Source organism: Pagrus pagrus (genome assembly GCF_965226575.1).
Source record: "Pagrus pagrus genome assembly, chromosome: 17".
In the NCBI taxonomy this organism is placed as follows: Eukaryota; Metazoa; Chordata; class Actinopteri; order Spariformes; family Sparidae; genus Pagrus; species Pagrus pagrus.
Genome location: NC_140201.1, coordinates 24,603,221 through 25,082,713, shown reverse-complemented (window position 1 = coordinate 25,082,713; position 479,493 = coordinate 24,603,221). Strand labels below are relative to the sequence as shown.

The 479,493-nt window shown below is 40.3% G+C and overlaps 12 protein-coding genes across 19 annotated transcripts; 7 read left to right on the top strand and 5 right to left on the bottom strand.

The window, feature by feature from the left end:
• The first annotated feature begins 50,865 nt into the window (after nucleotides 1–50,865).
• Nucleotides 50,866–176,401, top strand: thrb (thyroid hormone receptor beta). 5 transcript variants are annotated; one of them, XM_084380210.1, is made up of 11 exons: nucleotides 50,866–51,107; nucleotides 125,484–125,550; nucleotides 143,024–143,096; nucleotides 145,627–145,677; nucleotides 163,623–163,723; nucleotides 163,811–163,958; nucleotides 165,055–165,260; nucleotides 166,335–166,421; nucleotides 166,761–166,907; nucleotides 167,552–167,810; nucleotides 168,918–176,401. In XM_084380210.1, the coding sequence occupies exons 3-11, from the start codon at nucleotides 143,090–143,092 to the stop codon at nucleotides 169,157–169,159; spliced, it is 1,248 nt and encodes a 415-aa protein (XP_084236336.1). In that variant the 5' UTR covers nucleotides 50,866–51,107; nucleotides 125,484–125,550; nucleotides 143,024–143,089; the 3' UTR covers nucleotides 169,160–176,401. The 5 variants fall into 5 exon arrangements, with proteins under 5 accessions (XP_084236336.1, XP_084236337.1, XP_084236339.1 ...); XM_084380211.1 differs by having other exon boundaries at nucleotides 50,866–51,424; nucleotides 143,028–143,096; XM_084380213.1 differs by having other exon boundaries at nucleotides 50,866–51,424; nucleotides 166,395–166,421.
• Nucleotides 176,402–183,728: 7,327 nt separating this feature from the next.
• nr1d2b (nuclear receptor subfamily 1, group D, member 2b) lies at nucleotides 183,729–193,031 on the bottom strand. Its single transcript, XM_084380208.1, has 8 exons — nucleotides 191,833–193,031; nucleotides 189,242–189,472; nucleotides 188,780–188,868; nucleotides 188,176–188,320; nucleotides 186,934–187,616; nucleotides 186,092–186,277; nucleotides 185,771–185,981; nucleotides 183,729–185,363 (listed from the first exon to the last, which is right to left on the bottom strand). Exons 1-8 carry the CDS (start codon nucleotides 191,849–191,851, stop codon nucleotides 185,167–185,169), a joined length of 1,761 nt encoding a protein of 586 aa, XP_084236334.1. The 5' UTR covers nucleotides 191,852–193,031; the 3' UTR covers nucleotides 183,729–185,166.
• Nucleotides 193,032–201,565: 8,534 nt separating this feature from the next.
• On the bottom strand, nucleotides 201,566–205,892 carry rpl15 (ribosomal protein L15). The gene is made up of 4 exons (XM_084379690.1): nucleotides 205,809–205,892; nucleotides 204,666–204,847; nucleotides 204,450–204,586; nucleotides 201,566–201,922 (listed from the first exon to the last, which is right to left on the bottom strand). Exons 2-4 carry the CDS (start codon nucleotides 204,835–204,837, stop codon nucleotides 201,617–201,619), a joined length of 615 nt encoding a protein of 204 aa, XP_084235816.1. The 5' UTR covers nucleotides 204,838–204,847; nucleotides 205,809–205,892; the 3' UTR covers nucleotides 201,566–201,616.
• A 126-nt stretch (nucleotides 205,893–206,018) lies between these two features.
• On the top strand, nucleotides 206,019–213,737 carry nkiras1 (NFKB inhibitor interacting Ras-like 1). The gene is made up of 4 exons (XM_084379694.1): nucleotides 206,019–206,491; nucleotides 206,781–206,881; nucleotides 206,994–207,235; nucleotides 211,350–213,737. Exons 2-4 carry the CDS (start codon nucleotides 206,788–206,790, stop codon nucleotides 211,590–211,592), a joined length of 579 nt encoding a protein of 192 aa, XP_084235820.1. The 5' UTR covers nucleotides 206,019–206,491; nucleotides 206,781–206,787; the 3' UTR covers nucleotides 211,593–213,737.
• An 82-nt stretch (nucleotides 213,738–213,819) lies between these two features.
• On the bottom strand, nucleotides 213,820–233,323 carry LOC311272929 (ubiquitin-conjugating enzyme E2 E1). Of its 3 annotated transcripts, none has more exons than XM_084379691.1 (6): nucleotides 233,234–233,323; nucleotides 231,841–232,002; nucleotides 231,270–231,320; nucleotides 217,290–217,422; nucleotides 216,503–216,650; nucleotides 213,820–214,422 (listed from the first exon to the last, which is right to left on the bottom strand). In XM_084379691.1, the coding sequence occupies exons 2-6, from the start codon at nucleotides 231,993–231,995 to the stop codon at nucleotides 214,325–214,327; spliced, it is 585 nt and encodes a 194-aa protein (XP_084235817.1). In that variant the 5' UTR covers nucleotides 231,996–232,002; nucleotides 233,234–233,323; the 3' UTR covers nucleotides 213,820–214,324. The 3 variants fall into 3 exon arrangements, with proteins under 3 accessions (XP_084235817.1, XP_084235818.1, XP_084235819.1); XM_084379692.1 differs by lacking the exon at nucleotides 233,234–233,323 and adding an exon at nucleotides 232,436–233,127; XM_084379693.1 differs by lacking the exon at nucleotides 233,234–233,323 and adding an exon at nucleotides 232,288–232,309.
• A 7,634-nt stretch (nucleotides 233,324–240,957) lies between these two features.
• Nucleotides 240,958–317,119, bottom strand: LOC311272927 (ubiquitin-conjugating enzyme E2 E2-like). Its single transcript, XM_084379689.1, has 6 exons — nucleotides 316,967–317,119; nucleotides 312,781–312,978; nucleotides 303,964–304,014; nucleotides 258,179–258,311; nucleotides 249,757–249,904; nucleotides 240,958–241,713 (listed from the first exon to the last, which is right to left on the bottom strand). The coding sequence occupies exons 2-6, from the start codon at nucleotides 312,969–312,971 to the stop codon at nucleotides 241,616–241,618; spliced, it is 621 nt and encodes a 206-aa protein (XP_084235815.1). The 5' UTR covers nucleotides 312,972–312,978; nucleotides 316,967–317,119; the 3' UTR covers nucleotides 240,958–241,615.
• Nucleotides 317,120–318,561: 1,442 nt separating this feature from the next.
• On the top strand, nucleotides 318,562–327,920 carry sf3a3 (splicing factor 3a, subunit 3). The gene is made up of 17 exons (XM_084379618.1): nucleotides 318,562–318,794; nucleotides 318,896–318,943; nucleotides 319,598–319,650; nucleotides 320,173–320,278; nucleotides 320,385–320,457; nucleotides 321,621–321,712; nucleotides 321,806–321,888; nucleotides 322,000–322,138; nucleotides 322,230–322,298; nucleotides 322,404–322,471; nucleotides 324,539–324,646; nucleotides 324,743–324,812; nucleotides 324,960–325,124; nucleotides 326,997–327,107; nucleotides 327,293–327,383; nucleotides 327,477–327,532; nucleotides 327,627–327,920. The coding sequence occupies exons 1-17, from the start codon at nucleotides 318,699–318,701 to the stop codon at nucleotides 327,702–327,704; spliced, it is 1,506 nt and encodes a 501-aa protein (XP_084235744.1). The 5' UTR covers nucleotides 318,562–318,698; the 3' UTR covers nucleotides 327,705–327,920.
• A 7,280-nt stretch (nucleotides 327,921–335,200) lies between these two features.
• maneal (mannosidase endo-alpha like) lies at nucleotides 335,201–348,948 on the bottom strand. Its single transcript, XM_084380158.1, has 4 exons — nucleotides 347,813–348,948; nucleotides 346,523–346,632; nucleotides 338,135–338,211; nucleotides 335,201–336,221 (listed from the first exon to the last, which is right to left on the bottom strand). Exons 1-4 carry the CDS (start codon nucleotides 348,315–348,317, stop codon nucleotides 335,585–335,587), a joined length of 1,329 nt encoding a protein of 442 aa, XP_084236284.1. The 5' UTR covers nucleotides 348,318–348,948; the 3' UTR covers nucleotides 335,201–335,584.
• Nucleotides 348,949–356,871: 7,923 nt separating this feature from the next.
• LOC311273290 (protein lin-28 homolog A-like) lies at nucleotides 356,872–372,698 on the top strand. The gene is made up of 4 exons (XM_084380270.1): nucleotides 356,872–356,972; nucleotides 358,332–358,492; nucleotides 363,061–363,239; nucleotides 372,265–372,698. The coding sequence occupies exons 1-4, from the start codon at nucleotides 356,963–356,965 to the stop codon at nucleotides 372,491–372,493; spliced, it is 579 nt and encodes a 192-aa protein (XP_084236396.1). The 5' UTR covers nucleotides 356,872–356,962; the 3' UTR covers nucleotides 372,494–372,698.
• Nucleotides 372,699–379,546: 6,848 nt separating this feature from the next.
• On the top strand, nucleotides 379,547–396,370 carry pdik1l (PDLIM1 interacting kinase 1 like). The gene is made up of 3 exons (XM_084378969.1): nucleotides 379,547–379,717; nucleotides 383,378–383,673; nucleotides 390,254–396,370. The coding sequence occupies exons 2-3, from the start codon at nucleotides 383,389–383,391 to the stop codon at nucleotides 390,992–390,994; spliced, it is 1,026 nt and encodes a 341-aa protein (XP_084235095.1). The 5' UTR covers nucleotides 379,547–379,717; nucleotides 383,378–383,388; the 3' UTR covers nucleotides 390,995–396,370.
• Nucleotides 396,371–396,453: 83 nt separating this feature from the next.
• On the top strand, nucleotides 396,454–403,526 carry LOC311272515 (replication protein A 32 kDa subunit-like). 2 transcript variants are annotated; one of them, XM_084378970.1, is made up of 9 exons: nucleotides 396,454–396,613; nucleotides 396,701–396,753; nucleotides 396,852–396,953; nucleotides 399,173–399,283; nucleotides 399,376–399,447; nucleotides 399,549–399,656; nucleotides 399,815–399,934; nucleotides 402,832–402,929; nucleotides 403,087–403,526. In XM_084378970.1, the coding sequence occupies exons 1-9, from the start codon at nucleotides 396,574–396,576 to the stop codon at nucleotides 403,166–403,168; spliced, it is 786 nt and encodes a 261-aa protein (XP_084235096.1). In that variant the 5' UTR covers nucleotides 396,454–396,573; the 3' UTR covers nucleotides 403,169–403,526. The 2 variants fall into 2 exon arrangements, with proteins under 2 accessions (XP_084235096.1, XP_084235097.1); XM_084378971.1 differs by lacking the exon at nucleotides 402,832–402,929.
• A 27,488-nt stretch (nucleotides 403,527–431,014) lies between these two features.
• foxo6b (forkhead box O6 b) lies at nucleotides 431,015–474,814 on the top strand. The gene is made up of 2 exons (XM_084380400.1): nucleotides 431,015–432,451; nucleotides 470,574–474,814. Exons 1-2 carry the CDS (start codon nucleotides 431,954–431,956, stop codon nucleotides 472,299–472,301), a joined length of 2,226 nt encoding a protein of 741 aa, XP_084236526.1. The 5' UTR covers nucleotides 431,015–431,953; the 3' UTR covers nucleotides 472,302–474,814.
• The last annotated feature ends 4,679 nt before the right edge of the window (nucleotides 474,815–479,493 follow it).

Genomic DNA, 479,493 nt, shown 5'->3' with positions numbered 1-479,493 from the left:
AAGGGAATCAGACTGTCATTTATGTGTGTAGCTATCACTCTGAGCAAACATCCAGCCCACTGACTGTCCTTGAGTCCATTAACACCGAATCCCTCCAGCTCAGATGGTCAGCTGAGGCTGTGTCACCTCTGACCTGCATGTTCATCATGAGCCAGAAGAGATCTGGATGGTGAATTTCCCTGAATTCAATTTAGGCACCATTTCATTTAAGGAGAGGTGTTGCCATATGGAAATGATCACATTATTCATGTTTGAAGATCAAGTGAAGACCAGAAATACATTTTAAAAGCACAACACGGCTAACCTGATAGTTTGCTCTCCTTACTGTACATCAAAAAATGTTAGTAAACCGCTATTACCACTTTCCCTGCTTCAGAAATTTTAGCTGTGCCCATTTTGTAAATGTAACAAATGGAGATGCCCCATATGCAAAGAATCACTTACTCATGGTATCAAACACTGTTTCAAGCTGTTTGTTGCTGCCATTTTTACGCCTAAAGGGGTTTTATTTAGTGGTGCAATGAGCTTCTCAGCTGAAAATGTGACTCCATCTCTACAAAATCAGTGACCTTTCCCCTGTCCCTTCAGTGTATGCCTGTGTGGGAGCAATGTCACTAATCAGAGAACTGAACACACACTTTGAGTATTTTTAATAAGCTTTTTAACCAAAATGTGGAATGGTTGTTACAGCAGTGGGCCTGAGGAGGAATCTAAATTTAATTTTCATACACATGGTTTGTGTGCATACTGTCCATCACATACAGTAACGTGGGCACTTACATACTACCTCCAGTGACTTTATCATCTATTTAAAGTACTGATATGCTATTCTCGTGGAAAACCGCTAAAAGTCTGTCTGGTGAACAAATTATAACTGACATGGCTTCTTTGTTTGAGAAGTCACACAAGTGTTCAAAATAAACTTTGAATTGCATATATACTGTATAATAGATAGATATAAAGATTCTGTTAATCAGAATGGTTGAAAGCTGTAAACTTACCTGACAACTTGACACATGTATACACATGCCTCTTCAGTGCATTTGTTTAAGGACTATTTTCAGCTGCGGATGAATCCACATTTGGTACTCTGTATATAGGAAGGTTCAGACATGAGTGAGTCAAAATAAACCACAGTGTATTTCCACGGTAATTATGTTTTTTATATTTTTGGGACAAAAAAGGAGCTCTTTGGCACAGAGGAGGAAGATATATTGGACCTTGACACAAACACAACACTTTCACAGACTCCATCAATGCTGGGACGCTGTGTAAAACATGAATACAACAGAATGTTATGAATTGCTTATCCTTTCTGACATACTGTAAACTCAGCTGAAAACAGTACAGACAATATGTATGTATTTAATGTTTTACATGCTGTTTACATGTTTTTTGTAAAAAAAATCTGCTTATTCTGAATTTGATGGCAGCAACACATTTGAAACATGTTGGGACAGGTGCTAAAGAGGCAACGTGGAATGCTCCAAAAACACCTGTTTGGAAAATTCCACAGGTGAACAGGTTCATTGGTGACAGCATCATTATATGCATTTAAGGAATATCCTAGAAATGCTCAGTCATTCACAAGCAGGGATGGGGCGAGGTTCAACACTTCTTGAAAGGCATGACTGTATAAAAGGCTATTAGTACTTGGGTTCAGGAACACTGTAAAGCCATTGTCTGTACACACAGTTTGTCTGCAAATCATTGCATTCTGATTTTAATTACATTTTACACAGTGTCCCAACTTTTTTGGAATGTGGGTTGGAATATGTATTCCTTGTTGGTTTGCGTCTTTTCATGACATCTGTTGTCCGTAAGAAGAACACAGAATATTGTCAGCTTTATAATTCAGCAAGACAGAATGGGGTGGGTGGTGTTACGTCAACATCATATTTGGTGTACACTGACCTAGTTATTGCCACATCACAAAGATTGCACACAGAATACACAATTGCTCTTTTTTCTATTGATGCCTGGCGGAAATAAATATAAAATAAATACATTTTCATATGACAGTGTGAAAACATACACAAAAATAGTAATTGTGCCTTCTCCTGTCTATCTAACAGCCATTCAGATAAAAGACCTCATTTTGGCACATTCAGCACCACTCTGGTCTAGTTAAACGATAAGCTGTATTTTGTTGTCTGACAGTATAAAAACTTGCCATCTGTCTGTACCTACAGTGTGTAAGACAAATAAAGAACTAACAGACTGTGTCAACTAAAATGGAGTCGCATCAACAGTGCAGGTGAGATGCTATCTGTCCCATCCATAAAGACTGCAGTGTTAAGACTTGGTACCTGCCTGTTACCTGCCTTCCTGTCTCTGCCGTTTGGATTTGACCCCCCTGTTGCTGAATGTACAGCTTTTTTCTGACCCTACTCTCTGCTTGACTCTCTTTAATTACCTGTGCCTGCATTATGTCGCTCTTCCTTTGTTGTCTTTTATATCTGCAGTGTAAAAATCTTCACATCTTCTTGACAAACATTTTGCCATTAGTGGGCCTGTTCTAATGGTGGTAAAAACAGGTATTAGTGTGTACTGCCAGCTTTTAACATGTAGTCTCTAAGCTGAGGATTCTGTCAGAGCTCTGTTCTCGTCTGAGCTGTTTCTTCAAGCTGTTAAAATTATTCTCTTCATAGAAAGCCTTCTAACAGTTTATCGGATATTGCCGTTGTTGGGAATTGATGGTAGGGCAGGTGTGGTTATTAGAAATGAATAATTATTGATAATAATTATTACAATTAAATAAATACAATTAATAACATTAATTTTCAAATCGTTAAAACGGGGCACCACCCTGGAATCAGGGACCAATAACCAGACCAAAATTAGTCTCAAAAGAAGGGTTCACGTTAAATGTAAATATTTGTAAAATATTTACAATTAAAGGAACAGTGAAGGAAATGAATCCAAACACTGACCATCACAACCAATGAATACCACAAGGCATATGCACAAAATAATCACAGAAAACTGCTATGTACAATAAAATAGACTATTATTGTTAGCAAATTGATTAAATCATTAATACTTTCAATAAACAAAAATCAATCACTCAACCAATGCAGCTAAACTATGAAACTAAAGACAAAGACAAACTCGAGCACAAATATCAAACAAGCATGAATGTGGTAACCCGTGCCAACCTCACCTCTACCGGCAATCTGCAATAATACTCTTTTAATACATCTAATAATAATAATAATCTAATCCTTGATATGCATCCAATAAGAAGCCACACAATAATAAATGCGAACCGCAGGCGAACTTGTTCTGTAACTCACAGGCATCTTCATCGCTAGATAATCATCAAATTTCTGGAAAAGGTAATAATGCAATAATATAATATAACATTGATATAATGCAGTCCAGTACAACAACATCACTAACTATGACCTCAATGCTAAAACATATTATTTAACACCTCTGACAATTAACAAACAATTAATGTTAAGGCATCATAAAAGTAGACTTTACAGCAGAGCAGCTGTATTAGTTTGCATTAGATTGTTCAGGTGTACCTCATAAAGTGGCCACTATATATATATATTTACATACACAAAAAAAACTTTGTATTGAACATCTCGTATATGTAACTGACATGACATTACACCAGCAGAGCTGTATTGGTCGCTGTCCGCCATTGTCTGTTGCGTTGTTGTCGTCACCGCTGCATTGCATTGTGGGATATTTATCCCGGCGTAGTGTCCAGTGCTTGCATACTGTAATGTTTACCGGAAATAGTATGCACCTCCAGACGCGCAGCTTGTGAACAGGCAAGGCAGGCAACTGCTTGGGGCCCCGAGTTGCCAGGGGGCCCCCGAGACTCGGGCCCGAGGGCTGTTTTATGAATGTTTCAAATACATATATATATTCGACGCATGCCCCCCCGCCCCCACCCCCCGCAAAAGACCACAATGGAAGAGAGAATTGAAAAGACGGCTTGCTCTCAACCGACCTCCCTTTTAAAAATAAAGGTTAAATAAACAACAATGGGCGATTTGCATTGACATCTCGAAACCTCCCGAATGGGGCCCCATGTCAATCAACCCCACCTCACGTTCACCTGTGTGATGCAGTGTTGCCAACTTTGCGCCTTTTCTCGCTATATTTAGCGAGTTTTCAGACCCCTCTAGCGACTCTTTTTCATAAAAGCGACTAGCGACAAATCTAGCAACTTTTTCTGGTGTATGTGGAGACTTGTGGAGACTCTGACGTGAAAGCACGTATCGTTCAACGAGCAGCGGGTGCTGCCAAAGCACCCACAGACGGCCCAGTCCTCTGTCTGTGGGTGTCCTCTGAGGACTGGGCCGTCTGTGGGTGCTTTGGCACGGTCAAGATTAGGAAGTGCAGCCGGGAGGGACTGTTGTGTGAGGAGTCCTCATACAACAGTCCCTCCCGGCTGCAGTCAGAGCAGGAGAAGTTCACCCCTCGCGTCCAGACTGCGAGTCACGCATGCGCGAAGCCGCCGCTGGCTGATCCCTTTGAAATGTTGAAACGGTAACATTGTTATGTGAATTAATTCACATTCGGTTAGTTTGCAAGCTGAGCTGGATCGCACTTCATTGGGTACAGCTGGGTTCGAGTGCGGCTCTGCCTGGCCACTGCAACAAGTTACAAATAAAAAATAAAAAAAAAGTGTCACCTAACGTTAGTTGCTGTCCTGTCCTCCTTGACAGGAAGAAGCAGCACTCTATTAAAATATTAGAGGTAGCAAATTAATAGTATTAATTAATACAAATTATTAATTTGCTAGCTATTAGGGTAGAAGAAAGTAAATAAGCAAACTTATTATGTTATGGAAATTTTTGCTTGGGGCCCCAACAGACTCTAGAATCGCCTCTGTGCACCTCACGTACTATTGGGTTCATACTAAGGTTTCGGACATACTAAAAAGTCTCACATACTGTTTAGCATACTCAATAGCATGTTAGTATGGAATTTCGGACGCAGCCTGGAGTGTTCTGTTGAAAGGACTACAAAAATGGCCAAACTGGAATTGGGGAACTTACGTTCATTCGACTACAAAAATGGCCGAAATGTGACTTGGAGAAGTCACGCATGGATATGAATTCAAAAATGACAATGATTTTGCTGAATCATGTGTCCAGAATTCCAAAAATGGTGGACGTGAATACGTCACCTAAAGCTAGTCAAATGAACGAACGTGCAAGATTTGAACGACGGCAATGGTTGCACCACCATTGGATTCATGTGCGGTTTGATTGCACATGAGATGAATTTGGAGGGACAGTGACCTACTGTTCCACAAAAGGTGGTCGTGCTACCACAAGGCATCCGTCTCTGAAATCATAAAAGGGAGATATCACAAGACACACTATAGCGAAGTCATCTACCATAAGCCCCCAACAGGTCTCCATTAAGATTACGTGTGTGTGCGCGTAACCCCTAATATGTGTGTACATGTACATCATGTACATGTGGGTTAGTTAGAGTGAAAGAAAGAGAGAGGAAGACCAAGACAAAGGGCTAACACCCTTAGCGCCGGCTAAGCTAACACTTCCGTTCCACTGAGTGGAGAGGCTGAAATCAGCTCGTGATGAGCGAAAAGGAGAAACAAACAGCATGTTTTAAAACTCACAAACAAACAATGTAGCTCACGAGAATACAATACACGCTAAGTCATAGTATCTGCCCAGACACTAATTAGGCCTCACATGTAGTTGTGTCTTCCTTAATCCAGCTCACTCCCTCGGCGTGGTTTAAAGGCGGTTGCAGCGTCCTGCGTTGGCTGTAGTCAGCCTTTATACTGAATAAATCTTCATCTAATGATCTTCAAGTCTGCCTTCTACTGCATTTGGGTCCACCTTCTCTGCTCTCATCATGACAGTATGACTCGACCAGCCATGGACCCAGCAGAGACTTACTTACCTGTGTTCCAACCTCTCATCCACCCCAATGATTCTAATGGTGAGTCCATCATTAAGGTATTCTGGTCCGTCCATGAGGATCCAGCTCTGGCCACAAGGCTGATAGCAGGATTCTGTGGAGCAGGAGGTTTTACAGTTACCAGTCCAAGCTTCAGCCCCAGGTTTCCAGTCTTAGCCCCAGGTTTCAAGCTACCAACCCAATCCCCCAGAGTTCCAGCTACCAGCTTTTTTTTGTGGATTTGCTCATCATTATCATTATAGCTTGCTTTTTGTTGTTTTGGCCTCTTTCTCTGCATTTGGGTCCTCATCATTTTGAAAATCTGACAGGTTACATTTAGGCAACAAAAATTCTTGGTTGGGTTTGGGTAACAAGAAAGTTTTGTTAGGGTTAACTAACAAAAATACTTGGTAAGGTTTAGGTAACAAAGTTTCGTTAGGTTTAAGCCACAGCAATATTTGGTAAGGTTTAGGTAACAAAGTTACTTGGTAAGGTTAAGGAAAAGATAGTTTACAACACACCCTTTCAAATGTTAAACACGTTTGAAAAGATAATGTCTTGCATGTGTGTATTTTTCCGATGTTTTTCCCCAGAGTCAGACAGACATTTTAAAAATGTCATTGGTCAGTTTAAAAGATGGTCCCGGAGCAACATTAATTATGATGTTGCAGAAACAACACCAACATGGGGATATCAAATCATGAGCCTCCCAAAACCCATAATATGCCAGGTTTAACCATTTATTAAAACAATATGCAGTGTTGGTGGGGATGACTGTTCATATGAAGCTGTGCAACTAATCTGAGCGAGCTTGACACAGTCCTCCTCCGGGCAGAGCCTGAGATACAGGTAAACACAAGTACAAAGGGAGGCTGTGGAAGAGGAGGCAGCTACGGTATAGCATTGAGGATTCTGAGCTCTGAATTGTGTGCAGGCTGAATTAGTGCCAAATGTTTACACTTACCACCTATTGTGAGAGACAGGCCATGGAAATATTTACGGAGGGTACATGGAACATGCGACTACCCGTCACCTCCGTTCCTGCCTGAACTATTTCAAGGCTCCATCAAATTTCCGCTATCAACTATTCAGCCATCAGAGAGCAACATTTCGGTTTTTTGGGGGATGTGTTTGTGGCCATCTAACGAATCTGTGTGGAATATTCAGTGTTGCCAGATTGATTAGCATTTTTCCAGTCTAATAGTTGCTCAAAATCTGCCTGAATATTGTCTATAATAAACAAATCATTAACGATAGCAACAGTATTGTGGTTCATCACTTTATCAGTGTGACAATAATAAAACAACAATTTAAATGTTCACATGCATGCATGCTTGAATGCAGATAGAAAGCTAAATCATACTATGCAACTATTGAACCTTTTTTCAAATTCTGTCCAAAATGAAGAACAAATAAAGGGGACTTAAATTATAAAAAAATTAGGTGGCTGGCACTGTATCTATGGGTGAGTACGAAAGGGGACTGTTGGGCCCTGGTGGAGGTATGTGCTCAACTGAGTGCGATTCAAGTTTTTAATTAATTTAGAAACCATCTCCACTAATGGTGAACCACTTCCAAAATCCACAAAACAAACCAAAACCACCCAGTTAGACAGAAAATGGCCAAATCTGGCAACACTGGAATCTTCACTCTCTGTTTTGGTCTCCCCCACTTCCTAAAAAAATGATCTTGCTCTATAGCTGCTTAATGCTCTTCATCGACTAGCAGCAAACTTTTGTCCGTTTTACATTAAACATCCACACCTACATCAGTGTGTTGGGTGTCAGGAGCTGACAGCAAAGTTGTGTGACAAATCTCTGTGTTCATCACAATCACTGACACCTTTCACGTTACACATAATAATTTGATTCATTGCTAGTATAAAAATACTGATAGGCTTTTATGTAGATGCGAAGTCCCCTGTAGCCCCCTTATTGCATATTGCTGACATGGTTTGAGGCCTTTTGAGCTTTAATCTGCCTCTTTTCCCAGCTCACTTAGTCACTAATCATTCTGTCAATAATGTGTGTAGACTGTAGGAATTAACTGGGATGCTTAGAGGCAGCTTACAAATAGATAACCATGTTTAAGAGTTGAACATTAACCATCAGCTTATTTTGCATTACAGAATGGTTTCAATATACAGTAGATATATAGATACAGAGTATATAGCTGCAATCCTTGGACTTCGCATGGCCTTTCCAGCTGTGCAGAGTAGCTCAGATATTGTAGTGTTTGCCACTGAGTTCTTAATGTACTCCATGCTCCCCCCACCCACCACCCCAACCCCCTGCAGCCCATTCAGTAGCAAAAGATGATGTTGTTATCAGCACTAAGGGCTGAGTGTGCATTCCTCTTCCTGAAGATATTATCTGTGCCCTCCTCTGCAGACAACCAGAGAAAGGAGAGTGATGGCAGCAGAGGGGTGGGAAACTCCTCTTTTTGACACCATATCAACTCAGTGCTCCTTATCACTCCCATTTGCTGCTGAGCCAGACGATTACCAGAGTGGCTTTATTCACACAGCCCTGACACTCAATTAGTCTCCCACACCCATTCGCTCTGTTAGCTCTCAGCGCTGGGGACCCACAGCAGCAGACGCATGAACTGGAAAATGCTGATGAGTTGACCCACATCAACAGATCGAAGCTCGCTGTGTTTTAAGTAAAACCCACTCCTGACCTCATGTCTTAGATAACGATTTTTTGTGTAGTGGGGAAAGAAATGTGTTTCTAAGTGCTCCAGTGTTTTGTGCATTTGTTTTATCTTAAAGAGAATCATATGAATTAATACAAATGTCAGTAACCTCTATGGTTAAATAAAGCAGTTGGAAGTAATGTGTGTACTTGCAGATTTTGTACAATAAAAATGTATTTATATTAAGTACACATTTTGGATAATAAGAGTAATATACACATAGATGAATAAACCTAACATTTGGCAATGTGTCACACAAGACAAGCAAGAAGTTACACACTTCTAGATACTATCTTTAAAGCTAGGGTTGGTAAGTTTTCAGGAAGTACTTTTGTTATTTTTGCAGAAAATCCTAATGGTCAATCAAAAAATCAACTGCTCTGATAAATGCTGTTTAAATTAATATTCTCAAATAAAAGGAAAAAAATCCAGTTTCCTTGGCTGTCTCAGACCTCTAATAAGCCCATCAAATCATTTAATTCAGCACTTAGGAAAAACTTGGACAGGCTAGCTGTCTGTCTACCAACATACCTGCCTGTGTGCATGCATTCTGCCTGTGCACTTGCCCCTGCACGTCTTCCACAAGGCCATGTGGATATGTTGCTAAAGCTTTCACACATGAGTGGGAAAGAAAGTCCACCCAAAATTTCCCAATACTAACATACTAGCTTGACGGCAAGGCAAGTTGGCAAGTTTATTTGTATAGCACAATTCAGACACAAGGCAACTCAAAGTGCTTCACAGGCGCATACAATTACAGTAAAAACATTTAAAATACATTAAAGGTATAGTTGGTAATGTTGGAGAGCTAGCAAGATTTGAAAGTGGCACCTCGTCTAAGCTCCACCTCCTTCTCCCCCTCCCGTCAGTGCTCCGTCCAAAGCCCCGCCCCCACAAACTTGAACGCGCATCAGACAGTCCGTCAGCAGGGCAGAGGAGAGCCGTTAGCATCGGGCTAATACAAGCTACGACAGTAGCTAAGTTGGCTAACGTTACATATTTCATGAAAATAACAAATCCCCCCGAAGCAAAACAACTAATTACCTGTCCAACAGAAAGACAGCAACCTCTGCATCACTTCTGGAAGTGCTACTTTTGGCTGCATTTCCTCTGCCATTGTTCTCTCCTGCTAACTGTGCTAACTCTTTTTCTGCTGCTGTTTTATGGCTGTTGGCAAACAACTGTTAGGTGTGCATTACCGCCACCTTCTGACCTGGAGTGTGTATCTCTTGCTAACTCCATATGCAGTGTGCTGAATATATCCGGCAACACGTGACACGTGATGAGTGCGCGCAGGCAGGAGGGGGGGACAGAGGGGGGTGCAGGCAGGACAAGACATGAAGGCATCTGATTGGTTCTTTCAACTCGGACCGAGAGGGAGGGATTGGTCAGAGTGTTTACAGGCCTGCAGCTGCCACAGAGGTCTGATTTATTTAGTTCCTTTTTCTGAACACATTATGTATGGAATACTCTCAGGATGGGAGGACCATTTCACCCAGTATAACAAAAAGTGTTTCTGAACAGGATTACCAACTATACCTTTAAGAAATAGGAAAGTAGGCTAAAATAGAATAGATTTCCTACGCACAATAATAGAAAACAAAAGTCACAGAGAAAATAAAAGTTACAGTGCAGTTCAAAGCCTTAAAATTGCTTCGGTGAAAGGCAGTGGCAAACAGAAAGGTCTTACACTATACGAAAGCTGCAGTAAACAGTAATGTTTTCAGCCCTGATTTAAATGAGCTGACAGTTTGTGCACACCTCAGGCGTTCAGGGAGTTTGTTCCACAGGTGAGGACCATGGAAGCTAAATGCAGCTTCACCCTGCTTGGTTCTGACCCTGGGGCCACTGAGTAGACCTGTCCCTGATGACCTGAGGGCTCTGGATGCTTCATATCCCACCAGCAGCTCTGACATGTATTTAGGTCCGAGACCATTTAGTGATTTGTAGACCAGTAACAGGATTTTAAATTCTATCCTTTGGCTCACAGGGAGCCAGTGCAGGGATTTAAGGACAGGTGTGATATGGTCCATTTTCCTGCTGTTGGTCAGGACTCTGGCAGCAGCATTCTGGATGAGCTGCAGCTCCTTGATTGATTTTTTACTGAGACCCGTAAAGACACCATTACAATAATCTAACCTACTAAGAATAAATGCATGAACTAGTTTTCCCATGTCTTGTTTAGACAGAAGTCCTTTAATTCGTGCAATGTTTTTGAGATGATAATAGGCTGATTTAGTGATAGTCTTTATGTGGCTGTTAAAATTCAGGTCTGAGTCCATAACTACACCCAGATTTCTGGCTTGGTCAGTGGTTTTTAGTGTAATTGAGTGAAGTTGGCCACTGACCTCAAGCCTTGCGTTTTTTTGGACCAAAAACAATGACTTCTGTCTTTTCAGCATTGAGCTGAAGAAAGTTCTGGCCCATCCACTGAGTGACTTGTTGGATACATTCACTCAGCGACTGTAATGGACTGTAGTCATATGGTGACACTGTGATGTAGAGCTGTGTGTCATCAGCATATGAGTGGTAAGAGATGTTATGATACTCCATGATCTGGGCCAGTGGGAGCATGTAGATATTAAACAAAAGTGGCCCGAGAATAGAGCCTTGGGGGACTCCACATGTCATCTTTGTTCACTCAGATTCCCAATTACCTAGCGACACAAAGAAGTCTCGAGTACTAACAATAGCCATGCTTGTCGTTTATGTATATTATGATACTGTTAGGAGTGTTTTTACATGTGAGTGAGACACGAGGTAGTTGATGCAGGTACATCTGAGACCTAATGGGTTGACTCTATCCTTCAATGCAGAATGTTTGTCCTACTGTCACAGCAGAGGACCAGTTGATTGGTCCCCGGCGCAAATCTGTTTGCCTGAGTGTCCTACTCAGTTCAGACCAAGGACTGTATGAAACATAGGGATCGTCTCCGTGGTATCACCCATAAGGTTCTGAAGAGCGGTATGTGAGGCTCAGCTTGGTGGCCCCAGATTTTGCCGTCCTAAAATGGGGAAAGAGGTGGAATGTGGGTGAATATTAAACATGCACACATCTCAGAGCTTCCAAGCTGGCTAGGCTAACAAGCCAGGCTAATGCTGTGTTCACACAGAGAGTGAAGGCTTGCGTATTTCATGTGATTTTGATCATTTGTGTTAATTCACCGTTGGTTTATTCATTCTAAACAGCAATAATAGCTTGCTGTACATTAGCTTATATATTAAAATACTCCTCTTGCTGTTAAATGGCTTCCCTGATAGCAGAGTTGTACCAGACTCCACCGCATGGGATGATGGCTTGAGTTTGATCAAATCTAAGGGTAATATGTCCAAAGAGGATTGTCCTGACACCTACCTGGTAATCACTCTTGTGGCATAAGTATATAGGAGCAAGACTGAAACGTGTAATGGCTGGGCAGTACTGAAGCTTGAAAATTGATTCTTTCAATTGTAATTCCTGCCTGATAGACATATTCCAGCCTTTCTTAAGACTAAATTACATCTTAATCAAGTATGGATCTTCCAAAGAAAGCCTCAACTGACCTCTTCAGATAAAGAATCAAGATCTCAGTCCTTCCCACCGGGACAGATCATCATGATCTCAGGCTCGATTCGGCTTGTACTGTAAGAAATGTCTTCATGTAGTTCTTTCTCTCTGCTTACAGAGACTAGGCTGCTGTTAATGTGGGGCGTTTGACAGGAAATGTTGTCATTTGTTCATTTATTGACTGGAGCTCAAAGTGGAGAGGACAACTTTGGTGTGTTTCTCAGGAGCTGAGAGGATAAATGTTCCTTACCTCAGTGCTGCGCTGCTCCAATCACCAACATAATTACACAAAGTCTATTTGCTGGAGAGGATTCACTACAGCTCTGCTTTTGATCAATGTCCATGCATGAAGAACCCCAGCCCCCTCCCCTTTACACTTACTGCACACTTCCCTGTCACTCTCAGCTCATCTGTTTCTCATTGTTTAATTCCTCTGTCCTGTTTTTCTTCACACAGCACATATTTACAGGATTACATTTTTTTTAAAGAATCTAAAGTCAGCAAGCAAGGCCTAATGTCTGTCATATTTCAGTGTGATGGGCAGCGATGCCACAGTATCCTCATCTCTGAGAGTTTTGGATTATTGGTGTCAGCTCAGCTCCTGGTAGACACAGCGATGCTGAAAGTTCATTCATGCTTCTTTCACAAATTTCAGTCAGTGGCTGTCTATGAGTTTATATTTGAGCTACACTTCCTTAAACCTATAAGCAACCAGTGTAATATTTGGAGATACATTTTAAACCTTGGGAACACTTAAGTGTAAAGGCAAAAAAAGAAAAATTCTAAACTCAAGGGTCTTGCCAGCCTTTGCTGGAGCTTTCAATTATAATCCATAGCTTTTTCAAAGAATGAAACTTGCTGAGTTGTCATCAAGTGAGTGAATGTTGATAACTTCATGGATAGCTGGCCACAAGATCTACTGGCAAGGTGTAACATTTAGTGGACAGTCGGACAAAATCAGCAGACCATTTACACCCCAAGTGTTTCGTTGAAACAGGATTTTTTTCTTCCTGCTTCCTGTCTGTACTTTGTGTACTGGAGACATAAAATTTATATTGATCTTCTCATCTGACTGTATGTTTGATGGGAACCAATCTTACTTAAAATGTGTCCCATACAAGTGTCAATCTCCGGGGCTGAAAATTGAAGCTGAGCGAAAGTACCACAAAGCGCATTTCCTCAAATGGCCACCAGAGGCTGGCTCCAAAATGCCCAACTTAACAGCAGAAATAAACATGTTTACAGCCTGCTGCAAAAAACTTTTTTTTTTTCTTTCTAGTTAATTTGCCAGCTCGAATAGAAAGAATAAAAACCCAGAGCAGAAGAGAGCACAGAGTTTGTTTTTTAAACTTTTGTGATTAAAAAGTGGATTTATCCTCACCCTTGCTTCTCAATCTCTGCAGCAACAAGCCACGGAGGGGCCAAAATCCACTGAAAGGAAATGTACTTTACGGCATGAATGTTCAGAGAAGAGATCGGGAAAAGAAAAGATATTGGAGGATAACAGAGAGAGCCAGAGTCTGGTGAGTGCTGAGTTAAGTCACAGGCTGAAGTGACATGCACACCCTTGTTGACTGCTGTTGCTAGCTAGTTTATGCCAAATGTACATAAAGGTAATCTGGCTGGTTGGGCTGAATAAGCCTGCGGTCAACCTCGCATGAGTATCTCGAATAACACGAATGATCCCATGATCAAACTTGCACATATAACACAAGGTGATCAGCTTCTTTTTCTGTGTGAGCCAGCTTGTTAGCCCTAGCTTGCTTGGTAGCTTCCAGCTAGGCTGGCGTGTTTCAGTGACCAGGCTTCAGTTCCTCTGTCCACTGTTTTTACAGTCAATGGTCCCATAGACGATGATGTTCCATCATACCTAAATTCACATTTTTATATTAAAGATACAGTAGATGACACAGATTATACTATATCCAAATTGCAATGGCAGGCACTGTTCAACCCATATACAGTATTTATTTTCTGTAGCCTGTTACTATTGAGGTGTTATAAGCTCAAAATGGTTCTGTCCACATGAAGATCAATAAGAAGTAGCTGGAGTCCGTCTTCTTCTTTTAGTCCCTGTTCTGAGTGATGCCCCAGGACCTGCTACTTCTCCACTGTTGGTACAGTACAGAGCTACGTGTGTGTTATGAAGATGTTTACTTCACACACGCCACACAGATCGATGCCCACTTTGTCCTGATGCTCCAGGGTCTCTTACTTGCCATTGATTGACAGAAGGAGAAGAGCTGCCAGGCCTGTGTTGGAGAAAGAAATAATTATTGAGCTGATGTGAGAGGATAAACTGTGGCTCATCCTGGCTTAGTGGACATCTATACAGTAGAGACGAGATGCTGCTGATAAACTGAATGTCCTGCTTATACTGAACCATGCAGCTGACAGGAACTGTGGTCCTGAGGGCAAATAGCTCTTTTTTCTATTAACTTTCATTTCAAATTCTGTTTTCAAACGACTTACAGAGTACAGTCGCTTGTGCCAACAACATAATCAGATGAAACCTTGAAAAAACATATTACATTTGGTTCAAAGATTCATAGTCACTGATCACATTCTTCAAATGGTCACAATGATGATTCAGTATAGTTAGTTCAGTACATATATAAGCAATGGACACAAGGTGGTATCATCTTTGTAGAACTGTGTCTAATTGTTCTGCCACATTTTTGCCGAATGAGATCAGAGGTCAAAGAATCCTTCAAAAGTGATTCAGATATTTATAGATGCTTATAATAAACATTACAATGAGGTAACATTTAAATAATGTAAGGGTATCACCTCAATAAACAACACAAAAAAAGAGGTGAGGGTAGAAATACCTGAGACACTTTTGGCCGCACCAATTTGCTTTCCCATCACCAGTTTTACCGTGGCGATTTGAGCCGAGCCCCGCCTGCAATGGACCCTCACCGCAGTAGGGCTAAGCTAATGCAAATGCAAATGTCCCCGTTGTGGGACTAATAAAGGATTATCTTATTATCTTATCTTAATATGTTACCCAAAATAAAAGTCAAAATTAAAGAGCTGGTCTAATCAGGTCCTTTGTCTCTGATATGATAGATCAGATGCAGGTTGATTATTTACAGTGCCTATAAAAAGTATTCACCCTCTTGGATATTTTTCCCTTTTATTGCTTTTATAAACTGAATCATGAATATGGATATTATATACATAATATATTTGGGCTTTTTTTGACAAAAAAAACAAAACAATTTAATGTCAAAGTGAAGACAGATTGCTACAAAGTAAAGTCAGCCAGTTGGTATTGGTAGTCTCACAGTTAGTGAAATGGAGATCACCTGAGTGCAGTGAATGTGTCTTAATCAGTACTCCCGGCTACAATTACACCATGAAGACAAAAGAACACTCCAAGCAACTCTGTGAAAAGGTGATTGAAAAGTATAAGTCAGGGGATGGATACAAAAACATTTTCAAGTCACTGAGTCAGTTCAGTTAAATCCATCAGTAAGAAATGGAAGGAATGTGGCACATGTGTAAATCTGCATAGAGCAGGCCTTCCTCACAAACTAAGTGACCATTCAAGAAGGAGACTAGTGATGGAGGCCACCAAGACACCTATGACTACTCTGAAGGAGTTAAAAGCTTTAGCAGCTGAGCTGAGAGAGACTCTGCACACAACAACTGTTGCCTGGGTTCTTCACCAGTCAAAGCTTTATGGCAAAGAGAAAGCCACTGTTGAAGAAAGCTAATTAAATCTCAACAAGAGTTCACCCAAAGGTACGTGGGAGACTCCAAGGTCAACTGGAAGAAGGTTTTTTGGTCTGATGAGACCAAAACAGAGTTTTTTGGCCATCAGAGTAGAAGCTGTGTTTGGCGGACACCAAACACTGCACATGACCACAAACACACCATCCCCACCGTGAAGCATGGTGGTGGCAGCATCATGCTGTGAGGATGCTTCTCAGCAGCAGGAAGACTTGTAAAGCTAGAGGGTAAAATGAATGCAGCAAAATATAGGGAAATCCTGGAGGACAACCTGATTCAATCTGCAAGAGAAATTTTCTGACTTGAAGAGGGTGAATACTTGTGCAATCACTTATTTTACATTATATATTTTTAATAAATTGACATTACTTTGTAGGAATTTGTACAAAAGCCAAATTATATTGACCATAATTCCATTTATAAAAGCAATAAAAGGGGAAAACATTGGGTCAACCCGCTAAAGATCCCCTATTGACCCCATTCCCACTTCCCGTAGGCAAGGCAGCATGTTTGTGATTTTTATCTGAAGCGTTACGTTGTACGTTACTGACGTCACATTTGGTGGGTAATCCAGCTATTTTCATAGCCAGGAAGTCAAGCGTTTTTGGCTTCAAAACACCACTGAGCAGCTTTCATAGGAATGAACAGGGCTCCACCTCCAACACTGTGTCCAGTAATAAAACGTCATTAATAGACCACATCCCAAATTCCGGATGTTGATAATGTGTCATCACTTAGTGTGATGGAATTTTGCATGATCACCCGGTCTTATGTTTCGATCAAAGCTGAGCAGAGGTGATAAAAACCCGGGTCTACTGCAGAGTCAACTGACTTGAGTGTAAATGAAGAGTTTACACGTTCCCATTGCACAAAAAAGCTGATCTTAGCGAGTTTAAGTGGGATTTTTAACCAGTGGAAAAATGGTATTACATTAATGTCCTGAAGACAGCAATAAGATTTCACCTGCTGAATGAACTTTTTTTTAATCTGTGTTTGTGTGTTTCAATGTGTTCTCATGTGTTTGTATGTGTTTTGCTCTTTTGTTTGTTTCATTTTACCTTTTTTTTGTTTGTTTTGTGTTTTAATTTGGGCTTTATTTTTTGTGTGTTTTGTTTTCGGATTGTGTTGCTTGTGTGCATTGTTTATATTTATATCTGTCTATAAAAGTATTTGTGTATTTGTTTTGTGTGGGATATTGATCGCTACCTGTGGTTATGTTTTCACCCATGTTAATTTGTTGGTTGGTTGGTTGGTTTATCAGCAGACTACACAGAACCTACCAGATGAAACTCCACAAAACTTGAATTCGGGGTAAGGTTTAACTTTGAACATTTGTTGAGGATCCAGATAAAGGAAAAGACCCAGAACTTTTTCACTTTCTTTAATACTGTGAGATAGGGGCCCTATTTAAACAGTCTATGTCACTTAGTCTAAAGTGCAAGGCGCTAGTGCTTTTCTGGCATGTCCAAGTACATTTTGCTAGTTAACTGCACAAAGTGAGGTGCATGGCGCAAAGGGGTTGTAGTTAGACTTTGAATTAGTCATGGGTGTGTTTTGGCCGGAACATAACTTAAACCAATCAGAGTGTCGTCTCCTATTCCCTGTGAGAGCCAGGTGCTCCAGAATCCAGAGTATTTAAGTCTTCAGTGAGGGACAGGTATGTGGTCCTCAGCTGCTGGACCCTCTGCCCCGCCTTTCCACAATCATCTGTCACATCAACAACTCTGTTTGACGACATATAAAAAAAATACACTGATATTTCTTCTACTTCGACTCTATTAGCTTCTTCTCAGTCAATGGGTTTTCTGAATATTAACATTAGCTTTTAACTTCTAGCGATTTAATTTACGCTTCGAAAGCCACAAAGCGGTGTTCATCTGTGGAGATTATCTTGCTGAAGCTTGTGTTTGCCACATCTTTTTTCGGCAGTAGTCCAAAATCCAATCAAAAAATCCCATAGGCTTTTTGTCGAGGGAACCAGGGTGGGCTAACTTCCAGGTTAGCCTGCAAAAATGCATCATCCCTACGCCACTCTATAGTTCATGGGTCCTGATGAAAAAAAATCTGACTTATTAAGGTGGTTGGTATCTACAGTTTGAGGGTGAGTACAATTTCATGTGGATCCTAAATCTGATGGGCTTAAATTCTGGTGAAGCAGTTGTGTGGGTTTTAAATTTAGAGTGATACAGGGCCTCAGAGTTTGATTTTGGATTAGGCTTGATTGAATTAAACTGTTGGGTCTTGGTGTAGGTATGCACTCTAATGAGTGCCTTTGTAGTTTACTTATTTTACTTTCCTCTTTTTGTTTCATCTTTTTGTGCTTTGTGTTGCTTGGGTGTGTTCTTTATACTTATGTGTCTATTCAAGTGTTTGAGTACCGTATTTGTTTTGTGTGGGCTATTGATTGTTTTGTTCGTGTATTACCTTTTAATGTTGAATGATTGATTGTTGATTTGTGTGTGTTTGTTTTTCTTTTTGAATGTGTTGTTGTTTATCTATCTTAGTGTTTGGTTGTTTGTGTTTAGCATGGAAATGATCAGATTTAAAGACACTCAATATGTTAGCAGAGCTATCATCTGTCAAAAACTCAAGCTCTTAAATGTGTCATTCTGGCACCTGCTGTTAACTCCCTGCAGCTCCAGTTCTTTCCTGATCACATAGTCATAATCACATCAGATTTGAGGGAGGACAATCATGTGAAAGTTTGATGGATGACGTCTTGCTATGGTTTCATCAAGCTCTGGCCGATGTAATTTGATCCTCTGGAGTCTCTGGGGGGAATAGTATGGGAGCAATCAGGAGAGAAGGCTCGATCCAGCTGTCCACAGCACAGAGAATGGCCCTTGAATGGATCATCATAGAAATAGAAGAATTTATCAGTAAAACATGAAAGCACTGACATTGGAGGTTCATCAAAACATCCAGCATTCATAATTCAGCCTCAGCTTCAAACACCCTACAAGTCATTCCATCTTGTTCGTTCCTGAACACCTTTTGGCTTTTCCTAAGCTCCTCACAGACCTTCCAGTCGAGCCCTGATACTGTAGTTAAATGATATTGTTCGAAGTGTTTTTGCTGAGAACAACACCTCTCATTTCAAATGGATGGAGGTCCATGTTGGCCCTGTGGTGTATGATTTCTTATCTCTGTCAGCAGACAGTGGTGTAAGCTCACCGGGCTTCAGAAGACAATCTATCTGAGTTTGCAGCACAGCTCAGGGGAGCTATTGAAGGGGTCAAAGTGAGGGCAGAGCAGGAAACAATGACACGGAGCAGATAATAACACAATACAATAGAGTCGCCTGAAAATGACTGCCTTATCATCAAGGATATCATATGTCGAGGAGTATTGTGACAGTGATATGAAAAACAAGTACTCCCCCTAGTGAGGGAACACGTTTTTAAAAAGACTTATGTTCCACCTGAATATGACATGACATGGTTGAGATAATTGACAGCTGCACAAGTACTCACATCCTTAATTCTTACAGAAGTCAATACCACAATGTAAAAGCTCTTTATTACAAGTTAAAGTACTGCTTTTTGGGGCTCAAGTTTGACCTACAAAGTATTGATAACACTTATTTTCACATGTTTGCAAATTTCATGGTAAGTAGGCGGTAATTACCAAGTAACCTTTTCAAAACTTCTTTTAAGTTAGCCCCAAATTACCACAATAATTACCTCTAAAAAACATAATTTAATACTAATATTCTGCTGCTAGTAGCTGGTAAAATCTTTAATATATTTCCATGAGATTTAAATCTGGTTTCTGCTTAACTTATGTTGATCCTGCCATTTTAATTTCCAACTAGTTTCTGTCCAACTTCACCTCAGCAGGCTGCTAAACTGAAGTGAGCTGTTTTTTAATCATTTACATTTTTCAGTCCAACTTCAGAACAGTTTTCCTTAATGTAATTTTTTTAAGTTATTCCCCAAAAATGGCTAATTACTGACAAATACAACATCATAATCACGAATCAGGTGACTAAATTTCCAATTTTTATTCCTTATTTTTTTATTGACGCCAAATAATAATGTTTTCACACAACTCAAGTCAGATGTCACTCTTTTGCATTTTGAGTTTACATTACATTAGCAAATAAAATAATAACAGGAACAATTAATGTTGGCAATAATTTAAGTAAACCTGTTAATTATAACTGTGTTAGTTTAAAAGTGTGACAGTGAGTGAGAGAGCCTGATTTTTGATTGTTGAATTGCTGAGCACGTAAATGGTTAAAAAAATAATGCACTAAGGTATCTGCAGAAGTTGGACAGAAACTAGTTGGAAATTCTGTACTTTTACTGAAGGGACAGGTTCACATTTTTTCAAGTCTGTCTTTCGAGTCCACACTGGGGCTGTATTCATGAAGCTTCCTGGCACCACGAGTTGCTCCCAGTGATGAAATTCTGAGAAAGTTCTTAGAATTTTGATGTTTTCCTAGAATTTTTCCTCATAACTAAGACCAGATCCTTGTAAAGAAAGAAGTTATTCATAAAGCATCTTAGCCCCTTAGGAGAGCTCTTAAGCTAACACTACAGTTTAGATCCTGCAGGGATAATGTTTGTTGGTCTTGTAAGTGGTGATGCACTCACATCACCAACCCAACACAATAATGCTTGAACAGAAGAAATTAAAGTGATCACAACACTGAGATATTTGGCAATTGTAAAAATATATATATTTAAAAAAAAACTATGAAACTGCAACAGTGAAGTAATAATCAGTAATCAATAAAGTAATCACACAGACAATGTAAGCTCATCCTGTTGTTGTAGAACACTCCTCACTCACCAAATAAGCCCTCCAAAATTACCTGCATGGTAAATACATGTAAGCAGACAACAACCAGCATGTCAGTAGGCTACTACACCAGCAGGCCTGTGTTTTGAATTATTTTTTAGGCTTCTCTAGAGTATGTCTTATGTCTCCAAGTTATTTAACAGGGATATTCATTACATAAAATAATATGAATTATTTCACCATGTCTTAATAGAGATTTTAGGTTGGGTTTGATGTCGATTTCAATGTCACTGCTTTCTATGCCCATTATCACCAAGAGTGCTTTAAAAGTCCTTTAAAACAATGAGTCATCCTGAGCGACGGGGTCAACCACGCCTCCACACTAGGATGAAAGTCTCTGTCTCTTCCTACTTAGAGTTGCTCTCAGGAGTTTCCTAAATGGAGTTATTGTAACTGGACCACACCACTCCTCCTCGCTGATCTGCCACCCAGGCCCAGCCAATCAACCCACCTGCGTCTCATCAACTTAACCACCTGTGCCTCATTAACTCAACCACCTATGTCACCCTGATTCAATCACCTGTTCTTAGAACCCTCCCCCCAGACCCTCTCCTTCTCCACTATCCTCTCTCACAGGATCACCGGCAGCCCAGCCTTCGACATCGCCATCCCATGGCAAGAAGATCCTCTCGAACAGGGACCCAGGTCATTCCAGTACAGGAACCATGGGGGGGATGATGAAGCCACGCCGACCAAGACATGTGCCCATCGAGACGTACCCCCACTCTGAGTCTCAACCTCCCTGGTTCCTAGACAGTCCAGCCAATGCACAACCCTACTCAAACCCCCCTCTTCATCCACCAACCTCGACCCCCCCCCCCTTTTTCCTTGATCTACCAACCTCAACCCCTCTCCGTCATCCAACAACCCGACCCCCCTTTCCTATCCTTTCCAAAGTCTTCTACCAATTTAAATAAACTACCTTAACGTTAAACTGTGGCATGGTCTTATTAGTGAAAGACATTTTTAGGCAAGTTAGGAGCTCTCTGACAGAATTATCAGATTGTTTGTGAATATGTTCCCTGGTCTTTGAGGGATTCCAATGTAAGTCATTGGGGACAAACTACATTATAAACTTTATCTGAAGTAAATTTGAGTCTTCAGCTATCTGAACCAATCAAATGAAGTGAGTATCTTCCTAAATTACTTCCAAAATGGTCTTTTTGTGTTACCTACCCTCTGCCACAGCTCAGCAAGGAAAAACCATCCATGGAAAAGGATGGTTAGAAAAGGTAGAGGTAATAGTACAAATAACAACTTGATTTGACTAACTCAAACTCCCCAAGCCTCATACAAACATGGATAACTTACATTTGATTCAGTTAAGGAAAAAAATCTCTTTGTGGCCGGTCAGTTGTTGAGTGCATTCCTCTTCTACTGCTCAAATCTCATGGTCTGTCTTCTTTCTCCCATTTTCCAATTTTTCTTAATCAACCAGGACCCATATTCAATCTGTAAATCAAGAGTCTGTGCATTCTAACTTTGAAATCATTGTTGTCCCTGTCTTGTATTAGTTATTGCATATTTGCCTGTGTGTATATTGTGAACATTTTGAGCTTCATACTGTTGATTTGCCATGAATAAACCTCTCTACGTATCTGCCTTAATTTATCATTTGAATTTGGATGAATTTAACTCTCATTCTCTCTTGCAGTGTCTCAACTCTATACTACACACAAATACTAAGCAGGTTTTGAGTGTGTTCACATGCAGAAAGTGACACAATGATTAATGTTCATGTTTCATGTATATGGACTGCAAAGCAGCATACTATTAAGTAGCCTAGTACCATGTACACATTTTACCTTTGGGTGGCGCTCTACACAGGTAAAGGTAGGATGGATGATGGTGTGTCGGCTGTTGCTAGTCACTGGCTGGTCTCCTTGTCTGTGATTCTTTTGTTTTATTTACCCCTCAACTATTCGTTACTGTTGTTCATTGCAGGATTGCACAATAGATTATTTCATATTAATTATTTCTTATCAACTGCCTTCTTAGTCCTATCCCATGCTGTGTGTATTCAGTTCATTCAGAGGACTGAGATAGGCTATTTCTTATCACTTAAGGAATTTTACAAACTTACAACTGTACAACCTAAAGTGCAATATGATCAAAATACAATTCTATTACAAAGTTTGACATTGACTGACATTAGATAATCTGTTCTGAGACCAGATATGAGCTGTGAATTATAAGGTTAAGTTTAACTGAAGGCAAGTTTATGAGATACTGAGCATGAAATCTTTTTGTTCAAAGCTAGTTTCCAAAGTTACGTATGAAAATATACCTCAACACTACTGTAATGTAACATTTTACTCGAGCACTGTACCTAAGTACAATTTTAAGTAGTTGCACCTTACTTTGATGGTATAGGTACCAAAAATAACATCTCTATTTTATGGTATTGTATACTTAGACTCTATTACATTTTAGGGGCAAATATTTTAGTTTTAACTCCATTACATTTATTTAACAGCTTTTGTTACTTTGTAGGTTTAGAGTATTAGTCCAAAATATAATCAACATACTGATGATGTATTGTTATGGATTTATAATGGTACTCAGCAGCAGCAGTTGTTTTCAGACATTTTAATGCAGAAATGTCACATTTTATTTTTACGTAAGATTTTGAATGGACTTCTACTAGTAGTACTTTTTCAACATACTATTTTTTCACTGTAGTATTCCTACTTTTACTACAATAAATTGACTGCTCAACAAATAAAAAAGGAACAAACTTTCCAAAATCCTGAACCCAGTAAAACTTTGACAGAAGTTGCAGTTCCTACATTTACTCACTTGATGGCAGCAGCAGACTGTGGTTTTCCTGTTACCCACCAAAATGTCCACCAATCAGACAGAATCCTACAACTACAACACATATTAAGCAAATGTGTTACTAAGTCATGTTTTGTAAATGTTTTTGCACCTTGTGAGGAAAGACACTGCAATAAAGGACTCATGTCAAAGCCACATTTATCAGTGAGGTGGGAAATGTTTGACTTTGGCAGCTGGGAAAGGTGCTCACACTGTCTGAGCAGCTGTTGGGATTCCACACTGGGAGAGCAGAGCGGTTGGAGTGCAGCGAAATCTCCAGCAGTACACACACTCCAGTCTTCTTCCCTGAACCTGTGGCCTGAGGCAAACCTGGCAACACTCAATGGGTGTTAGTCAGCTGCTGTAAAATGACGCTGGATAATGGTCGACTGTCTTTTGTTTCAGGGAGTGTTCAAGGCTGCTGCTTTTAACTTATCAGAGGTCTGGAACATAGTTTGGAGACGGGCCAAGTTTCTGAATTTCCCAACTCAACATGAGAACTGAACACTTACATAACAAGACATTATGTCTCTTTATGTATGCATGATCATCAGACAAGACAGTAACCGACTTCTGTCAGTTGGTGTTCATATTTATAACTGTAATGAAAATAGAGACACTTTCGCAAGATTATTTTGGTACTTTCTGAAGTACGAATACTCTAATACACACTTCCACCTCACTGCATTTCAAAGGCTAAAACTGTACCTTGTACTTCCCTAAATTTATTTACATGAGTTTATGAACCACACTTAGTAAATACTTTCTCTCTAGATTAAGACTTTAGATTAAAAGTCATAAAATAAGATGATAGACTCCAATATGATGGTAAAGATTAAACCAGTAGTTTGACCTTTGTCCCCTCACAAGTGTCAGTGTGCACTTGGTTACATTCTACATTTCTATAAGTTGTTAGCAGTTCCACTAAGAAAAAACATTTGTCCTCTAAACTTCACGGATGGTTTCAAGGAAGTAAACAGAAAAACAATAATTAAGTCAAATAAATAAAAACAGGCAGAGTTTTTTCTTTCTTTCCTTTCCTAACACCACAGTTGGCCCACATAAAGTATTTAATGAATGACTTTGTCATGAAATGTTTTCTTAAAGACATTTAATTGATGCAATAATCAATTTTAAAGCAACATTATGCATAGCGATGAAGTTATGTATCTATTTGAGGCTATGTGATCAATGATCAATAACTGTAATATGACAACAGTGAAACAAAGTAATTTTTGTTTTAGAGTAGAGCTAACAGAGTCACTTGCTGTGTAATAGTAATTTTATTGAGTTAAAGCTAAAGCTATCAGCATTATTGGTTTTTATTATTAGTAGGAATGTCTTCATAGTAATAAGCCAGTAGCAGGGCAGAAGCAAAAAGCAGTATGGACAAGATGGGGGAAAGTTAGTTGGTTATTGTTGCTATGTATTGTTGTTCAGTTACAGAGGTACAAACTCCAGCGAAGGACAGAAAAACTATAACATTAATGTTGCAAGGTAAGGAAATACTTAACTACATCGTTGCCACAAATTTACAGAGTGACCTTTGACAAAGTGGTCAGTGCACAAACGAGCATTATCCAACTCTACTGACAACAGACTAAGGTGTGGACAACCATGACACAAACCCACAAGCATTTTGAGAGTTTAAGATAGTGCTTCCCATATATCAACAAGAACCCTTATATATCACTACATGTATCACTATGTGTCATAAATCATGTCCTGCCCTCCATCTGCAGTCTGCTCCAAGGCAATGAAATGACGTAACATATGCAAACAAGCTATCCTGTGTTGGATCTCCAAAGTTGACTTGTGTTTTTCGTTTCCCTCGCTCACTCTGAGTACCGAGCTGGTTAGCTTAACTCTTAATCTGGTTCTTTTGCCTGTCTCTTGTGCCAATCACATTGCTTGTGGTGGCGATTGATCCAGCTGTTCTGGCTCGGTGGTCGTAAGATACCGTTAGCAGTGATTATCCCAAGATCCATTACACTAACTGCAATCCCTGCACTTCTTTTGAGACATTTATGAGTTGCTATTGTGGGCTGCCAGGGCTGTCCGGCCTCCCCAGGCCAATTAAACCCCTGTAACTGCCCCTGTGTCGGCTATAGCCTCAAAATATAATGTCAAAAATAAAATCTTCTCACTGATGGTCTCATTTGCTTATATAGGTCATATAGAGGCATCAATATCATATTGAAATGGTTTCATGACCAGTTACAAACTTCTTGTAGCATGGTTAACAACCAAACTATCAGAGGCCGTGCCTGGAGCCAGTTTGCTTCTCTGGTTAACGTCAGTTCACCTGCATGGTGACCTGTGAAACAACTGGTTATGAGATGTGCGTGCGTGTGTGTGTGTGTGTGTGTGTGTGTGTGTGTGTGTGTGTGTGTGTGTGTGTGTGTGTGTGTGTGTGTGTGTGTGTGTGTGTGTGTGTGTGTGTGTGTGCGCGCGCGCGTGTGTGAGAGAACTGGTCTGGAGGCCTCCGTGTTGATGTTGATTGTAACACTACTTGACAGCTCCCAGAACAAAATGCCCCAGTTGCCAGAGGGAGCAGGCACTCAACTGCACACAGATACTTTATTTATAGGTAGAGGAGATCAGACTGAGGACGGGTTCAGGAGGTCATGCTGTTTGTTTTTTATATTGCTGGATGGCACTTCAGACAGGCCACAAAAATGAAAAGAATGCACAGGCAAAGGCATGTTCACCGTATGAACGATCCAGAAGACAAATTGGAGGCAAAACATTTCACAGTCAACTTTTGAGACAAAAGACAAGACAATCATATTTAATAAATGAGGAACTAGTATCAGGCAGTGATGTCAAAGCAGACAACAATCATAGACCAATCATATGCACACAGCAGCCATTTTCCTCTGACATCGGGCTCAGGGTGCTGTATCAAAAGGATAATGTACAGCTGTGTTCTAGCTTGCAATTCATGTAAATGTAAGGAAATGGAGTTCAAATCGTTGTCATTTCACTGCAACTGCAATGGCAATGCACAGTGAAGGTTTAAAGGGACAAACAATCAGAATCAGAATCATAATTCCTTTATTTGTTCCGCAAATGGGAAAATTTCTTTGTCACAGCAGCCAAAGGACAGTAATTACAATAAACAATAATAAAACGTAAAAAATAATCAATATAATAAGAAGATAAGAAATAGAATTGACTCGTATAAACATAGTATTTACAATATGAACAGTGTAATTATAAACAGTGTGGTATCTTTATTTACAAAAAATAAATAATAAATATGGGTATTAAAAATTGTCCAGTTAGTGCAAACCAAGTTTTTTATGGCATAGTGCACATGTGAGGTCTACTGGGAGCAGTGCTGGTTGTACAGTCTAACAGCAGCAGGAAGGAAGGACCTGCGATACCTCTCCTTCACACACTTGGGGTGTATCAGTCTGTCGCTGAAGGAGCTGACCAGTGCGGTGATAATGTCCTGCAGGGGGTGGGACTCCTTCACCAGCAGCGATGATAGCTTGTCCATCATCCTGCTCTCTCCCACCACCTGCACTGGGTCAAGAGGGCATCCCAGGACGGAGCTGGCCTTCTTGATAAGTTTGTCAAGTCTCCTCCTACCTGCTGCCGAGATGCTGCTGCTCCAGCAGACTACACCATAGAAAATGGCTGATGCCACCACAGAGTCTGCACCCCAAAGGATCTGAGCTTCGGAATCTTACTCTGTTGCTAACTTTTCCTTTCCAGCTATCTTGTTTTCTAAGCTAGAACAGCCCAGCAAAAGTTTGGGTTTGTTCTGAGAAAACTCTGTCAGACTTCTAAACTAGGTTGGGAGCGTTTTGAAACTCTTCCAGGGAAGCACAATATTTTCTAATCTCTTAAAGAACTCGGTAAAGTTTGTTTGAGGGTTGAACTATAGCCTCTGCTGTCAATATCAGGGATGCGTGGGCATGGGATAGGTGTCTGTCTACAACACAGCCCTGCTCTGTTAACACCAGCTAGTCCAGTTCAAAGTTGTCCACCATCTTCAACATTCTAAATCACTGCACTGTCAAATAATCACCGCTAACAAAGAGGCTCTGCTAATTCAGTTGCAAACATTTTTATTTCCTATAAATGCTTCACAGTAAAAGCCCCCAATTAATTAGTTATTCAAAAGCTTTTATTATGAAGCAGCATTACAGGAAATTCACTAGCAGTAACTTTACATAACTCCCGAAACAGCTGAAAATGAATTTGTTGAAACATTAAAGCACAACAGACGTCTGACAGTACAAACACTGTTGCAGGAGAGAAACTAAAGAGATTCAGTCAGACGTTACAAAAGTACTGAGAGTTGGACTCACAGACTTTTAAAAACATCTTTCTCTTAGGTTGCCCGCACAGACATGAGTTGAGTATTGAGTTAGAACACTTGTTTGAGGGAGTGATGGGGGCTTGTTACAGGTTGGCCACCACTGCGAGATATCACCGCAGTACGCTTGGAGGTGGGGTGGGCACAACTTGGCAGTTCTCCACTACTGTTGCGGTACAGCCTAACTTGCCACAGCAAAACTGGTGATGGAAAAGCAAATTGGTATATGGTTTGACTTGGTGCGGCCAAAAGTGCCAGAGGAAAAGCCTCAATTGTCTAACATTTTCTTGCTCTTCCCTTCACTGGCCCAAAATAAATATTCAACTAGTACTCAAAGGCCTATAAAGAACTGTCCAAATGAAAGCTGGACTTACCATCTTCAGCTGCTCACAGTCCAATCTGTGCTTTCCTACAACTGTCTCGATGCAGAGACGATTGTTGGTTAAAGACTAGTTTGGTCTCCCTCTTCTTTCCAGAGATGGCTGACATGATGAGAACCAATTCAATAAAAAAAAATCTTGGCTACCTAATCGAGGCCAGAGGAGGTTGAGCACTCTATAAAACTGTTAGCCTTTTACTGTTACATTTGATAATCGTTAGCTGCTGTTGGACAGCTAATGTTAGCAATAAACCGCCTTCTTTTTTTATTTGGCATATGTGAGCGTATTGTAACGTAACATGAGAAATGAGAACTTCCCCATCTTGCCTACACATGCCTGTGGACAATTTGTTGGAGTTGTCTTGTGCTGCTGGACTGTGTATTTCTTTCTGAGGGACTCGGGTCGGATTTTCTGAGCTGGGTAAAAGAAAGGAGTGGTAAAAATGCAGCTGCTGATGACATAATTAGGTCTTTGGCTATTTGCTTTCTAGAACAGCGTTGTTGTGATACATAAAATTACTTGTTGAAAGCCAGCTAACAGCATAGTCTTGGAATATTCCCTTCTGCGGTCTAATTGTATTTTTGCTCTCAGTTTTTACTGTAGATCTGATGAGGATATTGAAATTTCCAGCGGAAGGATGATTTCTCAGAAGGCACAGTGAATTACATACTTTAAGTTCCACACTGTTGTTAATGGAAAACTCAACCAGACCATTCTGCAAAATCAATTTTCTCATCAAACTCAAGAGAAAGACTGTCTTAGCAGAACACATCCTGATCTGAAAAAGTCACAGCCCAGAAAGAAAGAAAGAAAGAAAGGAAGAAAGAAAGATAAAGCCTGCTCATTTTAATACTTGGTTCCATCATTAAGATAAGACACTAGCCACTCTAAAAGTACTACTAAGATTAAATCTCTCATAGCTCGTAGCCCTTTGAGATCCATGTAGACCATACAACCATCAAAACCAAAGTCAGAGTGATAACAGATCAGATTATAATACATTGGATCAGATGAAACTTTAATGATCTGTGAAACTGGGTCACTGCATCAGGCAAAAAAGATAAAAGATGAAAGAATATAATATGTAGAGTACTGAGGAGTAATTACCAAGCAACTAACTACGAGATAAATATATGACGTCTCTCTCACAAGACCAGATCATCCAAGTTTGTGTGGTTGTCTGAATGGTCTTTTAAAGTCAAATTTTATTTTATTCTTTTGTATGAGTCAGCATCAATTATCCTGGCTATTGTTCAAGAGAACATCAGTAAAGACAAAGTTCAGAGAGCCAGTAAGTGTTATAGACTGTTTGGCAGAAAGACTCAAATAAAATGAACTATTGTTGTACAACTTGCAGCCTAATTTACATTATATAAGCATTTGATAAGTTGTGTAAATAACCAAGACTGGGTTATTAGAGTAGATCATCTAAAAAGTGTTTCCTAAATACCAAGATTATTTTGTAGACAAATGTCCCCAATACCAGGCTAATTGATGGCCCTGTAAATTCTCACGGATTCTGATTGGCTGTCAGTGTTTGTATTGTTAATCAGCTCACTCTAATAGTGATCCTAATGATACTGTTTGCCACTATAGTTCTTGGTTTGGACCACTCTTTAGTCCAGTGCAGGGGTCTCCAAGTCTCACCCAGCAACTGCTTCCTGGCCGACATTAGTGTTTTGTATTTTGAATGAGTGGCAGCAAGGCGCACCTTCCTTGTTGCAACTACCAACTCCCTCTGATCCTACTAAGGACTCTACTTTGCTGTGGGTTCATGCTATCCACTCTCTCTATTCTAATCACATAGCCAAATTGAGCAGGTTGAAGCTTGACATGGAGGAAATGGCTTGGTTTGGTTTGAAATATCATAAAAGTGTACTGGCTCAAGTCTGATAACAAAACATTAATGCTAATGTTGACTTCAAAGCCTTGGTCTGGTGCAGGGGTCTCAAGCCTTGTACCATCGAAGGGAATAAGTTTTAGTCAGATGCTGGGATTTCAAAGCGAGACTTTGACTTTGACTGACCTTTCACAGAACCTCCAGTCACATTGTATCATTAAGATGTGTTGAATCTGATGTTTCCCCATATCCAAGTCTTGGTTTAGTTTACTACAGTGGTCTCAAAATGTTGGTCTGTTACAGGGGTCTCAGAGACTTAGGGCCCTATTTGAATGATCCATGTCGCATGGTTTAAAGTCCATGGCACAAGTGCGTTTAGGGCGTGTCCATGTCCCTTTTGCTAGTTAAACGGCAGATAATCTGGGCACAAGGTATGGTGCATGGTACAAAGGGACTGTATTTGACTCTTTATTAGTCATGGGTGTGTTTTGAGTGTAACATACTGTAGATTAGACCAATCAGGGTGTCATTCCCATTCTCCTTAAGAGCCAGGTGTGCCAGGAGCTGGCACCTTGATATTCAAACAGCAGCGCTTGTCTTCACTAAGGGATGGGTATGTGGTCGTTAGCTGCTGGACCCTCTGTCTCACAATCTTCTGTCCCATCACCAATTAAATTTGATTGCATATGAGCAAATACACTGATATTTAACTGAGGAGAAAGAGGAACCCTGCTGCACGTCTATGTGTGTGTGACAGAGATGTGTTAGAGATTAATCATTCTGATTGATAGTGAATGGGATGCAGGTGGGTGAAATATGTCTTTAATGAGGAAAATATTTAATGACATTACCTGCAGCAATCGTCCAGCAGCAGAAACGATATGCGTATCTCCCCATTAAGAGAGCCATGTGTGCCTTTTGGGGGTCTCAAAGACCTGGTCCAGTGCAGGATTCTCAAAGACCTGGTCCAGTGCAGGGTTCTCAAAGACCTGGTACAGTGCTTGATAAACGTACTAAATGGAACCTTATTAGGACTGTTGACTTTATCAGTCTTCACTGAACCTTTGTCACATCCAGAGTGTTTTTGGAAACCTTTAAGACTGAGCCACCTGCCACCTAAAAATGAGTTCCCATTCCCCGAATTTCACTCATATGAAGCTTGCTCCTCTAGGCCCACTTGACGAGACTTCCCTCAAGCCCTTTTAATCTTCCTCGTTATTCTCCCTTACAAATCTTGCAATCAGGGGCATCTGGAGGAGTTTCCCATGATGATGCTCTGAAACTGAAAGCTGATGTTGGGAGTTTCAAATCAAAACAGTGGGATATATTAACATCTGGTGCTTTCTCTGTTTAGGGCTTCAGAGACGTGAAAAGCAAAACACACAGAATGTAGAAAAGCAATATCAGTTTAAAGCTATCTGAGTTATGAAAGCTAATTATATCTAACTTACTGACCTTCCGAGATGAGGGATGTATATGTAACTATACTTCCGATGTGCCTCTGATTCATCATGTGCATGTGTCCTCAAGATGCACTGCTCAGAGCCTCTCCTCGCGCACAAATGATTGGTGTAAACATACTTAAAGGGTCATCTCAATGGTTCTCACCATGCTTCAAGCACTCTCTAGTGGGAATACGTTGTCCTGAGTAGGTAAACTATATGAATGCTTATGTTGGCCAGAATGTAAACATGGAGAGAGTCCTTCAACACAAGTCTCCAAACTTATTCTCAAAGGGCTTTGTATCAGACTGTGAAATTCAGTTAGACAGTAACCATTTAGGAGATAATTACAAATATGAATTATTAGTAATATCATTTTATAATATTTTTGTAAATGCTGCTCAGCACAGTTTTGATTCAACTTGCAGCACAGTAATTAAAGCTTTTGCATTGTTCTGGTGGTGCTTTCCCAGATGTTTATGGGGTGCGTGCACCAGATAGATCATCATTCATTACTGAGAGAAATGGCAAAGAGTACAGTAGACAAACCTTATCTTGGCAATGTTCTTGTGGAAAAACTAAAAATATCATAAATGATTAAGATGTTACAAGAGGATTTGGCTGATAATGCTCCCACATAACCATCACATTTACTGCATAAATTGTAGTTGCACAACAATACGTCTTTTTCAGGACATCGACAGGTAAATTAGACAGTGTGCTGTCCTTTATTTGTGCAAGCACAGCAATAAACAATCTTCAAGTGCATCTATTTTGGTTTATGTGCAGCAGTACAAAGTGCAAAAAGCCTTGGTGAGGTTGAATATAGATCAGACATAATGGTGACTAATAAACACAATTTCAGCCAGTCACATCACTGGTCTCATCACTCTGAAACAGCTGAGCTAATCAGTGATTCATGAAAACAACATGTGAAGGAGCAGTTCAAAGATGATGGAAATAGATAATTTTTAGTTTGGTAAAGCAGTTTATATAATCACATCAATCGAACACTATTTCAGTCATTACCTATATTCTACATTGGAAATGGTTACATAATGCTTTTCAAGTATGAAACATAAACTAATTTATTGAAGTTTAAAAGGAGGCGGTGATGAGCAGCATTAATGTGGTCTGGTAATCTGATGCCTCCTGCATTGATAGGTACTGTACAATACAAAGTTGTAGCTGACCAGTCTGATGTGTGCACATATGTGTGTGATTAATATACTACAACCTCATAGAAGGATGCCCATAATGACACTGTACTCTCCAGTCAGATGCTACAGATTCATCAACATACTCTGTATGTCCTGCTGCCTTCAAGTGGCTGCAGGGATTAAATTATCTGAAGGTGAAGCATCTCATACAGTATACATCAGCTGTAGATAACACAGACTGTAAGGTGTACTGTAGTCTCCTGTAATCAATGGATACATTAACCAGTTTTTCTGCTTTAACCACAGTTATTATTTGATGCCATTTGAGGTGGATACACTGGATACACTTTTAAGGTCCAATCCAATGTTTGATAAATGGTTTAACCGGTGTAATTGCAACTTTGGTCTAATGGCGGTGCTTGAAAAAGACCATGATATCTGATGCGATATTACTGAGAGACTAAGCCAAAAATCTTGACCTGTCAGTGGTGTTTACTGGAAAATGACAGAAGATCACCAAAGTCAGTAGGATTCATTCTCTAGGACCACGAACATATGTAACGTACAAAATTTCATTGCAATCAAATCAATAGTTGTTTACTTCATGCTAAATAACTTGCCCCGCTACTGACCGGTTCTACTCTGCTTATGATTTCTGGTCATGCCTCTGGCAGAGCAGGTTAAGCATGCCAGTCCGACAGAGATCATTGGCATCCACAGATTTAAAAAAAAATACAAATGTTTTAAACTGGTGCACAATGCCAAACTGAGTGAATACACATGCCACATGACCTTAGAATCGACTGTGGTTTCAGTCATTCATGCTGCAAGTCTGATAACCAGCTGAACCATGATGTTGATTCTGTTTGGACTTTTTCGCCACAGCTGGTTCCTTTTTTTTTCCGGAACCCCCTGCGGCCACCACTGCTGCAGCCAAAATGGACCATCCACATTATAATGAATTGGAAGTCCTGTGTTTTCGCCACACCACCTGATTTGGTCTGAGAGAGAGAGAGGAGCTTAGTGCATCATGTGGAGTCCCCCAGAAGTCAAAGCTTATGGCAGCATAGCTAAGGGTCTGTGCAGGCCCTAACTATAAACTTTATCAAAAAGGACAATTTTAAGCCTACCCTTAAACCTAGAGAGGGTGCCTGCCTTCCGAACCGACACTGCAAGATGGTTCAACAGGAGAGGAGCTTGATAGCTAAAGGCTTTGCCTCCCATTCTACTTTTGATTACTCTAGGAACCGCAAGTAGCCCTGCATCCTGGTGGGGTAGTGGGGTCATAGAGTACTATGAGCTCTTTAAGATATGCTGGTGCCTGGCCATTAAGGGCTTTGTATCTGAGGAGAAGGATTTTAAATTCTATTTTGGATTTTACAGGAAGCCATAGAGAGGCTAATATGAGAAAGATAGGATCTTAATATGACTTCTTGTCAGTACACACGCAGCAGCATTCTTTTCTAAAGCTTTCTTGCCAGACTAGAAGAGGTTCTTCCAGTCTGATGGAATGTAATTTCCTTTCAAAATGTCTGCTTTAACATGCAAGTTGGGGGGTTGTGGCATGGAGCTTCTTCCCTGGTATTGCTCTTGTTTCATGATGTAATTTAATTGATCATGTTATTTTCCTAATAATATAAATGCTGTCACAAGGTCAAACTCCAGTGCCACAGAGTCAATGTTTCGCAGTGCAAGGGCAGAGCATCTGAAACAGGCTCCTGGGAGGCGCAGTGGGGCTAGATTTATGGTCTTGATGGGTAATGGTAATTGTTGCACCATTTGTTTTTTTTTATTTTGTTATTCATTTTTCTTCAAACAACTGTATTTTTGTATTTCATTGTAAATAATTACACTGTTGTCATTACGTTTTTATTACTTTTATTATTTTCATTCTTAAGGACATATTTTCATCTGTGTGAATTGGTTTGTAAACAGGAGTACACGAAAACTACTTAACATAGCTCCACAAAACTTGGATGGAGGATAGGTCTCAGCCCAGAAAAGACCCCATTCACTTTTGTGCAGATACCAATAAAGGGACAGATCCAGGAAATGTTTTCTCACTTTCTCTTTACATGTTGTAAGATAAGTAGGTTTTTTAACATTTCTGTTCATTTCTAGGGTAATAACGAACGGCTCTCCTATCGAGAAATCGGACCGAGTTTGTTAGTCGTCCAAAACCATGACAACACAGAGTTGAGACCAGGAGGCAGAGCTGCAGTCCTACATGCTCCTCTGCACTTCTTTTAGAGCAGTTACCCACCCACAACCCCACTGACACTGTGTCTGTCCCCCGACCACTTAAATCAATTAGAAAAAGAGGTGTTTCACATAAAAACGCTAAAACTGTTAAAAATTAGGAACATTAAATGTGGACTGTCTGTCTGCCATCCAAAGCTCTTTTAGTAAATGGTTTAATATCAGATCATAATATTGACTTATTCTGTCTCACTGAAACCTCGCTGTGTAATGAGGAATATGTCAGCCTTAATGAATCCACTCCTCCCAGTCATATTAATACTCACATTCCTCAGGACATCAGCCGAGGAGGTGGAGTTGCAGCCATATTTGACTCAAGCCTATTAATCGATCCTAAACCTAAAATTGATTATAACTCGTTCGAAAGCCTAAATCTTAGTCTCTCTCACCCGACCTCAAGAGTTTTTATCAAGTTCAGTCTTTAAAACAGATAAAGTACAGGTGATTTTAATATTCACGTGGACATTGATAATGAAGCCTTGGTACTACATTTTTTAACTGATTATTATATTTGATTGAGTTCAGTCAGTGTGTACATAAACCCACTCACTGTTTTGACCACACCCTTGCCAGAGCAGCTTATTATTCATTGTATAAAGTAAATGATCCTTGTATTCCCATAACACTCAGCAGTAATGACTTTATGGGCTTCTTCAGTGGTAAAATTCTACTAATTAGAGAAAAAAATTCATCACCTTCTGACCTCAGATGGTACCAATTTAGTTTCCAACACAAAAAACTTAGAAACAGCTATACAACCAAATATATATCTAGAATTCTTTTCTGCCATTGACCTTCACTAGCTAACTTCAATGATTTCTTCATCTAAACCATCAACGTGTCTGTTAGACCCAATCCCAACTAAATTTCTTAAAGAATTTTTACCTTTACCTAGAATTTCACGACTCTACATGATCAATCTGTCCCTATTAACAGGATATGAACCACAGTCCTTTAAAGTAGCTGTAATTAAAGGTATAGTTGGTAATCCTGTTCAGAAACACTTTTTGTTATACTGGGTGAAATGGTCTTCCCACCCTGAGAGTAGTCCATACATAATGTGTTCAGAAAAAGGAACTAAATAAATCAGACCTCTGTGGCAGCTGCAGGCCTTCAAAAACTCTGACCAATCCCTCCCTCTCGGTCTGAGTTGAAGGAACCAATCAGATGCCTTCATGTCTCGTCCTGCCTGCACCCCCCTCTGTCCCCCCCTCCTCCCTGAGCGCACTCAGGGCTGAGCTTAGACGAGGTGCCACTTTCAAATCTTGCTAGCTCTCCAACATTACCAACTATACCTTTAAACCGCTTCTGAAAAAGCCGACACTTGATCCAGAGGTTTTAGCCAACCATAGATCCATATCTAACCTTCCCCTTTTCCCTAAGATTCTTGAGAAAATAGTTGCCAATCAGCTGTCTGACTTTCTACATAACGATAGCTTATATGAGAATTTCCAATCAGGTTTTAGAGTGCATCATAGCACTAAAACAGCATTAGTTAAAGTTCTTATCTTATCTTCGTATCTTAGTGCAGCTTTTGACACTATTGACCATCACACCCTATTACAGAGACTGGAACATTTAATTGGTATTAAAGGCACTGCGTTGATTTGGTTCAAGTCCTATTCATCTGACCGTTCTCAGTTTCTACAAGGTAACAATGAATCTTCACTGCATACCAAAGTTAGTTCTCGGACCAATACCATTTACTTTATATATGCATCATTTAGGGAATATCATTAGAAAACACTCCATTAATTTACATTGTTATGCAGATGATACACAATTATACTTATCCATTAAGCCATATCACACTAATCAGTTAGGTAAACTTCAGGCATGTATTAAGGACATAAAAACCTGGATGACCTGCAATTTTCTGCTTCTTAACTCAGAAAAAAGTTATTGTGCTGGGCCCTAAACATCTTAGAGACATATCTAATGATAAAGCTACTGTGGATGGCATTACTCTGGCCTCCAGCACCACAGTTAGGAATCTGGGAGTTATCTTTGATCAGGATTTGTTCTTTAACTCTCACATAAAGCAAATTTCAAGGACTGCCTTCTTCCACCTACGGAATATTGCAAAAATCAGGAACATCCTGTCACAAAAAGATGCAGAGGAATTAGTCCATGCTTTTGTTACCTCAAGGCTGGATTATTGTAATTCCCTTTCATCAGGCTGCCCCAATAAGTCTGTAAAGACTCTCCAGCTGATCCAGAATGCTGCTGCACGTGTACTGACAAGAACTCATATTAGAGAACATATTTCTCCCATATTAGCTTCTCTGCACTGGTTTCCTGTAAAATCCAGAATTGGATTTAAAATCTTCCTCTTCTCATACAAAAGCCTTAATGGCTCAGGCACCGGCATATCATAAAGAGCCAATAGTAGGCAGAAGACAGAGCCTTTAGCCATCAAGCTCCTCTCCTGTGGAAACATCTTCCAATGTTGGTTTGGGAGGCAGACACCCTCTCTATGTTATTTTTGATAGAGCCTATAGTTAGGGACTGCACAGGCTCTTAGCTATGCTGCCATAGGTTTAGACTGTCGAGGGATTTCCTATGATGCACTGAGCTCCTCTCTCTCTCTCTATCTATCTGTACACATTCATGTCTCATTAATGCATGTTACTGACTTGGCTCTCCGGAGTCTCTGTGCTCTCTCGTCTCGCAGGTTCCCATGGTGGTTGGCCCTGCTGCTGCGGTCCTGCTTGAGTCCTACTATCAGTATTATTATTATTATTATTATTATTATTATTATTGCGTAGGAGGTTCAGGAGACAATTATTATCATCATGGGGCATCGACAAGAATATTATTATTATTAACATAATAATAATAATAATATTAATTATTATTATTATTATTATTATTATCATACTTTTAGTATTATTAATATTCATATCTCAATTAGTAAAGCTGTTATTACCCCCTCCCTCCCTCCCTCCTTCTCCTTCTCTCTCTCTCAATCCAACCGGTCTAGGCAGATGGCCGCTCACCATTGAGTCCAGTTCTGCTCGAGGTTCTGCCTGTTAAAAGGCAGTTTTTCTCGCCAGTGTCACCAAGTGCTTGCTCATGGGGGTCATGTGGGTCTCTATGAATAAATTAATCAAGAACTTTGATCAAGAGCGGTGGTCTAGAGCTAATCAATTTGGTCATGAGATGACTTTTGTTGTGAATTGTCGCTATACAAATAAAGATTGATTGATGATTGATTGATTGATTCATTCATTCATTCATTCATTCATTCATTCTTTCATTCATTCATTCATTCATTCATGAAAGACAAAGGTACTTGCTCTACTGGGTGCCATTCTCATTTAACTAATTATAATCCTTGGAACAGTTTTTGTGGGGGGTTTTTTCATTTTGTTGTAAATGTCTGTAGCCTACTATTTTATTTCAATTTTTATTTTATTTTGTTAACATTTCTTGTATTTTCCTATGTCTTTGAAAATTATTGATTGCTGTTTTATTAATATTCATTGATTATTTAAAACTCCTGACTCGTTTCCTTTGGACAGTTTATAACTACAGCTTTTAGTTTTGTTGATTAAATGTGCCACAGTATTTGTTACAGTGACATGTTTTAAATAACTGAAAGCAGCCTCTCCAATCATAAAATCAGAGTGTATGAATGTGTGTGTGTGAACCCGCCTGTGTAGGAGCATCTAATTCGTCCTTTGAATAGCAGGAAACAGACTGTGCTTTAGACTTCAGACTAGCTTTTTGTTGGTCTATGGTGCTGTCACTCTTCGTTGCTTCAAGATAGCATTTTAAGAGCAACATGCCCAGGGACGCACAGGTGGGCGCAAGTACATTTGCTATTTACACAATGTGGGCACTGGGCAACTGCGTCGGTCTGAAACTAGCTATGACACTTGCGTTGTGCACCACCTTGCGCCACATGTTAAATAGAGCCCTAGGTGTTTATTCCTCCCTAAGGTCTGGCTCTGCACCTGACTCTCTCCTCAAGAGCTGCTATGAGAAACATTTTGACAGGTGGTTAAACAGCCCTTGAAACATAATTTGATCTCAATATGAACAATACTTAAATGCAAATTTACTGTATTGTTGTTTGGTGTCTTGTTGTTATTCCTGCTGTCTGTCATAGACAATGTGCCATATGTTGAGATATTTTCCAGTTTAGCTGTGATACAGACAGACAGCAGAAAATGTGTCAGGTACTTCAAAACATCAACAGTAAACTCAGGTTTTGGTGTCTCCCTCAGAACCACAGAGTGAGGGCTTCCTCTGAAACACTCAGTTTTGCACTGACAGGTAGGAAAACATAGAAAAGGCAAGGTACAGAGAACAGTTATCTCCCACTAACAGCCACCTCGGCAGCTCATAATGTAATTTAAACAAGAATACATGGTGCACCATGCCATTATTCTGCACACCTACTTTTTTCCAACTAATGCTTTTGCTGTTTATCATCCCATTCACACACTATCATTGAGTGCAAAATGTCCTTGCCAATTCACTACAAGCTGGTGAAACACTGACTGAAGTGCAGGTACAGACACTGTATGACTTTATCACAAAATCACTTCTGGAATGCTCTGAATTCTTTCCAAATGAATGGTGTAACACATAAGCGTACCTTGAGATTGTAGCCTTCTGCCTTTGTTTGCATTTAACCAAAATACCAGTTTTTACATCTATTGGTTCTGAAATTTCTGAGAGTGGTACAGTAGATAATCTATGAAGTAAGTTTCATTGACATGCCAGTAGCAGACATAATTTGCTGTTTGAGGCACAAACACCCACTCCTGCATAAAGGCAGCCAAACTACTGCCCTTTTACACACTTGGAGGATGTCCAAGTTAAACATACAGTATGCAAAAGCAAAGGTGATATCAGGTGAAAGAGTAGGCCTACAACAAGTAATCAGTGCCATCCAAGGTACTGTATGACATGGACACTCGCAAATGACTGCCAAAAGACTTTAAACCTTTCACTAATAATTTACCTGGAAGCTGTGATTCTGGCCTGACTTTAGGACCAATTCAACAGTAAGAGTGACAGTAATCCAGTGAGAAGCAAATAAGAAACAGGCTGATCAGGTTTCTGAGATAGATAGATAGATAGATAGATAGATAGATAGATAGATAGATAGATAGATAGATACCTTTGATGCTTGTGTCAGGTAGACTCAGAAGGAAACTCCACCAGATAAATTCATGTAAAATAAAATGTTATGTTGCATTTTTTAAAAACATGCTACATAACATTAGCTTGTCATTGCATGAAATGTTAAAACATTTAAGTAATTATGTAGCACTTATTTAAAAGGACAACATTGTGGAAATTCAATGTTCCCTTTTAGCCAGTATGTCCATGTGGCCCCATATGGGCTAACTGCAGGTGTCATTGTGTGAGTGTCACATGGCTCAATATCATGGATCTGTTTGACGAGCTCATACAGGCTGACATTACGGGCCTCATTCAGGTTACATGTGGGCTAAATGGGCATGAACTGGAGCTGGTTAGACTATTTGGGATCTTTATGGTTTCAATTAAGTGAGTCACACATTTCCAGTCCATTTGGGCTGACTGCCCTGTTCCGGCTCCTTGTGACCAAGCAAAATTTGGCCAACTGGCAAAATGACTGTTTTTCAATATTATTATAGTGGCGACATGCTTTTTGCATGTTCATTTTGATTCTGTTCAGTGTCCTTCGTGTTCCTTCCAGCAGTCCTAGAGCTTCTTTGGTTTGTACTTTATAATGTTGTTTTTCTGTTTATGTAGTTTTTTGTTCTTGTGTTGCCACATTCCTTTAGGTTCCTGCATTTTGACCTCTGGAGTTTTTTTGGGACTATCAACTTATTAATAAAACTCACTTTTGTTTCAACCCACCTGCCTTTTGTATTTTGTATTTGGGTCCTTTTTTGTTTAAACCGTAACACATTTAAGGTAATCTGACAAATCATTGCACCACCTCATCTTCACCTGACCTAAACCTAAGTGTTTCAATGAATATCTTTCAAACTGCTCCCTGCTCTGGTATCAGCTTCTGGGTCCAAAAACATCTACCATCGTAGACACTTGACTGTCACAGACGGAAATTCTGTTCTCCAGAGTGCAAGTCCAGTGTGTGACCACTTAAAAACAATGGACAAATTCAAGACAACTCTGCGAAATTAGTAGCCTACTCACTAGAGACTACTCACAATTTCCCCTCCAGCTCCAGTCAGCAGTTAACATTACACTACATAAACACCCCGAAAACACAAGTCAGCTCTGCAACTCACAACTAGCTGTTGCAGCAGCTTGATAAAGTTACGTTCTGGCTTAGGTAACAAAATCAAGCAAGTGAAATGGCAGAAAGTGATAGAAGTGTTGAACACCATGAGTTCAGAGCCACAGACTTTGGAGGAGTTAAAAAAAAGTGATCTGATTTCAAGCAAGAGGCCAAGAGATGCATCTCTGTGTACAATGAGAGTGTGCGAGCGACTGTAGGAGGAGAGGGTATCCCCGCTCTCCCTCTGCCTCAATAGCAATCACCATCATGGGCCAGAACATCATTGCTGTCCCTGAAAACTCACTCTAGCCTTAATTGTGCACCGACAATGTCCTCTAGCAACGCCAAAGCAGCTATTGTATCATGCGGCACAGCCATTACACAGTACCAGTTACACCTGAAGGTATTCTTACTCCCCAATTATACAGGAAAATAATCTTTATTTACATATATAAAGATCATGTATTTATTTGTTTATTTACATAAAGATCATTATCAGTATAATTATCATAATGCATACTGACAAACATATTTACAGAAGACAGTAAAAACAAGGTTAACAACTGGCAAATCACTGTGTAATCATAGTAAAGGTTTTCTAAACTATACTGTAGATGTGATTGATCAGATTGAAAAGACTGCATGGTGTTAAAGATGTGAACCAGTACGCACAATCTCACCCCCCGTAGATTTTTATATTTTTGGAAACCTGCGTGGAATGTGGCATTAGTACATTTTTAACCATGTGCGTGCATGCCATATTTATACATATATATATGTGTGTGTGTGTGTGTGTGTGTGTGTATTCATATTTATATGTATACTGTATACAGTACAGACCAAAAGTTTGGACACACCTTCTCATTCAATGAGTTTCCTTTCTTTTCATGACTATTGACATTGTAGATTCACACTGAAGGCATCAAAACTATGAATTAACACATGTGGAAATATGTACTTAACAAAAAAGTGTAAAACAACTGAAAATACGCCTTATATTCTAGTTTCTTCAAAGTAGCCACCTTTTGCTCTGATTACTGCTTTGCACACACTCTGCATTCTCTTGATGAGCTTCAAGAGGTAGTCACCTGAAATGGTTTTCACTTCACAGGTGTGCCCTGTCAGGTTTAATAAGTGGGATTTCTTGCCTTATAAATGGGGTTGGGACCATCAGTTGTGTTGTGCAGAAGTCAGGTGGATACACAGCTGATAGTCCTACTGAATAGACTGTTAGAATTTATATTATGGCAAGAAAAAAGCAGCTAAGTAAAGAAAAACGAGTGGCCATCATTACTTTAAGAAATGAAGGTCAGTCAGTCCGAAAAATTGGGAAAACTTTGAAAGTGTCCCCAAGTGCAGTCGCAAAAACCATCAAGCGCTACAAAGAAACTGGCTCACATGAGGACCGCCCCAGGAAAGGAAGACCAAGAGTCACCTCAGCTGCGGAGGATAAGTTCATCCGAGTCACCAGCCTCAGAAATCGCAGGTTAACAGCAGCTCAGATTAGAGACCAGGTCAATGCCACACAGAGTTCTAGCAGCAGACACATCTCTAGAACAACTGTTAAGAGGAGACTGTGTCAATCAGGCCTTCATGGTAGAATAGCTGCTAGGAAACCACTGCTAAGGACAGGCAACAAGCAGAAGAGACTTGTTTGGGCTAAAGAACACAAGGAATGGACATTAGACCAGTGGAAATCTGTGCTTTGGTCTGATGAGTCCAAATTTGAGATCTTTGGTTCCAACCACCGTGTCTTTGTGCGACGCAGAAAAGGTGAACGGATGGACTCTACATGCCTGGTTCCCACCGTGAAGCATGGAGGAGGAGGTGTGATGGTGTGGGGGTGCTTTGCTGGTGACACTGTTGGGGATTTATTCAAAATTGAAGGCATACTGAACCAGCATGGCTACCACAGCATCTTGCAGCGGCATGCTATTCCATCCGGTTTGCGTTTAGTTGGACCATCATTTATTTTTCAACAGGACAATGACCCCAAACACACCTTCAGGCTGTGTAAGGGCTATTTGACCAAGAAGGAGAGTGATGGGGTGCTGCGCCAGATGACCTGGCCTCCACAGTCACCAGACCTGAACCCAATCGAGATGGTTTGGGGTGAGCTGGACCGCAGAGTGAAGGCAAAAGGGCCAACAAGTGCTAAGCATCTCTGGGAACTCCTTCAAGACTGTTGGAAGACCATTTCAGGTGACTACCTCTTGAAGCTCATCAAGAGAATGCCAAGAGTGTGCGAAGCAGTAATCAAAGCAAAAGGTGGCTACTTTGAAGAACCTAGAATATAAGACATATTTTCAGTTGTTTCACACTTTTTTGTTAAGTATATAATTCCACATGTGTTAATTCATAGTTTTGATGCCTTCAGTGTGAATCTACAATTTTCATAGTCATGAAAATAAAGAAAACTCTTTGAATGAGAAGGTGTGTCCAAACTTTTGGTCTGTACTGTATATATATATATATATATATATGTGTGTGTGTGTTTTTGTGTGTGTGTTTGTGTACTGTATATATACATACACACACATACAGACATTGAGCAGTAAATTGTTCTCTGTGCATCACTCTGCAAGTTGTTGATTTCCCCCCGATATGAGCCCTCACTGTTGTTTATAATGCAACCGATCATGGTGGTGTCGCCACATTCTTCACAATAGAGTTCTCCTGATGTCTGGGAGTGCAGTCATGGGTGTACAGTGTGAACAGGAGGGGGCTGAGCACACAGGCCTGGGGGGCTCCAATGTTGCGCATTAATGTAGAGAAGGTATAACTGCCAATCTGAACTCTCTGGAGTCTGCCTGTGAGGATGGCCAATATCCAGTTGCAGAGCGTCGTACTTAAGCCCAAAGTGTTTAGTTTTTCAATCAGGTTCATGGGTGAGATTGTGTTGAATGCTGAGTTGAAGTCAACAAACAGCATTCTGATGTAGCAATTATTCTCCAGGTGTGTGAAGACTGAAGAGCAGTAGATATGGCATCCTCTGTGGATCTGATGGCTCTGAAAGCATACCTGTGTGGGTGCAGGCTGGTAGGGATGTTGTCCTGGAGAACCAGTTTCTCAAAGTACTTCATCAGGATGGGGGTGAGAGCTACAGTGCAGTAGTCATTAAAACTAGACACAGCAGACTTTTTAGGTGCCGGAACAGGATGCCTGTCTTGAGGCAACCACAGTCTCCTGTGAGAGTGATTCATTAAAATGTCAATGATAACATCAGCTAGCTGATCGGCACATGTTTTGAGTACACAGCCAGGTATGAAGCTCCAGCAAAAGTTCAAACAGGAAGCCTACAGTACTCTTTCGCATGCTCAGTCCTTCATTTAATTCTCACACCATCCCTATATTCACCCTCTCACTCATTTTCACTTATAATTGTCATTATTTGGGGCCATTAACTGATATCAGCTGCTCACATCAGCCAGTTCAACTTGTGAAAGATTCAGTCCCCTTTAAAAGCAGCTGGAAGTTCAATGAACATCCATTGACCTCTGCTGTTGCACTGGAGAAGGCTGCAGCTCATGCTGCGTTTCACTTTCACTTTCAGACATGTTAGGGAAATGTCCTGTTCAAAACTCACAAAAGTATGAAAAATGGAAAAAAACTACTGCAGAAATCCTGAATGTCTCCAAACTAGTACCGCTTCATTCATCTACTGCTCACAACGAATAAAAAAAGTCCAGGAAGCACAAAAAGTGACGATGTCCACATTTGAAGGGAGTAAGTGAATCAAAACCACCAAAATAACACCACAGTGCCACCATATGTAAGGTGAGGGTCTGGTGGTGCTGACTGGACTACTTTATATGAAAGAGACAGCAGGATGGAGACGGATCATTTCTTGAGCAGTGTAATTATTATTCCTCCATAAGCAGCTTCCCGACAACAACAACAACAACAACAACAACGACACACTTCCTCTTTCATACACACTTGACCCAGAGCCAACCAATCAGGAGCCAGCAGGACACATTGCAAATACATCTCTAGCAAATCAACTCAAACCTATGAATTGACATCACTTCTGAACTGACTTCTTACACTAGCTTTCGAGTTGCTGGTAAGTGTAGGCCTACTCGTAAGGGAGCTAAGCAAGTTGGCTCCTCTGACCTCCAGGTCCACATGCTCACAGGTCTGTGCTGACAGCAGAGACATAAAGTAGAATTTTCATCTCAAGCTGTTATAAGGTAAGACTGCTCACTCCGTTGCACATCATGGCTCACCTAATGAGAAGAGCAACTGGCTCTCTGATCGTTGCTCTTCTAAATACTGTAATTGTTTGGAGCGTTGTTTAGAGTCTCAGTGTTGTGGCTCAGTGACAGGTGACAGCTGAAATTCCGGTTTGATAGAGAAGACAGGTGGAACATTCATCACTCTGTTATGATTTCTTCTGCTAATAGAAACAGATAAAGTGAGTCTCCATCTTATCCTCCTGCTGATAAATGATTTTAGGTCTATTTATTAAATGTACGGACTGAAGCAAACTATTTACAATGTCTTGGTGTGGTTGAGGTGAGCATGGAAATCATGTCATGTTGACTCACTGATGAGAACAGGATGAAGTGTTATTGAGTTTTTTGCCTGAGTATTAATATACTTCATTTTTCAAGGTACACAAAATTTGGTGTAGAGGGCCCAAGGGCTAATTTAAATTTTGATTGCTTTCACTTTTCTTTTTCTTGGCCTTTTGTTATTTTTGTACACACGTAGGCTTTCTGGATGCTCAACGAAAGCTTTCAAGTGCAGAGCCTACATTTGATCAACAGACAGATACAGAATTACTAAAAAGCTGCCAAGAACAGAAATTCAGGCACTGTTAATCATATTATCATACTTACTTCAAAGGTCCAGTTTGTAAGAATGATGATTTTTGACTGTTATTCCCAACTGTATGCATGGCATCTATTTTATATTTTATATGAAACAATGTACAATGTATTTGTCCCTGCTCAATAAACTTCTAAATGAAAAAAATAAATAAAAAACTCCTCAGATAGGTGGGAATGAGACTCAATAACCCTTTCTCACAAATAGGACCTTTATCCACCATTAAACCATTATCACCTATCATACCTACCACACTACAGCTGGAAACTCTCTGGGTCCCAACATGTACTCACGTTAAAGATTTGATTTCAAAATCCTGCTGTTGGTTTATAAAGCACTGAATGGTTTTGGGCCAAAATGCATTTCTGATCTGCTGCCACATTTTGAACCATCCAGACCTCTGAGGTCGTCAGGTACAGTTCTGCTTTCAGTCCCTAGAGTCAAAACTAAACATGGAGAAGCAGCGTTCAGTTATTACGAACCACATATCTGGAACAAACTCCCAGAAAATTGCAGGTCTGCTCCAACTCTCACCTCTTTCAAATCAAGGCTGAAGACCTTTCTGTTTGCCACTGCCTTTCACTGAAGCAATTTTAAGGCTTTGAACTGCACTGTGGCTGTTATTCTTTAGTCTTGTCGCTTTTAAACCCATTCTATTTTAGCTTACGTTCCTATTTCCTAACTTGTTTTAATATTTTGTTTCTTGATGTCTTCCTACTTGTTTTAAGAGTATTTTAAATGCAAATTTTAATGTATTTTAATGCCACTGTTATGCCCCTGTAAACACTTGCCTTGCCTTGCCTTGCCTTACATGCATGGTTGCCAGTACCAGGAGGAGGGGTAGGTGGCTATACATCCTTATCAGAAGAGTTGAGTTCCTCTTCCTCTTACACTTGAAGATAAACAAATCATGCCCGTTTGATGGTCTGCATTCATATAGAAGTATGATGCATTTTAGCCAACAATAAAATGTAGTTGACAAAGAATAATGGTAAAATGACATGTGGCATGTGAATTATTCCATGACTTTTTTAATCCAGCAAATAATGACCAGTGTTAGCTAGAGTAATTGTATCACTTGTAGTCATAGGTTAAGTTTAATGTTAAAGTTGCCTTGCAATAAATCCTACTGTACCTAAATTATTTTGTTCATTACGTGCAAGAGCCATATGTTTAGCCCTACAAAATAGTTATATGTTTTGCATTGCTACACATAGGGGAATCTGCAGTCTACTGTGCATGGGCCGTTCATTGTATTTGATGTGTTTGTCACTATACCATAGCTAATTTTACTGAGCATACTATGTACAGAGACCGCATGGTTGTTGGTGCACCAGCCATTTTGATGCATTTTCTCTAGTGGTATTTCACCTACTGTCATATTCAAAATAAAACAATTATTACATTTGTTTTATTTTAACAATACATTTTAAGCTAAGTTTAAATAAAAAAAACAATTTAAGTAGTAAGTGTATAAGTAGTGTGTAGTTTTCCACTAATGTAAAATAAAAATAAAAAACTGCAAACATTGATTAATGATTGTGAAATCAAAAGCTCAAATGAGAAAATACCATTGTTCTCAGTCTTGTTAACTTCCTTTTTCAGAGTGGCAGCATGAGCAGCCCTGCTGTGGTCCCAGGAGGAAACAGATCCAGACCAAGTGAGACCCTTCATTTGAGTACAGGACATCTGCAGCTCCTCTAATATTGTAAAAATGTCTTGATTTCAGTTTTATTAAACCTCTACATTACAGATAAAAAATGCATGACATTTCTGACTGGACCTTCGTCACACATTTTTAATTGTGTATTTACTTTATCCAAAATTTTTCCAACATGTTAAAAAAAGAGAAATCTGACAATTTGATTCTCTGAAATCTGCAGATAAGTCGGAACGGCCGCAGCCCAAGCCCTAGCATGACTGCAAAAGACATGGAGAATCCATGATCCTTGAGGAGTTGGGGGAAAGAAAGAGGCTACGCCTTTGCTGAACCCACCTGAAGGAGCAGTCCTCCTACTGACAAACATTCAAGAGTTTATGAAGAGTTCATTAGTTACAAGTTGTCTTACTTGTTGCTGGTGTCCTAAGATCATTTTCAGATTAAAGTTTCAATTCATTTGTATTTATTTGTACCTAAGCACTGGACAAATCAACTACACTTCCACTGGCACTCGTCATGCTACTTTTGTGGGAGACATGGCAAGAAGTTCAGAGATCTGCACCTTGTTGACCTTGTGGAACATCTTGCATTAATTTCACTTGTTTAAATGTCATCACAAATAGGAACATTTAACAAAGGATAGCTCTGGAGGACTAGAGGAAAGAACAAATCTGACTAAAAGTGCAGTTCAAAGGTTAATATCTTTGGATAATGCATTTGAAGTGGACAGTAGTAAATGCCTGTAGTGAACACAGTTGCACTTTGGACATGAGGCAAGAAGTTGGCTTTTAATATCTTTTTCCCTCCCTGCTGTATTTACCTTGGTTCTTTCATTGTAGGAGCACAAGGAAGAACTATAGTAACACTAGTTTATTTCCATCTAATGTCTTAGGTGAGTTGAAGAAGAATGCTGTCCCGCAAGGACTTCAATAGAAAGATGGAGAAATGACAGAGCACAGTACACAGGTCAGTCACTGTCTGTTGCTGTCCTCTCTTCTAACAAACTATTTAGACTGTTGTGTTTTGTCTGTATTTTCTCTTACTGGGTTAGGATATCCATCGTTCAGTTACCATTTCATCACGGAGGCTGACGCTGTTATGTTTCGGAAAAATGTTAGCTTGATGTCCTGACCTGCAGCTGGAATTGTGACTTGAAATCAGCTTGATGCTTGGAATAACAACAAACCTGTTTTGTGATAATAAAGAACAGATAATATTATAGTTGGCATTACCTCTTTAACTACTGCTTATCACACAGTACAGGTGATGCTACATCTGTGTTTATGTTGTCAAGTGGCTTTTGCAGCATACCCCTGCTGAGACTCAGCAGTGTAACCAGACTGTGTCTGATCTACTGTTTTCCAAACTGATAGTTGTCACTTTTGTGAGGAGGAGAAAGACAATCAGCAATATTCCAGGGTATCAGAGCAGATGGGAAACCTTTTTCCAAAAACATGACAACACGACTGTGTATACAAGTGTTTTTTCCAACATGTTCACAGCCTTTTCATATTTTAATGGCTATAAACACACCGTTCCTTTTAGAAGCCTTTGACAATGAGACAAATTGTGATGTTCTTTTGACATGCACACCCCTTTATCAGAATGAAAGCCATCTAGTAGATTTATGAAAATCATAAATGTATAATAGAACTTGATACCAAACATCATATGGGGCCTGTTCAGTCCATTGAGAAGTGCTCAGCTGGCGCTTATGCCAAAAAAAGTTTCTAGCTTCCAGGTTTACTTCCTGGCTATGCAGACTACTGAATATTGACTGTAGTGTTTGTCCAGTTGGCCACGCCCAGGAGACCTGCCTCGGCTTAAAGAAAGTTTTATAAATAAAAAACCTCCATGGATCATAAATTAATTATATAGAGTCATTATTGACATTTTTGAGTTTTACAGATGTCTCTTTTATGAGGGTGCTCTATGGGGAACATGCTTTTTGGGCCAAGGAAGAAGAATGTGTGGAATAAAAATGATGATATCTGTCAATACAAGGTTCTGTTGTATTGATTTGACTTTGATCATTTGTTTTTATATTGTCCATAATGAGACAACAGTGTTATTGAAGTGCAATGCTAGACCTGTAGACTGCTTTTCAAACCCTGGTGCCTACATTGCCCACAATGCAACATAGCCGCTGAGTGATCTCACTGAAGGCAATTTATTAGATGACATGCAGCTTCCTCGGGAGCCACTACTTTTTTCACACAGGCTGTAGGAGACCTGCAGACCTGTTAACACACTTTAATACGTAAAATTAGCCTTTAACTCATGTGCGGCCCACATACAAATTCTGGCTGTGCTCTAGACCTGTGATCCACATCCAAGGGTACTTGCACCGCAGGGGGTACTTCACTTGTTGTTGGAGAGACTGTAAATTAGCTCAGTGATTTTTGAAAAATTGCATTCTTGATTTGATCAAAAAATACATCCACATATTGAATCAGCCATAAAAGTTGATTAAAGATGTTTTAAGGTGTTTTAATTGCAATTAAGAGATGGGAAAATCTATTAGAAAATGAGCAAAGGAGAAGAAATAGTTAACTTAAAGTGATAAATAACTGAAATAAGGAGCTATAGACCACTTAACGCTTTTGTCACTTCATGTGACGCAAACCTGACCAAACCGAATGAGACATTTCAGTTCATTACAGTGAACATTACAGTTCAATGGTGTAGAACAAATCTGTAACATCCACTGTCATATCCACTTTAATATGATTAATAGTTTAATAACACAGTTTGAAATTAAATCCAATGAACACACTTTTATTTAATGGGGGCACGCCTGCTGCTTTAGACAAGTCTGGTGACGTATATGAAATATATTTCTTGATATGTTGAGCACACGAGAACATACAGGCACAACCTAAATCTGTACAAATATATGAACCATAAAAACATATAATGAAAATAAAATATGAATGTGAATGCATGTAATTAAATACATTGAAAATACAATAAAATAAATGATATTCATTTAAAATAAATGTATATATCCTTTTACTGAAATATAATAATGATAATAATAATAACAATGATGATGATGATAATAATAACAATAATAATAAAATAATAATGATAAGAATAATAAGAATAATAAAAATAATGATGATGACGGTGATGATGATGATGACAATAATAATAATAATAATAATAATAATAATAATAATAATAATAATAATACCATCCAAATCCTTCCTGCTTGTGTTGAACACAGACACACACTGAGAGCAGTAACACACAGCTGGAGCAGTATGTTTCCTGTCCTGTCGACATGTACCAGGCCCACTGTAAAGGCAGCCAACCGCCATCGCAAAAGAAAAAAAAAAACTTGGGAGTTTGTAGTAAGGGCGAGGCTTATTTTGTTCCGTTCCTGCCTGAGAGTCGGCTCTCTGATTCCCCGTAGCGATCAGTCGGAGCGCTACAATTGTCAGTTCCGTAAGTCTGCCGCTTTTTAAGCTTTGTTTTCGGATCCATGGTGAAGTTTTTCGCGTTCAGAGCACAGAGTGTCGTGGCCGCGTACCGCACACTGTTAGCCCATACTACACTCTCTCCACGCAGATACAGTACACACGCAGACACACGCATAGCTCTCGCCTGATTTGCACCAGCGCGGGTCATTTCAGGTTAAACCCTGGCGCTGTGTCCCGTTCAGTTTAGCCGACGGAGATCGACACTGGTTCCAGTTGAGGAGGAATGCACAGGCACTGGGACACCAAATAACATTTGGATACGAGCTTCGTCTTGCATATGCGGTATGTTTCAATTTTGGAATATTTCTGACCACAGTCTAGCCAATGACAGCCTCTCCAAAAAACTGGGTGTTTGACAGTACAGCAGCTAGGTGGCCATACACTGCGCTGCCTGAGCTAAATGTTCACAATAATTTCCACGCTTTATAACATGACCACTAATGTGTTATGTCCTATGGAGGGAATAGTGTTTGCCAAACTTCATTAACAATTTCATCAATTCTGTGCTGCCTCGCCAATCGGCAAACGGTTCACACCAGGTGAACATGACTTGGACCTTTCCAGAATCATATGAGTCTTAATGACAATTCGGATTACAATTTATTCCGAAAGCAGTGCGTTATTACTGTCATATTTAAACTTTACAATAGGTTAACACTGTGCTCCCTTACGCCCACGATGGTGTATTTTGTCGTAATGAGAATGCACAATGAAAGGAGAATTGATCTAAAAAGTTAAAATTGCATTCATTTTTTGGTGTGTTTCAGTCACGCCGAATTGAACACCGCCTCGCAACAATTCAGAATCGAACTTAGAAATTGCTTTAATGGGGTGTTAATGTCTACTAAAAGCGAGAGCGCCTTAAAATGATGGATATTTGGCTCGAGGTTCTGTCAGTGCGAGAGGAAAAACAGCACGAACCCGGACTAGCTTTATGAAGACTTGAGGGAGTTGGTTTATGGGCCCAAGTGATCGTTTCTCAGGGAGCCTGGGGTGTCCGAGCAGTTTAGGATAATGATCGTCTGGCAGGGTCTTGCTCACTTTTACTTCCGTGGCCTGTGTTACATGTCAGAAATGTATTCGGGCTCACCATTCTGATGTAACCTTTGCTTTCGCTTTGGCAACGTCAACTTCGCTGAAGCGCTCGATCAACATCTGGCATGTAACAATAAGCGGTCCTTTCACAGCGCTTTAGTTACCTTAAGGTTGGACTTCTGATCGTTACAGCTCAGTTTACCGGTGACATCGCGCAAACACAAGTCTGAGTTGTTTACTTGTGCTGCGTTTGACTGAATCTGCGGCATTAGCCTCAGGGGATGATTTGTTTATGAGTGTAAAGTTAGCCCGGCCTATTTACACGTTAATCTAAACAGTCCTGTTTGTTGCAGTGTGATAGGAGACATGTTACCAGATGAGCATGGAATGATGCCTTCGAAGGCTGTCAGAAAATACAAGTGTGCTCGTGCATGAACGATCCAGCAAGGTGACTGTGGGAGGTTTTTTGTCTGGGTGTTGAGATGCGAGGTTCAGGGGGCGGATAGCTGTGGAACTGAGACAGCAGCTGCCGTTGGAAGTAATGTATATGATAGTCATGAAAGCACATTGTCCCCCCTCAGTGCAAAAAGCACACAGATAAGTAGAAATATCTTTCACATAAACGCAGCATCAGAGAAAGCGTCTCAACTACTGGCCATCACCAGCTTCCGAATATAAACTTTCAATCAATCACGTTTGTGTCATTTAAACATGATTTTTTTCGTGCACATTGGTTATATCTGTTCATATTAAGAAACGCATAAATGCATAAAAAATATTTGAATACGTTGCTGATACTGCCATTTTTATTTTCAAACCAGAAGCACTGAAATGCACGACAGTCCATATTTACATCATGCAGTAAGGGAGTTTCCAAGGAGCTACTGAAGGCAGCATCAGTCCTCAGCTGAGGGTATTTAAGGTCGTGCCGTCAGCCTATTTTCCGCTGTTTTGTGGGAGCCTGTGTGAACATCTTCAACTCACAGAGCAGGCTCGTGTTCGCAACAGTGCTGCCTAGAGTTTATATGTATTTCTGCAAGTTGCATACAGCAGATTTTTTTTTTTCAACATGCCATTTGTAGACATGCAGGAACAGTCCTTGGCACAGCAGCTGGAAAGCGTTAGTATTGAGGGTTCGATACAGACACCCCCTTTGATGTGTCTGTTGGAACTTGCTAGGCTGCTTTGAAAATGAGCGCTGGAGGATAAGCAAAACAAAATTATATTGCAATTATTTTGACAGATATTGCAACTGAGATGTGAGTCATGATTTCAGTGGGAATGGTGATTTTTGCGTTTCTCTTTACCTTTAATATGAAATAGTGATGATGTAATGTTTGCTGGGGTCTGTACCAGACAAGCATGTTGCCTCATGTCTGGAGATTATGATTTGTAGGCCAGGGCATCTCTGTAGCCACGCAGTGCTTCATTTATTATAGTATGTTGTGAATTGTTTGAGGCGAGCTTAAAAAAAACAAACTTGCAGCTCCTGAATTTGGATATTGCACTTATTATAACATATTGTGATAATACTACATTGTTCAGCCCTTATTCAAATCTAGATGGAGGCTATGCCCCTGTGATGACAAAGCGTGGCATGAGTTTAACATGTTGATAGATGTTTTGCTCTGAGGGTATGGTGCAGATAAAAGTGGCCTGTGACACACTGTCACACTGTTTCAATGTAAATTATCCTGTTTTATTGATTCATTTCAGTTTTTCAAGTTTCAGATTGGTCAAAGAGCATTTATTTAACATTTTTCCATTTATTTAAAAAAAGAAAGATTTGACATAGTAACAAAAGGCAAATACTAATTTGAAACTTTGTATTCTTCTTAAAGGTAGGAAGGTACTTGTTAGGTTTGAATCTTTAGTTTTCATCTGGCATAACGAAAAAATGATTTGCTACACACCTATTGTGAGTTGTACTGTACATATTTCAACATGTAGTGTGAAGGTGGTAAATGTTAATTAAGGCCCTACGCACTTCGGATTTTGCATTTGTCAGGCTGCGTTTCCCGTCAACAACGGCGGTCTAAATTTCCTGGTTGAAATTTCCAACTTCCTACCTTCAAGTGTTGCAGGTGCACAACGCCAAAAGTTAAACAAACAACTTGGCTGACTGCAACAGAATGATGTCTCTTTGGCAAGTGTACACATGAGTGAACCCCTTAGCGGTTTGCTTGTGAATATGAATAAAATAAAGGAGGAAAAAGGACACGTGAGGCAATGGGCGCCATTATGCATTTTATTTTTATTTAAGGCACTTTCTAATTGGGAAACATATCTAAATATTCCCTTCACTAGCCTAATACAAATGCAAATGCTGCCATTGTTGTATGACGTCAGACAACTGCTCCCTGCTGAAGTCAGGATGGATGGATGTGCCCCAAGTAGATTTTAAGTGGCCTTTTTCTCGTAGATGGTTGGAAACTTTGGAGCTCTGAATTGTCTGGAATGCAGCGTTAATGCAGAACAACTTAATTTATTTAATTATTAATTTACTTATAAATTAATTCATGAATTTGGGACAGGACAACTTTAGCAACTGTTCAAATCAATGTGGTGACCTCAGTGATCCATTCAGAATAAGTGAAAACACTTTTAGGGTGTATAGGGCCTTTAATGTTCATCCATGGTGGGATAACTTAAGTGTAACGAGCTGTGGCAGGTTGTCCACCAGCCATATATTGTACTTAATGTAGAGAAAGTAAACTATAGCTAAGCTTAACTCTGCATTATTTATAGAGATGTCTCCAGCCTCCTCACCCCTTGTCATTTTTTTAAATGCGTCTATAGTTTTTCAGTTGCAGTCATCCCTACAATACTGCTACTGGTTGGCATTTTAAGTTGAGTGTTTTGTTCATGCTGGAGGCTTATACAAATATAAAAAACACTGGCTGTGATGCAGGTTATGTTTCCTAACAGAGCTTTTCATTTGTCAAATATAATGTATCTACACTGCTTTACTTTTTATTGTGGGCCTACCACAGGCTTAATGTGCACCATCCAACTTTATTCAGAGCTGTAAGGATTAGTTCATTAATCATAAAGTTAATCAAAAAAAAGGTAATGGAATTTTTATCATCAATTAACCGTTAAGTCCTTTGTCAAACAAAGATGCCAAACAGCCTAAAAAAATCAATCAATTTATATTTAAAAAAAATACATTCTTACAAAGAAATGACAGATTGAACTTGCTTTTGGGACTGTTTTGATCTGTCAAGTGCTTGTTTTTCATTGGTTGCAGTAGGAGCTGTAGTTGGCAAGAGGCCTACGGTTAGTCCCCTTAAGGGATGTCGACAATTAACCTTCCAACTGCCAAAAAATATGTTTGACTGGTTCAGCATATCAGTCTATAGGTTAATTTGCATCCAGACACACTGTCTGTCAATGGCTTTGCTCGAGTAATCTGAAGTAAAAACTGAAGCTTGAAGTAGCTCGGTGTGTGATCATGTTCTCCAGAAAGACAACAAAGTCAAACGTAAGTTAAACTGTGTAATGTCGCTCTTTAGTTTAGTAGTACTTCTAGAACTATGCTGAACCACATTAAGAACAATCATGTCATTGCCAGCCAGGGGGAGAAAGTGTGATGTACTGGTCCGAAGAGATGAGCAGACAATCAGTGTGGTAGATGGTAAGGGATTCAAAGAGTTAGCTGGGTAGTGTTACCTCGAGCCCCCGTACATTATGCCATTAAGAGCTACTGTGACTAAACTCTTTAAAAAGCACTTTGAAAAGAAGAACGATGAGCTAAGAGTCAAGCTAGCCAGTGCAGACAATCTGACGTCAGCTCTGACAAGCAAAAGTTAACTTCACCACTTCCCGTGACTTCATTAGGGCTGATTGGGAGACGCAGTCCAGTGTGCGTCTTTCTCCAGCGCTGACACAGTGACAAAACAAATTATGGAAATAGGCCCAACTATGAGAGACTAGTTTGCTCCTCACTCAGAGCCTCTCCGTCTGGTACAGACTAAGGACGTTACATAAAAAACCTGGATACAGCCTGGAGGCGGGGCCCCATTGATTCCTATGAAAGCTGCTCAGTGGCGCATGAAGCCAAAAAAGCTAGACTTCCCAGGTATAAAAATACCCAGATCCTCCGCAGTGTGTGGTCCATAGAGCGTGCACAGTGCCGACCGAGCCGGCTAACTTCCAGATTAGCCCCGGCTAACTTGAATAGAGATCAAATGATTTCATCTTGCAGCTCTTCTAGACTGTCCAAATTTTATAGGACTGAATGTATCAAATTATGAAAGTGAAATGAGTCATTTCCACCATTTTAGAGCTGCTTCTTACATAAAGTAAAGAAAATAAAATGTAGAATGAATTTGAACTATTTTCAACCTATTTCAAAAAGTGACAAAAACCCCCAGAGCTGTCTCTCAGCGTTCCCCTGCCATGCTGTAAGACAAGTCACATCTATCCACTGAAACACAGAAGTTCAAAAGAGTAGAATGAGCCTGAGCGTGATGGTACTCTGTGAGCATACTGTAGACTTCTGGGAAAACCTCCACAGTGATGTCTGAAGATTTGAATGACTTCTTGGTCCAAGTCTTGTCAATCATTTGTATGAGCTTTATAACAGACTAACTGACGCATGGCCTGTTTGATGTGCACTAAAAGAAGCCAAAACCACTAGGGACACCATTTTGTGGCCCATAATGCATCATGTTGCGCTTTTTTATACTGATCAATCTTAACACCAGACACTGCAATGAAATGACAGCATGAGGTGTGTCCAATTTGTTTTAAATAATCCATGTGCAGTTGTGTTGCAGATGTATAACCACTCTGCTGAAAAATGTACATCTCGTCTTACATTACAGTACATCACTGAGGTGGGTAAGATACACAGGAGGAAAAGACGGTATGGAACAAGGCATAAAAAATGGAACAAGACTGTTGCACGAGCAGATGAGTCATGACTTACAAAACCCTAGGGGGGGTTGTCACTTGACTGTCATTACTTATTCAGAAAATAAAGTAACGCGTATGCTCATGTGGAGGTTTGCGACTTCATATTGTAGGATACAGTAATTAATCAGTATATTGAGAAGTATTCAACCAGTTAACCAGGGTGTGATTTTAAAGGAACTATCTCTCTGGCATGATACAAGCACAGCCAAAGCTGGTGCTCCACTTGGTGCTGTAGCTCATGAGGCCTTTGGCTATGTAAGTTGGCAGGTTTGTGTTGGCATGCAAATACAGGCGGACGTGCTCGTAGTTGAACAGGGCTCACTCATTGTTCTTGCTGGAGAATCTTGTTGCATTCCGAACTACACGTTATGGAACAAAATTATCTGATCTTGTCACAACAGAAAGAGGTTCTGTAGTTGTCGATGAATCCAAAGGCTATAATATGACGGATGTGCCACACACATGTATTTTGATCCATATGGTGAAATGGCTGAATAAAATCTTGAAGGCTGTTGTCTTTAAAGAGTTATTCAGTTATTTCACCATATGGATTAGAATATGTTGTGGTAAATCTCGTCGTATTATAGCCTTTGGATTCATCAATCCAAACTGATCCATGGTTAATAATGTCGTTAGGCAGGTGTTGGATGACATAATCATGAGTAGCATGGCTTCATCTCAGCTCAACTCAATACCTGAGTGTGTCAATTGCAAAGATTTTAAGAGCCTAGATAGGATGGCGCCACTCAGCTTTGCTTCCAGTTTTGCCCAGTGGCCACTCACACTAGAGTATATATTATTCAAAAATGCCCCTGCAGCCTGACCTCATGTATGTTACGTCATTTTGTTTCTTTTTTTCTGAATAATTAACCAGTTAGTGAACAGTTAATGGGTGTAAAGCTATCAGAAGCAATGACAATGAATTAACTGAAACTGACACACCCTTATCTCCTTGAAATTTAACTATTTTCAACCTATTTAAAAATAATAATAATAATCTTTATTTTACTTTATCTTTAATATTGTTTTAATGACTTCTTGGCACATAACAATTATGTGGCCCTCAATCCAAATGTGAGCTGCCTCTTGCCCCAAAGATTGTCAGTCATCTTCAAGAGCTTTCTACCAAACCAACTAAAGCAATAAAGCATTTTCCCTGTAGAGCAACATTATAAAACAGACATGTGGAGGGTTTTTTTTGTAAGGCTTTCCTCAAGCCAAAGAAAAGTGATGTTAAAATCTGTGACATCATCACAATGTTAAGTAGGCAGAGTGGGAACTTGCAGGTGGGGCTATCAGGAGAAACACTAACGCACATATTCAGTTGGCTGCATAAACAGGAAGTTAACCTGGAAGCCATACAGTTTGTTTACTGTATGCCCCAGATGAGCAGTTATCTGTGCATTGAATAGGCGCCATTCAGTATCCAACTCAAATGATACATTATAAATGTATCATTTGAAGTCACTGTCTATTGGCCCATCCCCACTCCATAGTAAGGTGGCTTGCCCAACTGCATCAACTCACTGTTGTTCATCTGCGAATCATAACCACTACCCTGTCACATGTGGAAGTATTTAGTTGTGACTGTAACAGTATTGCATAATTGCAATCATCTATCCCCCAACCCAAACAACAGCAATTATCTTAGTTATTATTGTGGTTGGAATATTCATTAATGGTCACAAGTTATTTTTTCTCTTATAAGGAGAGAGATGTTTGTTGGGAAATACTGAATGGCTGTAATCAACTTCTCATGCATTTTGCACGTGTTAAGTTGACCAAATCAGATCGACGGTGGGGGTTCCAATAACAGGACAAAGGTAACAGGATCCAAAAGCTTGCGGCGGGATACAGAAGGTTAGTGTTAAGGCAGTTCACTCGGTCATTGAGGCAGGATTACATTTGGCATGGTGCAAAAAGCTCTGAGATAAACAGGCAGGCAGGGGGTAGGTAAACAGCAAGCCATAGTAAGGCAACTTAAAGGGAAACACCACAGGTTTGACATCTCATGATGCTTTATGGAACAGTGCTGGGTTCCAAACATGAAAATTCAGTCATCTATAACCATTATACTAATGGGAAGCTAGAAAGCTAGAAAGCTAGAAAGCTAGAAAGCTAAAAGCGTTGGTGCGCACTCTGTCTGAAATGGAAGCACGAGCGCCAATGCTCGTACATTTGCTCCATGCATTTTTGACAGTAATCCTCTTGTGAAAGTGTTCACTACACACCTGGACTGCAAGGAGGGATTCAATGGAGGAGTTTAGATCCAGACTAAGACAGATTAGCCACAGCTGTAGTCCTTCTGGGTCATGTAGCAGTAGTCTGTGGAAAGGCACCATAAAGCCCAACAATGATGAACGCACAAGACATTTCACGCTTCTCTGTGTTTAAGCATCCAGGTGTGTAGAGGATGACTGAATTTTTGGTTTTGAGCGAACTGTTCCTTTAAGACCTTGTTAATTACCACTCAACCTTAACAGACAGTTGTCTAATGTTCTCTCCAGCTCTGGAGGAGCATTGTCTAGTTGGCTGGTTTAGAGCTGTGGTTGGGGCTCTAGATTCTGAGCTGTTAAAGGATTTATGAGCATTGTCAAGTCTGAAAAATGATGTCATCGTGGTCATCTTAGTTTGGGCTTAGAGGAAATGTTTTAATGGCAAACTTAATGGAATTGAAAGGGAGATATGGGAGGATGAGGACAGGGTATCTTGGCATTGGCGGCATTGATTTTGATGATTTTAATTTGTTTTGTTGAATGTGTCTTGTGAGTTTTTTAGCTTTATGGAAGTACAATACTAAATCGCCTTAAGCTGTCTGGCAATTCTCTGAAGAATCTGTCACGTACAGTGTGCTGAGCTTAAATGACTATGAAGTTTTCTACCTCTCTAAGTGCATTTCCATATTTCCAACTGGTACAGTTTGTAATTCACTTTAGATTAGCCAAAACAAATATTTCATAACTTATTTTAATCCATAAATAGTTTAAGACAACTGTGACTGAATATTTAATCCATATCACCCCTAGTATAGCTAATAAATAAGTAACTAGTCTGTATTATGTGACTGTACAACCAAGAACTATATGTAAAACAAAATGTCAACATGTAACATTTTGGAAGGTAAATGAGATGAGACCAATATTTAGTTTTTGGGACCCTTACTGATATTAGTAACTTAAAAAAATCATCAAGTGTCACACATTTTTTGCAGTGATCCCTTAAACATGGTCATCAAACAACTGTGGCAAAGATATGTAATGGAGGCCGGATATATTACAGTTTAACAATAAACTATATTGTCTAAAATGATGTCAGTGTAGTGAAACAGTAATCTTACATTAAATGATTATACATTCTCCTAAGCAAACCTTTTTTTTTGCATTAAAATGTCTAAAAATAATATAATCACATCTCGAGCAAAATATATTGATACCAATATATCTGTGAAAGATCAATATTGGCTGTGAATATTGTCCGACCAATGTATCTGCTCTAGTTTAATAGTAGGCTATGTTTAGATACGCTTACATTTTGACTTCCTACTACTGATTTTACAACTTTACATATATTTGTATTTTTCAACAAATCTGTATATTGTTTGTTATACTGTGTGTAACTGGGATCAGTTTTCTATGTGTAATGTAACGTGAGCCTGTAACTACAATACATAGTATGTGACTAAAATTGGAGATAATCATAGCATTCGGCAAATTTGAATGATGTTGAATGTTGAATGTTGTAAAGCTTCAGTGAGCTGGCGGAGCTACATTAGGAGGGCAAAGCAGCAGGTATTTCTGAAGTTTAAAATATCAGAATGTTCTACACTGAAGTTCCGAAAACACCACAATCCTATGGTCTGTTTCTGTTGTGAGAAGCATGCCCAGTTTCCCAGTGACACCCCTGTAAATGCCAGAATAATGCACTTTGTTGTAACGTTAGCCTGGCGACAGCTCGCCAGTATGAGTTGGTGTCTTTACATGTTACATGTAACGTTAGCCAGACAATAGTGCATGGATTATTCCATGCCGACTTTCCCAGTTCACATCATGGATTTTCTGGAAAAAATTAATGTAGAAACTTCGATTTAATTCAAGAGACCTTGCAAAATGCAAAATGACTTCCTAATATTAATTTGATTACTGTTACCATTCAGCAACAACTATTTGAATGAATGAATGTTGTCAAGCTTCCTTAGGGTCTATTGGATGTTCAGGACAAGTTTCAACCCAAATCAGTGAAAAATGAGCAACTAGTGACGTTATACATACGTATACATACTTGATTATACAATATTATGTACACACATGGAACGTAACTGAGGCATCTAAGGTCTCTGTTATTCCCAGTGGAGAATGAATTACTTTAATCAAGTAGGCTACAAGTAAGTACAATGTTGAGGTACTTGACTGGTACTTTGTTGTTGAGTGCATTTTCTGACACTTTATACTTCTACTCTGCTACATTATGGAGGTAAATACTGCACTTTTTACTCAACTAAATGTATTTGATGACTTTAGTTGGTAGTTACTTTGCTGATTCAGATTATAAATATAAAACAAAAATAACTGATCATTTTTTGTGGTGTTTCAGATTTAACTATCCAGTAGTATAAAAGCTCTTCCTTAATCAGTTATAGTGATGAACATAATAATGAATTACTAATTATATTCCAGTAGTATATTATTCTGACATGCACTATTATGTTTTGGGGAAAATAAATTATAAACTATAATTTCTATTTCAATTAAACATATAAGCTCAGATTGTTGGAGTTTGTGGTATCAAATTCTACATTTTGACACCAAGATTTTTATTTTTAGTGTAAATGCATATCTGTTCCTAGTTTTTTGAAACATTGTGTCATTCTTGTACCTGATACTACATATATGCCAAATGCGCACGTGCGCGCACACACACACACACACACACACACACACACACACACACACACACACATACACACACACACGCCATATCTAGATCTGGGGATTCATGTATTTGATTTTATTTGAAATGTAGGCGGCCTCATGATATAGACTTTGTATCTGAAGTACAAACTGTGTTGCTTTTGGGTATATTGAAGGCCTAACTTTGAGCTCCACCTTACACCCTTGGGACATACCGCAGTATGATGAACACATTTTATCTTAAAAACAAATGAAACGTCCTCCCTGTGAACTTACATTCAGATGTTAACTTGTTATGGATCTGATTATTTCAGGCAGTACAGTTGTGTTGGGATATTGCTATGATTATGTTTAGTTTGTTGTGTTAGCCTCAGTTCAATGCTAATTGACTAACCTTCTTCCCCTTCCTCAACATCCTCTGCAGTTACTAGAAGCTTAACCAATGCAACAATTTGTGTCCAAAAAGCTATGATTATGTGTTCTTTTACTGTGGTAGCTTTCAGTGTTGCCACTATTCTTTTCAAGAATGCCTGCACACAGCTGTAGCCTATTAAACCAGCTATTTTTACGTTCAAACTTGGCCTGATTATAACTAAACTTAACTTGCGCCAACTCTATGTGTGCTTTTGGGATTAATGCTCAACGTTCATTTCAACCGTATTTGTGCATGCTCTCTGAAAGCTTAAGGCTCATTTATACCCCATTTACATACAAAAATAGACCTGTCCCTCTCAAAATATTTAACCAGAACTGTCCACATACTTCCATGTGACATTCATAGGTGTTAAGCAATCCATCCACTTGAGGGCAGCTCAGAATTCAGAGTTTCTGACAAAAACATGGCGACGGTGGAAGTTAATGTACCTGTTAATAAAGAGGCGAAAGCGGAGGCAGTGTTTTTGGAGGCCTTGGTCTGTGAGGCCATTAAAAACATCACCACACCTCACCCTCTAGATTACTACTCATTCAAAAGTGCTGGAAATTACATTCTTGATTGGTAATATTAGTGTAGAGAATTCTCCGTCCACGTATTGTGGTGTATTTAATGTCTTCACAGACCAACACCATCTACAACGCTGCCTCTGTGGCCATGTTTGTTGTTGTCAGAAACTTTGGACTGGGCGCCCAGTTGGCAGAGCACGCGACCCATGTGCAGAGGCATGGTCCTCGCTACAGCAGCCTAGGGTTCGAGCCCAACCTATGGCCCTTTGCGGCGTGTCAACCCCCCTCTCTCTCCTATTTCCTCTCATTTCTCAAGCTTTCCCGTCAATAAAGCCATGAAAAGGCCAAAAAAATACTTCACAAGAAGAAAAAACTCTGGACTCTGAACTGCCTTCTACTGCATGTATTGCTTAACATCCATCAAACGTAAAGGATGCGTGGAACTATGTGGGCAGTTAGGGTAACATCTTTTGAGATGAACAAATACATTCTCATATGTAAATGGGCATTAAATGAGCCATAAATGGAGAGTAAAAGAGATGATACAGAATAAGGCCAACATATCTGATATGACACATTTAACAATCCAATTCCAATTTACCAAAGAAGATGAAGCTGATAATTGCCCCATTGGGACTGGATTCTTCAACCCCATCCAGTAATAATCAAAGCTGTTTTCCAGTGTACTGGCTGATCCTCCTGTAATTTAAATCCTGTCCAGAGCAATGTCCTTACATTCTAAAATGGATCACTTGGTTTTCTGTCCACACGACGAGCTTCTTGCCCTTCTACTTTAATTTTGAATCAGCTCAGTGAGAAACCTGAATTTAGAGTTAAAAATGTAGAAGGTCAAAACGTGCTAACACCAACATAATAGGCCTGTTTGTGAACCCATATGATGAAATCATCAGGAAGAGCCCATAAAGGTCTTCAAATAGGCTGTAATTTCAGCTACAGGTATGGCTGTTACCTTTTCAGATATTTGTTTACATTTTGGCAAATTAGCACCATTCAAGTTTGCCAAATTAGATATGAGCAGCACCTGTTAGCCATGTACCCATGGATGTACAGTTATCATGTATGAGAGTTGTCAGGCAGCTTGTGAAGCATCATTTTTCTGTGATTTCTACGTTTATTTATGAACATTAATTCATCATCATAGATGATAAAATTCCTGGCATGTATAAGTCACACTCTATGAACTCAGCATGTGCTTTTCTCGGCATTGTTTCCCTATGTTGCTGAATCAAACTACACCCACAGGGGCTTTAAGAAGCAGTTTAGCAGATTTTTTTACTCTAAAAACTATGGATGTGTTCGTCTTTGCTTTGATTTAAGTTGCTGCTTATTTAGTAATGGATGGCGGTGCGGCCCAATCCTTTTCTTCAGTTTTACTGGCTCTGTGGGATTATTGCAAAATCCTTTGCTAAGTAAAAAAAAACAAAGACACCGGGTAATACGGGTAAGTAATAATTTTAGCCATAAATCATATCAGTATACCTTTTACTACATACTAGACTTGGAATTTACTCCCCAAAGAACCACCCAAAAATATTCCTGTGTTCCTCAGAACAATGCGGTACTGGAATGTTTATCAACTTGCTGTTTATTGGAGACATGTGGGTGTTGTTTTAACGACACCCACAAAGGTGTTTTAACTGATGGGCCAAAATGAACTGCAAAAATGCTGAAATGGGAACGTTAGATATGACAGCATGATATGTCAGAGTTAGCCCAGAGAATGTTCTCTTTTAAAATCAGGTTCTGAACATCGGGAATCAAAAAGTGATGTCTGCAGCCTTATGAGGATTGCAGTCGTTTGTCTTGTGTCAGTTGAACTGTTGCCTTCAGTCAGACACCAGAAAACCTTGGCATCTTAAACATCAGGACCATCCCAACCACTAGAGCGCACAGTGTGATAAGTGCAACATGGAAGACCAGAAATGATTCTGTTACCTGTCACTATAAATTGTCAGATACTTTGCGTAACTTTCTGACCTACATATATGTCAACAAGAAAGTATATCAGTAGCATATCCTATTGCCTCACTGTAATAAACTGTGATCGTGACAATAAGGCTGAACTCTTGAGAAACTGGCAGGTGGTGTGATGTTTTGCTGGCTGCACATACTGTACTCTGCAGCTGTCAGAAACAACTGCTAATGCTGGATACACACTAGAGTTGGGTGATACTGTAGGAGATTTAAAATCAGTAAAACAAGTGCCCTTGTACTGTATGCATGCCTTAACAGCAATCATGTGTGAAATGCAACACAAATAATTCAATATTAAAAGCACAATATGTCCTCTGTCAGCAGCTGGAGTGAACCTTGCCATATACTGAAAATTACATGGGCATGTTAGGTGTGTGTTACCTTTGAAGACACAGTTTTAAAGACATGACATGGAGCTAACGTCACATCACTTGTTGAAGGCGTGATGATGATCACCAGTGCTAGAAAGGTAGCCCACAGGCCACCTGACATTACATCCCATGTCACGTCTTTCTTTTGCCCTCCACTGTAAAACTCTTTCAGTCGGTATCAGTTTTGCCAACATGTGCTCAGAAATAATGGGTCTTTGGCTGCATAAGCTCATTAAGCAAATACAAAACAGCATCATAAAAACTAAGACGACATGTACCTGTGGGTTTGTGGTCAAAAAGGCAAGCAACCTTGACATTGCATGACTTGATCTGGAAAAAATGTGGGTGTTAAAATTGGCTGTGGCTTTAATATTTTCATACATACACCTTTCAGCACCTTTTTTTTTCACACAGTCTTACACAGTCCACCCGTCGAGTCCAACAGCTGGATCCGGGATGTTGTGGTGGATAATCAACTAAAATGGCACTCAGTAGAGCGCATACCTCCACCAAGGCCTAACAGTCCGCTTTAATTCAATCAGGCTCCATGAGTATGAATGTTTTTTCATGTTGGTCGAGAACAGTAGGTAATTTTCTGTTACTATGTGATGGACAAAAAAGTTTATTGAATCATGAATCTTGAATCTTGAAATTAGATCCATCCCGTTATCCTGACCTCACCAAAAGTTAATTGGGTCTATTCCGGGCTGAGACACATACTCTCAAGTTTTGTAGAAATCTGGTGGGCAGTTTCTGTCTCATCCTGCTGACAAACCAACCAACAGATGAACAAATGGACATGGGTCAATCTCCTTGGTGGAGGTAATGAATAGTTTTAAGACATGAATCAATGAAAACCATCATACAGAGCTACTGTAGGTGATGCTTGTTTCATCTGGGCACTCACTCAAACCTATCATCTATGTTTGGTATAACTGTAAACTGAATATCTATTGGTTTGTGGGGCTGTCAGATAAAACATTTGAAGACATCATCTTGGGCTGGGTGAAACTGTGATTACGATCATGATTAACAGACCTTTCACATCCATTCATTCAGAAAATAACTCTCAGATTAATTGACAATAGAAAATAATTAATAACTGCAGCCGGACATGACTTTAAAATTATCCAGGTTTCTTGATATACTTCTGCGCACCTAGATCAGTCCTGTGCAAGAGCTCCGAAGCTGCTCTGAAGCTATACTGTGGCTGGCATGTGCCTCTTAAAAAATGTAGATCCGTAACACTGGACTACAGAAATGCAAGAACTGTGATTGGTCAGCTTCAGCTGCTTGTGTCTTTCTGATACCAGTAGAGATTGATCAGAATGAAGACAACATCAAGCAAGTTACAAACCTTCCGACTGGCTTTAATTTCCGCATGTAGATCCTCATTACTGTATTGTCATTTTTTGTTTTGTTTTATTGGTTCTTTGGTTTACAGACAAATTACTAATATGACCTAACGTAGTGGCTGGATGTGACCAAAATCCTACAAAAACCTGTGATACTTGTCAGTGTTAGTCTGTATCAATGGTCATTCTGTGCTATGGGACTTTGAAAAGCTTGATGAATGCATCTTTCATTTGGTTAGAATCTGTCAGCAGTAGAGTCGTTTTTGAATAATTTCCCCTGACCTTCATGTCAGAGAGACTTTGTCAAAGTCAGCTGGAGTGCACATGAAAGAATGACGAGAATGATCGGTGCACAGCAATTAACATTCCAGCTATAATGACTAGAGGTGTTGTCATTCATAAGAGTCAATGAATGGCACACACTCTGTAAAGGTGTTATTTTTTATAGAGACCACAGCGCTTTTGAAGTGGTATTGAAGAGACATCAGTGAACCAGAAGGAATTTTGTCTATGGTGGAATCGTGCCCTATCCTCTCGTTTAACAAAAAGCTTTCAGGCTGTACCTCTGCAAACAGTCCGTGACTCCTGCTGCCTTGTCCTTGAGTCAATTACTGAAACTCCCTCTAATGATAAAGGCTTCAGTTAAAGCCAAGAACTAAGCTATACAACCCTTTATTTCTTCCCCTTAGTCGTTCGGTGAAGTTAAAATTGATTAGGCAATAAATGCAGTCTGCCCTAAAATGAAAAGGCAGGTTCAGAAAGTTTGGCTGGAATAAAGTAGAGTGTGTTTTCTCAACCTTCAAGCTAAAACTCTCCTTTACTTTGCAAGTTATACTACACGTCAATTTAAGCAAATTTCTCAATGCAGATCCTCTGAACTTTTGTTTAGACTTGACTTGGAGGGGATTATTGGTCAACGGTGATTGCCAGCTCACTCTATAGTTTGTTTTGGAGTTCAAGTTTAAACTTTGGCTGGGTCATTTAGGGACACTCAAACTTGAAGCCTCTCCAGCTTTACCTTGGCCCGCTGCCTCATTCACTCATGCTCTTCCTGTCTGAGGCTGTGTGCGCTGTGCAGCACGGTTTCTTCTGAGATCTCTCTTTCTCTCTTCAGTCATATCTCCAGCCCAGCTCAGATCCCAGATCCCCCCAAGCATGATGTTGCCGCCTTGCTCCACAGCAAGGAAGGTGTTATCCATATGTGGATTGTTTCTTGGTGTTTCCTAGGTGTAGCTCTTGGTATTATGTAATCTGATCAATAATCTTTTTTGCACATGCTGAGTCATTTAAAACGAACAAACCAACAGTTTGACAATGTAGTCTTAACTCAAGGTCTGCTTGCTCGAGATATATGCAGTTAAAACGTGGTTCATACTTCTTCTTTCCAAGAATTACCTTCAGCAATCCACAATAATAGTTTCCCCATAAGTCTAAAAATGACGTCAAGAGAAAGAGTGGCCAAGTTAGGTGAAAAAACTGAACTGAAACTAGCTGCTAAAGCAGAGAATCACTACACACACACAAACACACACACACACACTACATTTATCTTTGTGATACATATTTACCGACTTACTTTTAACTGTGATCTGGGTACATGTTTTAGTCAACCGAAAGTTTTACTCAGTTTCACTTGAGTAAGATTTCTGTTTCTGTTTTTACTTTAGTATAACATTCTACTACTCTTTTCCCCTCTGGCTCCAATGAAGTTGTTTTCGTGAAGCATAGCCACAGATCACACAACTTCTTTTGACTCATAAAAAAAGTCCAAATGAAACGTCATACACCCGTTGCTGGAATCAGCCAGACTCACACTTTCCTGTGAAAGTGTTACCTCGAATGTCCATAAATGTCTGTAAACCTACTTAGAAATGACAGAAAACGAGAGGCTGCTTGTACTCAACAGAAGACCTGGAATTCATCATGTATAAATGTTTCCATCGGTTTCAAAGTAATTCAGCCATTTTTGTCCGTACATCCATGCTGACAGAGCAAACAGTGACGTCTATCAGCTGTTGTAACAAGACTCTCCATGGTGTGGGTACACACCAACATCCGAGGTCCCAGTCCAGACAATCTCTAGGTCGCCTGGCTAACTGGGCTAAATACATAAGGAAGCTACAGCCAAAGATAGCTAGCAAAGACCTGGAGTTGTCAGTTTCTCTGGTGATACAGTGCCAACCATGTTTTTGGGGATACCTTCGAATTCTGGACATATTTTACAAATTACACCTTTAATTTTAAAACTGTTTTTACTATTCATATTGGTGACTCTTTACACCCTGCTATATGGGGTTAATCTAACTGTGCTCACCGTCTCTATACCATCTGTTATGTAAATGATAAATATATCCCATAAGAAAAAGAACATCAACAGAGTTCATACATCCCGGGAACTCTGGACCAACTTACACGAAACCTCCTTTTAGTCATTTACAAATATGTTTGGAGTGTTCAAAACCAGTTGACATAGTAATTTAGCTATTTGTTTGCCCTCATTTAGTTGTGTTTTGTGATTCATGTCTGACATTCCTGCTGTAATTTCAACCTTTCTTTTGGGTTGGTAAAGCACTTATCTGTCTATGTATCCAAAAAGTCCAGAGGTCCATTTCTGTCATGTAAACTGTCCCAAACCATGTATCGCATCATTGACATGACAATTGATGACATCTAGCTTAAACACTTGTGTGACTATGCTGTAACCCTGTAGATAAAGTGAATGAAAACCAAGGAAAAGCAGCCAAGGGTGGAGACAGCAGTCAGACTTTTTCTAAAATGTATAATTCAAAATTCCTCATGAGGCATTTCTACAAAATTTCTGCAGAAATGCTTTTGTATTCCATTATGAGTCACTGTGCGGGAAAAATGATTAGAAAATAGATTCAAGCAACGGACAGACACACACACACACACAAAATAAACACAAATGAAGCCACTGTCTGTAGCCATGTTGTTTTCAGTCACACTTCTTCCCCCTCCTCTTTTCTTCTCTCAGCATATCACTGGGGCAGACACTTAGACAGAAGGAAGTAAAACAGATAGCTAGGCAGAAAGGAAGCAGTCAGACTGTGCCATGGCTGCTACATGCTGTCTTGTTTCTTTTTCATCTGGCATGACGTACACTTTGTGCACTCCTCATGTATGATTTTGCAGAAGAACACAGAATCTCTCAGTATTCTCAATTTTTTGACATCCTTGACTCACCCTTGACTTTCTGCTTTCTCTTCCTCTGTCACTTCTTTTTTCTTTTCCTGTTCCCTATACCATATGTCAGTCTCGAGTACATGAGCGTGCGTGGTTCTGTGGTTGTCTGTTCATGTTAAAATCATTTGAAGAGCAGAGAAAGAAGAATCCTGCAAAACACTGAATTCTGAGTGAGTGGCGGCCAAATTTTTTTTTTTTTTATGGTTTAAAAAGATGTACTTTGGAGATTATCTTAATGAAAGAAATTATGAAAGAGACAGTAACAACCCATATGTTTCAGCATGACTGCAGAGGAAGTATGCAGTCACAGTTGTACTTGTATCCTTAAAACCTTGAAAATGGACTTGTGAGACAATTAGACATCGGCACTGCTCAAACTGCTGAAATGCTTTCAGAAAAAAAATGTCCAGTTTTGTGTCTTCGCAGTGGGATTTTCAGAGAAGACGCATTAGGCTAATCAGATTTACAGACATCTAAGTAATCAGATGATGCACCCTGATTTGGAGGAAATGGCTGAGAAGTAAACACAGGCTTTGGTGCTTCTGCTGCAGCCGTCCAACTGCTCTTAATGTTGGATTGAGACTAAAGCAGATTTTAACCTTTTTACTACAACTAGTCCTAAGTGTATTGTAGATTAATGTCACCTAAACCCTACATTGAAATCTGCTTTGGTGTTGCAAATGAGAATCAGAGCCTAAATCACAATCTGTTTTGGTTTAAAATTCAAACATTTGGACCGTCAGCAAAGAAGGCTTATTGGTTTGCTGGGAATGTGTTAGAAAAGCTTTTAACTAGGTTTGTTTGCTGGCAGTGTGTTGGCTCTACGCTTAGTGGTATTAAAAAGGACTTGACAAATCATGACATGTTCTGAATGTATCAAGAAGCCGATAAATGTTTTTAGTGTTCTGGGAATACTATACTGCTGATGCTTCAACGTACTAAAAGCATGGATCAGATAGATGTGGTGTATTTGTTTGCAGCTTTGATTCAGATAAAATAACACAGTAATGCATGCACTGTTAATGGCTAATAGAAAAGCACAAGATGCCTTCAACACAACACACATACTGCAATGCTGAACCCCGAGGTGTTAACAACAATAAATCAATAAATTACACATTAGGAAATAATTGGAAATTACTAACACTGATCCACTTAACATTATATGTTATTTCATTATTTGTGCATTCATAATAACAGAGTTCATTTAAATATTCTGTTGATTGAAATTGCTCAATCCACTAATTGTCACAGCTGTAGAGTTGTCACCAGTTCCCGTCCCCTCACCTTGCAGCTAATCACATCAGCACGGCAGCTTTTCCAAACACCAAGCGTAGAGAAGAGCCATAGCCACCTAACAGTAGCTAAGCTGAGTGACTAGCTAATGTTGCTAAGCGTTATCTGAGACACTGAGGTGTAATCAAAAACACTATATGCAATGGTAAATACTATTAACATTATGTACAAAGCTAACAATGAAAACTGAAGTAACTATGGATGAAACAGCTCTGTTAGATGATCATAAGTTGAGAGGCGAAACTAACGTTTCTGTAAAGTCATATCTTAATTTTTAACAGTTAACCTCGGGTTGTACATCTTATAAAGTGTTTGTTATTTGTATAGTATTTCTGATAATTTTGGTAATAACCACAGTATCTTGGGTAGCCTTTGGCAACATTAGCTTGTCAGCTTAGCTATCGTAGGTAACAACCCTGAAAACGCTATATACAAAAATAAATGGTAAAACTGTCACCAACAAAGTACAAAGGTAATTGTGACAGGAGGATGACAGAGCCCTGTGATCACTAAGGTTGGAGGAGCTGACACGCAGGCATGCATTAGAACTGGTCGATATGGCTTTTAAATAACGTCATTTTATTTTTAGGGCATATCACGATCCACGATATATACCTCAATATTTTGAAATCTTCTCAAAAGCACTTCATCAATGTTAGGACTGGGTGGCTGAATCAAATATCATGATATTTTTGACAGAATAGGCACTACTTCGATATTGATATTGCAACAATATTGTAAGGATGACTATTGGTACTTTCACAAAATATTAACACAATGAGATTTCGATTAATTGGGTAAAGGCAAGTATTAGAACAAGCCGAACAGTCTGGTAACTTCACAAAATGACATCACTATACTGTAATGCAGCCTTTGAAACCAGAAAAGGACTTAAAACTATATCCAAAATCTGAGATGGTACATAGTCTCATATAGCCCAGCCCTACATGCAGTTTTTGAAATGGATATGCATCATACTACATTGTGCCAGTGAAGAGTCTTTTTCGGAAAAAACATCTTTGAAGGCACACTGAGAACACTGCAAAGCTAACTCTGAATTAATAAGTTACTGCATCTGTTGTCTGTGTTTACTACATGACAGTACAACAGTAGCCTCTAGTTAATAGAGCTAAATACTATACATCATTTCATAATGTTGATTTTTGAAAACAATTTCTTAAATTATTTCACAGACTATTGGTTGATTTATGTTGTGCACAATGTATTCATTGTAATGATTTGAATTAACCGCAAACAAAAATTCCAAGAAATAAGTGTGACTGTGGCCTCAGTCTTGAAAGTTGAGCAGTCAACTCCAAACTTACTTTGCCTCAGAGGTTGACTGTTTTTAATTGCCATTTCAGCAAAACAGCCTGGAACTAATGTGTGTTGTATTTTGGTTTCTGGTTGAAAAGAAAAAGTTCTTTGACATTTCTCTAAGAAGAACCCCTGTGGACTGGAAAACACTGCTGTTGATCACAGAGGTTACTGTGCAGCATACAAATTTAAAGTTCAATGAGGAGAGCAAACTGTGCAGCAGTTCCCAGTAAGCATGCACACACACACACACACACATAAAAGTATGGCACCCAGATATAGTGTTCTTCCAATATAAAAGAAGGGCAGGGTTCTGGCGCTTTCCAAATAAAGGCTGTAGTCTTGTTTTACACCAAGCTGAACTTTTATTTTTTCAATCTTTTATTTGTTTGCCTTCTCTTGTAAATGACTGTGCACTCTCTGATTGGCTGAGCTGAAAAATTCCAACGAAAGCAATATCTATGGCTGCCTTGTGGTGCACAAATACAGGCCCCAATTTTAAAAGTTAAAATCAAGGAAATTTCTTTAAAAAAAAAAAAATCACCAATTCATAGAAACTAGGATTAGTTTGGTAAAGTATTTTCCACTCATATATACAGCATACCATAACTGCAATGTTGAAGAACATAATGCCAGCCAAATTAGTAGAGCATCTGAGGCTGAGGCAACAATGCAACAACATGGTGTTCTATCAGTGGAAAGAATGCCCAGTGCACTCTGATGACTGGGCAGTGATAAGCTTATTTTGTTACGCATTAAGTAGCCTCCACTATCTCTAATAACTAATCTTCCTTTGTTGGCCTAATCCTCTGCAAGCCTTGGTAGCAGGCACTGTTACTTTTCTGGGTTGTCCTTTTTACAGTGTTATTCATTGCACTCAGTTGTTAAATAAGAGAACACTTTTGAGAAGTACATTTGATGCTAGATTTACAACATGTGCAGTCTTTGATTTATGAGAACACCATAATGTAGCCTCATTCCGGTGGTTGGTTCTAAACTGGTTCTTAACATTTTTAGTCACACTATCTGCGTGGCTCGGGGGGTGTCAGTGTTGTGAGCCTGTCAGACTTCATAGCTCTTTGGTCCAGACTAAATATTTAGCTTTAATCTGTGTACAAACATTCATGACTGCCAGAGGATGAATCCTACTGACACTACTGCTCTTTCTAAACCCTGCATGTCCACTTAATAAAGTTTCAAATTAAAATCCAGAGGACAGCATTGCATTTACTTCAAGGGAACTTGGCGTGCAGCGGTGTCTAGATGGGTGTTATGTGTCAAAGAACATTCATATGAATGCCAGGACCCAAAGTTTCCCAGCAGAACATTGCATTGTAAAGAGATGATCAATGATATTCAGTTTACCTGTTGTTCACAAGATGAAATGTCAGCCCTTGTTCAGTAAGCTGCTCTCATTTGTCGTGCTTTGTCAGAGATGTAATCAAATCTATTTTGCCCCTGCAATTTGTCAAAATCTTATCATTTTGATGGCATATGGAAACATGGCTTGTCAACTCTTCTGAAAGATAGTTTCACAAGAACTACCACTATGTTCACATTAAAAGCATTTATTGTGAAGGAAATGCTGAGTTACTGTCAACAGTAGCGGCACATCCTCAGTCATAACTTTGTCAATGAATGGAGCAGAACAAACCAAATGTAGCTCCTGCTGTGATAGTGTTGTCTGAGTGACTGAATGACTGCTGGTAGATAGTGATAAATGAGGCAGTGTTAGAGGGGGATTGCCATGGTGTTGTAAAATATGACACTGTAGGTCACCAACAAGAACATGAATGCAACAGATAGACTGCTTTATAGTCCTCTGTATGATGGCATTATTTTGTTACACATGTAGGATCTTGTAAAAGAACTTCCAACAAAAAAAAATGGATGTGAAATTACTATGAGTCATGTTACCGATAACTTACCACTGCTCTCTTAACCAAAGTATGGAAAGATGTTCAAGGATTTTGCTTTTTCAAATAACAGACTTTATTCCCACTGGACGGGAATTACCAGGGAACTTCCTATTTTGTACTTTGAGCCATACATCGGTGTTCTCAAAGCTACAGCATAGCAGTAGCCCTGTGAGTTTTGTTTTGGACCCTGTTGCAATATTAATCATTGCTTAAGGGAACGGTTCAATGTTTTTGGAAATGCACTCATTTGCTTTCCTGATGAGAGCGCATGAGAAGATCCAAATCAATCTTATGTCTGTTTGTTAAGTACAGAGCTGGAGTCAACGAATATGTTAATATTTAGATCTTCTTTGTAATGTGTTTCATGGTGACGCCGATGAAGACCAAAAACCAATGATAAGCTATATATCTATGCAGCTATAAAGCTTATGTTAAAGTTGTCCATTATGTAAGGGATAATGCCTAACGGCGAACTGGATGCTTGACCATGGTCGCTTTTCTCAGAAAAAATCCATTAAAACCATTAATATGTATTTTCATTTATCTTGCAATCAAAATCTAAACTTTTTCACAAGCCATACGTCTGTTTCCCTAGCAACACAGGAAGGTATGACTAATAGCTGTCATTAGCATCCCATAAAGTTCTTATACAAAGGAAAGTTAGCTTAGCATTCAAACTCGATAACATTGCGTATGGTTGACAAACAGTAAATCAAATTTGACAGTATGTTTAACAACAAGACTAGCTAGCTAGCCAGCTTTGTAACCCAAATCAATATCAAGATTTTCACAAATTAATGCTATTCCATGTGTTCTATCGGCCACAACCTGAAGTACTTGAGTAGTTCCATAGGTGTCCTTATATCAGGAGTTAATTGACACTCTGCAGTATTCACCCACACAATGGTAAAAACTCTACTCCTACTGGATTTGTGACCTTTTTAGGCCATTTCCTATTTCAGAGGTCCGGTTTGTAGGATTTCGAGGGATTTATTGGCTAATGGCAAATTATTTCTATATGTAAGATATGATATCATATTCATATTTATGTTTTTGTTACTGTATAATCATTTGAAACTAAGAACAACAGTGTTTCCGTTACGTTGAGCCATTTATGTCTGCAGAAGGAGTGGGTCTTCTTCTACAAAGTCTGCCATGTTGCACCTTAATTTTTCTACATCTAAGAACGGATAAACCAAACACTGGCTCTAGAAAGGGATTTTTACTTTTTTTAAAATTGTATTTATTTATTTTCTTTGCATTTTAGTGGCCACTGTAAGGTAGGGTGAGGGGTATTCAGTTGGTTGCAATCTGCAACCTCAGTGCTTGATGCCATTAAATCCTACACACTGGACCTTTAATGCACCTTTGAATGAGGTGCTACTACTATGGCTACAAACACCTCTACCCATCACTAATGATAGCGTGTTGTGTCTCATTGTAACCCATACTGAAATGTGCTGCACAGAGTGTCTCAGGATGTGGCTAACCACTGATTCAGGCTCTGTACTTTCACCTATATACCATCTGTCTAGTTTTCATTTGAACATTCTTTTGTCTGAAGGATGCAGAATGAGCAATAACACAAAGCTTCTCGCACGCAAACTTCTTTGAAAGTTTGGTATAGTACTATCCACTACAGCCACAACAATGGTCAATATGGAAAAGTGGGAAAAAAAGCCTTTTACAAAAAAAAAGACATTTTTACACAAAAGAGAAAAAAAGATCCAAATCACTTGCAGCTGACTGATATATTTGATCAGATGACCTCTGTGTTTGGCAAAACAATGCAGGTACCACAATTTGAAATGGATTCTATCCTGTTTAGTAAGATCAGCAGATTACCACACAATCAACAATGAGCTTTGCCATCACTACAAATTACACCGGAACCCATCTAAAAATAGTTGTGCACAAGATTTTCTTGGCAATTAAAATCATCAACAATGTCTTAATCACTGGACATCACATTACAAACAGATCAGAAGTGACTCTTACAACATTGTTGTTGCTCTTGGCAGCTGCTGCCATTACCTTCCACCCTTTATCTAAGATAACTGTCAAACAAATGTTCCATTTCAGTACAATCACATGTACATCTATTTGCATCATCCACAGCGCCTGCTTTGAATATGTGCCTGTTGAAACTAATTTGACCTCTGAGAGACTCACTTTCTGATAGTGTAATGGTTTCCAACGGACTGATTTGGAGCCTGTCATTGTATTTGTATTATTCTCTATGTCCATATCTATGTCCTTATCGAATGTTACTGGATGCAGAGATAAGCACTGACAACGTGTTAACTCTTTGATACCTTGTTCAGTGCAGAAAAGCCCCACATGGAATAGCAGTAGTAAAGTTTTGAGTCATATATAACAAGCTACAGAGAAGTTACATCAGAGCGCTGACTTTGACCTGTGTTTAGATTTTCACAGCAGATTATCATGTGTCCAATCTTTATGCTGGCACACACTTCCTTCACCATCCTTCACTGAGCAGGTTATCGACAGCAGCATTTCAACACAGATATATCATCTATTCAGTGTGTGGTTGTCCTTTAACAAACATAGCTGCACAAAGATTGCATCAAAGGGAGGCCGCAAGTCAAACCTAACGCATATTGAAATGTACTTTAACATTCAGAACACTTCAACCGGATCAGACTGGATCAGGGCAAGTCTCCAAAGTTTTATTGCAACTTGTAGTTAATGGAGTTAATACATCTCAAAAGAAGTGACTGACTGAATTGACTGTGCTAGGATCTATCATGCAATAAACTGATGTTGTCCCCTTTCTTTCCCTTCTTTGTGACTGGATTGTGATAATCTACCACTGACACCACTGCAGGTAAGTTCTGATCTCCTTTCATTCCATACTGAATATGAACTGTATGCACATGTGGGGATCTTCTGAAGATGATCTAAATGGAGGTTTTCAGGTGTGACTCAAATTCTGCTAATATTAGTGTTAAGTCATTATTTAGGTGGTTTCGAACCTTAGTATATTTTTTGGTAAAGACCAAAAAGTGCCTGAAGTTGCCCAGTGACAATCCCACAAGGAATGAACACCCACCTCTGCAGTTCCCCTTAGCTCGACAGGGCTTTAGAGCTTCTTTCAGCTCATTGTTTTGGTTTTACAGCTTACAGCGTCATTGTTTTGGTTCAGGAATAGGTAGAGAGCAGAAAAACAACTAGTCGATTGTTAAACGTGTTAACAATATCGACTTTATACCATAATTTGTCAATGTTGTGATTACAAGTTGTTCCATTACCCCAAGGGGGTTGGGGCTATGCAGGGTCGAGGTGAAGTCTGAACAAGTGAGGAGTCTTGAGTCTTTTGCGAAAGATGGTGAGCGATTCTGCTGTCCTGACATTGGTCGGAAGTTCATTCCACCACTGGGGTGCCAGAACAGAGAAGAGTCGGGATTTCGCTAGTCTTTGCATTGAACATTTGGTTGCCTAAAGAAATTCAAACAATCTGCAAAGTTTTAGATAGCTAACTTTCAACAATAGGTTGTATCAGCAGTCAAAATAGCCTCATGCTGTTTCTTTGCCCTCATTGATTTGTTTAGAACTTAAATTAAAGTTTAGGACTCTGACTTGACTTTGGCCTTAGTTGTTTGTCTTTGGTCGGGACCATGGAATTTAAAACCAAGACTTAAGACTTGCAAAGCAGTGACTTTGTCTCACCATGGGAAAAAGAACCTGAAACGAAGGGCCAGACACACAAAACTGACATCAAAGAACTAGCTGCGATGAAGGTCGACACGTTGCTTGTGTCTTGGCCAAAAAGCTGCACTTGAACTTACCTTAAAGACTATAGCCAATGGCCAGTTAGCTTGTACATTCTGAGCTCCTGTGACAGAATAGAACTCTCCATACCACCAGGTGACGAGAGCCTGTTTTCATTCAAAAAAGGGAAACAAGAAGACTAGGGACTGGGGATGAACAAACCATTGTTATGATAAAGCGGCCTTTGCCAACCTTTTTCACAGCAAACTAATTAATATTGCCACTTCCAATCGAGAATATGTCTGAAAAAAGGTTGCAAATGGTACTGCAGAAAAGGCAGAGGAGACAGTTAAGGAGAAACCGGGCTAAATTGGTGAAATCACGGATACTACAGCGACAGGCACAAGGGGCTTTCCTTTACTTTTTCCGTTTATCTTCTTGTGCACTGAATCACTTAGCCGAACAGCCAATCAGACTGTTCCCTCACAGACGGGCTCTGCAGCTGATTAAATGAAACTTTAAAGGAGAAATTCTGCATGTTTTACTTGATGGTACATGTACAGCAGTTAATTGAGACAATAAATCCCCAGTGTGTGGAGTCTTTACAGAGAAAGTGGGATAGTTAGAGTTTTCCTGCTTGCACAGCCTGCCTACATGTACCAGGATGTATTGGGAGCAACCTCCTGACGCTCCACCCCCTAATACTGCCAAGCCTCCACAGCACGTGGAAGTCGGAATGTCAAACAGGGCTGTGTTCAAAAAGGCATCTGAAATGAGTTAACTATGTCATTGCCAGTAAAGGGGAAGAAGAAGAATAGGCAGGTAGAATATTCAGAGACTCGTAGCCTATTTAGTAAATGAAAAGTATGAGAGAAAATATGTTGTTAAACTTTCAATGAGTACAGCAGAAATGATGATACGTACGATGAACAATGATATGAAAGATGGCTGAGTGGACTGATGAACTAATTAATTTGGTGTTTTTAGAGTCACTCTATGAAGCTGAGATGGATTATTCTGTTAGTGCTCAGAGCTGCTGATGTGAGGCTGTGACTCTGTCTGTAATTCTATGGGTACGGAGTTGGTTCGGTTGTAAGGGAAATGGCCTACTGCAGGTTTACCACCAGGATGGACTCACTGTCACCTGTTGGAGCTGCAGCCCCATGTGTCCACATTAAATGAATGCTTAACAGGTTCTGTTTTATTGGTTGGAACTTGAAATCCAAGCTGAAATGGCCTATAGTTCTTCTGAGTACCATTGACGTAGATGGTTACCAGAAGAATGGCAGGTTTTAAAGCAGCTCCCTAGAGACACAGAGAACATTAAGAAACCTTGAGGGTGTGTCGCTCAGCATTCCCCAAATTCAAATAGATAGAGAGTAAGGTTGAAAATTAGCTATCCTTTAATGAAACAAAAAAATAGTGTTACAGATGCTCACTGAGGGGCCGACACTGACCGACAGCCAACCGTTGCCCTGGTGTGTCAGAGCCCTAAGGTATAAGCACTCCTATCAAAGAACCTGTTATGATACACATAATTTTATCATGCACCTTTAAAAGAGTAGGCACCATCTTTTTGTAATTCTTTTACAATTTTGAGTCTAAAACATATCCAACAATATGCCATTCTTTACAGAGAGGCAAGTTTTATTGAAACAGGCAGTGATTAGTAGTGACACACACACAAGTACAAAGATAGATTCTGCACTGCTTAGAAGTGGTTACAAATATGTGTATTAGAGCAATTTTGAATACTTTGTAAAACACATGGTGACTGTTTCCAGATTTGAGATGATTCATACTATCTTCCACCATAAATCACAAGTGCAGCTCTGCTCCCATTGTGTGTTATGGTTGTTATATAAGGTTTTTTATTTTTTTTCTATAACATTGAAAGTTTTTTGTCGCAAAGTGACCAAAACCTCTCTCTGGTTTTCAAACTGTGTCTCTTAATCCAGATTCCCTGATACAGTGCATGATTTATACAAAATGGAGAACACAGGGCCCTGTGTGGGTTTACATGTTACCTGTGACTGTGCCTTCAGCAAAACCTCTAGTTGTGTGGCCTAATGTGATCCTGTTATAATCGGGAGTGGATTTATGTTAGGTATGAGGAGCTTATGAACCCCCTGGCAGTCAGTGTGCGGAGCTGCGCTGTGTTTTCATGCTTCAGGGAAAGTTGAAAAACGCTCTCAGGCTTGGATGGGGTTGAATTATTCATGGAGATAGAGGGAGAGGAGCTGTAAAAGCCTTCATCTTCACTTTTTGCCCCTGGCCGTGCTGTTCTGTGGCACACTCCAAGTGATGGGGTGAGTTGGGGTAAGAAGGCACATGATTATCTTTGAAGAATATCGATAGCAAATGAACTGAGGGGGCACACCAGTAGCCTTTTCCTTGTAGATTCCTATCCAGGCTGCACATTTTTGGGATGTCATTGATACATGTCTAAACATCTGTTTTCTATTTTGGTTCACCATCATGCGGTAATCATATTCACAACTCATAAAGTAAATACTGAAGCTGAAATAATAAGAACCATGTAATGCTAGTAGGCATGGAGACAAACTGTAGCAGTGCTGGCAGTGTGTAGGTACTGTATATGGATGAACAAGTAAACAGCCACTGGAAATACTGTAACTTTCATCTTCTGACTGGAGCTTCTAACAATGTTTGTAAGCCAATAGCGTAAAGGCGTTCGATTCACTCAGTATCTGTTTTTCAGCAGCGTCAATAGTCTTGGTAGTTGCCACTTTGTGGAGGAATTAAAAGTAAAATTGGCTAATTTCTACAGTGTGTGCCCAGCATACTGTGCTGCCATAACATTAGCTAGCTAGCATTAGCGATGACAATCTTAGCTAAATGGTAATTTTGAGGGTTCAGTATCTTGCCAAAGGATGCTTCGAAATGAAGACTGCAGGGGCCTGGAATCGAACCACCAACCTACGATTGGTGGGCGACTGCTCTTCCTCCTCAGCCACAGCTAGCGTTAGCAACATTAGCGCTAGCTAGTGTTAGCAATGTAAGCGTTAGCTATTGTTATCAATGTAAGCGTTAGCTATTGTTAGCAATGTTAGCTAAAACAAACTGGCACCCACTTGAGCGGGTTGTGGTATGAATATTTTGGACTATTTTTTTCTCCGTAACATGTCTTCTTGAAAATAAAATGTTTATAATACACATTTAGGAGACTTATAGAAATTAGTGATTATTTAATTAGAGAGCCTTATTTGCACATTTAACACAAAATATCCAAACACTGTAATAAGCTACCAAAGATAGCAAGGTGTCATGGTGATATATAGTTGTTAATTTTTTCCCCCCAATTCACCAGTTCTTTGTAAAAATGTAGTAATGTAAAAAGTTTTGTACCCTGAAATCTCCACTTCAGTTGCACTGACATACATAATAACCTTCCAGTTTTATTCCTTTGTATATTCTGAAGTTTTTACACAGGTTTCTTTTTCCATTTATCATTCGTAGAGTGATTTTTATAACATTGTTTTACTAAAAACCTGGCAACAGTAGATTTTGTTAAGGCTTTCGACAGTAACTTCTGTTTTAAGCAGTGAAACAAAGAGATATTTAATATTTCCTCTGTAAAAAACTTTAACTCTAATAGGTCAACAGAGGGAAACAGGAATTTTGATTAAAAAAAACAATGTTCAGATCACTGATCTAGAAATTCATGCAAATGAGCGCATTTTTAATTAGATTATGCCTCAGCTGCATATTTAAACATACAATTTCAGAAAAGTTGTGATACTAAAAATAATTGTTATAATATCTGTAATCAACTCGGCAAGATTCATGGCAATATATATAAGTTAAAACTTTTACCCTATTCGCCTGTAGTGTCTAATTCTATTCTATATTTTTCTTATTCAATAAAAAACAAATACCAAATGAATGCATCTTTTTAACAGGTATTGTGTGCGTATCAAAGTCTGATATATCTTTTTGTTCCAACACATCAATGAGCCACACTGTTGCACTGGGGACATACTTCCTCATTAAAACGAAAACACACATTGTATTATATTATGACTTTTGACCCACATACACTGTCATGCTTCCCCAAATACTCACTAAAGCACCAAATGTATTTATCAACCACTGAAAATAGTCCTCTGCAGATGCACTATGCACTTTTCATGGACTCATAAAAAAACATTTAATAACACCAGCCTTCTCTTTTTATATGATTGTTGTGAAGCATGCATTATATCATGCATGATTACAAGAGAGTCTGTTTCACATTTGGGTGTTTACAGGTCCAAATAGTTCAGAGTAGATACTTTAAACGTTGGCTAGGCTTCCTTGTTGTTGAGGTCATGGGTTTTCCTTTGTTGGGCTTGTTTAGTCATCAGATGTGAAAACAACAACAGCACTGTAACATTGGTCAAGATAAATCAACAAATATGATGAGTGGATAAAGATATCTAAATGTTCTCGCCACAGAAATGACAGCACTGGTTGTTTGATCAAATGCTTAGAAGCACTGACAAAGTCATAAAGAAGATTGAAGATTTGGGAGTTTGTATGGAGAGAAGCAAACAAGGTCAGTTAATTGTTTCATCCTAGTGACCTGACTGAGCACTACAAACACTGTGTCACTATTTATACTTGAGAAAATGTATGGTCTACAAACATAAAGATAGAAACAAAAATAATTGACAATAAAAAATGAGGTTAATTTTGAGAACTACAGAAGCATTTGTGGTTTAACAATGTTTGGGTCGTGGTGTTATTTCTGTATATAACAGGCAAAATGACTATAGATTAGGTTAAAAAAATTGAATGTGAGTCCTCAGTGACATATCGAGAGCTTCTTTACAGAACCATCATTTGGTATCAGTGTTGTGAGAGGAGAGATGAAACGAAGAGCAGCTTTCACAAGAGAGAAATGCAGCTGTAGATCTTGTTCCACAATCACAGACACCGGTTGGTTCGCAGGTTTTGAAGTCCACACACACACACTGGTCCCTTGTCGCCCTCTGTGACGTTTAAAAAGGCATTCTTGGACAGCAAATTTTCACCTATACTATTATGCCGTATAAAAAGGTTGATACACTAACACAGTAAAATAGCTGTTTGAACTAACTCATAGAAAATGATGAATATTACAAGTTATAGTAGTCATACTAATAATGATGAGTCTCCAGCAGTGCTCCGGAAGCAGAGCAGAGGTTCAGCATTGTGATTGTGGTCAGGTGATTGGTCTTTTTGTCCAACGCTTTTGTCCTTAAAGTCAAAAGAGGTTAATATCTCAAGGTTTTGTCAATGTCTGTCTGAAGAATCGATGTTTGGTTAGGCTAAGTTTTAGTTTTGACTATTAAGGGCCCTATTTAGACGATCTATGGTGTATGGTCTAAAGCACAAGGACAGGTGTGTTTGGGGCGTGTCCAAGTCCATTCTGCTAGTTAGACGGTGGATAATCTTGGCGCAAAGTGATACCTGGTGATACTGAGTCTGATCAGATACTTGCTTTTTTTATAAAAATAATTAAATCAACTTGTTTGTAGAGTGGTGTTATAGAGTGAAGCTTCTTTTACATCATTAACAATCTTTGAGCACGCTGAGCTGCACAGAACAGTTCAACCCACCAACAGCCAAGTTTAATTTTGGCTTGAAAAAAGAGACGAGAAGATGACTGTTTGCTCTTTTCAACACAATGGTGGCAAAAAGTTGTGTCAGGTGCTCTTGGAAAACGGGAGTAAAGGTGATTTCAAAAGCAATCCAGGCACTCCAAAAAGGGAAAATATTAGGAGATGAGAAAGGATATATTAAAAAAAGCCTTACTGACGTGGCCAACGTGTTTGGACCATCCGGTCTTCATCAGGACTCCTTCAGAAGGGCTCATCATGGTTGAAACATGTCGTCTTTTTAATGATTAACCTTTTAATGATTTAGCCATGACAGGAAAGGCTTCTAATATTTCCCTCCTTGTCTCCAGATATGTTTCTTTTTGGAGTGCCTGTATTGCTTTTAAAATTATTTAATTTTGGCTTTTCGTCAAGTTATTCATGGAATCAAGAATAATTAGCAACTGCTGATACGACCTGCCGCCAGCAATGTTTGTCATTTTAACAGCGTTGGCTAAAAATGAGAAGCTGCTACCTGAATGATTTCTACATGATATTTGTTAATGAGAACAGAGTCAATCACCAGTGCAGCGCTACACACACACACACACACACACAAACACACACACATTTCACTCTCACATGAAGTGAAATGCCATGCAGGGCCTGGCAGTCATTAAGGAGAGCAACGCTGCAGCAGATTAAGGCATTTCTACTTTTAACATGTAAAGCAGACGGGATCATTTTTTAGCTATAGTGTTATTGTTCACCTGTTGTACAGAAATCCAATATCTGGGGGTTTTTTGCAGCCAGATGTTCAACAAGTTCGTAAATATGCCACTTAGTGATGGGTTAGGGTTAGATGAGACAGATGATAGACAGCTAAGATGTATTTTTCCTCTCCCCTTGTTTCCTGTCCAACCAGCAACGCACCAAAGCCAGTGTTTTCACACTTTGTAAAATCATTCATTTACATGGGGGTGTATGTAAACTTTTGAAACATGCAGCTTTTCGTATGGAGTTCTCTATCAGTCCTGGTATTTGTGTGCCTGCATAGTGTTCCTCAGCTTAAAGAATATTATACTTTTCGGGTATTTCCCTTTCCCTCAGTGTGTTATACAGCTTTTTTGTGCATGTTAAATTTCTGCAAAGTTACAAAGCCAACGGTCCCCACCAAAGGGAGTAAACCTCTGCACCTAAACTGCACCTCGTTTGTAGTCCAGCCTTTTCTTCTGTTACTTGTCTGCATCACCAAGTAACACATTTGCATAATACCCACCAAAGCTAGGTACAACAGAGGCCTGAAAGGGTTTCTCACTGACTCTGCACACGAGGATGTGGACAGTATGAGCTATGCATGCCGATTTCTCTGGTGCTGTCTGCAAGAACCAACTGAAATTCTTCAATCTTCAAAATAGTCTCAAGTCTTCAAAATAGATACAGGTGAGAAAGAAATGCCCAAACTGCAGGAATTCATTTGCTGTGCAACATTGTGTCACCTTGATTAGTACTTTGCAGTTAGCTTGCACAGACCATAAAGCTATAGCATTAGTGTCCTGCTGTGCAGTGAGGCCGAGGCTGATAGGAATCAGATTCCTTCTCTAGCATGTGTTGTTTTTGGTTAAGAAGCTGTTCATGTGGTGATGTTCACAGTAAAAGTGAAGGTAAACTTGCAAAGCAGACTGGGCTCGGCTGGATCTAAAGCAGAGCATTTCAGACAGAGGATAAATAGAGGTTTTGCAGCAATGTGCATTTGTTTTTTCATATTAAAGCATGTAAACCTGCTCTAGTATACCCACCAAATACAAGTATGAATCTGAAATTAAGCATTATATGGCCTCTTTAAAGGGGTGCTGAAATGGGAGCGTTGAGCACTGTGGCCTGTTATGTAAGGCTTTGGCTGTGGTGCTCAGCGCTGCAAGGCCCCTGTGCTGTCCCACTGCCAACAAGCACAGGAGGTTTCATCACCCCGCTGTTTCAAAGGGCCCTCTGAACTCTGGATATTGTGTAGCGCTGCTCCGTAGTGTTCCTAATTCATTTTCTCCTTTCTCTCTCCTTTACACCAACCATCTGTCATCCTCCCCGATAGCCTCCGTTTTAAACCATTCGTCTTTCTCCTCATCCGCACTCTCCACTTTTGCTGACTCACTCTGCTCTCTCAAATTACAATGCATTGAAATAGCTAACTCTCTCTCTCACATGGTTTTATTGCACCATTTTGGTTTTTTTTATCTGCCTCGCTGTAATTCCCTCTCCACTGAGATTGTGTCTAACAAGAAGCTGTGAATAAGCATGAGGCTCTCACCATGCTTTTTTTATTTTAGTTTGTGCTAAAATACATAATCTGATTTTTTCACTAAGGGAAAGTAGAGCCAATTCTTCTTTGTCACATATAGATATTATTATCTGTCATTGCCATAACAACCTATAGATCGTTCTTGAGCTAACACACAAAACATTCTTGTTGGAATTACTTTGCGATGCTCTGAGGCATTATAAAGGCACGGGGGGAGTGAGGCTTTTGAGGTGCATGCAGGTGTTAAAATCAACAGGAAGTCAGTTATTGTTGTTAGGCTGATGATCTTGTGGTTTACCAATATGGTCAGCAGTTGGAGTTGTGGCACAGTGCTTATAGAGGGATTGAAGGAACCAATTTGCTGCAGTTTGCATCAAAAATTTCACTCCTTCTGAGAGTAGTAAACCAATCATATCTGGAAATATAAACATGATACACATATTTTTAAAATACATTCCCTGAGGATTAGGTTTGGGTGGTAATGGGGTGACCCAGGGTGTTTAAAAATAGCAACGATATCCCTTTGATTACCATCTTGAAAACATTCTGCTGTGCATTGTGCATGTATCACTATTTAATAAATGCCCAAAGAGTGTGTGTCCACCAGCACCACCACTGTCTGTGTTGGACGATACTATAATAGTGATGGCAGAAACTTTAGTAAATATTGTAATTTATCAAATAAACCTGTCAAAAAAATGGACTATTTAGAAGCACTCATACTCATCATACTCATACTATTTTGGCATACTTAAATGAAAAAAAGTATTATTAGTTATTTATAATATTTAGTTTTTAATTAATTATTAATAGTAGTTTGATACCGTATACCACGTGAAAATTTGGGGAAGGTATAACGGTATTAAAAAAATTTGATTGAGAATTTCACTATCTTACATGTCCATTGGAAATTAACGTCTATTAATCTGTTCAGAGTTAATAGAAAAAAGCTACTTCAGATGTTCTTAATTTTGTTATGTCAGTGGATGAAACTGATTTCCCTGGTGTATATTTGTGCTTTGTGTTTCTAAATCAGAATTAAATCTTCAGCCTTAAGTGAACAAAATAGTAATGAACACAGCTTCCTCACCACAGTGAATGGCTGACTGCCCAAAATTCAACCAAATGAGCGTAAAAAATAAAAGAAAAAAGAAAGCACTGAGAAATGTAAAAGGTGGTAGTTAGAAGAAAATGTCCTCACCACAGAAATGACAGCACTGGTTGTTTGATCACATGCTTACAAGCACTGACAAAGTCATGAAGGGGATTGAAGATTTGATAGTTTGTATGTAGAGAAGCAAACAAGGTCAGTTAATTGTTTCATCCTAGTGACCTGACTGAGCACTAAAAACACTGTGTCACTATTTATACTTGAGAAAATGTATGGTCTACAAATATAAATGAGATACTTTGTGACAACAACATTTAGCCTTTTTAACTGGTTTTCTTAACTTGTCTGTACAGTAACATATAATGTAACAAACAACATTGTGTTACTATGAATTATACATGCTCAGTGTATTCACCGATGTATACACTCCACTTGAAGTCTGAATCCCATCTGCTTTACTGAACACAATTGAATCCAAAACAGTGTGTGTGTGTGTGTGTGTGTGTGTGTGTGTGTGTGTGTGTGTGTGTGTGTGTGTGTGCGTGCGTGCGTGTGTGTGCGTGGGCGTGGGTGTGGGTGGGTGGGTGTGTGTTTTATTTAGTTAGTTTATTATCAGGTCGGGTTGTCTGTAGTTAATGGAGAGATGACTGATAGTTTTTTGGTTCCAGTTCCTTCCACACATTACTCTGGGAAAAACTTTAGAAAATATGGGCTGACGTTAAATCTTTGTGGTCCCGGGGTAACGTTGGAACAGCTGATTTTACTGGCGGCATTCAAGTCATATCTAGCTTCGCATCTGACCCGTTTTCATTTTATCGAGTTTCGAATATATAATGCAACACCATTACCTTGTCCACGACGTTGGGACTTGCTACAGTGGATTTGCTTTGTAGGCCTTTTAAACCTGAGGTACACTACACTTTTTGTTTTAGAAGTCTGGACACAGGAGCTCCAGAGACATCCTGGTCATGATAGGCAAAGAGGACTTCAGCTGCTGTCAGTCACTTAGATAGTCCTGTAAATGACATTAAATAATGATGTTTAGCAGCTGAAAAACGTCTGTCTTATTAATTTAAGACTAATGCCTTTAATGATCTCACTTTAAATAAATCAAGGGTTAAAGAAACAACCGCAACCTTAATGAACTTAACAGAGAGAAGGCTAAAGAAGGCTTTCTCTCGGCAATGCTGCAGTGATGTACTGTAATCCACTTAGCACTGAATACTGAATATTTCTCTCTGTGCTCAAAGCGTTTCTCAAAAATGTGAGGCACACTGGGAGCAGAGGCAGTGTTAAAAACATTTAAAAACATACTGAAAGTACTTGAAAACAGTAGCTTTCACTGCCAAATGTGCATCCTGTGTGATCAGGCCCGAAGTCATTTTGTCTTTCAAAACCTGTTGAGTAATACTAAGTAGGTGGATGAACACAAAACATCAGACGGTATGTGAAAGCTGGTTTGTGTTTGTGTGTCTGTGTGTGTGTGGGGGGGGGGGGGTGAGAAAGCCTTTAGGCCACTCTACAGTGATTTCACATGGTGATTTCAAGCTTTGGATTCAGGTCAGCATTTCACTGGTCAAGGTTCCTCGCTAATTTCGTCAGCTTATAGTCAGCACAGTGGCGAGGAAATTTGCTCAATGCGTGCGTGTGTGTGTATGTGTTTTCATAATGACTCATCCTGCTTTTGAGCATTGAGTCAACTAAAAGGCTGAACAATCACTCAGAACCATCTTACAATTCTCACTGATTATGGGTGCTGTTAAAGGCTCTGATTGCATCTATACTGGGGTTTCATGCAGCTCCTGAGCACTTGAGTGGTCAAGCCGTTGTGCTGCTTTGTCATCATTTGGATGAGTCAGCTTCTTGCTAGCATTAATGCAAAATAAACAAAGGAACCTCCAAACTACTTCACTACTTTAGACAAATTTACTGCTCTCCAAACAGTGTTTCTTGCTTCTCTGGTCTTCTACATAAAAAATTCAGATGGCAAACGTTGACTGGCTGTAATGACCCTCCTAATAAAATCACGTGGGATATGTTTCCATTCAAATGTTCAACCAAAGACTCAACTTTTATATGAATGATCTCCAGAGGATGCAACAATATAATAGACTCAAGTTATTTAATAGCCCAATATCATAAAGCATGCCTCAAGGGGCTATAACAAGCACAGGACTTTAATTCAGGAACCGGCTGTTCATGCCCAGTGTGAGTCAACAGTGAGTTCTTTTAACTTACTAACCTAGTGAAGTAACGTCACATAACATAATGTAAGTTACTTAGGTAAAATAGGTATGTTTGTAATGGAAGTTACAGAAGTAACATAGCAATTTAACCCAAAGCACAATGTTTTCTTAAACCTAACCAAGTAGTTTTCTGGCCTTGAACGAACCAAACTGCGACTATACGATTAAGGTCCGGTACTTGTATCAATGTTATGGTCATGTTGTTTTGGGAACAGTGATATATGTTGTATGGGAGACTTATTCAGTCATTTTGGTATGAGGATGTGTTGACAAAAATGCGTACAGTGGAGTCCTAAAGTCTGACACCACATTGAAAATCTAATTGTCACATAAACCTGGAAGTAATCAGGAAGTTTCAGAATCAGAAAGTAAGTGAAAGTGTCAGAAGACAAGTGGATGATCCAAGCAGTTGATTCTCAGCATCAAATCATGGCTAGAGTCAGGGTTTCAAAGGGGTCAGTGCACGGAACTCAAAAATGCTGTTTTTGGCACAAAGCCTGATTGTGCTTTCAGTTGTATCTTAAAGCACAATCAGGCAGACCCAAAGTGACCACACCATGAGAACGTCAATACAAACAATCAAGCTTCATTTCCTGAGGGATACAGATACAGATACAGAATTTGCTGTGTGCATGCTGTCATTAAAGCAAAAGGGGAAAAAAACAAATACTAAGATATTCTAAAATTATTGTATATTTTACAGAGATGCAACTTTTGTCTTAAATTGTTAAGCTGATATTAGAATTTGTAATGACTAGTGGTCTTAGACTTGTTGACCCCAAACGAACATACACAATATATACGTTACCATAACCATAAAAGTTGGATGACCGATGTGTAGTATTTGGGGCGGACTAAGTGAGGTTTAAGGCTGATGCAAACTGATGAGTTTACTTCAGAAAGAGTGGACATTGAATTTGGGTAAGAAGACGATAACAAAGAAGAGGGGCTTGATAAAAGAAGGCCCTTCCACCTGCGGAGGTTTTATTTCTTTTTTGGAATATGAATATCAGTAACTCTGATTGGTGGTATTGAATCAATCAATCAATCAATCAATCAATCAATCAAATGTTATTGGTAAGCACCTTTTGTACAGGTTAGTACATTTAAAGGAAGGTGAAAAAAGATTACAAGTTGTAGAAAAGGTGCTACTGTTGTCATGACTTTTTATCGCATCTTCATTTTATCAATAGTTTTTCCGCCTCAGCTGCAAATCCTTTCTTCGAACAGATGAGTGTCTGGTGTTTTAATTCAGTCTTCTTAAATGCAGATTACTATTTGCATAAAAGCAGATGGAAACACAGGTCACTCAGAAGGAATGCAAATGTAAGTTGCTTTTGACAGCCAATTAGAACAAAAAAAACACGGTCAGCCTTCCTCCACGAGCAAAATGCATCCACACACCAGTTGACTTTCCTGGGTCGCCTAGCTGCACTTTATCTGAAATTAATGGACTCCAATGAGCTGATGTTGATGGTGTGAGTGTGAGCAATTCCCTTGGCTGGGAGTCAGGGGGAAACGGTGAATTACTGGATGCAGAAATGCGACCCGGCACTAATGGATGTAGAATGAGATAATCAAGAGGCTAACGACGACAGGAATATTTGTCAGAGAGAGCAGCAGTGAAGAGCTTTGTACTTAGCTTTAGACATCCAAAATGCATCCATTACTTCTAACTATACCAGGGCCTTTCTTACGCACTGACTGACAATTTTATGTTCCTGCAGGGCGCATGAATGTATCCCAACACAAAGGGTCTCTTCTAGACTCACAGCTGTGCATGAGGCTTCAGCTGGACTCCCTGCCCTAGTTTGACTGCATATTGACACACACACATACACACACACACACACACACACACACACACACACACACACACAACCACACCAAGAGACAGACAGACACACAAATACAGTCAGCAAAGGGAGCTCAAAGAGTGAGACAGTGCATTACATGAGACATTAAAGGCAAAACAGTATGTGGTATTAGACTGCATGTCAGTGTCCACACTGACCAACTGAAAGAGACTCCTGTCTGTCCAGTTTGTCTCTTTGTATTGTTCCTTGTTGTGATGTGGCCCAGTTTCCCCAAACTGGGTGGCGGAGCTAAAAGGAACACTTTGTACAGAGACGCTACTCAGTTAAAGTATGAGTGGCTCTGTCAATACTATAAGATTTTCAGCATTGGTTGCGTCTTGCCTGAGTGATTGTGCTGGTTTCAGACATCTGCAGATACTTAAAGGGGGATGTGGCAAGATTTAAAAAAATGAGGCTTGTCTTAAATTATATCACTTATTTTTTTTGGCTCGTCCTAACTTGTTCAGGAGCTAGAATGAAATTCATGCAGAACTTCTGTCATAAACTTTGAGAATATTCTTAGAAGGAAGCTATTGGTATTGGTGTTGACATGAAAGTATTTACACTGTTCTGTAATTTCATCATCATAATTTCAGTATGTGCTTGGAAAAAAATCAGAGGTAGTTTGACACCAAACATGTCACAAGTCAAGGTGATAACACTATATTTTTCTAAACTGTGATCCAATTGTGTTTAAACTTCATTGGTCTAACCCTGATATCAAGGTGGGCCAATTGGACATGGGACAACATTAGTATTGAGGCTCGACCTATGTCCACTGCAACCTAGTACCCACAAGAAGTCCATTCATATTGGACGTTCACTGCCAGTGCAGGAAGTAGCGTTTTCTTGAGGTGGAACTTAAGGGTGTCACCATGCTAAAAATTAAGTGTTATAAGATGATCAAACAGTGTCCACCAATTTTTCTTAACCTTGTGAAACCTGTGATCCAACACGTCTACCCATGTCATGCAGCAGTTTGTCAGCATGGTTTGAACTCCCTTTTTCATTCTTAATACAAGTACTTCATTTATCACTTTTCATATGTTCAAACAAGTTCAACACAATGAGTACATTCAAGGAAAGATTGTCCGAAAATGTGCACCTTTTTGCCATTTATCGCTATGATTGCAAGGTTTCTTCCCTGCCTTTGAGTGTTGCCGTTTGGAGCAGCTTAACACTTTTACCTTCAGACATGTTCAGACAACACGTTGGATGAAGTAGTTTGTCTGACTTGCATGCTGAAGTCTGGAGTTCACAATCATTTATAGACCATGCCAGAGTATGCTTGGCATACAATCTTTCCATAACCTTATACATACTGTAGTTGCCATGCACGGATATTGTAGAAAGACTATATCTTATAAATGTTGGCATTGAACCTGATTCAGGGTTTGGAGAATCCTCCATTGTCTGTCTTTTGGTCTGACGAATGTCCCAAGCTGGTTTGTAAGGGTTATTGGTAACTAAGAGTAACTACCAACCTTTGAACTGACAACATTGTTTAAAATGTTAATGTGTAAATTCTCTCTTCATGAAGATAGAAGTTTTAATCTTAGAAATGTGAAAGCTTAACCAGATGTGAGAGCAGAGTAGCACAGTGGTGGTTCTTGTTAAAGTGGATAAAGGTTTGCTGGAGATGGAGAACTACCCAAGTCAGCAATATGCTGCTTGTTCTGGAAGGCTCTACTGTCCAGCTGTTTCACAAAGTCTGTTTGTATTTCCATCTTGCTTGTGTCTTACCTTTTTTGGAGAGGTTTTGCATCTGATTCTTGCACCCTATGGCTATTCCTTACCACAGGCCCTCATTCTTAACCTTGCACACATTTCACCACACTAACTCTAGTCTGGCCAGGCTCAGATGGTAATTTGCTGTGGTTCGGGTCCTCATCAATAGGCATTGACTGAAATGACCTGACAGGCAACTGGATCAGCTTTTAACCATTTAGAAACAGAAACCAAGTACGACATCAATTTAAATTCAAATTGCAGCACTGTTTGTTTTTGCAACCAAATAAACTGCTTCAAAATTGCTATGTGGTCTAGCTTGTTTCTAACCTGATATGCCAGATGGTTTGTTACACTGAATCATCTATGATGTTGTTCTCGGAAACTGTTTGGAAAGGGGCAGGCACTTTTCAAAAAATATTTGGCAGGTGATTGAACAAATCATTGACGTTTATCACCATCGATCATGACTTCAACCAATGAGATCAACAGTAGGAGAGTGCTACCACCAATGGAGCCAGTTGGAAAAATCAAACTCTTGCTGAAACCAATCAGGAGAAGAGCGAGAACATCTTTTCCACCAAGAAAAGCTGTCAGTCCAGCCATCAGTCTGCTATAGCAGCCTTAACACTAACCCTTTGAGGAGACACCATTGTTGTTTTCAGATGGACAGTCACTTCTCCTGCTAGTTGTTACACCTGAACCATGTCCAAAGCTGCCAGTAGTTCCTCGTAGGACGCTGATTGGTGCCAATTCTAGATTCATATCCTAATCTAATAACTGAGCTGATTGCTTTATTTTCAGAAGTTTGCACAACAAAACTGCTGGCAGAGCTTTTTTGCTTTTGTTGGACAACTGCAAAGTCAGCTGTTGCTAATTTAGCCTAACTGATGACATTAACTAATGTTGTTAACTAACTGAAGAAGCAAAATCTCACCATCCATAATGGAGCCAATTCAAGCCTGATGTTTGTTACCAAACATGTCAGAAGTCAAGGTGATTACACTATATTTTTCTAAACTGTGATCCAATTGTGTGTAAACTTCAGTGGTCTAACCCTGATATCAAGGTGGGCCATCTGGACATTGGACAACATTAGCATTGAGGCTCCATAATGGAGCCAATTCAAGCCTGATGTTTGGTATAATCTGATTGGTAGAAAGGATGCACAAGAACAACCATTATCAGCTTTCCCTCCAGTTTCCTTGTTTGATATCAGAACAAATTAAAGAGCGGTCCCGTGCTCTTTTCGGTTTGACTTTGATTGTATTTTCAGATTTCAGATTTCAAATTTGTCTTGCGTCCTAGGACTTACACTGTTTCAGATAAACAACAAAACACAACATTTAATCAAACAACAAAACAAATACAACAACCAATCTCCTACAGTGAGATGTTACATCAGACATCACAAACAGGAGGCTGCAGTGCGATCAATTAACCATTTGACTGACTGAGGAAGAAAAGCGTTCTGAAGTCTGTTCAGCTGAGCCTGTGGGACTCTAGATGGTCTATTTGATACCATATATGCTGATATTCTTCAAATAAAATATGAGAGGGGTCTGATGTATTATTACCAGCCATAACTTGCAACAAGCATTTGACTTATAATCTTTGAGCAAACGCGTAGCAGTATAGCCACTCAAGCAGTGTGCAAAGCACTTACAACACATTCCAGACGATTAGACACAAGCATCTCACATAAGTGTGAACATGGTCACTACTTAACTCCTGTTCACTTTTTGAGTGCATTAAAGGGACAGTTCACCCAAAAAAGAACATTCAGTCACTATCTGCTCAGCCCCATGCTGATGGAAGTCAAGTGAGGTTTTGTAGTCCACAAAAATATTCTGGAGCTTCACAGTAGAACAGTGTTGCAGAATTCTCCTAAACAACTGACCTAGATTGTTACAAAAAAACCCAAAACATAACATACGCTGAGATCCCAAATTGATTTGAAAAGACGCTATAGCTAAGCTAAAAGCATTAGCACTCACCCCGTCTGAAGTGGGGGCACGAGCTTGACTGTGCGTTGAGGGTATAAACACCGTCTTTAGTATCACGGGGCTTCTGAAGACTTTTTTTCGATTTTTTTTCATTATTTTAAAACAAGTCCCTATCTACTACAGTTGTTAAGGAGAATGCTGCAATGCCGTTTTGCTGTGAAGCTCCAGAATGTTTTGTGGACAATAAAACTTCACCCGACTTTCCATCGGCATGTGGATGAGTTGGTAATGACTGAATTTTCATTTTTGGGTGAATTGTACCTTTAAGGCTGTTCCATGATTGGCAGCACCCATAACGTTTTAATTTGGCTTTCATACCTTTGTTTTGTGAATGGTAGCCCAGCCAAACTGCCCTAGTATCTGTAAATTATGTATGATTTATTTATTTATCTATATTTATTACCATGGTAATCCTCCTACAGTGAGAGGAAATAAAAGTCACTTGTAGTCTGCATCTGTCTTGATCCTGTTGTGTTGCACATATCTCCAGCATGTGATCCAGATGGATCTTGGATGGATTTTGCTTTTCTGCTGCACTCAAATTAGAAAACAGAAATCTGTGTCACATGTGAGAGGAAAAGTCAGATTGGGGACCTGTCCTTTCTCATCTCAGTTAGACTCAGTCTCAGTGTCAGTCCAGCTCTGCACTGTTTGCCTGCTTTAATCTGCTTTGAGACAAAGTCAACTGGAAAAGTTACAGATTTACATTTTAGCGAAATAACTGCAAAAAATGCCTCAGTCACACCCCGCCACCCCCCTCAGTCTGTCTGCTGATGCCAAGGGTTGTGTCAAAAAACAAAAGCAGTGCAAAAAAAAAAAAAAAACGCAGAATGTGGATACAGTACTTGGGGGGAAGAAAGCACGGCGCCTGCCAAAATATGTGTGCTGCTTGAAAGCTGGATTGCTTTCAAGCACTGAAAGAAGGAGGGAAAGGAGGAGATAGAGAGGCCGAGGGAATGAAGGAAGTAACGGATGAATAAGGCAGAGAGACATATTGTGAAACTATTTTCCGAATGCTGCGATCCCAGAAGCTACGGCATCACAATCAAACCAAGTATGCACATGTTGTGTAGGCCTGTAGGCAGGCGAGAGGGGGAAAGAAGTGTTTGTTGTTGTTCCCTTTAAAGTAAGCCGTGGGCAGAGAGGGAGAGGAAGCTTTCTAATAGCACATTAGAACTCATTGATTTCAACATGTGTCTATTTCTGTTTTGGTTTCATGGTTTTAATTTGGGGCTGCGTATGATCTGGCACCATCTTCACCCTCTCTGTCTCGTCTCCAGTTTTGAATGTGGTTGCTCAGTAAACTGGTTATAAATGTTTGGGGGATGATTTTTGCTAATGCTCAGCATTGCAAACTGTGCATTGTGCCACAGAACCAGCAATTCTGAATCAAGTTGTTGCATCTCTGATTAAAAGAAACTGTAGAGTTGCTAAGAGGGATGTGGAATTGTTACAGGCAGGAGCTGTGACTGCAAGAGAAAGGGTTCATTTATAAGGACCTCTGACAGGCTTGTACTTCTTTTGTGGACAAATACAAAAAAGGCATTTTATTTAATACTGAAACTCAATAAAAACTGCATCAGACTGCGAGCCAGAATTACTAGAAGGTTATTTGGAATTTTTAGCCCACTGCGTTTTCTCTATTTAAACCCAAGTAAATGTTAGTTCATTATTAATTTACAATTTGAAACTTTATTCTTTATTATATGTGTAGTTAACTAGTAAAAAATAAATAAATAAGAAGTGTAGACTTGTCTATAGACAAAGTTCACATATTTAGTTAGTTGCATTTACTTACTTATTACTTGACTGCAAGGTTGGCAGTTACAGACTGTCGGTCCAGACTCAAATATTCCACAATTATTGGATGGGTTGCCATGAAAATGTTGTACCGATCCTTGTCATGGTCCTCGTGGATGAATCCTAATGACTCTGTGATTCCCAAATTGTTTACTTAGCCCCAACAGTTTTCACTCATCAGAAGAAATATTTCACCATCTACAAGATGGTTTGGCACAAAATATGGTGCAGACATTCGCGGATGTCCTGACATCCAGTGCCATGTTCAGCTCAAATTTCTAACCTAGCCAATACTTTGGTTTATGGCCAAGTGCTAATTGGAAAATTGTACCATACTAATGTACTAAAATAGAATTTGAGCAGATGAATTTAGCATTTAGCAGGCTACAGCCTTACAGAGCCACTAGCATGCCAGTAGACTCTAATTGTGTTGCGTTCAGCTGGCATGTTGCGCACTGACTAAAACATTTTTTTAAAACAGTTAATATGAATTAATTAAATGGATGTAAGAGCACATTTAGACCAAATCCGGTGGTGCACCGTTTCGCCTTAGGCTTGTGCGGCAGTGTTGGAGTGTCACTCCATGGTCCATGTTTGTGACGTGTTGGGAACCCCAGCTGATCAGTTTCAGAACCCTCTGCGGCCAGCATGCCACAGCCAAAACAGACTGCCCTCATTAAAATAAATGTGAAAACTTGTTTGTCATACCCCTGATCCAATGTGAATCCTGCCTTACATACCCTCCACCTCAAAGACCACCAAAGACACTGTAGAGGGTGAGGCTAACACGCCTAACATTAGCCATGTTACAACTGCTTCAACCTGTTTATACATGGCATTATGGGCTGCCCTGTATGTTATTGTAAGCCCAGTTTAATATCCAACATAATTTTGTACAATATGGGCCGGATCTACTAAAGGTTTGCGTGTATTAAAACGTGTGCAACTCCTTGCACAAGCAAAAAAAATTACAAACTGATTTACTAACAGTGCGCAAGGGTTGCGTCTGTAAAAGTTGCAAAATAGCGCGTCTGTATTCAGTTAGTACGTTTGCAGCAACAAATATGCAACGTGGGGCATTTACACGCAATTGTGCGTGTTGTGGGTGGAGAAATTGTAACGATATTAATTTAGCACACGCAAAGTGATTTATCAAACCGGAGAGCAATTTTGCTCATAGAAACTGCTTCTATATTTACCACGTCTCAAAGGGAGGTGCAAACGGTTTGTATGCGTAATTGCGCACACATGTCTGCCGTTATTGTTGCAAGAAGGAGTCGCCGAAACAATCGAAGGAGACGCCGAGAACGCATTTTTCACCCTTCAGTGAACATTTTTGGGATGGATGAGAAAACTATCATTAGAACATATCGCCTATCCAGCCTTGCCATTTTGGAGCTGTTGGAGGAACTCAGAGCGGATTTGGAGCCAGCTACGAGAAGGAGTCACGCAATACCTGCAATAACAAAACTCCTTGCAAGTTTACTATTATTATTATATTTATATTATTATACGCCAATTTTTCTTTTGTTCTTCTTCTGATGTCTTGGTATCTCCTTTTCACTTCATCCACTGTTCGCCTGTTTTTTCCAACAGCATTAACTTTTTCACCGATTTTCTCCCACACAGCGTTCCTTTGCGCGACCGTCAGATTCCTTTGCTGCAGCTCATTGAAATGTTTATTTGCTTCCTCTACCAACACTTCTTATTCCAAAGGGTCGAATTTCACTTTGCGCTTTCACTCTCTAAAAGTCGCCATGCTGAAAACCATGAAACACGCTTAACCCTCATTTAAATAGGCGTGTCTCCAACACGTTTGCACCTGTTGTCATTAACGCAATCACTCTTAGTAAGTCGCCTGCAAACCGCGGTTCAACCCCACATGCAAATTTCTAGATTGCCCACGCAGATTAGTACAAGCAATTTGGGATTTTAGTAGATCCAGCCCTATATGTAGTAGGTGGTCCCTGCACAAAACTTCATTTTCATGCCTTTACCATACTGAAACTTTCTTAGAAACACACATGTTGATTTTTGGAACAATTTTTTGAGTTTTTGACCAGTTTACAAAGATCACTTTTTGAATAATTAGTTCTAAATTATAAGGGGCGGCTGTAGCTCAGTGGGTAGAGCAGGTGACACCAGAAGGTCGCTGGTTCGAACCCCGGCTCCCCTGGGCGGAACTGAGCTACATGCCAAAGCATCCTTGAGCAAGATGCTGAACCCTAAACTGCTCCTGATGCGCAGTTGGCACCTTGCAAGGCAGCCTCTGCCATCAGAGGGCCCTGGACGTCTAGGGGTGTACCCTGGCCTTCGCCCTGTGAGAGCTGGATTTGGCCCCAGTAGCCCCGCAACCCCCCGAAAGGGGGGGATAAAAGCGGCAACACCCCGCGACCCGAATAGGGACATAGCGGACAAGAAAATGAGATGAGTTCTAAATTATAGTGACTTTTGATCACAAAACTCAAAATTAAATTACTAGAACTTTTAATCACTTAAAATAGTCACTAATTTTTTTTATTCATTCTTGTTTTGAGAGTCTTATAAAAATTACATTAGTAAAAAGTACTAAATTACCCAAAAGGAGTCATCAAATGCCTAGTCAATCATAATTTTTGTTAACTTATTCTTTGATAAGGTGGTTCCTGTCTCTACTCTAATAAAAAGAAAATACATTAAAAAAAGAATTGTTTTTCCCCAAACCTGTAATATATCAAAACATGTTGACACATTACATATTGATAAAAGAAAACGTTTTGCTTTTTGCTTGGTTTACTTTCTTTTTTCTGTAAATATGTCAAAGACTGGTTTCACTTTCTAGGAGATGGGAAAGTACATAGCACATGTCCCCACATAAGTCATCCAGTTACTATAATGTCGCTGTTTGCTGCAGCGCGGCAAAGCCTGTTGCTGCCCTGACTGGATTATGGGATTTTACAAAGTAACCTTTTCTTTACCCTTTCATCACATCTGGGACTGGGGCCTTTCATTCCACATGTATGCAGCCGTATGGTGCACGTTCCAGCTTAACCCTGCTTACAGTGCCAATAGGACGTGTATCTGTCTGTCTGTCTCCAAGTTTTTTTGTTATCTGTTATCACATCAGGTTTTTTTTCCATTTATGTTTTATGTCGGAGTTTTCTTTTGACCTCGATGAATTCTGGCTAAAGGCTCTAAAGTGGTAAGAATGAATGAATAAGTTGGTAACACTACCACAGATCGAGGGAACACTGTGTATCTTTCCTATTTCTGTACTTTGCCAGAGGTTGAAAGCTTAGGAGTTGCGCAGATGTTGTTGCCAGATGTGGATCAAACTGTGACCTCAGCTTTGTGCTTCACTTTTTGTTGCACATGTTAGAACACACACACACACACACACACACACACACACACACACACACACACACAAACACACACACATTTGTTGTCAGGTGAACAGGTGTGTATAGCTCAGTAAATAGCTCTGCTGTGTTTCTAATATGTTCCCACAGTCATGCAGCAAAGGTGTCAAATCACAGTGTGTGTCCTCTCCGCTTTTAACTCTTGATAGAACCACTGTAGAGGAACTCCGTGGGTTTTTTTTTTACCAGTAGTTGTGCTGTAGAGTAATGTTTGAAGAGCTTGGCAGTGTATTTGAATTACATCCAGTCCCACATTGCACATATGCAGCTACAACCAAAAAAAGTTACAGATTTACCATTGAAATTCATACACATTTTGGAAACAATGGGTCCTTGATTTCAGATAGAGGTATACAAAAGCAGCTTCTCATTACTGGCAACCATCAGTGTTGCCAGCCAAAATGAAATCTATTTCTGGAAGATTTTATCAGATGTCATTTCAACAAATGACAGCTCCATGAGTTGGTTGAAAATGCTGTCTCTGGCTGACTATCTAATGTTTAACCTTATTTCAATGCCCACTCTGTAAATGTGGTCTTGAGTATGCACTGTATGGCTGCATAAATAATATGCTAAAAGACATGTAAGTCATGGCAATAAAGAAAAAGTGCTCTTCTTGTATTGTAGTGTAAAGCTAATTAGTCCTAGTATTTGAAGTCAAAGTTCTAAATATCAATATAAGGAAAAATGTCAGATCAGACCCGTTATTTTATTTTATATCTCCTTTGCCAGCTTAACTACTTGTGACTTCTGACTGCAGCTTACATACAGGCTTTATATTTTGAAAAAACTAATATGCACGTGCAGAGGGCCACACAACATCCAAGCAAACCAGGAAGCAGAAAACATTTTGGCTCATGCAATTAATGGGCAATTTTTCATTAAGTGAATGGATGACATTTTGGAGTCTGGTATCCAGTCCTATACTAAATCCCGGGGTAATACGCTCTTAAAGTTAGCCATAAAAAAGAGGTAAAAAATAAGGGTCAAACATTCATACAGGATTTTTTTTTGTGAGAGGAAATGAATGCAACATGTTCATGAGGCCTTAAGGATACACACAATGCGTCTGTATCCTGCGAAATGTTAAATATAAAAAAATGTGTTTGTGTTCAAAGAAAGCTCCACAGGGCACCTTTAATACTGCACCTGTTTTTACTGGGATGAAAAGAATCAAATAAATCCCTTCTCTCTGGTATGTAGCTTTGGTTTAAGGCTGTTCATATCCATCTCCAGAAACAAATACTGCAGCTAACTATGGCCACTGCCTACTGTGAACAAAGAGAATTTTGGATTATTTTCTTCTCTCCTAGTTTCGGTGTATTGTCTTCTTCTGGCGATTCGCATCATGCACTTGTGCAAAGTCTTCTAAAGAAGAACTGTGTGTACTTTCCACCCTTTTTCAGGGTGAAGCAGTGGGCAATCTGCATGAGGTCCAAATCACTCAGCATCGGATGGCTCTCCCTCAGTTTTCATACTGTATGTTGACAGAGGTGATGTTTTTCTCCCCGACTATTTTGTCTTTGCTTTTATTTCTGGCATTTGCTCATAGAAATGAAAAAAAGAAGATATGTTGTGTGATTGCCATGAAAATATCTGCTTTCAATCAGCAGAGCTGCTCAGTGATGCTGGAGGGCTTCTCTAGCCGGTGTTGTCCTCAGCTGACACTATGAGCTGAACCTGCTTTTAGTTTTAAATTATTAACTATTAAATGCCTTTTCCCTATTTCTGTTCAACCAAATCAATCAATCTTTTTGTATACAGTGCCCTCCAAAACTATTGGAACAGCGAGGCAAATTCCGCTATTTTTGCTGTACACTGAAAACATTTGGGTTTGACACCAAGAGATGAATATGAGACAAGAGATCAGTATGTCAGCTTCCATTTCCAGGTATTTACATCTAGATCTGTTACACAACTTATAGATAGCATCATTTGAAATGGAACACCAAAAGACTTAGTTGCAGATCCTTTGCTTGCAATAACTGCACCAAGCCTGTGACCCACTGACATCACCAAACCTTTGCATTCTTCTTTTGTGATGCTTTTCCAGGCTTTCACAGCAGCCTCTTTCAGTTGTTGTTTGTTTCGGGGGGTTTCTCCTTTTATTCTCCTCTTTAGCAGGTAAAATGCTCAATAAGGTTTAAGTCTGGAGATTGACTTGGCCAGTCTGAAACCATCCACTTCTTTCCCCTGATGAACTCCTTGGTTGTCTTGACAGTGTGTTTTGGGTTGTTGTCTTGCTGCATGATGAAGGATCTCCCATGAGTTTGGTTGCATCACATCTTTAAATTGGCAGACAAAATGTTTCTGTAGACTTCTGAGTTTATTTTGCTGCTGCCATCATGTGTTACAAGCCATGCAAGCCCAAGCCATGATATTACCTCCACCTTGTTTCACAGATGAGCAGATCCTTTCTTTCTCCACACATTAGCCTTTCCATCACTTTCGGTTCGGTTCATATTTGTCTCATCAGTCCATAAAACGTTGTCCCAGAACTTATGAGCCTTGTCTCTGTACTTTTTGGCAAATTCCAATCTGGCCTCTGTACTTTTGTTCCCGAAGTCTTCTGCGAACGGTGGATTGTGACACCTTCACTCCTGCCCTCTGGAGGTTGTTGGTGATGTCACTGACAGTTGTTTTAGGGTTTTTCTTTACAGCTCTCACAGTGTTTTGTCAACCACTGATGTTTTCCTTTGTCTACCAGTTCGACATCTGTTGCTGAGTACACCAGTGGTTTCTTTCTTCTTCAGGACATTCCAAATGGTTGTACTGGCTATGGCCAATGTTTGTGCAATAGCTCTGATTGATTTTCCATCTTCTCTCAGCTTCAAAATTGCTTGCTTTTCTCCAATAGACAGCTCTCTGGTCTTCATGATAGTTACACTTTTTTAACTATAAATTCAGTCTGCAAAGGCAAAACCCAAAGCTGAAACTGAGATCAGACATTCAGTGCTATTTATTGTTTGAATAATCAATGTGATAGGACACACTTGGGCAGCAAAAAACACCTGTCAGTCACATGTTCCAATAATTTGCTGACTTGAAAAATGGGTGTGTTCAAACAAAAGGTGCTATCTTCTAAGTTTTTTAACAGATCTAGATGTAAATACCTGGAAATGGATGCGGACATACTGATCTCTGTGTTAACTCTGGTGTTTTGAGTGTACAGCAAAAATAAAGGAATTGGCCTCGCTGTTCCAGTAGTTTTGGAGGGGACTGTATGGCTTTCCTGAGCAATAAAAACATGCTCTTATGATTCTCCCTATTCCTTCCAGAAGAGCGTAAACTTAACTTTGCAAACTTTATATTTGGAGTCGATAATCAGAAGCAATTTGTATGATGTGCACTTTGTTTCCATAGTGACAGGCTGCTGTAGCTCACTGCAAATAGAACTCAGAAGGGAAAAAAACAAAACCTTTTGCAATCAAAATGACATGAAATTAAATGATTTTCTGATAGTAATTTAAACAATTATGTAGAACCACTTCATAGACATAAAGTACAGTAGGTCTTGTGGTCCCAGCATGGTCAAAATTAGACAGATGTAGCATTTAAAAAAGAATCTTTCTTAAAAGAGCTGGTCACTTTAGTTCTCGTTAAATGTTACTCAGACAGGAGGAAATAGTGCATTTGTTAGGGACACAGCAGAGCAACCTTATGGGTGTTTTAACATTGCACAGTAAAATAAATCAGTCAAATCAATGTGTTTCCATGATCCTGTAGTTAAAATATCTAGTTAATTATTCCAGTACCTGATAATGTAGCCTATGCTTCCGAACCGTGCACAACAAATCGCAATTTGCACATAGTGAAGCCACACCCTACTCTGTAGCAGTTAAGAAATGCACTGCACTCTGCCTTGGTGATGCATTGCGCACATGTATTTTTGTGTGTTGATAGATGCAGTGTCCACTGTCCATGTAACTGCAGTCTCTGCAAGTCTCCAGTCTCAGAATCCATTGGCTTTTGTATGAGGCAGTCTAGTCTCCACAGGCAGTGGCCAGTGTTTCAGGGCTTCTGGTGTAGCCAGCGGAAATCTAGATAACAGATATCCAGGCCAAGAGTTGCTCTTCTATGCACCGGTATGTTTACATTCCGATTGGCAACATGAAACTCGAGAATGGAGTTGGACTTGAGAGACAGCTATTTTCTATAAACATACATCTGCATATGAATGCAGATACATTTTAATAAAGCAAAAAAAGCCAAATTGTTCTGAGATGATAGCCGATGGGTTCTGAGATTGTATTTTTCCCAATGCGTTTGCCCATGCCCACTACAAGCAGACTACAAACGGAAACCAGAATGCTTCTGATACCAAAGTCTTGTCCTTTGCCTACAGATTCTGCATTAATGTGCAGATATCTGTTTATAGAGATTACAACATTTCTGACTTGAGTCTCTCTCTTTACTCATTTCCAGTCACCTTTTTTGTATCTTATCCAATAAAGGCCAGAGACAACCTAATAAATTACGATTAACTTAAAAAAAAAAATCACCATTGCTTGATAGTTTCTGTTATATGCAAATGAAATTTTGCAAGTCAAATACATCATTACAAAAAAACAAAATTCTTCATTGCTCAGGCTGCTACAAGTTACTACTACACGTTAACTAGAGCCAGATTGAGACCAGGTCCACATTTAGCCCATTCGAATTTGTCACAGATGAAGTGTGTTGGCCTGCATTTGATGCAATACATTTCACTAACAAATGTTTTGTGGTCTGTTTCTAGTTCTTTAGTGACAACTGAAAGCATCTGTCACAAGAAGTGGTTTAAGTTCCAACTTACACTGTTTTTTTTTTTTTTCAAGGCCTTTAGTAAGGTCTTCTAATAGTGGTTTATTTAACAGATGAGTAACTCTAATATTATTTTGATATTGAAAGAAAAATAAAGAGTCTCATTTCCCCTGCAAGATTTTAAGGCAGATTTCCAACAGAAAACATGATTGAGTAATGCTCAGTAGATCCTACTATAGGCCTGCATTGCCTCACTCACTCTGAAATGAAGCGTGAAGTAAGTCCTCTGCAGAGGAACCTCATGTTTTTGCAAATCCATTCTTTGGTCAGCATCCAAAGCTCATTTGCATAGTTAAGTGTTGGAATGAAGACTGAAGAAACAAGCATTCAACATTCCAATATGACGCCATATTTACCACAGCACATGCACCTGACTGGCAGTTGCCAGATTAAGCTTGTATTTGCCTTGCTTGACTTGACTCCAGAGTGAAGTAAGTAAGATATATCTGCCTCATTGGGACTTTTTTCTTTTCAAGAAAACACTGTTCCAGTGACAGACAGGCCAAAAGACATGCAGATGTCTGGGTTCCTCGGGTACCTCCAGCTATAATTTAATGTAGTTAGAATCTGCTTCACATTGAAATCAGCCCATTTAAAAACTACTGAAACAGATGCCACTTTTCAACACAATTTAGGCTTGTTTTAACCCAGCCATCTTTTGACATGCAAAGCACCAAATCAGTGCTTCAGTCAAACATGCTCGTATATGCACAGAGATTTATAGATAGTACAGACAGGAGATGTTTCTGTCACCAGTTTGAACCAGAATGTCAGACTGGAGACAAATCCTATATCTAATTACTGAAGTTACCCAGCTTATTTTACTTGTTTTGTTGCTCTCATTTCTTGTCTCTCTACACTCCATATGAACACCTTGAGGTAATTTAAAGAGGACAACAGCCAAGACAGAAATAGACTGACAGATGAATAATATCAGGAAAGCAATCCTCTGCATAATTTGCTGGAAGGTGATACTGTCACACCTTCCTGCATGAGAATAGATACACACAATTTCACAGTTTGTTCATATTTAAACTACCTAAGCTTTATTCAGTGGCAGAGGAAGTTTTCAAATCCTTTACTTAAGTAATTGAAATGTTACTTCAGAAAAAGTTATAGTATATAGTATAGTCTGGAAAATGTACTAACAGCCAGTTGGTGAACTACTGTGGTGGTACTGTGAGCTAACCTCTAACATGCTTGCTCGCCCTATCTGTTGCAATAGCTCTCTCACTTATCTGTCTTGCTATCTGTCATCTGGCAAGCTAGCAAATTGCACAGCAAGGTAGCTTGGTTGCTAATTGGACAGTAAATACATGACGCTGTACACTGTATTCATTAAATATATTGTGTCCAATTGGTCCTTTAAACAAGCCATTGGGACTTCTTTAAAGTTGTGATGTCAGTTGGCCCTCAGCCCTGAAGTACTGTTGTAGTTGCAAAAGCATGTATGTGGAAACACAGAGGCCGGTGCATGTTCAGTGCTTTTCGAAAGAGACAGGCACTAAAAAGTGTGCTCGGACAGAGGATGAATAGAGGTGCTGCAGCGATGGACAGCTTGGGAAATGTGTTTGAACATTAAAGCATACAAACAATTTCTAGTAGACACCCAAAATAGAAATATAAACCTGAAAATGAGCATTACATGAGACCTTTATTAATTCAATTTTCACAAGAGAACAGCAGTGTGTTGTAGCTGTAGATGGGCAGCCTTAGAGCCGTGCCTGTTCCCTATCCAGCTGTTGGGAAGAGCAGTGTTTGCTGTACAGTGTAAGAGAAATCAATCTTCCAGAGCCTTGTGGCCCCAGCTGTTGGGTGGAGATGAGCCTGGTGTTTTGCTTGTATGTATGCTGTGTATGTTATGATGCTGGAGGTCTTACTGTCTGAACTTATGTGGGCCATTTTGACCATCCACTGCGTTCCACATGTTGGGTAATGTTAGGATTTTCACTGTGTGTGTGTGTGTGTGTGTGTGTGTGTGTGTGTGTGTGTCTCGTAAAACCTGGCAGGGTTCCTAGCTAGCGAGAGTTGCGCCAGTGTGGTAACCAGGTTTCTGCCCCAGAGACATGGAAACCGACCAATCAGAGGAGTTTTGGAGAAAATCCTTGGGTGCCCATTACTGACCTATTTGCAGTTAGGCAGGCTTTGACACTCTTTGCAAACCCTGTAACTATCAGAGCAGTCTTATTAGGAAGACACACAGAGTTGGATCAAGTCACAACAACACATTACTTTCGTTTAGTGAGTCACATTCAAGAAGCTCTTGTTCTGTTTTTCAGCAAAATCCTCTCCACATGAGTTTCTCATTTTAATTTAACTTGTTTTTTTTCCCGTCTTTTCTTTGTTTTCCTGTATGTCTTTCTGATTTTACTGCCTGGAATGCTGCAGCGAACTACTTCCTGCACGTCTGCCAAGAAACATCTTGTTCATCCAATGCCTTGCCATGGTAATGGCAGCCTGGCACCAACCGTGCCTCCATCCTTTCCTTCCCTCCACAGCCCTGCCTGCCTGTCTGGGAAAACCTAGTGTTTACTGTAGAGAGCTGGGCAGTGCTGCAAAACCAGTCGGAGGAAAACCCAGACCCAGATTTAACTGGTTTATGGCTTTCTGAATTTAGATCTTGAGTGTTTTGCTCACTTCCTTTACTATATATTATCTTTATGGTGAGACCTTGAAACTTGAACTACAAAGACTAATGAGCAAAACATCTGCTCTCAAACTATATGGAAGACTTTCTAACAAAGAGGAGCTTTTACTGTGTGGTTCCTTCTATGAATAAGCTCAGCTTTGAGGAACATGGTGAGGCATTCACTGTGGAGAGTTCAAAGCAGTTTTAATGTGTCTATGCAGTTTTATTGCCCTTATTAGTGACTTCTAAATTAATAACAAAAGCTTGGATGAATGGATGAAATTAGTTCTTACGGCTCAAGTTCAGTATTTACGATCAATGTAGGCCTGCAGGGACTGGAGGAGGGGAGGCAGGGTGTAAGGAAAGGTGAGCAGTTTGGGTCCAAAGGTCATTTCTTGAACTCCTTGTTGTTGTTGAGTCCAGACTGCAAATCCCTCCCTGTGCAATGCTACCCATTGAGCAGTTTGTTCATTCAAAGTCAAAGACTGCACACAAGTGGCCACGTAACGGTGCTAAATTACAGGATTGCTTTCCAGTGTCATTTTCAGGCCAGTGCCATGTTGTTGCCAGAATTCATTGTGCTATTGCTCAGATAGTGCATAATGCACATTGTGCTTTCAGGGATTGTGTTTACATACTGTTCTGAATAATAGATAATGCCTCCCTCAAGGTCTTGTCTGGGATAAGCTGTTGAAATGCATCTTCATATGCGACTCAGGAAAACAGTAATCCTGTATACCAGCATTGTAGGAGTGCAGTCAGTCTATCTGTGCCACCAGAGTTATCTGTGCATAAAATCAGGACTAAATTAGCTTCAGTTATGATAAAATGTTGTAATGCCTTTCGTACTGGTCTCTAGAGGTTATTCTATAATGACTGAGTAATCTTGTGGTCGGCTTAATACTGGTCTGTGTGCGCAGTGTTCAACTGAGAATAGACAGTTTAGCTGCTGGTGCTGCTGGTTTGCTACTGCACTTTCTTGTGTTTTTGTTCATCCTTTTGTATTTTGTTGGTGGACGACCAGTTTTCCGATGATTCATGGCAGCTAGAGGTCATAACCAAGACCTGAGCTGGGTCCAAGTACATTCAGTATATATTCAGAAACTACTTTCCTGCAGCTCTCTCTCTATTCGAGTCGACCACATCTTGAGTCATGTCCAGGTTTATTTTTTACCAGGTCTGACTGCTGCTAGGACAATTTCACATTCACATATTTATCCATCTGATGGTTTTGGTGTGAACTGAGCCTTCTCTCAGTAATATAATAACTAGATTAAATTCAAATTAAAAGACTAAAATGAATCCTGGTGTGTTTGCCTAGTTGGTGCAGTTCTTTTGGGCTGCTGTGAAACTTGTCAGCCAGTCTCTGTTGTTGGACTGAGACCACTTATAAATCAGGGTCTTGTCTGCTGCCAGGGTGTCGTGGTTTGTTTGTTCTGTGAAAGCTGACTAATCTAGTGGATATGTTATTTTAAGCTAATCTACTAATAAATCCATCAGCTGATACGCATGTACATTTTTTGGTAACTATGGAAACACACATGGGCATCATCAAGACTGTGCAGGGATTTTCTCTGATACATCAAATAGTCAAGAGCAGTTTTAATTGCATGGTTTCTGCGAAGTGCTATGTTGTAGCAGACAACACAAATAAACACATGGCCAATAAAGTGCAGCAGGTTGTCAGCCTTCGCAATTTGATTCCCCCCACGAGGGTCCTGATGCGCTTATGATGAAGGATGACATCACCAAAAATTTCTAGTTGATGAGTTATCTGGCAGTTAGTATGATTTCATCTCTACAGCTTTTAGTTCATTTGGAAAATGGAGTGAGAGCACGAAACAAACCAGCACTCACAGGAAACAAGGAAATGATTTACAGAACTACTTAAAAGCATCCGAGTGCTTCAAACAAAGTGCTTATCAGATCATTGGGCAGCACTACATATTTAGTTTTAAGCAATAAAACTATTTGGTTAAGCTGAGGCACTAAAACTACATTGTCAGGTTAGGAAACAAATAAGCATTTTATTTGTGTAACTTATGTAACGTGCGTTACACTGGAAACTGAAGTTACATTATGTAATATTTAAACGTACATTAGTAAGTTAAAATACTCATCCTTGACTTTTGGTTTCACACAGACTGCAGTCTCCTGTGTAAAAGTCCTTTGTATGTTTGACCCATTCATCCACCCCGTTCGTCACCTGACTTCCTCCTTTGCTGCCGTAATAATTACTATTGCCACTAGAGGTCACCCCCAATCAAGAAAACCTAAATATGTGTCATAATAAGCTGCTTACACAGTTGACCTATATAGTATTTTTTTTGATAAGCACAGGCTGCTCTTTTTTCATTCTTCACACAACTGTGCCATGAACGTCCTCAAAGAGAGACTGACCAACAGCGTGCACTCTTATTCCCCTTTGTACTAATTATCGCGTCCTGCCTCTCTCTATGACAACAGGCTCTTCAATCCACCCTCCAGTGTGACCATTTGGAGCAGGCATAAACACTTCAGATGTGTTTGGGAGACACTTTGTACAACCTACTTAATTACTGAGACCCTTAAAAACTGTTTGCCTGGTATAAATGCAGTCACACCAAATCTGACCTGTCAGTCTGTTACAAATAGGTGCTGCACTAGTAACAAACCAAACCACTGGCTTCATTTTCAGTTAAGTTAAATCGGTCAGTTAGAAGCTGACCTTGTGAGACAAACAGTAGCACATTAACATTTTGTGCGTCCTCGCTCCAAAAAACTTGTTGTAAATTCCATCAGTGGACTCAAAGTGAACTTACAGGCTTTCTGAGAGTCGAGCTGTGAGAATTTGATTTCCAAATGCACCAACAAATTTTCACACAGAGTGAGAGAGAGAGTCTTTATCACACCTGGAACAGTTAGGACTGCACTGTTTGTGGGCGGTTGAGGTGCACAAATATTTGCTTTGGCGGCAAAAATCACCACATGATTATTTGTTGCACAGATGGATCTCCTTCGCTATTTAGTTGGCACAGTTTTTAAAGCTTTGTGTTCATGTATTGTTGTATTGCAATCATGAAACATACACAGTGTGCAAACTTCGATTGGGCTGAAATCTGTTCCTCTAATGGTGAAAACTTGTTGTCTTCCTCTGAAATTGTAAAATAAAACATCCACACCAGTGATGACATGTGGCTCTACACAGCAGCAGTTTGATGTTATGAGAACATGACAGCGTGCTGCGCTTCTTCTTCTTCTTCTTCTTCTTCTTTCCCATCAGCCTGATATATGTCAAGCATCCCTAATATGAAGTGTTTTTAGCAACAAAACATGGGCAACCTTAAGAAAGCAGCATTTTTGCACCTGAACATATTTGAATTTTAACAGATGCATTAGCCCATTCAATTTTTTTGTAATCACAATGTAACGCTACTTTTGCCTTTGCTTCTCAGCAACAACAGTTCAAAATTCTACGAGAGGAGCTCAGATCATTTTAGGCAAATAACTAATGCAGTGGTTTTTGCTGGTGAGGGCAGACTCCAGCTGTTTCTGTTGGTGTATTGCGAGATAATTCATGGAAAACCTGTATGTGTGTAGTCTAGCTTTGCCAGGGATATGCTATCATTTGGTGTGATTATGAAAATATCAATGAAGACATTAGCGCTAAAACAAGCTGTTGATTTATCACTTGATAGACTGACAGAAAATTAGATATATTAGATCTGATATTTCATGAGTTGTTCATTTATCAGGTAAACGTGTCAAATATCTCTGGTTCCAGCTTCTCACAAGTGAGGATCTGCTGCTTTTCTGTTTTATATGACTGTAAACTGAATACCTTTGGCCTTTTGGACTGTAAGGTGGACAAAAAAAAGCATGTAATACAGACAAACTATTTTATTGATTAATCAAGAAAATAGTCCATAATAAATCTGTGATGTTTCAGTCCAAGCAGACAAATAGTAATATTATTATTTTGTCTACCACCACATCCAGTGGTATTAGATAGAAGCCACCTGTCTGCTGAAGTGTAGCCTCAGTGGCTAACAGAAATGGTATTAAGGTCTCCTAGTTGATGTAACACTGCAACAATGACTGTGACTGTGCAGAGCAGGTATGAGCCCTCCTGCAGGGGGACTCCCCCCTCCCCCCCTGGCCTGGCCTCCATCTGGCCGCTGGCAGCCTCGCTGTCACATCTGGCAGGAAGCAGCGGCGGCTGATCACTGCTGACACAGACTACGTGAACATGTATTCCCTGTAGCGTTCCCCCTCTGCTGTGAGTGTACACTCTAAGCACTTGTGGTGAAACTAATTCACACGCTGACACCCATCAAATAGCGATGTACACACACAGAGGTCACGCTGGGGTCAGGATTTTTATACAGTGTCATCCAGCAGACGCTTGTATGTCAGTGCTGTGCTGTCGCAGCAGTGCTGAACAGTTAAATGCCAGCGTGGAGGCTCGGGGAGGGATAGTTGGCAGTACAGGCAAGGTCAGTGTTAACGATGCTGCAAGGGTAACTGTGTGACCCAGGTTAGATGGCAGACAGAGAGTATGTAGCAACATGTTATAAATCCACGTATTTCTTTCTATTTTGCATGCTTTACTATTTACTGCTTTTCGTTATGCCATTTTTACTGCTGAAACAACTCTATCACTGAGCTCTATGCATACTTCCCTGCTGTCCCAATGCCTGTTTCTAAATAAATCCTCAAGGCTCTGAGGAGCAGAGTTGAGTCAACCCTGTCTCTCACTATTTACTTTTGTACTAAATACTAAATTCTACTAAAATGATCTGGCAAAATATCTTTTGGAGAAAATCTAATTGTTGCATGAATTATGCTCAATTAAAATGCTTTTTTCCAGTCCAGTGTTTGGTGAGTGTTGCACCTTAAACAGGTGAACTGAGTTCTCTAAACATTAGAATACAAATGTTGATCATTCTTTTCTTACTATAAGTGGATATTAAAGGGAACATTGTCAGTGAATGTTCTGCAGATATGTTGGTAACACTTTATAATAACCATCATTAGTAAATCTATAGTTAAACTTAAACAAGCAATTGTTTATTGTAAGGTTCTCACTGATGTTTATAATACTTTGTAAATGGTTAATTAATACTGTGTGGCTCATCTATAAACAGTATATGTAACTTATATCTTAAAACTGGGGCGGTCAAAATAACCTGTTCATTTTTAATTAATCAATTACAGGAAAAATACTCCCACACACTGTCCACCTCACTTACAGTTAAGTTTAATGACAACAACGTTTCAGTACTTAGACCTTCATCATTTCCTTGAGATAATCTTGCGATAACATGATGATGCATCTGACCCACGTTTAAACACGTGTATCAATGGTTTTACAAATTCATGCCGTCTTCCTAGTGTGACAGTCATGCTCACCAATCAGGCGACTGTGTATACACCTACAAACAACAACACATGAAACCCAAGTAAAACTTTTGATTTGTGGTTCAGAAAAATGGCGTCCTCTGATCCAGCAGCAACCTCAAAGAGATTCATATCTTTAAGTTCTCATCTTTTCATTAGAATATAGATCAGTTCATATTTTGATGGTATACAGTATCAATGTGGTAATGCTCCATCACGTTTTAAATCTATTACACTGACACTTGCATCTATTGAACTGAAGATGGCAAAATTGGTCAGATTTTTTTCCCAAATCGTTTAGCAGTAGCTCCACAGTAGCTTTGTAAACATGATGGAGGCAGATGACTAAACGCCCCTGAGCACAGGCCACTCCAGCCAGTGTTTTTCCTGTCTAACAGTTAACATTCCTTCTCAAACTGAGTGTGTGGTAAATAGTCGGACGTTATACCATGGCTACCAGGTTGTCGTTTCAGCTTGATTAACATCATTAGCAAACCATGGGCATTAGCACGGATATAAATAGCATGGATATTAGCAGTGATAGTGATAGCTGTCACTCAAACATGAGGTCTTCTTGTTAATAAACGAGCTTGTTAATTAAGTTTATTCATTTATTCATGGGCAAATTGTCACCTGTACTGTACATTTACTGCCACTAGACAACTTCACCACTAAACTTTCCATCTGCTCCAGCGGCCAACAGCTGTCTGCTCTGAGCTCAGCCACCGACCGACTGTCGCTCTCCACTTACTACAAACTGCCCTGTTCTTAAAGAGCTTTTTAAAGTTTAAGAACACAATGAAGTAATTTGTCAAAAAGGTATGAAACATTGTCAGGAAAGATGAGAAAATTTAAAAATAAAAATATATTTGGTATATATCTGGTATAAAAATACCAGATGGAACTGTTGAAAGGACCATTTTGTGCAGTAACATGTAACCATTTTGTGTTATGTAACAAAGGAATTTTCTGTCAGAGCACTTCAAGCTTGAAAAATCACCTCCTTCTAAAGTTTAGAATCATTTATTCATTGATTTAAAAAAATCTGTTTCCATTGAAGTATTTTTAAAAGCTCATTTCAAATATTGGTATGTGCGATTAATTTAGAATAATTAATCACAAGGCTTGTAATCACTAAGATTTCTTTTAATAATCAATTGACAGCCGTACTTACAGCCTTTGTAACTGCTTACCTTTACCTTTAGAATAACATAACGTTTATAAAGTTACTATGTATTGGGTCAAGTTCATGAATGCATAATTAACCACTGACATGTCTACATTGGCATTTTATCATTAAATGTATATTCCAGTTTTGTGCAGCTTCCCTAAATATCCCTCCTGTCAGCTTTGCAGGTTATGTATGGCAATGTATATAGTCTATTTCATAACAGAATAAAATCAATTTTAAAATGCAAATCTTTCTATGCATTTCTAAGCAGGAAAATAATACATACAAGGCAGATGACTAAACACTGCTGAGCACAGGCCTACTGAATGGAAAAGGCCTCCTCTAGCCAGTGTTTCTTCCTGTCCAACAGTTAACATTCTTTCTCAAACCGAGCATGCTGCTGTGGTTAATAGTCAGACGTTATACCAGGTCGAAAAGATAATCAGCAGTATTAGGCAACACGACATATCATATACATCATCATTAATAAATGGTAAGTTTATAGTTAATTAAACTCCAGTTAATAGTTATTCCACTGTTAACAAATAAATGAAATGTTTTGTAAACCGTTTATTCAGCAATTGTTTTATTGTATAGGTGAAACTGACCATTTCAAGTTCTTAATGAATGGCTTTAAAAAGCATTTCAGTGTTTGTTAACAGTGAAAGATCATGTGTTGATGATGGTTATTATAAAGTGTTACCGACATGTTCCACATTTTGCTCCTTTACAGATATATAAACAATCTTTACAATGATTTTACAAAACAATGTAATCCAGATGGTTTCTTCAAAAAATTAAGTACATCAGTACAATTTAGTTACACAGGGTGAGTAGAGAATATCACCAAATTACTTAATACAAAATTATATTGAAGTAAAAAATTATAATACATGAAATATAAAAAATTAAAACATGTTTTGTGTGTTTTAATGTATAATGTATGCACATAATAGGGAAGCTGTGCTATAGAATGTTGTGCTGCATGCTTTAGTGCCTGATTATTTCATAAAATACATAAAATGTATGATAGGAAGTTAAAGTTAATATGTCCTTTTTATCATAGCTCTGCTTGCTTATGTCATATTTCAGTGTCTGCTCTCTCTGTATATTATATTTTAGTCTGACTATGTGTGGTATGTCCAGGAACATTACCACATTACCACATTTAAAGCGATGTTTATAAGGGCACAGTGTTCAGGTACGTATTAGGTACAATGAGTACAAATAAAATCAACCGACCACAATTGAGATAATCGTTTTATCATTTAAGTTATTGCAAAAATTCCAGACGTGCCTGTTGTGTGAGGATTTGTTTGGGTTCAGACTAAATTATTATTTATTCTTTACTTGATCATCGTCAGAAACAACAAACCGACAGAAAGGCTTCATCTCTGAATGAACCAGACGACTTGTGCCTTTATAAAGAATTAAAAACACCGATATGAAAAAACCAAATTACATCATTCGTCTTAAATCCTTCAGACTCAGCCGTACGCTGGTGCAGAGCAGCGTTTTCCTATCAGTGCACTGATGCAGACCTAATGACATAAACAGCGAAAACAGAGAACTGCTGCGTCAAACATTTTCGTTTGTCAGAATGAAATGTTAGTTGAATTCCTCCATCCTCTGCTGATCCTGCCAGTATTTTGGTCTTCTTTCCCTCCCCTCACTTGCCCTCCCTCCCTCCGTCTCTCTGCATCTTTTCCCTCTTTTTTTATTGTGAACAGCTTACTGCAGTATCCTTAAAGTCCCTCTGCATGTGTCCTGAGTTGTCCTCTCTTACCCAGCATGCACCGCAGCGATCTGGAGCTCTGTCGGCTCAGGATGAGCGCACACTTTTGATGTCGGGAGAGGAGGGGGGAGGACAGGCAGACGCTATGATGCTGCTTTATATACTCCTTTCAATGGTTTCCCTCTGTGCCCACTGCTGTCATCAATTTGAAAAGGGCTTTTTTTTCACCCTGAAATAGTGTCCATGAGGCCGAAAAAAAAAGGGGGAAAAAAACTTGGTATCGCTACAAACGGAGTCTGCGAGCCGGCACGTTGTCCTGATGTGACCCACACTCAGTCGTACAGGCGAAAGCAGCAACTGTCAGGCTAAAAGGGAGGTGTGTGTCTGTGTGCCTGTCTGCCTCTGTGCATGTGTATTGTGTAAGATGGTGACGTTAGCGGGACGAGAGATGCATGAATTTAGATATTTTACTTTATCTGCAGCATCACAATGCTTGACATTATTTTCCACACACTCACAAAATTTAACTGCCTCTCCTATTGCATCCTACAGTAAAAAAAACACACACAACGCACAACTAATCTGCTCTGAGGTTGTAATCTTTCCACACATTTACCCTTATCGTATCATACATTTTGGCAATAATCTATTTAGTACTAAAACAATTAGTCGGGTAATCAAAAACTAAATCAAGAGAGGATTAATTATCAAAAACTGTGCATTTTTTGGGCAAAATTACAAAACATTCCCAGTTTAACCTTCCCAAATGTGAGGATACACTGCTTCTCTCATTGTAAATGGAATTAGAGTTGCAACTAATAATTATATTCTCTGTTGATTTAGACAGAATTGACTCTTTTTTTTTTTTTTTTTTTTTGCTAAATCTATTAATCATTTTAAATACAGACAAATGCAGATGCTGGAAATTATGCAAAAGCTTATTGTTTTGGTATCCATAAAAATAATATGTTGGTAACACTTCAAATGTATAGTTATATCAATATTCAGCTTTAGTTAATAGTCATTTCAGCATTAATAAACAATAAAATGCTTTATTAACCATTTATTAAGCAATGGTTTATTGTTGCGACTGATGTTTATGGTTTGGCTTATGAAGCATTTTATTGTTTGATAACATGGAAAACTATTATAACTGACTATAAATGTCCTATTTATTAATGTTATTATCAAGTGTTACCATATTATGTATTGTGCCATTGTAGAACTGCTGTTCAGTTTTTTATGATGTACCTGGATTGCAGTTTTTCAACACAATATATAATCCATTACTATACAGGTGTATTAGATAAAATGTGTTTCAAACATATCATTCAGTCGTCATTAGTACATAGATGTATGTAAGTCTTGTATTTGAAAGGGAGGTTTCCACGATTGAGTTTCCAGCAAACTCCATCTTCCATAGAACTTTGTTTTATGGTCTGGAATTTTTTGGGGGGGGGGAAAGAAAATATCAAGGTCAAGGGTGAACTGATTAGAATTTGACCAGACAACTAAGGTAATCCATTTTTTGACTTTTTTTGAGTGAGTGTGATCATGAAGGTAACAGTTCCTTAAAGAGTTGACTTCACAGTCCTCTGTCTTGTGTCTTGTGTCTTTTTTAAAATGCTCTAGAAAGATTCTTTTCCACTTTCTTCTTTTTGTCAAACTGACTCCTGCCTCACATCCTGTACAGAGTTTTATCTTCTCCACTTCCTATAACATCATATCATCATAACAATGCCTCTGTCAGCTCTTAGCACCCACTTTCTTGACAAATAGTCCTTCAGTCCCAAAAAGAAGTCATGTCGGTTGTTATTTTGGAGGTCTAAAAGAGCTTAACATTCAGTTGTTTTAAGTCTAGTTTTTGGACTAGTTCAATTGTTAAATGGAATACTCTTCTCAGTAGGTGCTGCTTGGGTGACTGTGATCTGCATTTTAATCTTGAATATTGTTTTTTGTTTTTTTGTTTTTTTGGTCTTTTACAGAGATTTCAAACATCATTTTTTGCCGGTGCTATTTAGGCAGTACCCCTATTTTTCCTTTTATTGGCTCAAATTCTGAGTACCAGAAGTCCAGTCAATATTGCAGTTGTGAGCAAAAGAAAACTTTACTAAACTGTGAGCAGTTAAATAAATAGCATGCTGTGCAAACAGATTTATCATCCGGTTTCACATCCAGGTTCAGTGCATTTAAGGTTACCACAGTCCTCGTTGCACACTTTTCTCCACTGTTACACCCAAACTTGGCAAGTTTGAGAACAGCAAGTTTTATATTGATCATAATCTTTTCTGCTTTGCTCATGTTGTACACAAGAATTTGTTGACACTGGATTTGGAGGGTTGCCTTGTGACTCAACTCTAATCTGCTTGTTGTTCAGTCTGATGTCCACTTTTTTTGTCACTCAGTATAACATCCTTTCTAAAACAATCTGGGTTACATGTTTCTCATCTTCAGCAATGATCAATAACGATTATCTTTTCTGTAACTTAACTCTTTGTTATTTTGACATATCTTATCAGGCTTTAGTTTCCACCTGTTAATATTGTAGAAATATTAAATGTAATGTAAATTTATTTAATTGTATGAAGGTATTTAATATGAACTTCTTCTTTTTTTTCACATACATTGATCAACAAGGCTGTAGCCACATTCTGTGAGGTTATACACTGGCACAGAGGGGCACTGTTATGAAGGTCACTGCTTTTCTTGCTTTCTGCGTCTGGCTGGTTGCCTTTGTTGTTTGAGTTGGTTAGGTTTATGCATGAGGTGAGATTGGTTAGGGTTAGGGGAAGTATATTTTCAGTGATGTTGATAAGTTTTTGATATAGTGACTCCCCGGGACCCACAGGTGGTTATTTGAGTGGGTTTCAGGGAAATTCAGTGGGTCCCCAAGAAAATTTGTAGCGTTAAACTTGTGTTTGATGTTATATGGTTATAGTATTTCATATAAGCTGCCACATTAGTTGAAAAACAAAAATCAAACTGACACCATGTGATTATAGTTAGCTGATGAGAGATGTTGCAATTTAGGGGCACCAAATCCTAATCTGGCCTAGGGCACCAAAATGTGTAGGGCTGGCCCTGTTCCTGAGTCGGGTACAGCTCTATCACATCATCCTGATACACTTGTCTACAAAATTTTAAATAAACAAAATACAGTTTCAAAAGCAAAGCATCATCCATCATCGTCACAACAGAAAACAGAATCCTTCACAGCTGATTATTCTTGACATTGGCCCAGTTAGTTTATTCACCATAAGTTAGTAGCTTTGATTGTTGACATCTGTGTGTCAGGGATTGGTCTTGTTGCAGCAGAAACTATCATGTCAAGATGTTTGAGTGTCTACACAGTGCACAGGTGGTTGGAGACAGTGACCAGCGAATTGTTTCTGTCTTGATCGTGAGTTTCCTTTTATAATTACTTCGTTATGGATTTGTTCTTCACAATGTAGTTTTATCAGGGATAAAATATGGTGCGTCCCCTGCACATAGGGATAGTGAGTTCACTGCATCCTTCCGGATTTTAATGCATCCAATCAACATAACTGTGTTTTAGGGAAAGGTAATCAGAAGGAGAGTAGGGCAGGTCGTAGCAATAAAAGTTGTTCGATCCATAATGATGACTGTAGCATACTAACAGGTTCACAACATCAGTTCTAACATGTTGATGTTTACCACTTTCCCTTAGTTCAACATTTAGCATTAAACACAGAGTACATCTGAAACATTGACCACTTTGACCAGCTGATGGCAATACAGTTAAAGTCAGTAGGATTCATCCTCTGGGGACCATGAATGTCACCATGTTTTATGGTAATCCATGTGATAGTTGTTGAAATGAATCAGTCTGGACCCAAGTGGCAAAAAAAGAAAATGAAACTATCTAAACTAGTTGAATATGAACATAGTTTCAAGAGGAGGCATTAATTTCAGTGAGGATCATATTCAGGTTGGGTTCACTTAAGGTCTTTCAGCCTCCTTCAGCTTTGTTGTGCACTAAAGTGAATTTTCGTCTAAGGCAAAAATTCAAAGGTCAGTGCCACCCTTGGAGTGTAGTTTGACTCCTGCATTTATGTTCTTACTTTCACCTTTTTTCTTCCAATCTCCTTTGTGCAATTGAAGCTGTAATGAAATTCTCTGCTTTAAGGTTAATGTTGACGCAAACTAAACACTTCCTGCTGCTTCACATTGAAAGCAGCCACAATACGTGTAGCCTTGGCCCTTGAAGATGTCGACTGACTGCTAACAAAACATAAGATATAGAGATGGAGGTTTTGCACTTTTTCCCAGCAGATCAGTTTTAATCATTGGAAGGGTGGAATGGAAGTTACAGCAAGAGTACAATGACAAGATTGGGAACTGCAGGGGACATTAACTTCACAGTTTGGGTCAAACTGAAACACATCATCAAGCAAAAAACACCTTTTACCACACAGCTCCTACCACACGTAAAACTGGACGAAGACAAATCAATACCACCAAGTATCTGTACTGCGGACACATAGTCTTGTTTTGAGTGATGATACTAACACTATGTCATAGGAATAATTTTAAAAAATAGATATGTGACAAATGAGATCGTGTTCTGTGCAGCACTGTTCTTCTCTGTTGCACAGTAGTGACATTATTCATTCACACAATTAACACATTTGTTCCTTACCTTCTGAGTCTGTGCTGTGTTGTTGCACATAATTCACATCGTGTAATTACCACAATAGTGAATCATTTAAATGCGTAATGTTTTTCAAATCTTTCAATGAGTAAGATTTAGGTAGGTAGGTAGTCCAATAATGCATTTAGCGTATAAATCATGACACATGGCTCTCCACAACATGAGTACAGTAGCCATTTTTAATCATTGGGGTTTCCCACTTGGAAAATCACTGGTGCTGTGCCTACATCACGCTGTAAACTTTACCAATGGATGCTTGTTTTTAATGAAGCAACATTTGACGAGGTACTGTAGACGTGACATTTCGACACATTCTTACTCCTAACTTGTCAAATATAGCTGGTCAGTGGCCTTAAGCTTCAATTTCTGACGCTCTACCTAACATCTACAGTAGATAATAAATATGCAATGTCAGACAAGACTTTCATAAAACAAACAGTTCAAACAGTAGTTTAGGCACAAAAGCTACTTGGTTTGGTGAAGGACAGGATCAAACTTTGGATGTGAATGTTGAAGATTGAACATGGTTATTTTTAACTACGTTCAATCTCATAACTTACGTGAATGACGTACTTTTGTCACTGACATTATTTTACGCAAGATATATTATTAACGTACATTAACTTAATTATGTAACATAACTTCAAATCACTCTTGACTCTGTGGGGGCTCAGTGGGGCTAGACATTTCAGTGAAAATTGTGTAATTTAATGTAATTTGAAAACGTGTACATTAATAAAATAATAATACATTTAAACCAACTAGTACTGCTGTTGTTGATTTGCAAGGGTTGCAACGTTTAATCGACTAATTGACTCACTGTGCACATCCCCAGTGTTTAGTTTTATGAATAATTTAGAGCAGTGTTATCTTCTAGTTTCAGAGCTCTTCTTTACTATATACAAAGTTGCACTGCTTTTTTCAAGCAAGATTGATAGAGTTACTGTGGAGTAATCATTATAATCATTATAAGTGTTTTGCACTGTTTCCTCACAGCTGAAAGGTTATCTGGTTTAAAACTTACTGAATGCTGCTTCTCTCCATGTTCACATGGTTTCCTTTAGTGCTCCTTTCTCCTCCCACACCACAACACAAGGACACTGTCCTTCACCAGGGCACTGGCCTCGAAAAGGAAAGGGATGATGAATTTTTTTCTCATTACAATCAAGGATCTTTTGGGTGTTTTCCCCATTGAGAATCACCGAACAAAAGAACATTACATTGGTAAAAATAAATAAATGAATAAATGAAGCCAAAAACAAACCTTGAAATGAAGAAATCCAGCACCATGAATTGATGAATTGTCTTCAGATTGTGGTAGAAGGCAGAGTTACATGATATTTAGCAATCAATGACAGGCATACTGTCTAGTTTTTCTTTTCAGATCCATTTTTACATGTTTATAATATACAACAGCAGCATGTCTTGTGTATGTTATCACCTGATTGAACAGAAGAGAATACGCTCCACTGACGTCAGGCATTTGAACATTTTGTAACCTGCGGCATCTGGAGGCCATTTCTCCAAAAATCCACAAAGGCACGTCAGGTGCCTGGAGCAAAACAACAACAGCAGTGTGCAGAAATATTGTTGTAAACAAGTGGATGGAGGCGTCTCTCTCTGCAGAAAAGGTGATGGGGGCGATCATCCCTTAAGCTACTGTAGCTCATATTAGCCGATTCAATACAAACACCACAACATGAAAAACAGTTGAGTAACAGGGCTACTGTGTTGCTTGCAGGAATGTTTATGAACTTTATATCAGCACTGGTATGACTGTCCAGATGTTTTTTTTTTCACATTTAGTTTATATATGCACTGCATGTTGAAAGTCACTGAAGCAGCCTCCAGACAGAGTACTAATTCCTTTAGTTAATTGTGAAGTAATTGTAGGCTAAATACACAGTACTAATCACACTGGGAAGTAGGGAGTCTTGAGTTGGGATCAGAGACACAAGAAAGCCTTGCATTCATTAAGTTTCCCACAGACCACTCAACACACCCCTGGAGAAAAATGCAGGAGGAGCTCTTGCCCTCTATGTTCTTTACTTAAATGCTTGCAAACATTACAGGGCCAGGCTCTCGGCACCGGATGTCTTCTATCGACTCTTCAGGCCCAAACGTCATTTTATCTCACTTTTACTTCATTTGAACCATTCATACTTTCAGCTCACTGTGCTGGAAAGGATGAAGAAGACTAACAGCGAAAGTGGTTGCTGAAATGTGCGTCACATTGTCAAATATAACTCAAATCACCATGGAAACTGAGTAACAGTGTGTATTAGTGGGTGTTTTTTCACAACTCCGTCTCCTCTCTCAGACACACACATTTTTTCTTTTCATCTCTCTCCTTGTGTCTCTCCTCACCATAATATGTACACACACAGTTTTGACTGGATAGCACTTGTTGGTTGAAAATATTTTGAAACAGCTGCACTTTGGAGGGAAGGAATGGTGAATCCATGACTAATGAAGTTTGAATGGAAGGTACACATGGATGTTATTGAATAAATTGCAACTCCATTGTTATTGTCATATACTCTGTGTGCTTACTAGATAAATTGATTTACCAAAGAGAGTAATAAGAAGTTATGTTTCACTGTTATTTGACTTAATAATAATAATACACTTAATTGGTGACTTGAGTAAGTTGGCTCTAGTCAGCTAAAGTTGGAATTGCATCCTTTCCTCCATGTTGACTTTTTTTTTTTCTATCATAAAACGGTGCGTTCCAAAACCACAGTCCCCAGTGTGTATATGTGAAAAATCCTGCCTTGGCTTATTAAAGGGCCCCTGAAGAGTTTTCTTGTAAATGAAAAGAAGTTGTGTTTCCATTTAGCGATGTTTAAAAAACATTTACAAAGCTGATTTTTTGTCTTTTTAAATTTTTTTTAGGTTTTTTTAAATCCACCATTGTTTACATCCATGCTGACTAGCTTCAGGACTTCTTCTCCCCCATCTTTGCCGACACATTTCAGAATATCTTGGCATGTTACCAGCAGAGAACTTAAGCATCTGCTTCCACATGAACTTTCTGGAAAGTGGAAATGGAGAAGTATTACTGTTGGTGGCGATGTTGCAAAGACAGCATTAGCAACATGGCTATGGCTAACAGACTAGCTACCGTCCAAAGCTAAAAAAACAATTTGACCTAGAGTAAAACACCTGGTTGTATTGATAAGTGGGCAGGTTTTGTTACTTATTTTAATGTTATATCCCAATATTAAGGGGAAACACATATCAGTGGGGAACAGACTTTGACACAACACTGGAGCACTCTCCAATGAGTGAATGCCGTCCGTTCACTCTTGTTTTAACATCGGTTTCTATCACTCTCCCTCTTCATCTTCAGTGCCTCCTCAATCAGCGGAGTCCTTTTTATTTTGCACTGTAGAGTTTCCACAGTTATCCCAGTTGTTCTGCCTTTAGCTGGTGATTGTGACCGGGGATAACAATGCCTCTACGCACTTCCTTTGTGCTGTAATTCGACCATTTTTCTGGGAAAGACCCAGCCCAGCTGCAAACTGAATAGTGCAGTGAAAGCTTATAGACTTAAGGAACCAATCTGTGTACATCGTTTTTGCACAACCATTAGATTGTTCAATCAGTATTTACTTCAGAATAATAAGTTAAATCAAAAAAAGTTGAGGGACCACTTCTTTGTTGTATCATCTTACCATTGTTCAGGTTGGTAGAATGTTATCATAACTGATGAAGATTAATGAGCAATGTGAACTGTATATTTGTAACATTGCAGAAGTGTTGATGGAGAGCAGGAGGCAACAGAACAGAGGCTCAGCGGAGTTACCATCCTCTGCAAATAAATGAATGCATGCAAATGAGGCCTGAAGAGAAGATGAACCAAGCAAATATGAAAATTAGCATTACACCCGAATAGGAACTGATCATTTTGTACTGTTATGGATAGAAAGTGTTATTGAATAAATACTTCCCTTTCAGATGGAAGTGAGACATTACATTTCCCCATTTATGGCATGTAAACATGCACGCAGACATGCATGTGCAGACTTGTTTGTGTGTTGACAAGTGTGTTAAAGAGTGCTACAGAGGGAGCACGGAGGGAGGAAAAGCAGTCCCATTAGAGCGCCCATTAAGTCTGATTACAAGTGATTACCGTCTGTCGGAGAGAGATGACCAGCCCTGTCCTGCCACTGAATTAATGACACAAACAAATGCTTTCTCTTCTCACTCTCGTCATAATCAATCTGTCATTTTGTTGTTCTTCGTCCCTCGAGATCTCACCACGAACTTAACATGACGTCCAATGATTTGCCAAACACCCGACTTCAGACAGAGTCAAAGCTGTTTCTGCCTCCCTGCACATGTTGTTTTGTCACTGTTGTTTTATTTATGCCGTTTTCCTCCCAAAACGTTGTTCTTCGCTTCGGGCTCTGATACACACATAAAAAGATGTATTGACTCATTTGAGGGCCGCCGGGCCGAAAGGGGAAATGAAATGTATGGTATTTTATCTGGCCTTACAGCAGCGTGAGGGGAAGTATTTGTAGTGGTAACCACATGTGGAAACCACCAGAGGTTAGCAGCTGTGGGAGTTGCTTTGTTGGGTGTTGCATGTAGGTCATCTCAGCCGGATGTAGTGTTCTGACTACATCCTGTCACACAGAACAAAAGGTGTTCAAAGTGATGATGGCGCTTCACTGTGACATATTTATTTTGACTTTAAAGTAAAGATAAGATACCTGGATCACCTGTGTTTTTAATGTCTTTGATCCCACGACTTTTAAGCCTCACATCCCCTCACAGTGCCTCTGTGAGGGGATGCCATGGCAACATGTTTGACATCGTTTCTTCACCTACTGGTGTTCGTAGTTAGACTGCGATTTTCATCTTGACTGCTCATTACATTTACCAGGCTGTGTGTGTGTGTGTGTGTGTGTGTGTGTTTTTGTAGGTGTTTCTCTTGGGGAGCTCAGCGGCTCCTCAGTGCTGCCTGGAGTCAGACTTCAACACTTCCTCTGGTAAGACCTTCATGTTGCGCAATTCGACACAGCCAGAGTCCTGCAGCCTGCAGAATGCCAATACACTGTGTTTTTCTCCAGCAGACCTCCCTGCTGTGGCCAAGGCACATAGACGCACACACGCGCACACACACACACACACACACACACACACACACACACACGCACACACACAGAAAAATAAATGTCTCTAGCTGTGATGGCTGTGCCTGCTGCCACACAGCTGATTTTAATGTCTGCAGTCACCTTAGTTTTCTGTACAGTTTACGCTTAATAGTTAATAATTGAGTGTGTTGGCATTATTCACATTACACTAACATTACACATGTATCAGTAAATAAATAAATGATGAGGTATAGCTTTTGTCATAATTTATTTAGCATCAGGAGCAGCAGGAGTGAGGTGTTCCTGAAGGTTCCCTAAGCATATAGGATTTCTCTGTTGGATTTTGGATTATTGCAGGAAATAAATTATGTGGCAAACACAATTTTATGATACCTGGTGACATTTTGTTTATCAACATGAACAACAATTTTATGATTGTTCATGATAGTAAATGCAATCGCCAGAAGTTAAAAGCTAATGGTAGGCTATAAACAAACTTGTGACTTCAACGTCACCACCTACACTACACACACTTTACTATAAATTGATCAATGTACAAGTTGTAAAGTTAGACAGTCGCCTGTTAAGACGGATTAGTGAGTAAATGAGTCTCTGTGTTGAGCGTGATGACGTTTAATGTCCCTGACGACCTCTGCAGTTTCAGTTAGCCGCTTGTTAGCAACTGCCTTTTCAAATCACTTTTTAATTCAAACATGTGGTATTAACTGACGTATTTTATGTGGTAGAACGAAACAGGAGAATCTCTTAAGCTTGTGTTAACCACAGACCTTTTTCAGGCATTTAACAGAAAGCCATTCAGAAAACCCCAGACTATGAGACGAGGGAACCAGAAGTGCAAAAAGACGAACTGATCTCCGTGTTTTAGGGCTAATTCCTGTGGCATTCTATTATAGGCAGTAAATTAGTTTCCATTTGTAGCATGCACATTAAGTTAGTTTCTTTACAGTCACACTTAAGTTTGTCTTCAGTTAAGTTTGTTTGTAAGTGGTTCTAACCAGTGTTGAAGGGTGCTGGTGTGCAAAAGATGAGCAGCTGAAACAGAGCAGTTAACTGAAGGAAGTGGCCAATCGGAATGTTGGTAATTCACAAAGCTAGTTATTTTTAACACTCAAAAATTAAACATTTGCAATCAAAATTAGGGCTGGACAATATGGTTTATAAATAATATTGCAGAACTTGATATGTATCTGGATATTTTGAAATCTCAATTTAACCGACATAATAGATTTTTTTTTTTTTTTTTTCTGCAGCTCTCATTCAGATTTTAAATCTACTTTAACCAAATAGTTTTCTGGCAACACATGGTGTATATGTTTTTTAAAAAACAGTTCAAACTGGCATGGTTTCATGCACAGGCAAGGACAGGAAAGCTCAACAGTGACTGATTAAACCGCCCAGAACATCACTGGTTCCATCTACAGAGCATCAGTGTTATCATTAGCTCACACACACGGGGCCCTATTGAAACAACATGCAGCGCTCGGTCTAAACGTGTTGATTAAAAAAAGTCAGTTGTAGACAACCCTGCACCAAGTGAGGATATATGACCTGGAGTAAATTACATTTTGGATCCATAGTGGGACGCAGTGTTGCTGTATTGACTGTCGCAGCTCAGTTTAATTTTTTCTCCTTTTGTGTCATGTTGTCTTTTCTTTGTCTCATTTATTTGGGCATGTAGTCATCAGAAATTCTTGACAATCAGAAGTGGGCCCAAACAAACAACCCATGCTTTAGTTTGTTGGTGTTTTGGGTTTTGTTCATTGCTATAATATCTATACTGAAAATCTAACTGTCCTGTTTGATTGTATTTGTAGTTTAGTTGGTGGGGTTTGTCTTTGTGTTACCCCTTTGATTCAGAAATGGTCTGATCAGCCATTATCTATGTTCCCCTGTGCGCTCAGTCTGGTCTTTGTGTCAGTTTTGTCTGTTGTTTGTTCTTTTCAGTTTATGTTAAGTTAGCATGGCCTGAGTTAAGTTCTGTTTAGCTGACCTCTTTCATGGGCCCAGATCTTTATTGTGTCTTTGTGAATAGTTTGTTTCAGTTTTTGGTGAATGCACAAGCTTTTTGAAAATCCACCTGTGACTCTATATGCCTGCCAGCTCGGGCTCGGTCCCTCAGGTGGCAGTTGAGAGTTGTGATGTAAATGTAATGACGCTCTAATCGTGGTACTGATCCAGGCTAAATCATTACGTGCCAGACCGGTGATCTGTCTCTTTATTCTGCTTCTTGTCTTTGAGTTTGACAGCTGCAGAAGACTGCATGTGTGTGTAGGGGGTGTCATATGGCTGTGTGATATGATTAAATCAGCATAATGTTAATCATCTGAGTATGTGTGTGTGTGTGTATATATATATATATATATATATATATACACTGGATCAAGTGTTGCATGGATTAACCTGTTTCAGTCTTACATTAGACAAAATGCATAAAACAAACCTTTGATGTAGTTAAATTCATCATATTGTGTTGCAATAACTCTATATCACAGACAGTTCACTTAGAAATTATATGAACTGAGCTGTGTTCAAACCAATAGCAACATTTTTAGCAAGGTTTCTGGCTGCCAGCACTCAAAGGATTTCTCTTCCATATTGGTTTAAAGGTCCAGTTTGTCAGATAGTTGACTGTTAAGTCTCATTCCCAACTCATCAATTACTAATGCTTTGGGTTGATGGCTGGCCCGACCTACCAATAGCAATACGGTATTATTGTTATATCAGTAATCATTTATGGTATTTTGGGTAACTATTTCTTTCAACCCATAGGCCATCACACCACACCGGTTTGAACCACAGATATGTTCCAAGATGTTATTGGACAATGGCCATTCTCTTCTCTTCCTCGCTAACAGTTTGACTGTCACATGGGTGCAAAAGAGCAGAACATCAGCTATAAAAAGCACAAAGTGCTTCCACTTCCCCTATAGGCTTATTCTGCTGTGAATAAACTCTTCTGCACCTCACACTAGCTGTCAGCCTCTTTAACCAACAGCTAATAAATCAAACCACACTAATGCTAGCTAATTAAAGAGAAACCAAAAAATATGAGTGTAAATGTTTTGAGCATTAAATAAAGGCAGCTGCTACATTCACCCAAGTGTAAAGGCAACTCCACAAACCCAGCATTGTGTACAATATATTGCAAGCAGAGAAATATATGTGACAGCTTATTAAAAATAAAGACATAAACAGACTGGCTGTGTAGCTCAGAGGAGATGTCAGAATGAAAACAGAAAGGCTTCCATCTGCACACATAAAATGGGGAAATGTGTTGGTGCTAAATTGTAATGATGATAACTTACACCGCAAACATGGTGTATGGGTCTTTCAGGCGATTGTTAGCTGCAGCTGTCAGCAGTTTGTCATGACTGTGTGCTCTCTGCTGGTCGTTATAGCTGTGCATGGATTATTGGCTGTCATACTCCCAATGCATTATTTGGACCTGCTCAGCTCTCAGTCTCCAATGAGGGATCATGCTCACGACTGTGTACAGTGCAACAGGAATGCTATAGCATTTCTAGCTCCTGTGTATCAGCCATCCTTTATGACATTGGCCTGTGTGCTTTTTCCCGGCAGCTAGAGAACTTAATGTAATATGATAAGTGCACCGGAGACTCCAACACAAAGTCATGCGGTTGATTCTTCTATTAGCTTGAATTCTTTAATGAAAACAGCATCTGCTGTCCTTTTTCTGATACCAGTTGCCATGATGATGAGCCTGTATCACGTTGCACAGTGTGATGCAGCTTCGTAAATTAAGTATGAGAGGGCTCCAAGCATAATGGTCGGTGGATCAAGATGGACTCTTATCTGAATGCCACCTCGAATAAGATGCATATTGGTCAAGGCTATGACTATTGTTTACTGCCGCTCATCAGTGTTGATTCATGATACAGGCTGACGTTGCCCACAATGAGATTACCATTGAAGACTGTTAAGAGGGCTGACATTTAGACTCAGATGAGGCCCTGATGCCCTTTGTGGAGTTTTCAAAACAACTAGCTATAAATTTTATTACAGGTGAACGCAGAGTTTACTGGGTTTTTTTGCCTAGATCGTACAGATGTTTGTTCAGATGTGCCTTGTGTTGGGTCCACGTGCAGCAGAGTCTCGAAGATACAGTTGGGGAATATGTATGGCTAAGTAAAAGTAATACAACAATGTAAAAACACTTAATTACTAATAAATTAAAAAAATTACAAAAAATTGTGCTGCATTCTGTAAAAGTACAGACATATTCAGTGTTTTATTGTACTTAAAGTGTCATAAGTAAAAGTACTCATTCTGCTGAAAGTGGATCTGACTGATAAAGTAATATATGAGACATTGTTGGATTGTTAATACTGATGCTGATGTGTAACAGGCATTTTATGTTGTAGCTGCTATACTTTAAGTTTTGTCCACTGACTTCCGACCTATGGGCCAGGCCCCTCCAAAGGGTCACCAGATAAATTTAAGTGGTCATGAAATGATTAATGGGAGAGGACAGAAGAAACAACAAACTTCTGATAAACACATCTTGTACTTTTTTGGACTTTTTTGGACTTCTCTCACATCTTTTTTTTCTGAAAGAGTGGGTGATTTGACCTCTTTGTGCCTCAAATAGCTACAACAATACAAACACTTGTGTCCAACGGAGCCTTTGCCCGTGAATTGAATTGTTTATTTCACTCCCATAAGACATCTCCATTGTGGGGTCGTCAGTGTCTGAGGTGACCACCATTGCCTCGTGCAGTGCAACACATGTCAGGGCTCAACAAAAAGGATTGAGCAGGCAAATAAAATGCCATGTTGGGCTAGTACATCTAGAAAGTCACTCGAGGTATTGGCAAGTGGTAGGGTCTTTTTACCCGAAGCTGATGATAGAAGTGGCTAAGAGTGAGTGAACATACTGACTGTACTGTACTTTACTCACTCAAGCACAGTTAACAAGTCTATCTCTGAGGAGAGAGAGGGGGTCTTTTAAAGACTTGTAGTTTGTTTGTTGTCATTTGATAGTTGCTAATAAATATTACAATCTGTATAAGGGCAAGAAAAAATTGACGCGCATTAATGTCGCACTTGCTTGACCGGGAAAGTGAAACAAAACATTATCGTTGAAACTAGAGAATTAATCAGGGTATTTATCGTGGCCTCTGGGATGGAGGTGGAAGTTGAGATGAATTGTAATATCATGACATGCTAAGGGTGGCCCTGCTAGTATTGCAGTGTCTACATACTTCTGACCATATAGTGTGTGGGTCTAAGTTTTAATATACAATAATAGAAGTTTTCACTTTCAAAGCATCTAAAAGTTTAGTATGAAGTTATGAAAATGCTCTGCGATTGAACTCTTGACGCGTGGGAATCCCTGTATATGCATTGCATCATTTTGTGTTCCCCTCTTAACTGAACTCCTCGCTGCCTAAGTAGAGCATTTAGAAGAAATGGGTTCAGTGAGAAGAGCTGTTAGAAGTCGTGTGATGAAACTTTTTCATCCAGTCATTCATTTTCTCTGTCTCTTTCAATCTGACAGTCGCTGGTGTGCAGGATGCTCTCTGGTGATGTCTGAACAATGCATTACAGTCACAAACATGCTCCTCAGCCTGGTTTAAAGGTGGAGGATGTTGATACAAATCTGTGTTTCATTAACTTTATGTCAGACTGAAAGAATGTTGACTTCTTTCATGCCACAAACCTCTCCCCAGTTTTGGCTTGTTTTGTTGTTGTTCTCCTCTCAAAGATCTTTTGCTCTCATTCATGTTGGCAGAAGTTTTACAGGGTAGCACTGACATTTGAAGAAAGCAGTTAAACTAATAACAGGCACAATAGAAATGCTCAGCCAAGAGTCAGCTGAAGGACTTTATCCGTATGTTTATACACTGTGGTGGACGAACATCTGCATAGACAAACAGTGATTTAGAGCATCCTCGTCTTTCACCTCAGATGAACTGGTACTTTATGCAGAAGACTACAGTATAAAGACGCATACAGCCAGGCTCATTGTCCTGTAGGTATCAAGAACTTGTAAGTAATAATCAGTTAATCTGTTCTTTGGATGCTAGCAATGAGGAAAAGAACAGCATGTACCCCATTAGGGGCCTATTTCCTGTTTCCTGCCTTACCCCATGCTTCTGAGAGTGGACTCACAATGCTATTGCAATGTTATTTCACAATGCTATTTTTGTATTCCCTACTGTCTGTGTTGTGGCATCAAGTGTGTGTCCATATTAAGCCTGGAATACTTGTGGTTCCGCTTTCATTTAAAGATGTGATGATAAAGTGTGTTTGTTAAGAACCCGCCTTCCTTAATATAGCGGATAATTAAATGTCATGTGAAGACTAAAGTTTAATGGCTGAAAATGGTTTCAGCCATTTTATCATCAACAGCAAAGGATTAGGTTGCTTTCATGTTGTTAACATCTCTGTCATCATGACGCATGTTGCAGCCACACTCTAATCCACACACTCAATTCTAATTTCGTCACAGTCTTGTTGAAAGAAAGTGGGTATTTTAACATGCATAACCTGCAACATGCACATGTATATGAGGATGGATTCTCCCTCAAAGTCGACTCATAAGTAAAATATTACTCGTAAAAAAAAAATTCCCTGGAAGTTCTCTTGAGATTTCTTTTGACAAACATAGCTGCTCAATTAGACTTGAGTCATGTCGTGGGAATTTTCTTGTATAAGCAAGGTTTGAGTAATGTTCAGACTATAAGGAAATAGAGTGTGTTACCAGTGCACATACAGCCTTATTACAGTAATCAAAGGGGGAACTCTAATATTTTATTATTGCACTTCCACTAATTTGATGTTCTGATTGGAGATCGATTGAAAAAAGGTTGCCCAGATAGCCTGACATTCTGGTATTGGTCAAGTTTTAAAAACAGTGAATACTACACTTCACCATAAATCAACTAATAGCATATCATTGACCCTGATAAACATTTCAATACCACACACAGTAATTCATTTTTTGGGCCCTCTAGGGCAGCATTAAATGCTATAAAAGATAAAATTGAGATCATCACCACTTTATAGATGTTATGGCTAACATGTTAGCAAAAGTTTGCTTTTTTACACATGGAATACAACGTAAACGATACGTTGCACGTTGATGAAAGGTAGTTAAGATGCACCCCATTGCACAATATTGACCCGTCCTAAGTCTCGCCCATTTTTCGCTCTGTGGTCCAACAACACTTCACTTCAGCTCAGGACCCAGATGAACCTCGGTCAAATCACTCCTTTACTTATACATTTATATGTGCTAGGTGCATCTATGTTGAAAGGAAAAAAAAGTTAACTAAATGGTTAAAAGTTGTTGCTGAGTGACCTCTTAAAGGGACACTCGACACTCTGACCATGTGGAAGGCGTTGTGTTTATTCCGATCCCAAAAATCAAGTTACATTTTTTATCATGTATAGAGTGGTTTAGGCTGTGCGGTAGACCTTCAGCTGAACATCATCACCAAGGGCCCCAAAGTTTGTTCAAAGGTAATATTGCGATGTACATACAAATTATATTGATGCCAAGATCTTCACTGACACATCATTGTGTACAGTCACATCTTTTTTCACAAAAAAAAAAATTATTCATGTAATTGAGTAGTTTTTTATGTAGTTTATTTATAGTTTTTACAGTTTAGGTAGAATGAACATAAAATGTGTTATATGCTACTGACTTTTTAACCAAATAAAAGAAAGAAAACCATGATGGAGTTGGCACTAAAAACACCCACTTAATATTGAGCAGGTTCCTCTTGTGCAGCCAAAACAGCTGAGAGCAGTCAAGGCATGGTTATAAGACCTCCGTGGTGTCTGGCATCGGGACATTTGAAGTGGATCATTTAGGTCATGTATGTTGGGTGATGGGGCCTCCAGGGATCAGATTTGTGTTGGCACATCCCACAGATGCTCGACTGGACTGGGATCTGGGGGATTTGGAGGCCAGGTCAACGCTTTGGGCTCTGTCTTCTGTTCCTGAAGCCGTTCCTGAGCAGTTTTTGTGATGTGTCAGGGCGCTGTCAGGGCCACTGCCATCAGGGAGTACCCTTGCCATGAGGGGGTGCACTTGGTCCACAATGGTGTTTGGATGGGCTTGTCAAGTGGCATCCACATGAATGCTAGGACCCAAGGTTTCCCAGCAGAACATCGTACTGTGACAAGATGATCAATGTTATTCACATCACCTGTCAGTGGTCTGAATGTTGTGGCTGTATAGCGATTGCTTCCATTTTCAATTTTAATGTTGAGACATATGCATATTTATGTGGTGTCTTTTTAAATCTCTTAAGATCCTGTTCTCCATCCAACAAATTACTAGCAACATATTTCATATCACATGTAGTCATTTGACCAGTTTTTTATATAAAAAGTCATGATAAGTGCAGCTTTAAAAATTAGACCCCCTCATCTTCTCAGATTTCACAAAGGTCCTGCAGGGACACTGGAAACATTATACAACTGTTTTTGCAGTGAAAATAGCAAAATATTTCATTGTAAGCTGTGTCTAGGGATGTGACACCTCTCCAAAAATCATATTAGTGGAATTAGTGCATAAAATTGTAATATAACACGTAGAAATGAATGCCAGTATGGTAATACGTATGCCACTGGAATGTTTTTACATACTTGTAAGCAATACACAATCTCATAAACTTTTTAATAGGCATTGCCGTATAAGATTAGTGTCTTGTACATATGTGTGCTTCTATCTGTGATATTCAACACATAGCATTGAGATACATAATGCTTTTGACATGGTGTCAGGAGAGGGCGAGTTAATACATAAGATCAGGGTGTTCTGACGACTTTACGTTTCTCCTCTTTGTTATGGAATGTACAGTACATAGTGTTCTTGTAGCTCTTGTCTTGCAGGATGTGGTAGCTGTTGTTGTGGTGGAGAAATTAGTCCCACTGTAGAGGAGGAAGTACTCACCCACAGATTACAGAGAGCTGCTACGTCTCCAACGAGAGGCATAAAACACACCCACAAGTGAACAAACCCATGAGTGAACCGGGCTTCCAAGCAGTCTCTCAAGTGTTTGCAGTTCTAAGATGTGAAAGCAGTGAGGGTGAATATGGTTATAGGGTTTAACTTTGTGACCGCAAATCGAAAAGGTTTTGATTTGATTCCAGTTGTGGCTGAAATCTGAGTGTGACAGCCATGTGTAGCTCGAAAGCTGTCAGTACAGTCTGAAACCTGATAGCTTTGGTGACCCCTTGAGTCTCCCAAGTGGAAGTGTTTTACATCATCAGTGTCAAGGACAGTTCATGCCAAGCTGAGCCACCGATTTCCTGAGACAGTACCATTCATATGACTCACTTAATATTTTAGCTCTTGGCTTCCTGCTGGCTTCCAGACATTTAGTCTGATCATCAGCCAGGTCAAATGAAAGCAACACATATTAGCTGTCAACTGTGCTTTAAATCCACCACAAAACAAAAAACATCTGAACCAATCATTAAGTCTGTTGTTTCAGTAATAAAGTTCCCTGTTATTTAAAACCTGCCTGTGATTTAGATCAATCCATCTGTTTCCAATATACTATATACAGTAATGCACAGTGATGCTGCCTTGTTTTGTTTTGTTCTGTTGTGTTTTATGATGCTGGCATTCAACACTTTTCACCAGTTTTCAAGGTTAAATGTGCGACTAAATGACATCTGGTGTTACTAAAGGGTTGGCCACAGTCACGCTGGTATCTTTGGTAAATTAATTCCTTTAGACAGTCATTTAAAGAAAGTGTCCCTTAAATACACTTCAAAGTACACAAGCAAATCCTATCTGATCAAAGTAACAGCCAATCACAATCAGTCAGCGTGTGTTTGCATCCTTTGTGCGAGTTCCAAGGATGAATAAAGAGCTGGACACAAGGCAGCCGCTCAGCCTTGATACCAGTTTTACTCCAGCGGCCAACTGCAGTATACCGTCCAATGACCACGAGTGCTGAATTATTATTATTACTGTATTATGATTTTTATTGAGAGTTTACTATTTTTCCAGAGTGTATAATTGTATTTATAGACATATATTTTCCGCCGCAAGAACGTCAAGCTTAAAGTCCCAGAAACCACTTTTTAAGGCACTGAAAGGGTCCTTGAACCTTTTGTTTTGCGTTTCCACATGGAAATTACTCCGCTCCACTGTAAGAAGAAGGTTTTAGATGTCATTTTGTGCATGACAGTGATTACAGCGTGATTGGTCTACCTCTCGTATGCTTTCTTCTGTAACTACACGAAAGATGAACCGGACTGCGGCTGCCGATAACATGTCTCTCATAGTGCACATCTATGATTTGTTTAATTCTTCATTAAGGGCCCTCTGCAAAGACAGTGAATCCTTGGACTTCATGCACCAACATTTTTGCTTTCTTATTCTAAATCTCTCTTTCTGTGAGGCTTGTCGCTCGAGTGTTCCTGGTTGGATTCATCCAGCTCTCTTCACTGAACAAACGTCGTCGTGAATCACTCATCTCAGCCTGTTGAATACCACCTGTTTATGAGGAGGCGCACACTTTTGATCATTAGCCAGATTGGTGTCCCTAAAGTTGCTTTATATGGCTGCCTGTCCTGCTTCGTGTCATGCTCAAAAGTGTTACCAGAGAGTATTAAAAAGAATATTACTCCACAGAGCTGCTGCTGCTGTTGGAAATCAGCAGATGAAAACATAACAGTAGTCGTATTAGAGGAGCATTAGAAAACATTAGTACAGCTGCCAATGCCAATTTCTAATGCAGAATGGTTCATGACTAATGGGAGAGGCGTCATCAATGGGACGTGGCAGTTATTATAGCCTACAGTAAGTGATGCTTCACTGTTGGTGCAACAGGGGATGATAGAGATGTGCGTAGAGACCCAGAGGCAGCTGTCAGTGAGACAATTTGCTTAAAAATAAATGAACTATGGGTTTCTGCGCAGACATATTGCTAGTAAACTCATAAAATCTAATAAAATCAAGCATTGATGCCAGTTAGAGATAGTCATTTCATATTGTATACTGATTATCTGTAAACATCTCTGAGCATACAATATTTATTAAATCTTTTGTTTGTGTGCATGCTGTGGTGTATCGTAACTCACACAGCTGACAATGCTAGCACCAGTGTTAATGTGAGCTGGGTAGCTGTACATCAAAAGGCAGCTGTATCTGGTTGAAGCAGAGCAAAGCCTGAAGGCTGCGGCATGTTAGCTCATGTACATACATGCGCACACACCGCAATCCATACATATCATGACACATATCGTTCACAGTCCCAGAGTAAACAGCAGGCTGTAGTTTTAAATGCTCAGCACTTTCCCATCAAGAAAATATGTGGATTCTTTTAGGGCTCCATTTGGGCTGCTGGCTGTTCCAGGAAAGTCAAGAGCAGAAATCAATATGTGCACATACAGTACAAGCAGAGAAAATGTGAGACACGCTGCAACTCCATGCCTGGAGCAGTGCTCCTGTGTTTCAAAGACAGGGAGGAAGCCCTGGGGGGTTTTGATAAATTTGACTGATTCTGTTTGTGTGTACTTGAAAGGAGGAGAAATGAGAGTTTGTCTGTGCGATTCACCTCGCTGTAGCTTCCTCTGTTCTCAGTATAAGCACACAAAGTGATGGGATGTTGTTGCCACCATGCCTCCGATACATATAGGGATTATAAGGGAGCGGTATCAACTTTTCATTAGGTTGTCTTAGCCTTTCAGATCAGCTGTACAGCCTCAGTAATAATGTCAGTAATGACAGTGTTTGTCAGTGTCATTTTTGTTCTTTCACTTTCATTATATTATATTATTTTGCATCTTTGTTATGTTTGCAGTGTCTTGTAGGCTCATGCAGGCTGGGCACCTTTTGGGGGTATGACACTTGGAAAAACATAAGAAATAAACTAACACTAAACTAAACTGAAAACGAAAACTACAGAAGCTGGCACATATATTCCCTGCAAAGACACAGTCAGGATTCAAACAGTGAAGTTATTCAGCCGTCCAGCCAACCCTACACAGACTCCAACCTAGTTTGTCTGTTTTTAAGCTATAAAAAATTCAGATGGAGCGAGCAGGAAAGTAGCAAAGGCCAAAGCTCGATGAAAAGGGATGGGGTGGACTGGAGCAGCTCTGCTCCCTGCCACTGTAGCTAATTTACGCCTGCGGTGGAAGTCCATTATTGTCACTTTTGTTTATTTGGGACACTAATGTGCAGAAATGGCAATTAGAGAGCCACAAAAAGCACTCAGCTGGATGACTTTCCCTCTTCCAAAATAAATTGCCATCTGTGGACCTCCTATCTGATGGAATCGGGCTGTCCTGAAATGCCTCCTGGTGAGCACCTATAAGAGGTGTGAATGTTGTTGGGTAAAATTTGGTTTACAAGCTCTGTTTCCCCAGATGTTTTTTTCTTTTCAGATACATGTACAGTACATTGGGACATATACATATTACATATTTTAGGCCTGGGAATATCCTTGTACATAGGCCAAAAAAAACGACTTTACCTGAACAAAATGCTGATAAATCTTTGACGTGTGAGAAGGCATTTAAGGTTCAGGAAGTAAAAAGCGGCGTACATTTCCATCTGTGCCAGGTGAGGGGCAGGTTGAAATCCCCTTTAAAGTTAAATCATGGCTGTTATATCTTCACAGTATTCAGTTCTGTCATGAGAGAAGTCAACTTTAAACTCCCAAGCAGCATTTTCATAAGAAGTATTCACCAAACTTACTGTAACAGTTTTGTACGGCACTAATAGCAGCTAAAGATTACACCCTACAGAAACCTGACAGCACATTCTACAGTTTACATCAGGTCATTTTTCATTTGGCAACAGTGACGGTTTTGTTCCAACAGAAAACACATTGTTAGTTTGACACAGCTTCCCTGTAGCGATGGCAGCTGAGGCTGAAGGCGGTTGAAATATTGCTAGCAATTAAGTTTGTACTGGAAGGTTCCTCACCTCACCTCACCTTAAGTTTGTTTTTCCATAACCACGATCAAGTAGGTGGACTTTGAGTTGAGATTACTTTATCACCTGTTGTTTCCAAGGTCATGAATTCGAACATGAATATGAACTTTCTCCAAACTATACTGTAATTTCCATGAGCAGACTTATTCTGGTGACTGGGGGGAAGATTTCCCCAGAATAACTGTTGGCAACATACATTTACATTTATTTATATATTACAAGTGTCATTAAACCAGGATATCTCCTATGTTCTTGTCTGTTGAAAGGGTTGCCCCAGACCCAACTGAAGGGGGAAAAAATCATGACTTCATAGAAGTATATATATGAAGTTGATTAAAACTTATGACTATAAACCTGTAACATATTTAACTTATGAACATTGAGGATACCAATAAAGAAATCCTTCAAATTGGAATTCAGACTTAGCCAGCAAGCAGGGGATATTCATATTCCCTCAACATCCGGAGTAACTTTGAGCCAAGTGTTTTCTCCACCATGCTCGCTCAGTCAATAGACTCTCTGTACAGCCACTGTATATGTAGCTAGGAGGTTATTGATGAAATGTCCCACTGAGGAGTTCACCTTTCTCACTGTCCGTTGTGTCTCCTTGAGTTCAGCGTCCTACTGTGACCTGCAACCCTTTATCTATGCATGTACATTACAGCCCGTACTCTGAATGTTTTCCATCTTCATGTCTGTTCCTGCCAGACACTCTTCGGACATCTATCTGTCTGTGTCCTCACTGGAGCTTTCCAAACCTGTTGTATGGACTATGGATGAACCAGCTTTCTGCCTTCCCCAGCTGTTGTCTCGATATTAAATGCTCTCTGGGGTAAAGAGCAGCAAACCGAGGCAGAGTTTCCTGTAATGCTTTTTAAGCCAGCTGTTCTTCCAGTGCAAAACAAATTATGAAAGCTGCAATACTTTTTTGCATTTCCTGTTAGTTTTTGAAACAGCTCATAAGCTGAGTTACAAAATGGAAGTCCTAGTGGGTGATTGTTTTAATGATTGATTTATCAGAGACTTTATTTAGAGGTCTCATCACAACATATTTGCTGGTTCAGGCAGGTAAAGACTCAATCAGTCAGCCATGATTTGCATATCTTGTCTGAAAAGGTTTGATTGAATAATTGTGTTTGTGCAATGCCCTCAGGTGTTCAAATGCTGCTAAATTGACATTAAAATCAATCAAATGCTGCAGTGAGACATAACCTTGACAGACTTGTCTATTCAGACCTGAATAGATGACTTCTCCAGTTTTGGTTATCTGATGGTTCTTGTTCCTATCCTAACTAGATTCAGCATGATGAAACATGCAGACAGTCTGGATTATAATGACAGCTGCAGTGTTGAAGGAAAAGCCTTGGAGCCAGCCCAAAAAGACTCTCATTTATATTATCTAAACTGAAAGACTTGTGTAAATGGACTTGGATATTTTAGAATAGGCATGGTATTATAAGGAGCAGTACAACACTGTGGGATCTATCTTTGTTTAATGTGCACTCATATACTCTTATTACGTATATGCAACTCCAACAATCATTCTGTACGTGACTGCATCAGTCAAGGGACAACTTCTTCTTCTATCTTGAAAGGTCTTTAGGGATCTCACAGAGGTCTGCTCTCTGCCTGGAATGACAAAGTGTTTGTTTGTGGTCCACTCCGCCCTGCTTTCCTCTTTGCTTTAATCTAATAATCTACTGTATGTTAAATTAACCATTTTATCATTCTGAGACAGTTTATCTGTCCAATTGGACTTAATGGATGGTATTTAATGGCTCACTTGGACCTAAAACAACACCAGTGCTGAAGTGACTTAAGCCTGCATTTCTTTTTAAATAAATCAGACTGCATGTAAGATTATGAGAAAATGAATAAAGAAAGTGCAGCCTGATGTTTAGGTACACTGAATGAACCAATATTTGAGTGTTCGTCAGTCAGCCTACACACAAAAAAGGGCTTGAAATGTGCGTATGCCACTTTGCTCAGCATAAACTGAGACTTATGAAAATGTGCACGTACATTTTGGAGCCGAGGGGATTTGGGAATGCTTATGTGAAGTGGTGAAGATGAAGATTGTAGAAATGAAATGTGAAATCCATTGTTCTACACATAATGACACATCTCACATTATATTTCACTTAATATCAAACGTTCATTATAAATCCATGTTATCATAAACATTCAAACCAGCAGTGTTGTTTGTACGTGTGCTTGAAGTAAAGTATAACTGTTCAATAGAAAACGTTCAGTTATAAAAATTATAAGCCATTTATCTAGCCATAGATATGTGTATAACTCATGTCTTCAATCAGTATTTAATCCGCACTGTCTCACCATCACATGGTTCGGACTGTTTGGTGGCTAATTGATGAAATTATGGTCGTCTTAGAAATCCAAGATCACATCAAATAGCATTAAAGAGTCAATACAGCGCATATATCACCAAGTGTGATTTTAGTTTTCATATAGTGGTTGTGTGTAAAATCGCTGCAGTGAGCACGACTGTGCTGTCAGGTTCACTGCTGTCCGGAACGTGACCTGGTACATCTTAACCTCCTGCACTGTTCAAATGATCAAAGCATGGAAATAAAAGCTGTCACACAATCTTAAACTCCATATCCATCTGTGAGTCCTAATCATAATGCAGGCTTCAGGCTTCACCGTCACACAACTCAGCAGAATATTCAATATCAATATTTTTTGGCATAAGTACACAGATACATAAGTACCTCGTGTGTACCTATGCAAACCTTTATTGTGAATCGAAGTTTCATAAATTAGGCCCCAGGGCATATTAGGATGAACGCGAGTGCATGCATGTTTTTCTTGTAGATGTTTAAAGCTGCAGTGTCTCTGTGAGCTCGTTAGGTAGAGCTGACACACTTGGTCGTGGAGAAGCAGCAGGGTAGCCCAGCCTGTCCGCTCTACTTCACGAGCTCAAAGACACCAGTGTCTCCAGAGGATGAGTGACCCCGAGAGGGGCAGCAGAAGACCGGGAGAGAAGCCGCATAGGGTCGGTGTTTACCAGCAAAACTACAGTGAAAAAACATTCAAACTAATGAGAATTTTTTGCCTGGCGCTGTTTCTTGGTTATGTTCGGTACATTAGCTTGCTCACTAAACTGACAAACTCTCCTTTCACATAACTGCAGTTGTCATTATACCACATTCATTGTGATGTTTTTTCTTTTTTAGCCCTTTCTCTGTTGGCAGCCATGTGTTGGTGAGGTGTGTTCACTGAGACGATGTTGTTCACCGAGCAGTTTAACACAAAACTAGATGATGTTTTATTTCTGATCTTTTAAATTGATGAACATCATATGTGTGATTCATGGCAGAACTCAAATAACCCTCCCCCCATTGACTACTGCAGAATTTTTTTCTGATGCAAAGGTCCCATGAGGTCCAACAGAAGGGCCGTGACTTCAGCTCTCAGCTCTCTGTAGACTTTATGTGATGACATCTCAGATTTAAATCGTTTTTCTCAGCTTGAGGGAAGTTTTACAAGTATAACACTTCATAAAATCATAATAGAGTCATAATCGACCTTGTTTGTAATTCTTGGTGTCCTGTCAACAGCTTTACAGACATTTCTTTTATTATGGTGCTCTAAGGGGAAAATGCTTTTTGGGCCACAGGGGAGTTTTAAAGTTCATCCGGCCCACTACCACGTGGTATGATGGCACTTATGCGGTCCCGGAGATCTGAGCCACAAGCAGTGCTGGTTTATGTATACTCAATGTGTGTGTGCAGATGCATAGTTTCCTATGTTTGTGAATGCATACGTGTGTGTAAAGCATTTGTCTGTGTACATTTTTGATGCGGCAGACCATAAAATTCACTTTCACTCTGCTCTGTCTCAACCTGACTGTCTGACTGAAGATGATCATACACTGCAATGAGAACATTTTATGTATTTATGTATTATGTTTGTTCCTTTGATATCACACTGAGTATGTGATAGAGAAAAGAATAACAATCAAATCTCGTAAATATAAATTCTGCAGTTGTGTACAAACATGGTTTTCCATGTGTGACCACTAGATGTCATCCTACACAGAGGGAAAATGTCAGGAGGGCCATAACATCTGAACAGTCTGTGTGCGGAGACTCCCTTTGATAAACTGACAACACAGCGATAGCTGCATGCTTGAATGACCGCTGACATGCAGACAGACACATCAGACACTTCTTTGTTTTATCAAGCTGAAGAGGCTCTAAACTTCTAATTAGTGGCTCATTTTCCTTTTCACTCACAGTTTTAATTACTTGTTTGAATGGCTCAGCAGGGACGGGAAAACTGTGATCACAAAATACCTAATTTTAAGATTTTAGATTTAAATGTCGTGGTTGTCAGCTTTTATATAAATAATACAGTGAGTGACTGATGGTTTCTTGGCTCTGTGTTCAGCTAGGTAGGTACCCAGATGTCTGAGGAGGCTCTGAGGATGACGTCTTGGCCCTGAACCCCACCAGTATGTCAGGTAAGATGTCTTGCCTGAGTACCCCACACACACTCACAGCCTCAGACGCCCAGGTTTATTCCAAATATAGTGCAACTGTACTTAAAGTTGCTGAACTTAAAGTATTTAATCCAATATTCACCAAATCTAAACTTCACATTTAATGCCTAAAACAGTTGTTTCCTGTGAATTATATTAAGATAGAATGAGACAAGTAGACTATCGCTGAACTTTTTTTTAGATTTCAAACTTCTGGGAACTTAAATGCATTAAATCTGACAATAAAATTGAGTTGAAAATGTAGCCTCTACATGTGATCAGTGGTATTATTACTTTGCGTCGGTTAGAAGTGTTGTCTTCTATGGAGGAAGCAGGAGGCTGAACATTGCGGCTGTGCAACCTAAGGCTTAGATTGTACTCCACAAAAGGGCTTTTCACACTGCATATTCTCAGCTCAATAACTTCCCACACAGATTGTTAACCCAGGGTTAACCTAAGCCCAGGGCTACATGACTCACACTACACCCCTATTAGCCCTGGGTAAAGCACACAAGTGTTTTGAAGCTAAGCTGAACATTCTAGGATGTTGTGTTACTACTGTCTTTACTTTAGCCCAGCGTCACACAGGCACCTATTAGCCCCGGGCTTAGTTGATTTTCTTGGGACAACCCCACAAAGTTGGGGCTTAGCACCTTTGGCCGCGCCAAGTCAAACCGAGCTGCACAGATTTGCTTTTCTGTCATCAGTTTGACTAGGCCGAGTTGAGCCAAGCCACGCCCGCGGTGGACCTGCTCCAGAGTAGGACCAAGCTAGGCCCACCCCGCCTCCAAGCGGGCTGCAGTGACGTCTCGCGACTGCAGCCAACCCGTAGCAAGCACCCGTCTCCCCCTCAAATCAATACTCAACTCATGTCTGTGCAGGAAACCTGAGAGAAAGATGTTTTTAAAAGTCTTTCTTTCATGTTTAGTTACTGCTGGTGAAAACACAACGTTTCCTGTAGTGCTGCCTCATAATAAAAGCTTTTAAATGACTAAATAATGGGGAGCTTTTATTGTGAAGAAGTTATTGGAAATGAAACGTGTTTGTAACTGAATTAATGGAGCGACTTTGTTACCACTGATTCTTCGATAGTACTGCGGAGATCGAGACAAGCGCGCCATTGGCACACCTTCAAGCAGGTAGCCCGGTTGTGGTGGAAATGCAAATCCCTACTGCTCTTGGCTGCCAGGCCAAGCCAAACCAGGTTAAGCCAGGCCGTCAGGTTTAATGGTGAAACGGCATATGGTTGAGGTCAAGTAAAATTTTGCCTTTGTGCATAGACAGGCCACTGGCTGGATGGTAGCCATCCATGACATAGCATTAAAAGCCAGCGGCAAAAAACTCATTTTGTGTATTTTAGATTTCTTTCAAATATACAATAGAGCAAAGGTTGACAAAAACTACAGCTTGCCAACATGTCAGCAGTTGCATGGCACTATCAGATTTGTAAATCCAGATAGTACTGTCAACAAAGGTGCTTTTTTTGCCACATTATCTGCACTTGAATCTTCACACCTTCTTAAATATGCGTAAACAGGATGTGTGCGCATCGGCTCATGTTAAGTGTGAACCTCTCCTACCTGCGGTTACCCACATCATAACTCCTCAGCGGTGCTGGTTTGCAGAACTTGCCTCCAGCTCGACATGGTGTATAGTTGATACCACTGATCATGTGTAGAGGGTCATCATCATGTTGAGTTAGTGTCACCACCAGAGGACCCCGTTAACTGTAAAAAGCAAAAACAAAACAGTGAACACGTGATGTTAGGGAACGGAAATCGAGATGACACTCAGTGTAAATAAACAGTGTCCTCTTCAAAGGTAGTAGCCAATATTAGTGACAATCAAACTATATCTAACTACTTTCTGCAATCCACAAGTCTACTCTCAGAGATTTAGTTGAGAACAGCCAATGAAAGGCTTATTTTTTATTTTAAAGTTACGGCATCTCAGTTTGAACTTGGTCAAAGCCACCATGTACCAACTGACCTCTATTTCCACACCCTCAACCATTTATTACCATTAATTCAATGCACACTGATAGACTTGCACACATAAAAAGCACTTAAAGGCCGTGTTAAACCACCAGACTCCTGTACAAGATGTACATGTTGCTGTCTAGACAGCAGGTTGTTCCATACATTGTACAGACATTCCATGCCCCTCTGTGTGTCTGTGGTTACTCAACATAGATACTGTAGTATGCAGAGTGAATTGGCCTATCCCAGTGACCTGGCCGACCTGGCACACATGCTATTGACCTCAGCATAATGAACAGACACAAGCTTACATGTATCACCTGAGGAAATGAACCTGATCCCCACCACTCACTGTAACACCAGACTGACAACAACATACTGTGACAAAGTGATGTTTCTGATGCTGATGTTTAGGATTCACATTAACCTGCTGTTTTATTAGCATCTGAGCTGAAGAGTGTCCGTCTGCCTCTCTCACCTGTTTCACTGAGCAAGTAGCTCTTTTTTTAAAGTGCCTCTCCCATCTATTTTAGAGCCAGCAGAAAAATGCTCCCCCCGCTGGAAAGATGAGGCCATGCAAAATGGTAATATTTATCCTCCCTCTCAGCAATGCTTTTTCCTCCTCTCTGTCAGTGTGGGTGAGCTTTGGAGCGCTCATGAGAAATGTAGAGCTTTTCACCAAAACTTGAGAAGCTGCTTCAGATTCTAACCTCCTTGCTTTAAATGTTGTGAAAGGCCTTGAATGACATGAGTGATTCTGTTTAGATATGATAACTCCCGTAAGTATTGTTTTGGACAATTTAGGAACAAAATGTTTTCTCTTCTTCTTTCCTTTTTTTGGGACTTTCTCTTTCCATAAATCATCACCCAAACCTTTAACCAACTTCCTGGGAAGCATTTGACTTTGTTCGTACAGGTAAATGGCGTAAAAGCCGTCTTAACTTTGATATTTTTGTTGATTCTGGCAGCCCAAACACAAAGTAAACAACCAGACTACGGAGCAGCTTCTTTCCTCTGTGAGACTATCATAACTTATCCAACCCTCATAAGTTGGAATCTGACCTGGTGACAGGAAATGAGAATAACTGCAATTACTATATAGAACGAGACAATCTTCTTTCTGATGATCATGTTTGCTTATGTAAGTCATATAGAGGCATTGAGGCTGTTTAATAATCATTTAGAAGATCCCTGGAGCACATTTCAGCTATAAAATGGCTGTCTAGACTGGTATAATAATATAAAAACATGCAAATAAATGCCAAATATTAAATGACATTTAATGCTATTAATGTCCAAAATACATTTCCAGTCGTTTATGTATAGTGTCATTAGGCCAAATTATATATGAATACTAATACTTAATAAATTCAAGGACTTTGCTGTGTTATTATCATCAATAAAACATATGCAATGACTTCAAAGTTGGTAAAATCATTAAAAAACATCTGAGGAACACTTTATTTTACACATCTGTAAGTTCCTAATGCATTTGTTTCCATATGCTTTGCAACTAATTTGGCACTATTAATAGTTAAATACTGAATTAAGTTGGTTTTATTCTGATGAATTCATTTCAGTTAAACACAAAGCTGGAGTAAGAGTATTGCACATAATCTGCCAAAAACGTTGACCTTGAGTATTTTAATTCTATGTACATTTTCCATCCAATTGTGTTGCATAAGTTCAATGTTAAGGTTCAAATTTTATGCTAAGTTTTTCTATCATGTTGAGTCAGTGGGAATAAATTGAATAGTCTGAAGTTCATGCCGCAGGTGCATTTAGGAAGTCAAATTTGCCTACAGGCACGCATACCATTCAACAAATATGAAGAATAAAGTCCAATATATAAAAGAATAATGATTTAAAATGTGCTTCTTTAAAGGGAAATTCTCTGGAAATACAAACAACTAAAGTAATGGTAACTGGCTTTGCTGTAATTAGTGTCAAACTAAGTAGTTATTTCCAGGATAGGACATTATTCATTATTAATAATATTATTGATATTATAGTATTATAGTTAATGTCATAGTTGTTAACAACATGTAACAAATGTTTCATGTAACAAATCACTATAGTTTAGTGTTCAGGAACAAGAACACATGTTCTCTTACATTTCCTACAATAACAATAATAATAACAATAATAATGATAATAATAATAATAATAATAATAACAATAATAATAATAATAATAATCACTGATGAGCCAGAGTTTCAAATATCAGCAACAGATGCATTTTAATGAGAAGAATGTAACAGTCTGGCTGCAAGATGTTGCAAGCAGAGACTGTTTATTATCAACTTACAAGATGATGTTTGAAGGGGAAATTAAAAACAGACATGTTTGAGGAGAGCATCCCAGAATAGTCTGACTTCACTTCACTTTAATTGTATACTATCACTGACTAACTCATTTGCTGTGCTGCATGTTTGCCTCAAATAATCAACTACTTAATCACTGATGCGTCTGTAAACAAGCAGTGGAGACATTCCTCTTCCTCACTAAAACCTCTTTAGAGCTCTTCATATAACTGTAGCCCAGTAAGGCCAATGTCAGACTCTGTTCCTAACAGAGACATTTGAAATGAACTGCAGCGCACACAGTCTCTCAGTCAAAGTCTCCATCATGCCTGGCAGCTGTTTTATACTCTGCACTGATCACTGGTGCATTCAAGGACACTTTAGTCAGTGTTGTTCCCGCTTCATGTGACCTTCTAACAGAGGCCCGGGCTGCTGAAAATAGACTACACTCATTTCTGCTCCTCTGTGATGCCTGTTGGCATGAATGGAAGGCTTTTGAATTGTCTCAATACAGTTTAAATTGCATTGCAGTTCACATTTACAGCTCCCATTTGGTGAGTTCAGTGGGTTGTGAGAGGTTTTTGTTTGTGTAAAGGCATGTGCGGTGCACAATCACAGAAAATGGTTTGAGTGACATTGTCTTTGACAGCGTTTTCTACATCTCTGTCCATTACATCTGCTCCTCCAGGCCCTGAAGTAGATTAGTAAACCAAACACACTGACTTTAATGTGACTTTGATCGTAATTGCACTGTACTCCAGTGGTAATAGCACTGTTAGTCAATGCCAATCAGTGTCTTCTACAGTGAGTTCAACAGTATTGGCTGTATGCAATGTCTGTTTCTGAAGGTGTTGTTTATCTTCTCGTCTAGTCATCCAAACAGCTCATAGAGAGCAGAAGTTACACCCCTTCTGATTCCCTCATGGACCCTAATTTCTGAAAAACTTTGCATGGTAGTGAATGGAAAGAGACAAATAATTCTGTTTTGTTTGAATTGTGCCGTGAATCACACATATAATTTGTATGTCTATTTAAAAGATAATTTTTCAAGTTTGTCATAAAAACTAATGAAATGTAAGACTGTGCAAATACTTAGTTATAAAGACTACACACCCAACAGTCAACAACACCTGTAACTTAAACATTGTAGCTCCGCTCCTGTATATTAGCAGCTCACAGAACTCACAAACTACCCTTGGACATAACTGCAGGTGTCAATATGGCCAAATTTATTGTGATTTTCACCTTTGTCAATAGTCAGTACTACCTTTGTCCACTGAGCAGTTTAACACACAGCAGTAAACTAGATGGCATTTTACTTCTTGACTTGGAAAATTACCTTTTTTAATTCACAAACATCATATTTGTAAGTCATGGCACAACTCAGATGGGATTCAAAATGTATTTGCCTCTACACATTGACTGCTGTGTAGTCGAAGAGTGTGACTTCGACTCTCTATTGCTGTTCCTGCTAAATACTCAGTGTTCTTCTCTTTATCTGAAATATATTTATCTTTCATTAGGACAGAGCTACTCGACAAATCCAGATTGATTAAGCATTAGCAGTAAAGATGGTGTCAGGAAGGCTAATAGAGAGGCACAGCTGCTCCCCTTCTGGTGGACCACCACGGGAATTTCAGAAAAATATGTATGGTAGTGAACGGGAGAGATAAATACACTATTGATTCTGTTTCAATTGTGTCATGGATTACACATTTTTTGTCTGTCAGTTAAAAGACCATTTTTCAATTCTAGAAGCTGTTGACGCATAAGACTGTAAAAATACAGGGCTCTGTGGAAGCCGGTCGGTAGTTTATGTTAGCAAACTCCATTTCTAAACTTAGGTTAGCTACTGTTGCTCTCTGTCAGTGGAGCAGAGAGAGGCACTGAGACGAGGCACCTGTGAACGTGCATGAAGTCACATCCTTTGGACTGTCGTGGTAAATCCAACACCAGTCCTTCACAAAGAAATCCACAGTCCAACAGCATTAAACAACTCAATCAAATCGTCCTCTGGCTTGTATAGGCAACAGAGAGAGATGAGGAAGATCTCATTTTACATGTTGTGGTGCAATCCGCTCATATGGCCAATAAAAAAGTCCAAATTTTATTTGTCTCTCACCAGTAACCACTTCACATGTTTTTTTCTGAAATAAGGTCCCGTGAGGGAAACCAGAAGGGGAGTGACTTCACCTCTCTGTATCTCTCTGTATATCTTCTGAGGTTAATGCAGCCAAATGCTCACTGTCAATATACAGCCAAAACAAAGGAGAGTGCACTTCTATCATGTGGTGATTTAACACTTCAGGTTTGATAAAAACAAACCACAAACCACAACTCACAACGCCATTTGTTCTTTTTGTTGTTATAAAACATGAAATTGATCATTATTTTCTGCTTTTCAAGCATTGCTTTGTCATCACATAGGGGCTTATATTTGCATGTATCCTACCTTGCTTGCATCTGCCATGACATCAGTTTTTCAAAAGTGGATGTTACTTTTCAATACCGATTGTGTGACCCTAGCAAAGCAAATGACATGATGAATCTTTGTTAACATGTCTCCACCTTTTAAACTCTCTCACAAACTGTTGTCTCTTTCTGATAAATACACCAGATGTGTTTGTGTCAGATGACGTCACGTCTGCGCCTGAAAAACAGGAGAAAAATCTTTTGTGTAGCACAGCAAAGGATTTTAGTGAATGTCTTTGGTTTGGATCAATGTAAACCAGTAATGCTGGGAAAGTGAAACTAATTTACATAAAAATGTTTATGAAGTTGTTGGTTTAATTCTTATTCAGCTTCAGTCTTAGTGTCACAGATGTCTTCATGAGCTCACAGTGATAATCAGACAGAATTGTGGCTGACTCATTATGTCTCATCACTGCTGAGGGTCTTTACAGACTTTAAAATGATTTGCTCAGAGAAGTCTCTTTTTCTTTAGTGCTGAAATTAGTATACAAATATATACAAAATACTTTTTTTTCTTCTTCCCATTTAATGTAATGACATATCTTTGTATTCTCAGTTTTACCCTGCAGGTCTGTTAAAAATCTTTCCCCCTCTGCAGTCCAGGTTCAATTTGTTACCTTTTCACACTAATGTTCTTCTTTAGCACCTTTTAAACTGTCCTCACCCCACTAGAATCTGTTTTTCAGCTCTAATTCTGATTTCTCATCTTGTCAATTTAACAGTGTAACAACAACACATATTAAAATGCAAGGAACCCAAAGTACAAGAACAATGTGGGTGCCTGTAAAAATGTTCACACATTTATTAATCGGTAAAAATATAATTATAGTAGTATTGTATTGTTTACAGCCTAGAACGATTCTATTTCTTTACTGTTTTTAACAGTATTTCTACATACAAGTACAGTATAAAAGTTATTAATGATTCATAGTCTTGAAATTAGAAACATATGGTTTACAAACATGAATGAGACATTTTGTGGGAGCCACATTTAGCATATAACTGTTTTTTTCAGTGTGTGTGTGTGTGTGTGTGTGTGTGTGTGTGTGTGTGTGTGTGTGTGTGTGTGTCTCCTGCAAATCAAACCCACCTTTAAGAACTGAATGGAATATGACATGCACTTCAGTGTTTCTGAGAGTAAGCTGGTATGTTAGCATGGCTCCTGTCAGCTTTCAGATATGTTAGTACTAAATGATGATGTCATCAGGTGAACGGTCTACTGCCACTGAGTTAAATTCAATGTTATAGGGCATGTCTCTTTAATGGAAATGGACTGTTTGGGGGCTTGTTCAGTGTCTGTGGAGCAGCTGGCATTTGTCTCTAGATGACATCATCGCCGGTCTGTCTCTCAGCTGTTCAGCTAAACACCACACTTGTTCAGTTACACAGATTCAGACTGAGTATTGTGTGTAATGTCAGACTGTGGAGGTGTCTATTCTTTTGTATTATTGCTCTGTTTAAACAGAATCAGCTTTGTGTTGCTGTTTATACTGGAACTGAATTCTGTGCGTCTCGGGAGAAATCTCATTCAATAATGTTTGCCTCTAGAAATCTCTGCCATGATAGTTATTCATTGCTCATTACATCTCCGTCTCAGCAGTGGCTTGTCTGCAGACGTCTTAATGAGGTCAGTGAGGAGAACAGAAGCAGCTCTGATCAAGTGTCTGTGACAATCACCAGAGTACTGCAGGGAATGATCTACAATGACTAAAACGTTTTTATTTCACAAACTGCAGACACATTTTACAGGATATATTCTGGATGTTTACTTTTTTACTGCAATCTTAATATTTTGAAAGATCTTTGAATAATTAAACATCAAGAAAATATGCAGAAGGAGCTCGCAGCTAACTGAACAGTCAGCTCTGGACTTATTTACGACTTCTCAGTAGTTTGAATAATTTAAACATGTGAGACGTGAAGAGAAAATAACTACAATTACATTTCACATATAAAATGACTTATTATACTTAATACTAAGTATAGTTAGTTAAACGTACTACTTAATATTCAACATTAATACACACAAATACTGTATACACCCGAAACATCAAAACACATTCTTACAAAATTACAAAGAATTAAAATTTTATCCCCAAATAAATATGTAACATGAGGTAGAATGTGTGATAAGGTAAGAAACAATATTAATTTCAAAACTATTCAAATAAAGAAAAATAAACTACGATGTAAATGATATTACAGTGTAAAAATAATACAGTGTAAAATAATGATTTTGAAATATCCACAAAATACCCAAATTAAGACATACTTAGTGTAACCTATCATATGTCAAACATAAAAAGTAGGAGACGATCATAAAAGGACCATTTAAATAGAAACAAATGTTGATATTGTATTAACAAACGATAAGAAGGTAGGTGGCTATCATGTACCTCATCATTCACTTCATTCACAAGTCCAGAGCTACCACTGGACAAATTATTATAGGTGACCTGATGCTGTGAATACCTGACACATGTATGACATACAAGGCTAACAGACCACATGTACAGTATCAAATGTTTCATTTAGATCTTGTGCTTCCAGAACAGAAGGCATTCATTATTCACATTCAAATTTACAAAACCTATTAAATACAGCCTTTTACATTTATATTATAAACTGCATTACTCGACATATAGTTGCTGCATTGACAGAAAAAAACAAGGGGAAAAAACTGAAAAAACAAGAAAGCTTGGTTGACAGAAACACTTAGTTAAGTTCGGTAACAACCTTGATAATCATTCTTAAAATTTGCTCATTAATCATCAGAAGATGTGAGAAATGTATGATTTTATTTTTGTCACTCCTGTATTTGTTGTAACAGCCATGGTATCAGGGAAGCAAAGGGAATTATCACAGTATTTTATTCTTCTACAGTGAGCGGCCTTGAGCTGCACTTGAACTTAAGCTATTGACCTTGAACAGCCAAATCCCCCTAATGGGTCTGGACAAGTTTTGAAAGCATTAGGTATGTCCTCCTCACTTGTACTTGGACATGACATGCCCAGTTTGAATTGCCCAGCATTAATAATAATGTAATAGCAGCTATTACATTATTATGTAATAATAATTCTGTTATTAGTCTGATTCAGAATCAGACTAATTTACAGTAAACAGGCCACGTGCTGCTGTCTGCATGTGTCTCCTGCAGTCTTCTGTCTGTTCTGCCTGTTTGTCTTTTTAGTTGATGTCTGTGGGCTTGTAAAGCCTGCTAGTTCTCATTACAGAAAATCTCAGTGTCGTAACAGTAATTAATATTGATCAGTTGCTCAAACTATGCCTCTGGGTTTTGAGGGAATTTGAGCGAATACGGTCTGTTAAAGTCCTCGAAAAGCCTTTGCATTTGATGTTTAAGACTGTGGGAACCCTGGCAGTTCTACCAACATGAGGGCAAAGTGTCCTGTTGTAGGAGAAGCAGTCATGGCATTTATAATGAATGAAGTTAAAAAGAAGAGCAGTATCTAAATCGATGTCTGCGCTTCATCCCAAAGTGCTTGATAATCCTCTCAAACTTTAACCTTTACTGATGGGAGCCTTCTGTTGTTCCCCTGAGCTTACCCTGAACTATAAGGGGAAAGGTTCACCAACTAATATGCCCTCCTCAGGTAACACAGAGTAGCCAGGGACATCTGGCTCAAGGCATCATGTCAATTGAGGGCCCGGGGTGAAAGAGTTTCCTCACATCCAAAAATTGTTCATGACCGGCTTTGAACCCCCGAGCCCTAAAGTAATCAATCAGGGAGGGAATATATCTGTGCAAAAGCCTACTGCAGGTCCACTGTGGTGAGGTGCCAACAGCAGAGATACAGAGGCAAGGAAAGAGTTCTGTAAATGAGGGACGAGGTCCATTATTATCTAAATTAGAAAGACCTTGTTGTTTATCTCAGCCGTTTAAGTCAGTTGCTAGAGACGAGACATTAGTGTTCCATGGAATCTGTATCGTTACTCGGCTTATCTTTACACAGGTAGTGTGACATATTCTTCTGGACATGCTGTTTCAACACATTTTTATTAGAGCAAGGTTAAAGAGAAAAAGATGCAACTGAAAAAAAGACAAATGGGGTAAGTAGAGAAATATTTCCGTTGTCTAGAAAGTATTGTGGATTACACTGAAAACTTGTTTTTATGTGCTAAAGTGCTTCTAAGAATACTAAATGTGATAGTTTTTATATTAAACTTGAATGTTTTGTCAAAACTATCATTCAAACAAACGTTAAGTAATCATAAATCAGCTCCACTAACAGCTGAATGTGCAGGTTTATATGATCTTAGCTGCAAAAAAGCTAATTTTTTCAATGTTGTTCAACACCTGAACTTATATTTAAAACACAATCAGGAACACTTTGTAATAACTTTTGTTAATACATGTTTTGGTTATAAACTTTAGTTAATTGTTATTTCACTGTTAACAATCAAATGAAATGCTTATTGATTTTACAAAAGTATGATAAACATCGGTTACAACTTTACAACTATTGTTTAATACATGTTTTTTTTCTCTAAAGCTAAATGAAATTAAATCTAGATATATCAATATATATAGTATACTTATATATAAGTGTTACCTTTTTATTCTATTATAAGTAATGAATACATGCATATGTAGATGTAATTAGCCTTTTTAATTTATACATTTATTTTAAATAACCTTCAGTTCCTGAATGTATAAAAAATATGCATTTTTCTATTGTAAATGATGAATACATGTATATGTAATTCTAATTTTAATAAAAAGTAGTAATATAATAAGTCTACACTTGAATTGATAAGGACAAAAATGTAACATGAGCAATGCATACATGTGTAAGAGCAATAATTCATTTCATTCATCACAGAGCTGTTTGCATCTTGCACATTTTTAAGAAATAAATAACGATAAATTAAAGATACTGCATATGCTTCTCTAACCATATATTTATAGCTGCTAGGAAAAAGATTTAGAAAGAAATTCTACACTTATTTTAGTTAAGAATGTATGATGAAAATAAAAAATAAATCTTTTAGAAGCTCATGTAGATAAAAAAAAAAAAAAAAGAAACTGATAGAAACATAAAATCTTACATGGAAAAACCATCGGCGTTAATGCGTCCGCTCAGACAACAGATTGTTTCGGTATTGACAGGCGTTAAACTCTGTCTGATGAACGCTTAACAGTTTGTCGCAAGTCTTTTAAGAAACTCCAAACAAGATTAGTCCATGACCAGGACATCACCTCATCAAAAAGTTAAACTGGTATCAAGTCCTCTTTGCGAGCAGATTTGCCCTATAGGGCCTGCCTCTTACCAGCTGTTGCATGTTGATTACATCTACTTGTCACACACTCACACTTATCACATTAATGGAGCCAGTAATCTCATGGTAAGCCTGTTGAACCAGATTATATCAATTCAACATTGATCATTCCAGTTTGTACAATTGTGTCTAAAGATAAAATCCATTTTGACTGTGTTCCTTTGTGAGATTTGAAATTCAATTATGGTAGAAACAGATTCCACAACTTCAAAATGTACTAAACATGTTCGGTGGTAATGTCTATTATAAAGTCATCATTGCAGCAAGTTTAAAAGAAAAAAATTAGCAAGTGAAGCAGTTCAGTGTTTGATCTGATGAAGCATTACTTTTAAATAAATAGCCAGTTTGATGTTTGAACACTTTATATTTTAACATTTTTGATTAAGTCTTTAAGCAGAGTTTAAAAAAACAGAAGTCAGTTTATTATTTAACTGAAAATTAACTTTTAATTTTACATATATTGAAAAATTGCACAGCCAATACAACCATGTGATTTGTGTTTGTCATGTTTATTTGATAAATGCTGATTTATTATTTATCTTAGAGTTTTTTTCCCTTTATATTTCTGTTTCTCAAACTTACTTTTACCCTTACTAGAATTAGTATCTCCCATTGCACATTTCACTTGTTCGGACGGCCTCAAGAGCACGCCACCCAGCATTTCACTGCAAATACTATATGGACATTTGATGGATAAACATCTTGAACCTAATCACTATAATGAGCCACATACAGCAGAACATGTCTGTCTTCCATTTAATAGCAGCACTGTCTGTCTGTGGTTAACATGCAAAAGTTTAACTGGTTGACCTTCCCATAGCACCTGTCTTTAATGAAGCGCTGATTAAGTTTGAGAACTTGCCAAAGAATAGGTCTAGATAAACAATAATATCGGACTTAAGATCGTTCATGGAACATTGTGAGGCAACTGTGGGCTCAACACTGACAAGCAGTTACTCTGATAAGACTAATACTCTGAGGAGTTACGGATTGTCTTACAGAGAAACTGTCAGAAAAGAAAAGCTCAACTATGTGATCCCTGTATAATGAATCATGTATGTTGTCTGTTGTAGGTCGCTAATTACAGCTATTACAAAAAGGTTGATACTACACTCTAAACATGTAATCCTCTAATAGTGGAAGAACCTTAGATTTCTTTTCAACTGCGCTCCCCACTATCATGAAATCTAAAATTGAGCTGTTGTAGAATTGTAGATATCTTTTTTTTTATATTGAATATAACCATATTGTTTTCTAGAGTAGAGTATATAGAGAAAACAAGGATCAAATTTATCTGTAAATCTAATGTTAATTGTGGATATTTGAATCTTTATTGTAAAAACCCAGAAATCCATTCAAGACACCAACATTTCATTAAATGACATTTACAATGTTAGATATCTGAATGCATTTAAAAACTGCCCAAATTAAAGTATTAAGTATTATTAAGTTTAAATTGCAGACAGACAAACACACATTAAAGATTGGATATTAAATCATTAATAGGAGCCAATACTCAACAAGCCTTTACAACAAATTAATTGTAAGATTGAATTCAATCTTTCTTGAAAGTCATTCCCACTGTATGCACAAATCCAAAATGAAACATTCATTAATATAAGCTTTGATGAATCCAGATTTAAGAGGTATTTTACATGAGCTCAGACTGTATACTTTGAACTGGAATGCCTGAATGCCTTTGTGAAAATTAAATAAGTATTTTTACGTGGCACAACAGAATTAGTCATGTTAGCTACTGAGCCAAAGATGTTTGTTAATTAGGTTTCCCCATTAAAACCAGTAGTGTACATACAGACAGTGCAGGCAGTGTGGTTGCACTGGCGCCCACCAACAATGTGTTGGGCAGAGAATGGACCCTTGTGAGAGATTCAGGTTGCCACATCGGAAAAACACATGACTTCAAAGAAAAACTCACAACATTGAATTAGAAACAGTGTTGTTTGTAATGTATGCCACTGAAAAGGCAAACCCATCTCCGTAATAGTTTTCAATTAAATTATATGCTTTCTCAGTACAATAACCATAGTAACTCATTCGACCGTTAAATCCAACACATTGTTGGTAAAGTGTGTGTGTGTGTGTGTGTGTGTGTGTGTGTGTGTGTGTGTGTGTGTGTGTGTGTGTGTGTGTGTGTGTGTGTGTGATAGAGAGAGAGAGAGATAGAGAGAGAGAGAGTTTGTGCGTGGATTTCTATAACTTAAGTTGTGGAGACATAAATCTGTTAACATAGTCACATTTTGGGGACCTGCCTTCCATAACAGGACAAGAAGCAAATCCCCATAGCTTAAATTAATAAATTTTAGGGTGAAGACTTGGTTTAGGTTAGGTTAAGGATAGCTTTGTGGTAGGTAGGAGTTAGGGTCAGGCAAGTAGTGGTTATGGTTATGTTTATGGTAAGTCTCCAGGAAATGAATGCAGGTCTATGTAATGTCCCCAAAAATGATGTGAACACAACTGTGTGTGGGTATGTATATGTTTGCTTCATAACTAGTAAGCAGCGTGCACCAGGGTCCATCATTAGATTAGATTAGATAGGCTTTATTTATCCCACAATGGGGAAAATCACTTGTTACAACAGCTCAAGATGCAACAAGTACAGGAAAAAGAGTCAGACAAATATGCACAGGTAGGTTAAATGGAAAATAAATAGAAAAAAATGTTAATAGCGTGCACTGAGGCACTGGGGTTGTGTGGGCTGTATGTTGTATGGGTTATTTATGCATACACATACACTACTCCTTGTTTTTGTTTAAAGTAAAAGTAAATTCTCATTTGCTTCAGTTATTAATTGTCAACAGAGCTTGCCATAGAGATTAAATATAGTTCAGTCATGCACATTAGGAGCTAGACTGTGCTCTCAACAGGGATTGTTGATTTTGTTTAAACTTTTGTCATAGCCTGTTTTAAAGATCATTCCTTATTTCTACACAAGTAGAAGATTTTGGTCACCAAGCTAATGAGCACAATTGTCCCTGAATTCCAAGACAATTTCAAATAAGTTTGCAATAGCATATTTTTGTTTGAGACTGAGAACGTTTGTAAATCTAAGTGATTTTCATATAAGCTGTTACTGTAAAAAGTATTGACATTAGCACATTACAGAAAGCACATGTGAACAAGCCTCAATGGCAGTAACTCTGACAATACCACCTTTGTAAAAACATTTAAAAAATGACTGCTATGTTAACATTACTTTGTAAATCAGGCATGTAACTGCTTGGAAAACAAGATGCTCCACAACTAATGAGATTACAAAACCAATGCTCCGCCATCAGTCTCGTCACTTAGACAAGACAGTATGTTTAAGTCGCTTTAAGTGTCATATTATATCTGGACACATAATCACTGTAGGATTACAAGATTATCAGCACCCAGAGTGAAAATGAACTAAATAGGCAGTAAAAAAGATACAAAGCCCACAGTGCAGCCCAAGTGCTGTTTTATTTAATTATTCATCTGTCCTAGTATTGCCAGAGACAACGCAGATGATAATATAGCAAAGTTAAGATGAAACAAATATAAATCATTTGCTTATCTCTATCTAATTTTCAAAACTATATAACTTAACATATACTTGCTTAAATGTTTGAGCCCCTACAAGGGTTTTCAGTCATAACTTATTTGATGCTGATTTGTCACAATCCAGCAGAGTACAATATATAATAAAGGGACAGTCATTTTATTTAGAGTTGGGATATGATAAGATAAAAACTTGATTCATCTTAAGCTTAAACTGTATGAATTTATTGAAAAAGTAAACTAGAATTAAATTAAAACAGAAAAGGCAGTATTTAGAATTATATTGAGAAATAACTGAAGATAATAGTGCATATGATATTGGATATATTGCACCTGATATTGTAAATTATGCTGAAAAGTAAAAGGAGATTTGCACAATATATTGATATTATCAGATGTATCCATGTAATCACATTTCTCTGATTAACCAGAGGTTTTAACTTGTTGGCTACAAAGTATTTGTTAAATGAAAAGGAAACCACTGTCGATCACTGAGGTAAACAATGTTTACAAAATCAATTTTAGCTCTCAGAATTTTATATATTGGAATTAATTCATATGGAAATGTTGCTTAGCACCTGAAATGTACAGTGACATTCAGTCACCTGCTGTGGACTGTAGCACAAAACTCTGGGCTTGTTTTACAATGTAATGGGGGACAGTGAGTAAAACAGTGCAACAGTGAAAAAAACAGTTTTCATTTGAGTGAAATGCAAATCTGAACACTGTATATGGAGTAATGTAGTACAGCTGAGTTGGGTAAAAACACCATGTATATATGTTTGTTTATATATGTCTGTTTTGTTTTTTTATTGAACCTTTATTTATACAGGCGATCTCTTTGAGACTCATGGTCTCATTCTAAAGATAGGCCATAGTCCACGAAAACAGCCACAATACCACACAAAGTTATAGACAGACGAGACATTCAGTACAGAGACATAGTAGGGAACATAAAATAAAAGTGATACATGCAACAGTGGTAAAGTGTTCTCTCAATGCCATATAAAAGTCATTTAGAATGTCCTAATTTAATATCTCAAAAATAAATCACATTAAACAGAAAACAAAAATTGTGACATTCAATCGTTCAATATATATCAACTTCATGGTCAAGAGTCCATATGACCCTGATTATCCGTTTTTCTTGATAATCCTGTACACCAGCAGTATTGATCATGCCTTTTTTCAAAGAGGTGATGGTGAGCGTGCAGACTGGCTGCGATCCAGAGAGTTCAGATAAGTACAAGCAGCAGGGATTTTAAAGCCAAAACTGCACGCATCTTTCCTCAGACTTCACCATGTGTTCACGCATTCACATGTCTACGTGTTTCTGGCCCACCTCTCTCATCTGTTCGCCAACGACATGTCTGGTCTACTGGTATTTGGTCATCTTAAGAAGATCACAGGCTTCTGTGTGATCAAATCTTATATTAAATATCTCTAAAAGGAGCTTTACAGAGAACAAAAACAGTTCTGTTCAGTTCTAATGGATTTATCTTGCCTAAGATGCAAAACAATCTAAGTTATTTTAATAAACTTCACGATCGGCCACAAATTCTTTGATCAATATTAACAGATTTAAAAGAAAAAAGACTATTGATTTGAGACAAATGAATAGATGTTTGCAATAGTATTAATTTTGTTCCTTTTGCTCTCCCCATGCTGCTGGAAATAGAGAATTTAATAAGCCTCTAATTTGTGCACTCATTAAATTCTGTCTTCTTTCTGTTTTCTTTTCTGACTTATTCTCTAATTTTCAAAATTTTGACAGAGACTGTTTAGTTCCAGTTGGATCAGTTGATAATTCAAAGGGAACTATGATGGACTACCTATGAACCTGTAGCCTTTTTGATAAATGTGTTGAGCAAATCATCTTTAAGAGCACCAGAGCTAAACAGAGCTTCATATAATATCATTTAAGTGTATATTTTTAAAGTAATAAAAATAGTGTACTATTGTACATTATGGTTTGTCTCTAAACTGAAGAACTTATAATAATTCATAGAAAAATAGATGTTAAGTAAAAAGTGAAAGTAACCACGTAAATAAATAAACTAACATGAAGTTAACACAAAGCCCTAACAAGCAGTAGCTTCTCCCTTTTGGATTCTGTACGGTTTCTGTGTGTGTGTGTGTGTGTGTGTGTGTGTGTGTGTGTGTGTGTGTGTGTCTGTGTGTGTGTGTGTGTGTGTGTGTGTGTGTGTGTGTCAGCTCTTAGTAATAGCATTTCTAGCACAACAACAGGTTGTTCCATTTGAAGGAAATGAAAAAAAACATGCTATGTTCGTGAGGAGGGCATAATGAATCCAAACAGATACACATCTAGCCATAAGGTTTATCCCATCTTTATTGAACAGGAAGCCTAATCAATATGGCTGAGTATAGCCGCCGGTGTCCAGGATAATAGGTGTATTATCTGAAACAGATCACGCAATGTGTCGCTCAGCGTGTCGCTCGCGTGTCTTCTACTGGAGGGAAACAATATTGATTTTGAAAAAAAACAGCCGTTATTATTGCAGGCAGAAAAGGTTTCAGTACCAAGTATTTTAGTATTCTGAAGGAAAGAAAACTGTCATTAAACTGGAAAGTCAATAATGTAAAAAAAACACACAAAAACAAAACACCAAAACAAACAGTCCATTGTAATTACATTGCAATATTTAATAACAAATAAGACTTAATTTTCTTTTTTGTGATTTTTGTCGGTATTGTTCTTTTTTTTTTAAACAAAAAATAAATGTCTTTGAATTAATTACAGTGTTAGCAATTTAGATTTATATACATGTTATTATGTTCATTAATAATAATTAGATAAATAATCATTAATTAAAAATATAGTTTACTCTCTGGATTTATTTGCACAGTATTATAAATAAAGCTACTAATTCTTTTAAAGAAGTGTTATCCATCATTAGTAATTCCCACACTGAAGTACTGCTCAGCTGATCTTCAATAAATACATTAAATACATGTTACCGTCTTGGTGAATGGTGAAAAGTCAGGGTCACAAAACCCGCCCTGAAATCTTCTTAGCATCATACCATCACTAAATAGTTGGCAGGAATAATTATATGGCACTGACCTGAGTGAGTTTGTTTGCAGATTCTATTTAAAATACCCGCAGGATAAGCAAGGGGGTTAACACACAAAAGGTTAAAGGTTAGAGGGTTAGGAAAGGAATCAGGGTTTACAGAATTACTCAGTCTTACACACGATGTGAGAACCTTTGTCAAAAGGCTTTTAACGTTTTCTTGGAACTTTGTTTTCTTTAGAATTGTTTTCCACTTGGTAGAGGTCTTAAAGATGGTGTTTACTATAGGTGCTACACACAAGGACTTAATCTGTGACATGGCCACTGTCTGTGGCACATCAAGGATTTGTGGAGTGTAAGATTAGAGCTCTACGTCGTCATAAATCTCTGCTTCCCAATTCGGCCGGGTGGTGGCGGGTGGGGCAGTTGCTAGGTGTAGTCTGTGGTCCGTGGACTGGAGACCAGGAAACTTCTAAGTCTCACCTTCGCATGGCTTGATGCTCTTTCTTAGGCCTGATTTTTTTTTTTTTTTTTTTTTTTTAGAACCTGCTTGTCTTTTTTAAGAACGGACGGTTCAGAGCTCACATAGTTGACCCGGAACTTTTTTATGGTACTCTTCTGTGGCTCTCCATGATGAACTACTGCATACCAGACATGTATGAGATGCCTCATACTGGGGTAGGAGGCTACACAGTGCAGGGCGGTGGGGAACACTGCATGTACCCAGGTGAGGGAAACGGGTACGGACACTATGAGCCGCAGCCGCTGCACCATCCGCCCTGCATGGAGCAGGCTTGGCCACCCAGCCAGCACTACTCTTGTTCATATGCTGGCGGCCCTCCTGTTTATAAGAGCGAGTTTTGCAGCATGGAGATCCCTCTTAGTCATTTTCATCATCAGCCTGAATATTTCCCAGAGATCAAACCTGACTTTTCACACCTGCAGTGGATGCAGGAGACGCATAAGAGAGGTATGGAGTCTGCATTGTGATTGTTTAGATCTTAGGGAAAGGGTTTTTTGGCAGGTCAGAACTGCTGCAGTGCACCTTCACGTTTCTGGTTTTGAACTGATTGATGACATTGTGTAGTATTTCTAATGTTTGGGGTTTTTTTGGTTATTAGTGATGACTCGTCCTTGATCAATGAATCATTGATGCCTGAGATTTCCGTATTAAGTCTGATAAGCGTAAATCCAAGACTTAAGGCGTCATGCAGTGACATGCAGGACTTGTTGCATCTGACGCTCAGTGTTTTACTGAGGCGGGGGTTCCTTATTGATTGGTTGTGAAGCAACAGAAGGCTGATGCAAGATAAATCATTGCTTTGTTAACAAATCCCAAAAAGTTATTGATCAGTTTGTTGACCTCCGGTCCTGGAGTCTGCCAGAGGTCAAGGCCCTGAACTCATTAAGCTGAATCCCAAAATCAGGCCAGGTGTTAAGTCAGTGAGTTAACTAGAAGCAACTGTATGATGTGTTGAAGTCGGTGCTAATCAAATATTAGGTGTCAGTCCAGAATTTGATTAGCCTACTTTATAAATCTCCCTGCGTGACTTCTCAAAGCCACAGCGTTTAGTCCCCAGTCTGCACGCACATGTTACAACCTGACACAACGGCACAGTAGATCTACTGCATATACAGTGTACATGGAGCTTCTTAGCAATTTCACTTTTCTCTACATGGAAAGAATTTTTTTTTAAAAGTTTATACATTTGAATTAAAATGTAAATCAACATGAACTAAAATCATGTTGTAAACATGTGAATGATTGAATTAATATTTAAGAGCCCCAGTGGATTAAATCACTGTGATGGTGAAAAATAGTTCAGGCTACAAATCCAGTTATCATTTGTCCCAATAGCACCATTTTCTCTCTTCTCTCCAGGGTACATTCCAAGTTACCTGGACAAGGATGAGCTATGTGTAGTGTGCGGGGACAAAGCCACAGGCTATCACTATCGCTGCATTACCTGCGAAGGTTGCAAGGTAACACAAGCGAATCACTCGTTCATTGCAGCTGTTCAGTGAAGTGTTTTTCAGGCTTTTCTGAGCATGTGCCCGTCTCCTCTCTAGGGTTTCTTCAGGCGGACGATCCAGAAGAATCTCAACCCAACCTACGCTTGTAAGTACGAGGGGAAATGCGTCATCGATAAAGTTACCAGAAACCAGTGCCAGGAATGTCGCTTCAAGAAGTGCATTGCGGTGGGGATGGCAACCGACCGTAAGTCCTACAGGCCAAGATGACCCTTTGTTGTGTGTGCTTCATTTATGTTGTGTGTGCTTCATTTATGTTGTGCGTGCTTCATTTATGTTGTGTGTGCTTCATTTATGTTGTGTGTGCGTCATTTATGTTGTGTGTGCTTCATTTATGTTGTGTGTGCGTCATTTATGTTGTCTGCTTCATTTATATCGTGTTGCTTCATTTATGTTGTGTCTCCTTCTCCAGTATTGTTGTTTCTGCTTCCTTGACGTGTTTTGTGTCTGATTCATGTCTTGCTTGTGTATTTCTTGAATGTGTTTATTTGGGTAATCTGCCCAGTGACCACAGATCAAAATGCTGCCTTTTGACATTCGCATCGCAAAGTGGAATGCTGGGAAAGTGCAACAGACATCTGTCACCACTTTATAGACAAAATTATGATCAACTGAGAAAATAATTGTCAGATGAATACATAATGGAAACAGTCACTGGTTGCATCCTTAGTGCAAGTGGACAGTGTAGATATGATTGTGCTATAGAATTGATTTAAGCTGTTTTTATGGACATTTTGATGCTTCATCATAAAACATTTAGAAATGCCATTTGAATCCTTTTATTAAATTAATTCAACCAGTTGCTTTAAATTAATAAGGCTATTTTCAGTTGATTACAGCAACCTTTCAAGCCTGCAGTGGGTGTCTGATACCCCAAATGTAGACTTCTGGTGTAATGCACTGTAAGTGTGCAACATGTGAGTGTTTTTAATTAAACTGAACCTCAAGCCTGTATTTTGTCAATACACTGGACATGAGGGTTACGAGGCAAAAATGCAACAATTTAAACCCCAACTAGTGTCCACTGTATCATTCACTGATTGTACCTCTCATGCACTTACAAGGTACTTACAGTTTTACACTTCAAGAGCACCACATATCACTGAAATTGACGACATTCTTTTGTGTTTGAACACTTCCTCAACTGTATTACCATTCGTCATTTCATGCTTTTCCCTCCTTCCTCCTCCTTCCTCCTCCTCCTCCTCCTCCTTCCTCCTGTCCACTCTCATTGTCTTGCTTTTTCTTCTTCCTCTGCCCCTGCCCCCTCCTTCTCCCCCCAGTGGTGTTGGACAACAGCAAGAGGCTGGCCAAGCGGAAGCTAATCGAGGAGAACCGGGAGCGTCGTCGGAAGGAGGAACTGCAGAAGACGGTGTGGGACCGACTGGAGCCCACACAGGAGGAGTGGGAACTCATCCGTATGGTGACCGAGGCCCATATGGCCACGAACGCCCAGGGCAACCACTGGAAGCAGAAGCGGAAGTTCCTGGTGAGATATCCTCCTCCTCCCTCCCTCCTCACCACAGCCTTCATTGTATTGATTACCCTGCCTTATCCACTACACCCCCCCCCCTCCTCCCCGCCCCACCCCTCACAGACCCCCTCCATATCATTCCCTCTGTGTCCTCCACCTCTGCCTCCACCACAACCACTGTTCCACTGTTCCCTGTGTTAATATGTCCATGTGTTTTTTTGTATCTCCTTGTAGAGTGGAGAGAATTAGCTGGACGATGGAGAAAAGTGTGTTCCTCAAGGCAGCAGCACTAATTTATATTGGAACATGTTCTTGTCTTTTTTATGTCCTACCAAGCAATGATCCTAAATGACTAATACTAATAACTTGCTTTTTTCGTGCTGTTTCATTCTTCTCTCTTTCTGTTTGTAGCTTTTGATTTCCCACCTCACCTTTTGACTAATTTTGTTTTTCTTTTCTGTAAAGTCTAATCGCTCTGTCCAGATTGAAAGTCTTGTCTCAACTGTTGCCTTTATCTTGGGTTTCTATGGCACGATCAGAAAGAACACTCGGGTGAAATTGAACTGATATGTTTTTTAACGGTCGTGATAGAAGAGTAGATTTGTTTTTGGTTAAGGTTCTCATTTGTTGTGGAATTTTGCGGCATACTTTTGAGAGGACCGAGAAAGGACATTCGTTTAATTCGAGAAAGTCACTTTGAAGGAACACAGCGGAATCTATTTCATCACTTTTTGATTTCATCAGGTTATCTGGTGGTATTTAGCCGAACAGCACTGTAAAGTAGCGTTCACGCCATTAGAAAATGTAATTGAAGTTTTTTTCCATACCGACCGTACAGTTGTGTTTGAATCGTCGTCCGTTGTTTCCATTAAAATGATACATTTCGGTGTCGTTGCCGGCCGTCCGAGTGTTTCTGAGGACCTGTGAGCTCGTGGTCCTGAGCCTGACTCTTGCCATAGAAACCCATCTTGGATTTCTGTTTTCTATCTGCACTCTTTCATCTGTCCTCAGTTTAACTTGTTTTCTTTTTAGTTGGCTTGACATGGGTTCTTCATTGAAACTTCACGATTCCTGTTGATTATCCAACAGGTCGAGGAAGCTATGCTTCTTAATGAAATAACATGTAATTTATTCTATACTTCTGACCAGAGTGCAGCGGGGGTGAAGGAAACTAAGGTAAGACACTGCAGACAAAAGCATTTCTCATAGTTTCATCCCCGATATCAATGTTGACAATACAGAATATATTAATTTTTAGTAATTCACATGCACAACACATTTGTTACATGAATGCTACATGTCGATAGTAATTCATCTCCATTTGCAAAGTAAACACTTCACACACCTTTAGATTCCTCCATTCTTGTATTTGACCATTTATGCTTTACACTCCTCATCTTACCCGCTAAATTCAACATTGTTTTTAATAATAGAGAAGTTTCAGTGTGCTGTTTTATTTTTGTATTTAAGCATTAGGACTGTTCAGACACCGACCGTCTCCCCTTGTCATTTCAGCCTGAGGAAATTGGTCAAGCATCCATGGTCAATCCCCCCGAAGGAAACAAAGTGGATATAGAAGCCTTCAGTCAGTTTACAAAAATTATCACCCCTGCCATAACCCGAGTGGTGGACTTTGCCAAAAAACTGCCTATGTTTTGTGAGGTAAGTGGAGCTGCTTGTTTGATGCTCCCTCCACGGGCCGCATGGAGGTCCAACACATGTTTGTTTATTAGACGCTGCAATGACATTACAGTACAGTTACAGCAAAGCCAACAATATACTTGGCAGATATTAGCATTAATTAGCAATAATTCATTGGAAATTGATAGTTGAACACTGTCTCAAATTGACAGATAATTAGTGCCAAACTGCACAGTTCAAGAAAATCCTAAGGAATTCACAGACCTGTAAAAACTCTACTCACAAAAATAGTAATGTCTTCTGGAAGTCATTCATGAGCTGGATTTTATATTCAGATACAAATATTATTTTACTAGATACAGCTGCTCCAAATTATAAATATAAGAAGCTGTAGAAAAGAGACAATCCACTAATACTCACTCATTAACCATGTTATTAGGACAGCTAACTTAATATTTAATATTAGTTAGCTAGAAAACAACTAGCTGCTTCTTTATGCTCGTTTTCAGAGTAGAAATAAAAATGTATGGAGATTTTAATCATTGAAATGTTATCATCCCCCGGGTTGAGCCGTATTTAAATCAGCTGTTTGAAATAGAAAAGAGTTGTGTGTGCTGTGGCTATTCTTCAGCTCACGAAACATATCTCTTCCTCCTTCTAATCAGCTGCCTTGTGAAGACCAGATCATCCTGTTGAAAGGTTGCTGCATGGAGATCATGTCACTGCGAGCTGCTGTTCGCTATGATCCCGAGAGCGAGACCCTCACGCTCAACGGTGAGATGGCAGTCACGCGGGGTCAGCTTAAGAACGGAGGCTTGGGCGTAGTCTCAGATGCCATCTTCGACCTTGGCGTGTCGCTGTCGTCCTTTAACTTGGATGACTCTGAGGTGGCTCTTCTACAGGCTGTCATCCTACTTTCATCCGGTAAGCACCTGCCATCCGGCTTTCTGTCTTAATTTAGCACATTAATGTAGTCGTTACATGACTGCATGTCATTTGATGCAATCTGTTTTTTCTTGTAGGAGGCCATGTGTTTACTAGCATTGTCTTAAAAACAACGTGCTAACAGATAAGAATATTTTTTTTGGGAAATTGCACATTTTTGGAGACAAACAACAGAAATAACCAAATAATAACCAAAATATCAGACTCAGTCTTAAATCACAAAGGTCACTGGTCCCGCTGTCTCAGAAGCGCTGTTAGCTTTGTTCTCTCCTGCACAGACTGTATGAACAGTACTCTTCTGACATGAAATCCATAAAAAACTACAGTTCAGTCAATTAATCACCATGATTGTTCTGAGGAGCTTTGTCCAGCTAGCTTGGTTTTGGCTCCACTGTCATTTCTCTGTGTGACGCTCTGCATCTCATTGAAGATCAATAATGTTCTGCTGTGTGTTGCATATGTAGTCATGATATGGGGATTGCCTGCCCATCTGTCTTGTCCTGTGTGTCATGTGGGATTAATCAATATCATTTTTCAAGATTAGAAGGTCGAAAGCAATATTTAGAAATTTAAAAGTTGATGCTATTGATTTTTAAAGTTAACCATTTTTTTGAGCAAACCTTAGTTTCACATGAATTCAATTAAGTTGGAAATTCTGATTTTGAAGGTAATTGTGGTTTGTTACAACTTTTTATCGCTGTTGTAACATTGTACTCACCACAGTAATTGTTGATGTCGGGCTCACAGTGAGATCACTAACGCAAAATACGACGATAAGCCACTTTAGTTGAAGGACGAGTGAAATTCAGCCCACCTGAAATGTTGATAATCCCACATGCACAACTACGTTAAGTAGGGTACATGAAGCAGGAAGTCAGTGATTAAACAATGACGGATGTTCAAAATGAACTGCTTGGTAGATCAATCAATTGATTTGCTAATTATTCATCTAAGCTATGAAAAGACAACACAATTTGAAATAAATGGTAGTTTTTCCTTAACTCAGTATAAATAGTGTAGATATTTCTACTTGGAGTTCCTGCAGTACACTAACTATTATCATTGTCGCTGTCTTCTTGTCATCAGATCGGTCGGGCCTGAGTAGTGTTGAGCGAATCGAACGCTGCCAAGAGGAGTTTCTGCTGGCCTTTGAACATTACATCAATTACCGCAAACACAAAGTGGCGCATTTCTGGCCCAAGCTGCTAATGAAGGTGACGGACCTGCGGATGATCGGCGCCTGCCACGCCAGCCGATTCCTCCACATGAAAGTGGAGTGTCCCACCGAGTTATTCCCTCCTCTCTTCCTGGAGGTCTTCGAGGACTGACCAATGGATTTTAATGTATGTGTGTATGTTTGCGTGCATGTATGTGTGCGCATACGTCAGCGCCTGGGAACCCCGGTGGTCTCAGGGGTGCAACCAGCAGAAGGCCCGTCACAATGAACTTTCTATTAGCACTACTGAGTGTCACTTCATTCCATAGTTTAGGAGTAGCTCTCTGGTCTAGTTTGGATGGAACCATTCCTTACAGTGCGGGTACATGTGAATAGTATTTTGTTCTCTCTTTTTTTTTTTTTTTTTTTTTTTTTTTTTATGTTTTGTTTTGTTTTGTTGTTGTTATTGTTGTGGATATAACCTCTCACCTCGGATTTTAATATAGACGTTTTTCTTTTTGGTGTGTTGATGATTGTACAGTTGTCATAATGGTGATTTTATCAACACTTGTTCATTCATTAGAAACCATGCAAATGTTGTATTTTCCTTCCTTTATGTTGAGAAACTCAAAATGGCTGCTCACCTGATACACAAAACAAGACATTGTTAGTGATCCGTTAGCCTTTCTCCCACCTGCTCGACTTTACTGGACCCATTAGTTTGTTAATATTAACTGTCATATAGTCAGTCATCCATCTGGTCAGTGTCTGAACTGTTCAGTTTCTCACCATCATACTGTGACCTGACCCACTAACAGCAACTCTCATTCTAATGGACAAAAGCTCACAAGACTTTGTAAGTGTCGTGGTAGCCACACATCACAATGTAGTTAGTGCTGCGTTCCAGAGATGACGGAAAAATCTGAATTTTATAACAGAATCTCGAGGCGTAAGAAACTGAGATGCAACATTACCTTTTCTGAGAAGCTTTACTACATCATATCTGCATAATGATATACAGTCTTAACACTGCACAAAAGTACTGTTGAGTGCAAGTTTATTTTTCAGTAAATGATGAGCATAATTCTGCCCAATACTCACCTTTGTGTTGAGTAGCTAAACACGGAGAAAGGAACAATTTTGAAATATGAAGGAACACTGACAGCTTCTTATGTGCAGAGCTATCTACCGAGCAAACATTGCTTAATATCATGGAAAACATTAGCAGGTTCACTACAACAGCATATAAGGGCCATAGCAGAAATACAAATATATTTTATCCATAGAATGAAAGGAGTTTTAAACCACTTTCGACATAAGCATCAATGTGAATGTAAAGAATGTTTATCTGATACTTAAGTCTGAAATATGCAAGAAACTCTGCATTTTTTGGAGAAAAAAGCACACTGCAGAACATTAAACCAAACTCCATTCAAATATCTGTTAATTTAATCACAAGATATCCTCCAGTTCTGAAATGATGGAGTCCACATTACAGTTTAGTTGCAGTCCACCGAGCCACTCTGAATTCCAAATCTAGACTGTCCGAGAAGTGTCACACTCTTAGTGGACCTACAGGAAGCGTGTGAAATAGAGTTGAGGAGTGGGTGCAATTGGAATGAGACAAAGGGCTTTCATCATAGTCTAGTAAGTGTTTGTCATAGTCTAGTAAGTGTTTGCCACAGACGAAGAAGAAAAGAGACAAAGGCCACAGAATATGTGTAATGACCCACAGATTTAACATGTGTTTATTACTTTTCACCAAAACTTCATGGTTTGTAGAGCTTCTCACCAACCTCTAATACCTCGAATAAAACCGATCGTTTAGAGCTTTTTATATCAAAAATACCGAGTCAATGCAATGATTGGAAGAGGAATAATCGTCCCTTTTGTCTTATTTTTTTAGTTTATTGAATAATTGGTCAGACAAAATAAGGAAAAAATGCAGTTTAATAAAACAAGCAATCAACCGATTGACCAAGAAAATAAACAGCAGATTAATCGATAATAAAAAAAACTGTTGCAGCCCTAAATGAATACATTATTTATAAGCCAGCTCCTGGAGTGGCAGAAGCATTGAGCGGGCCAAGTATAGCTTCTCTGATGGCCCTAAAACATCGACGTGTTTTAGCTGCATAAAAACAAAAACAAACTCTCTTTGCAGAGAAAATCTTCCTTGTGTTCATGTTTCTTTTTACAAACTGGACCACAGAAAGGTGGTAATTCCAACCTGCCTGCTACTAATTCAGATTTCCCACATTGAAAGGAACGCAGCAGTAGCATTACAACGAGCTTGTTCATCATTGCCAGAGACCGGTCAGGACTAACTAAAGCACATAATGACACTGATGTCAGGAAAAGACAATCATATAGTACTTGTTTTTGTGTATTAATGCCACATGCTGTGCCAAAACCAAGTGAATGATGCCCTCCTTATTGAATCCCTGCTGGGCTTTCATAGCGATACCAAGACTTGACTGGTTATGCAAGTTAGTGCATGCCGCTCACACTGAGTCCCTGACTCTCGTGTTAGTCCACGTTAGCAGCTTCTACAATACAACCATTATGAGTTTGAAATGTTCATCTCGGATTCGTTGCCGCACTAGTCCCACAAGCGTTGTGTTTGGGGTTTTTTTTTTTTTTTACAACTCCCTGCAAACGGGAGACTGTATGTTAAAACAGTGACATCATGGTGCTATGGTGGGTTGGGGAAATGGGTGATTGAACTGTATTGTTATTAACATGCAGATAGGAACATTGTTTGTATAACAGCCCACCACCCTCTTATGATGGCATGCATATACACTAACACACAAACATGCACATATACAGTACATACAGTATACCTGTACACAAACTGTACACATGCACATATATGCATATATGCATGTGCCTAGATAAGAATGGGTCAGACCCCACCACTGTGACCAACGGGTGGGATGTGGAGACCCAGACACAGTATGATTCATCATCCATCAGCGAGGTACACTGAGAAAGCTGGTGAGATTGTGAAAACGTAGCGCTCTTTCCTTTCTTTTATTTTAGACGCTATGTTCTCTTTCTGTTGTTGTTCTAAAAGCCTCTCTATGGTATTGTCGTTTGCAATGTGACAAACATTTGCTTTGTATATCTCGCTTTTACAAGCTTCACACTACTCCTCAAAGCAGCTTGTGTTTTTTTTCTCTTTTCTGTGAAGTGATGCCTTTTATCAAAGCAATAGACTTGCTGCAGTGTTTGAATGACCCGGACCTCACACACACACCTCACAAAACTGTACAGACTCAAAAATAAATGCACAGACAATCAGAGGGAGAGAATGGATGGGGGTATGGGCACCCGGGCTCAGGCGGCCGGGTTGACAGGCCGGGCCGTGCTGAGCCAGAGCCATTTGGAAAAGTAACATTGGCCACGTTTACATGCACCCCTGTTGTCCATAGTCCTGTTGAGGTCGTCGCCATGTTAAACTGTTGATACCTTGTGACTGAGGCTGCCTGGTGCCATTAGTAAACCAGTTAATGAGTAGTCCTGCTAGAAAACATACAGTAAAAATCAAAATGATCTCCCACTAATTAGTACCCACTTCAGCTTGATAGATGAAGTGACCTAAAATGACGTGTAAACATCAGTTGTCAGAGGCAATGACAGGAACAATAAAAAATGGGAAAGGAATTTGGTCAACTATCAACAACCATGGCTGGCTGCACAAATAAGAATGAACTGACAAAGAGTTAGGTCTCTCTTCCTTCTGCTCTCAGACTTGTCCTTGGCCCTTTTCAACCAAATAGTCCAGGAACTTAACTCAGGAACTAAACAAGGACCTAAAAGTCCCTTTGGTGCGTTTGTGTTTTCCTTGCGTATGAAGAACTATGAAGATTAGACCAGCTAATTGAATTAGCAAATTAGACCTGAAGAGCATTAAAAGTACAATGAGATGATAACGCCATCATCTGGTTGTCTTTTGTGATTTACTGCTACATGACTGTTTGATGTTCTACCTTAGTACAGGACCACATTAAAGGCTTACTCTCTTACCTCTTTTTTGAATTTTTATAGACTTTTAGACTAGTCTCAGGAATTCGGCTGCATTACTTTGTTTAAACATCAACAACACTGAAAGAAGTTCCCAGGCTAAGCCCCAGTGACCATGCTTGCTTGCAGACAGCTGTATACGTGCTGTAGCAGTTTGGAGGCTTGTGTTTGACCAGACAGTGACATCAGTACTTTAACTCCATCCTGATAGGCTGGATTATTAATACGTACTACCTCAGGACCAGGGAACCTTTTAGATGGCGTAAACACAAACTGGAACTATGTTCCTAGGATCGAAATGCAAGTAAATTTCCTGGAATCCCAGAGTTCCTGGAACTATTCCTGGGTTCCTGCACAGGTAAAGGGCCACAGTGAGAGTTGAGAAACCTGCACAATATAAAATTGAATCATTTCAAAGCTGCTTTAAATCATTTTTGCCACTAAAGGGCACGCCTCCACAACAGGCAGACGGACACACAACCTTGACTTCGTCTGCTAGATGTTCAGCTTTCTTCACCAGCTAGTTACTAATTTGTCTGTTGGGTGCTTGACAGGTAGCAAACAGTGGGTACTAGTAAGAGTGGTGACACTTAACTATACATTAAACTACTACTGTATAGTTAGAACTAAAACAATGAACTAAAAAAAGAATTGGGTAAGAATTGTATGCAGTGACTGCTTTTACATTAAACATTTATTGCCATTGCCAATGATATCACAGGCGACCCCATTAACTCCTCCACTGTTTATCCCCCAACCCACCACAGGGTGTGTTCAGCACAATTTCTATAAAACATCTTTCCATTGCTTTCAACAGCTTTCCTTTAGCTTTTGCGAATAAAGGTTTGCAGAATATTTCATCTGTCTCCTTTAGTGAACTTGCAGAGAGGAACTAAGGCTGAAGGCCAGTGTAGACTAAAGGATTAGCGGGACCAAGAGCTCCGACTTCCTGCTTAGCTGCATAAGATTAAGATAGACAACAAAGTCTTACTCTATGTTTATAGATCGTCAAGAGTAGATTTGTGAAGGTTTGTGAAAGTATTTTGACATGAGTCCAAAGTGTGACTTTTAGTTAGATCTAAGTCCAAGTTCGTCTCAGTTGGTTACATCAAGTCTATTTTTGCAGCCAGCCCTGGGTTTCTGAAAGTCATAGTATGAATTTTTCAGTGCTAATGGTCTTTCAGGAGAGTCACAAATCCTACTTGACAGAGATAATTAAGCGTTAAGTTCAAAAGGTTTTCTAGAAGTTTCCCCTACAACATTATGTGCAAAAGAAAAACAAAAATGACCGTTTGGAAGATATAAACTTATAAAAATCCGACCTCCGATTATAATGAGGTGATAAACCACATTACAGGGGGGTCCTTTAATTATGACAATTCAGTTTAATATTAATTATTTATAAATTGGTGTGTATAAATATTATGTTTTTAATTTGAAAGGATTAATTTGATGTTGGCACAACCAGAGTGAGTTTTTTACAGCACAGTCAGAACCATTACCTGACCCCACCATTAACAAAATGATTCACACTAACCTCAAAGCTGCATTAATCTGTTTTAGTTGGCCATTTGATGGCAGAGCTTCATACCAAGCAGAAAATCACACTCATTCAGCGATTTATGGCCTTAAACAGTTGATATGGCTAGCATGTTAGCAAACTAGGCTACTGCCCATTTACACAACTGCAGATGTGGACCTAGCATTATTTTTGAGTTGTGTTTGTGGTGACCTGATGAATGTAAGTCTAATATCCACTCTCCTTTAGTCTCTGTCTTGGTCATCAACAACTTCTGAGAAAAATATCTTGCTTTTTAGCTGTTGCTGTTTGTGCTAGATGATGTTCACCAGCTAGCTGCTCACTTTGTGTACTGTTTGAGGAAGAGGAGTAACTTAAGCTTTATGGATGTTGAAAACAGCTGCCTGGTTAAGTAATTGATGGGAACGTTGAGATAGAACATAAACAGTAAACTTGTAGGCTATAAAACCAAAAAAGTTAGCTAAAAAGAGGCTTAAATGCTTCATCGCTGCAAGTGATCCTTCATATTACAAAAAGTCATTTGACTCATTGTTAGAGGAATAAGAATTGGCCGACTACAAAATTCATATTCCAAAATAGGGGGCATATCATCCGAGTAACCGATAACTGCTGCCAAGTGTAGCTACCGTTAGCTAGTAGCTAAGCTCAGTTATCCATGCAGCTAGCTCTGCCAAGACTGAGATGTGGATGTTGTTTACTATCGACTATCACCTCTTAAGGCACAAAGTGGCTAGGGGCTAGCTGGTTAGCATGCTAACTTCTATAGATATCTCTGCAACACAATACATATATTATACAAAGAACTAAAGTAAAAATAAAAAATAAACCTTTTGACCAGATTACATCAAGATGCAAATTTGCATAACCATTGCAAAACTTTTTGTAGTCTATGAAACTAATGTTTGTTTTTTGTAGGATATGTACAAAGTGGTGTTAATGGCCGTAAGAATATGTTGGATTTTTACACCTCACACACCACGACCATAATTACTTGAAATATTATATGCACAGAGCTGTTGGTGCATGTAAACATAGTCAATGCTGACTGGTGGTTAAGTAAATGTTTACTGTTCCTGAAGAGGTGCCAGTACGCTGTTATCTCTCCCACGAGTTGTTACTCTTAAGGTTACTCAGTTACAAACCAATAACAAGAGTTGCACCATAGAAAAGCTATTTTACAGTACAAAGGAAAAAAGGATGTATATTTTCAGACTGCAGATTTTTTTTACGGATGTTGTTAGCATAATATGAACATGATATTGTTTTGCATAGTTAAAAAAATACAGTATCTTGCTCTCAAATCCATTTCCACGTCTTCAAAAAAAAACAATGAGCAAGATATTATGAATCATAAAAAGACACTTCAATTAGTGCATTAGTTCTACAATTATAAAAAAAAACAATTATTACTCTAGCTGGACCTCACTGTCAGTACAAAGCAGCATAGTTACACATGAACACATGTAAGGACAACTTCTTGGTCAAAGTATAACCAGCATCAGAGAAAAAGTCATCCACCGTCAACACAGATTTCTCTCCTTGTGTGTTTGAGTGTCTTCTTGTTCAGATCATCTGTTCAACACATACTGGAAAACCGTCACAGACAGAAAGGGAGATTAAGTGTCTAAGTGTAGGAGTGAATCTGTGGCAGCAAAACAGAATGAGACGCTGTCTTGCACTCTGCTTTTTACTGGAAACACGATCCAGTGATCCATTGTCCAGCTCTGGACAGTGCTTTGACATGAGCGTGGAGGAGCCCGAGAGGAAATGATTTTAAGCTCATGATTGATGATGATTGCAGCTACTGTGAATTGGCTCTTGAGAATAAAGATGGTTTTGAGAGAAGTTTGTTTTGTGCTTTTATTTTTGTTACAATTTAATATTAAGTCAATTGTTCTTGAATAGCTTGTGAATGACATTAATTTAAAAGTGCTAAATTACCTTTTTTTCCCTTTTTTTCTGCTTTCATTCTGCAGTAGACTATTGGGGCATTCAAAAGAAATAATTGAACATAATTTCTTTTGAAATTCTGTTCTTTATTGTTTTAATTGTTTTTCAAACGTGTCTTAATTTCTTTATTTAGGCCGTGATAATCTTGTGTATCTCCAGAGTTGTTTTGGCTCAGGGTGGGGAATGTATTTTTATTTTAAAAAGTTACATTATTTCTTAAGAATCCTTCACAACACTGCGTACTGATTCGCTGTTACAGAGGCTCTATTAATTCAAATGAGGTCAACCAAGAGGCCTCAATAAGCTTCAGACAAAGTGCTTGTTGCCTCATCTGACAACATCTGAAACCAACTTTCTAAAGGCAGAGTTGGGGCTGTGTCACGCAACTCTCTTTAACTTTCTGAGACAGACAGTCTAACAATGTCCCCCATTCTCCACAGTGATTGGTCAAGGGAGTGGAGGTGTGAAAGCTTCTATTTTTCCTCTAACACAGCAATTAACTTTTTGTATTGAATAAATGTTTTTGAGGACAAACTCCCCAAAAATTCTTTAGAGAGAGATCATGCTGCCTTTGTGTGTGTCCATTCAGACCAGGTATAAACACTTCCCCTCAGGATTGTAGTCGGACAACACTTAGCACAAAGCAGTTTAAATTTCTCATAGCAGACAAAGACTGTCGCGTTTTCGTGAAAACAGAAGAGAAAGTAACCCTGAAGTGTTACTGACCAAATGTATTGTGTGTATCCTTGAAGCCCAACAAACGTGTGCAATGCTAGTGCTAGTTTTGAAAGAATATTTAAATCTTGCGGTCCTGTTCATATCCAGGTTTGCTTACATGGACTCCATCTTTTGCATTGTTTCTGGCTAAACAGTGGAATACTGTGAAACCTTAAGCAGCGATGTGTATCACGTGCATAATATGCTGCATTTGTGTCCTTGTGTGCAAAAGGATAAAAGTCATAAAAAAATGTTCTACTGTGACTGTGTATAGTTTACAGTTTGGGGAAAGAAATAAAAATAATAAGAAGTAATAATATCTTCCACATCCTGGTCTTCTACCAAACTAGCATAAATTAGATTATTGACATTAGATCCTGACAATATGGGGTATATAAGAAGACAATGATGAACTGAACCTGTAGTATCCATGCAGATATGTATTTTTGCACAGGTGTACTTTTTTGGTATTTGTATCCTGTCTTCAACAGGGGCCAATGCAGATAGATGTTCAATATTAATCTTGAGTTTCAGTCTATGATTATAAGCTAAAATATTTGTGTGAAGTCTTCATGGACAAAGAAGTGAAATCACTTGTTATCTGGTTTCCAGAGGGAACATGAGCTGGCTGCAGATGGTGTTTGAGTCCCAGGCTGCAGGGAGTGGCAGTGTGTGGACAGAGATAGAGGAAGCTGCTTGTTGCCATCTGCTGATGGATAGTGACACTACCACAGTCACACTGCTGTCACATGGTTAGATCAATCTAATTCACTGCACAGATATAAATCTCCTGTTATCGCACCTGAAGTTTCCATCACAGCTTTTTGAATCTCAAAGAGAGATTCAGTCTATTTAGGTGAAATTCATGTAAATTCCCCAGATATTCATTTTCAGTATTCAACAGTTCTAAACAGTTTTTCCTTTTAATATTCTTCTAATAATGGTGTCTTGTTAGCCCATTTGGGCGGGGCACATTAATTGTGAATGACATAATATTAAATATCAACCATTAATCATCATTATCAATATATTATTCATCATCCAAACCATGTCAGCTTCAGCCAAGGCTGCACAATTCTGTCACTGTGTGCTAAGTCACATGACCACCAGAGATCAGAGAAAATGTGTGCTGACGGAAATTAAATTGTGAATAAAAAACATCGACCTTACTTCGCCAAGTCTTTAGTGATAAAAATAGTACAGGTCATTAAAATCTATTAATAATTATCTTTATCGATTGATAGGAAGCTTCCCTATAATCGGCCGTATCACCCAGGCCTACTGTCATTTCATATTCTTGTAACAACACCAACTGTACAAGACATTATCACATAACTTTACACATGTGTTGTTGAGATTGTTCAAAGATGGTTTTGGTCCAAGCAAGGTGGCAAGAAGTAAGGAGGTAGTGAGTAGAAAAGGGGCCACTGGCCCCCCACTTTACGCCCCTGGCTCACATTTTTTTCTTTTTTTGTTAAAGTTGCAGATCATTGTAATCTAGTTCCAATCATTCCTATCCATTCTAGTGCAGCTGTCTGTCTGTCTGTCTGTCTGTCTGTCTGTCGACAGATTTTGTCAGTGTGCTGGCATCACAACCATGCAAGATGCAGTCATGAAACTTTACAGGTGTTTAGTTGAGATAAAAAATGAAGGCAGCGTTCAAAGATGTGTGTGATCTCATGTACTAATGTAGAGATGACTACTCCGTGGGCTCACTCTTATGTCAGAACGTGAACATGTTGACAGCATGGTGGCTGGTGTGATCCCGTCAGAAGATGGTCTTTAGTTCAAACCTGTTTCTAAGTGACCGGCTGTAAATAAATGATATCAAAGGTAAAGACATTCACATCAGCCTCAGCTGTAATATTTAGCTAATGTTACCATTCAAACACACTAAATTAAGCCAGCAAACATGATAAACTTAACTTTGCATCAACATATCAGCCTTCTCCTGAGCGTGTTTGACATGATCACAGAGCTAGCATAGCTCTTACAGGTTTTTTTTGCCAATTAGTTTTAATCATCAAATTAATTTTATGTCCTGAATGGTCCGGATATTTCACAGGCCATGTTGACAATGTGCAGTAAATAAAATACCACTTGAGGGGTCGACAGCTTGTCTACCTGATTATCTCCCCATACCATGCCAATGTCTGCAAGATGTATGTGTGCTGCTGGGGGAGGTGACAGTGAGACTGCCCCACCATGCCCGCCCTCACATGACATCAATATTTGAATACATTTTTTACATCAATCGTGTCATTAAATAGAACCTTCATCACAGCAGACATTTATTTTGGCTTGTCATGGTATGACAAGCCAAAATGTCTGCTGTGAAAGAGGTCCAAAGAATTTTCATCTATATTGTGATGATGTATGACGGCATGTGTGACAATAACCTTGAGTTTTTCTGATTTGAAGCCGGCCTACTTCTTCCACTTCTTTGGTTTCCAGTGCAGTAGGAACGGATTCCTGCTGCTTGTGCAGCTTCTCCTCTGGGACTTCAGCTTCTTTCAGGGGAGTGATGGAGGGTGCATTAGGGAGCGACTCGTCCTCACATTTCTCCCTATCTGAGTCTTCTCTCTCAGCCTTCAGCTTTGTGGAGAGCTCAGGGTTGAGAGAGATCTGAACAGTAAGCTGAGTTTTCAGCTCCTGATGTTTTGCTGCAGATTATTGATTTCCTCAGTCATCCTGTGACGGAGGGCGTCCTGCTCAGCCCTCAAGTTGTTCATTAATGTCATCAGTTTCATACCTGAGGAGTATATGTGCCACTTGCAGCTCCTCATAATCTGTTTGAAGGTCCTTCTTCTTCTTCCTCCTCTTCGTATTATTTCTCACCTGAGTTGCAATCTTTGAGAGTTGCTTTATCGCTGTACTTTCTCAGCCTCTCTTGATCTCTTTTTTTCTTTTCTTTCGTTTTTCTTCCTCCCCGTTGATATACAGTACCAGTTAAAAGTTTGGACACATGATCTCATTCAATGGTTTCTCTTTATTTTTATTATTTTCTACATTGTAGATCAATACTGAAGACATCCAAACTATGAAAGAACACATATGGAAATATGTAGCAAACAAAAAAAGTGTCAAACAAACCAGAATATGATTTATATTTTATATTCTTCGAAGTAGCCGCCTTTTGCTTTGATGACAGCTTTGCTCACTTCTGGCATTCTCTCAGTCAGCTTCATGAAGTAGTCACCTGGAATGGTTTTCAATTAACAGCTGCGCCTTGTCAAGAGTTAATTTGTGGAATATCTTGCCTTCTTAATGTGTTTGAGACCATCAGTTGTGTTGTGCAGAGCTAGGGTTGGTACACAGTTCAATACAGTGAATGGCCCTATTCGACCGCTGTTCTAATACATATTATGGCAAGAACCACTCAGCTAAGTAAAGAGAAACGACAGTCCATCATTACTTTAAGGCATGAAGGTCAGTCAATCTGGAAAATATCAAGAACTTTGAATATATCCTCAAGTGCAGTCGTGAAAACCATCAAACACTTGATGAAAGTGGCTCTGATGAGGACCGCCCCAGGAAAGCAAGACCAAGAGTTACCTCTGCAGAGGATAAGTTCATTAGAGTTACCAGCCTCAGAAACCACAAATTAACAGCACCTCAGATTCAATTAGCAGTCACATCTTAACATCAACTGTTCAGAGGAGACTGCGTGAATCAGGCCTTCATGGTTGAATTGCTGCAAAGAAGCCACTACTGAGGAAGAACAAGAAGAAGAAGAGAAGTGCTTGGGCCAAGAAACACAAGGAATGGACATTAAAACAGTGGAAATCTGTACTTTGGTCTGATGAGTCCAAATTTGAGATTTTTGGTTCCACCATGTCTTTGTGCGACGCAGAAAAGGTGAGCGGATGGTTTCTACATGTGTGGTTCCCACCGTGAAGCATGGAGGAGGAGGTGTGATGGTGTGGGGCTGCTTTGCTGATGACACTCTTGGTGATTTGTTCAAAATTCAAGGCACACTTAACCAGCATGGCTACCACAGCATTCTGCAGCGACATGCCATCTGATCTGGTTTGTGCTTAGTGGGACCATCATTTGTTTTTCAACAGGACAATGACCTCAAACACGGCTCCACACCTGGCTTTCTGACCAAGAAGGAGAGTGATGGAGTGCTGCATCAGATGACCTGGCCTCCACAATCACCCAACCTAAACCCACTTCAGATGGTTTGGGATGATGATTATTGCTGTAATACCTCTTTATGTACTTTCATTCCTGTCAACCATCCATTATAATTGTATACATTGTGATCTCGTTGATCTGCTCTGTACATGCGACATCTATTGCACGTCTGTCCGTCCTGGGAGAGGGATCCCTCCTCTGTGGCTCTTCCTGAGGTTTCTTCCGCATTTTTTTTTCCCTGTTAAAAGGGCTTTTTTTGGGGGCAAGTTTTTCCTCACTCGAATCGAGGGTCGAAGGACAGAGGGTGTCGTCTCTGTACAGATTGTAAAGCCCTCTGAGGCAAACTGTGATTTGTGAATTTGGGCTATACAAATAAAATTTGATTTGATTTGATTTGATGAGTTGGACCGCAGAGTGAAGGCAAAGCAGCCAACAAGTGCTCAGCACCTCTGGGAACTCCTTCAAGACTGTTGGAAAACCATTTCAGGTGACTACCTCATGAATCTGACTGAGAGAATGCCGAGAGTGAGCAAAGCTGTCATCAAAGCAAAAGATGGCTACTGTGAAGAATATAAAATATAAAACATATTCTGGTTTGTTTAACATCTTTTTGTTTACTACATAATTCTATGTGTTCCTTCGTAGTTTGGATGTCTTCAGTATTGATCTACAATGTAGAAAATAATACAAATGAAGAAAAACCATTGAATGAGAAGGTGTGTCCAAACTTTTGACTGGTACTTTATATTTTCTGTTTTTGCAGCTGTTCTTTTGTCTCATCCACACAAACACACACACACACACACACACACACACACACACACACACACACAGAGAGAGAGAGAGAGAGAGAGAGAGAAATAATTAACTTGCATCATTGAAGTTTGAATGAATCATGCAGTTATTTCTACTGCTAACAAGGGTTCAACTTTAGTTGAGACTTTTTCTACACTCTTTCCACAGCAACACTCCTACATCACATATTAATTTTCTGTTCAAAACCAAATTTTGTGTCATTACGGTAAAGGCCAACTACATACAACGCTATCCAAACATGACTAAACTAAATATCTAGAATGATTTCTATCCAAGAGGATCATAGTCAACCATAGTGCAACAACTTTCAAATACTGTAACAGTTGGCATTACATAAACTGCATTACAGTAATTTACATGTTTCTGTTCTACCTACATACAACAGACAATATGAAATCCAATGTTTTTTCAGTCCAGTCATTTTTGACCAAATATACAAATGTGAGTCACCTTTAATTCATAGAATGTACAGTAGAAACAAATGTTACTTCAGTGACAGATGTGCTGCTGTATTAGTATTGTGCAGTAGACCTGTGAAAAATTCAATGTTGAAACAAAACAAACAAAAAATCCTAAAATTCCATGGTTACAATAATCATTCATCATTATCAACATGTGCAAAGACTTTTTGGCATTTCAGAAAAGGCGAAATTTGCCTTCACACTGTTATAATTGTGTTTTGAAAACAGTATTGTGTTTTGCAGATGTTGGAGAATGAATGAGAAAGGAGTGCATGGATTTTGGAAGATGTGGTCACTGGATGCATTTAGTTTGAAAGCACTGAAAAATGATTCAAGGTTTGGTCCACGTAGACTTCTGTTTCACTGACTGTGAAGAGTTTTGTATACAGACATTTTAGTGCAGGTTGCTTCTGTATTGTGATTACAGCTTTGGGTTTTACAGCTCTCGGCTGTCTGGAGCCAAACTCAATAGACAGAAAGCTTGTTTATAAAGAAGACAGTCAACACAGGCTGCTTTGAAATTAAACTTTAAAGTGTATTAGACCACCCAGATTTCTACTTAAATGTACTACAAGGAGTTTTTTTTAACTGGTTATGAAACTGTCTTAAATTAATACTGATGCCTCTATACGACCTACATAAGCAAACAAAACCATCAGTGAGAAAACTGTCACTGGGGTGGATTCCCACTTATCCAGGTCTATCCATGTCATCAAGTTTAAGCAATTGTTTTAATGTATTTTTTTATGGCGTGGTGTTGCGGATGAATTGCGGAGTCTCACAGCCTGAAGGAGCGAGCTGCTCTGTAGTCTGTCGCTACAGCACAGTGTTACACCATCGTTTGGTCAAAGGGGGGCGCAGGTCAACAAAATGTGAAGTCTACTTGTAGAAGCTTTAATTACATATGTTTTAATGCAGATGAATGTCAAATAATTATAATTGAACAAATGATAAAAATGTGAAAATGTTAAGATGAAGTTCTGTGGTTGAGAACAGTTTGTCTTCAGACCAAAATCAATATAAAAATGATTCATTCTGCTTCACAAAGTAACAACCAGACAAATTCAATAACCACTTCACACCATGAATTGCATTTATAAAATTTATTTATATAGATATATTCATCTATACAGTCATGTATGTATGATAGTATGTATGTCTTTATATAGAAATCTATGCATACTGCATCCTTTCACAGAGGAGAACAGAACCACATGTCAGCACTGTGAACACAATGACAGAAGCTCTGGATATTCAAAGGCCAGACATTCTGAATTCACCGACGGGGAACGAAAAGATGGCATCGCAAAAATATCTCAACACCAGCAAATCAGCCGTCACCTCGACTCAGCTAATTTCTTTAAATTACAATCACTTCAGTGATATTACAATCATATTTTACATGGAATAGTCCTGCTTATTCAGTTTTAACTACACTCTAAAGCCTGTATACTGTGTAGAACAAAAATGAAGTATTTTCAAGCAAAGTGGGAGTTGCTGGTGACTGCGAGACGCTTTCTCTGCTGTAAGGTGGCTGACAGCAATGAGTGTCTGAATCGACTGCTGAGCAGGAAGAAAACTCAGACACAGGACAGCAGACACAGGAATCTCAGAAACACATTTTTTTCTTTCTTTCAGGAGAAAAAATATAAGAAATGGGGAAACGTATCTGCACGATGTTTGAACAGGTCTTGAATTTGATTTCAGTGCTTCTCCATTGATCCATGTCCAAAAAGCAAACCACAGAATGACACCGATACATTTGATTTGTCACAATGCCCAAATAATTTAGAAAGAATAACCCGCTACTGACAGAAACACAGCATAGCACGTAAACGACTGCATTAAAACCCTAAATAAGATGTGGTCTTCTTTTACTTCCCTGGTGTGTTCAAATTAAACATTCTGTGGTGACCAAACTGGAAAGCAGCTTCAAGTACACATTCTTCTCATTGTCATCTGCTTTTTAAAGAGATTTCTACCTCATCAGTCATTCAGTATCCAGGGGTTTTTACGTTTACAACTCCGCCCTTTTCACGTGAGAACAGCACCTATTCAGATTAACGTGTGCCATTGAAAAATATACACAAGTTTGTCGACTCCTCACTATATAGCTCAAATCAAAAAGCAGTCACATATTGCACTATGAATGCAAAAATACCAGTCTACACTATACAGAAAAGTGCTTCTAACATTTGTACAGTTGCAAACATACAGTATGCTACACACAAACACAAAAAACATATACATTAATCAAGTGTGTCTGTATGTATGCATTACCATCACACAGGCAGTCACGCCCTACAGTACAGTACAAGAACATTTTATGGTCTTCTTCCCCCTTTAAATGTCACGTTTGGGCTTTAGTTCTATAGAAAGACTGAAGGAACAAAACCCAAAGCCTCTCGGGAGAAGCATAGAGGTGCAGGTGTGGTTGGTGAGGCAGAGTTGATGGTCCATGCCGCCTCCGGGCCCCGTCACAGGCCAGCATAGTTTGTGTCGGGGTGTCAAGTACAAGAGGAAACTTCAGGAATGGACCTTGAAGGCCAGCAGCTGCTCGGAGTGCATGTTGTTGAGCGAGCGCAGGTCGGGCAGTTTGAGCAGCAGCTTGGTGAAGATGGCCGACTCGTTGGGGTGGTTCTTGGTGATGAGGCTTCGCAGGGCACGTATAAGCGTCTCCTGAAGGGCCTCAACGGAGTTCACGTTCTCGATGCCTGAACGATCTGGAAGAATGGATGGAAGAATGATTATTCAGAGTAACATAGAAAGATCAGTATCATTCTATCTGTTAAATGTGAATCCACAGCAACAGCCAATTAGCTTAGCTTAGCATCAAGACTGGAAGAAGGAAGTAATAAGTAAAAAGTACTTTTTCCTCCAAAAGTGGAGTTGTAGTTTAAAGTAGCAGAAAATGAAGTACATTAAAAATTGTACTTAAGTACAAGAACAACGCCAAATGACACCAAAGTTATCTGGGTGAGTAAAGTATCGTATTTTATGCTAGAAATAAGGTCCAGGTTGTAAAAAACGGTAGTTATCCTTTAAATCAATGATTGCATTGTACTTGTATTGCTTTGACCAAATCAGAAAAGAATGAGCCAGAGAAACCACACAGTAAACACAAACCCACCTGCAGAGACCAGAACCACAGCAGTGAAGAGACTCATCTCCTCCTCACTGAGGCCCAGGTTGGTGAGCTTCTCGCTGAAGTCAAACATGGAGTTGAGGAGGTCCCCAGCCCCCATGGCTCTCAGAGTGTCCACGCTGTATTTCTTCCCACCCAGAAAGGTGATGGTGCGGTCTCTTACATCAAACAGAGAGGCGAAGCGAACCACCAACACCTGCAGGACACAAACACCACTCTGTCAGTCTGACGCCAGCTATTATATCACCAGCTTTATATGAAACTGACAAAGATCCATGGCAAGTTGTTTAGGAAAACAAAATGTACCTCAAAGGTTCCAGCCTTCAGCAGGCTGACCTGGTCGGGCTGGGACAGGTCTCTGAAGCCTGGGATCTTCTTGGCAAACTCCACCACCTCCCTGACAGCAGGGGTGAAGCTTTGAGAGAACTCCTCCCACACCTCATGGCCAGACTTATGAGGGTCCACATGAGCAGACGTGTTCATCGGACAAACCTGAGGGCGACACAGAGGGGCCACAGATATTGATCAGCTACTAGCTGAATTCCACACAGCTTTGGAGAGCCTTTTATTCTGTTTCATATCATTGTTTTTGTTTTCTGTCCCCGCAACTCCCCTGTGACTGTGGGTAGCTTTTGTCCAGTGAAAAGGCTCTGATAAACCCACTGATACTGCCTGCCCAGCACCATACAGCAGACAGATACAGTTGGTGATAGTAGCTGGTGAACAGCATTAAGCAGCTAAAAAACTAGATTTCTTTCTCTAGAGTTTTGAATAACCAATACTAATACTCTGTATCTTCGGGATGTGTATACAAGAAACTGTTTGCTAAAGCTTTTGCCACGTCAGTTATATAAAGGAAGAGACTGTGTCGCCTGTGTTTGTTTTACTGCCCCAAGTGGTCAAAAGTGTCATTTAATGCTGAAATTCTGTGTTCATGTCTTGGCTTATTCAGCTCTGACATTGCATTACAACTTCTATTTATATTTTCCCTTATCTTCTATTCTTTTTTGTTATTGTTATTTTATCTAATTATTTATTTTAATTAAGTTTTTCTCTTCTCATTGACATCTAAAATGGTATTTTAATCCGCCTGAGTTCCTTAATTAAATATGTTATTGACTTTGTGTTGTGACTTTTGACTATCTTACCAGATGCATTCTGTTGCCTCCTCTCCACAGGGGCCCGCTGTAGGCTCCGTTGTGGCCCTCTGTGGGTGGAGCTCTGACAGCTCCATGGTTATAGGCTGGACAGTGGCTGGTGGCAGCACTCCTGGACAGTCTGAAGGGGCAGTGGTTGGCTGTGTTGTCCTCCTGACCCTGGGGGCCCAGGCTGGTGGGGGGGTCCTGTCCTGCCATGGTAACCAGGTTGTTGTGGTGGTTCCAGGCATCCTGCCCCTCCTCCATCCTGTGGGTTTTGGCGTTTTGGGCAGAGCCACTGCTCAGGGATCCTGTGGTGGGCGGGGCCTCAGCTGTCAGGCTGCTCTGCTCCTGGTTGTACATGAACGTCTCCTGATGGGCCCTGGTCACTGAGCCGATCACCTCCTCTTCCCCGCTGTCTGACGCACTGGGCGAGGCCGAGCTGGAGCTGGTGTCCATGGCAACGGTGGGTTCAGGGTCAGAGCTGGAGTCCGATTGGCTGGATGGTGAGCAGGAGGGGGCGGGGCCAGTGTCCTCAGAGGTAGGTTCTGTGGCAATGGCCGGCAGCGGTTTGCCGATAGGTAGCGTCTGGCTGCTGTGCAGCTGGTTGTTGTTCATCATGTTGTTCATGGCACTCTGCATCTCCAGCAGCATGCGCTGTTTCTCCCGCTTGGGAATGCGGCCAAAACGCACAGCTGAACAGGGAGGAGACAATCATTTCAGAATGATTCACCTTTTTTTTTTTTAAGTGCTGACTTATAATTTAGACAGTAATGTCAGTTGTGTGTTCAGTTTTTACTCCTAAGATACAAATTTCTTATTTGCTTATTTAATTTCATTAAACACATTTGAATTAACACTTTGATTCTCCATATCCTCCATCTTTATGAACTACTGAAGCATCCGTTAAATACAATGTTGGTGTGAGTGTTTGGTAATAATAAACAATTTGCAAAACATCTGTAGTGGTTTACTTAAAATATATTTCTATGTGCTGATTACATTGTTAAGTAAGTTACCCATACTTCTAAATGTCTGCAGCACATGTAATGCTATCTGTTAGCAGAAATATACATTTTCCCTGAATGAAAGTGGCCTTTTACTGATGAAGACATCAACAGTGACAACGGTACAATGTGTCTCTGTTAATTGACATAACACACACACACACATCTGAGTAATCCCTGCTCTTGATAGACTTAATCGATGAGTGCTGCTCTACTGAGGCTGACAGTGAATACTACGTTTACTCACAGTCTCGTGACATGCCCACCATCAGGCATTTCTTGAAGCGGCACTGCTGGCAGCGGTTCCTGTTGATCCTCATGATGGGGCAACTCTCGTTCTTAAGGCACTTCTTATACTGGATGTTCTGCTGGATGCTCCGCCTGAAGAAGCCCTGTTAGACAGACATAGGGTTTATTTTAATTCTAATAATCACCATTTCATTTTAGCCTTTTTATGTTCAATAAATAAAATATATTATTTACAATTGTTGCCACCTTTAGTTGCAGTAAAACTGTATAATATGAGCTCATCAGCATATCAGTCTAAAACGTGTGTGTGTGTGTGTGTGTGTGTGTGTGTGTGTGTGTGTGCGCACGTGTTTCCACTCTAAGGCATGCTGTGGTGTGTTGGCTCCCCACAGTTAACTAGGCCACACAGCAATGATCAGGGGGAGCTGATTTAAATATGGGGAGACTGAACTAGTTTCCCTCGGTCTCTGGATGGAGCTGTACAGATGGCTGCGCTGGCAGTGACCCACTTCAACTGCAGCCCAAAGTCATTGCTACACCCACCACTGTGATTCTCATTTGGTGCTGATGTGCGCATGTGTGTGTTTGTGTGCCTTCCTCACCTTGCAGCCCTCGCAGGCATGGACGCCATAGTGGAACCCAGAGGCAACGTCACCGCACACCTTGCAAAGTAGCACCAGGCCGTTGATTTCTGATGGATACAAAAACATATTCTTAAAATGTGTCTGAACACAACAGTGATTTTGCATATTTTAATGCCTCACCTACACAATGTTGTTTTTCATTACTACCAAGCATTTCCCTAAATCTAACTTAAGTATTTAGAGAGATTTCCTGTCATATCAGTGTTTTTTCTTTGAATTTGGTGGTTTTAGCAATTCACTTCAGTAAAGGTTTACATCAACTTGCAGTGGCTTGACAGGGACGATGATGATGATGACTTGAAATAGTCTCTATTCAACCCTGCTTTAACTGATGATGACTGTTTGCTTCCGGTTTCTACATTCATTGAAATGAGCGGAAAGCAGCTACCTTTCTAACACATAACTGATTGTCCGACTTACTAGTGATGCCACATTTTGCAGTGGAGGAGGAACGTCCACTTTTCTGAGTCCCTGGAAGGTTTTGGCTGGCGGTGGGGAGGGCGGGGTCAGCCGGCTGACCCTGCTGGTGGCAGCTGGGCGAGGATCCGCGAGGCGGGGATGACGACTGATAGCTGCCATTGGAGGAGTCGCTGTGGCACGACTCAGGGCTAGAGCTGGAACTTGAGGAGCTGATGTAGGCTATTACACCTCCTGGTGGACAAAGGCAGAGAGAAATGGGTCATGATGACACGGACTGCAGCAACAACGCTGTGCAGAGATTTGTTCTATAAAAGATTCATGTCAAGTGTATTTAGATTTAGTTTTTTAAAAACAGCTTTCATTTTTATCTTTAATAGATAAGGCGTTTTGTTTTTTATATTTTACTTCCCGTCAACAAATCCCATTAAAAGACCCAAACCAACAATGAACAGTTATTGTGCGAGTACCTAAGCCTGATATATCTTATTATGCAGCTGTACCACTGTGTGACATGTTCCTTTATTACTATTAACACACATGCTGTAATTTATTTTCATTTAATTCCACATACAGGATCCTGCTGCCACAAAATACTCGATAAACAAATGTGTATGAATCCAGAAAGAAATTATTTCCTCCTGTTAACATTACATAAATAAGAAAAACATACAAAAAGACCAGCTTCATCCTTTAATTTTACTTTTTATCAGCAACTTCTATCAAATACTGTGTCCAATCTTAATACTTTAATTCAATCCTTTAATATTCAAGTTTCTGTAGGTGGCGCTTCATCCTTTGTCTGTTCTGTCATGGAGGCTATGACCGACTCCCTGCTGCTTCCCCTGCTGCACTCAAATGAAATTCAACTCTCTCTCAGCAGCTCCAGATGCTTTTGCTGTGGGACGTACGAGCGCAACATAAAGAGGACAGATCATAACACGACAACAGCTTTCTCAGCCAGTCGGAGCCGAGCAGACAGGTCGCTGCTGCTGAGCCAGTTTTTCCCCTCAACATAGGCTGACCTGATTTCTTCCCCCTGCTATTCTCAGTGATTAGGTAACAGCCATTACATAATGTCAGCTTCACATGGGTGTGTGTAGTAGGTAGTCTGGCCCCTCCCTGCAGCCATTCACATATACAGGCTGCTTATCCAATGGATCGAGTGGCAAATCACATTCTGAATGGGTCGATTTTATTTCACCCAAAACATACAGATATAGCTAATATATTTCATCTTAAATCAATGGACACAACATCCTACATTTTAGTCTGATGATTTTCAGACAAATATTGCCCAGTAATACATGACACTACTGACATGAATGTGGACTGGCAAACAGCGTTTTACTGTACGACATCATTTCCAGAGGAAAAAAACGGACAGACAACTTTAAAAAGCTGTCTTTGGTCATCAGCTCTGACCTAATTGAAAGCCCACGTCCTCAGGAAAAAAAAATAATAAATCCATATATCATTTCAAGAAATGAGTGTCATTGCATCATAAAAGTCCCAATCAACATACCCATCATATCTGTGTTAGATAACATGGACACTTGAAAAAGCCAGACAAAACTGTCGAAACAGAATTTCCAAACATATTTTGTAGAATAAAGTCTTACCTCAAAATATCATGAATCATTTCAAAGTGTAATGATATTAACAAGACAGTCTGCTACAAATTCAACAATTATCAATCCTGCTTAGTTGATAATTACGTTGAACTGTATTGCCAAGTTAAATATTGAGTCAAGTCGTCAAATTTGTTGTCTTTGTTTGATTTATTCTATTTAACTTGAAAAAACTGGAAAACTGTAATACATAAAAATGTGCTGCATTCAATGAGAAGTGTCACAATTGATCGGAAACCTATTGGGGCTGTAGCAAGGGAAATGTGACACTCTACACTAACCGTTTCTATTAGTCCTGAGTTCATTGAATCAGTCATTTCAACATTATAACCACGGTTCAGATGGGTGTCATTTCTAGACATATTTTTCATCCCTCAACGCTCTGAGTGACGCTGTGTAACATACAAAGACTATTGTGTGTCGTGTCCCACGGGCCCTGAATGCACCATAGCTTCAGGCGTTCTTCAACACGCCCCCACGTGGAGCAAAGCGAGTTCCTTCCCGGGAAAACTGGGTCACCGCGCTCTGCTGTGAGATGCCTCACGTGTATCCGCGGCGAGACGCCACACCAGCTCGATGGGAGGGATTATGCAATGTCTACGTCACGGCGCCATTCGGCCAATGAGCGGCGACGCACGGGGAGCGTAAACACAGGTGCACATGGCTAGGCTGATGGGTCCATGTGAGAGGAGACGACTGCAGTGCTGCTGAGGCCAGCTACTTGGGTAACAACAACAGCCCACTGGTACTCCTAACCCAGTTAAACTGAACACACCAGTGGACATTTTAACCTGCAACATTTAAACTGTTTTCGACGGTTTGAAATAAAAGACGAGAGCGTGCCTTCATCATGCTAGTCGTGCTACTTTTACGACACATTTCACTGGATCAATAGCTCAATGTTAAAACACACAAGTAACGATGCAGCCACTGTCATTGAAATGAGAGTTGAAGCTCACTTACCAGCTTTGGTCGACTCCATTTTCTGAGAGTTTGGGGGTTTTCCTCCTCCTCTGCTACCTCAGTGCTGAATCCGTTTTTCTATTTTAGTGTTCAGCAACTGAAAAGTCGCTGATTAATCTCGGCTGAGAAACTGGCTGGTAAGCTACAACATTTACAGCAGAACCCGATAAAGACCGGAAAACTACGGTGTGTTGTCAGTGACAGACGGACTAGCGAAGATTTAATTACACAGGGAGGAAAAATGTAAGTTTTCACAGACCCGGATTCAACGACGCCAAAAAAGGCAGGTTTTTCGTCCTCGAAGCCGGCGGTGAATTTCTTCCGTCAGTTGAAAGAAACGACACGACTCGTCTGTTGTTGTTTTTTTCAGTGTAATTGAGCTACACCTAGAAATAAACCGGCCTCCATTCAGAGCTAGCACAAGAAAAAAGCTGCGTCGAAGGCGCAACACCAGTGGTTTGAGGACTGGTTTCGCAGTGGCTGTTTCGAGTAGCGAGTGCAACCATGTGACCCAGTTCACCGGCTCCTCCCTCCCTGCAGCCCTGCACTGGTGTCAATTTAACCCACTGACATACTTTCACCAATCAAAGTGAACAAAACAGTTGGCGTGTACATCCTGTGTTAAAAAAACAAGAGTATGTTGCAACGTACTATAGCTGGCCTATAGTTATTTTATTTTACATGGATTGGTCTGATGCAAAGCGGTTCTTGATCTTTATGTGAAATGAGGGCAAAGGTAAACTTGTAAACTCCTGACTAACTAATTGGCAGGTATGTCTGCACACAGGTAAAAGTTTCCACTCATTTGCTTTATGTATTTTAATGCCATTATACATTTCATATATTGCAAAAGCTACTTCCTTTCCTGTATAAAATTCATCCTCTAGTGATTGCTCCTGCTGGAGCTGATCCTAGCTAACACTGGGCGAGCGACAGGGTAAACCCTGGATAAGTCCTAAGTTCAACACAGGACTGACATATAGGGACAAACAACCATTCACGCTCACACTCACACCTACGGGCAATTTAGAGTGACCAATTAACCTAACTTTGCATTGTAGGAGGAGTAACCAGAGAGAACCCATGCAGATACAGGGAGAACATACAAACTCAGCACAGAGAGGCCCTGCCCCAGCTCAAATTTAATACCCTCTGGACACCTTTGTGGCAAAAATGTACACGCACAGAAAAACTGCTATTTAATCATCATACATCAATATTTCTTTCTGCCTTTTTTTTCATAAATCACTTAAACAACTTCACACTTATTCAAAACTACCAAACATTCAATCATTTTCAGGATGTTAACCCTTTAAATGCCAGTTTAATTATTTGAATTATTTCATTATTTATTATAAAATAACACAAAAAATGAATTATTTTCCATTTAATAAATAGTAGGGAGATGGGGCTTCGGTGGTGATTAGAGTCTTGGATATGTCAAAGATTAGCAGCCAAATTGTTTTGATTGCATTAGTATTTCTTACGTAGTGTCAGATACTCCCTCTGGACACCTTTTTTTTCTGTTTTTTTTTTGGCTTGAATCCCTTAATCAACTTCAGCCCTGATCAAAATGATCAAATATTCAATAATTTTCAGGATTTTAACTCGATTTAAATTTTTATTATTTGAATTATTAATTATTTATAAAAAACAAATGTATGTATGTCAGATGTCACTACTTTTCTTCAAAATGAAATGCTGATATTAGATAATGCAGGGTTTTATACTGTAATGGCAGTGAGATTAAAAAATGTGGTTTGAATGGAGGTCAATGAGGCATTTTTGCCACGAAGGTGTCCAGAGTGAGTATCTGTCACTACATAAAAAATCCGAATGCAATCAAATCAATTTTGCTGCTAATCTTTGACATATCCAAGACTCTAATCACCACCAAAGCCCCATCTCCCTACTATTTATAAAATGGAAAATAATTCATTTTTTATGTTTTTTTGTATTTAATAATTAATAATTCAAATAATTAAACTGGCATATAAAGGGTTAAAATCCTGAAAATTATTGAATGTTTGGTAGTTTTGAGCAAATCTGAAGTTGTTTAAGAGATTTATGGAAAAAAAGCAGAAAAAAATATTCATGTATGATGATTTAATAGCAGTTTTTCTGTGTGCGTACATTTTTGCCACGAAGGTGTCCAGAGGGTGCAAAAATGCATCAATAGAGTATAAAAGACATGTGAGAGTAAAAGACATTGGGATTAAAAAATGTTACTAAAAATAAAAGTTCTTGCAAAAATCCATGCCATAACCTGTAACACAGCCAAAATGATCACCAAATAAAAAAAAGTTGCGAAAATGTACAAAAATGCCCGAGGCGGGCACAAGGGTTAAGCACTGCGACCCCTTGCATAGCAAGCCAGCGAAATACTGATGTCATGAGTCTGACTACGACTACATTTAAAAAAAATTGGAAATGTTAATATTTAATTGACTCAGTTAATTAGAAAACTTAAAGGGGCTCTGTGGAACCTCTGTCTTGTGCTGAAAGCTGGTCTTTAGTTTACGTTAGCAGACAGTATTTCTAAACTAATACCGCTTCTCCACTAAAATTAGCGGGTCTACACAGGTTTTTTAAACGCAGGTCAACCCGCTAAAAATCACCTATTGACTCCATTCCCACTTCCCACAGGCATGACAGACCGTCTGTGATTTTTATCTGAAGCGTCACGTTGTACATCACTGATGTCACGTTTCACGTCACGAATGCGTCAGAAACAATTGTAACAGAGGAGAAAACAACAACAGACCCATTGTGAAAGAAGCGTCTGTAAAACAGTGGATAAATTCTAGCGACATAATCCCTGCGAAGTGACTCGTTTCACTATAATGAAATTGAGCCATTCGGTCCAACAACATTTGGACAGTCTAGAAGTACCGCACGATTAAATTATTTTATCCTCATTCAAGTTAGCTGGGCACTAAACCGGAAGTTAGCCAGCTCGGTCAGCGATCCAGGTATTTTCACAGCCAGGAAGTCGAGCTTTTTTGGCTTCAAAACACCACCGAGCAGCTTTCATAGGAATGAACAGTGCTCCACCCCCAACACTGTGTTCAGTAATAAAACGTCCTTGAATAGACCACATCCCAGATTCCTTCCTTATATACGCGCCACCACCGGATGTTGATAACGCGTCATCACTTTGCGCGGTGGAATTCAGCGTGTTCACCTAGGTCTTATGTTTAGCTCAAAGTGAAAAAAACCAGGTCTCCAATAGAGTCAATTGACTACGGTGTAAATGCAGAATTTACACATTCCCATTGCACACAAAAGCCCAATCTTAGTGGGTTTAAGTGGGATTTTTGACCAGTACCAAAGGGGTATAACGTTAGCTACTTCTGCTCTCTTTCTGTGGAGCAGACAAAGGGCACTGAGACAAGACACTCAACACATCCTTTGGACTGTCAAAGGAGTCAGGGATGGTCTTATTTTTCACGTCATATTACAGTCCACGCACATATGGTCAATAAAAAAAATTATGAATAATGTAAATTGTTAGAGATTGTTGCGTAGAGTTTTGAAGAAGTCACAATTTAAATATTTTTACAATATTAATGAGGTAATAATACAAACTTAGAATGTTTTTTTTTCCCCATAACTGAATAAACAAGTTGTTCTCAGCCCCACAGCCAGTGGGCGGTCCTAGCTTGCATGACACCCTGGACGAACCTCACCTTCAGCACTAACTGGGCAATTTTCATACTCATATTTATTATTTATTAATAACAATACACTGCCCACACTGTCTATAATTACACTGTTTATATTTGTACATATTATGTATATACAATTCTATTTCTATTTCTTACCTTTTTATTATATTGTTTATTTTTTACTATTATTATTGCTTATTGTTATATTGAACTGTCCTTTGGCTGCTGTGACACACAAATTTCTCCGTTTGTGCGGCTAATAAAGGAATTCTGATTCAGATTCTTAATCACCTGCTTCACCGCTCCCCCACACCAGTAGGGAGAGCTGAGGTCCAGTAGGTGAACCTAACTTTCTCTCCTCCAAACATATTGCTGCTCATTGTGGCCAAACAACTCAGTTTTTGTTTCATGTGACCACAGAGTTTTCCTCCAGAAGGTTTTTTCTTTGTCCATGTGATCAGCAGCAAACTTCAGTCCAGCTTTAAGGTGCTGCGTCTGGAGGAATGGCTTCTGTCTTGCACAGCAGCCTCTCAGCTCATGGCAATGCAAAACATGCTTGACTGTGGACACATCCTGACCAGTTTTCTCTCAGCAGCAGGTGATAGTTTGTGTTTTCTTTCTGATCGTGGCAGTGACTCAACTGTGCCATGCACTTTATACTTATGTCCAAGTGACTGTCCTGACTTGTTCAAATCAATAATGTGCTCTTTCAGATCAATGCTGAGCTCTGTAGACTTTCCCATTGTAGTGTTTGTGGCTGAGTCTAATGGCTGCATCAAACAAGTCTTACTAAAATGGGCCCAGATGTCCCAATGTCCTTCCCTCAACACTATCTGATTGATTACATGTCACAAGTTATAACTGACTGAATAATCTGAATGTGCATAGTAATTGGGGAGTTATCCAGTCACATTTTTATTTTTACTGAAAATGTGTATTGGTTCCAAATACTGGTTATTGGTGTCCTTGATTACTAATAGTTGGTATTGGTATCGGCCCTGAAAAGACCGTATCGGTCAGTTCTTATTTGAAACATCATATGGAGCACCATAAGCCAACATTTAAACCCTCCAGTATAGTCTGACTGAGCAAAATAATACATATCTTAAAACTTTAATGGATACAAATGATTTGCTTTAAAGCTCTCTGTCTGAGTATTGCACAGTAATACATATTTCAATGGTTTGTGTTATTTGTGAGATAACTTTACACAGACCAGTATAGTTGGCGGTGGATACTGAGTGAATATGAGACACACATCAGACTAGTAGATCCAGTTCTCAGGCACAAGGTCACGAGACTCTCAGGCCGTTTACCCCCACACTGCATTCTTACTGGGTTAACATGACATGGAGAAGCTTCCGTCCTCTCCATCTCCAGACAGCAGGCAGGAGACGGCCCAGGCTCCACACAGAGATGGAGCGCCAGGCATTTCCCAAGGCACTCTGAATCCCAGCTAATGTTTCCTCACTTTCTACAATGAATCCTTTTAGGAGTAAACAATCCCACACTGTAGCATCTTGTTCTCCACTTTCTTTTTTTGTCTTACAGAGCAGGTCAGAGGTTACTGCTACCCCACAGACTAATGTGAGGAGAGACAATGGAGAGGGAGTAATGCGAGAGATGACCGTAGTTCTCACTCCGCCCTTCCATGTTCTCATTTGACCCTTTTTCACTCTGTAGGTCAGGGAGGGACTATTTTAACGAAAGGACTATAATATGTTGTCACCATGACCCAGTGAGTTAATTCAGTAGCATAACAAAGTAAGATACTATAACACTCCATTGACCCAGAGGCCCATATTCCTGTGGGACGGTCACCAAAATGAATAAAGGCACTACAATTACAAATAGTAGTAACAACACACCTTTCTGTCTGTGGTACCACAAAGTCAGATGGGAAAATCCTTCTGCGTTCTCTTTGGGACAGGTGTTCGAAGTTCTTCAACTCTGATTTAAAAAAAGTTACAACAACCATTTGCAAATCCTTTTTGACATTTAGGCATGCTCATTTGAAAACAGTACAAAGACAATATACTTCACGTTTTACCTCATCGACTTCATAGATTTTTGTGAAAATATTGTGAATGTGATGGCAGCAACATGTTTCAAACAAGTTGCGACAGGGGGAACAAAAGACTGGGAAAGTTGTTGAATGCTCCAAAAAAACCCTGTTCTGGCTCAGTGGTTCACAAGCGAGGATGTGGCAGGTTCACCACTTTGTCAAATGCAGGCAGGCTGTACCAACAAGGCTTGATTTAATCTAAGATTGGCTCTAATCAGTGTTTAGTAAAGCTGTGTTTAATATGAGTGAATCCAGATTTGAAATCAAGCAGAGCTTAACAGGACCGTTTACTTTAGGCTGCTCCGTATTTCTTAATAAAATGTCACGTTGTTTGCTGGTTAGGTAGTTTCAGGAGTCATGTTAAATTACTGCTGGTGAAAACCCAACATTTCCTGATTGTTCTGCTAATAAAAGCTTTTAAATTACATTGGACTTTAATTGTGAAGAAGTTATAGGAAATAAAATTTGCATTTACCAAACTAGTGGAGCTTGTTAGCGTGCAGACAGCAGGGAGGAAGAATGTTTGCAGCCATGGACCAGCCCGCTGCCTTTAAATGTCTTCTGCTCAAGAAAAGTGATGTTTAGTTAAAGACACACCTTGAAGCAGGTAGCCATGTTGTAATAGAGATATAAATCCTAGCGGCGCTGGACTGATGTGCCAAGTCAAACAGGGCCAAGCTAGCACATGTGGATATGCCCAATTAGTTATCCAGCTGCATCTCTTGCACTGCCCTGTCTGACAGATGGTCCAGTGTTTCTGTTCAGCTCCATTACTGACTGAACTGGTATCTTCAGTTCAGCAGCAGCATAAAACTCATTTGGTTTGAGTCTGTCTTTACTTAATGTATTCCAGTAACTTCATTATTTCGCTCAGTTCATTTAAAAAAAAAAGACAGCCATGCTAAAAGTTAGGCTAAACCTCCCCAAGTGTAAGTTTAAAGTTAATACCAGATCACAGTTTAAATTGGAGTTAAGGTTTTGGTGCAACAGAATAAAATGTAATCTACATTCAGAGAAACAATTACACTGAGGTTCACCGAGAGGTTTGAATTGAATCTTTCTTAATTTTAAGCTAGTTTTAAAGTTTGGTGCAACAGAATTTAAACTTAAACCATGATTTAATCAGGTTTAAGAGTTCATCCTTGTTGGTGCAATCCAGCCTGTGAAAATTTCGTGTCACGATTAAAGTAATTGCGACACAAGATTATCAAAATATGCTTAAAACTCTTAACATGGCACTAAAACATAGTGGAAACACTTAACCTTACATTTTAAGAAACTATTTCCATTGCATCACAGATCTGACACCTATCTTTTTTTATTGAAAATTGTTTTTTGAAAAACAGAATGTTTAGCAAACAGCTGTGTGGTGGTCAAAGTTTCAAATTTGAAGTCTTCTGTCATACTCGTATTTCTCTGAGTTTCAGGCTGATACACTTTAATCTACCTGACCTCAGAAGACGCTGCCAATCTCCAATATTCTCTCAATCATTTGTAATAATTCTACCAAAGTCACAGAAAATGTTCTCAAAAGAGAGCTCTGATTGTCTGTTCCATCTAGTACATCAGTGATCTTACTCTCTTTCCTCTCAAGCATGCACAGACCACACATGCATGCTGAGAGCCAGTTTGTGGTTTATTCAAGTGCAGCTTTTAGCAGAGGAGTTGAAGCAACACATTTGTGCTAGTTCTTTGAATCCACTCTGGTGTATCAGGGCCCTCACATCTAGCTGAGTGGAATACTTTAGAGGCGCTGTTGCTTCAAAACCATAACCATAAAGTGTCACCTCGTTTTACCCTCTCACCCATAAAACGTGCACATGTGAAAGTGTGCAATGTGCCATGCAGGGCACTGGTGGTTAGAGAAGCAGGCTCATGACCTGATAGTGTTAATGTTAACTGTGTGAATGTGAACAGAGCATTTCTGCGGCCAGTGATGCGTCACTGATTGAATAACAGATAACAATGAGGACAAATGCTTCCCTTGTTTGACTTCAGGCTAATAAAAGGGTAAAATGCTCACTAACATCCAGGACCAGTCAGCTAACCACTTCATATTTGCTGCACCCCCCTTCCTTCACTCCTAAAGATATAATATGTACTAATTCTGCATTATACCTTTTAAAAATGACTAGACCGTTGTTAATTATTTTGTGGAGTTGTGTACTTACAGTATCTATATGTTTCAATTATGTTCAAATGCAGAGAACTTCACAAGTTTACAGTCTAACCCTGTGTTTCATTTGGTTGCCTGTCTTCCAGGATAAGAACGTCAGCAAGCAACAATAACAACTAAAACATTACCTCATCTGTGAACATTTGTGCCATAGTCATGACAGATAGATATTTTATAGCTATGGTATGGTACTGGTATGTTCACCACTTAAATTGAGTCACTGTTTATCCCAAATGTTAAAAAGTAATCTCTTCTGTCAGTAAATGGCTCCAGATCAGAGCAAACTCCGATGTGACTCTTGGTGTTTATGCCTCCAGAAGTTCTGGCTCTGCCCCCGACTCTCTCCTCCAGGCCCGCTGGCTCTGAGCAGCTGAACAGTGGCTCTGCTCTGCCTGGACCTGACCCCCGCAACACTTTGATTGAGAGACCCCTGGAGGCAGTAATTATGTATTGTGTGTTTAAATGCTTGAGTTCGCCAGATTCTTAGTCCAGTAAAGAAATGACTGAATTAAAAGGAAGAACTACATTTAAAACCTAATTTCTTATTCATTTTTGAAAGGTTTGTTTTGTTGCTTTGCCATTTGAACCTCAGCTTGATTGGCTCTGAGGACTGCAGGCTGCAGTATTTCCTCGTCTTTAACTGAAAAGAAAAACTACTATTTGCAAACCTTCTGAAGTGTGTAGGCCACCTATTCTGGTTGATTTATATTCATATAACCTGTTAGAATACTGTATGTGTATAATTAAATATTGATGAAAGCAAAGTAGTTGGCAAGATTATTAAGAGTACACCTTACAATGGAAATATTCATATCCATATATACAGAAATTGCTGTTACTCTTTCAGAACAACCTACCACACGCCCTCCTGGATACAATATGCATCAATACATACACATTACTATACTTCCTGTCCATATGTAGGTGTAGCTTCAAAACAATAAAACTGTTCCACCAATATGGAATACATAAGTGAGCACTTGTGAATGTGAAAATAAAATTACAGCTTACATTATAATGTGAAAGAATCTTTTAACCGTCAAGACCCCCAATTGGACATTAGATAGACTCCAGACAAAGATGGATGACTGCAACACATTTAAAAACTGTTCATTATTACCATTATGTGTCACAATGCATCATTTGATCTGCCCACTACTTCAGAAGAAAGCACATGTAAATAGTAAAATGACTGATGTGAAATCCATTAAGCCGTTTCAGTTTCACGGTCCTGGTACTGTTCATGCTGGCTCACTGGGGTGCTTGAAAAGATCAGAGCTGTTAATGTTATTAGTAACACCTGTGCTTTTTCAGCTACAAGTCAAACTAGAGTCTTTGAGATTAATTTAGCCTCAAATGGAAAATGAACAAGCTCAGGAAGCAGCAGAGGGAGTGACATGAGGCTGCAGTCCAGTCAGTTTCCAGCAGCCTTTCCCAGGAGAGACCGGCTGTGACAGGAACATTCATTCACTCTGAATGGGTAACCTTTTATGTATTAATAAGGGAATCGGGTCCAACTTTGACTTGGCTGTCATGGTGTTTATAACTGATGCTCTGAGACAGGTCATAGGATACTAAATATCCTGTATACTGTACATATTACAACAGTTGACAGAATTAATTCCTTGACTGTTGAGGTAAGAAAGTGATGGAGGGTACGCAAACAAGTTATAAGTGACATCACTTGTATGCACATGTAGCCTTAAAATTATCCAGTATTCCAACCAGCCTATGAATGATCTCCTCACTAAACTTTATTCACACTAATGTATGAGCTGTGCAGCCCCTCAGAGAGCCTGAATGAACCAGACGGCAGACAGACTATCACCATAAAAAGGATGTTTATTTTTTTAATGTACAGACACGTGGTATGCTCTAACGATAGCGGCGCAGCTGCAGGGTGTTGCGCCTCTTCCAGGCGGCACGGCGGGAGCCTCCGATGGTCAGGTGGAACTTGTGGCCCTTGCCCAGGCCTCGGCTCTTCTTTCCTGCAGATGTCAGGCCACGCATCTCTCTGTGCTTGTGCACAGCCTTTGTGATCCATTGGGTGTCTGGGTTGCGTCTGACGGCCTTGTGGAAGGGGTCGATCAGAATCACCTCAAAGAACTTGTAGGTGGAGTCCTCGCCCACCCAGTAGGAGCTCAGCACTCTCAGGCCTCCGCAGTGACGGCCAGCACGCTCCTACAAAGTAAACAGAGTGAGTGAATGATTCTCACTGACCCAATCAGTCCTGTGTAATTCCTAGGCATATCGACACAGACACAAGGTAATATGGCACCATCCTAAAACTGCAAATTAAACCATTTTGGCTGCAACTTATTTGATCTTTAAACACCAAGAAATCCTACAAAAAAGCATCATGAGCTGAAGAAAACATACATCAGACCAGCAATACCTCAACCAGAGTGGGCCCTCATTGCCACACCCCGGTTTTGAGGGAAACAATCCCCATCCCTGCATAGACAGTAACAGTGTAAACAAGCTGGTTTAAATTGCTGTGGAGTTTGTGCTGAAGAATTTCTGTGTACTAGTATGTTCTATGGTGGGGAGAGTGGACATATATAAACTTGACAGTGTCTTTGGATTATTTACACAAGTATTTAACTCTGATGGTTTTCTGTTTGTTTTGTTACATAATGCTATTTTATATTTAAATCAATGAAGAGTGGTTTGTTTTCCTCCAAAAAAGGGGGCAGGAACTCAAACCCTGTTGAATGCTGAAGTTCACAGATGTGTTGGTCTGATGTATTCTCATAATTAGCAGCTTACGTCAAAGTCATCTGGATTCTGTGTATTTGTAAAGACTTATCTGCTATTGAGTAAGATATTAACTAGCAAGAGCCAGTAAATCATTACCAAAGACTGTTGGTCTAAATGGCATCCACGACAGTTAGATGAGTTCAAGAATCCAAGTCCTTATTCAAACCTCATGAAAACAACTGAAAAACCATAATTGTCTAATAAAGTGATCAAAGTCTCTCAAGTCTCATCTTGTACAGAATTTTCTAAAAATGTGGCCTGAACAATGAAGTGGGAGACATTTTTACAGGACTACTGCAGCCACATGAATGTGACAACACCACTATCATGCACTTCGTAGACTAACAATGTCCACCAACTGCAGCTTTCATAAAAAATTAGGATGTAAGTGACAATAGATCATATTTTGACGCCTCTTTATAGGAAATTGAATTGTACAACTAAATGCAACGCAGCCATTAAACAATAAGTCACGCCTGTGTGAAGAAGCCAAGTGTCTGTTTTAAGAAAGTTATTCATAGACTTTAACTTAAATTCCTTGTTTTATTCAACCATCAGTCCTAAAACCAAGGATCTGAAATTTAACATGAAAGAAATAACTGACATTTCACTTCTTAACGGACTTAAGTTTTGTATCAAAATAGATGCGCATTTTCTGTCAGTCGACTGATTAATCAACCAGTCTGTTCAGATCTACGTGTTACTGACACCATCAACGATGGCTCTGTTCTCTTCAAAAACCAAGCAAGTCATGACAGGATTAACTTATACTGAAGCAGCTAAATACAATTTATTTAATCAATTACACCTGTGTTTTTCCTACTGCAACAAGTCAAAATGTTTGGGAAACATTTAGCAACACAAATACAATAAGTTGTAAGGGGGTGTTCATAAATCTAATATGAAGCGCTACTAAATGAAGTGTTTGACTAAAATGGATCAGATCTCAGAAAATGGATATTCATGTCCTGTAATAGAAAAAGCAGCGTTTCTTGTGTAAAAGTATTAGAAACTCAGGCTGCTAGCTAGTAGTTAGCCAATGTTACACTCACATACAGCTCACTCTCATGTGTACTAAATTATTTGGGTTACTACATTTAGCTAAGCCCATCACTTCCAACAATTCATGAAACACTGACAGCTCTTGGCACTCTGGAGGGGTGTTTTAAATCAAATTCATAAACTGTCCAGCTTGTGCCAAGTGCGCTTTGATGCCCCAAGTGACCATTTACGAATGCACCCTATGTTAAGCCTTCAACCTTCAGTAATATATAAAGCAGCAACACATTAATAAGTTAGGGTAATACATTATTAAACTCTTGGTCTACTCTACATTCCACACGTATGCTGCATTTACATTTGTAGTTGCCATACTAACCTAAACATGGGGTTTGGTGCTCTGGCAAATGCAAACAATACATTACAACAAACATGTAAGTGAACTTGACGAGGTGCTTGAAAAATCTGTTAAGTAAAAATATGTTTGAAACTAGGTGTGTCACAATATCATGATAGCTGCGATATCAAAAAATGTAATATTTATATCATGTTAGCACACATGATAACATTGAATAATCAAATGACTTCATCTGGTTCCCTTTTCACTAACTGAGTGTGATTGTTCTTTTTGTGAACCCTCTTCAGTTATAGTTGGACTCTCTCCACCTCAATTAACTTGAATTTTGGTAAGTAATTTGCCAAAAAAGAAAAAAACTGTAAACCAGGTTAGCGTGATAGCATTTTTCCCTTTCAATTTCTACAGATACCACAATAATAGTTATTGTGACAGACTGGGTATACAGGAAAGAGCTGGACCATACTGTTGGGTGGTGGTTCTCTTTACTCTGTTACACTGTAAATGAGGGCTGGTCCTCAATGCATTGCCAAAGCATAGAACCATCTATTTCTTCTGGCCTTACAGCCACAGTCAATGTCCTCATGAACGTACCTCAGCGGTGGACTGCAGACTGCGGGCAAACTTGATCTGGTTGACGCCATGGTGCACTGGCTTGCCATAGGTAGCACCCTTGGGCACAGGGCGTTTACGGCCACCGCGGCGCACACGGACGCGATAGATAACGTAACCTGTTGAATCAAACGAACAGTTAGCAAGGATGATGACAGACAATACACGAGCAAGTGTAACTCTGGGCTCAGCACTCACCCTGCTTGGCCTTGTAGCCCAGCCTACGGGCCTTGTCAGGTCTGGTGGGTCTAGGAGCACGGTGGAGGTTGGACAGCTGACGGTACTGCCAGCAGCGGACACGGAGCAAGAAGCGCATCACATCGGACTGCTTCTTGCGCCATAGCTCCTGCATATACCTATATGCTCCCATGTTGACTTATCTGCAGAAGAGAAACATCCATCATTAAAACATGAACGTCTTTATATTAATTCAAAGATTGCTTTTGTATGGTCAAGAAATCCTCTATACAGGGTTAATATTAGACAACATGCAGATAGCATAGCAGTTAAATTTCTAATTAAACTGATCAGAGTAACATTAGATCATATTGGAGAGTGTTCATCATGTGCCATGAGGGAGCCTACAAGTTTTTTTTACAACCAAAACAGTGTCAATACTTCTGATTAGCTGCTGCCTAGCTCAGGTTAGAAAGTGAATTTACCATGTTTTAGATCGAAATCGATTTGAAGGCTGTAACTTGGGTCATAATGACACATTATTCAAGACCACCGGGACACCATACATACAGTGCTGAGGGCAGTCTGTGCAACGAGTCGCACAAAGTCACGTTTTTACACCTTCTACTCTATTCCATACAGTAGATACACATGAAGCGCATGGTATGGGGACCCAGGTGTCTTAACGTATGTGAGAATACTGTGAAAATATCCACGGTGTAATGGCACACACATCCATGCTTCCTCTATAGCAGTTAGAAGTAAAGCTAGCATGCTAAAACCGTCCTCATAGCTTATCACTCCCGCTTCACCGGGATGCTTCCAACATTACTGCAGACACAATAAATTCATGTGCCAGTTTCAATTAGATAAAAATCACTAAAATGATGGTAACTTTACATTAACAACAAGACAACATGGTAAGAAACTAGCGTGCTAATGCGGCTAGCAGTGCCGTGGCTACCGGATTGAATGCATCTCAGCCCCGTCACAACAAGGCTATAATCTGAGTTCTCAACGATGTTAGTACAAAAAATAATCATGTCGTATAGATGGTTATTAAGTCGTTTAACAATTCCCTGAGTCAAACAGACAGATGAATGTATACACATAATGATTTTAATGGATTGCGTTTGGTAGAAAGGTATAGAAATACTCGCTTACATGATGGCGTACCAGCCGGAAAGAGAGAGCGTACGTACCCAGCGTGCCTTATGAAAACGACGGTGACGTATTTCCTTTGTTATGCTCATGGGAAATGTAGTCTTCGTGTGTTTTTTATTTTTATTATTTAATTTTTGCTCACACTTTTGATGATACTTTACTGTTGATTTCGAGAATCAAATACGCGCTGTCTCTCAAAATTACATTTATTTTCAAATCAGAATTTATTTCATCATATATTCACATAGAGTCTAGAGATAGAGTAAGGTCAGACTTGTAAAGGAGGCATTTGGTGTGTATATTGATCATGGCCATTTTGACTAAAGAAGTAACTGCATAGATTTGTGTGTTGACTCATCCATATTGACTGATCCACGGCTACAATAATAGTCAAAATCAACATAATTAACGCAGTGCGTGTAAATATTATGTCACAACTGTTATGTCTGTTACACAGTATATTAGATAGCATTAGATTATTATAAAGTCGAACAAAAGATCGTCTCCGTGTATTATTATTTTTATTGCTGTCTTTATTGATGTTTATTGGTGTAAACTCATTCGGTCACGCATGCGCAGTGACAGAAAAAAGCCTTGTCAAAGCTAGTGGAGCAGGATGGATGCTCTGGTTGGGATGCTGCATTTAAAGACTTGATAGACGGCTAAATATCCACCCGATTCAAGTAAGGAACTTTAACCGAACCTACCAGTACATAAACAGTTTCCAGTCGCCAGTGAACGATCATTTGTGTGACGTGACACAGAATTAGTTGCTAAAGCTAGCCTGATAGCTAGCTAGGCTAAACAACAAAACGCTGTCACGGCGAGTCAATGCTAAGGAGAGAGTTGTTTTGATTTGTTTGAGAGGAGCTCTCGGCCATATTAATGTTATTATAGCATGTTTTATAGCATGTGTGACATGTTTCAGACGAGACTATAATTAATGTGACGCTCTGTGTTCATACACTGTAGGCTCGACATGGGAAAAGGCTGTAAAGTTGTCGTATGTGGCCAGGCAGCAGTGGGTAAAACTGCCATACTGGAGCAGCTGCTGTACGGAAATCACTCTGTCGGTGAGTAACAGTGAACAGTCAGAATGGGCTCCCTTCATCTGGTTGAAGTGAACCCTCCTTGTTCGGTGGAGAGTGTCTTCTCTGAAGTGGTTGTGTTGTCCGTGTGTGTCAGGCTCAGAGTCCAGTGAGACCCAGGAGGACGTGTACGTGGCCTCAGTGGAGACGGACCGCGGTGTGAAGGAGCAGCTCAGGCTGTATGACACCAAGGGGCTCCACGATGGACAAGACCTCCCCAAACACTACTACTCTGTGGCAGACGGCTTCGTCCTCGTCTACAGTGTCGACAGCCTGGAGTCTTTCAAGAAGGTGGACATTCTGAAGAAGGAAATAGACAAGTCCAGAGATAAGAAAGAGGTGTGGTGTTCAAAGTTTGTGTTAACTACTGTCCCATTCTGCAGACAAGGCTTTACTCGACTCCGTCCCAGAACATTTTACTGTGTTTCATATTTGCAAACATCCACACCACACAGAAGAGCAACAAAGACATTTGCATATCCCCTTTAACTGACAGCTCTTAGTGTGGTTTCAGTTCATGTTCAGGTGGTTTCCATGTTCTGTTTGTACAGCTGTACATTGGTATACCAGCTGAATGCCTCAAGAAGCCTGGTAGGTGAAGGTGTGAACAAATAGAATTAGGACGTACAGTGGGTACGGAAAGTATTCAGACCCCTTTACATTTTTCACTCTTTGTTTCATTGCAGCCATTTGCTAAAATCGAAAAAGTTCTTTTTTTTCTCATTAATGTACACTCAGCAACCCATCTTGACAGAAAAAAACAGAAATGTAGAACTTTTTGCAAATTTATTAAAAAAGAAAAACTGAAATATCACATGGTCATGAGTATTCAGACCCTTTGCTGTGACACTCATATTTAACTCACATGCTGTCCATTTCTTCTGATCCTCCTTGAGATGGTTCTACTCCTTCATTGGAGTCCAGCTGTGTTTATTTAAACTGATTGGACTTGATTAGGAAAGGCACACACCTGTCTATATAAGACCTTACAGCTCACAGTGCATGTCAGAGCAAATGAGAATCATGAGGTCGAAGGAACTGCCCAAGGAGCTCAGAGACAGAATTGTGGCAAGGCACAGATCTGGCCAAGGTTACAAAAGAATTTCTGCAGCACTCAAGGTTCCTAAGAGCACAGTGGCCTCCATAATCCTTAAATGGAAGAAGTTTGGGACGACCAGAACTCTTCCTAGACCGGGCCGTCCAGCCAAACTGAGCAATCGTGGGAGAAGAGCCTTGATGAGAGAGGTAAAGAAGAACCCAACGATCACTGTGGCTGAGGTCCAGAGATGCAGTAAGGAGATGGGAAAAAGTTCCACAAAGTCAACTATCACTGCAGCCCTCCACCAGTCGGGGCTTTATGGCAGAGTGGCCCGACGGAAGCCTCTCCTCAGTGCAAGACATATGAAAGGCTGCATAGAGTTTGCCAAAAAACACATGAAGGACTCCCAGACTATGAGAAATAAGATTCTCTGGTCTGATGAGACCAAGATTGAACTTTTTGGTGTTAATTCTAAACGGTATGTGTGGAGAAAACAGGCACTGCTCATCACCTGCCCAATACAATCCCAACAGTGAAACATGGTGGTGGCAGCATCATGCTATGGGGGTGTTTTTCATCTGCAGGGACAGGACGACTGGTTGCAATTGAAGGAAAGATGAATGCAGCCAAGTACAGAGATATCCTGGAAGAAAACCTCTTCCAGAGTGCTCAGGACCTCAGACTGGGCCGAAGGTTCACCTTCCAACAAGACAATGACCCTAAGCACACAGCTAAAATAACAAAGGAGTGGCTTCGGAACAACTCTGTGACCATTCTTGACTGGCCCAGCCAGAGCCCTGACCTAAACCCAATTGAGCATCTCTGGAGAGACCTGAAAATGGTTCACCATCCAACCTGACAGAACTGGAGAGGATCTGCAAGGAAGAATGGCAGAAGATCCCCAAATCCAGGTGTGAAAAACTTGTTGCATCATTCCCAAGAAGACTGATGGCTGTACTAGCTCAAAAGGGTGCTTCTACTCAATACTGAGCAAAGGGTCGGAATACCTATGACCATGTGATATTTCAGTTTTTCTTTTTTAATAAATTTGCAAAAATTTCTACATTTGGTTTTTTTTCTGTCAAGATGGGGTGCTGAGTGCACATTAATGAGAAATAAAATGAACTTTTTTGATTTTAGCAAATGGCTGCAATGAAACAAAGAGTGAAAAATGTAAAGGGGTCTGAATACTTTCCGTACCCACTGTACATTGGTATTGAAACACTAAATGCAGACATGAGAATTCCAAGGTTGCCAGTTTGAGAAAGTATCATTTGCTTTAATTCATACAGTTTAACAGCTTTCGCATGTCGGCCCTCATAATTGAGGATGTGTGTGCAGCAGAGGTGCAGAAAACTTACCACAACTGCTTAATAGCTTACACTTCACATTAATGTTTTCTATCCAGTATCTAGAAAAAGCAACTTGATGGAAACCAGTGAAATGATTTTTTAAAAGGAAACGTGCATGCAAGAAGCCCCTAACACTTGACTCGTTATCATGCACGAATCCTGCTTTTTCCCATCAAAATATTTAATTTGTGAAAAACTGTTAGACACTGCAGTTTATACAGGCACACATCCACTCATAAGAAGCTATGTCAGTACAAGATTAAATACGTTTTTATCAGCCACACAGGATCATGAAAAGAGACTCTGCATAAGTGTAATAACGTAACCCGTCAAATTCGACCGAATATAAGACAGAATTACCTAGAAAGTAGATAAAGGGGACTTTTTCTTACCTTGACGTGGCGGTTTCTTCCTGTGTGACTGATCAGATCAAGATGTATGAATGCTATTTGGGGTTGTTTTGTTCTCGACCAAAAAGTATGAAACGAACTCCACTGAACAGATGTTTTCTTTCACATCTTGTGGTTTCTGCTGAATTCAGTTCTTTGGAATTCTGACAATTACCCAAAACAATTACATCTGTGTCTGCCTCCAGTATTTGTTGATGAGTTAGATAACTCTTAGCTTGACAACAAAGCATTTTCACTTCTGCATGTGGCTGGTAGAATGGTGTATGGGGCCAAGGAATCTCTGTTTCTAGAGGAGCATGCGATACCCCAATTTATGTGAAAACAATTTCACTACAAGGTAACAAGGCAACTTTATTGTCCCTTTTTAAAACACAAGGGTTTAAAAAAACAAAACTATGCTCTAGTCCATTGTGCTACATCTATTATGGAAAACGGAGTGTTGATGATGAACTGAGGAGTCTCACAACCTGATGAATGAAGCTGCTCTGTAGTCTGGTGGTCTGGCAGCAGATACTTCTGTATCTGTTGTCAGATGGCAGCAGGGTGAACAGACTGTAACTGGCTGGGTGTTGTCTTTTAGTATCTTTGGGCTCTGTGCAGACATCTCACTTCACTGATGTCACTGATGCTCTGTAGATGGTACCAGTGATGTTCTGGTGGTTTTAATCACCTGCTGCAGAGCCTTCCTGTCCTGGACCAAGCCCAGAGGTCGTATAAGCATTTCTATAAATGTGTGTGCTTTAATGGCCCTCTGTTGCGTTACCTGTGTGAGTGTGTGATTGGCTGCAGGTGTGTTTGGTTAATTGAGTGACTGTGTGAGTGTAGATTGTCTGAGGGAGCTGATTCCAGCCTGGAGGTTCCAGCCTCCAAGCCAGCAGTTTAAAGGCCTCCCACTTCCTGTGGGCTCTCCTCTCTCTCCACTTTCAGCCATACTGCCAGGATCCTATTTCTTTGTCAGATTTATTTAAAATAAAACCTTTAAAATGGCCATAAATACTTTGTTGCTGGCGGTGCTCGGGAGCTGGGAAGAGGGAGTCTCATTTTCATGTTACGCCAGGGTTTCCCCCAAATCCTGGTCGTAACAGCTGCTCCTGCCGGTTTTAATCACCCGCTGCAGAGCCCTGGGCCGTGATGAACCATGCCAGTTTGTGATGTTTCCAGTCAGGATGCTTTCTGTTGCTCCTCTGTAAAAGCTGACCAGAATCTGGCTCCAGAATTTAGCCTTCCTAAGTTTCTGTAGGAAGTAGAGCCTTTTCTGTGCTTTTTCTTAACCAGGGTGGTGATGTGTGATGACCAAGATAGGTTCTCAGTGATGTTAATTCGAAGGAACCTATAACTGTTCTGCTCCACTGATGTAGACAGGGGTGTGTGCCTTTGCCTCCTTCTTTCTAAAATCAACAATCAGCTCCTTGGTTTTGCTGACGTTGAGCAGCAGATTGTTATCTGTGCATCACTCTGCACGACTGTTGATTTCCTCCTGATATGAACTCTTATCGTTTGTAATGTGGTCGATGGTAGTGTCGTCCACGTACTTCACAACAGAGTTCTCTAAATATTGAGATACAGGTTTTTCAGCCATAAGTAATGATATACTGGGTGTAAAGCAGGACAATGTTGAATATACATTAATGCATCATTGTGTACATTCTCAGGTGACAGTCATAGTTTTGGGGAACAAGACGGACCTGCGGGAGCGTCGCCAGGTGGACCAGGAGGTGGCACAGCAGTGGGCGCGAGGCGAGAAGGTGAAGCTGTGGGAGGTGAGCGTCAGCGAACGCAACTCCCTCATCGAACCCTTCACCCAGCTCACCAGCCGCCTCACACAGCCTCAGAGCAAGTCGGCCTTCCCTCTACCAGGGCGCAAAAGCAAAGGCACCCCATCCAACGACATCTGAAACTCCTCTGCTCCTGTTAGTGAGCTGCATTCACCTCATATGGGAACAACATGGTCAGGGCTTTAGTTTAGCAACATGGTTGATTCTGTGTAAATATACAGTTCTACAAAGTGGTAGTTTTAGGGGACTAGTTCAACATCTTGGGAAATGTGCATATTTGCTGTCTTTCTGAGAGGAGAAGGTCCAAACATCTGTGTGGCAGGCACAGAGCTGGGGTTGGCTCAGGGAAGCAGCTAGCAGTGTACAATCAAAAGTGGAAAAACTCGACCCACCAACACATTTAAAGCTCATAGATGAACATCTAACATCTCATTTGTTTAATCTGTACACAAACAGAAGTGTTTGAAATAACATTTTTGGATTTTAGGGGTACAACATATACACCAATACTAATAAATCTGTGATAGGCCAATATGGTTCAATAATATCAGGCAAAAAAACACATCCAGGCTCTAGATTTTGGTGTTTTCTTTACAGGCATGATGGGACCAAACCTGGCAACCTCACTGTGATGATGAGACATTGGGCGGCTGCTCTCAGCTGTTTTTTGCTTAGAAATGAAAGAAAAATATGTGCTTTAGAGGGCATAATGTAGTGGAACTGTTTGTGTTTTTGTGGAAAACAACACCCAGGTGTAGTGGCTGTTTGCAGCTTCCTGAAGTCTTTGTCATCACAGTGAGGTTGTCAGGTTTGGTAATCATCATGCCTTTACAGAGACCAAAACATGAACCTGTGCAGCTGGGTGAACTGTTGTTTGTCAAGTAAATGGTCTAACATTTAACTCCCCTTAAAATCACAGTCATTGATGTTTTTTCATATTTATGTTAAGGTTAAACAAACAAGACAGGTGTTATTCAGATTTCTGTATAGAGCCAGGTTAACTGTTTCTCTGCCTCCAGTCTTTATGCTAACCACTTCCTGACTCCAGCTCTGTACTTCACTCACAGACATGATTCTGATCTTCTCATCTTGTTCACAGAAAGAAAGCCAATAGGCATATTTTCCAGCGTGTTAACTAATCCAATGAGGATGCATGTTGTAGTTCATCTTCTGCAGCAATCATAAACGTGAGCCACAAACCAAATCCATATCTTTTAAACCTCTTTTCTGTACACAGTTGAACACTTCAGTGTGTAGTCAGTCCTTCCTTCAGTGCACCGTTGCGTGGACGAGCACTTTAGTACCAAAGATTTGAGATGACCCAAACACATTTGAACTGCTATTGTGAAATGTTAACTGTCCTTTTCAATTGAAATCTGTTTATCATTAAGTGAAAGGATACATTCAGATTTTGTACAAGTCTATGTTGCGTTAAAACAGCACTTACATTCCCATATTTATATGTAAAGAGTCATTAGATGCTGTAATCATTCTTCCTCTCTGTCCCAGGAGATCCCAGTCCAGAGCCACCACATTAGATGATTTGTCTCGTCTAACTGAAGCTGTAAAAATGTGGATTTGTGCGAGGAAGGGATCTCTCCAAAGTTGATTTAAATGTAAAGCAACCTGTAACTCTCTAAGCCAGGGTGTGAGATTGTTAAAACAACTCTGACACGGTCCTATAAGCTCACTGGAACAGTGCTTTCCAACTGGAATTGTGTACCTATAATGTTATTTCCCATCTGAAGTGAATGCAGCATGACTCCTTGTCCTGTGGCAGGACTCAGCTAGCCTTCGTCCAGTCCATCTCATATTAAATATGGCCTGGCAGCAATAATATCCATGGTACGCCTTTACATGTGATGTATGATTCCATAATGTCTGTGTGGCATTAGTTGCACTCCTGTGTCGTCCAGCCTGTATAATCCAATAGGGCTACTAGTTCAAGCTGTGTGTGTAAAAGCCTTTCTAACAGTAGAAATGTCAGTGTTGAGAGGAAATATTTATTTTTTAACTAATTTATTTTTGTCACTTTAATGAGCCACATTCCTTCACTTTTGAAAATGGTGAAACAATGTTGAAGGATGATCTGCGCTGTTTTATGTCCTTTATGTTTCAAAGTAATAACATTTAATGTGCTGCTAGTAGAACAGAGTTAGTCAGATCCAGACCTGCACTCTGTAATCGTGCTGACCATAAATTATTCTCTGCTCTGTAACTCCGTCTTAAGATGCACTGAATAAACTGTAGTCTCTTCATATTTAATCCTCTGTTCATTGTGTTATTTTGGGGATGTTTCCTGAGGATTATCACATGTTTGAGGAGACAAATGATCAAAGTCAGATGCTTCAATTGGTCATGTTTAATTCTTAAGGGAGAAACAGAACAGTTTTTTATCAGTACAGAACACAAATCACAACCAATATCCATCCATATCTAAACATGTCTACATGTGTAAAACACCTTTTCAAAGACCAGGGGTTTGGAGGGGGAAGCAAACACCAACTGGAAATTAAATACATGTGAGAATTTACACTCATATAATTGACTGGGATTCATGCTGTGACACATTTCATCTAGCGGTTTAGTATTAATGTCCATCTTCAAGCACAAGCTAAAAAATTCAAAGAGAAAACACTAAATGCATTATTGCCAGATTTGATTATAGTTGGGCCGCAGATAACTTAAAAAATACATTAAACAACAAAATGTCAGGAGTTAAGACTTCAATTCCGAGATAAAAATCCACCCGCCCCTCTACCTGCCCTGCCTCCCTCCTCCGCTGGGAGCCACACCCCCCGAGTGGACGCCCCCGTATCCCTAAGTCGTCCAACCAGCAGCTCCTCTGGTGATTATGTGGCATAGCGTTTGGTCCACTGTTTGGCTATCCTGTCGTGTTCGGGTCTGTTTGTTGTGTACTGTGTGGCGATGCTTCCAACCAGAGGGTCAGCTGTGGACAAATAAACACAACATGACATCAGTGTTTCTTGAGGCTTGTTCTTTCCACTTTCACATTTGTTCCTGGATTATTTGAGACTTGAATACATTTCAGTTTTTCCATCGTTCATACAATTTCAGGAAAATTAATACCGAAATGCATTTTAATTCAAATTTAAAGCAACAAATGTGACTTCCTGCAGAAAGATAGTTGATTGTTGAGTGTCATCTCTCAAAGCACCACCTTTCTTCAGGAAATTAGATTTTGTTGCTTTAAGTTACTTAATACAACAGTCTTCAATCAGTTCTTTGTTCTGGATTACAATGATTATTGAGGTTTGCAGACATTGTTTCTTTGCTAATATGGGTGAATTGTAACATTCATATACAAGGCTGAATACTAGCAGTCAGGGCAAGCAGGCAGCTGCCCGAGTGGCCCCAGTCCCCCACAAGCCCCTGATTGGCTCAGCATTGGTTATTTTTTGGTAATTTGATTAATTGCAAACATGTTAATAAAAATACTACAATATCAACTAATAGAGTTTTGAAATCTATGTTAGTTTATTCTGTAGGTCCATATTACTAAATAAAGTTGTTTTTAATTAATCAATGAAAACCAGCAACCAGCCAGGGAGAATTCCAGCATAAGAGCAAGGTTTTGTGGTTTATGGGCATGTAATGAAGATATAGTATATATGACATATAGTTTGAAGTATGTGCAGTACTTTAACTTGGAGGAGATGGTGGGTGGCTGGGTGGTCATTATGGGCCTTAAATACCTTAGCTGTAAAATAAGATGGGATGTGTGTGTTTATTGGCTAACCTAGTAACTCAAATACATGAAAAATAAAACGCAATTCATCAAATTGTTTTGAGATGCATAATATCTATATTGGCCAAATAATTTATCGGCCGATCTTTGTGTCTGAGTGCCCTTGCAGGGGCTGGGTGTGGCTTCCATCATTGGCTGGAGCTCCTGCTGCTCACACACCTGAATGCCATCTACTCATCAGCACCAGCTCAAAAGCTCTGGTCTTCTCTTCACTGGCTGCCAGATTGTTTTCACTCCACGTCGTGGTATTGATGGCTTCTCTCTCAGCGTTATTGCTAGCAACCTCTCCTGTGATTAACTCTGTTTCTTCTGAGACTAATGTGTACCTCTCTTCACCATCCCTAGAGCCTGCCCAACCCTGGGTTCCAGTGCCTCCTCCACCCTGCCGCCCAGCCTCACTCTACTCAGCCACCAGCCAAACCATCTCACGGATCCCCCCTCGCCTCACGCTCACCCGAGCCTCCCCCTGAGCCTCATCCTCCCAGCACTAGGATTCATTAGGTCAGTTCTGCTCATTTATTCATTTTCATGAATATTATCAATGTACAACTACGAGATACTAAAGGGATAGCTACCACTGCATTACCATTACGGCAAAATCCCTGATGACTGACACATTTATATAATCATTGTCCAACCCTTTCCAACAGGGGTCATTATGGTTTCATCTGTCAAATACCTTCAATAGCAACAGTGTAATTACAGAGCATTTGTGTTGAAGTCACCACGCCATGTACTGTTAAATTAAAGGAACCTTCAACTAACTTAAAGAGCCATGGTGCTGCAGTAAATCTCAAGAATATATATTAACTAAAGGCTTTCCTCAGGCAGTCTGAACATTAAACAGTCAGGGGAGCTTCATCTGGAGATAAAGGACTGTAATATGAGCTGTAGTCAGGAGGAGATCTAATGAACTGAACATAAAATCCTATAAGTACTGTCCTGCCGTTCATGTGCAGCTGCCTATTTAAGAGTCTTATGGTGAAATAGTAGTTGTTGCTAAGACTTTTAAGGATGAGTATTGAGTAGTTAATGAGATGAGCTGCAACCAAATTGTGCATTCATTGTATTATTATTTTTAGTAATGGTGCCCTGCATTAACATAGGTGCTTTTCCAGACAATTTTCAACTTTCTTAGAAGTCAAATCTGTTGTACTTAAATGCTTTTAAAAACACCTGAAACAATAAACATATTTAATATTGACACAGCCTAATTAGCTGTTGACAGATTTAGTAGGTGTGCGTGTGCTGCAGCTCTCACCAGGGTTGCAGTCAGTGAGCAGGGAGCAGATGGACAGAAGGACCTTGGAGATGGTGAGGGCAGGACTCCAGTTGTCCTTCAGGATGTCCAGACAGATCACTCCCTGACTGTTGATGTTACAGTGGTAGATCCTCGTACGGAACGTCACCTGGAAAAAACGCACACATACACAGGAGAAGACATGGGTCTGTATTCCACATAGTTTCTTCTCTTGTATGCCTCTTGTCTTATTAAGTACCACTCCACATCTTATCTGAATAGTCAACATCAAGTCAAATATCCAATCCACTATGCAGAATTTGTTTATTACTTTCACTGCTATATTCCATCACATATACACTGTAGAATGTGCACATATTATTAGTATTGGCAATCACTGTTGAAAATGCTGCTCAGTAGATTGCATTAATGCTGAAATGAAGAGTGGTGGCTAATGATTTAGAAAAGCTATCAGGTTCTATTTTATGAGGCGTCCATGTTTGGAAACATGGAGCTCAGAGAAGATTTCTACTTTTTTTTTTTTTTTTTTAAATGCAGTCTGGTTGTGACAGCTGCTCCTTTAAAAATGAGAGAACTCCAAGTATCAGGACTGAGTGAACACATATTAGAGAGTCCCAAGGAATTTAGATGGGAAGTATGAGCTGCTAGTTTCATCAAGCTGCATTTCAAAGTGCAAGGGTGCCCTCTAGTGGAAAATACGAAAACGACAGCCAACTGAAATAGAGCCATCTGTGCCATGAGTTAAAGAAAAGGCTTTGCTGAAAGCAGACCACCATGCAGAACTCACCTTGGGTGGTTTGAAGGGGTAGTCTGGTGTGAAGGCGATGTCCAGGAAAAACACTCCTCCCTCGTAGACGGAGCCTGGAGGGCCCAGGATGGTCGACCTCCACTCATAGATGTTGTCTCCTTTAGGACCAGCGCTGTCAGGACACGAGAAACATTACTCTTGATTAATATTTAAGTGCTACAAAAAAAGACAGTGTCTTTCACAGAAGAAAGACGGAAGAAACCTCAGGAAGAGCCACAGAGGAGGGATCCCTCTTCCAGGACGGACAGACATGCAATAGATGTTGCATGTACAGAACAGAACAACACAATCGGTAATTATTGTAGCTTTAGCTGAATGATTTGGTTTTAATATTCTGATTGATCGGTTTGATGCATGCAGGTGATTTGATTCATTTCCAACTCCAGTGAGCTCAATGAATCAAATCATGTGCATGCATCAAACAGATCAATCAGAACATTGAAACCAAATCATTCAGCTTAAGCTACAATATTTACCAATTCAAAATATTTTGTCCCTTCAAGGCAAGCAAACGTGAAACAGAAACTATATAGACAATTAATTTGTACACGTTAAAAGCAATACCAATATGATACACACGCACAAAGAAAAGCACAAGTCAGAATCAGACTTGAAACTGATTTTCAGATCCTCATACCTCTTGATAAAGGAGTGTGCTACTAGTGACACGCGAACAGCCAATCAATTAACAAACCGATCCCAAGTGTGCTCCCCCCCTGCTCATTTAAACAGCCAATCATATCCCTAGGTGCTACGAGCCATAGATTTCTATAAAAAGGGCTAGATACCAGATGCAAAGATGGCGCCTATTTAAACCAATGAGAATTGCTCGCCTGGTGCCTATGGCTAAAAAGTTTTCTGGCTTCCGTATTTACTTCCTGGTTCTGCGGCCCATTGAGTGTGCAGTAGATTTTCCCCCGCTGGCCCCGCCTGCAAGTTCCTGCTCGGTCCATAGACTTTACATTGTGATGACTTTAAAAAAAAAATCAATTTTCTCATCTTAAGGGAAATTGTACAAATATAAAACCTCCATGGATCAACAATTAATAATTGAAAGAGTCATGATCGACCTTGTTTGCAGTTCTTGATGTCTTGATGTCCTGACAACAGTTTTACAGACATCTCTTTTATAATGACAGTTTATGGGAGAAATGCTTTTTGGGCCCCAGGGGAATTTTATCATTCAACAAATGTGTAGTTCAGTTGCACCATTGCCATGTGGCTGTCAATAACAGAGCAGCGTGGTAAGGTGTTATTGTGGATTCCACTGCAGTTCTCACAAGACCAGCCGTGCTCTGTCTGCAAAACCGCTAACTCACACAGAAGCTCTGTTGACATCTGCTCATCTTGCAGTCTGATACGGCAGCTTATGAGCTGTAATTTTGCTGGTAAGCCCACAACAACTTTGGCCTCTGTCCCTGTCTTCTTCTGCTACTCCAGAGCCACTCTTCACAGTGTCTCTTTTGTGTATATCTGCCTTTAAAGTTTTCATTTTATCGTGGTGCCAGCAGCTGCAGCTTAAATTGTGCATTAGGTTATGGAAACCTTGCCCTCATCCTGGTTATGTTATTAATTATTCATGAGAGCTTGGCACAGCTTCAACAGGAAAAATACACACAATACAGCATTTGTTAATATTTACAATAAGTTTCCTCAGCTTTTTGCGTTGGAGTCTCAGGTGAGTCGAGCCTCACAGCAGATGAACCCAACTCGACTCACGCTTAATCCATCTTCCATCTGGATTAATGCAGTTCCTCCCAGCCCGACAAGTCCAGCCTTCATCCTAACAGAGCTTTAATCGTCCTACGTCTTCCTGCATGCCTCCCAAAATGTTCAGACATCCATGTTTCACTTTCTCCTTCTGCCTCCTCAGAACACTGAATTCTTTCAGTTCAACCTCAACTGACTGAAAAAGATTTGAAATCCTAGCTTCTTACACCTGACCTGTTCCCTCAGGTTTAACCTCTGTATTCTGACTTTCTGTTATGGCTTATCTTACACTATGTACTGGGGCTTATTGTACTGTTGCACCAGCTAAGTCACTCAACATCTGCTAAATGACCTAAATGACTACAAAGTCTTTATAATTACCATCTTTCAATTGCTTTGCAGGCAGAAATCTATTCCATGTCATCTTACTGGTAATTCATTAAAACAATAGAGTGTAATTGCCTGTGTGAGTCATTAAGCCAACAGAGTGGGAGGTGATGAAAAGAAAAAGATCAACAGGACATTATTTGCCTGTGGAGATGAAGCTGAAGAGTGGCAGAGCCGATGACTACAGCCGCCTGATTCAACAGTCAGTCAACAGCAGCTTCTGTCAGCGCTTTAATGGTGGACACGTTTTTACATAATTGACTGCTTGATGAAGCGCTCCAAACTTTCACTTTTCAGTTTGATACTTCATTTTTACACAAGCGGAGCTCTTAAAGCATGTTTGTCGATTGAGATAAAAGACTTGTCTGAGCAAAAAACTGCATGTGTGTACAGCAATATATTTAGACATAGCAATAATTTGAATACTTTAACTAAACAAACACAAAATAATCCATTATTCAGCCACAGCAGTTCCAAGAATAATCTAGTGCACACATCAGATTTGGGGCACATAAGCAGTTACTCTGCACAGTGCTTGTGATATAATAAGTAGCTCCTGTATGCTGTCTGTTCTGCGTGATGACAGCAGAAGTTAATGTCAGACAATAATCTCACTTTGTGAAGCAGACGCTCCACCCTACCCTCTACTACTCTTTTGTCACGACTGAGAGGGACAGAACCTCAAAAAGACAAAGTACCACAATCTGAACTTCTATATTAGGCCAGGCTTCAAGCTGCTGACTGCCAGGAATAATGTTTTTCACAATCTTGTCGTAGCTGACGATTCAAATCACTGCTATGTCTGACAGCTAAATCATTTCCATCTCCTGCTAAATGTAAAACATTTACTGTTACTGCCACCTGAAGTTCAGCCTTAAACAAGTGGCCCAGCGATCGCAACAGTCCAGATTTATAGAGCGTGTACTATAGCTCAAGTCCACATTACTCACTGTACTGTTTCCAACTGACTACAAAAAAAAAATGTGAAGCTATAAAATAATAAGACTTTGACAGAGTCATGAGCTGTATTAAGGGTTAAGGCCCACACACACCAGACTGACGTCAAATAAACTAGTGGCGAGGCCTCACATTGCTGGTGTCTTGGCCAAAAAGCTGTACAAACGCAAAGGCTGCAGATATACAAACTGTTGTTATGTATAGCAGTGGGGTTTTTTTGTACACCACTTTCACTAATACAGAAACTTCTAATCATAAACATGTCTGATAAAAGCTTGCAAATGGCACTGGTGAAGAGGCAAAGGCGATAAATAAGGCGAAAACATGCAAAATGGGTGAAATCATGGATACTACAGCAACAGGCCTGAAGGGCTTTCCCTTATTATTTCCCTTACAATATTACCAAACCCATTTGCAATTATACAAATTACCACTAACTATTTGCCACACAGTGAACACTCTCCTGAGTAATATGTAGCTCCTAGCAAAAATATACAAAGTAAGAAAATCAAATACAAAACGGTAAAAAGGCAATCTTCTCAGTTACCATCACTACTACATTAGACATATTGTGAGCCAGTGTTGGCATGACGCCAATGATCTAGCAGGTACATGAATGTTGACTGCTGGGACAGTCTCAGTGTAGACATAAATATTCAGATTTAATAGAAAAGCCACAGTGTGCTCTCCAGATGTGACAGTAAGTGAGGAGAAACATCCCCTGGTATAAAAATACCACATGTACCTTAAAGGAATGCAGTTCATTACACTGTGTAAGCAGCATTCCTACAGGGGAGCCCCGACCTGCTAATATACTGGTCACACCACAAAAACCTCAGTCAGGACCCGCTGCTGTGCCGAGAATAGACATTGTATCATTTCTCAGTGAATGAACCAGACTGAGGTTTGTTTCGCCTGACAACAACAGAGGTGTCTCTCATTCACAGAAGGAGCCACAGAGAGAGCCCAGGCTTCCTCCCCATCTGCCTCCGACACACACAAAGGCAGCCCAGTGCTTTGTGTGAGGCACTAATATGCTATGCTATCACTGTTGTCATTCACTTCAATATCAGGGGGGGCTTCTTCTGCAGCCTCTGTGTACACATGCACTGCAAGAAGAGTGCTGACATTTCAGCCGTTTCATTTTTTCTAAGCTTTTAACCTTTCAAGCAGACACACGACGGTTTACTCAAAACGGACTCCTGCGGCACAGCAGAGGAGAACAATGGGTGAATATGTTCTGTTAGCCCACAGAATCAGTCTGCAGCAGCCAACATGTAGACCTTAAAGCTTCAATATACAACTTTTCACACAGTACAAATACAGCACGAGTATAACATAAAAGTTTGAATTCATACTGAAAGGAAACTAATTTAATAAATGAGTTGGACAGAAGTAGGTCATTTAAAGTCAAATTGAATGGTGAATTTTGCTTAAGGAGACTGCAGCTATTGTGCATGTTATAAAGATTTCTCAAAAAGTGATAAACCAGTTTTGTTTTTGTTTTCTTACAAACTGTTTATGTGGAAACACTCCCGGTGGGAGACAGGCATCCTGCCTCCAACACTGTTTACCAGCCATTTAAACACACAGTATGTCATTTCTGCTACTTCGGGTCTCTTGATCAAAAAAGAAAAGATGTAAGTAGTGTGGGATCATAGGGGTTGTTGTCTTCAGTGTTGAGCAACCACTATTGTCAATAAAATCTATCTACGTGACCTAAGGCAGGAATGATTAATAATTCATTTACATTACATTTATTCTCATTCACTGAATTCCTTCCTCACTCTCTGACTCTCTCCCGGAAGTCATAGCAACAGGCAACCAAACGTACCATGACCTATATAAAATTGGGATTTTCTTGGGTTTGAACTCTGTTGGAAACATTTGGGATAATCAAAGCACACAATTCAACAAAATATATAACAAAACGTCAGTTCCTTTTTAGACATTTCAGTGCAGAAATGTTACATATTGTATTTTTAAGCTGTCTGTCCCTTTAGAAGAGTTATTTGTTGTTGCCATCATGTTGTTAGATTTTGCTAACGTAACCGCTGATTCCCATTAGTTGTTATTAGTTATGTTATTTTAACATTCATTAGTAATATCTGCCCTTAAGAGATAATGCACCAATCAAATTCAAGTAATCACATCGTAAGAGAAGAAAAATGGATACATTTGAATTTTTTCTTTCAGTTTTAAAGAGGTCATATTATGCTTTTTGGGTTTTTGCCTTGACTTTGTGTTATAAAGCATTTTTGTGCATGTAAAAAGGTCTGCAGAGTGAAAAAGCCTGTCCACACCAAAGAGAATTACTCTCCCACAGGAAACTCTGCTCCTGCACTGCCTGAAACGCCTGGTTTGGCGTCGAGCCTTTGCTTCTGTAACTTATGTGTGTTACTATGTAAAATCATTTATATTTTTATCAGTCAGTCAGCAGACGAACAGTTGCTACTGCTGTAGTGGTGTTATTTTAGATCACACTACATTGCTCGGCATGACCCGCCCTACTCTGCTTCTGATTGGCTACATCCTGCCCATTAAGTAATGCGCATGTGTAACTCTCACCAAAGATTGAACAGAGGCGAGATATCTCACTCTGTAGCCAAAATGCTAACAAAGCCTTCAAGACACAGTGTGAAAAGGGATGCTGATAATAAATAAATAATGTTTTTAGAAAATTAAAGTATGTACACCTGCTCTACTAGGACCCCCACATATAAGTATGAACCTGAAAATTAGCATAACATGACCTCTTAACCAGATAAGAACATAACTCAAACCAAACAGGAAAGAGATATATTGAATTCTCAGCAAAACACATTTAAAATTTTATGCTTTCAACTTTCAACATGAAAGCCTCACAAATGATCATGAAAGATCAACAGGCATCAGTTCTGTCTCTCAGTATTCTTCCCTCTGTACTGAACATGGTCTAGTTATCGCTTATGTTTCAATGCATCTATTTTCCACCATCTCAACACTTTGTGTCTTTACTCTCAAACCACTGCAGTGTGCGTCTCATCTCTTCATTGTAGACCTTAACATACACTCTTCCATCAGCACATACTGAGCTTCATTTTCAATCATCACTATCTGCTTGCAATGGTATTGTGATGACAAGGAAAAACACTGTAATAAGCTGCCTGACTGAGACAATATAATGACTCCACTTCACTTGAGTACTGAAGAGACTCCATGCATCGGCACCACACACACACCCCACCCCCTCCCACCCCGCCAATTTAATACAATGGCAATCAGCCTGCAAATGTTCTCTCGGTGCTTTATGAGGACGGTGTAGGGTGACTATCATGTGGTAGCATTTGTATCACTACACTGATACACTATGTCCTTAAATAGATTGTACTTATTATTAGGCTGAGTGAAACAGATGAAATCAATATCAGTAAGAAACTTATTCTTATATTAATACATACAAAGTCAAATGCAGGAAAATGTATAAAATAATCAAATTGATGTTCATAACATTTAGTTGTTATGACATACATTGGACAGATTTTCATACATGTGAAATAAAAAATTGATTTAACATGGAAACAGACAGCTTCCCTGCCCTCTAGCGTTTCAAAGTTGTATTATTGTGGTGCAGCTGTCGCAAAGACAAGATTGCTTTCGGTTTATTCTGACTGAAGCAACTACCAACAACACAGAACAAAACACGAGTTTATTGTTTATTGATGTAAAAGCTGATAGAAATGGTGCCAGCCTGACTGGATCGCCAGTCAGCCTTCATTTTCCTTGGAGATTTTGTGCCCAGTGGCATACAAAATGGCATCGTGTAGGCAGGGTTTATGCATAAATGCATATGGCATCATTACTTTATAACTGTTACACTGTGCAATCAGCATTTACTTCACAATGATACGTTAGCAAAAACTTGTCTATTGCCAGTTTAATGTTTAAAGCCCCATCAGCACCATTTACTGGCTACAGTGTTTATTATTGCACACTGTGAGAAAGCTGAAATAAACACCACCTTGATGATATTTTATATTTCTTAAAGCTTTACCCATTGATGTATACTGAGAACTGAATACAGCCTTTGCTCAACAGTGCATGAAGCCATAAAAGTTGGACCGGGTATAAAATTAACTGGTATTTCCGCAATGCTTCCATATTGTTGGGCCCATAGGGCATGTGCACAAGAGACTTTTCAAGCGGCTAACTTCTAGTTTAGCCCTCCGCTAACATTAATGTGGACAAAATAAGTTAATCGTGCAGTTGTTACACTTTCCAAATGTTATTGGACTAATTGGATCAAATTCTGAGAGTGAATGGAGTCATTTCCTGGTGGTTGTGACGCTCAAAAAAGTTTATTCACCATTTTACAGTGTAAGTTTATAAGAAAAAGTGTTTTTGGGCTCCGATGCATCACGTGCCACCATAATTACACAGTTTAGCCACTATGTCAAATTGGCTTAAAAGCCTGGCGCTAACAATGTGAAGTCTGGCCTGAGGGTGGCGCTGTTTCTTGTGTACAACTGGATATTTTGACCTGGTGGAGGCGCTACAGGAAATGCCTGGATATACTGTATCAAAATTGTTGCTTACTAGTTCTAATATCATATCTGAGTTTCCATATTACAACAAAATGTAGACTTTTTTCGATACCACAAGATACTACAAGGAACTTTGTATTTTTTAATTCTGGCGGCCCCTGTGAACAAAAGATATCGAGGGTGAAACAAAGAAAAATGTGCTGACTCTTCAAGTCATCGTCAGCACTCAACCATAAAAAAATGCTTTATTTGTATGTGTTAGGACCCTATAGGTCGTATTAACTTTTCTATTGTATTTTCTTTAATTTCCTCTGATTTCATCCGTTGGCTGTAGGTGTGTTTGGTTGGGTGAATGATGACTAAGTGTGAGTGTAGGCTGTCTGAGGGAGCCGACTGGTTCCAGCCTCCGAGCCAGAAGTTTAAGGGCCCGGCTCCTCCCAGTTCCTGTGGGCTCTCCTCTCTCCTCTCTCCTCTCTCCACTCTCAGCCAGACTGCCAGCATGTCTGTTTGTGTGTTAGATGTGTTTTTAAATAAAACCTTTAAAAATACTTTGGTGGTGCTTGGGAGATGGGAAGAGGGGAAGAGGGGAGTCTCATTTTCATGTTGCGCCAGGGTTTCCCCTAGGCCCTGGTCGTAACATTATGACTTATCCGATCCGGTGACAGGTACTTAGAATGACTATAATGATAAAAGAAATAGACAATCTTGTCGCTGATGGTCTTGTCTGCTTGTGTAGGTCAATCAAGACATCAGTATTAAAATTAGACTGTTTCTTAACCACGTATAAGTTCCTTGTAGTACATTCAAATTTGAGAAACATAAATCTGTTATGTTCTACACACCCATTTCAGACTATACCGTGAAAATGAGTATTGAGGTTTGATACTCAGCCCTACATGTAGCTTCCCCTTGCTGCCCAACTAAAGCATGGCAAGCAGAAGGGGAAACTTCCACCTTTGCAGCAGCAGCAGCAGCAGCAGCAGCAGCAGCAGCAGCTCACAGTTCGGCGCTGCTTTCAGGGCTTTCCGAAGTAACAACGGTGTGCAGGCCAGCCACTTCCTCTCCAGGGACGAGGCTTTTTATAGATATGAAGAAGCTGTTGAGAAAAGCTCAGTAGCCTCTAACATGCAAGCTGATAACACGCTGCAAAGGTGTGTGGGGAGAGACTGCTGCTAACAGCAGCGACTGAACAGAGGGATCACATGCAGCTCACGCACACACACACGCACACACGCACGGCAGTTCTTGAGCTTCATGATCAGGAAAGCCTAAAAAGGCACAAAAGAAATCAAAATTTCCCAACGGTTTAAGCTAAATGTAATAATAGTCTTTAAGCCACTGTGTCTGTCCAACCCTATTTAGCACTAATTACCCTACTGTACACAATGTCTAACTTTACTTAGCTGTCATGAGCGCTGACCCTGGAATGTTAGGAATCTGTCTGACACCCAAGGGCAACATCTCAAGAGGAGATACAGTGAACAACAGCCAAAGAGAACACAAGGCAGAGTTAAAGACAGAGAGAATGAAGTGCGAGTCAGGAAGCAAGCAATAAATAAAATAGCCGGTCAAGAGGAAAAAGGAATATAACATGGGGAATAAAGGCAACACAGGGAGGGAGGGGGCGAGCTAGGCCTGTGATGTCTGCAGTTCACACTTGAGTGGCAACGAGGCAGTAGAAAAATAAAAGAGGGCCTGCTCGGCATTCCCTGTGTGCAGCATAATTAGATTTTGATAAATGACAGATGAAAGACTGCCTTATAGTGCTCATAAAACAAAGTTTGCTGCGACAGAGGCGCTGATGATAATGGAAAGTAGTCAGGACAAGACTTTTCTTCATCAGTCAGTGTCCACTTTAAGAGCGAGGGGGCCCGAAACAACCTCGAGAGAAATGAGACGACAACCAACTGACTCATCGATGTGTAATCCATTAAAGAGCATCTGCAAGGCGTAGCTGGCCAGCTCCATTCATACCCTAATGAGCAGATTATGTGCTAAATGAAGCAGAGAGAACCAAAATCCAGTAAAGATCCCCTTCCTGCACGTCGGGCCGAACGGAGGGTTTTTCAACCAAGTGAAACAGGACAAGATGAGGACATGAGGCACGTCTCCACGCTGGTGGTGAAATAGAGAGATAAATAACTCAGGGTGTGGTCACATCACGCATGTTTGGAGACATTTATCTCAACTCTGAAGCATTTCCTTCTTTAGTTTATTGGGCAAGGTGAGAAGATTGTCTCTTTAACAGTCACTGTACAAAGACACAGAGATGCCTGAAGACGCAGATCTCTGTCAGCCCACTCACAACGAGGACAACACTGACATTTACCAAAATGTAACAAACAAAAGACAATATGTTAATACTTTGACTTCCCTCCCTGTCTGTGGTAGTCAGCCACAGCCCATCCTACAAATGTTTCATTTAAAAAAAGAGCTCAGTCATTTCTTGATAACAGAAAAACATTCAGTCATTTGCAGTGTATGTTACTTAAAAAGGAGGAAAAAGTACATTTGTTCCAGCCTAATTCTCAAGTTTGGACTTACAGGACATTACCAAATATGTAAGCAGGTGACAGACAGGTCCTGCATAGACACACACCTTGTCTATTTAATTGTTAAGGTGTGTGCCTATGCACTGACAGGCTTTGATCTCAGGTATGCAAAACATGAACGGCTTTAGATGCTTTACATGTTCAAACGCAGTGTCATTTCACAGGTCATCATTATAGAAACAAACATAAGAAAGACCTGCTGATTGTTTATGAAGACTTGTGCCACGATTTGTACGTCACCACTGACTGAAATCAACTTGGAAACTGGGGCCCAGACACGTCAAACTGGCCAAGAACTAGCATAGACAAAAGCCGACTGTTAAAGCTGCACTTGAACACACCGCGAGGACTACAGCAGAGGGGGAAAATGACTCGGCTTAAATAACTCTCCATACCAACAGATGCAGGTAGGCTGAATAAGTCTTTCAAAAGGGGTGTTGTTATGATAAAATAGTGTTTCATTTTCTCACTACTCTCGCCACTATAGCCACTTCTAATCAAGAACATATCCAAAGAACAGTTGCAAATGGTACCGATGAAGAGGCAAAAAATAAGGAGAAACCATACTAAATGGGTGAAATAATGGATACTACAGCCTCAGGCTCAAGGTGCTTTCCCTTTCTTTTTTGTTTTTCTTGTCGCGACTGCTTGCTTCAATCAATCAGAGTGACTTCCGTCACTGATGGGCTCTGCTGCCAATTCTACAAGCTCAGTTGGCCGAAAAAGCCACTGACAAAGGCTGACTACTGCCAACAGTGCAGGACACACAGCAAAAAATAGGGCCACGGACACTCACCAACGGCCCAACATTAACCGACGGCCAACTGTCAGCCTGGTGCGTCAGAGCCCTGTAACACAGCTCAGACCATCACCACTGTCTTGTATACCTCTCATTTACATCCATAAATAAAAATGAGGGATCACAGGTCAAATGTCATTCTGTTCTATCAAGACACAGTTAAAGGTTTTTAAGCCAAATCTGGGTGGTAACCAACTATTCTTTATCTAATGTAAGAGAAACCTGCCTCTTGGTACATCTGTGGTTCAGCAATTTCAGTCTGATTAATATCATAATCACAATATCACATCCACCCCAGCCACAGTCTGTTCACTCCACCGTCGTCTGGCAGAAAATACAGAAGTATCCGCTGCCATACCACCAGACTACGAGCTTCATTCCCCAGGCTGTGAGACTCCTGAACTCATCCTCAACAACACTCAACACTCCATAAAATAGATGTAGCAGGACTCAAGAAAATAAAAAATGACAGATACATTTACATTGTACCTTGTACCTCGTACCATCACATAAACGGTTTCCCCTTGTAAAAAACAGAACTTTAAGTCAACAATCCTGCATTCATCAAATCAGGCCGCAGTGTAAAAAGATCATTGATGCCATCAGCGGTTTTGGGGCAAAGCTACAGTGCAGATGCTGCTAACATTAAGGTTTATGAGAGCGTTGAATGAAGCAGCTCCTGAGCGGCCAGGGTTCAGCTCTAAATGCTTGTTTTGGGTCTCTGCTGCGTAACTCGTGGTTTTGAAATCGCTGCCATGCAATCAGCTCGCCTTTATGGTCTCGCATCATGACCTGCAGTGCAGACACGCACCTCACCGGCTTCACTGCATACAGTCAGCAACAGACCTGTCATCACCTTAAGGTACCTCAACTGTGTCAAACTGTATTAAACCTGTTTTTCTTTGCTTCCTCTTACACCTTACACTTCTCTCCTACTCCTGGCTCTGTACTGGATCTTGATGTGTCAACACAACATTGCAACAGCTTCATTTCAGTGACATAACACTATTCATCCCACCCATATATACATAACAAACACAGAGATATAGCTGTTTCAGATGTATTATGCAAGTAGCTCCAACAAGTGTAACACATGGTGATAATTCATTTTCAGGACACGCGTCTAAACCTGCCGGGCCTGTTCCAAAGAAAGGCCAAGCAGACAAAATTTGGCAAACAAAAAAGCATTTTCATAGATTGAAGATATGTTTTCCAGGCATTCAACCTGGGCCTGAATATGTCAATAATAGGGGTGAAACAATACACGTATTTATACTGCACTGTCGGTTCAGAGGTGGACTGCGGTCCGTAAATATTAAGAATCCTGGTACAATGCCTTGTAATAGGGTGAGCACAGAGAAAACTATGAGCAATTAATATGAAAACAGCCTTCTAGTGTCAAACTCTGCACATCATTCTACAAAGTGAAGCTCAAACTTTCAACTGGGGGAACAAGAAGATAACAAGACAGGGTCAAAACCTAGAATGTGGCTGGAATGTGTCGGCTCAAGGTGCAAAAATGTGGCCAACTTGTTACTGGGTCAGTCTGTGGTAGAGTTTATGATATGAACTCCTGGATGTTAAATGCTCATGGGCAAAAAACAGCTAACTAAGGAATGACATGCATGAGTTAATCAAATCAAGGGGAATTAATCTGTACCTAGAATGTAATAACAATTTACCGTTTTCCAACTATTCCCCTTTCTGAGTCACACATTTCAATGTCTATTTGAACATTAAATATTAATTACGAGTGAAAATATCCGCCATGCTCCGAACGCTCTGAAACTGGAACTGTGAATTTCTGAACAACCATTTCTGACTGAATGTAGGAGCGCACCATAAACACCAGCATTGATGCATTGATTTTGCTTTACAACAGCTGTGAGACAATCACAAAATAATGTTTTATTTCTCTAATTAACTGCTTTTTCGAGATGCCACCACTCGCTGTCTCCGTTCACTCTGTAGCTCTACTGACCACTGCTGCTCTGTCTCTCTCTGTTTCCCACACCGAGGTGGGGTGCCAACTTCTAACAGTGTTTTAATAAACAGCTCCCGACAACTCTTGTACAGTATGCTTCTCCATGAAGGTTTAATAAAGCATCATCTTCCACCTCCTTCTCCTTTCTTCCAAGCAACACTTGTGTGTGTGGGGAGGGGAGGGGAGGGCATCGGCACTGTGAGCTACGTGCATTTACAGCTGGGTGGGAAACGGCCCCCACTGATGTAATAAACATCTGCACTGGTCTATTCTGAAATGCCACTGGCCAATGAGCAAATGCTACTCCACTGCCTCGACCAATCCCGTAACCTCATCGCTCACTCAGTCACGGACGAACGCGTTTGTAGGGCTGGCCCCGCTGTTGTGGTCCAGCCAAAAATGTTTTGACTACAGAGGGAACTTTAAATGATTTCAACAACTCTTCTAAAGTTGAATCCAATGAAAATCAGGAACTCTCTCTCAAAAGAAGTGAAACAGAATGCAACTGCGACCAGACATATCGATGTCAGCCTTCAGTATTTGACACCAACAACATATCCGGAGTACCAATAAATCATTCATTCAGGTTCCTAACAATGATATTCCATTTAAAAGTGAAAATAGCGCTATAAAGGATTATTATCTGAGATTTTTCTTAATAGATACTGAAGGACAAACCTTCTACTCTGAGTCTATCATTTGTTGAGAACACTAAAGACCTGCAAACAGAAAGCACTTTTAGATTTATGAGGCCCAATATTCAGACCACCATTACCTTGAAAGTTTTTGTATTTCAACTGACATGCAAGGCAGCGAAGCAGCAATATCTTTTATATTCTGGCATAGAGATGAAGAAGAGGGGCTTTTCAACCTTCACATTCAAGACACCCACATGAAGCACTCCTTGCATTAATTTCCTCAACACAGACTTAATGTCCCCGTTTAAAAAAAAAAAACGCCACTGACACACACACGTCAACGAGCCAAGTGTTTCTAATGACACATCACAGTGCTCCATGAAATGACGCCACACATTCAGTCACCTACCTGCAGTTTGGCGGCGGATCCAGTGTAATGTCAGCCAATTCTTTCTGAATTCTGCAAAAGCAAATAAAAGGCATGCATCAAAAGCTAAGCTCAAGTCAAATACTGTAAATCCAAGTAAAATAACCTCACTCTGTATCAGACCCAAACCTTCAAGACTCATGAAAGGCTTTTTCTGACAGAAAATAAAAAGAAAAGAAACACACCTCTCAATTACTGAAATGTCACAACTCTTAAGTTAGAAACTAGAAAAACATGAATAGCTCAGTTTGGGAGTGGTGATCTTGAGGTCTTTTAATGTCCATCTTCTCTAATGAATTCTCTTTGTACCTGGACTTCACACATAAGTAGGACAAACTCCCGACTTGTTTTCAGCTGTGGGGAAAGTGTTTAATACTCCCTAAAGGCATTGAATATCAGCCCAGGGAGTAAGTGGCAGTACATCTAGGATAAAATGATGCTATAAAACTTTAAACTGCTCACTGCCAGTGTAAAATAAAACGTACAGAACAAGCCATCAGGACGTGGGCCCCTCCTGCACAACCTTCCTGACTCCGGGCATAAGTAAGCTCACCTTTTTGCACTAGTAGAGAGGAGTTTGGAGGTTTTGCTCATGCTGGCTTTAGTTTCTCGTTTCTTTGAGGGGTTTGCGTCCTGCTGTTGCTGTTGATGAGTTGAGGAGGAAGAGGAGGAAGAGCTGGTGCTGGCACGGGAATCTTCATCCGACATACCGAGCCTGGGAAACAAACAGAAACACACCATTCAGGAAGATGCAACAGCTAAACCACAGACATGTTTACTCTGCATCTAACCCCATTAAAATAATCTAACATTTAACTGTAGAGCCTTGCTTAAGTGCAATTGATAACACCTGTGCAAAACTTGAGATCTTTAAAAAAAATCTTCAGGTTGCACTCCAAAATTCGGCATGCATCCAGTATATTTATACTTTACTACAAGTACAGTTACTCCCACTGTAGTTTTCCACTAAAAAATGCCCATGGGTTTAATTGAAACGTACAGCTGTCTGCTGTTCACCTGTACACCGAATTTAGCAGAGGATCCTTTCAATTCCAATACAATCCCAGTCACGTGTTCTCAATTAGAAACTGATGCTGATGAACGATACAACTTTAAATTGTAAAATTTCTTAAAGGAGTCTTGCATACCGTTTGCCTCATACGTAAACGGTGCATATCGAGGCTATAGATTGTAACTATGGATCCCACGGTGCAGTCACTGACTCCATAAGCGCTTCCGTCCTTTTAACCACCAGGCCTTGACTAGACGTTGACCCGAGTTAACTGGGTCCATCAGTTTAAATCGCCACTGCTGGCTGCTACAGAGGAACTTATCGTGCTGATCGGCGGAGCGTTTTCCTCTTTCATAACGCTCATTTCTGACCTCGGCTAGTGTTTGCAGTCGGGCGTTATTTTTAGCCTTGTCGGGCTGCGACAAAGGAAATCATTTGGTGAAATAGTTCGGCTAAAGGCCTAGTTCTGGCCGACACCACGGAGCGACACACACCACAGCAGACCTCTGCTCTTGACTGGGTCGAGTGGGTCGGCATGAAAAGCAGAAATACATCGACGGGGCGATGTCGCAGTCGGCAGGGAGCCCCCGACACTACACCTCAACAATTTCCAGGCGAATGAAACTTTCACCTAAAGAAGTCGGCGTGGTGCTACAGCGCTGTCAAACTACCTCCGACGGGTTCGACCCGAACTACGACATCCAAAACAAATACAACACGCCGTTCACGTAAAGGTTCTCCTCGCATTTTTAAAGCTATATCCGTCGACATGCAGCTGATCTCAGTGCAGCCAGTCACAGGATGGACCGACTCCTACATTATCCTCTGACGGTATCACGGATACAACTGTCGGCCCAACATCCTCTAACAGAACCATGTTACACAAACTGCTACAACACAACGCGCTGGAAGACAAATATTTAGTATTTGATACCTTTCTTTGTGTGTGTGCACAGCCTATGTGTGTGTGCCTCCGCCGCCTGGACGCACCAGTGTCAAAACACATACAATGAAGACGGATTACACTTCCGGTCATTATCTTAAAAATAAAAGCATAGGAAAGCGGAGATGGCAATAGTATATGAAAAAGATAAGACCAGAGGAGATAAGATTAACTTGGCTGATGCATGCAGGACCGCTGAAGTGTCAGACCAGTCCAAAAGTACAAAAGCGGTGTAGAGTGAAACCTTAAACAACTGAGCAACAAGGATATAAAAGGTAAACACTATAGAATGAACTAGGCCTACACACGGTTTTTAAACACAAAATATCACAACAAAGTACGGACGAGACAGGCACAAAAGCTGAGAAAATGACAAGAAATGATGGGTAAAGTGCAGAAAACCTTAAGGATCCGCCCTGACCTTCAACTTAAAATTGATCAGATCCAATCATTGTCATCCACTTATCATGAGGTCATACTTTCATCTTTCCTTCAACAATTACTACTACTACTGCCAATAATAATAATAATGATAATTATTATCATTATTATAATAGTGATGATTGATAATAATAATAATAATAATAATAATAATAATAATAATAATAATAACTATTATTATCATTGTTGTTATAAATTATTGTTGTTATAAATTATTATATTTACAGAACATCATGCCATTTGGCATCATGACTCAAGCTGCTGTTTCAAAGCTGCTCGAGTCATGAGTTCGGGTTTGGCGCTTTTATTTTGCAGGGTCCAACAGTCTACTTTCCGGGATTATCGTGAACGGTTAACAAGAAGTTGAAGCGACCGCTGGACGCGTGCCTCTTCTCGCCGGAAGTGTTGGTCCAGCAGCAGACTGACGTTGTCACTGAGATACATCATTTATAGAGTGATTTGAAGAGAGAGGTCAAAGAGAGATGGAGGTGTCAGGGTAGAGTTTCTTCAATAAAACAATAGAGTTGTGTTGTGTTGAATGGAAACATGAGCCAGGAGCAGTTGTGTAGACCAGTAACCTGTTAGAGACAAAGGTCATCACATTACTCAGATCTTTAAGGCACCTACAGAGAATACTTCCTTCCCTTCCCTTTAAATAGGCTGCATTGTACTTCACACTGTACCTTCACCTCTGCAGCATGTGTGACATTCTGTTCTTGTTCATGTTAACTGTTGGAAATTGATGGTTAGCTTCTAAATTCTCATATTTTGGCCAGGTTTAAACGCCTCTTATAATTTTGCTCAAAGTAGAACATTTACAACACCATTAATCAGTTTTTAACCAGTTAAGCCTATCTCAGGAAAATGATGTAGCCGTGGCCTATAAAATACATTGAGACGCTGAATCATCTCTGTAAGATATTTAGAGGGTTTGATGTGACAACTGAAACAATGTATAACCTCGTGCAGCTTAAGCCTACTCATTGCTGGATGTAATAAAATCAGTTACAACCCACCACTAAAACAGAGCGAACCAAGAGCTGAGCGACAGTTTTAAAGGCCATTATACCGGCTGATAAAGTGGCCTGACATGTGAAATGTGTTGCAGGTTAAATAAACATTAAACAAAGTGGTTGCCATGAAAGGTGTTCAGAGTTATAAAGTGGCACTTTTATTAAATTTTCACAGCACGTAGCTTTCTCTCCTGGGATTGGCTCCAGCTTCTCCAGAGACAAGTTTCTGGATTTTTGGCAGGGGGTCTAGAACCAGCTACTGTAACTGTTTCTTCATGTGACATAAGGAATGATGAAAAATTTGTTTCCAGTTGCCATGAAAAGTGTTCAGAGTTATAAGGTGAAACTTTCATTGAATTTTCATAGCATGCAGCTACGTCTCCTGGGGTTGAGCTTCTCCAGAGACAAGTGTCTGGATATTTGGCAGGGGGATTATAACAAGCTGTATTTCATTTTCATTGACGATGACAGAAAAATATGAAAATGAATTTGTAATCTTTCTAATGACTTTAACCTCCCATATCATCTCCCCACAGCTGGTAACATGTCTCAATCCTAAATCATATGGGACCTGCCATATGGGACCTTGAGGCAGGGGCATGGCTGCCTTTGAGGGCACTGAGGTCACCTCCTCAATATTTTTTCTCTGGAGATTTTAGCAGAGAGAGTTTATATACGTTTCTCTACATTCTACTATTACAAACTTTTCATGTAGGGTACTTTAAGAGATCAGATAAATCTGATGAGATTAGACTTTATTGATCCTGCGCTGGGGAAATTCAACTGTTAGCTGTTCAGGAGTCAGAAGCAGAGGGACAAAAGTGATTGAGTGATAGAGAAAGATGATAAAGCAAGACAATAAAATAGAAAAATAACCATAAAAATAAAAATATAATGTATATAAGAGTATGTATACAGACTGGTATACATCGACTGGTTCATGTAATTTATAGGCTGATTAAACTTTTACGACTTTTAAACCTACAACGTGCGTAAATTAATGAAGGATTTACTATTTCCTAGGACTAAATCATCTAAGTGTACTTGGGGCCCTCTAGAAGACGTGGCCCCACGATTATGTAATAAAACAGGTGTTACCTTAAGGCTACATTCAGACCAAATCTGGCGCTGCGGCAAAAACACAGGTCATCCCATTCATCTTAAAGTGGGTAGTCCGTTTTGGCTGCGGTGGTGGTGGCTGCAGGGGGTTCCAAAAAATTACACAGCTGGCTGTGGTGATAAAGTTGAAACAGACAAGAGGTTAATGTTCACAACACGTCTCACACACGGGCCATGGACTGACACTCACACACTGCTGCACCACCCTGCAGTGTCTTGCCTCACTGCCGAATTTGGTCTATAGGTTTGTCGCAGCCATTCGATGAATTAATGTCGTTGGAGCATGTCTGGGGGACTTGGGTTCATGGCCTCAGTGTCTCTAAGAGCCTGGATACAGTCCTGCCTGAGCCAAATGTGTGTGTGTGTGTGTGTGTGTGTGTGTGTGTGTGTGTGTGTGTGTGTTATTACTGTATATTCAAGGTCTGGACATTGAAAATCTACCTGCAAAATGAAATATAAAAAAAATCTGAAAATGAAAAAGTAGATATAAAAATGAGTCTTCTGCATGCTGTTTGAGACAAACCATCTGTACTGGTTTATATAATAACCTGTTTGGCATTTTGTCTGCAGGAATGACAGTACGTCTATCTGTACTGCAAACAGAGACGGTCTTCACCCACACATTATAGTTACCTGCACAACATACATTATTATGCAGATTGGGCATGTTTTTATTCACCGGCCAACTTCAGCCTTTTAACGCCTATCGATCACTTACCTCTCATAGCAAATGTTACATTACTGTCCATGCATCAGCGACTTCTCCTTTTCTGTCAGACTCTTCCTCTCACAGAGTGTGAGGGAGGGAGGAAGGGAGGGAAGGAGGGAGGAAGGAGTGGGGATAATGACTCCCCCTCCCCCTCCCGATGTGTCAACCATAATTAACTCTGCCACTGTTGCTCCACTTTGCTGGTTTTGCAACGCAGCCAGAGACTAAAACCACAGCAAAGCATTGTCTCCTGCTCAGAACAAGGCGGGCCCAGCCGCTGTGAAAAGGCCCATCAACAAGTGTTAGTTTGTTCAGTGGTGTGCTCTGTTTTCAATCAGTGATAAGGCTGCATTCACACACACCCCACTGTTCACCTAACAGTTAGCCAGCTAGTTCTCGCAACACGGTCATTCTCCTTCTCTTTGGGCCGTCAAAAGGCTTCCTGGGAAATGTAGGAATTACTTATAAAAGTAGAAATTGAGACATGACAAGGCCTGGAAAAATAAAGTTTAATACACGCAAAGCTGGCTGTGATCCATGTCCTGTTCTCGCAGCTTATCTGTTTTTGATGTAAAAAAATATTTTGCACAAACTTGCACTCACAAGATATTTAATATCCTGCGTGTACAAGTTAATATGCGTAAGATAATCACTGGTGTGAACTTGATATTATTTAATGTTTTGTTCACGCAAGATAATGGCTTGTGCAAAGACGTGTGCACCAGATATTATCTGGCATCGTGTTTGCACAAGATCTATATCTTGTGCTCACAAGATATTAGATAACACGGTGTTCTTGTCTGCGCTAGTTATCTTTTGCAAACAAGATAAAAACAATATCATCCTTTGGGACTTCTGGGACTCTGTAATAAAGTTAAGTACATCAGAGAAGTATCGACTAGCAAATAACTCCACTGAACATCCCAGACTGGTGATATCTGACAGTACGAGAGAGGCTGAGGGAGGATTTCTTTTTTCTTTTCATTTTGAAGATGCCCCACACTGTCCATTTCCAGTGATAGCAGAGTGATGGGAGGCGTTTACATTCACATGCATGTCCTCAGCTCAGTCTAGGTGCTGCTTTAATTTCCATTGTGCTTTTGTGAAGACATGCAACAATTAAAACTGGACTGTTTTGTTCACATTAAGTTGACATAATGTCCCCAAGGTCGGGGGAGGGTGGTGCTGGTGATTGAATTGTAGTATTGTAGCTCATGGCTGCAGACTGGGGAAATGTTCCTTTTGAACTGAAGTTATGAGCTACCAGTCAGGATAGTTGTTCTCTTAGGGTACTCTCAACTCATTATAACACGTTTCAAATGCAGGAGGACTGTGCATGCAATCACAGGAGACTATAATAGGGTGTTCAATACAGTTTGAGATTAGATTTAATACAGTGTTCTGGTTATTATCTAATTAATTAAAGCCTTCTGATCCGATGGGCCTATAGGATGCTTCACATACACTTCATGTGAAGTCTTACCTCAGTTCTTATTACTGTTTCGGTTGAGACAAGTGACTTGAACAGCAGAGGCTAAAGAGGAAACATTACAGTTAGTCACAGGTTTCCATTAGTTTAATTTTAAATGCAAATTGTATTCTGTTTTTCAGGCTGGTTACATTTTTTAATTCATTTGGTACATGTTCTGTTGTTTTGCCTTTTCTAACACTGACACATTGTTGTTCAGATGATTATTAGTGCTGATAAACAGCAGCATGTGACCAATTATGGACATTTACAACCAGTAAATATGTGTAGTCTAAGTATTCCTAAAACCACTATAGTATTAACCAATATTCTATGAAGAAACACAACATATTTTTTCAGGTAGTGTGTCTTGTCTTTTCCAATCTGTGTTTGAATGTATGGTAAATCTACGCTAATCACTAACTCATCAGTTCAAGAAGTCAAATGGCACATGGCTGCAGCAGTACCAGTGGTTCTAGCATCAGTTTGTGTTCAGTTGAGTGTCAAACATGGAATGTGTCATTATGCATTGACACAAAACGCGGTTCAAAACATGTGGATTAGACAGAGAAAGAAACTTGGGATAGTTGTGCAAACAAACCAAAGTGGCTGTCGGTCTGAACTAGAGCTGCAACGATTATCACAATAATTTCAAACTATTTTGATTATCCATGAATCGTTTTAGTCATTTATCAAGTAAAAATGTTAATCATTTGCTGTTCCAGCTTCAGCTCCTTAAATGTGAGGATTTCCTGTTTAAGAGTCCTTGTGTTTCGGACTGTTGGTTGGACAAAAGAAACAATATGAATAAGACCTCTGTTTGGGATCTGGTAAACTCTGATGAGCAATTTTCACATTTCTTTGGGACATTTTATAGACTTAATGATTAACTCAATGAAAATAATGGTTAGTTACAGCCCAAGTCTCCAGTGAGCAGAGGAGCAATAATGAGAAGAAACCGTCAAGATGCTTCATGCTCAGAGGAATTCTAGAGTTCGGCTCGAGCAACATGAGTAGAAGGAGCCATCTTGTTCTGTGTCCACAGGCCGGGGCTGGCAGTGTGATGGTGGGACTTCTTTACACACTTAGGGCCTAATACCCGTTTAAGAACATCAGGGCAGGATGCCTGTTGTCTCGTAGAACGCCTGCCCAGATAAACTCATGCTGTTCTAAAAGCCAAAGGCCATATTCAGAGACATGAGAGCACAGCTGGACAAAACACAGCCTCCTCATTCATGTCAATGAGACCACTGCTGTGTTGGGACAGCGGGGCTGCCAACACTGCAGGCTCCAGCAGAGAAACACCAAAAAGTTTAACCTGACTTCACTTTTTACAAAGCACTTTGCAGTGTCATCTGGAAATGTGTTGAAAAATGATTAATTCAGGCAATAATTAAAACATCTACTGGCATCTACTGTTACCTGGCTGGTAATGGAGGATTAGGTGGCACATTTCCAGAGTTGTACAATCATTCTGCGTAGTATTGTAAGGCTTCCCACACCTGAGTTTAGAGCTTTAGACATGGATCAAAGTTAATTACTGTAACAACACTGATCATTTTTATAATGAGAACTAGCAGGCTTTACAGAAAAGAGAGGCTTTTTAATTATGCTGCAGTGTTACACTGATGGTAGAAATCTGCAGCAGACACACATGCAGACGTAACCTATTTACTAACAGCAAGCAGAAAAAACTACTTAAGATTTCTATTCCTGCACAAAATATATACATTCAAACACATTCAATGACCCATGTCTAATTAGCACAATCTAATATCGCCTCGTTGGTCTTGTTCCAGGACCATCATTGTAAAGGACTAATCAAGTTTTTGTAATGTCGTAGGTTTGTGACTCTGGGAAATGACTGGAACAATATTCACATGGAAGAAGTTATCCTTTCAAACACATTCAACGTCATGAAATGGTCTTTTTTAATACAATCATCTTTTCCTTAATCTAACCAAGTATTTCAGTTCCCTAAACATAACCAAGTATTTTAGTTTCCTTTTTGATCAGTTTCAATGATGGACCTGGACTGAACATTAATCATGATGTTCTGGTAACAACACCAGCACAGCGATTTCTTATAGACTATTTATGTCCATATTTAAAAACTTTCAAGGCCTTGATTTCTTCCCCCAAATTCACAACCTTTCAAGGATTTGAAGGAGCTGTGAGAACCCTGTTTTGTTGATTTCTGTGCAGTGATTTGATAGCTGATAGGGTAACACTTTATAATAACCATCATTAATAATACAAATGTATAATTAATTAAACTTCAGTTAATAGTTATTTGACTGTTAACAATGAAATAATTCATAAACCACTTATTATACAATTGTAAATGTTTCTAAACACCAGTTGTAACTTTACAATAAACAACTGCTTAATAAAGAATTTCATTTCATTGTTTGTTAATGGTGGAATAACAAATAAACTTAGTTTAATTAACTCCAAATTTACCATCTATTAGTGATGGTTATTATAAAGTGTCTGATGAAAGTCTTTCAAACTCATGGATCAGCTGCTGGACTTCCTGGGCTGTAATTACATTGGCTCAATACACTCCAGCCAATGCTTAACCCACTGCTGCTTTTGGTCTATATGCATGAAGAGGAGGCACAGCACATGACCGGATAAATGTAGTAACTGTAAAATCAGTTATCACCGACTTACAAAAGGCGTACAAGATATTTGCACTGTATGTCTCACTAGCACTAATTCAAGTGACCAGAAAATTAACACGAAAAAATCAAATAAAATGTCCCAGAGACATAAATCTTTTTGAGTGAGTAAGCGTTCATCATCTTATCATTCAACTTTCTGTGGTGAGCCTTTGAACACGTCTCTAACAGGAAGTGGTCAGAGAGATGAGCCTGCATGAACACACATACATACATACATACACACACACACACACACACACACACAGGCACATTAAAGCACGAGACTGAGACAGGGTCTGTCACATTACAGCCAGTGTTTAATTGAATATTCAATGAGTATGTATTCTCACAAGGCATTAAATGTACAGCAAACTACCACTATCGTCAGACATGGTGATGGGCTCACTCCATGCAAGACTCTGCTGGGACAGAAATAATACCATGACTACATGTCCACTGCATGAACACATATCCTGATGCCATGCACTAATGTTGACCGTGAGCTTTAAAACCACTGAAAGAAAACAAACTAAAAGCACTCATTCAGTTTTGATCATTTTTACATGAAACCATCACATGAAACGGGAATAATACACGCACGCTTTTAGATCAAGAAGATGGCGAGGGTGGCAACAATGTTATAAACAATGCAATAACAATAAGAACAACAACGACAAGAACAATAACAGTATTAAAGCTTTTCATGACCATATCAACATTCAGTGTATTGGAAAATACAATCCCAATAGACTCTTTGTATAAAAAAGAAGCTTTTCAAGTCAGCATGGAACAAATAACAGTTCGTTTCTCTGGGGTGGGGGCAGGGTGGATGACAGGAGCGGGTGTGCTTCCATAGATTTCGGAGGAGGGGAAGTGTGTGTGTGTGTGTGTGTGTGTGTGTGTGTGTGTGTGTGTGTGTGTGTGGAGGGTGAGGGGTCCTGGAGGAGTCATGCTGGTCTATGTGGCGTAGCGTTTGGTCCACTGTTTGGCTATCCTGTCGTGCTCGGCTCTGTTGGTCAGGTACTGTGTGGCGATGCTTCCAACCAGAGGGTCGGCTGGAACACAAGAGGAAGGAACTCAGTGATACTCAATACAACAAAGTGTTTCTCTCAACATTTACTGGAGTGCTAAACCTTTTAAAATGAGGCCAATTAGTGTTTCTGACCGTACCTCCAATAAGGTGAGTGTACAGTTTCTGCAATCTGTCTAATGATTTCTTCCTTTTCATCAAATTTGCATCAGTATTGGGTTAAATCAACTTTTATTTCAATCAAATCCCTTTTCTCTAAAGTACTAGTAAGACAGTGCAACAGAATGTAATGGTGAATAACAATTGCTTGGTTACACATCTAGCTGGTATGGAGCAACAACCTGATGAATACAAGTTCAATATTCACTCTCCTTTAAGCTCTGTTTTGGTCTCCACCAACTCCTGAGAAAAGAATATGGCTCTTTAGTTGCTAAACGATTCACTATGTTCACCAGACAGTGGCTAACTTTGAATCTTTGTCATTTGGGGTTGAGCAGGAAGTGTACAGTGGGTTTACCAGAGTTAAATTACTGAAAATAACTGAGAGGTCTTCAGATTGCCTATTTTGTGTGACAAGCAGTGGTACCCCCCAAAAAGGTATTCCATCTACACAGATATGACATGTTGAATATGTGTCAAAATGTATAATGTTGTCAATTCACTGTCTTTTAATTAACAGATTCAACACTAATCTTAACTTGAATTGATTCATTTTGACTGGATCTAGCAAATTATATGCACCTTTAAAAAAATAAAAAACCTTCTAACATGACTTGTTAAGTGTTGAGTTTACAATATTTAGTGTTCCAATGGCGAGTGTTGCCAGGTTGGTTTGAAGCTTTCCAGCCCATTTATTGCTCAAAATCCACCCAAATTGACAAAAAAAAAAAAGATCAATAATAAATAACACAGATGAATTCATTAACAGTAGCACCAGTATTGTGGTTCATCACAATTTTCAACAAGACACAACATGATAATTAAACAACAATTCAAGTGTTCACAAGTGCACTACAACACAGGGAAAACATCATACCAAAACAACTAGGAAACTATTTTTAATTTCTGCCCTCTGTCTTAAAAATAAACAACAATTAAAGAGAAACAACAAATAACAAACATGGTTTCATCCAACCCTTGAAACTGCAACAGGCTTCGGAAATGAAACTTTTTATGTGAGAAATGGTAGCATGTTGTTAAAAATATGTTTGCTGTGACTGTAGGGATGCAACAATTGATTATTTTCATTATTGATTGATCTGCTAATAATTTTGTGAATTAATTTAGTCCACAAAATGTCATCCGACCAACAATTTCAAACTTTAACATATTCAGTTTTACTATTGCATAAGATGTATAAACAATGCTTTTTTACAGCCACTGGTCACCTTTTTAACTCAACTCCAGCTTTTCTGTCAGTCTGCTTATTGATAAAGGTCTAATCGATACGATTTAAACACTTTAAATTATGGACAATATCCACATGTACTGGCAACACTTGAGCTCATTATAGTTTAAGTTATGAAATAACACAACTTTACGTATGACACTCATCTCCTTCAGAGCCTGAATGTGCTCAGGAAAGTCACGGCACTCCTTCTGTTGGATTTTATTTCTTGCAGACCTAAAGACATTTTGGTCTTATGGCAAAAAACACCCACACAAAATTTACTGGAGATTCAGCCGAAAATTTTAGAGACACTGAATCTTGTCAAGGGCGCACCGTAATGTAAACATCTCACACCTTCACTCACAGATTTCCTGAGGGGAAAATGTGATATCAGCAACAGCCTTCAGAAAGCCACATCTGTGAGAGTGATATTTTATTTATTAGGACATGTTTACACAAACAGCCACACGGACATCCAATTACCTGATGCAGTGTATCAAAGTCTAAAATGGTGCAGAAACCTGCGGCCGACCACACCGGCTCATCAGCATGCATGGGAATTTTATTACAACCAGTGAAAACCACAGAAAAGCCATAAGTCAAACAAATGGAGCTCTATCATCCCTGTGGTCTGAAGTGGAGCTTGTATCGTGTGACGAACAGCACGGCCGACACCTTTATCGACAGCACAGTAAAATGTGCATGCAGCTGTAAATCAGAGGTGATCATAGTGGGCTCCAGCAGCAGCTGTGCTGTCCGGTCTGTTGATACACCACACACGTCCGGTCAGTCAACAGCCACCATTATGAATTCCCACTGGCTCCTCTATTGATTGTGCTGATGCTCAACTTGTGGTGCCGCCGGTCAATTTCTCAGTGAGGTGACAGAGAGAGAAACAAATTCCCACAGCCTCACACACACACACACACACACACACACTCTGCTCGACTTCAGAACCGTCTCCTGCGGGCTCGGCCTGCTGACGGAGCAGTGTGATGAGCTTGGCTGAGCAAGCAGCACAAACACCCCTCCACACTAATCCCTGCTAGGGTTTCAATGATGGGGGTTTTTACAGGCTTATGCCCATATTTCTGGATGAATGGATCCTTACATATCACAGCATTGTGGCTTACAGCTGGAAGCATCTGACTTCTTAAGTGACAGCTTGAGCCAGAGACACAAGTCCTGTTGGAATTGTTTGTTTGTGAATGATTAAATGTCCTGAATCATCATGCCATTGACTGCAGTATGTTATTTTTTCCTTGTTGGGCCATTCTGTGCTTTTAAGGTCAAAAATAAGATTGTCCTTTCTAGATTAGGGCTCCTGAAGGTTGTCATTGTGGGTCATTAGTGGACTGTTAAAAATCATCCAAAACCCATCCAACAATTCTCTTCTTGACTTCCAAAACTGACAGTCCCATGATCACACCTCACACAGGAATTGGTGAGGAAATCTTTCAAACTCTCTTTTTTAGTCTTCACACAAGTACTTCAATAATTCATCCCCCGAGTGAGTTCAAGACCATGAATCTCTCTGAGGAGTATCTCTTCGCTGTTATCTGCATTTGAACAATCATTGTGTCCCTCCTCTCTATGACATCTCCTCTCAGTGTTGACATTCAGAACGACTATAAAAACATTTGATCTTAGTTGCCTATTTATCACCAGAGACACAACAGGATGCCATGCTTTGCGATTAGCTTAAAAAACATGCTTTCCACACTATGTCTTAAAAATGTACTTGTGGTACAATGTGGGGAAATTGAAAAAGGTTCAACTTTATACTAATATCCTTTGACATGCAGGAGTAACAACCTTGAGAAAATGTTGTCTTTTACTTCTATACAAGAATGTAAAATAACTTCAATCAAAGACAGAAAAGCTGGGCGTGTTGATAAATGGCTTTTCCGATTCTCTATAAATTATAGTAACTTTAATTAGCATGGAAGCACTTCACACAGGGAATGAATTGCTTTGTCATGGGCCAGATTAGTGGCAACCTGACAACATAAAGGACCAATTGAAGCAGAGTGAGTAAATACATGCTCAAGAAAAATACCTCAAGAGGATCAGACTTTGGAGAGGCAAGCAAACCTGCCGCTTTGAATCCATTTGAACGAGATGTTAGACCATTATTATGCTAAAACTTACTTGAAACATGGACTCACAAAATTGTTTTCTGCAGTTTGGCACCTTCCCAAAGACATAGCTCCTCGAAAATTAAAAAAATGTCTGTATCCACTTTTCACTTTTCAGTCAAACTGTTGAATAGAAAACTACTCATGGTGTGTTATCTGGTGCAGCTCCAGTCAGTGCTACTCTGAACTTGTTCTCTACAGATTCAAAGAGGGCCAAAAACAACCTTAAATTATGCCCAGTTTCTTACAGCATGTTCTGAAGCCCAATAACTGCAGTGTAAGTGTAAATCTTTCACTCTGAACTTCATAATCTCCTAAATGTACTCACACTTCAAGATCATTTTGAATTAAAATTCTTCTAGTTATATATTTTGATTAATTATGAACTTATATTGTCCCAAATGTTTTTCAATAATGTTCAAACCAAGAGAAATCCACAATTTTGTTTAAGGTAACGTTTTATTCATTTGGTCACTCGCTTTAACTTCGGGGAGCGAGTCGTGCGAGCGAGGGTGACGAAATGTGTGAACATTTCTGAGTCACGTGGATAGTTTTGGCAATAGTGGTTGTTTAACAATGAAGAAACAACTCCCATAACTAACATGCCGTCAGTTAAAGTTAAAGTGACGCAAATATTCTGTTTCATTCTGCTGTTGCAACAAAACTACCTTTGTTGAACTGAAACATTGATCGACACTCTGACAATCTGAACATGCAGCAAGTTGTACAAATGACTTCCAAACTTGGAAGTTGGAGCTTGAGGCCTTCATACCAAGAGCTTGTCGAATCATCTCAAAGTATCTTAAAGGTGGGTCTTTGTAACTTTCTGAAGCAGTCAATATCTCAAACTTTCTTTTTTTCATTTTTCACAACCACATGCAGGAGAAAATTCTTGAAGAGAGTTTGTGGAGGCTGTAGCCAGGAGAAGGCTATGATGGGAGGCTTTCTGCACTGTGATCACGTGCCCCTTGAACAGCTATAAACACACTTGCCTTTAGACATAGTTGGACAACACGCTGTAGGAACTACTTAGTTTGAAGCACACTGAGACCTTTACAAACACTGTACAAAAGCAGCAAGGCACCTCCTCTAGATAGTTTCAGGATGACCTGTTGTGACCAAGTTTTGTAGACTGGGATAATCCAGAGGCAAATATTGAAAGAGATTACGAAGTGCAAGTTGTTCAGACTAGTTGTACGGTAATTTCAGCCATTCTTGTTTTCTCACAGGGCCACACAGGAGCTGCAATAGCTGAGCACATTACTTGTTTTTATCTCACATATTCTGATATCAATCCAGATAGTAAAGCCTTCCTTTAAGGCAGGGCGAGCCAAGTGTTATTACAGGTTTGACAAACTGTCACCCCTGTAGCTACAGAAGGAAAAAAAAAGCAGACACCTTTATTATAGAAGACTGGCCGAATATATCAGCTCATATCAGCCAGATATATGATCTACCCCAGACAGCAGCAGCAGAAACCACTGAGGAGGAATCCCTGTGGCTTTGTTAAAAATTTCAGATTACTTGCTGGACGTTCCACAGAGGCTGAGACAGGCAAAGACGGGGAGAAAAAAGGGATGACATTCGACGGAGGCCCTGGGCTGGATTTGAGCCCTAGACACGCTCTGACATGGCATGTGGCTTAGGCCCAATGAGCCACCAGGACGCCCCAGGTAGAAAATCAGCTTGTGGGGCGTGATACAGGGTTCAATGTGGCGTGACGGTAAGGGACGGCAGCCCTGGGAGGGTTGATTAACTGTCATTCTATCCTCTTCCCCTGCTTTAATGAGCCACATGCCAATGATCTCAGCCTGCATGGGAAAGCAAGTCTTCAGATGGAAGGCGGTGGAGAGGGAAGGAGAGATATTTTTAGGGTATTTCAGATCCAGGGCCCACATTCAGCACTTGAGGCTGCGTTTAAAAAAACTTAAGCGAGTGGTGAGAAGTGTAGCGAGGGGACTGATTTTGATGAGGCAAGAGGCAGAAAGAGAGATAGATAGTGCGTGGGTAACGGGGAGGAGGGGTGTTTTTTTTTTTTTTGGCAGGGACGGGTTGTCGATCAAGTGTCTTTTCTATCATACTTTAAAAGGAATCGTCTCATTTCATCTAGCCAACATCTGAAAATGTAGAGGAGGAGGAAGAGGAGGAGGAGGAGAGGAAAAGCTATTCTCATTTTTGCCCACGGAGGGAGAATCTCCGCTGCCAGGTTTATCAAAGAGCAATCCCCGCAGAGAGGACACAAGCTATCATCAGAGGTCTTCACAATCATCACCATCACTTCCCATCCCCCCCTCGGTCTTTCTTTTCTGTTGCCATCTCATTTCCAACCGTTCATGTCTGAAATCCCCTGTCATTCTTCTGTCCTTTTAAGTCTCCCTTTCCCCTACCTTTCTCACACTTCTCCTAGTTATTTCACTCTGAACCTCATTGGGCAGATTTTTACAACAGCAGCATTTACCACCTCTGCTTGCTCAATTCAATACTTAATACCAATAGACATTAACCGCATTGGTGGCTGAAGACCGGTTGAACGGCAAAATGACAGGTTTAACTGATCCGTAAAAGACAGATTGTAATTCCCCTGCTCCTTTGCTCCGCTGGTAAACTGGGCCATAATGAATCCAATTAGCTTTAAAAATGTTGACGTCTTCTCTTTGAATAGTGTCAGTCGTTTACAGGGTTGTGTTTGGCCTGCCAGTCCTGGTTAAATATTGATTAAACTGCAATGAAGGGACCAGGAGCACCAGCTCACTGTTTACAACACAGTATTGCAAGAGGACGAATGCAAATGGAATAACAATGCAATAATCATTTATTTCTGCTTTTCATGCTTTCATGCTCACAGTTGCCATAGATTCACACTGAGACAGAGGTGATTATTGGTGGGTATTAGTGTCATCTATTGCTTTATAAAAGCCTCAGTATGCTTCAGAGCTAACAGTGTATGAACCCTCATTCCAACATCGTTTGCAGTGCCACAAATATACAAGAAGAGGCCGTCTGAAAGTATGAGCTTTGGACAGATCTCTGCATCAACCCCACAAAGACTCCATGAATTTCAGACATGCATTTCATCACCTAAATAAGTTGACAACTTGACATGTAGGTCTCATGACTGAATAAGCCCCAGTGTCACTTATATGTTAAACTCACGACTAGCTGCAGTGATTAATTGATTAGTTGTCAACAATTCAATTAATTGTCAACTATTTTGATAACTCATTAAAAAGGTTTGAGTAATCTATAAAGAAAGGAATGCTCCTCTATGACAGTAAACATTTGGCTAAGATATATTTTGCCACATATTTGACTATGTCATCTTGGGCTTTAGCAAACACTGATCGATTTTCACCATTTTATGGACTAAACTAATCAAGAAAATAATTAGCAGATTATCAACAATGAAAATAGGGCTGAGCGCCTTAAAATAATGTTGCAATATTCTTAACAAAATCAAATAAGACAATATTTTTGACCATATACCTTGATATACAAAATAACTGTAGGGATTTGTGCATAATTAGATTTTATTGATGTATTTATTGATGAATATCAAAAGAGTTCAAAAATCAGTAAATGCATAATGTTTTTTGAAAAATCAACATTTACCTAAAAAATATTCTATACTACTACTTACTACTATACTATACTGTGAAGTATCTTCTATCATTTTATGACATGTCTGCTGTAAGCTAATATGCAACAATGTTTCGACCCTGCTGATTTTGTCCTCACATTAAAGCTTCCATTAGCTCAAGGTTAAAAGCACTGCTTATCAGCCTGGTGGTTAGTTACTCATTAGCTATTTCAAAGAACAAACACATTTCAGTTGAAAAGGAGATCGTTTAATGTGAGATTAGTCTATAAAAATGTGTCATTTATTTTTCCTTCACAGTGCAAAAGGGGGAAAAAAAACACCAGTGTCCCTAAATGTTTATCTTTCCTTCAGCTGACCGCTTACAGTTTGAAAATCTTGCACACATTTTATAATCTGAATGCAGGCTCACGAATTAAATGAGTCACAACCCAACATCTTGTAAATTAAACTATGCTTGAGCTCTGGTAGACTGTATGAAATAGTGAGCATTTAATCAAATAAATGATAAAAAAGAAAATGTATTCAGTGATGGATCCAAAAATCTTGTGAGCATTTCTGTAACAATCCTTTTATTCATGTTTGATTGAATCCATTACTGAACATATTTATATAACAGAGTCCCTTTTCTGAAATCCGTGAAGCTGTCACCTAACAGATAGATGACGCAAGCATTGTTACAGAATTGGTTTTAAAAGTAGCAGTGCTTCCATCACAGCAACCTGCCTGTCTGTCCTCTCAGACGACTGCTGCTGTTGTGCTACAAAGAGCACGACTCAAACCTCAAAGTGACACACTTCTGTGTGTATTGCCCACACAGAATGGACATGTCAGTCAACCTGTCAAGGCTACAATTGGAGGCAGATATGACAAGGAGAAGTATGTGCGTTCGAGTGTGTGTGTGCGAGTGTTTGTGTGTGAGTGTGCGTGTGCTGCAGCTCTCACCAGGGTTGCAGTCAGTGAGCAGGGAGCAGATGGACAGTAGGACCTTGGAGATGGTGAGGGCAGGACTCCAGTTGTCCTTCAGGATGTCCAGACAGATCACTCCCTGACTGTTGATGTTACAGTGGTAGATCCTCGTACGGAACGTCACCTGCAGATGGAGAGTCGGAGGGTTACATCAATATGGGTTTCTAAAAGACAACCATGATCATTCAAGCTGCATGACGTGAGATATGGTGCTGACTATTGGTAGTTATAATCTAGGATTAATATAACAACAGCACTCATTACTGTGAGTGACACCTTTCACTTTTCACAAAGTCATCCGTTCCATAGTTAATACAAAAATATTGATTGCATATTGCAGCTTTAAATATGTAGGAAAATTAGCCCACCTAATATTATGAGTTATCAGATTAATGTGACAGATGTACATGTATCCCATGATTGTCTATGAGAGTCTTTTCCATATCTTGAAAGATCAGAATATGAACATTTTATTCCATTAACATCCACAGTGGAACTCCTTTTCAGCACTTCGAGTGCAAGCTGAGAGCAACATTTTTTGTTAACATTCAAATGAATGTTCAACTTATTTATGTGATTATAAAAGACAATCTACCAATTAAAGCATGATAAATAGTTGAAATCAACAAGCTTGATTCTGACGTGTAGCCACATGTCTTGGAGTGTCTTGACGTCTTACTTCCACAGCAAACTTTGTTTCAACATCTGACTGTAAGAATTCTGCAGGGCTTTTTCTTAACATACTAAATATAGTCCTTAGTCAATAATGGGCTAAATTACACATTCAGACATGCAGCCTTGGCAGTTGTCTGCACTCTAAGTACATTCTAATTTGAGCCAAGCCAGCCGGCAACATTAATTTGAAGTGCTTTTCTTTTCTTTTTACTGTTTACATTTGTATGCTTTGTACTTACAGCGGCATTTGAATGGTAATGCAGTTAATTATTATTTTTCCTTAATCAATAATATTTTCGACCATTAAATCCATTAAATATTTCACAGTTTGAACCATCAGAAAACAGTATTAATGTGGAGTTTCCAGAGCCCAGGGTAACATCTTTACATATCTTGTTTGTCTGATCACCACTTCAAAAAGATATTTAACGTACAGTTAGTAATAATGAAACAGGAAATCAACCTATTTGAAAGGCTGAAAACAGAACATAGTTTTCCATCATAAATGACTCAAACACTTGATTCATTATCACAAATTTGATTTTCTGTTGACTGAATAATCAATTCATTGTTTCAGAAAAGGATATAATCAACCATGCAAACATGCTAAGCAGTCCTTTCAAGCTGCCTGCACAAAACAATCAGCTTTAAGAAATAAAATCTTACACATTCCGATTGATTTCCAAAGTCCAAACAGAACCACAACGGATGCCTGCTAATATACTAATGCATTAATAAACATCTGCCTTATCTCAACTCCATCTGAGTACCTGAGGGCTATTTTACAGTAAATGCACAGGTCAATACAGTGGAAGACGATCACTGAAAAGGTTGCAGACTGAGGAACAGCTGCTGCTATATGTTTGAGTGTGAATGGGGCTTCAGTCTATACAGTGTGAAGGTGACACTCCCTGATAGTCGACAGTGAAGCGGACAGTCCTGTGTAACTCAGCAGAGTCTCATATCAGCACAAGGAGCACCTCTGACCTCTGTGCTTCTTTAAAACAAAGGCTGCTGAGCAGGACAGGCAGGCCAGGCATGCTCGTGCTACATCTCCCTTTTCTGCTTGCTTTGTGACGGCAGCTCGCCCTTTATCTCCTCCCCTCCCCCCCTCCTTTAACCTCTCATTAAGTCTCCATTCCTCCCTTCACATCTCCTTCTTATGAGAGATAAACAACCCTCATGTGCAAGCTCAGCCCTCCCTGTCTCTCATTCCACACTGGTATCACTAACATAGAGCAATAAACAGAACACTTTCCTTCACATGAAAGGATTTCAGGAGACGTGACAAGGAAAGGAAGCGATGAGGTGATTGATGGTGACTGGTTGAGGGCAGGTCTCATGTTTGAGTCGCTTCTCTTCTGTTCTTACACCTCCGCTGCTGAGACGGGTTGGTGGTGGCATGCTAATGCTGGCAGCCCAGCAGCTATGGAAAAGATCCTTGGCCAGCCTGTGTGGTCTCATTAACAGCCTGTAATCCCATCATGGCTGATGCTAATAGATTATGATGCTGCCTCCGCATAACAAAAGCTACGGGTCTAATCCTACATCCCCTCTGTATTATGGATTCATCCCACAACCTGAACATCCTCATTCCATCCCAACAGCTCCCATTCGGACCAACACATGTATGCATGTGTTTCTAGGGATGGGCAAAACATCTATATCATATCATTATAGTGATATCATATCGATGACATTTTGGGTATTGATATATTTTGATATGATTTTCAACACTGCACTGCAAGGCTGCATTATGGTAAAGTGATTCATTTTCATTTTCTGAACATACCAGACAGTTCTACTTGTTCTAATACTTGCCTTTATACACTTACTCATTATATCCACATTACTGATGATTATTGTGTTCATACTTTGTCAAAGTACCAATAGTCATCCATACAATATTGTTGCAACATCAAAATATTGGGATATTTGATTGTGTCGTCCAGTCCTAGCATTTATGAAGCGCTTTAGAGGAGATTTCAAAATATCAAGATATACATTGTTTGATAAAAGATACAAGAAATTCCTACAGAAAATGCAGCTTTCACAGAAACGTTTCAATACCTCTATAAAGATATAAAAGCAAATGTCATGACAGTCGTGTTTAGAAGTTTACACACACTTGTAAAGAACATGTATATCATGGCAGTCTTGAGTTCCAATGATCTCCACAGCTCTCATGTTTCTGTGATGAATGAGAGGCACACATACTACTTTGTCACAAAAACATTCATGAAGTTTGGTTCAATAATGAATTACAAAATTAGAAAGTAGTTTGTGTTCCACTCATTCATCACAGAAACATGAGAGCTGTAGAAATGACTGGAACTCAAGACTGCCATGATATACATGTTTTTTGCAAGTGTGTGTACATTTTTGACCACGACTGTATTTCAATTTATATTGTTAAAAGTTAACAATTTGGATTAAGGGAAGCTCTAGACACACACTAGCACAATTAAGTTAATACATTGATCATCTCATTACAAGGCAACGTTTTACTGGGACAGACTCGTACCACCCGCTCAATCACTGCTGCAGACCAAGCACACCTCCTCATGGCAATGGCACTACACAATGGCACTATGCAATGGCTGTGGTGGCCCCAGTAGGACAACAGTGGATTGGATTTGGCTCTGATCCGTTTAACTTGGACACAGGATCTTTAGGAGTGTTCTCTGGTGTCTTGCACCAAGATGTTGGCAGCAGATCCAAATCCAGTTGGTTGTGAGGTGGGCCTCAATTAGGGATACAGGTAGTCCTGCTTCCACACAGCGATACTGCTGGGTGGTGGCGGTGCAGATAGGTGCTCTTGTGCTGTTGCCATGAAAGAGTATTCTTGGTCTAAAACAGTGTTTGGGTGGGTGGTGCATGTCAAGAGTCATCCATATGAATGCCATGACCCAAAGTTTCCCGGCAGAACACTGCATTGTGAAAAGATGATCAATGTTATTCACTTCAGCGGTTAGTCCTTTTAATGTTATAGCTGATCACTGTATGTTAGCAAACTATCATCTATCTACACATTCAGCAGAAACAAATTAACATCATCATTCATTTGGTCATCATATCGCCAAACTATGCATCATTCAAGTAATTATTAGCCTTTGTATGTCCTTTTTTATGGACATTATTTGCAGGCAGCAAAAGATACCTGGCTTGGCTGTGATAGAGCTTGTTCCTCTATCATTACCTCAGTTCTGTTCATTTACAATGTCCGCATTTAATAGTCATTTTGGGCAAACGGAATGAAAAGCAATTGGACTGATTCATAGTTTTATGAGAGCAGTCATGATGACATATCTTGAATGAGACAGAATAGAAGGGTTTGGTTTAAAGGAGGCAACGTTATGAATGGCTGATCATCCGTAAGTCTAAGCTTGACTTTATGGCGCTTCATGGCACGTTAAACAGCCCATTTCACAAGTTTGAAAACGGGGATGATATCATGCTGAAGAAGATAGTGTGAAGCGGAATTTAGTTCAAAGCCGTGAGGAAATTAGAGATGATAGGGAGGGATAATGTTATTCAGAGGACTCTAATCTCTCAGCCTGTCATCGGGGTATCTGCTGAACAGGTCCTGGAAAAGACTAATGTTGGACCAAAGTACAAACACTGGAGCAATGTCCTTGCCACCCTTAACCTCTTTCTAAGAGTATCAGTTTCAGCCTTAACTGGCATTATCATCCTAACATTAGTCAGTGAGCCAGTGTAGTGAGCAGCTGCAGCTGTCGGATTGGTGGCTGTGAGCTGGTGAGCTGCTGGATGGCGCAGCTCTCAGCCAGGCTGCAAAAACAAGGCAGCAGGAGGCCAAGACTTGAGATGAGCTCTGTTTCCCCCTCAGTGCTGACTGCCAGGAAGGAGGCAGTTTGTGCTGGTCAGGAGGGAATGAGGAGAACACTGTTTCTCTTCGGGAGTCATGTTTCACATCTGACTGCAGATCAAATGCCCATGTAAGAAAATTCACAATCTAATTTGTTGTAAAAGTATTATTTTTTTCAGCATAAAATAGCCAAATAGCCACCAAACCACATGTCCAATTCACAGCAGTTGAGGTTTTATTCAGTCTACAGGTAAACACAGTGAGGTGCCTTTGTGCTTTCAATTTGTACTGAATCTCTGGTTTGCGCTCTGTTAATCAGGGTTTTTGGAATCATTTGAAAGTTTTAAATGCTACTTCTTAAATGTGTCAATGTTATTATGAGTAATTTTTTCCTCCCTTTAGTGTCTGAATGTGTGAGATGATGAGGGAGAAATGACTCACATCCAACCTTATCATTTGCTTAAATTATCACTGTGGATGCAGCATAATAGGCTGTATGGGAGACATATGCCAACTAGTTATTGAGAAAGCTTCAGGACGTCATTCACAAGAGTCTACTGCCTGATGTCAAGGACTTTTGATGTTTTATAAACAGTCCATGTTTAGGTTTTCTGATTGATGCAGGGCTGGGTCATATTTTATTTACTATTTTAATACCAACCAAAATGTGTCTCGTAACACCAAGAATGAAAAAACCAGGAGTACTGAAAGTTGTCTGGTCAGATCAGTGTTCTTGTTTACTTATTCTCTGATCAGACTGTCACAGATATAAATGAAAACCTTGCTTGTTTTAGACTGTATCTTATGTATGACTGCTTTAGTTTAGACAACACTGATTTACTATTTGAAGAGTTGGAGAAGTTTCATTTGCTGAATTAAATAAAAAAGGCTCCACAAAGGAAGGCATGGAAAAAATATTTATTTGACAAAGAATAATCTTGGTTCAAGGTCAGGTTACCAGCTTTTTCCAGAGAGTCCAACAGTATCTCACATGACACGTCTCACATCTCTGAGCAGTGAGCTCTGGAAAAATCTGGTAAGTAGACCTTAGATTAAGATTGTTACCTCTGGTACTATATTTGCAATTGCAGTGAACATTTTTTAATAAAACCCGGACCTAGTGTTTTTAGAAAAAGTTTTTAAAAAACAATGACAATATAAAACCTGAAATGTCAGTGCAGAGAGCAAAATGATATAGTGTTCAGTACCTCACATTTAGGAATAATAAGGAGTTTTGCATAAAAACCTTTTTTTGCCATGTAGATTAGGGGTAGGAATCACAGAGTAACTCACAACAAGATGTGATTCACGATATACTGCCCAAGATAACGATAGTATCATGATACAGCGATTCTGCAGTAATCGACACATTGCCAGACAATCATCAAACATTACACCTTGATATGTGTCTGACTGAAGAATACAAAATACAAAGTGCAGAAATTATGTATCAATTCACTGCATTGTGGTGTTAGTTTCACAGAATTTGACATGCACTGAGATAAAAAAAAACAATGTAAAAAGAAGTGTAGAGCCTTTGTCTAGCTCCTCTTTATCACACACACTGACTGCAACTTGTCCATGTGCCATAAACTGAAAAAAGGCTGAACTGCCAGAAAGCAGAACAGTTCTGGAAGTGAAAAGATAAAACTATGACTCACTGGCTTCTTTCAACCTGTGTAAATGAGGACATTTACCGAAGTTAATACTGCATGGAGTTAGAAAGAAGTGACTCTGCTTAGTCAAACTGTCATCAGATCGCCTGCAAGTTTTAATAAAAATATTGATATCTGGCCCCAGAGTATTGATAATCGGACCACAGGATATGATACATTGCATTATCGGTATTTTGTCCCATCCCCATGTAGAAAACGAACCCCTATTTTTCACAAAATAAACCACACTTCTACATGCATGAGTGTTCGAGAAGAACTTAATCGATACAAGGAAAAGGAAATATGAATAAGTTGACAAAACTAAGGATTGATGGATACCCACAGAGTTAGAGATCAGATACCCGGCCCTACCAGCACAGTTCACTTACAGTTAAGCAGTGCTCATTATTTTAAGAGCTGTTAAAGAATAGAGTATGACTGTTCCTTAAAAGAAGACGGCTCCTTTAAGTTTACTTTGGTTTCAAGTTTCAGTTGCAGTTTAAGTCTCTTCCTGGAACGTGTTTAATGTGCTGTGAATATTCATGGCCACCTATTTTTCTTCGAGCATCATCCTCAGGACAAGCTTTGCATATGACATATCTCATAATCTAGTAGGCAAATTTTGTACTATTGCTGCTGTCAACGGTCTCCCCAACAACTCTCACCTCTCAGCCATAATCCAAAACAAACCTCTCCAGAATGAATGGTCCATATTGAAGCAGGATAAATATAGCAGATATCCTAAAGTATTTTCCTGTTTACTTTTTCCTATTTATTTTTACAACCTGTGTCTCTAAATAGCTGATAGAGGTAAGCCAGTGAGTATTTCTAGACTAGAAACCAAAACCCAGGGCAAAATCAGAAGCACGGCTCAAACCGAGGGAGGGGGCAACCACAGTCAGCCAGTCTAATGTGTAAATACTGACACACACTTGCATCAGCAGAACACACGCATATCCCCACAAACCCACAGCCTCGCTGGAGGGAAGCCAAATGCTAGCAGTATGGATATTACAAAGGGACACAATAACAAGAAACAGTTAAAGGATAAGGCTGGTGATACTGCCAAAACACAGACAAGGTGGGTAATTTTTAACTCACTCATGAATCTGAGGGTTGAAAGTCGAAGTAAAGCATTCCAAGGTGTATGCAAACATGAAGTAGTATTAACAGCAACACTGGCTCAGAGTCTGTGATATTTTTCTTATTGTTAACCAAACTTATGAACAGCGCAGAACCAACACTGAATGTATCCTACTAACAATTATTGTTTGTGTGTTACAGTTTGATAATATCTTCTTCCTCTGTCCACAGAGCTCGCAGAAACAGTTAAAAACACATCAGTGAACCACACTGTTGCACAAGGTGACATGTTCCTTCAACACCATGAGCACACACTGTAGTTTATTTTGACTCAATCCCACATACATCATACTGCTGCCACGAATACTCACTAAACAACTGTGTATTAATCTGCCACTAAAAGAAAATCTTAAACAAATGCACCATCTTCTCCTGTTTGAGTAACATTTGATAAAAACTAACTCTCACCAAAATGCAACCTAGGCTTTTTTTGTGAATGTACCCAAGTCAAACCTTCGTGTAAAAACATAATTACGACGAAAAAGCCACTTTTGAGATTTACCGTATTTTAGTTCTTGGGTCAAAATCATTTTCAATTGCGTGCTAGGGGCAGCTGTATGGTAGCATCAAAATACTATTTTTAAAACACTAAGAAAACACTAAAAATTTAAATTTCATTCTATTCTTTGAGTTTTTAATTTCTTTTGTGAAAAAGGACAACTACCATTTTTCATTATAGTTTTTGTTTAATTTAATTTAGTTTTAATCGTGGGAAGCAATGCGCTTTGGACTGAGTGTTTCAGACAGGGGGAGGGACGAAGTATTGAACACATTGTTGGTTTAGGTCTTTTAATATGAGTGTTGTTGACAACAAGACAAACAAAGAATAACAGCTGCACTCCAGAAACATTTTATATCCAAAAAATAGTACAGGCTCATCATTTGTCATTCAGTTCTCTGTGCTGCTGTCACCTGTCACCTGTCATTTTGTCAGTGTGCTATAGGTGAACAAGCCTTAAACAAGTCATTGTTGTTGGACAACAGCGTGAAAAGCCAACAGCCTACTGGGACAATGGTGACATTGTTCAAAGCTCTGGGTGAAGGAGGGGGGGGGGGGGGGGGGGGCTGTGCTGCACGGCTGCAGGGCAACACTCACCTTGGGTGGTTTGAAGGGGTAGTCTGGTGTGAAGGCTATGTCCAGGAAAAACACTCCTCCCTCGTACACGGAGCCTGGAGGGCCCAGGATGGTCGACCTCCACTCATAGATGTTGTCTCCTTTGGGACCAGCGCTGCATTTATGAAAATAAAGGGCAGATAGAAGAAAAGGGGAGAATTTAAATCAACCAGCAGGCATTTACAGAGGAAAAGATGCTCTAATCGTGTGACTCAATCTCTGTGCAGCAGCAAGGGAGTGAATAAATAAAATGAGTGATTATCAGCTGTTAAATCAGCTGCACAAAGCTGCCATTTGAAGTTCTTATCCATCACAAGATACAGAGTGTATAACAAAGACTGTGTGTAAGCCAGGAAAAATGATGAGTATGATCAATGTCATGTCTATGAGTGATCTGTCTGGGATGTGCAGGAACAATGAAACACACACCAACCGACCTATAAACACAAACACACATACACAGACACACACAAACAGGAAGGTGTTGAGCAGCAGCAGCAGCAGCTCTGTTTCCTCACTGTTCATCAGTGCTTCACCGTAGGGCAGCTGGCTGCTGCCAAGCTCCATTCATTGCCTTGATTCATGCCACACACACACACACACACACAGACACACAGACACACACACACACTTATGTACACTTTCACACATGCACACAAAAACACACACACAGCTGTGAGAAGAGAGGCACTAATCCAATTCTATTTTCTATTGGAATTAGGCCAGATGCCCCTGTCGGTTTCTTGTATTACTTTTACTTTCATCATTTACACACAGAGAGAAAGCCAGAAAGAGAGTGAGAGAGAGAGAGAGTGAGAGCGAGAGCATGTGAGCTAGGCACATAAATGTAAGATGAGAGTGTGAGTGGAGTTGTTCATGTGAAACAGCAGCCTGTTGTAAAGCACCGGGGCCTCTGCAGACCTATTTCTTGTCAGCGTGTGTTTGGACACAGAGAGGAATTATGGGAGCAGGCCCTGGAAAGGATGCCGACATGTTCCCCTGGATGGATAAAAATAGTTCCGAAGAGCGATAGAGCGCCAGGACCGATGGGGGACAAGAGGGCCAATAAATCGCTCGGCATGAGGAGATGGCCTGATGTGACTCACTGCAGAAATCTATGTCTGTGTGTCACATAGTTTTTTTAAATACCAATGGTTGTCGAGCAGCACTGTCAGATTTGGTCGACGCATTATTGATCTTTTATTATTGTAACAGCTCTGATCACTGTGGCACTAATACAGTGATCATGCAGGTGTTCATTAAAATACACTGATGTTGAAGTGTTCAGACCACAGGATCCTTTACAATGTCTGTGGTCATTCCACTTATCTGATAAACTCAACACTGGGAACTGAACACAACCTCTGAGACAGATACCGGTTTGAAGAGAGGGGATACAGTACAGAGGAGATTTATTACGACGTTGCCCAGGGTGTAGAGCTGGGATGTTTTCCCATCTTACTCTGTGAATTGAGGATTTATTTCAACCAAACCAGAGGAGATTCTGATTGTGGTTAGTGTCACTTTGTTTATGCTGAGTTTGAATGAAGTTTACGAGGCAGTTAAGCTCCTCTTAGTTTGGTAAAAGAGAGACACCTGAATTCAGAAGGTGTACGGTTGTATTTTTCTACTTAGTAAGGAAAACAGATATTTTATCAATTTATTCTCTTTACTTATTAGAAATAGTGAACTCGCCACTTTGACATCTCCCAGTTGAAACTACTGGGGCTCAGATTATCACCTCTTGAGGTACAAAGTGGTATTATGGGACAGGACGTGTCGGTGCTAGCTGGTTAGCATGCTAACCTCAGAAGAAATCTCTGCAACACAGTACATAGACGTTATTTGACATCTACACTGTTGTTTCTTCACACTTTTGATAATGGACAAAACAAGACATTTGAGGACATCATCTTGGGTTTTGGGAAACACTGATAGACATTTTATGGACCAAATAAGTAATTGATTAATTGAGAAAATAATCAACAGATAAATCGACAATTAAAATAATCATTAGTTGCTGCCCTAATAAAACATGTTTCATGTGTTGTACCTTTTTTTTTTAGTAGTTTGATTATGGTTTTATCTTTACTGTGTCTACTTATCAACATTCTTTTTTATTTGTTTGAGCACTTTGGAAGCCTGTTTTTTAACTGTTATATATATGAACTGTGTGATAAAACTGCTTTTATTAAAATGATTAAAATGAAATCACTCTACTTAACGTACACTACGCAACAACAAGAGTCTGGTTTATTTGAATGAATATCAGCACATAAGTGCAACTGTTGGCAAACTCAATCCACAAACTACCACTGTTGGCCTTGAAAACTCAGTTATTAGTCAAATCCTATTTCAAGGTAGACATTTAAATCGCTCTAGGCCTCTTAAGGTTGGCCAACCGCTAATTTTTCTCTCACTGAGTTCCCACAGTTCAGTCTGCAGCATCTGTAAATGTTTAGAAGACTGCCAGCAGCGCCTCTTTTTTCTGCTCCTGCAGCCTGGTACAAGCCGCTCTGACAGATCTGTGATTCAGTAGAGAAGGATCTTTATTTTTACCACCTGCCCGTTCCTCAGAGAATCACCGATGTGCTCTCTTATTTATCCGAAGACTGTCATACTATTCAACACCTGGGGAATTCTCATTTAGAATCTGGGATCTGCTTCAAATATAACTAAATTTCGACCAGAGGAAAAAAAGCAGTTTGTAATGAAGGCTGAACGATGATGATGGACCCGGCTATTTCCCACGGTGTCAATTTCCACACTGTAAGCCATTAATAATGAGCCTGGAGCACTAAGAGCAGCCCGCTAGAGGGGAACTATAATTAAGACAAGGTTGTTTCTGTAGCCTTTAGCTCCGTTGCAACTGTGAAATCTTTATACAGTCTGGAACTGACCACTGAAAAATAAAATGTCCACATAACAGCAAAAATTCTGCACTGATTTATTTATTTCACAACTCCACTTAGGAAGGTTGATTTGCACACAAATTTAAAATCTGTGAACATTTCCTAAATAGCCACAAGCATTGCTGTGCTCCACCCGGTCACGCACTAACAAGGAAACATTTATACCCTGCTGTAGTAGATAGGCAGTTTGCTATTTCATGCACATAAAATGCTGATAATTTCCCTGAGAATTCAACTGCCAAGTTTATTTTCCATCTGTAAATTGTCTGGCGTCATACATATACTCTATAAGTCACAATTAATTAATACAATACTAACAATTTAACAATTCAAAAATGGTAGTGTCATGTTATGCTCAAATCCCTGATATAAAATATTGTTATCTGATACATTAATCAGATTTAGAAAATTGATAAATGATCAGCCTTAAGCATTAAACATCGTTCAAGCTCTTACAGAGATTAAACATGAATGACATCTGTCTGAAGGCCCATCACATAAGCTATCATAACTTATTAGCTGTGTTGTATCACACACTTTTATTTAACCTCCTCTGCCTCACGTTAGAAATGAGCCTTCAATAGAAATCAAATACAATATCAATGAAAATTGAATTAACAGTTGAATCGAATCTAAAGTCAAATTGAATTGTGACACCCCTGGTAATGGCTGTAGAAAAATGACACCATCTGTGTATAGATTGGTTGACTGTCAACCTGCCTACTTATTAATACAACCAGATGTTTTACTCTGCCTTTTTATGGTGCTGACATCAGGGTTTCTAGGTCAAACTGGGATTCTTTCAGTTGTTTTTGAGACATTTCAGTTTAATATATCTCACAGAAAAATTTGTGTGAAACATTTAATGCTAGCGTTAACCACAGATCTCATCTTCTATGTTACCTGAAAACCTGAAAAAGGAACCCATAATGGAAAATAATGGGTTAAATGCTTTTGGTTCAGAGGACTATACATTTTTCTGACCTTACTTTGTCCTGGTATTTCTGTGGTTTCCTCTTTTTCCTCCTCTCACTTGTGTATTCAACACAATGTTAGTCTGATTAAAGATGTATTAACATAATCAGAATTGGATGTATATTAATTAAATAATCAGGTTTTGCTCAAGGTATTAATACCTTAGTTCAAATTAAGATGTTATTGTTGGTCAGAAACAACTGGTGAATTCAGACTAATGGACTACATAGTTTTATGTATTCAGACCAATCAATCAATATCAATGTAGGAACATGAACATGTACAGTTACTGCTAATGGCTGCAAATTTCTTCCAGGAAATTCAATATTATCTTACTCTCACTATTGACTGTTGTGCTACACAACACCTTTGTAACACTGCTCTGATCACAACCCCACCATCTCAGACCATCTTTCACCCGTTCCTCCCTCCCACATCTTTGGTAGCTCTTCCTGAAAACTATTTTTACCCAGGCAGTACACACACTCAAAACACATACAGACACACACACGCAACATATAAAATACAGGAACCTTCACTGGTGGCTGCAGAGGTTTACAGAGTAGAGCTCAGCTAACAGAAAAACTGCAGCCTCGTTTCAGCACAGAAATGCTGAATGTGACTAATGTTTAAACTGAGTGGGTGTTTGTCAGTTGTGGCTGAGATAGTAGACATAATCTTCTGTGACAGCTTGTTAGGACATCACAGAGAAACAGCAGAATACTAGTCACCTCGGCTTCTGAACATGTCCCATTGCCTTTTGAAACCTTTATTTAGCGAGGGAAAGTCTAGTGAGCTCTGTGCTCTCTGCTGCACATTCACACACATTCAGACACACACAATCACAGCTTTGTACTGCTGCACCAGCAGCAGCTGGGGGCTCAATGTCCCACTCAAGGGCACCTCCACAGTGGCTGTTTAGGGAGCAGAAAGCGTAACTCATTCACTTTTCTGCACACACACTTTGCCAACCAGTTTGGGGATTTGATGAAATGTTTGGGGATTTGAAATGTTAACCTTCTCTCACCTCAAGGCGACTGCTGACTCCACATTATTGAGTGTTAGCGATGATAGCACAAAAAACTCAATGTGTGTTTAAAGGATGATGTATACTTTCTTTAAAACTGCAAATTATGACAGAATTGGACACAGCAACTTTTGGCATTTTTTGATAAAAGGCACATTAGCATGCAGACGCTGGCTTTTGTTTGAATCGTTAATATGTGCCTGGGAAGCTTCCCAACTTCAAAGTGAGAAGATGAAACGTAAAAAGTTCTTCACTTTCAGATAAACTCAGCAAAACTATTTTTCTGCTTGTTTTACAACCTACAAATTCACTTGCAAGTGCTTCTAATCAGGGATATCAGATGATTATAGTACACCCATTTTACCACTCTTCAATCAACTACTGTTAGGAGACTCACATCTCAAGATAATTACAACTAAAATTAAGATGTACATCATAAATTCTACACTATTGAAAATAACAATTATATTACAATGACATGAATAAGCAAAAGAGCATATTTGGCAGCTCTAACCAAGAGTAATTAGTTCCTCATGCTAACTGGCTGAAATCATCAAAACAGACTAGGCCCTCAGCTGTAGTTTAACTGTTTGAACCAAAACAAGCTTTTGATTTTCTATATCATTGATCCACAGAAGGCATGTTAAATGACAGGAAATGTCAGTCCTCCTGGCTTTGGTTCATTCCAGAGGTTAAGTTTTCCCAACAAGCACTGAATACATCATCTGGTGTAAAGCAACACAATGTATGACTCCTTCTATCAGGAACTCTCACATGCATGAACCCCACGCTTTCTTAGCTTCATACAAAATAGATCCTTTTCACAACGGATATTTTGACTTGTCAAAGCTGGAAAAGCACAGGTGGAATTTATTATATTAATGATGACAACTCCACTTAGATAAGATAGTTCCAGTGCTCAGGTATTGTGTGTATGCTCACTCAGTAGCATGCCTTACTTGGACACTTAACAGAGTGAAGCCATCGTTAACATTATTGAACACACCTGAGCTTTTCCTGCTTTGACAAGTAAAAATGTTGTGAAACATGCTGTGAAAAGTGTCTATAGCCTACGAGAGGGACAGTGACTAGGTCTGCATGGGTGTCAAACCTCAATACTATACAAAAATGCCCAGTCTGTAGCACTGAGACTGGTATGTATTGATTTTTGTTCACACTAATCTACTGATCTATAGGTGGCGGTGGTAACACACCAACATATGCAGCGATGGCAGGAAGAAGAAGACTGCAAGCAGGTCAGTATGGGAGTGAACAAGGCTGAATTTTAAATACTTCAAAGCTTTGTAGATGAAGGAAATTAAGGAAATGTATTCGAAACTCAAGTTGACAGGATTCATTTTCTAAGGACCTCGAATGTATGTACCAAACTTAATACCATTCCATATTTGAGTGTGGACCAAAGACCAAATATTTAGCTCAAGGGCATCAAAAATGTTTGTACCAAAATGGAGGACTGGTCGACAGAAAGAAATTGGAATCCCTAAAAATATGATGTTTTGATGTTGTGAATGATACTGTTTATCTGACATAATCTCAAAGTAAAATCCTGCAGCGGTGTAAGACTGCGATGACTGCTGCAGCATGAATCATCACTTTCAATTCAGTAAAAATTTTCAATGCAGCATGAGTCAACGGTCAACATCAGCTGGCTGTCAAACACAATAAAAGCCTGCACATTGATGTGACAGTCATGAAAGAAGGATTTGAGGGATTCTGTGTTTTCCTCTGAATTTTAAAGACTTATTTTAATCAGTACTGAAATGCACTGAAATGCACTTAAATGGCACTTTAGTTTTTTGTTTTGTTTTTAAAAATTTCAAGAATTACACTGACAGTTGAATACAAACAAAAAGCAGAGAAAAGAGAAAATGAGGGAGAAAAAATGAAAGCAGTCTTGGCAGCTCTGTCCTGCTTTGGGACAGCCCTCTGGGACACACTCCAGCTCTGTGAAGCCAATAATAAACACTCTTTTAAAATCTCTGTGCCATGTCGAGACCAGCGGAGCCGCATTCCACTACCACACACACACATATAAACTGATGCTCGCTTGCAGTGAGGAGGGGGGCAGCACAAACAAGACAGTTTGCAGTTTAAACAGAGAGCTCAAACACACAGGAGCTAAAGGACAAACGGATGAGCAAGTGTACTCAGCTTCATCATTTCCCATTCCTTTCATCAGCCTTATTCTCCTTGGGCTGACAAACACACAACAGGCCTCTGGAGCAGGACTGAAGAGTATATTTAAGAAACAGGCTGATTAAGGGCATTGATTGGTTAACATCTTCAAAGGACACACTGTGCTATCTCCGACTCCTCATCCCTAGTGATTGAACATGGCTAATAATGGGTTGTTATTGAGAACATGAAAGTGATCCGTCGGTTTAATGGTAGTAGTTGATAAAACCAAAGATAAGAAGTTCATGTAAACTCAAACTCAAAACTTCACATTAAAGTAATCAATTCTACACTGGTTGGCTTTGGGTAGACCTGAAAATGACCTGATTTGGAGGAAACAGCGTGAACACATCATTATTTTACCTCCATTTATCATTTCATCCTTACACATAACGCATTTTGTGGAAACATGGAATCCTCTCAATGCTTTGTAGCCAGACTACCAACAACGATCTAAGGATGGCAATGATGGCCATTTTCAGTGTGCACCTTTGGTCCACACTGAAAATGAATTACAATATCTTTGTTGTTGTTGTTGTTGTTGTTTTCATCAAGCACCACCAACAGGTCAACATTTTGAAACGGCAAATATCTGCACAACTTATCACTACTAATTCCCATCAAGCTGCTCTGTTTTACTTTGTGTTTAGTACTAATTGTCAAATGCTAACATGTAAACTAAGGAGGTAAAACAGGGTAAATATTATTCAAAAAACAACTGTCTGTATTGATGATTAAACATGAGCCATTGAAAAAGTCGAGGTCTTTGTTAAAAAAATCCCGATGCCGTGAGGATTTTTTTTTTTCTTCTCCTCTTTGAGGATTATGGAAACATAAAAATCAAAAGTCTTCACAAGAAAAACTGTGGCTGGAAATTTGGCAACTTGAAAGACTAACTGTTGGCACAAAACACTGTTCACCGCTTTGCTCCAAAAATCAGTTGCACCCTTCAATCATGTTTAATTATTACAGGGCCTGTATATCAGTAAAGTGTGCGCACAATTTATAATCTTATGTGCACGTAAGATAATAAGTTGTGTGCACCATAAATATTATTTTCAGGACATTGGAGGCTCTGTACACAGCAGTAAAACCCATATTGCATTAAGGGATTTCCGAAAGTCATGAAGGCATCTTAAGTACAAAACCAATGATTCCTAATAGTGATTACTTGTAATTCTTTGGAATGAAACAGCTAAAACATCAGCTGTAAGCTGCAGCTTCACAAAGCCTACAAACCCCATCAGTGAAACCCTTCACAAAATGCTGTGGTTTCTACAGTTCCACTTGATTTCAGCTTAGAGCAGCAGTCTGCAACCTCTGCGCTTAAAGTGGCATCATTTATCATTTCCCTTGTGGGTCTATCAATGATTGCATTAGCCAATCAATTCAGCTAATGAAGCTGAGTGACACAGAGGAGGCCTGACTGTCCATCTCTGTCAAGTCACATACACTAACAGTTTTAAAGCTGGGGGGTTGAGAAGGATTTGGAGAAGAGGCGTGAAGATCAAGATGATTCGACTAGAAATAAAATGAGTGGGAAAGAGAAAAAGGCTTTCAGCATGACAGGAATTTGATAGCCACTATGCCTACCAACTAGACTAGCTTGATGCTGGAAATACCAGGGTTGGAGTAACCTGCTGCACTATCTGCGTATAGACTGGTTCACTGTTAACGTTGTTTTCACTATTTACTTTGCTATTTGTTCTGCCACTCCCCACCTTTATATGTGTTTCCTCTTTCTACCATGACATGAGACAGTAGCAAGAGAAGCAGTAAGTAACAAAAGCTGCCAACTAATTACTACATGTTTCATTCTGCCTTGTCATAGCATTGAGATTGGACTTTCTGGGTCAAACTGGGAATCTTACTGTCATTTTGTGCTTTGAACAAGTCAGGCTGCTAGCTGTAGCCATGTAGCCATGTAGCTAATGCCAACAGTAATACCACAGGTAAACACTGTGGCGGAGGGAGAGTTGACAAGTTGTGTATTTCTGATTTAAATAGCATTAGTTTTGGTAAGCTCATTTTTTTCTCCTGTAGAACAGTCTAACATCTATATTCTTTATTTTTTATTTGATTGTCCTAACTCTAACCTGAGGTTTACACTGAGTGATTTTTCAAACCCACGACTCCATTGTTTATGGATGCATCATCCCAGAAAATGGAAACATCCCCCCAAAATTCAAGATTATATTTGTTATCTTTGGGAACAAAGTTCCATGGGTTTGAACATGGTTTGGCTAGACAGAATGAGCATGTAATGATTGACCCCAGAGCAGGTGCGTACAGTGTTTTAACTCTCAGTATGTTTGCTTACAGCGTCTTTGAGGCCTTTGAGACCTCACATCTAACCCACCAACAGACTGTCATTATTGTAGAAGCACCTCAGCAATATTTCTACGCTCAAGGGCACTGCGCAAATGTCAGTGACTCACCGGGGAGTGTGCAGAGAGGCCATACCACACAATGTTTTACAAACAGGTAAATAAAGAAATATGGCTAACAGACAGAAAGCCAGACAAGAGAAAGTCTAAATCACCGGCAGGAAGCAGTAAATGTAGGCTTTTAGACATTGTTCATTGTTTTGCTGGGAGTCGTTTGTTTGAACTATAGTGTATATTGCCTTATTTTAATCCCTTAGTGTGTTTGACCATGTGTGAAGTGGTCTATGTGAACTCTAAATAGTTTAACTTTAATTGGGAAGTGTTAAAAATCTAAACCAAATAAAAAAATTGTTTCAACTGTACTGTGTGTGTGGGTATGTGTTATTCTCTTAAAAAAGCTGCTCAGACAACCCCTCAGTAATTTTACAGTTTTCCAAAGGACTGATTAGATTGTGATGGCATAGCATTCCTTGACAAGCAGGGCAGATGTGATTCGTAAAGACGGACAAACATCCATGTACGTTGAAATTCAAGAGGACAAGCCAGCAGGACGTTGTCAGCCTCGCTTCAGTTTGCTGCAGTAAAAGACAGGCCCAAAGAGGAGAGGACTGCAGAGGATGAAACCCGACTGGCAGTATTACCATCTACTTACATTGCAGCCTGGATGGTTAATCCTCACTCCCATTTCAGATTACAAACTAACTGGATTAAAACCTGACGACAGATGATACAGCACTGCATTGACTCAAGTATATTTCCACTGAACACTTCGATGGCCTTCAATGGCTTTAAAATCACGTTTGATTTGAAGCAATCTTTCCAAATTGTCCGTTAACAGCTGTCCTGGAGCTTTCAGTCGCATCACACAATCTTTTTCAGCATTTCTCTCACTGATGGGCTCCGCTGCAAATTCAATGTGCTCAGCTGGCCAAAAAGCAGCTAACTGGTGCCAACTTTAGGGGACAGCCCGCAAAAACTAGGGCCACAAACACTAACCTATGGCCCCAACATTGGTGGGCGGCTGACTGTGGGCCTGGTATGTCATGGGCTCTTAAAACTTTGTTTGCTTAGTGACATTGGTTAGGGTTAGGAATAGATCATAGTTTGGATTAAAACAAGTACTATTTAGTTCAAGAAAACAAGTCACAGCTCATATTGTTGGTTTTTGCTTTAATTTTGGATGTGGTTTGACCACACTTCATATAACCTAGTTACGTTCTCAGGTGCTTATCCTTTTAGAGTATTTGTGACCGAAACCAAACCTATATTGGGCAACCGAGATGCATTTATTTCATAACAACTACAAAGCACTTATTCAATCACTCAAGAAAACTCAGCAGGTTGCAGGTATTGACTGAAAACCATCATGTAGTTATAGCAGGTATTATTAAGCCATAAATCTCTGGAGTGGAGGCTGTTCCTTAAGGGTTTGCAGGATTTCAAAGCCTCATTAGCGAACACTAACCAGCATCATCATGTCAGTTCCTTTAAAGAAGGGTAAGCTCAAGGTCTCTGGGAATGATCCGATGTAAAAAGGCTCTAGAAAGAGGAGAAATGCTTAAATCCCCTTGAGATAAAAGCTCTTTTGATTCCTTTGTTGCTTTAGCTAAAAGGACTAAGTGTTGGCTTGTGCAGGCCTTTGTCCCTCCTCACTTGGTTCAGCTATACATTCACAATACACAAGTTCGCTGGTAGCAGAGGTGAAAAGAACAGGCGACAGAAAGGCTGATTGGAGGAAGGTCGACCCCGGTGGAGCTCCAATACCCTCTAACCTTTGAATCAGCACTAAACCAATTGCACTTCTCTTTTGTCTTGAACATGTTACCTAGCAACATTACATCCGTGCAGTGACTCTGTGCGTGCGTGTGTGTGTGTGTGTGTGCATTGTGCGCTGCAAGAGGAATTTCCATGGAAACAACAACAGCAGTACAGACAGACAAAACTGCGCTCCACTCACCTGAAAATGGTTTAGTTAACTGATAAAACATAAAGGCCAATAAAGGAATAAATTGTCTCACACATTCATCTTTGCTTATGCCTCATAATCTCCAAATAGGTCCTTCAGGGACAAATCAACAAACATTAAGCTATTAAATTAGCCAACAAGATCATATGAAAGGAATCAGGGTGCAGATTACCTCCTAAATGTTAGTGACAGCTCATGGGCAGGCATCAAATCTAATACTTTCCCTGCATGCTTATTTTAATGATGCTTCAAATAAGAAGTGAGATTTGCATCAATATAGAGTAGCTGGAAATGAATTAGGCCATTCAGGCTTTGCACATGATTTGCTTTGATGGTGAGCACTGACGGTGCAGTCATGGGAAAAGCTCATCATCCCTAACTGAGTTTCCTCATGTTGAATCTTTATGGAACACACAGACATCCTGATGGGTCTCACAGGGGATGTAGTTTGGTTGGTGCTTACTTGGTATAGTGCAACACTTGACTATATGCTTATGGAGGTTAAAGTTAAGGATTGGATGAGAGATCAAGTATTAATAAATGCCATTATTTTGTTGTTCTTTTTATACCACTGACACAGTAACTGCCTATTTTTTGAGTGGTGACATGTATCCTTTCAAAATCCTATATCAGACGTTCTCAAAAATAGTTCTGGTCAATAACAAATCACGTAGCCATTCCTCAAAGAATTGAAAAAAGCATTGTGTGTACAGGTGCCAAAACCCAGGCACTGAACTGGCAGTATAATTGTTTTGTCAATGACAGAAACATTAGCACCATTGACTCTGCCTTTCAAGGGGGGAAATATTGCGACGTCATTCTGCAAAAGTCGAGAGCCACACAGCTCCCGCTGTTGACTGGTGATGATTATGTGACGCGATTTCAAGCAAGCTTGGTGCCATGGACACATTTCAGTTAGTACTAAAATAGTAAAGGAAACTTGTTACAGAAAACATATTCTTCTGTTTTGCTTTCAAAAGAGCCATCACTTCATGAATGACTTCCTTTCTCAGTAAGTAGTTAGCATATGTCTCCTGTGCAGCCCATTATGCTGCATCCACAGAGATAATTCAAGCAAATGATAAGGTTGGATGTGAGTCATTTCTCTCTCATATTCTCACACATTCAGACACTAAAGGGAGGCAAATGTGTTTACGATAACCTTTACCATTGCTGTAGCCATTAATGGTTTCCATTACACTGTGGAAATGGTAATTCATTAACCCTCCTCCACTAGCTGCGCAGAGCTACAGCCAATAACACAGCAGAGAGAGAGAGAGAGAGAAATGAGAAAATAGATATGGTGAAAAGGTGATGTTATGCTTGGTGAAGACAAAAGCTCAAGGAAAAAAAATCATACAAAAGACATTTGTCAATGAATCAGGTTGGGAGAGTGCAAACCACTTAAAAGTACTTAATTAACTGCTGTGCTAAATCACAAATCTTCATCATCACATATTGTAGCATTTTCCTTTATAAAATGATGCAAGATAAAATGACATCCTCATGATTCATGAACTTAAAAAACCTGTGTGTCACCCTGAAACCTTTTCTTCTCAAAGAGCAAATGTCAACACTTAATTGGATAAAAATCTATTTTCATCCTGACTAATAAACTTCAGTTCAGAGTGAATTCTGTTTTATATACGAGCTGTCTGTCAGTTCACTCTGAAACAGAGATAAGACTGAATCTTTTTTTTCAGTGTCTAGTCGTCTCTGTGACATTGTACACAAATCTTATTCAAGTCACTTTGTTGAGAGATGAAAAGACTATAGAAATCTCAATAGTTATTCGAGGATTTGTGTCCTTGGCCTTGGACTATAAAAGCAGCTGATCAGTGGTGCAGATGCATAAATGACTTTCACATGGCTTTCGAAAGAAGGAAATTCTTACGATGCAGACAATAGGATGTCTCAGAGAAGCAAATCAGTCCTATGTAGCACAAAAATTCTCATGATCCATATTTGGTCCTTCCTTGAGGCTTAGGGGTAAAAACATTTAATCAGTTTTCCTGACTTAATAAGTTCTACGCTAATATAAACTCCAGGTATATCCTGATCTATTAGGAAACTGTCAGGAGATGGAGGACAGGCAGCCACAAACTTGCACTTTCTGTGAAAGCAGATGTTTGGGAACACTTCATTACAATAAGCTTATCAAAAGATACGGCTTATACAAAACATGAATATTTTTTAATCTGTGTGGGATGCTGCCACTCTGTCAACAAAGAGAGGGCATTGTTTATTTGCAGAAACCAACATCTTGGCAGAATTGCTTTTTTTGGCAACAAATGCGGCCTTAGAACATAGTATGTGGGAACAGTAAATCCAACTTTCATAGCTCTGAGAGCACCTCAGATAATGTGCTGATTCATTTTATTTCCCTAGTCAGTGTGCAGTTGAAAAATAAAAATTACGCATGGTGGGGTTGTAATGTTTTAGAGATGTGTTCACTTTGTTATGAGGCTTTATAAAACTTCCCATGCTCGAGTGCTTAAGTACAATTTTGAGGTACTTCTGCTACTCTATACTTCCATTCCTCTACATTTACTTGATAATTTGTACTAGTTATTTTGCAGACTGAGATTATTCAGTGTTGATAGGCTATTACTTTTGACGTGTGACTAATCAGATAGTGTTTTGGGTGAGACACTGAGATGACACATGATAATGACATTAAATATATATATATATATATATGTATATATATATATATATATATATATATATATGTGTGTGTGTATATATATATATATATATGTATATATATATATATATATATATATATATATATATATATATATATATATATATATATATATGCACCTTGTATATATTTAATTTAATTTAATTGTACTATTGTAATCCCACAAGGGAAAATCTTTTTTATTAGCCTATACACATAAAGCCTACACATGAAAAGGATTTCTAATGAAATCGGCACCACTATCAAGTTATGAAAGTCAGTCCTGAGAGAATTCAGTTCACTCCTCATGGCCTCAGTTGTGGTCCTCAGAAAATCTGATCAGTGCCAGTGTGATGTTCCTCTCCCAGAAACTCTCTTTAATCTAAAAGGCCTCTTTCATCTTTTGTAAAAGGTCTTAAGTCAAAGTTCTTTCATCCTTTTCATAAAAAACTTGGCTGAGGATAGAGATTTGCTGGTGGTGTGTGTGTGCTTGTGTGTTTGCAGTCGGCAGTGTCTCATCTTGTTGAAAGGTAACAAAATCCAGCAGTGGCATCACAACAGCCAGTTCTGCAGAGAGGTGAAGCTTCTGTTTTGAATAAATTCAGCACTCCCTCCAGTGCCACCTCCACCTTTCAAGCTCCATGCTACCAGCAATAAATACTTTCACTGAAAGTGTTGAGACGGCGCTCGAGGTGAGAGCGCTAACACTTTAAATAATTCTGGAGACTTTGAGGAGTGGAAGGAAACCAACTGAACAGAGATGTAGCCTGTTCTTGGTCTAAGAGAAAACGATATCTGACAGTCAAGTGCAGCTTTGTGCTGAAGGATGACCTGATGGATTAAGTAACTGCCAAGACCACTTCTATCTGGAGTACAGCCCAATCCAGGCCATGGCTGTGAGCCTGATCACTGGGATGCGGTGAATAAAAAGACTCTTCTCTTAACACATACTAATAAAAAAAAAAGTTTTTTAATGTCATTGCAAGTGTTTGCCCCATAAAGTACAACCTCTAAAAGGCATCTGTCGAGTTAAATGGGTAGTCCAGTGGTTTAGATTAAGCTTCCATAATATTCGAGGACTTACAAAAGTAGGATTTTGCTCAAAATTGATGCAACAGCGGCTGAGACATCTTGACTTTTAATCAAGCACTCTATCTTCCCATAATGCTACCTGATCACATCTGTCCTTAGACCCTAACTGCCATGGTACATTTCTTTCTAACTCCATGCCACAAGTTGGTAACACAGGCTCTCTGTTAAAGCTTTCTGCGTAGTTTCAAACCCAGTCTGGGATAAAACTGATGGCATCACCCTGACATCATCTGGATTATTTTCTCAGACTTTACAATAGCCAGGACTGTTTTCATATGCTGACAATTACTTGTGACAAACACACTTATTTTCAAGTGAATAAATGAAGGAGTGCCCTTTCAAAATGTGTTCCAGATACTGTAAGGAGGGTAAAAAAAGCAAACAATGTGACCAATTAAAACCAAGAACAAGCTAGGCTTTGTAAACTCTGGACGGGCTCAACATGAGACTGATGCTAAATTAAACTCTTGAACCTGGAACTTCCCCTGACAAGTTATGCTAAAGTTAGAAGATGTGCATTGAATAACACTGTTATAAGCATAAGTGTTCACACTTGACCAGCAGTTCACAAAACAATTTTCACAACTTCTATTTGCTGGCCTGGTCTGGAGCAGTCAGCCATCGTCATCAGGTCTTTATCACGGACGAGAATTGCTCAGAACACTGAAAAGTTTTAACATAGTTCCATGACAACTGAGCGAACTTCATCTGTGATGAAGACAATATGAGAGAGTTGAATGCACCAGAGCAAGTGAGTAAGAGGACCTGGGGTAGAGTCTATTGTGTCAAATTGAACAAGATTTTTATAGTAACAATAATCTTGTGCATTTTTATGATAAATATTGGATACTTTGTCATCTTGACTAGAATTTCAAACAAAGGTCTGGGAGTTAAGCTGCATAACATGTAATAATGGATCATCAAGGAAGTCCACCATGGTTCACAATATGAACTTGGCAGTTAATGTTGGCCTTGCAAAAACATCAGGCCAAAACAGGCGGTGACATAATCTACCTGTGACAATATATCAAAGTAATAGAAAACTAGTGCATGCAGAATAGACAGCCAGCCAGTCAAAATGTTGACACTGTGAGTGCTTTCACATCCAACCTGTTTGGTATGGTTCAGATGAACTGTAGTGCATCTGCCAGTTTGATTTGATTCACTGTGAGATGATGTGAAAGCTGTTAATCAAACTGGTGCAGACCGTGTGTTAGGATATATACTATATTTTCTGGATCTACAATATGTGCTAAATATAGTAGGACATGCTCCAGTGGGTTTTGTCATTCAGAGTACATTACAAATACAGGACAAAACATATAAGCTTACAAAAATGCACAGGGATAAGATTTAGAATTATATATAAAGGCAACCATAAATATTCTTTTATATAACCTGCCACACTAGTTGAAAAAAATCCAACTGACATTCACTGGTGTTTAACAGATGAGAGAAGATGCAATTTGGGGGCACTATCCACCAAAATGTACAGCGCCGGCTCTGCTCTGACAGCACTGGGATTTTATAACTGAACTATGAGCAGGGTGCACACTTTCTTTGACTGTGTGGAAATCTGATGTTTTCACAGATGACGAAGAAAGGCATTAAAACGCAATTCTGAGGTTGCAGGTGAAACATACTAATGTAGGCTAAAGACAAATGGTGGAATCTTTTAATTGAACAGCCAAATCCAACTCAAATTCTGAGTCAGGTACAGTCCTATCACATCATCCTGATGCACAAACTAGTGGTTTATTTTGCAAAGCATCGTCCGCCATCATTTTCACAAGAGTACAGAATCGATCAGAGCTTATTATTACTGACAGTGACCCAATTAGTTTATTAACCAATACCAAGTTTGTTGTTTGTTGTTTCAATTGTTGAAATCTGTGTCAAGGATAAGTCATTTTAGCAGAGAGCATCAAGCCACATTGATTGATATATGATAGTCACAGTAGACATAAAAGGCTCATACTAAGGTAATGAAAACATGTTGTATCTTAATTTCTTGTGATTATATACCAATTAAACCATAATTATGAATATTATATTCAATTTCTGCCACTAAATCCCCCTATATCGTACACACTGAACCTGAGAGTCTGAGAGAAGACAACTTATTTAATGTTTTGCTACATAAATTGTCTTTGAAGCATGGAAATAAGAGTAAGAAAGGTTTGAAGAGGTTTTTGAAAAAATGTGAAGAGCTGAAACTAATGGAGGTGACCTTCAAGAAATACTGCCACCCCAACTCCACGTCTGTCAGATTCTGTGCTTTATACTGTCCACTGATTTCATTCATCATCATGCACTACTTACAAGCTTTACACACTGTAATATACTTCTGATGCCTTGAAAGCACCACTTCAAGTAAAGTGTAGCTATTATTATCTATACAGGATGAAGTCTAGGGATGAAGTCAAATAGCGTTTCAATTATATATCAGTGTCTTCCTCTGGCCTCTCTGCAAGACCTGGCTGTGCCATTACACAGTCCTCAAGAGGCACGCACACACACACACACACACACACACACACACACACACACACACACACGTACACACACACACACACACACACACACACACACACACACACACACACACACACACACACACACACACACACACACACACACACCAAGGTCACAGAGACCTGCCGAGTCAGCTCGCTATTGTGAGTGAATGTCTTGTTAGCTATTCTCAATATCGTATGCAGAGCTGATGGCAGGCTGATCTCACAGAAATGAACACATTCTCTGTGGGGACAAAATTAAATGAGTGAGGAAAATTTCCAAGATACTGTGAAAAAGAAACATGTTGAGCAGCCTGGGCAAGCAAGCACATCGCTGTCAAAACTGCAGCAATATTACATTAGTATTATAAAACACAGCATTCAAGCTTACTGTGAGAAGAGAATGTGTATCAAAGGAAGCACAGGGTGACCTCCCAAGCTAACCAAATAAAACAATCTCTCAGTGCCCTCCCCGCAGTCATCATGGCAACATTGATTAGGTTGCACTCTCAACATTGATTTTATGTCAGTCTTCTATTGAGATGGGCTCGCATAGACTGCTATCACTCACAGCCAGAAACATTCAGTCTATCTATAATTCAGTCTGTCCTTCGTCCTCCTGATCTCTCTCAGCACCCTGCACAGATACATCTACACTGTGCTGCGCATAAAAAGAACGTATTCTTCCATGGACCATCTTCCCTACATAGATACAAAGATTCACTTGATGGAGAGCACTCCTGTGTTGTGTCAAAGTCTGTTCCTCTGGTTGATATGCGTTTCCCCTTACCATTGGGACTTGAGATGGTTCAAAACTGGCATTCTTTCTACTAGATCAGTAAGAAACAAAATCTGCCTACCAGGGGTTCACCAGTAAATGTATTCGTCCCAAACCATCACGGTACTGACGTCACGGTTCAGTGCATGCAGTCAGACGAAGAATATGCCTGAGTCTGTCACAGGCGATCCACACTACAATCCAGCAACGCTGTTTGCCAACCGCCACAACAGAAAAAGAGCAGAAGAAGACACCATCTATGCAATAGGGCTGGGCCGATTAAGAATGCCATTATTATTATAAATACTGTAAGAAATAAGAATGTTTGCACCTGTATTTGCTGGTTTTCCAATAATTATTTTTTCTTCACTAATATGAAGACTTAAAAATTCTAAATTGCTGCAATCACAATAGTTTGTGGTTTATTAAAGTGATTTCATTTTTTCTTTTGGAGAAGAAATGATAATTAAGTATTACAGTGACTTGACAATGACATTTACTATGTATATCTGAATTTAATGGAATGTAACTTTAGCTAATGTGACAGCATTCAGTGCAGGCAATGTTCCAAGTGTTATATAATTACATTTATAAATTTGGTTGAAAATTGACTCAACTTAGGCCTGAAAGATAAATTGATAGCAATATCTATTGCAATAGACACACATCATCAATAGCATTAAAGAAATAGGTTAGAATGCTTGATAGTTTCATGTGAATGCATTAAATGCAAACCAATTGAAACTGTGACACAAGAACAACCAATAATTTAGAAGACGAATCCCACGTGAGCTCCCTCCCTCATTTAAATCCTCCTATCCATCCTATTCTAAGGTGCTACAAGTGACATGCAAACAACTAATCACAGGTGCACCATCACCATGTGACTAGCAGGAACAGTAGAGCTGAGCGTGGAGTGAGGCGATATTACAGATCCCACTGCAGTTCTCACACGACCAGCCCTATTCCATCTGGTTAACAAAATGGTTAACTCACACAGTAGCTCTGGTAATGTCTGCTTTTCTTGCAGTCTGATAAGGCGGTTAATGAGCTGTAGTTTTGCTGGTAAATACACCCACCTCTTCAGCCTCTGTCCCGGTCTTCTGCTCTTCGCCACTCGGCCTGTTTGCTTTACCAATGAGCCCAGAGGCACTGCAATTGCGACGGCCAAAATTGTCGGTGTTTACTGGGGCAACTATAACTAACAAACAGCTCCATCACTGGCTGATTTTTTTACAAACCAACTGCGAGAACAACACAAGCACAACTCAGTAACACCACAGTGAGAAAGTGAGTACTGCCAGTAAGGAAATTGTGAATAAAAAAAAAAGAATAGGTCAGCTCGACAATATGGCAGTATTTCTTATTTGTGTAATTTTATTTGTGTTTTTTGTTGTTGTGTTAACATAAAGATTGTTACCTGTGCGCCTTGATAAAGTGGTTAAATTCAAACTAAAGAGATTATATTCAACCGTTTTTCACCTGGTCATAAAAAATGATAAAAAATAGCACAGGTCATTAAAAGTGATCAATAATAATTGATTGCGGTATAATCAGGATAGACTTTTCAGCCATACTGCCCAGGCCTAACTCAACTGATTTTTGTCCACATGTTTACAAATTAAGAGCATACAGGTGTTTAAATGTTTTTGTAAAGCTAACTTGATAGTGCAGGATTCCTTCAACTCAAACACATATGATGAATACATTCCAGTTGCATAAATGTGTGCAAATGAAATTGATATTAAGCAGCCACATGTTGTAGCAGCTCTTACCCTTTAATTAGTCTGCAACATCATGGGGTCTCATTAAAAAGCATGTATGCTCAGTCAACCTACCCTGTATGAATAAATGTCAAATATTAAAGATGGAAGTCCATTAGCACTCAACAGCCTTGTTAATGCTTTCTTATTGATACCATACATTATAGTGTTGTCAGTTTGAAATGCCTGGATCACTCATGCCTTGAGTTTTAACTTTGATTACAGTGAATCAAAAATCTTTCGCAATCACACTCAGATATCAAGAAAAGGCTTTTAACATGCATGAACATTTCATTACACATGCAGAGCTGCACCAGTTAGTTGATTAATCCATTCATAGATGGGAAGACAATTAATGACCAACTACTTTGATAATTGGTTAATCGTTTTAGTAATTTCTCAAGCAATATTGTCAGACGTGCTGGAGAATTTGCTTTTGTTATGACGGTAAATGAAGAGTCTTCGGGTTTTGAACTGTTGATTGGACAAAGGAAGCGATTTGAAGACTTTGGGCTCTGGGAAATAGGTTTGACCATTGACATTATCTAGACCAAATGATCCATCAATCATGAAAAAAATCAGCAGATTAATCAATAATAATTCTTAGTTGCCGCCCTTTAGCAGTGTTAATTAGGCTGCTTATACTGGATTTGAAATTATGCCAAGAAAAAGATGGAAATTATGGTAATCAATCAAAGAAAATAGTATATTTACTATAAATTGAGCCCACTATCAAAGTGTTAGCAAAATGAGATATGACATATTCTATTCTTGGCATCAACTTCTCATGATGTCTTTTATTGAAACGCTGTCTTTAATCTAAATGTCTTGAACACAGGACCTCTAGTGCATTGCCCCCCCTCTGTGCTTGCTACTGGGGACTTGTCACCTGAATGAAATCAAAGCCCTGGCAGGAAGCTCAGTGTGTGTGGTGGCTGCCCAGGCCAGGGGCTCGGCCTGGCTGTCTGTGCATAGCTCGATGCCAAAACAGTAATGGAATCTCACCGTAGCCTTGCTCTGCATTGGAACTATTTGTCCCGGTGCCAAGATTTCACTGTTTATCCACACATAAGCCCTCAGGCAGGAGGAAGAGGTTTACACGTCCACACAGCGACAGAGACTCAGGAAGGGAATGAAAGATCCACCCACTGATGATTTACGCCGATCCATTAGCTCACCTTAAAACAGCATTAATGCAGTTTTTCCCCACTGAACTGCCTTGAAAATAAAAGGGGAGACACGGCTTGAAGGTGATAGCTGTTGAAAGCAGACCACAAAAGGGCACATTAAGAATTCAACAGCTAGTGCAGCCACATCAGCTGGTGAACCAACTGAAGCATGCATGGAGACAATTAACCAGTGATTTACAGTGTGGAGGATGATCAGGAGAGGTATGGGAGGTATGGGTTCCTTCCCCCTGTGGTCTCCTATGAAGCACACTCTTTGATTAATGGTAGCTCAGGGCGTTGCCAGTGCATTGACTGGTATCAAAATGGGAAGGCCAGTAGCGTGAATGGCTCCCACAGGCTCCATAGTGTTGCATCTGGCGTGCAGGTGACCGACACACGGCGTGCCCCAGCACAACTACCTTCAAACTCCAACTATCTTTACACTGAGCACTTAATTAATCTTGTCAAGGGCAGATGTGTGCGCAGCGAGGACAGCTGACAGCAGTGAATAAAAACACTCTTTGGTGGTTGATGATAAGAGCTACAGATAGCTTTCAGATAGGCAGTGGAGAGGGATCAGGGCTGCCTGAGAGGCAAGGAGAAGGGATGATTTGGAGCACAATCCCTGAGTGATAAAAAAAATACATCATTCCCACGCCTGACATGGCGTTGTCTGCCGACTGAAACACATTATGGGCTGATTTGAAGGCGGCTGTGAAGTGTATGCTACTGTAGCCTGTGGGTGTAGCCTGGCTCCCACTACACTATTGATTCAGCAGCACTGCAGTTTAGAGAAGCATTGGCTGGCTATGAGAAATGGAAAATAAAGAGAGGAGCAAGTGGGAGCTCCATGGGAGTAGACCAACAGACACTGAACCAGTTTAAGAATACAGATTCAGTCCAAAAAGTACCCACTGCTTCAAATTTTAGAGAATCATTTTGTCGGACTTCAAAAGACAATCTACGTTCTCACTGAAGTTTTCAGTCCTTTTAATCTTAACCCCTTTCACTTCACACTGCAGTTAACCTCTCAGACTGATTCATTATTATAAAACTAGAAAACAGAAAACCATTTCGGAAAGGTTGTACACATTTATCTGTCATAAAAATGGACAAGGTCAGAAATATTCTTTTAGACTGTTGTGGTTAATAAGAAGTGAATGGAAATGATTCAACATGTCAAAGGTAATTGACTACTCACGTAGAGTGCTACTGTTAATGTAGTTAATGTTAATTGGAAATGTTGGGTTCATTTTCCTTTTTCTTCAGGAGGATGGTTTACTGGACAGAACTGAGAAACCAAACTTTGTAACAAACTGAATTTCTCTCTTTTGTTGTTTATTGTTGAACCAGAATTAATTTAAGCCGTTGTTGTAAAATACCCCAAAATCTTTAAAGAAGTTCAGTGCTGAAAATAGTGTTAAATCAAAAAACAATCAGTCCCTTAAAAGCGTCAACTTAAATTGTGGATTTGGAGAATTGTGACGGCTCTAACGAATACTATATAGTCCAGTTGTATAATGTCTTCTATGGCTCTGCAGGAGCTTTTTTAAGTCAAAGAAATGAATGAGAGAAGCCACTTTGCCATTGAGACTACAGATTTTCAACAATAATCCTGTTTTAAAAACTGGGGACATAAAGTGGGCTTAGATTAATTCAAATATGAATTTATTGTAGGTCTTCTGAAAATGTGACCAAAACGGCATCTTTGATAGCCACCCATAGACTTCTGGCAGGCCCTCTAGTTGAATTTTTAACCATTCCTCACTTCCTGGCACAGACGTGTTTCTTCAGCACAGTCCACATGTTCTTGGTGGGGTTCAAGTCAGGACTTTGTGAAGCTATTCCAAAACCTCAAATCTAGCCTGATTGATCCGTTCCTTTACCACTTCTGATGTGTGTTTGGGATCATTGTCCTGTTGGAACACCCAACTGCACACAAGAGCCAATCTTCTGCTGATGATTTTAGATTTTCCTGAAGAATTTGGAGATAATCCTCCCTCATTATTCCATTTACTTTCTTTAAAGCAGCAGATCCACTGGCAGCAAAACAGCCCCACAGCATAATACTGCCAGCACCATGCTTGACAGTAGGTCTGGTGTTCTTGGGGTTAAAGGCCTCACCTTCTCTCCTCCAAACATATTGCTGCTCCTTGTGGCCAAACAACTCAGTTTTTGTTTCATGTGACCACAGAGTTTTCCTCCAGAAGTTTTTTCTTTGCCCATGTGATCAGCAGCAAACTTCAGTCAAGCTTTAAGGTGCTGCGTCTGGAAGAAGGACACACTTCTTTCTTGCACGGCAGTCTCTCAGCCCAAGGTAATGCAAATCATGCTTGACTGTGGTCACTGACACCTGTCTTCCAGCAGCTTCTAATTCACTGCAGACTTGCTTTTTGGTGATTTTTGGTTGACTCTTGACCATCCTGACCAGTTTTCTCTCAGCAGCAGGTGATGGTTTGTGTTTTCTTCCTGATCGTGGCAGTGACACAACTATGCCATGCACTTTATACTTATAACAGTTGTTTGTACAGTTGATCTTGGGACCTGTAACTGCAGTGCAGTGTTTGTGGCTGAGTCTGATGGCTGTATCATTTAAATGGGCCCAGAGAAATCACCAGCTGTTATCACTCTGAATCACTCAGAAGAAGTTAAGAGGCCATGCTACAAAGAACACTTGATTCACACAACTTTCTATAATCACCTAAATTGATTGCTCAAATTACTGTATGTATATATTTGATCCAGCAGATCAAAAATATACATACATTTCTCAATTAAAACACAGTTAAATACCATAATAAATAGTGATGGTACTAAACATAAGGGAAAAAAGTACAGTACAAAAAAGTGCATATTAACAGAGTGCTTAAAGTGCCGGTGCCACAAACATCAGTCACCAGTGGAAAGTGGAGATGGTAATATTCCCCAGAGTGAATGTTGGCACAGCCACGACTCAGCTGTCACAGATACAGCTGTGCCCACATCCGCATAAGTACATCAAACATCGCTAGATGCAGTGAAAGCAATGGACACTGACCAGAGTAGGGCCTGCAGATGCAAGGTTAATCTTGGCTGGATTAAACTGATTAAAAAAATAAAAATCCATCATGAACTTCTTAAATTGTGAGAAACAGTAAGTGTTACTTGTGTACACAACACTCTTAGATTGGCTTGGTCTATTGGTAAAGTTCACATTACAAACAACTGTCAGCTTTAGTGTATCTACATGTTTAATATCTCATAATCAGAATTGGGTTTATTTCCATGTTAACTGTGCCTTTGTCAGGCCTTTTCAACTAACATAAGGTGTAGCCGTCAAGCAGAAGCAGTGCTACAAGTGGGCCAGTACCCACCAGTACATTTGACTCTTTGGTGTACCGTGACTTTTTCTGGCAAAGTGGCACTTCTCACAAGCAGCTGGTATTCTCCATATCAGGTTTTCTGTGTGACTCATGATGGCCCGAAATAAACTGCATTACCCTGTGTAACGTGATTTTCCAGCTATAACAATTCAACTTTTTGTCCATTCAAACAGAAATTACATTAAAATAGACAGCCAAAATGAATGTTTGTTGTTCATATGAAATGAAAAATAATGAACTGACAAAGATATTAGAGAAAAAGTGATCTGGAAATTAAGACACTTTATTCTAGTCATGAAAGACAATCTATCACTATCTAAAGCTGTTAACATGATAAGAGCTAGGAAATGGTGCATAGAGAAACTGACAAATGAGTTCAGAAATGAATCACCTATGAAAGAAGAAATCTGACTTCTTGTAACACAAAAAGAATTTTAAGGCAGACAACGTTTGGCTGTCTGTATAGCAAACAAGTGTGCATAAATTAGATGCTGAAACAAAGTCCTGGACAACAAAATGAATCCTGAAAAGAGAGAGTAAAGAGTCAACAACACTGTGTATCTGCCAGGCTTTCCTGAGGCCACACGTTTCTGTGGCAGGATCAGCCTCAGGGATGTATGATGACTGGTGTCAGTGGAGCAAAGCTTGCCTTATCTTCCCCTCGCTCAAAACTGGTTGGTAAAGTTAAGCTGTAACAACACAGGCCGATAAAGAGACGCCCACGACTGTGTCAGCTGCGCGCTTTATCTCTGTGATGACAGGGGACTCTTGGCTACTAACCAACCACACACACACAACTCAGCCGCTCCTCTACAGATTAGAGGATCTGATGTTCAATTACTCAGATTAACTTGCTTTTCTCAATTATGTTTGCAGCACGGTAGCTCAGGTGGGGACGGGACAAGTGCAGAGGCTGTAGAGGCTGAGAGAAACCTCAGTGTTTCTGATGCGTTTACTCTGTTTCTGCAACAGTATCCTGCCTCACGTTTATACAGTAGCACACATTCCACTGTCTTGGTGATATAATGACTACACTCACAGGTCTAGTTGGTGTAGTTGGCACCTAACATAGCTGCTGGCTAGTCTGTCACAACAGCTTCTAGATAAAAGCTGCAACTAAAAATGATTTTCATTGTCAATTAACCTGTCAGTTATTTTCTCGATTGATCGATTCATGTTATAAAATGTCAGGTATGGTAAGAAATGTGATCAGTTTTTCCCAGGGCCCAAGATGACATCCTCAGATGTCTGTATGAAGCTGGAATCAGAGAATTTTGACTTTGTTTTTTTCTTAAAAAATGATCAAAGCTGATTTATAGATTATCAAAATAGTTAGAGATGAATTTAATAGTAGACAACTAGTCACTAGTTAATAAGGTTCTCTCAACTGCTCTGTTTATTGTACACCATTTCATTCAAATTCCATTATCTGACAGGGAAAACAGGCTCTCCAGGCTGATAAGCTTGCTGGTGAGTTAGTGTGCTGGTTTAGCTCTGTTGCGAGAGGGTTCACTGAGTTAATTCAACAAACATATATTTGTACCATATATATACAATAACTGTCTGCAAACCAGTGCCGTTTTGTTGGAAAAGTGCTCAGACAAAGAAGGCTGAATAAAAGAAAACACTTTTGATGAGAAGGAGACTTCTAAACACGATAGAGACCTGAAGTTATAATGAGCTTTATATACGTATGAAACTTTAAATGTGGTGGAATTATTTTGAATATGAGGATGCATCTCTACATGTAAGAATGCTTCAATTCATCCTGCTGCACACCCCTGTCTGGATTGTTTGTGTCCTTCCTCAATCCCACATATGCCGTCCTGCTGCCCCAAATACTCACTAGAGCACCAAATGTGGATTAATTTGCCTCTGCAAATATTCCCAAACAATTGCAGTGTTCTCGAAAACTACAGTGGAAAGCTGGAATTTTTTATAAATGAATGTATTTGTAACCCTCTTTGTAAAGGTTTATATCATCAATAGGAACCAATGAGCTTGGGATTGAATGCCACAGACAGGATAGAGAGGTCAGAAACAGCAGCCCAGTCGCCAGAATAAAAAAAAAAGGTAGTTTATGTTTCTGCAAATCAATGATACATTGACGTTTGTACGTGTTATATGTACCATATTGACATTTCTACGAAACATGTCATGTCACATTCACATTACATGTTTATTAATTGGGAGGGGAGGGGATGGAGCTGCAGCTCAGCGAGAAGGCTGCTTAGCCAAAGAGCACAGTTACAGACTGCATTTCAACATTTGTAAGCTTAAAACCACTGCATATTTTTGACCTGAAACCACAGCATTGCAATTTTTGTTAGTGTGACACTACTAGATATGGAGAAAGAAAGTTGATAATTGCCTAATCCCCAAATCGTCAAATACTGTTGCTTTGGGTTGGTAGCTCAGGTCCGACACCAACCCAAATCAACATTTGACAATTTGGGCAATCACCTGTCTTTGTCCAGGAAGTTACATTTGTTGCTTTAAAGACACCTAGGGACAATTCTCAGCTTTGATGGTGTGAACTACAAACTGATAAATTTCAGGAGACCTCTGGACACAACAAGGTAATATCAGCAATAACATAACCTTTTCTCAAGCCTAACCAATGGGTTTTTGTGCCTCAACTTATCGAGATCATAAGCACAGCATATCACAATATAAAATTGAAAATGTAACCTAAAGAAACATTAAGTTGCGAGATAAAGAAATGTAAGGTTTCAACATATTCGTGGTTTTCAGAAAGGTACATTGCCGACATTTATTCTGGCAGTTGTGTTAGACAGACGGGCAGACTTACACATTGTTGGTTTTGGTCTGTTCAAGGGATCCATGGACAAAAAGAAAATATATAATATGATTTCAACTTTCTTTACAAAAATGTATATGTAACAAAAAAAGTATGATTTATCGAGCTACAGAGAACCACCATGCAACTTTGCCCAAAATGGAAGAGACATATACATTCACCATATTCACACAAACACAAATAGCATGACAGTAATTTGTAGAGTGTAGCTGCCCACAATGGTGCCCCATCTCAACCAGTGTGGTTTTCTTTAGGCTCATACTGACACTTTACATCTGGAGCATTTCACTGAACACTTCCAACGAAGGACAGCTGTCCACCCAAACCTACAGTGACAAGACTAGAAAAGCCTTTTTACACTTAATTATCAAAGAAACGTGACTTATCAATGAAATGTATTCTTTCAGACTGCGGGTATGCAGCTGCATTCAGGGAGAAGCCATCATATCAGAAGTGGACAACACGTCTGCAAGATACCCTCTAATAAGGGCCAGTTTTGATTGGATGTATCAGTCTAGTCCTAATGGGTGATGCTCAGGAAGCGAAAGTGTGTTTCTGTGTATCCGACATGAATGAAGTTTCCTCTTTAAGCGCAGGAGAGGAAGTGGTATATTTATGAGTGCAATTGTGTTTGTGTTGAATAGTGTGTGTGTGCCTGTGTGTGTTTGTGTAAGAGATGGTGTGGCGCTGTAGGAGGATGCTGCAGTCCTTCCTCCACAGAACAGGACAGCATATCTAATGAGTGGCTAATCATTCATCCAACACAGAGACACGATGTGCATAGCTGATACACGCACACTGATGATGACCTCATTCACACATACTCGCACACACATACACACATAGACACCACTGCAGAGACAGGCTTAGTCAGCTGTAACAAACTGCAGACAAGAGAAGGGAGGAAATGAACGAGGATGGAGGAGCAGAGACGGGCGAGGAGAGAGTGCTGGAGAATCAGTTACAGCGCTGTGTCACTATCTGGGCCTCTCTGAACACACACAATAAATACACTTTGATATTAAAGTGTCAGATCAAAAGGATTATTCAGGCAGGTCACAGATTGAGTTTTAAATACAGGCTACAAAAAGAGTGACAGCACACTCTGACAACCTTACACAGAGCAATTCTCCCCGTCTTACTGCACACACACAGTACAAGGGCATCCTCCGTTGTGTTTAATCACAGACTACAAAAAACACTGCAGTAATACTCTACACCAGCTGCTTAGGTCACATATGGGTCCTTTACACAAGACGCACCTTCCCCCGCTGTGTGTGATATCAGTGCGGTGACTGTATGGGGCGTGTTTGCAGCCAAAGCTGCAGAACAAAACACTTCTTCGAAAAAAACATGTGATTTCTTATGTGAATTTTCCATGGGTTAAATAGTTTGACATCAGCATTTTAGTGGAGGACTAGGGGTGAAGACAAGAGCTCCAATGAGTCTGTCGAAAGAAAATTAATTCCCAACTATTTTGATAATAGATTAATGGTTTCAATCAATTTTAAAAGAATAGTGTCAAACATTTGCTGGTTCCAGTAGGAAGTTCACTTCAAACCGTAGTTTCCCATGTCAGCATATCAGAATGAAATATTCTTTGGTTCTTATGGTTGTATGAATGATGATATGAATGATTGAATGATTGTATTGGGCAGAATCTGACTGATCTAAACATGTATAGTATGTCCATATTGAAATAAATGAAAACAACTATATTGAAATGAGTCGCTGTGCCTGGAGGTTCTGACCACGCTGAAAGACATTTCTAAACACTTATTTCAGGTGGTAAAGTGTTACTGGACAAAGTAACTAATACTATAACACAAATCCTATTAGAATTGTGTTATATTACTCTGTTACCTCTTAAAGTAATATAATATTGTAATGCATTACACTGGTGACGACACATACAGTACTGTATAACTGCAACGTCCCCAGTTCGAGTCCAGCCAGGGACATTTGTTGCATGTTATACCGCTCTCTCCCCAAGTCTCCTGTATCTAAATTATCTCTATCTAATAAAAAAAAAATAGTTTAATATTAAAGTGTTTCTTTGTAATCTAAAAGATCACTTAAAGTTTACACAGAGATTACACTTATACTGATTTGCAGATAAAGTAAAGGAGTCCTGCCACGCCTGAAATAAAGAGCGCCTCCACTAACAGAAGCAGTGACATTTTAATGAAATGTAATATTAGACTTATCAAGCTTCAGGGAAAGGGGGGTGTGGTGCTACATCACACTGCAAAGAACACATATTAAATGAGAGAGGCCACGTCACAGAGTAACTACACTGATAACAAGATGAGATGCATCAGGACTTCAGCTCAGCAGGTGATTCATCAAACACATTTGTGTTCACCTGGCAGTCATTATTTAGAGTCAGTAGGAAAAAAGAAAACCTTTGAAACATTCTAAACTAACCAGGCGCTGATGTATGAGAGGTAGGGATGCGCGATAATAATGGGAAATTATTGATTATTATTTATTATTCAGATAATGAAATCATAACTGGTAATTTCCCTGATACAGTAGGCGGCGATATGCTGCTTGGTTTTCTATCCGCCACTAACACAAAGAAGACAAAATAGAGAAGGGGGAGGGGGTGTACAATAGTTGATGCATAGATTTAATAATAGAACCTAGACAGGACAGGATAGGACAGGACAGGCGTACGCATGGCAGACTGCCCCTCCACACACACCTTGGACTCAGGAAACATTACTTGGTTTTGGCAAGACCCTTTCCCCCCTTTGCCACCCAGCCTGTCTGCTCTCTCTAGCCCAGTGACACTCCAGCTGCAAAGAGGGGTGCTGAAGGAGGGGTGTAACCCAAGAAGAGCAGCAGTAGCCAAAAAAGACGGCATGTTTAAGGGGGAAACTACAGATCATAATCCCCAGTAATACCGCAGCTGCTGGTGTGCGTTATACAAACCAACCGCAAGCAAAGCTACACCTAAGTTACACCTAATACAGTCTCTATGCCTGAATCAAACTGTTAACTCAGAAGCTGACCTAACAACTAATCCATTCTAGCATCAACCGAGTAGAATGACAACAAACTCAACACACTAGCGGTTCAAGTGGCCCACACAGACATTTTCTATAGTTTCAGAGGAAGACAACATGATTCTGAGAAGAGGAAGAAAGTCTGTGAGTTTTAACACACATTTTAAGTCACTTGAAAAGTCTGCATCGCCACTATATTGTATAAAGTGTATTAAAGGAATACAAAGCAGCAACAGGCAGGTTTGCCACACTGTGCTCTACCGCCTACACTAGTGCCTATTCAACAGGCATTTGAAAACTGCAGGATGTTTTCTAAAGATAGGGTTACCTACTGTATGTTCCTTAGCCCTTTTCTATTTATTATCATTTTATCTGCAGACTTAACAGCCATAAGCTTTCTGTTCTATAAAAGTATATTTTTGTATTGAGTATTTAATACAATTGCCCAGCTTCAGTTGATTCTAAAAGAGCAAAATGCTCTATAAAAGCGTTTTTCAATGTGTTTTACCAGAAAAAATAAATGAACATTTGAAGAGGCAGAAAGGAATATTAAACCATTCATCTTTACTAACCACATCTTAGCCATTTTTACCCTCAGGCGCACATAAACTTCACGTTTGGAAATTCTTTAAATACAAAAATGGATACAAAGAATTGTTGTTTTGTACCAGTTATCTGTTGCAAGAGGCAGAAGGCACAAGGACACACTTAACTTGGGGAGGCGCATTAGGACCGTTGAGACAAATGTGATTATGTGATGACTGATGAGACCAAATTAGACCAGGTGTGTTCCAGAAGGGGTCAGTTGGTGTTGACAGATATATGTTGTTGACAGATCATATCTACCTTATTTCTTATTTCTTCATGATACTTTGCACAAATTATGGGTGTGACTTCTGGCGCAACATGTCACTTAACCTGAACCAGCGTGTCCTATGGTAACAGGATGCAAATCTGCTTTCTTAGACCAGCTGGTCCAGCGTATCATTAACTTATGAAGAACCAGGTTAGCAACTTGAAGTAGAGGTGTGAATCTTCGCTGGCCCCACGATTCAATTACGATTCAGCTGCCAACGATTCAAATACAAAGCGATTCTCGATGCATCGTGATGCATCTCCGTATATGGCATCCTCAATGATCTATATTCCTCTACATTGCTACTTTTTAATCATTTAAATTCCCCTTTTATTCAGAAAGTCTTTCCAATAATCAGACTATAGCAGTCTACAAAATAAAAGCTTCAGCTTTAATCATTACAAAAACAAACCATTTATCTATCTGCCTCACACGTTTTTTTGTAGTATATAGTACTTAAATTGTACAAAAATACAGTTTTCACATAGCAGCTTTAAGATAAGGCATTTATTGAATCTGGAGCAGAAATTTATGGCTGGTGACTGCAGGTGAAAATGGCTAACATGATTAGTAATTGTTGTGAGGCAGATGTCACACTCAGAGTGGGTCTCGTCCAGTTCATAGTTCCCAGCAAGTTAATAAAATCCAACATGTGTCCCCAGATGTCCTATTGAAAAAATACTCAAAAAAGGTTTTTTTAATCGCTCGCAGATGATCTCTGCCTCCCTCTGACATGCCTCCTACATAAGTAATGTTAGCCTAATGTCCACCCACAGTTCAAAGCACGGGAGCAACATCGCAACGTACCTTTATTGTCAAGCTGAGGCCGGACAATCAACAATCAGCATAAGCTGCAGACTCTCGATTATGCTTCGTCTTTGCTTCGATGCAGAATGTTCCATGTGTATCGCGATGCATCTTTGAATCGAGAAATTTTCACACTTCTAACTTTAATGAGTGAATACTACTTACACTTTTATAAATGCCTTAGCTAACACTTCCAAAGCCTGGAAGTGACGCGGGTATATCAGGAATTATGATACTTTCTTAAGCTAGTTCCGAAATATAATTTCCCCAGTGACCTCCCGGGGAAACTCGTGGATTGTGCTTAATAAAATAAAAGGAGGAAATCAATTTGGCCAAATACATTCACTCAGTCATTCATTCGGGGAAAATACAATATACAGACAAAAGAAGAAAGCCAGACAGGCATAATCACCTTGTTCCTGGTGTAAAGCTAGTCAGAGCTGCACACAGTGTGAAAATCAAGAAGGGATTCACAGTCAGCTGGTGAGAGAGCGGGGCTGGCTGACAATGAATAATTAGTATTTCCATAGTGGCGTCTCTCTGTAGGTGGGCTGCAGAAATCTTTAAGGTCCCTCCTCTGTTTCCTCTCTGAAGCAGATGGGTACGTCTGTCTCTTGCAGTCACTCTCAGCTCAGCTTACCATTCTATTCATTTTTCTTCCTCAAACAAACTGAGCTTAAAACACAATGACTTCTTAGAAACCCCCAAATCCCCAAGGGATTCTCCCCATGTAGCAGGCATCACTGCACAAATATGGAGTGATTTGACAGATCACAATATCTACAGCTTGTTCAAATCTTTTACAGAAGAACAAAGTGGCTCTAAGCAGCTGTGCACTGTAGTAAATGTTCCATTAGCTGTACACCCACATAATCCCTGATCGAGTCATTGAAATGAATGGTCCATTTGTGTGCAGACCTGATGTTTTTATCGGTCCAGATAATCTTACTATAAGTGTTCTACAGCATTCTCAAAGCTTATGTACTGTACAAAACCACCAAGCGCCCAACAGACTGTTTACACAGACCTGAATTTCAGAAACTTTGGGATGCTTTACCAAATGTTAATTTAGATTCACATGGCAGGAACAAATTACTCTAAGTTGGTAACGTCTTGCTTTTTATTTCAGAGATCATGCAAACGGTGTAGAGCAGAAACAATGTGAGTAGCACAGCTCACACGCACGTCAAACGAGGCTGCAGCAGAGAGCGGTTCTCTGTAAAAAAAATAATAATGAAAACGACCTGTCGACAGCCATATTGACAGTATACCAGCGTGTCAATACAGTTTTAATGTCTGCATCTGTAGAAAATGTCAGACATGAAGAGAATACACACAACATGTAAAGGACACTTTGTTTCCTGTGCACTCTTTTTCCTTCCCTCCCTCCCTCCCTCCCTCCATCTCTTTCTCCCTCCACTTTCTCGTTCCTTCAACAGGACTGAAGGAAAATCATGTCATCATTTTTATTGATAATTATCAAAGGCGAACTTGTGTAAAAGCATAGGGCAGGCAGCGCCGCAGCAGCAAAGTGGCCTGTGTGCACACTAGTGAACCGCAGCACTTTAGCAACGCAGCAGCCACGCACTACACAAGCAGGAAGTGTGTTCCACGGGTTAGTGGGTTAACAACAGAACTGGAACTCACAAGTGTTAATTTCTTAACCCAGACATCACTGCATGGTATCCTGTTTGCTCTCTATTCAGATAATAACACAACACATAATATTGAGTCCCAATTTTCAAATTCAGTACTACCTGTAACACAAATATTACGAATATCTCTTCATAAAATGTTCAAGGCAGAATGAAAATGGACTCTCAAAACATTCTATCTTCACTGTGTTTGAGCGCTGCTACCCAACACAATAAGATGGTGATGACTCACCAGTGGTCTCACTTCTGGTATGTAGACACTCCTGTCTTCATACTTTTGGCCATATAGTTTAAACAGCAAGTGGAGTGCTAATTGCTTAGGCCTAGTTACATGTTTTCTGTAAGAACAGACAACTAAGAGGGGACTTACAGCAGCCCATAGCAATCCACCGACTTTGCCTGGCCCTGGACTGGCAGCTCCTCGTGAACACAGCGGGCCGTTTTGAAGACAGGGAATAGAGTGCCACGGTGATTTTCTTGCCAGGTTTGTCTCCTGGCATCCCGGGGCTGAGTCAGCAAAAACAATCACTAGCTGCATGGCTACAAGCTAATTACCTAACAGCAGCTACACTTGCAGCCATTACCGGTTACTCTAGCTACAAAGCTTCCATTATCAGCCATCAGGAAACTCCATAAATTATGTGAGTACTGTGGCTCGGCTCTATCATTCTCTGAGGGTGCTTATGGCTTGGGGCCCAGAGGCATTTAGGGGAGGCTGCTAGCTAGCAGTGGTTAGCAGCTACTTTAGCAACAAGGTGTTATCTGTCCAGAGTTGAGGCAAAGCAGCCAGAGGATATCAGAAAATATTTTCTCCATAAAATATCCACTTTCACCCAAATCAGTGAGTGAAGTTATGGTGACATTGTACAGTAATTTCTAAGGTCTGGGACCCAGAAACGACCCACTTTGATGGCATCCTTCTTTTTAAACATCCCAGGCAATGTCATAAATACAAAGTGTTTATTGGATGAAATAATTTGGTGCAGAACATTTTTTTTGTCATTTTCCAGGAAGTTACAAACTCTAAAATGCCATCAAAATATACACAAAACAACATTCCAGCCATTGTTGGGCCTGATAGCATTGTATATTGAGATATGGAGCAAGACACGTAATTTAAATCACTTAAACATTGATTTTGACTTCATGGGAACCTTGAGCTGTGGAGGCTCAGCTGTAGAGGATAAAAAAGGTAATGACCAAATTATCACAGCATTGTTCAGGTGTCCAATATTTTTTCTTTGACAGGCTGACAGCAGCTATCATCAGTGTAGCATACAGCAAGTCAACTGTGTAGTTTCAAAGTACACAGCACTAACACCATGACAGCTCTCTAATATCACACATGCAACAGAGGATGACAAGCTGGTTGTGTCCTTGACAATAACAGTGAAGACATCTCCAGAGCTGTAACCTTGAGCTGAAACGAAAAAGACACCTCTGGTAAGGCAGCCATGCTGTGGAAACATTTTCACCTATTTTAAGTCTGACATGTGCATCATAAACAAAGATGAGTGGCAACAAAGATGAGTAACACAGTGACCTTGTTACATCATTTCAGACCGCGTTGTTTACACAAAACAGTCAATTGTGATTATAATCTACCCCCACAAGCCTTGAACTTCCATGGTAGATACATGGTGTTTCTCAGCAGTAAACCACAGCCTCGTCAGCACTATGAACCAAAAACACGGCATGTTGCAAAGTACCTAACACATACTGGTTTCTTATATAGCCTTTAGTAAATTGAAGTAATCATTTAATACAGATTTAAGTCTTAGAGGTGGTAATCACACCATTCCTCCTCTCAATGTGAGTGTGTGTATGAAACTAATGCAACTTTTAGAGCGAGCAGCGAGTTGCTGGCTGAACAGCTGGTGTACCCACTAGCCGGCTGTTTCACTGCGGGATGCTTCCTGATAACAAACTGGACCTCCTCCCATTTATCTGACAAGACCACAGCCACAGTAGCTGGCTGGGATGCTGCAGGGCTGGACTGTAGACCTGAACTACCAGCCAGACGACTTCCCAAGCCATGCTTTGTCACCCAAACATTCCAGAGGAAAGGGACCGGACCATAGGGAAGACACTGTAGTTCTGCCAAATCTCTGCCAAATCACTGAGAGGCTAAATATGGACTGATCTTCATACTCTGTAATTTCATATTCTACAGAACTTGGCACGACTGCTTTCTAATATTATGCACTTTACAAAGAGTAGGCAGCTCTTTTCCATAGACATGCTGGCTTGGCTTGACTTGGTTTGATTGGCACATCATCCCAGTGCAGCAGGGAATTGCATCTCCATTAACTGATGAACTTGCCTTGAGCCAATGACTTTTAACTGGTGAGTGCTCTTTACCATTGCACCCTACAACGGTTGTTGGTAGCCAGCTACTTATCAGCATGGATTTTCAGGCTATTGTTACAATTTTCTCAGTATCTCCTACATATTCCTTGGAAATGGAGACAGGATGATGAAATGGATCTAGAAGAGAAAGAGGAAACTTCTGTTTGTCCCTGAATGACACCACCACAACCTGCTGGGAAGAGGTCAGGTGCGCTTTGACCCGACTCCAGTAATGGTCCGTCTTGGGTGTGGTTTGGTGCGACACAAATTGCTCCATTTTACTGGTAATTGAAACACAAATCAACACAGCATGGTTTGACGCAAATGGAAATGCCATAGGGTTTTACTCATTTTCCACATTAAATGGAGTAATAAAGCTAAAAAGGTCTGTGAGACATAGGAATGGGACAATATTAGATGTTTCACGGATCGAGATAAAAAGAAGTATATTGAGGTGAATTTCCGTCACCGTGATGATTATGAATATCCTCTCGTGTGACTTGAAAACGCTGTCTAACATGAAACCTACAGTCTTTTATTGATTCCCTGATTTATTTTTAATTACCACAAGGGGGAACACACATCTTTACATTGCACCCCTGCAAAATAAGTTAAAATCAGATGTCTGGAGATACTACGGACTCCAGACGAATAAACAGGGTGATAAAATGCATCCATCTCCTTGAACACCATTCAGCTCTGTTGGCTGAACAGTCTGTTTTTCATTAAAAAGGATGTTCACTTAAAGAAAAGATGGCTGACCTATCTACGAAACAGTAGGAGTATTTGTTTCTTAACAAGACCCATTTAAGGAGTTTGAAAGGTCCACTGTAAGAAAGTAATTTTTTGAGTCTCATTCCTAATTCATCAAATAATGACACTTTGGGATGGCGGCCAACCTGACCTATAATCTCCAAGCTTCAGTATTTGAAGAGCTGGGAATGAGACTTACAAATCAACTTTCTTATAAAGTGGACCTTTAAGTATATTTTGATGATTATCAGGATGATTATTGTGAATTGCAATTATTTTGGCCAGGATAATCCCTAAATTATATGGCATGATACACTAGGGATTCCAAACAAACACAGGATGTTTTGAAAGACATACAGACAAACATACAGACAAACATACAGACAGATAGACAGACTGAAAGCACTGAGTTGCAAACTTTTACCAAATGGAGATGAAAAACACTCCAAAGGCAGATCGTGTTTGGTTTTGAGTGAAAACGAATTGAGATGCAGAGCTGCAGAAACATGTAATGGAACTGAACACTGCCGTTCGCCTCAGCTGTGCTGTGGACGCACGGAGGAGGGTGAGTGCAGAATCGACTCTGATCACAGCTGCTCAGAGAAGCTCGGCCCCATTTATAAGGCCTTTATCTGTACAGAACACCAGTAATCATGCTGCTGCGTGTGTGTGTTAGACAAGTCAAACATGATGGCGTGTCTGCCATTATGAAGTAGATGCGTCGTAATTATGCCATTTCATAAATCTTCTAAACAGTATATTTTTTCAACTGTTCAAGTATACTGACGTATGAATGTCCCCACTTACAGTTAATCATTGATGTAAAGTTATTGTCTTCACAAAGAAAGAACACTTTTCATCTGTTCCACACAAAGAGGTTCACCGATTTTAAAAGTGGAAAAGAAAGAACTGGTAATGGATTGGTACCTGGTCGAGACAGATGCCCTGATTTGGGGTATTGGTATTGCATCTGGTTGGAAAGGATAGTTGTGATTTGGAAATGTTTTTATGTAGGGATATATGTATGTTATTTATGGGGGAAAATAATGTTCACCATTATCAACCCATTTAAATACCTTCAGTTAGAAGTGATTCCAAATTGCTGATTTAAGGGGTTTTCTCAGTAGTGGCTAACAATGGCCTTAAACAAAATCTTGGAAGCTGTTTGGTAAAGACGCCTTACAGTCTTTGGATAAAACGTGTTTCCACTAGTTCATGTACACTTTGTTGGCTTCTGGATTTATCATGTCTGTAGTAAAAGCTCTGAATCTATTAGTTTATTATGGCTGGAAAGTGCTGACAGGCAGCAGAGCTCAGGAATCAATAACATCCTTCACTAATTTTGCTTCTGTCCATCACTGAGAACTACTGAGGGCAAAGAGAGGGGACTGTCAATCATCTTATTTATTTTAATATCTTTAAATTTTGTTGTGGCAGATTAAAACACTTGAGCAGGCTAGAAATATGTGATGATACTGATATAGTAGTCCTATTCATGACTGATGTATTACAGTTCTCAGTACTGTAACAGCTGCTGAGAGACTGATGATTCTCACAAAACATAAGAGAGTTATGGGAGAGATGTAAGAGACACACTGCTGGGAACACCGTAACTCAGCAACACCAATAAAACATCTTCTCTGCCTTTTACTAAAACTAAAGTTGACTGTCAAGGTCTTAATCCTGAGGAAAAAAGCAGGAACCTTGACTCAGAGTCAAACCACTTTCCGTTGGCCGGCTGGCCAGGACATCTCCAGGACTTTCCCATGTGCTGCAATGACCAGATGTGACTTTTGGACAATGAAAGGGATTTTTTTTTCATACAAAAAGGGATTCAACTTCAATATACTGCCCTTCACCACTGAACAGTTTGCACATTAAATGCTTTCAATTATCATCCTCGACATAAAAGCATCCAACACAATAGGACAGAGCTTGTTTTTGGTATCCATAGAAAATAATGATTAAGTAAACTATGAACATTTGTTTCCTCATCTTCACTGGAGTGTTATTATTTACTTTTAAAGTCATGCAATGGATCTCGTCCTTTCCTGCATCACTTTACATTCATGCTGACTGACGGTGGACTTGCATGTTTGTATAACATCACTGACGTCACTGGTCGGTGCTATGTTTCTTGCACATAAGGCCAGATTCACCTGTGACGGGGTCCTCGGGCAAAGCCTTGTTGGCATACCCCAACAGCCCCTCCTCCTCCACATGTGCATTACCCTGTAACATCCAGGTTCACATTCGTACACTACATGCTGCAGTTTACACAGGGCACTTTCATTTAAATGCTCAGAGATCAAGAATACACCAAGTGCTTTCTCAGCAGCCTGGCTGAACTGGCTTGCACCATGCATGCACAGCAGGGCTTCCCCCAAGGAAAAGGTTTACCAGAGGTGGTAGGCCACCCAGATTCTGACTCATCTCGCTCTTCAACGCATAGTAGTAGATGACTGTCTACACAACAGTTACACCTGGAGAGTTTGTAAATGTAATGCTAAGACTAAAAGATAGAGCTGATGCTAATACAGCAAAGCTAGTGTTACTTGCCATTAAATGTTGTTGTAATTTTGATGCTGTTCCAGTTTCAAACTGCTTTAAAAAAATAATCAAGTGCAATTGCAACAATTTGTGAACTAATCAATAAGTCAGATTTTGATAGTAAATCGACTGGCACTCTGTAAAGCGCATACCTCTGCCAAGGCCCAACAGTATACCGATAGCCCTGTATCACTCAATTTGAAACCACCTTCTGCTTAACCATACTTTGAGCTCACCAGATCTAGGTGCATCAAATTGTCCTCACTCATAGATAGCAGCCACATGTGCCTGTTTTTTTTCCCATCAAAATCCATGCATTATTCCCTAGTCATTTCACAATGTAAAAAGAAAAAGAAAATCCTGGATCGGTCCATTTATCTAGAGCAGCACCAAAAGTTAATGGGATCTAATTCTGTGCTGAGACCCATCCTCCTTCCATGTTTCATGGAAATCTGTTCTGTACTTTTGTCTAATCCTGCTGACCAACCAACCAACCAACCAACCAACCAACCAACCAACAAACCAATTAACAGACATGGGTGAAAACCTAACCTTGTTGGCAGGTGTAATAATCATCACGATGTTTCTCCAGGTTTGTGGAGGACTTGGGTGCAAATATTTGGAAGTGGGTTTGAGCGTTCTCCTGCACGACAATGTTAACTTTTTCAGTAAAGAATGATAATAAATAAATAACACAAACAGCTTAATGTAGCTTTAAGGTTGCTTAAGAAGTCCACTGGGGACTAACTACAACCATTAGATGTGGGAAAAGTCATTCAGTTAATTTTGATGCGCTTCACATTGATTTTACATTCATTCAGCTGTCATGGTGCCCAAAACTGCTTGGGTGCTGCACCTAAGCCTTATAATGGTGGGATTAGTTGCAGTCCTATTTCAATACATTTTATTGTGCAACCCTAGTGATAACACAGGATGTTATGTTTGTCTCTGAAACAGCATTACGAGCATTTTAAAACACTTGCAGCCTACACTGACTCTTTAAGGAACTATGTTAAACCGACAAAGTGGTGGGAACACTTGGATACATACAGTAACAGCCTTTGAAAGACCAACTTATTTCCATAGTCATTAGAGTTTGAATCATTAGCAGATAAATTTAGTTTAAAAAGTAAACATCAGGGTTTCGTGAAACTGTCAGGGCAGAACCTGCTCCAAACTGAAGATGAATGGCTTTGCTGCACTGAGTTCAGTTATTTAGTGAAAGCTGAACACATCAGTCAAGCCCCATGGTGCAATATTGCAAAGTGTATTTCTTTGGATAATGGTATGAAATATGGCACGCATTAGTTTAAGGGCAAAAATACTCTTACTCAGTTCGAATCACTTGTTGAGTGACAAGTTCTGTCATTAATGTAATTATATGGAAATGTATAAAGAACACTCATTTGCATCAACCTAACCTAACCAGACACGTTGTATTTTTTTGACAGCTGGATGGAGATCACCGAGCTGAGCTCAGCGTCTGTCATCCTCCTTTGAGTAAGTGAACCAGTGCCTCATGGCAGACAATGAAAGCCGACTTTTGTTTGATTCAATCATATCTACAACCTGATAGTCATGGGTGAATTTGCATTTCTCTCATTCAACCCTCTCTGCAGCGACACTTTCTTCTGCCTTATTGCTTTCATTTCACTGATAGATCTTCAGTGATATTCACTGGGAAGTTATTCCTCTGGAACACACAAAGTCCTGCCGGGATTAAGAAGGAAAGAGAGAGAAAGGGAGAGCGAGAGTGAGAGATTGTGGCCAATCCCCCTTGGTATCCACACATTGTTTCCCCTCCGCCGATGGGGATTCTTATCAAAACGCTGCCAGGACTATCATGAAAGGATATGGTAATTATGGAAAACACACACACACACACACACACACACACACACGCACTCACACATGCACAGAGCCAGGAAGGCCGACCAAGCACCAGGCTAATATAATGTGTCTGGTGTGGGGGCTATTTACATACCCTTCCAGAGCGCTTGTCACATTCAATTAATTACTCTCTGGCAAGGTGACAAAGATGATTAAAATGAATGATGAAAAATATTTCCTTGCATGGCTCAAAAAAAATCTGCAAAGTCCTTTTAAAATCCAGCCAAATGATCTCTAAAACCAGGCGCGTCTTAGGAAAAGTTAAAGGTGTTTTTTTTCACTCCCAAGAGGGATTACAGTACCATTTCTTCTATTCGGGAAGGGAATGCAGAAAATGAGCCAGAGAGGATGTTTGTAGGAGTGGCTGTGATCATGAGCTGTGCTTTATTCTGGCGGCGGAAAAAAAGAGCTGAAGCCTGTGGGGTAATGAGCTGCATCACAGCGTCCGTTCATAACCCCTCACATCTGATGTCTTTCAGCAAACACAGCCTATTTAACACTGTCAGATCAATTAGTAGGTGAAGAAAGGGCTGGGGAAACGTGGAGCCTTTTGTTCAAACAGACACTGTGAGCGAGGAGGTACAGTACGGTTTAAGGGAATTTATCTCGGCAGAAGGTTTTAATGTTCACAATGCGATTGTGCTTCCCTTATCACACAAAAGAACAGGCTGAATCAGGATTGTTGCAGTAAAATGTGTAGGCTGAATCAAACACCAGGGATGTGACAGCCTTGTGGGGGAATCAGGAGCTGTTAGAGTGAGGCAAATACCCCAAGGGGCATATGAATACAGAAATCTACATTTCAAGTAGCGCCGCGCCTCCACTGGCTCATATCTCTGTCTGATGCTGAAATAAGCTCGAGCAGCCTGAGCCTAATTTTTCACTTATGGCTGAGGACTACTGACTGCAGCCGAGCTCAATCCGTTCGTCACGAGGGCTCTTTTCAGCGTGGACATTCTTCAAGGAAGCCTCCCTTTACACAAAAATGTCATTTTCTACACAAACGTCTACCCATGAAATTTCTTTTCCCCCTCTGCTGTTTGGCCCTTTGTCAGGAAACATAATGGCTTGCTTCAGCCAGATTAGCCTTGTCTTTGAGATCGGAGGGCCGACAAACGGACTGCGGTGCGCCGAGGAGATCTCTCCAACTGTGGCAGATAGTTCCTTCAAATGAACGGGTCATTTTCTGTCATTCCTTACCGGCTAAAAGACCTTAGCTTAGCATTTATGCTGCACGCAGCGTGGTTGAGGAATTGTTCTACTGTGAGAGGTGAGAGGCTCAACCTCCTTTTGTGTGGCTGTCCACAGATACAAACTTTTCAAAGGAGAAATGTCTTTTTTCAAAATGTTACATCATAAGTTAACATAGTGAGCCATGTAACATTTGCCAAAAATTACAATAGAAGAGAAAAAAAAATCACCTAATCAGAGTTAATAAACCATGCAAACAATGGATGAAGCGGAGATACTTATTCTCATAGTTTTAAATTGTTGCAATCACCCCGCATCCATTTCACACTGTCAAGGAGAATTCTATTGTTCATAAAATTAGATCACAATGGGAAAGAGGCAAGGCTGAACGGAAATCTGACTGGCTATTGATGGCTAATGACTGTTCTACCGGGTCCAATCAAAAACTCAAAATCAGGTCCAACATGAGGCCAGCAGCCTGACAGACTGTTTTTACCAGACTGAATAATAACAGAAAGAGAACTGAAACATTGTTTTCAAGGAGGCTCCATAAAATTGTATTTCACAGTTAAACCGGTGGCCTTGATTCATCACCGCAGAGTGAGTTAAAAACAAATACTAACAGTGTGGATTGTCATTTAGGGTTGGTTCAGACCCGCTTGCTATGGTGTCAGTTTGGCCTTGGGTCTCTGCATTTGGCCGAGTCATCTCAGGTTTGGGTAAGAAAGTCAGCGTCAGCAGGGATTCATTGTTCCAATCTCCCAGATTGGTACTGACATGATTCAGTAGATCAGGTATTGGTCAAACATGAGGGTTTATGTCCTACGTTTGAGCGAATTTCAATGCATTACACCACCTCTAAAACTCATCAATTCCTGTTTAACAAAAAATGCATTTTAATTTGAAGGTACTGGGGGGCTTTTACTGTGAAATAAAAAGTGTCATTCCAGGTTAACTGGCATTACCAAAATCAACATGATGATATACGAAATAGTTTTTTTGTTCTTTGTTCAGAAGTTCTTTTGTGACATTGCATGGACAAAGTAATGTTTGTTAAAGAGAGCAACTCAGACAAGGTCTGTAGTTACATCTTTTAATGATGACTTTTTAGAAAAATGAATAAGTACATCTAGAGAAGCACTCATTGGATTGGCTTTTGCCTCCGATCATGACCTAATTGGGTGGACTGGGTAATGGCCAGATGTGACTGACTCATTAAGTATGGTTTGTTCGTAGACATCATTACATTCTTTCAGGGCTGACTCAATTTTTAGTGCCACGCAAACCCTGGTACATAATATTACTTAATTCTTCAATGAACCAATATATACAGTATAATATGAAATATCATTATCAGATCTGTTCTAAGTATGAGTTTAGATTAGGGATGCAAAGATTATAGATTTTGTTGGTACAACAACACTATGGATGCATAAAATCATACAAAGATTTTTGTTTAGAGGTTTGCTTCCCCACGGTATGTCTTTGTTAGCTTTTGTTTTACCAGTCACTGCCTTACGAAACAGAAACAATAAGTAACTAAATAATGCAATACAATGTAGTAAATAAAAATACACAAAACGTGCGTGAATTTATTAACAGTGCAGTGCTCCTTTTCCCGCTTTGTTGTCATAAGTTTACACTGCACTGAAAGTCCAACTCAACCACTACACCGAAAAATAATGAACCATGTCCCTTTTTTGAGAGTGAGAACACTCAAGCACTTGGTGTAGCTGAGCCTTTACGGCATCCCTAGTTTTGATATCATATCATTGGGAGAGAAACTATGTTGTGTTAGTTAAGCCAGCTGGTTAGGGTTCATAAGGGAAACAAAGAAGAAAGACAGATCCATGCGCAGGTGATGTGATTAAATGAAGAGCTGCAGAAGTGTGTAATGAATCTAAATGAGGTCTTCTGCCTCAGCTGTTCTGTAGACACACAGAGGACAATGAGTACAGCACAGACTCTGATAATTGTTTATCACAGCAGCTCAGAGCAGTTTGTAAGGACTGTGCCCAACACCAGTAATCCTACAGCACAAGATGCGCATGTTACATTCTGTATATTAGACAAGTTGAACATGATGGTGTGCAGGATATGGTAAAATATAACTGAAGTCTGTTTATCATTACATCACAATCTTATATTCAGAACAATATAAGTAAAAATAATACAAACCTAAGTGTATTATGGTTTCCACTTATGTTAGTAAAGTTAAATATGTAAACGAACAAGAGTGATTCTAATATGCTTCACACTGTGAGGATTATAGATTTTGAATTAGAGAAGAAGAACACTGGGTTGATGTATCAGGACTGGTATTAGAAAGGAAAACATTGGATCGGGGCATCTGTACTTTTGGGTTGGAAAAAAATATCTGGAATCACCAAAGCCAGCTGTGTCAGTTGCACACATCAGTAACTTCTCAGCCCTACAGGAAATGCCTGGACGTCAGTGACTTGCTGCCTGCACTGTTCACATTTAGAGGCTGCAAGGTCACACCTCCACCTTCCCCTCGCCAGCTAACACTGCTCCAAAAAGTCACCAGTTTGAGAAGAACACTGAACGCTGACTCATTGAAAATCTCACACACAATGAAAGCTCTTACTCAGATCTTGATTGGCAGGAGCGTAGGGCACCTCCGTCCCTCACCACGCTCTGGCTCGGGAGGAAAAATAAACCATGCAAACCCGTCGAGTGCCTTTCCCACCCGCAGGGAGTGTGAGCAAGCACAATACTGTTGCTACAGTGATCCTAATGGTAAACACTGCCAATCAGTTCAATCACACAGATATTTTCTCTTTTATTCTTCACCCCGGCTCTGATTCATGCCTCTGACTGCTTACAAGGTCCATTCACTGAGCTTCAGCCTGAGCAAACAGTGGTGCAAATATGCCACGATAATCTACCTATGCTATTCATGTGACTCACTGAGCTGGCACAACCATTCACACAGGCTCATACACACACACACACACACACACACACACACAAAAGTGCCTCAGGTGTCAGAGCAAATAGCCCTTTTAAAAACACACAATCAACAGGCTCCTACCTGCAATTTGGCGGCGGGTCCAAGGTTATCTCTGCAAGCTCTTTCTGGATTCTGAAACGAGAGGAAGATCTGTGTTATAATCACGCTCTCAAACACACACACACACAAACACACACACACACACACACACACACACACACACACACACACACACACACACACACACACACACACACACACAAAACACAGACAGTTATATAAATCCTGCCTGTAAAATCAATCAGTAAGTGTACACAGTGAATACCTCATTGATTTTCTAATGAGTTCCTGAGCGCTGTGACTGGATACAGGAATAAGTGCTGTCACACAAGATAAACACAGAGAGTCATGGCTGAATATTTGACATTTTTTTAAACCACATTAATTGATATTGATGGCAAAAAGGGCATGTCGGATAAAGGAATCATATCTGACCCATCTGTGTTAATTAATTTAGCTGCTGATCATGGCCTGATCGTCCTGTCTCAACCCTCACCCTTTCAGAAAGCTGCTGGGAGCATTTCCACAACGGGAACATCAAAAAGGGTTTAATGAATAGACTGTAGAGAGGTCAAATTTCTCCCTGGTTAAGTATTCGTTACATAACTATGCCAGTCATTTGCCTGCAAGGACCGGGTAGCCTGGTGTTACTTTACAATCACTCAGTCAGCTATAAATGCAGCTGTTATTCTCTCCATGCAGACAGTGCCATCTCTGCCTCACTCACAGACTTTTGATGCTCATGATGGAGAGACTTAAAAATGTTTCAGCCCAGTTGTTGTTTTTTTTAAACCAGTTCTCACGGTCCAGACTAATTTTTTCCACAAGTCACCCTTTTTGCTCCAGCACCAGCACACAAAGTAGGAACACTGCTACTAAATGTACATGTAACACAACACATTGATATTTTTTCCATATAAACTGTATTACTGAAAAATGTTTTGGTAAAAAGATTCAAAATAGACAATTCACATAACTAACATGTTGTGTTATTTTAAAAGAAAAGGTCACAAGGAGAAATTCATTTTTATGAGTGGCTGCAGCACCTCCTAAAACCAAATATTATTAAAAAATAACGATTACATGATAGTTTAAATTGTCCTGTTTGTTTGTTTATTGGTTTGTCAGCAGCATTACAAAATAAACGACTGAACAGATTTCCACAAATCCTGGATGGAGGATGGGTCTAGGCCCAGAATAGACTCCATTAACTTTTGGTGCGGTTCCAGACAGAAGGGACGGATCCAGGAATTTATTCTCATTTTCACTGACATGGCATTATTTTTTACATTTTCAGTAATTTCTCAAGGAATAATGCATGGATCTGGAAAAATATCAGGTGTATTAGGGTGGCTTGTATCTAGTGAGTACAAAAAGGGACTATTGGGCCCCGATGGAGGTATGTGTACTACTGAGTGCCATTCTAGTTATCATATGTATTAGTCCATTATTAGATTTTCAAGTGTTCCACTGCCCAAATTTTTATATGGTAATCTGGTCGTGGGTCACCTCTGGCCTGCATCCAGGCACCGTCTCACTCACTCTTCTTCTCCTTCGAGGGACAGATCGGGTCTTAAGGGTAGATAACCATATATGAATTGGTGAAGTGGATCAGATGATTGATCGTCAAATGTTTTGTTTACTTTTGTAATTTTTTTTGGTTTTACCAGTTCTCTTACCAGTGGAATGATTTAAAAAACAAAAACCCATGGGTCGTATTTGCAATTTGCACCGGTGGTCCTAGTTAAAAAATGTAGTCACACTGTCTTCAAATATAGTCGCACAATGTGGCTAAATGGTTGCAGTCTGGAGCCCTGGTGCTGATGTATCCATCATTCTTCCAGCTTGTCTGTAGACAGTCAGTAAAAGTGGCTCCATAACATAAAATATTTATTTTCTTCTTGGTTTGTTAATGTGCTTTTCCTGATGGGTTTGGATTTTCTGTTTCAGTTGCAGTTTGGCGGAAAACTACAACAAAAAGCATTGTACATGTGAGAACTCCCTCTGTGGAGATTCAGATTCCATTATAGTGAGTATAGATGAATCTGGTAGTTGATTTATGTGTTGCTCTCTTAAGTGCCGCCACCATTACTGCCGTGGCAGAGATGTTTGCCTTAATCACAGGCAGCAGTCGCCCCCCGACTGATGAAAGTAGTCTGTGTGAATGTGGAAGTTATTCAGTCTCAACGCACTAGTCTGAAATTAGTTATGACACGGGCTTTAGAAAACATAACATTAACATACTGCCTCTGTCCGACCTCTGAAAGTGCTGTGTGGAGGAGCTAATCAAACCCAGCAGGATTTACTTGCTAGCTTAGATTTAACTCAAACTCTGTGCTTTCTTGCATTATAATCAGAAGAATTACATCCTTTAATAAAAATCTGAAACACCTTACAGTGTATAAGTGGAATGTCAGCCAGCTAATGTAGTATCAAGCTAGCAGAAGATCAGAGGGGAGTCAGCTCAACATCAGCCCCATGTGGGCCAAAATAATCCCCATGTAGGCATAAATCACTCTGTATTTAGCAACCCCTCCATTGTTGGCATGCTGCTCAGAATGCAATAAAACATTAGAGTTAAGTAAAGTGTATTTCATGGAGTAGAGGCTTGTGGCACGTCATGACTATGTGAATGAATGGATGAATGCATCTTTTTGGGCTGATATCATTCAGACAGATTATCTAATAACAAACCAAACATTCCGGCACATCAACCCACCATTATCTAGTAGCACAATACGTCAACATCTCAACAGAGTCTTCAGTCTAAAAAAGAGGAATTTATCTATCATATGTTTCCGTATTCCTCCGGTCCCATGCTTTGAAGACATATTCAGAATGCAAACGCATTACCAAAGAGTTATTCAATTACAGCTCTAACCTCAATATCTAACAGATCTAAATCAGGAACACTAACTCGTTTAAACAATATTTGTAGAAAATCATGATATAAAGGACAGTATTAATTTCATTCTCCACCTCATTTAGCTCACAGTATTCTCAGACTCTTTCATCTTCAGGCACACCTATGTCTCCTGTTTCAACATGCATTGGTAATCTGCCACATCTTAACTGTGCACATGGAGGTCTCTGACTATTAGGCTAATTATATTTAACATATTTTTCACATCTGTACTCCTTCTTACATAAACAATAAGTTCTCAGTTTTGGCCTGCTCCAGACTTCCTCTGACCATTATTGTGAGCATTTAGCCCAAACTTGGTTTTTAACTCTTCCAACTCCACATTTACTTTTTGGAGGTACTTTTCTTCCAATCTACACTCTGATAAATCGAATACTTCACTTGCCCATACACCTTAAACAGACAAATCACAATACAATATTTTCCTGGCTACCCTATTGGTTGGTAAACTCAGCAGCCTGTTCCACAGGCTCACCATGCTGAGCTTCCAGCTGACTTCATGAGTCTCATCCTGTATCTCTGTTAAATGCCAGATCAGGCGCATATTTATGAAGTCCAAAAAGCAATCCAATTGCTTGATTGAAAACACATTTGTTTTTCTGAAATCTTTTAAAACCCCATATTCCTGACACATAATCTAAAATAGGGTAAGAACATGTTTGGTACAGATTGGAATATGTAGAATAACCCATATCTCTTAATATTTTAGTTTTGCCTGTTATACCTCCCAGTGCTTTTCTTGCAGAGTCTGCTAAAACTGATGCACCATGTACACAAGACATGCCCTGGATGAGTGTGCGGTATGAGTTGAGTAGTCCAACAGCCTGAGGAATGCAGCTGCTCTGTAGTCTGGTGGTACGGCAGTGGATAATTCTTTATCTTTTTCCACGTGGTAGCAGGGTGAACATACTGTGGCTGGGGCGGGTGTTGTCGTTTAGGCTCTGGACCCTCACTTTGGGCTCTGTGCATGCATCTCACCTCACCAATATCACCGATGCTCTGAAGATGGATATCAATGATGCTCTGGGCGGTTTTAATCACCCCAACATAGCCTTCCTGTCCTGGGCCGTGCATGAACCACCCCAGTTTGCTGTGTTTCCAGTTAGGTTGCTTTCTATTTCTCCTCTGTAAAAGTTCACGAGAACTTGACACGTACATTTTGTCTCCTTAAGCTTCCTTAATAAATACAGTAATTTCTGAGTTGCATCTTGTTTTTTTTACATGCTTCCCTGTCATAGCTCTTAAAATGTTCAGGGGTGTCGTAAAAACAAAAAAACAACATAATTGACTGCCTCTATTGATCATGATGTCTGTTCACTCAGCTGTTTGCTAGCTGGGACATCAAAATAATTTGCTTTTGCAAGAGAGAGAGAGAGTAGAAAGACAAGCAGTTGGTGCTGACATGAAACATTGTTTCAGCATCAACATGGCAATGAACATGTGCAACAGTCACACTGCAAAGCAGTGTGAGGCTATCTTACATTACAGCTCTTTTGATGCTCGAGAGAAGCATCCTCTGACAAACGTGAGCAGAATATATACATATAGAACAGAACAGAATATAACAGAATGGAAGAGTGATGTTGGAATTATGGATAACGACACGTTTACTTATCTTTAAAGAAAACAGTCAAGTTTCTGTCAAGTTTAATTATCCAAGCTCAAGTTTCGAATGTAAAAACAGTTAGGGAGAAGTAAAAACGTTTTTCTAAATGAGTCATTACATTTTTGAACGGTGCTCGAGACGCAGGGACGTGGTAAAATCAGTTTGTGAAAAACTGATGAAATGTAACCTTTAGGATTTGTGCACACGGGCACAAGTTTTCCAATTTAAACTTGTCTCACTGTCACAAAGAAAGGGTCAAGTCGTGCCCATGCACATAACCCTGTAGATTAAATTTTGTCTCTATTTCACAAACAGCCTTGATACTGCTTTTGAATGTCACTACATGTGTCCATTACAACTCTTCATCATAAAAGAACTCCTGGAATGTGTACATCACAGGCTGATGATACATAACAGGGAAAGAGTATCCAAGAGGGGATTTTTCTTTAAAGTTTCCTCAGCGGGGAAATGACTGTACACGACTCACTTGGGGAAAGAGGGAGAAAAAAAGACATATATTTGCAAAGGAGCCTGTAATACAATCTCCACGGTTATGGAGTCATTCTCAGCTTGAGTGCATGCTGTGTAATTTTATCTGCAGTATTTCCTGAGGTGGCACATTTTGACGGCTGAAGCAGGGGACCTGTTAGGGAGAGTGGTGCAAAGAACAAGGCCAGGGAAAAGCACTGGTTCGAATGTGAACTCCTTTAACAAAATACTTGCTTTCTCTAATGTTCCACAGCTCATTGCATGTGATAAACCCCTTGCGACAGAACGAGCACTAAGCCATTACATTCCGCATGCCTCGACAAATGCAAATAAGTCAATATCATCTGAGCATAGTTTTTATGATGGAAAACAACAGCGCTGGCTTGTGTGTGGAGGAGTTGATGATTTATAGCAAGAAGTAGCACTGAGAAGCGACTAAATAACTATGTGCCTGTCAACCTCCCTATAAAGTGGTAACCCTCTAGGTCCTTATTTTTTATGTTGTAGCCTTATCAGGTGATAAGAAGTCATTGCTGCATTTATTTCTAACTGTCTGCTGTAGCTGACATCTGAAACATATAGACTATCGCTTCCTTTGTGAATCTCCCAGGATGTACCTGGGGCAGAATATTTACAAGAGCAGATGCAGTGGCTTTCATTAAAGTAGTCATAAAGAATAAGTCATGACACTGATAGACAGTAGTTAGACGAATGTGGTTTAGATTCAGTGAAGACAGTGAGGTACTGTCATTTTAAAATCCAACAATCTGTCTTTCACATCCACTTCATCTTGTGATTGGCCAGCTATGTGTAGGTTGAGACAGGAGCCGAGGTGAGGTTAGTCTCTCTAGCTCACCTCTTCCATTCTTTACACAACTATCTCTGTTACTTTTCATGTTAACAGCTGATTGCAACACAATGTCTTCCAGTCTTAAAATGAGCACCATTATCTCCACATTTAAACAATATCGCGAACTAATGGTGTAGTCAAAACACTTCAGACCTCTGATTGGTCAGTCAGAACAACCAGAGTCGTCTCGTCGTCTGCACTCTGATGTAATATTTCACAAACACTAATGTGTTTCATTAACACACACTCGCTACGCAAACAGCTTGTGTGCGTAAGCGAGTGTGTGGTTTGGAAAGATTAAGAGAGTGGCAGAAAAAAGACTGAACTGCAGTTAAATTGCAGTGGAGCAGAGGAAAAAAAGGTTAGCAGTTTGTATATGTTGTCAATCTGACAGCAATGTACACAATGGTCACAGAGTGTCAGTTAATAAATTCAGCAGCTTCTCAAGAGTTAAAAAGTTTCCCAACAGCTGAAAAAGAGAAAGGGGTTACCCCCGAAGCCCCTGCAACAGCCCCCGCCTACACAGGACTACCATGTGCTGTGAAACAGATCTGTGGTTTAGGTACATTACTTACAGGTTATGTACAGGTTCAAAGCCACTATACCAAAAGCACTTTGGTTGAAACCAGGCTTGACAGTACTGGTGGTCATGCTGCTTTGGTGGCAAGTAGAATTAAGGTTTTATTTTGGCGGCATTGCTTCTAACAGGCTTGTTCATCATTGGCACTGGAGCTGCCAGAAAGTGGCACAGTGTAGAGGACAACAGCGTCTCTCTCAACTGATCTGGTATCAGCATCAACACCATCTGAACTGGCTTTGCCGCTTGGCAAGCTTATTCCCCAATCAGATAACAACTGCTGTTTCTCTGTGCCATCACCCTATGATATCCAACGCCAACGTGCCATGAACTGGTTATAAACTAAATCAGTACAGAGTTACATTAGGGAACTGGGCTAAACCGCCAGGGGTGCATTTAAAACGAAAACATCTGGCACTGGCTTGCAACCACTTTCTGGCAAAATTCTGCGTTTAATCCCAGCAGTGCACATCAGCAGCAGCAGTAGCCTTTAACATCTGATCAGTGATTCTGTATGTTGGTGGTAAAAACCACAAAGAGCAGAGGTGTAAACACAACTGGCTTCCAAACTGCTATCAACACATAATAGAGCACAATTAAGTATAATTATAACTTTTAAACTAGGGTCGGGACTTTAACGCGTTAATTAAGATTAACTAGTTACACAAAAATTAACGCTTTAAAAAAATTAACGCATTTTAATCGCACTTATTTTTGCACCGCGGAACGTTTCTCACTGGATGAGTTTCAGGCGTACCGATTATACTGGAGCACAATTATTTAACGAGTTAAAAAGCCGCCGACACTGATCACTGCCCATGGATCTTTAAAGTTTTAATGTAGCCTGAATGCAGCTCAAACCGACCCGGTGCCTCAGCACTGCGACCAAGCTTTGATAAACAGACCGGATCCGCGCCGGTTTACAGTATCCTCTCGTAGTTTAGCCGGTCGCTACTGTTTAAAAAGCGCTCGTCGCAGTGGAGCTGAGAACAGCGGAGTTTCCTCTGCTGCAGCTGAACAGCTGACATGTGGTCAAGACGTAGGTACTGTAGCATACAGACCTGTCACTGTCTCACGGTGCATAAGACTTCAACCTCAGAGCTCTCTGTCTTCAGACTGTCCTGACCTGTCCCTGAACATCACACAGGGAAAACTTAGAGCTGCCTGTGTTTTATTAATGTTTACATCAGGCTGAGTTCAACAAATCAGTTTATGCTACTGTGATTTAAGTAGTTAAATACAGTAATCATCACAGTGTAGTGGCAGGAAAGACCATTTACCAAATAACGTGTTACTTAAACATTTTTCATTGTGCTGTGCTCTAAAAATAAACTAACAAACTAGTGTAGAGTCCTGTATAAGGAATGTTCAGCTTAAATTTTCCCCTTAAATTTAGGTTCTCAGGAAAATCGCATCTTATCAGGTAATCGTTATTCGATCGATTCGAATATCGAATATCGATATTCAACTAACGATTAATGAATGAATCGATAATTTGCATCCCTAGTCTGTTGGTCTTGGTTAAGTACCACCCTGAAAAAAAATAAACACTGTTTTGTTGCTTAAGCTTATGTATTCAGTCATTATTCAATGGTATACTAAAACCCATATGAAAAAAATTGCTTCTCACTGTTCTCAGGTCAAATATTTATATGCGATTAAAAATGCGATTAATTTCGATTAATTAATTACAAAGCCTCTAATTAATTAGATTAATTTTTTTAATCGAGTCCCGGCCCTATTTTAAACCTTTAAAAGATTACACAAAACTGTGTTTATGTGCTTACGTGTAGTAACTTGTATTAACACTCGACAACAAGAAACAAAGAATGAACAATTTGTTGTTTTGATTAAATAGCATAGGTGTCTGGAGGGGCCTCGGATGCACAGGAAGTGAGGAAGTGGTGCTTCAATGTCCCGTAGTTTGTTTGGGAATATTAAAAACATGTCAGCAGCGGAGTGGACAAAGAAATTAATGTCACGCACAAAAGAAATCAAAGCTCATTAGCACACTAACTAATGACTATTTCATTATTGATGTGTCTTGCTCTGTCCAACCAACAGTCAAAAACACAAAAGTAATCAAGGCAGCATATCCTCACAGAGAATCATGGTGGCTTGAGTAATGTCTTACACAGCTTATCAAAACTGAATTGTTAATTTTCTGTTGATCAACTAACAATTAATCAACTAATAGTTTTAGCAAAAAAATGACAGCTTAGCACTGTTTTGATTGACAGTGACAGTGATCACTGGAAAAACTCGGAACAAAACATAGCAGTCAACACCAAAGATGGAGTGAAGTGATGAATAACAACTTGAACAGCTCAACAGTGTGGGAACACACCCAGCAGAGGAAACAAAGTTAAGCAGAGTTAGTGCAGCAGATCTACCTCTTGGCGCTGGTGGAGAGCTTGGCAGCGGTCTTGCTGGAGATTTTGGCCTCCTTCTTCTTAGGCTGGGTCTGGTCCCGCTGCTCAGGGCCCGGCTGCTCCGGTGGAGCTGCCTCCCTCTGCTCGGCATCAGAGCTTCCCCCACTGGTGTTGGGGCTATCGTCCGGCCTCGGCTGCACCTCACTGGACATGCTGACACTGCGCACACACCCGAAAACACACACACAGTTAGGGCCAAGGGATTAATTGAAATGTATTTTCAATTAGCATACGATTTTGGCGTCTTATTAAATATGAAAACAAGATATTTGAGATAAAAAAGTTCCAAATATGTAGGATATTTATCCTCTTAAATAATAATGATCTCAAGATTGACCAAAATAATAATGATTATGATTTTTACAATAATCGAGCAGTCTTTTGCAAAAGACAAAGACACTCATCTCAAGGTTTTTCTGCATCTTTACTGCTGGGTGCTTCATCTGTGGACTGATGTCTAGAATTCCATTATAGATTCATCGATTAATAGTGTTTTTCCTGATTAATTGATGAATAACTTCGAAGCCAACATAGACAAGAAGCACTAAATATTCTATGGATAAAGTCATAAAATAACATCACCTTGGAAACTGAGCAAACTGATTTAGCTGATAAGGATGATGGTTGAAAGACCCAGAAAAAGCTCATAGGCAGACCTTGAGCTGGATTGTTTGTTGGTCAAGAATTAACTTTCATCCTCAATTTATGAACAATTTTGTGTTTATGTCAGAAAATAGTGAAATGTCTGTGTGCTACAACAACAATTAATCCCCCCCCCACCCATATCCAAATATCATGATGGACTATATTATCCTCCTACTGCAAAGACGACTCATCCAAATCCCTTGGCTCGCCATTTTCTCCCACTTCAAACCTGAAATATTGCAAAATTGGTGGGCTGTAATTCTTTATAGAAACTAAGTCCATGTCTACCAGAAAATGCTATAACAGCTGTTTGATAAACAATACTGTGAAAAATATTGCAAATGATAGCAAATACTGCAATATTCTATGATATCCAATATCGGCCCAAGCCTAGCTGAAGTGTCCTTGGGCAAGAGACTGAACCCCAAATTGGCTGTTGTTGGGGTTTTGCCATATAGCTCCTGATGAACAGATTAACACCTTGCATGGCATGATATGAATGTGGAAGGGTGAATGGGCCAGGTGTTACAAAGCACACTGAGTAGTCAATATACCAGAAGGGCACTACATAAATCCAAGTCCTTTGGCCATTTGTGTCTTTGTCATTTAGATAGTGTTGAGGATTTCCATGAATGAAGAAAAAGCTTTCGTTAAATGAAATCATTGTTTGATCTTTTAAACATCAGAACATAATGAAAAGCAGCAAATTCTCCCATTCGAGAAAATGGAACCATTAAGTTGAAGATAAATTAATACTATGTTTATGAGACTGCCCAAGGCTACAGTGATTCTGAGGCAGGCTATTGAATGTACAAGCCCTGTAATGGGTAAAGAAGCTGACTCTGCAGGGATAACTGGGGAGGATAACTGCACTGTTCTGGAAGAACACAGACATACATTGTGCAGGGATGTGAACAAAGGAACTGACTGCTTTACAGAGACTGACTTACATTGTTAAAGGAAAGACAAGAAATTCACCAGTCTATGGAGCCATGATACTAAAGTATTGGAAAGAATCATTTTCAAATGAACTTTAAGTTATACACACTATACCGTTTTTTTTTTTAACACGTTTTCCATTTTGGGAGTGGGACTGTGTTAGGGTACACATATAAATGAAAGTACTATATATTTTTTCTTCTTTCAGAAAAGATGCCCAAAAGGTGTCCTTTAAACCAATTAATTGAATGGGCAAGTATGTGTGTTTTCTCAGGGTGTTTCAATCACTAAATGACTCATTTTGGTGGTTCTTTGATTGGATGATTCACTCAGCATCTACTGTACATATATAAATATATATATAGATAAAGATATATATGTCTGTGGTAATACTTGTTTCACTTTTACTTTTCCTGTTTCACACAACAGGAAAGGCTGTTTAACAGCAACCTAAGCACCAAAAATGTTGAAAACATAGCATACACTTATACGCTATATATATATATATTTTTTTTTTTTTTAAATTTATTTATTAGGTAGGACTTATTTTAGGTGGCTAAAAATACGTCTAGCTGCTGGTGTGGTTTCAACAGTACAAGGCCCTGCTGCCTGCCGCCGCTGCGAGATGATGGGTGAGCCATTGTTTGACAAGTGTTGGTATTTGATGATCTGGGAATGAGACTAGGTCCTGTGATCAACTGGCAACCTATGTGTACCCCACCACTCACCCAATTTTTTGCTGGGATTGGCTCCAGCTCCCCACAACCCTGCAATGGATAATGGATGGATAGGAGGTGACTCTACAATTAACTGTCTTTCTCCAGAAAGCTACATAGTGTTGCTTTAAGAAGCTGGAAACAGAGATTTCTTTAATGATTTAAAACTGATAAATTGCTTACCAAAATAGCTGGCAATTAGTAGTCAACAAATAATCGTTTAATGATTGCAGCTCTATTGGGTATCTCCCTGCAGAGATATATTCAGAGCCACAGAGGCAGAAAGTTAAATAAAGACCTCAGATCAGATCTTTTACTGCTCATCCTCAGAATCTGCCACATTGAACGTCTGCTGGTAACAAGCATCCAGTCTCAATACTAAAACACACCTACAAGGTCATGTTCACTAAATCCAATTCCTCTGTCACTGTGCGTGTGTGTGAGTGCGTGTGTGTCGAACTCAAGGTGAATGCCTCTATTTACATTCCCTGCTTCGGTATGAAAAATGTATGATACAGATGAATGAGTGTGAGGGCATTTTTTGCTGCACACAGCTGAGCTGAAATGAATATCAAATTGGACAGAAGTAAGGACAGATTGTTCAATAAACATGACAGCAGCTTTGGCAAGCTTACTCGGCTTTTGACATTTGACAAACAGCCACTGCACGCAGGCTATCTGATGCAATTAACTGCATTTGTTGGTGAGCTGATATGGGAGATAATTGGGGGATTATATGGGTTAGGGTGATAGGGGGGCATCATTTCAAAAGGTTATAACACGTACATGCTCTGGTGAATGGAATCCTCTGAGGGTAAGCTGTTATTATTATGATGTGAATATGAAAAGGATGTGCGACCAGTTGTCAGGGGAGGGTGAACACACTGAAAGTAAAACTTGCAGGCAGAGCAGTAAATACGCTGCTCTTGCCACAAGAGTCAGGGCAGATGTTTATTTCCCTTCAGGTGTATAACTGTCACAACATCCTCAACCATTACTATGAGCATAGGTGAAGCTTTCCAAACTGAGCAGGCCTACAGAGAATCACACCTCAGAGAGAACCCACAGTCCCAATACATGCCCTCCCCTGATGTGTGTGTCCGTGTGTGTAATATATCCATTTCACTTTTGACAGGCAGACATTTGGCAGCTAGGTAAATACTCGTCGAAAATGACCTTTTCTGACCTCAAGTATAATGTATTAAACAAACCAGCTCCTAAAGAGCACTATTTTAACTTTAACAGTTAGTTTTTTTCACCTTCATGCACAATACTTCCAGTGCTAAAGGTTGTGGGACTACCTTACCAGCTATTAAGTTACAGAAGTTTCCATTTTACTGGACTTAAGTGCTGTTTGGTGCAGTGGGTGTACGCCGAATGAAACAGTGGCTGTTGAGGGTTTTAAAAGGTGCTTAACAGCATCCAGGTGAAGTGCGTGTACACGGCTAAAGAGGAGGAGGTTTAAAATGGCTAATATTCTGGACGGGTTTTCGGGGAGACGCTCTCGATATTCAGCACCGTACAGAAGAGGCACGTATGTTCAGGAGCCCCCCGAGCACTCACCGCCCCGGTCCCCCCCGTGCTCAACATGAAGACAGCCTCGGTACGACACATCTTGATGTAGATAGGACGACATGAAGCTCAACGGCACACTTGTCCGACCCAGTATCGTAGCTCGCGCTGACCACTGCCTAATCTGCTCCAGCACAAAAGACAGAATGGATGCCCCCCTCGCTCTTCCCCCAGCCACCTCCACCGCCCCCTCCCTCCCTCCCTCCAGAAGATAACGTAATAAACCTTTGTTCAATTCGTAGAGTTGATTTTTCAGAGGAGCACCGGCGACTCACCTTGATAAGCAGGCTGGACGCACGGCGGCAGGAGAGATATGTTACAATGTCCACTGTATATTCCGTATTCTGTGGCGCTGCTTGTCCGCTGCTTCCCGTTCGTTGCTTTGACTGACTGACTGCTGGAGAATGTGCCAAACCGAGGCCGTCAAGAGGCGGCTGGAGGTACACGCGTCGTTTCCGGTGTTAGCTGACAAAATAAAAGCCTAAACGAGCGCGTTCCCGCTTCGCGAGTGAGGTGACACATTACAAATAAAGACAGACTACACAAGAGGAAACTATAGGAATTTAATCTACAACAGGCTGCAGTGTTTTAATCTCACCTACCTCACTAGACTCTTATTTGCTATTTGCTCAATGGAAAACTCAGGTATATGGCGAAAGTACATTAATGTCTGCCCATCCAATAACCTATCTATGCCATTTAATTCATAATGTAGATTACATAGCATTTGAATGACATTTTCACATTGGAATTTGTTATCTCATTATAAGTTATTAGTTTTCCTCACTCGAATCGAGGGTATAAGGACAGAGGATGTCGTTCACTGTACAGATTGTAAAGCCCATTGAGGCAATGTGATTGTGATTTTGGGCTATATAGCCTAAATAAAATGTATTTGATTTATAAATAAAATTGATTAAATACCGACATATAAGACCGACAATCAACTACTTTGGCGTTTTGAATAGAAAAGGCTCATTTTGTAATGCGCCTCCATGTCCCGTTGGTAGTGTTTCTCTTGACAATACTATAATTAACTGTAATGTGACGGACCTCGCCTTGCCTATTTGATAATCACGAAATTAAAAATAACTCCCATAAATATGAATGAACAAACGGTTACATTTTATTATTTTTTAAATTTAATTTAATATTTTTTATTTTTTTGGTGCCACAAATAGCATACTATCACACACTCTAGTATCCTATACTTTCATCAAACGCATGTCTTTTATGTTTAGGCAGTGAATCCTCAGTTCCGATATTTTCTTTTGTTTGCCGTAACTTGACGGATCAGACCGCCTCCGTGCGCGCCCCCACGCGTATCCGCGCAGCCTGTGCTCTCTGAAGCGTTATGGCAGGCCTTGATGATTGTGTAGAGACCACAAAGGAAGTGCAAAAGAGAGGAATACAGTGAGGGCTTCCAATCCATCTCGTCTGAAAAGTCTGCATTATAATAGAACCAATTTCCTACATGTTTAGGATTTAAAAACTCACATGGACGGAGTCCTATTCAGTAACGGAGTTGTTAATGATGTCTGTGCTTGGTGACCTACTGTAAGGAGACCAGCTGCTCCATTATTCAATTCATGTAAACAGTTGGAATGAACAGTAGCTTTAAAACACCTCAAGAAGACCTAAAGATTTCAATTGACCTTATATAAATAACTGCATGAAGCCACTATTTCCTCCACAGTGTATCATCCTAGTTCTATCTCTGTCACAGGTCTCGTGTAAACTAATTTATAAACATTCTTCACACACCATGGTTCCATGGTACCATGGTTCGTGGCGGATAAGTGACAAGCGAACAAGTTACCACTGCGGAACTCTTAATCTGCTCAATGTTTCTCTACGTCGAGTACAGTGACGGACGTTCGCCGCTCGGACATGCGTCGTTGAAAACAAACGTATCCTGCACGGCGGGGGCGGCTTGATTTTTATGCTAAGCAGTCAGAATTCTTGTCTTTTCTTGTCTTTACTAAACGTCCGACACATTATTTAACTATGGAGACTATTTTAGAGCAGCAGCGTCGCTATCACGAAGAGAAAGAGAGGCTAATGGATGCTAAAACAAAAGAAATGTTGCACAAGAAGTCCACGGTAAGCTGTTCGCTTCATGTTAGCATTAGCATCATTGCTAATCAACGCCAGAAATATCTGCAAGTTAACTTTAAAATGTATATTGTTTCTTTTGCTGACAGCTACGGGAACAGATCAACTCTGACCACCGAACAAGAGCGATGTTGGACGTAAGCATGACTTTTGATTTGTTTTAAACAAGTGGCACCGGCAGGCTAAAGTTAGCTCTTCATTAAGGTGCATAGGTAACCATTCCTCAAGCCACAATGAACATGTTAGCTCAATGATATCATTTCTGAGGCAACAACTGCATTTAACTATATGTATGCAACTCAAGACTTGTGAATTTATATACATCGTTATATTATCTTATACAATAAAATATTAAACCTTAGATTTTAGAGGGAAATTTCTTAGTGGCACCATCTCCTCCAGAGTGTTAGTTGCAGAGACATGTAGCTACATTATTCATCTTTAGTCTGTAAGGAGTTAACTACTTAACACCACCTGAATATGACCAATATACAACAGTGCCAATTGGAAACCAGATATAAAAGTTTAAATTGTAAACATGTAGATCTGTTGTGTAGTGCATTCAGCAGAACACTGACACTACATAAGTGCTCTTCAATCAAACTTTGCAGCTAAAAAAACAGCAATGTACTGTTAGATGCTTGGGGGAGAAGGGCAGTAGTCTGTTTGGTGAAACATTTTCTCCATGTCAAAGAGAGGCATGCAGGTCTGAGTTCAGTAAGGTATACGACTGTGTTTAATGTTCAATGTGAAAACAAGCTAAGGCTGACAGTCTGTCTATCTTTTGACAGAGGTATATGGAAGTGAGCGCAAATCTCCGAGATTCCTATGAAGACAAAGATGGGTAAGTCTATGTGACTAACCTGTGCCTCTAACTGATCATGGTGCTTTGACTTGTTAAACACAATACCTGTCGAATGTTAAATTATTAATGTTAAAAACATTTATCATAATAACCTAAAGCAACGTTATGTAGAAATAGGCATTTTGTGCGATTTGGTGCCCCCCATAGTTTCTGAGTACAACACCACTGTCGTAAATACAAGTCCCACACCAGTAACAATTTGTCAGATGTAATGTAGGTGCTAACTACAAACTACAAAAATCACTACGTCATAACAGTGTTATGTGTTGAAAACTGGTATTTAACCTTGTAGTGCAGCTACATAGTGATATAGGGGGAGTGGCTGTAACAGAGACACCGTTCACCCAGTAACAAGACACTGTACCATCAAAATGATTTTGAAACTGTTATTTTAAGTAGAAAGGTTACATAATGTTGCTTTACTTTTTTTTATGTTTATTGTGGATTATGCATCCAGAATCGTGACCTAATGTGTTAACGTAACCTTTTTCCTTCTGACAGAATGAGAAGGGATGAACTTGCTGCCATCTCAGGACCAAATGAGTTTGCAGAGTTCTACAACAGACTGAAACAGATAAAGGAGTTTCACAGAAAGCATCCAAATGAGGTAGTTCACCTATCACTTATTGACAGAAAGTGGTCAAATTAGAATATGTAAGAGAATGAAACAGAATAATAACAATCATGCTGTCACCTTTTATTATTTTTTTTAGATTTCCATTCCCATGTCTGCAGAGTTTGAGGAGCTGATGAAGGCCAGAGACAACCCCAGCGAGGAGGCTCAGAGTAGGTTCAAATGCACTTGAAACACTAGATAGGCTGTCTACAATGCAAGATTAACCTAGCCAGTCTATCTTTGCCATGGCTGTCTTCAGCAAACCTCACACTGAAACCTGATGGATAGTCTTAACTAAGGGGTTTATCAGCTGCCCCTTTTTAAGACCAAGTTTTTCCAGACCAGCAGTAAAAGTGTTTGGAATACAACTGTCTATAATAAAGTCATTTAACCCTCGATATCTTGAAGGAATTAAGATCAATTCATTAGCTGCGATATGTTGTCAGTATCACTGAAAACTGTGGTCAAATACCTAAATTACCTGCTATTAATGATCATACATTTAACCTGTATGACAGTCTAGCAGGACAATATATAATCAAATAGAACATTGTCATTTGAGTGCAGATCATGTGCGGTATAATAAAATTGAATTTTCATGTTGTATAGACAACAACGTGCCTCTTTTTCAAACTTTGGGGAAGTCAACCATTATGAATGTGAAGATGCAAAAGTCATTAACACATACAGCAGTTATTGAGCAACAGTATCATTCACTTTGAGTCAGGTTTGAGTCCACCTGTATGTCCAATTTTCACACTATTATGTCTTTTCTTCACCAACTCCTGAAGCTCTTTAGCTGATAACTGCTTGACCATATTCACTGCATATCGTCAATAAATGTGTAAAAGTTGACAGGAGTTGGAGAATCAGGTGATCATATCTGTATGTTGATCACTACAAGAGACCCCTTCCACTTTTGTCACATTTTTATTTGATACACTGTTATTACAAAATATTGATTATAGCTGCTTTGATATAAGATTTTATATGGAAAAATAACATGCTGCTTTTTGCACTACACCTCCAAAAACCTGTTCATTCAATAGCTGACTACTCGTCTCTGTAGTATTTGTGGTTGTCACTTGTGAGCAGAATGTTCATGTCAGGATCTTGTAGGAATAGTGACTTTTCGATTTCAATAGACTTTACTGCTGAGGAGGCTTTCAAATACCAGTTTGCTCTGTAGCAGGTTAACTGACCTCCGTTGGGATCTGCCCCAGTTAAAAAGTAGACTAGTTAAGACTGGTGCTCTCTGACTAATTTAGTAATCTGGGAGACAGGCCCCAGATCTGTAATGGACAATTGAATGAAATCTGTATGTCTTCCACAGACTTAGTGGAGTTCACTGATGAGGAAGGATACGGCCGCTACCTCGACCTCCATGACTGCTACCTGAAGTACATCAACCTGAAGGGAGCTGAGGTAATGATCCTTTTTAAAGGCTGCATAATTCAAACTGAACCTTCAAACTGAATGAGTATTTTATTAACCACGATCTATACTCTTCCTCTGCAGAAACTGGAGTACATTACCTACCTGTCTTCATTCGACCAGCTGTTTGACATCCCCAAGGACAGGAAGAATGCTGAATACAAAAAGTAGGACCATTAGGATTATTCCCATCAGGACTCTCTTCTAACATATGTATAGAATTGAAACACTTAAAGTAGGATACACACCAATCAGTGATGTGATGGTGGTTTTTGCAGGTATTTGGAGATGCTGCTGGAGTACCTGCAGGACTACACAGACCGAGTCAAACCTCTGTTGGACCAGAATGATCTCTATGGCAAAGTGCTGTTAGACTTTGAGAAAAAATGGGATATGGGGACATTTCCAGGCTGGCCTGTAAGTTCTCTTGCTACGTTATTTATACAATATTATAGTCGGTATTTTAAGTGTACATTACATGTAACCTGTTTACCTGTTTCTGTTGCAGAAAGAGACGAGCAGTGCTTTGACACATGCTGGAGCTCATCTGGACCTCTCTGCTTTCTCCTCCTGGGAGGTAACGCACTCAGTGCTCATGCTTAAATGATCTGTAGTTTAATATTGATGCTAAAGCTGCTCGTTCATACTTCTACTGATGTGTTTTTCTTATTCCTTTCCACAGGAGTTGGCTTCTTTGGGTCTGGACAGATTGAAGTCTGCCCTCATGGCACTGGGACTGAAATGTGGAGGGTGAGTATGTCTGCATGCAGAAACAATAACAAAGACATCTATTGGAAATGTGTAATAAAGTTGAAAAGGGATACTCAACTGTATGAGCTATGGGTAACGACTCTCCAAATCCACAGTTCAGATCTTGATATCTTGTTTTGTCTTTAATCTATGAAGGTAGATTAACTTTATAAAGTAGCTTCACATAAATTAACTAAGTAAATAACAACAAATAAATAAATTAACTTTATTTAATTTACTGCAGAGGACCAGTCTACATATTAACTAAGTGCAGCAAATTGGATTTGAATGGAATGAGATGCAACATTTGTAATTTATGAGCAGCCCCTGAATGCACCATGTAGAGCACAGTCGGTCAGCTGTTTACTACAGAGTAAGAGCATGGTGCAACAGTCCAACAAAACTTGGGTTAGAAACGAGAAAGGGGCCAGTTTGAGGGGGTAAATGTACTTTTTCGCAGTATCAGGAAAAACTTCAGGAATATGGTCAGAAGTATGAAGCATATCCTCGGACTGGGGAGGTAGTTGCAGTCCCAGAAGACGGGACAACAACAACATGAGACTGTGGATGTGAAATCATGACTTCATGCTAGGTTTCAGAATTTTTTCAGGAATCTGGGAACCTTTTGAGGTACTTAATTACTTAACCTTGTTTTCTATCACAGTAAGTCCCAGTGTAGTACCCAAGCAGTAGCCCCTGTCCACTCAGGAGTCTTTGCTCTTGACACAGTCTGTTCTGATGCCCCCCAGTTCACAGCTCTTTTAAAACACTGGAGGGTTTTTTTTGTTCATTATACTTATTGATAAAATGCATTCTTGTTCTGGTCAAAAGTGTAATGAGCTTACATTTTAGGTGTTTACAAACAAAAACACACTGACACTATGTAGCCCGTAGTTGCTGAAGTATTCAATATATTTGCTGGCTTAAGAGCAGGTTGTTTTTCCTAAAGATGTTACTTGAAATAGGGCGTCACAATTCTCCAAATCCACAATTCAATTTGACTTTCGCACTGACGGCTACGCTTTTTATGCTTGCCCTTACAACTGTATACACATTTTTATGAGGTGCACTGGAACTCACCATGAAGTCCCTGACATATCCTGTGCCATAGGAAGTGATGTAGATTTAGAGAGTTTGACACGTGCACCTGAATGCACCATGAAGTCCCTTTTGAGTGTGTTAAATTCTGGCAAAGACAGACAACAGAGGATGGAAGCATAGATAATTGTACGGAGATAAAAGACACCAAAGCACAACAGAGACGCTCAGCAGAGTTTTTTGTTGTCAGTAACTGTCAGTGTGGCGGAGAATCGTTTGAGATTTACCCACCCAGCAGAAAATTATGCCATCATTTGGTGCCTGGCGGATTTTGTTCTTACCAAACATTTACAGTAGTTGTAGAAGCTGTGTACCAGAGAAAATGAGACGCATTATGTATCTGCGTCTTAGGAGCTGACAGCATATTCTTGGGTGTAACATGCATCTCTGATCTCTTAATTACCTTCGTGCCAGTTGCTCATTTGTTGTCCGTCATACAGGCGCACAGGATAATTGTCTGGAAGCTCAGCTGCAGGCTACCAGTAAGCTAGCTGTGTCCTCCATGTGTTTGAATCGTTGATGCTGCATTTGATTTCGATAGTGGAAATTGAAGGCTCATTTTTGATCCATTTTCAATTTAAAATAGAAATTTGTGACACCCCTACACCTGAACTTACCTGGCACTATTGCTTCCCCCAAGCTGTCTTCTCCAATCCATAAACAGCCATAAGCCAAGTAGTGATCACTGTTCAGTCTGGTGTTGGTTCTTTTGGACAGCTCAGGTTTTGTTCTTGGACTGTGTTGAGGGCCGAGACGAATCAGCATTTCTCTTTTTAAATTCAAATCTTTTTATCACTTGTCATTTATTTGTCTGACTTGTGTGAACAAAAACAGCATTAATTTAGATTGCAGGCAAGGATGTGGGATGGTAATAAATATTGTTAATGTGTATGAACTGCACCGTCAGAATGTGCACAACAGTTTCACACTAAGGTAGGACACCTGACTGACTTAATGTTTACTGGACAGGACTCTGGAGGAGAGAGCTCAGAGACTCTTCAGCACAAAAGGCAAATCCCTGGAATCACTGGACCCTTCACTGTTTGCCAAGAATCCCAAAGCCAAAGGCCCTAAAAAGTAAGTGGGTGTTAAAAATTCAGTGTAATGCTGACAGTGTCTTATGATAGGGCTCATTACATAATTCATAACAATTTCCATCCATCACTTCTGCAGAGACACGGAGCGTAACAAGGAAATTGCCTTCCTAGAGGCTCAAGTCTATGAATATGTGGAGATCCTCGGGGTGAGTCAGTATATCATCAGGCTAACTCTGCTGTTGGAGTCAGACATGAAGGCTTACAGCCAACATTTTGAGAAAAGTGTTACCTAGCGAACTGTGGTGAGAGATGTATGGTTTTAATGACAGCTGCTGATGATGTTGCGGTAACAGGAGCAGAGGCAGCTGACTCACGAGAACGTCCAGAGGAAGCAGGCCCGGACCGGAGAGGAGCGTGAGGAGGAGGAGGAGGAGCAGCTCAGTGAGAGTGAGAGCGAAGATGAAGATAATGAGATCATCTACAACCCCAAGAACCTGCCGCTGGGCTGGGACGGCAAGGTGAGGACATGTACAATGTCAACTGACTGTTTGTGGAGTGTAGGGACTGCACAACACCAAGTCTTCAAACTAACAGGGTGATCTGGCATGTTGGGTTTAGTGTAACAGTGTTTTTGTGCAACTTCATAAAACATGTTGCTGACAGAGAAAGTCAACAAAGCAGTCACATACAGGGAGAAGAAACAGAAAGGGGAGACGAGCCAGTCTGTCTTTGGTTTAAAGTGGACAATAACAGTAACATTTTTTTAAACCAACATAATAATAAACTTTTTGGTGATGAGGAGTCTCATTCTCAGGTTGTGAAGTACCAAGGCTTTGGTTTAGTGGCTGCCCCCGCCCCAAAAATCAGATTTGTTTCCCACATCAGATCTGAAATACGGTGTGTCGGCACTGTTCATTCATACATACATGATCCAATTGCAATTTTTGTGTCCGGACAAGATAAAACCAACGTATCTACGTGGCTAGCTGTGGTAACGACGTAGGCATCAGTCACTACATACTGTGATGACGAGGCTTTCCAACACAGAAGCCTGAGGAATGGAGATCCATCATGTCATTCTCTAAACAACCACACTGTGAAGTCACGGTGCAGACAGTTTATCTCAGTGTGACTGCTGTTCTCTGTGTTGTCTTCCATACCACTCTGCTTGTGGCACCCTGATGCACACTCTGGGTTTGACGTTGATGTCATGTGTTGCCCTGCAGGTGACACAAAAGACAAAAATCTGATTTGAATTGCACTTCAAAACACCTCCAAATGTGGTTTGGGTTGGATTTTTTCATTTTTCATATGGTTATGGTTGTAAAATCAGTTTAGAGGGTAAAAACATTAATTTTTGCATTAAAAGGTCATAAATGTTGTCAGGTATAGTTTATTTTTTTTATTTCGAGAGTGGTTTAACACCTGCTTAAATCTTCCTTTTGCTGCCTTCCATTAGCTGACCCTAATGAGAGTGATGTCATCAGGGTTATCTCAGGTTAGGCTCAGAGACAAATGCATAACAAAAAAGCTGCATTGTGTTGTGAGGAGCATGCAAGACATCATGCAGAAAGGTTCTAAAAATATTACAAAATGAATTGCATCATGGGAAGTGTAGGATCCAGTGTAAATTGGCGCCTGATTCCTATCAGAGACTAAGGGTACGTGTCCACAGGATCCGTCATTTCCACTCTTTCCATTCATTGTCTATGTATCCAGCTGTGCAATGCATTCTGGTAGCGTTGCGTTTCGAGAGACGAGCGTCGCCTTTGCCCACTGCTTATTTGCATAAATGTGAGGTCTAGGCAACATGATGCAAATCAGGGTCGGCCAGCGCAGCTCTTGCAAACTACAAAAACTAACTGTTGTCGAGTTAAAATGACAGGTTTGGCAACAACATGTTTTTTTTTTCTGACCTAAGATATTTTCGTTAAACTATTTTTGTAATGTAAGAGAGTTTGTAGACGAGACGCCATGGTGGTCTGTTTGAAGTCCAGGAGCAGACAGGCCAAGAGTGACGTCTATCCAAGCAGGTGCAGCCAGAAAGAGAGTCAGGAAGTGTCCCAGAGTGCCGCTGGGAAGCAGCGTGGCCCCTTACTTCAAACGGCCCCCCAGTGGACACGGACCATGAAAGTCATGACAGCTCTGTATCTGCTGGTGTCATTCTGACATTTGAATGTCTCTGCAGCTTTAAATCACTGGGCCTCTTTGACCCGCTATCTACCAGATATATTTAAAACACTATTCGATCCTCCTGTGTGGACGTATCGATTTGCATTCAATCTGATCCGTTGGCTCTTTAAAATTCACACTTTATCCTCCCGTTTGTATTCTCTGCTCATGTCTGAACTTTATTGTTTTTTTGTTGACTGCTGTTTTCTTCCCTCCAGCCGATTCCATACTGGCTCTATAAACTCCACGGGCTGAACATCAACTACAACTGTGAGATCTGTGGAAACTACACCTACAGGGGACCCAAAGCCTTCCAGAGGCACTTTGCAGTATGTTTTGATTTTCTTTAAGGAGTTTCTATTCTAATTCTATTGTTATTGCATTGAATCTTCTGACAGATTTTCCACTGTCAACTTATCAGACTAAACAAAATACATCAACATAGTACATTAGTTATAACATGAAGTGTGTACTTGTGCAGCTGAAGTATACTTTGTGCTTTTTATGTCTGTAGGAATGGAGGCATGCTCATGGTATGCGCTGTCTTGGAATCCCCAACACTGCTCACTTCGCCAACGTCACACAGATTGAGGACGCTGTCTCTTGTAAGAGTCTTGGACTTGTTATGAACATCTGGATTTTGAGGAAGTTTTAGAAGTCTGTCTCACTAAGTGGTTTTTGTTTATTTGTTACTCCAGTGTGGGCGAAGCTGAAGTCCCAGAAGGCGTCGGAGCGGTGGCAGCCAGACACAGAGGTGAGTCCAAATGGATACTATCAGGATAACAGATTGGTGAATAATGTCTGTTAGTTAAAATTTACACAAAACTTGTTAACTTGTGTGTTTTCAGGAAGAGTACGAGGACTCGAGTGGAAATGTGGTCAACAAGAAGACCTATGAGGATCTGAAGAGACAGGGCTTGCTGTAGATTGAGGAGAATGTGACTGAGTCACACAGAAGACATGGAAATCCATCTGACGAGCGTCCTTTAAGATTAGCTATATTTTTTATCACCCACCTTTCTTTTTATTTGTATGTAGTAATGTTTTACAGGCTGTGCCCCGCCCTCCATTCCTCCCTTTGATAACTTTGTAACGTGGCGAAGATTGATCATTATAATAAACTGAGTACTTTTGTCACCGTGCTGCTTGTGTTCGTCTCCTGTTTGCTTTCTGTCACTGTTGGGACTTTACAGCACAGACAGACGTGTGTGTGTGTGTGTGTGTGTGTGTGTGTGTGTGTGTGTGTGTGTGTGTGTGTGTGTGTGTGTGTGTGTGTGTGTGTGTGTGTGTGTGTGTGTGTGTGTGTGTGTGTGTGTGTGTGTGTGTGTGTGTGTGTGTGTGTGTGTGCACGCTTTGATTTACTGTTGCAGTTGACTCATAAGCATATTTTAACTCTCTTTGTGTTGGCCAGTTTACTACTGGGCTTTTATGGCAGCATTAACACAAGTAATAAATTAAAATGTGCATTTCTCTTAACAAGAAAAACCTGCTGTTGCCATAGAGCCTTTTTATTCAAATTATGGCCACATATAGTGCAACATAGAACATTTGAAGGTGCTGAATAATTGATTTAGATAAAAACAGCTTAATTGCTCCTGCAGGGCTTGTCACAGACATCACAGGTCTGGTGCCAAGAATGTAAAGCTGGCCTTGCAAAAGAGAGAGATTTAATACCTGTAAGCATTTTCTCCTGTTTCTAGGATACATGATTCAGTATCACTTGATAGTAACTGATTTATTGCAGCATATGCAGAGTTGATACCAAACACGAGGGTCTAATAACCCTTCTCACAGCTGGATGTGTCCTGAATATTTATTGGGTTGCCTGAAAAACAGCTTATGAATAATGAATGTTTCATTTTAAACTCACACCTTATAAGTTTAGTTTGAGATTGATAAGTAGGGAGACCAGGGGCAGCGATTACTCTGAAACTTCACCAAATAAAATAAACTTAGATGCCTGCGAAGACTGTGTTAATGCTGTCTAAATAAATATAGCTTTTCGTTTGACCAACAGTCCAAATTACAAAGATCAAATATAAAGATAATCACTCTAGATTATAGGAACAGTTCACCCAAAAATGACTATTCAGTCGTTATCTGCTCACCCCCATGCTGATTGAAAGTTGCTTGCAGTGACCGGCAAATGTTAAAAGAGCTGTCAGACAGAAGATCTGGATATTGAATATTTCAGATATTGAACATTAGCACAATATATGGCAAACACATTTATATTTCATGGAATACAAAACTCATCATCACTGTAAATCACAATCCAGGGAGCTCGCAGATGAAGTGACAGGCTCATTACCTGCTCCCACAGCACCCGGCTGCTCGAGTTTATTTTTGAGTTATTTGCAAAGGAATTGAAAAAAATCGAAAGAAGCTCCTTGATTGTGTGATTCAGCCAGTTTCAGATCAGTCTGGAGTTGAATGACTGATTGGTTTCATTTTCTAATTCTGAATCAGGAAGTAATCGGCATCTTATTCTTATAGAGGGCTCATTTTTCTGTTGGCTGTATTCAACAATAATAACTATTACTTGCAAGCAGTCGCTGCATAAACTAAATTAGATGACATGATTTCCATGCTACAGAAGCTCCGACGTGTTTGTCATGTATGATTCTAACTAAGCTCTGTCACATGATTAATATCAACAGAGGGGCTGACATGAAGGTGAAGAGCTCTGCACAGATTCACCCAGGGGACAATCTCTAGCCTGAACATGACAACAGAACTTGCAAGGTCGAGTCTATTTGTTGAGTCTACAAGATCCAAGGTTCATATATTTGTCATTCTACAACACAGGGCTGTACAATGAAATGTAAGTTGTAGTCCCTTTATGCTACATACGACAAACTATCTTTCATGGTGGTGTTGAGGATGAGTTCAGGAGTCTCAGCCTGAGGAGAGAAGCTGCTCTGTAGTCTGGCGGCATGGAGGCAAATACTTGTGTATCTTTTGGCAGATGGCAGCAGGGTGACAACGCTACAGAGCAGTCACACAATTTCAATACGAGTATCACATATACATTTTACGATAGATGGGTGAACACAGAATACAGTTCTGGTCTTTATAAAGCTGTGTCATTTCAAACATGTGGTTTCATACAGTCAGTTTAAAATCCCTTCAGTAATTTCAACATTAAGTGCAATCCTCAGGGTTTTTTTTACAGCTCATCAAAGCCTGCAGATGGTGCTGCGTTACCATGATTTTCTTTTTACAATACATGATAGATTGTGTGTGTGTGTGTATGTGTATGTGTATGTGTGTGTGTTTGGTTTCTTCAAGTTGGAGTAATGTTTTTTGTTGCAAGTGTGTAAAACATTTAAAACAGTTTGGGACATCCACAATACACTGTCTAACTAAATAAAACAAAAGGGATTTGGATTTGTTTGCTCATTGTGTGTACGTACATAGAGTGAGTGCATTTTTTGTGAAGGTGTGTTAATCTATGCAACAACATGGAAGAAATGCATTAAGCAAACAACAATCCCCAGTAGGCCTACAGATCAGCACAATAATGTATCAGTGTAATACAGACAAAAGAAAAAAAACATTTGAGCAGTGTCACTTTGGTTTATTTCAGGAATAATACATTAGGCTAATACGTGTTGATGAAGGTTCACTCTGTGTGGGAGTGTCCTTACAGAGTTGTTAAGGACCTGTGTGAGCTCTGAGTTTCAGAGTCCTTAGGGCCACTTGTGGGTCGCTGACCCAACCGGCCTTCATGTGGGCTGCTAAGATGAGGCTAGATGAGTCCAGGTGTGAATGGTTGTTAAGCTGTCTGGGGAGAAACTCAGTACTACATTGTAGGTGGGTGATAAACTCACACGTGTCCTTAAGGACTCTGTAAGGACACTACCACACAGAGTTTAAAAGCCTGCAAACTCCCCTCCAGTTAGTTAGAACTGAAGAAGCCTCTTGGATGAGAGGTGAAACGTCTTCAAGAAACTGAAACAAGTCCAGTATGGGTTAAAGTATTACTTTGAGTCAAAGTAATATAAATATGTGAACCTTTGAGGAAATCACATTTTATAATAGTTACATCTGATTTTAGGTTTTTTAAATTCCGTCTCAGATGAAGGCATCATAATCAGCAGTCCTGTCCTCCACACCTGCCTGCAGCTGCTTGGCCCTGGCCCCAAAGCCTGACAACATGTTCACCCTCTGATATCCACTGGTGACGTAGTCTTCCTGGAGACTCCTTCAGGTCTGCTAACACTGACATAAATATACTTACTCAACTTTAATGTAGCAACATTTACTCCTTGAAAGCCGTATTAAATACTATAGAGCAGTTGTTCTGTGTGGCCCTGCTACCCTCCAGATGTGTTCAGCTGTCTGTGGTAACGACGGGGTCTGCTCACTTTTAGCTAAAAAACGGGGAAATAGCGCCACCAAAATCCTCCTTGTGGCCAAAATTATATTACATCCGTAGGGGTAAGAACTACTATAGAGAATGAATGAAAACAAAAACAAACACAACAAAAAAACCCAGTTGCTACAGCTTCACTATCACAACACTTTTTTCAAAAACTGTTTTCAGCAACACCGATGCTTCTCCTACAAGTCACAGTATCTGCTGTGAATAGTAAAGTTTGTTTTTTTCACCACGCTGCATATTAATGTAACGTTGATCCAGGAAAGCGTCTTTTTAAAGGTCTGGCTGAATTAAAACAGCTGAGAATTAAACAGTAACTTAGTTTCAGATAAAATCTCAAATTTAAAATGTTTTTTTTCCATTTTTAAATTTGACATTATGGCTCAAATCGCGGTTGGAAACAGTGAAATCACAAACTGAAAACATAACCTTTCTAACTCTACACTTTGCAATTTGTGCAAGAGATGTTAATGTGAATTATAATGCATTATATTGAAACGTATATTGCACTGTACGCTGTGCGATTTGACGAGTGACGGCCGGCTAATGCTTTATCCGTTTCCGTAGTGTAGTGGTTATCACGTTCGCCTCACACGCGAAAGGTCCCCGGTTCGAAACCGGGCGGAAACATTGTTTTTCATTTAACACACTATAAGTTGTGATAATGAAAATGAGAGAATAGCGACTTTTGCCAAATTCACAAGGATAGATGACTCCTCTGACAAAATACCTGAGTTGTAGCAAGTGTACTTGCCTAAAGTCTTCCTGCCTCAAATATATGGTACCATATAAATAACCTTGTGTCACTCTTTTCCTCATATGTGCACGCAGTTGGCGAATTTCATTGGTATCCTATATTCTCTGCACATATAGCATTTTTAATATGGTCATAATATTAAGAACCTTATATGTATTATTTCAGTAGCGATCAGAGAAACAGATCATACAAATTCTGACTTATTTAAGAGGCTAAATGAGAATTTAAGGGCTTCTGGATCTGTGCCTGAGTCTGTCTATTGTGTCTTTCACAGTAAGATGGTTTGAGAAGTTTGAGCTGAACTAAAAATGGTACCAGGTTCTAACCAAAAGTAAAATACAATCCATCCTCATTTAGTGTACATTAACGTCCTCAGTACGTGTCAGCTGGGTGATGCACCACCATCTTGTGTGAAGTTATCATTATAGCTTGTGGTGGCAGCACTGGAAAGGGTTGAACGTGATCAACAACAATGTGCCTTAGATTTAATATTCTTTTATGTGCAGTCGTGACATTTTGGCCAGGGGGTGGCGCAAGAGACACAGGCAGATAGGGATCACAAATATTAGACTCTGAGTATTGGTTGAGATATTTTGCTAGTCTGGACTGAAGTGTAATTACTGACAGAGATAATCATTGCATGCTTAACTGAATCCTGAGGCCTTCCTGCTACCAAAGTGAAACAGAATCAGCACCAGCTGCAGTTTTAGGGAAGTTGCTGAAAAAATAATGCATTATTCAGCTCTCAGCATTCTCTGACATTACCTCATTAATTATGCAGTGAAAAGAGCAATCCTTATTATGTTCTGAGAGTAAAACCACTCCTTACCTGTCACTGATAAGTTTGTCTGACAAATAGTGATTCTGCTGTAGACATGATCAGCATCTCTCCACCGCTTAGCACAGCAGTCTGTTCAGCTCTGTCTGGTTGTTCCTGCTGCAGCTGGACAAAAACTGATCTCAGCTTGAACAGGAAAGTTCATTTTTGACCTTGGAATTGATAGTTTTGATGAAATAATCTTAATTCAGGCTCCATGAGCGCTTTCAATCACATTTCACAGTCTGTGTAGGCAAATTGTTCAGTTGTGATAAGATAAGCTTTGGGTGATCTTCTGTTTAATGTCAGCATACAAGTGCTTAGATGGGTTGTACGTTTACTTCCATGGACTGGTCAAAACAAATAGGCTCCTCAGGGAATTCTTACTTAAATACCTTCTTCTATCCCACTCAAATGTCCTTTGCATTATTCTGTAGACCTTTTATGTGTAACTTGTTCACCAGATCAGTAACTGTAATATCACTCTCAATAATCAAAAAGTACTGCGTGATCCAACTGTATAAACAAGAGTCTGCAGCTATACTGGTGGCTTTGTCAGGCTGTACTTAGGCACAGTGGTACTTTTAGCTAAATGCTAACATCCACATGCTGTTGATAGCCACCACACTGCTGAAATGGATGTTTACCATGTTCACCATCTTTGGTAAATTTGTTAGCATATGCTAACATTTGCTCATAAACACCTAACACAAAGTCCAGCTGATGATGATGGGAATGTCATTAGTTTTGCCGGTATGGCAGTATTGGACAAATTAAAATATTAAACTAACGATGGCACTGGATGTACAAAGTGGCAACAGTGGGAGCAACAGCTAATGTTGCTGTTCAGGCACATATCTTTGGCATGTTCAGTACTTACAGCCATGGTCATAGTATTTTATTATGCTGAGTTTCAGCAGGCGCTTTAGTCTCTTGCAAGGGTCCAAATTCGGAAGTTTTTTCACAGGGAGAATGCCAAGAGACACGCTTTGTACCTGTCACAAACTGTATTCAAGCTATGATTAGCTGCTCCAACACCTGACAATTGTAAATGGGCTGCCAGCAGCCAGGTACTAACTGTCATTTTGATAGGCACAAGCTTTATGTGGACAGAGCCATTAAAGCGTAGCTTTAGGGTGTTTTCACAGTAGGTACGATTGTTTTGTACCGTGCCAGGCCCCCCTCCCCTGTCTGTCAGCTTTCACATTAGTAAGTGCCTTCCGTATGAGTACACTTGCGTGTGTCCACCTAGTTGGTAGCAATCCTGCATCCTGTATCCTTCATCTGTATATCGGTTGTGTTATGGATCCCATTCTACTTCTCACGCAACCCACCTTGGAAATGTCTGTTTTCTGCGTTTTTTGAACTGTAGTTATGCAGGTAAAATACTCCCCTATCCGGCCTCTCTCCCAGTCTTCTGCTGCTCCTCTTGTGGTCACTCATCCTCTGGAATCACTCTTCACTGGCAGAGTGTCTCCGGGCTCGTGACGGTAGAGACAGGCTGCAACCAGGCTGCCCTGCCGCTGCTCAACCGCCTGGTCTTTCCGCTCTACCTCACAAGCCCAGAGACACTGCAGCTGGTGTGTTTTATGATAATTTAATGGGGCAATTAAGCTTGTTTTAGTTTGGTAAAAGAGAGAAACCTAAAACCTGATTTTTTCAGTACAAAAATTGTTCTCTTGACATTATATGAGCTTATTTTGTTTACTTATTAGACTTAGTAGTGAACGTGCTTTTATATCCTCCAGCTGAAACTATGGGGGCTATCAGACCAGGCCTGTTATGGTACAAAGTGGTATTACGAGACATCTTTGACATAATGTCAACACATTGTTTCTTCACACTGAAAGTTTTGAATGTTTTAACCTAAAATTCTGGCCATTTCTTACAAATTGCTCCTTTAAACAAAAAAATCCAAAAAATAGTTTAGTTCATCTGGCTAAACTTTGATTGTTTACAAGCTGTCTGAATGTTGCCCTGTTGGACTTTGTGGTAGTGATGTCATCACTGTATGTCGCTCAATCCGTGCCACGGTGAGTGCAATGTTACCATAGCATTAACTAACAGCAATGATGGCCAAAACTATGGAAACAAGACCCAAGTTGTAATGAACCAGGAATATACTTTACGTTACTGTAGAGGTTTGTACAGGTTTCCTCTTCACTGACCTACTGAAACTCATACTTCATACAAAGGAACCCAACATAACCCTAACCCACTGTGATTCAGCGCACCCATAATTTAGACCAGCTGGAGCAGCTTTCAGCAGCTTCTACCTCTGACTCATCTTCTTGTATTCTGCTCACACTGATGATTTCACCAGCCACAAACAAATGCAACTTCGAAACAAGACTGAAGGCCGTGACAGAAGTACCACATTACTACGACCTCCAGGCTGTGCTGATTTCTGACCTTTCTTGGAAGTCAGTTTTCATCTGCAGTGCCACCGCTGATTCACCAACAGTAAACGGACACAGATTTTAATTTGTCTTCAAACAAATACAGGAAAAAACAGTCTGTCATCATAAGAAAATAAGAAAAAAACCCTACAGAGCAGAGTCACTGTACATAGCCGCACTTCCTTGATGTGGCAAACAGATACTGAACAGAGTTGTTATCAGGAAACCATGATTAGCTATCCATCATTATGACCTTGTAGATTCAAAACATCAGGGACATATCAACCTGTACAAAAATGTTAGTGGTTAAAAACTGCAAGGGTAGAGTGAACATCTAGGGAACATCTGATCATAAGGGCTCAAAGTTGGAGAAAAACAGGTAGGTGTATGAACATAAAGATATTGACTCTTAACAGTGCAGACTTAATGTCATTTCTAGGCAAGGGAAGTCACATCAGCCACTTGTCCTTCTCCTTGTTGAAGTTCTCAGCCCATTGGCGTGTAAGCTCCAAGTAGTGGTCTGGGTGGTTGGGTTGGTAGTCCAGGTACAAACGGGTCACTGTTTTCTTGGGTACAGCCTTCTCTATCTGCGTGCCTTCGTGCCATTGGTTAAAGGAAGTAATGGTGACGATTTCTGGCCTGACAGTCAACGCTGCCTGCAAGGATGTCTCGTAGTAACGTCCGTTAACCCTGTTCCTGGTGTTGTGGTTGTTCCATGGCCGAACGGCTGTGTCCACGTACCCTGGACCAACACTGGGAATAAATAGCAGATTGTTTGCATCGCAGAAGGTCTTGATGGCTTTCCAGTTCTGGTGGGATGAGCCAAAGGAGAAACCGTTGGAGGCAAAGTAGGTGTAGATGCCATCAAACCCGCTAGCTTGGATGTCGTGCTTGTGGCGCTCTTCAACAATAAGGGCGACGAAAACGCCGTCGTAAGGCGTGCCTCTGATGCTGTGGGAGCCTTTAGTCGTCAGAAGCTCTGCCCAGGACTCTGGTGGCGTAAGGTAGGAGTCATAGACATAAAACAGAGGCAGGACTCGCCCTGTGCTGGACCTGAATCTGTAGAAGGCGCCATGCTTTCCGTATCTGAGAAACACAAGATGAGATGAGGCTGAGTATTTCAAGCAATATGCGCAAAAAAGCATTTTAAAGATACTATATGTAGATTTGCTGTGATTATAATGTACTTCTGCTGCTCATGTTAGCTTCTACTGGCCTAATAACTCTTTGTGCCCCTTCTTGTTCAAAGGATTATTGGCGGCATGCTCCGCTTCGTGGTGTGCTGCCAATGGGCCTTTTTCACTTCTTACTAGCACTAAGATCCACCAAATGCAGAAGATTGGAAATGTTCTCAATCCTAGACAGGGGTTTGTTTCCTGTATCGAAACAGTGTTATCAATTACACATGATCAGGAATAAATGAACAATATGTGACGCTGTGAGGTTGTGTTGAATATATATATTATGATTGGTAAGATATATGATCACCACAAATATGGGACTATCCAACCAGCATATTATTTTACCTTAAAGCTGCAATAATCAGTTTTTTTTTGTTTTTTTTTGCTTCTTGGGGGCCACAACAAGCTGATATTATGGTATTTTAAAGCTGAACTGGCTAAAATGTCAGAAGAGAGTTGCCTATATAGACATCTATACATTAGCATGCATCTGAAGTTGTGTTTCTGGTGACATGATTCATGTATTCACTCTCAATCTGCCTCCTTATGGTCTTTAGAAACTCCTGATCAAAATACCTAGCTTTTTAATTGGTAAATATTCTGGCTAACTTTGTCTGTATATAGTTTGGTGCTATGCAGATAATGTGCATGGGGTTTGGGGGAGCTTGTTTTCTAAAAACAGCTGCCTGTTGTAAGTGGAAATGGGGTTAATAAGTGCGGTGGGACACAACCAAAACAATAAATCTGAGGGCCGTAAAACCAAAACATTAACCTGAAGTTGCTGAAATGCTCAACACCTTTCAAACGTTTTGATTACTGTTAATCTAAAAAACATCAATTTGTGCAGCTTTAAGGTCTGTGGCTACAAAGATACTAACTGCAGTAAATGGCTCTGGCTTCATTACCATTTTAAATGGGGACAGCAGTGACTACAAGTTAAGCTAAGAAGCCACATATCAGTGATGGAAAGACCCTGAAGTTGAATTGCCATTTTCATTCGTGTGACCCAAAGTCAGTGCATTAGCCAGGCTAGAGGCCCAGGCTACCAATCTTATTGTAATCTGTATTTTTCTTTGATTGTTAAGTCATCGTCTTGCGATTGATGCTAAAATGCCACACATGGCACCTTTAATACAGCTAATATTTCACAGGTTGAGTTTGAGTCAAACATTCAGAAAATATTTATGCTTTTCTGAAACCATCATCCCTTTTTCTCTCTACATATTTGTTTCATCTCATACAGATGGTCAGCACAGTGGGTTTCCAAAAATACTGGCAGCAATATAAAGTCAACTCCAACTTCTAACGTGGGCATTGATTTTACTCCAGTCTCGTATCTTTATAAATACGGCTTCAGTGAGCCTCTATTCTTGATCCTAGCCACAGCATGACATCATGGGCTTATTTTATTATCATACCACTACTGAATATCTGATTAGATGAAACACTATCTGATTAGCCCCACAGCCTTGCTCTTAAAGCTAACATAGTTTATATGCAGCTTTAGTTATGGAAAAAACTCAATTATTTAATGTTTTGAGGTGGACCAAGAGTCAGCTCCCCTCTGACAAACAGTCAGACTGCTTGAAGTCAGAGAAAAAGGTAGCTGCTGATCCATTACAGCCGGATCACAGGGGAAACATCTATATTTAACAACCACCTTCCTCATCTTCCCTGATCAGACTTCATGTTTCACCAGACTGCCAGACTTCTAACGTCAGCAGCCACTGATATGGATAGCAGAGCTCGACCCTGTGGTCAGTGAAAGGAAACAAGTCTGGCACGGAGGAAAGTGGAGGCAGAGGAAAAACAACTTACTTGTCAATAATGTATTTGATGTTGTCATGCATGCTCTGGTCCGTCCGTCCTTTGTATGGCTGTATGTGAAAGGCCACCTGTGCAAAACACATTTGAACACCGATGTTAACAGAGAGATTATAAAAGCACAACACAAACACAAGCCTGAAACACAGAGGGTGACACAGTGACACTGAGCTCTCTGTTGTTCATTATACCAGTGTATTATTTGTTTTGATGGACAGCCAGTATGAAGGCAACGTTTAATTAGTATTCTGTGGACCTCGCTAATTAGTTGGTCTGTGAAGCACAGTGTTGATTGAAGTGTCATTTTGTGCCGACTGTGGAAGTGCTTCTTTACGGTATTTGCATATTTTTGTGTGAATACTCAAATATCAAATTGCTCAACATTAATACAGCATCATGTTCATTTAAGGAGCAATCCAAGCAAATCTAATGTCAATTTGAGGAAAAACTAAGGTTTTAATGAGGAGCTGTGCTTGCACTATTTTATATGTGGCTGTTCTATTTACAATTAGGCATAAATGATGTGTTTTTACATCATGTCGGGCTCTGGGCTTAACTCCTGTATCATGAAGCCAGCCTGCCATCGCAGATTAATACGACCCATATTTATGTTTCCAGTTAAGCAGTGACCTCTAGTGGCCATAACAATTATAACGACAGCAAAGGAGGAAGTCAGGCGAAGTAGTACACAGAGTGTCAAAGTCTATAAAGGGAGGAGGGCGACAGTACATGTGGCCAGTTATTTGTTCTTGATATTGTTTCCAGACAATGACATGGCTGGCTAGCTTGCTAGTCTTGATCTTAAACATACCACAAAATAAATTTCTTGTTCGTCAACTGTAAGCAATGTTATGGACTGTGAATCTTGCCTGCATAACGTTAGCTTTCTGGCTAATCACTGAGCCAAAGGGTTGTGAGCTGAGCGGACTACTTTATCCCCCCTCCCATAATGGACAACTCGGGCACTTCCCAACCGCACTTACGCTGTTATTCCATCACTGCAGTCCAGAATATCATGAACTGTTTGTTTTTATGACAGAAATGATCTGTTTATTAGCTCTCACAATTGTGAATTTCACTTCTGATTCTACACTGGAACAGACAGAAGAAAATATATATTTCAAAGTGTTATGATAGAAAAAAATGATGTCAACATCAAGTATCAATGGAAGCAGACACAAGACCAAGTTAAAAACGTGGCATGAAGACTGAATCCTGGTTCTACAATTTTGAAACACAGTGTCACCCTCTGGAAGTCCATAAACTTTAGTGTCTCTATTTTAGAACAACTAATGTTCCCAATGGACACCTTCAAGTATGCATAAAACACCATGATTCACTTAATGCCTTGGAAAAGTCAAAGTGCACACTTTTAGTCTTTTGTTCTACAACACTTTAACCATGAATGGTCTTAAAGAAGACACACGACTGACAACTTTTGGACTTTTGTGGCTGAAATGTCGTCAATCATGTCCTTGTACAATAAATGAAGCACTGGGAACAAGACAGACTGCAGTGTGCTAGTGCTACTCTTTGGTGCTGATAGTTGTGGATGTGTGTGTGCCTCTTGATGACCGACAGAGGAGACGTCTGACACATTTCTGCAGAGAACTAACACAATTCTACAAAGCATTACATTACATTACTACAGCTCACATTGATCTAGAGCCTCAGATGCCTTCAAATCTATCAACACACACTGCTGTAGAGCTTCTGTCTCCCTGTGTTCAGTGTTCAGTTAAACCTTGTTGTATGTAAAAGTATGTCCAAAAAGTACTTTTAAAGCAAATGTCCTCCCTTCTCTTGTCCTGTAAACGTTTTAATGTTTTAATGTCAGCTGGAAATAACTTTAACCAAAGAGCCAGATTGTTTTTTATCAATTTCTCCTGCTGATCTAACAATGCATGTGAGGGAGGTGTGGGTGGCCAACAGTTATCTGTTGATAACTTGACAACTCACTGGAGCTCTGTACTGTGCTGTATCCCCTGTGCTACGCCTACTGTTGTTTGATCCAGTCATACTTTAAGGATTTTATTGAAATCTCTCTTGTAACTGAAGCCCATCCACATATTTACTCTGGAACATGTCACAGTACTAGAGCTAAGACACTCTTATTTAAATTTCACTGTGACTACACTAATGTCAAATCTCCTTGCTAATTTTAATAATGTCCATACTCCATTGAATTGTAGTAGTTGCAATGGACAGTTTAACAACAGGATCAAAATTGACCAGCACTCTAACTAGCCTACATTACCCACAATGCAACTCTAATGCCACATGACCGCAGATTCAGGTGAGTTATGCTAGTAGCAGCTAATGTAGCCTGGAGCCTCTGGCCTGCAGCAGGAGCGAGGAGCAGCTACAGAGGTCTGCTGTGCTCACTTCTTTCTAACTCCACACCAGCAGATTCTCTTTCATGTTCAGGCTTCTTCTGTCTTCAGCCTCACCTGATGCTGACTCAAGTGACATCACTTGAGGATTTTTATCAGTCAGTGAGAGACTTTATACAACTATGCCATAGTCTATCTCCTGCATCGTTTACAACAGATCGCACCTTTATTCTCCTTTTGTTTTATTTTCTTCTGTTATCTTTGTAATCAGAAATGTTGCATTGCCACCAACAACTGTTGACACGTATTACTACATATTACTCGGCAGAAAAGGGATCATGTCAACGTCGTGCTCACATCTGTGTCCTCATGCTAGAGCTGATAGAATATGAAATATAAACAATAAAGGGATTAGGTCATTAAGCAATCTACAGCACCACGAGTGCTCACACCACAGGGCTTGTAATGTGGAGTATTATTTTAAAATATATAAATTCAGTGCAGTTATTTTTACCTCTGTGTCTTTTCCTACTTACCGGCACAGAATGACTGAATGTGCTCAGATTCTTGCATGTACAGCGCAAGATTCTTGTGTATGCCTGACATATTTGGTATAAAAATAATCTTCCATTGGAGAAACCATGGTCCATGAGCCATCAGTCATCAAAAGATAAAACAGGCAGGACAATCCAAAGTGTCCTATTGCTATGGTATAAAGATAGAAAGAGACAGAATGGGAGACCGAACCTAAATTTAGCCCGCAGGATGCTGAGGAATTCTTGAAAATGGAGCTGAGAGGGAGGAGGAGGAGGAGGAGGAGGAGGAGAGAACAAGTGGAGCAGATGCTCTCCATCCCCAAAGGCTTGTCCTGTACTGTCACGTCATCTGTCAACACATCTGACACAAGGTGACGTCTATTCCACTGACCCGAGTGTCTCAGAAATCCTTTATAGCCACCTCGAAGTAATACTTAAAACTTCAAAGAGTATCTAAAAAACTCTCTTTTGAGAGGAACTAAATTATTAAATGAAAACCACCAAGAGTGGGGGAGTATGATTTCACATAAAACACTGTTTTGTTCTTTGTCAGGAGCCGAAAGCTGAATGATGGATGCCCAGCTGTCATCGAGGATAAACTATGGTGTGCTTGTTTGCTTCAGTCACTAAAATAAAAAAGGTCTACTGCAGCAAAACGGAAAACACTAAAGCATTGACAGAGCTGTCGAGCCACAAATACCGAGCGCTCGACGCCCACTCCATCATTCAAAAGAGGCTGCAAGGTCTTCCTAAACAGTTTCCATGGTAACGCAGCCATGTTTGGTGCCCGGGCTCGGGCTTGTCAGCCGTCTCGACTGGTTGGAAATCATGAAAGGCCAGCGAGGTAAGACGCTGCTCAATCTGTTCCTGTTTGGCTGAATGGAGCGTGGATGGATGCGAATGAGAATTGCTTTGTGTGCTCAGATTCCCTCACGCTGTGATGCTGACAGACTCTCATATTTACACTCCCAGCCTCAGGTGTATAGGCCGCCGCAGTTTCTACCAATGTTTGGCTTTTCTTCAGTTGATGACAAACACTAACCTGAAGCAATGTTATACCATAATGTTGGTATGCGCTACATTAAATAGATGAATTCAAGAGTGCAGATGCAAAATACCAAAGAATGGCCTCAAAGTCTGTGCAACTTTGCTTCTTGAGATCTCAAAATGAAAAAGGTATACCCAGAATCACCTGAAACACTTAGAAATCCTGCAATGTTGTCTGAGTTTACTGCACATAACACATCTAGGAAGATTTTCTGGTTATACCTTTAAAGTGTATGTCATCATAATGTGAATTTTATTATGACAGTTTGCGCTCACACAAAAAAATCAGCTATTAACAGCCACAGTGGGGGTGTCTTTGTTGTTGTGTGAGATTTTGTGGGATCTGTGGCAGCAGAGACTGGTAATAATGGAAGTTTGGATAAAAAAGTCTTTGGCATGGATTCATATTTACAAACTGGGAGAGGCTGTTTAACTCCCGTTTAAACTACTAAACAACCACAGTTAGGTTTTATCTGCACTGTCGATCATGTTTTACACATCTTGCAGACACAGAGCAACATCAGCATTCATTAGAGTCATGGTTCTGTCCACTTGATGAATGACCAAAATGTTTCTATTTTGGCTCCGTTTTAATCTTCACTCCTGAGAGAAATGAGTCTTTAATTGCTGAATGCTCCACTACGTTTACTAGCTAGCTGCTGACTTAATCTTTCTGCCAATTAGAGCTGGGCATATAATGTACAGTGCTTTTTTACTGAAAGTAGCTGCCTGCTGTTCCTTGGTACAAGGTTTGTGAGAGCAGTGACACAGAACCAAAGTAGTACAGGTGCAGCCAAACCAAAACAATGTGCTAAAAGAAGGTAAACCTCTGTGGGGCTGAAGATAACTGCAGAGTTGGGTGATAATTATCTGTGTGCTTGTCACTGCAAACAAAACCTCCCACATTACACAGTGATTTGACTGACAGCCCATAAAAACACTGATTAGTGCAGCTTCATTGCTTCATTGCGAGACTTGATTACAGCCGCTGCTCATGGAGATGCAGCGGCCGGTAGCTCCTTCAAACTTAGCCACAATTTTGTTTGTGATGTGTTTTTCCTTTCGGCTTTATCGCTGAAAAACGTATGACAGAAATACATTCAACAGCATTGTAGAAGATTGTGCAGATTTCAGATTAAGAGCAGTGGACTTGGAGATGATCACTGCCCACGGCATCTTTTGAACCAACCTGACCAGCTGGACCGAATAGAGTCGGGGTAAGAGTTATGCTAAACCAGCTTGGACTGAAAGCTGCTCCTGGCTAATGTCCTGTTCCAGCAGAATGAAAACGACTAATGGGACTCAACAACACAATGCAACAATGTGAAATCACAGACTGTTGAGCCCACATTTCTTGTACTCGAGGGGCGGACCATGTTCCGATCCAACAGAGCGCAGGACAACATCAGGACGTGGAGAGGTGGACTCATTGATGCTTGGCGCTCAAAAGCAGTCAAAGTCGATGGACAGTGTTTACCTGATATCAAACTTTTAAATACGAAGAGGCCGACCATGTCATCATCGCCATCTTGTTGCTGCTGTTTACATTCAACCTGACCCAAATGTAAAAAATGCATCACAGAATGATTTCCTGGATGTATACATGTTCATATGTATATAAAGAACTGCTTATATGTTGTTTGTGAAGCATGTTACAGAAACATTTTGTCATGTTACCCTGTGTTGTATAATGTGAAATAAATCACCATTACCTTGTTTTTGTTACCTTGCTGTTACCTTAAATCCAATATACTTCTAAGCATATGTGAGTGTTTACTATTAAAGGAAGAAAGGCTCGATCAGTCTATTCTTATCTTCAGATCTATCTACACAATTGTTATTGCTTTATCATTTAAACAAGAAAGCTTCCTTTTAATAGTAAGAGGGCGCAGAGTTTTAATCCCTCTGTTCTTGTTTGCTGCTAGCATCCTGACATTAACATTTCACTGAGCAATCAGGGTCAATCTATGTTTAATTAGTGAGGACAGAGCACTGGAGGGGATTATAGATCAGCCTCTGTGTGTCCTCCTGTATGTCAAATGTGATGGTCCCCTTTTACATCAGTGACACCAGTAGTCTGGGCCGGATTGCGTTTGGAACAACAATCCCTCCTCACACGTCATTTTGCTGTTGAATATTGACAAAGGAACTCATCCTGTGTTAAAAGCACTATATCATGACATGCAGGGCACACATATATGACATTAGCTGAGGAAACACACACACACACACACACACACACACACACACACACACACACACACACACACACACACACACACACGACTGGTCACAAACACAGACTTCAGCCTGTGTTTTTGTCAGCAGCAGCTCTGGTGCACTAAAACACTGGAGCATTAGCCCTCAGGTCAGCTGTGAGATACACACTGTTGTGTAAGTCTGACTGAGACACACAGAGAGACCCAGTTCTCAGTCTAAGACTTCCATATAAGGAGCAGCAAAGTAGACTGAGGGAAAGCTCTTCTGTCCTCTGAGTGCTGAATCTACAGCCTGTCCGTGCTCAGCTTGTTTTGCCACTGCTGTCTCAAGCACCTTCACCCTCTCTTGGCTTTATGATATCTGACCCCCCTCAGCGCTAAAGTAGATATGAGTTTGTTAGATGGAGTGGTGCAGTGAAAAAGAAAATCTCCCCTTAAGCACCTTGAGTCTTTAAAGCAGCTATTGGCTCAGGAGTCTGACAGCAGAACATTTTCATCTCTCCGGAACGTCCATGTTACTGTAAATGTCAGGTTTGAGGTCAGAGCATCAGAATTATAGATGCCACTTGAACCCACTGGGGAGGGAACCAAATTCCTCGCTGTCAGGAGCTTCAGTGGACCAGAATGCAATGCAGCTGCAGGACATGCTGCATTTTAAATAAAGGGCACGACACACTTTTCTCAACTGGAGAAAATGCAGGAACCCGTCACACTCGCATTTAAATGCAAAATAAAGCTGTGTGAATGTTTTACTGTGAGTTCACAGCCCAGCCACAATAATACATGTTGACAATGTATGTATGTTTCTGCAAACCACAGATATGTACAAACTTCATATTTCTTTAGGTCCAATTTAAACTCTATGTTGTGATGAGCCTGTTCTTATGGTCTTGTTAGGTTGGGACACAAAAACCACTTGTGTATAATGTTTTCACTTAAAACAGCAGATTTTTGTTGCCACAAACGGGGCTGGACGTGTCCTGATGTTTTGTTAGGAACACCTGGTTTTGTTGAAACAAACACAGCTGGAAAATGTCCCAATGTCTCATCAAAAACATCCAATTTTGCCACCACAAAAAACTGATCTCCTGATGTTAAAGATATCTGGTTTGCTGCCACAAACATAACTGAGGATGTTCCAACATCACATCTGGTTTTGTTGCCACAAATACAGCTAGAAAACGTCTCGACAACTCAGGAATAATATCCAGTGGTTTCACCCGTACGAACGTTGAAACGCACTCTGGAACAGTGGTCTCTGGCTTGGCAGCCTTCTCGCCTTTGACTCCAGATCTGCGCCTCCCGACATGACAGTCAGCTCATATACATGTAATGTAAACGTGGTATTGTACAAATGTCACTATGATTCATATGTCACACACAAATTTGAATGTATCCATGGATTGCAGAAACGTTAAGTGTCAGAATTTTCCTCAGGTGACTGGGCTGGAGTTGAACCTTGGTGAACACTTTGCACTGTTGACTGGAAGCTTCAGTAACTTTACTGTGCTGACTACTGAGGGAACAGCTGGTAACTCCACAACAGAGTCAGTGTGTTATAATGAAAAATGAATAAGTTGGCAAAATATGAAAGTTTGGCAATACGTGCATTTTTGTATATATATTTTTTTTTATTTGAGCTCCTCTCATTATGTTCACATTAGAGGCTTTCATGCCACAAACTGGTTCCCTCATGAAAGATCCACTGTATCCACTTCAGGGTGTAACACATATCTGATACCAATATAAACTGACACTCATGCCAAAAAGACACAATTGACAAAAATAGGCACATCGTGTAATTATCTGAATATAATTAGGTTTGACTAAGATGTCATTTCCACATAAAACTACTACTGCTCTGCTCTGGATGATTTCCTGTGGGCCAAAAGTATGACAATGGAGATGTGGCTTGTTTTTCATCAAGTCAACTTTAACATATGATTATTTCAGCATTCACTGGAGGCCATAGTGCTCAATGAAGCATACATCCTACAACTGACATGTTGGTAGCATCTCTCAGGATATGATTTATGTCCAGGTCAGAACTGACATGAATCGACTGCGTGCAGCTGTCTGCTTTTCACACTACAATCAAACATTTCCAGATGTAGGGTGAATACATAGCTGGTGATACAATGCTCAGATACATGATGTTCTCAGGTTAAACATTTAACTGGCACTGGCAAGTCATTCATTCTGTAAATCATCAGAAAGGAAAAACATACCGGTTGTCTCACCAGTTACCTTGATGCTGTGCCTGTGGGCTGCGTCCATGACAGCAGGAACCAGGTCCTCGGTGGGCTCCCCGTGGTCGTCCGCCACCCCGGGAGGGTACCAGGACAACACCAGCACCCCTACAACACCACAGCATGGGGAGGAGGTTTGAATGTAATGAACAATGTTGGAAGTTGAGGCACTGTTTTGTTGGAGGATTGAGGTACAGTATATGCAGGAAATGTAAACTTGGATGTAAAGTGTAAAAGTAAATTGTCACCTTCAGTCAATGTTCCAGTGGAATTTTTAAAAATGTATAAATGAAAATGTAAATGATTCACATAGATGGAGCTTTTCCCTCCTTTTCATTTCTGCCTTTGTTTCAATAATCAGTCTTCCACTTAATCTCTTACTCATTCCTGTATCCTAGCAACTACGTCCATATTGGATGACTCCACATATGACAGTTTGCGTCCAAAGCCAACATTCAGTGCCAATGCAGCAAGTCATGTGCCCTTTACACAGCTAGGTGGTCAGTAAGCGTGAGCAGGTTGGGGTTGTGGGTGGGCTGTGGGAAGTAGGAAAAATATTACATTTAATATTATATTGTGCTTAAGTATAACTCAGCCAGCATGAACACAATGTTCTGGCTTTATTTGAAGAAAACAACTGTAACTGTTTTCCACAGCACAAAGTGTAATCATGCTTTATACTGCTACTGTTAGGATTTCATTTGTTTCTACCCATGCCACAAAAACACACTGGCATTAAAGGTTACCCAGGCTTTTGCATTTCAAAGTGGTCTGGTGTTTGTGTTGCTTTTACTTTAATCACAAAAAGTACAATCATCTAACTTAGACCAGGTGTGGACGGTGCGTTGAGGCCACTCTGGTCCAGCCGTCTGTATTTTTATTATGGGAATTTGGGGCTTTGGCAACCTGCTGGGTTTTACATTCGACAGTTTAAAACATGAACAAATGCTGATTACTTTACAGGCTGTTTAACCAAGCTCACTACCTGCTTCAGTCAGTAGTTACTCAGGTGATTTACCACCCTGTTTGTATTGAGTGCATTCAACAGCTCACAAATACTTACATATTGCACCTTTAAAACAGGTTTATTAATCTCATAGTACAGACTGTATTGTATCTTAAAAGTTAACTGAATAAATTAAAAATCCAAACAATTAAAAAATGCAAAGATTCATTCATTATTTATGTGTGGGGTGAGGGCCTTTGGGGCCCTGGCTCCGGCCCTGCAGGAGCGTCAACATGAAACAATAACAATGGCAGACTGTAAATCCAGTGTTACAACCAGTACCTGCTGCAGCTGCTTCTATCTGGGACATATGCGACTCCAGCACCTTTGGGTCCCTGGAACTGTAGGGTCCCAGCTCGGGGTAAAAGCTCGAGGCTATATCCTCTGGAGGTGCGTGCTTTCCTTGGGCATGGCTGGCTGCGATCTTGGGGTCCCAGTGTGGCACCAGCACATGATCCCAGTGAATGTACTTGTTGTCCATGCTGGGAGAGCCGTACCACAAGTAGTAGAAGATGTGAACGTCATAGAAGATGCTGTAATCTCGGTCTGATTTGGTGAAAACCACCTTAGTGTCGCTGCTGCCCATGTGGAACTGGCCCGGCGACACCACCACGTCTTTCACGTCCAGCCGCCTCCTGTCGGATCTCTCCCCGATGAAGTCCATGCCGGGGGCCAGGTCCGAGAAGCCGTCGCTGGGTTTCAGCGTCCTCAGCCCCATCATGGCCCCGAAGATGAAGAGGGTGAAGAGGAAGAGCGCCACGAGAGCTTTCCTGCGGAGCCGAGTCATCGTCGCTGTCCGTGGTGCCGCAGAGCAGCCGGTCCGGCAGGCAGCAGCAGCAGCAGGAGCAGGAGCACGGCTTCCTCTCACAGCGGACCCGAGGGTGCAGTCATCGTCTGTCAGCGTCGGTCAGGCAGGTGGAGGAACGCGTTCAGTCACTGCAGCGGCTGGCGCATAATGGAGTCTGACAAACACACAATCATCTCATTTCACTTCCATCACCAGACCTGAGGATCTCCGTTCAGCAGGCTGCATCGCCTCCTGCTCGCCTCCGCACAGCCATGATGATCGCGTCGCGTTTTAGTCTCTCTCCACCGTTTCCTCCGAGAAGTGACAGTCACTCAACAGTTCCCTCATGTCCCGTCAGAGACCAGCAGCCGGTGTGGTCACAGTCGAGGCTTTTGTCCAGCTCGAAGAAAAGCCGCTCTGGTCACCGTGTGATTGCTGACTGTCGGTCTGCTCCTCATGTTCCCATCGAGCTGCAGCCGCTGCCCGCCTCAGCCCTGCCTGTCGGCCCGCTGTCTCTGCGCTCTCATCGGGAACAGTCGTACCCGAGATAAACACTGTTTTTCTTGAGTGTTGCTGCTCGACGTCGGAACGGAACATTTGTGTCTGTGGTGCTGGCGGGAGGGAGGTGGGATTATCCCCGACCGGAAGCACATGTATGAGGCGTGATTAATGCCACACAGAGGGTGGAGGTGGAGGTGGGGTCTCAGTGTAGCAGTTGGGGTCAGTCTTACATAAAGAACATTAGGTTTAGCTTACAGAAACAGCGGGCTGTGAAAAGTGAAATGGCAAAATCCTACCGTATCGTTCTCCTTGCTGATGTTTTATTTTAAACAAAAGAAAAAATAATTCAACCTTTAATTAAATCTAAAAAAATCACTGAGGGCAAAATAAAAGCACAAATTAAAAACAGAATAGGTGCAAAAACGTGATAACAAACAGAAGCAACGAACAATCACAGAGCGAATAAACAGAATGGGTACATACATACAGAAATATGACAGTATACCAATCAAAAAAGGAGAAAAGTGCTTGAAAAATGATAAGAAACTGCGAGCAAATGAACATGACAGAGCACAAATAAAACTGAGGTGCAAATAAAGCACAGCTCTCCCATCAAACTGTTTATTGTTGCCACACGGACGTTTCGGGCTGGACGCCCTTCTCCAGCGCGCATTCTGGCAAAATCACAGTGAAACTACACAGGTGTGCTAATTATAGGTTATCCAAACAACAGACACACCCCAATAGAGGGAGCCGTGTCCTCTTGAAGGACCACACGGTCTCATACAAACAAAACAACATCTCACAACAAAATGGCACCTGACCGTATCACAGAAACAACACGGCACATGTTTATTTCACAGAACAAGTCAATGAAATCGCCTCATTCAATCTCTTTGGAATCAGAGTGAGTCTGCCCTCTACACGTTCACGAGCAGACAGGACGGCAACAAGAATGAAGGACGGCAGAAACATGCTGAGCCTTCAAATATGAGACCACTTAGTATTACCTGCTCACAGCCTATCTTTACAAAGTGATAAGGATGCAAATGCTAAATACTCAGTAACGACCAAAGTATTGTGTTTTACTTCCCATGTAATTACCAAACCTCTGTATTTTTGCAAAGTTGTGAAAGTTTGTCTCTGGGGAAGCATAAAAAATAGTATATATTATAACTTAGAGCTTCTTTATAACTAGTAGCCTTAACTGCAGGCTTCCCCTTTAAGACAGTATACACAATTATCATTGTGTTTGATATGCGGAGGTGTAATCCAGGGTTAGCATTATGTTTCCCTAAAATGCATTTTGATCGAGCAAAGTTGCTGAATGATTGTAATTCTTTGAGACACAGTTGTTTGCAATGATACACAACCAACTGGCTACACTTGTCTCTGCTGCAGGTTGGTTATATACCAGCCAAAGAAAATGCAGTCCTCTCGACAGTATCTCTCCACGATGTGCGATGCACTTCTTCAAGAGCTGGATGAGACAGAAGAACAGCTGCAAAAACAGAAAACCCTGAAAGAAATTATATCAACAGGAAAAAAACAAAGAGAGAGCAAGAGAGGCTGAGAAAGTACAGCGATGAAGCAACTCTCAAAGATTGCAACTCAGGTGAGAAATAATACGAAGAGGAGGAAGAAGAAGAAGGACCTTCAAACAGATTATGAGGAGCTGCAAGTGGCACATATACTCAGAGAGGTGAAGTTCACAAAAGCTCCAGAGGGAGAAGGACGAAAACAAGACGAACGGGATAGGATCAATGTGTCACACAATGAGATCAGCCTCAGGTATGAAACTGATGTTATTAATATCAGACAGCAGGCTAACACCCTTCAGCATGAGCTGGAGAAGGAAATGCAGCAGAAGAAACTGGTTGAGAAAACTGTATGAGGAGCTGCAAGTGGCACATGTACACAGCCATGACAAGTTCACTGCTGACCTGCAGGTGGAGGAGCACAAGACAAACTGGAGAGGATCAGTGTGTTGAGTAGGAAGTCAAGTCTCATGCAGACACAGTGTCTGAAGGCTGGTGTGTAACGAACATCTTGAGGGCTGAGCAGGAAGCTCTCCGTCACAGGATGACCGAAGAAATCAATAATCTGCCGCAAAACATCTTGGAGAAGGAGAGATGTTATGAGAGACAGCTGGAGGAGCTGAAAACTCAGCTCAATGTTCAGATCTCACTCAGCCTTCAGCTCTCCACAGAGCTGAAGGCTGAGATGTAAAATGTAGCACATTGTCTTTCTTGAGATGGGAACAAATTTTGCCCCTCGAGTGGTATTTCATTGTTTGCAGTGTCAACATGGTCTGTCAAATAGCCTGATCAAGGGGGACATACAATTCATTCAATAATGAAAACTAACTGGCAAAAAGAAAAACTCTAAGAGCTATGCTAGCTGTTTGAAGCTGTACTTGAACAAACTTATCAATGTCAGCATGCAAACACGCTCAGAAGGAGAAGGCTGATATGTTGATGCAAAGTTAAGTTTATCATGTTTGCTGGCTTAATTTAGTGTGTTTGAATGGTAACATTAGCTAAATATTACAGCTGAGGCTGATGTGAATGTCTTTACCTTTGATATCATTTATTTACAGTCGGTCACTTAGAAACAGGTTTGAACTAAAGACCATCTTCTGACGGGATCACACCAGCCACCATGCTGTCAACATGTTCACGTTCTGACATAAGAGTGAGCCCACGGAGTAATCATCTCTACATTAGTACATGACATCACACACATCTTTGAACGCTGCCTTCATTTTTTATCTCAACTAAACACCTGTAAAGGTTCATGACTGCATCTTGCATGGTTGTGACGCCAGCACACTGACAACAGCATGTCCTTCTCATGTAGTGTTTTGGCTACCCTGTAGATGGGCCATGACAAGGGAGTACTGGGCTGTGTCAAATATAAAGTACATTATATTTCACACATTAATGTCAATGGTTGTGAAACAGTCAGGCAAGGTCTGCAGGCTGCACTTGTTGGTACATGTTCTGTCTTTATCAGAGCAGTGATTTGATTCACAGTCATGATCTCACTATGGACAACATTTCAAAATGCTACTTTAGCAGGACATTCACTACAATGCCTCAGTAAATAAAACCTTACATTTTGTTATAATACACATTTTCTTTTAATGTTATCATTTGCCATCACTGTGGCACTAATCACCCATCATATGGCTAGTTGTTTCTTTTCTTGAAAAGGCTGTGTTTAGTCTCACAGATACTCTCTGACTCGCACCTGCAACAGCTGGCTGTATCCTGTAGAACTCCACAGCTATCTCTTTCTGTCAGGCCCAGAATTGGATTGCCTGCAAGACAAGACCACACATCACAGTCTTCTGTCCTATAACAAAGAGATTCAAAACAATGATACACCATTGTGTTAACAGTCACTGTTAATAGTGCAGTTCAATCTCTGTTGATGTGGTTAATCTTACCTTTTATTCTGAATTCGACAGTGAGAGCCGAACACCTGATGTGAGTTTCTGCTCTATTGTATAACACACACATCTTCCTTTGGATCATGTATGACTCAGTGTGATTTTCTGTTATTGCTTTTATTATGATCATGGGTGATCTCAGAGAAAACATGCTTGAGGTGACATCTAGTGGGAAAGATGATAAATCTATTATTATTAGTATTACCTGCAGGCTTGGGGGTGTAGGGCGAATAGATAATGACTGAATTTTCATTTTTGGGTGAATTTATCCTCCACGCTTTCATCAGTGTGCACTTGATGATGTGCATGGCTTATTATGGTTGGATATGCATAACAAATTAACCTCATGCACTCTCTTTCAATGGCCTTGGGCATTAATCAACAAAAGTATCTTCCTCATATATAAATTATTTGTATTTTAAATACTTAATCAATAGACATGAGATGCTGACAGCATTGGCTGTCTAAAATATGGACAGAGCTGCTGTGTCTGAAAAGTGAAGCCAATGCAGAAGTGCCTTAAACCTGCATTCTTTCAGCCAGTGGAGTCAGATTGCACGTAAGCTTATGAAAAAATGACCCTAATTCTAACTTGATTTATTACCACAATAAACGTTTTGTTATTAGTGAGTTTATGCTCTCGTCGCTACATTCAAGTTTTTTTCATTACAGCATGATGTTCATTTGGTATATTGTGTTCCTACTTGGAGTAAAATGGAGGATAAAGCAGGGTATGCTTTAGGGCGTCCCTACCTTGCGATTGTCAAGTTGCTGCCCATAATATCCTCAGGTTCTCAGTCAGGTCATCAGGATATCCTGCCCAGCTCCACCCTCTCGCCCAAATATGGTGACTTCTGCCTCCAAAAAAAACATGATCGTGATGGCCATAATGCCACACCCGAAGCTTCAAAATAGCATTCCACACAGCGATACATGATGTCACGGTGGGTTTAGACTTGGATGTGAGAAATGTGACGAAAGGAGGCTCTGAGTGGAACTGTCCCTGGTGCTGAATCAGTCCTCTGTTGCATACAGTAAACCAGGCTTAGTGTGACAGAGGCTACTGATGAGCTAATGCATGAATAGAGCAGTGTCTGTCGTTTGCCTCTTCCTTTAGACAATTTATTTACATCTGTAGTTAATTGCATCTGTTTCTAATTAGGCAGCAAAACTCAACAGCAGTCTGAACTCATACTTTCAACATCAGACTGTCATTTGTGTCATTTTTTGCAAAGACCTTTAATCAGATGCTTCTTTTAACCATATCAACAGACACCAAAGAAAGGATTATTTAGATGTGATCTATTTTGAGTCAATGTAAAACAATTAAACATGAAAGCCTACAGGCAGACACTGTATGTAACAGATTAGGTCAATGATGAGGCTAGAGATATTATGTATTTTCCTTATTGTCAATTAAAATCCACATGAAGACTGAAAGCAGACTGTATTGTGTGTGTATCAAAGCCTGACATATCTTATTTTTCCATTGTTGTCCAAAAACTAAAACACATCACTGAGCCTCACTATTGCACTGGGTGACTGTTCCTTCATAACCATGGACACACATGCTGAAGTTCTTTGAGTCAATCCCACACACTGTCCTGCTGCTCCACATATTCACTAGATCACCAAATGTGGATTAATCCACTGCTAAAGTAGTCTCCAACAAACACACTGTATCCTCCTGTCTAATGTTTGATGCAAACAAAATGGTGGATTTTGGTCTTTTAACAGGATTTGTTGACAATGAGAAAAAAAATACAGAACACCAGCCTTATCTTTTAAAGTGGCTTTGTGTGGGATTTGGAACTGGTTTTCACATTGGCGCCACCTGGTGGTATTGTCAAGAGTGACCCTGTGATAGACAACAATGCAGGCGAGCACAGAGCTGACCAGGGGAGAGTGAGGTTAATGGGCTGAAAGCAGAACACAGACTGCACCACATGAAAAACACACGCAATGCAGCTTTAAAAATCTACAACAACCACCAAGCTGGAAATAAAAATAAGTCAATTTTCTGTTTCGCTTGATGGTAAAGTCCCCACCCAGAATCTCGTCCTGTTCACTTGACAGACAGGTCCCTTGAATAAACAAGGCTTCAGCATGTCATTGTGTTCTTGGCCCCAGGGTGGCCCTAAGCAGTCTCTCTACCTCCCCTGTTGTGGGACGGATATCTGTCACAACATGGCAGCGCATTATAGATTTGTTATTGATCAGGCTTATTGATTGATTTCGCTTTGAAGGAGAGGTGAAAGGTGAGCTGACAGGCTTCCCATGGGGCCGCTGCTTATTTCCCCCCCTCTGCTTTTCACAAACGCCCAGGCTGTCATTCCTAAAGTGTGTTTTAAAGTACACATCACTACATACACAACATAAATACTGCGGCCTTCACAGTACTTCAATATGTGCGATACGTCCAACATTTTAGTGTTGAAGACTAACTGTCTCAGTGACATAACAGCCTGTGTGGGTGTGCGTGTGTGTGATGACGGCTGAGCGAGCACGTGCCGAGGCTTTGTTCCCACAAGCCCCTCTGGGTGACTCGGGTCACCTTAGGGTGGCCTGTTCTGTCGTGCAGCAGCCGGTGGGCTTTTCCATTTCCATGATGACTTTCAGAGGGCCTCTGGCTACACTATTAAACGCATGAATGGAGGTAGTCATTTGGTTTTCATCAGGGAACACCTCTCTCGCTCTCTCTCTCTCTCTCTAACACACACACACACACACACACACACACACACACACACACACACACACACACATAGGCAAAATGTGAGGATATTAAGCTGCACTTATGTACAGGAAGTCAGAAAACTGCTGGCTTTAGCTCATTATCTCTGCACACATGCATTGTAAGGACGTGTGTGTGTGTGTGTGTGTGTGTGTGTGTGTGTGTGTGTGTGTGTGTGTGTGTGCGTGTGTGTGTGTGTTCGCTGGTCATTACAAGAAGCTCCATGACTCAGCAGTGACAGGAGCAAGTTTGCGGTCCTTGAAAGCAACTAATTACCGATTAATGAGTGCGAGTGAATGACTCCAACAGGCCACCGTATGTCTGTTCACAAACTGTAACAGGTGGATGTGAATCACCTCAGCAGAGACAATGCAAGAAGCTTAACTTCATCTGCAACAAATGTGATTCATCCTGAAAGAATAAGGAGCAGGGAGGTACCATCTGGTGTCTAAGTTACACCTCTCAGTGTCACTCATCACTATCGAACACATACTGTTCATCTAGAGAACATTGGGGAGCAGTGTGTCCTGGTGACAGGTGACAGCTTGGTGACTGACATTATGTTTAATACGTTATTACACTGTACTGTTTTAGTTTATTAGATATGTCAGACAGACAATTGTGATAGACTGAAGAACATCACAAACAGTAATACAACAATGCTTTTAATATACTTAGTAAATCACTAATTTAGCAGTGAAAACACATCAGATACCTTCATCACAAGCTCATTATCTATCAATTTAAGGTGTATCAGGGTGTATATGGTGTTTTCAAAAGGCCAGAACTAAAACCCTAAAACCAAATTTAGCAGACTTAAAGCTTTCATCCAAGTTTAAGATGCTGATTGATAATGTAATGGACTGTAATACTGTAAGGGGTATTCAATGGACTTCCTACAAAAATAACATAGAAATACATGTAAATTGACCCATTAAATTTCAATTAATGTCCAGATTCAGGGGTTCAACCCAAATGTGGAGTTAATTAAAGGATACATTAATAATTATATTAAAAGGGTGTTTTAGGGATTATTTGGATGATTTAAGTGTTTTCAGCAGCTAAAAACAATCCTTCAATTTCACCTGAATTTTCACCTTGAAGGTGTAAATTAGAGACGGCTTTCATGTTAGATTGACATTACTCTGAGTACCACAGTATTGTCTTTGTTTTTTTAAACTGACACTTGATTCCTTTGACTTATATAATCTTTAAAAGCAATGCCATCATGGTCACAGTCATACTGACATACTGTACTTTATACTATACTCACCTTTTTAGAGCTGCCTTTAATGTATAACTCCTCTTTTAATGTTTTTAGTGTGTTGTTTTTATCATTCTGCTTTTTAACCTGTAAAGTGTATTTGTGTACCCTGAAAAGCACTATATAAAATAAATGTTCTGTAATCAGTAAAATTCCAGTGTGCTTTTGAGCAAGTGAATACATTTAATTTTAAGTACATTTATGGATTAAGCCTATATATATTAGATAATCTTGCTTATGTTGACACATAACACAGTCCCTGTGTGTGGTGGAGGGTGGCAGTGGGCGGAGTGATATCCTTCTGGACCTTTGGGTGCAAAGCTGATGCTGTAATGTCCAAAGCTCTAATTGGTCATTTTGGCTCCCTATCTTATTGACCAAGTGTGATTTATCTGTAATTGGAAATCACGTGGACTTGACCGAAAAGGTGTTGGTGTGTATGTGTGTGTGTGTGTGTGTGTGTGGGTGTGTGGTGTGTGGTGGGGGTTACCAGAGGTAGGAGGGTCAGTGAGGTTCTGCATATTGTGCAAGAAGAGAGCAGGAGGCAGGGGAGAGGCAGTCTTTCAGTCTTTCTCCTGGAGGGCTGCAAATAGAGAGAACGTGCACGGATACCCAGCATGCAGTTAACTCAGTTCATCTGATATTTAGTGGGCCGGAGCAGTTTCTGCAGGAGGCTGTGGAAACCTCCCACCATGGCAGAAGGTATGAGGAACTTCTTTGCAGATAAAGGAGGCTGAATAGAAAGAGGGCCTCTTTCTTTGTCTTTCCCTCTCCTTTCTGAGAGGCTGCTTGGTTTGTCCTTTCACAAAAGTGTCTGGGGGGAAGGCATGTCTTTGTTGACGTGGAGGTAGGACGGAGGTGTGAGGGGCTCGGGCAGCAGCTCAGTCCACTCTAAGGCCGGGAAGCAGCAGCAGAGAGGCGGGATGGGCTCTGCTTCCAATCAGAGCTTCACAGGTAGACCAGGGGAGATCATTTACTGAGCATTTACTGACAATCCGCTTCTATGAGGAGCAGATAAAGACCGTTTAAACATTGGCTTACAGAAAGATTTAGCTGTTTGTCGATTCTAACGTTGGCACAGGGAAGATGCATTTTATTTTGAAGGCCTGCTGGTCATGGGAGTAGCATGTTAGGACATGTGTTGATGAAAAATGTGAATATATACATAATAATGATATGTAATTTAATATAACAATAACGACAATTAATGTACAAATTACAGTCATGTATCTTAAATAATGAGCAAACATTTTTTTACAGTCGTGATGGTCAGATTTGCTTTTTAAACACTTTATTGTCATTAATTGACTTAATTAATGCAGCACCAACATTTCATCACGTCATCGTGTTTTAGCAGTTGTAGGTGTAATTATGTGACCTCGTATCAGTGAGAGAAAGTAATAGTAATAGAGTAGAAGGAGAAGAGCAAAGGGAAGGAAGGCGAAAATAATCGTTTGAAAATCAGAATCAGAATCGCTTTTATTGCCAAGTAAGTTTACAGATACGAGGAATGTGATGTGGTCTGTATATGCAAATCAAGAAATAATACTAAAAATACTTAACAGACATATTAAAACTATAAAAATTTAGTGTGAATATAAATAAATAAATAAATAAATAAAATAATCGATCAAGTCATTTTTAAGCAAAGTGCTGAAGGTTGGTTTGTTTCAGCCTCTCAACAATGTGAATATTTGTTGTTTTGAGTCTTTTATTATAGTAAATTAAATATCTTTAGATTTTGCATTGTTAGTTGGACAAAACAAGACTTTTAAGTTTGGCATCATGATCTTGTGGAGATTGTAATGGGCATTTTTCACTATTTTTATGGCGTTTTGTAGTTGATAAATGAAAATAATCTGTCTATTAATTGATAATAAAACACGACCAGTTGTACCTCTGTTGTAAAGTATTTCCCACACGCGTAATCTGAGAAACTATATATTTTTATAGTAACAGTATATGCTGCCGTCGTGTATTTTGCTGGCAGTCATGACACAGCGCGTCCTCCTGTCATCAGGCCCTCTAACATCACTGTCTGTGTGTGTGCGTCCTGTGCAGGAGGCTGTGCGCACGGACAGGAGGAGGGCTCCGCCGCGGCTCTGTCTCGGGGCAGCGGGGTCTGCAAGTGGTTCAACATGCGGATGGGCTTCGGCTTCCTCTCCATGAGCAGCAGGGACGGAGCTCCGCTGGAGGAGCCGCTCGACGTGTTCGTCCACCAGGTGAGAGGACCTGCTTTTCACGCACAGAGGCGCTTTACTCTGAGGGTGAACCACTGCACTGAATGCGCAAGAGTTGGAGATAATAGCTTACATATAAACAGTGGCAATTGACATTTCTGTATCTAAACATCACAGTATCTGACAGTTTTACTCACAAATTAAAAAAATATATTTCAGAGATAACTAACACAACACAACAGTGGCACCTTATAAATAAAGATTCTGTACATTAGTGGCCACTGCAGAGCACATTCAAGCTACAGTCACAATATCAAGTGCTGACAAAACTGAAATTAATAAGCCTGTGTGGACAAAATAATGACCTGGCAGAATTATACAAAACTTCAAATTCGGATGGCTGATGACTGACAAATGACCATAAACATAAGGTCTGAAATATGAACAACATCATTATTGTGTCAGTATGATGCTTTATTAGAGGTGCTATGGTCCTGTGTTCCCAGTGTGGCTTCATAAAGTTAGGTTGAGTTTTTTGTTAAGACATTCTTAGATCTCAGTCCAATACAGAATTACACCACTGTAATCTTTAAAGGACCATTACAGGTACAAATACGACAAAAGGTTATACGTGCGTCTGCAGTCCTTTCTGGTAATCAGGCTGAAGTTACACAGATGGCAATTTTATTACACTTATGAACTTGCAACTATGCAACTTATGAGCATTCATCAAATTTGAGAATAATATAAGAAGAACAGTTAAAAGCTTGGCTTAGCTAAAGGTTATCACATATTCTTGTAAGCGTGAACTCATTTGATATGGGATACAGGACTTTTTCCAGCCATTTTTGTGGTGACTAGAACAGGTAGTTTAAGCCAAAACATGGTGTTTTCCTCACTCTAACCCAGTGGTAGTTGTGCCTACGCCTAACCAGATCATAAGCACAGATAAAATTGAAAATTGAGCCTAAAGAACCGTAAAGTTTCAACATATCTGTGGTTTGCAGAAACCTACATGGTCAACATTTATTCTGGTGATAGTGTTGCAGCCATATTCATCATGTGTAAGAAGTCTGTTTATTCATGAAAACCAAATGCTTCTTTAAGATTCTGTAAGGGCAAAGCTTGCATGTAAAGCTGAAACTCACTTTTTAAGCAAAATGACAATCAACTCTGGTTGAAGCTGCTTTTTTTTCGAAAAGTGTGTTGGGCTTTTTTCACAGTTGTTTCAGTTGACAGACCAGGAAAAACTCTGTGGAGTAAAGTCCGGCTGTATCCTTTAAAAGCAGCTTGTAAGCGGACTGTAAGACATCTGATGTGTTTTTGTGTAAAATTACCTGAAGATTAACACATCTTAAAGTCAACCATGCCTGAGTTTGTCCTGCCACTCCCCCACTCTCTTCACCTCACGGACAGATATTTGCTGTGGAACCTCAAAGGTGTAGAGGGGGTGGGGGGGTTAGAGCTCCAACATTTCTATTTTAAAGGGGTTAGAGGCTAAAGCAGAGAAAACAAGGCTCATTCCTCTCCCCGTCCAGCCCTGCTTCCTGTTATAAAGTCATTAAAGCATCAGGGAGCCCACCCAACCCTGAGTTTCAGTCCCGCCTCCCATGTGGAGCCTGTTGGCAGAGCCCTCTTCTCAGATTACCTTCCTCTGTGTTGTTGTAAATGTGATGAAAGAGGGGGGACAAAGGCATGTACATGCCGCTCCGGTGTGCAGAGCTTTGATCAAATGGGAGATTGTAGTCTGTATTTTTATAATGACCAACATTTAAATAATTTGGAGACAATCTGAAATGTAAGATTCTCGTAACTGATGATACAATATGTTCAGAATTTGCGGTACCCAAAGACCTCAGTATGCTTTTAACAAGCAAGGACACACAATGTGTTGTCTGTCAGGTCTAAAGGCAGAAAATGTTTCAGAACGGTGCCAGAAAGCCTGTCATCTCCTCCTGACACACCAACCCAGTCCATTATCTCTGTGTCTTGTAGCCTCACTGTGATGATTCGTACAAATGGCAAAAAGGGCCTGTGTCCACATAACGCTTATTTTTTTTGCAGAAAAGTGCTGGCAGTGTGCTTTGGAGCACTCTGTTAATGCGTTTGTGGGGTGAGAGAAAAAAACGCTGCACGTTGGTTTTGAGGGTGATTAAAGCACAACACTCATCAGCAGCATTTCAGTGTCCAGCAGATCTGCTCCCAAATGAGCATTACTGTCTGTTATGATCGCTCCTGTATGATAAAGCGCAAGAGTCGACAGACACAGCCAGAACAAGCTTCTCCTCCATGTTCTTGGTTACCCAGCGTAGTCGCCAGTATATAATGTTAGCAGTTAAGGTTTCTGCAAACAACAGATATGTCCAACTTTAACATTGCATAGGCTACGTACCATACTGACATTTGTACACAACGTGCCGTATAATATTCACATTACATGTTTATTAAATGACTGTCAAATGGGGAGGTGCAGGGGATGAGGAAAAACACCACTAGATATTTTTTAGGAGAGCTGGGGACATTTCCAGGTGTGTTTTCTGCAACCAAAAGAGGTGTTTTAAGCTAAACTATGAAGTGTTTTTTGTGCCGAAACCTAACCAGAGCACAAGCACAACATTGTAATGACAGAGAAATAGAAAATGGAACGTAAAAAAAAATGTAAAGGTGAAACATAAAGAAACGCTCAGCTTGAACGCACAGTATCTGTGCTGATTGGGTTGGGTTACCCGGGTGACGGATGACAAGTGTCGCCCCATCTAATGTATGATTGGTTGCCTGATAAAGAGCAACAGTGGTGACACCAGTGCTTTTCTGGTTGGTGGAGCACTCAGAAAAAGAAGCTGGGTGCACGTAGGCCCAAACAATGTGCACTTTTAACCAGCCTCTTCTCAAAAGCACTCATGGCGTTACATTCAGTTGTTCTTATGAAAAGTGAAAGAAAATAAAAAGACACCTTGAGGGAAAACCTTTCAAACTCTGCCTACTTTCACACACAAAAAACCAAAAAGCTTGTAATCCGACATGCACTTTGTTTGAAGCATACTGACCCCTTAAAGTCCACTTGATCACCTTCATCCCCAAACTATTTTAAACATGCTACAGAGGAGTGGGGTGTGAGGGGTGTAGCCTTGTATTTCCACATGGCCACATAAAGCTGCAGTGTTCTATAAAATGTGGGTATTTCTGGAAAGAAAAGGTAATATCACTGTTTTCCCTAAACTGCAGCTGGTGTTTGGCATGTTGACTGTGCGCTCTTTTTATTTACCACTACAGTCAGGAAGCTAATTAGTAAAAGATCAATAGTGTAGTCCACTGTTTGGTGATTTACTTCTCTCAGGATGTGTACATTCATGCCACGTCTTCAAATAGCTATCCTAGGAATGCAATCCTCCCGTGTCATCTCCCAGCATCCTCCAGTGTAGTGGTCATCTGGAGACTTGACCAGATGGACTCATTTTACAGAGGTGGTGATGCTGAGGAAGCAGAGGGGGGGTTGGGGTGAGGAATGCTTTGGAGACACACAAGGGGAGGAGGGGTGTTTGAGAGCATTGATGTTTTAACAGGGCTGTCAACACGATTGGATTTTTAGGAGAAGGCTGAGGATTCCCTGACGGAGAGCTACACGTTTCTGTTTGTGCAACATTTATAGTGATTATCTCAAGTGTGCAGTCAATTATTTAAGTACCTTTGTCTTGGTTAAAAGTGGAATTGGATCATTTAAAGCTCAGACATCTAACAACGTTACACCCTAAACAGCTGTATTTATCTTGTAGAAGCTGCTAAAATAACACTTAAACCTACAATACATGATCTTTTGTTAACTTGGGGACAGTGCAGGTGAACACAACATTGACAAATCAACTAACAACAGTTGTTTATTCACACATTTACACACACAGTACATTTTCACATTGTACACAGAGTAACATAATTCACTTGGAGTCATATTTGTGTCCACCTGATGAATTTAAGTCTAATAGTTACTGCCATTTAGCTCCGTATTTGGTCTCCACCAAGGAAAATATCTTGCTCTTTTGCAACTAAATGCTTCACTGTGATCACCAGCTTTTCTCTAACTGTGAATCAAAACCAACACTACTTGGTTAGGTTTAGAAAAACACACAGTTTGGCTTAAAATAAATACGTTACTTGTGTAACTTTAGCTACAAACCTACCTACGTTACATAGTAACTTATGTTACCTTATGTTCATGATGTAAATTCAGCTACATAGGTAAGTTAAAAGAACTCACTGGCTTCACACTGGACACAAACAGCAGTGTCCTGAATCAAAGTCCTATGCTTGTTCAACCCAAATGTCCAACTCCGACCTCCTTCCTATATGGACTTTTTGTCAGCTCTTTATACTACTTCTCCTCACTTCCTCCTTTTCAGCTGTAATAATTACTACAGCCACTAAAGGTCATTGCTGAACAAGAAACGGCAATATGGGGCATTGTAAGCTGCTTTCATAGTCGACCTACAGTACATGTAAAGTTGTGGAATTGAAAAGTTTTTGATAATAAATCTCAAAAAGGAAACCAGATAAATCTGTGGCAATCTGTGACAACTGCCTAAACCCTCACGAACCTCACTCTCTCTTATTAACAGAGCAAACTGCACATGGAGGGCTTCCGCAGCCTCAGAGAGGGTGAAGCTGTAGAGTTCACGTTTAAGAAATCATCTAAAGGGCTGGAGTCTGTCCGGGTTACTGGACCAAATGGAGCACCATGTCTGGGCAGTGAGAGAAGGCCAAAGAGCACCCAGAAACGTCGCTCCAGGGGTGACAGGTAGGTCCATTCTGATACACATGCTGATTTATGACTTGAACTGTTAAACATTTTGAGAATTATGATGAGAATATCAATAATCTTATGTCCGAGCAGACCTAGAGTCAGGACGTAGTTCGCAGGGTTAAAGACAAGCTATCAAAAGCTATCCTGGTATTGTAAACACATGCCTGCTAGCTCCTCTAAAGCTAACTTATTAAAATGTTATATCTTGTTTGTTTAATATGAGCACAGATAGACGTGTGAAAATGACAGTTGTTCACTTTAGGAGGAGTTACATGCTGGAACTGTTTCTTGATCACTAACAGTTTATTTATCTACCCAGTGCTTCTGTGCAGAGCCTCCAGCTGTAGAGCATGTTGACAGATGGTCAAATCAGCTTTATTTTCACATTCACAATCATACATAGTTCAACATCTAATGAAATTGTTATAGGTTGCTGGCTCCAGAACAAGTCTACAAGGAATAGATCAATAAAATAAAGATGTATCTGACTTGTAAAAGAATCTAGCAAATAGAGTAGATAAAAAAATGGAAAATCGGCTATCCTGCAAAACTGTTCTGATTGATGTCAAGTGTTTAATACGGCAGATTTGAACCTTTCAGTGAAGAAAGAAACTGAATTATTATTTGGGAAATGTTTTTTGTTTGACTCTCAGAATCATACAGATGAAAAGGACCCGAAGCAGAGGGAGATATTTGTAGTGTCCACTAAACTAAACTAGACTAGACTAAACTAAACTAAACGAAGCTTTCAAACAGAAAGCTCTTTGCTCTCTGTGGAGCAGCAGGCTGAGCTGGATCAATACATTGTTTGATCTCAGAATATTCACCCCCAGTGCTCTGTCCTTTGGTCTCTGTGTAGCTTCATCAGTTCTTCACCAAACACAAACTCAACGGCTATAAATGAACCTACAAATGAATGCTACTGAGGAGACTGTAATTTATTTGGAATTGCTCTGTTTGTCTTTGATGCTCGTTCGGGTAATTAAGATCCAGTGAGACTATTAATTTGATAGCATCTTGTAGATATAAGTAATTTTTATCATGGCTGGCAGTGATAAAACGGATCCCACATCTTCCTGTCTTTAAATACCTGCTGGGTTTGATTACATTCAGATGTTCCTCCTCTCGCATTCCTATACTTGAATGTTGCAGCTGAGAGAAAAGAAGTTTGATGTGCAGATTGGAGGCCATTAAGATCTGACAAAGTTATTAATGCGATAACATCTTATTAAGTTGGACATCATTAATCATGGTGCATGGAGCGGTGATAAAAATAATCCCACCACTTCCTGTTCTTAAGTATCCGCTATAGGTTTGATTGCATTCACATGTTCCCTCTTTCCTCCCAAACATAAATGTAGTATTCAGAGTGAGGACGGATCCCATCCGTTTAATTGATAACAGATGTAGGTGGTCAGAGGTCACCATCGCCATGGCAACAATGGGATGTGGTGTGCAAATTAGGTGGAGAGGTGGGTGGCTGAGCGAGCGGGGGTCAGGGTTCAGAGGTCACGGTAGTATTGAAACAAAGGAGCCCCCCCCCCTCCCCTTGTGGCCACGCTGATCAATACTGAGCAGTGATGGGGGGCTGGGAGGAAGAGAGGAAGGAAGTGGTGGTTAGCTGAGAGGTGATCCAGGGCTCACTCTGGGTTTCATCACTCTGTATCTCACAGACTGAATTTGACTGTTTTAAAAGACATTTATTCTATATTTTTTTCTGATCACCAACAAATTCCATGAAAAGACAGAACAGTGCAGTTAATGTATCTACTAAGACGTACTGTGTGTGTATCAAAGGCTGGTATATCCTCTTCCTCTGTGCCATAGAGCTGCATTGTTGTCCAAAAGATATTAAAAACACACGGATGAGCCACACTGTTACTCTGTTCCTTCATTACCATGAACACACACACACCGTAGTTTATTTTGTCTCAATCCCACAGACACTGTTCTGCTGCCCCAAACACTAACCAGAGCACCAAGTGTGAGTTAATAATGAGAATTATACAACTTTCTAAAGTTGATATGACTTTACGTGTTTGACTTTATGTGATAGCTTGTTGTCTATTTTTTTAAAAAGATTCAAGTCTTCAGTAGGAACCAGTAGGCCACAGACAGACAGGGTCGGGTAGTTGGAAAGTATTACAGCTGGTGTTGTTGAGTTATTTTAGAACATTTTTTGTTATATTTAAAAAAAAATCTCTTCCTGACAGCAATCAATAACTCAAATGATGTAAGAAAGGAAGTAAAAAAACCTGCTGCTTATAGCTGTCACAGGCCTGTAATAAGCCCATCCAGCAATTTCATTCGGCCAGTATGAAATGATTGGACGACCCTCCTGTGTGTATTCTGCCCGTGCACTCATGTTTCGATGTGCGAGTCAATCGTTCAAAACTTAAGACTCTTTTTTTCTGACCTGAGAGTGAGAGTCTTTATCTCTATTAACTCGTTGAGTGACTCGCCCCTTGCACCTGGTGTTAACTTTGATGACGATGTGAGACCACCCTTCACTCACACTATTCTGCAACTCTTAATTAGCTGTATTTGTAGTTGATAATTGTATTAAACTAGCCCTGTGAGAAAGGAAACCCCCACACACGACTGGGATTGCACGAGTCACGCACTACTCGCGCTCCCAGTGCTGCAGTGTATGTTGGTCAACCGGTCTCACTTGTTAGTGCTGCTGTCCGCTGCTCCACTTCACCCTCTGTATGACGGTACAGAAAGTCTTCCTAACATAGTTCATGTTCACCTCGTTCCGTTTATTGTCCGGGTGCTGCATGGGAGCGGTTCAGTTCTACTTCTTTCTCCCATCAACATCAATTTGGACATTTGTTAAATAATTCAGAAGCGTTGGAGAAATGTGTCTGTGTGTGTGTGTGTGTGTGTGTGAGAGAGTGTGAGAAGGAAAGATATGGTCTCTTGATCTCATTATGTGAGTGAGTGGGTAGCACTGGTTGATTCAGCACACTGAGTGCAAGTGAGTGACTGGATGTCCTGATACCTGGAAGTCAACTTGTGTTGAGCTCTGAAACGCTTCTTTCTAAGCCTCCAGAAACATGCTTGGAAGCTAAGTTGACATTGTAATCAAACAATAATGAAACGAGCAGCTATAAAACAGAGGATTCATATTTTTGAACATCACAACCCTGTGGAATGACTTTGTCTTTGAGTTTCATCCATTCAGTTATTTAAATCTATTTAAGTTAGTGGAGAGCTAAACAGAACGTTAGCAGGCCTAGCCGGCGGAAGACTCTTGATTAGCTTGTTGTGTGGGTGCTGGGGCTCTGGGTGACTGACTTGATAACCCAACTCTCTTTGGTGAGTGGCTCATACAAACTTGAGTCAGGAAAAGAAGTCAAGTTTACCATCGGATATAATGCTAACGCCAGTAGCCAGTTAGTGGCACAAGAGCAGAGACAGTGCAGCCAAAATGTGCTAACTTGCTAGCTCAACAATGGCGAGTACTAACAATAGCCATGTCTGTTGTTTACCTTTATTATGATAATGATAGGTGATGTCTTACATGTGAGTGAGACTTGAGGTCATTGGATATGGTTAGTGATGATAACTATGTGCTGCGTTCACAGGCCCCGAGCCTCTCATTCAGCAGCTAACCCAGTCGTGTTAGCACAAAGCACTAACCCAGTAGTGTTAGCACAAAGCACACATACTACAGTGGTAGCCAGGTAGCCTTTTCAGACTGAGGTACAAATGTGATGACTATTTTGTTTGTGCTTATGGTTTAGTTGTTTCTTTATATTTTCTTTAGACCAAAAAACCCAAGTGAACTTGTGGAACAAAGCAAACTAGCCGCAAACACATATGTTCCTGTTGGCCAGCGAGAGCTGTGACCAGTCAGTGTCTGTGTATTCAGTGGCTTTGGAGGGAGGCCTGAAGGGAGGGGGGTGGATTTTTTTTTTGTTGGATACTTGCTGGTTTCTACAGTTGGTTTTGTTTTTAAAATTAGAATTGTTGGCAATAACATAAACATCTTGAGCAGCAGGTGACATGGAGGTAGGTGACTGAGCTCATCCCTGAAACAGATGCCTGTATATTCTGTTTATAACACTGAGGGACACTCAGTCATAGTAGATTTAGTTATTGTGCGTTTGGTCTCCTGCAAGCACCTCCTTGTCTAATGCATGAAGCATGATCGTAATATTTCAGAAGTCTGAAGAAATGTTTGTATAATTGGACAGGCGATGTTGCCTTCACTGCAGATGGAGAGCAAAGGGCCCATAGAAAACCAGGCTGTCAGTGTAGAAAATAATCAATAGTTTTTGCCTGCCTGTTTAAGTGGCTGCTGTCTCTTTGTGTCACGCCGCACAGTGCTCCAGCCTCACTGGCCTTATTTATTCTGCTCTAATGAATTCCCCAACAGGATTTCACTTAGCTGCTGATCATTAGCTTGCTCAGCATAGATTTACTGTGAACAATACACACATAACTACAAGACCAAAGCAGCCTGTTTAGCAACAACTCTTGTGCGTGGAGGCTCATGGCAGTAGCAGGATTAGGGCTGGATGATAATTTAACGTTATCGTCCATTAACTTTCAGTGGAATCCTGTCGGTGAAATGTAATTGTTGTGTAACATATTTCTGTTTTAATGACAGATTGCTTGTAAACTTCAATTAGAAACAGTTTTACTGTTGTGAAGGCCTTTCTCACAGCAGACTGTGGGCCTGCCATGGCAGCAGAAGCACAGGAATCATTAATAACGTTGATGATGGTTTTGTTGTTGCTGAATTTCTGCCAGATCAGTAGTCATCTGACGAGCAGTTTGAGGGGGTTAATGACGAGGCCTGATTAAATGCCTGAACATTTAATGGTCTCAAATAGCTTAATGGCTGCCAAGATATCTCTTGTGAGCTTGTTTTAATATTGTGGAGTATTTAACATATTGTGGTAAACTGTTGCCTGGTGTCTGAAATGCACAAAAGGTTCAGTTAAATAGCAACAAATTCTTAACAGCTCATCCACTGGTTCTTATTGAAAAATCTAGAATCTCTCAAAATGCCAATATTGTTCATTTCAAACATTTAACTAGCAGAAGATGTCTCCTACTTCACTGAGAGTGTCTTCTCTGTGTTAGTTTACCACATCACACTTGTGTAAATGCATATTGGACCATAATTTCCTTCCAAACTGTGATGTCATAAAATCCTGCTGGAAAGTCCACGTGTTAAAGTGAGACTACGTCAGCACAGAGAAACTTTCCATCTGCACATAAAGCATTCTGCACACTGAAGCTGAAATGTCACAGTGAGGTTAAAAAGACGAAAAAGAATGTTTTTAGTTCAGGGTGACTAAACCTGAACTAACCATGGTCCACCTTATTATCTTGGTTCGTGGAAAAACAAAGCCAGGCTGTCAAAGAATCCCTGATACCTGCCCCTGAGGAACAGAGATCAATTTGGACAAATCCCCTAACAGCTGTCCACCACTGGGACTCCACTTCATGTGGATGCATGGTGGCAGATCCTGGGTACATCCCAATTCCCTTATTTGTCGTTTCCTCGCTCCGCACTGTAACTGGAAGTCGTCCTTGTCCAGAGTATCAATAAATACTGAGGCAAATGATGAATATATAATATAAGATCAAGTTGTGGGTTCACAAAAAAATCTAGAGGAAATGTAATGTGTAGAAGAGAAGCTTCCTTTGCACGAAGATTAATAAACAGGATGTCAGCAGGTGCTTCACATCATGACTAATATGTCCAATGAGAAATTGCGAGGATTAAATAGGAGCTGAACTCACACAAACTGCAAAACAAGACAGTAAAGCAGGTGCAGATCCCAGCTGTCAGAGTTTCTCCTGAGATGAGCCTTCGACGATCATCCAGCAGAACGGCCTGCCGTCTGCTTCAAAGTTATTTAAACTTGTAAAAATCACAGGACTGGTTATATTCTAGGGCACAGTCAGCAGGTGGAATAATGCAGAGTCATAAGGATAATCGCAAAAGAGATCAAATCTTTATTTCAACCCATCCAAAAATCCAAGTTAATCACAGTTTAAGTGTAGGCCTGAACTCTAAATCACATAAATGTCTTTACTAATTACACTGCTCACTGCAAACTTACTACATTACTACATACTATCCTTACCATTAATCACTACTACTGTTATCACTAGTAATCACATTTCCATGTGCATTTCATTATTATTGCTGTAATACATCTTTATGTACTTTCACTCCTGTCAACCATCGCTTATAATTGTATACATTGTGATCTCGTTGATCTGCTCTGTACATGCGACATCTATTGCACGTCTGTCCGTCCTGGGAGAGGGATCCCTCCTCTGTGGCTCTCCCTGAGGTTTCTTCCGCATTTTTTTTCCCTGTTAAAAGGGCCTTTTTTTGGGGCAAGTTTTTCCTCACTCGAATCGAGGGTCGAAGGACAGAGGGTGTCGTCTCTGTACAGATTGTAAAGCCCTCTGAGGCAAACTGTGATTTGTGAATTTGGGCTATACAAATAAAATTTGATTTGATTTGATTTGATTTGCAAACAAAGAAACACATTGCTTTTACCACAGTGGTGACGCGTAGATCACATATCTATGGACACTGCGGAAAATCCTTGGATTGGGCAGTCCAGGTCATGAAAATAAACAATCTGAATAATATCAGATGGGTTGCTGGTGGGTGAAATAATAGATCTCATTAATGATGAAAACATTAAACTAATTATAAATAACCTGCACTACCAGCAGCAGAAACAATGGAAGTGCATCTCTCCATTAAGAGAGCTCTGCACAATTACGCACAAAGCATATCAGTTTGACTTTATTGATTATCCAAATTTCTCAACATTTATTAGTTCTGTGTTATTATTAAAAAAATATTTACTCGGAGTTTACCCTAAAAGATGGATCAGATTTCTGGAGCTATCTGCAATAAGAAGTAGTTTGGGGAGTGTAATTAAGCAGTTACCTGGGGATGATAATATGGTATGGTCCTACTTTAAATGACCTAAAAATAAGCCCCCACATTTTATAACATAATTGCTAATGCAATGTATGGCACTTGTGAGAATCTCAGGCTAATATGGCAGAGGGATTTGAATGTGAACATTGACGAGGACTCGTGGGCAGAGATAATTTCCAGTACAGGCTGTGTCACAAGAGAAGCCAGAGGCACATTTATATACTACAAGATACTTCATCGTTGTGACTTTACATCTGTCCGGCTTCATAAAATGGGTTTACTAGAAAAACGTTTGTGCTGGAAATGTAAAGGGCAGGTAGGCAACTTTATCCATGTAATGTGGGCCTGCCCTCTGGTTCTGCCCTTCTGGGAGGAAATAACTAAAGCAATACAGGAGTGGCTGGGCACACCTGTGCCTGAATCAATTCAGCTTTGCCGCCTGGGGGACAGGTCGCGTTTACCCACAATATCCAAGCTGACATTTGCCCGAGCTCTAACAGGCTTAATTTCAGCTGCTAGGATTATCCTCTGCCATTGGAAAAGTCAAGTCAGACCGGAATATAGAGAGCAGGTTAAGTAAATGACAGAGAATGCATCATTGGAGTTAATGTTAGCTAACCCACACAACCATAACAAGTCATATCTGTTACAAGTTTCTGTTTTTTATTAAAGGAGATGTGTTATAGGAGCCTGACATTATTTTATGATTGAGAAATGTATTTGCCTTCGGATTTATGTTTCTCTTTGATTTCTTCAGTATTTCATTTTCTGTTAATTATCATGGCGTAAGGACGGGCTCTCTCTTTTATTTATTTATTTGGACTTTTCTTTAGTTGCTGAGTTGGATCCTAGAGTGGGTCAGTGGATGACTTTTTCAAAGACTGGTATTGTGCTGGTGGACTTAGTGCTTCTGTCTATTCTGTGCAGTCTGTGCTTTTCTTTTACATGTACACTTGTACATTTGTGTTAATGTTCATGTTGATTGAAAAACTAATACAGACTTAAATAACAAATATATATATGTATATATAGATAGTGTTTAACTCCCTACATGCATTTTTGGTAAGGGACTGTGTGCATACGCTCATCTAAAGTCTCTAAAGCTATGAAAGCTGACCGACAGCTGATCCAGCTGTGATCAGCTGTAGCCGTCATCAGAAACGTCACTTCACGTGACGCTGCAGAGGAAAACACGTCTCATTTCACTTAAAACATATTTCCTTGTTTCCTCTCTCCTGCCATGGTTTCTTCGCGCCTCTCCAAAAAATCCTTGTTGGGAGGGACTAAGACGCAAGGAAAAGCTGCAAGTGAGGGAAATGTGGATGCACCCAGTGTATGTTAAGAGACAGGGGATCTGAAAGTAAAGCTGGAGTGTGCTGCCCTCTGGTGGTTGAATGTCACTTCACTGCAGATGAGATTTTTTTCAGAATCAATGAAACGATTACAGTACTTTAATTATTAAGATAATAAGAAATAGCATTTACTTTGGAGTTCACAGTTTTTCTCAATTTCTTAAGCACATTTTCTGCTTGTGCATCACTGCTGTCAGAGTAACATGTCCCTTTGTCATAGCTTAGATCAGTGCTTCCCAAATGGTGTGCTGTATCTGCTGGCTGCATGTCCAGTAACTGAACTTAGCTTTGCCCTCTGTGGTGTGAATGTGTTTGAGAAATGATAGCTGCCCCGTCAACTATATGTGACAATGTAAGTTCTACCAAAAACTAAAAGTACAAAAGTACTTAAATCAAAATGTACTTCAAGTACCAAAAGTAAAAGTACTCACTATGCAGAAAGGCATATTTCAAAATAATGTATGTTACAATGATTGATGCACTGATGCAACTTTAATGTTGAAACTGGTAACGGTGGTTTAACAAAGTACCTCAAGTAACGTATTAAATTCACAGTACAGTACTTCAGTAAATATACTAAGTTACTTTCCACCACTGACTAACGGCATCAATGTGCTTGAGAGTTGCACACAGCGTTGGAGGAACAATGATTTTCATTTGGCAGTTGTGCCAAAGTAACTGAGCAACACTGTAATAGCCACCTTTGAAGTAATTAATTTTCCTCTGTTCATTCTAGATGCTACAACTGTGGAGCTGCAGGCCATCATGCCAAAGAGTGTCAGCTGCCCCCTCAGCCCAAAAAGTGCCATTTCTGTCAGAGTGTTTCCCACATGGTGGCCAACTGTCCACTCAAAGCACAGCAGCAGCAGCAGCATTCGTCTCCGGGCTCTCAGGGACCAGCTATCTCACGGAGGGATGATGAAGAGGAGCAAAGCCAGACCAGCCTCTCCGAACACTTTGAGTAAATGACTGAGGGAAACTATGAGGTTTTTCACTGGAACGCTGCTTACAGAAAGAGCTACCTCAGGTTTTATTTATTGAGTGATAAAATAGGAGTCATCACCATGGTACTGATGTGATGTTCTGTTCAGTAGAGCGCTGACAGTCATGTCAACTTTAAAAATGTATTTATTTTTCTTTTTGTGTTGTTTTTTCTGCCTTGGATAAGTAACTTAAGTAGCCCGAAAATTTTAAAGGGGATTTCTGGTATTTTAAAACTTGGGCCCTTTGTTTGTTTTGGTGTGTAAATGATTCATACTCACCAAAAGTTTTGGAATCGATCCAATAGATCGGCTGCAAGGTAGTCCTTTGGACATCCTCCCACCGTCAAAATAACGTCTACTATAAGTGCTTGTTTCTGCCAGTGTCTGACAACCTTATGGTAACAATTCCTACAAAGACAGACCTTTTCGTTAAATAATAATCCATCCATTTTGTGACCAGAAACACAAGTTCACTCTGAAATCTTAGGAGATGTGAGTTGTTGCAGAGTTGTTGAATACAACGGTGCAGATGTGAGTCAGAGTTGGGAGTTTACCTAGATGAGCTGCCAGCAAGAATTTATATCCAAAGTCATCTGACTTTTGACAATATAGATGAAGCAACAACTGTTACAACTCACGGGATTTCAGAACGAGACTTAGACTTGGGCTTCTGGTTCAAGAAGGATCTTATTACTAAACAAAAAGGTCTCTCTCTGTAGGAATCCTTTCTGTAATGTTGTCAGACACTTAGAGTAACAACCTCAGCCTGTCAGTGACAAAAACACTTTTAGTAGACATACATTGCCTATAAAAAGGATTCACCCCATTGAATGTTTTCCCCTTTTATAAATGGAATCATGGTGAATATAATTTGGATTTATTGACAAAAATGATTAAAAAAAAATATAAACCCTCCTTAATGTCAAAGTGAAAACAGATTGCTACAAAGTAATGTCAATTAATTAAAAATAAATTATGTAAAATAAATGACTGTCTAAGTATTCACCCCCTTTAAAGTGACTGACCTAATTCAAAAGAGGTCCAGCCAGTTGGTGCTGGTAGTCTCACAGTTAGTGAAATGGAGATCACCTGAGTGCAGTGAATGTGTCTCAAGTGATTGTAGTATAAAGACACCTGTGTCTGAAGGTCCAGTCACTGGTTAATCAGTACTCCCGGCTACAATTACACCATGAAGACAAAAGAACACTCCAAGCAACTCTGTGAAAAGGTGATTGAAAAGTAGAAGTCAGGGGATGGATACAAAAACATTTCCAAGTCACTGAGTCAGTTCAGTTAAATCCATCAGTAAGAAATGGAAGGAATATGGCACATGTGTAAATCTGCATAGAGCAGGCCTTCCTCACAAACCGAGTGACCGTTCAAGAATGAGACTAGTGAGGGAGGCCTCCAGACACCTATGACTACTCTGAAGGAGTTAACAGCTTCAGCAGCTGAGCTGGGAGAGACTCTGCACACAACAACTGTTGCCCGGGTCAATTGGAAGAAGGTTCTTTGGTCTGCTGAGACCAAAATTGAGCTTTTTGGCCATCAGACTAGATGCTGTGTTTGGCAGACACCAAACACTGCACATCACCACAAACACACCCTCCCCACTGTGAAGCATGGTGGTGATAGCATCATGCTGTGAGGATGCTTCTCAGCAGCAGGAAGACTTGTAAAGCTAGAGGGTAAAATGAATGCAGCAAAATATAGGGAAATCCTGAAGGACAACCTGATTCAGTCTGCAAGAGAACTACGACTTGGGAGAAGATTTATTTAACAGCAAGACAATGACCAGAAGCATATGGCAAAAGCTACTCAGAAATGATTTAAAGACAGCAAGGTGAATGTTCTGGAGTGGCCGAGTCAAAGCCAAGACCTCAATCCAAAAGAGAATTTGATTTGTGGCTGGACTTGAAAAGGGCTGTTCACGCCCAATCCCCATGCAACCTGACAGAGCTAGAGCAGTTTGGCAAAGAAGAATGGAGTAAAATTGCAGTGTTCAGATGTGCAGGCCTGATTGAGACTGTCTGGATAGGTCTCAACCAGTCCAATCACTGGCTGGACCTCTGCTGTGATTGTGGCCAAAGGTGCATCTACTAAATACGTGAAGGGATGAATACTTATATATCACTTATTTTACATTATATATTTTTAATTCATTGATATTACTTTGTAGCAATCTGTTTTCACTTTGACATTAAAGAGGTTTTTTTGTATTTTTTTTTTTTGTCAAAATAGCAAAACTATATATATACTATATCGACCAGGATTCCATTTATAAAAGCAATAGAAGGGGAAAACATCCAAGGGGGTGAATACTTTTTATAGGCACTATAACTTGGACAGTGGGAGTTCCTTAAATCATTACCTTGCAGCTGATTTTCATAACATTTTGATTTTTTCTCAAAATATTACAACCTTATTTTCAATAGGAAAGTGGCCCCAGTACTGTGTTGTAAATTAATGGCCCGAAATAGCATTATTGTTTTTTTAATTTAATTTAATTTTTTTATCACTAAACTTGAAACATGAGGTAAACAATCCAATGTGTGAATGTAAAAGAATAACATATCCTGGGCTGCCAAATACTTTGTTAAAACTATTTGTGTATGCCTTCATGTGAAAACATTTTCAGGTATCATATTGAATCATGAATGTCACAACGCAAGTGCCATAACCCACAGTTTACAATGGGGTTGATGAGAGCTGCTTTCAGGTGTCATTCCACTAAAAACATTACTTCACAATGTGCTTGTGAAAAAATTATTTTACTTTTTCCAATTACTGGGGAGGTAAATGTCTTAATTACCCAAGATGCCATTTCATTATTTGAACTTATGCAAGACCAGCATTGATTGTATGGCAGACTTTGTCTGCAAAACAGGGAAAATCCGTAGGCAATGTTCACACTCATATATCAGGGATGTTTTTCAAATAAAAATATCTGCTGTAGATGAAGCAGAAGGAAGAATTTTTTTGCCTTCATTCATTTTGGTGGACGGCTAAATGTATATAGATTTTATCTTTTTTATATTGACTATTTATTCAGAGTTGTTCTCCCTGAAGGGCAGACAGAACGTTTGTCAGCTTTAATCGTTTCCTTTGAGCCTGTGATTTTTACAATGTTTTTCTGACAGTTCTATTACTGTTTAATTGTTTGATGACTGTAATTTTGCAAGTCTTTAATTTAACTGTATTCTCACTTTGCATACAAAACACAGCAGTCCAGTGTTTATGTGTGGAGTAGTACAGAGTGTATATAGCATCCTTATTTTGAACTCAGGAAGAAGGTTTTTTGATGTAGTTTCTTTTAGGATATGTTTATGTGTTTACTTATGGTGCAAGACTCAGGGAATCGAACTGCCCAATGAGCCATGTACTATCTTTGTCATTTTCTGCCACACAAAACAGAGCAGCCAATATTGCGGTTACCTTGAATGACTTAAAGGAACCATCCATTCTAGACACCTTTAACATTATGTATCTCTTAGCAAGATTAAATTAGTATTACGTTGCCTAAACTTGTAGTCACTTGGCCTACGTCATGACATCTGAATGGGTTTAGAAGCTGAGCTAGCTTAGCCACTAAGGTATTAACTAGACTTCAGCATTGTTTAGGCTGTGTTGTCTGTTTAAAGGCTTTAATTAGGGAGAGTCTTTACACAGCCTACACTCCATTTACAGCATTGAAGCATAGTTTAACATTTGGGAAAATATGCTGATTTTCTTTCTTTACAAGACTGAGAGAAGAAGATAGATAGCAATCTCATGCATCACGTACATGGTAGAGCCAAGGGGTGTTTAGCCTTGCTTAGCGTATATTCTGGAAGACAGGAGAAACTGCTAGCCTGGCTCTGTGAAAAACCATGCTCGCGAGCTCTTTTAAAACTCATTAAGTTTAAATGTCTACCACTTTAAATAGTTTCTGTTTAATCTGTACTAAAACAGAAAAGTAAAAATTATTTAAAAAAAATACCTGTAGTGGAGATGGAGACTGCTAGGCCTAGCTAGCCTACTTCTTGACAAACAACAGTCAGGTGCAGCTGGGCACGGCCGTTGTTTGTCAAGAAATTAACGACTGTTATTTGTTAAGATTCTGTTTATGTTATTGATTAAACATCCAATTTTGATAATTGGCGAGCTTTATACAGGTAGATGTTGGCAGGGGTATTTTTTATTGGGCCCAACCAGGCTAGCGGTTCCAATAGCTAGCTGCTACAAGGGGGAACTGCTTCTTATCTCACACTAGGAAAAAAGTTAAAATATACATATTTCCCAAAATGTTGAACTTTTCTTAATATTGTATACCTTTCTTCTTGTCGTCTGGTAGCAAAGCAGTTTGACGAAAAATTGACTCATCAAAGGGATCAGTTAAAACGATTAATTTACGAAATAAGCCCTGGAATATACTGAACATAAGATTGATACATAAGTGTGTATATAAAAAAAAACAAGGCTATTTAAGTCAACCAAATGTTTATTTCTTAATCATTGGCACTGGCATATATACTTTGACTAGTCCTGCTCTGATGGATAGGCTACCAAATTGGTAAGTCACTTGTTTTTATTGTACATAACCTGAGTTTTTTTTTTTTTTCAATGTGTCTTGATATAGTCTCATGTTAATGATGTATCTGCATGTTATTGAGTAGAATCATAGAGTAGCTTCTTCATGTTAAAGGGGACTGGGAAATTAGCCCACTGATTGCACAGCACAGAGGTTTAAAAGCATCAGTATTGATCATCATTAAGGATCATTAGGCCTATATTATGTGCTTGAGCTCACCATAATGCCGACCATGCTGCAGTACAATGGGGTCTAATCTACCATGTTTAATACTCTAATCCGGCCCGAGTCCCAGTGTCTTGTTTCTTGTAGTTTGCTTCTTATTGTATGTGTGACCAAGACAGAACTCGTCTCGTCAGAAATCTATACAAGTCTACCTCAGGTGTGATTTTGGACAGCTTGAGAACAGCATGTCCAAACAACTGTTTTGTATGTATTGTAAAATTTGTTGTGTGTTATGTTGTGTGTTCAAGTATTTATTACTTTGTTTTTTTTTTTTTTTACATTTCTGTCTTTTTTGATGTGATGTTTGCTACCTCGCAGAACTTATTCTGATATGTTTGTGCTATCTTTATGCCTGTTGTTGCTGCCAATATAACAAGAGATCCTGTACTTAAGACCAAACGGGTGCTTTTGAGTGAAGTCTTGGCCTTGTTTCAAGGAGCCTTAGAGACACAAAAGAGCTGATAAATACACAGATAAGATGTTCACTTGCACTCTTCAGACAAACACCCATATCTTTACAGACCAGAGCAGACACACCAACATTTTTGTCCTTCTGGGGACTCCTCTCCCATTCCCAAGTCCACCCTCACATCACTGTGCAGTCAAAGAATGTTTGGTTCAAACACGTTCATGTTGACTTTGGGTATAAATGTACTCAGTGCTCAGGGTTGTGCTGAACACCTACTGTAGCCTTATTTAACTCAGTAATTCAGTTTGTCTTTAAATGTGGATCATCTCCCCACCGTGCTTGATCTTTCAGCTTGCAACTGAAATAATTTGTGCTGCAATACAATGGGAAATAAAGAAGTAACTTAAAGATTTGTGTTTCTTGTATCTACACTTTATGCCGATGACTGTCAAAAGTTTTGTAGGCATAGATAGGGCTGGGACAGGCCTATGAAGTTCACATTTTGAATAACTGTCCTGCTGGGGGGGAATATATAACCTACACTGATGGCAGAGGCTGCCATGCAAGGTGCAAACTGCTCATCAGGAGTAATTTGGGGGTCAGTATCTTGTTCATGGATACTTCCACATGCAGCTGGGGTAGCCGGGGATTTGAACCAGCGACTTTCCGATTACTAGATGACCCACTCTACCTCCTGAGCTACAGCCACTGTACCATTGAGGTCCACAGCAGTGTTTGGGTGGGTGGTATGTGGACTCAAGGTTTCCCAGCATTTTGGGAGAATCCGTCAAACTGTTGTGAGGGACTTCAAACACTGTGGCAAATAGACAAAATAGGTTAGCCATAGCCTTGCTAGTATTGCTTTGAATGATTGAAACACCAGTTGGAATCAATGCATATATTTTAGACTTACACAAAGCTGCAAGCCTCGAGATAGTGAACTGCCAACAACAGAGAAGGAGAGAAAGAGACCAGAGAGAAAAAATACCATAATCATACATTTATAGAAATTCTATTAACTTGGCCTGCCACATAAGGTCAACACACTTCTCTGTCAATTATCTAATTCCAAGCTTTAGGAGAAGTGGCACGGACATTACATGAAACTGCATAGCTCTGTGCAGATGTTCAAGTTATTTTATCCACCCCCCAAAAGTGACAGTTGGGTTCCAGGGGGAGAAGAGGGTGCTCATCTGACTGAGAGGACATGGGGACTACGTCAAGCTAGCCAGATTTGGCGTTGCGTAAGACCGGAAGTGCCGTGATTTTCCTGGTTAATATCAAGGTTAATCTAGTTTATGAATTTGTCACCTCCGGGAAAAAGAAGTTATCAATGAAATTATTACATGATAGATGGGCTAACATGTATGTATGACTGTAAAAGTAGCCACCTATGTAATATGTTTATCGTTAATGGAGTATGTCATTCTGTAAAAAAAAAAAAAAAAAAAAAAAGCCTGGCATCAACTTCTACTGTGTAGCTACTGGGACCTTTACAGTACCTGACACAATTATATTTACCACATACATGATCATTTATTTGCCTTCGTGCATTCTAACACATTTTTCTGTGTAAAAAATCATTTCCTGAAGTAGTCCTTATTTTTTGGAAAGTTTATTATTATTATCACTGTGCCTTGATTCATTCATTAATGTAAGTACAACATAATGAGCTAATTGCTATTTTAAAGTTATTGTAAATGAATGTCAGTTTCTGATATCGAATAAATTGGAATATGCTGTCATTTATTTATGGTTCATAGTTCCAGGTACCAACTGTTCTATTGTCCTTTGCGAACGGAGCCTTATTTTGAAACGTACAGCAGGAAGTGCTGTCATTTGGACACCTCTGCGCAGCACTGCACAGCAGCTGCACGCTCTCACGTCCAGTGTTTGACAAAACCTCCTTGGTTTGACTGTGCGAGCAGAACGTGTGCGGCGGTAATGGCTGCCAGGGAGAGTGAGGAAGACAACAAATGAACCCCTGAGAAACGACTCAAAGGTGAGACTGAAAACATGACAACTTGCGGCACAACAGCTGCAGCCTTTTCTACATTTAGACTATTGTCTTGTCCGCTCTGGCTACTTGTCTACTTGGCTCGCAGGTGTGTAGCCTATGTGTTATGAGGAATCTTGAATTTCTGGATGGCACACGCACATACAACACACACAGGACAATAAACTGTCAATACCTTGTGCTCGTCACGCACGCCTCCTCCATGCCCCAGCATTCGTACGATTTAAGGGCAGCAGACTTGTTTGAGGTTTGAATTATATAACCTAGATGCAGACATCCATTTGGATTGTGCTGGCGAGAGCTGGACTCTTTGTTAGCTGGTGTTAACGTGATTAAGCTAACGTTAGCTAACCAACAACATCGTTAGCTGACGGTGGCCAGGCCACATAGCTGTTAGCCTGTTAGCCAATCAGGCAAGTGGATGTCTAATTAGCCCGTTAGCATGCTGGCTATCATTCTTTCTGTCAAGGAGACTTTCATTTTCGACTTATTGCGGATGTATCTCTATCTGACAATGTCGGATATCGAGATTAAAATGAAGTTTTATCATTTGTTCACAAAATGGCCAAGTACAGGCAGGTGTTGGAGTGAGTTTGAATACTGTCACTGACTTGTCCAGTTGTCTCGAGTATGGTAACGTGAGGATTACATAAGTAATTTGAGTTTTGTTGCAGTGCTAACTTGCTGATCTGAGTGGGTTTGGTATATATCTTAACGTATGTTTGGCTCATGCTTATAGTTTCTTATGAAAACAAGAGTTAACGACTTTGAGCAATGTGACTGTAGAGGTCCTCTGAGTAAACTTGTTAATAGTTGAGCTTAAATTCAATGTGACCAGCAGATAGAAATCATACGTCCCATATCTTAAGCATTTTATGATATATAGTACTTGTTTCTATATTTGCCCGTGTATTTTGATTTTATTTGTACTTGAATGTACCTGCTGCTATGACAACCTAATTTCCCCTTGGGGATTAAGAAAGTGATCTATCGTTCTTGTGATTATGTCAGTGAATTGTCAAGTCCAACACATAGATATGTAGGTTTTTTATTAGGGATGCACGATGTGAATTTTATTCTACAGATGACTGATAATTACCTGCCTCTTGCAACCGATAACTGAAAAATAAATGGATACTTTTTTTTTTTTTTTTTCACATTTTCGTATTTTAAACATTTCTGATCGTGTAGTTGTTTACGTGTACCTGAGGGTATAAAAGCCTACTCTTACTGTTCTAGAAAGGCCTATATTTTTGTATTGAGTATTTAATGCAATTGACAGGTCTCATTTGACAGATTATGTCAAAACATTTATTTTTGAATGCGTTTTACTTAAAAAAAGTTTAACAGTTTAATTCTAAAGTCTAATTTAAAGAGTCAGACCTGTTCTTTGTTTTGTGAGTCATGGTGATGTCAGTTAGATGGTTCGAGCTTTGGGATATGAAATCATTCATCTTTCCTCAGTACATCTTAGCCTTTTGCGGTCAAACTGATCATACTCACTGGACTAATGTCAGAAGTCCATGTGTCTGTGGTAAAACTTATGTCGCTTACTTTGTTATCAATCCGAATGTGTGTGGCGACCACGTCAGAGAAGTAGCGCTGGCTCGGGAGAGAATACCTGGGCTCCAGATGTGCCATGAGCCGGTGAAATCCTTGGTCTACAGAAAAAGGCTGGTCATCAAGTGCGATAAATTCTGTGATTTGTGTCAGTAATGGCTTTGGCCTTTTGCTATATATTTAGAAAACTTCCTGCAGTTTTCAAATGCCTGTTGAATAGGCACTACTGTAGGCGGTGGAGCACGCGTCTTTTTTAGTGTGGCAACGCTAACTGCTGCTGCTTCTTATTCCTTTAATACTCTTTTGTGGTGATGACAACTTTTTCAGTGACTTATAATATTTCTTATGTTAAAATAAAGAAAAAAAATAAGCAATTGAGAATTATAACCTGCTCACTAAATGATGAATTGATTAGTCATTAACATGACTGACACGTAGGTAATTGATATTATAATAGGCGTTAGTTGTAGCCCATAAAGCCTGTTAAAGATGTCTGACCATAATCTTTTCACATTTACTCTTTACAAAACTGACCCGATTATGAAAATGATCAGTAGGTGCAGCTCGGTTGCTATTTTCTGGTCTGGCAGGTATATCTGGATTTAGTTACATAATAAGGATGAGTCAAACTGATGGTATCATTTGACCTCTTCTGGTGAAATGTGCCTTGTCCACACCTACTATTTTTTAAACTGGCATGATGTGCATATGCAGGACATGCAGTCACAAACACCTCGACAAGTAACATAATAACAGATACCAGTCAGTGAAACTTGTTGTCACTTGAACACAGTGGTATTGTTTTGTGACTCTTATATACAGTGTGATTCAGGGAACAAGAACATGAATTATCTATCAGAAACCCCCCAGCATACCAGTCGAGTGGGCATTGTTGGGGAGCAGCTCAACGTTAGGTCCAGTAACACCCATGTGAAAACTTCAGGGATACTATCAGGGTTTATTGGGGACTTTGATAACAGGCCAGAAAGGTTGTCTTACATTTTAGAGAAAATTTGTGGCTCAGAAAAATAAGGTAATTGATTTTGTGGTTGGGGAAAGATGTCAGGACACAAGATGGAGTAAAAGGAAAATAATGTTGCCTCTCAAAGGTTGATTTCCAGTCTATTGGTCCTAGGGATTTTAGACCAGGGTGAAATACCAAACACACTCAATAATTATAAACCAGTCCTTTTTTGCCTTTTGTCCACGCACCTGTTACAGTCCTTTCTCGTCTTTTTTTTAATGAGTGTAATAAAAAATTTTATACAGTGAGTGAGAAAAGCAAATGATAAAATCAGAGGGGTGCTGTGAGTCTCCCATAGACGGTAACAGAGGGGCAGGCACCAGATCTGACCGTCAGTGGAACGGATCCAAAACACAGACATGTCAGCAGCACCTAACCTATCCTTTTAAGACTTGTTTAGCTTAAACTAGTGTGTATCAGTCCTGGTCCCAGGCCGCCCCCTGCCCTGCATGTTTTAGATGTTTCCCTGCCTCAAAACACCTGACTTAAATGAATGGGTTGTTATCCGGCTTCAGCAGAGCTTGATGACGAGCTGATCATTTGAATCAGGTGTAGTATAAAACATGCTGTGAAGGGGGACCACAGGACCAGAATTGGAAAAACACGGTCTTAAATGATAGGCTTGCATTTCAAGTCTTTCTGATGTGTAATGAATTGGCATATGGTGGTGTCTGCAGTGAAACACCGTGATCGACAATGACAGGGCCTCAGATCAACTCTCACTTCCCTGGGAAGGGAAGTGTCAAACATACATTCCTGTGCCAGGCTTAAAAGGGTCTTCTACTCCACACCACAAGTCTGTAACTGTGTTCAGCTTTAGAAGCTTGAAACAAAGTTAGCTGGCTAGCTGTATTGAGGAAGCTAGGCTAAGAACATGCATATAACAATGGCAAGACTGACAGAAACACACTAACAGCAGACTGCTGCCACCGATATAACCGAGTGTCTTGGGTTAGCAGGTTTAATAAGAAAATAATAAATGGGACATGGAGACTTAACATTGGTGAATTTTGCAGCAACAAACTTCTTTTCTAAACTAATCCCGTGATCTTTGCCCACAGTGAGGACTAGGATGGTAAGCAGTCAGCCGAAGTACGAGCTGATCCAGGAGGTGGGGCGCGGCAGTTACGGCGTTGTCTATGAGGCAGTAGTGAAGCGCACTGGAGCCCGGGTGGCAGTGAAGAAGATCCGCTGCCACTCTCCAGAGAATGTGGAGCTGGCCCTGCGGGAGTTCTGGGCCCTCAGCAGCATCCAAAGCCAGCACCCAAACGTCATCCATCTGGAGGAGTGTATCCTGCAGCGGGACCAGCTGGCCCAGAGGATGAACCACGGCTCCAGCTCCCCGCTCTACCTGGAGGTAAGGACACAGAATTCACTGGAGCAGGGTTTTGGCAGTGCATTGTAGTTTAACAGTAATTCTGCATTGATGCTGCCTTCATGTCAAACAGTAAAGATGGTAGCCACAAGCTTTAAAATCCTGTTGGAAACACCACCTTGTCATAATGTTGTAAGTGTATCTGGGTTACTTCATTTATGAGATCAGACGACTTGCTGAATGTTAACTTTTTGTAAAGTTTCATTGCTGTTAGCGCATAACACTTCCTGTAGCTCCTTCAGAGTAAAAACCTTCCAGGAAAGACCATTGATTATGACAGTCACCGTGAATTGTTTGCAAGAAATATCACTTGGGAGCTTGGCTTAGGTTATACATGCTTGAACTGAGGGTTGAAGCTAGTCCAAGTGTACTTTTCAACAGTTTTTGCTTTTTTGTAGAAGTTAGTTGTTTAACGTGGTGGCTGAAGCCTCATAAAGGTATCTTCATGCATACTATGGCGGCTGCACCCCTAATCCTCATTGCTTTCTTTCTTTAGGTAGCGAACAGTATATTTGGGTGGATGCTGATTTAGTAATGAAATGTATCTCACTCTGTTTTAAAGGTCAACAAGGCCAGAAATCGACTGACCAATTCAAAAGTTGCAATGCATATTGCTGTTCACATCAGGCCAGTTTCAAGCAATTGACTATCAGAGTTGGTCCTTAGTGCCAGCCGATGTCTAGAATTTGATTAAAGTATATCTCTTTCAATATTATGGCCCTTGGCACTTAGAATTTTCCTTTGAATCTTCAATAATACTCTATGTTCATGCCATGGCTTTGCAACTATATGTTCCAGCAGGGGTTTTCAGTGTCTGACAGTGTGGGTCCCCCCACCCCCTTGAGTGTAATCAGACGCATCAAGGGAGATTCCTGCAGAGGTGATTGCCATTAATTCTTCCATCTTTGCCTGGCTCTTGTAATTTTGTTATGACCCTGCACTCTGCTACCACAAGGCAAGTTAGTGGCAGCTGCTGCCACTATCTGAGCCTCCTCTCGCTGCAGAGTTTTGAAGTTGGTCCTGCAAGCACTCATTTCAGCAGGAGAAATCTCGCACCATGTGCTCCTTCTGCCCTGGTGCATGGCTGCACCCCTCTGCTGTAACCTGTTATGATCACAGACAAGCTCCAAGTACTCCAGTCTGCAGCTCTTCAACACGCTGTCAGCACCCACATTGCAAGGGCGGTCTACTATAGGTGTTCTACATGTGGTTACTGACAGTTTTGAGTGTGAAATACTTGCGCGCTCTAGATCACCCTCAGTTTGCTCATCTGTCAAAATGTCATTATTGAAAAAATTCAGCCAGTAACACAAAAAAAACCCATCTGTTATAGCAACCTCTGGTATGAGGAGCATCTTTTCTCTGTGATTGATATTGAATTGGCATGAATCCAGTTAATAATGCAACCCTCTGGACTGGTGAAGATCGAGTGGTGCCACAAGGCAGTAGCATGACAAATTGGAGAAATGTTAGTTGGATTTTTTCCCCACATATTTTTTTACTTTCCTACCCCTGGACTAGGCCTGCACCACATTTGGAAAAAAGTGATTCATGACAGGTAGACATGATGACTAATTGTATAAGCCAGCAGTGCTTACCTGTTACTGCAACATTGGCTGGTTGTCTTATTTAATCTAAATGGCTGTAATTAGACATGGGTTATAAATTCACCATTGGTCACACTACCAGACTTCATGGGTCGGTGTCCTGCAGGTTTTCTTTCCAGTCTGATGGATATAAAGTAACATTTGCATAGATACAAAGTGGTTGTGGCTCAGGGAGGAACGGCACACTGTCAGTTACTGGGTAATTACAGTGAGCAGAAATGTCAGGTTTGGATACCAGATAAGTGTGTAACCTCATCCAAAATGAAACCAAAACAAAACCTTGTTCCTGCAGCTGCCCAGGCTGCCAATATGTGCTGTAGGTAAACACTGAATAGGTCAGACAGTAATAAAGTGAAAATATCACTGTGTTGTTGTCTGAACAGACACAACAGCTGTGGCTCTTGGAGAGCAGACTTGCCAACATAACAACAGCATAACTTTTTTTATAAACTACTGTACATTTTACCTTGTGAGGCAGCTGGATTTACAAGGTCACGTTATCATGTGATCTAAAAAAAAAATGTGCTTGTGGCCAAACACTCAGTAGTATAACCAATCAGCATCCAATGAGAAACCACGTGCAGCTCGGTGATGGACAGATCATTAGTTCGGTCGCCTACCAAGTATTATTTTGGTGCCTGCCCTTTTCCAAACAGTTGCTGAATGTGAAAGTTAACAGGAATTCCAATTGTTAGTTTGGCTGCTAGGCCTTGCCTCTAACAGTAAATCTCTTATCTCATCATCTGTCCCAGCCACTTACCCTACTTAAGACTGTTGCGCGCTGAATTTGTTAATATCTTTAGGCTGAGTATTTGCTGGCAAGGTGTAGGCCCAATCGTTCCTGACCACAAGTCACAGAGATGATGACAGATTTCAGATGAAGGAGACAACAGCCAGCTATAATTGACATTTTAGCAGGCATTTGAAAGACAGTTGTCGGTTGGCCACATGTTGCTGTGTCTTAAAATAGACTAACACTATAATTTGTGCAATGAATTGGAAGCCTGTTTTGATTTACAAAGAGTATCATGATATCCTATGACATATCCTAGATTATAAGAGGAATGTTTATTTTTCCATCCACTACCAACCACCGTTGACATTTTGCTGTCACACTGCTTCTGGCAAAGATGACATGTCAGATTTTTCTGTGACGATGTAAAATGAAGTTTAACATAAAGGTCAGTGATTTTTTTCCAGCATCGTGAAGTGAGACATCAGCAGCAAGCTAGTTGTGTGACGTCCTATTATAGTTATTGGTGAGAGAATATCAGCGCAAATATTGGCACTTGGAATTAAAAATAAGAAGTTAATCTCTGACTTATATCCCTCTGTGTGCTGCTGATGTGCATTAACAGAAGAGCTGGACGTTTCTAGTTGGATCTGTGTTGTCCCTGGCCTCCGTGCCCCCACACTCACATGAATGTGTTGTCAGGGAGAGGGAGGGGGGATTGGGGGAGTGGGGGACTCCCCTCCCCAGTCAACCTGTCTGCAGCCTGTCATGTCGCAGTGCCTCCCCGCTGTCTGACGGCGGGCACACAGGCACTCTGCCGGTGCCTGATTATAGTCTCTCAGCGGCACGCAGCCTATTGTCAGACTATCCATTCGTTTTTTCTGCAGTGCTAGCATTGGACACTTTCCCAGAATCCCTTTATTCCAGCTCTTTTTTATTGCTCTGTAATGTTCCAGTACGTGCTTACAGAAGAACAAATGATAATAGGGCAGAATTATCTGACCGCGCCAACTGTGGGATAATTTGCATCAATTCTTTTTGGGTAGTGGATTCTTTGGCTAGTGGCATGTCAGACAATTTGCAGCTGTTTGTTTACAGCAGGGTTTCCACTAGGAACGACCTGCTACACACATTCAGTAGTATTTGAGAGTATTTATATTGCACATATATTTTCCCTGTATGTGTATTGTAAATGATAATTTTTCACTGGACTGAGTTGAAATTTGTCCTGAACATCCAAGAGACCCTAAAGAAATTTAGCAACATTCATGCATTCAAATAGTTGTTGCTGAATGGTAACAGTAATCACATTAATAGCAGGAAGTCTTATCAGTCTTAGCAGGAAGATTAGTGCATAGACTTGTGTACTCGCAGATACCAATTCCAGCATTTTAGGCAGTATTGAAAGTACGGTTGGGCGTGTGAACAATGCCATCGTCAATATTATTTTATTATCAGAACAACCCTATTTTTTACCCATCTTCTATTTTAATTGCTGTCACCAGTTAATTACCAGCCGACACAGTGCACACACTTTGTGTTCTCTGACGCTTCATCTTCAACTGACGAACCAACTGCATTCATCCCTTCCATTTTGATTGACGTTGTACTGTAAGTGCTGTCATGGATTATACATCAACTCCTCTCAATGGCCAATATCTGCATTTAGCCAGCAAGTGGTTGCTGCTGCTTTCAATGTAAATAATATACCACGGTAACCACAGGAACTATAAGGAGGGAAATGATACAGGATCTGATTTTACTGTATCATAAGTTCACTGAATAATACATCTTCATCAGCAGACAAAGAAGAGCAATGGTATCGGGGGAACATCAACTACAAATCGTGATTATCCAGTCTGGGAAAATAAACAATGTTTATGATGCTAGTTCTGTATTTGAGCCACAACATGTTGTATATATCTGCATGATGACTAGGGGTGTCGCGACCTCGATTGTAAGTCAGATATCGATCGAAATTACGTCACAATCTCGACCTTCGAAAACAAAGGTGGAATTGACAATTTAGCCACGCCCCCCAGCCTCACATCCGGCAGGCGTGCCAAGAAGGAAAAAAACACACACGGCATGTTGTAGTTCACGTTACCTCCTCTAACCTGAAGCTGCCGCCAATCAAAAGTCACCATGGCAACTGCTGATATAGGAGACACTCGAACCCCCTCCTGCTTCTCTAAAATGTTGTAAATATTCTGAGTTCCTGGTGAATCATATCAACAACGTTCATGTTGTCGACAAGAAAAAACACAGTTTGTATCTCCACAGGCATCATTAAGAAGTAAAGTTAACTGAGAAAACTACACTGTTAACACAGCCGAGTCTTCTGTCCTCACTTATTTCGAAAAATTAAACTCGTGCTAAAGCAATAACGAGTGCTATAGGGGTATTTGTAGCATCACCATGCAACTTTATTTGGTGGTGGAAAACCCTAGATCTAAGCATTTAATTATTGTACTGGAACCACTTTATGAAATGCCAAGCAGGTTTCATCTTACCACAAAGGTGTTGCCCTCCATGTGTGATAATGTGAAGGAAAAAGATATTGGAGGTCTGAGCAGTGCAGATTTAGTGGCCTTAATGACAGATTGCTGGACCTCCAGAGCAACGCAGAGCTACATGACCATCACAGCACACTACATTAATGATGATTGGGAAATCCTTCAAAGTCGCCCCATCTGTGAAGCTCACAGAGGTGAAAATTTGGCAGAAGTGCTGAGGGAAGCATTCGTAGAGTGTACACTGCAAAAAAGTAGATGGCAGGTACCCTCTATGACTTTTCTTCTTTGATTACAGTTAGTTTCATTACAGTTGACTGGTGATACAAGTTATTGTTGCATTTTTATTGTTAATAAATTATTTAAATTTGACAATAAGGCCTTAGTGTGGTACATTGTAAACAAATAATGGAGATAATATCACTCATGACACCATTAGACCATTATTTGAAATAAGAATTAAAAAACTGACAGTTTTCTGACATAAAACCAATGATCATAGACTAGACTAGACTAGTCTAATAATGGCATAGCCACCTGTGCTAAAAGGAAAAAAATAAAATAATAATAATAATAAAATAATTGAGAATCGAATCGTGACCTTAAAATGGAAAATCGAATTGAGGATTTGGAGAATAGCTACACCCCTAGTGATGATGAGATTATACCACAGTTGTGCAGTGTGAGGAGACGGAGGCAGTGTGTGTTTTCTGACTGTGGTTACAGGCTGGTCGATTCAGAGGTACCGCGGTGGAGTTTCCTTCGGCACCCGCTGATTTAAAAACACAGACGGTCGATGTTGCAACAACTTGCTATCTAAAAACACCTTTACTTTTCAACTAGAGTCCATCTGCTTCCAGTGATCGCACTTCAGCAAACATTTGGGCTAAATTTATCGCCTAAACTTTGACGATTTTACTTCCTGTCAGTGCTTGATCATCTGAATGTCCTGAACTTCTTCCATTTTAACTGCCATTTCATATTCTTGCATTAATTCAACTATTTAAAATTTTACATTTAATGAAAATATTCTACTGCAAATACACTGGAACTCTCTTCATTAAATGTAGCTGTTGTTCTTTAACAAAGCTGAAGCTTTTCTGTGTTTAATACAAAACATCATTTATCAAATTCCAGAAGCACATCCCATTTAATCTTAATTTAATGTGAGATTGATGAAGCCTCAGAGGTTTGTGGTCCACTGTCAAACAGGGAGATTAAATGAACTCACTTCCTGCAGCAGGCATAAAAGATGAGAGGCCTCTCACGCTGCTTTGATTAAAAAAAATGGCCCACAAAGGCAACATGTTATGAATACAAAGCCAGAGTAACCTTGCTTGTTTAGTTATGAGTGACAGTTTCTCCTCCTCACCCTGCAGAGCTGTTAACCACTGTGTCAATAATCATGTAAGCTAGACCTGACCTTAGTGATATAATTGTGTTGGTTCTGCTTATTGCAGCCATGTCTGTTGGGGTTTGAGGTGATGCTTTGCATTGTTCCATTTCCAGTAAGTACAGATGTCAGACGGTCTGTTCAGCTTGTTTAGTACTTTAGGGTGTCGAGATTATTTCTTTCATGTGGGATCACCTCAAGTTTTATTTCTGCTAGTGTCAGTGAATAATGTGAAAAAATGCGGAGGCTGACTGTCCCTCTTCAGTGGTCCAATGTTGACTCAATGTTGTTTTTCTTGTCTGTGTTTCTGCTGTAGCTGGTGGAGACGTCTCTGAAAGGCGAGATCACATTCGACCCGTGCTGTGCCTACTACTTGTGGTTCGTCACGGACTTCTGCGACGGGGGCGACATGAACGCCTACCTGCTGTCCCGCAAACCCAGTCGCAAGACCAACACCAGCTTTATGCTGCAGCTGGGCAGTGCCCTGGCCTTCCTGCACCGTAACCAGATCATACACCGTGACCTCAAACCAGACAACATCCTCATCTCCCAGGCCTGCACGCCGGCCGGTTCGTCTGAGCCAACCCTCAAAGTGGCCGATTTTGGTCTGAGCAAGGTCTGCTCCACCTCTGGCCTCAACCCTGAGGAGCCAGCCAGCGTCAACAAATGCTTCCTGTCCACAGCTTGCGGAACAGACTTCTACATGGCCCCAGAGGTCTGGGAGGGTCACTACACAGCCAAGGCAGATATCTTTGCCTTAGGGGTGATTATCTGGGCCATGGTGGAGCGCATCACCTTTGTGGACGTGGAGACTCAGAAGGAGCTGCTCGGGAGCTACGTGCAGCAGGGCACAGAGATTGTACCCTTAGGGGAGGCCCTGTTGGAGAACCCAAAGATGGAGCTGCTGATCCCCGCCAGGAAGAAGAGCATGAACAGCCACATGAAGCAGCTGATTAGGGAGATGTTGTCGGCCAACCCCCAGGAACGGCCTGATGCCTTTGAACTGGAGCTCAGACTGGTTCGTATCGCCTGCAGAGAGCTGGACTGGGACACGTGATGGATGAATCAACAGCACCACAGACTCAGCTGATCAAGCACATGTGCTCATCAGCTACTGTTAACTAGGCAGACACACATTACAGGGGATTATTGTTTTTTTAAACTAGGGAACAATAATTAGAATAGTCATTGTCTGTATCATGGCTTAAACCTTATCCACTGTCCAAGCACATCCAGTCCTCTACTAGCTGTGTCTTTATATTGAAGGGGAGAGGTGCGACACTCACCGCTGCTGCTGCTCCAAACTGCGGCTTAGTCTCAGGCTAATCACATCACAGCTTCCACTTCCCCTGTAAAGAATCACTCGAGCGTGATGGAAGAGCAGAGTGACCCCAAAAGTCCTGCATTCAATTAAAAGTGAAAGTCAAAAAGTTTGTCTACAAATACCATCTTGGACTCGGTGCTAATTGTTACTAAATGCAATATGAGACGTTATCCTGTGATCATTACAGCGTACATTCATCCAAAGGGCCAATATTAAAACACAATCACCTCAGTATGTGGAATGTTTGCAAGCCATTTGTGGCTTTGACAGAACCTGACTTACAAACTGACAGCAGCCTGGTACATGATCACCAGCATCAATATTTACATCAAGATTTGATTCTGTTTTGGCATCCAATGCTAATATGCCCTGAATGCTCAGGTAATAAAAACATTCAGTATGATGGTATTTGTAGACAAATGATCTGCTATAACGGTCAATATTGCTCAGTAGTCTTGGAGGGGAAGATTACCAAACTTTGGTGCTTGAAGATAACTTTTTTCCTTCTGAAGGCTGCTTCGTTGGTTGTCTGGGTGGGGTACTGTTTTTTTTTATTTTTTTTTATCAGTGAGTGTCAGCAGGTGCTTGTGGTGTTCTTTTCTCTTCCTGCCCATTACATACTTCAAGATAAGTTGATTGGTCCCAGACACACCCCTAACCAGTGTAACGGAATGTATAAGGATCAAGACAGGTCAACTTTATTTGTATAGAGCCTTAAACACACAAAAATAATGTTTAATGACAAAGCACTTCACATGGCGATTAAGCAAAAGAGCCAGCAGGATAATTCTGGTTTATTGTAATGCAATGTGGTTCTTATTTTCCATCATTCATGTTGGTAATAATAACACTGTACTCAGCAAGTTAATAGACTGCTCAAGAAATTTACCATCATAAATTTTAGGTAATTTCTTAAACATTTGACTCTGGGTTACTAGTTAGGCTGTTTTGGCTACTGTTAAGATCTGAAGCATCCAACCATTAATCGAGAAAAGACTCGATTCAAAAATAGTCGTTAGTTGTAGCTGATCATTTGTTTTTAAACTGTCCATAATGAACCCAACAGTGTTATAAGAGTGCAATGCTAGACTAGTGAGCTGCTGTTCAAAACCTGGCTCCTACATTACCCACAGTGCAGCTCAGCCACTGGTGACATTACTGGAGACAATTTATCACATTACATGCAGCTTCCTCTGGAGCCACAAAAGGCTTTTTCACATATGCAGTAGTGCTCCCTTAGACTTTTAAACACTCTTAAAATGTACAATAGGTGGAGTTTTCCTTTAAACTCAGATATTGTAGCATCTGCGACTGGTGCTACACCAGCTGACATGCATTAGATGTTATCTGAACAAGACTTTTTGGAGGGTAAACCCTTATAATACTCTACTTAGCTAATAGCATTGTAAGCTTGCTAAGGCTATAAATACTGTGGAATTTATAGCCATGTGTCGATGGTACATACTTGTCCCAATGAAAATAAAAATGTATGAAAAGTAATAATATGCTAACTGTGGATAGGGATCCACTATATTGAAAACAATAACATTGCGACATTTGGGTTTTCTGCTATATGAAAAAATGTAGGAATCTACAACAGATAACTTGAATAGCTCAATAGTAGATGGAAGTCATCATGGTTACAACCACTGAGTGGCAGAAAGGTCCATCATTGTTACTATTTATCAGTATTTGTAATGTGCACATTGCGTTGTCGATGCTGAAACATTAAATTGTGCAGCCCTACTCTGGGCCTTAGATATAACATAATGCTCGGTCACTACTGTGTGTAGTTGTTGAAAGAGAAAAGTTTTTTTTTTTTAATACAATTAGTCTATAAAATGTCAAAATCTTGTGAAAATGCTACTTACATCCAACAGTCCAAAACCTAAAGACTCTGTTTTCTATCATAACTGACAAAGAAAATTCAAGTCCTTACATTTAAGAAGCTGGAAACAGCAAATATTTGACATTGTTGCTTAAAAAATGACTAAAATGATAAAGCGATTATCAAAATAGCTGGCAACTTATTTTCTTTATAGCAACTAATTGTTGCATCTGTAGTTATAAATGCTAATCACAGTTTAGAGGTTGGTTCAACTACCAGACTCAGTTTTTCTTGTTTCTGCGTCCAGTATTTCACTTCCAAATAAAGTGGTTTGGTTAATCTGGATAAACTGTTGGGTTGTTTCCAGATGACATTGGACTTCATTGTAGCAGTGCTGTTGTGTTCCCAGATATCAGCTGTTATTTTAGTGAGTACAGTGGTGTCAGCCAATAGAAATGATGTCCAAAACTATAAAAATCAATCACAAGTTGTAATAAACCAGAATTATCTTTGAACAAGAGAGTCCAAATAACCGAGCACACTACAATAAAGAGGCTGGCCTCCATTCAAAAGAATTTGTGGAGCAACTCCCACAAACAAATCCACTCTTGAGAGAGATCCCTGTTGCCTAAACATGGGTTGAACGATCTGAAGGGTGAGCTGCATGTATTACAAAAGCAGCGACATGAATATTCACATCTGAGTCCGTGTGGACAAGAGACCTGACTGAGTAAAAGGGGCGAGGGATTCAGTGAATCTCACTGAATGCACTTTGATTTTGTTGTTTATATTTATTCCTCATGACTACCTGCTGCATTATATTGAGGGGCTCTGTGAGGCTGGATTCAGTGTGATAACTGTGTCAGTATTTGTTTACCAGCCGAATACAATGTCAGCCAACGGTCTACTTATGTATGCAGTGCCTCTCACCTTCAGGGAAGAAGCGAGAGAAGACACCAGCACACACAATCCTCCACGAGCCAGAGGATCCCTGCCTTTTTTTCCCTCTGATACATAATACTGTTGTGTTTAACTTGATCTCCTCTCACTGTGTCACTGCTGCTCCTTTCCTTTGGCTCTGGATCTTACAGTAATCCCTTTCTTCATGCTTCCGACAGGCTAATTCTAAGCCTATTAAGTTGTTGCAGCACTTGGCAGAGGCTCATGCTCGGGACCCCTTTTGCCTTTCAGGTCATACATAATTTGTGCACTTTTACAGGAACCTATAAAACCAAACAATCCTGGCGTCTTCACTGCTCTCAAACTGGCAGAAAATCATATTTTCTCTGACTTGTTGCCAATATTTATCTGCTATATGGCCTTTAATCCTCCCCTTAGCTGCGATAGTTTTATTTCCTGTCATGATGCGATTGAGATTTGCCTTATTTCTGAAACTCACTGTTTTTCTTTTTGACACTAGAGTGGCCTCAGTGATATTGCACTCAAACACAGAATTGGCAGTTGTGCTTGAGATGCCACCGCGTTTCACCGACTCTCAGCGTGGTGCTTTGGTATGAAAAGCAATACCACTAATCAGTATTAAAATGCCTGTCTGTACTGCAGGACATCTACGCTGCTTTGGACAATGTTGCTTTGCTTCAAGAATATGGTATTTGTGGCTTTCTGTTCACGAGCATCAAAGTTTTGGACTCAAAGTAGGTCACCCGTATCCTCGGAGCTCTAAGCGGAGGATGATGGGTCGAGTCATTTCCGGCCAGATTTCTTCCTTCAACCCTTCTAGACAAGAACGGGAGGAGGAAGACGACCGGCTTCCTGTAAAGTTTGAGACGTTTGCCAAACGAATGCTAGGTCTGGGGGTATTAAGAGATTTCACCCTTTGATTTTCTTGTATTAAATTCCTTTGCACATGTGTAAATACTGTATAGGATCAACAGGGGATGAACAAGGTTGATGTATATTTGACTGGATGTGCTCTGTTTTCAAGAGCCTGAACTTGTTTGACATGTAAATTGCTGTGATGGATTCAGTTTTACTTCAGCTCTTAATTCAGCATCAGTTTACTTCAATCATGGAAAAGATGTGATATATTTACAGGTCAATACCGTTGGTGTGCTAGTGATAATTGTATGTTTTTCATTGGCCTGTTTGTGATTTTGTGTAAGCAAAGCTGGTATACAACGTGGGTCGTCTTTTCTGTCTGGTACCGGGCTGTTTGCAAATGGAACTCTGGGACATCAGTCAGACATCATCACTTTACTAGCCCTGATCCAGGACCTCCATACAATGTACACACTGCTTTGCTTTCTTCTGGTACTTGGACATTTCAGTCTGAGTGGCTCATAAAATTTGTTTTGGGAAGAAAATTGAAAATGAGTACTCACTAGATGGATGATTTAGCATATTACGATGTCCACAGTGAAATATTGTGATAGACGATGACATCGTTATTGTATGGGAGCAGGGGGTAGTGTGTTGCCTCAGACCAGCAGCAAGGCAACAGTTGCTTATCATCACACCACTGTAGTCATCATTGTTTCTTGCTGTCACTCTGATGGCAAACTTGGACTGTCTAAAACGGTCTACCATTCCCAGCGAAGGGAGGCAGATCAACTCTCACATCCCTGCTGGATGAGCATCCAATGTATATCCCTGTGCCAGGTTTGATAGGGTCTTTGTCTCCACACCATGTCTGTAACTAAGCCGTGTTCAGCCTCACAAGATTGAAACAAAGATAGCCGACTAGCTATACTGAGGAAGCTTGGCTAAGTGTCTTGGATTTGCGTAACTGGGCAGGTTTAATAAGAAGGCATTGTCTATCGGCCCAACCCTGCCAGATGGTTGGCAAGCTTTTGAGTGAACACAAAAAAAAAAAAAAAAAATCTTCCTTGCCACTGCTTCTGTGATATTTTCTGCTATTTTGCACCTGAATAAGCTAATTTCCCCACCTTAAAGGACGCTTTCTGTAACAAATGTTATGAGCTGCTTAGTGACTGAAGTATCTTAACTTGTAGGAGATACCGATGCAGGACTGTGATACCTAACGAGTGCTGGGTCAGGGCCACACTTAACATAAAAAATGTCCTGTGGCAGATGAAGAATACACTTGGAAACATGTCAAATAAGATCTGCACTCACAGCCAGGCGAACTTCTGCTCTCACTCTTTTGTATGAACAATTTTTGCTCTTATGTCATTGTATGATATTTTGAAGAGATTAAATGAAGTTTATCAAAAGTGGTGGGGACACCTGTCAATCACTGTTGAATTGATGGATTTTTAATAAAAAGAATTGAAACAACTGAATTGCTGTAAAGAAATGGAGCACACCCTCCTCAGCTCATTGTCTTCTTTTCCTTCACTGCACCACAGGTAGCCTGATTACTCTAATTCAATTCACCTGATAACCTGGGCATGCATGAAGGTTAGCTTTACTCACCTTCCAGCCTTACTGTGAGCTGGCTTCTGATGGTCCTGTAGTCTTAGATATCTGGTCAAACATTACTGAAGAATCCATGTAGCTGCTTATGGGACAGCTACATGCAAGTTGTGTGATGTGGAACCAAGGTAAGTTAGCAAATACAGTATCTGAGTCAGCCTAATGAAAAACAGTCTCTTATTTCTTGACACGATTTACATCTTTTGCTTACACAGCCTGTAGCCGGTCCCCTGGTGGGATGACCAGCCACAAAGCAGTGACATCAAAGGTGTGTCTAGCTTCTTTTAATAACTGAAATAACATTCAGGAGGTGAAGAACGTGTTTGTTTAGCTGTAATGGATTCCCTCACCCTGGTCTCTCCACAGAGGGCAGCTCTCCAGATTTTGCCCTGCACTGTGTCTCAGCTGCTGTCTGCTCCTGAGGTCAGCAGTGACACCTTTGCAATTTGTGACTGGGAACTGAACCAGGTATGAGAAGCAGTTCTACACGAGTGTGTGTCACTATTTAGTTATGCACTGGGCTGATGTATGGACTCATGAGTCGTGAATCTGGTGATAATGGACATGACGACATTAAGGAAGACTTGCCAGTTGACTTTAAAGGGGCAATGACATGGCCAGAGTTATAGTTTAAAACATTTTTTAAAAATAATTAACATAAACAATGTGAAGACACAGCAGTGTTGACATCATGTCAAAAGATATTCTGTGTTGCAGAGATTTCTACTATAGTTAGCATGCTAACCAGCTAGCCCCAATCTGTCCTAATCCACAATAGCTCTTTGTACTGCAGGAGGAGGCAGTCTGACAGCTCCCATAGTTTAGGATGGGAGATGTATGCATGTTGTGAGTTCACTAGGAAACCTTTTAGTGTAATAAATAAAAAAACAGTACAACCATACAGCTGAATTCAGGTTTCTCTCTTACCTAACTGAGAGGAGCCGAATTGCTTCATTAACTCATCGTAAAACACACCTCACTCAAACTTGACATAAACAAAATAAATAAAACAGTAATGGAGTCTCCTAAGGGCCATGGTGAGGGCAGGGCGGTCGGCCTGTAGGCTCTACCTAACGAGCCCAGAGACACAGTGAAGAGTGGCTCCAGAGGATGAGTGACTCTGGAGCAGCGGGGGGCTGTGGGAGAGACCGAAGAGTCGATGCGTTTGATCTATAAGAACATGGCTCAGAAGGAACTGAAGGAAAAAAAGTATTGCGAGGGAACGAAAAACATTTTGTGAGGAGACAAAAACGTAGTCCCTCAGGGGGCTCTGTAGAAAATCGAACTCTTCACACTGTTTTTGCCTGCTGCTGATGCCTGACTCTCTCCTCTCCTGCTTCATGCCTCTCCTGTCCCTGCCTTCCATGTCTAGTTGTTCCCAAAGTCAGTCCAGGTTGGATGGTGACTCCCATAGATTTATATAGAAGACCTTGATACCAGATGCAAAGATTGCACCCATATAAAACCAATGAGAATTACTCGCCTAGCACAAAACACTACCAAGACAGTGTTCGGTGTTTACTTCCTGGTTATGCGGGTTAGCTAACCCTAACCCTAGGCACAGCAGTGCTGAGCTAAATGCTAACATCAGCATGCTAACATCAATGTTTAGCAGCTATGTTTGCCATGTTCATCATCTTAGTTTAGCATGTTAGCATGCTTACATTTGCTAATCAGCACTACACATACTGTAGAGTACAGCTGTGGCTGATGGAAAATGTCATTAGTTTAGAAGGTACTGGTCATAAACCATATTTTTGGAGTTGCAACCATCAACTAAATATCAAAATGTGCTTCTTTTGGAAGATGTCTAGTCATTTCACTGAATAAATGAAAACTATGACCTGCTGTTGGTGTCTGGATCACCAGTCATTGTTTGAACGGGACCTTGAATAGCTGTGGTTGACTGGCCTAAGACAATCCATCCAATAATTAAGATATTTCAATCAGGACCTAAGTGGTGGGCTGACATTGCTATGTATTCCTAAAATGATGTTTTGTTTTGTTTTCAACTATTCATCTTCCTGTCATTGGCTATATTTTAAGTCAATCTGATAGCAAACAATCATGTTGTTAAGCAGGTTATGAACGCCACACCCTTAAACTTAATTTCTAAGACAATATGGATGTGGTCCTTTTCAAGTGCACAGGAAAATGCATCCACAATTATTTCCATGACAAATCGGCAAATTCTATTTGCTACCATTTGATATGATGGAAAGCCCGAAGCACCTATTCAGTTGATCTTGAGGTGAGATTGTTTTCTCAACTGCTGTTTCCATCGTCAGGACTGAACTTAAATAATTAATTGTTTAGGAATTGATGCACAAAATGTAGGACTTCATATCCAAGACTTAAGACAAAACAATGGCTTTGACAGGTCTCTAAAAGTGTATAAAGTGAATGTGAAATAATGTCCAAATTATGAAATTTTTAGTTTTTGTGATGTATTTCTATTGTCAAGTTTATGAAGTTGTGGCTGCACCCAAAAAAATCCTCAAAATGAATGGCTTGGAAAAAGCCTGCGGTGTTGAAAATGATGTCATTCAAATCTCCATCCAATAACCTGTTTAATGTTGCCTGGTCTGCTTCCAGGAGCACATGCAATGTTTTTTAAATTGCCAAATTCTTCAGTGGAACTTGGTCTGAGGCTCACTTATTGCGTTGAGTTTTATGTCCCGCTGCAGGTGTCTGTCGTGGGCATCATCAGAGGATTTGCTTCCTTCGTGACAAACATCCAGTACTCTGTGGATGACATGACCGGTCCAGCTTTAAACGTGAAGCAGTGGGTTTCTGAGGCCAGTATTACCAACAGGCTCTGTCCAGAATTACAGCCGGAAAATAAATTCACTGCATGGTAAATAATCAGCTTAAAATGTGTTTGTCACAGGACTGTGTTCCCATGATGTTTACTTCACCTGGAACGTATGTGAAGGTTATTGGAAGTCTACGCAACTTCAGTGTAAGTATAGTTGAGAGTTTGTAGCCGTGAGAGGGATGTGAGCACTGAAGAGCTCTTGATTTTGTGACGTTATGAAACTCATTCCTTCTAATATTGCATAGGGTCAAAGGTCATTGCTGGCAATGACTATCCGTTGTATCAAGGACCCTAATGAGATCACATCCCACATGTTGGAAGTGGTACAAGCCCATAAGCAGTTTTTTGGAAAGGTAGGTTTTGACCAGTAACAGTGACTCAGATCTTTATAAAGAATCTTGAGTATTGAAGATGCTAACATTCTCACTTGAAATGCAGAATTCAACATCATCGTGTCAATCACCTACTATAGTCAGTATTGAGTAAATGACGTGTTAATGTGGTTATTCAGGTATTTGATGTGAATATGAATACCACTGCTGCCTCGCTGTCTGGAAGAGACCTCAGTCAGAGTGGAAGAGGACATCTTGATGGCACCTTACCAAATGGTTTGTCCACCATCCAAGGCCAGGTTAGTGGGTTTAAAGGTTAAGAGGCCTCATTAATAAATGTTGCGTATGCACAAAAGAAGGCGTACACTGCTTGGGATTCATAAACAACTTGATGGGAGAAGTGCAGTCCTCCATGAAAACTCTGACCCCACATAAACTGGAGAAATGGGAAACTGTGAGTCCGATGGCAGAAGGATATAACAGCAGAAACAGTTTGAATTTGATAACTTTGTGTAAAATATATTGAAAAATTACCTCTAACCTATTAAATGTGAGGAGTTTATTTGCAAAACAAATCCGATCTGGTCCATCCATCCTGAAAATGAATAAACAAACTGTTTGACACTCCCTGGTTACATACACGCAACCAAAAACAAAAACAAAAACAGGGTTTTGGATAATAAATGCAAACTAAGATATATTTTGAGCCTTAAAATGTTCTTTAATAATTAATCAATACCTTCATGTTATGTAATTTATTCTCATAAATATTAATGTACGAATAGGAGAAGTTTAGTTTCAACTGATGTTGTATTGGCGGGGCAGATACAAATTCATTGTTTCATTTATTTTTATCACCTGTTGTTGCACAGAACTGTTGGTAAGATGATGGTCAATTCACTGTCCGTTACAATCAGGGTCATTTTACTTTCTTTCAGTGTACAGCTTAAGCTGCATAGAACAAGTCTTACTTCTTTAACTTTAACCCACTGACCAGGTGTGGTGGTGATATTGGGGCTGGACGCATTCAGCTTGTGTATGCAGCAACTAAAAATAGTAGAAACTGTCCTTCTGTTTGTGTAAATAAATTATTAACTCATTCAAAACAAGGGACTACTAATGACCCTACCTGAGTCATGGTGCGTCTTTCACAACTGTGTCCCGCTCTGTCCCTACTCCACTCTGGAGGGATTCTCTGCTGAATCCTGACAGTTTCTTGTCAAGCGGGGTGAGCTGTGTCTGACTTGGCTGTGCGCTTTTGGCATTCACTTTTAAGTTGGACCACTCCTTTTTTAAATGCATTTCTGAGCCAGCAGCATCTGTCACATGTTGCGTCTCAGTAATTTTTTTGCATTTGTAGTTTCCACGCTGTTTCCACCAAACATCTTTTTTCTTGTCTCAGTCCCCACAGCAAGACCTTTGATTTAACACAGTGTAAAATGTTCTTTTTACCCTTTCCCTTTTTCATCTTCATGCCATCAGTGTGAATGAATATTAATTAGGGGTGTGTCACTGAGTATTTACAGGCAACTATAGGTGTTACATGAAGATCGCAAAAGGTGCGCCACATTTTGATTTGATGTAATTTATAAAGGGAAACCAGTGTAGGTTGTGCGTGCACAATGATATTAATCATAATATTTTTTGTCTGTAAGCACTTTGTGTTTCGTCCGTATGCCACCTTTTGATATGAATCCTATGCACAGTTTTATTATTGATGCCTCAGGTCACCCAAATTCATATTTTGCAGTAGTGCACTTCATCCGAGAGGTATTTGCTGAGATTTTGAGCATATTGCTGCCACCATGACCCAACAAATCTAAACAAACAGGCGTGGACGTTGTAGATCCCTTTAGTGGTCGACCATGATGGCTGTTCCAGGTGGTTTCTTTTTGTGTTTACTTTCAGTTGGACTCAGAGACCATCGTTCAAAGTTATTAATGTAAAAGTCATATTAATTTAGAAGGCTGTATTTTGCAGCTTACTTGATATTAGTTATTTTGCTCAAGTTCTTGTTTTCCAGAAATTCTACAACAGAGCTGGAGAGTGAAAAGTTAGCATGATCCATAAGCCATTAAGAAAATACACCAAGTTTAAAGAAACCAGAATTTCCGTTTTTAATGAGGTCTGTGTGCCATGATATCACGAGATTTAAGAAGTTGATTTTTTAAAATAATTTGTGGGATCATTTGTGTTTATTCACATTACTTTCATGAGTGTTTATTCACCCCAAACAGCCAGATTACTTTACTGTGCGTAAGCCATCAACTAGCAAGCAACAGCACACAACCAGGGTGTGTGTTTGTGTTTTTGAAATTACTTTAACATTACGTTCCTAAAGTAAAGTACGTTTCCCCTCCAGCTCCAGTCAGCAGTCAACATTACAGTACATAATCACAGGACAGTGGAGGTCACCTCCTTGGATCACTGCTGCAGTTAGGTTAATAAAGTGAAGATAGTGAAGATAAAAACACTTAAAAAAGTAAGTAAAGTAAAAGCTCTCCTGTCGGTAAATGGCTCCGGATCAGAGCAGAATCCAATATGACTCCAGGTGTTTATTCCTTCCGCACAACACTCGGCAAACCTCTTTTGTTCAGATAGAGAGATCCCTAGTGGCAGAAATTACATAACGTGCATTTATTATTATTTAGATCATGGTGGCAGCGCATGACAAAAAAATAGCTGTTCAGTTAGTAACTACAGTGAGTGAAAGGTGCTATTCGTTGGAAAAGTTGATTTTTGAGTCTCATTCCCAACTCGTCCAAAATGGATGCTTTGGGATTGTAGTCGACACCCATCACAGAGAGTTGGGAAATTGAGGGTCATTATTTGACCAGTTGGGAATAAGACTCAAAAATGGTCCTTTACCAAATTATATTTGACATTTTCATTAAGTTCATAATACCATTATTTACAAATTAACCCAATATTAAACATTGCTACACAGAATTGTAAATCCATTTATAAGACTCAACAGCAGTGTATTTCCAGGAACTGAGCTCAATGTGGAAAGTGTTCTACTATAGGAAATAATTCATGATGAAGGCAGTCCACAGAGTTAATCCTAACTTACTGTGGTGTCTCTGGAACGGCTGACTGCTGTTGAAGAAAGTGGAAAAATGCAACCTCTGATTTAGTAAAATGTCATGTGACAGCACCACAGGGTTGTAAAGTCATTTGTTTACTGCTGTTAAAGGTGTTGCATGTAATCAGGAGGTTTTCTGTCCGTGACAATGGCATCAGTCTACATGACCTGAAGACACAGCTCAGCTACCTCAGCATGGGAGACATCAGGTGCCTCTTGACCTCATCATCAAACCTCTTAAATTAAATTGAATATTAAAGACCCTGGCCATACTTCTTTTTAACATATGCTGTGTGATGAATATCCATATTGGTTCCATCATTCCACACACTGCACACTTGTCTTTTTTGTCTCTTTATTGTACAGAACTTCCTTGGTGTTGCTGGTAAATGAAGGTCACATATTCTCTCCCCTTGATGAGCATCATTTCAAGGCGGCAGAACAGTAGCAGGCTGCCTGGAGGCCAGTGAAACATCAAGACGTCAAAGCTGATCAGGATGTATACACTCCCCACATTTTCTGGGTCACATAAATCTTTATTGTTTTGGTTAAATTTAGTTATTTATTTACGATGATGTACGGTAGCTAATTTCTTTGTCAGTCTTGGTTTAAAGATGTTGAAACGGTTACAGGAGTTATAGTGCATCATGTCCTGTAACAAATTACTGCACTGAAGTATTGCTGAAGCTTCTTAAATGTATACGTACATTGTTACTTTATTTCTACTTTATTTGTGCTCTGAATTTGTGAGTTCCCTGCAAATGATGTCATGATTGCTGAATATAAAAAAATAAGTTTAAAATGTGTCTTCAGCCTTTTTTTTTTTTTTTTTTTTTAAAAAAAAAAAACCCTTTTCATTTAGAAATACATGTAGTCCTCACTCACCCTGAAAAACCCTGACAGTAGGGTTGTCAAAAATATCGTTTTACTGATTCCTATTGATTCTGAATATTTGAAATGCATTCAACAACTCATTTTCCGCAGTATCAGTATATCAGTACCAGCTGTGCTTTGTCCTCTTCTTATCACTTGTCACATTCGGTCCAGTTAGCTCATTAAAGGTGTCAAGCGCAGAGCCTCCACCACTGCTTTTGGTTGACAAAGTTAACGGCAGGAGTGCTGTTTGGACATACAGAGGCAAAGGCAAAGGATACAAGCATGCCCAAGTGCTAGTGATGCTAAAGACCAGTGCTACCGACATGTGGGAGCACAACAAATTTAGCAAAACACCTTGAGGACAAAGGTATTGTATTGTTATATTCCAGTATTGTGACACCACTTATTTATTGTCTAACCATGTCTAATGTAAACTGCAGTAGCTTGTGCACGTAATGTTCTCTTGGGAAAAAAGTGTATTATGTCACTTTGAGAGTAAGAACTGTTACATGTCAAATACAGTAATTTCGTAACAAAGAGCAACAAAATCCCATCACGAAAAGCTGTTTCTTAATCATTTTTGGTTCTCCTTCATCTCAACTTAGGCCCCACCCTAATACGCCCCTTCGGCTTAGCCCTGCCCCTCTGCTCTGCGCCTTCTTGGCTAAGGGTAGGGTTTGTGATAGAGGGGTAGGGTGAAGAGCTACATGGCCCTCCAAACAAAGCTTTTCAGAGGCTCACGTCAAAACACAGGCTACGGGAACCTTGTTGTTATAATGTGTTATAGTCCTATCTTTACAATAAGCATGAAACAATTATAACTAGTTTGCTGATGTCTCTGTAACTAACTTGCTAGCTAGCTAGCATTACATTGTAATAGCTGATTGACTGATGACAGTCCAGGCATTTTGTCCTATTTAAATATTGCCTCCCCGCCCTCTGTTGACAGCATATGACTCCCCTGGCAGGGTAGGAGCAGGGAATGCTAATGTTAGCCTTTAAAGCACCGCTACTGGTCAGGTAATGAAGCCATGTTCTTTTATAGTTGGTGATTGATAACATGAGGTTGTGAATGAATTGCGAGCGTCCGTGCTCTTCTATTTCCATCCTAAATGCCATTGTGATAATACCAAGAATGCTACAGTAACACAAGAGATGACGCATGAGGGTCCTGACAGGATATCCACTACCCCTTGTTACTTTGTTCTTGGGCACAAGGGGGACTCGCAAATGAACGGTGGGGGTAAAAAATGTATATGGGATTGATCCTTACTGTCGCAGGAGTGGTGTTTCAATTGATAAGTCACACACAGACAGTCAGTGGTTTCTAGAGTGTGTTTATGTGCAGTTTTCCTAATAATTGCTCATTTTCTGAATATGTTGTGGATGAGCTGTACACAGAATTGGGCACATGCGAGTCGTAGAATCCCAACAGCAGCCCATCATGTCCTTTATGCCAGGTTTAAAATGATAAAACTTAAAGATTCTTGTAGCTGGTCTAATTTATTTGTGGACTAATGTGATTACTGGATGTCTAGAAAAAGCTTTACTTTCATTGTAGACATGGTACACCTTCTTTAATAATGATCTCGGTGAACCATACAGGTAGCTATGGATCATTCTTCATTTCATTCCTGTCATAGATGACAAAGGGGCTGCAATCACAGTCAGAACACTGAAACTTATCGATCTGTCCAGAGGGAATTCTATCATACGTGACATGCTTTTTGCTGCCTGTTTCTAAAATATGCTGATCTACAATTGTCCAACAGTCCACAATTGACCAATAGCCATGGCTGGAGACATTATGTTTTTGGGTTGTCCGTGTGTCTCAGAAATGCCTTGAGGGAATTTCTTCAAATTTGGCACCAATGCTAGCTGAACAAACTTATCATATTTTGGTGGTCACAGAATACATTTTTGGCCATAATCTATTAATTCTTATGATAATTATGACAAAAATTCACTCCAATGGCAAATACGATAAAATGATGAAACGATGACATTTTATATCCAAATGGTTAAAGGTCGACTTCGCTCAGACATCCTTATGTTCCTTAATGTCCTAACTCAGGAACAGAAGGGAGACTGTGACCATCCTCTGTATGAATAGCCACCAAGTGAAGACAGTATGTTGTGAACTGGAAATTATTCACTAGAATCATACATGTTAATATGGTTTTTCCTTTTTTTTCTTTTGGCCAAGAACTACTCACTACATTTTTAAAGTCTTGACTTTATGTATGATTATATATACAAGTCTGGACAGACATGAATGTAAACAACAAGCAACTTGACTGGTGCACACAGGCAGTAAATCTAGTTCTATATTAATTTCAGTGAGGGAAACAAAGCTGCTTTATGGCCTGAGGACAACTAACTCCACACCAAGCGCTCCCACTTGCAGCAGTGTGTTTATGGGTGTGGCTCTTTGTGTGAGAAATGATTCACAAGAACAAAATTATGCAAGTGTAACCATTGCATACCATTGCAGCAGGTCTGGCTGCCTGTGCTGAACTAGTCTGGGCAGATCCCGGGAACACTATGAGGGAATGATGATGACGTTCTCAGTCATGGTTATTTTAAGTGCTATATCCTGGGCAACTGGACCTGTTTTAGTGAGTGAATGAGTTCCAGGAATCAAACACTAATTACGAAACCAAATGTGGGTAAACAGGAAGTGCTGTTGTTTGCTTTCATATAAAAATTCCAGTTGCATGATATTACAGTTACTGACCTTCTGCCACCTGCCACTTCATTTACTAAAAGAACCTCAAATAACAGCTGTAACAACATACACAGAAGCCAGCATTTGTTAGTGTATCTCTTTTTGACAATACATTATCTGAACTAATGGCAGATTCAATGTTTGTTCCATCTGTTTTTGGACCACAAGCATTATTAAGGCATCATGTGCTTCTACCCCAGTGCTTGTCAGATGATCTAACAGCACCTCAAGCCTAATTATTTACAGTTAAATCTTAAAGGGCTATGTGAAAAGACTTTTTTTCCGGAGTTTTCTGAAACATGCGGTCAAAGATTATTTTTAAGCCACTTTAAGCAGTCATTGTGTGAAAGTATGGCATTTTTAAAATCTTCACACAAACCTTGAATTACTTTATGTTTATACCACTAAGTCCAACACCATGAATGCTTTCGAGGAGAGACTGTCAAATTTTTTTTAGTGCTATCCCCATTTGTACGATTCTTCGTGTAGAGACATCAAAGATACAAAGATAATCCTTGGAGAGGGGTCAAGAAAGTAATGTGGTGCAGCCAGTACTGTATGTGGCTTTGAGTTTGACCATTCGGAATGGGATATCAACACTTCTTTCGATATGAAAGGAAGACTTGAATGGCAAACTAGTTCTTTTGAAGCACACACTGAGCCCTGCCGTGATGCATATCAATATTCAAAGTATCATAAAGAAGATAGACTGTATCAGTATCTATGTAAAAGATAACAATCCTGTCATTTTAGTAATCTATGACACATGGTTAAATTAATCCATCACAGATAATGATGTTAACTTTAATGGTTATAATATATATGATGTGAAGGATGGTGGTGTTGCGACTGATTAATTAATCTGGAGATAATCCTCCTTCTTCATTTTCCATTTACTTTCTTTAGAGCACCAGATCTACTGACAGAAGCAATATCAAGGTATCTGTGTCAGCTCGTGTTGCTAGCACTCAAATTAGATCTCAGCCATGCCACTTCCCTCTTTGTTGTTGTCATTTATCGCCCTCCGTCTGCTACAACAGAGGCTACCACCAATATTTTTAATAATTCAGATTCTTTTATGTCCTCAGAAATAGTTATTCTGGGTGATCTAAACCTAAACTGGCTGTCAGGAGTCAGATTGCCTTAAACATTTTTTGCTCAGATTTAGGCCTTTAGGCTTATTTCCAGACCTACAGATATAAACCTTAAGGTTCTCTCAAAGTCAGCACTAATTGATGTTATCTTAACAAATAAAGCACACAAATACTTAGATAGTGGTATACTCCTGCTAGATATAAGTGATCACTGCCCAATTATATGTTCTAGAGATACCCACTTACCTAAATCCATGTCCTGTATAATGTTCTTATAACTTTTTATACTATAATTACAAGATCTGGAAGCTACTTTAAATCAGTTTATGAGTGAATAAACATGCACCTTTTAAAAAATTCAGCCCCTGGTTTACCTGTGACCTATCTAACCTACTTCACTTAAGGAACAGAGCTTGGCCCTATCTAGACATACTGGGACCCGTCTCACTGGCTTGCTTTCAGACAATTAAGGAATCAGTGTACATCCTCAATAAGAAAAGCAAAATTAACTTTACGTATCTGATCTCTAAGACAAGATCTAATCCAGGTAGATTTTGAAAATCAGTATATTCTACTAAGAGCAAGAATACAAATTCATGACCCACTCACATTACTTACAACAACTCTGTTTTATCCAGGCAAAGTGAAATGTGTTAAACTTTTAATGAGTATTGCTGCAGTTGGCCACCTTTTTGAAGACGTATGCTCAGGGTATGATAACCAAATGATGCAATAAAAGCTAAGACCTTCAAACCTTACCTCTTTCCCTGAGTTCACCATCCTTTTTCTTCTTCCTCAGTTGCTGAAGCTCCTAAAGCAATCAATACCAAAAAAGCAACAGAAGATAACTTTGATTAACTCTATCTGCTCCCTTTATCACTGACTGCTTAACTAATATTTTCAACCTAAGTATTTATATCAGTATAATCCCAAAAGTCTGGAAAGCAGCTCATTTCATTCCTCATCAGAAAGGTGGAGATACTCTTAGTCTGTCATAATAAATTATCAGCCAATTTCTAAACTGCCCTGCCCCTCAAAGATCCTTGAATACTTAGTCAATACCCAGCTCAAATGTTATTTAACCAGATACTCTATTCTGTTCTATTCCCTATCAATCGGGATTTAGAACACAACGTAGCACAATCTCTGCTGCCACCTTTGTCTTAAATTATATTGCATTCAGTGTAGATAATATGATGCATTGTGCAACTCTCTTTACTGTCGATCACTTAATACTTCTTGAGTATTAGACATTGGCATGAACTCGTTGAGTTACATGTTAAGATGGTAAGTTTAGTAACCATCTTTCAGACAATCAGCGATGTATAAAAGTGGGCGATGTAACATCTGGGTTTCTTACAGTAACTAAGGGCATCTCTCAAGGTTCCATATTAAGTGATTTACATTTTTATGCAGATGATACAATTTTATACAGTTCGGCAAACACTCATTGATCAGCCATTGATTATCTGCAACTCTCATTTAACACCCTACAATATGCACTTCTTAAATACAGACCACACCAAGTTCATGTTTTTTCTCCAGAGTCAAGGAAATCAAGGGTAGTCTTCAAATCTGTCCATATGGCACCCATCATTGTACTAGAAGGTACAATACACAACAGATACAATACAGAAGGTACTTCTCTGTCAGACAAGATCAGCACCTTTATTTATTCATCTACAAGGGATTGCTTCAAAAATTGCCACCTTAACTATTGTCACTCCTGTACCAAAGACATTACACTCATAACACCTGTTGTTATGAATTGCTTATACTTTATCTTCTGCAGGAAACACTAATCTTGAAAAGACAGCTTTCAGACATTTTGCCCCATTTTTTTGGAATAATTTACAGAGCAAACTGACACTTGATGCTCTGATATGTTAAGATGTCTAAATTAATACTAATTCAGATTCAGATTTATGAAAATTTCCATTCCATTTTTAATTATTCATTCAACATTTCTGTCACTTTTTATGTGTACAAAGCCTGCCTGTTCAGAACAGGCTGATTGCTTGGCCTCTGGAATTGCTGCTTGCAGCAATACCACCGACTTGCACACCTTGAGAACCCCGGCTGTTCACACCCACTGTATTAGACATAGGCAAGCATCTGTCCCCCCTTTAAAACCTTATGAACAACATAAGAATATACACTGCATACATGAAAAGCAAAATGTACAATCATTTTATGTATTAAAAAGGTCAAAATACAATCATCAGTAGGGGTGGGAATCACAGGGTACCTCATGATATGATTCGATACGCGACACATAGCCCATGATACCGATAATATCACAATACAGTGATTCTGCAATAATCAATATATTGCAAGAAGCAGAAGACAAAATGGCCATAATAATTGCAGGCTTTCTCTATTTATTCACTGCAGGTCAGTTTCACAGAATTCGACACAAACTAAGATGAAACACTGAACAAAAAGTACATAAAGTCTTAGCATAGTGCCTCTTTAGTCAATGTCCACATGTGCCGTCACATAAACTGGTAAAGGTCCAAACTGTTATAAAACAGCACAGTTCTGCAGCAGAACAAGTTTCTCAGTATGTTCAGTTTTTTATACAAATTTTAGTGCTTTGCAAGCATAACCAACTTGTGTATGTACACACAGAAAGGAAGCTTTGGAGATCAGGGTGGATGGCGTTACAAGTGGCTTTGCATGTTCGTGGTGTTACCCATGTACTTTACTTTTACCACACAGTTCTTGCGTATCGTGTAGTCGTTATCGAATCGGTTTGTCCCGTCAATGTTGTAAAAGCCGAAGTTGGTCCAGACCTTGGACTTAAATGTGGCTGGGGCCTTATTTTAAAAAAATTAAATATTTATATTTGGTGCTAGCATATCGATGCTCGTATTGCACAAGGAAGGACGATGATATATTGCCATATCGATATTTTGTCCCACCCCTACTCACATCTGTATATGCTAAATTGTAAATTAAATTTAGCTGAAGCCTTGTTAGGTATAACCAGCAGTGCTGAGAGAGAGTGTTAATCCTTACTAATTCATCAGCCAACGAAACAAAACTGTCAGAAATATTCCTATGCTTTCAGAATTCCAGATGTATATGTTAATAAGATGTGAATCAATGTGGGATTACAAATGAACACTTCTTAGCTTTTGTTTCCAGTGAAGGAAAACCTCCGCCGGGACTTCACCTGGATTTGATGAAAGGAGACAGGCCAGTGGAGGTGAGCTTAATTATCTCCTGTTCATCAGACTGTGCTAAGACCTCACTGACCTCAGCCATGAACTGAGCAGCCTGACCTCAGAGGCAGGACATGTGCTGGGTGCATTCTAGGGCATCAAGGGTGTCAGTCAGAAATACTGAATTTATGTTTTTTATGTGAAACAATGATCAAAGTAGCAGTCCCTCTCATAACAACTGAACCCAGAGTAATACCTGCAAATCCTATTTTTTCTATCAGTGATTTAGCAACATGTGTTGGACATTGGTACTGTATCTTTTCTGTTTAAGACCATACACAATTAAGTTGGGATTAACAAATAGTTTCACTCACAGCAATACAATGCTATAATTGGTGCTAAACCAGTGCCACTGACACCCTGTTGGACCCTGATATTTGTCTGACTTTTATACAGATACTGTTCATCCCCTCATGTTCAACAAATTTGCCAATATAACTCATTAGGAATACTTTTGTGTGAAGAGCATTTACAACCACCATGTAAGAGAATATTGTTTGTCATTTCATTTAGGTTATTGTTCATATTGTATATGTTTTACTCAGGTCTGCCTTCCTTTATGTGTTCCATCATTATAAAGTTTAAAGGTGCGTTCATTGATTATTTTATGCCCACTTGAGGACAGTAAAACAAGCTGTAAACAGAAGATTGACATGTTATCATCTCATAAAGTCGTTATGGTTGACACGTTAATAAACACAAGCCAAGACAGAGCAACATTAGCATTCCCTTGGAGTCACTTCTGTCCACCCTTTCAAACAACTCCTGAGAAAATAACTTGTCTCTTTAGCTGTGAATGTGCCACTAAGTTCACCAGTCTCTTAAATGTGTCTGTTGTTTTCAAGCTGGACAGTTGTCTTACAGTAGATTTATCCATGCTTTTTTTCTAAACAAGCCATTCCTTGTCGTTTGCATTAGGGTTGATTAGAATGAAACACATCAGCAAAGATTTGGTTCATAAAATCAAAACGATGAGCTGTAAGATGCTAAAGTGCTCTGTACAGCTAAGAGGATCTGCAGCCTGCACGCTCACATCCATCATCACTCTTCTGCTGCTCGCTCACTCTTGCAAGAGCACTCACTCCTTACGCTCCGCCACTCTCTCTCTTTTGCTCGACCACACAATCTCTACACATAGCACACACATGCAGTTGTTTATTAAAACAAGGAAACTCAATTTACTTGAGAAAAAGTCTGCAGGCAGCTACACAAGATTGCTGAAATGGCAGGAAGTGAAATCCTACATCAGAGAGCAGTGGACGAGGAGACTCCTGTTGTTCTGACCGACCAATCAGTTGGCTGCAATGTTTTAACTCTACCTTTTAGTGTCGGGTCAGTGTGCTAGGTACGTCAACAGAAGGGTGACAAAAAAGCAGGACAGTATGGAACGGTTGTTTTGCTACCATTAACAAACTTTGACAATGGAAACGCAAAACTTAACAAACCCCGACTGCTCGGTGGAAACAGGGCTTATGTATTGGCATGCAGCACTGGTCTGATGGCCCTCATAGTTTCAGCCAGAAGATATATGCCAATAATGCTATTAAATGAACATAATAAACTCACAAAATGTCAAGAAAGAAAATATTTATACACGTACTTTCCTTACTAAACAGAAAAATACAACTGTGGACCACACTTCATTCAAATTCGACATAAACTAAATAAAACTCACCAACACAGTCTTGGTTTGTTCCCCAAGTCACAGATTATATGTGAAAATATTCCAACTCTTCACACTGTTTTCACCCACGGCTGATGCCCTACTCTCTGTCGCCCTTTCTCCCGCTGCACACCTCTCCCGTCCCTGCCTGCCGTGTCTTGTCATCCCCGAAGTCATAGCCCTGATCAGAGCTGCTGTAAATCACCTCCGTACTGTATATTCTGTTGTCGTACTGCCCTCTGTCAGTCCCAGAGGCTGTGTTCAGCCCCTGTTGAGCTGAGTCCCAGTGATCCATAGTTTAAAATCAGTTTCTGAACTTCTGTTGCTGTGCATGTTCATTAGTTTCTCTATTCATCAAATAGATGCATTGTGGTCCTTTTTAGAGGCACAACAGTGGCAGAAAAAAATGGAGGTAGAAACAATCATATTGGCATTTTTTTTACTGTCATCTTAATATACAGTATGTCACATCTGTCTCACTGTTTTGCACTCAATAAATAAATGAATGAAAACGATCCTTGGCCTTGATGCTTCTTGTTCAGCACATGGGAATATGCTGTGACGAATATGCCTGGAACCACACAAGGCCCAGCAGGTTCCATTAGACTTCACCATGTCGTTTGGGGCATCTACACAGGGCCACTTTCTGAGGGAAAAAAAACCCAGACCCAAAGAAGCATGGCAGCAGGGGAGCTGATGGCAGGGGAGGATGAAGAGCTGAAAGGCCTGCTGGGATTTCCTGAAGAGGAGATGGAGATAGGCGTGCACGATATCAATCTTTGTTTGCCTCTGTTGGTTCTCAGCAGGGTGTAAAAAAAAAAAGTCTGGATTCAAAGAGGAATCCTTCCTTTCTCCGCAAAATACTCCTGAATGTGAGCAGCTCCAAACTCCAGACACATTTTCGGAAGAAAAACTGCATTTCTTGGGATCTGACAAAGCTGAAGATTGACAGCTGTAGGGGCATTAATAATTCATAGCTTGTGCTGGTTTTCATTCTAGACAAAGGAGGTAGCCCCAAAAAGTAAAATCTGAAGTCCAACAACTAAGAACAAACACTTTTGTGTTTTGAATCCAAATGTGAATTGAAGCTTTTACGACAGACTGAATATTATTTTATGCCTCTTTGACTCATATATTCCTCCAAAACATGTGCAATGAGATTGTCTGACTCTACAAAGCCAACAACGCCCACGAACGCATCTCAACCATGACCGGGCCAACCGAGACGTCCAGAGGCTTACGAAAAGGAAGAGTTCCTGTGTGTCCGTCAGCGATGAAGAGGAAGTCATCAATCCACATAGGGACACAAAAAAATAACACAATGTGCTTTTCCTTTAGTAAAAAGGCGTTTGATTGAATACATTCTTGTTCTGACAGGAAACTGATCTGTCCTTTCTGTTGTCACAGAGTATGTTGACTCTGTTGGATGCTTCAGGAACCCGATTCAGACAGCAGTTGTCACAATAAATGTCAGTATGATGCTGTACTTTTACTACAAGTCTCAGTATTATACGATAATACTGTATAAATCGTCTATACTGTATATGTATATACATGTATATATTAGGGTCTTAACGCCTTGACACAAATCCTCTTAATACTATTAATTTTTTTGATGTGCGATGAACGCATGCATGTTATTACCTTCAGTCAGCTCTGTACTTTGGGAGATCAGAAGTGATGCAGCAGTAACGTTGTGGATGGCAGCAGAAACAAACCTCCTTGAGCAGAAATGGATAAAGAAAAGGGTCTTTTGAACGGCAGGTTCAGCTTCACAGCCAGATGGTTCTTTCTACAAGAACAAAGTTATTTACATTTAATAATAATAATAATAATAGTAATGCATTTTATTTAAAGGCGCCTTTCAAAGGACTCAAGGACACCACACATAGCAACAACAGTAAAGCAAAAAGAAAATCAGGAAACATTTTAGTGCAATTATGAAAGATAAATAAATAAATATATATGAAGATGGGATTACATAGTGCAATAACAGAGAATAGACAAGGGTGTGCTTGAATGATTAGTCTGATACAGAGTAAGCCATTCGGAATTAGTGTGTTTTCAGGCGGGATTTAAAGGTGGAGACAGTGTCAGAAATGGATTGTCTGGTGGGAGAGAGTTCCAAAGGCTGGGGGCACATCGGCTGAAAGCTCTTGACCCCATGGTGGTTAGGTTGGCAGATGGGGCAAAGAGCTGGATGGTAGAAGAGGATCGGAGAGTGCGGGGAGGTGTGTGGACATGGATAAGTTCAGAGAGATATGATGGTGCCAGGTTGTGAAGGATCTTGAAAGTGAGGAGTAGAATCTTAAAATCAAGGTGGGATTTGATAGGGAGCCAATGGAGCTGCTGCAGGGCCGGAGTGATGTGTTGAGTAGAGGGAGTTCTGGTGATGATACGAGCAGCTGCGTTCTGGACCAGTTGGAGTTTATGGAGTGATTTCTGAGGTAGACCATGGAGGATAGAGTTACAGTAGTCCAGACGGGATGTAGTCAGGGTGTTTACGAGAATAGCAGTGCAGGTTGGTGTAAGTGAGGGACGGAGACGGTTGATGTTGCGCAGGTGGAAGTATGCAGACTGGGTAACATTATTGATGTGGGCTTCAAAGGTTAAGGTGCCGTCTAGGATGACACCCAGGCTCTTTACCTGAAGTGATGGTGGGACAGTGGAATTGTCGATGGACATGGAGAAGGGGTTGTGTTTTGCTAGGGTGGATCTGGTACCAATGAGGAGGACCTTGGTTTTGTCGCTGTTTAGTTTAAGGAAGTTGAGTGAGAACCATGATTTAATTTCCATAGGCAGTTGGATAGAGCTGTGGGTGGCAGAGTGGAGGTAGGCTTTGTGGAAATATAGAGCTGGGTATCGTCAGCATAGCAGTGGAATTGAATATGAAATTTCCTGAGAATGTGTCCAAGGGGCAGAAGATAAATAGTGAACAGGAGGGGACCAAGGACAGACCCCTGGTGAACACCGCTGGAGACTGGGGAGAAGCCGGATCTTAGGTTCTTTAGTTGAACAAATTGGGTGCGATCAGTGAGGTAGGATTTCAGCCAAGCCAGAGGGATGTCAGTGATTCCAATGAAGGCCAGTCTGTCCAGGAGGATGTCATGAGAGACGGTGTCAAAGGCTGCGTCAAAGGAGAACCAGGATGGAGAGTAAACCAGAGTCGGATGCCATCAAGAGGTCATTTGTGATTTTCACCAGGGCTGTCTCAGTGCTGTGAAGGGGACGAAAGCCAGACTGAAATTGTTCAAAGAGGTTGTAGTGAGACAGATGCATATTTAGTTGAGCTGCGACAGTTCTTTAGTATTTTGGAGAGAAATGGCAGGTTTGAGATGGGACGAAAGTGGTTTAAATCATTCGGGTCTGCACCAGGTTTCTTGATAGTTGGAGTGATTGTAGCAGTCTTTAGTGACGATGTCTGGTGGATGTTTTCAATTTTGGCATTGAAGAAGGTCATGAATTTATTGCACTGTGTAGCTGTGAGTAAGTGAGGTGGTAGAGCATCAGGTGGTTTCAGGATATTGTTGATGGCTGAGAATAGGGCTCTAGTGTTCCCATCAGCTGTCCTGATTAAGGTTGAGTAGTATGTGGTTTTGGCTGAAGAAAGAGCATCCTTGTATTGGAGTATGTGATTATGGTACATTTCTTTGTGCACTGCTAGGCCAGTTTTGGCATAAAGGCGTTCCAGACGATGGCCTTTAGTTTTGAGCTTGAGATTTACTGTCGATGTGGACTGAGTTACCACCAGAGTACGTCCAGTCTCAATTACCACTTGCTGGCCGAGCACACAGCTGATGCAGAGTCCTCCTCCCCCTCGTCAAAGGCAGACCATGCTGTATAGTTTGCAACGGAGACACCTGGACAACTCTACATAAGACACACTTTCATGCTACAGCTTGCAGGCCGATTGCCCTTGTTTAGTTAAGTTAAGTGTAATGTTGGACACTGCACTGTATTAGTATTACTAAGTAATGTTACATTCAGGTCAATATGCCCATCTGTTGTTGCATGTTGGGCTTGAGGTTGCCATGTCATGCTTTCAGCATATTTTTGCAGCATGCAGTACCTTTGAGGTTATTCTGGAGAATATTCTGGAAAGAATGTGTCATTGTGTTGGATCTTTGCAATAATAATAAACATACATTTGAATAAAGCAAGTGTATTTGTCCACTCTCATGTTAATAACTTCATACAAGTTCATGTTAATCTGGTTAATGTTTTAGGGTTCCAGCTGCTGATTATCAAACTGTATTCATCTTTTATTACTTACTCTCCTCACACATCCCCTCCTGAATATGACTAATTAAACCATTTGACTCTATATTTTCGACTTGTAAAAACTCAGGCTTTCTAATTTCCTGATGCTGATGCCGCTCTGATTAAGTATCACAAAGAAGCAAGCAGGATGTGATGATTCATCCGTCACTGTCACCAGCTGAATCAGAAAGATCCTGATGCATCTTGTCTCCTGGTCAGTGTTAGTTACTTGATGATGGTGCATGTGCCTTTGGTTTAGTATAGAGCACCTCTGCTTGTTCGTAACTTCCACTCCACTGATGTTTTCTTGTGCTCTTTTGATCTAACTTCACAGCAGTGCCAGCAGAAACCTACATTCACTTTCAGAAGTGTGTGTTGCCGCTTAAACACATCAACCCGTCCGGAAAGTATTTTGATATGACAATTTTTGTCATCAGATTTATTCTGCTTTTATCGTGAACAATATGATTTGGCCCATGCCTCTCTGAAAACAACATTGATGTCTAAGCTTGTGCATACAGAAGAAATGTTTTGACGTGTGATCTTACAATATTGCCAAGAATACATTCTCAAACTTATCTTTCAAAGCCACTTAAAACTAATGTTTGCATCATGCAGCATTTTGTAAAAAACCTAAAGCAACACAAGATCAACCCTGAATGCGAAAATTTTGTACACAATACAGGACTTTCCTAAAACAAACAAACAAACAAACAAATAAACAATGTGTAGACTCTCAACTGACGATCTCACTTTAGACCACTTACAGTAACGATTAGTTTCTCCATCCATCCTGTATATGAGACTCTAAATATTGCTGTCTCAATCTTAGGCCTGTCTGATTTAGAAGCGTATTGGGTTTTTACACTCTTCAGTTTTTATCAGAGCTTTAATAAAGCACACTGGATAATTTCAACATCTGATTTACCCTGTAGCTAATATTAATTAGCTTGCAAATAGCTTGTTGCAGCTTGTAACTGCTGTTGAGGCATACAGGACAATAACTGTTTGTTTTCATTGAACAATGTCAATAGTGTAGTGAAACTAAATGTAATATAGTCCATAAATAAGCCAAGAACATAATCACGAGTGTCAACAAATGAAACAGTACTGAGTCTTAAGGGTTACAACTTTAACATACGTACTTAAAGGGGTTGTTGAAAACATTCAGACACTAAGTATTCCATCCCCCCCTACCATTGCATACACCACTGTTGTTGGGATCATCTGTTCTCTCAAGTGGTTGCCAGTTTGTTGCACATCTCTAACACTAGCTTGCTGATGTTAATGTTGCTAATGCAAACAAATGACAACATTGCTACTGCTAGCTAGCTAACGTTAGGGCAGTACAGTATGCTGGGTGCATATATTAAGTAGAACTTGGCCATTTTTCCGTTTTTTTCCACAAACTGGCAACTACAATGACTCTTAATCAGTGATGAAACACAGATACAACGTGATACCAACAACATTATAGGACTGGCTCACAAACCTTGTTAGAAGCTGGAAGGAACCGTCAGAATTCTTACACAGAGGTAAACAAAGCAATCATTTTGGACCTGACACCCGGCCATGATTAGTGATTATTATCCTCTTCTCCATTGCTATACATGAATGTTTAAACATCACGGATGTTAATGTCATGACGTCAGTGTGAATGTAAACAGCGATAGGCTTTCACAACACAGCGTCACGCAAAACCTTTGCTTGAGTTCAGAATTTTCAACTCACATGAATTTGTGCCGACCAGCGCAAATAAACTTGAGTTGGCATCTATTCGTGTCTTGTCAGTAACTTTGTATATAATCCAGACGCACAAATAATGTTGGGGCCATCTGTGAGTGTCTGTGGCCCAAGTTGTTGTGCTGTTTTATCGTTAACATTTAAGGCTTTAACTAATATCTTACTGGATTTACGGTAACACAAACACAGCTCTGGTTCCTCTCATTTACATTCTCCTGAACACCTTCTGTATGAATTGTTCTTTGTGTGAATCATACTTGGCCAGTAGCTGATTTACTCATAAAAATAGGAAGAAAATATCACAAGCCAGGAAAGGAATAGTAGACATACCTGTAATAGACTGTGACAAGGCTATGAACTGAGGGTGAACATTGACTTCAAAAGAACTCAATAAAGAAACCGGTATTTGTGACAGTGAAATCAATGTTATTTTTCTCTCTTTTTTTCTATTTTTACACCGGCAGCTTCCTAAGCGAGCGGCGTTGTCAGATATTTATGAAACAGTTGAGTGAGAGGGCTGTAATTGATATGACTGTTATTAGAATTCATCTTTGCTTGATATTTGTATAATAAACTATAATCCATACCTCTCACTTGGCTGTGTGTGAAATGATGTGGAGGAGGATTAGCAGGTCCCTGGAGAAATCTCCCACTGAGCTGACTTCTCTTTCATGTATTCACTTTTGTCTGCATGCTGCTAATGGTCCCATCTATGGCTAAAAAAAAAAAAAAAAAACCTTGAGAGTGCTAATTAAGTGATTTTTTTAAGCAAACTGATTTTGATAGCGTGTCTCTAGCACATGCTAAATGTGTCATTTTCTCCCCATGTTGATGAGAATCTCCTCTGAAGATTTTGAGCACCTATCTGTTCCTTCCGTTTGATTCGTGTCCTGATTGGTGACAGGTTTTGCTTTTGAAACGCCTTGGCTCGTCTTTTTCGAGTGCAGTGTGAGGTTTTTTTTTTTTTTCATTGCTGTATTTTTCACATTACTGCTGTACTGTGCTCTCTTTACAGCCATTAATAATTGCCCCCACCACATAATGAAGTGTCTCTGTGCCTGACAATATGCTGCCTGCTGCTAAACAAGACTCCAGACACCCTTCAGCACCGAGGCATGCAGGCTTAGACTTATGTTGTTTTTCCACCAGAGGGCAACATGGGTACTGTAATCCACAAACACCCCCTACGTCTCCTTCACTCCACACTCCTCTAGATGTAAATTAAATTTTTTCTTAACGTTTACATTTGTTTTGCAATACCACATGCCGTTAACAGCCTGGATAGATAGAAGATGGATGGATGAATTACATTTGTTTTAATGGGAAAGCCTCTCTTTCACACTATGTCTCAGCATGAGGCAATGAGGGAAAATAGAAAACTCTAGCTTTATTTCACTTCAGATTTTACTTGTTTATGAAGGATACAATAAAAAGACCAACGTTATCCGCCTGCTCTTCTACAGTAGAAGCTGTTATCTGTATTTTGAATACATTAAATTAAATACAGGAGTACATTGTGGCTGTGAGTTAAGCATACATTACACAGCTTCCACCTTTAGGGGTCTCTCCAGCTCTGTGCAGGCCCTGCCGTCTAGCCAGTGCAGATAAATGGCACCTCGTTAATCAAATCTGCATGAGTGCGCTCAGGTTGCCATGGCAATAATTATCAGAGCTGCCTAATTAACTTTCTCAATTGCTTAATGATATACGACCCTCTGAACTCCCTCATTTTTTTCCCTCTAATCCAAGTTGTTGTGTTTTTATTCCTCCATTTTCACTCCCCGGCGTTAACCCGTGACCGCCAAGATAATAGAAATTATAGAGAAATTAAATTCAGCACCACATCATTTCCTGTCGGCCCACACCAGCCTGTTCCCGGGCTGGTGTCAAACTTCACATGCAGCACGGGCGCACACTACTGAGTGCCGACGCATGTAGCCGACGTGTGTCTGGCCTGTACAGTGTGTGACTCGCATACTTTGTCTTGTGCAGTGACCTCGTGTGACAGCTGACTGAAGGTTGGGAGCAGCGGTCCTGTCGTCCCTGATCAGCCAGGCGAAACTCTTGAGATACACCCAGACAGGGGGAATCGTACCTGGTGACACCCACCCTGCCATCCCCTGTCACAGTCGACCCCCCTGTACTGTCTACTGCCTTTCCTTGCAGCCTCCTGTCAGCCTGCAGCCCCCTCACTGGCTGCAGTCCACTCCAAATGTTGTTCTCTGTTAGTTTTTCATATCTTTTACTAAAGTTCACAAGATTCAACTGTATCTGGCCAACACTGGAATACTGGAAAAGTACTGTCTAGTCACTGTCCAACTTTCTTATGGTGTTGTAGTTTCAGAAGCTTGTGCAACCTCTCCATGAATAAACAAGAAGAAGCACCAACAAGAAATGCTAAACTGTGCAGTTTCTTGACCTGAAAATGTTCCAGGGCATGAATATCAGACCAAAATTGAGCTTTTTCTCCTCTAAAACCCTCATTTGTGGAACTGACACTACCAGAAAAATAAGCCATAGTTTGCATCCTATCTACTACCAAAGGTCAGCTTTCTTTTAAGCCTGGCCACAATCATTACTTAATATTAATAGATTCATTTAACCAAACTTTTTAATGGATAAGTTCAATCAAAAATGAAAATTCAGTCATATTTACTCACACCCATGCTGCTGGAAAGTCCGGTGAAGTTTCATAGTCTGCAAAACATTTCTGGAGCTTCACAGCAAAACAGCGTTCTCCTAAACAACTGAAGTAGCTGGGGAGTTGTTTTGAAACATAAAAACAAACACACACACACACACACACACACACACACATGCAAAAAAACACATAAAATGGCTCCATACAGCTAATCCAAGTCTACAGAACCCCCAGATCCTAAATTGAGACTTGGATTAGGCTAAATGAGCTAAATGGAGCCATTTCATGGTTAGGTTTTTTTGGGTTGTTTTTTAAAGTTTTAAAAGTCCCCAGCTATTTGAGATGTTTAGGGGAATGCTGCAACGCTGTTTTGCTGTGTATTTTGATGGACTACAAAACCTGCACTTTCATAATTTTGGTTATCAGAGAAATATAAAAAAAAGAATGGAAGCAACTGAGGCTGATATATCCTGAATTTTACCCCTCACTCTGGGTCATGCCCCTTCAATTCTGGATTCTACATTTCCCATCATGCAACTTAATGCCAGCTCTGATAGGTTCCAGTTTTTAACAAAAATATTGGCTGCATTCCAATACCCATACTACCACACCATTTAGTATGCCAGTATGTCCCAATACATAGTATGTCAGATCCCAGAAATACAAGGATGTCCTACGACATCCAGGCCCATTTTGCATCATGCAAGCCAGTGTGCTTTACTGGCTATTCTGACCCACAATCCTCTGCACAGAAGAAGATATGTCACGATGACTGAGGACAGATTATAGCTCATTGACAGATGACAGCTGTTTTTCAGATTGCACACTTTTTCTTTTTATTTCAGATTTTAAGCTCAGAGCTCTGATGGCTGTTTGAACAAGAGGGTCAAAGTTCAGTGCAGGGCAGCCGCAGTACGGACTGAAAGTGAAAAGGTCTTGGAAGGTCCAAGCTGCGAAAACCCTGATGACATCACTAATAACATCATCAGGGTCAAGAATGAAGTTTGGAACTCAGATTTTAAACCAACATTGACAGGAAGTTGTCTATGAAATGAAAAAATGTAAATATGGACAACCACAATTCCATTAAAAACAGGGCAAGCTCCATCTGCTGATTAGGGTCATGTGATATGACATAAAGCTCCGGAGCAGCTTCTAAATGGAGCCCACATTTCCATGATCAAGAATGAGCTTTGGACTTAAGCTTAATGTGTGGTTTAGTTTGGAGAACATGTTGGTAGAACCCCAGATCTGTTCACGTTGCTCCTCTCTGTGAACCCTCAGACGTGACGGTCGTGCAGAGGCCATGTTACACTGAAAAGCGGCCGTCCAGACCCATGCCTGAGGTCTGGGATCAGTGCTGGGTTAGCAGACCGCAAGGCCTGGAAGAGTTCATGTGATTAACTTTCTGCAACCACCATCAGGAAGCTTTATAGGACTGGGTCAAATCAAGCTTTGGCAAAAAAACCCTTACAGTGTGGTTACCACCAATGTCTGCCATATGTCTGGCACCGCCCGTTGACACAGTGTGATACCATTCCACTTTTTATTCCTCACATAACCTAATTTCACAAAATCCTAACCTTCCTCCGTTGCCTTCTTTCTTCCTCAGAAGACCTACTTGTGCTTTAATTGTACCTGCTTGCTTTTGTTGCTTTAAAGCCAGTGGGGGAAAAGTGGCAGGGGAAAGATTATCTTTGTAACACCTCTGCACTGCATCACAGTGTATTTTTTTCCTCTTGTGAGTGGATTTCATGGTTGAGAGTGCAATTTGAAATAGGATTAACAGTAGGTGTCGGGTAGTGTTAGCTAAACCTCTTTATGTCAGGTACGGCGGAGAGAAGTCTGTCACTGCGTCTGCCTGAACCCTTTCACCAGTGAACATTGCTTGAGGGGGGATTCTTTAAATATTACTAAAACTCTATTTGTATTCATCAAAGGGCTGTGAGGCAGGCAGGCTCAACACAATGCTGCGATTTCTACCAATAAAAAGCAGAAGAAAGTACACACGTGCGTGGTATTAGACAACCTCAACATGTACTGCCAATATGGGAGCAAAATGCAGCCTTTTGTTTCTCTGGGATAAAAAATAAATAAATAAAATCTAAAAAGCGCTCCGTCTCTTTTCTGTCTCAGTGCCTCTGTGACATTGGGAGGCCACATGGTTGGCTGTGGCCCAGACCCACAGAGAGGATGCATTCCTGGGATGGCCATTGGCAATGTATGAGCTGAGATGCCCGACCCTCCGCTCCCACAGTTTCCGCACACAGCAGTGAGTCCCGCTTGAAAACAACAGTTTCGGCAGGCTTATGTAACTTGGGTTGGTTGTGAAGAAGAGGGAGGGCTGGAGGGAGGGATTATGGACCGATGGAGAGAAAAAAGGGGGAAGGTTGTTTAAGGCTGAGCATTGAAACAAAGTAGAGTACAGTAATTGACTTGCCTAGAGCGAGTGTCTAGCTCAGAGATTGTCAACTAAGTGCAAAAGAGGACAAACTCTATGCAGGTTTCATTTTAAAACATTTCAGTCATTAGTCTTTTTCTTTAGTTGAGCATGTGCTAATTGGTTACTTGAGCTGCTGTAGTCTTTGAAATTACAGAAGCAACGTGTTTTAGACAAATTTGGTCAGAGCTCATTTGTATTCAACCTTTAAGGGGCAATTTGTAAGATATGGCCTAAATTTTAGTTTCAAACATTCAAAACGTGAACATTATCAATGGAATGTGAATAATAGTGTTGAGGTTATGTCAAAGATGTTAGTAGAAGTTAGCATGCTAACCAGCTAGCCCAGGTTTATCATGTCTCCTAATACCACTTTGTACTGCAAGAGGGGATAGGCTGACAGATCCAAGGGTTATCACCACTTAGTCGGCTATATGTACTACTATAAGTAGGCTAAATAAAATTAACTCACAAAATGTCAAGAAAGGATATTTTTTACACCTATTTTCTTCACTTAACAGAAAAATACAACTGTACACCATCTGAGTTGAGTTTCTCTAACTGAGTTTCTTTCTTTTACCAAACTAAGACACTCAAGAGCTTATTGTAAAACACACACTATTCACACTCAACATAAACAAAATAGAACTCACTGAAACAGTCTTCGTCAGTCTTTCCACAATCACCTCTGGTTAGGTTGAAATAAATCCTCAATGTACAAAGCAAGACACGCCATTTGATGTCTGACTCTGGCTCCCTCCACTTAGCTTTACAGCTAACTGAGCAACTTGCAAACGGCAGCTAGTCGCTACAGCCAAAGAGTATAGTGAGCAGTTAGTGGTTATGCTGCAAATAGGTCCATTATGACTCTTTCTATTATGAATTGTGGCAGGCGAGCATTGGACTCATAGGTGCCATCTTTAGATCTGGTATCTGTTTCATCTATGGGTCAGCACATCAACTTTATAATGTGACAATATGTTGGTGTTGTGTTTACAGCTTTTCCCCCATGCCCCCTTATGGCCAAATACTGCTAGAAAATATAATTTTGGTTTATTAAATCTTCTCTCTGGTAATCAGAGTTTTGTTTTAATTAGTCAAGTTTTAACCTTGAAAAGCTTCTGGTTCGCCACAAACTGTGTGAGGAGAAATTTACTGCAAGGTCCCGACAGATTTATTTCCTTTGTGTTGGGTTGATATGAAGACATCCGTGGGCAATGGTTGAGACTCAGCTTTATGATTAAATGCAGTGAAACAGGTGAGTCAGAAACTCATGGTGCAACCATCTCTTTCTTTCTGCTTTGCCTCATTATGAGCACAGAGGAGCACATCCCAACTTTCCTGATTGGAGGCGTCAGTGGCAGCAGTCAGTGTTACTCAACAGTTGAAAGCCTCAGGGTTTCCCAAGGCAGGGAGTGGCACCCTCTCCACCGGTAAACACATCAATAATCCCGCAGGTTGACTGACTGGCTCACTGGATAAGGCATGAAAATGAAGGAGGAAGACCTGTGGAGAAGAGGCAATTAGTGTTCACTCTAAGGTGCACGGGACCTCGGAGTAGTTAGTGGTGTAGTGTTAAAAAGGAGAGTAAGCCCTGCTGGTGATCAGACTAATGCGAGGAGAAAAATCAATTAGCTTCTCAGAGAGGAGTGAACGCAACCTTTTTATGAACCCATTTTCATGTACTGTAACTTTCATAAACTTTAACACCACTTACCATGCTATTTCCATGTATTTAAAGCAACAGTCACACATTTTAGAATTTACACTTCTTTGTCATCTTAAAGATCAGTCTAAATGTTATATCTGCGTCCAGTACAAGCAGGCTCTGGATGTTTACAGTCCAAGTCTTGCACGAAAACAATCAGCAGCAGGACAGTGCTAACATAACTCAGTTAAAAGTGTAAAAATATGCCTTCAGCGACTCCAAAGCTTTCCTTCTCATGCAACAGAAACAGAAATGTAAAAACAAGACGTTGTGGTTTATGCGTTTCACAACAAGTCTCCATACCTAAATGACAAAGTAGGTCATGTCAGTTGCAAAACAACCCACATAAATGTTTGCTACATCAACGCTCTGTCACCTTCATGGTTAAAGATGCACTGATTGATTTTTTTATCCACTTGGGAACAGAGGAACAGGGTTAGAGGTTGGGTTGACTTTAAACACAGATGACATATTATCACCTTATAAAACTGTTTGGGTGAATGTGTTTAAAGTATTGTTTCCAGCCACCTGATATTGTGTCACCAACTTTGTCTGCTTACTGTTTGGTGCTGGTCAGGTGATTTGCTGAGGGTTTTTAAAAGCCTTCTGATGAAAACAGCTGCCTGCAACTGGAAAGTGTGATGCAAGTGGTCAGACTGAGCCAAAACAATAAAATCAGAGACCATGAAACCAAAACAATAGGCTGAAAGATGGTAAAAATCCTTTGAAGAGCTGAGGGAAATGCCAAGTCGGGTGATAATATTCTGTGGGTTTGTCACTATGAGTAGCTTCTTTCAAGTTACACATAGTCATTTCATTCATTGTTTATATGGAAATATTACTGCAGCTTTAAACACACAGTGTGTGATTTCTACTGCTCGTGATCTCTCAGTCATAACAGTGAAAACTAAATTTGATGATGTTGTGAAGTAAGTTGGGATCATGGGAGTTGTTTTCTTTATTGTCGAACAACCACCAAATCTATTGGATGTGACTCAGGCAGAAGTGCTCACGGACATGTTTTAAAGTTGGATTCACTTTATGTTTAGTCTTATTCACCAACTTCCTTCCTTACTCTCCGACTTTCTCCCTGTAGCGACAGGTAACCAAGTGAAAGACACTGTTAGTTTAAGTACTTAAATCACCGACTTCTCTGGTCTGGTTTGAACATTGTTGGAAACATTTGTGATAATGTACGTACGGGACTCAATAATATATATATATATATATATATATATATATATATATATAAATAAAAGGTCTAGTTGTTTTTAATGATGATGATTAATTGATTTTACTTCACATATTATGTCTTTAAGATTTGGTTGAGTTTGGGGAAGTAAAACGTCTTTATGGCTCAGGAAAGATTGAGATCATACTCAAAAGAAGCCAAGAGTTCAAAGTCGGGATGCTGTGTTGGTCCAACCATTCACCACAAATGCCTCCATAAGAGATTATATGGCATTCTGACATAGTCATGCTATGTTACATTCAGTCATTATTTGTGTGACCATGACAAGTTGCTTGACAGGGGGAACATAAACATAGGTTTGAAGAAACAACCACAGATGTCGTTCTTCTGGTGGAGAGCGCTCAAGCCAGATTCCAAAAAATTTAAAAAAACAGAATGTGATCCTAATCCTTTTGGACATCAATTGAAACCAGTACAAAGACAATGTATTTAACGTTTTACCTCACCAACCTAATTGATTTTTGTATTTATCAGCTTATTGTGAATTTGATGTCAGTAACACATTTCAAACAAGTTGGTACAGGGACAACAACAAACTGGGAAAGTTGTGGAATTACCCAAAAAAGCCTTTTTGGAACAGGTTTCATCCTTTTATTTATTGGAATCAGGGTTGTTGTCTGTAAGGCGTTTTATTTTACTTTAAACTTCTTAGCAGTTATCCCTTAGTCTCCAACAGTGACTCCGAAATCGACAAACAGTATATCACTCTTCTTAGCATAACAACATGACTTCTGCAGTGGACCATCGACAGGGATATTATTCAAGAAAACTACTCGATTAGGTTTCGGAAAACATTGTGGTTTTGGTTAAAACAGCTTATGTAACTTCAGTTATAAATGTAACTAAATTACATACATAACTGCAGCAAAGTTACGTAACTTCACAAGGTTAATAAGTAAAACTAACTCACCATTTACTTTTGCTTTCACACTGGACATGAACAGCTGTCTCCTGGGTAAAAAGTCCTGTGTGGACTTTGCTGCTCTTTATGCTACTTTGCCTGACTTCCACCATTGCTTCTGTAATAATTACTGCAGCCACTAGAGGTCGCCTCCGAACAAGAAACATCAGTATTGGTTGAAATAAGCTGCTTTCATAGTCGATCAGTATGGTTGTTTTTCTGTTGAGGACCGCCTGTTACTTTCATATACGTGCTAAGCTAGACTAACATGCCTCAGAACTACAATATGTCCGTGGTAGATGCCCGGAGAAGAAACTGGTATAACTCCTCTCATCTGACTGAAGGTTTAATGGCAAGCATATTTCCACAAATATTGGACTGCTCCTTTAAATTAATGCCACCCTAAAGCATCTGTAAACAGATTTCTGGGGTGTACGTTTTTTTATCTTTCACTACATCCCTTCATTTGGGCATCAGCGGGCTTAGAGATAAACACAAAGAGGCAGCTTGAGGGAGGTGGCAGTGACAGTCAATATGCATATCATCAATATTTGATGCTGAGAAAATAGAGGGACAATGGATAAACATGAATCTCACACAAATCCATTTGGCAGCATCAGTTAATCTGACAAATCATTTCTGGAAATGAAACACTGATGTAAAAATATGTTTCTTGGAAGAGTTGAATGTTCAGTCCCTTCTTGTAGTCACTTCATATTTTGCACAAACAGCCACAGTATCTTTGACAAATCCACTCCCCCTGTGTGAAACCATGTAATTCAATTCGTGTCCAGCCGTGTGACTCATGTTTCTCATGTTTACGCTGTGGCGGTACATCACCTAGCTGTGATGACGAGGACTTTGCTGTAAGCCACAGCCGAACACCCTATATCCACCCCGCTGGCACTGCTTCAGTGTTTTCATTCCATATGATAGGAGTCACACCACATTCCTGTTACAACTTCTCTGCGGCGCATAAAAATCTCCTCTGGAAACCGCAGAGCCATGTGTTTTAAATTTTCCCTCTGTTTGTTCCCATTTACAGCATCTCTCTCCACTTTTTCTTTCTGCTCTCTCTCTCTCACACACACACCAGCACAGATCGCTCACTCTCTTCATGTTGATAGGCCCATTTAGTCCTCATGAAAGCATTCCATTTAGGTGCATTTGAGGTTATGGTTGTCACTGACAACCGGCTGTCAGAGAGTGGCAGCCTCTGTCAGTGTTGGGGGTTTCCAGAGGAGCTTACAACACACAGAGAAGCTATTGATGGAGGCCGCTTTATGGACTCAGACCCACAAAGGGGAATGGTGTGTGACAAAGACAGCAAGGGTTGGTAGTTTGATTCTTTGACCCCCAAAATGGGAAGAATCAACACATCTGTTAATTAGTCATTAATGCATGGTTGAGTTGGTTAATATCTTGAGAGAGCAGGGTGGTTTCATCAGTAAACAGTAATATGATTAAGAAACAAACAGTTCCGACCTATAAAGCAAGTGGAATGTTGTAAATGTTGATGTATGAAATGTGAACTCAACACGTCGACCGGGGAGAAAGCAGGACTGTAGCTATAGTAAGCTCATTTCCATCGTAGAGACCATTTCAGAAACTCTCGTTATGACCTGAGGAAACAGTCTAAATTAAGTTCCTGTCAGAATTCCTTTACTTTGCAGGACAGCTGGATTCAAAAGATCACAAGATGATGCGATTGCACCAATCCATCTTGCCAGGCTTCAGGCTATGCACTTGTGGCACTGAACTAATCGGCATCCTTTGAGTAGCTACTGGTAGTTAGGGCTGTGGTTTAGGTGTGATGACCAGCGAGAGAAAGATAGAAAAGATGTTTTCACTCTGGTCTTGACTGGCTTTTGGCTCTGCTGGTGGTAGCGCTCTCCTCCTCTTGATTTGATTAGTTGAGGTTAGCCCGTGATAAACAGTGATAGAAAGATGGTTTTTCCAATCACCTGCTGAGCGCCTGCCCTTTTCCAAACAGTTTCTCACGGTTCCTTTTCAGATGGTGTTGTGTTACAGACCATCTTGCACATCAGGTTAATAGTTCCTGGTACTGAAATAGTCCCCTCGGATCTTTTCTAGGAACCCTCCGAAACCTTTTCAGAAACATTACCTGCCTTTTGGCTGAAGGTACCAGAATCTAAATGTAGTGTCCCAGACTGAGTTCTTGTTGCCAAACACTCACTTCAGCAGCAACGTAAAAAGTAGGGTGCTCTTACTGAAGCAATGTGTGTAGTAGGGGTGTTACGTCTGACTTTCAAACAAGAAACCAGAGTCGTGTCACAGACCTGCAGTAAACACGGCTTTTACACCGTGTCCTGGATGTGCATGTCCGATGTGAGGTGATGTCTGACGACTGCTGCCAAGTTGAATCTGTTAAATATGCATTCTGCTACGTCATGGGAACAAAACACGTACCTATCAGCTGTGAGCTGGGGATCTGATTGGAGACTTAACCACTAGCGTACAAGATGGGTGAGTTTGCTAAGATAGCCTTTATTCCCAGGCTTGTACGTTTTTATTAGAAAACAATTTTTTTTTACTGCGATATTTAGAAGTTTCTTGACAATATACAGTAGCCAACAGCACGAGATTGTCTATTTTCTCAACAGAAACTCTCAGCTCCCTGGTGAGCCCCCTCCGGCTGGCACCTTATTTTCGCAGTAAAAGGAGAGAGTTTTTGAATCAGCTCTTACTCGTTCATGTTGCACTTTCAACGTTAGTGACTGAAATGAAAATAGAAACAGGGCGTGGCTGTTTAGGACATTCCAATAGGAAACAATAAAATCAAGATGATTTTCTTGCTCGCGTCACATACTGTGAGGATACGGTGTTCCTAACTGTAACCTCAATCTGTCCCTAATCTTAACCAGTTGTTTTAGTTACGCATGCTTAAACATACCGTAACCACATTTTATTTGCCATAGCCGCTCTCTTTAACCTTTAGCATACCAAAGCTGCCAAGTGCAAATACTGTAGAAAGCAAGAACTTCATGAACTTTGAAAACATTTGTATTGGACTTAAAAAAACAAAACAAAACGCCAGTGACGGTAACTCAGGGTTTAACAGAATGGACCTTTATTTATTTTCCGTTCAATAAAGATGCACACACTGCTGTTAATTTATAAATCCGCTATTTTTGACTAGATCTGTTTGAATTAGACCAGCGAAATGACAAACAAATGAGAGCTCCAGAATCTGTGGAGAAGACTTTCAAAAAAAGCATTTTCACTTTTAGAGAAAGTAGAAATAAATTCAACAGCTTACATTTAATACAAAAAAGAAAATACTGAGCCTCTTCCTTTGTTGGCGGAGGTGCAATGGAAAGGTTCATGACCTCAGTACTGCTAAAGTTCTGCTTCTGGGAGTAGAGGATCCACTTCTGGTCATTTATCAGCTGTACACGTGTTTTACTCAGTGACCAGTTTCTTTGTTGAGGCCTGCCTTAATTGATTTGATCGACAGTCCTTTGCTAATTAGGTTATTAAAAAACAAAGAACATGATGTTAACGTTTATCTTTAATAATCAGTAATTGAATTAAAACTCATGGTGAATGCCACATGTAAGAAAAGAGGATAAACTACAAATATGTGATTACATTTGTCTGTATATGGTGAATATAAAAGACTGCTTTCAGAAATTGTATTGTTGGGAATATCATCCCCCCTCACACACACACACACACACACACACACACACACACACACACACACACACACACTCCTCCTCCTCCTCTGGAAACCTGTTCTGGAGGGAGTGACTTGATCCAGGCGGCGTCCAATTATATGGAAGCAGCACTTATTCCACTTTATTCCAAGCTACAGTTAAGTGGCTTGGAGCCTTCAGAGACACACGGGCTTGTAGTATAAAGGCAGAGCAGTAGGCAGAGAGACGGCACCCATGTGACATGTGAACGGAAAGCTAAAGACAAAGGTAGAAATATCTACTACAGCAAGTGAGGCGTCTGGCGGCGCGCGGAGGAGACGCAGAGGATGCTCCAAATCAAATCCATGAGGGCTCCTTTTTTTTCCCTCGTCTGGAAATTCACGGCTTCATATAAATGATTCATGAGAGCCTGTTTCTATTTCTAAGGGAGTAATTGCGCTCGCAGTGAGTTTCAGCTGAAGCCGGTCACCAAGCAATCTGCAGAGAGACGCCAGTAAAGCTGGGATCAGAGCCTGGAGAAAAGCATAAAGTCTATTAATTTGTGGAGTTTGATAAGCGTTCCTTGAACCTGCACTGGACCTCATCTGTCAGAAGGATCAACTGTTGCTACAGCCGGAGCCAGCGCGCACACACACATACACACACACAGACATTCTCCAAGTGTGTCTGCCTTTCATAATGGATGTTTGACCGTCACTTGGTCCTGCATGCAGCCACACAGCCGGTGTTGTGCAATTAACATGGAAGAGAGACTGATACTGTTGTTGATGCCTCGGATACACCTTCATCTGTCCTGATGCCACATTGTTGCACTGAGGAGAATGATAATATCCCACACCGCTGCCGGCTTTTTCATACTGGTTCATCATCTCTGTGTGTGAAACAATACTCATTTATTCTCTTTTCTTTGTACACGGGACCACTTTGGGCATCTGAACTCTCTGGCAGACGTCAAAATTGACAGGCTTTTTGTTATAGTGACCTTGCCCGGTTTTGACATCTGTTCAGCGGGAGATCATCATGCTGATGATGATGAAGAACAGCGGCATGGATGCGCATCAGGTTGATATCGATTCGGAATTTGAGCCTCACAGTCGGTCGCGGTCGTGCACCTGGCCGCTGCCGTGTCCCGAGGATTTCCCCGGGGGAGAAGAGGCGAGCCGAGGTCTGGCCCTGGCATCGGTCAAAGTGGAGCAGTACAACGTGCCCGCGTGCCGGGCCGAGAGAAAAGGCGGCGCACCGGCGGAGATCAAGCATCCAGCCGGCGCCCCGGCCCCGGTCGTGGCCGCTCCTGCCTGCATGTCCGGGGCTGCGCTCGACGTGGCCGGCCAGCTGCGCAAAGCCAAGTCCTCCCGGCGGAACGCGTGGGGAAACATGTCTTATGCAGACCTCATTACCCGTGCCATCGAGAGCGCCCCGGAGAAGAGACTCACCCTGTCCCAAATCTATGACTGGATGGTTCGCTTTGTTCCTTATTTCAAGGATAAAGGCGACAGCAACAGTTCAGCCGGATGGAAGGTAGGCCACATGAAAGAATTTTCTGACACCACATGGTGAAGGTTTAGTGGAGAAGCGGCACTATATTTAGTCTTAGTCTGTGTCTGCAGCAGAACTCCTTTTCTGCATATTTGAAAGCCACATAATTGAGCCCTGGTCCCGGCAATTTATGTCAGTGGCGTGTCCCCGTGTCACTCCACACTACAGTGCGTGGAAAGGGGCGGTGAGCATGGTTGAATAAGGGTTCACTGAGTTCATCATATTTAGGAATTGCAGCCTGTGCATATAGGAGTAGCCACAAGGAGCCGAAATCTCCCTCTCCACGGTTCCTTTTGGGTAGGTAACTATTACGCGCTGTGACGCATAGGTAAAGCGTTTGCTTCCAAGCCAGTATTACTCTGCGCTATCGGGTCACACGGGGGACAAAGTGTGCCCTCGGTCCGACTTGGAGCGTCACCCATGCCGCCGGTTGGGTGCTCGGGATAAACCATTTGGAGCCACCCCGCCCCCCTGCTATCCAGTGCGCGCACGTTAATTTACGCACAGGCTGTGCGAAAGCATGGCACAAGGCGAGGGGTTTAAAAGGACAATAACAAGAGATGATGACATGGGGTGTCACAGCAAACAGATGTAACTACAGATTATCCCTTAAATTCAAATTAATATGAGGTTAATCTAATAGATTGGTTGCTGTAATCTACTTAAGTTTACCACCCGTTCTGTGTGAGGATTAATGGTCTTTTGTTTCCATGCCTTGTACTGGAGCTTCCCTTCATACTACCCTTTGTGTTTGACAAAGTTTTGCTTCTACATACAACTTTATCGAATTTTCATCTATTTTATCTTTTTTTAGTACAGCTCTACTACTTAAAATGACAGTTTAGTAAATTCTGAATAAATGTACACTGTATACCTACATCTGAGATAATATGTAAGTAGTGAAAACACAAGTAATTCATATTTTAATCAGATTTTTCAGGAAAGAAGAAGAATCAGAGAATGACTTTTATGTGAAAGTCTGATTTGCTGTGTCTCCTCTTGTGTTTTATGGTCTTTTTTCTGTAGTGGGAGTTTCGTCAAAGGGCCACGAGGGTCAACACTGCAGTTAATGGGAATTTCTTAAATGCTGGACACGAACTGTTAACTTTGACAGAACAGGGGAGTAGCCTCAAATACTCCCTTCTTGTTTAATTTGACAGCAACTGATTCACTTACATTGTTCTATTCAGGAGCCTAAAAAAACAGGTGCTTTTAACATGAGGACAGCCTTAAAGGTGACTCGGAAACACGTTTAAAGGGCTCCTCCAGTGATTTAGGATCTCACTTCTACAGAGTTGGTTAAGTCACAACAGACATGTTAAAGAAAGAAAACTGAGCAGCAGAGGCCAAGATTTGCTGACTTCTAGTCCCTTGTATCGGTCGAGCTCCAAACACACTTTGTCCTACAGTTCCCATAATGGAACTCAATAACTTTCCTTGTTAGACTCTCTCTGCCAAAATCTTCCAAACCCCACACTTGTAACACAGTTTTTCCATTAAAATGTATTAATTTAATATTAAGACTCGAGCACAAGCTGAGATAACCCTGGTGACATCAATGTGACATCATCAGGGTTATTTTTTTAAAACTTTAAATCTCCCTCAGCGACGACAGAATACATTATACAGTTGTTTAACTGAGCTTCAAGTGTAAAATCATACCTGCCGACATTTGGCTGTAAAAAAAGGGAGATTTTCAAATGGGCTCCGCTCAATGTCCCTCCCCACATTACCCTACACCACGGATTGATAGAATACATACAAGGACGTAAAAAATTACTTTTAAGCATTGAATTCATCACTGACAGTAAAATAAAATAAAAAAGTACATAAGAAGTCAACATCTTAAGTCTACGCCACAAAAAGAGGGAGGTCTGGCAATATGTGGAGTGAAATCTGGTGCATATTTCTTCTTGTTGGGACCTGTTTCATCGTTTTTCAACCACACACTGAGGAGAGCGGAGTGCTTGAGCTATAGTGCATATGTGAGATTGTATCACTATGAAATCGTGAGGTTTAATAATCGGGAGCACAGTGGGATAAAGGGTTAAAGAAAAGGGAGACTCCCACACAAAGTGGGAGTGTTGCAGGTATGGTAACTGCCCCTTTATTATTTCTTTAATGCTTTTGAACTTTTGTGGCTTGCTTTCTTGTGTGGTTTGCTTTTCTGACGCAGCCTGGTCATAGAGTGAACGCAGAGGAAGGGGAAACACGAGTTGCAGTGGGATTAACAGGGTATTCACACCATCTGTGTGCGTGACATTGAGTTGATCCAAAATGCCTCTCCTGTCATGTTATCATATCCTTACAGTGCCATTGTCTTCCTTCTTTTTGTCCCTCTCATATACAATGTTTTTTCACTGCTTCCCCCTGCAAAGACATCTCATTTAGCTCCATACCACAGTCCAATTGAGCAGTATTAAGACGCAGATTAATCTCAATAAAATCACCGTTTGATTTAGGTCCGAGTGCTGCGGCAACAACCGCTCTCTAATCTTTACGGTACAGGGTTTTTTTAAAAATTGGATTTAAAGCGGGGCTTAATACCCGGGGCCGTGTTTGTGCTGCCCAGGGATGCCCAGCTTGATACCCACTCCTGTTCCAGCTTTGCGCAGAGGTTTTGATTGGTTAGTCTGGCAGGGGAGCTGATTGGTGGAGAGCGGCTCCAAGTTGAGGGGAAAAACAACTTGTTTCAATCATGCTAACACACGAGGAGAGAGACACACACACATCCACACACATGTTGGACTGTAACAGTTGGCAGCGACTTTAATGAGATTTGAAACACGGAGAATCGCTTGCAAGCACACGCACACACACACACAATATGTATACACTCTCACACATTCCTATATGTTTCTGCTTAGATTGACTCGGGGAGGGGTGGTGGGTGGGTGGGGATGTATATGGATGGATGGTTGGATGGGGTGAGTGGGAGGGAAATAAGATCCAGTCAGAGTATTGCTATTAAAAGCAGTCTTTAAGAGCTGTTGTGTAATCCTGTCTGAGAGCTGCTGCTCAATTCAGCCGCTGGGCTCTTTGTCTTCATCTGGGCCGGCAGCTTCTCCTGCCTCTTAATACCACACACACACACATACTGTACACACACTGTTGAGGTGTCACTCACTTGTTTAAGTGTCAAGCACTAACGCTACAGCGGTGAATTGGATTTCTTTCACGTGTTCTCACTCTTCTTGTGTCCACTGGTAGCGTATAGATTTCTTTCATTGTGGCTGCACACACACACACACACACACACACACACACATAGTGTTGCTTAATCATCTGGCAGGTTACCATGAAGACTATGTATGGATTTCTCCAACTGTGGTTCAGTAATTGCGGTCAAGTGTTTGTTATTGCATATGAGGTGGGAGGCTGTGTTTGGTCATATGAAGTGAGTTCAGTTCTGTAGGTGGTCACGGTGGTGGCGGTGGTGGTTGTGATGCGGGGGTCTGCACTCATACACACACACACACACACACACACACACACGATGTGGTGTTCATTTCACAAGTGGCTCTGCGTGGGAATGGATGTGCTGAGCTGTGGCCTGTCTGCAGGCTGTACTGTACACAGATGTAACGCGGTGCAGGCAGGTAGGAGCTCACTGACTCTACCTGAAGGCTTCACACAGCAGCACGTTAAAGGCAAGTTGTGGGTGTATGACTGTTGTAATCAGTGATATAATGAACACACAAGCTGCAATACGCACAAAGATCAATTATAATTAAGAAAAGCATTCATTCCTATGTCCAACTTAACACCCTCTTCTTACCGGAACAGACCCCATTCACAAATTCAATGTGTTGTAAAGTAACTGTATGATAACTAACCAAAAAAAGGGATTTAGTTTTTAGTTACTCTTTAGCTAAAAGGAATTGTTCCACTTTTACTCACAGATTTCTGCAATAATACAGGAGAATTACTTTCAGAATCACAGTATGTATTAGGGGAGTGATTTATTTTCAGGCTATGTAACTGCTCATGAATGCAACACTCTGGGAAACCTTTGGACAACCCAGTTATCAGAATACATTTTGGCATTGTTCATTTCTGCAAGCCACGACTATATGGTGGAACTTTACATTTCTTCATGTTGCCACCTGACATTTCTTGAGGTTAAATTCTCAATTTTATGTTGTGACTCTCTGTGCTTATGGTCTGGTTAGGTTTAGCACAAAACCCACTTGGTTAGGGTGAGGAAAAGATCATGTTTTGGCTTAAAATACCTGTTTGTTGCGCTTACAAATGTTGAAACACAGTCTTGAACTGCGGTCACTGGCTTCACAGCCTTCTCGCATGTAAATCCATAACCATCCCCTAAGCTTTCCATATAGGAAAGTAACATCATAAACACATGGTGTGAACATGAAATGACACGTATTGTTGAAATAAGGTATGTAGCCTATGAGTCATACAAATGTGAATATATTAGTGGTTTGCAGAAATGTTAGCTGGCAACATTTGATTCTGATGGCTGGATCAGTTTAAATCTACTAATCCCCACACACCTATTCATTGGAGAGTTTTGATACCTGACCCAAACTCTCGGGGTTCTGGCAAAGTGTGAGGTTTTGTGCACATGGGTTTATTACATCTGCCAAGGAGGTTATGTTTTCACCCTTGTTGCTTTGTTGGTTTGTCAGCAGGATTACACAAAAACTACAGAACGCATGTCCACGACCCACAATAGACCCCATTAATGTTTGTTGCAGATCCCGACAAAGGGACGGATGCAGGATTTTTTTTCTCACTTTCAGTAATGTATGAAAAAAAAAGATATATAGCTTTTAGCATGGGGCAGGTTAGGATCAATGTTTGAGATCTGTGCAGAACTCTAGTACATGGACAGGTGCAGTGGAGACTAAATGTAAGTAAAGTAAATATATGGAATATATGTAAAGCTCCCATACACTGTAAACACTTACATGATGCGTTGTGGTACAACAACCTTCGCCTGGCATTTTCTTTAGCAAGTCTGTCAGCTATCGAAGAAAGAACATATAGAAAACAGACACCTGTTAAGGATTGGTAGATGATAATTCATTTTAAAGGTGATACACTGTAGGGCCCCTCATGCACCCAAAATAATCTGCCAGAGTTATAGAGTTATAACAGTTTTGGTACTTTCATATGAGAGATTTCTGTGAAATTGGCGAGTGCGTTCTGTGTGTTTTTGTCTGTGTTCTTCTCAGTGCGGCCAGAGACTGGTTGGAAACGGATGATGTGTCCAATAATATCCAAAGACTTTTCTTTCCAAAAGTCCAACTTTCCTTCTTATTTAGTTGTGAATGTTTAATGTGTCTGGAAGAAAAGTGAGAAATAAGGCTTTAAAGCTCAGCAGTTAACCTCGGCAACACAACCAATATAGATTTGTAGATGGTCCGTAGGTAATGTACTGAAACTAAACTTGGGGATTAGAGTTTATGACACCACTCACACAAATATCTATGAAGGATCTAGGAATAATGAATGCAAAAAAATATAGTGTTAAAATCTATTATAGAAAATAAAAAGGATGTTAATGCAGAGAAAGACTGTTTAAATGACAGTTTCTAAAGATACGTCAGCCCTAAAAATAGACCGACTGACTTTAGGTTGGTTTACCTTCTGTTCTCTCCCTCATTACTTAGAGCAAAAGTGGATCTTTACCTCTAATATGCTTCTAATCTGCTTGTAATGCATCACAATGCACTTCACGTAAAGTATTACCGCCCACGCTGATGGCCATCACCTTGTTCTGCTGAGATTCTACTTGCAGGAGATAGAGACAGAGAATAAGGTACACAGCACAGAGAGAGACAGAGAGAAAAAAGAGGAGGCAAGGAGACATTTTGAAGAACAAGGTATTATTTGTCCTGCCAATAAAACCTTTTTTGAATTGGATTCAGAATTGAGTGGGAGAGGGAGAGAGGCGGGAAGAGAAAAGATAGAGCGAGCGCGAGAGTGGTGGCGGTGGCCCCTGCTGCTGAGCACATTGATAGCAGCCTTAATGCCTGTGATGCTCCAGTGCCAGCCGAGACAGAGGGGAATTGGTTGGAGATGGTAGAACAGGCTTAGAGGGTTCCCTGTGCCAGCCGGCCTGGCGCGGGCTCAACAGAAAGCCCTCTGCACTGCTACACAGTTATTGTTATTATCACAAAGGCCCAGCAGAAGGAGAGGCAGCTCTCGAGTTGGCGGGCTTGGCGCTGGGTTAACCGGGGGCGGGGAATGGGAAGAGGAATTTGGAAGGCGAAGGGGGTTGGTTGTTGAATCTGAGACTATGGTAAAACTCATCTGATCAGTGCTGTGAATGGAGAGAAAACAGTTGGGCAGAGTCGTTGAGGGCTTGAATGGAAAGGAGGCCATGCGGAGATAGACAGATTTTGATCCGAGAGGATCAGTTGCCTTGTCAGTTGATGCCGAGCTACAAAAGGCATTAGAATAGAACGCGGGCAGATATCGCTTCAATCTGGAGAAGGGCTGGGATGTAAACAAGGGATGCACCGACAGTGGAGGCGGGGTGTTCACTGCTTAAATGAGTCATAGTGGTTGGAATAGAACATAATATTCTCGCCCTCAGCCCTCACACTTCAATCAGTTGGAATAAATCAGCTGGAATAAAATGTTGAGAAACACTCTACAGACGGAAATTCCAGAGAGAAAACCGAGTCCAGACACAGAACAGTCAGTCAGGCAGGCGGATCTTGGGAATCGTGCCTGGTGGTGTGTCGTAAAATGTCGGCCCAGCACACATTCTCTCCGTGTTGTCTAGCAGACCTCAGGGCTTCAAAATGTTCTGGTGTCTGGCTCGGACGATGAGCAGAGCGCTAGTCGAAAAACACTCAGTCCTCCGTCCTCACTGTTAGACTGTGACTCAGGAACAGGTCAGCACCTAGTATCGTTACACCACTAACGAGGCCTTCAACGACCATAACTGGGGATCTCTATCATTTTTGCTCATGTCCTACAAATCATTTTCTGTTGAAAATGTCATTCACATTGCCAGTATTTTTGTTTTTAGCTCCCTAACAGATCATACACATTAACATTTGTTCTGAATTTTTAAAAGCAAGCTGTATCAATGTTTTACTGGTTTTTACTGGTTTCCTACCTTTCGGGCCAGCCGTTCTCACTCCCAATCCGTCTAATACGGCAGCCTGATCAGTGGCACACTGTTCTCAGTTCGACGCTGTAGGTACTCCTCTAGAATCACATCTTGAAGTGCCCCTCTTGTGTAGTCGTATAAAGAGCGACAGAAGTCTTTGAAAATTGTTCGGGATGACTTCGAATTACAGTCACTCTAACAATCCCAGTCCATCAATTCACAGACAGCACCAAGCTGATTATTATCCCACTGGAATCAGAGAAAAATGTTATACTGTAATCATGCATCTGAAATTGCACTAAATTTTAATGTGATTAATGACACAGTTGCTTCATAAAGTATTCAACCCCCCTAACTTTCTGCATATTGTACTCATTATACAATGCACTGATTTTAATAAATCATCATACACTCACAGTGTGTTTATTTATAATGGACTTTTGATGCCTTATAATGCCTTATGAGCAACACTTCAAGTAATGTGTTGCCCTGATTTTTACTGCAAATGGGATTCGTTTTTGAGTTCCTGCACACACTCAAATGGGTTTGATAGAGGTTTGTATGGATCTGAAGATTCCAGTGTGTGTATATTTGTGTGTGTGTGTGTGTGTGTGTGTATCTGCTCTTGTTGTTGTATAGCAAGGCCTGATGGGAGTCCAGGTCCGGGGGGTACAGCTCTAGTTAATAATTCAGATGAGGCTCATTATCAAGGCAGCGCAGATCTCTCTCTGATTCCACCTTAATTGCAGGCAGGATGTGCCTCTCAGACACTCTCAAATTCACTCCCCCTTCTGTCTGCAGCTGCAAATGACTACCACACACACACACACACACACACACACACACACACACACACACGCAGATACCCATTCGTTCTCTTCCAGACCTCACCTCTTCGCAGCAGGTCCCCTCGCTGACAGCAAATCTATGTGTGGAGCAGGTGAATGGACATTTGGAGATGAGTAGATAAATCCCACTCTTAGCTTATGACGATCACGGAGTATCGTCTCCAAGGCCAGGCATGTGCTCCTATTATGAGTCACTTACATTTTTAATCAGATCTTCATGAGGGCTTTCTCCTGTTGGAGGGCTCGGCAAACTAAGATGGATGGGAGGTAATCAGTCGGAGGACAGCGGCTCCGTGATTAATGCTGCTGGAGAGTGAACCTCTCACCGCAGAGCTAGATGACCCGGATCACGGCTTCTCAACCCCAGATTTTCTGTTGTGTTGAAGTGAGGAGGGCGTGTAAAAACAAGACGACTGCTGCTTAGTATCGTCACGCTTGTGTTTAATTATACAGTGTTCAGGTATCTCACAGAGAAGTTATTACTCAGAGATTTCCCACAGGTGATTGTACCAGACAATCAAAATTAACACAGGACACATTTATGATACCTATGTTTAGTGGGAGATGATGGAGAATGAAGTATGAACAAACCCTAATCCTGTCTTCCTGAAGATATGTTGTTCAGACCGAGATATGATTGAATGTGACTGATGTGATTTTCATCCTGCTACTAAACATAGCCTTCCCGGTGTTTGTATTTTAAAGGCACTATACGTAAGAAATTGGCACCTGTTGAATTCATATCATATCACAGAAAGTTGGGGTGTCCACAAGGAAATACAGAGTCCCATGGGTATTTATTTTTTCCAACAAACAGCTAAGTTAGCAAACATATTAAAACTAAAACGTACCTTCAGAAGCTAATGCTCATAGCCAACATTAGCTTTACCAGCTGTTTGCCAGTCTAGAAGTAACATTGCCAATTCAGCATCAAACTTTAGATCTTCCCTCACCAATAGCTGTCTCAGGCGGAGGAGAGCCAACCAATGTTAACGCTAGTTTTTCTTCTATTTCTTTCTTTCTTTGCGGCGTGGTTTCTTGCAGGCAGTGGGTGGTTACAATATATGTCCTCAGGGCAGGGCTTCTTCTTCATTCACTCATGTTGGACTGAGGGAGTCTTGATGCTGCAGTGAATCACTATTGCCTCTCGAGGTACAAAGTACCTAAGGAGGCATTAGCAACCTGTAGCATGCAATTTTCAAGTCAAAACAGATATCTTGGTTGATGGTTTTCTTGCTCTTCAAATTGTTCCAGTCATGATACAGTAGGTGGGCTTCCTTGGAGACATCACTGGAGAGCTTTTTCTGTTTGAAAGAAAGAGGTTTTTTAAGTTTAGAGATTTCTTAAAGAAAACCACACAATTAGGAATGCAGCTCAATGACTGGACTAAGTGTGTGGGAATCTGTGACTTTTATCTCAACTTAGTTTAAATGAAGTGAAGAATGTCAATGGTCCTGCAACCCAGTGAGGTGAGGAAGGCGCCAACACTGCCAGGGCTAGGGCTTTTATTGTGAAAAAATTTACAGTATGCATTCATTATCCAAGACCCATTCAAACTAAAGGATTGAAGTGGTACATAAAAGTGCTTTAAGACAACTTGTTGCATTCTGAAATGTTCTCATATTTAGAATTTCCTAAATAGAAACTGGATTACGAAGAAACTCTCGAGTGTTCCAAGTCTGCCTTTCTACAAAGAAGAAGGAAAAGCTTGTTTGACAGAAGAATAAAATGAATTTGGACTTGTTCACCACGCTACCAGCTCTGTAAAAGCTTCATACAACAGTGCTTTTAACTATGAACATTCTCACGATGACAATGCTAACATGCTAATATTAAGCAGATATAATGTTCCTGCTCCTACCCTGGCATGTTAGCATGCTAACATTTGCTAATTATCACTAATCACAAAGCACAGCTGAGGTTTTCAAATGGTCATAGTCTCAAATTCATCCTGATGAGGACATGAATGTCGACCAATCCACTAGTTAGAGACATTTCACTCAAGGCCATTGATGTCATTAGGCTCAGTTCAGTAGGCTCCTATGGGATCATGACTGTCCGTACAAAATGAATGGTAACATGGTAATTACATGGTAATCTATGAAGTAACGGTTAGGTTATAATGTAGATACTTCCGACTCGATAAAATTAGTGGCCCTACAGACACTGCCATCCAAACATGGCTGAAAATAAAATGAATTTAACATATAATTGATGTGAGGATTTATGCACGACAACTTGTACAATTCAGTCATTGGAAAATTCTCACAACCACCTCCCATTATATCTATCTTTACAGTAATCATGGACCACTCTGCTTTGGCAAAACTTTCTTTTGGCGTTTAACTTGATTTCAAACCATTCCTTCTTCATTTCTGATGATACGACTCAGATGCAGTGTTGACACCTACAGTAAAGGAGGCTGTGTCTTCTTTTCACTGTTGGGTGACATTTTTATGAATGAACTTGATTTAAATAATGTCTTTTGAATGGTGGCCATTGAAACCACATCATATCACTGCTATTAAAGGAATGATTTAGGAAAATATGCTCATTCACTTTCTTTCTGAGAGTCAGGGGAGAAAATCCAACAAAATCCAGGCTTTACTATCTCATTTTTGTTTGGATCAAAGAAAAGATATTGAAACATTCTAATTTATCACATTTTGTTACCTTTGAACTGTTTCCAGTATTCATGCTAAGTTAACCAGCTGCAGACGTTAGCCCAATAGGCCTATTTACCGTACACACATGACAGATCTATCAATCTTCTTATCTAGCTCTCATAAGGAAAGTGAAATGAGCCATTTCTATCAAGAGGTGGAATAAGTAGGTCACTGTTTTTTCTCTCTCATAATTTTAACGCTAGTTAGGACGTGAACAGGGTTTAAGAGTTTAAACATGCTCACAAATGGAGCAGAACAGGTAGCATTCGGGTGCTTCAGTTATGCTGATGGTCAACTGTCACTAATGCACTGTTGGCATTCATCAGGCTGAAACAACAACAACAAAAAAAGACAAGTTAAGAGACTTTGGTGAATCCGACTTCGAACATTTGTATGAGCAAACCTCATTTTGAAGAGATCTGTGGTTTAGGGTAAGAATACAAAAGCATCTCGCATGAGGCCCAAGGCCAAAAAAGTTTCTACAAAGTAACATGTGAGATATGAAATGGAGGGAAAAGTGTTAAAAATAGATCTGTATACCAGAAGATGCTGCAAATGTTCAAATGAATGGTTGCAGTGTTACAGGGCATATTAGTAAAAAGCTCCACTCCATCAATTTACAATACTATCAATCACCCTTAATGCGTATTGTTCTCAGCGTAGTTCAGTCATGTTCAGGTGATGTTCAGCATCAATCAAGTCACATTCATTTGCTGCCAATTGAATCCATTTTCATTAAAGATGTCTATAATTGCACTTTGAGCATAGTTGATAAAAGCCAGTTGAAATGAAAGCCATTAGTGCCTTAAGAGCGGGATCATTTGGTGTGTTTTAACCAGATTTATTTGCTCATTGTCTTTGTCAAAAAAAAAAAAAAAAAACTCTGTTAGAGCAGTTGCTACGCCGGGAAGGTGTCTGCTAACGATGTCAAGTTGAGAGCAGACACAGAAAAAGAACATGCCTCCTGTCTATTGTCAGCGCAGAGTAGGGTCAGGGAAGAGTATTTTTACTTAATGAATATTCATCAGTCCAACGGCATATTTGGACAAATTACAATAAAAGCCTTTCAAGCTGGAGCTGAGTGGCAATAATTTACGATCAAGTCATTTTGGAGACTATTAATCAAATATCATTAAACAGTTTTAAATCATGGCTAAGCAGATTTGTATTATAGTATGTACGGATCGTACAATTGTGTGCGCCTTTGTGTGTGTGTGTGTGTGTGTGTGTGTGTGTGAGATGGCTTGCTGAGGGCGGTCGTGGAGGCAGACAGAGGTTAGCAGCGTAAGACGGCCTCTCAGTGGATTTCTGTGTCAGTTTGATGAAAATAGGTCAGGATTCAGAGCTCGGCGTTTAGCATTCTGCCCATGTGATGGCTGACGCCGAGCCTGACGACAGCTAGCCTCGAATGAACTCCAGACTCTTTCTGTCTCTACTTCTCCCTCCCTCCCTCTCTCCCCCCTCTCTGTCTCCCCCTCTCTCATTCCTCTGTAATCTAAACTCTGTCCTGTCATCCTCAGTGTCTCTGCCGTGACTTCCATCGCTCCGAGCTCACGTAAAGAAATTCAAATCTGTGGCCGTAGATTAAGCTCGCTCCTCCACAGAAATTGCACTTAAATCCACAGTAGTCTGTGTCTGGTGGAATTTATTTGATTTAGATGTACTTTTGAGTATTGTAGTCCCGCTGTGGAGAGAGAAAATAGATGTGCTGCAAAGTTTTATGAGGATAATCTTTCAGCCATGGCCAGCAGTGACCTAGCTTTGCATAAGGTCTACAGTATGTTTGGTCACCACTAGAAGGGCTTGATTTATTATTCTCCTGCAGAGCGGGCCCCCATCTCTCATGACTGCCATGTCTTTAAAAAGACTCTCTTTAAAGGTGAATTCACTTACAGATGAGCAAGTTCGGGGTTAGCTTCATCTGAGGCAGCTGAGTCACAACAACCACCTCTGGCATGTGGAGAATTGGCAGTACACAAATAATGGGTAAATACAAAGCTAACAACAGGAGGAGATAAGTGAAGAGACTGCTGCCAGGTCAATTCTGTTAAGTGAATGTTCTGATAAGGTTGATCTGTGTCCAATTAGATTACTTAAACAGAAAAAAAGGTTGTTTCATAGCTTTCAAAACACTGTCGCCTGAGAGGAGTTGGCTGTCTTGCCTGGCTAGTAGCCAGCAGCTAATTGAGAAACACAACACATATAATTGTGAATATGTAACTTGTAGCTATCTAGCTAAAGCTAGTTTTTGCTCTGTAAGTACCAGGACCTAAGATGGTGATTTTGTATTTGGATATTTTGAAGTATTTCAGTCTCTTCACCCAACACTACAGTAGGTTATCAAACAGGCTACTAGCCAGATTACCTAAAAATCAAGAGAATGGTTTATAATGATATTGGTTAGCCCATGGATTTTCTTTTACTGCCACTCCTACACAGTGTACACATGAAATATGACAATTAAATGGCAGATTTCAATTCAATTTATTGAGCAAGTACCCAGAGCACAAAGCCTTTTCTCTTTTAACTGTTCTTAAGTGCCACCTAGTGCTCAAGGAACGGTAGCCTATTGGCTGTTGTAGTGAATGAAAACTGTGCTCAAAACAACATCTGGAGGTAGTGCAGCCATGGCTGGCCGTTAGGGGAGAGATCTCTAGTGCCCACTGACAAAGGGGCCTACGGAGGCCAGCAATTCAGCTCACCTGAATGACAACCACATTTTATTATGAACCAGAATACTCACCATCACTTATTAAAACAACAACAACCAAAAAACAAAACAATTTAGGGACCTGAGAAACTGAATGATCCAAACAAACTACTTTCTAAAGTTCTTGTGAGTTTCCTTGGAGTGCCAGAACCAGCACATACATCTGGGTTCCTGAAAAGAAAGAATAAAAAAGGGAGCTGGCAACAGCTTTAGAACCAAATAATAATATAATGACCAACTTTTTCAGTCAGCTCAGAAAGCTGCTACCAGCCAGGCTGAAGAGGCTAACGTTACAGCTAATGTTCGTAGCTAGATGTCACCGCCATGTGTCAGGAAGAGGGCAATGTTGATAAAAGTGACAGCATTCTGCAGTGAAAGAGAAAGAACATCCAACATGTGTTGAGATGAGTAAAGCAGATTTTGGGAGGGCCCATTCACTGGACCTTTTCAGAGGCCCAGCCATTTCTGTGGACGGGCCTGGGTGCGGCAAGAGGAGGAGTAAGATCACTTTCTTCGGGTTAAGATGGCTGAATTTATTTTAAATCTAAGGCATGGCATCTATTTTCAAATTTACTGAGAACATTTGTGCTCCAAAGAGGACGAGCCCTTTTAGTGTCACTCCCAGGAAATACTTGGCGTGTCGGCCACACCGTCCACCGTTCTCAGCAGCAACATGTGCACAGAGGAAGCATCCCCTTAACACCAGAGTCAGAAGCATTTGCATGAAAGTTAGGTTTACCTAACCTTCAACACTTCAAAAGTAGCCCAATTCTGCGGGAAAAAACGCAGACTTGGCAACCCTGCTTGCTGCATCTATTTATAAATGGGGCGGTCCAACGGTTCTGAAGGTACATTCACGCACGGCCAGAACAGCTATCCAAAACAGAGAAGCTTGGTAAGGAGACACAGAGAGGGAGTGTGACGTCACTCTCTGCTCAGGACGTCTGGTGGAGACTGAATGTTGTACATTGGACCTTTAACAGATCCACCAAAAAATGAAGAAAATCAGATTTCAGCAGGTAGACCTGCAGCATTAGTTGTAAAAAACAACAACTTCTTATTACCAAGAGCCCCAACAGCTTTAACAGTCACATTTCAAATGGTATAGGTGATCTGATTAATATTATGTATAGGACCTTTGTCAAAATCTAGTTATAAGACCTGTGTTAGCAAAGTATATTCTGCTCACTTGGTGGGTATTTACTGAATAAAGTTGTGTTCAATCCAAATATGTAATAGTTCGAATCTAAATACCACTAACAGAATATTTAGTTTACAGGTTGGCCTCTGGGTGATTGGGCCTATAATGAAGCTGTCATGTGTGTTATGCTATAGGCAATATATACACAAGGATATTCATGGTGCACAGAGAGTGCTAGGTGGAGATCAAAATACAGTTTTGCCCCAAGGCCCACAAACAGGTTAATCTGGCCTGCTAATAACATGCAACAATGGAGGTAATCATGTATGTTTATAAGACCGAGTAATACACGACAAGCTGATCAAAGTGCCTGTTACTGTAACTGAGGTTCAGTGTTTGCACAGCTGTACACATGCCCGTCGTGTTCATTTTCTGTAAAGTCCTACTTGTCTGGTATCTGTTCCCCCTGTGTCAGCCTCTACCTTGTGAAGTGTTAGATTGCACCTCCCTAACTGATTTATTGGCCCTCTGAAAGTCTGACTTCATCAAATCCTTGATACCGCTAGTCATATATACTGTCTTTGATGAGTGCCACCAAAGTCGATGTGTGGATTTAATAGCAGCATTAATCTGCCTGTTTAATGGTGTTGTTGAGTGGAAGGTGGTCACCACAAGATGCAGCACTAAAAGATGAGTTATGGGCCCAGCCGTTGAACGATGAAAGGGCAAAATGCAAAGCAGCTGAGTTGTGGAGGAGAGTGGCGGATTTAAGCAAGGTCTTCCTATACACTGTACATAAGGTGACGAGGATGGATAGAGAGAGCTAGTTACTGAACGTGGTGTGAAAAAAAACTATTACGTACAGCGCTGTCAAAGTTTGCAGCAGGTTGTCATCTGTCGCTAGGTGTTGCTAAACACATGCCGGAGGTTATTTTATTTGTTAGCACTGTTTGCTTTCCTGCTAATGTAGTGAGAACACATGATAATTGTCTCTCATGTGACGTTTTATTGGATCACACAAGTATATTTCTCTTCTCCTCATTACTCTGCTAAAACATCTCCAGACTAAACACCAGCTTTTATTCCTGGTGTTTCCCAACAAATTGTGGCAGGTTGCTTTTGGAAATGAGGCCCAGTGAAGGCTTGTCTAATTGGCTGTGGTTAAGGATAGGGTTACACCAATATACTGGGATCATAATAGGCTTTTATCATGTATTCTGTGCTAACAGTGACCTCTGATGGGATGGAGATCAGTGGTGAGGCGGCACTGAATACATTTACTTACAAAATATACCAAAGTACACTTATAATTAGTGGTGTAATGATACAGTTCTGAAGTACTTGTACTTTACCGAAGCATGTATTTACATGTATTTACTATTTACATACACTGACATCATAAAATATGATTTATTTTAATAATATAACTAATAATATGGTGGGTAATGTAGACACAATGTTTTAAAAAAAGCAGTCTTCTGGTCTAGCATTTCACTACTTTAACACTATTTGACTACATGAACAAAATTGATTCCACAGAACCAGAGATATCACTTGTTTTCTTCCATGCATTCTTTTTCCTTTTTAAAACCTGGCGCCTACATTACCCACAATGCAACTTAGCCACTGATTGACATCTCTTGAGGCCATTTATCAGATTACAAGCAGCTTCCTCTGGAGCCACAGAATGCTTTATACTACTTTTTATGCAGTGCTACTCCCCAAGACCTGTAAACACTCTTTAATGTGTGAAATTGGTGGAGTTACCCTTTAATTAGGACATCGTATATCTCAGCCCTTCGTTCACCAATGCTCATGCTGCAAATGTACTTAACTTTAAGCTACATTCTGCTTTTACTTCACTACATCTCAAAGAAAATGATTGTGGTTTTTACACAGATTTCTTGTCGAGTTGAATAAGTTTTGTGAAGTCTGAGGTGATAACCCTGATGATGTCACCTGGAAAGTCTGACAAAAATGCCCTCTCAAGTTGCACAGTAGGAATTGCAGGATGCAGGCTGTTGGGTGCTTGACCCATACTAGGGACTAAAAGTGAATTCTTTCAAGTTCTTCAACCTTGTGGAAGTGCAGTACTCGCTGAACGTTTTAAAGCAGGACTTGACATTTTGTATTTTTATATTGCTGCTACCTTTAGCAATATTACAATAATTGGAGTAAGTCTGTCATCACTGATTAATGTGATGAAGTTTAATTGATTGAGCTTGATCAATACTACAGCTGATAGCAAGACATAAATCTGATCTGAATCTAGGTACATTATTCTGGCCTGATACTATTATAGCCCGACTGTTATCAGCAGTAATATTAATTATAGCATCAGCTGTTTTAGTGGAGTCCAGTTTAAATGTCACTTGATAGTTTAAATGCTGTATCAGAGGCTTATTTAAGCAATATGATCAATAAATATTGTCAATTTGCAGGTTGCCTCTAGAGATACTGACAGATGTGATTGCAGTTGTAACCTACAGTAATGAAGCTGATGGCAGGACAGAGGGGACCGGGACGGTTGTAGCGGTACGGTTGCGTGACTGAGCAGTACACGGGCCTGTCTGTGTAATTCTCGTAAGACGGATATTAAAGACGCAGCGCTGAGGCCTTCCCTCCGCTCCGTCTCTCCCTCGCCTTCCCCATTCTCCCTTTCCCTCTCTTTCCCTTTCCCTCTCCGTCTCTGCTAATGATCTGCTCCGCCTGTCGCTGCCTGGCTGACTGATGCCCACTGACAGCCCCACTCATGCGGAAAGGCTGCACACCCCTCCTCCCCTTCACACACACACACACACACACACACACACACACACACACACACACACACACACACACACACACAGGAGTAATGAACTCCTACACATTCTAACGCTACTTATTTACAATGCATGTGTGACACACATGCACCATGCACGCCAACTTGCGTAAGCACTCGCGGTGAGACGGATAGATCTGCTTTAACAAATCACGCCCATTTGTTCACTCACATGTCAACAGACATATATGTAGAGCAGAGGACAAACACACAAATAGACCACGCGGTATATCCACAGATAGCGCTCGTCCTATGCAGCATCCTCAGGAAGCAGCTGACTTACCATCCATGCATTTTTATGCAAATGACAACATATTGAATGAGACAGGCTGAATAGAAAATGGCACATATCAGTGAAATTCCAGCAGTGTCACAAAATAGTTTTTTGCTTGCCTGAGGCAGAAAACTTTTTTGTTGATAAAGAAATAATGTCATAAATAGAGGTGGGAATGTATTAGTCATATGAATGATGAGGCAGGTTTGACATGATAAGCGTGGTAAATGCCTCAATCTCAGCAGTCAGCGCCGAGGACATGATGCATTGTTTACAAAATGTCTTTTCAAACCAACTTTCCAAAGGGTACTTGTACTTTATTACATTTAGTTTGCACATTAAATATCTCCAACTGTATACATCTAGGTATAAGTGCTGAAGCAACTGATAGATGGATTGATTGATAATTTTGATAATCAATTTGAAATCATTTGTCGATCACAAAAACATAAACTGGTTCCAACCTCTCAAACATGATACGCTGTAAATTGAACACTTATGTCTTTTGGACTGTCGGTTAAGCAGAACAAGCTGCTGAACTGAGACATTCGGAGAACTTTTGTCCAGCATATTTCACTGTTTTGTCACATTTTGATGGTATCACCTTACTTTAAATCCCCTTTTTAACATTTGTAAGCAGAAATAAAGCCCGACCGATTCTCTGGGGCGAGGTCGATACTGATATTAGGAAAATTTGATCTCAATTTTTCGTCTGATACACAAATGTTTTTGGCAATGATCACTCAAATGTGACAAAGATATGTAACAGAGGCATTTTACAGTTTAACATGAAACTTTATTGTCTACAAAGACATCCGTGCACTGAAACAGGAAACTTCACTGGTGATTTAATAATTATAGATAATCTCAAGCATTGTTTTCCTGCATGAAAAAGAAAGTTTTCACATCAGCACATATCAGACAATATATACACCGATACTGATATATCTGCGATAGGCCAATGGTGGCTGATAATATCGGCCAACCAGTATGGCAACTTGCTTATAAAATGATTTATGAATCAAATTTATCACAATAATGAATTGTTAATGTTATTGTTAATAAATTAATGTATTAATTTTTTATTTATTAAGAATTGCTAGCTGCCCTTGTGTGTATGTCACTGGATTGTGCACAAATAATTTCACAATTCTTTCACAGTTATATATGTTATTATAATACATGTGGCATATTAATGTAATCACTTTGGTTTCATTAATCTCTTTTTTCTGTTTAATTATTTCTTTCAAATCATTTCTTTTATTTGTTTTTCTTACGTCTTTGGTTTGAGTTTATAGTTGAGTTTATAGTTTTTATAATGTGTGTGTCGTAAATCTAGTGTCTGAACACGTCTGTGTGTTCTGGCACCTAATGTCGTATAAACAGAACCATCTGCACGTCTGCTGTCCACATCATTTTCAGACTGTACCTGCGCCTTTAGCCTATCTCTTGTAACGGATCAATAAAGTATCAAATTACCTTATTAGTTTGGATTTGTAGCAAACAATGTCTCACGCAAATTATGCGTTCAAAAAACTATTTATTCACCTCAGCATATCTCATAGAAACACAACTACCTCTCTTTATCGTTGCATCTTTTCAAATTTTGCTCTGGATCCGCTCCACACCTGGATGCAGCGATTGAGGCTTGATTAATATTGGTTTTGATTGCCAACACTAATCCAAACATTTTCAAACCTGCTGGTAGGTGAGATGTTCTCCTAATATTAAATGGATTTATGCACACTTTAGCCAATCTGAGATGAGGTAGAAAACACTCCAGTGGTGCTCAGAAATAAATCGTCGCCACTTCACATATTTAGCAACATCTCCAAATTGCAGCTTCTGGATGTAGCCTACTTTCTCGATAAAATAATAAGTGAAACTCTCTCTATTCTTTCATCGAGTGTGCTCAAGCACTAAATCAGTATTCTCTTGCTGCTCTTGCTCCTAATTACTAATTGGCCCTTACTAATAATAAACAGTCATGCATATGGAAATCTGATTAAAATAGCTTATTTGAATCAGTCCAGGGTAATTTATACCAATAGACATTCAGTTTGGTATTGATCCACTCTACAATCAATCCATTATATATCACTGGAAGACTCCCACTTGTTCATATTTGATTTCTAATAAAATACCAATTTATGTAAGCATGCTTGGCTCATTCCTGCCTCAGCATCTCAACATCAGTGCCCTGCCAGGGGAGTTTCAGGGAGGTAAGAAATGAGGTCAGTAAGCAATGCTGTGATGCAGGGCGACACCCCTGGGCTCCCCTCAGTCCCAGCCTGCACACGGCCCTGAATCCCCCAGCTGATGGCTCAGCCCTGCCATTACACTCAGCTGGGGTTACGGAAGGCTACGTGACGCCTGCCGGCTCTGGCACAGATTAGACTGGGAGAGTCAGCCAGGTACTTTAATGCTGTATGGAATATCTGGCCTGCAGACCAATACCAGACAGTTATAGAGGGGTACAGAGCGTTCTGTACTGGGGCATATATAATAGAGACTGTTATTTTCTGTCAATACATAGTGTTTATGGTAGAGTATTATCCTCTGCTCCCTCATATAGCACACCTTAAAGGTTTATAAATTGTAACTAATAACTTTATAAATCCTGCACAGATGAGTTACAAGTCATTAATAACTTTTGGGCTGCCAGCCTGTGAAAGATCTCTCATGCTGCTAAGTAATTAATAGCCAAGTCAATAATAAAAGCTTATTAGTTTTTCACTTACTAATCGGCCATTATGTCTGCACTTATAAATGATAATAGGTCAGTAATAAAGAACAGTAAATCATGAATTCTGCAATAGCAGGGGTTTATTATTTCTCACATTATAATGCCATCAGCAAAAGTTAGTAAGTCGCTTGGAATTACAAATAGTAAGTCATTGTCAATTCATTGATTGATTTTCTTCTTCTTCTTTTTTTTCGCAATTAGCTATCAAACCTGATGTTGTATAGACAGCTGACACATGGAGTGCAGGTTAGATGCTCTGCAGCCAAAAAGACTGAACAAATGTCCTGCTAGAGGAGAATAACCATCAGTTTTTCACAACCTAACCACCCAAATGTTATTGTCAACGATGACTTATAGCATATGCATTGCTAAATGATTTATTAACCATTTATAAAGCCATTAGCCAGAACTTATGGACTCTCAACAGGCGACTTTTTATGGTGAATATTGTCTATTCAACGCAATTTTTAAGTGTTAAACAATATATTGTTGTAGGACCCACATAGCTCCACCTCCTCCAGAACTTCATCAACTTTGATGCCGCACAGTAAACAGACCTTGTTATATTTTTATTTTATAAAAATCTATCTATCTGAATGTTTCCGTGTGGTATCAAAAATTATATGAAAAATACATAGAAATATATTATTATACCCCTAATTAAGAATGTGTAAGCAGCATGATGAAATCAGGTGGTGAAGGCCACAATAAAATTCTCAAGGAAACGTTGACTTCTTGCAGCACTTTTCGCTCTTCAAACAAGTCTAACTGTGGATAAAAGAACACACACACACACACACACACACACACACAAACACACACACACACACACACACACACACACACACAAAAAGTAAAACAAAATCTATTTCCATTTTGTTTCAATTAACAGGACAATTTTAAACTTTGTTAGCTGCGGTCGGACCGTCGAGAACAGTCGAGTAACTTCTCAGTTCAAGAAAACGCGACGTCGCTTAGATGTGCAGCAGGAAGAACTTCAAGCCTCTAATGAAGTTTCTCGTCTACTCTTTGAAAGACTGAACGCTCTGCTATACTCCACCCCTCAGCTACCAGCTTGACCCCCCCTTCACTCACACTCACACACGCACACAAACACACACGCACACACACAAATACACACATGTGCAGACACTCAAACACACACAAAAAAACACACATTCCAGCATCCCCATTAGCAATTCATGAGCAGCGTCTCATTAGACTTTAAGTTTTACCATAGGCCTCTGAAGTATATGGCTGGAGCAGTTATTAATATTTCATAGTCTCCCATTGAGGAGCTAAAAACGAAGTCGACCCGCTTCCGCTACAAAGTGACTCGCGCTCCTCTTTTTTTCTCGTCTTTTACTTCTTTTTTACCCCCTCTTTTCCCTGTTCGTTAGACTGCCTCTCTCTTCCCCTCTCCTCGCCGTTCGCTCCTCCGCCGCCGCTTTCTCTCTTCAGCTTCCTCGCTTCCGATCCTTCTCTGCCACACAGACCTTAACTCAAACTGACTTAATTGGGCTGTCTTTGTTCTGGGAAATGTGGGCATACCTTCCCCTTCTCCCCGGCAGAGAGAGAAAAGAGAAGTAGAAAGTGAAGAGGGGAGGGGAAACGACAGAGGAGGAGGGAAACGTTGGAGGAGAAACCTGAGTGAACCCCCGATTGCTCTACTAGTGCTCCCTGTGCCATGCTTGGGTTAGAGGGGCTCACGGGCGGGAGGTGGGGGTGGGATGGGATAATGTGAGAGTGTGTGTGTGTGTGTGTGTGTGTGTGTGTGTGTGTGTGTGGATAGAAAGATGGGGAGGGGAGTCTCGAGGGTTCACGGGGTGTCTGTCAGACTGGCAGACAGGAGCTCTGCCCCCGAAACAAACCCATGCATGAATAAGTCAATAAAGCCATGTCTGTGCAGTGTGTGTGTGTGCGTGCGTGCATTTGTGTGTGTGTGAGACAGAGTGAAGGGAGGGAAGAGGAGAGCATCAGATGAGGATGAGGGTGATGAGGCTTCTTGTTTCCCAGCGTCTGTGACAATGAGACAGACGCCACATTCCCCTGCAATGAGAAACAGACTGAGAGAGAAAGAGAGGACGAGTGATCAAAACCAGAGAGACAGAGAGGAGCACTTTGAATTGGTTGGGACAGTTACAGCATGTTTGCACATTGCACGAAATTGGTTGGAAGCAAAGTATGTGGGAATATGCTTTGTGCTGCGTGTGTGTGTGTGTGTGTGTGTGTGTTAGAGTTCAGCACAGGCTTCAAACTCAGGCCTGAACCCGGATGAACCCAGTTGAACCCTACTCAGGCTGCCAAATATGAGACCCAACCCCAACCCAATCGCTAGAATAGATGTTGGCAGCGTACGTTTCTGCAAACCACAGAGATGTGGTGTGCTTATGCTCTGGTTAGGTTTAGGTACAAAAGCCTCTTGGTTAGGCTTCGGAAAAGATGTTTTGGCTTAAAATACCTCATTTAGTTGCCACAAATACTGCAGAAGATGTCCCAAGGTCTTGTTAAAAACATCCACTTTTGTTGCCACAAACATGATGGAGGTGTCCTTATAAATATCCAGTGGTGTCTTGCTTAGAAAAGATGAAACACCATGGTCCCTTGTTAGGAGTATATAGTGGTTTTACACTTATAAAGGTTCATACATCGTCTGGAACTGCGCTTATTGGCTTGGGAGCCTTCCCTCATGCAACTCCAAAGTATTACTCCAATATGTTTATGAAAGTAAGGTCATAAACATATAATTTGAATGGGATGACAGGTTTTGTATAATGTAAATATGGTACGTAGCCTATGAAACATACAAATACAAAAATGTTGTCTGCCAACATTCTATACTTGCAACTGGGCTGCCAAACAAAGGCATTGTTTGTGTTTCCTTTTTCAAAGACAAAGAGACATGCTCAGGTTCAGATTGTCAGTTATAACAGACACTACCAAAAGTATGTGGTCAACCAAAAGTTTCACTCAAATGTGATAGTTGAACATGTCATTCTAAAACCAGGACCGTTAATCTCCTACTAGATGTTGAACCTGGCTGCAAGGATTAGCTCCGATTCAGACACAAGAGCATTAGTGAACTCTTACGCTGATGCTGGGTGATAAGGTTATCTGGCTTATAGTCGGCATTCCAGTTCATCCCAAAGGTGTTGGATAGGGTTGATGTCTGGAGTTGACTTTGGGCACAGGGTCAGTGTCTTGTTGAAAGGGTCAAACTGTTGCCACAGACTCAGAAACTTTTGTCTAAAATATTATTGTATCATTTTCCTTAATTTGAACTTAGTGGTCTACATTGGTATCAGACCTGAGAAAATGTTTCCTCCTCAAAAAAAAATCCACAATCCTATTACAGAATTGGTTAATAGAGAGCAACAGGGATGACGTATCTTTGTAGGCTTACCCAGAAGTTAGCATCATCTTGGTTCCCTCGACAAATGCCAATGGGAATTTTCAATTGGATCTTGGCTTACTGCAGAAAAATAAACTCTGTGGCATGATACTAATTAATGACAATAATCCTCACAAACCAACACCACTTTTATGATTTAAGTGTAAATGCAATCGTCTGAAGTGAAAGCTAACATTAAGCTAGAAAACAAACTACACCACATATTATACACACTTTACTAAATTTTGATCAATCTACAAGTTGTAAAGTTAGAGTTGGAATAGTTTGTAACTAAAGTCCACGGGTAAAGAAGGACCACTGAGTAGATGAGCCTCCCTGTTTGGCGTGATGACGTTTAATGTCCCCGACAACTTCTGCAGTCTTATTTAGCCACTTATCAGCAACCGCCTTTTGAAAGACAAGACAAGACAAGACTTTATAAATCAAGCATGGGGTATTTATTGACATATTTTGGAAAGCACAAAATGTAAAAACCTCTTCAGCTTGTGTTAACCACAGACCATTTTTCAGGTATTTAACTGAAAACCCATTGAACAACCCACTGACTTAGACACAAAAGAACTGGTGCAAAAATGATAACTATCTCTGGGTTTTAGGACTCATTCCTGTGGCACTCTGTATGAACAGTCTGTATGACAGTAGGGTTGAATGCACATGGACACATGTAATTTAGCACACGAGGGAGAGAAATTTCTTTAAGAAAATAACATCTTGAAATAAACCAGAACCTGCTCCGAATCTGGACACTCAACAAAACATGTTCTACGGCCTGATCTGAACTGGATCCCAAACCTAATTCTTTGCCGGGTTCACTTCAGGTAGCAGAACTATCGAGGCGGTCAAGCGTGGTGAGGGGAGAGAGCTTTAAGTGTTATATGTTGCAGCTCTGCTATTATAGCTCCCTTGACACACATGTACTCTTCAATGTGACGAAGCAGTCCGAGGCAATGAGAAGAGTGATTTAATAAGAGCCAACGAAGTCAGGGAGAGAAAGAAAAACAGAGGAAAAGAGAAGAGACGTGGGAAAGAGGGAGGGGGGTGAGACAGTGACACAAAGAAAGAAATGGAGGATGGAAACAATTCAGTGTCCTTGGAAACCCATAAGGCTAATTTGAATTTGAGACTGAGGACTACTTCTCTCTTCTTTTGCCTCGTATGACCTCCTCGTCGCCCTTCTTCTGCGCTCCCCAATCAGTTTAATCTCTCCCTGCTCATCCCTCCCAGATGCTCTCCCGCTCTCTCTCTTTTCTCTCCCTCCCATCCGTCGTTCATTACCGCTCACTCTCACCAAAGCAGATTTCTTTCCATGACGGATGGGCTCTGTGAACGCTCGTCCAAAAGCTCTGTCAGATCTTCTGCTCATGTAGTAAAAGCTGAGAGGCGGGCGGTTCAGTCAGGGACATGTGTGGCAGTGCGGGGCAGGGATTGAGCGAGTCAAGAGAGGGTTTTGGTTCAGGGTACTTAGCGTCATTTTGGCGTCTTTGTCAACGCCTGGATCTAGTTGTGGTCGGCGAGGCAGCGACCATGTTAGCCCTGGGAAAGCTGCTGCATGCACGTTAGCTTTCAAAAGAAGGGGGGCTCTTTTTTTTTTTCAAGGTCTCCCTCTTCTCCTGCTCTCACCCCATCAATTTTCTCTGTGCATTATTTCTACAGTCTCTGTGGTTCTCCAGCGAGCCCGCTGCCTCGCAGGCATCTTTACAAGTCCTCCTCTCTCAACATCTTAACCATAACCCCCTCCAGCCTTTCTCTCCACACTTGGTTCTGCCCTCACTTTTCCTCCCCGTCTCTTATTCTCTCTCTGTCTGCGATGGTCATGTCTCATGGGGGAAGACAGTTGGCAGGATGCAGGCTTGCTGCCATGGCAACAGGAACCCTCCCTCTCCCTAAGGTCTCCTTAGCAACTAGTAGCTTGGCATTGTAGTAATGAGCCGGCCCAGCATGCCACACTAGTGAAGCACGAGATATGTGTGTGTGTTAGTGTGGCTTTGTCTTTGCAAGGGTGATCTGCGTCAGAGTGGGGTTTGACTTCTGATGTGATATCAATTAATGACACAGGTCTAGAACTTCTGTTATATTTATATGTCAATGTGTACAGTATATCCATGTCACCCTTGTTAATAACATGTCAGTTTATTGAGATTGCAAAATGGAAATGTATAGCCTCGAAGAATGACAGTCATCACACATCAAACAGAAAAGAGCATCTAACTTTTTTCTGTTTGAAAATTGGCTTACTTGGAAACAGCACATCTGACGAGAGATGTGTTCCTCTTAAAAGAAATTTGAGTTCTCGAAAAGTGTGACAGTGTGAATTGGCAAAAGGGTTTACCAGGAAAAAATAATACATCTCAAATCACTTTCCCATGAATTTTTGAAGAGTGTATCCAAAGCTGGCTGAATAAAGATGGCGTAATTGATTCAAAAGATATTTATCGTAGGCAATGTGCATGTATTCTTCTCATAAATAGGATATCATTACTATTCCTGTCTAGCTTTGGTATTTGAGTGTGGGCCCTAGAGCAGGTATCAGGTTACAGTGAAGCAATTAAAGATGAAGCTAATGATGATCCATTATGAACAGAGACACACCACCCAAGTTGCAATGAAAATTGATCCCAGCAGATCTGTCGGTGTATTTAGTTTTGATAAATGTTGCAATCAGAGACCATTCTGAGATTCTGGTGAATTTAACAGCTCTACAGTAACTGTAGTGCGCTGATGTGCTGTAATGTTTCGAGCCTGGTTCCAGATCTCTGAATCAAGATTTCCAATTTGTTTGGTAATTAAAATATAATAGCGTAGATGAGATTGAGTCAGCGTCTTTGGTTGTTGTAAGACGAATACAGGAGTGACTCTTGTTAAGTTCAGATTTTAGTATCTTGCAACGACACATGTCAGATGTACAGTATAGTATAAAGAGCATTTGTATTTGTAATCATCCCTTCTGCTCTGTGAAACATCACCTCTGTTGAGCGACTGTTCTACAAAGGATGGGGGACAAAATTCTCAGTCTCAGTTTGCTTAGGTTTAGGCAAGAAAACTACTTAATTTTAGAAAAAACATCTTAGTTCGGGTTACAATCACCACGTTTCACACTGATCAAGAACTGTGGTCTCCTGAATGAAAGTCCTGTACTTGTTTAACCCAACCGTTCATCGCTGACATCCCCCATATACAGACTTTTAATCTCTACACTTCTTAGCTCTGACTTCTGCTAGAGGTTGCCGCCTCACAACAAACACAAATATGGTTCTTAATAAGCTGCTTTTATTTACAACGCATGTACGTGGTCAGCATCCTCATTTAGTGGACTTTCTTACTCTTTATTCTATGTCACCTACTTCCTCCTTTGCTGCCATAATAAATACTAAGAAGAAAAGGACAGGCTGGCTCCAGCTTTATATTAGCTTCTTCTAAACTTTAAAATACGTTTTGAAACAAGAGCCATTGTCCCTAATTTCCTATTGCGTCATCACTCTGTCAGTGTATCACGAGTATGGACAATAGTCATTATATGGCATATGTCTTAAATCATCATGAAAGACACCATCACACCAATAGCATCAGGACAGATATGTTACTATAGGTTATGATAAAACGGAATATAAAACCATTCCTCCCAAACAATAACCAGCTAACCTGAACACAATGCTGGACTGAATGAATGAAGTGAACCAAAATGGCAATCTACCCTGACTAACAGGCTTGTGATGTTCCCCGCTGAAGCAATGAATTCAAGTTGGTAGTTTGATACTTTAATCAAGCTGCAGTGTGGGAGCAAAGGTACTCAAGCTTTGAATATTCAACAATGCAGCCCTTTTTTCAAACTAATGAATATTCAATACAAAGTGTTGAATACTCATGGTCATGATTGTGACTTTTCAGTACCACTTTGGATTAAATCAAGCCAACCAATAATTGAGAAACAGACACTTTGAGAGAAGTTGATCACCTCTATTTGAGGAGTCTGTTATTCATTCAAGGCTACAGCGTTCTGTTCGGAAACTCTCTAAGTTATGGATGAAAGCCAAAGGTTGAACTCATTATTTGAGCATGAGAGATAGTTGTTATTCTTATAACGAGTTGTGTGGCAGTGTCTGGTGTTTGTACGCTTGTTCCAATCTTTCCAATTTCTCAAGTCAATCTAGCCTTTTTTCTTTTTATTAATGTGACATTATTAAAAAGAAACAGCCCGTGTTTCTGCCAGTGTATCAGCTTTTGACTGTGGATCAGTGCATTTGTTGGAGGTGTCGCACAGCCTCAGTGTGTGGATGGATGTGACAGCTGAGTGCTGAGGTGGGTGGTGCTCTCCTGAGACCTGATGGCAGGTGTGATCAGGCCTGTTTCTCAGCTTCTCCTCTGGCTCCCATAGGTGTCACGATGCTCCACCTGGCGTGTGAAAGCTCCCAGGGGAGGGATAGAAATCACAGCCGTGGAGGTAGACTCCTTTTATGAGTGTGAGTCAAAGGTGGAGGTGACAAACTACATTTCTCCAAATCTTTAAGCTTTGAGCATCCCATCAGCAACTGGCTGCATCAAAGCTGCACTGTCACATAGAAAAAAGTGATACTAATAAGTGATACTATAACATTAAATGGTCCGATCTTAGTAAAGAGAAGCCAATAAGTCAGCAGTCAGATAAAGGTTCCTCTGTTCTTAGCTGTCTAACTAGTAAACCCAAAGTTTAGCCACACAACAAGCTAGTCTTGCTCATTTGCTAGCTTTTTGCCTTGTGAAATAGTTTGATAGTTAAAAAGAATATTGTTCTTAGAACTCTTCATTCAGTTGATAACATCATGTGATATAACAATTTTTTACATTGTGTTGGGACAACAGAGGAAACTGTTGCTTAATCCTCCGGTTCATTTGGCAGCTGGCTCGTATATTTTACCAAAGACGGGCTGAAAATACAAAGCAGAGAGCCTTCACGCAATTAAAAATCAAAAGGGAAAATATTTCTTTTATTGTTTTTACTTATAAAAACCCCTCCCAATAAACCACTACAAAGTAAAAGAGTTAACTGTACAAATGCTAGCTACACAGTTGTGAATTCTGAGCAAACAGGACACAAATGAAAATGATTTCATGAGATGCTCAGACAGTCATTTTTATTAACTAAAGGAAACAAATAAGCACATTTTACTGTATTTGACCCCAGGAAGTTGAGTACTACAACACTTCATTAAAATTTAAGCAAAGTCCTGGAGCAGGACATAGTAGTGTGCCTTCCCCCCGGTGCTCGTGATGTAAGAAAGGCCAACAGGAAGGAAGCACCACTCATGGCCACTCCCGGTCCATCACTCTTTACAGAGCTGGCTGTGGCCTGAGGACCGGGCATCTCTGGCACGCAGGGAGGATTTTCCGATCCCCTGCCCCGCTTTCAGATGCTCGTTAATCTGCCGGCTCTATTTTTATCTGCCCTCTCCTCCCGCCCCCGGGCTCTCCGCCTTCACTCGGCTCCTTATGTCCATCCGCCGAGGGAGAGGCTGCCTCGGCAGGCCGGCAGCTCCAATTAGAGGCCTCTCTGCTGGGGATTGGGCTTGCTGTCCGCCTCTGGCCCCTCAGGCTCTCTTCCCGTCTACCTTTCTCAGGTTAGCCCCAGACGACGCCTCGCTCCCTGCCTCTCTCCACCCGTCTTCTCCCTCCCTGTCTGCCTCGTTTCTCTCTCTTTCCCCCAGAGCTTGTGGAGCTCCACAGGGAGCAAGGGGGAGTGAAAGGCCTTCTGTCGCCTGAGGGCTGGCTCTAGTCCCTCGGCTGTACTTTGAGGCAAAGCTAACTGGTGCACCTTTCAGGAGGCGTCTTCAGTACAACTGCTGGAGACACTAACTCTGATCGTATTGTCACAGCTGCTGCGAGTGTACAACTGAAACTGCTGCTGCTACTGTAGACACTATTATTCATCCTCCACATAGAAAAAGGCAGGTTCTTCTTATTGGACGAGTTCTGCAGCACTTTCATGACTCAAAGAAACTGCCAAATACCGAGAACCTCACAAATACACGGTAGTTGCAGCTTCAGATGTTCTTTGTTGAATCAGACCGTTCATTTCTTAACAGTATATTAAAGTGATTCTTTATGCTGCTGTTAATGAACTACAATGCATGTGATACATGCCTAAAGAGCCATTTTCAGGTGCTACAGTTAATAAACCATGTTTAAAGAAAGTATTTCAGTTACTATTGTGATTGTTAAGTAAGGTTTCATTATTTGCAGAACATCCTGGCCATTGTGTTGGCCAGGCTGCTTCAGCCGTAGCAGCAGCACTGTGGCTGTGCTGTGAAGTGTGACTGCATATCTTTATTGTAACTGATTTGTCTGTGTTGTTGCTGGCCTTAAACACAACTAAGTTATTGTGTTTCTGGAGTGTTCCTAGCTACACCACATTCCTGTGGATGCTCTGACCTATTATCTTCCCGCAGTCCCACCTAAAGAATAGCATCTTTTTTCCCAGCTTAGCCCCCACTCAAACTCTGCATGCTCACACCTTCTCCAACCCCATTAATCCCTCAGCCTCCCACTTCTTTATTTCCCTTCAAAGAGACAAGCGCTGCCCGTGACATCAGTCACAGGAAGTGAATCTTTAGCGTTGACTAATTTCCATCGATTGCCTCCAGACAGGCTTAGCAGACGAGACCCATTCCCACACAGAGCCTGGCTGCTCTCATTTAAGTCTCCCCGCCTGCAGAAAGCGCTCCACAATGAACGCAGTCAGCGCTTTTATCTTCTCCCCCACTCCTGCTTATTATCAAATAAATGCGCGGCATAGAGAGATACCCATTGACAGGACCGTGCATAATGACTCCTGGCTGTGTGAAATGGATTAATAAATAATGGTTGAGCAAGGGGAGAAAACGGCTTTGCCTAGTCCCACTACTTCTCAACAAGGCGGCGTGCAGCAATCCCCACAACACTCGGCTGGATTGTGCCGGACCACATCTAATGGAGCACTGCATGGAATTTAAAACACAACCCTCCTCTTGAATACGCCGTGGAATGCGTCATAAATTAGAGGTGGGCTCCTTAAAATGTGAAGCAGAAAGCACTATAAAATCCACTACATGATGTTCTACTGAATCCTCTAAAGAATCCCCTCCAAGAGACTGCTCTCCTGTGAGGATAGAGAGGTAAAAGCAGCCTATAAAAATGTCCAGGAGCAGAACTCCACTGCAACCTGTTCCCCGTCTCGCTGCTGACAGAGCTGCAGCGGAAGGTAAATCAGTTTCCTTTTTGCTTCTGCTTTCACGCTCTCATGAGTATACCAAGGCTTCAAACACACATATCCTGCAGTTTCCATGTGCAAACTCAATCGAACAGGCACGCAGTCGAGCCCACAAACACCAGAGGCCTTCTTGTTTTTAACAAAGCATCCCTATCCATCCCCTGTCAGTGACATATTGCTTCATTAACACTCTTGGCTTTGTGTATATTGACAGCTTTTTCAAAATGGCAGAGAGTAAAAGTGTTCCTACGCCTGCTCTGCACCAAAGGGGCTTAAACAGACTATAAAACCCAAACTGAGAGAAGTGTGCTCCCGCTGCCACTGTACCCCTGTGCCATAGTAATAAGTCTGTCTGAGACATGGGGTGAAAAGGTCTCAATCTCCTTAACGCTAGATTAAGGAGCAGCTTGATCAAGGCGTCTTAAGTGCTTCATTTTGGAATCAGGATCAATAGCCACTAAGAAGAATTGAGCTAGGAGCTTCACTAGGTAGAGCTGATTGAATAGAGTCTAATGACTTCTCAGAAACCCCTTACACCGGAGGAATGGCTTATACTGTATACCCTGCTTGTGTTTATTTTCCAGTCCTTTAAATGCTATAGAAAAGGTTATTCTATCCCCGAGCACCAGTTGTTGTATCAGTGTCTTATATAAGTGTTTACATGCTAACACACAGGACTCTGGTGGTAAACATGTTTTCTATCAGGAGCGGTGACAACAGTAAGGCTGTGGCGTGACGTGGTTGGTGGGGGTCAATCCGGACATATTTTGAAGACCCGTGAAAACCTGTGCTTGTTTTTCTTGGCTCCCAATAACTGCCCAACCAATTATGTCCATCAACGCCGCGCCCAGCCTCAATCGCCATGATCCGACCAATCCCCACCCTGTCTCTGTGGTTTCAGGATGAAACCCAGCTGAGGAGTGCCCAGAATTAACCAGGATTAGCCTTGGATTGTCGGGGATTACTCAGGCTGGAGAGGGATTAAGTATGATTGCCAGTTTGGGGTGGGGGGCTGTGGGTGTCTTTGTGTGTTCGCCTATGTGCGCGTGCACATTGAGGTGGACATGTGTCAACTTGTGAAATATATATGTTGTCGCTTGTTTACATGTGCAGCGTGTGTACAAAGCTGAAAAAGCTAAAAACCATTAGATATGACTTGATTTCTACATCGTTAACAGTCTGCAAAGAGGAGGGGAACTGTCTGGGATCAAATCTCCCCTCTATGATATGAGGTCCAGCACACAGATATAGTTTGATATTAGCTGTTGTGTAGAATTAATATAGGAGGCTTTTCTCTGCTCAGACACAAAGCTCCGTTGAGAGAATTGCCAGTAACAGACAACAAGAGGAAAAAGGGTGCAAAGGGTTACATCATTCTCGTTGCTATGCAACACAAACTGGATAATTTGTAATAGATGTAATTAGCGTTAGCTACCTAATCCAGAATAAAAAAGGGACAAGGGGGTTGAAAATAATAATAATCAAGAAAATTAGCCAGTGCTCTGTTATTGCTATTGTGAAATGGAGGATGTGGGCACACGGCTGAAGAGAGCACAGTTTCTGACCATTTAAAAGACTTTGTGGAGACACCTGCAAATAAAATGCAGGTACATAAGGGTGTATTTCTGAACGGTCTGCTGTACTGGACTGAATTATACTGTGCAGATGTTCCTGTTGCTCTATCCATCTCCTGCATGTTGAGTTTGGAATGCCAAGAGGAGAAGGTTAAAAGGACACACAGGTCCTTCTCAGTCTGTGGGAACAATCATATACTGTTCAAAAGTCTGAAAAAAATAACTGATAATGTCGTCAGGGTCTAAAGAAAGATGTTGAGCTTGAGACTTAAAGGGCCAGGGCCCAATAGTCTTCTTTATTCCAATCGAGCCTTATACAATATCAAACCCTGTAGCCCCGTATCACTCTAAATTCTAAACCACCCGTAACTGCTGAACCATAATATAAGATCACTTGATCTAGGATCTGCATCAAATTGTATTCACTCACAGATACCAGCCACCAAATTTTGCCAGTTTTTTAATTAAAGATTCATCCATAATTACCTGAGAAATTAATGAGTTTTTGTGTAATCCTGCTGACAAACCAACCAACCAACCAACAAAGAAACACAGGTGAAAAAATAACCTCCTCTGTGGAGGTAATTAGGGTGAGAGTGTTATCTATAACTTACACACTTACAGCTATAAAAGTCCTGTGTATTGAGTAATACCAGTGTCTGAGCTTGTGATCGTACAGTCACAGTATTTCCAAAGTCTGGAGTGAATTTTCATGCTCAGCATCCAAATTGTAATTTATGGTCACATTTAAATGTTCAGCTGTAATTACACTGCATACTGTATAGAGTGATGCAGGATGATGTAATTCCCAAACCCTGTCATGAATTGTTGCCCGGTTTGGCATTTTGAAAAAGGGAAAAAGTGTAAAAATTCTGTGTTTAGACAGCTCTGTGTGTCCACGGGCCATTAGCTAACCACTGGACTGACTATCCCCTGACTCAGTGAAAGCAGCAGTGTGTCAGGGTCAAACTCGGTAACTATTTATGCATAATATACAGTAGTGAGGCTGGATACAGTGCAGCGTGTTCCCTGTAGAGGAGGAGGGTGGATGTGAGGACAGATTCAGTCACCGCTCTCTCTGCAACAGTCCATCTCCTCCTGCATTAGTAGAAAGGCAAAGGCTGAGAGCCGAGGGAACAGGCTTCTCCACTTCAGAATCAGTCTTTCTGACAAGTTAATATATACACTGAGGTGGGGATGGGCAGCTATGTGCCACGGAGGACTGAGAGTCTGCAGGTTTCATTCCAACCATAGACTATGCTGGAGGACTTCACTGATCAGCTCCCCCTCTTTGGCTCACAGGGTGCTAATCAGTGACATCTCCTGCTATATAAACTTTGATAGAATAAGCACCAGGGTCATGTCGATATGCTGGATTCATGTAGGAATCATTAAATTGGACAGTCCTTGAATTTGTCATCTTAGTTGTTTTTATTGTACTTATTACATTTAGATTTAGTATTTACATCTATCTGGTTTCTTTTTAACTTTCTTGTTGGTAAAGTTCATGTTGTCTGTCCTTAACCAGTGAGACTGACTCATTATTGGTTAATGACACGGGACTTTCTAACAGTCATGTTGTGTTTTGTTCCCATTGCATGCGTCTCTAGCCACAGTTGCCACAGCATCTTTTTATCGAATACTACTCTAAATTACACAACAAAATACATTGTTTGCCCTCCAGCACAATTCAAAAACAAGTGTTTTCTGATCAGAGGCCTTATTTGGCAGGAAGACATTGTTTTTGTGTGCCTTCCAAAACTGTTGCAAATCATAGTTGCAAAAATAAAAAAAACTTCTACTGATCTGACAACATTATGCTTATGGTTTGATTAGGTTTAGGCACAAAACTACTTGGTGTTGAGGTCAATGGTTGTTTGAATACACACACACAAACGCACACACAGACACATGCACTCAAGCATGCACATGCACACAAAAGAAACTATAAATACTAATTAATCAAAAGTAATCAAGTCAAAATACTTATATATCTTTTGCCAGATGGCAGCAGAGTTTAAGTTCAGCTAACTTTATTGCCCTTAAAACAAAAGCTTGAGAACTTATTTTGATGAATGACAAGAGAACAGACCATACCAATGAAGCCAATAGTCAAATGAAAAAAGACACAAACCATAAGTGAAGAAGAAGGACTCTGTATAAATGTGAGCTATTTTGGCTACGGGTAAGTGACTTAGAGATCATAATCTCATTTTTTGTCCTTAATCAAATCTTCTATTTACGGATAAATAACAGTCAGTGCAGTGTCACTCAAAAACTTGCTTGAATAGTGTATATATGCATGCCAGATGCCAGTGAGAGAGGGGTTTCTCTTTTTTAGCCTGCCCTCATTTATATAAATGGGGGTGGACAATATAATAGAAAACTCTGTCAGTGTAAAGCAATACAATTCAACTGCAACACAAACTGGAGCCTGACAATTAAAATGTTTATGAAGGGAGGATGTACAATTGTATTGGACTGCATTCTGTTCAGTTAGGTGTGCCTAATAAACTAGCAACTGAGTGCACATGAACAAAATAGCAAAAAAAAAAAAAGAAAAGCAAATGTAAAACTTTGCTGGTTATTTTTTGAATGTAGGACTGTAGGAACACAAAGAGGAAAAAATTAATAACATGCAACATAGCCTGTTTATGTCCACACAATTATGTTATGTATGTATAATTAACATAACATTATTATTTTCTTGATGAAATGCACATTAGTTGTCTATTGAAAGTTCATACTCAAATTGATTCATGCTCAGAAACTTCCGTCTGTCATTTTAAAGAACTCTACAGGCCTCAGGCCCTCATCCTCACGTCTTTTCCCTAATGTTTAATTGGATCCTAGCTTTCCTGTGCTTAGATTATGATAGAAATCGTCTCATATGGCCATACAAACTGTAACATTAGATACTGATGGTATTGAGTATCAGCACCTAATTTACACTATTAGCAATTTCAGTACAAAGATGTCAATTTCAGCCTCAAATGGATGGAATTTTAACCTTAATTTATAAAGAAGACAATGCAGAGAGCTGCCACATTATAGTATTGTACAGTACATCAGCAGGTGAAGGAAAAGCAGTGTACTGTTGGGGTATAATTGTTGCTCTGGTAGTTGTACGTAAGCTCTCTATCCCCTCACTCACTCACACACACACACATACACACACACACACACACACACCCACACACACACACACACACACACACAAACACACACACACACACACACACACACACACACGTCTGCTAATCACAGCTTGGTACAGGTAGTGAGACGTTGGGACTACTGGTGATTGAGCCTCCCTGGTGGATTGGAAGCAGGAATCTGACAGACTCAGATAAAAGGCTGTTTGGAGTTGCCTGCAGCATCAAACAGCATCAGCCACCTCCCCTCCTCTCTCCCCATCTCTCCTTCCCACCATCACCTCCCCTCTCTTCATTTCTCCCTCTTTTGGTTTACTCTGTTGCCATGGCTACGCCCAGCCGGAGCCGTCATGTTGTAGAGGAACCTGTCAGGGTGCCGCTCTCAGATCACCTGATGCGGGTCGCCTCCACTGGTGGCCTCTTTCACACGGCGTCATCGTTCAATTTGCCTTTGATAAAGTCTGCTCTCCGTTGCGCGCCGCGGCTGAGAAGTGCAGTCGGCCCATTTCGTCGGCAAACGTTAAGCTTGTGCAATTTTAGCGACCTGGTGTTTTGGAGAGGACCCCTCTGAACAGCAGAAAAAAAACCATAAATACATCTCCCGTATCCAATTTTCATGTCTGTGAAGAGAGTGTAGTCAGCAGTGTGATTTGAGTGGAGGATGTGGCAAAATTACCTGTTTGGAGTCATGCTGAGGGGATGGGTGTGTGTGGAGGAGGCTTTTCGACATGAATGAGGGTAGTAGTGGGATACAAGACTGATTTGAAACCTACTTAAAGCTGAATTCCTCCTGTAAACATTTTGCGAGACACATATTACTTGTTGTTCTGGATGCTGTGCTATTCATAATACCCTTCATCAACAAAGCCATCACCTCTTTTAGTTGTTTGTCCAGTTTGAAGCCATGTGGCTCCATATGCTGCCAGAGTATGGGGGAGTACATATGCTGAGTGTATGGATTGCCCTGAAGGGTGAAATGTAAGCTGGTCTCCCCATTGAACACGTATTTGCATCTCCTGCTGTTTGGTTCCGATATTTGCACACTTTTCAGTGTGAATGAATGAAGAGGGGGGAGAAGGGGGAGGATGGAAGTTGCGTAAGGTGATGAGAGGATGGATGTGGAGAGAGGGAGAGAATGAGCAATGTCGTGATCAAGAGATGCTGGGACACAGAGAGGGAGATGAATGGGGCTGAGAGCAGGAAAATTGGACAGGAGGCGGGGAGTGAATGAAGATAGAGAATGGCTCGAGATATCAGGAGACAGAGATTGTGAGCTATGTGCAGGTAATAAACAAGGCAGAAATAGATAGATATCTCCAGAGAGGAAAAAGAAAAGTGTGTGATTGTGCGCATGGGGTAGAGGGTTGGGGTTGGTGGTGGTGGAGGGGGCTTGTTCCTCCCAAAGATGAGAAAGGGAAAAGGAAAAAGAGAGGGAAAGAAAAAGAAAGTGAAAAGCAAAGGGAGGAAAGCTGGAGAGAGTGTGAATAATGACACAAGCAGGAAAGATTTGGATGAACATGCTGTACTTAGACTAACTTGGCCAGCTGAGATGATGTGTATCCCTGCTAAGCTCTCCTTTAGGCAGGCTTAGATCTCATCAACTCACTCCAGGTTGGCACCATCTTCAAATGCTGCTGCGGAGCCCTGGATTAACTATACAGCCGTCACTCAGGCACTTAAACAGGGGTCTGGAGAAGCTTATCCTATACACCCCCCCGCACTCCACACCCACCTGCAACCACCACATCCGTCCCCCTTCAAAGCTATTTGCAGGAAGACTTTATCATAACGATATCTGCCGTCGTTGCCTACCGTCATGTTAATTGTGCCGTGATTTTAAAAGAGGTTAAATGAGCATGTCCCTCACCTCCTCCCTCCCGCCGTTTACTTCCCCTCTATCTTATTCCAGGCCTGTGTAAGAGTGTTTCTTTTTTCATTCTGGTGCTCTTCCAGATCTTCTCCTGCCAACCCCCTCCTCTCACCCCTTCCCTCCCTCCCTGTCTCTGGCTGGATCTCAGGCTCTCATATTTGGAGGCCCTGCAATCGATATGGGCTGTCTGTGATTGGGTTGCCTCGCGTGATTCATTTCTGTAACCTTGGTGATGGTTTGATGTGGAGGCTGCACCCATGTCCATATTATGACTCAGTGAGCGCGTGTGGAGAGGAGAGGCTGGTCAGGGGAGGTATCGATTGGTCCTTCACTCTCCCTGCCCTCTTTGCTCTCCCCTCCATCTCCCTCTCTTTCTTTATCCATCTTTTTTCTCGCTTGCCGTGCAGCCTTGATAGTTTGGCCATAATTTGAAATGACTTTGTGTTCTCAAGAAATGATTATTTAACCCTAAATGTTCCCATGGGTGTTAATGTTTATCTCTTTCCTTCTCCCTCCCTTTTCTGCCTCTCCCTCCCTCTCTGCCACCATCTCCTTCCCATTTTTCTCTCTCGTTCCAGAATTCAATCAGACACAATCTGTCCCTGCACAGCCGCTTCATCCGGGTGCAAAATGAAGGGACTGGGAAGAGTTCCTGGTGGATGCTGAACCCAGAGGGAGGGAAGATGGGGAAGGGACCCAGACGGCGTGCAGCCTCTATAGACAACGGCACCCGTTACCTGAAGACCAAGGGCCGCATTAGCCGTAAGAGAGCAGGGGCCACAGGCCTTGGACGAGGACAAGGTCAGGGGGCCGGACCCACAATGCAAGGCTCCCCAGAACATGGCAGTCCAGCAGGGAAAGGAGGTGTGGTCATGGGGGGTGAGGAGTATGATACCTGGACAGATCTTCATTCCCGCACCTCCTCCTCTGCATCCACGCTGAGTGGCTGTCTATCCCCGATCCTGGCTGAGGCAGAGGCTGATGAACCAGAGGAGGGTGGACTTTCCTGCTCAGCTTCCCCACGATTGTACCCTAGCCCCACCAGCACCCGCTCCCCGGCTCTGGGCACTGGGGGCCACATCCCCACTGTGGAGCTGCCCCAGCTGACTGACCTGACTGGGGCTATCAGTCTGGATGAGAGCAGCTACCCCCAGCCACCGCAGATCAAATGCAATGGTTATCCCTACGTGCCTGGGCCCAAGGCAGAGGGCTCCTACTGTGGGCCCATGTACGCACAGCCTTCCATGGGCATGCTCCGGCACCACACTCCCATGGAGACGATCCAGGAGAACAAGCCAGTCAGCTTCCAGCGCCCAATGAGGGGCTACTCAGAGAACAACGCCCTGCAGAGTCTGCTTACTGGAGGACCTCCCTACTGCAACAAAGACACAGTGCTGGGCCAGGGACGGGAAACACACACACTAATGACACAGGGAACCAATGGTGTTCACAGTCCGCACAGCCACAATCAGAATCGCAGCCACAATCATAACCACAATCACAGCCAAGAGCATGCTCACAATCCCAGCCTACACAATGGTCATGGTTCAGTTCATGACCAGAACACAACCCACCATCAGAACCACAATCAGGGTCACAAACACCAAGCCAGCCTCAACTACAGCCACAGCCACAAGCCCCATCCAGCCCATGACTACGGTCCAACTCACGAGCATGGTCACAGTAACAAAGTAAATGCCAGCCATGATCACAACCCTCGCTCCAACCAGAGTCACATGCACAACCACAACCCCCACAACTCTCATAACCCTATGCACAGTGGGCCTCACTCCCAGGCCCTCTCCCCACGGGTTAGCACTGACATCCTGCAGCCCTACAGCCTCAAGACCTCCAACCACTATGGGCCCCGTCCTCACCTCCCAACATCGCCATCCCTACCGCCTAACCCTGCTGGTGTCATGGATGTTCCACAGGACCCTTGCCGCCTGGCATCCGCACCTCACCCCCGTCACCAACCTTACCCTGGAGCTCATCATCAGGGTATGACTGACTCCTGGCATGGGTACTATCACAACAACCACCAGCCAGGGAATAGTGGTTACCAGGGGCAACAGCACAACTCCCATATTAGAATGGCTGCCAACCTGGAGATGGAGAATGTCCCTAATAACCTGGACTGTGATGTAGACTCCATCCTGCTCAGTGACTTTATGGACACAGAGAATATGGACTTCAACTTTGACGGCTCTCTGTCCCAAGGCTTGGGCATGGGGATGGGCATGAGCTTGGGGGCGTTTGCCTGCCCTCCACCAGCACACAGCAACCAGAGCTGGGTGCCAGGGTGAACCCAGGCCCAAGGGTTTGGATAGACACATGACCGGAAAGCTCACCCACTGGGCCAGGCTGCTGGGCTGTACCCTTGGACTGACGGACTGTGATTCTGTTTCTCTGAGACTGTAGAACAAAATACGTATTGTCATTTTGTTTCCTGCGGACTCCCTACTACCCCCACCCCTACCCCCACCCTGTTTATAAAGCCTTCTGTCTCCACATTGAACCTGCCCCCAATGAGCCCAGTCCTAAAGCCCCCCTTGTTCATGCCCTTCAGTTTTTGTTTTGTTTTGTGTTTTTATGGTCTCCTCCAAATCTCGTCCTGCCTGTTCTAAGCTCTCAAGCACTTTACATCCATCCTTTCCATACAGATGCAGTAACACAAAGACCAGGCAAAGTCACGTTGTGTTTTGGCTTAAGTTTAATGTATGCAATCCACTTTACAGTATTATCTCCTCCTACAAAGGAGGTGTTGTTTTTGACTTGAGAACATGATCAAACAGCTGCATAAATATCTTTCAATGTAGAGGTGCTCACAGATTGGGGGTTAAAAAGCAGAGGAGGCTTTGAGGTTTAAGAATGAATAAAAAAGAGGTTTTTAGAAGAAGGCAATAAAAGCTAAAGAGATGGAGGGATAGAATGGAAGGGAATTCCAGGGTCAATGTGACTTCTCTCACTGGTGGACAGTGGTCTTTCCTGTTGGCTTCAGTGCAGAAGGACAGTCATCCATCAGGCAACCATCAGCACCACTCCATTGAAATGCAACGTCCCTTCTTTAATCTCCAAAGTAATGCCAGAGTGATGCATCACTATTGCAAATCTAATGCGCCACTCTGTGTTTTTTCAACCCCCCTCTCTCTCCTCAACTCCGGACACACTGGCTTAATGTGTTTTGGCGAAAGTGATGATTAAAGTCACTCTGCACTAAATGGGGGAAGGATTGAAAGGGGTTATGTTGGGAAGGGAGGGGGGGCATTGAGGAGAGATGATAGGAGAGGAGAAATGCAAATATTCCCTCTGTGCCTCTTCCTCTCCATTTTGTGGATTTATGTAGCTTTCCCTGTAATGAAATAAGCAACGATCAGAGCCTGCTGTACATCCTGAGGAGCTCTCTGATTGGCCCGAGCTGGGCTGCCTCAGCATGGCTCCTTCACCGGCTGACCCCAGAACAGCTTAGCGAGCAGCTGTGGTCAGGCCAGGATGTTGATGGAGCTGCCGTCCTCAGACCCCAGGCAACCTTGTCTAATTCACTAACACCCAGGTTCAAGCCCACTATGTGCTTTTACTCCTGCGAATTGCACACTGATGAACAGCGTCAGCAGATTACTATTTGGTGCTATCTCTTCTTCCCAGGCTCCCTCCTATCGCGCCGCCCCATCCCGAGGTTACTCGGAGGGTAAACAAGAGTAATTAACCGCCAAACAAGATGGATGATTTATGCAAGTGTGTGTATTCGCTCATCGGCACAAAGTCATAATTCTTCCCCCCGCCAAGAACAAGGAGGGCGATTTTTGAGAGGTGATGCCCAGCGACAAGGTAAAGCGGCTGGCAAGCAGTGTGCTTATAGTGTCCTTCAAGTCCTTCAAGCATCCCCTTTAGAAGCGTTCCCCGCCCCGTCCTGGCCATAGCTTTACTTTGCTGTAGTCTTTCTTGTGCTCGTTCTGTGATTGTGCAGTTGTCTGTTCTGTTTCAACACAGCTTGGATAGGAGCTTTCGTTTGCATTTGATTTTCTTCATTCCCAGAGGGAAAATTGGGAAAGAGGGCATTCACCAACCCCTGTCCTGGCATCTGTCCCACTTTAAGACGGAGCGAATAAGAACAAGAGAGAGAAGTAAGGTAGATAGATACAGAGAAAGACTGGATGGGAGGGAGGCAGCTAAATGAGTAGGCAGGATCTGTGAGAATGGGAGAGATTTTCCAGCTCGGTAGCTTTCTGTAGAATTGGCTGTTTGAAACAGGCCAAATGTCAAGTGCTACTCAGCCAGCTCCAACGAGCTTTGACCAGAAAGCCACTTCTCCCTCCTGATCAAGGACAATGACGGGTATTTCCATACACATTTCTTTTGCTTTCTTCTTTCCTTTTCATGAGTTAAGATGGCCCATTGTTGTAACCCAACTGTAATTTGTTCTCTGGCCTGTGTGCACTTGTGTGTCAAGCTTCTCATGGGTGTGCGAGTGTGTGTGTGTAGCACAGTGATGTATAAGAACTGATTAAGGGAATATTGTTGAGAACTAACTTGCCCTGGTAATGTCCATGCCTGGATGAGTGCAGCATACATAATATATACAGTTTATATTTATTGGTTAGGGAGTTGGGTCTATGGAGGTCCGCTTGGACCCCTCACTGCTTTGTCTTCTTGATGACAAAGAGGCAGAATGCTGTTTCAGTTTGACCACATTTCATTCTGTACATAATCTATATTGAGAAAATTGTATTATAATTTTTTTGCAAATATCAATTTCTTTTCTAAAATGATGTATCTGCTCATCTGGTGACTGTAAAATAAAAACAAATAAGAACATAGATGTTTTTTTGTGTGTTTCTATTATTTGCATACACAATCACATGTGCACTTCTGTCAGCTGAAAACCTTGTATCTCCTGCAACTAAAAAAAGCATTTTTTTGACTGATATAGCCCGATATCACAAATTACAAAGTTCAGCATTCATTATTCTGTTGTTAGGCCCACAATTTGGATAAATACAAACCTTAAACGCAAAAATAAAGGGAGAAGTGCCACTGAAGAGGGACCCCACTTTCAGTAGGGATAGACATGTAATAGGGGTGGTTCAATCAGAGAAGAGAGAGATAACAACAGTAAAACCACAGTATGGAGAATAAAAATTACAGCATTAGGTCTATTACAGAAATATTTCATGGCTAAGATGAAAATAAGATGGCCCTTGCACAAAACTGGGCTATCTATGCTGTAGAAAGACACAAATATTTTGCTAGTACATGACCAGAGAAAACAGAGGAAAATTGTGGTATTCCCAGTTACCCAAAAGGTAGAAAACCTTGTTTTGAAACAGTACAAAGCTAATCAAAAGAGTGCACTAAGATATGTTTCTGAAGACGTTTTAGGAGAGAAATAAAGAATGAACAGGGTTGTGGCTCATATTTGATCAGCACTGCCTTGTTTTTGTTTTTACAATGAGTTACTCAGCCTCTGTTTTCATAATACAGAAACAATATGGCGACTCAGCCTACAATCTTTTTATCTATTGCAGCTAAAAAGTATGCTAAAATACTGCATGTTTCTGAAAGCATTTTAGGTGAGAAATAGTCAGTGTTGTAAAAAATCTTGGTTTGTAGTTTCAGCTGCCTAGTTTAGACAGTTTGATTGGTGAGTGCATCTTTTGGATCACTTGATTGAAGAGAGCGAGAGCGACAGATCTGACGATACTCTTTGTATCCGTGGAAGCGTTCATAAAATATGCGGAACATCAATCTGTAGTTGATACAATGGTCCTAAAATATGCCAGGTTTTATGTAATTTGGTGTTATTGCTGCTTAAAAGTGGGGACCTCTAGGTGCAGGCAAAATCAAAAAACATGTACCTTTGTTCATTTTCATATACTACCACTACTGTAGTGATACAAAGCTGGTTGAAAATTGGCATGGTCCCTGTTTAAGTGCAAGCTTACTGGAAATGAGAATTGACACTAAAATGTATAAAATCAGTTTATTACAAATTGGGTCTTATATATTTGTACTTTTTGCCATAATTTTATTAGTAATGATAACAGGAAACACAAGCATTATTATGATCAAAGAGGTTTTAAACAAACTATCAGATTAGTCAGATTATCAAACCTCTTTACTGGGAAACTGACCTCAAAATGTCAGAAATAACTCGTCATGTCACAAAACTGTGTCTGTTTCACTGTATTTTGAATTACATAGTTTTCACATTAACAGCAGTCATAGGAGCAAATATGTCATATAGTTAACATCAGCATGGTGGTACGTCACAAGATACTTCATTGGCTGTATGCGCGAGAGTGTATGCATCTGTATGTGTGTACGTGTGTTGTGTCTATATATATATGTGCATGTGTGTCAAAAACATGTATGTGTGTTAATTTCATGTATGTGTGTCTTTGTGTAAATAAGGGAGCACGTGTGTATAGTCTGGGTTGAGTGTATGTATATGAGATAACATAGGTGTGTGTGTAAATAATGTGTGTTTTTCAGGATATATGTGCCTGTGTGTTTGTGTGTGTATTTGTGTGTTTATCAGTGTGTATGATGGAGAGTTGAACACACAAGTATATAGCTCTATACCTCAGTTTTGGGATTATCTGAGTGTGTGTATGTGCGTGACTCCCTACACATGTGTGTGCATGTGTGTGTGTGTCTAGTCTAGCGCCTGTGTGATAAGGCTCGTTAGCAACCCGATGCCATGCCACAGCTGTGTCTGTCCCAGCGGAGGCTTCCTCACTGAGGGACTGACTGCATCTGCACTGCCATACTGTGCAACACACACACAGACAGACAGACTGACAAACACACACACACACACACACACACACACACACACACACAAACACATGAGGCTGTGTCCTCATCGCCTCCTCACCTCTGTTGCTGTGTGTGTGGACATGAGCCTGCAGAGACAAAGTCAAAGTAATACATGGTTAGTTAGCAGCAGCTCACCTGACAAGATGGCTGATCCTTGTACACCTGGGAAGATGGCGGCATCCAGTGCTACACGCACACACGCATGCACGCACGCACGCACGCGCACACACACACACACACACACACACACACACACACACACACACACACACACACACACACACACACACACACACACACACACACACTGTCAGACGGCAATAACAGCTCTCCATCATCCCCAGCTCATGCGGTTCTATAAAATATGCCTCTCGGATGCTAGTTAGTTCATCTGGTAGAGAGAGGAAGGTTAGTGTGAGACAGAATGCATAATAAGGACGGGCTCCTGCTGCACTCCATGCAAATGTGAAGCTTGACGTGTCAGAGCCGTGATGGATCTGTTCTGACAGACACAGTGACAGCCTGGTGACAGCAACTTAAAAACCTACACTCCTTCTCACTCTCACTCTCTCCCTCCTCATATATATTTACAACCCAAGCATCTTAATGCACTTTTCCTCCCTAATCTCCCATGTTCTTCTGCAGCTAGTTCAGAGACGCCACCATATTTCACAGGATATGGAATTTTGTGATCTGACAAAGGTTGTAGGCTGATATGCGAACTCTTCACTGGTGTATGATATCTGCATAAACTATGTGGTGCTGTATAATGTGTAGTGTCTGTCAATAAACATTAATGAGACACAGTGAAATTCTCCACCAAATCCAAGGAAACTATTCTGACTACTAATCAGTCCCTTTGGGATGATCATGCGATCATATGGTGTAGTTTTAATAATGAAAATCATATTATTTTTGATAAAACTGTTAATGAGCTCTATTCTAATTGTAGTCTAACAAAAGAAACATAATTCTTTGTAAAGATCTGTATCATTATGCACTAAGTAATTTAGTTTAATCAATAAAATAATATATTTAACGATATTTACATCTTTAGTACTATTCTTTACTGCATTACCTTTGACTGATAAGAAGACAATACAAAGAAGGAATAGTGTATAGGCCCCAGTATTGTCTGTTAGCATCAAGGGAAAGATGTTTTACTGAAAGGTGGTGGGGACATAAGGGCTTGGATGAAGAGACATTTTTTAAATGGTCTTCAATATTTGCAATTTATGCAATGTAACGAGGGAATAACGGTGGAACAATACAAAAATACAACAAGATTTTTTTCTCCACAACATTTTTATCAAATCATGCTTTAATAAAGTGGTGGGGACATATCCCCAGCATCCCCACAACAAAGGGTATTATGACATTTATATGGAAAATCTGGTATCCCAAAATATTGGTATAGCTCGGGACATTTTCGACAATACATTAAAAACTGTTGGTATACACATCCATGGCAACTTAATGGCCCAAAAATATATAATATGTAACATTTCACATTAAATTATGTCTAAACAACTAGCCCTTTATTATATATGTTGTTGAGTTGTGTGCTTAAATTATCCCAAATGTTTCCAATGATGTTCAAATCCAGACACCCACAAGTTTCCTTAAGGTAATGGTGTATTTCATTTGGTCGCCTGTTGCTATAGGTCCCAGGATAGAACAGCACAGTCTAATTTCAGGCTTGTTTTACAGTACATTTTTGAGATAATTAAATCACTCAATTGAGTCACTGAAATTTTAACTCTCCTCCTATTTTGTAAGGAAATACAAAATGACACTGAAGCTGTTGCTTGCTATTCCATATTCAAAGGAGAATGAGCTCTTTATCAGGCTGGTGAAAACACCCAGTGAGCAAAGAGTGGTCTAGATCACGTCTTTTAGACATCATTTATGGACATCCAAGATGTCTAAAAGACGTCCTCTGGGGAGCCAGAATGAAAGTTTTTTATACGTAATTTCTGGACGTTGTATAGACGTTTATATATCGTTTATCGACTAATTCTGGCTGTCAGTGGACGTCCAGATCATGGCTTGGCCATGTCAATAGTCAGGCCATAATCTAGACATCCACTGACATCCAGAATTAGTTGAGAATAGACGTTCGTACTGGCTATGATCTGGACGTCCACTGACAGCCAGAATTAGTTGATAAACATCATATAAACGTCTATACAACGTCCAGAAAAGACGTATAAAAAACTTTCATTCTGGCTCCCCAGAGAACGTCTTTAAGACGTCTTGGATGTCCTTAAATGACGTCTAAAAGATGTGATCTAGACCACTCTTTGCTCACTGGGCAGTGTCCAAGCTGTGAGCCGTTAATTGTGTTTCTTATGGTACTAGTTGACTGACAACGATTGTCAGTGCACTTCTGACTGGAAAATGTTACACCTACCAATGTAAATGCACAGAGGATATTCCCCATTTAGTATTTTCACCAACCACATTACAGTAGCAACATCATCAGTCTGTATCAAAGATTCACAGCCACTGTGTAACACCAATATAGGGTCGTCCTCACGACCGTCAAATTAAAGATATAATATGTAACGTTTCTGCATTTAAATGTCTTATAAAGACTACACTTTTTCTTGCATATATTGTTGAGCTGTAAACATTAATCAAGATTTTAAAAAAATGTTCAAACCCAGAGAAATTTGT

Excerpts from the sequence above, each read along its gene's own strand:
- sf3a3 (XM_084379618.1), top strand. The coding sequence starts at position 318,699 with ATGGAGACTATTTTAGAGCAGCAGCGTCGCTATCACGAAGAGAAAGAG. Across the intron at positions 322,472-324,538 it reads CTGGGACTGAAATGTGGAGG|GACTCTGGAGGAGAGAGCTC; the intron begins GTGAGTATGTCT and ends TTTACTGGACAG. Across the intron at positions 327,384-327,476 it reads GATTGAGGACGCTGTCTCTT|TGTGGGCGAAGCTGAAGTCC; the intron begins GTAAGAGTCTTG and ends TTGTTACTCCAG.
- rpl15 (XM_084379690.1), bottom strand. The coding sequence starts at position 204,837 with ATGGGAGCATATAGGTATATGCAGGAGCTATGGCGCAAGAAGCAGTCC. Across the intron at positions 204,587-204,665 it reads GGGCTACAAGGCCAAGCAGG|GTTACGTTATCTATCGCGTC; the intron begins GTGAGTGCTGAG and ends TTGATTCAACAG. Across the intron at positions 201,923-204,449 it reads GTCTGCAGTCCACCGCTGAG|GAGCGTGCTGGCCGTCACTG; the intron begins GTACGTTCATGA and ends TTTACTTTGTAG.
- maneal (XM_084380158.1), bottom strand. The coding sequence starts at position 348,317 with ATGACTCGGCTCCGCAGGAAAGCTCTCGTGGCGCTCTTCCTCTTCACC. Across the intron at positions 338,212-346,522 it reads CCCACAGGCACAGCATCAAG|GTGGCCTTTCACATACAGCC; the intron begins GTAACTGGTGAG and ends TGTTTTGCACAG. Across the intron at positions 336,222-338,134 it reads ATCAAATACATTATTGACAA|ATACGGAAAGCATGGCGCCT; the intron begins GTAAGTTGTTTT and ends TGTGTTTCTCAG.
- LOC311272929 (XM_084379691.1), bottom strand. The coding sequence starts at position 231,995 with ATGTCGGATGAAGATTCCCGTGCCAGCACCAGCTCTTCCTCCTCTTCC. Across the intron at positions 217,423-231,269 it reads GATCCGCCGCCAAACTGCAG|CGCTGGTCCTAAAGGAGACA; the intron begins GTAGGTGACTGA and ends GTGTCCTGACAG. Across the intron at positions 216,651-217,289 it reads ACCCCTTCAAACCACCCAAG|GTGACGTTCCGTACGAGGAT; the intron begins GTGAGTTCTGCA and ends CGTTTTTTCCAG.
- thrb (XM_084380210.1), top strand. Across the intron at positions 163,724-163,810 it reads TTACCTGCGAAGGTTGCAAG|GGTTTCTTCAGGCGGACGAT; the intron begins GTAACACAAGCG and ends TCTCCTCTCTAG. Across the intron at positions 166,422-166,760 it reads CGGGGGTGAAGGAAACTAAG|CCTGAGGAAATTGGTCAAGC; the intron begins GTAAGACACTGC and ends TTGTCATTTCAG.
- LOC311272927 (XM_084379689.1), bottom strand. The coding sequence starts at position 312,971 with ATGTCCAGTGAGGTGCAGCCGAGGCCGGACGATAGCCCCAACACCAGT. Across the intron at positions 258,312-303,963 it reads GACCCGCCGCCAAATTGCAG|CGCTGGTCCCAAAGGAGACA; the intron begins GTAGGAGCCTGT and ends TCATAAATGCAG. Across the intron at positions 241,714-249,756 it reads GCTCACTGACTGCAACCCTG|CCGACCCTCTGGTTGGAAGC; the intron begins GTGAGAGCTGCA and ends CTTGTGTTCCAG.
- foxo6b (XM_084380400.1), top strand. The coding sequence starts at position 431,954 with ATGCTGATGATGATGAAGAACAGCGGCATGGATGCGCATCAGGTTGAT. Across the intron at positions 432,452-470,573 it reads ACAGTTCAGCCGGATGGAAG|AATTCAATCAGACACAATCT; the intron begins GTAGGCCACATG and ends CTCTCGTTCCAG.
- nr1d2b (XM_084380208.1), bottom strand. Across the intron at positions 188,869-189,241 it reads TGCAAAATGTGGCATCACTA|AAATCAACGGCCTGGTGCTA; the intron begins GTAAGTCGGACA and ends TGTATCCATCAG. Across the intron at positions 185,982-186,091 it reads TGAAGGCTGGAACCTTTGAG|GTGTTGGTGGTTCGCTTCGC; the intron begins GTACATTTTGTT and ends TGTGTCCTGCAG.
- LOC311273290 (XM_084380270.1), top strand. Across the intron at positions 358,493-363,060 it reads TCGACGTGTTCGTCCACCAG|AGCAAACTGCACATGGAGGG; the intron begins GTGAGAGGACCT and ends TCTTATTAACAG. Across the intron at positions 363,240-372,264 it reads CGTCGCTCCAGGGGTGACAG|ATGCTACAACTGTGGAGCTG; the intron begins GTAGGTCCATTC and ends TGTTCATTCTAG.
- nkiras1 (XM_084379694.1), top strand. The coding sequence starts at position 206,788 with ATGGGAAAAGGCTGTAAAGTTGTCGTATGTGGCCAGGCAGCAGTGGGT. Across the intron at positions 206,882-206,993 it reads GTACGGAAATCACTCTGTCG|GCTCAGAGTCCAGTGAGACC; the intron begins GTGAGTAACAGT and ends CGTGTGTGTCAG. Across the intron at positions 207,236-211,349 it reads AGTCCAGAGATAAGAAAGAG|GTGACAGTCATAGTTTTGGG; the intron begins GTGTGGTGTTCA and ends GTACATTCTCAG.
- LOC311272515 (XM_084378970.1), top strand. The coding sequence starts at position 396,574 with ATGGGACAGCTACATGCAAGTTGTGTGATGTGGAACCAAG. Across the intron at positions 396,614-396,700 it reads TTGTGTGATGTGGAACCAAG|CCTGTAGCCGGTCCCCTGGT; the intron begins GTAAGTTAGCAA and ends TTGCTTACACAG. Across the intron at positions 396,754-396,851 it reads ACAAAGCAGTGACATCAAAG|AGGGCAGCTCTCCAGATTTT; the intron begins GTGTGTCTAGCT and ends GTCTCTCCACAG.
- pdik1l (XM_084378969.1), top strand. The coding sequence starts at position 383,389 with ATGGTAAGCAGTCAGCCGAAGTACGAGCTGATCCAGGAGGTGGGGCGC. Across the intron at positions 383,674-390,253 it reads GCTCCCCGCTCTACCTGGAG|CTGGTGGAGACGTCTCTGAA; the intron begins GTAAGGACACAG and ends TTTCTGCTGTAG.